General features: G+C 41.8%; 20 protein-coding genes, 2 long non-coding RNA genes and 1 pseudogene across 64 annotated transcripts; 11 read left to right on the top strand and 12 right to left on the bottom strand.

Annotated features, from left to right (window-relative positions):
* Positions 1-2,974: 2,974 nt before the first annotated feature.
* On the top strand, positions 2,975-4,664 carry lratd1 (LRAT domain containing 1). Its single transcript, XM_077552721.1, has 2 exons — positions 2,975-3,106; positions 3,268-4,664. The coding sequence occupies exon 2, from the start codon at positions 3,305-3,307 to the stop codon at positions 4,133-4,135; it is 831 nt and encodes a 276-aa protein (XP_077408847.1). The 5' UTR covers positions 2,975-3,106; positions 3,268-3,304; the 3' UTR covers positions 4,136-4,664.
* An 18,582-nt stretch (positions 4,665-23,246) lies between these two features.
* On the bottom strand, positions 23,247-139,628 carry nbas (NBAS subunit of NRZ tethering complex). Of its 2 annotated transcripts, XM_077552052.1 has the most exons (53): positions 139,497-139,628; positions 139,039-139,093; positions 138,855-138,891; positions 137,819-137,896; positions 137,486-137,533; positions 137,241-137,284; positions 133,262-133,395; positions 131,092-131,225; positions 128,475-128,573; positions 126,080-126,218; positions 125,823-125,888; positions 125,596-125,724; positions 124,557-124,620; positions 122,985-123,178; positions 121,688-121,963; positions 118,361-118,486; positions 118,119-118,270; positions 117,903-118,037; positions 109,834-109,912; positions 107,272-107,376; positions 107,064-107,200; positions 104,394-104,480; positions 102,982-103,135; positions 101,926-102,111; positions 100,202-100,375; positions 99,323-99,456; positions 96,747-96,809; positions 93,268-93,390; positions 93,042-93,144; positions 92,202-92,279; positions 91,967-92,121; positions 90,134-90,246; positions 88,463-88,576; positions 84,955-85,068; positions 83,501-83,658; positions 82,668-82,757; positions 81,102-81,266; positions 80,722-80,835; positions 78,478-78,601; positions 74,842-74,918; positions 73,387-73,524; positions 67,355-67,578; positions 67,037-67,147; positions 61,914-62,167; positions 57,850-58,199; positions 54,735-54,995; positions 50,566-50,768; positions 49,794-49,883; positions 48,287-48,470; positions 37,556-37,695; positions 33,623-33,776; positions 31,424-31,549; positions 23,247-23,993 (listed from the first exon to the last, which is right to left on the bottom strand). In XM_077552052.1, exons 1-53 carry the CDS (start codon positions 139,614-139,616, stop codon positions 23,706-23,708), a joined length of 7,200 nt encoding a protein of 2,399 aa, XP_077408178.1. In that variant the 5' UTR covers positions 139,617-139,628; the 3' UTR covers positions 23,247-23,705. The 2 variants fall into 2 exon arrangements, with proteins under 2 accessions (XP_077408178.1, XP_077408180.1); XM_077552054.1 differs by lacking the exons at positions 133,262-133,395; positions 138,855-138,891; positions 139,039-139,093; positions 139,497-139,628 and having other exon boundaries at positions 137,819-137,899.
* A 298-nt stretch (positions 139,629-139,926) lies between these two features.
* Positions 139,927-148,783, top strand: ddx1 (DEAD (Asp-Glu-Ala-Asp) box helicase 1). The gene is made up of 26 exons (XM_077552058.1): positions 139,927-140,028; positions 140,117-140,168; positions 140,247-140,310; positions 140,790-140,819; positions 140,918-141,014; positions 141,105-141,152; positions 141,237-141,320; positions 141,420-141,503; positions 141,602-141,678; positions 141,773-141,845; positions 142,873-142,949; positions 143,034-143,148; positions 143,222-143,360; positions 143,486-143,546; positions 143,618-143,716; positions 143,802-143,891; positions 143,963-144,151; positions 144,260-144,311; positions 144,390-144,536; positions 145,734-145,825; positions 145,910-145,982; positions 146,330-146,402; positions 146,493-146,535; positions 147,959-148,054; positions 148,153-148,273; positions 148,404-148,783. Exons 1-26 carry the CDS (start codon positions 140,013-140,015, stop codon positions 148,532-148,534), a joined length of 2,223 nt encoding a protein of 740 aa, XP_077408184.1. The 5' UTR covers positions 139,927-140,012; the 3' UTR covers positions 148,535-148,783.
* A 631-nt stretch (positions 148,784-149,414) lies between these two features.
* On the top strand, positions 149,415-179,716 carry LOC144039813 (intersectin-2-like). Of its 3 annotated transcripts, XM_077553510.1 has the most exons (40): positions 149,417-149,813; positions 150,527-150,585; positions 152,873-152,928; positions 158,155-158,250; positions 158,328-158,391; positions 158,628-158,797; positions 159,008-159,208; positions 160,392-160,491; positions 161,476-161,624; positions 161,725-161,788; positions 161,947-162,084; positions 162,848-162,954; positions 163,046-163,308; positions 164,571-164,720; positions 164,799-164,939; positions 165,720-165,807; positions 165,911-166,050; positions 166,544-166,624; positions 168,254-168,540; positions 168,622-168,832; positions 168,899-169,053; positions 169,129-169,192; positions 169,581-169,681; positions 169,754-169,794; positions 169,872-170,038; positions 170,118-170,151; positions 170,235-170,362; positions 171,418-171,514; positions 171,665-171,856; positions 173,962-174,083; positions 174,758-174,864; positions 174,938-175,121; positions 176,440-176,538; positions 176,600-176,767; positions 176,844-177,056; positions 177,126-177,247; positions 178,358-178,440; positions 178,530-178,613; positions 178,714-178,887; positions 179,165-179,716. In XM_077553510.1, exons 3-40 carry the CDS (start codon positions 152,922-152,924, stop codon positions 179,317-179,319), a joined length of 4,947 nt encoding a protein of 1,648 aa, XP_077409636.1. In that variant the 5' UTR covers positions 149,417-149,813; positions 150,527-150,585; positions 152,873-152,921; the 3' UTR covers positions 179,320-179,716. The 3 variants fall into 3 exon arrangements, with proteins under 3 accessions (XP_077409634.1, XP_077409636.1, XP_077409637.1); XM_077553508.1 differs by having other exon boundaries at positions 149,415-149,813; positions 168,254-168,832; XM_077553511.1 differs by lacking the exon at positions 166,544-166,624 and having other exon boundaries at positions 149,418-149,813.
* Positions 156,351-162,935, bottom strand: LOC144039820 (uncharacterized). Of its 2 annotated transcripts, none has more exons than XR_013289540.1 (3): positions 162,826-162,935; positions 161,925-162,094; positions 156,351-156,659 (listed from the first exon to the last, which is right to left on the bottom strand). It is a non-coding gene; the product is annotated as an uncharacterized LOC144039820 (long non-coding RNA). The 2 variants fall into 2 exon arrangements; XR_013289541.1 differs by having other exon boundaries at positions 162,812-162,909.
* fam228a (family with sequence similarity 228 member A) lies at positions 179,693-184,115 on the bottom strand. Of its 3 annotated transcripts, none has more exons than XM_077553517.1 (9): positions 183,637-184,115; positions 182,327-182,406; positions 181,938-182,108; positions 181,807-181,872; positions 181,273-181,467; positions 181,121-181,201; positions 180,985-181,060; positions 180,785-180,902; positions 179,693-179,916 (listed from the first exon to the last, which is right to left on the bottom strand). In XM_077553517.1, exons 2-9 carry the CDS (start codon positions 182,402-182,404, stop codon positions 179,835-179,837), a joined length of 867 nt encoding a protein of 288 aa, XP_077409643.1. In that variant the 5' UTR covers positions 182,405-182,406; positions 183,637-184,115; the 3' UTR covers positions 179,693-179,834. The 3 variants fall into 3 exon arrangements, with proteins under 3 accessions (XP_077409643.1, XP_077409641.1, XP_077409642.1); XM_077553515.1 differs by lacking the exon at positions 183,637-184,115 and adding an exon at positions 182,796-182,911; XM_077553516.1 differs by lacking the exon at positions 183,637-184,115 and adding an exon at positions 182,639-182,783.
* On the top strand, positions 183,626-186,794 carry LOC144039817 (uncharacterized). The gene is made up of 2 exons (XM_077553518.1): positions 183,626-183,974; positions 185,384-186,794. Exons 1-2 carry the CDS (start codon positions 183,911-183,913, stop codon positions 185,911-185,913), a joined length of 594 nt encoding a protein of 197 aa, XP_077409644.1. The 5' UTR covers positions 183,626-183,910; the 3' UTR covers positions 185,914-186,794.
* gnpat2 (glyceronephosphate O-acyltransferase 2) lies at positions 186,716-195,046 on the bottom strand. Of its 2 annotated transcripts, none has more exons than XM_077553514.1 (16): positions 194,850-195,046; positions 194,196-194,408; positions 193,955-194,128; positions 193,742-193,871; positions 192,704-192,831; positions 192,553-192,628; positions 192,335-192,486; positions 192,149-192,267; positions 191,270-191,511; positions 190,378-190,641; positions 190,219-190,298; positions 188,431-188,574; positions 188,238-188,337; positions 188,067-188,160; positions 187,907-187,965; positions 186,716-187,209 (listed from the first exon to the last, which is right to left on the bottom strand). In XM_077553514.1, the coding sequence occupies exons 1-16, from the start codon at positions 194,859-194,861 to the stop codon at positions 187,157-187,159; spliced, it is 2,040 nt and encodes a 679-aa protein (XP_077409640.1). In that variant the 5' UTR covers positions 194,862-195,046; the 3' UTR covers positions 186,716-187,156. The 2 variants fall into 2 exon arrangements, with proteins under 2 accessions (XP_077409640.1, XP_077409639.1); XM_077553513.1 differs by having other exon boundaries at positions 193,952-194,128.
* Positions 191,394-211,938, top strand: LOC144039819 (uncharacterized). Its single transcript, XR_013289539.1, has 8 exons — positions 191,394-191,539; positions 192,734-192,864; positions 198,431-198,562; positions 198,630-198,846; positions 201,107-201,179; positions 201,291-201,461; positions 204,607-204,856; positions 210,380-211,938. It is a non-coding gene; the product is annotated as an uncharacterized LOC144039819 (long non-coding RNA).
* On the bottom strand, positions 195,175-209,315 carry lpin1b (lipin 1b). Its single transcript, XM_077553512.1, has 19 exons — positions 209,153-209,315; positions 206,832-207,035; positions 206,666-206,761; positions 204,582-204,874; positions 202,687-202,785; positions 202,485-202,608; positions 202,223-202,406; positions 201,907-202,000; positions 201,263-201,447; positions 201,084-201,177; positions 200,214-200,283; positions 199,762-199,848; positions 198,627-198,824; positions 198,383-198,531; positions 197,559-197,645; positions 197,323-197,475; positions 197,100-197,214; positions 196,118-196,221; positions 195,175-196,032 (listed from the first exon to the last, which is right to left on the bottom strand). The coding sequence occupies exons 2-19, from the start codon at positions 207,021-207,023 to the stop codon at positions 195,858-195,860; spliced, it is 2,499 nt and encodes an 832-aa protein (XP_077409638.1). The 5' UTR covers positions 207,024-207,035; positions 209,153-209,315; the 3' UTR covers positions 195,175-195,857.
* Positions 211,939-213,364: 1,426 nt separating the features above from the next.
* gpatch2 (G patch domain containing 2) lies at positions 213,365-218,776 on the top strand. Of its 3 annotated transcripts, none has more exons than XM_077552370.1 (10): positions 213,365-213,536; positions 214,446-214,689; positions 214,806-215,365; positions 215,534-215,598; positions 215,741-215,932; positions 216,515-216,611; positions 216,671-216,725; positions 216,800-216,864; positions 216,946-217,034; positions 217,588-218,776. In XM_077552370.1, exons 1-10 carry the CDS (start codon positions 213,487-213,489, stop codon positions 217,755-217,757), a joined length of 1,587 nt encoding a protein of 528 aa, XP_077408496.1. In that variant the 5' UTR covers positions 213,365-213,486; the 3' UTR covers positions 217,758-218,776. The 3 variants fall into 3 exon arrangements, with proteins under 3 accessions (XP_077408496.1, XP_077408497.1, XP_077408499.1); XM_077552371.1 differs by having other exon boundaries at positions 213,367-213,536; positions 216,686-216,725; XM_077552373.1 differs by lacking the exon at positions 213,365-213,536 and adding an exon at positions 213,574-213,721.
* A 138-nt stretch (positions 218,777-218,914) lies between these two features.
* On the top strand, positions 218,915-242,477 carry LOC144039240 (estrogen-related receptor gamma-like). 4 transcript variants are annotated; one of them, XM_077552375.1, is made up of 9 exons: positions 218,915-219,952; positions 220,031-220,126; positions 228,151-228,354; positions 229,067-229,224; positions 229,333-229,449; positions 233,529-233,645; positions 235,567-235,734; positions 239,969-240,238; positions 241,109-242,477. In XM_077552375.1, exons 3-9 carry the CDS (start codon positions 228,164-228,166, stop codon positions 241,351-241,353), a joined length of 1,266 nt encoding a protein of 421 aa, XP_077408501.1. In that variant the 5' UTR covers positions 218,915-219,952; positions 220,031-220,126; positions 228,151-228,163; the 3' UTR covers positions 241,354-242,477. The 4 variants fall into 4 exon arrangements, with proteins under 4 accessions (XP_077408501.1, XP_077408502.1, XP_077408500.1 ...); XM_077552376.1 differs by having other exon boundaries at positions 220,044-220,126; XM_077552374.1 differs by lacking the exons at positions 218,915-219,952; positions 220,031-220,126 and adding an exon at positions 223,507-223,770.
* Positions 242,478-242,770: 293 nt separating this feature from the next.
* Positions 242,771-244,728, top strand: LOC144039432 (usherin). Of its 3 annotated transcripts, none has more exons than XM_077552771.1 (7): positions 242,771-242,889; positions 242,966-243,103; positions 243,404-243,561; positions 243,716-243,868; positions 243,946-244,005; positions 244,125-244,253; positions 244,351-244,728. In XM_077552771.1, exons 2-7 carry the CDS (start codon positions 243,052-243,054, stop codon positions 244,438-244,440), a joined length of 642 nt encoding a protein of 213 aa, XP_077408897.1. In that variant the 5' UTR covers positions 242,771-242,889; positions 242,966-243,051; the 3' UTR covers positions 244,441-244,728. The 3 variants fall into 3 exon arrangements, with proteins under 3 accessions (XP_077408897.1, XP_077408898.1, XP_077408899.1); XM_077552772.1 differs by having other exon boundaries at positions 244,128-244,253; XM_077552773.1 differs by having other exon boundaries at positions 243,770-243,868.
* A 36-nt stretch (positions 244,729-244,764) lies between these two features.
* fez2b (fasciculation and elongation protein zeta 2b) lies at positions 244,765-257,553 on the bottom strand. Of its 5 annotated transcripts, XM_077552768.1 has the most exons (11): positions 257,114-257,535; positions 253,096-253,204; positions 252,862-252,978; positions 251,794-251,935; positions 250,659-250,786; positions 249,624-249,773; positions 249,440-249,520; positions 249,096-249,171; positions 248,950-249,015; positions 248,275-248,302; positions 244,765-247,742 (listed from the first exon to the last, which is right to left on the bottom strand). In XM_077552768.1, the coding sequence occupies exons 1-10, from the start codon at positions 257,449-257,451 to the stop codon at positions 248,292-248,294; spliced, it is 1,218 nt and encodes a 405-aa protein (XP_077408894.1). In that variant the 5' UTR covers positions 257,452-257,535; the 3' UTR covers positions 244,765-247,742; positions 248,275-248,291. The 5 variants fall into 5 exon arrangements, 4 of the variants coding, with proteins under 4 accessions (XP_077408894.1, XP_077408893.1, XP_077408892.1 ...); XR_013289448.1 differs by having other exon boundaries at positions 248,275-249,015; XM_077552767.1 differs by lacking the exon at positions 248,275-248,302.
* A 1,269-nt stretch (positions 257,554-258,822) lies between these two features.
* On the bottom strand, positions 258,823-270,507 carry wdr26b (WD repeat domain 26b). Of its 2 annotated transcripts, none has more exons than XM_077552347.1 (14): positions 269,747-270,507; positions 267,863-267,962; positions 267,408-267,464; positions 266,821-266,957; positions 266,619-266,716; positions 266,377-266,533; positions 265,176-265,314; positions 264,692-264,832; positions 264,258-264,377; positions 264,041-264,186; positions 263,831-263,909; positions 263,623-263,752; positions 262,630-262,824; positions 258,823-262,423 (listed from the first exon to the last, which is right to left on the bottom strand). In XM_077552347.1, exons 1-14 carry the CDS (start codon positions 270,088-270,090, stop codon positions 262,398-262,400), a joined length of 1,869 nt encoding a protein of 622 aa, XP_077408473.1. In that variant the 5' UTR covers positions 270,091-270,507; the 3' UTR covers positions 258,823-262,397. The 2 variants fall into 2 exon arrangements, with proteins under 2 accessions (XP_077408473.1, XP_077408474.1); XM_077552348.1 differs by having other exon boundaries at positions 267,863-268,020; positions 269,747-269,877.
* A 906-nt stretch (positions 270,508-271,413) lies between these two features.
* adcy3b (adenylate cyclase 3b) lies at positions 271,414-281,560 on the bottom strand. Its single transcript, XM_077553426.1, has 20 exons — positions 280,901-281,560; positions 279,603-279,752; positions 279,163-279,332; positions 278,738-278,849; positions 278,508-278,635; positions 278,197-278,355; positions 277,914-278,073; positions 277,716-277,817; positions 277,516-277,592; positions 277,279-277,437; positions 276,668-276,755; positions 276,472-276,588; positions 275,157-275,422; positions 274,153-274,234; positions 273,901-274,059; positions 272,991-273,137; positions 272,689-272,808; positions 272,495-272,621; positions 272,146-272,270; positions 271,414-271,998 (listed from the first exon to the last, which is right to left on the bottom strand). The coding sequence occupies exons 1-20, from the start codon at positions 281,558-281,560 to the stop codon at positions 271,819-271,821; spliced, it is 3,288 nt and encodes a 1,095-aa protein (XP_077409552.1). The 3' UTR covers positions 271,414-271,818.
* A 5,333-nt stretch (positions 281,561-286,893) lies between these two features.
* vgll2a (vestigial-like family member 2a) lies at positions 286,894-292,503 on the bottom strand. The gene is made up of 4 exons (XM_077553256.1): positions 292,290-292,503; positions 290,502-290,766; positions 288,239-288,745; positions 286,894-287,037 (listed from the first exon to the last, which is right to left on the bottom strand). The coding sequence occupies exons 1-4, from the start codon at positions 292,380-292,382 to the stop codon at positions 286,994-286,996; spliced, it is 909 nt and encodes a 302-aa protein (XP_077409382.1). The 5' UTR covers positions 292,383-292,503; the 3' UTR covers positions 286,894-286,993.
* Positions 292,504-304,501: 11,998 nt separating this feature from the next.
* Positions 304,502-317,548, bottom strand: rfx6 (regulatory factor X, 6). Of its 3 annotated transcripts, none has more exons than XM_077552861.1 (21): positions 317,238-317,548; positions 316,031-316,055; positions 315,392-315,554; positions 315,175-315,298; positions 314,143-314,204; positions 313,974-314,051; positions 313,850-313,877; positions 313,400-313,507; positions 313,260-313,337; positions 313,056-313,169; positions 311,663-311,712; positions 311,379-311,538; positions 310,471-310,615; positions 310,250-310,359; positions 308,713-308,830; positions 308,293-308,415; positions 308,011-308,223; positions 307,638-307,872; positions 306,440-306,801; positions 306,092-306,289; positions 304,502-305,091 (listed from the first exon to the last, which is right to left on the bottom strand). In XM_077552861.1, the coding sequence occupies exons 3-21, from the start codon at positions 315,532-315,534 to the stop codon at positions 304,940-304,942; spliced, it is 2,601 nt and encodes an 866-aa protein (XP_077408987.1). In that variant the 5' UTR covers positions 315,535-315,554; positions 316,031-316,055; positions 317,238-317,548; the 3' UTR covers positions 304,502-304,939. The 3 variants fall into 3 exon arrangements, with proteins under 3 accessions (XP_077408987.1, XP_077408988.1, XP_077408986.1); XM_077552862.1 differs by having other exon boundaries at positions 315,392-315,577; XM_077552860.1 differs by lacking the exon at positions 317,238-317,548 and having other exon boundaries at positions 316,031-316,222.
* On the top strand, positions 317,342-323,915 carry tdrd15 (tudor domain containing 15). Its single transcript, XM_077552859.1, has 5 exons — positions 317,342-317,556; positions 318,129-318,198; positions 318,476-323,410; positions 323,488-323,600; positions 323,685-323,915. Exons 2-5 carry the CDS (start codon positions 318,143-318,145, stop codon positions 323,696-323,698), a joined length of 5,118 nt encoding a protein of 1,705 aa, XP_077408985.1. The 5' UTR covers positions 317,342-317,556; positions 318,129-318,142; the 3' UTR covers positions 323,699-323,915.
* Positions 323,916-324,537: 622 nt separating this feature from the next.
* afdna (afadin, adherens junction formation factor a) lies at positions 324,538-375,016 on the bottom strand. 20 transcript variants are annotated; one of them, XR_013289463.1, is made up of 39 exons: positions 374,709-375,016; positions 363,116-363,311; positions 362,892-363,004; positions 362,353-362,510; positions 362,117-362,274; positions 361,479-361,636; positions 359,577-359,661; positions 358,683-358,829; positions 357,706-357,750; positions 356,160-356,254; positions 355,829-356,079; positions 353,652-353,721; positions 353,409-353,532; positions 352,167-352,372; positions 351,135-351,155; positions 348,314-348,459; positions 348,129-348,223; positions 347,784-348,049; positions 347,120-347,263; positions 346,788-346,986; positions 345,958-346,064; positions 344,392-344,472; positions 340,254-340,319; positions 340,108-340,181; positions 338,807-338,925; positions 338,453-338,665; positions 337,727-337,818; positions 337,239-337,433; positions 336,943-337,090; positions 336,080-336,494; positions 334,675-334,925; positions 334,340-334,554; positions 334,090-334,269; positions 333,419-333,457; positions 332,482-332,616; positions 330,877-330,976; positions 330,676-330,793; positions 327,077-327,161; positions 325,488-325,549 (listed from the first exon to the last, which is right to left on the bottom strand). XR_013289463.1 is itself a non-coding variant. In XM_077552841.1 (38 exons), exons 1-38 carry the CDS (start codon positions 374,808-374,810, stop codon positions 325,375-325,377), a joined length of 5,901 nt encoding a protein of 1,966 aa, XP_077408967.1. In that variant the 5' UTR covers positions 374,811-375,016; the 3' UTR covers positions 324,538-325,374. The 20 variants fall into 20 exon arrangements, 19 of the variants coding, with proteins under 19 accessions (XP_077408967.1, XP_077408969.1, XP_077408968.1 ...); XM_077552841.1 differs by having other exon boundaries at positions 324,538-325,549; positions 330,442-330,976; positions 362,892-363,001; XM_077552843.1 differs by having other exon boundaries at positions 324,538-325,549; positions 330,442-330,976; positions 334,340-334,551; positions 338,465-338,665.
* A 7,668-nt stretch (positions 375,017-382,684) lies between these two features.
* LOC144039544 (homeobox protein Nkx-2.2-like) lies at positions 382,685-383,696 on the top strand. Its single transcript, XM_077552978.1, has 2 exons — positions 382,685-383,041; positions 383,200-383,696. Exons 1-2 carry the CDS (start codon positions 382,813-382,815, stop codon positions 383,655-383,657), a joined length of 687 nt encoding a protein of 228 aa, XP_077409104.1. The 5' UTR covers positions 382,685-382,812; the 3' UTR covers positions 383,658-383,696.
* Positions 383,697-386,647: 2,951 nt separating this feature from the next.
* On the top strand, positions 386,648-389,098 carry LOC144039545 (homeobox protein Nkx-2.4-like; annotated as a pseudogene). Its single transcript, XR_013289477.1, has 3 exons — positions 386,648-387,101; positions 387,147-387,221; positions 388,350-389,098. The product of XR_013289477.1 is annotated as a homeobox protein Nkx-2.4-like (transcript).
* Positions 389,099-389,245: 147 nt separating this feature from the next.
* Positions 389,246-412,504, bottom strand: xrn2 (5'-3' exoribonuclease 2). Of its 2 annotated transcripts, none has more exons than XM_077553219.1 (31): positions 412,262-412,504; positions 411,580-411,707; positions 410,821-410,932; positions 410,634-410,745; positions 410,504-410,562; positions 410,257-410,346; positions 409,972-410,044; positions 408,840-408,890; positions 408,581-408,738; positions 408,425-408,499; positions 407,247-407,380; positions 407,117-407,174; positions 406,915-407,022; positions 406,794-406,838; positions 406,567-406,698; positions 406,430-406,480; positions 405,585-405,682; positions 405,088-405,223; positions 400,307-400,414; positions 400,144-400,233; positions 399,996-400,068; positions 399,841-399,924; positions 398,796-398,893; positions 398,649-398,728; positions 398,466-398,522; positions 397,428-397,496; positions 397,206-397,334; positions 395,816-395,931; positions 391,540-391,606; positions 390,065-390,290; positions 389,246-389,481 (listed from the first exon to the last, which is right to left on the bottom strand). In XM_077553219.1, exons 1-31 carry the CDS (start codon positions 412,334-412,336, stop codon positions 389,413-389,415), a joined length of 2,961 nt encoding a protein of 986 aa, XP_077409345.1. In that variant the 5' UTR covers positions 412,337-412,504; the 3' UTR covers positions 389,246-389,412. The 2 variants fall into 2 exon arrangements, with proteins under 2 accessions (XP_077409345.1, XP_077409346.1); XM_077553220.1 differs by having other exon boundaries at positions 390,065-390,283; positions 391,539-391,606.
* Between the last annotated feature and the right edge of the window lie 3,456 nt (positions 412,505-415,960).

A 415,960-nucleotide genomic window follows, 5' to 3' on the forward strand; every position in this document is an offset into this window, starting at 1 on the left:
ACAGCTTGAGGCGGCGCGGGAGCGCCTGGTGGGACGCCAAACGACATGACTGCGATTCTCAATTAAAGGGGAGACAACGGGGCACTCGTGCTTGGATTAGTTACAAAACAAGACTCGCACGTTCTTGTGTGGCAAATAAAACAATGAGCTGCTTAAGCAGTTTCAAATGACGCGGAAATGAATCTGCATGCAACAATCCTCTCTTTTTTTTTTTTCAAACAAAACCGGGGCTTACTGAAATGTTGCTAACGTTAACTATTTGAACTTTGAATTGTCTAAAAAAACATCAAGACGTTCGCTCTTGAGGCAACATAATGCTGTGCGGCTCCCACAGAGGTAGAGTGCTTATAGTTTTTTTTATTTGACATTATTTTATGTTTTAAATATATTTTGTTATTATAGTTTTATGTTTTTAATTTATTAATATTTTTTTTAGCTATATTTGATATTTTTTAAATATATGTTATTATAGTTTTTACTTTGTAGGTTGTTTTTTTTTGCTGAATTTTATAATGCTTCGCAGACAGTTGAGTGCTCAGGACATTTTCATCATGTTAATAATCCGCCCAAAAAAAAAAAACTGACTGTGGAAAAAATATGACCATATTTGGGCAAACAGTACTAGGGTGGCGCCCGTCGTTGAACGACAAATAGGATGATTGTTGGCCGCCGCCCCCCGATAACTTTTTCAAAATCAAAAGAGAAAATATAAATCAACCATTTTTTCAGTTAAAAAATCTTGCAATATCCCAGTTATGAAAAGTGAAGACAATTTGTAATTTTAGTAAATTTTTGCTCATTTTGGTCTGCCCTCATAAAATGAGGCGTCGGGCCGAATCCTGCCCTCGGGCCTCGAGTTTGACAACCTGTGTGTTCGAAAACAGCACCATTGACAATCCCTACGAATCGCGAAGGCAGATTATTGCCATGGCAACACGCAGGCTGAAATCTGATTGGATGAAAACATCCAACATGTGCAGGAGAAACACTTGAAAAGAAGAACACATGAATTCAACTCGTATGCTTTTTTTTTTTATACCCCCCCCCCCCTACACGGGTTTTGTCTGTTTAGCGACCGTGACCTTTGTGACCCCCATCGGTTCTCATTACAAAGCACTTCAACAAGCACTCGCTTACAGCCACGCTCTGTCTGCACTAACGACTACTCCATACACAGGTGAGTCCTCTCGGATGTGAGTGTAAATACAGGAGGGCGGAGTGGAAGCTTTTGCCCTGCACGTGTGTGTATAGTAATCAACCCCCCCCCCCCCCAACCCCCTACTCTGCCTGCCACTGCTGGAAACAAAGAGCAAGGACTGCTACATGTCTCCACAATCGGTCACCATGTGGGAGAGCGACTCACGAAAAGAAGAAGAAGAAGAAAGCATTTGTGACGGGAGGAGGTGAAAAGAGAAAACATGCTCGGGTGAAGGGGGGGGGGGGAGGAGGGGGGTGGTGTAAACGTCAGGATAGCGATCTCCTCCAAGGGCGCCGATGAAAAAGCAGCCTGGAATGACGCGCGTGCGCGATATGAACGCCGCGCGTGCGACATTATGCATGCGACGGCGAGTCCGCCGCCGCCGCCGCCGCGCCTCAAATTTGATGCTGGTTTCATTTTTGGGTGGTGACGCAACATCCGTCGGCCCCAAACGTTACATGCTTTGCAATCATGTCCCTGTGGACTTCTTTTGTTTTGCTGTTGCTGTCACACACACGCACACGAACGTACGCATAGTCTCGCATTCACTTACACGCTCACACATTAACTCATTGACATAAACGAGGAAATGCCACCGACGGCTCAGGAATTTCTCAAAGATGTTCTCTAACCTTTCTCCGCCAAGCTGCTTACTCGACACACATGGAGCAGCAACGCATATGATGACTGACAACACTTGCGCGTCTTCCAGTTGAGCTCAGTGCTGCCTGGCTGGCATGTTGTGGCACAACGTGGTACTACATTGAAGGTGTGCAACGTCATTTGATTACTATTATTTATTTAATTCTAAAAGTACACAATGCTGCCTTCAAAGCAGCCTTTCATTTATTATTATTATTATTATTATTATTTAAAAAAAGCAGCCCTTCGGCTTAATGCTAACATATAATGGGAAAACGCCATTGGCATGCTAACAGTTAGCATCAATTGTTGCGGATTTAGAACTAGAACCTATTTGAACCCAAACAAACTAAAGAAAAACAATTTAACCGTACTCATGGGCATATATTTTTTGTCTTCAAGGGTAAATGATTATTTCAGCATTTTATTTTGGAGTAATAGAAGAAGTTTACTCTTCATCTGTGTCTGCATGATCCTATTATACTGCCACCCAGTGGCAAAGGCGGTACACAGTATTAGAGAGTGCTATTTTTCTTATTGAAAAACACACTACAAACATTTTTTTTTTGCATGGAATGATTGCAATTCCATTATTTTTCTCTCTCAGGGCTAAAAAAAAAAAGTACTTCATTGGCTGGTGGGATGAGGAAATTATTTGGATTTGCAAGCATGGTTGCAGAACAAAGAAACTCGTATCTCAAGGCACCACTTAACGACGACTACAAATCCGACAACAGGGTTCACTGTAGTGTATACTTTTTATGACATTTTTCTCTGGTTTGAGTTGCATGAAAAAAAAAAAAACGTTCTTTGGCGAAACAAAGGTTGTGAAACCTTCACAAATGGACTGATTGTGTACAGCTGCGAAACAGAAGTGCAAGCTTGTAGAACACTCGAATGCCTCTCGTCAAGAATTTCCACAGCTATGCGACACACACACACACACACACACACACACACACACACACACACGCGCGCCTATAGCCGCCACTCGGCCCTGCTCGCCTCCGATTGGTCAACGCAGTTGAATGGCGTTTCCCACCGGCTTTCCCCATTGGCCGTCCCGTGCGGCGCGGTCCACTAACACAGGGAGAAGGGGGCGGGGCTTCCGCGGGCTCCTTAAAAGCCGCGGACGCCGGAGGAGGTAAAGTGTCGGCACGCTCGGACTCCATCGGCGGAAGGACGCGGCAGCAAATCGGAAGAGGAGCGAGGACGCGCGCCGATGGAAGTGAAGGATATTTAAGCACCTGCCTGGGGGGCGCACAGGTATTGCCTTTTTTTGGGGGGTGGGTGGGGCTGGGGCTGGGGCTGGGGCTGGGGCTTCGGTTCGCGCGCGTCTGCGTGTCTCTTTGTCGACGCGTCGCCGGTGCGTAAAATGCGCGCCGCGGCGAGCTCGCCTGACGCGTCCGCTTCTCCCTCCCGCGCAGACACCGCAGTCCATGCCTCTGCCTTGCCGGGTCCTTGATGGGAAACCAACTGGACCGGATCACCCACCTCAACTACAGCGAGCTGCCCACGGGGGATCCGTCCGGGCTGGAGAAGGACGAGCTGCGCGTCGGCGTCGCCTACTTCTTCTCGGACGAGGAGGAGGAGGCGGCGGACGAGCGCACGCCGTCCGACTGCGGCTTCGGCAAGGAGCTGATGAGCCTGAGCCCGGCCGACGACGACGAGGAGGACGCGGACGGGGGTCCGGGGGGCCCCTTCTCGCTGAGCGAGGTGGAGTACTCGGCGTTCCGCGCGCACGAGTGCATCTTCTCCAAGCTGCGCGAGAACCAGGACCTGGACGTGTACGCGCCCGCGGCTTTGCTGGGCGTGTGCAAGCCGGGCGACCTGCTGGAGCTGGTGGCCGCCGCGCAGCCGCCGCACTGGGCCGTGTGCGAGCACGACGGCCGCGTCATCCACCTGCACAAGGGCGAGATCCGGCGGGACGGCCTGCTTGAGGCGTGCAACGGCCGCCGCGGCAGGATCGCCAACGGCCGCTACCGGTACCGGCCGCTGCCCGCCGACCTGGTGGTGCAGAACGCGGCGGGCCACGTGGGCCTGCGCAGCGACGAGATTTGCTGGACCAACTCGGAAAGTTTCGCCGCCTGGTGCCGCTTCGGCAAGCGCGAGTTCAAGGCGGGCGGCGAGGCGCACTCGGCCGAGCAGCAGTACCTGCTCAAGGTTCGGCTGGCCGGCAGCGGCGTGCACACTTTGGTCTTTCGCAGCCTGGAGGACATGATCCGCGAGCGGCGGCGGGTGGACGCCAGCGGCATCCTGGAGGAGCTCTCCCTGGTCGGCGGGGGCAAGGACTGATCCCTTTCATACACGACCGACCCCCCCTTCCTCATGTTGGACCTGTTGGTTTAAAAGCCGTGATGCGTTTCAAGACCGCTGTGCTGTTGTGGAATGTGGAACCGTGTAAACAAGACAACGCCCCTCCCCCTTAAAAAAAAGAAAAGAAAAAAAGACACCGACCCACCCACCCCCTCTCCTCCTCCTCCTCATGACTGGGCTTGGTTTCCCCCTGGATTGTGTTTTTTTGGGAGATGTCAGATGAGAGTCCCCGTTAGCTTTAAGCGTTCCCCTCATGGTCACACAGAAGCTGCCTAAAAAAATGACAGAATGGAAGCATTTTTGCACCCCTTCTTTCTTTGCCATACATGACAATATTCTTTTATTGTCAGCTCACAGCCATCCAAAGCAAAGGATGTGTGTGTAAAAAAAAAAAAAAAAATGTATTCTTTATTTTTGTATTTGCGTTGAGTGGATTATTGACCCTGATTTTTTTTTCTTCCTCTTTTTTTTTTGGTTCAAATAAATGGAGGTTGAAATATAAAAACAAGTGTTTAGTCCAGCAGGTGTTATTAAGGTTTACACGCACGCACGCACACACTACAGCTCATAGTGAGCGTATGAATTATTCATGCTTGGCTGACCTGCCTGAGGCCTGATAGGCTTCATATTTCTGCCTGCGAATATTTGAAAGGCCAAACAGGAACTGGTCATGGAGAACATAATCATCTATCCATGGGGAGCTTAAACAGGTGTACCCCCCCAACCCCCCGCCCCCCATCCCTCAGTTATGCATTATTTAAGATGATGTGGATTTTACCCGCCTTGCAGTTTTTGGGTTCTAGGTTCGATTCCATGCTTTCCTGTGTGGAGTTTTATGCTCTTCCCGTGCTTGCATTTTTTTATTTTTTTTTTTTTTTGATGCATTCTGGTTTCTTCTTATGTTCCAAAAACATGCCTAACTAAATCAAGCAAGATGCCAAGATTTGCCCAAAAAACGTCATAGTGACATTAAAAGCAGCGCAATCATGTCAAGTATAAAAACACAAAAGGCGTCAAAAATGAGAATTATATATTTTTTAAATCCTGACAATAGAGAAATGTATTTAAATTGAGGAGTTGAAAGGAGTGAATTTAGGGTGATAATAGCGTTTTGTTGGTGGGGGGGTCAGTTTTGTCCTTGCTCTGATAAATGTCCACCTGTTTCAGAGCGCCACCTTGAGGCCAATCGGGTCACAGTCAGGTTGAGATCATCTGTCTTTGATGCTCTTTGCGTTGCTCAAAAGCGGTTGATGGTCATCTGCGCTGATTTCACTTCCCTAGCGTCTCAAAATGCTGAGTCTGCTTAGTCAAGTTTTTGTGTGTGGTGGCGCTGAAGGAAAAATCTGCTCCGAAGCACTCGACACGTTTCTTGACCCTTTTGTTTCAGCCAGGGCTGGACTGGCCATCTGGCATACTGGGCAGATGCCCGGTGGGCCGGCTTCCCGCGCCATAAACGATATACAGACGGTCTTAAACTCATTTGTTGTGTGGGAAAATATGTTTAGTGACGTCACCCTCGTGGGTGGAGTCACAAAGTGCATTTTATGTCATTAGCATGTTTAGCAGATTACAAATTTGCTTTGGCTGCGAGTCAACGACAAAGCGAGTCAAGACGCACAAGTTGCATCAGAATGCGTTGCTAAGATGGTTTATGTGATTTCTATTTGCTAATGTTGGTCTTAGGAGGATATAGTGTGCTTTGCCTTTCAGAATAAGAGCAATAATAGCGCTTTATAGATGTCATTTGGAACTCATTGACGGCTATAGACGTCAAAAATTCATTTCAACTATTTCTATTATTTTAATTTTTTTCCCCCACTTTTATTAACAAGAGTGTGAAAACCTAGATTTTTTTATTGTACATTTAGAACAGATAAAATTTTTTTTAATTAATCGCGAGTTAACTAGTGAAGTCATGCGATTAATTATAATTTTAAAAAATTAATCGCCTGACCTCCCTAATTTTTAATAATCTTTTCTTCTTTTTTTAAATCGCGTCAGGCGATTAAATTTTGTAATCAATCACATGACTTCAATAATTAACTCATGATTAATCACACATTTTATCTGTTCTAAATGTTCAATATTTTTTTTAGGTTTTCATACTCTTATTAACAAAAGTGGGGAAAAAGTCAAACTAATAGAAATAGTTCAAATGAATTTTTGACGTCTATAGCCGTCAATGGCACTGAAATGAGTTAATTATTTGTGTTCTTTGTTTGGCATCTGTAGTTGATGGCTTTTTGTAGCCTCAAGCCAGTTATTCCTTTTTTCTTCTTTTCCTCGGTTCTTTGTTTACATTTAAAAAGAAAAATGTTCTTCTAACCTTGCCTTGTTTTGGATACGCAACACGTACGGGGTCATGTTCAGTCGAGTTGTTGAGGCGTGCGATTGGCTGGCGAAGAAAGCGGGCGGACGGACGGACGGACGAGGAGCTCAAAGCGGGAGGCTGGTTTATTTCGGTGTTTACACGCACGGCGCAGCCCGGAGTGTTTTGGCAGCAGCCAACTGGCAGACGACGGCGTTGGCTGGCGTCTAATGGCGGTGTGTGAGCCGCTCGGAAATCGCAATGTGCGTCTTTCGCGATTTGCGGCAGTCTCGCTTTTGTTTTAAAAAAAGGGGCTAAACGTGCATACTGGGCATTTTCGGAACCTTTTCCCATTGAAGTCAGTTTGATTGTCTGAATTTTTTATTTATGTGCTAAAAGTGACATTTACTGAGAAAATGGCGCTACCAAAAGAAAGATTAGAGTCTCTTCTTTTCTCAGGTAAAAAAGTATATTTCTATCTGTTTCCGTTTTGCAGCAATTAGCATTAGAATATAGCTACCTGTAAGTTGCATCATTATTCACAAATTTGTTTAGAACTGTGGCTAAATGAGTTTGTTTTCAACATGGCCCTGGTTGATCTCTTATACTCTTCTTTTGTAATAACTGCCATTGCTTCAACCGTTCTCTGCCGTTCTCGAGGCTGCATCAAAGCCTTCTGTATGCTCTAGCATTAAAAAAAAACGTATAAATACGTCTTTGGGACACCGGTTATATACAAAATAGAACTTATTTATGCGTTTTTGGGAGCAAATGAGTTAAATGCCTTGAAGCAACATAAACACATTTTTAACGTTTGACAATAGACTTCTATCTTGTCATTCAAATAAAACAAAAAAATAGCCTCACCAGCATGTAAAAAAAAATAAAAAAAAATAAATAACATCTCAATTCATTTAGTTCCGTCTTGAGACTCGCTGGTGTCTGTTTTTGTTCGTCTTCTTTGCATGAAATCCCGTCCGCCCGCCTCAGGTGTGCGCACCTCAGTCGCACCCCCCCCCCCCCCTCCCCTTGAGAGTTAGCGAAATGAGGCTAGTGGGGCGCGGGAAGATTGTCCGTACGTGCGAGTGGGCTCGTCGAGACTCCGAGATGGCGCGTCTCGTTTTGCCGGGGGCCGCCGTACGTCGCACGCACGTTTGTTCACGAGGGAATCTGCCGCAGATTTGATTTTCTTTCCAGCCACGAGCTGAAGGTAAACAGCGTTGCTACGGAAACCAAGGCCACTGCCGCCGTATACGTCCACCGAGGGCTTTTTTGCGCAAATCTTTTTGCTGTTGTGTATGCGACTCGTGTAAGACAAACACAACAACCTTCATCTTGTCTGATTCTGACGCTCGCACCCAAGACTGCGTTTTTTTTTTTTTTTTTCAAACTGCATTTTGAAGGTCTAGGACTCGTCTTGGTCTCTGACTGTCCAGATTTGGATTTTCCGCCAAGACCGGCGCCGATCCGCGATTCTTCAACGCGATGAACGTGAACCAGGAGACGCACGCACGAAAATGTCGGCTAACGCAACGCTAGCTACATTTTGCTTCCTCCAAAAAATAAGCGTAAGAATGCTTTTTTGAAGTCAAGATCTTTTTTTTTTTTACAAATCACTGGCTGAGTGTGAGATGGCAAAAATGGTCCGACATCCGACGTGTTGCCATTTTGCTCCCTCACAATCCGAGCGGCGAGCCAAAATTGACCTTTAACCTTTATCAGGTCCTAAATCTGAAGTGACCCAACACCGCCATCAACAGGCACATGACAGTCATGACAGCGGCTCACCAAGCTGAATTTCACATTGAAGCCGAGCTACTCGCTGAAAAACGGACTTGACGAAGATCATCGTCACTGGCAGTAAACGGTTGGATTCAAATTGGCAAAAAGAAACGTCCAAATAAACGGCGCTGCATTGTTGGGAAAATTATTATTTTTTAATTCATTAAAATTAAATTTAAATTAATTTAATGTCAGCGTCACGTTCGCTAATCTGTTGCCTAGAGGAAGAGCAAAAAAAAAAAAAAAAAAAAAAAAAAAACGAACACACGCGCAGCCTTTGGAAATGAGAATCGGCTGAGAGGCAGCTTTGATATTTTCAAGAAGACATTTTGTGGGAGGGATTCAGATCAAATACCGCCGAGTTGTTTCGCTACATTTCTCGACAGCGAAAGTCAGTCGGACTGTAAAATCTTCTGCGCGCGAATCGATGGCTTGTGATGGAACGTCGACGCTAACGACTGAAGCGCTCGCATTGTACGGAGATGTACAAGATTGACTGATTGGCCGGCGGTCCGAACGCGTTTCAGACTGGCGTCGACTGTCAAAACAAATCGGAAAGAAGGACGTCTCCGCCGGCTGTCGGCTCGGAATGCTAACGACCAAAAAAAAAAAAAAAACGCCGACAACAAAGTAGCTTGCTGGATTCTCAAAGGAAGAGAAAACAGACTCATTAACTGCCATTGACGGCTACAGACGTCAAAAATTCATTTGAACTAATTCTATTAGTCTAACATTTTTTCCACTTGTGTTAACAAGTGTATGAAAACATAGAAAAAAATATTGTACATTTAGAACAGATATAAAATTTGTGATTAATCTTTTTCTTTATTTCAAATTATTATTATTATTTTTTATTAATCTTTATTTTTTTAAAGAAAAGATTATTAAAAATTCCACGTGATTAACATTTTTAAACATAATTAATTGCATGACTTCACTAGTTAACTCAATCAATCAATTTATTTCATTAATTTTTAAAAGAAAAAAGGCAATAAAAAGCAAAATTCAAATTTCAAGTAAAGCAAAAGAATGAAAGGGGACAGAAAGAAGTAAAACTTGTTTTGTCTGCCCCTGATCAACTAAAAACAAAACAAACAAAAAAACTCACGATTAATCACATTTATATCTGTTCTAAATGTACAATAAAAAAAAAATGTTTTCATACTCTTGTTAACAAAAGTGGTAAAAAATGTTAAACTAATAGAAATAGTTTACATGAATTTTTGACGTCTATTGCCGTCAATGGCAGTGAATGAGTTAAGATAACATCGCATTAATAATGGCTTCATAATACAATCATTCAAAAGTACAGATTGTGTTTTATGATACTTCATAGTGTACTCTACATCAATGTCAAAATTGCCTGCCATTGCATTAGAAAAGTAGCGGTGTTCCACAAGGCTCGATGACAGGTCCACTCTAGATCGCGTGGCTCCCCAGTTTATCGATTTAGACGTACGTCAATGCCATTGAAACATAACTGACATAAAACTAGCCAAAAAAACTAAAACTAACTCAAGAGTGTCCAGAATTAGCGATTAGCTGAAGGGGAGGAGGCGGAGCTAAGATGTGTCACTCGTCCACTCCAGCGGCCTGACACTTAAAACGTGTGTGGTCCAAATCCTTCCCTGCACTTTCTTAATGAGCGAGCCCAGCCGGCGCCGTCGACCCACCATGACTTTAAACCTTCTTAAGGAGTCACGAGGGAAAAAAAAGGGGACGGAAAGTCGCTCTCAAAATGTCACGCCCCGATACGGCCCCCGATACGTTTCATACGCCAAGTTCATTTTTTTTTTTCTATATCCAAAAATGTGCATGATTGCTTAACGATGCCGCTCACAGCGAAGGCACTTTAAGATCGACCTCGCGGTACAAATTGTCCCCGGGATGCCAAAACACTCGGCAGTAAAAGCTCTCAAAATGGCGTTTTTGACGGCCATCGCTGTGGCCCGGACGCAGCTCGTCCCCGCGGGCGTGGCCTTGCATATTTACAACGCATCCCGCCGAGCTCAATACGGCGCACAACGTGTGTGAGGCCATAAAATCGCTCTCTCGGCCGACGCAGGCTCAGCTGTCACGCGGGAAAAAAAAAGAAGTCATTTGTTACAAAAAGGGTGTTCGGTTAATGGGGGGGGAAAAATGCAATTGGAAACATACAGCCCCCCCCCCCCCAGCTGCCCCCCCCCCAATTACAAATGCTGTTCCTGTGTCTAACATTTGACATTTAGAGGTGTCAGGTGATTATTATTTTTTTTATCGTAATTACAGGGATGTGATTTGACCAAAGTGAAATTATCTGAAAATTTAGCCGGGGGTCACCCAACTAGGTCCAGGGCAGTGCCCTGGTGGGGGGAGCTCATGGGTTTTCCGTGTTTTTAAGTACTTTCAATGCACTCACATGACAAAGAAATAGACAAAACAACAGCATAAATTTTCAATGTATATTGAACTATCCCATATAAAATGGCAGTTTTAGTCAACTCAAAATCAGTCACATTCAAAAACATTGGACTGCCTTTGCTTTTAAAAACTATCACTGAGAATATCATCATATCTAACTAATGTGATTACTAAGTTAACACATAAATAATGTTGAGGGGTTCAAATTTCATGAACAAATAATTGTATCATGACCAAATGAAAAGTAACTCATATTAGAGCATACCACAAATGTCTTTGTTATAGCAGAAGATGTTATCTGTCGGAGTCATGTGCATACACAATGAACTACTAAAAAAATAAAAATAAAAAATAAATCGGATTTTTTTTTTTTTGGGGGGGGAGATAAAAAAAAAGCGGAATTCCGCGAATTAGCGGAAAAATCACATCCCTGTAATTAATCGCATGACTTCAATAGTTAACTCGCTATTAATAACTCATTTTGACACCCCGAATTTGAATATAATTTCAAGGTCATCTGATGCCATCCGTCGGTCGTGTTTGCGTTCCACTGGGAATGCCAGAAAAGTCCATTCCGACACTCCTCGTTTGTCGATCGCTGCGCTCGCCGGCCTATTTTGCCGCGCCGCACGCGGCCTCGTCTTCTCGTGTCGTCATTAGGTTCGATGGAGCAAACAACAATTGACTGCGGATGGAACATCGAGCACAACAACAGCCGCCAGCGATGGCGCTGCGACCCGGCCGTGACCGTCAGACGTCGGCGATCATCCCGGCGCGCGTGTGAATAAAAGTTTAAATGCGAATAGCAAAAAGGATTATTCGCGACCATCTGGCGGCGGCGGCGGCGGCGGCGGCGGTCGTTCTTTCTCTGTCAGACACAAGTGGAAGCCTCCCTGCGGCGTTGCAGCCTGCCCGCCAGTCCTTCGGCAGTGTGTGGCGGAGCATAGCCAAAGCCTGATTCTGACGGACGGACGGGCGGCAGCCAGCAGAAGCGGTGAAATATTGATGAGAAATGTCAGGCTCCGGGAAAAAAAGAAAAAAAGAAAAAGAAGAAAACATTTGGCACTGAAGGCCACGTACAAAGAAGCTACGCAGGAGAAGCTACGGGCATCAAACAACGCATGCGCGACATCCAGTTAGCAGAAAACAATTCTAAAAAATCCAGAAATGAAAACTCACTGAGCAACAAATGCATGCGAATGCAAAATGTGGCTTTTGTTTTTTTTCTCGTCATGGTTGATAAAAGATTTTCGTCTGAATATGTTCAAAATGTCTCATCTCACAAATCCGGATGAAAAGCAAAAATTGGCTACATTACATTCGCAAGCTTTCACTGCTCAATGAGATGCCAGCTTTTTTGGCCTTCAGATTCGTAAAAAGGTCGACGCCGATATTTGTGAAAATGCCAAATATTGGCACCGATGATTGGCCCGGTCTATAAATAGTATCGTTTTGTCTATAAAGTCGTTGGAAGTACGCACTAATAATTCTGCTGCCCTCTCTGACAATGAGAGTGCTACTGCCGCCTACTGTAGTGGATGTGCAATTACACTTTACTCTAGTATGGGGGAGAAAAACGTTCCCAGAGTACTTACACCCAAAATAATGAAAACAACACGATTTATGCGTCTTATTCATGCGAGCATCATCACCAACATTTCAATTAAATTCTGCGTTCGTAGAGAGCAGTTAAAAAAAACAAAAAACATTTTTTTAGGTATTGCGTCAGCTAACATCCAACCTTACACGGTCCTGCAGTAATGAATGAATCCGCCGCGAGGCTTGAACCTGTCCAAGGATCATGCAATAACCACGCAAACCTTCACACGCGCAGACTTGGAAATGGAAAGCCTGGAACCAATTACGAAATGCTAATAGGGGTGCGTTCAGGGACGAGGTGTTATCAGAAGGCTGGAGTGCTTATTTATTTATCCCACCTGACTTTGTTGACGCTGCGAGCGCTTCGCTCCCCGCGGCGGGCTTAATGAAGGATCATGTTGTGGGCCGCAGCTGTTAAAAGGCAGACAGACAACAAAATCCAAACGCGCTTGACCCCCCCCCCCCCCCCCCCCCCCGGGGAGGCGGACGATTCATCAATCTCGTCATTGAACAAAGGCGCGAACGAGCTCGGGCAAAGCGCTGGTCGCGTCGAGTCGTTGAGTATCGGGAGGACCTGCGTGCGAATATCTTAAAATGAGGGCGGCGCAATTACAGTCATTTCTGGACTATAAGACCGCTGCTTTTTTCATTGGCATTCGACCCTGCGGCTAATACAAAGGTGCGGCTTATCCGTCAGATCACAAGGGGGCGCAAGAGCGTCAAGCAGAGCAAAACAAACCAAGGGAGACAATTTGCGCCCTCATTATGGAAAAGAAAGTAGCACCTGCGGCTTACAGTCAAGTGCGCCTTATAGTCCAGAAATGACTGTCATCGAAATTCAATTACAATTTCAATTATTACACTCCACAATTACTAAAATCAGCTTTAACGTAAACAAACTAAGATTATTAATACAAATTTTTAGTTGTTTAAATTAAATTATATTTATATATTTTTTATTTAAAAAAATAATAATAAAATCATTTCAAACAATTTTATTTGTCTTAATATTTTTTATGTTGAAACATTTTCTTGTTTCGTACCCCACCCCCCAAAAATGATTGTCTTAATCATGATTTCAATTGGTACCAAATATTTTCGTCATAATCGAGCAGCCCTACTTGAAATAATAGCGTGATGTGTGTCTCAAATATAAATGCGCATGTGTGATTTTTTTTATTCCATTAAGGGCACTTTGAGATTTATTTTACAAATATAAAGCGTGTTACAAATAAAATATTTTATTATTATGTCAAACAAAAGAATCCAAAATTTGAGCTAAAACGGTTTTCGAGTTGGGTAGCCACGCCCACTTTTGGAATCCGGGAATTGCGCACACACACAAAAAAAATATTTTTGGTTTTTGTTTTAAGGGTTAACTACAGACCTGGAAATCGGGAAAAAAAATAGCATAGGCGGACTATTTTTAGAGATATTACCTTAAAAATTATTATTATTTTTAAAATAACGCAATGTATTTTGTTGACATTTTCAGACCACTGATTGGCCACGTGGGCACATGACGGGAATCAGCTTTTTATGCGATCAATAGTCATCAACATTTGGAGCCAATAAAAACTTTGACGATCCAACATTTGCATGTGGTACTAATTTGTCATATTTTCTGCAAAATACAAAAAGTAGGTCAACTGTTGTTTTAGCTGCCTATTTATGTTTCAGGCAGCAAAAATAATAATTAATAATTAAATATGGATCAAAACAAGGATAGCATCAACGTTACAACACTTTTGCGTTTTGTGAGGTTGCAAGCGCGCGCGCGCGCGCGTGATCGTCAGCGTTGGCAGCTGACATTTGCGGAGGTGCGCGGCCGGCCGCTCGGTCGCGGGACGGGTACGAGAACGCCGCGTGTCACGCCAACCCTTTTAATGGCTTCTCTTTGTGTGCCTTAAAAGCCGCTTGACATTTCCCATCAGGATCACGGACACTCTAAAAGTTCTCAAATATGACTTTGGACTCAGGAAGACACGCCATCCTGCAGGAAAAAGCGAGTCCACGTGGTGACTTAAAACTGCTGAAAGTAAAAGAAGATTCCTTCCCCCCCCCCCCCCCCAAGTGCGCCTTTGAAAAGTCGATTTGAAAGCAATCCTCTTGTCAGACTTGTCAGTCCACTGAGATTGTCTCCAGCTCCACAAAAAAACACATACCATTTTTAAAATAAAATAAAAATAGCACAATATTGTCTACAAGTGACAAAGAGAATTACACCTTGCACTTAAAACAATCACATAGCTTTGTCTTTCAGTCCACTAGCTTAATGCTAACGCTAAACAGCATCTACGTTGCGGCGCTATAAAACAAGAACAGGGCAGAAACACATTTGGACTCAGTCGTATTTTCTTTATCCTCTGCATAGAACAAGAAAAGAAAGAAGACGATAAATTACGATGTTGAGTGACGCAGAATTTAAGTTACCAAGCTAGCACTATTTCTTGTATTAGCCATGATACTTCGTAGCCATTTTTTGTAGTTGGAGCTAATTTTTTGTAGCTATGTTAGCATGCTATGCTAAGCTTGATGCTAGCTCACGATTCGTGCCCGCAAGAAGGGCTCAATCTGTGCTCACCGATGCGTACGAATGCATCCTGGCTAATGTGCCGCGTGCACCTGTTGAATGTAACTCAAAAGTAATTTGTAATCTAATCTAGTTACTTTTAAAATCAAAAATACCTAAGTTACTTTTAATAGGAGCAATCAGACGACATTTTATGGCAAAACTCGGCCCCGTGTCCCAATACATTTGTCCGTATGAAGACAAAGTAGAAGGTCACGACGTGTTCATTGTTGACTACGTGGATCAGGTGGAGTCGGGTGTGTTTTTTTGCAATCGTGCGCATGTGTTTCCGCTACGCCCATTCCCCCCACGCCCCCGCCCCCGCCCCCGCCACCAAGGCCTTTTAGCCGGCCGGCGCGGACCATCGATCGGCTGCTTAATACGGCAGACACACATTTAAACATTGATTTGTGGCTTCTGTGACTTTTGGCCAGCGAGGATGATTAACCGAGGTCTTGTGGCAGCGGCCTCCAGGTTGTTTTTTTTTTTTAAAGTGTGTGTGCAGTGTATGAGATTTAATGGAATGTCTGCAGCACACACACACATACAGTGTAGCTGAGGTAAGTATTTCAAGCGGGGAGAAAAGAAGTTTAAAGTAGTCGGGTGAAGGAACTTTTCGCCGCTGACTTCAGGGTCAGTTTTAGAAAAATGTCGATAGTACGGTTGACTTTGCTCGTCCTTAACAAAACAGAAAGTAATCCTCGCTTTGGATGGCCGCGTTATACAACGTAGCAAATTTACGAAGGGTTAGGAATATACCAGATACTGGTGGTGTTCCACAAAGACCAATACTAGGTCCACTTTTTTTTTCTTTTTTTTTTAATAGTAGACCCTACATAAACTATTTTACAATGACTTGTAACCAAAGTCATACAGAGCATGACTGGTGGAATGTATTGTTAAGTGTACTGCAATTATTGATCCTTTGTGGATTTCAATGTTGTTCAATGTTTTCAAAGAGTTTTTCGAGCTTGGTTGATCTGTTGCTTTGTGGGTCCTTAAATTCAAAGTAGAACTGTAACACTCCACATACGTCTGTTTGACTTTAAATCAGTCGTACGGTAAAATTATTTTTGCATTTGATCCTAAGATTGATCAAATAAACTGCTGTTGTGGCGGTGTTCCACAGAGATCTATACTAGAGCCACATATTTTTACAGTCGACTCTCCATGACCACAATTTCATGCTTGCATTAAGATTTTTTTTTGTGGTCAAATACATTTTGGCAAAGAGTGATTAAAATGTTTTTATATATTTTTTAAAATATTCTCTCTATAATGGTGTATTTAAAATATTTTTATATTTTTAAAATATTCTCTCTATAATGGTGTATTTAATTTAAAAAATATATATTTTTTTAAATATTCTCTCTATAATGGTGTATTTAATTTAAAAAATATATATTTTTTAAAATATTCTCTCTATAATGGTGTATTTAAATATTTAAAAAAAATAATAATTCTCTCTATAATGGTGTATTTAAAATATTTTTTATATTTTTAAAATATTCTCTCTATAATGGTGTATTTAATTTAAAAAAATATATATTTTTTTTAAATATTCTCTCTATAATGGTGTATTTAATTAAAAAAAAAATTGTTTTGAAAATATTCTCTCTATAATGGTGTATTTAAAATATTGTTATATTTTGAAAATATTCTCTCTAAATTGGTGTATTTAAAATATTTTTTATATTTTTAAAATATTCTCTATATAATGGTGTATTTAATTAAAAAATATATATTTTTTAAAATATTCTCTCTATAATGGTGTATTTAATTAAAAAAAAATTTTTTTTTGAAAATATTCTCTCTATAATGGTGTATTTAAAATATTGTTATATTTTGAAAATATTCTCTCTAAATTGGTGTATTTAAAATATTTTTATATTTTTAAAATATTCTCTATAATGGTGTATTTAATTTAAAAATATATATATTTTTTAAAATATTCTCTCTATAATGGTGTATTTAATTATTATTTTTTTTAATATTCTCTCTATAATGGTGTATTTAAAATATTGTTATATTTTGAAAATATTCCCTCTAAATTGGTGTATTTAAAATATTTTTTCAAATATTCTCTCTCTAATGGTGTATTGTGTCCCTATTGCAGGTATCCTTGACTGTATAATGAAGCTTATTATGCGTCCTAGCCTTCATTGGTCGGTGTCACCTCACTGTCGCAGCTGACACTTTCCCCAACTCTAAACACCCGCCTCGCAGGAATTACCTATCATTGTGTTGTCAGCATGGGAGGAGGCGGAGAGGGTGCGAGAGGGTGCGAGAGGGTGCGAGGGTTGACAGTTTGTCAGGGCAGAGACGATAAAATGACCGTTTAGCAGCCGCTCGCTCCCGCACCGCCCGTCTTTAATTATTCACTTTTCTTTTCCGAGCGAGAAAGCACCCTGTGGCGGAGCCTGAACCCGTCATCGGATGAAACCCGTCATCGGATGAGACAATAAACGCCTCTTGACGATAGGCTGTAATCATCTCAATTGTATTCTGTCACACGCGGATGTTTAAGAGTTAGCCCGCTTGATTACATCACTTCTAAAACAACCAAATAAGGTCGCTTTTAATAGCTTGATGCTAACATACAATGGGTAATGCCACTGATGGGATAACAAAACTAGCATTTGAACACAAACGGGCAGCAACACAAGTAGACAGACAATATAACAACAGGTAAATTCTTTATCTGCCGCAAAAATGGGATGATATTATTGCAGATTATTCTGTAATTGTCCTCCGCATTATACTGCCCCCGTTGGCCAAAACGTGCACAGCAGAAGATCAAAATGTCAATGAGTATTGAAGCATCAAATATTGACAAGCAAGCTGTGAAATGAAGTATTTTGAGTAACAAACAAATAAAACTCATATGTCAAGGCACCCCGTCATTGAAAACGTTGTCGTCGGAGCGTTCCACATTTTGTGTCGGATTCTTCCAATTCCAAAAGGCAATTCCAGCCTCAAATTGGCTCTTTGGAATATATTTGCGAGCGGCTCCGGAATGACGGGAATGCGGGTTACCGTAGCAACCTAGCATCTTTTGCCTAACGCGCGTGCCCCGGTAGGAGGAAAAGGCGGGAAAGCAGCGAGGACGGACGAGACGTCAGCTGCCAGGTGTGCGGGCGGGGGGACGACGCGCGGCTGCCGCGTTTGTCTCCAATTTCATTTTCAACGGGCCATGCAGGAGATTCTTGCTTTTTATGGCTATCTACATTTTGGATTCTCATTGAAGGCAATAAATGAAAACGTGTTTTATATTCTAGTTTCCTCAAAATAGTCACTTTGCTCTGATGATTTGGTGGATTTGAGACAAAATGTCTTCGGAGACGACGACGGTCGTTTAGAGGAGGAAATGGACCTGACATTGATCAAAATGTGTAAAGTGAAAATGGATTATTATTATTTTTTTAACAAATTACAAAAGAACAGTTACAGGTTGTTGTTTTTTCACAGTCGAGTCGCGGTTCGTTGAAACCTCAGTTTCGGCCTTCCTGTGTGGAATTTCTAAATTGTCCATAGGTACGAAAGTGAACGCTTATTTGTCCAGATGTGTCCCCAAGATTGACAGGAGACCATCTCAAAGTCATCAGGGACGGGTTCCGCTGCTTAGCCGCTCCGCTAATGAGGACGAGCGCTACAGAAAAGGGACGCAACGCCAAAATGGACGTGATGGATGGCGCGTGCTGAAACGTCCGTTCGTCTCCCCGCGTTTGGCGGCAAGTATTGGATGTCGGCTTCCAAAGGGCTTCACTCGTCGCCGTGGTCGAGAGCGCAATCAGACGCTCCGCCTCACATGATCCCGTTGAATTTAGCCCGCGCCGCTCGCTTAGCTAATGAAGTGGCGCCGACAGTCAACGTGATCGAGAACAAGAAGCAACATTTTTTGCTGTCTTTTTAAGTGTAAAAAGAGCCACGTTGGGGATTTCTGCGACGACGGCGGCGGACATCAAACTCAGCAAACAGTGCTGTTATTATTTTTCACAGTGGCGGCCAGGCAGATAAATAGCTGCCATCTTGCTGGACGCCCGAGAAGCCCAGCACGGCAGCGGCAGCGCCGGCAAATTTGTGTGATTTGTGCGCCGGTCACGCCGCCACTCTGAGCTCTCATCATGTCCCCCCCTTGAAACACAACAGACGGAATAACTGCAATACGCTGAATTAATTTCAGGGCCGCGTATTAATCAAAGATAAGCTTCGCCTCCCATGTTGACTGTTGTCGGCCGCCCCCCGGCGTCGCGTTCCTTCACGACCTCGATGGCGAGCGGAAAATGCGGCGTTGCGAACCAGAACATTTTGCGTTGATGCTCACGTGTTGGAATTGGATGTTCATCAGCAGGCTCCATCGCGTGTCAAATAAACTGACTGATCAATAATTCAAACCAACCAGTCAAATGGGATTGATTGATCGATCAACAAAGAAAATCAGCCAAAAGCAACTAATCAGCTTAGGTTGATCATGAAGTCAAACAATCGGTCAATGCAATTCAACTTTTAAATCAACCAATCAATCAAACCAACCGAATGGTAATGATCTGTCGATCAATCAATCAAGATTGATAGACAGAAGTAATCAGCAATGCATGAACAACACATCAGTAGATCAATCAAGTCAGGTTTGTTGGATCCATATCAAGATCAACAAATCAGTTGACCCAATAACCAATCAAACAATCCTTCAACAATTGGTCGATCAACTAACCAGTCGGGTTTGTTTGATCAGCGCATCCAAAAAATTGCCAACCAATTAGGTTTGACTTATTGATCAGTTCATTAGCCAACCAACCAACTACTACTAACTATCAAATGTATCATTCAGTTAACCAACCAACTTCAACTCACCAATCAGCCAATTAACTAACCAGCAAAAAAAAACGGTTGACTTATCAATCATTGCCTCAATATATTAACTCATTCACTGCCATTGACGGCTATAGACGTCAAAAAATAATTTTAAATATTTCTACGAGTTTAACTTTTTTTTTTTAACTTTTGTTAACAAGAGTATGAAAACCTAGGGAAAAAATTATACACTTCGAACAGATATCAAATTTGTGATTAATCGTGAGTTAACTAGTGAAGTCAGGCGATTAATTACGATTACTAATATTAATTACTTGATGCCCCTAATTTTTAATAATCTTTTCTTTTCCTTTTGAAATCTTTTTTTAAGAATAAAAGATTATTTAAAATTAATTAATTGTAATTAATCACATGACTTCACTAGTTAACTCACAATTAATCACAATTTTATTTTTAAATTTAATTCTAAATTTACAATAAAAAAATTCTAGGTTTTCTTAATCTTCTCAATAAAATAATAGAAATAGTTCAAATGAATTTACAGTATGGCAGTGAATGAGTTAAGTAATCAGTTAGGATTTCCCAATGAAGCCATCAATAAATTAAATCAGTCAACCGGCCGATCAACGATTGGTTAATCAGTCAGTCCATTGATCAATCTGGACAAATCGGGTCAGTCAACCAATCAGTTGGGTTTCTTTGATCAGTTTCATTAACCAGGTTTTATGGAACAATCAGTTAATCAGCCATCCTATCAATCAATCAATCATAGAGTCGTTATCGATTAGTACGTCAGCCAATCAAATGGTAATTATCTACCAATTTATCAATCAGTCAATCTATGATCGATCACTCCCTAAACCAAACAACCAGATTCGAACTATCAGTCCACCTGCCAGCAAACCAATCAACCGCAACAACAACAATCAATCCCTAAAGCAATCCGACCTTTCACTTCCATTGATTAATCAATCAAGTCAACCATCAGAGCACGACTGGCGCTTTCTTTGCCTCTTCCACTCGGAGCGCGAGTTGAATTCCCCCTTGAGGGACTCAAACCAGCACAATCCAAGACATTTGGCAACCTGCTTGTTTTTCATGACCATTTTCTCATTAGCGCGCTACGAAAGCCTCACAACAACAACAGCAACAAAAGTGCGTTTTGTCTGACAAATCAACAAGAGCGCACACGCACAACATCCACGTAATTAGTCGCCAGAGTGCCCGATTAATCCGCTTGATGTAATTAGCTTGCAAACATAATCAGCGCCTTATTAGGTCAAGCAAATCCCCTCCCGCCATTTGCAGAGACAACGCGGGCTGCTTTTCCTTTTCGTTTGAGGTCGACGGGCTTTGATTGGCCACGAGTCCCCTCGGACCTTGCGCCAATCGGGCGCTCAGGATTTCTCACTGGCCTTGTTGACTGACGAGCGCCCCGCCGCTCTCTCTCGTTTCATCGACGCAAGCCACTCGATCACAAACACAAGATGGCTCCAGGTGGGTTCCATTGACGATAGTAACTAACAGTGGTCAGCATCGGGATCGTTGGTTACCGTGGCAACAACATAGACGGCATCCATCTTTAATGCAAGTGTAGAGTGTCTGCTTTTTTATTTTATTTATTTTTTAAACAAAACTTAGCTTAATGCTAACACCTAATGCAAAACGCCATAGACAGGCTAAAAAAAATTAATTAATTAATTAATTAAAAAATAATAATAAAAAATGCATTTACTCACAGGTATTTTTCATCCTCTACAAAAAAAGTAATATTACTGCAATTTACTGTCACTTACAACAGTTGTGAAACTCTTCTTTGTTAGCGAGATGCTTTTGGCTATGCTAGCCCATACATACATACATACCAGCCCCCCCCCTCCCCCCCAAGTTGTTATTTTGAGGTTGCATACACATTCAGTTGAAGTTTTGACTTATTAGCGCTTTTCACAGCTAAACACACGCTTGCGAACATACAGTACGCGCACACGCGCGCACACGCACACTCATTCCTAATTAGCTTTAAAGGCCTGACGTCTGCTTTCAACACGTCACACAGCACGCCGCCGCCGCCGCCGCCGATTGCGGTAGTTAAGATTCCAGACCGCTGCCCTCGGCGGATCTCGTCTATCCATCACGCACGCACGCGCACGCACGCGCACGCACACGCACACGCACACAAACACACCTCTTTTGTGTTAATAACAGGCAGTTGGAAAAGAGGTTACTTTGGAAAGAATTTATTTAAATTTAAATAGTTTCGAAAAATTATTATAAATTAATTATTTTATATAATTATTAATAATAAATATATATAATAATCATTAGGAATAATAATAAATCAATAATTACATGTAAATAATTATGTACCATTATAATTATGAATATCCATATTGATGAATAATAGCAATGTAAATCACGTGAAATGATATTTAGGAGTGCGTAGACTTGTTTATTTTTTTTCTTCAAAGTAAGTTTTGTGCCAAAATGAGCGTTTTTGCTGCATGAACGAGCGGCACGATGAGCGCCTGTAATCAAGGTGAAAGCGGAACAATATCGCCGTTAATTATAATGAGAGCTTTGAAAAAGGCGAATGTATTGAACAGGATTGGGGGAAGTTAAACATTTTATTTGGGATTTTCATATTCCGCAGACATTTGCAACCGAGGACAAGCTAGGAGGAAAGTAGAAATAAAGCCAGTTTTTTAACAGAAGAGCACGAAGGATTTTACTTATTTATTTATTTTTTTTGCATTTTCTTGTGCCCCCCGTGAAAGAAGAGAACAAAATAGTTGGACTCACCTGAAACACTTTCAAAGTTTCATAACCACTAAAGTGGAGCGGAGCAAAAATATATACATTGGAGTTTCAATTCAGATTTGGAAAAAAAGATCATCTTCAAATGAAAGAAAAGGAAATTTTTCTTGAGAAGGAAAAGTCGGGGGGTTAAACGGGGGGTTGCCTGCATCCGATAAATCCGTTAAAAGGTCATCGGAAGGATTCTGATGGACGTCGCAGAGAGAACACGAAACCAACATGTTGAACAAATGTCACTTCAAATCCCCCCTGATGCGAAAAAAGGATTGTTTGGGTCTGAACAGGCCTGTAATTATGTCAGCACGACGTGACGCGGGAGGCTAATTACATTGTTGGGCGCGTTCATCACCCGCGCAGGCCGTCATTAGCGGGAGCCGCCGCTGGCATGTTAAGAGGAACGCCTGCCCAAAGTGACACAAACATTTAAGACACCTACCAAAATACACACAAAAAATACAATTAAAAAAAGCCAGGAAAATCCCCTATATATATATATATATTATATATATATATATTATATATATTTATATATATATATATTATATATATATATTTATATATATATATATTATATATATATATTTATATTTATATATATATATTATATATATATATATTATATATATTTATATATATATATATTATATATATATATTTATATATATATATTTATATATATATTCATAAAAAAAAAATATATATATATTTATAAATATATATATATATATATTTATAAATATATATATATATATATTTATAAATATATATATATATATATATATATATATATATATTTATATCAACTAAATTAATGAAATTTATTTTTTATTTATTTTTTTACTCGAGTTTGAACAATAATATTAATATTATTCCCGTCAAGCTTTTGTCGAGTTTCCTACTAAACCCTCCCAAGAAGAGGCACATAATAATTCCCCTGCGTGATGATTTGTCTTTTGTTTGTGTTAGCGCACGTACGACACAGCTTGAAGCTAAAAGTCCGCACGGGAATTATTGTGACATTATTATGACAATGGTGACGAGCGTGCATTTTTAACAACAGCGGGACTTCAAAAAAATAAAATAATGAATTCCAAAGCTAATAATACTCATTTGCCAATTACTTCATCACACAATGGGACACAAGCTTTGTGTTTAAAAAACGCCTGCCTGTTGATTAATGACTTTTTTTTCATTGATGTTTTTTTTTTTTTCCGCTCCGATGTGACTGAACACGTCTGCGTCTAGTGCGGCGTCCCACCTCACAGCCACTTCTTGAGGACGGCGAGGGCCGAGTTAAAGGTGAAGTGCGCCGGATGCGCTCCGCGCCGGGCCAGCAGCAGGGCGCCCGCCTCGGCCCCGCGGCCGGCCGCCAGCAGCCGGCCGGCCGCCTCGTCCGCCTCGTCCGCGTCCCGGCCGCCCTCCCGCCGGCGGCCCAGCAAGTGGGACAGCAGCAGCGGGTAGGCGGCCGAGGACGCGCAGCCCACCAGGAGCCCGCCGTCCAGCAGCAGCGACAGGAGTTCGTCGTCGCATGTGGCCGACGCCTCCTCCTGCAAAAAGGAGCAAGCGTTCACATTTGTAGCCGGTTGCGATCCAATATGAAATTTCTGAAATACAATCTTTCTATAGCACATTTTATAAACAAGCGTTTCCAAAGTGCTGCACAATGAAATCCGTAGAGGAAAGTAGTACATGAATTGGTGTCAAGGAAGTACGTGGAAGCGATACATCTTGACTGAGAGACAGGATTCGTAAGTCAGGGAGGAGCTAAGCTTAGCCTGTTTGATCAGTTTAGCAACGCCGGCATTTACAGGAATACGTTTTTTTTTTACGATTTTACAATTGCCTGCCATTATAGTTACTACTTGTGGTGTTCCACAAAGCTCAATACTCGGCCCATGTAGGTATGTCTGTGGTAGTAAACGTAAATGAATTTTTAGCGTCCGTCATTCGGTAATCGTCAACAGTTGGGACACACTTCCGTTAATCGTCAATCAGTCGATATTTCAAAGCGAACTGTTGATCCGTCAGCGTCCGTCAATCACCAAAATGAGACGTCCATCATTGACGAATTGCCAAATATATCGACAGATTGACAATTATAATAAGAGATGAAAACCCGCTTCCGTCAATGCGAGGTTCATCAATTTTTCAAAGTTTCCTGTCAATCGTCAACAAAGCGGCCGTCCGACTGGTCAATATTGACCTCTGGTACACGGTTCTATTCCACTTGACGGATTTTGTCGGTGAATGCATCCATATAAAGTCGACAATTCTACCCCCCCCCAAAAAAATTCATCAATTGATTCTCATTTTGTCGATTGGTGGTCGGGCTCGGCCCCTTCCGACTCGTCTGTACTCTTCCAAACACGATGTGAATAAAACAGCGATCTGGTGTTGCAGCCCACAAGCTGCAATCTGAATTCCGGCGTAGCCTGCATATTCCATTTCCCGCTGGTGGGATTCACTCAAAAGAAGAAGCGCGCTTCATTTCCGGGCTTCTGCCGCTTGCGCAGCCGCTTGTAACAAATCCACAAACACGTGTTGGCGCCGGCACAAACAACCGCCCGTGTCATGTTTTCATCGCCGCTCCCACGTCACGCCACGTCGCGGCGTTCCGGCCCCGCAGCCGTTCAACCTGGTCCGCGTGCGCGCTGCTCGCCTGCCTAAGTGCACGGCAAGCCCCCCCCCCCCCCCGCCAGGGTATTTCTGGAACCGAGCCCCGCTCAATTATGCATGTCGGGCCCTCGTCTGCCGACGCAACCCCGCCACAAACACGCTAGCGCGCTTTTCCCGCCTCTTCAGGAACAATTCTGCCTTCAAAAGCACAAATAATGGATGTGCCAAAATGGTGGCCAGGGGGGTTTCATTTACCCAAGTGCGGATTTCTTTGTAAACAAGGTTACTGATAGAGTAAAAGTCACGTCAAGTGAAAATGGAGCGACAAATTAAATAAAAAAAAGGACTACAGTAGCTTCTCGTTTATCGTGTTTTTTGTGTGTTTTTATTTTAGAAATCCTTGAGAAGCGGCGGTTACATATTTATTTGACTATTTATGTGCATTTTAAACTTTTATCAAAACAAAATATGCATGTGCGTATCCGCGACTTGCGGCTTTAGAATGTGTGGCCTGGGCTGGTGAGTGACGTGGGAGCCAGCGAACGAGAACGCCGCTGTTGGTTTAGCAAAGCGGCAGGCTGCTAACCGGCTAACCGCCAACTCGACTTGCCTACGTGTTGCGCGCGCTCCACTGGGGGCGCCGTCGTGGCCATGCAGCTTCGACGTCCACTTCAGTGAATGACTTTTTGCTGCCTTTTTCCAGCAAAAAAAAAAAAAATTCTTTTTTTCTCTGGCTATTATTTGCCAGCGAGGCGCCAATAAAATGAGCCTGTCACATTTAAAATGTGCAAGACTTTTCTTATGATTTTTTTTCCCCCCCCGACTAAATTTCTCATGATAATTTCATGCCGCAATTGGTCGCCGCGGCATTTTCTGTCCACTTATGGAAAACCAGCAGGTGCTTGAGAAGTAGGCAGCTACTCCATCATTCAGCTTCACACACACACACACACACGCACACACGCGCACCTCCGAGGCTATTACAGTTTGACGTGCGCGTGCGTGTGAGGGAAGAGATGGAAGATATTTGAAGCCTGCAGACGGTGGGATTGACAGGCCAAGTGGAAATAGATGTGACACAGCAGTGTGGAAATGGAGAAGGAGGGCGGGGGGGGGGGGGGGGTTGCTGTGTGTGGCTAGGGTGATATCAGAGAGGAGCCTGAAATTTCTGCTATTCTTTGTACAACATGACGGCCTGTCACTCCCCCCCCCCCCGGGGAGGTAACGTCGAACGACCGGCGGGAGGAGGCGGGCCGACTTGTGAGCCCACTTGCGATGAGAAAAGGTTTTGCGTTGTGTTTAGGGCAAACGTTTGAGGTAGTGGAGTGAGGAGGAAACGTGTTGCCAGTGAATTTTCAACAGACAAACAGGAAATAAAAACACTCTCAAGGCGCGTGGAGCAGATGCTAACACTGAACTAGCCGCGTAACAAACCCGAGCTGCTCCTTTTGTCACTCTTGCTTATGTATTTACATTTTTCTTTATTAAATTCACATTACAAGCATCGTTTTCCAGTACTTGAGTACTTTTAAGTGGTTTATATGCGCTTTTCCCCCCCAAAGAGAAAATTTGCCTTTGAAGTAGTTTTCAGGGATGTGATTTGACCGAAGTGAAATTATCTGAAAATTTAGCCGGGGGTCTGGGGGCCGCTGGCACCCTAGGTCCAGGGCAGTGCCCTGGTGGGGGGAAAAGGGGGGCGGAGCCCCCCGGAGCTCATGGGTTTTCCGTGTTTTTAAGTACAAAACAACAGCATAAATTTTCAATGTATATTGAACCATCCCATATAAAATGGCAGTTTTAGTCAACTCAAAATCAGTCACATTCAAAAACATTGGACTGCCTTTGCTTTTAAAAACTATCACTGAGAATATCATCATATCTAACTAATGTGATTACTAAGTTAACACATAAATAATGTTGAAGAGTTCAAATTTCATGAACAAATAATTGTATCATGACCAAATGAAAAGTAACTCATATTAGAGCATACCACAAATGTCTTTGTTATAGCAGAAGATGTTATCTGTCGGAGTCATGTGCATACACAATGAACTACTAAAAAAAAAAAAATGTTTTTTTTTTTTTGGGGGGGAGATAAAAATAGCGGAATTCCGCGAATTAGCGGAAAAATCACATCCCTGAGTTTTAGAGCACATTTGAACTGTTAGCACGTCTATGATGTTTCCCATTACATGTTAGCATTAAGCTAGTGGCCTTGAAATACTTGATGTGTTTTTGTTCTTCTATTTTCCAAACTGCTGCTTGTTATCAAGTGAGTTGAGCCGACATTATTTGAGGCTTGGCGGAGGTCTGCCTGCCGCTTCTTCAATCTCATCGACGATCTCGTGTGCTTGCGTGTGGCGTCGCTAAGTGAACAAACACGCGATATCAACGCCCCCCCCCCCCCCCCATCCTTGTTCTCGTTTTCACCTCCCGGCTTTCTTTGCGTGCTGACACAAAAGCTCAGCTTGCGTTGAGGCGCTTGTGCTTTTTTCGGGGGGGGGGGGGGTGAAAGTGCCGCTGACGCCGGCTGGTCAATATTTCAAGCGCGCGTTTGCCGTTCCACCGCCTCTCGTTTCCTGCCCGCGTCTGTCATGTCGCAGCGGAAAGAAGCTTGATTGGAATTACCGCCGCACGAACGGCGGCGGATGCATAATGCATGCGGCCGGCAATCTTTTTTATCGTTTCAATCATCGTGCTCGCGGCACACTCACGCAAACGCACAACTGTCAAACACGTCACTCAGTCACACGCATTTTGTCTTCAGATGGATGATGAAATGTGTGATGCGACCTGAAGGCATTTTTTAGGGAAGGTTTTAGATTCTATTTCGGCTCATCAACAAGCTCTGCAGGAGCCTGTTAATGATCCCGATCGTGTAGAGAAACCTCAAAAACACGCAGCGCTCAGGCCCTCGACACATGTGGCTTAGCCTAATGCTAACAAACAAAGCAAAACGCCATTGACATGCTCGCAGTTAGCATCGACAGTAACGGTTTTAGAAGAATGACTTGAAAAAACTAGAGTCAAGTTTTTTCCACATCAGAAATTCTAGTTAAACTTTTTGTAAAATGTACTTAGAATTTCTGAGCGCATCAACCTTTACTAGGCTTTTTCAAGTAAGTATCACTCCCCATTTTTACAGTGTAGGAACGCAAATGCGCATGTAAACAGATAATATACACTTTAAAAAGAGTTGGGTCATAAGTATAACCCAATTATGGATCAAACATGGATCGATCCACTTTATGGGTCAATTTGATCCAACTTTCTGGGTTTTATACAAAATGATCCAATTTTTTATTTTTTACTACGTCTCTCGGCTGGCCTGGGAACGCCTTGGGATCCCGTCGGAGGAGCTGGGTGAAGTGGCTGGGGAGAAGGAAGTCTGGGCTTCCCTGCTAAAGCTGCTGCCCCCGCGACCCAACCCCGGTTAAGCGGAATTGAAGACGGACGGACCCAATTTTTTGACCCAAGTAGAGGACATGACCATTTATTATTGTTTTATGAGTCGTTTCACGCTGAAAGACACATTTCTTGATTCAAAGTAGAGGATCGGTCCATTTTTGACCCATGGATGGATTTTTTTTTGACCCAACTCTTTTTAGAGTGTAACAATACTCTCACAACTGTATTTTTTTTAAAAATTTTTTAATCCTCTATGAAAAGTAGTAGAATATTTTCATTCTTCTTCGTTGGTCTCTGCTTGGCTGAGCAAAACGGGCACAAGGCTTTTTTTTTTTTTTTTCCACAGCTCCAGATGCTTGCCAAATTTATATTATTATATTATATTATTATATATTATATAATAATATTTTGAATAAAGTATTGAGACAGACCTGTCAAATAGTTCAAATATTTGACAAACAGCGCTGCGGTCCCAACTGCATATTTTTCTTCCATTTTCACATACAGCAGCTCCATAAAGTAGTAGTCGCGCTTTCTAAATCGGTTTTGACGCTTCTGTTCTTTATTGACCTCTTCAGCCAGACTGAGCGTCTCACCAACACCTCTCATTTTAATAAGCGTGTCAAGAGACGTTTTAACTCTTTGACTGCCAGACGTTTTCAGAAAAGGGATGCCGTGGGTGCCAGCCGATTTAAGCATTTTTGACTGATCTTTCAAGGTCCACAGAAAATGATGTGTTTGGACTATGGAAACACACATACTACCAAATGAAAGATTGGACTCTCATCTTTCATCAGAAAAAAAAGTTTGTTTCTACCTTATTCCGTTTTTCAGTAATCAACAATAGAAAATGGTTAGTTTCACCTCTGTTTTGAAAAAACGTCTTTTAACGTCTTTGGCACTCCTCCATAGGATTTTACTAAACGTTATATAACGTTTTTGGCAGTCAAAGAGTTAATGACATTTCTAATCTCCGGGAATTAAACTTGGTACAAGCGCGATCTCGAGGGGGCATCGCTGGCTTTTTTGTAAAGAAAATAAAATCATGCGCTTATTGGGGCGACGGGACGCCGATAACGGCTGTCAGTCACGGCGAGTAACGCCGCGTTGCCAAATGGATCCGTTTATGCCGCGGTGGGAGCATAATGAAACCTCGGGGCTTGTTTATGCAGATATGAAGAGGCAGGTGAATTAAGAGTGACATTCAGCAAAGTCTTGGCTAATTCACTTTGCTCGTTATGGCGCGGGAAAAACAAAAGCGCGTTAAGGTGAGGCCTAATTGAAAAAGGGATGCACGCCGGCGGCAATGAATGTAGCGGCGACGTTTGCTGCACGACGCACATTGCGATCGCAAACACGCAATTGTGCACAATAGGAACAAAGCGTGCAATGGCAATTAACCGCATGCTGCTTCACCAAGTCTAACGAAAAAGACCAGTTCAGAAGCCGCCTAGATTTCTTTTTAAAAACCGTTTCCCCTCCCCCTCGTTCAGGTCCGCAAGCTGGGAAAAAAATGGAGCTCAGTGCGGTTTCATTAAAGTGAACGCAGGTTTGCGAAACCTTGAACAGTGAGCCTCAGCCCCGCTTTTATCAGATGACAGCAACAAAAGGAAGGCCTGTGTGGCCCCCCGCCCGCCGACGACTGCTTATCAGACCTGGAGAGAGCCGAGTGGCCCCGCAGAGGCTCCGCTGATCAGCTGCTTATCTGACGTACTCAACGAGATCAGCGGTGTCAAGTGCATCGATGCCGCTCGGGTATACAACAAGAACGTTCCCATCACAAGACGTCTCGTTGGGGATTCTGGTCTGTCGTGTGTGATGTGACGTAACCGCGAAAAATTGTTGGGCGACCCTCAAATGGACGAAGCTCTGATTAGTACATTCTGTGGCCAGATTAAGCCACCAATGAAAATTAAACGCCTTTTTGTTGGTTGTAACTTGGCCCGTTGTTGATATTCAATCCTAAAAAAAAAAAAAAAAGTTGTTCCTTTATTTGAAGATTTCTTGCCCAAATTAGAAAAATAAAAATTGTAGACCCCATCCCCCAATTAAGCCACTTGAAAAATTAAACGCCTCCCTTCAATAATTTTTTGTTGTCGCTTGCAACTTCCAGTGTTTGATATACAGGCAAATATAAGGACCAGCTCTTGAATAGATTGTAAACCCCAAGTAGACAACTTAAAAAAAATTAACACCTTCCTCAAACATTTTTTGTTGTTGTTAACCGCAACTTCCAGTGTAGTTTTTTTCCACACACTTAAAAAAATAAGGGCCACCCCCAAATAGATTAAATATTCCATTTAGTACACTTCCCTCAAAGAGTTTGTTGGTTGCAACTTCCACTAAATAGTTTTTGATATACTCCACAAATAGATTCCACACCCACATTAATCAAATTAGAAAATTAAACGCCTCCCTTCAATAATTTTTTGTTGTCGCTTGCAACTTCCAGTGTTTGATATACAGGCAAATATAAGGACCAGCTCTTGAATAGATTGTAAACCCCAAGTAGTCCACTTAAAAAAAATTAACACCTTCCTCAAACATTTTTTGTTGTTGTTAAACGCAACTTCCAGTGTAGTTTTTTTTCCACACACTTAAAAAATAAGGGCCACCCCCAAATAGATTCAATATTCCAATTAGTACACTTCCCTCAAAGAGTTTGTTGGTTGCAACTTCCACTAAATAGTTTTTGATATACTCCACAAATAGATTCCACACCCATATTAATCAAATTCGAAAATTAAATGCCTCTCTCAATTATTTTTTTCCTTCATTGCTTTCAACTTCCAGTGTTACTCCCAAAAATACGGGCCACCCTTCAAATAGACATATATCATATCATATTAGTTCACTTAGGAAAACGAAACGCCTACCTCCAATAAACGAGCATGTACCGCTATCAGCTTCGGGTGCGATCCAAAGTGTTTTGAGAGTTAAGTGGGAAGCTCACCGCGGTCATGCCGTTGACTTGATCCAGAGTTCGCTGCAGTAGCTCGGCGTCGCCGCTCTCGGCCATTAGCTTGAGCGCGGGCTGCCGGAGGCCGGGCTGCAGCAGTTGGGCCACACTTCCGACGCACTGGCGGACACCACAAAGACGAAAAGTGGATGAAGGCTTCCCAAATCGAAGCAAAGCCCATAAAACAGAGGGTTGAAGTTGAGGGAAAACGTATTAAAGCCAAGGTATAAAAGATTGCAGTATAATTCACTGCCAAGTGTTGTGTCACCGATGGCTGCCAAATAAAATAAAAGATGAAAAGAAAAGATCCAATTTTATAGCAGTCCAAGAACAGTTACCCAACTATCCACTAACCTTATCAACTTCCCTACCTTCAATCATAACAAAGATAGCTACCTATTAACCGTAAACGGTCCGCTAGCTAGCAAATTAGCTACCAACCTACGGTGCTTTCTGACTTGACTATGTGCCTATTCAACAGGCTACCTTACCTAGCTAACTATCTACTTACCTAAATGCTTAGCAAGCTAACTATGTACGTACGTACGACGCATCTCATTAGCTAGTTTACCGCCTTAAATGAGACAATTAGCTTATTAGCTAATTAGCTACTTTGCTATCGACAGCATCTATTAACTTCCAGAGTTGAATTTGTTACAGCCGATTTCGACATTACAAACATTTAATAATCGGCATCTCTAGTGATTATGAGTGCTATTGTTTTGGTCACGTTATCAGATACATGATGGTTATAAGTGGCTTCAGACCATGTATTTTAGTGTTTGTATTATATTATGTTGAAAAATTATGAGAGTGGTAGTAATAAGAGGGGGATTAAGTTGGGAAAATCCCCAGGTACGACCTACTTACATATCAAATGAATGAGCTAACTGATCCCACCTCCCATCTAGCTAATAAGGCATTCAACTACCCGACTAGTGCAAGTCCGCCAATAATAGCGCGGGTTTAATTATTTTTTTCCTCATTGAAGTAATCTAATAACACTTGTGGGTTGTATAAAAATGCGGCAAACGCCAGGGAAATTTAATCAAAAGGACGGTAAAAGAAAAATGCAGGGTGAATAGCCGCTGCGGTCCGTAATGCCTTTAAGAAGGTCTCCAGTGCGCCTGAGCACATCGTGTGCCGCCGCCGCCGCCATCGCCGCCGCCGCAAGTAATATATGGCTATTACAATGCAATCTGACTCCTGTGCTCTGCTGGTTTCATTCTGCCGCATTCAAATTAAAGCGCAACACAGTAAAACGTGCCCCCCCCGCCCCACCCTCGCTCCCTCCCCTTCACACCCACCCGCACTTTCCAACGCTAATATCAGACAGCCGCACAGCAGCCGCTCGCCTTCTCCGGCTGAATAGCATTAGCGCTAAACTAATATCACGGTCAGCTGCCGCTTGATGTGCAGAGCGCCGTTCGGCTCGGACGGTCGTGAATATCATTAGCGTGGGTATTGTATAGCGACGGGTCAGCTCGCACCTTGAGTAGGTCATGAAAGAAGAAAGCGCTGGGCCGATGCTAACGGTTGGCTGCAGGTTGCCCACATTACGAGGTGGCGCTGAATACAAATCAGTAGTGTGCTATAGTGGTTGACCGCTAGCTGATTTGTCAGATGTTCTATTCCAGTGTGACGTTGACTAGTCGCTATATTGTCAGATTTACCAAAAATCTGGTTGACTGCCCATTTCAACCTAAGTAGAATATATCAAGAATTTCGAAAATTGGATGATGTCATCCGGAGAAAGTTTCCGTCTTCAATTCCGGGGTCGGGTCGCGGGGGGCAGCAGCTTTAGCAGGGAAGCCCAGACTTCCCTCTCCCCAGCCACTTCAGCCAGCTCCTCCAACGGGATCCCGAGGCGTTCCCAGGCCAGCCGAGAGACGTAGTCTCTCCAGCGTGTCCTGGGTCGTCCCCGGGGCCTCCCGCCGGTGGGACATGCCCGGAACACCTCTCCAGGAAGGTGTCCAGGAGGCATCCGAACCAGATGCCCGAGCCACCTCAACTGCTTCCTCTCAACGTGGAGAAGTAGCAGAGAAAGTGATTTTTTTTTATTTTATTTTGTTGCTTTTCAGGGGAAGGTTTTTGTGTGATATCGGCTACAGATAATCTTGCCCACGTTAGCATGAATTCTGCCTGGCAACAAGTGACCAATCAAAACACATAATGTATTCCATGAGGTTTCACCTGTGCCGGGAGCTTGTGTTTGGTGTTGTAGAGGGATCGCACCATGGTCACCACCTGCTGACCCAGGTCCACCTCCACCTCCACCTCGGGCCCCTGGCAGCGGGTCAGCATTGCTGAAGTCAGCAGAACCCAGGGGTTACGCTCGGATGTGGCCCTGCAGACAGGAAGCGGGGGCACAACAGAATTGGATTATTTGCGACACGCGCACAGCATAATCAATCAATCAATCAATCAATCAAACTTGATTTTTTTATAGCACCTTTCATACATTAAAATACATTTCAAGGTGCTAAACAATTTAAACATCCATAATACAATACAAAGCCAGTAAAACACATTTGGATCAAATCAATTTGGCGGTCGGCAGGCCAAGCCAAAAAAAAAAAAAAACCCAAAAAGATGGTCATCATTAACTTTGTTACGGCAGAATTTGTTGTTTACCGGCCATTGTGTTGAACCTGATGACCTTGGCTATTGGATTTTGACCACATCTGACCACCAGGATTCTTCCAGCACAGGCAAGCATTAATTGATCTCCTTTAGACTCTCTACCACTATTTCTTCCTCAGATAAAGGAAGCCAACAGCTCCCACCAGGGCCAATCAATACCCGTTAAAGAAACATCTCCAATTATATTTATTTATTAATAAAAACATCAATACGGTGTATGAGCAGCACTGTACTTTACTTGAGTATTTTTTTTTTTACTTTTTTCTTTTTGCCCCCTAAATGTAAATAAAAAAATTGGAATAAAAAAACAGGTTGGTTGCATCCCCCCCCCCCCCCCCCAACCGCTTCGTATGACGACATGACACCCCCCCCCCCCCCCCAAAAAAAATACAAATAAAAGTATTATAGAGAATAGCTGTAAAGTGTTGTGCTTGGATTCACAGATGCTACTTTTCGATCCAGCATTATCATTAGCACAACGGGGAGCCGACAGCTGGCTAATAGCGACGTTAGCATTATAGCACACAGGCCTCATTATACACATATGAGGAGGGATCAAAATGCATTTTGAGTCCGTGCGCGGGCGCCAATAATCAACACAGGCAAAGTCAGTCACAGGTGCGATTAGCATGGCTAACACCTGCTGAAACGCATCTCAGCAGGAAGATGGTGTTGCCGGTGGCTGATAAATCCTCGGGATTGTGCCATGAATCCGTTTCAAATCTAGTGTCACATTCCGGCGGCAAAGTGGGTCCTAATTAAGCGGGAGGAACCGGGATTATTATTATCTACGCCGAGGACGTTCAAATTTTTTATTTTTTTTTATTGCTGTTTGTTTGCGAGCAGGACACTATCAAATCTAACAAAGTGATTTCCATAAACGCCGGCGGGGTGTGAGGAAGAAAACATTAGCTTTTATGGGGAATCAGGATGAAAGGTGGAGCCAAAAATGTAGAAACTCATTTAACACCAAGGGAGCACCCATTACATTAACATGATATTACATACACTATTAGCTAGCTAGTTGGCTAACTTATTTGTCGGGAGGGGGGGGTAAATTGCGACTGAGTGAGAACCCGCAACAGAACAAGATGCAAGATAAAAACAAGAGGGGAAAAAAAAGAAAAGAAAAAGAACATAGCCTCCCGAGGTGCTCCGAGCAAATCTCCTCAGAGCGCACAGACGGGATTAAGAGCTGAGTCATGAGCGGAGGAGCTTCGCCGTGTGACGTTGACGCCTCCGAGCGCGTTCCAGAACGACGAGTTTGAAGACCCATGAGAGGCAACATCGAAGCGTCCTCATGCCAAGTTACAAACATCCACTTGCTGGGATTTCAGGGCGGCGAGGGGAGGAGTCACAACAAACGCCATCGGCACAAAATGAGGACGACTCCGAGTTACTGTATATCGGAATTATCATCTGAATGTTGATGAAAGTCAACCCCAAAATGTTATATAGTACTCTGGTTAATATTTCCTTAGTGGAATATGATTTATTCCAGCCATTTTTTATCCTGTAAGGTGGCGGCCATTTTGCCACTTGCTGTCAACTTGCTCAGGTCTCAGGTAACAACCAATCACAGCTCATCTTCAGAAAACAGGGGAGCTGTGATTGGTCGTCGCCTCAGCAGCTGTGATGTCATCTTCAGTTGACAGCAAGTGGCAAAATGGGCCGACCCCTTGAGATGGATCAAAACGGCTGGATTTTGCTGCTTAACTTAACTCGTTGACTGCCAAAAACGTTAAATAACGTTTAGTAAAATCCTATGGAGGAGTGCCAAAGACGTTAAAAGACGTTTGTTTCAAAACAGAGGTGAAACTAACCATTTTCTGTTGTTGATTACTGAAGAACGGAATAAGGTAGAAACAAACTTTTTTTTTCTGATGAAAGATGAGAGTCCAATCTTTCATTTGGTAGTATGTGTGTTTCCATAGTCCAAACACAACATTTTCTGTGGACCTTGAAAGATCAGTCAAAATGCTTAAAATCGGCTGGCACTGGGGACAACCCATTTCTGAAAACATCTGGCAGTCAAAGAGTTAATTAGAATGTCATGTTTAGACAAGTGAGGTCACATATAACATATTATTGTCAAGAAATGCAAATTACGGCTCTTTCTGGTGTGTGTGACTTAACAGAACAACACGAAGACAAACAAAGAAGACTTTCACAACTATCATTTTTCACAGAGGATAAAGAAAATCTCTCAGTGACTATTGTTACATGATCTGTTTACATTTAATCCCAACACTGTGAATATTAATGCGATTTGTTAGCCCATCTATGGCGTTTTGCATCGTGTGTTAGCATTAAGCTAGCGGAAGACAAAGCTGTGTAATTGTTTTAAATACTCGTACAAGAGACTCTACATTGGTGTGCACGTAAAGCGCAGCCATGCTAAATTTCACATACCACATTATATCATACTGAACATCAATAATGAGTTACGTTATTCAACACCATACGAAATAGTTGATTAGCATCCACACTGATTCTTATCAGAGTTCTTTTTTTTTTTTTTTGTACGCGCTACGAAGGAGCCGGCGGGATAAACTCCCACGGCGGAGTCGTCAGCAGGCGTCGGAGAGGGACGTCATTGCGGAGCCATCGCTAATGCAAGCAAACACGGCTGAGACACGCCAGATGTTGCACGGAGCCCCCCCGCGCAGCCGCCTCCCGAAAATAAAGTTTGCACCAGCTGCGGTCTGCGGCTCCTACTTTGCCCGTCAGCCATAACAAATAACACTTTATACCGGTAGGTACATTTGGAGTTTTTTTTTTTAAAAATGGACGGGAAAAAATATGTCTATGTCTCTCGGCTGTCCTGGGAACGCCTTGGGGTCCCGTCGGATGAGCTGGCTGAAGTGGCTGGGGAGAGGGAAGTCTGGGCTTCCCTGCTAAAGCTGCTGCCCCCGCGACCCGACCCCGGATAAGCGGAAGAAGACGGACGGACGGACGGGAAAAAATAAAGTATAAAATATAGTTTGAAAGCATGTTATTTAGAACTAAAACATACATTTTATTACTAGCTCTTTGACTGCCAAAAACGTTAAATAACGTTTAGTAAAATCCTATGGAGGAGTGCCAAAGACGTTAAAAGACGTTTTTTTTTCAAAACAGAGGTGAAACTAACCGTTTTCTATTGTTGATTACTGAAAAACGGAATAAGGTAGAAACAAACTTTTTTTTTCTGATGAAAGATGAGAGTCCAATCCAATCTTTCATTTGGTAGTATGTGTGTTTCCATAGTCCAAACACAATTTTCTGTGGACCTTGAAAGATCAGTCAAAATGCTTAAATCGGCTGGCACCCACAGCATCCCTTTTCTGAAAACGCTTGGCAGTCAAAGAGCTAGAGAGAGGGGGGGGGGGGCGGGAGCGGGGCTAAATTAATCCAACAAATAAACTCAGATTCTTGGTCATGCAAACACCTGGTGGGCCGGATTAAAAGAACACCACAGAAGAAGTCACTAAGTCGACTTACACGTCTTGTCGCAACATGGCCGGCCACGCTTGCAGGAGCAAGATGAGCGTCTGGAAGTCCTCCCACTGGCGCGCCGCCTCCAAAAGCTCCAGGAAGAGGCTGTAGCGCTTCTCTTCGCTCTCCACCTCTTCTATCTGCACCTGGACCGGCGGCGGGGAGGAGAATCAATCGTCAACAAAATGTATATGGTCACGAGGGCCAGGGATCGAACTCACAACCTCGGGGTTGGGAGACAAACACTTTACCACCGAGCCATGCCGCCCCCCCCATCATCACATATTGTCATATATCCAAGTCCCGAAAGTAAAAACCCTGCCACAGTTTGGCTTTAGCCTAGCTAGCTCCATGGGTGCTCATTTAGATGCTAGGGAGCTAGCTAGCTAGCTAGCACGAATGGCTAAAGCCAAACTGCGGCAGGGTTTTTACTTTCTTGAGCTGGATTTACCCACCTCTGATTAACACAAAACTCAAGGGAGTGTATTTGAGAAAATGTTGTCAAATGTTGCAATTGCTGAGAGGAAAAACTGAAAAGCTTTATCTTGCACGACACCAAATTGAATGTCTTCTTCCTCTCTAAAGTCTCATTGAAAGCAGCCATTCTTCCGATGAAAACATAATGGAAGCACATCTACTTGTGTGAAGGGACCAAGAAGCAAAAAAAAAAAAAAAAAGTAATATTGGGAGAAAAACATAATCTGAGTTGGGACTATTATGGCCGCTTCCATCACAACACAAAACACAGCAAAGCATTTCCATTGATTTCAAAATGATAGCAAAAACTTGACGCCTTTGCGATCAAGTGTGAAATCTAAAAAAAACATCCAAATGATTCCAACATACTTCTCGTGCGCGTAATGGCCGGGTGTCCTAATACTTTTTATCGATAAAAATGTACGCCCATCTGGCGAAAGCTTTTCATTAGGCGCCATTATGAGAAGCGAGAGTTTGAATGGCGGCAGAGAGTGAAAGCGGGGAGAGGACGCGAGCGCAGTCATTAATTTCGGTCTTCGGCTGCCATTTAATAATTCTCAGAGTGATTTCTGCCTGGGAAGAAAATGAAAAAGTGGCAAAGTGTCGCCTTGCACAGGTAGCCCGAGCTCCGTCAGGCTTCCCGCGTGTGATTAAATCATTCACTGCCAGACCTTTTCAAAGCAGAGTTTTAACATATTGCCAGACATTTTCTGGCATTTCGACTGACCTATTATTATGGTCTGTGACAATATACAGTCAGGCGCATAATAAAATATTGGCTCATGGACAATTCTCATCTTTTTTTGCTCAAAAATTCGCCGCAATGGATTTAGTTAGCTAGCAAGGTTTGGCTACATATGATTGTGTATACATTGGGAGATACAGGGTATGGCTAGCTAGCCAGTTAGCTAGCTAGAGAACAAGGTTTGTAGGTAGTGTTAACATTGTTAACATTTTTAATTCTTTATTTTATATTTTAACCATTTTGAATTTAGTTATAGATGTGTAGAAAGCAGGTGTAATAATGTCAAACTCAATATAACTCGACCTTAACCTATCTGTTATCTTGTTTTGTCTAAATTCCCTGTTTTGTCCTGTTGGTGAAAATTCAAGTTCAATCTAGCTTACTGAGATTCTGTTTTGTCGAAATGCGAAGAAAGCGCAATCTGGCATACTGAGAACCTGTTTTGTCGAAATGTGAAAGTCCAAGTTCAAGGACGATCTAGTTTACTGGCAAAATGCAAACTCATTCTGTACCTCACGGGATGACAGAGGCGTTTCCTGATGTTTTGAATAAAAAGGCTGTGTGGGCAAAAGAGCAGACACACATTCTTGGATGACACTGCTTGGGTGATATGCAATTGTGTGACCAGAGATCTCCGTAATAAATTCTCCTTGCAAGGACCCTTTTCACAAGAATCTCATCTTTGATTTATTTGAACACGCAAAAGATTACAAAACTTATTAGAATCCTTCAGTAGGAAGCAGGAATTGTAGATGGCTACATAGGTTTGTGTATGGACTGGTAGTTACAGTATATGGATAACTAGCTAGCTAGCAAGGTTTGTAGGTAGGTAGCTGGAATTGTAGGTGGCTACATAGGTATGTGTAAAGATTGGTAGATATGGCACATGAGTAGCTAGCCATGTTCACGTTAGTAAGTCGATAGATGGGATGACGGTTGGTTATGTGTTTAGCTAGTTAGCTAGAGGAAATGGTAGGTGTGATCTATACATTTGTAGGTAGGTAGGAAAGTTGGTTTGTAGTTCGGTAGGTAAAGTCGATCGGTCAGTCAAGAAAAGCTGGTAGAGTCGGTGGCAAGGAAGCTAGCAAGTTAGCTAGGTTACTATGTAGGTCGGCGCTAGGTAAGCTAATGTAATTGAAGTTAGAAAAGCAAGCGGGCAGGCAGGTGATGTAATCATTGAAGTTGCCACATCGTGTAGGCGGCGAGACTTTATGAGGGAAATGGATATCATAGTCCATTCATCAAGGAGTTTGTTAGCAAAAAGTGCTCCCCTTTCTTGAAGTGTACCATCATTTATCTTTACTTAACGCTGAAGGGGGGGAAATGCGGTGCGCTTCATTCATTGCTAATGGGTGTTCCTCCGGACCACACGCTGCTCTAATGGATAATTAACGCCTCCTCAGTCTGGCCCCGGTCTTTAATACCACTCGTTTAGCGTCACACCACTTTGTCTCCTTTTGGGAAAATGGACGCCATGCGACCGCCGGCGTGTGTCATTTATACGGCGACGCCAAATGAACACGGCACAGCCTCCTGGATGTATATATTTTTTTTATACACACACAAGTTGGAATTTAGACAGAGTAGAGCGAAAAAATATGCCACTGAGTATTACTGGAAGTTCCGATTGCTCATTTCCATTTGGCTGACTATTTGGTTTGCATTAAGATGGCGAACAAAACGATACGGTTTGGGTGAACATTTTGTATCTTTGCTCTCATCTCCATTCACCTCTCATGACCTTCCCTGATTGGACGCCGTTATCAACCCTCAACTACACACAAATGATGTCAAGATTACTCAAGCATGGCAAACTTTATTCTTAACTCATTCACTGCCGTTGACGCCTATACACGTCAAAAATTCATTTGAACTATTTCTATTTAGTTTAACATTTTTTCCCCATTTTTGTTAACAAGAGTATGAAAACCTAGGCATTTTTTAATAATCTTTTCTTTTTTTTTGAAAATATTATTAAAAAATTAGGGGCGTCAGGCGATCATTTTTTTTTAAATTGTAATTAATCGCATGACGTTAACTCACGATTAATCACAAATTTTATATCCGTTCTAAATGTACAATATTTTTTTTCTAGGTTTTCATACTCTTGTTCACAAAAGTGGAAAAAAAAAATGTTAAACTAATATGAATAGTTCAAATGAATTTTTGACGTCTATAGCCGTTAATGGCAGTGAATGAGTTAAGAATGATGCACCACTAGAGTACACTGATAATTTTATTTTATTTTTTAAATCTGCGAATACTACCCTATAATTACCATGAGAAAAAAAAAATCCACAAATATAGGATGGGATTGGGTAAATAAAAAAAAAAATGGATTAGCAGACTTGACTTTTCCTCATAATTTTACTAGAAATTTTTATTTCCGTGTGCGACTACACCGCCGCGCGTTTTCCCGTGAGAGATACTGGCACGAGGTTTCTTTCCATCTATTCCCGCACACATTCGAGCGCACGCACACACGCACACGGAGCACAACAAAGCGAGCTCGTGGAGGTGGACACACTCAATCAAAAAGCATCACTGACACGGCGCTTCAATAAACGGATTTCTTCCATATGTCGCCTTGACTACCTCCCCCAAGGCATAAAAGCCTCGCTAAATAAACGCGGTGACACCCAAGCTGTCAGATTCCTTTGAAAATTGCCTTCTGCCCATAAAATGTTTTAATATTATTTTTTTTTTCATCTTTTAACATTAAAGGCGCGCGCACGGCTCAATAAAGAATGCCACGCTGTGCGGCGGAAATGCCAACGTGAACATCAAGGCTGGCCGGTTGCCACATTTGAGGTGTTTCTAATGTAGCGTGCTAAGCGCTAACACGCTAATGAGGCTCCCCGTGGATGACTTCGGTCATTCCGAATGCAATTTTGAGATGTTAAATCAATGCTCGTTTTGTTATTATTCGTTTTATAATGAGATGTTGGAGTTGTGAAAAATGGAACCAAAAAAAATAAATAAAAAATGACTGCACAACTGCCCCCCCCCCCCCCCAAAAAAAAAACACAAATTTTGGGCAAATGTTCTTGATGTTAGATGAAAAAACTTTTGTTTTATTATTAAACTTAAATCTGTCTGTTTCTTTTGCCACTTTATCACATTCCTTCAACTTGCTCCATCCCACACCTCCCACTGTTTGCGCCGGTGTGCCGCAGGGCTTTATCCCGAAGCCTCTTTCCCTTTATCACCATCATTTTCCCACTAGGCGATATTTTCCAAGAATTGTTAAGGCTGAGTGTTTTATTATTTATCAGTCTGAGTTTTAAAAGTGATTAACTTCTTTGTTAAGGAAAATTAACTTTATCATTGCTTTTATATATATATATATATATATAAAAAATTGGGGGGGGGGGGGGCGCTTTGTGAAATGAAACAACCAAGTGAATTTTGACTTATCTGACTGATACCTAATAGCTTTTGTGAGCACAAACTTGAGATATGAGCGCTGCCTTGAGTTGAGAATGTTCCCGGTAGCTTAATGCTAACACATGACGGCAAACGATAAGTCGCGGTGTCATAACCCTGTAAGCGACGGATATTTGAACACAACGCAACGCATTTTGGATTTATTTGCCATTTCCATTCATTTCAAATTGGAAACATGATTTGTAAAAAAAACGAGTGTTCCGAGTTACAAGCATTGTCAACCCGTATTCGTGAGGCACCGCTGTTTTACTAATACCGTAGCTCCGCCCTTGGTTGCCACGGAAACAAGACCTGGACTCGCCATTGGCTCAGATGTAAATGGAAACGAGTTGCCACAGAAATATTCTTAAATTGTGGGGGGGGGGGGGGGGGGGAAATGCACAGAACGTCTTGTTTAAATGCATACTAATGCTCTCAAAGTGCTGAGGAGAGAAAATTAAGAAAAGATTCAGTGTCTTGCTGCCCTTTATTATTTTTTTTCCCCCCCTTCGTCCGAGCACTAATTTGGCGCGTACCCCGAGGATGTGCAGCGTTGTGCGATGTTAAACGAGCAAAGTGGGATGAAAGTGCGCATGCTAATGAGGCGGCTGCCAGAAATTAAAAACGCTGAATAAAAAAAAAATCAAGACGGGAGTTTTATTGTTTGAGGTGGAGTCGGGACAAATAAAGAAGATGCTTGAAGAATTAATGATAGTTATCTTCGGCAAATTTGCATAACTCATGGCTTAATTACACGTTGGGAGGCTGGATGTCATTATGTGTCATTACTTCAAATAATTCTCCAACGTCACCTGAATGCTAATGAAGTGAATGCTGAAACGATTCCAAATTTGGAAAAGTCGGGAGTATTTCCTTTCGCTAAATGTATGCCGTGTTTCGATTGAGAAAATAAAGACATTGGCATTAAGTTCAACTCATTTAAATACAATCCAAAAGTACTTTTTGACAGGAATCGATTAATCTAAAAATTTAATTTTGCATTAAAGTGTATTACAAAAGCAATCCCCAACCCCCCCCCCCCCCGACTAATGTTTATCAAACAGTGTTTCGTACTTCACATTCGTATATAAAAAACATGAAAAATACGTATATAGAATTTTTTAACCTAATTCCGGTTACTTAATTCTGTCTGTTAGCGAGAGCCACTACATCGTGATAACTTAACTCGTGATTGATGTTTCTGCATTTGGCAATTTATTATTATATTATATTATTAGTATGGGATTTTTTTTAATGGGCTTTAGGCGAACTGATGAATACACACACGCTCGCACGCACGCACACACACACACACACACGCACATACACTTACTCACCCACATACAAAAAAAAAAAAATGTGTGTATATGTATATATATTTAAAAAAAACAAAAAACATTTATTAATTTTTTTTAATTTATTTGTTTGTTTGTTTTAAAAAAAAAAAGGAGAGCAATGATGATGTCAAATCGAATGAACAATACTGAGCTCTCCTGGAAAAAAAAAAAGAAAAAAAAACATGAAAAATAATAAAAACAATAACAATAATAAACATACGACAACAAATAAAAAAACTACAAAACCTTTTGAGAGCTCTAAAGACTATTAATATTAATTTGGAGTTGTTTAAATTTATATATTTGCACCTTTTTTATTTTAAAATGACTAATTTAATAGATGTTGCATAATTATAGTGTTTCAAAGAAATTTATTTTATAACTTATTTATTATTATTATTTAAGTATTGTATTTATTTATTTTACATTTTGTTTCGTACCAAAGAAACAAACGATTATCCTGATCGTGATCGTACCAAATTAATCGGGACTCGGGATTAATATTTTCTTCCTAATCGAGTATTTCGAGTATGTATTTCTAATGTATTTAGACAGAAATATCGATTCCGAATTCACTTGACAGGGTCTTTAAACGTCTTACGTGAACACGCCGTAGTCTCCCTTGATCGTCTCTTAAAAGTGGCGGCTTTTATCTCCTTGTCCTTGACCCGAGAGAGCGTCAGCATCAGGAGGCAGCATTTGGGCTTGTCAGTTGCATCTCCACCAGGGAGCGGCGGCGGCGGCGGCAGCGGCGGCGTCTCGGGCCTTTCTGCCAGCTCATTAATATTCATCGACCCGCTGCAGCTAATGTCCCGAGCGGCGGCCGGGAATGAAGTCGTAGAGGTCGCGCACTTTGCACGAGAGAAAAGAGAACAGGCGGGAGAGAGGAAGAGAGAGCAACGTCGAGGATTTAAAGACAAAAAAAAAAAGAAAAAAAAAGACGATAAGAGAGAAAATGAGACGCAAACAAGGAAAGGGCAAAACGCGGGATGTTGCGTTGGGGCGGTTTATCACCAATTCAAGGAGCGGAGATGAGAACGCGCACTCCATCACATCGTGCGCATGTAAAGTATCCTGTCTCCTACTTTCTACTTTTAAATTGAGCGGCTTGCAGTGGGGAGGTTTTTTTTTTTTTTTCCACAACAAACTATTTTTCTCTGCTTTTTGGTCCGATTACTGCCAATTACTACAGAATGGAAAAAAAGCGGCTTGGGTTTGGGCTGGTGAAAGAAGTGGAGGGGTTACAAAGTGTGGACCTCAAGGTTAAATGAGATGAGAGGACAAAAACTAATTGAACCCGTCTACACACACACATAATTACAGTATATTTTAATATTAAGCCCATTTGCAGCCATACTCGGCCCTGTCCTTCATCATGCATGCGACATTCGGGGGTGGGGGGAATGGGGGGGGGGGGTTGATCCCATGAATATTCCATTTGCAAGAAAAAGGTCAAAGAGAAAAAAGGAACGCTGCGAGCGACGACACGTGAACGCAAACACGTGCAATTACTTACGACCCGGATGCGATCACCGAGGAGGACAACGTGGGTAAAAATTTGCAGACAGACAGACAGACAGGTAGCTAGCTAATGTCTCTTATCTTATCCTATCTATCTGTCCATCCATCCATTTATCTATCTATATAATCTCACAATCAGTGGGCCTGGTATAGAGCCTTGTAGAACACCACAAGTATCCATTTATTCATCCATCCATCCTAGATAGATAGATAGATAGATAGATAGATAGATAGATAGATAGATGGATGGATGTGGTGTTCCACAAGGCTCTATACTAGGTCCACTGTTTGTGAGATTATGTCTTCATATTTATTTAAAACAAATAGTTAAGACTAGCTAAAACCGTTGACTTGCCAAACCCGTCTTGGGTTGAGCACATACGCAGTCAGCTTGTCCTAATAACTTTCCAATTTAGTTCACAACAAACCAGCGTTCCTCATCCAGCACATCCCACTTTGTGCTTCCCACTCGGATGATTTCACCTCATCCTCAGGCCGCCGTTTTCGCCTCACTTCAACTCCTCATCAGACTGCTCTCGTTTTATTGCGCCGCCGCCGCCTCCTCCTCCTGTTTTTTTATTTTGCAGACTGAATCATCCCATGTTGGGCACCGGCGAGATGACACGAGGCCGTCTCTCCAGGCTATGAGCTTTAAGAACGAAATAAAAGTGTTGGCTGCAGAAGCCCCCTGAAGATTGTGAATGAAGTCTGCTAAAAATAAGCGAAAGGACAGTTTAAGGACGAGCTATCACGACAGCGACCTGTGACCTGCTGAGAGCGGCCTCACCGCCATCACATTGATTATTTATCTGGCCGGCTGGGAAGACGTCGCTTCGCTCGCTCGGGTTCTTTCACAAGAGCATGTTTTGCTGATAACGTTTGTACAAATACTTTTTTTTTGTATCAAATGAAAATAGCAAATGAAAATGAAATCCTCCTTGGCGGAGGTAATTATGCAAATTGGTCTTTTCAAGCGGAATCTGCATTCGTGTCACTTTTTTTGTCTGCTAAATGTCACAAACAAATAAAGTAAATTGTTGTCTCGGGAGCAAAAGGCCACACGTGACGCGCGATATGGATTAGCGCACGCGCACGCCACGCAAACGCAGGAAGCAGACGCTCCCTTCTTGACAGGGGTGACATTTTAACTGTCGGTGGTTATGACTAATCATTCCGGATCAAGTCAAAAAAAATCCATGCCAGGCTTCACCTCGCCGCGAGCGAAATGCTAAATGCCGGCGTGTCGTTTTCCTGACGATGCATCAAAGTGCCTCCTTCGTCCCATCTTTTCGGACTGTCTCGCTTTGTTTACTAATTTATTTACTAAGTCTGTAACCAGCAAGCTAAGACTTAACTACTTTTGGCTAATCCTTGTAATTAATTGCAGTTTGCTAACTAACCGAATCCTAGTTATTAGTTTGTGAGCGAACAAAACACTATTGAGCTAACTGGTTTGTGAGCTGACTGACACTTCTAACTAGTTAATTCATTTATCTTAAAAGGTACCGTGTGTAGAATTTAGTGTCATCGAGTGTAGAACTAATAGAACGCAACGATTTTGAAGCAAGCAGAGAGACTACACTTCGCAAGCCTACCAACAATTGCTACCAATTATTATTTGGAGTGAGCGAGCTAGCGTGAGCGGCTAGCAAGAGCAAGCTAGCAAGAACTCGCTGGGGTGGCTAACAAGAGCAAGCTAGCAAGAAGTAAAGCAAAGAAGAGGGGAAACAAGCTAAGTAATATAATTAGCGTTTGTCTCTTAGTGATTATATTTTAAAAAAAATATATACGTTGATGTGATAGGACATTTTATTGAAATTAATATTGTTTTTAACTCTTTGACTGCCAGACGTTTTCAGAAAAGGGATGCCGTGGGTGCCAGCCGATTTTAAGCATTTTGACTGATCTTTCAAGGTCCATAGAAAATTATGTGTTTGGACTATGGAAACATACATACTGCCAAACCAAGATTGGACTCTCATCTTCCATCAGAAAAAAAAAGTTAGTTTCTACCTTATTCCGTTTTTGAGTAATCAACAATAGAAAATGGTTAGTTTCACCTGTTTTGAAAAAAAAACGTCTTTTAACGTCTTTGGCACTCCTCCATAGGATTTTACAAAACGTTATTTAACGTTTTTGGCAGTCAAAGAGTTAATGAATAAATATTTCACCACTATGTTGTGAGCTGAATTCAGCAAATTGAACACATGAGACTAGCATGCTAATGCTAAACAACTAGCTATATCGTAGGCTAATAACTTCCCAGCTGACCCTGATACTATGATAATTTGTTTGCTAATTGAACAACTAGTCCGACTTTAAAATAACCGACTAACAAGCAAACTAGCTCATTAACAACCAACCAACCAACTGGTTAATTAACAAATTTACTTGCTGACAAATATATGTCTATTACCAAAAAAACTAGACGACGTAAAAAATAATGTAGCCATTGGCTAGTGGACAACAAACTACTCTTCTAATCCCTCTAAATATGCTGAGCAACCATAAATGAGGACAATGAGTAGGAAGTCTCTCTGTACATATCTGAAGCAGGCTTTGGCCTGACCCTCAGCAACTAAGCGATGAGCAGGAGTGGGGGGGTTCGAAAAATCCACTCCGAGTGCAGAAATTTTATACATTAAACCTTTCAAATGTGTCGACAAAAAGACTGCGTGCACATTGAAAGACCTTTAAAAGCAGCGAGGGGGAAAAGTGCAGAAAGTCAAAGTCCTTTAAAAAAAAAAAAAAAAAAAAAAAAGATTAATTATCTGCTTCTTTCGGCTGTTCACTTCCTGCAGTGCACGTTTGTGCATGTCCGCGCGCGCGTGTGTGTGTGTGTCATTGAAGTGCCTGGCAGCTAAAGCGAACCGGACCGCACAGCCGCCCGTCGACCGCTGCCAAGCGTACACACGAATTAAGCAGACCCTCACAATCGAGTCAATCAAGAGATAGAACGGACAAACTTTTCACTGGAGATTCTAACGTGCACAAACGCAAAGTCATTGTCATCTTCTGTGTGCAGATACTCAAAATCCAGTGACTTGGACTTTGGACACCGGGGTCAAAAATATGTGACTGTGACATCCCTAACATTAATAGACCAAAAATGATATCCGGCTTTTCCTAGAACGGCGAGAAACGAATGTCCATTTCCTTTTCATCTTTAAACCTTCTCGGAGTTCTGCGCTGCAGCGATGAGTCCCCGTGATGAGACGTGTGCGCGTTTACCTTGCTGTGCTTGAGGACGGCTTGCGTCCTGTAGAGCAGCAGGAGTCGCACGTCGGCGTCTCGCATGCTGAAGTTGCTCTCCAGGATCTGCAGCACGGCGGTGCGAGGGCGCACCGGCAGCGACGGGTCGCCGCAGAACGGTCGCAGCCAGGCCAGCAGGTCGTCAGAGCTCACCGCGCTGTCGCTGGAAGAGTGAGATGAGCTGCGAGTCAGCTGCGAGTCAGCTGCGAGTCAGCTGCCGTCGCCGACAGCTTGCCGCGCAGTCTGCCTGGACAAAAGCAGACCTCCGCCAAGTCCACGCGCTCCTCAAAATAACTGGGAGGTCGTCCCTCGCTAATTTGGTAGAAATAAATGCTTTGTTTTTTTTTCTTAGTCGAACCAGCAAGATAACAACTACCATAACTAAAGGATGCTACTCGTTGGGTTTGTTAACTCTTTGACTGCCAGACGTTTTCAGAAAAGGGATGCCGTGGGTGCCAGCCGATTTAAGCATTTTTGACTGACCTTTCAAGGTCCACATAAAATTATGTGTTTGGACTATGGAAACACACATACTACCAAATGAAAGATTGGACTCTCATCTTTCATCAGAAAAAAAAGTTTGTTTCTACCTTATTCCGTTTTTCAGTAATCAACAATAGAAAATGGTTGGTTTCACCTCTGTTTTGAAACAAACGTTTTTTAGCGTCTTTGGCACTCCTCCATAGGATTTTACTAAACGTTATTTAACGATTTTGGCAGTCAAAGAGCTAGCTAACTAGTTTACAAAATGAAAAGATTGCTAGCTAACTAGTTTGGCCAGCTAATTGACTAGAGCACTAGATCATCTACAAGCGACAAAGCTAACAAAATTGTTTCCCAGTTGATGAACAAGCTGGCTGGCTTTTACTACGAAACATTTTTTGCCTAATGCCTAACTAATTTGTGAACTACCTAACTGTTAACTAAATATTTGTTTGCTGACCAACTTGCTATATTTAACTAACTAACCAACCAACCAACCAACTAACCAGCCAACTGACCAACTAACGTCCAACTAACCAACCAACCAACTAACCAGCCAACTGACCAACTAACGTCCAACTAACCAACCAACCTAACATTTATTGACTATCTTGAATGACTAAATGCTTGTTGACCAATTATATTTTGTTAACCTACCAACCAACTACACAAATAACTAGCTTAACTGACTAACTGCAGTAAAAACACAAGCTCTACCTTCCTTTGTCGCATTTGTTGGAATAACTCGTTTGCTACTTGAACAGCTAGCTAGCCTCATAAGTACCCCGGAATTTGTCAAATCCTTTCAACAAATCTATTTGATATATGACCAGCAGAATAGCACACAATGCTAACACCTCTCTGACAGTGTCAATCAAAAGGGAGCAGCTGGAACGATGTAATGTTGTCGCCGTCCATTTTGTCCTGTGCGTGTGTGTGCATACATGGGCGTGTGTGTGTGTGTGTGTGTGTGTGTGTGTGTGTGTGTACGTGCACGACCTACCCCTTTTGCACACTGCTTTGCACAGCCGTCGCCATGGCCTCCAGCACGCCGAGGGCTGCCGTGTGGTTTGTCAGGACGTCGGGGTCGCCGCTAAAAAAAAACACACACACACACACACAAAGCAGAAAAAGTGAGGATAAAATGATGGCAATGGTCTTATATAAGTGCTCATTAAGATAAGAAGTGCAAATGACGACGCGTGTCGGGGGGGGGGGGGACGGGGCGGGACAAGCACTCAGGGAAGGAAATCAGGCTTTACTTTCAGGGACACAATCCAAATTAAATGCTCTGCGAGCAAATCGTTGTATTAAAAAAAAAAAGAACCATCATGCCGTTATTTTTAGATTCTCACTCTCGCAATGATCACATTATTATTGGGTGGAATTGGTTACCTCTTACCTAGTTGCTATACATGTGGCCACTTGCTATCACAGGTTGCTAGTGTTTGACCGTCAAACTAGTTTGCCAGCTCAATCTAAACTGGTGGTTGATGCAAACTCATTTCTATGTGAAAAGGCTAATTTGTTAGGAATAGTAGGTAACTACCCAAATCCTACTAACTAGCTAAATATCCAACTAATATAGTTCAATTAACCAGCCAACTAACCAATTAAATGACTTAACTAACCTAACTGGTACCTTCACTGCATTTTAAAGAGAGTCTTTGAAAAGTGTTTAAAGCTGGTTGACTAGCTAACCGACGACATGACTGATTAGCGCTGCAACTAGATATGGTCACAAAATGTGGCTATCAAATCAGACCACAGAATACCTAAGCACAGCGACCACTCTGGCCACAGCGTCCTGCAGCACACTTTTGACGGACAGGTCCAGGGGTCCTACGGCAACATGCAGGAGTTGCCGGATGCTCTGGAGAGACTGGCCATCGGTCGCCATGGCGACTGCCAATTCGTGGACCTTGGACGTCTCGGAGCGGGACAGATCGTAAAGTCGACTGTAGCCCCGCAGCTGCTCCTGGAACGGATAGAAAGTAAAGAGAAGGGGAAGAATAATAATTAGGAATTAAAGAGTCTGTCTAACTAACTAACCGTAACTAGTTTAGTTTATTGCCATTTCAAGAGCTTCCTAGCTGTGAAAGCTAACAAGTTAATACTAGAAATTAACTAGCTAAATTACTAACTTGGTTGCTAGCTAAATAACCAACTAGTTAGAAATCTGATGAAGTCATTTGCTCCCAAAAACATATGAAAACGTTCTATTTTAAATATTGCCATGGTCCCAAAAACATATTTATATGTTTTTTTAAACGTTTTTTTTTTTTAATGCTAGAGCATATTGAAGGCTTTGATACAGCTTCTGACATGAAGAGGTTGCTTAACGCAATGGTAGTGATACAAAAAAACGGCCAGCAGGTGGCAGCAGAATATAAGAGATCAACCAGGGCCGTGTTGCAAAAAGCTGTTTTCCCCACTGTTTTGAACAGATTAATGATGAAACTTTGGTATATTCTAATGCTAATTGCGACAAAACAGAAACAGATCGAAAAAAGGTTGCATGTTTTTTTATAGCAACAGAACACTACATTCCGTAGGCCTTGCAATATTAGTCAAAATCCAGTAAAACAGCCGGGAGCAAAGAGGGTTGCTTCATTCAAAACGGCTGGGAGTCAATGAGCTAACTAGCTAGCTCGCTAGTCCTGAAGTCGCTGAACCTAATCATACTAGCTAAACAGTTTGTTTGCTGACTTACGAGGTTGCTATCCCATAAACTAGATGTGTATATCAGTAGCTAGCTAGATGAAGCCACTAACCAACCAAACAACCGACCAAACTTGTTCGCTGACTAATTTACTAGTTGACCAACTCGTGTGCTAGCTGGCAAACTAGCTATCAATCTAGCTAATGCTACTAACTAGCTAGCTAGCTAACAAAATAGCCAACAATGGATGTGCAAAACATTTTTTTGTTGTTGCTGCTCTTTTTGCTTTGTATCGACTTAAAGGGGCTGTTGGAGACGTAATCGTGCCCACCACTCTCCCAAACGGACGCAGGAAGCTATAATACAGTATGGTGTAATCCAACAACGCCTTCCCACAATGCACTCGTCTCCACTTAAGCTGGATGAAGGCCATCAAGCAGGCGGCGCGATAGAAGCCCTTCAGGGGATAAACAAACATTTGTGGTAGTTAAAACCGCCGGCTGTAACGACAGCCTTTCGCAGCGGCGATATTCACCGCGTTATTATCTATTGTTGTGGCGGATTGCGCTGAAGTGAAGAGAAGCGTTTTGGCCCCCCGAGCGCAAGCGGCGAGGAGTTGGGAAGTTCAAGTCGGTCCCGTTCTATTTGGTCTGCGACACTCGCATCTTCTTGTAAGTCAATCGCAAGTCTTGAGGGAAAAAGGCTCCAATCGGGCCCCAGATGGCAAATGCGACGCTTTTGACTTTATTGTTGTCAGCCGGGCCGAGAAGCACGCACGGCACGGCACGGCGCGGCACGGCACGGCACGGCACGGCACGGCACGGCACGGCACGCTCCCTGGCGATATTAACAAAGCGGTTTGGACGAGGCGAGACAAAAGTGAAAGGAAAGTAAGCAAATCTTGGCAAAAAGGACAATTTGATTGTGAGATCCTTTTCATCCACCTGCGATGACACAATCGCTCCCGAGTAGCTTCACGCTCATTTTGCATTGTGAGGCGTGTAAACAGAAATGTAAAAACAAACAAGCAGTTTTACTATGAAACCCTAGCCCTAGTATGAAACCCTAATTTTGAACCCTAGCCCTAGTTTGTAACCTTAATATGAAACCCTAGCCCTAGTTTTAAACTCTTATATGAAACCCAAGATTTTCATATTAAGGTTTAGGGCTAGCGTTTCAAATTAGGGTTTCAAACTAGGGTTAGGGTTTCATATTAGGGTTTCAAACTAGGGTTAGGGTTTCAAATTAGGGTTTAAAACTAGGGCTAGGGTTTCAAATTAGGGTTTGAAACTAGGGTTAGGGTTTCAAATTAGGGTTTCAAACTAGGGGTAGGGTTTCAAATAAGGGTTTTAAACTAGGTTTAGGGTTTCATATTAGGGTTTCAAACTAGGGTTAGGGTTTCAAATTAGGGTTTCAAACTAGGGCTAGGATTTCAAATTAGGGTTTCAAACTAGGGTTAGGGTTTCATATTAGGGTTTAAAAATAGGGTTAGGGTTTCAAATAAGGGTTTTAAACTAGGTTTAGGGTTTCATATTAGGGTTTCAAACTAGGGTTAGGGTTTCAAATTAGGGTTTCAAACTAGGGTTAGGGTTTCAAACTAGGGCTAGGGTTTCAAATAAGGGTTTTAAACTAGGTTTAGGGTTTCATATTAGGGTTTCAAACTAGGGTTAGGGTTTCAAATTAGGGTTTCAAACTAGGGCTAGGATTTCAAATTAGGGTTTCAAACTAGGGTTAGGGTTTCATATTAGGGTTTAAAAATAGGGTTAGGGTTTCAAATTAGGGTTTAAAAATCATATAAGGGTGATGAAGTAGTGCTAGGGTTCAAAATTAATTTGAAACCCTAGCCCTAGTTTGAAACCTTAATTTGAGACCCTAGCCCTAGTTTGAAACCCTAATTTTAAACCTGGGGTTAAACGCGTTTAACGTGCGTTTTTTACCCGGATCTCACCGTCGCATAGCAACACTGGCCAAATCCTAACCTCCCTTCTTCAGGGCGTACACGCGCGCGCACACACGCACGCACAAGCACACACGAAGCAACAGGGAGGTGACAGCAGGAGAAGTTGCTTAATGAGAAACAGCGTGACCGACACACTCCGGCGTGGAAGTGTTGAAAAGCCACAATGGAGCCGATGGGAGGGAAAAATGTCAAAATGAAGGCCACTACATACACTGTAGGGAGCAGCGGCCTTCATCTTCTTCATCTTCATATGGAGATTTGCATGTTGGCCGCAGCACGCGTGTCATGATATTCGTGTGAGTATTCCAACAATTCCCAAAAGGGAAATACAGTGGTGCTTTGAGATGCAAGTTCTATTCATTTCGTGATGACACTCACAACTCAAAACACTCAAATGTCAGTCATCTGTAGCAGGGTCTCCAAAAACGGAAATATTTTGGAAAGTGTACTTTAACTCTTTGACTGCCAAAACCGTTAAATAACGTTTAGTAAAATCCTATGGAGGAGTGCCAAAGACGTTAAAAGACGTTTGTTTCAAAACAGAGGTGAAACTAACCATTTTCTATTGTTGATTACTCAAAAACGGAATAAGGTAGAAACAAACTTTTTTTTCTGATGAAAGATGAGAGTCCAATCTTTCATTTGGTAGTATGTGTGTTTCCATAGTCCAAACACAACATTTTCTGTGGACCTTGAAAGATCAGTCAAAAGATCAGTCAAAATGCTTAAATCGGCTGGCACCCACGGCATCCCTTTTCTGAAAACGTCTGGCAGTCAAAGAGTTAAGAAAAAATATCACTCTACAATATTGTATTTGATAAAAACATGCACTAAACATAAAATAAAATATAGAAAACTAATATTACAAGATGTTGAATTGCCATTCAATGATTGCATATTATATTACATTACATTATTATATAGTATTAAAAATATTACTTTTCAAATAAATTTATATTAATTTATAAATTAAAATATATATATTAATGTTTATAGTAAAAATTAATAGAATAATAATGAAATGTTTCTATTTGATTATTTTAATATTTTCAACAATATCTAAAAAATAATGACATAAAATAATAAAGAATAAAACAATATAAAAAAATTGACTCAATACACAAAATGGTACAAAATAAATATAATAATAAAAGTAATAAAATGTAAGTGTACAAAATAGTAAGATAAAATATTATTTTGTCCTCTTGTCATGTTATTTTTGTTAATGGCAGTGTTTCTGCATTATATATATTATTAGTGGCCCAATTAAAAAAAGGGTCAAGTCATGAAGTGAAAGTGATGCGGCAGGTGCATTTATCTACCTGCCGGCTTTCACGCAGTGACGCGACAAAGTCGTCACTCAGCGTCTCCAGGTGGGCCTGCGATTGGCGCAGGTGGGCCAGCGCCTCGTCCAGAGTCATCCCCGCCGCTTGCGCTCCTTCGTGCTCGCCGGCCGCCTCGCCTGCCGATGCCGATGCCGATGCCGCTCCTCCTCCTCCTCCTCGCTTCTTGCTCTTCTCGGACAGCTGCCGCACGGTTCTGGCGGCTCGCCGCAGCACTTCGGAGCGCGTCTGGATGCTCAGCTGGACGCCGATGGGACGGAAGGACATCACAATCAGAAAGGCAGGGGTTTGTTTATTCACAATTTCAAAGCCTCACTTTGCATATCTGCCCCCCCCCCCCCTTTTTTTTTTTTTTTTTTAATCACTCAAATTTCACAAGGTCATTAACAACACTCTTCACTGTGTTGTCGAATTTACAAGGCATATTTATTTGTACGTTACGGGGACTTTAAGGGCATTAGGACACTTTAAGAGGCCGGTAGAATTCAACACGTGAGCAATAATACCAGCAGCGAGCTTAAGCCGCGAGTGCGCAGATGATGGCTACCAGCAGGGTGTGATTGATTGGATCCAGAGTGAGCAAGTTAGCAATTCAATAGGAAAGGAGCAAGCCTTTGGCTGCTGGGAGACTTCATTCAATTGCAAGGAAACACACACACGCACACACACAGTCTAATGGTGTGAATGGATTGCACTTTTTTTTTTTTTTTTTTCCCCACATGCAGACCAGCCAAATTGACCTCACAATAATGGCGGAATTTCATGGCCCACACGTGCGTAGAAAAGACAACACATACACGGAGGGGGTGAATGTATAGTAGCATTTTTTTTTTTTTTTTGGTTCAAGCGTCAACCAGCAGCCAACGCTGGTTTTGCAGCAATCCAAAATTTGAATGGTCTAAACCGCTAAAACGTGGCAGATGTGCTTCCTTGACAATTGCACCATGTTTTTGTGGTTCTATAAAAGAAAAAATAAATAGGGGTGGTGTCAGGCGGTTGGATTTTTTAATAGTAATTAATCACCACTTCAATAGTTAACGCACGATTAATCGCACATTTTTGTGCAATAATATATTTTTTTAAATGATAAGTTTTCATTCTCTTAACATAAAAGTGGAAAAAAATGTAATCTAGATATGGCTGCATCTTTTAGTCATTGATACGGTAATTTCATGATTCATAAAATTGTGTTCAAATTAAAAAGATGCTCTACTGTAAAAAAAAAATAGTGTGATATTGATTTGTTGAGGTCAATTTTCTGCCACTAGATGGCATAATTGCATTTGTAAGATGTTGGTGACAGCTCATTGCATTTTTTTTCCATACTAAGAGCTTTCTAATCTTTAACAGAAGTAACTCGTGAAATTCTGCACATTTCAAAACGTGTAAAATCCAACTTGACCCCAGTCTCCTCAAATATTATTATTATTATTACATTTATTACACCTAAATTTTGACGTGGACGTGTCTGCTGCGTTGCGACTGGAATTCCCCCAGTAGAGGCTTTCCAAGTAAAAAAAAAAAAAAATAGTGCAATTGAAGGAACTTTAAATTAACTCTTTGACTGCCAAAGACGTTAAATAACGTTTAGTAAAATCCTAGGGAGGAGTGCCAAAGACGTTAAAAGACGTTTGTTTCAAAACAGAGGTGAAACTAACCATTTTCTATTGTTGATTACTGAAAAACGGAATTAAGGTAGAAACAAACTTTTTTTTTCTGATGAAAGATGAGAGTCCAATCTTACATTTGGTAGTATGTGTGTTTCCATAGTCCAAACACATCATTTTCTGTGGACCTTGAAAGATCAGTCAAAATGCTTTAAATCGGCTGGCACCCACGGCATCCCTTTTCTGAAAACGTCTGGCAGTCAAAGAGTTAAAGGATCTTTGTGCAGTTTGTCACTTTTGTATTCGCGACTGCCACCTCTGGCCCAAAGCGTAACTGCAGCATCTGTGTTACGCTCGTTCATGGTGCGCAGTCAGAGTAAAGCGGTCAGGCCGTTGGTGGCGCATGCATGATGTAGAAAAAGCTTTAACATGTACCTTTATCTCAAAATTAACGCACTCATTTTGACACCTCTAAAAAATAAAACAAAATATAATAATACAGTTGCTGCCTCAACATTTTTTTGTGTTGCAGCCAGTTGGTTTATGCACGCGCGGGTCAATCATCTGATGCGCAGCGTGGGAGTTAGCGACTGTATCATTTCCGCGACCGTCTCTTTCGGCCGTGTCGGGCCCAAAAGTGTCGAGTGGGTGAGTAAGCGCCGTAAACGGTAACTACAAGCTGAAGGTTAAACATTAAAAACGCTCTCTGTGTGATGAATCATCTGAAAAGGGCGCGAGAAAGTCAGCGTTTCCGACAAAAAAAAACGTTACATAATGTACACAGGGTCCGGTGGGCGGTCAGCTATGCCCTCGCCTCGTGGCCTTGTGGGAAATGGAGCCATCCATCACGCGGGATGGGGATTGGGGGGGGGGGGGGTGGGGGGTTCGAAGAGGAGACAGTGAGAGGAGTCAAGGTTTTCCCCCCTCGGACTTGATGGAGGAAGGCGTGACAGCAGGTTTCAGGGAGATAAAGTGCACGGTAAAGAGCGCGCGGGGAGGGCAACGGAGCCTGCTGGGTGCTCCACTTTAATTGGCGCTGAAAGGGGGAGAGGAAGAAATTAGCTCCCTCAGGGGAGGCAGGAGAGGGTAAGAGAAAAGAGAGGGAGGGACAAGGAACTAGAAAGTAACATTTAAAAAGGGGGGTTGGTGAAAGACTCTGGTTGGTAACCCGGTGGGTAGGAGGTGAGGTCTGGTTGCTGCTGGATTTCACTTTCCTTTCTTTGATCCTTCCTCGGGTCTCCCGACAACCTCACGGCTCTAGCTGGATTCTGAACTATTCGGTTTAGGTGAACGGTATGGGATTTTTTTTTAATAGGTTTTAGGTGAATTAATAATAATAATAAAAAAAAAAAATAAAAATAATAATTTTAAAAAGCGCAATGATGATGACGTTGAATCAGTAAAATTACCGAATGAACAATACTAAGCTCTCGCTCAAAAAAAAAAAAAAAAAAAGTGAAGAGCAACAGGAGGAAGAAATTAATTACATGCGTGACGGCCTCAGCGGAAAAGGTGATGTCATCCAGGAAGTGGACGGCGTGGACAGGAAGCAGCCGGTCCAGGTACTTGGCGCAGGTGTCGTACGCGTGCAGGTAGTCCTGCTCGTTGTGCGGAGGTCTCTTCAGCAGCTGGGCGTCGCCCTTCCAGAACAATTTGCGCAGCCACGTGGCGTGGACGGCGCTGGGGGACAACGTCGCACCCTGGCCGCCGCCGCCGCCGGGACTCGGCAGCAGGTAGGCCAGTTTAGAGATGGACAGCACGTTCTGACTGGTCAGAACCGGTTCCAGGGCGGCCAGAGGGTCCTGGGATTCGTCCGTCAGCTGGCGGTAGTTTAAACCTGCAAACAAAAGAATGAATTCTACATGTTGGCGTTTATTGTGTTGCACGTTCACAATTTTTTTAAAAAAAAAAAACTAAATGAGTGTGGGGACTGCTGACCATTAAATCTGAATTAGATTTAAAATAAATGTAATAAAATTGATTTAGATGTATTAAAACATTTAAATTTATGACACTAAAAATATATATTTAAATAAAAGAAAGTATAAGAAATTAAATATACACAATATTAACAGAACACTAAATTAGTCCAGTCAAGTCATCGTTATTTATATAGCGTTTTCAAACAGTTAAAAATATGTTTAAACTAAGTTGTCAGTGATTACAATTTTTAATAGTAATTAATCATGATGAACTCACAATTAATCACAAATTTTGTATATGCACTTAAAATATTTTTTCCTTAGTTTTCATACTCTTGTGAACATAAAAGTGGAAAAAATTGAAAAAAAAAAAAATATATTTTTTTAAAAAACTAATAGAAATAGGGCTGCATCTTTTAGTCATTGATACAGTAATTTCATAATAATTCATAACATTTAGTTCAAATTAAAAAGATGTACTGTACTTTAAAAAAAACAAGTGTGATTATTGATTTGTGATGAGGTCATTTTTCTGCCGCTAGAGGGCATAATTGCATTTGTAAGACATTGGTGACAGCTCAGTGCATTTTTCTTTACATATTAAGAACGATCTAATCTTTAACATGAAGTAACTTGCACATTTTTAAAACTGTAAAATACAACTTGACCGCAGTCTTCACAAATATTATGCATTATTATTAAATTTATTTATTTAATAATATATTATTACAAATATTTATTTATTTAAATTTTAGCAGTATTACTGCTAAATGTTGACGTGGACGTGTCTGCTACGTTGCCACTGGAATTCCCCCAGTACAGACTTTCCAAGAAAGGGGCGGTCATTAACTCATTCACTGCCATCGACGGCTATAGACGTAAAAAATTCATTTAAACTATTTCTATTAGTTTAACAATTTTCCCACTTTTGTTAACAAGAGTATGAATATCTAGAATTTTTTTTTTTATTGTTTTAGAACAGATATAACATTTGTGATTAATTGTGAGTTAACTAGTTTAAAAATTGGAATCGTCAGACACCCTTAATTTTTATTAATCTTTTCTTTAAAAAAAAAAAGAAAGAAAGAAAAGGTTTTTAAAAATTAGGGGCATCAGGCGTTTCAATTTGTAATCGTAATTAATCGCATGACTTCACTAGTTAACTCACGATTAATCACAAATTTTATATCTGTTCTGAATGTCCAAAAAAAATCTAGGCTTACATACTCTTGTTAACAAAAGTTGAAATAAAATGTTAAACTAATAGAAATAGTTCAAACAGGGATGTGATTTGACCAAAGTGAAATTATCTGAAAATTTAGCCGGTTTACATTCGATTTCACGAAACATGAATATTAACAGTATCTCGACCCCCGTGCCTGTGTGACAATTTTTCTGTTGGCCGGCTTGTAAGTTTTGTTGTCGATGTGATGCATCATGAGGGCAGTGCCCTGGTGGGGGGACAAGGGGGGCGAAGCCCCACGGAGCTCATGGGTTTTCCGTGTTTTTAAGTACTTTCAATGCACTCACATGACAAAGAAATAGACAAAACAACAGCATCAATTTTCAATGTATATTGAACTATCCCATATAAAATGGCAGTTTTAGTCAACTCAAAATCAGTCACATTCAAAAACATTGGACTGCCTTTGCTTTTAAAAACTATCACTGAGAATATCATCATATCTAACTAATGTGATTACTAAGTTAACACATTAATAATGTTGAAGAGTTCAAATTTCATGAACAAATAATTGTATCATGACCAAATGAAAAGTAACTCATATTAGAGCATACCACAAATGTCTTTGTTATAGCAGAAGATGTTATCTGTCGGAGTCATGTGCATACACAATGAACTACAAAAAAATAATAAATAAATAAATAAATAAAAAAAAAATTAAAAAAAAAAAATCTGAATTTTTTTTTTTTGGGGGGGGGGTAAAAAAAGCGGAATTCCGCGAATTAGCGGAAAAATCACATCCCTGTTCAAATTAATTTATGACGTATATACCCGTCAATGGCAGTGAATGAGTTAATCACGCATACAAAAAAAAAAAAGTTAAAAATGTATATGAATTTACATTTTCAAGCCTTATTCATAAAACCAATACAAAATATGCACGCGGCTGCTATTGTTGCTTTGCGTCACGCGTGTTGTAAAGCAGACAGACACATTAGTGTGGAAGCTTAAAATATTCAACAGTGGGGCCCGCCTGTGGGATGCAGATGCGCGTATCAAACCGTGATACACACAAGTCGCAACGCGCACACGCGTGCAATCCCAGACGGGCTCAGACAGACACTCGAGCTGCAAAGAAGACGAAGGAGAGGAGAGAAAGGAGCTTGCACTCATACCGACATTCACTCCCCCCGCCCACTCGCGCACTCAACTGCTCGTCTGTATCATACTGTGAGCAAAATTGCGCACACAGATGGGGGAGAATGTGAGCTTCCTTGTAATCCCATACAGTCTCTTATTTTACACTTAATACAGAAGACTTCCTTCCTCTCCGTCTGTGCCCGTCGGCCCACAATTCAAACGCATTAGCTCGGCCGTACATGCATTTTTAATGACAGCAGGTGGGGGGAAGTTTGATGCGCGAGGGTGACGAATTCCGCCTAGCAACAAGCGACCGATCAAGTGTGTGACGTTACCGGGAAAAATAATTACAGCAATTATGTTCACTCTAAAAACAATTTGACACAACTTTTAGTGTCAAACAACTCCTAAATATTGGTCAGATCCTTTACTCGGGTCCCCCAAAAAAATTGGTCATTTTTTTATAAAACAACCCAGAGAGTTGGGTCAAATTGACCCATAAAGTGGATCGGTCCAGTTTTGATCTATAATTGGGTTACTTTTGACCCAACTGTTTTTAGAGTGTTCAGTTGCTGAATGATAAAAAAAAAATGTGCTAGCTTTAAAATCGGTTACAAATGCTTTAGATATGAGATGATATAAGATAATGGAATAATTACAAGAATAGTAATTAGAATGTAAACAGGAAAAATTTAAAAAAATAAATTAATAAATTAAAAAAAAATTAAAGATGTGAACATTAAGACAAATTTTTGAGAATTAAAATACTAAAAACATGAAAATTTAAACAACAAAAAACTAATGATCAATAAAAGTTTAAACAAGAATTAATCAATGAAAAAAATTGAAAACACTTTTTTTTTTTTTAAATAATTAGTGAACTACAACATTAAAAACAAACCCACTTCAACTAACAAACTAACTGTGTGACATTTATGAGACGAAAAAAAAAAAAAAAAAAAAAAAAACACCCTCGCAAAGCCGTGCGCGTGCGCGCGAGCCGGCAAGCATGTGTGGAAAGCTGCGGCGTCATCGCGGAGCAGACGGCGCCAGTGAGGCGCGAACACCCGGCTGACCTTTCGCCAACGTCCTCGGAGATGAGTCGCCACATCTCCGGCCCTTCAACGGCAAACTCGCCGACAAAACCAAACCTGCTCGCAAACGACCTTGGAGAGGTCACTGATGGATGCGTCTATACTCTTCGACCAATCACATTTCAAATCCGTCCTGATCCTCTGACCCTCAATGATGTCATCATTTTCCCCACCCCCTTAATCACCGATTATTCCTCAAATTGAAAACTCACCGTTGGCCACCGCGCGAAGCTTCTTGAGCAGCTTGACGTGGCTGTCGGGTGCGATGGCGGCGGCGGGCATGTGCGGCCGGCAGCCGGCGGCGTCCAGCAGGGCGTAGTAGTAGAGAAGCCGGCCCAGGTCGCCGCCCTCCACGCTGGGAAGCACGTACTTGCTCATGTGGCCGTAGAAGGCCCGCGGGTCGCTCTTCAGCGTGGCGAACAGGCCGAGCGACTCGCTGCGGGATTCGATGTTCTTGGTGGACAGACTGAGGACAAAATCGGGACATCAACGACATCTTTGACTGCCAAAAACGGTAAATAACGTTTAGTAAAATCCTAGGGAGGAGTGCCAAAGACGTTAAAAGACGTTTTTTTTTTTTCAAAACAGGTGAAACTAACCATTTTCTATTGTTGATTACTGAAAAACGGAATAAGGTAGAAACAAACTATTTTTTTCTGATGAAAGATGAGAGTCCAATCTTTCATTTGGTAGTATGTGTGTTTCCATAGTCCAAACACAACATTTTCTGTGGACCTTGAAAGATCACTCAAAAATGCTTAAATCGGCTGGCTCCCCACGGCATCCCTTTTCTGAAAACGTCTGGCAGTCAAAGAGTTAACTTTTGTGACAAGGAATGAAAGACTTTGTCTTCTCAGGCAACGAAGGCTTCTTGATATGCTCAAAAATGGACCGACCCTCTACTTGGGTCAAACAACTTATAAATATTGTCTAAATATCATTAAAATATAGTATAATATCATAAATATTGTCAGATCCTTTACTGAGGTACAAAATTTGGGTCATTTTGTATAAAACAAGCCAGAAAGTTGGGTCAAATTGACCCATAAAGCGGATCGGTCCATTTTTGATCCATGATTGGGTTACTTTTGACCCAACTGTTTTTAAGAGTGTACTTTTTTGTGGGTCTGCCCATGATAGTCATGCCTACCAAATTTCATGTTGTTGATTGAAACGTTTTTTTTTTGGGGGGGGCAAAAACACCAAGATGACCTAATACGGTCCCACTTCAAACCAAAATGGTCGACTTCCTCTGCCTTTTCCGGCATGGCTTCTACAGACTTTTTTTGTGGGACTACTCCTGACACACACATACTGTATTTACCAAATTTGATGGTACAAAATCAAATTGGCTTCAGGGGCTGAATTTTCTTTGAATGAACCCTGGAAATGCTAAAATGACTGTAAAATGGCTGCTTCAAAGCAAAATGGCAGGATTCCTGTGTCTTTTTCAGGGATGGGCTCTTGAGAATTTTTGTGGGTCAACTCATGATAGACATGTGCTTCAATTTTGATATCGCTAAATGACTAGTTTTATACGAAAGACCTCTGGAAAGGGACAAAATGAGTCCAAACTGGCTGCTTGAAACCAAATTAGCTTTGGCTTCAAGAGACTTTTTTTTTGTGGGTCTACTGAAATGGACTTCTATTGACTTCTACTGTACTTCTACCGAAATTGATTTTGTGAGCTGAATATTTTTTTGGTGGATCTCTGAGAAAAGTCCAAAATGAATCAAAGATGCTGACTTCCTGTGTTTTTTTTCATAGATGCGTTCTTGAGACATTTTTGTGGGTCAAACTCAAGATAGACGATGTAACAAATTTTCATGTTGCTAAGTGAAACTGTCTGTGCGGACTGAATCTTTATTTTTTAAGGATCTCCGGAAATGGGTATAATGAGTCAAAATTGTTTTTTCATGATAGACATCCCCACCAAATTTCATGTAAAACTGGCAACAGGGGCTCAGTTCTCCAGAACTTATCCTTGGAAACTGCCAAAATGATTCTAAAATAGCCACTTTGAACCTAAATGGTAGTGTTCCTGTATCTTTTAGGGCATGGGTTCCGGAGACTTTTTTTGTGGGTCTACTCAAGATAGACAATGTAACCAATTTTCATGTTGCTAAGTGAAACTGTCTGTGCGGGATGAATTTTTTATCTTTTTAAGGCCTTCTAGAAAGGGGCAAAATTTGTCAAAATAGTTTTTTTTTCATGATAGACATCCCCACCAAATTTCAAGTAAAACTGGCAACGGGGGCTAAATTCTTCAGAACTGATCCTTGAAACTGGCAAAAATGATTCTGAAATAGCCACTTTGAACCTACATGGTAGTGTTCCTGTATGTTTTAGGGCATGGGTTCTGGAGACTTTTTTTGTGGGTCTACTCAAGATAGACAATGTAACCAATTTTCATGTTGCTAAGTGAAACTGTCTGTGCGGGATGAATTTCTATTTTTTTTAAGGACCTCTGGAAAGGGGCAAAATTTGTCAAAATAGTTTTTTTTTCATTTTAGACATCCCCACCAAATTTCAAGTAAAACTGGCAACAGGGGCTAAATTCTTCAGAACTGATCCTTGAAACTGGCAAAAATGATTCTGAAATGGTAGTGTTCCTGTAACTTTTAGGGCATGGGTTCCGGAGACTTTTTTTGTGGGTCTACTTAAGAGAGACAACGCAAGCAATATTCATGTTGCTTTTCTTTGGTCCTTCCTCGGGTCTCCTAACGGCCTCCCGACTCTGGCTGGAAGTGTTCGGTTTAGGTGAACGGTACGGGATTTTTTAATCGGTTTTAGGTGAACTAATGAATACACACACACTCACGCATACTCACCCACATACAAAAAAAAAAAAAGAGAGCAATGATGATGACATGTCAAATCGGTAAAATTACCGAATGAACAATACTGACCTCTCCAGAAAAAAAAGAAAGTGCCTAAAGGGGTACTTTTCTTTTTTAAATGTCCACTAAAAAATGTCAAAACGACCTAACATTGTCCACTTCCTGTGTCTTTTCTGGCATGACTAGAGACTTTTTTTGTGGGTCTACTTATGATAGCAACATTCAATTTGATAGACTTGTCAAAGTCAAGCACACTCACAGTAGCTACATTTTCTTTCAGTGATGGACGGCGCACTTGCGGTGGCGTCTCCCGTCCACCGTTTGGTCGCTTTCAAAAGTGGCCAAAGCGACTAAATCGGCGGAGTTGTCTCGACTGAATCCGGCCGAGTGGATTCAATCTGCCGCTAATGCGATTCGTCCCACAAGCAAACAAGTCTGGGCGCGCTAATCAAAACGTTCGCAAATGAAAGTGGAAGTGGGATGCGCGGAGGATTGGTCGCCGTGGCATTATTGTGCAAAGCGACGTGGCCTGAATATTCGCCTGATCTTGGCTGGCTAATTGGTTGGCAAGTCACAATCCGGCTTCTTGGCGAGTGTTACCTCCGCCAAGGAAGTTATGCTTCCTTCATATGACACATACGCTCCACTGGGACGAATTATTATTCTTATTTTGTCACCGCGTGGCCCCCCCGCAGCAAACGTCCCTCGGACCAGCGCTGGTCGGGGTCCGCTGATTGAATCCATCTTTGCTGCGCTTTCTACTCTACGAGACCGAGCAAAAAGTCCCTCCTGGAATTCACCTTTGGCCTCCACCTGCTCCATTTACAACGTCAACAGCACTCAGCCGTGCATTCAATCAATTTCCGCCGCCGCACATGCCCAAAAGACGCAAACGCATGGACGGATGCGCATGCATTTGTCCATAAACGCACACGCGCGCGCACACACAATCCGCTGCAATTTATCAGGAAATAGAATCCATAAAGCATTTTCTTACATCCTGAGCGCGACGGGGGGAAATTTATCACTGATGCGCACGCACACGCTCAAACACATGCACACGCATGCGCACGTTGTATACATAATACAATGAGTTGTAAAATAAATACAGGAAATACATCAACAAAAGCTTGTATTGACTCCTTTAAGAAATGATACAAATAAGACCCTTGAGACGAATGAATGAGTCCCACCCGGTGTGTGCATAATTGCTCACCACATGACTCCGCCGGCAACGAGTACCTCCACCAAGGCAATTCGGTGTATTCCGGAATATGTACTCCCAAAAAATATAAAAGCAACACTTTTGTTTTTGCTCCCATTTTTTTCATGAGACGAACGCAAAGATTCACAAGCAAGTCTAAATGTGTGCCGAGATAATCCGTCCCTCCCTCACAGGTGTGCCACATCCAGATGTTGATTAGGTACCATGGTTAGTGCACAGGTGTGCCTCAGACTGACCATAATGGAAGGTCACTTTGAAAGGTGCAGTTTTGTTTGGTTCTGGGTTTTTCGGAGTCCCCAGACCCAGATTCTGAAACGGCACCTTTGAGAGTGGCCATTTATTGGGGGCAGTCTAAGGCACACCTGTGCACTAATTATGGGGTCTAATAGGGCTGAGGTTAAAAAAAAAAAATCTAATAATAATTATTGAATCCATTTTCCTTTTCAAGCCCGATATTGATTCATAAAACCATGAATCGATTATTTTAATATACTATTTTTCTATAAATTTTTTAAAAAAATGGAATTTTATAGGCCACAATTTTTCCGTTAGTTTTCTTGAAATTGCTGTTCACATGAATTGAAGTATTTTCTTACATTTATGAAAGACCCGATTGAATGCACTTTTTGACCATTCAGATCTTTTTAATTAATATTTACAATTATTGAATTAGAATTACGAAAATATTTTCAACTCGTCCTTGATGACGTCAATGTTTGTGTAACACACTTGAGTGATAATAACACATGTTCAAATTTCACATTTGAGAAAAAATGTCGATGTTCCACAATGAATCACTATTGGATTGAAACGAAGTGAATCGAATCGGGGAAAAATCTCAATCGAACCGATACCCAGCCAATATCAGCTTCTTGATCTGCCACACCTGTGAAGTGGGATGGATCATCTCGGCAAAGGAGAAGTGCTCACTATCACAGATTTGAACTGGTTTGCGAACACTATTTGAGAGAAATGCTCATATTGTGTACGCGGAAGGAGTTTTGAGTTCATCTCGTAAAAAAATGGCAGCAAAAACAAAAGTGCTGCGTTTATATTTCTGCCGAGATGGTGGCGGCGTGGCGTGCCTAATAATGTGGCTGCGTGCGTACAGTACATTAGGGGCAAGTCGGGTGACGGCGTTCGGATGCTGTGGAACGGAGACAATTTGCAGGCAGTTCACATGAGATGAAAAGAAAAATGCACCGCGTGTGTGTGTGTGTGTGTGTGTGTGTGTGTGTGTGTGTGTGTGTGTGTGTGTGTGTGCGCGTACCCGCTGTCTGTGAAGAGGAACTCCAGATGAGTCATGTGGACCTCCCACAGAGAAACACGGTAGCGCTTAGCCAGCGACACCGAGATGCCGTACACGGTGTCATCCAGGGTCCTAAAATCCCGCAGGAAGGGAAAATAATGATCACTCACTAGCGCCGCATAACACGCACGCACGAATCTCAAAGCAAACGTCGACATGGGAAAACCAGGACTGACGGCGTTCCTCGATTTGCCACCACTCGCTTTCAGTCAAACTTTCCGAAACGAGTTCTCCAAATCCGTTTTTTGTCCGCGTCTGCCGCGTTGCGTTGGGACTCACTCGGCCAGACCCAGGATGGTCTCTTTCTTGTACTCGGGGTCGGAGCTGAAGCGCTGCACGTCCACGCCGCGGCCCAGTCCCTGCAGCACCTGCGCCTGCGTGAAGTCGCTCAGCCGCTCGTTGTAGGCGTGCAGCTGCGTGATCAGCTCCTGCAGGTCCCGGGGCCAGCCCGAGTACGCCGACACGTGCCGGGTGACCAGTCGGATCAGCTCCTTGGGGTCGGCCTGACGGCGGGAGGAGGAGGGAGAGGAGGGAGTCATACGGACATGTCGGCGCAGGCTGCTAATTAACGCCGTTTTATTCTCAGGATGGCCGTCGAGTGCGAGTTAGTCTGGGAGGAAATTAGCAAGTGAGGCTAAAAATAGGACAACTTTTTTATGTAAAATACTGCTTTGAAGTCAAACCTCAAATTCTTCATCACAAGATAATGAATAATATCTCATATCTAATATTGAGACTTGTGTAGCACCACTAATATATATATATATATATATATATATATATATATATATATATATATATATATATATATATATATATATATATATATATATAATTATTTTGTAAAAAATTTTTTTTTAAAAATTCCAATAGAGTACGCCATAAAAATGTGTGGATTGAGCAGTGAACCTTGCGGGATGCCACCAGATTTATATTTTTTTTAACAGAAATGGTGACTGTTGTGACATGACTTTGGAAAGCACATATTTTTACAGTGCACGCTTGAGGCTGACATTTTGGGATGGGAGTCAATTTGACCTTCAATCGCAGGATTGGAACGAGACGGGATGAAAAGTTTACGGGAGCAGACTGCAGCGGGATTATCCAGTAGGAGGGGAAAAAAAACGACGACTGATGTTCTTGTGTGTGTGTGTGTGTGTGTGTGTGTGTGTGTGTGTGTGTGTGTGTGTGTGTGTGTAGCTGACCTCTAAAATTGGAGTAATTTGAATGGGAACAGGACAAAAAAAGGACAGGATATATTTTCTTAGGATGGTCCGGGACAAACACGGTTCAATTATGTTAATCCAAAATTATTATATTAAGTTTAATGAGCTCAATTAATTAAACTTAATGGCCTCATAATTATGCTTTAAATTATTCAAAATTATTATTTTATTTGTTTATTTATTATTTTGATTATTTATTATATTATATACACATGTATTATTGATTATATATATACAGAATATATATTATTGATTTATATAGGTTATATTCTGTATATTATATGATATATATATAATACATATATGATTTATACAATATATTACTGTATTATATTTATTATTTATTTATGAAATTTTTAAATTACATTAAATTATTGCTTTAAGCTGGTCAACAATTTTCTTTTTAGTCTTAAATTGGTTCAACAATTTATTACATTCTTTTTAGAGTGTAGTAACGGAAATTGTCTACATTATAGTATTAAACTAGCGGTGTTCCACAAGTCTCAATACTAGGTCCACTCTAGAAAAATGTCAAATCGAGAAAAACGGGGGCAACTTGGTTTGTCAGTATGCAAAACAAACTAGTCCACATTCTCAGCTGACACCGTAATGGACTGTTTTTCATTTAATTGTTAAATATTTGTCTTAGAAGTATTTTTGTTTATACAACTATTTACTGTAATTGTGATTACACTAGTTATATGGTTATGTTATATTGCTTCTGTAGGATTGGATTTGCTATGTTAAGTGAAGACAAGTTTTTTTTTGTTTGTTTTTTTACACAGCATGTAATGTTATTTTGCACTTTTGTTTTTTGGAGGCCATGCGGCATAAAAGAGTAAACGCTGTCGTTTTAAAGACAAAAGGAAATTAGGTGCGAGAAGTGGCAGTGGAGAAAGTGTGCATAAACGATTTGTGGACTAAATGCCCCGGAGTCTTATCATCGTCACGCGTTGCACCCGACAAGTTCCCCGCGCTTTCCCGTTGCCTTTCAGTGCAAAACTAATGAGGCTATTTTCCTTTTTCCTTTTGGCCTCAAAATGGCTTCTACGAAAGCCGAGACACGGACCGAGCCAACGGACGCTTGTGTAGGGGCTCGCTTCTTCAATTTGGCAGCGAGGAACACATCAAGTGTGGCGGCTGAGAGCAATTCAATAGGGGCGCCTCGCTCGCCGGGGAAAAAAAAACGCCCAAATGGACCGAGCCCGGTAACGGCAGCCGTGATTCAGGCGCCACAGCAAGAGACAACATTTTGGGCCGAGTCACCCCCGGTGCACGGCAGGCCTTAACAATTTGCTCCGATTGTTTACTCGAAATCCAACGTGGGAGAACCTGGGGGGCGACCAATGAGTTTAAATCCTGCGGCAAGCACGTGCGTGCGCCTCTTTTGTGTACGCAGGACGGCGCGGTTGCGCGGTTGCGCGGTTGCGCTCTCCGGGGAGCGAGCCAGCTCGTAACGATTTTAATGAGTCGTAGTCATGTCATAGTTAGCAGTCATTAGCGCTAATAGTGTAAAAACAATAGCTGCGCATAAATAGGGAGCAAGTTGGAGAATCCCAAGACAGTTTGCGGGTGACCAATCAAAAGCCCCCCCACTTCCCCGACCAAAATAAAAACAAGTGATCAAATGAAACTTTTTTTATTTTCGAGACTAATTGATTTACTGTTCCTTCCGGCCTACTAAAATTCTTTGTTGCGAGAGGGGAGGGACATCGTTTGTAAAATCTCGGCAGTCATTGGGGTTGTAGTGCTTTTCCCATAATGCCGATTTAATAGCACGGCGGCTCCAACAATGGCGGCTCGGCCCAGTGGCGCGGCGCTCGCAAAGTCGATGCCAAATGTAAACAAACGGCTCGTTTCAATCAATCTGCTCGCTATTGGGCTAATGCGTTAATCTTTGTTCCCGGATGGAATTCTAATATCCGGTGTAAACTCTCTGAAGGGAGAAAAACTTTTAGACTTAACAACAACAACAGATGGCACAGTGGCCTAGTGGTTAACACATCTGCCTCACACAAGGTTCTGGGTTTGAATATTTTTTTTCTTTTTCTTTTTTTTAACATTTCTACAGGTTATAGGTCACAATGTTGTAAAACTTTTTGAAGTGATTTACCTTGGTCATATTTGTATACATCGCAACAACCTGGCCTTAAAAGGGGGTGTGCAGACTTTTAATATATCCACAGTATATATGAGCAAAAGTTGAAAATGACTGAATCCGACTGATTAAAACTTTTTGAAGTGATTTACCTCGGTCATATTTGTATATATCACAACAGCCTGGCCTTAAAAGGGGGTGTGTAGACTTTTAATATATCCACAGTATATATGAGCAAAAGTTGAAAATGACTGAATCCAACTGATTAAAACTTTTTGAAGTGATTTACCTCGGTCATATTTGTATATATCACAACAGCCTGGCCTTAAAAGGGGGTGTGTAGACTTTTAATATATCCACAGCATATATGAGCAAAAGTTGAAAATGACTGAATCCGACTGATTAAAACTTTTTGAAGTGATTTACCTTGGTCATATTTGTATATATCACAACAACCTGGCCTTAAAAGGGGGTGTGTAGACTTTTAATATATCCACAGTAAAAATGAGCAAAAGTTGAAAATGACTGAATCCGACTGATCTCCACCCTTGGGTTAGTTTTGTTACGTTTACATTTACCACAGCTTCAATAAAGAAGGACGCAAGGCAGACGTGAACGACCCCCGAGGTTTCAGGGTGATTTATTTGCGTGACGGTATTCCCGCACCCGCATCCCATTAGTCCTGCTGATCAATAGTCAGCGCGAGAAGGATAAATGCCCGGGTGAGGAAAGTTCTCTTCTCGCGGCACGCGATTGATGAGGAGCGACTTAAGCATCGCTAACGCCACGTCGAGGTCACGCCAACGGCGGCGGAATCACGACGAAAGTCGGCACTTGAGCGGCCGTATTGAGAAGTGGAAAGCGAGAAACGAACGCGGGATCCTCTCGTGCCTTCGGGCTGCGATCGGAAAAAGCAGCCCGCTCTGTGCTTGCGTGGCGATCCGATGGAAAAGGCGGCGCCAAAAGGCTTCGCGAGTCAACAGAGCGTGACGGCATGTTGAGGTGAGCGCTCGTTTGAAAAAAAAAAAAAAAAAAAAACAGCTGCCGAGCCCAACAAGATGAAAATTGATAAGCGACAAGAACATGAACGGAGACGATGCAGTTTTCATACAGCACTGGACAATTCATTAGGTACACCTGCTCAATCTAATGAGCAAAAATAAAAAAAATAAAGAGTCATATGCCATTATATCTATATACACACACACACACATTTTCTCATTTTTCAGTTCATAAAATCAGCATGGCTGTATTGTGCGTCAGGTTCGACATCTCCTCATGTGTAGCATGAAAACATGCCGTTGATTTTTGAAGACGGGAAAAAAAATCAAATAAAAAAAAAATCAAACACCTCGAGTCGGCCCTCGGAGAATTCTGCTATTTGCAACTAAATGACTTCGGCGCCTCGAGTGTTTGGGGTCTTATTGGGGCGGCTCTGAAATGGTGCGACGGAGACGAAAAGAGTTCAACGAGAACGTTAGCGCGTACTGGGACACAAACACACACAAACAAAACACAGAAATATAAAAATGCATACGAGGTAGCGAAAGTGGAGGAAGAGTGAGAGATGTAGAGACGTAAATAGCAGCAATGGATGAATTGTTCCGATTGGGACTGAATTTGGTTTTATATCACTTTGCATATTGCAAATTTGTTTCAAATCAGATCAGACTTCAGAAAAAGTGAACTGGGACATTACAAAGCGGTCATGGATCAAATCTGTATTCATTTGGTCAAACGAACCATTTTTGCCATTTTGGAATCCAACACGATTTGCAGGCAATTTCCTCACGTGATTTCCAGGCGAATACGCAATATGAATCAAATACGGATTATCCACCTTAACACACATTGTATAAACCAGAATACAATTTAGATCCGATCCGTATTAAAGCTGTGTAGCTTCTGATTTCACTTAATTTGGCAAAGTCACTTCCATTTTGGCAACGACTTAAAGGGTCTGAATTTGATTTCAGTCTGAGGAAATGCTCAATCCAGAAATGCAATCCGGATCTGATTAGGATTGAATCAGGATCGAGATCACAGTGCAACCTTTGCAAATTTGGTTTCCAATCAGATCACATTTCTTAACATGTTAAACTGGGATTTTACCATCCAGTCAAATGCACAATCTGGATCAGAATTGGATTCAACGACTCCACTAGAACAATTTTAGTCATCACATGAATTATATATCAAACACATCCTATCTGAAATCAGCGAGTGCAAAACAAGCACGCGCACAAAGCGAACGGTCGCAAGAGAGCGGAGTGCCGACGACCTGCAAATAACAAAAGAGACGACGGGGACGGAGAGGACGCAGAAAGTCATTCACGCGAGCGAACTAACGGGGAGACAAAATGAGGCCCCCCCCCCCCCCCCAAACACAAAACACGGGAGGAGACGCTTGAAATGATTCTCTTTCCGTCAAGCTAATCGCTCAGCGCAAAACGTTTTCACGAGCCCATCAAGCAGAGTTGAAGCCGCAGCCGCCAGTCGGGGCCAAAACAAACCAGCAAAGTAAGAAAAGTCCCTCGAGCGCCAAACGGCCGAAAGCCGTCTTAAAATTGTCAACGGCTAAATGGACGACTGCAACAAAGTATTGGAATGGACCAAAAGGAGAGAAAGTTTCAGCCTCATCCATGCTTGTTTTTGGCAGACAACAAAATGTTGCAAGACATGATTTATTGCCAAATCGGGATTGAATCCGGATTCAATTGGGTTGGATTTTGCAAATTCGAACCCTGCATGCACATGATGTTCAACAAAAGAGATTTGATGGCGTTGTATGCATCGAAAAGGGTTTGCGGCAAATATGCAGCAACCTGGAAGCGACCTGGATTGAATCTGGTTTGACATTACGGTTCACATCTGATCCAGTTTGAGTTTACATGATGAACTCTTAATCTGGATCCAATTTCTGACTGCTAATTTTACTGAGAAAAAAAAATCAGACAAGAGTATTGGGAAAAAAATTTAACTCAGACCTGGTAGAGTGTGTGCTTCTTGTCCTTAAAGCAAGGCAGCAGGCGGCTGTAGATCTGCAGCGAATAATAGTAAGCGGCCAGCTGGAGGGACAAGGCCGAGTGGCACTGCTGCTCGAAGCACTGGTTGGCATCCAGCACCTGAAGGCAAAAGCATGCAGGAGATTTTTAAGACGTGTTGTTAGCATTAAGCTAGCACATTTTTGGTCAGTTTTACGGCTAACTCGAACGGGGCGAGACAAATAATCAACTTGACGCAAGCACGCTTTGCCGCTTAACTCATTGACTCCCCAGCCATTTTGACTGAAGCAATCCCCTTCACTCCCGGCTGTTTTACTGGATTTTGCAAGGTCTACTGAATATTGTGTTCTATTGCTAGAAAAACATGTAACCTACCAAAAGAAGGATTAGAGTCTCTTCTTTCATCAGGAAAAAAAAAAAAGTTTGCGTTTTCCAGCAATTAATATTAGAATATAGCCAAGTTTTATCATGATTCACAAACTTGTTGAAAACACTGGGGAAAAGAGCTTGTTGCAACATGGCCCGGGCTAATCTCTTATACTCTGCTGCCACCTGCTGGCCGTTTTTTTTATTTATTTTTTTACTACCATTGTTTTAAGCAACCTCTTCAGGTGAGAAGCTGCATCAAAGTCTTCTGTATGCGCCAACATTAAAAAACGTATTAATACGTTTTTGGGACCATGGTAATATTTAAAATAGAACAGTTTGTATACTTTTTTTTTTAATTAGTTAATTAGATAATTGTGCAGTAAAGACAGCCGTCTTCTTTTCGGTTCCTCCAAAGTGATGTATGATTATCTCCCATTTCTTGACAGCAAAACAGATACAAAGGATTACTTAAAAAGTGTGTTTTAATGTAATGTGTGTAGTAGAGGTCATCTTAAATAAAAAAAAATAAAAAAGCATATGGTCTTTCCAAATTGTGGATGGACAAAAAATGGTTCGTTTGTCATCAAAAGGCCTTTATCGGTTTCGTTTTATCGGTTTTGTTTTTATCGGTTTCGTTTTTATTGTTTTATAGCTCAAGGTGTCACAAAAGCAAAAAATATTTACGTCAAAGTCACAGTTGTGATTGACATTCATATTTAAAAAAAAAATAATAAATCATTTTCTCTACTTTATGGCCAGAAACGGCTGCAATCTAAATGAGTTTTTCTGATTTTTCTGAACGATTGAAGGCAAATGTATAGAACTTATATATTCATTAAATAATGATTTGTCGATCATGTGACAACGTTATCAAGAGTGCCACACGATAAGCGGCGGCTGACAGATGACCAACGCCAGGGACTCTCCCGCCAATGTGTTTTTTTTCCACCTCCCCCACCGTGTAAAAGAAAAAAAAATCAATAAGATCTATTAGATACGGACGGAAGCTGTTCGAACCTCCGCTGGAATTGAGCTGTCCGTGTGCTCCGGACTTGGCGGTGCACGTACCTGAGGCAGCGCCAGCAAGTAGGACAGCGCCAGCGTGGCGTCCCGGGGAAAAGCGTCGTTGGCCAGCTGCAGCAACACTGAAGGCGAGGATGGAGAGTTGAATTAGCAACCAACAGGAGACTGATCCTGATGTTGGCTGAATACAGATCACGGTTTGAGTAGGTAAGGGTAGGAAAAAAAAAAAAAAAAAAAGAACAAGTCAAGCAGCATCATTAAAAATCTCCCCCTTGACTTTGGCTATTCAGACTTTTTTTTTTATGCTTTTGTGTGCTTCTGGCATGGAAGAGGACTCACTTATTCAAAGATTAAAAAGCACATGGCCACTCCTAATAAGTGTACTCCAGCTAACTTTTATCTAAAGTGCACTTTTAAAGTTTCCCCAAATTGCCAAATTAGGCTTATGCACATCTGAGGAAAACGAAGGATGAAATCGTTCACTCTTCTCGGAAACGATGTCAAACAGCACAAGCAGACCATCGAAAGGTGAGAAGTGATGAGCCTAAAAAAAAAAAGCTTCAAAAGTGCTATAAAAACATCATCGCACATAACGGACGTCGGTATTGAAAGCCTGGCTGATGAGGTCATGTTGTTTGCTCGTCTCGGAATCAAAATCAAACAAACCCCGTGCGACTTCAAAGGCATGTCAAACGTCACCCAAGATGTCAAAATAGTCAAAACCCGTTTGATTGAAGTGTTGCTCATTCTTTTCAAAAAAAAAAATAACGTCTGGACTGCTATTAAACCCAAACGTCAACATTTTTACTAACTAAACGTGATATCCATAAATTAAGTTTTTGAAGTGAGCACACAACGGGAATAAATGTTGTCAACTTGTAGCAACATGAACGAATACACAAGAGTGCAAAATCCACTTTGAAATGACAAGATGAAGAAAAATCGTGTCCTCAAGCAATTCCATCACTGGGTGCAATTAGTTCGAGACTCCTCTGTGCATTGCATTATGGGAGGGGAAGGGGGGGGGGGGGTCATTTGCTGCATACTCAAAATGATTGCGCAAAAACATAATGAAGCACTCTTGATTTATTTCAGTAGGTGTATACGTTTGGATGTATAATTGCAATAATTGTCAATAGCACTGTGGGTGGGAAGTGGAGTGAGTCATTAACATAACCGGTGGTGCTAATCACACGGGGGGGGGGGGGGGACAAAACAAAATAAAGTGATGGAGGAAAAATGTGGAAAAGTCGGTAATTAGGAAGAGAGCGTCAATTCCCAGTTCAATGCACACACACACACACACACACACACACACACACACACACACAAATGAGCCTACACTTGACTGATGAAAAAGTCTTGTTAATTTTCATCGTGTCAGCCGTTTCCAACCTAACCATTTTCACTTATTGTCCCAAAAAAAAATCAGCTTTTTAAACTTGAGGCGACATAATGCCGCACGGCTCCCACAAAGTGAGGAAAGAGGCGGAGTTTTACAGACAGTTGAGTCATTTTCAAAACTTTTAATCAGTTAATAATGTATGTAAAAAAAAAAAAACTGATGATGACGGAACAGATTAATATCAATTTGTGAAGGAAAAAAAAATCGATTGACCTTATTTGGACATATGAGTTTTAAGGTCAAAGGTCAAAGTCGGGCCACAAGTAGGAAAAAAAAAAACATGATGACGGAACAGATTAATATAAATTTGTGAAGGAAAAAAAAAATCGATTGACCTTATTTGGACATATGAGTTTTAAGGTCAAAGGTCAAAGTCGGGCCACAAGTAGGAAAAAAAACTGATGATGACGGAACAGATTAATATCAATTTGTGAAGGGAAAAAAAATTGATTGACCTTATTTGGACATATGAGTTTTAAGGTCAAAGGTCAAAGTCGGGCCACAAGTAGGAAAAAAAAAAACTGATGATGACGGAACAGATTAATATCAATTTGTGAAGGGAAAAAAAAAATGATTGACCTTATTTGGACAGATGAGTTTTAAGGTCAAAGGTCAAAGTCGGGCCACAAGTAGGAAAAAAAAAAACTGATGATGACGGAACAGATTAATATCAATTTGTGAAGAAAAAAAAAATCGATTGACCTTATTTGGACAGATGAGTTTTAAGGTCAAAGGTCAAAGTGGGGCCACAAGTAGGAAAAAAAAAACTGATGATGACGGAACAGATTAATATCAATTTGTGAAGGAAAAAAAAAATTGATTGACCTTATTTGGACAGATGAGTTTTAAGGTCAAAGGTCAAAGTCGGGCCACAAGTAGGAAAAAAAAGACTGCAGAAAAAAAACAGCAGGGGGGGCACGAGAAGAAGGGGAAAAAAAAAAGGCAGCAGGCGGGCTCGCATCAAGCCGATGGGCGTGGCGATGCGCCACTTTGGCAAAACTCCCCCCCCTCTCCCTCGTCTCCGGCACGCCGGCCCCGCGGCTTTCAATGAGCTGCACCTCCCAATGAGCCGATTACACGCCTCTCGAAAGCCAGCGATTCCATCGGGACAGGAATTACCAGAGGGATAAACACACATCCGTCCAATAGATAACCCCGACTTTAAAGGCTGCGCCGTTTCGGCTCATGAAAAAAAGAAGGGAGAATAAAAAAGAAAAAAGAAACTAAACACGGGTTGACTGTGTTTAAGACACACTGAGGTTCGTGCACTTTCGAAGCGGTATTAGGTCAATTGGTGAGGAAGGCAGATGAGCGAACCACTAGGACACTGCGCTGCCCATGATGAAAAAAAGATCTTAACTTCATACATACATGATGAGATGTCATCACGGTGTAACCATAAAAAAAAAATCTGCTAACTGGATGAAAACAATGAAAATGCATGTTGAGAGTGATAGATTCAACTAGATTTTACGAGTGAGAAAACAATCGCTCCACCTAGTCGCAAATCGAATCTTTTTTTTTTGCCCCCATCAAAATTGGCATAAAAGTGTCAAATTGTTGAAGGACGTGTCTCTCCACATTTTGACACTTGATTTACTGATAAAATGCACATACCAGGGTTATATTAGTTGGAGATTTTTCTTTATAGTTAGTTTTTAATTGAGATTTTGACTTTTGTTATTTGAATTCAGTTAATTTTAATGAATTTTTTTTTTAATGAAGTTTGTTACTTCTTTTTTTTTTTTTTTATGTTTCTATTTAGTGTATTTTTTTTTTTGTATTGAGTATTTGTTGGGCGCAAGATTTTTTTTTAGTAAACTACAATTCTCAAGTGAGAGTTTGACCTTCCTTTTTCTGTATGAACGGACGGTAAATAAATTTAAAATAAGCGTATGATATTAACTGACAAAGATAAAAACTAAGGACGTTTTCATTATAATAGTTTTAGTTTTATAAAAACAAAATGAGTTTTAGTTTTTGATTTTATTTCATGAATGAAAATGTAAAAAAAAAAAATATATATTCTCGTTTGAGTTATTCCGTTTTCTTTAACTATAATAACCTTGTTGTACTCTCACACGCCAATCAAAGTGTTTATTTTCCGTTCAAGTCTGTTTTGGTGGAAGCAATTCGTCCAAGCAAGCGGGAACACTTGACCACGTCCTCGCCAATGTCAACAACATCCCGCGGAGAATTCAAGACGATACAACATTTGAGGTTTTGGTCGAACTTGTGCGTGTTTGCGGAAAGTGCAGGATTTCAATGATGTTTACCTTCTGTTGCGGGAAACAAAGTGGTCCCTTCCGTTTTGGCCTCGGCCAGTTTGCCCGTCCTCAGCAGCACTTGTGCAAAGTTCTCGGCGGGGACGTCCTTGCAGGATGAATACACGTCTTGGCTCTAAAAAAAAAAAAACAAACCCGGGAGGAAAAAACTGGTCAAGACAAGCAAGCGCTGTTGGGACAAAAGTATTGGGACGCATTTGTATTCGTTCCAAATGTTCCAGATTTGTCAACTATTTGGACCCGGTCCACAGGGTTTGGGTCTCAAAGTTACAAAATAAAAAAATAAAAAAGCCCTACCTGATCCTTTTTCCCAGCATTAAAGGACAATCTACTATTTTCCTTCAATGTTTCTACTTCTGTAACTTCTTCTGTTGACAGTTATCTCTTTTTGCTCCACGCAGCAGCGCCTTTGTTTGTGCCCCCCCCCCCCCCCCCACAACACGTCAAGTCGTGTTGAATGTTACGCCGTTGCTCTTCTTCTTCCTCAAACGCCGACAACTCCCAAATTGCTTTTGGCATTAAAATGACTTAACAAAATCAATATTAATTTATTCCCCTCCTTGTTTTTTTTTTGTTTTGTTGTTTTTTTGAGCTGTTTGAAGTCATCGGGAGGAGGAAGAAAATCTAATTAAACGCCTCAAGTCAAGAACCCACTCAGGCATTATTTGCTGTAATTTAAGAACGTTGCTCGAGGCGAGGAGGGGTAATAATAAGCGCAACCAGAATGCAAAAAAAAAAAGAATGGAAATGCAGTCGTAGACAACCGCAGTATAACCCAGCAGGCAACAGCTAATTGTTTATGATAGTGTATGTTTATGTACAGCGGTTGTTTAACACACACACAAAAAAAATCTGGTTACAAGTTGGAATAAAGTCTCTTTTACAGACAATTATCACTACCTAAATCATGTTAATCACATTTTTATCTTGAGACTGTTCCATAAGATCCAACTCATTTTACAAGACTAGTGAAATAGGTGGTTGAAATTAAAACATGAATGTCAGACATATGGCTAATGCTAAGGCTAAAGCTAACATTTGATAACTAGTGTTAATCACATTTGAACGTGAATTTGGTTGTCCAAGTTGATAATCAAAAACATGAATTTGGGTTATTTACAAGTTGGAATCAAAACATGAATTTGGGTTATTGATTGTTGAGTTACTTCAGAGAGGCCAATGCTACGGCTAAAGCTAAACTTTGATATGTAGTGTTATTACGCCATGATTTTTTTTTTTTTTACAAAATTCAACTACATTTTCACGAGAACAGGCTGAACCAAACCAAAAAAAACGTCTTTAAAGGGGTCATTAGAGTAGATGTGGGTTACTTTAAGCCGGCTAACGCTTAGGCTAACTATCGCTAATCACATTTTTTAAGTAATGATGTTTGTATATCTGAATAGTGAATTGTATGTCTGAATAGTTTTTTCAAAAGAACAGTTTTGGTGCTCCAACTGGGTATAAAAAGTTGAATTTCTTTATTTGGGTTATTTACAGAGGATACAAGTTGCTTCCAAGAAGCTAATGCTAAGGCTAACATTCAATAACTACAGCTATATTTTAATCTTTATTGTACAAAACGCTCCAAAAATATATATTAAAAAAAAGCCTGAGTTAGGTTGTCTTAGTTGGAATTCAAAAATATTGTGTGGGAGTCTTTAGAGTAGATGTGGGTTACTTTAAGCCGGCTAACGCTTAGGCTAACTATCGCTAATCACATTTTTTAAGTAATGATGTTTGTATATCTGAATAGTGAATTGTATGTCTGAATAGTTTTTTCAAAAGAACACTTTTGGTGGTCAAACTGGGTATAAAAAGTTGAATTTCTTTATTTGGGTTATTTACAGAGGATACAAGTTGCTTCCAAGAAGCTAATGCTAAGGCTAACGTTCAATAACTACAGCTATATTTTAATCTTTATTGTACAAAACGCTCCAAAAATATATATTAAAAAAAAGCCCGAGTTAGGTTGTCTTAGTTGGGATTCAAAAATAGTGTGTGGGAGTCTTTAGAGTAGATGTGGGTTAAATACTACCAATAAAGCTAAGCTAGCTAGTGCTAAGGATAATGTGATAGCTGGAGGTAATCGCTATTTTCATCTGGTGATTTTTGTACAAAATCCTATAAAAGTGACACAAGAAAAAGAGTGCATAAGGTTGCTCATGTTTCCATAATATGTCCCGTTGAAATTAGAAACAAGGTCGGTCCCACCAACGGACCGCATCCACTCACCGGGTCTATATAGGGAAGGTCAATGAGCTCTTGATAGAAAGAGCAACATCCTTGACGTTCCAGTTTGGAATTTTCACTCGAGCGCTCCTCGCTGGCGGCGCCGTCGTCTCGACCCTGAAAAAGCAACATTTCTAATCCACTTTATTCAGCCTGTTTTCTGTTGCCTTACGGAAAGTCAACAAGTCCGCGCATAAATATCAGCGGCCAAGGCCAGGAGTCGCCATCAATCTCCAGGCCAGGTATCCACCGGGCAAGTCCGGCCGCCCATCTAAGAGCCTGATACTGAAATATTCAACAGGCCGGCTGCTCAGTTGTCAAGTCAACAAGAAATCAAGAGTGTGCACATGGCGGGTCATTTAAACGGAAGCAGCAGTGCGTACATGGAGCGGGCGCAGATAATTGAGCGACTGCTTCCACCAGCGGTGATCGCCGACAGCGCTCAGCACGGCCTTGGTGGTCAGACCCGTCGTGGCCAGCACCTCCATGGTCTTGGCTGTGGTCCTGTGGAGCAGATCACCCGCCGTCACCGCGTGGGGGCCCGCGGCCTGAAAGTAGACGTGATTGTTTTTGCTTAAGTGACACCATAAGTTAACACGTTTTTTTTTTTTTTTTTACATGGCGTTCGTCATTCACTCAATGAACTGCATCGTCTTTTCGCAAGACGGCAACACATTCCGTTGAATGTGTTCAATGTGAATAACATAATTGTCAAAAGTGTCAATCAAAAATTAAATACAAAAACTAAAACTATATATGTATACTGTATATATATATATATATATATATATATATATATATATATATAGAAACATATCCATAAATAAATAAATAAAAGTAAAAAAAAATTTTTTAAAAAATTAAAAACGAGATTCAAAAAATAAAAATAAAATATGAATGTCGAAATTAATACAAAAATATATATATAAATAGAATGAAATAAAATTAAAATAGAAAAAAATTAATTTAATTCAATAAATAAAAACGGTCTGTCAGGACAAAATGTTATTCAAATGAGGGGGCGGTCCTAAGCGTGTCTTGGGTGGGACTCGGCCGTTGCAAATCAATATGAAAATGAATAAATGTGAGAGGAGAGCGTTTTTATTTATTGATTGATATTTAATTCTATTTATATGTTTATTTTTGTATTTATTTCCACATTTATTTTTATATTTTTATTTTTTGAATCTTGTTATTTATTTTTACTTTTATTTATTTATTTTGGATATATAAGTATATTTTCTTATGTATATTTTTGTATTATTATTATTTTTTTTTACATAATTTTTTAATTATATTTTCTAAGTTAATTAATTAATTTATTTATTTATCCATTTATTTATTTCACATTTTTCGCAATTTTGGTCCTCCATACGAAAGAGTTGCTGAAAATATAAAATCCAAAGCAGTGAGTGAGTCAATTGTGGGTGTTTTTAACACACCAGTGGAGGATTTCAAAAGTCACATTTGGAGGGCGAGTGAGCTGGCGGCTGAATGTGTCATCAATACTTTAAACACTCACTCACTCAAGATGTTTGTTTTTAAGAAAAACCACGCATGGAGGCCTTTCGAGATGTCTGGAGGGCGCCGGCGTCTCGAAAAGGTGAGGACCAGGGGATAACAAAATGACAACAGATCGCTTCAAATGAGCAGCCATCCAGACGACACAAAAAGGCGACGCCACGTTAAGACATGAAACATTAAACGCTCACTCAAGACATCATAAAGCTAGCCCGTCTGACGGTGAGAAAAAAAACACGAGGAGGAAAAAAGGAAAAGCATAAATAATCCAAAGGAACCTTAACACCGGATTTACAGCTCATTAAATATGCAGGAAGGCGGCAGGAAATCACACAAAGGAGGACGTTAAGAGAGGAAGACGAGACAAGCTCATCAATCAGAGACTTGAGGGCAAAACACACGAAGCAAGCCGACACAAATAAACACACCTTGGATGAGTTGCTCTCGTCCTCGTCGGCTTCTCTCGCGCCCTCCGCAGTCTCGGGCTCCATTTGGTAGTTGACTGCCTGGTACGACACCTGCAGCACGAAAAGCCCATTCAGAGACCGGATGACATCCGTTTGAAAAGACCAGCGTTTGCGGCAACAAAAGTACGTTAACATTTCTTTTGGCATTCTGACAGCTTGTCATTAGAATTAATCACAAAAGAGTGATTTTTTTTTTTTTTTCAATGAATTTGGACCCCAGTGGAAATCCGGCAATAATCGACGCTTATTATAATTGCAATGATCATTTTTTTCCCTGAAAAAATGTGAATAACTTTTTTCCCGGATTGGGCTAAATTGCCAAATTTGCCAATAGAAAATACATTTGATTGTGGCTGATAATTTTGGGGAAGCCAGCAATCAATTAATCAATCTATCCATCTCTCAATCTATATTATTATTTATTATCATGAAATTACTGTATCAATGACTAAAACATGCAGCCATATTTCTATTAGTTTAAAAAAAAAATCCACTTTTATGTTAACAAGAGAAAAATTGTTTATTGTATATTTTGTTTGTACCTTTAGAACAAAATTTAAATGAGTGATTAATCGTGAGTTAATTTTATATAAATATCATATATAAATGTTTTATCTCCTGACACCCCTAAAATATATATTTTTTAATCTCACCCCGAGTGCAAGGAAACGCAGTTCTGAAAGGAGTTTTGCCATAGGCGATAGGGCATGACTCCTTCTTGTGATTGTCAAAGAATTTTCTGAAGGCACGGGTCCCTACAAACAAAAGTTCCGGGCGGCCCCGCGGTTTTCAACCTGTGTCTGCAGGTCACTGGAGGCGGCCAGCAGCGCGTGGATGCTGTCGGGCGGGCAGTGCGTGAGCGAGAAGGCCAGCAGCTGCTGTCGGGCTTCCAAGTCCGTGAAGCCCTCGCACTGGCCCAGCAGACTGCAAACGTCCCAGGCTGGACTGTAACCTGAAAAAAACCGGGAGAGGGGACGTGTCCCACATCCCTTAGAGCCATTTCCCTTGGAGCAATTTTCCTCTTTTTTTTTTTTTTTTGTACGCGAGATCAGACAAAAACATAATCACATGAAATCCCTGCAGGCGAATTGTGTGAAGCACACAGAGAACGATGACACGCGGCGATATATTATCTTGTGGCGATCGCTCTCCTGAGCGCGGGCCCGCACAAAAAAAATGCAGTCGACCTTGAATCGGACCATCTGAGCGGGACGCAAAGCAGGCTAATTGCTTCAAACGCTGGCACGCGCGTCAATGAAAAGGTGGAAAAAAAAAAAAAAAAAAAAAAAAAGGACTAAAAGCATCATAAATGAAGCATATTGTCGCATTTGGAACGCTCGTCACAACTTTATGATCGAATGATTTGTATTCTGCTGCACGCGCTGTAAAATGTGAGGCCAAACAAGCAATGAAAACAGGTCTTATAAAGCAGCTTTGAAGAAGTACAACGGATGTTTTAGGTGAACTAATGAATACACACTCACTCGCACGCACACATAATCACCCACATACAAAAAAAATAAAATAAATATATATATAAAAAATATATAAAAAAAAAAAAAAAAAAAAGGAGAGCAATGATGATGACATGTCAAATCGGTAAAATTACCGAATGAACAATACTGAGCTCTCCAGAAAAAAAAAAAAAAAAAAAAGTACAATGGACGTGTTTTTTTTTTGCAAAGGATACATACGTTCCCGGCCCACCTGTGATATAGAAACATGGCATAAACAGGAAACAGGAAACACTGGTTTGGGCGGGAATATACGGTAAAATGAACTGAAACGAATGAATGGCATTTCTGCAGACAGCGGATCGACATATTGCTTATATACAGGAAAGCCGGGCCCTGGTTGAGGACTGGCAGGCGTGAGAACCTGAAAGAGGACTGGCTTCTCATGCCTGCTAGTATATATAAAAGACAAATTTGCACACGTCACACTAATGTCATGACTGCTCCTTATACACATACAGTAATTACGGAACGTAAAAAAAAAAAAAAAAAAAAGAGTCATTGCTCAAAAATGCCTTGGGCATCGATCGTATCAATCCACCATCAGCGTCTCTAAGAATTGACTTGATAAATCCATCGGCAGTTTCCCCAAATAATCGACCAATTTTTGCCATCTGCACATTTTAGATTTGCTGACACCAGATAATCAAATCCTAAAATCACCCATGGTTGTAGTTCGAAGTGTATGTGCGAATGTAGCTAGCCATTCAGCTAGCGCTCGGCTAACGACATACCGGCATCCATGAGGTCCTGACAGTGGATGTAAGAAGCCTTGAAGTCCAGACACTGGAGGGCTTGCTCAGCGAGCAGGGTCAACACTCGGCCTTTGCGGGCGGCCTCGTCATCCCCTTGACACGCACAAACATAAAAAAACAAATGCGGATGTCAAAACAAAAAAACAAAACGTTTCCTTTCATCTCCATCAACACGCTAAACTCATAATCCTGCGCATCACGTCGAACATCTGCCTCAATAAATATCATTCCTCCTTCCGAAGGTCGGCGCGGCGAGGCGGCATATTAATCGCCGTCCGCCCCAGTAAATGAGGTTACTGCGGTCCCTCTCTCCATCTCCGCCGGCCACAAATTAAATATGGAGAAAGAAAGGCATAAATGTGGGGAATCATCGCTGCGGTACGCACGGTCGGCGGGATTGCTTTCGGTGTTAGCATTCGCGCGGCGTCTGAGGGCGAGTTTTGCCATCAATGACAAAACCTGATATACTTAATGGGGAAATAAAAGAGATGACCCAGAGAGGATGAAAAGCAGGTTGTTGTTTTTTTTTGTCTCTGTGTTACTATTACAGTATCAAAGTTCGTTCTCTTGGCAGCCATGTCACCGAAATTCGAACGTGCTTTCAAGTCAGAATGCGTGTGTAGTCCATCCCAGTTAGCTTCCCTACTGGAAGGCTAAGTAATGTTATGTAGAGTGGACCTAGTATTGAGCCAAGTGGAACGCCACCAATATCTATCAAGATGGACTTCTGTTCCTACAGTGGCGACATAACCAGGAAGTCGGAACATGTCATCTATATCTAAGCTGTGCTAACGCAGAACAATGTAGGGCTGTCAAAATTAATCGATTAATCGACAAGCAATCGATTTTTCAAATTAATCGACAACTATTTTAATAATCGAGTAGCCGTTAGGAGCCGTTTTTTTTTTTTTTTTTAAATTGTCCAAATCATCTGATTTCAGCATATCAACAGTAATTGTTGACTGATTTCTGTAGTCCTTCATGAAAGAAGACGCTGAGTTTAACATCTGTTTTTACTTCGGAAAATAATGACCAAACCGGTAACATAGTGTAACATCACCCCCCACCCCCTTTTTTTTTTAAATCACTATACGAATCCCAAGTACAAAATAAACATCAACCATTGGGGAGGATACGTTTGTAATACGCTTTAATGCAAAATCAAATGAATCGATTAATCGCTCAAATTAATCGATTAATCAAATGAATAATAGATAGATTAATCGATTCTAAAAATATTCGATAGCGACAGCACTTGAATAATGTTCCACTTGGGCTATTTTAACTCTTTGACTGCCAAAAATGTTAAATAACGTTTAGTAAAATCCTATGGAGGAGTGCCAAAGACGTTAAAAGACGTTTGTTTCAAAACAGAGGTGAAACTAACCATTTTCTATTGTTGATTACTGAAAAACGGAATAAGGTAGAAACAAACTTTTTTTTCTGATGAAAGATGAGAGTCCAATCTTTCATTTGGTAGTATGGTGTAAGTGTTTCCATAGTCCAAACACATAATTTTCTGTGGCCCTTGAAAGATCAGTCAAAATGCTTAAAATCGGCTGGCACTGGGGACAAACCCGTTTCTGAAAACGTCTGGCAGTCAAAGAGTTAAGTGAAGCTTTTAGGTTCAGGTGACGCTGTTTGAACCATGGTGGTAATTTTGCCACATACGCATGGATGAAGACAAGACAACGAGCGATTCCGCCGGGGCTCTTTGCAACATCATTACAAGGCTTCCACTCAAGTTTGCACAATGTTATTGGGAATTAGTGCATGATAATGAGGACCAAAAAAATAAACAATTCTTCTGAAGGCGCACTCCAAAATCCTGAACACCTTTTCCATGAGGCAGGAAACAATCCCTGCAGGATCCTTTTTTTTTAAATTTCCTTTCATTTTTGCGGCGACCATGCCGGTAAGAAACCGGCATTAAATATTCACCTAGCAGTCCCAGAGCTATGCACCCTTCAAAAGCAGCTCCCCACCACCGCCGCCCCCCGCCCCCCCCGCCCCACACTGTCGCATTTTATTTATTTGAAAACGTGTTTATTCCACCTCTCATCTCTGGCTGCCTGTGGTGAGCGGAACCCGCTGATTGGATGCGAGGAGAACAAAATGCCACAAGGCCAGTTGGCAGGAGATCCTTTAAGGGTTTTTGTTTAGTTTTTTTTTTAGGAGGAAATTCAAACAGATCTCATCTATTTACCTCTATTCACTCAAATAGAAACTAAAAGGAAAAAATGGTGTTTGCTATTATGCGTATATATTTGGCTGGCGTTAGTTGTCAATCAACAGCAAAATACAGAAAAAAAAAATGTTTAAAAAAAGCACAGTTGTTTGAAATGGCGAGATAATAGATGTCGCCCCAGGCAACCGTTTGCGTGGCTACCAAGCAGATTATTATTTTTTTTTCCGTTCCATTACAAACTTGACACAGCACAACATTATTGATAGTCGTGCAACATTTGCATCAAGTTTGAGGCCCCTCGGGCAACTCAAATTGACACGCTGCTTATTTATTGCTTCTTGCAGAGCCGACGGCATCAAACTGAGCCGTTGCAGCCTGATGCATCGCATGATCGTTATCATCGCTGCAATGGAAGCACATCAAATCTCTCTCACTTGAATAATCAGTTACACTATTCCCCCTCTGTTTCACTTTTTTGCTTTTAATGCAACTTAAGAAGAGTCATCTTACGGACATTCAATTTCTAAGTTAGTTAAAAAAATAAAATAAATCACGCGTCCATTGTAGTAGCACATCGTGCCAAATTCAAAAAAAAAAAAAAAAAAAACATTTAATAATATCGCCATTTTTGTTGCCAGCGTTCAAATGAGTTATGAACAAAGTTATTTTAGTTAACAAAAAATAACGGGAAAAAATACAACTAAAATTCAAAAAACTATTTCGTTAATGAAATAAAATAATAATAAAAATGCTTAAAAAAAAAAACCGAAAACTACTTTACAAAACTAACTATAATTATACAGAAAATATTCTGAGTTTTAGTCTTTGGTACCGTTATTAATTTACCGTGATACATGTGCCTTTAAGGGAAATTTTAACTGTGATTTTAAGTATATTCATTTTGATATTAATCGGAATGAAAGTGTGTCACACAGAAGTGATGTCATCGAGCAGCAGCCAATAGAAAAGCGCTTTCAGAAGACGACGCTACTAGGCCACTTTTGGCTCCAATGGCTCGGCTCGCATGCTTTTTCATTTAACTCAGCCGAAATGCAACGCTAGCTAGGAAATGTGGTACTTTTTTTCATTGTACCGTGGTGTTTATTCAATATTGTGCACATATAATACACATTTTTTAAAACAAAAACTAATATTAAAACTAACAAACTAAAACTAATAAAAACTAACGTAAACACCCTGAAAACTAATTTAACTAAATTTAAAAAAACTCAAAGAAATAAAAACGAACTCAAATAAAAATTCCCAAACTATGTGTGTGGCGTGTTAAGCAAACGTTACCTGCCACTCGCAGAAGAGATGCCACACTGAGCAGAGTTATGGACTGCTTGTAGGCGGCGGCGCAGTGGGCGACGCAGTCCTCCACCAGAGACAGCCGGTCCGAGCGCAGACGCACTGCACGGAAGGACAGGAGGACGTCAGGAAGGAAGGCGCGAGTCAATTCAGAAAATGTGTTTGCAGTCCTTAGAATAAAATTTTTGGGTGTGTGTGAGATGTATCCCAAATATTAATTTAAATGAATATTATACGTGTAAGTTAAATAATTTCAACATATTTATCTTTAATTTGAAAGTATTTGCATTTTTATAAATTTACCTTTAATTTGATTTTTTTTTAAATTATTTTGTTCTTACTTCAAATTTTTATATTTTTTATTTGAATATATAGATTTTTTTTTAAACGTTTATCTAGCTTTAAAGTTGAGGTAAGGAACCACTGGAATTTTTTTTTTTTTTACTTATCTTCAATTTAAATATTTTTAACACACTTACCTCATTTGCTCCCAAAAACGTATAAATATGTTCTATTTTAATTGTTTTAAGTGTCCCAAAGACGTATTTATCCGTTTTTTTTATGCTAAAGCATACAGAAGGCTTTGATGCAGTTTCCCAACTGCAAAGAACGGTTGAAGAAATGGTAGTTACTACACAAACGGCCAGCAGGTGGCAGCAGAGCAAAACAGATCAACCAGGGCCATGTTGAAAAAAAAAAAGCTATTTTACTCACAATTCTAAATAGATTTGTGAATGATGATGAAACTTAAGCTATATTCTACTGCTAATTGCTGCAAAACGGAAACACATAGACATGTACTTAAAGAGACTTTAATCTTTCTTTTTGTAGATTCCATGTTTTTATAGCAATAGAACACAATATTCAATATTCTATTATATCCTTGCAAAATCTGTCAAAATCCAGTAAAACCGACGGGAGTGAAGGGGATTGCTTCTATGAAAATGGCTGCGAGATTAATGAGTTAATTAACTTTACATTGAGATTTTTAAAACACATTCATAGCGTTAACATAGAGGCAAGGAACTACTAGGGGGGGGGGGGACTTTTGAGAAGTGGTTATTCCTCTTTAAAGTAGTCAGAAGCGACTGTCAAATGTTTTGGGCCCAAGCACAAAAGTGAATCCTGTAATTGCGTGCACGTGTCACCTGAAGCTGAACGAGCTTATCTATGACCAAATCCTTTCATTCAAATAAATAAATAAAAAACATGTGTGTGTGTGTGTGTGTGTGTGTGTGTCCTCTTTATAAATAGAAGATAAGACGGCACAATAGCGTGGCCGTGAGCTATGGAAAAATGCGTACAATACCCATCCATACACAAACAACACTTTCTTTGATATTTTTTTCCCCTGCTGCGGCGCTTTTGTCCTGCTATTTGACACCGGAGCCCGACTCGGGTGTGAAATAAAAAAAACATGAGGGATGCTGAGAGGAGGCATGATTGAGGAACACGTGCTGTTTAAACCCACAATGCAGAACAATTCAAAAGGGCATGCATGGAGAACGTTTTGAGTACGCTTTAGCATTTCTTGCAACCTGTTGCGAGCACTGGAATCTCAGCGTCTACTTCCCCTCTGTTTGAAGCCTGGCCAATTCGAGTGGCACAGAACTAGCCGAAGCCATTTTCAAAGGTCTCCGCAGAGCAGGTGGCTTTTACCTTGCAGCGGCAGGATGTTGACGCCAAAGTCCGCCAGCTGGCTGAGGGCCTCGATGAGGTCCAGCTCCTCTTGGACGGCCGGCGGGCCGTCGCTGATCAGCTGCAGACAAGCCCTGAGGGCCACAACAACGGCACTTAGGACCAGACAGTCACCCCGCGTTTATCACAGGGGACGGGGGGTGGTGTTTGTGTGTTTGTGTTTGTGTGTGTGTGCCCACCAAATAGCTGCGATATAGAGAGAACCTCTCTAAACATTTTTCATTCTTAAAACACATTTAAACTGATTCAAGTACACATTTCACCGTATTCCTGCACTATGAGAAACTACTACGAATACTACTACAGTAACTTCTGGACTATAAGCCGCTACTTTTTTCACTTGCATTCGACCCTGTGTCTAATACAAAGGCGCGGCTTATAGTCAGGTGCGCCTTATAGTCCAAAAATGACTGTACTACTACTAATAATAATAATAGTAATAATAATAATAGTAATAATAATAACAGTGTTAAATACATTCACAGTTTGGGAATAATTAATTTACATAGGTATGCTTTTTTTATTTGGATATCCAAAGTTATTCGTGGATTTGTTTTTTTGTTTTTTTTTAAACGATCCCCCACTGACAAATTTCTCTGCAAAGCAATTATAAGGAAAATCAATTACTGATGGATTTTCAGTATTAACTCTGACTGCCAAAAACGTTAAATAACATTTAGTAAAATCCTATGGAGGAGTGCCAAAGACGTTAAAAGACGTTTGTTTCAAAACAGAGGTGAAACTAACCATTTTCTATTGTTGATTACTGAAAAACGGAATAAGGTAGAAACAAACTTTTTTTTTCTGATGAAAGATTAGAGTCCAATCTTTCATTTGGTAGTATGTGTGTTTCCATAGTCCAAACACATAACTTTCTGTGGACCTTGAAAGATCAGTCAAAATGCTTAAATCGGCTGGCACCCACGGCATCCCTTTTCTGAAAACGTCTGGCAGTCAAAGAGTTAATGGTCAGGCCCAGTCCATAACCGCCGTAAATATTAGGGTCCACTGTAAACTGAAACGCCAAAATGTACTTCCAAAGCAAATATTTTTATCTACACAAAAAGTCCACTAGCCTAATGCTAACATAAAAATGCAAAGTGCCATAAAAAGACTAGTGAAAATTAGCATTGATTTTAGCGTAATTCGAAACCTTCAAACAACTGCTACTCCAAAAAAATAAAACTAAACAAAAAATAATTCAACATTGTACGTTTGAGTCAGCTGAGGAGGACAAAAGTAGTGCTTTGCCACCATCTTGCGCCATCTATGGGCAATTATAAACCTTTTTGGTGAGGGCGTGTCAACTTCAATTACCGTCAGATTTTCACTAGCGGCGGCAGGGCTGGAAAAGCGAATAGCGGGGGAGCAATGTATATTTATTAGGGTTGCGGTGTTAATAACAAAAGGCGGAGATTAGACGAGTGTTTTGTAGCAGGGCCAAATGAGCCGCTTCATTACGGCCAAATCAAACATTATTCAGATGAATGCGGTGCCGCCTGCGAGATGCGCACGCTTCGCCCGAATAAACAAGCATTCCCAGCTCACCCCACTTAGTACATAAATTAGCCGCTCTTGTTTGCCGGGCCGTTCCGTGGCGTAATCACGCAGACGGCGTGAATAGAGCGGAGATTGCGAGAGAAGAAAACAAAAGGTTGAAAAGGTTTGGCTTCGGATCATTTTGGGCTGCGCAATCGATGGTGCTCCATTTGCACAAAAAAGCTTTTTTGGATTCATATCAAGCAACGCGACGAAGAGGATGACGCGGTCTATGTGGACCCGCGCGGGTCTCACCTGGCCAGGCCCATGCAGGGGTCGGTGAGCGTGGTGGAGGAGTTGAAGTACTCCCTGGCGGCGGCCAGCACCAACGCCACGCTGTTGTCGTAGGCCACCTTGACGGCGCAGGCCTTCCCGCGGAACGACGCGCTGACGGGGACGTCCTGGCTAAACTGGAAAACGGCAAAGGGGTGACGCGGATTTTTTTTAAACGGATTCCTTTTGTGAAGGGTCTGCCCGTCTGCCCACGTACCTTGGAGCAGTGCATCAGCTGACCGGCCAGACGCACGTTCTCCAGCCGGCTGGAGCACAAGAGCGACTCAACAAAGATCTGCACAAGGAAGTTGGGAAAATTGCCTTCAAAATAAATAATAATATAAAAATATATAAAAAATAATTATATATATATATGTGATGATCAATTGTCATAATTGAGAAAAATTGAGTTGAAAGTCCAATTTAGGAATAATAACTAAAACAAAAAACAAACATCCAAATGTGAAATAAATAAAAAAAATAAGGACAGTGAGAAAAACGAAAAATTTACAAAAATTCAACAATTAAAAATAATAAAATCAGAAATCACGCTTGAGTAAAACAAATTAAATATTTGATGAGTAATTTAAAGATGAAAAAATATATATAGTTGACATATTTTGTCATTCATTCCTTTTAAATAAAACAAAATGAATTGATTAAAAATGACAGTAAAAATAAAATATAAACAACATGAATATGGAATAAAAAAAATAAAAAAAAATGACAGTGGTAACAATAACTACAAAATGAAAATTTTAATCCAATTTGTGATTTTAAACATATATTTTAAAAAAATTAAGTGCACCCTGAACGCAAAATACAATATGACTAATGACAACAAAAAATGTAAATAATTAAAATTGAAATGTTTTTCATATTTAAAAAAATGTCAAACAAATGTTAAATATAAAATTCAAACTAATAAAAAAAATTGCGTAAAAAAAAGGATTAGTAAGGGCAAAGTTAGATGACTAATAAAAACAAATTAAATAAATAATACCAAATTATTAGTTGTGAATTCTTGTACAGTAATTGAATTGATATTTGAACGTACCTGGTGGCACGTCTCCGCTTTCAAGCAGGTGTAGACGTTCTGCCGCATGTCCAGCAGATCCTGCAGCAGACCCCTCCACACCGTCTCCCCCACTGGAGGCTTCCTGCGTGCACAAGCAGGACCACATGGTAGCGGCTCCCGACCCACGAGCTCCGAATCCAAAACCGAGCATGATTATTGTGTCAAATCTTGCGTTGGAGCGCGCGCAAGCATCCCAGCAACGTACTTGCGCCCGGTGTGGCGGCACAGCTTGACCATGAGCTGGTGGGCTTCTTCCGGGCTGTTCTGACTGTTCCTCACGTACGAGATGGGCTTCTGCAGGCCGTGCTTCTCCAGAACCTCGGCCACGCTAAAAGCACACACAATACAGTAACACGTCCCCCATATCGGTTCCATGCAGGCCATGTGGAACTAACATTTTTCATGAAGAATAGATGAGTCACTGCAAAACCAAAATGGCCGACTTTCATGGATTCTTGAGACTTTTTTGTGAGTCTACTTATGATAGACTTGGCTACTAAATTTGATGTTGCGACGTAAAACCGGCTTCAGGGGCTGAATTTCCTTGGAATAACACCTGGAAAAGGCCAAATAGGCCCTAAAATGGCCACTTCAAACCAAACTGGCAGACTTCCTGTGTGTGTCTCTAACGTGGGTTTTTGAGACCTTTTTTGTGGGGCTTCTCATTGTAGATATGTTGACCAATTTTCATGTAAGTAATTATGGATCAAAAATGGACCGATCCACTACATGGGTCAATTTTGACCCCATTTTTGGGGTTGTTTTATACAAAAATGACCCAATTTTTTGACACAAGTAAAGGATCTGATCAATATTTATGAGTTGTTTTACTCTAAAAGACCAATTTCTTGACTCAAAATTGGGTCAAATTGACCCAAGTACGGGATTGGTCCATTTTTGACCCACAGTTGGGTTATTTTTGACCCAACTGTGACTCAACTGTGATTCATTTAATTTCTCTTTTTTTTTCATAAATTTATAAGAATAGAATTTTTTGAATTTTTTTGTTTTTTTGTATTTTACTGTTTTCTTGACATTTACTGTTCACATGAATTTAAAAATATTTTCTTAGATTTATGAAAGGACTGACTTATTGCACTTTAATCAAGACAATTCAGAATCTTTTTAATTTATATGCACAATTATTGAATTAGAATTATGAAAATATTTTCACCTCAGCTCTCTTGCTGATGCCAATGTTTGTGTAACATTTAATTCATTTAACCAGTTACTTCCTCCACACAATTTAATTAGAAATTTGATGTTTGTGGAGTTTTTATCATGTGTTTGATTTTTAAGACTTGATGTTTCATAAGTATTCGGATTGAAGTGAAGTGAATGGAATCATAAAAAAAAAAAAATCAAAATGGAATCAAACTGAACTCTTGTGAATCAAAATCGAATCGAGCCGAGTTGACCCCTGGAAAAGGTCAAAATTACTTTAAAATGGCCACGTTAAACCAAAATGGCAGACTTCCTGTGTGTGTCTCTAACGTGGGTTTTTGAGACTTTTTTTGTGGGGCTTTCTCATTGTAGATATGTTGACCAATTTTCATGTAAGTAATTATGGATCAAAAATGGACCGATCCACTACATGGGTCAATTTGACCCCATTTTTGGGGTTGTTTTATACAAAAATGACCCAATTTTTTGACACAAGTAAAGGATCTGATCAATATTCATGAGTTGTTTTACTCTAAAAGACCAATTTCTTGACTCAAAATTGGGTCAAATTGACCCAAGTACGGGATTGGTCCATTTTTGACCCACAGTTGGGGTTATTTTTGACCCAACTGTTTTTAATGTGCATAAATTGATTCATTTAATTTCTCTTTTTTTCCATAAATTTATAAGAATAGAATTTTTTGAAATTTTTTGTATTTTACTATTTTGTTGACATTTACTGTTCACATAAATTTAAAAGTATTTTCTTACATTTATGAAAGGACTGACTTATTGCACTTTAATTAAGACAATTCAGAATCTTATCTAATATTTTCATTTCAGCTCTCTTGCTGATGCCAATGTTTGTGTAACATTTAATTCATTTAACCAGTTACTTCCTCCACACAATTTAATTAGAAATTTGATGTTTGTGGAGTTTTTATCATGTGTTTGATTTTTAAGACTTGATGTTTCATAAGTATTCGGATTGAAGTGAAGTGAATGGAATCATAAAAAAAAAAATCAAAATTGAATCAAACTGAACTCTTGTGAATCAAAATCGAATCGAGCCGAGTTGACCCCTGGAAAAGGTCAAAATGACTTTAAAATGGCCACGTTAAACCAAAATGGCAAATGTCTTTTTGGGGCACGGGTTCCTGAGACCTTTTTGCGGGTCTTCTCATGATAGATATTCATAGCAAATTTCTTGATTTTCAAAAAGAGGCAACTTGCTTTATTCTAAAAGGAGAACACATTCAAATGATGACGACGTTCAAATGGGCTCAGTCGTGTGTGGACGCGAATTCAAGTGAAACATTTACAGTTCCTGCCCATTTTTCTTCTTGACGGTGAAAACGGAAGGCATCTCCATCCATCAAGTGTGAAAATGAAAGCAAATATTTTCCTAAAAATATGTGTGGGAGCCAATCTGCACTCCCGGCCAACTTGTAACGAAAGAGTGGGGCTATTTTACATACGAAACCGCACGCACACGCACAAGGTTCTCCGCCTATTAAAAAAAAAATCTGGTTTTAAAAAGTAAAGGCCAACATTGAAGTACAAAGCCCACTTCCTCCTCCTCATCTGCATTCCCCTCCGTGTGTCACCCTTTGCCCTCCTTATCCTCATTCCTCCCCATCACCGCAGTGTGTCGAGGGGTTCACCCTGAGGGGGCAGCGAAGAGGAGGAGGAGGAGCAGAAGAAGAAGAAGAGGAGCGCGACATGGAGGTGATTTTAAACTGTAGCAGCAAAAAGCGCCGCAGGCCGTTTGAACGCCACGGGACCGTTGCCGCTGCTTTGATATATTGCGCACATGCGTGTGTGTGTGTGTGTGCGTGCGTGCGCGTGTGATGACTGTGCTTGCTTTTTTTTTTTTTTTTTTTTTTTTTTTTTCTCCTGCCGCTGTTCTCCATCAGAGGCCCATTATGAGGGGAGGAGGGAAAGCGACAGTAACTACAAAGCAAACATCTCGGCTGTCTTCAGACACGATTGCAGCATGATTGCGCTTGGTTTTGCTTGTGAAATACGGCAGGAACTCGCTTTTACTGATTAAGTCTTGAATAATGTAAATCCAATTCATCCGTTCCGGACACCCAAAACTAGTAAGAAAAAATACATTGTGTTATGAATAACTATTCGTGAAATAAATATAACTGACTAATTAAGTGGATAAATGAACATTTAAAAAGCTTTTATTAACAACTCAAAGCAACAACAAGCCTCCCCGGTATGCGTCAATGTAACATCCTGTCAAAAGTAAGGCCTTCAAAATAAAAGAATGTCAGTAGAATACCAGTTTCAATAAACTTTATTTCATTGGCCACGTGGTTGCTTGCTTAGCAATCACACGCTATTTTGGTTTAGTGACCTCTATTGACACAACTAATGAAATGCCTTGAATGAACGTGCATCCATTTTTGAAAAAAAATGGCCAACTTTTTTTTTTGGTAAGACAAATATGTGGATGCAAAAGAAACAACAACAAAAAAACTGAATAAAGTACAGGTGAGAAGAAGTTACCTGAGGTGCTTCTCCAGTTTGTCCACCCGATCGTGCAAAGATGGTGTGACGTCCGTCTGTGGCCTGGAAAATTAGAAAAATACAATTAAAAAAATATATATATTTTTTTTTTTTAAGTGAATTTTCAAATACGGTAAAAGTGTGCAAAGTCTGGCCTGGTAAACATCTATAACTGGCTGCATGAAGGTTATTGGTTATTATGTTTTAAATAAAGATTTACTTTTCAAATGTAGAATTGCAAAAAAAAAAAATCTGTATATATTTTTATGCAAAAACTTGACAAAAAATGTTCACATATTTTTTTTATTTAACTCTTTGACTGCCAAAAACGTTAAATAACGTTCAGTAAAATCCTATGGAGGAGTGCCAAAGACGTTAAAAGACGTTTGTTTCAAAACAGAGGTGAAACTAACCATTTTCTATTGTTGATTACTCAAAAACGGAATAAGGTAGAAAGAAACTTTTTTTTTCTGATGAAAGATGAGAGTATATATATACAACATCACTGTTTAATGTAAGGCAAAGGTCAAGGCCAAGTTTTTGCAAATCATCTGTCGCCAAAGAAATTAATGGAATTGCCATTCATCTGTTAGCTTCCTAAAAAAAAAATACAATACAATTTTAGTGATATTTTTAAATAAGAAAAATAATAGCTGACAGTTTAGTTGTTTTTTTTCTTCATTGAAAAAATTAAGTAAGGCTGGGTAATAAATCAAATTAATTTGATTACTTGTCATTTTGAAAATTGAATTGTTGAAAATTTGCTAAGTCATTAAATTTAATTTTGTCTTCTGGATTATTAACTCTTTGACTGCCAAAAACGTTAAATAACGTTTAGTAAAATCCTATGGAGGAGTGCCAAAGACGTTAAAAGACGTTTGTTTCAAAACAGAGGTGAAACTAACCATTTTCTATTGTTGATTACTGAAAAACGGAATAAGGTAGAAACAAACTTTTTTTTCTGATGAAAGATGAGAGTCCAATCTTTCATTTGGTAGTATGTGTGTTTCCATAGTCCAAACACATAATTTTATGTGGACCTTGAAAGATCAGTCAAAATGCTTAAATCGGCTGGCACCCACGGCATCCCTTTTCTCAAAACGTCTGGCAGTCAAAGAGTTAAAATAAATTAAAAAAAATTTTTTATGAACATTTCAAGGTAATCCACCATTTTTTTTGTTTACTTTGTTACAAATAACACCAATCTGAGTTAGGTTTAGATGTTCTTTTAATTAGTTGTCCAACTGCATATTAAATGTGTTTTATGCATGTTTCATAAAAGTCTTCCAGCTCTTTTTTTGGTATGTGACCCTCGTTTGGTGCAAAAGCCCGAATTTGTCATTCATCGAGCTGGAGACGCATAATGAGTATCGTGGCCTGTTTTTTGCGCCCACTACGATGCCACCCTAAAAATAAAAAAAAAAGCCCCCATGACGTTTCGCTTCCAGGCCGATGATTCTGGGTCAGGCTTCTATGACGCTCGCAAGGGAGGTGACCCAGGACCAACTAGCCCAAGAGTCTGTGTGTGTGTGTTTCTATTATTATTTTTTGTCTCAGATTGTCAGTTTTTTCCCCCCACAAGACTTGTTCCACCTTCCCATCACCTTCGTTCCTCGTCTCCCTCGACCGTCTTTTAAGAATGCACTTGTGAATTTATTTTTTCCCAATAAAGCGACTTCATGCAAAATCAGGGGGAAAAAATGAGCCCAGTCCATGTAGCTTAAGTGCTCAGTAAGTGAGAGAAAATCAGAGCCATTTAGAAAGTATTCTATGATGGTGAGTCAGATGCTTTGTATGAAATGGCGCTATAATAATCAATATAGCGGCAAAAGTACATTTTAGTTGCTATCATCATCATCATCATCATCATCATCATCATCAAAAGCTCGATTGCTTTGCACAGAAGACATTTGAAAGGGGACAGGCAAGTCAAAATGTTTCTTTACAATATGTTCTATGCGCCCCCACTAGTCTAAAGACGACATTCTGACTGATATTGTGTTTGTGGAATATGAATCAAGCAGCAAAGTCCGACTGCTTTTTAGGCAACTCAAGAGGCTGCCATTTGGCCAATTGCTGTCAAAAATGAGAACGCGGTGCCTAAGGACTCAGGTAATGACTGTCACAGCTGCCCCCGTTTCTTGGATTTCGCAATGTTAAAATGAGTCTGCTGTAAAAACATATTCCAAATGTTGTGAAATATATTTATTATTATTTTTTGAATTTCGTTTTTTTAATTGTTGTATTTATTTTTACTTTTATTTATGGATATATATTTTTTTCCATTTATATTTATTTTCGAATTATATTTTTTATATCCGTTTTTATTTTCACTTTTAGTCATTTATTTATTTAGTCATTTATTTATTTTGAATTTTGGCAGTTTTGATCCTCCATACATGACCCATCTAATCATCACCGGTATCCGATTCCCCCTCTTTGAAATGCACGCAGTCTTACGGGGGAGCCGAAGTGGAACGAGAGCAGGACACAGGGAGGAGCTGCAGTTCCTAATGACACCTTGAAGTCCCCAAAAGGGAGACAACAGGGCCACCACGTTTTGCTTTTCTTCTTACCCGAAGCCCCGCTGAGGCAGACACTCCAGGATGTCGTAACACAGGCTGAGCTGGTTGTCCCTTTCGCTGCAGTAGATGCACTCGAGCGCCACCGCCATCAGCTGGTCAGGGTCCCCGATCACCTTCTGCGGACACTGGATGAAGACGACTCGCAATCAACGGATTTGCTGTAGACTCGTGCAGGTGTGCAAGCATGGCGGCCATGTTGGCAGGGGCGACTTTTCCCATCAAAGGCAATGGAAAGCATAGACATTAGCTCAGCCTCCCCGTAGGCATAAGCATTTAATGATTTTAACAAAAAATATTCTTGAGAGATATTTGCAAAAATAATTTGCTGATTAAATAATTCACATATTGACAATAGAGTAAAGTAGAAATGCTCAGTTTTAAATAATTTTGCCATATATTTTTTTAAAATATTGCTTATTTATAATAATGCCGTTTTGATTGACTTTAAAAAAATATAGCTGAAAAATACTTTCTGATTAAAAAAACGGATTAATTTTAAAACAAATGTACTTTTAATTAAAAAAATATATACAATGGTCAAATTTGACTACAAAAAAATAATTTACAATAGTAGCCAAGATGACTTTTTGATTGATTTTTCAACATTTCCAAAAACATAAATTTTCAGTTTTAAATCTTTTTTTGCTACAAATTGATTTAAAAAATGTATTTACAAAAGCACCACTGCTCAGATTTGATCATTTTTGGCAATGAAAAGTAGCCATATTTAATTCATAAAAAACAACACACCTGGTTTTAAATATAACAGGACTGAAACGGTGGCACCAATTTACAAATATTTCCGGCCTGAAATGATTGCAACTTCAAATAACCACAATAGTGCTCTTGTAAACTTTTCGTGGCCCTCACTTCAGGTTTGGAGTGCTGGAAGATGATGAGCGGAAAGGCGAGGTCGCTGCAGGCCAGTCCCACCAGGAAGTCCCGCAGCAGACGCTCGGCGGCGCCCTCCTCCTGCCGTTCGCAGCGGTGCAGGAAGGGCACCATCCACTGGAAGGCGTCTTTTACGTAGCGATCCCTGCTGGACTGTTGCCACAAAGACATTTACTAACTTTATACACTTGACGAAGAAAATGGACAAAATTCGTTTAAAATGGCTTTGACGACGCTTCGAACAAACATGCAATCTTTTTTTTTTCCCCTCTCCTGAAAAGTAATGAATTTGGAGGTAGAAGAAGTGCACTTAGCGCTAGTGATGGCAAAATGAAGCTTCGTGAAGCACTTGTGATTTTTTTTTTAAGTCCCCGAGATGGTGCTCTTGGTTTAAATATAAAGGCTAGTGCAATGGAAATGTATTAAATTTCCACTGTATCTTCCAACCAAGAGCACCATCTAGGGGACTTAAAAAAAAAAATCACAAGTGCTTCATGAAGCTTCATTTTGCCATCACTACTTAGCGCCAGTGATATATAACTATTGAAATACTTGACTTTACTTGGCTGCTTTGTGATAGAGGACATCAGATGCAGGCAAAGGAGATAATTTAATTTAAGAACATGAGAGCGAGCAAGCGAGTCCCGACGGGGCAGTCAAGCGGTTGTTGTCGTGGCAGTAAACGACATTTGCGGGCCCGCATGGCTGATCTTACTGGCGCCCGTCCTGGCAGGTTCAAGTAGCAGGCGGCCCATTAGTGACCGTCCGCCTCATATAACGCACTCCAAGGACACGGCGGTCGCTACGCTAGCCGCAACAGCCACCGGCAACACCACTGCCGCCGGCTTTTATTAGCGTGCTCAAATGGAACGGGAAAACAAACACTGCGGAACAAACGACACTCGACGCCCGAGAGGAAAGAATGGGAACTCGACGACCTCTAGGAAATGTTCTGACTCCAAACAAAATTAACATATACATCAAAAAATAAATATTTTTTTTAAATGCAATAAAGGACTTGTTTTGATTATTTTTAGACTATACGTCCACAAATTCCACCAAAAAAAAAGAACAAAAAAAACATTTTGTTTAAAAATAATAATGCTAATCTTTGACCGCTTAGGACAAAAAAACTAATGAGAATGCTCATTTTGATTGCTCAAAAAATTGATTTACAAAAATTATAATGGTTTGCTAAGAATTTTTTTTTTTTATTATTTTTCCAAATTTGGAGAAATAACTGTTGGTTTTGATTCATTTTGGTGAAAATTAGTGGAAAATTTGATTTAATAAAAACAATAATTTCATCATTTTCATATCCTTTGCCATGATAGAATAATGATAATCAGTTTTGACAAATTCAGTTAAAAATAATACTGCTTTAATTAAAAATTAAAAATTAAAATTATAAAAAGAGTAACACCAACTTTTGATTTTTGTCCCAAATTATTTTTACAAATCATTTACACAAATAATAATGGTTGGGGTTTTTTTCATTGATTTTGCCACAGAATATTATAACTATATACTTATATACTATAAAAAGTACCAAAAAATATTTAGGAAAACATAAATAAAATAATATTAATGCTCTGTTTAGATTTTCTCACAAGTTTACACGCACATTTTGCTTGTAAAAAATAAAACACTTAACACCGGACACAGTCACACGCAATGTTTTTGAATGTTTGTGTCCAACTTACATTCTTCATGAGCAGGCGCAGCTTGTCGATGTCGGCGAGTTGCTGCAGGTCTCGGAGCGTCAGGTTGATTTCGTCCAGCATCTCGTAGACGAGCGTCTCCAGGGTCACCAGGTCGTCGCACAAAAGCTCCAGCCCGGGGACGGCGCGCTCCGTCCCCAGACGCACCAGCGACAACGCGCAGTCCACCTGCGCCACAACACTTGCGTTACGTTCGGCATCTTTTCATACGGTCAAAAAACAACGACTAAAAATTCACTTTGAAAATCAAAATGTGACATTTCTATCCCTAAAAATTGGGGATTTAAAAAAATATATAATTGATAGGTATTGTAACTTGGTGAAGAATGAAAATAAACCTTTAAGAATAAATCAAATAAATTCGATTTTTACATTTTATTAAAATTAAAAATAAAGAAAAAGCAGATTTTTAAGGATATGCACCGATCCAATTAAAAAAAAAATAACAAAGGGCAATTCTACAATAAAATTAAATTCAGCTTGATTAAGCCTTGGTGAAGGTCTGCGCTCTAAGTGTCCGGACTTCGTGGGAAAAAAGTGTAAGAGGCTCAAGCATCAAGGGACTGAGGTAAGATCCCTGGGGGCTCCCGGAGTAAAGTGACGTGTAGAGCAAGAAAGGGACTAATTAAAAAGGAACAAGGGAGAGAAGGAAAGAAGAAGAGAGCTGCTGCTGTGATTCCTGGAGATTAACACAGACGGTTTTACACTCCCGCACACTCGCGTGCAAGTAGTGGCTTCATCTCGAGAGGAGGATGATGATGATGATGAAAGGCGCGATTCCCCACAGTTGTCTTGGAAAAATGAGCAACAAACCACCAAATCATCCTCATGCTTTTCCTCCATTGGTTTACGACATAAAAAAAAAGAGGGACGGCCGCACACTTGTAAATCTACTGTGACAAGCCCGAACGGTGTCGAGTGGGCCCAGTCTGACAACATTAAAAGCCCTTGCGGCCATTTTCGCCATAAAAAGTAAGTCAGGTTACTCGTATCTCAAGGCAAGGCTGCCGAAAGGGTGGCTAGATGTGCTGGCTGTACCTGGCGTGAGCACGACTCGATATCCCGCGCTCGGCTGCAGTACCAGTCAGCCAGGAGCTGCACGGAGGGCGCCGGCGAGCGGAAGCGCAGCAGATCTGGAGCATCCTCGTACAGGAAGGCGTCGTCGTCAAACTGGTTCTGCTCCAACACGGCCCTGACCGAGGTCATCGTGTTTCGATAAAAAAAAAAGAGCATACAGAAGGCTTTGATGCAGCCTCTCTACTGCAAAGAACGGTTGAAGAAATGGTAGGTTATTACACAAACGGCCAGCAGGTGGCAGCAGAGTATAAGAGATCGACCAGGGCCATGTTGCCAAAAAGCTCTTTTAAATTTAATGCTAATTGCTGCAAAACGGAAACAGATAGACATATACTTTTTTTTTTTTTTTACCTGATGAAATAAGATACTCTAATCTTTCTTTTCGTTCCATGTTTTTAATAGCATTAGAACACAATATTCTGTGGGCCTTGCAAAATCTGTCAAAATCCAGTAAAACAGCCGGGAGCAAAGGGGGTTGCTTCAGTGAAAATGGCTGGGAGTGAATGAGTTAACTCTTTGACCGCCAGACGTTTTCAGAAAAGGGATGCCGTGGGTGCCAGCCGATTTTAAGCATTTTTGACTGATCTTTCAAGGTCCACAGAAAATTATGTGTTTGGACTATGGAAACACACATACTACCAAATGAAAGATTGGACTCTCATCTTTCATCAGAAAAAAAAGTTTGTTTCTACCTTATTCCGTTTTTCAGTAATCAACAATAGAAAATGGTTAGTTTCACCTCTGTTTTGAAACAAACGTCTTTTAACGTCTTTGGCACTCCTCCATAGAATTTTACTAAACGTTATTTAACGTTTTTGGCAGTCAAAGAGTTAAAAATCCAGAAGACAAAATTAAATTTAATGACTTAGCAAATTTTCAACAATTCAATTTTCAAAATGACGAGTAATCAAATTAATTTGATTTATTACCCAGCCTTACTTAATTTTTTCAATGAAGAAAAAAAACAACTAAACTGTCAGCTATTATTTTTCTTATTTAAAAATATCACTAAAATTGTGTTGTATTTTTTTTTTTTAGGAAGCTGTAACAGATGAATGGCAATTCCATTAATTTCTTTGGCGACAGATGATTTGCAAAAACTTGGCCTTGACCTTTGCCTTACATCAAACAGTGATGTCATTTGAATGTCGCAAAGTTCAAAGTTGCACCGATGTGGTGCCGAAATAAGAGTTGACTAATTGCAGGTGGCAATGACTGCGGCCTGGCAGGCGCACGTTGGCAAGTCCGACGAGTTGCTTTCACATTTGGATAACGGGCCCGTTTTTTTGCCACCCGTCGCCACGCCAGCGGAAGAAGCATCTGGCCACAACTGGAGGGCGGCGTTTTACGGCGGCAACATAATCGGAGCTCACCTGCAGTCATCGGCCTCGCACCAGTCCGTCTGTCGGTGCCGCTGCTCGTCCCAAGCCATCAGTGCCCGCTCGCCTCGCTCGTCCACGCTGACCCAAAAAAGAAAACGCGGACGCGAGGTTAAGAAAAACAAAACGTCCAGATTTTGAATTCTCATTCTCAACGTTCTTCTGTGTGGTGTGTGACATTTATAAGATATTTTAACTTTCTTTTGATAGGGATTTCCAGGTTGCATTGTGAATCTTAGAAAGCTTCTCTTTAAGCTTCTGTTTAACGCCGCCGCGATCATAAAGTAGCACAAAACAATCATCCAAAGTGGCAAGTGATGCCTATTAAAAATGGAACGTTTATCTTTCACCAACACCGCCGCAAGTTCATTCATTACAGCGAGGAATTAATAAAAAGACTGGGATCCCTGGAAGGTTGTCTTTAAAAAGAAAAAGCTCATTTGAAAGAAAGATGGAGGGTAAATATTCATGTGAGAGCGAAGATACTGATGTGCGGAATGAATAATTCCGACAATCCTGCAATCACAAGCCGAGAGCGCCGAGGAAAAGGAGCAAAAACAGACCAATTCAAGGCCAAGTTGTGAAACTTTGGCTCTTTTTCTTTCCTTTTTTTCTGCTACTTTAACCTGATCAATAATCACGGCAGGGCTGCTGCTGCTGCTTCTCCCTCCCGCCCCGCTCGCCCGCTCGCTCGCTCGCGTGCTGCAGTGCGGCCGGCGCTCGTAAGCCGGGGGACAGCGGGGAAGCGGCCCGCGGTGAGCCCGGCTGGCCGTGATGGATGCTCACTGCAGAGCTGCAAATGCCCCACATCCATACAAAAAACTCACACAAGCCGCTAAGGAAAAAAGGGAGAGGGTGCACGTGCGTGCGTGCGTGCGCGCGCGCGCGTGCCAAAACAAAAACAGCAAGCCCTCACTATATCACAGGCCATCACATTTGCACTCAAATCCCTTCGCAGATTTGTATTTTTAGTGTACACAGACCGGTTTGAATTTAGCATTGCACAGCTGGAGTGCAGTACCACATTGTGCCACAACATGCGTGGCAGCACTGAGCTATACTGGAAGATATGCAGCATCACAGAAGAACTCCATTAAGAGGCTGTTTGTATGTGCTGTTGCTGCTCCATGTCGGGTAAAGTGGAAGTCAACCTTAAACATTTTTTGGCAATAATATGTTAAATGAGACCTCACTAGTCTAAACGTGACATTCTGATTAATATTACATCATCCCATTGATGTCATCATCAGTCGACAGCAAGTGGCAAAATGGCCGCCCCGTGAGATGGATTAAAAACGGCGGGATTTTGCTGCTTAATTCATATTCCACTAACACAATATTAATCAGAATACCATATTTGGACTTTTTATTTTAATTTTTTTTATTAACTCTTTGACTGCCAAAAACGTTAAATAACGTTTAGTAAAATCCTATGGAGGAGTGCCAAAGACGTTAAAAGACGTTTGTTTCAAAACAGAGGTGAAACTAACCATTTTCTATTGTTGATTACTGAAAAACGGAATAAGGTAGAAACAAACTTTTTTTTCTGATGAAAGATGAGAGTCCAATCTTTCATTTGGTAGTATGTGTGTTTCCATAGTCCAAACACATAATTTTCTATGGACCTTGAAAGATCAGTCAAAATGCTTAAAATCGGCTGGCACTGGGGACAACCCGTTTCTGAAAACGTCTGGCAGTCAAAGAGTTAAACTCGTTGATAGGTGATTGGCTCCAAAATCCTGATTGTGTAAAGCCTAATAAACCCCAAAAAACTAAAAAACTTCTGCTAACACTTCAAGTAAGAAGAAGAAGATGACGACGACCGACCCAAGGCTAATGTGGCTGCTACTCCTACAACAACAATAAATAATATATTTCACTTGCTACATTTCCATTTGGAAGTGGAAATAAGCGCGTTTGACTTTGATGCCTTTGTCAGCTCTTACTGAGTGCACACATTTGTTTCATCAGCTCCATGCACACTTGTTGAAACATTGAAAGCAATGCAAGGTGACACTACCACTTGTCAAACGTTGACTTTTCAGGCATGTCTAGCCGTAAAAGTCAATAAATGAGCATTATGAGTAACTTTAACTCATTCACTGCCATTGACGGCTATAGACGTCAAAAATTTATTTGAACTATTTCCATTAGTTGAACATTTTTTACCACTTTTGTTAACAAGAGTATGAAAACCTAGGAAAAAAATATTGTACATTTAGAACAGATATAAAATGTGTGATTAATCGTGAGTTAACTATTGAAGTCATACGATTAATTACAATTAAAAAAAATGTAATCGCCTGACGCCCCTAATTTGTAATAATCTTTTCTTACCCAAAAAAAAAAGATTATTAAAAGAAATGTCTAGGTTTTCATACTCTTGTTAACAAAAGTCGGGGAAAAACGTTAAACTAATAGAAATAGATTAAATTAATTTTTGACGTTTATAGGCGTGAATGCGCGTTTTTTGCCAAATTCCCTGCATTTTTATTTGACACCCAGAATATATTCTAGACACCAGAGGCTTTAAGTTGACAATTTTCTTGGCTGAAACATTTGTGGGCATCTTTTTTTTTTCTCTCAGTTTGTAGCAGTGTTAGATTGACATGGTTTCAACATTTCAACTTTTAGCAACATTTGGTTGGTGCGGCAAATACTCACCAGACCTCAGGCAGCAAAATGGTGTACTCGTGCGGAGATGTGGTCTCGGGGAAGTTTGAAAGGATGGCGAGTCGATGTTGGAGCACTTCTCCTCCGTGGTACGTGAAGAGGATGTCCAGAGCCTGCACATTACTTTCCTGTCGCCCCAAATAATTTGGATTACGTCGACAGTAAAACAAGAGTTATCGCAGTAGGAATTCAATTTTACCCTGGCGTAGTTGCGCGCCGACAAAACGATATTCTGACTACGGAACTTCTTGAAGAACTCTGCGTCGTATTTCTGCTCGGCTGCGTGGGAGCCTCCGAGTATCTCCTGTAGGGAGAACAATAACACGACAATACCAATGAATACAAAAAAAGTAGGGGTGTCAGGCGATAACAATTTTTAATCATAATTAATTGCATGACTTCAATAGTTAACTCACAGTTAGTCGCAAATTTTAAATCTGTTCTAAATTTAAAATAAAATTCATACTCTTGTTAACAAAAAAAAAAATGTTGAACTAATAGAAATATGGCTGCATCTTTTAGCCATGTATACAGTAATTTCAAAAGAATTCCTAAAATTGAGTTTGAATTATATACTGTAAAAAAAAAATAAAGTGTGATATAGATTTGTGTCGAAAAAATTTTTTTGCCACTAGATGGCATAATTGCATTTGTAAGACATGCATCCCCAGTGCATTTTTCTTTTCATATCAAGAGCTAGCTTATCTTTAAGACTGGAATTGGAGTTAAAGGAACTTTAAATCAACAAATTAAAGTACAGTACTAATGTTGACACCCCGATAAAAAGATATACAAAAAAAATACAAACTTAGTTATATATCTGTCAATAAATACCTATTTCCCATTAAAAGCCCTTTCCCAGTCTTGTTTTTGTGTCATAGCTGACAAACAACAAAAAAAGCGCCAAAGTCACCGTTCTGCTTGACGAGTTTCTTTTCACAAAATGCTCGTTTTCTCTGCCTTTTTTGTCAAAAACCCGTTTTGGGTGAGTAAATAATGTAAAAAGATAGAAACCAACTTTTTTTTTCTACTCAAAGGAGAGACTTAGACTTACGTTTCTATTTCACAAAGCACAATATTCTGTGGGTCAGTCCAAATGCTCTTAACTCTTTGACTGCCAAAAACGTTAAATAACGTTTAGTAAAATCCTATGGAGGAGTGCCAAAGACGTTAAAAGACGTTTTTTTCAAAACAGAGGTGAAACTAACCATTTTCTATTGTTGATTACTGAAAAACGGAATAAGGTAGAAACAAACTTTTTTTTCTGATGAAAGATGAGAGTCCAATCTTTCATTTGGTAGTCTGTGTGTTTCCATAGTCCAAACACATAATTTTCTGTGGACCTTGAAAGATCCGTCAAAAATGCTTAAATCGGCTGGCACCCACGGCATCCCTTTTCTGAAAACGGTTGGCAGTCAAAGAGTTAAACGGCCGGCAATAAAGGTCTGCTTTGAAAACAGCTGCCAATGACTGAGTTCAAGGTTTTAGAATGAAGTCAGTTTGACCAGGAACATATTATTGCTATTCACATTATTTCAAATGGGATTCCCCCCCCCCCAAAAAAAAAACAATCTTCTAAACTGCGTGCGGGTCTGGCAAGCAGCCTTTGAATGGGCCGTGCTCAGACGGCGTCGAGCCTAGTTGGGATGATAAAACCTCCGTAATATCATATTCATGGACGGCCGGGGAGAACAGATGTGCCGGCGCAGCTGCGGTTACCATGACAATGTCCGTCTGGCTCGCTTCGATGTGAGCGGGCTAAAATCTCGTCTTTTTTCCTGCTGGCTGCTTGAGAAAAAGTGCGCCGCGCCGCGCCGTGCCGTGCGGGCGATTTATGGAGCGTGGAAAAAGGTGGCGCCTTTCACATTACTCACCCTGAATCTCAAGTCTCCAGCTTGATATATTTTTGGTGGCCTTCACCAGGGCAATGAAAGCGCATTTCTCAGCGAAAAGCCGTCCATTCTTGTGTCCGATTCTCCAAATGCCTCTAACGCAAATATGGGCTACAAGCTTTCAATATTTTGAAAATGAGATTAGTACGCTTCAGAGAGAATATCAATGGAAGGTTGATAAGAAAATCCTCATTTTTTGCTTTGGGCGGGACTTTATGAGCGGCTGAGAAAGCAATTGGTTTCGCAACAGCTCCAAGTAAGGCAGAACAGAGATTATAGCCGTGTCTTGAGATACAAGCGACTCAATTTACGGGTTTTTTGGCGATACAAGTTGTCGTTCAGCTGAATTTTTTTTGCTGTAATTTGAGATACGAGCAAAAGTTTTTGTGTCAAACAGAACAGAAAACATTTTGTGTACTCTCAGCTTTTAAGTCTGTTAGCTTAATGCTAACACTAAATAGCATCTATGTTGCAATGCTATAAACGTTTGTGAAGCTCATTTGCGCCTTTCATTAATATTCCACTGATGCTTCCGGCTCCATGCGGCGTAATCAGTAAATACGAAAGTAGCATTAACGTGGACAAGAAGAAGACAAAAAAAAAAACATGGCTGCAACCTTTTATTTGATGAAAGGTTAAACCAATCAAGTTTCTTCTGCCCTTTGCCATTGGAGGATGACGTCCGTTGGTTTGACCGCATTACATGAAGTTAAAGGTTTTTGTGCGGGCGGTGAGATATATGAACACTTTTAAAGTGGAAATGCTTAATGAAAGCGTCATAAAACTTTTGACTGCCTTTGGATGGACATGAAATAATAACACAATTGCGTTCACAGCAACAATTACGGCGTTAATGCACTTCAAGTTACCTCGTACGTTGCCAGCCGGTCCAAGTACGACAGCAGCTTCAGTCGGCTCCGACACAGCTCCTTCTGCTCCAGAGTCAGTCTGCAACAAGAAAATTTTCTTGGGACTTTAGCATAAAACCTTCAGCCTTCTGCTAGAAAGCAAACATCTTAATTACTGTAGTAGCAGACGTGTGCTGATGTCTATTTAACTCTTTGACTGCCAGACGTTTTCAGAAAAGGGATGCCGTGGGTGCCAGCCGATTTAAGCATTTTTGACTGATCTTTCAAGGTCCACAGAAAATTATGTGTTTGGACTATGGAAACACACATACTACCAAATGAAAGATTGGACTCTCATCTTTCATCAGAAACAAAAAGTTTGTTTCTACCTTATTCCGTTTTTCAGTAATCAACAATAGAAAATGGTTAGTTTCACCTCTGTTTTGGAAAAAACGTCTTTTAACGTTTTTGGCACTCCTCCATAGGATTTTACTAAACGTTATTTAACGTTTTTGGCAGTCAAAGAGTTAATGTGAGTTTGAATGTAGTAAAAGAAAAAAACAAAACACAGCCACAACCCCAATTGTAAAAGGGTGTGCACACTTGTGCAACCACATTATTATTATAATAGATTATTTTAATTCACCTCTTAAAAAGATTTTTACCCCAACTCAATATTTTGAAATCATTATTATACTAACAATCAAACAGGGGTGTGTAGACTTTGTATTCATTAGCATGATAAATGTTAGCATGTTAGCATCGCATGAACTCTTCTTCAAAATAGTCTGCAAGCACAGGAGGAAAGCAAAACCTTTTTCGAAATGCCTCTAAACGTTCTCCACTTGGGCTGCCGTCGCGCTAAATGTTAGCAGAACAGCTGTTAGCATGTTAGCATTTGATCTATCCTCTTTCATAATAGTGTGAAGTTGAAAATTAGATAAGGTAAGACAGAGTCACAACAAATCCCTCATAAATGCCATTAACTCTTTGACTGCCAGACGTTTTCAGAAAAGGGATGCCGTGGGTGCCAGCCGATTTAAGCATTTTTGACTGATCTTTCAAGGTCCACAGAAAATTATGTGTTTGGACTATGGAAACACACATACTACCAAATGAAAGATTGGACTCTCATCTTTCATCAGAATTTTTTTTTTTGTTTCTACCTTATTCCGTTTTTCAGTAATCAACAATAGAAAATGGTTAGTTTCACCTCTGTTTTGAAAAAAACGTCTTTTAACGTCTTTGGCACTCCTCCATAGGATTTTACTAAACGTTATTTAACGTTTTTGGCAGTCAAAGAGTTAATTGTTTCCAAGAATTCTTAGTGCTCAACAAATCGATGAATCGTAAGAAGTACCAATTAGGTTTTTTACGAGCACTAACGCCGCTTTCCACTGCTTCCTCAAGAAAAAAAAAACGAGTATGATGACTTCAAAATACTGCTGGAAGCCTCGCCAATATTGTCCATTAAAATCTCCCACAGCGCCAAGTAGGCATCATCTCGCTCTAATCACAACAAATCAACTGACCAGAACAACCAGCAAGCCTTTGCTTTTCTTATGCATCGGACGGCGCTTGTCGGCCAAGTGACTGATTGTACTGTGCGTCGGGGCGAAATCCATTTTCTGCGTAATTGAATCACGGCCGTAAATAAAGCGGACGGCCCCGCAAGTAACAAGGCGCCGCGCTTTATTGGATGCACGCTACTTCCAATCAGGAAGGGAATGAAAGGCAGTAAAGCAGAGCCGGGCGAGGCGAGTGGTCAGATGAGAGATTTCAATTGCATAAAACGAAAACGGAATAATTGTCCAGACGTGCAACGTTTGGTCAAAAGTAAAAGTACATTTAAAGAGAGGGGGGGGCTTTCTCCCAGACAGTTTCTGCAAAGTTGGAAGCTCAAAATGACCCAAAATGGCAACAGGAACCAAAGGCTGCATCCTCTCACGGAAAAATGTCACAAAATCATTTTAAAAATACATGCAAATATTGTGTCATGAATTGAAATGTACATTTAGATAAATTATATTTCATAGGTTATGTATTATTAAAAAAATGGTTTATTAAAATAATCCATAAAAATACCTTTAAATGTATTTTTTTCATTAATTCCACAGGTTATCTTTTATGATTTTTTAATTATTTTGTATTTCATTAACTCTTTGACTGCCAGACATTTTCAGAAAAGGGATGCCGTGGGTGCCAGCCGATTTAAGCATTTTTGACTGATCTTTCAAGGTCCACAGAAAATTCTGTGTTTGGACTACGGAAACACACATACTACCATGAAGGATTGGACTCTCATCTTTCATCAGAAAAAAAAAGTTTGTTTCTACCTTATTCCGTTTTTCAGTAATCAACAATAGAAAATGGTTAGTTTCACCTCTGTTTTAAAAAAACGTCTTTTAACGTCTTTGGTACTCCTCCATATGATTTTACTAAACGTTATATAACGTTTTTGGCAGTCAAAGAGTTAATAATCCAGAAGACAAAATTAAATTTAATGACTTAGCAAATTTTCAACAATTCAATTTTCAAGAGTTAACATAATCAACACAAAAATATATTGATGTTATTTTACTTTTAATTTCATATTTTTAACTACACACATTTTAATGTATCTTTATATTAATTACATTTCATAGGTTATTCATTATAATTTTTAAATGATTTTGTATGATGCATTTAAATATTTAGTAAAATAATTTAATTGAACAGTTTATTTAAATAGTTATTTTTTTAGAGTATGGTACATGTTAATGTATGTTATACTAACGGTATTTTATAATTATTTTGGATTTTATTAAACCATTAAAAAAAACATTATAAATTTTTTGGTTTATATTCATTTCCATATTTATTGAATACATTTTTTTTTTCCAGACCGTTACCAGTGCAAGTATTGACGGTATCGATACGGACTACCAACACCGTACACTTTTGAAATATACAATGCCATTTCAAACAATGACAAAAAAAAATTGTGACCTTTCTTTTTGATCCAGATGTGTCAATCTGCTGCCGTAGAGCGCCAACTACTGCCAAGGAGGACTTACTCAATGTATTTTTTATATTTTTTTTGCCTTAAGTATCAGTGTCTGGTATCGGCAGCCTCCACTAGCAGCTGATATCGAAAATAAGGCTGCATCGGCCTAATACAGATATTCGCCAATCCTCCTTTTAATTCATAAAGTTTTACAGTTAAAAGTTGAAAACAACGGAACGCGAAGGCTGAATCGCGATTCCTTTTGTATGTGGCAATTTCCACGGGAAGGAGCGCGGAAAGCTGGCTAATAACAGCGATCAAGTGAAGAGTGACCACAGAGGATCTGACCGACCCCGTCCACCGCAGCCTTAATCCATCATTACAGGGCGCACTATCGCTCCTTATCGGGCTTCCTCTACACACACTGGTAGAGATTAACGCCGGCTCATCGCGCTCGCCGCTGCATCAAAGCGCGCCGGCTTAGCGCTCGTACTGGCGCTAATTACAACGGCGCTCTTTGGAGCCCAGAAGTGGTGAGAAGCGGAAGGGAAATCGCTGTTGGTCAAAGATTTCAAAGTGGTGGAGACAAGAGTAATTAATGAAAAGCAGGTTTTACGCTTTAGGTAGCGCCGGCGGTTCTTCAGCGTGAAAAAAACAAAAGTGATGGAATTGGAAGTGGAAGTGGAAGTGGAACAACCGTTTTTGAGTTACAGAAAAGAAATCAATTGTTCGGCTAATTTAAATGAAGCTAGCAACTCATCATTCAGAAGCGACAAAATTGTATTGCAGAATAGACGACGACATTGTGAGAATTTTTGTTTCTGGCTTTTCACATTTTTTGCCCCTCAGACGCATAGTTTAAAGACATACAATCAAATCACATTGCGCGTGCTAAATTAATTTCCATTTAGTTTGTTCCTGTTTTTTCACAAAGTTAACCTTTTGTAGATCAGGCCCTTGAACTATAAATGTCAACGTAAACACGCGTTATGTACTCTATTTTGCTTCCAACATGCTAATAATTCAAATTTTAACTGTTAACGATCAATTCATCCACAGTTGTTCTTTAAAAATTTTTTATCACGTAACAGTTTTTGTCAGGGATGTGATTTGACCAAAGTGAAATTATCTTTAGCCGGGGGTCTGGGGGCCGCTGGCACCCAGCTAGGTCCAGGGCAGTGCCCTGGTGAGGGGACAAGGGGGGCAAAGCCCCCCGGAGCGAAGCCCCCCGGAGCTCATGTTTTTTCCGTGTTTTTAAGTACTTTCAATGCACTCACATGACAAAGAAATAGACAAAACAACAGCATAAATTTTCAATGTATATTGAACTATCCCATATAAAATGGCAGTTTTAGTCAACTCAAAATCAGTCACATTCAAAAACATTGGACTGCCTTTGCTTTTAAAAACTATCACTGAGAATATCATCATATCTAACTAATGTGATTACTAAGTTAACACATAAATAATGTTGAAGAGTTCAAATTTCATGAACAAATAATTGTATCATGACCAAATGAAAAGTAACTCATATTAGAGCATACCACAAATGTCTTTGTTATAGCAGAAGATGTTATCTGTCGGAGTCATGTGCATACACAATGAAATACCAAAAAAAAAAAAAAAAATCGGATTTTTTTTTTTTGGAGGGGAGATAAAAAAAGCGGAATTCCGCGAATTAGCGTAAAAATCACATCCCTGTTTTGTTAATAAATAAATAATTCATTTTCATATAATTTTGCTCGTCTATCGCAAAATTTGCCCAAAAATCTTCCTTGACTTTTGATTGATAGTTTCACTATTTTTGAGAAGTATTTTAAATAAAATTATTTACTGTATGCACATAATATCATTTTGTTTTCATCCAACGTCTCGTATATTTTATTTCTCAGGAGAAAAAAAAAAGAGTCTTTAAGAGACTGCGGTATAAAGTAAAAACTGCTGGAATAACAACAATAAGCAAAGCGGTGTTGCTACACTCCACATAATCGATGGAGATTTAGAGGGCTTAAGGGGCCGAACCCGACCTTTGATTGATTCCATCATTGAGCGAGTGTGTGGGAAACTGGAAATACCACGCCGCCTTGAATGCACCAGCCAGAAACTAGCTCGGAATATGCAACGCGTGTGCTCATTTTAAAAAGGGATTCTTTGTGTTGCATAACGGAGGCCGGGCACTGCGTTGTTTATTGACGCCGTCAGGGTACGAGTTTATTAACGTACACAAACAGACGGATGAGGTGGCGACAAAAAAAGATCAAAACAATACGTTTTGTTGACAAATGTGTACACGGGTGTTATAAAAAAAACATGAAAAAAAACAAGTCCCGACCGGGGTTTGTAGTTATTATTTATGTACTTTATAGTAATATGACTTTTGGGAATGAGTGAACGCTCTGCTGCAAGCGCTACAAGCTTCACCAGGAAGTAAAACCACCACAAAACAAAGTGAGGCCATCGGGTCATTCATTCGGCTCTGAAGGCTACAAAGACAACAACGATTTGCTCTCGTAATATCAACATGCAGCGAGCGCCACCTTAAGCGCGTGACAGGAGCGAAAACATGATCTCTATATTGCAGATTTTCACCTACTGCGGCGGGATCTGGAAGGGACCCCCCCCCGCGGTGAACAGGGCCTCAGTGTAATATTTTCAAAGTGTACGGCGCAGTACCCCGAGGGACGAGCGGAGCAGTCGGCGCGACAAGACAACAGTTAAATATCGTCTTCATCTACACACGCGCGCAGCAGATGTGATCGATGCAAAGCCATTTTCTGGAACGGCGGCGTGGTTAAAAAGAAATTAAGAGAATTATTATCCGTCTCTGGCCTCTGCCGCAGGCCTCAAGGCGACGGGGGTGAATCCATTAGCCCGAGAACACTACAAACACACACACACACACACGCACGTGCGCACACAGAAAAATGTAGAAAGAAAGCAATTCATTAGAATCTGAAGTGATTTCTTTCAATCCAATCATATTTTCTTTTCATGGATTTGAATTTCAAGTGTGAAAAGTGCACACCTTGTGCCGGCACTGGTTGAGCTGAGGGTTAAGTGCCTGATAAGCGGGAGCGACAATGGAGAGCATCCAGCTGCGGGGAAAAAAAAGCTACATCTGCACGCAAATGCATTTTTAATGAGCGCCATTTATTTGCGTAAATGCCTGTTTTTTTTTTTCCCCCCGCGTTTACCTTTCCAACGATTTAATTGTGTCTAATGTGCGTAGGAAGGACTTGATGGTGCGAGTGGATCTGCACGTATGAGGGGGTGATTAGTGGCCACTGAAGGCTTTTTCATTAGTCTTTCCCCGGGCGCTTAACAACAAAGGCATAAATTACGGCAAGCTGATTAGTCGCTAATCTTCGCCAGCGCCGCCGCCAAGTTCCCCCCCCCGTCCGCGGTGATGTCACCCCGCCTGCCCGGCAAACTCGCTATTGTTGAAGGTGGCGGCCGGCTCTCCCGTTCACTCCCACACCTCACGACTAACTCCACTTTGGAACCACAGCGGCTGATACGAGGGAGAAGTAATGGCCTCATACAAGCTGCCGAAGACGAGGCAACAGGCTGGAGGCTGATAAAAACTAATGGAGATAAGATTTTCATTTTATTTCCTCTTAAAGAAAAACATTCAACTTAAAAATAAGGCACCATATTTTGTATAGAGTATTGCACCTTACGTATCGTAAGTGACGCCCTGCCCCAATTAAAAAAAAAAAAAAGGACTTGAGAGTTTTGTCAAGATACAAGCCATCGTTCAGATACTTTTTTACAAACAATTAATCAGTGTATTTAACCCTGGAGAACCCAAGAGCCCTTTTCTTCTTTGGAAAATTATGAATTATACATTAAATGACTGCTATAAGTTCACTGAACACCAAAATATACGTTTTTTCAATTTTAACCCTTGTTTTTTGAAATATATATATATATAAAACATACTCCTAGGCATTCTGCAACATGATATGAAATAGATTAACAAAAAAAAACACAATTTTACCATCTGATGGTTTGCTGAGTAGATGGTTTTGTTTGGATTGATTTCCAGCTCAACAAAACAGCATGTTGCCAGCCATCTTGTCACCACCACTGTGGCTCATGTAAGTGCAATATTCATCCACTAGATGGCCCCATGCAGGGGTCAGAAGTGGCACTCTGGACTTCTGAAGTTAAATTTGTAAAAAAAAAATTTAAAAAAAAAAAAGGTATTTGAGTAGCAGAATTTTTAGGGGCCAAATTTGACCCCGTGGGTTCTCCAGGGTTAAAAACAAACAAGCAAACAAATTTGCCCCAGCTAGCTTAATGCTAGCACATAATGGAAAATGCCAATGACGGACTAATATTTTGCGTCAATAGTTGTAACTCATTCACTCGCAGCCATTTTCACTGAAGCAACCCCCTTTTACTTTATTTTGACTGATTTTGCAAGGCCCACAGAATATTGTGTTCTATTGCTAGAAAAACATGGAACCTACCAAAAGAAAGATTAGAGTCTCTTCTTTTATCTTTTGTTTCCGTTTTGCAGCAATTAGCATTAAAATATAGCTAAATTTCATCATTATTTACATTCCTGTTGAAAACACTGGCACAAAAAAAAAAGCTTGTTGCAACATGACACTGGTTGGTCTCTTATACTCTGCTGCCACCTGCTGGCCTTTTTTTTGTAATAACTACCATTGCTTTAAGCAGAGGACAAGGTAATTAAAAAAAACTTATTTACACATTTTTGGGGTTTGAATTAGTTCATTTGAATACAAACAGTGGAGACGGACACTATCATTTTTCCAGGCTCATTCTGTGCCCCCTTTAAAAGGGGCATAGCTTGAGCCTTGTTTTTTTTTTTTACCTCCCCTCCCCTTTCCTATCCTTTCTCCTTTTCTTTTTTTCATCTAAGAAACTCCAAACTCCGCCAGGCTTCCCAGTCTCTGCAGATGAATAAATGAATGTCCCTTAGCCGCTATATAAGGAAATATGGTACGTATAAATGCTGCAACTGATAATATTGCAAATCCTGGCCACTATGTTAGGAAGAACGTTTCTGGGTTCCTTTTACTTTTAGCTTTTCCGCACGTCAACAGCTCGCATTCTCCGCCTGCTCACTGACCTGCCGAAATCGACCTTGTCCAGCAGCTCTTGCTTCCTCCTGCTCTTATTCTCCTCCTTCATCTCCGCCTCCTCCTCGTCTGACAGGTCCTCATAGGGAAGGTCGTCCAGGTCCACGTCGCCCGGCATGATGAACCTGACAGGCGACGGCGCGGGTGAGATTCACCAGCACCACCACTCGACTTGTATTGAATTCCAAAGGAAGAGAGTCCCGCACCTGCCCCCGTCCTCTCTGTTGCCGATGGCGATGAGGGCCTCCAGGTCGGTGCCCTTCAGGCCGTATTGCAGCAGCTCCTTGGCCGCGTCCACGTTCTCCGGGACGCGCTCCGCGCACTCGTGCAGGACCCACGAGCGCTTGCGGATCTTGCTCTGGGGACGACCGGTTGCGAAAGAAAGATGTTAAAAAAATGACGTGTGCGATTGAGAAAAAGGGCTTTTTGTGTCTTGTGTCCCACGTACGAGATAATCTTGTATTGAGGCAATGCTGACTGTGCTCTTCCTCCACTGTCTCTGGTAGACCAGGTCCGAGTCCAGATTATACGCTTGGGCCAGAGACAAGGCCTCGCCGTATTCTTCGTTGTCGATCTGTTGGAAAACAATCCAAATCAAGGAACTGTTTACATCATATGTGAATCAGAATCAACGTCAAATCAAATCAGGCTTTTGACATGACTTTGTTCTTGCCCTTGCCCTGCGAATGGCTGGCAACCAGTTCAGGGTGTGCCCCGCCTACTGCCCGAAGGCAGCTGGGATAGGCTCCAGCAAGAAATGGTCGCACTCTCGTTCTCGTTTTCCTACTGTATTTGGGCTCACTCGGTTTGTTTTGCTCTGCTTGACGCTCTTGCGCATCCTTTCTAGTGCTCCCCCTTGTGATCTGATGGATAAGCCACACCTTTTTTTATTAGCTGCAGGGTCACATGCAAGTGAAAAAAGTAGTGGTTTATAGTCCAGAAATGACTATGAAATTTATCTTTACTATTATATTTTGACTTTGCATTTTTTAATTTTTGAAAAGTGCTATGAAATACAATTTGATTTGTGTGCCATGGACCTAGGATAGAGCCTTGTGGAACGCCACTAGTTTTAGTAGGCATTTTTTTACATTACATTTGTGTATACTGTTACAAAAAAAAAATGTGGACCGAGTAGCAAGCCTTGTGGAACACCACAATTGTTATATTTACATTGTGCGTTTCTTAACTCTTTGACTGCCAAAAACGTTAAATAACGTTTAGTAAAATCCTATGGAGGCGTGCCAAAGACGTTAAAAAACGTTTGTTTCAAAAAAAAGGTGAAACTAACCATTTTCTATTGTTGATTACTCAAAAACGGAATAAGGTAGAAACAAACATTTTTTTTCTGATGAAAGATGAGAGTCCAATCTTTCATTTGGTAGTATGTGTGTTTCCATAGTCCAAACACATAATTTTCTGTGGACCTTGAAAGATCAGTCAAAATGCTTAAATCGGCTGGCACCCACGGCATCCCTTTTCTGAAAACGTCTGGCAGTCAAAGAGTTAACGTTTGTCGAGCCACGGCACGTATTTTACATGAGAAAAATGTCCAAAAAAAGACTGTATATGGACATTTTACGGTAATCTTGTCTATTTACTCATAAATATATTTCCTTAGTGTGAAATGTGGGCCTGTTTAGGTTGAAGACAAAGCTATTGTTTTGCTGTATGAACAGGACACACAGGCTCACTGTACCTTTACATTAACTCTTTGACTGCCAAAAACGTTAAATAACGTTTAGTAAAATCCTATGGAGGAGTGCCAAAGACGTTAAAAGACGTTTTTTTAAACAGAGGTCAAACTAACCATTTTCTATTGTTGATTACTGAAAAACGGAATAAGGTAGAAACAAACTTTTTTTTCTGATGAAAGATGAGAGTCCAATCTTTCATTTGGTACTATGTGTGTTTCCATAGTCCAAACACATAATTTTCTGTGGACCTTGAAAGATCAGTCAAAAATGCTTAAATCGGCTGGCACCCACGGCATCCCTTTTCTGAAAACGTCTGGCAGTCAAAGAGTGAAAAAACAAAACAATCAACGGATACTTTTATATTGTATGAAGGATATTCAAGCCATATATGTAAATTAAGGCGGGGCATACATATTCTATAGGTGAGGCCCAGATTCCATACTACGCAAGCAATGGGTGTTCTTCCCAAGTAATTGCGAAGCACGATGTACATCTCTTTAATCGTGCTGCCTACTCGCGATGCTGAACAGATGATTTGGAAGTCCTACTGGACACATTAGCATACAGTAGGTACAGTGCTTTATTTGCTGTCATAATGTGGGGACATGTCAGGTATAAAACAGTAATGATAAGCATCAGCCTTTAAGTTGCGATTTAAATAGCCAGCCTTTGCTGACAACACACACGCTTTTGTGTCATATCAATGCCTTAAAAATGATTTGATTTGACAATAGCGTGCCCACGCGCATTGTGTGCATGCACAAACACACACACACACACACACACACACACACACACGCTGTCTGTATGTGGGAGTACAAAGCAGCACATTAGCCAGACTGCACTTCCTCGAACCGCGCACAGTTAAAGCTGTCGTAGGAGGACATCAAAAAAAAACGTTTCTCTCCCTTCCTCTCTCTCGACCGTCTCGGCGGATTGGCCTAATGAAAATGTCGGCAGCCTTGCCAGGGAGAGAGAGAGAGAGAGAGAGAGAGAGAGAGAGGGAAGGTCCGACTGTAGAGGGAAATCACGCCAGAATCGCTTTCCTGTTCTAAAAAATGTCAGAGAGAGATGAGAGGTCATGTCTTGTTTGCATGCGGACATTTCGAACCGTAAGAGAAGTTGATGACAAAATGAAAAGGGATGTTATGGCAGGATTCAGTTTGCTTTCTTTGGTCCTTCCTCGGGTCTCCTGATGGCCTCGCGGCTCCGGCTGGGTTCTGAAGTGTTCGATTTAGGTGAACGGTACGGGATTTTTTTTTTTTTATAGTTTTTAGGTGAACTAATGAATACACGCTCACACGCACGCACATGCACATGCAAAATAAAAAAAGTAATATAAAAAAAAAAAAAAAAGAGAGAGCAATGATGATGACATGATGAATGAACAATACTGAGCTCTCCAGAAAAAAATAAGAAAAAAAAAGGATTCAGTTTGCTGACTTTACTGGAGACAAAAACGGCCATAAACTCAATCCGCACTAAGTGAACCCCGATATAGCTAGGGATGACTTCATAGCATATGTGGGAATTAAGGGGATGGGGGGGGGGGGGGGCAATCTGCAAGCGGTCTGGACAGCGAGTGTTCCAAAGCGATAGTAATAATGATGTATTACTTTTAACTCTGGGGCTGTTGGAAATGATGGGCAAGACTAATGGCCTCCAATGATGATGACAGTGATGAAGAAGGCGCTGGATGCGGCCTCATAAAAATGAGTGATGAGCCGGCGGCGCTCAAACTTGGAGGGCTTTGTGAAAGTGCAGATTGGCGCCTTTGCCGTAATTTGTCGGGAGCGCCGGCTGACGCTTGGAACGCCGCAATTTGCATTTGCGAGAGATTGTATCACCGGCAACAAAGGCAACACTTGTTTTGTCACCGCTCAGCTGGAATTTGCCTGAGAATCGAAGAATGAATTTCGCTTTGTTTTGGAGAAATCAATTATTTCCATTTCTTTCTAGTTTGGAAAAATAAAAAACTCAGAAACACAAATGGAAAAGTACAAGAATAAATTTGTGTACATATTTTTTTTAAGTTTTCCAAAATGAATCATTCTTAGGAGGTTTTATCAGCCTCATACCTTCCTCTGGTACAGTTCCTCGGGCGTGGTGGACCTCAGGCTAACCAGCCGGTAGTTCTTGCCGACGGTACGGGGCCGCTTGCGTGGTGGTGCGAAGCGCTCCATCTCCGTCACGTAGTACAGGCCCTGCTTGATGTAGCCAAAGTAGCGAGCCTTGGCGGAGGACTCATCGTCCGAGTCCGAGTCTCCGCCATCGTCGCCCTCTTCGTCGTCGCTGGACGCGCCGCCCGGGCTGCTCTCCAGACGGACGCGCTTCTGCGCCAGCTTCACCTCGCACTGGTCAACAAGACGCAGATGGTAACAATGACAATAACCAGTGGTGGGAAGTAATCAAGTACAAAATATTTGTTACTGCATTTAAACATGTGACGTGATTTTGTTTTCTTTCTAAGTACAAGCACTTTTTTTTGAGAGGAGGGGGGGGGGGTCATTGTACCACATTTTAAAAATGAGCATTAAAAAAAATTATATCACATTAGGGCTGCTCGATTATGAAGAAAATATTAATACCGATTAATTTGGTAATAATTGAAATTATAATTAGGACGATCTTTTGTTTTTTGGTCCAAAACTAAAATGTAAGCAATATTGGGAAAAAAAAAATTGCTTTGAAACACTATAAATTATGCAAGTTTCTTTTGAACCAAACAAGATTGATTAAATTAGTTATTTAAAAAAAAAAAAAAAAGCAAATAATATGCATTTAAAAAACTCAAAATTAGTATTAATAATCTTTTATTTTTGTTTATGATTATGCCAATTTTGTAATTGCGCAGTGTAATAATTGAAAATGTAATTGAATTTCAATTAATTGCGCAGCCTGAAATTTCACAGTCTTTTTGATTTTTACTCAAGGGGCAGAAACTTAATTAGCAACTTTCTTTTTCTATTTGACACAAATATCTGTAATTCAATTTCGATCATGCTGTGCTTGTACTGGGACAAAATACTCAAATACAAAATATAATCTTCATCCTTCATCCTTCAGACTGCATTCACAAGTAGTACATCACCCAACCTCCTCCCACCACACAAACAGGCTGAGGCTGGCTGATGAAACCTTCCCCAAAAGTTGGCAGGTTAAGAAATCTCTCACTATGTAAGCGATAAGATGATAACAAAGAGAGAACGTGGAATAACACTGGAGGGTTTTGTGATATCGAGGTCTTTCTAGGATTAAAAAAAAACAAAACAAAAAAAAAGCTGATTTTTTTTTTTTTTTCTCATCACACAGTTGAAGTATTTCCACACAAAATCACATTCGGTACTGGCTCTTCAGTCCATACGGTGTCTGTACCTCCAGACTGAGGAATCCGCCATCGTGCGCGGCCGTGACTCTGGGCGAAGGCTCGAACCATTCGCAGGATTTGCCCAGAAGGTTGCGGAGGCTCCTGACGGACGACACGGTGACGGCGCCCGAGCAGCGGGCCAGGATTAGCACGTTGTCGCTCCACCAGTTCACGTCCACCAATGGAAGGTACTGCTCCTTGTCTGAACAAACATTAACTCTTTGACTGCCAAAAACGTTAAATAACGTTTAGTAAAATCCTATGGAGGAGTGCCAAAGACGTTAAAAGATGTTTTTTTTTTTTTAAACAGAGGTGAAACTAACCATTTTCTATTGTTGATTACTGAAAAACGGAATTAGGTAGAAACAAACTGCCATGAATTGCCATTCATCTGTTACAGCTTCCTAAAAAAAAAAATAATTACAATACAATTTTAGTGATATTTTTAAATAAGAAAAATAATAGCTGACAGTTTAGTTTTTTTTTTTCTTCATTGAAAAAATTAAGTAAGGCTGGGTAATAAATCAAATTAATTTGATTACTCGTCATTTTGAAAATTGAATTGTTGAAAATTTGCTAAGTCATTAAATTTAATTTTGTCTTCTGGATTATTAACTCTTTGACTGCCAAAAACGTTAAATAACGTTTAGTAAAATCCTATGGAGGAGTGCCAAAGACGTTAAAAGACGTTAAAAGACGTTAAAAGACGTTAAAAGACGTTTTGTTTCAAAACAGAGGTGAAACTAACCATTTTCTATTGTTGATTACTGAAAAACGGAATAAGGTAGAAACAAACTTTTTTTTTCTGATGAAAGATGAGAGTCCAATCTTTCATTTGGTAGTATGTGCGTTTCCATAGTCCAAACACATATTTTTCTGTGGACCTTGAAAGATCAGTCAAAAATGCTTAAATCGGCTGGCACCCACGGCATCCCTTTTCTCAAAACGTCTGGCAGTCAAAGAGTTATAAATAAATATTATAATGCAGTATACAGTGTATGTATCTGTATAAATATATATATATATATATATGGGCAAAAAAAATATCTTAAGTATTTTTGCCAATATCATACATTATTAGAATTTCCAATATTCCCTTTAATTATTTATGTTTCCCAGTTAAAAATGTAACCCTATGAACCAAAAATTCACATAAACAAGACTGCATATTTTTACATATAAAGCAGCCCATGGCTTCCTAAATGGCAAAATAGGTGGTCACAGATTAGTTGCAGGTACCATTTCCTGACAAGACCCAGACATCCAGCTGACGTGCTGCATAAAACATATTTACACGTGAGCATGATCCCGTCACAATTCCACTCACACGTTAAGATTTTCCTAACATTTTTTTTGTACCCAAGCCGTGACAGCTATCCGTACCGATGGCCCAGAACTGTCAAAGGACGGCCTGGTGGGATGAAATAAAGTCGAGAGGCCCTCCAGTCGCCGTGTCTAAATAAGTGTATAATTCAGTGACTAAGATCATTAAATCGTATCTGGCGCGCCGTGCTGTGTCAGCGTTTTAAAAAGAAATAAATAAAGTTGTCTTGTGCAAAGAGCCCCGCGGGCCAAGCTACCTTTTATTTTCTTCCTCCTCTCCAGTGACGTCTTCCACTCCGGATTGATCTCCTCAAATCCTGGCTGCCGGGGAGGGAGGGAGAGAAGGAGGGGGGGGGGGTAGATGGAAGATTAATCTCTTCACCCTGTTTACACTTCAAGGAGGTAGGAAATACACACACAAATGCTGCACACATTTACAAAAAAAAAAAAAAAAGGACTCCCAGACATAACTGCTGTGTAAAAGTACGTTAGTCAAAAATCCTTCCTCACAAACCTTAACTCAGTCACTGCCTTGGACGTTTACAGTCGACAAATGAGGTCCGAGCGTTTACTGCCAGCAACGTAAATACTCATCAAGTATGTTTTTCAACAGCTGAGCATGGGTGAGGGTTTTGCCCAGCAGGTCTGTGAATTTTGACTATGTCAACCAAAGTAATGACTAACAGATGCCAGTAGATGGCGGCGTTGCATCGCCTCAGTTTTTTTTGGGTTTTTTAGTATGAATAAAGATTAGGAGCGAAACTCAGCTTGTCAAAGAAATGCCAACACTTGAACCGAGTATGTGTGGCATAAATCAGGGGTGGGCACACTCGGTCCTCGAGGGCTGGAGTCCTGCAGGTTTTGGATGTTTCCCCTTCTCCAACACAGCTGATATGTGATCAGCTCAACAGCAAGCGCTGCATAAGCCTGATAACGATCCTGTTGATTGGAATCAGCTTGTGCTGGAAGAGGGAAACCTCCAAAACCTGAAGGACTCCGGCCCTCGAGGACCGAGTTTGCCCACCCCTGGACTATAAATGGTATGATTACTCCAATTCGAAGGCTTTTTAAAAATCTTGGTGCATTTTACTCGGGCTGAAGCGGCCATTCCAACCAAACATTTTGACAAGAGTGTCATTTTCGGGGAAATCTTGTCATGTTATTAACTCTAAAATTGTCAACATATATCAATGTAAATAGTCTCAACCAGCGGAAAAGTCATCCGAGATGTTCTCCAGCTCACCGGAACCCTCACGAGAGCACGCGCAATAAAAAACAGACGCTTTGCCGGCGTACCTGTTGGTCCTGCTCCCACGCGGCCCTCTGCTTAAGCGAGGGGATTTCCCAGAGTGACAGGCGCCCCGAGAAGTGAATGACAGCCAGCAGCATCCCGTCGGGGCTCAGACTCATGCGGAAGACGCCGTCCTGGAGCACACGCACGCACGCACGCACGCACGCACGTCAGGATGAAGTGCTCACATCGGTCCCCAAGCAGAAAAAAAAAAAGAAATGAGAAAAGCTACCTTTTCATCTCCGTGTCTGCTGAACAGCCTCAAACTGGGCATCCGTAAGAAAGCTCGCTTCGGGCACTGAGAGAAGAAAAACACACACTCAGGTGACACGTTCGCACTTTGCAAGGTCAAATCAAATATCTGCCACTACTACAGTGTTGTCTTGAGATACAAGTGCCTTACTTTCTAGTTATGTATTGTGTAGTGTTGTTTTTTTTTTAGCTATGCTCCCAAGGACTTCATCAAAGTACTTGGCGCGCTTCCCTCACCGTGTTGACGTCGTCCTCGAAGCTGGCGACCTGCTTGTAGTGGGGCGAGCCGGACAGCGCCCTCCACGCCGTCAGGCCGCAAGAGGAGGCCTTGGACGAGCCGTCGTCCCCCGCGTCGGAACCGGCCACCAGCAGCAGCCTGCAGCGCACCAAAAAGATGATCAGACACTTGAGCATTGCCATTTTTTTTTTATAGCAGTTATAAATTACAAATAAAAAGTGGCGAGATGAGAAATTTAGAACATAAAGCGTGTCAAGGTAAATCTGTGAGGCAGATCTGATAACCACTTGACCAACGTGTTGGCTTGAAGAGCCTAAATTGGCCATAGGTGGGAATGTGAGTGGATGGTTGTTTGTTATTGTCGGATGAATATTAGATTACCAGCGAACACTGCTTGGCTCACTGTTGCCCCCTGGTGCCCACAAGTTGCACAGCGGGCAGTACCTCTTAATAACCGGATTCATGTTTGGAAATCAGACAACCTCAAGTGGCCCGACATCTTTGCGTGTAAAACTAGCAGGGGGACGACATCATGTCTGTGCTTCTGAAATCACCTCCGATAGAAGTTGGCAGGTAGTCTCCTCGTTACAGACATGCTTAACCACTCTCATGTTGCTAAGTGAAATAGGCTTCAGCAGCTGAGTTTTCTTTGAAGGACCCCTAAAATTGTGCAAAAATGAGCCTAAAATAGCTGCTTCAAAACCAGAACGGCAGACCTCATATGTCTTTGTGAACTTGGCTTTCTGAGACTTTTTCTGGGTCTTACTATAGTCATGATAGTGAGACCTATTACCTATTGTGGGTCAGGAACGTATTCCCCTGCTATAAACGGAGGTTCACTGTACATTTTTTCTCTGGCTCTAATCTATATGCAACTGCTGGCGCTGACCCACTTTTCACACCGCAAGATCATTAAAGTTTCATTCGGTCTGTCGGCTGGCAAACACTTGACAGTGGCTGTCAGGAGCCATTAAGCTGCCAAGGCAAGAGTCAGCTGCCAAAGTCAATCTGCTTGCCGTCCACAGCGTGTGGTGCTGCTGGTGCTGGTGGTGGGAGTGGGTTACGTTTAGGGTCACGGATTAGAGGCCGGACATGATTTGCCGGCAGCTCAGAGTGAGAGCAAGGTGAGGTTTCCGCAGACTGATTGGCCTGCAATTGTAACGTGGAGGGACTCAAAGTCAAAATCTCCACTACGAGTCCAACGTGTACAGTAAGCAAAGTCAGCAGCAGCAAGGGTGAAAAGAGATTTAACATGGAAGACAAAGAATTTAAAAAAAAAAAAAATTTAAACAACAACAAAAGCAATAACACTTTGAAAAATTACATAGTAAAAGTTCAAGATTTTTTTCAAGTAAAAATAAATAAAATGTTTAATTTAGAAAAAATTATCATTTTCAAGATAGTTTATTTCAAATGTATACATTTTAAATATATCATTAATTATTTATTTAATTAAATATTTTTTTTCTAATTGGCATATATTTATTATATTTAAATGTGAATTTATTTTCAGATTAAAATGTTTTAATTTAATTTTAAGAAGGAAAAGGATTACAAAAAATTACGGTAGAGTGCCACCACAACCAAACTACAGATTGGTTTTAACATTCTCAGTTGTCATACAAGTACAAAGAAAGTCAAATATCTGTCGAAGAAATTTTTTTTGAAATGCAAAATCAGCTCCAGGATGCTGGTTCACCTCCAAATTGCACTAATAAGGAAACATTTTGTGGCACAGTAATTAATAAAAGTAAAATAAAATAAAAGTTTTAAATTAGATAAATAATGTAAAAAAAAAATATCAGGAAAAGAAAAAAACACAATAAAAAAAACAGGGGGAGGGGGGGGGGCATTAAGTTTAAAAAAAAAAAAACACCCAAATGCTCACCGAGCTCCAGTCTCCAAGAGATGCGTTAATAATTGGCTTTTCATGTTAAAAATGCTGGTTGACGTAAAATTTTACTTAATTAAAAAAAAATACTTATAATAATAATAATAATAATAAATAAAAATCTGTTGCAACAGTTTCATAAAGGGGAGTACTCACTTTTGTTGTCAGCGGTTTAGACGTCAATGGCGACTTGTTGGGAGAGTACATGTAGAAATGTACAGTACAGCAGCAAAGTACAAGAAATGACACTTTGAAAGAATGCGATGTTCTGTTCTACTTGGGTTTGTGTTCTGTATTATCAAACTAAAAAACAATAAATACACCGGGGGAAAAAATTAGATATATAAGTGATATAGCCACAGGAAAAAAGAAAAAAGAAATGACACTTTGCTGTTACATGAAAAGACCTAACCAAGTATTTGCACAAACGTGAGGGCTGGATGCTCTTATTAAACATGGCAAGAACTATCAGGACGAATTAACGGATGGCGATGCGGACTTACCGGTGGCCCGGGTGGTAAATAGCCGAGGTAATGCCGTGGGAGTAGTGGGCGGAGAAGCTGAAGGCGTGGTTCTCTTGGAAGTTCTGATTGGTGCCCACGCTGTTAGAAAAGCACGTTAAGTCGTTTGCCATGGCGGGAACATAGAAGAGGTGAGATATCAACAAGCAAACTGTTGGCGTTGGATTCAAACGGTCTAAGCAGCCGCAGGAGGAGGAGGAGGAGGAGGAGGAGGAACTATAAGCTCCGTACGGAAATGAAAACCAATCATTACAAATAAGCTCCTCACTTCCTGGGCCAATTTGCACATTTCTCCCGCGACATAATTCCAGATTTACACGCACCCGCGTCGACGTTGCAGCGAGAGCCTCAAACATTTTCCCTCCATTCAGCACGGCGGAAGGAGGCGCGGTGCGCAAAGCCACCCCCCCCCCCCCGACTCACATCAAACATCCCCGCTTAATGCTTTTTGTCAAAACTACGCCGAAGACCTCCGCGTATGTTCATCAGAAAAGCACACGCAAAAGGATTTCCAATCAATCACGTGCTGAACGTGAGCCTCACTTAAAAGGAAGGAGGATGCTGAGACACGCCGATTGTTGGCATTTTGATTGGCTGTCGTAAAAAAAGCACATTTGAGCACATCATCGGAAATGGCGTTTGTGGCTATTTCTGTCCATTTGACGTGAGTTAAGTGCTATAAAGTGTATAGTGGAAATGCATTTGAGTCGAGTGTCAGCGCGCTTATACGGACAAGTGTAGAGAGACGCGTCTTTTAAAGTGCTAGACACGCTTTAAAATTTTAAAGACCTTGTGAAGTGAATGAAGAGATTTTAATCTCTATACATTATGCATGTTCGAGGAGAATTGCTGAACGCTTGTAGGAAGACTTGAGAACGGCGTAGTACTCAAAATATGAGGTTATAGCGTTTAAACGGTTTGACATGATTTGACTTTGTCTGGTTTGTCGGAAGAAGAAATTGATCGCCTTTGTTTGAATCAGCAGTTATCCGGTCCAATTGTGACGAGCTAACTCGCTAACATCCAACATCCAAAGCAACTCACCTTCTCTTCTTCTGCATTTCGAGCGCCTCATTGTCAGCTGTGAGTAGCGTTCACGTCACGGAGCGAAAGGCAGAAAGATGAGAAAGAGGGATCTTTTTTTTTTAACAAGTCTAGTTGGATGGCCAGCATGTGGATCGGTGCTTCAAGCTAGTGTGGCCATTTAGAGTGCCTCATTGTCAGCTGTGAGTAGCGTTCACATCACGGAGCGAAAGATGAGAAAGATCATTTTTATAACAAGTCTAGTTGTATAGCCTGCATAAAGCTAGTGTGGCCATTTAGAGTGCCTCATTGTCAGCTGTGAGTAGCGTTCACGTCACGGAGCGAAAGGCAGAAAGATGAGAAAGAGGGATCTTTTTTTTTTAACAAGTCTAGTTGGATGGCCAGCATGTGGATCGGTGCTTCAAGCTAGTGTGGCCATTTAGAGTGCCTCATTGTCAGCTGTGAGTAGCGTTCACATCACGGAGCGAAAGGCAGAAAGATGAGAAAGAGGGATCTTTTTTTTTAACTCTTTGACTGCCAAAAACGTTAAATAACGTTTAGTAAAATCCTATGGAGGAGTGCCAAAGACGTCAAAAGACGTTTGTTTCAAAACAGAGGTGAAACTAACCATTTTCTATTGTTGATTACTGAAAAACGGAATAAGGTAGAAGCAAACTTTATTTTCTGATGAAAGATGAGAGTCCAATCTTTCATTTGGTAGTATGTGTGTTTCCATAGTCCAAACACATAATTTTCTATGGACCTTGAAAGATCAGTCAAAATGCTTAAAATCGCCTGGCACTGGGGACAACCCGTTTCTGAAAACGTCTGGCAGTCAAAGAGTTAACAAGTCTAGTTGGATAGCCAGCATGTGGATCGGTGCTTCAAGCTAGTGTGGCCATTTAGAGTGCCTCATTGTCAGCTGTGAGTAGCGTTCACGTCACGGAGCGAAAGGCAGAAAGATGAGAAAGAGGGATCTTTTTTTTTAACAAGTCTAGTTGGATAGCCAGCATGTGGATCGGTGCTTCAAGCTAGTGTGGCCATTTAGAGTGCCTCATTGTCAGCTGTGAGTAGCGTTCACGTCACGGAGCGAAAGATGAGAAAGAGGGATCTCATTTTTATAACAAGTCTAGTTGTATAGCCTGCATAAAGCTAGTGTGGCCATTTAGAGTGCCTCATTGTCTTGGCGTGGAAAAGCACTGCGACGACGCAGTCATATATATTCCAGCAATGGGATGCTTTAAGCTGTTTCCTTTCATGGCCAGACTTCGGACACTCCTGTTGTAGATGACCCAATACTTTTGTCTCTACAGTGACAAAATGAAAAGGCTGTAGTGGAAGAATAAGGAAAACAAGCCGGAACATCGGTGAGGCGCATTTTTTGATTGAAGGGGCTGAAGGCAAGCGAGGTCAACACAATAACAGTCGACAGCAGACACTTTATGAAGCCTTTGGGAAAAGAGAACATTGCTCCGCTTTTAATTTGGCGCCAGGCGGCCTTCATGAGCCTTGAAGTAAGACCGGTATCGGCCTCATATTGGTACCCGCCCACTCCTAATCAAAAGTCAGCACTCACCTGACCAGGTAGCTCTTGAGCCCGCCCCCGTACGTGATGACGAGCAGCTCGGCCGACCACTGCGCGCCGCCCGTGTACTCGAGGAAGATGAGGCCCGCTACGGCACAGCTGAAATCTCCGGGGAAACTCAGCTCCTTGCGAGGGGGGGGGGACATGACAAGATGGCGGTCAACGGGAATTTGCAGTCAATGAGACGCCACGTATGGAAAATTGCGTTTTGTTTGACACAGGGTTTCTGTGAAACAAATCTAATATACGAATTGGTGAACCCTGACCTAACACAAGTATGGTTTTAACTTAATTCATTGATAGAGTAATTTATAAAAAAATATTTGACGCGAAAAAGACAGAAAAGAATACAAAAGATACTATGTAGTTAAAAAGAGTGTAAAACATTGAATCAGATTTATTTTTGAAAAAAAAAAAAATGCCACTAGGTGGCATTAGCATTTCATGTTGGACATTTGTGACATAAACAGTACATTTTTCATTTTAAATTAAGAGCATATTAATTGAAAAATGAAGGAACTTCTGGACTCCAATCCTTTTATTCATAGCAAATTGTAACTAGCACCCAATCGCCACAAATGTATTAATTTAAGGATTTTTTATGCTTTTTAACCCATTCCCATTTTCACTAAAGCAACCCCCTTTGCTCCTGGCTGTTTTATTGGAATTTGACTGATTTTGCAAGTCCCACAGAATATTGTGTTGTATTGCTATAAAAACATGGAACCAACCAAAAGAAAAATTAGAGACTCTTATTTCATCAGAAAGTATATTTGTATCGGTTTCCATTTTGCAGCAAGTTTCATCACTATTCAAATTCCTGTTGAAAATACTGGCAAAAAGAGCAACATGGCCCTGGGTGCGCTCTTATACAGGGATGTGATTTGACCAAAGTGAAATTATCTGAAAATTTAGCTCATGGGTTTTCCGTGTTTTTAAGTACTTTCAATGCACTCACATGACAAAGAAATAGACAAAACAACAGCATCAATTTTCAATGTATATTGAACTATCCCATATAAAATGGCAGTTTTAGTCAACTCAAAATCAGTCACATTCAAAAACATTGGACTGCCTTTGCTTTTAAAAACTATCACTGAGAATATCATCATATCTAACTAATGTGATTACTAAGTTAACACATAAATAATGTTGAAGAGTTCAAATTTCATGAACAAATAATTGTATCATGACCAAATGAAAAGTAACTCATATTAGAGCATACCACAAATGTCTTTGTTATAGCAGAAGATGTTATCTGTCGGAGTCATGTGCATACACAATGAACTACAAAAAATTAAAAAAAATAAAATAATAAATAAATATATATTTTTTTTTTTGGGGGGGGGGAGATAAAAAAAAGCGGAATTCCGCGAATTAGCAGAAAAATCACATCCCTGCTTATACTCTGATGCCACCTGCTGGCCGTTTTTTGTAACTACCATTGCTTTAAGCCACTTCATCATGTCAGAAGGTGCATTTTTTGCGTTATGCTCTTGGATTAAAAAAAAACATGACAAATGTATAAATACGTTTTTGCGAATGAAGGACAAAGTATTAAAACACGTTTTTGGGTTTGAATGAGCAAAAGAAGCCCCAAAACTGTGTCGCCTCACAAAAAAAAAAAAGTTATGCTGCACTAAGAAGACACAGAAAAGTGCCTGCGACACGTCGAGAGGAGCAAAAAGGAAGGCTGGAATGCTATAAAGTGGCACTAAAGCGAGGGGTGGAATGGATGGACTTGATAGGAGGCATCGAGAGATGGCGATGACTGAAGGATAAGAAGGACGGAGGGAGGATCAAGGCAGGCTTGAAGGAGCATCAAGTGTGTGACGCATTAAAAATGGAGGACGGCGAAATGGGGTTGAACAAAAATGTGACAAAAGGGAAGGATGCAAGTGACGTGACGAGATGCCCCAGCGGACGACGTGCGAAGTTACCAAAGTGGAAGAAAAGTTTTTTTTTTCTCTCTCTCATATTTGGAATACGTTTTATGATCTCTGGAAAATACATTAAACGACTTCAGAAGTAAAAGCATCCCTTGTTGAAATGGAAAAACTAAATGGTGCGGCCACCACCATCCCCCGACCTCAAACCTATTGAGAACTGAGAGAGGAAGTAGTTCTGAACCAACATGTCGAGGGCGCGCGGCTGCGATTACCGGCGGTATGACAAACAGCTCGCTGCCCACGAGGTCGAAGAGGCGCACCGTGCCCGTGCTGTCGGCGAACGCCAGCAGGGCGCAGTCGTGGCTCCACGCCACCCGCCGCCATTGGGGGTTGGGGTCCTTGGGCACTGCGGAAGGACGACAGCGAGAGGAAGACGTGATCAGATGTCGGCAACGGGGACGACGGCCGAGGCGTCATTATCAAGCGGGATGAGCAAAAGCGTGTGCGTGTGAGAGAGGACTAATCCCTCGCCGCCGCCGCCGCCGCCGCTGCGATGATGAATCCAAATGCCGAGAACGAGGCCGTCGATGATGTCGTGCATCAACACGGCGCGACTAAGAAGCTATCAGAGTGCTACATCTTAATAATTGTCTCACAAAGAGGAAATACACAAGGAGTGATCCATCCCGCTTTCACTGAAGTCGAAGTCGGCTGCTCGGCTTAAAATGCTGACTCGGCAGCGCGGCGCGCTTTTTGCTTTTTCTGGACCTTTTTATTGGACAGATAAAAGTGCGGCCCCATGAGCCACCAATAGCAAAAATTAAGTGGCGCCCACCCAAAAAAAAGATTATAATTGCCTATAGATGTAACAAGATGACGCCAAAGCACTTTTTTTTTTTTTTTTTTTTTTAGTTAGACAAGATTATGTCCCAACTTTATTACATTGAAATTTAGTTTGATCATACAGCAGTAAACTTCTCTTTATACTTGCATGACAGTTCAAAAATAAATTGCGGGACAAAAATGCAATATGGCCGCCTAACATACAGGGATGCTATCGTGCCTTACATTATTAATATGGCTTGAACAAATGTTGATATTGCCATCATTTCTCACCACAACTTTAAAACCAAAGTGTGCTTTTTGTTTTCTCATTTTCAATACGGCACCATTTACTTCCAATATTTTGAGCATTGTGCAATTACTGTATCGTTGAAAAAAAAAAAAAAAAAAAAAAACACCAATAATGAGTTACACTTTGATGATCATCACCTATTTCTGAACAGATTTTTATTTAATAAAGAATAACAATTTATTCATTGCAGCAACGCATATTAGGGCCCGGACGATATGGATTTGCAAAATCAGGATTTGTTTGAATTGCTTTATTTGGAATCATGACAGGTCCATAGAATTAACCGTTGCAAATGGTTAGGGTACAAAAAGGTAAACATGGGCCAATTATTTTGGCCGATCTTTAAAAAGGGGCCATAATCTGGGCCCTAGTTACAAATAAAACAACACTAGATGCCAGTATCACTCTGCAAACACATTACTGGCTGCATATTGTTATCATCTCTTTATAGTTCCAAAGATGCAAACGATGTACACATTTAAACAATTTGTCTCTTTTGGAGTATAAAATTCTTTCAATGCGACCTTCAGCATAGATTTGTGTAACAACGTTTTTTCTTTTCTGTTTGTTTTTTTTTTTGCTAGCGCATAACAAGCGCTCCTGGCGTTTATTGTGCCAGATGAGTAGACGTCGCTCGGGGCCCCCGGTGGGCAATGCGGCTGACAAATAAGAAGCCGACGGAAGACGAGACTTTGCGAACAAAAAGACGGGAGGAGACGTAAGGACGTGGCGAGTGGCAAACAATAAATCCGGCACAGCCGCCGAGAGAAATAACAAGGCTCTCCCCGACCGTAATGAGCGAGCGCCGATGCATCAAATTGCTCGGGAGGACGCTGAAAAAACGTGGCGCGCCTTCAAGACGGAGATTTCGCTATGTGCTATTTGGAAAGATTCATGGGACATTTCATTAGGCGCACCTGCATAGGTACAGAACAGGACGCGGAAGAAAATGTCATCCTAATAATAACTTTATCAACTGCATAAGTATGGAATGTTTTAAGTCACATTTTAACAATTCTAAAGTGTAAATGAGGAGTTAAATATTGTACAAAAATATTGAAACTTCTCATTCTTTGAAGACTGCTGACAGAGTGAACAGGAAGGTGTTTGTAGTGCAATACTGCCACCTATTGGCATTTCACGGGTAATGCAGGAAATAAATAGTGGTGCCTTTAGATACAAGCTTAATTCATCCCGTGACCATGCTTGTAACTTAAAACCTTTCCATATCAAATCATCTGTCCTCCAATTGCAATCTGTTTTTCAATAAGGACAAATGCACTCTATAAAATCTTTCTTTATATATATATATGTATTTTTTAAAAAAAATTGTAATAAGATAACTGAATAAAATTAAAACTTGTGAGGAATAAGCGGTTCAGAAAATGGATGGATGGATTTAAACAATTTGAGCATCATGATGTCATGCTGACACAAAGGAGTGATTTGGTAATCTGCAAAAATATTAGTCATTCTTCACAGATGATAAAGAATGCATGCCAGTGTGCATGTAGTAATATTGACTTTCTACATGTGTTGCTGGACCGTCTGTGTTCAAATATCCGTAGACTGTTACGTTCCTCAAACCGCTACATACACATTAGCCCATCAATGGTGTTTTATATTATGTGTTAGCATTAAGCTAGCAGACTTAAGGCAAAGTTTTGTGGTCGTTTGAAACGACACACATTCTTTAGAAGAAGAAAACAAAACGCCCAAAACAAAAAAGCTAAACAACCCTTGCAGAATTCAGCTTTTTAGATCAGTGGCTGTCAAATGTTTTTTTGCATGATTTTATGAAGCAGATTTAAAGCTCATTTGTCAATGATTAGCTTGCATTCGAGTGCGCAGGTGTGCCTAATATTGTGGCCAGTGACTGTAGCAGGCGACAAAAGCGCACCTGTTCCCTCTTCCAGCTCCTTTTTCAATCTTTTCTTCCTATTCCTATTTCTCCCTCATCCCACGCCTCCCCCCCCCCCCCCCCCATTATGTATTGTACGCGCTATCCGCAACCGAGATGGGCTCCATTTCCACATAAATTGCTTTTTTTTTTTTTTCCCGGGTAAGAAGCCAGAAAATGGGATGTTTGCGTCCCTTCCTCCGCCGGCGTGGGTGGAAGTTGGGGAGGAAAAATCAGCCCGCAAAGCCGCCACGCGCGCCTTCCATGTAAAGAAGCTTCGTTTATCACTGCTCAACAGCCATGAATTATGTAAGCGGGCAGGCGGGAGGATGGCGAGCTTAAGGGGGGGGGGGGGGTGGGGCGGGCGCAGGTAGGGCGGGAGCAAACATGCTGAATAATGCCGACGTCAAAGCACTGAGGAGATGGACAACTAACAACATTAAATCGACAAAAGAGTATTAGAGAATTTTTTTATATTTTTTTTTCAATTGCTAAAGGTATCGGATTGTCACGTAAAAGTGCGGATAAATGAAATAGTCGTCCCCACAAAGAGTTTCGCCGCCCGTGACTTGTCAGCTAGACTGGGTGAAGATCCAAAGTCAACGCAGTCCAGCAACAATGTCTACGCCCTCGCCCTGAAAATACGTCTTCCTTACGGGTCATCCAATGGTGTGGCCGCTTTAGAGTGCCTCGTTGTCGGACGTGAGTGTTTGCATGTCACAGAGAGAAGGCAGAAAAACAAAGGATTTTTTTTTTTTTTTTTTAAAGGTTTGATGTTACAAGTACAACTACCATCTGGACAGAGATTTTGTGCTGCCATGGCCATTTTAGAGTGCCTCGTTGTTGGCAGTGAATGTTTACATGTCACAGATAGAAGGCAAAAAAACAAAGTGGATTTTTTTTTTTTTTAAGTTTGATGTTACAAAATACAAAATACTATCTGAACAGAGATCTTGTGCTGACATGGCCACTTTAGAGCGCCTCGTTGTTGTAGCACGGAAAAGCCCCGCTGGTGATATTTCAGCCACCGGTGGCAGTTTAACCAGCGAAATAATTTCCATTTTTCAAGGTGGTAGAAATTGTATTTGATTTGACATGAGACATACATAATCTGTACTGCAATATAATGTATAATGTGCGTAACGTATAATATGACATATATACTAAGTAGAATGTGTTGTTAATTGGAACTGGCTTACTTGAAAGAGGCTCTTACCTTGGCACTTCCCAATAACCGAGCCAAAGTCATCCCTCACAGATCTGAAAATAAAAGAAGCAACGGTGAACAAACACACGACAAGAAGGACGGACAGCGATGGATCGAGCTGAGTGGGCGCGGAACGGAGCCCTGCGGACGAACGAGACCTTCGTCTGACCGCGCGCGCCCTCGCAACAACTCAAAAGGGGGAAGCTTTCAAATAAAAGCTACGGTTTGTGTTTGAGACGGTGCTCTGTAATTACCTGATCTCCACGCACTGGTCCTGAACCACCGCCAGGAGTTTGCCGTTACTGCAGAGGCAGACAAAAAAAAATAAAACACACACAAGAGGGTGATAAAATGCCGACATAGTGAATGTGCCCTTGTTAGAGACGAGGACGTTAAACACTGTAAAGACGACTGCAAAGAGAGAATTAAATGAGCCACGGCAAGCGCGTCAAACTAATAGACGGCGACGGCCGCTGAATCGATAAGCAATCAAAAACTAAACTTTGTGAGGCTGTCCCGAGCACGGTTAAACTTAAAGATTGGCTGATGGGGTGTGTGTGTGTGTGTGTGTGTGTGTGTGTGTGTACCTGGCAAGCACCAGCTGCCAGCCAATCTGCTTGTTGACCAAGCGCAGGAGGCCGAGCGGCAGAGAGGAGCTGGAGGGGCTGAAAGTGGCGATATCAAAAAAACATCACAACATTGGAATCTCTTTTCAGGCAGCTCTCAGAAATTGGTTACCTCCACCAAGGCAACAACATTTCTTTAATTATCATCCCCCCAAAAAAATTACATAAAGAAGACTTGCTGTTTCAAGATTAAAGACATAATCGCAAGAGAAAAAAGTAGTACAAGTTCGAGAATTTTTTTTTTTTTTTTGATAAAAAGTTGCATATTTTCACAATAGTTTATTATTATTATTTATATATATTTATTTTTATTATTAATATTTTCCAAGACATAATGTTTTATTTTGTTACGGAAATTTTTGAGTAATTTCAGGATAAAGTAGTTTTTTTTTTTTTTTTTTAAAAAAGATGTGTTTTCAAGATGTCATATATTTTTGATGAATAAGTTTTATATTTTCAAGATACGTTGAATATTTGGGATCAAAATATACTGAACATTTTTTTTTAGAATGAAGTCGTAGTATTGAAAAAAATAAAGCTGTACATTGCATAGAAACAAAGTTGCATGATTTGGAAGAAAAGTTGCATATTTTTGAGGAAAAGTTGCATAAGATAAAAAGTCATATTTTACATATAAAAAGCTATATTTTCAATACAAACTTTGTTTATTTTAAAAAGCTGTGTTTTTTTTCTCTCTCAAGAACTTATATTTTACCTTCGTGACCGTCCTTCTTACCATTTCTGTAAAACACATTCTTGACAATGTAGAGAAACAAACTTATCTGAAATCCTTCCTACACGTCCCCTCATAAAAGTGTGACTGGAAAATGTGAAACTTTTTCTCATAAAATGATGACTTTTAAATCTCATAGTCATTTGTTTCTTTTTGGTGTGAACCAAGTAATTCTCCATGGTTTTAATCAAATATTATTTCTTTATATTCGTTTCAATATAATTTTATTAATATTATTATTATTATTATTATTATTAAACTCACCTGTACCACAAGTAGTGCAGGATAAGGCGGAACGGGCCTGGGAAGAAATGCATCAATTATCACACATATGTCTCCTTTAACCACATAAAAACAAAACACTTAAAACTACACTGCGTCCAAAGCAAGTCAATATGCAAAACTATGAATTTGTGTCACTTAAAAGCAAAACAAAAACTTGTCGTACCTGTCACTGCTTTTGCTACAAGTGAGGTGTTATGTTCCTTGTTGCCTCCTCGTTGCTGCAAAAAAATACGATATGATTTATTTATTTAATGGGCATTATTGTGTTTGTATGTCATTTAAAAGCAAATTTATAGAATCTGTATGTGCTCTTTGCGATGAATGGCACAAGTTAAATGCACCTGACTGCCTCATTGCGTCACATAAGGAGTGCATCTCACACAGTGAAAAGGTTAGCAATTTGAAAACGTGTTGTATGAACAAATGACGAGAAGTAATTTTGAACAAAATAAACGAGTTTAGCAGACATCAATTTATAGAATGTTTAGGCTACGTGGCTCCGCGTTGGCTTGAGCCCTACGTCACTATTTCACGTTGCAGCCGCCTTTTCACAAGTCACGTCGGCACAAATGCGAAAATGGGAAGACTGGGGCACAAACTGGGAAATGTCAGTCGACTAACCTGAGTGTCCGTCTCCGGAGGCCATTCGTTAATAACGAGTAAATCGTATAAAATGTTCTCATCTTCGCCTTCGACGAAGCTATCTTCCGCCATGTTGACTGGTGAGCACAGCTGTAACATCAAACTACGGCAAGGCGTGAGGGACGTAACAATAAATGCATTTCATTTTGTGTGTTTTTCCCCCGGATAATTTGTAGGGGGAAATATTCAAAAAGTAAATTTAAAAAAAGGATTTATAAAATAAAATAAAAATCCCCGCGTGTTTGTTCAATAATAATAATAATTATTATTATTCCATTTTTCTTAATTTATAAATATTAACATTTAAACACTCCTATAATGCCGTTTGATTTATGTAGTCATAAAGTAGACTTTATTTAAAATATAATAAATAAATAAATAAATAATAAAAACGGAACTATTATGTTAGCCGTGTTTCCTCTCGATTCACTAAAAAAGAGTGCACCCGGTGTTCAGTGGCGTACACGATTCATCCGGCAGGTTTTGATTGCAATAATGGCAGCCTTTTCTGGTGAGTTTCACTTCAACCGTGACTGCACGATGAACATAACGTGTTTTGTTGACGTAATTTAATTGTGAATTATCGTTGTGTCGTGTAGAAATGGGCGTTATGGCCGAAATCGCACAGGCTGTGGAGGAAATGGATTGGCTGTAAGTCATTTGTCAACGTTAGCGTTGCCGTGTATAAAGTTAATAACGAATGTTTTTATTGCCATTATTCCATGCCAGGCTTCCTACTGACATCCAAGCTGAGTCCATTCCGTTGATTCTCGGTGGAGGAGATGTCCTTATGGTGAGCCTGTCAATATTTATCAGTGGCGAGCTGGGATTTATAATTCAACTCTTTTACCATCAATACAAAAACGCAATATTACAAAATCCATTATTTGTAGAGTTCAGAATTTATATTTATTTACTTCCATGACAAAAAAAAAAATTGAAAACATTTTCTATAATACACAGATGCTTATTATTAAATGTATTAGTTGTCTGTAACGTGTTTTGCTCCGACTAATCAATCAGCACATAAATATGATGACGTCATTGAGTGCCGTGAGGGAGAATTTGCAAACGGATTGGTTAAAGAAACAATCCATTTTTAATATAGTTATAGTTAAATCAAACCGCTTTCTGTTTCCAAAGACTATAGATTATAGATTATATTGACATGGCAACACAATTAGGCTAAAATCAGATTAGATATACAAATGAAGAAGCAATGCAACAAGGAACAAATTTGACTTTTTTTTTTCCCCTTTCTTCTTTCTAAAGGCAGCAGAAACTGGCAGCGGTAAAACAGGAGTGAGTATTGAGCAAATTGTTTATTAAAAATGGACCTTCGCGTGCAATGTCAAATTGTTGTATGAAGTGCATGATATCAAATGTGTTGTGATTGTCAGGCCTTCAGCATCCCTGTAATCCAGATTGTGCATGAAACGCTGACTGACCAGCAGCAGGGCAAGAAAGGCAGAGCCAACATCAAAACGGGCGGCGCTGGTGAGCAACTTTTATTACGTAGTCACTTGTTTGATTCAACTTCAAGGGGGCATATCATGGAAAATTGACTCGATACGGTCTTTTTGTCAGTCTTCAACAATTGGCAGATGAACCCTTATGACCGAAGCGCTGCATTTGGTAAGAAGAGCACGAAAAATCTAACACACAAGCTGTTCAATGTTGGCTTTTTTTATCTTCTCGCTATTTGTTCCATCATTTCAGCAATCGGCGCCGACGGACTTTGCTGCCAGAGCCGAGAGTTTAAGGAATGGCACGGCTCTCGCTCCACCAAGGGTGTTAGCAAAGGTGAGGCATTTCGGTGCATCCTCTCGGGTTGAACATGAGCCGTTCCAGGAAGTATTTTATTTGTATTTTTTTTTTAATTTTGTGCGCTTGTGTAAACAGGGAAGTACTACTACGAGGTCACGTGCCAAGACCAAGGGCTGTGTCGCATCGGTTGGTCCACCAGCCAGGCAGCGCTCGACTTGGGTAAGCTTCTTTTTTTTTTTTTTTTTTTTTTTTTGTACGCGACTCAAAATCACAATTCGAATTTGCTTTGCCTGACTATGTTTTGTCTTTCTCTGTAGGAACTGACAAGTACGGGTTTGGTTTTGGCGGAACAGGGAAGAAATCAAACAATAAGCAATTTGACAGCTATGGCGAGGTCAAACACAAAAGTTGCTTTTAGTCACAGTGGATTAGTTACAATTATTAATAAAAAGTCAACTTTTTTTTTTTTTTTTTGGGGTCTTTTACAGGAGTTCACCATGCATGACACAATTGGATGTTACTTTGACCTGGACAAGGGCCAGATTTCCTTCTCCAAAAATGGTATTGTTATGTACTGTACACTCACAGGCCACATCATTAGGTACATATACGCAATAATATTTAATTGAACTCATTTGCTCCCAAAAACGTATAAATATGTTCTATTTGAAATGTTTTAAGTGTCCCAAAGACGTATTTATACGTTTTGTTATGGGGGGGGGGGGGGGTTCACCTAGAGCATACAGAAGGCTTTGAGGCAGCCTCTGAACTGCAGAGAACGAGTGAATCAATGGTAGTAAGTAGAAAAACGGCCAGCAGGTGGCAGCATTTGAAATGTTTAAGTGTCCCAAAGACGTATTTATACGTTTTGTTGTGGGGGAGGGGGTTCACCTAGAGCATACAGAAGGCTTTTGAGGCAGCCTCTGAACTGCAGAGAACGAGTGAATCAATGGTAGTACGTAGAAAAACGGCCAGCAGGTGGCAGCAGAGTATAAGAGATCAACCCACCCACAGTTCTATTTTTGCTGCAAAACGGAAACGGGTAGACACGTACTTTTTTCCCGATGAAAGAAGAGACTCTAATCTTTCTTTTGCTAGGTTCCATGTTTGTATAACCATAGAACACAATCTTCTGTGGGCCTTGCAAAATCAGTCAAAATCCAGTAAACCAGCCGGGAGCGAAGGGGGTTGCTTCAGTGAAAATGGCCGGGAGTGAATGAGTTAATAAAGCTCCGCTTTGAGAGCTATTAATTGAACATAATATTGGCTCGAGTGTTTGTACTGCTTTGCATCATCCTGTGAACTGTTCCAAATATCTTTACCCTACTAGAAGTGTAGATTTCATCTACAGTATTTTTAAATTATTAACCCTTTTTTGGGCCGAGAGCTCCTCCGTCACCGTTTGGTAAATTTCATATTTTTTTCCCCCAATTCTATACTTTTGGTCAATCCACGTGCGGGTGTCATTTTTACAATTTATTGATCAATCAAGAGTGTTGCAAGATTATGAGGGTTGAACAATTGTGACATTTTTGGAGAATAAATAAAGTCGCAATTTTCTATGATGTGTTTGTTTCAAATCAACCAGGTAATGATCTGGGTTTGGCTTTCGAGATTCCTCAAAATCTCAGGAATCAGCCCTTCTTTGCCTCCTGCGTGCTTAAGGTATTGCTTTAACACATTTAACGTAGGTAACTATAATAAGCCGTCAAATCACAGCATTGTTTATTCATGTTTTATTTTTGCCAGAATGGGGAGCTGAAGTTCAACTTTGGCGGCGAGGACTTCAAGCATTCGCCAAAGAGCGGGTTTGTCGCCTTGGATCAGGCGCCAGATGGCCACGTGGTCAAGTCTTCACAGACAGGTTTAGAACCTTCCAAAATAAAAGCTCTCTGCTCAAGTGCGAACGTCACAGGGAGTTTTGTCTGTTTTGGCAGGGAGCGCCAAGGTGAGTCAGGCGAAAGGGTCCAGCAACGCCCCCAAGGCGCTGATCATCGAGCCGTCCAAGGAACTGGCCGAGCAGACCCTCAACAACGTTACGCAGTTCAAGAAATACGTGGTTGACCCCAAGCTCAGGTACCGTGCAAAGCTTTGCGCTTATTTGAAACGTCGCTGCGTTTCCCTAAAGTGCGATGCAGGCAGCTCACCAGCAGATGGCGCCCCATTACAAATGTGGATTTTGACGTTGGTGTGCTGTGCAGGGAGCTGCTGGTGATCGGCGGCGTGGCTGCCAAGGAGCAAATGTCCGCTCTGGAGCAAGGCGTACGTGCAAATTCAGTCGCTTGTGCACTTCCTGTTCACGTCTTTTCAATTGGTGTCCACTTCCTCCTCAGGTGGACATCGTGGTGGGGACCCCCGGTAGACTGGACGACCTCATATCCACCGGGAAGCTCAGCCTGTCCCAAGTCCGCTTTCTGGTCCTTGACGAATGTGTACGGATGAGCCAGAATCCCTTTTGGAGGTTTTTGTTTACAGCTCGCGGCACTTGTCCGTGACGCTCGTCTTTTTTGTCTCCAGGACGGCCTCCTGACAGCGGGCTACACAGACTTCATCAACAGAATCCATAATCAGATTCCTCAAGTGACGTCTGATGGAAAACGGCTGCAGGTACTGCGAAGGGGTTTCCTCTGGGCAAAGTAAACCCAATTAGTTTTTCACTATCACGCATGTGCGTGCAGGTGATCGTGTGCTCGGCCACGCTGCACTCGTTTGACGTGAAGAAGCTGTCGGAGCGCATCATGCACTTCCCCACCTGGGTGGACCTGAAGGGCGAGGACTCGGTGCCCGAGACCGTGCACCACGTGGTCGTGCCCGTCAACCCCAAAACCGACCGCCTCTGGGAGCGTCTGGGAAAGGGCCACATCCGGGTCAGTCGTGGGTATTTCGAGCGGGACGTTTGCTTGTCTTCCTGTTTACTGCGTTTCCGTTTTCACGGCAGCGGCTGCGTAACGGAGATTTTTCTGCGTGTGTGCTAGACTGATGATGTCCATGCCAAAGATAACACCAGACCAGGAGGCAACTCGGCAGGTGGGTTTTTCGAAACCTGTCCACGCAGCAGCACAACGCCCAATAAACATTTTTACGTCTCCGTTTTGTGTCGTCCAGAAATGTGGTCCGAGGCCATCAAGGTGCTGAAAGGCGAGTACACGGTGAGGGCCATTAAAGAACACAAAATGGACCAGGCCATCATCTTCTGCCGCACCAAGATCGACTGCGACAACATGGAGCAATACTTCATCCAGCAAGGAGGAGGTAGAAAATTACTAGAGATAGACCCATATGTTTTTTTTTTTACCAATTATTGGTAGTCAAAGACGCCGATAACCGATATTTGGAAAAGGGGAAATATTGGCATTAAAAAAAACTTTAGCTCTTATTGATTTCTTTATTTTTTAAGCATGTTTGTTGAATTGATTGTTTTACAAATCTAACAAAGTTCAGGGATCTTCCAGGGGCAGTAGCATGTCTTCAAAAATTAAATACAGGGATGTGATTTTTCCGCTAATTCGCGGAATTCCGCTTTTTTTTATCCCCCCCCCCCCCAAAAAGAAATTTCTTTTTTATTTATTTTTATTTTTTTTTTGTAGTTCATTGTGTATGCACATGACTCCGACAGATAACATCTTCTGCTATAACAAAGACATTTGTGGTATGCTCTAATATGAGTTACTTTTCATTTGGTCATGATACAATTATTTGTTCATGAAATTTGAACTCTTCAACATTATTTATGTGTTAACTTAGTAATCACATTAGTTAGATATGATGATATTCTCAGTGATCGTTTTTAAAAGCAAAGACAGTCCAATGTTTTTGAATGTGACTGATTTTGAGTTGACTAAAACTGCCATTTTGTATGGGATAGTTCAATATACATTGAAAATTTATGCTGTTGTTTTGTCTATTTCTTTGTCATGTGAGTGCATTGAAAGTACTTAAAAACACGGGAAACCCATGAGCTTCGGGGGGCTTCGCCCCCCGTGTCCCCCCACCAGGGCACTGCCCTGGACCTAGCTGGGTGCCAGCGGCTAAATTTTCAGATAATTTCACTTTGGTCAAATCACATGCCTGTTAAATAAAAAACTAAGTAAATAGCTCCCTATTGTTTGCTACAGTAAATAAAGTTTTTTAAATTTCAAAATATCTGAAGTTTTTAAGTAAATTGTTCTTATCTTAGTTTTCATTTCAAACAAAAACAGAACGTGCAGGAAATTCCCAGTTTCAGAAGCATCTGTAAAAATTTCAATATTTCTTAGATTTTTTTTTTTCTTCCTGAACACTTTTTTAACGCCGTATAATTCTTCAAAATGTCCGATGCCGATATGTGTCAAAATGCTGAATATTGGCGCCGATAATTGGTCTATCCCTACAAATTACTAGTGAAAACATTTTCTTTCTTTCTTTCTTTTTTTTTTATATTTAATTCATAACGTGGTCACTTCCCATCAGGCCCAGACAGTAAAAACCACCAGTTTTCCTGCGTGTGTCTCCATGGCGATCGCAAGCCCCAAGAGCGGAAGAACAACTTGGATCGCTTCAAGGTAAAAGGACCAACGTGCAAAATAGGCAACCCGGTTTTGTCGCCGTTGTCCCGAGATTTGAAGTCAAATCTTTTGTGTCCTCAGAGAAAGGAAGTGAGGCTTCTGATCTGCACCGACGTCGCCGCCAGAGGAATTGACATCCGAGGCGTTCCCCACGGTAGCGCCAATGCAGACGCACTTTACACTACATAGCCACCTTTTAGTCTCGTAATATTCACGTCGAAAAACCGCAACCCGTTTAGGTAGCAGTTTGGGTTAAAGGTATGCCTATGTAGTATACGAATATTTAGAGTGAGATATTATTTTGAAAAAGTCCTTCACCAACATTTTACTGTCGTTTGCTTTTTGGTTTCAATTTCTACCGCACCCCGTTTAGGCAGTAGTGCTAATTTTATATATATATATATATATATATATATATTTTTTTTTTTAAGTTCTAAACCCCATTTGTGTCTATTTAGTTTACTGTTGGTTTTATATCCAAACTGCACTTTATTTCCGCAGTGATTAACGTCACCCTCCCGGACGAGAAGCAGAACTACGTCCACCGTATCGGCAGAGTGGGTCGAGCAGAGAGGTGAGGAGTTAAACGGGTGTCATATTTGTGTATTATCCCATGTATCTTCCAAGTTTATAAAGCAGTCGTGTTTCCTTTTTAAACATACAGAATGGGCTTGGCCATCTCATTGGTTGCCATGGAGAAAGAGAAGGTAAAGCTTTGCCAATATTTTTTTTCTCTCCTACACTTTTATGTATAGCAATCCTGTTTGTAGACTGAGTTGTTGTTTTTAATTCACACCAGCAATTTAAATGGATGCTGCAACAAAATCTTTTCCTTCTCCGTTTACTTTGTCTCGACTTTTACTGCGTCTCATTTAGACAGAGTTTAGTCAAATTCAAATAATTACAATATACAGGGATGTGATTTTTCCGCTAATTTGCGGAATTCCGCTTTTTTTTATCTCCCCCCCCCCCCCCCAAAAAAATCGATTTTTTTTATTTATTTGTTTATTTATTGATTTATTTATTTATTTTTAGTAGTTCATTGTGTATGCACATGACTCCGACAGATAACATCTTCTGCTATAACAAAGACATTTGTGGTATGCTCTAATATGAGTTACTTTTCATTTGGTCATGATACAATTATTTGTTCATGAAATTTGAACTCTTCAACATTATTTATGTGTTAACTTCGTAATCACATTAGTTAGATATGATGATATTCTCAGTGATAGTTTTTAACTCTTTGACTGCCAGACGTTTTCAGAAAAGGGATGCCGTGGGTGCCAGCCGATTTAAGCATTTTGACTGATCTTTCAAGGTCCACAGAAAATTATGTGTTTGGACTATGGAAACACACATACTACCAAATGAAAGATTGGACTCTCATCTTTCATCAGAAAAAAAAGTTTGTTTCTACCTTATTCCGTTTTTCAGTAATCAACAATAGAAAATGGTTAGTTTCACCTCTGTTTCGAAACAAACGTCTTTTAACATCTTTGGCACTCCTCTGTATGATTTTACTAAACGTTATTTAACGTTTTTGGCAGTCAAAGAGTTAAAAGCAAAGGCAGTCCAATGTTTTTGAATGTGACTGATTTTGAGTTGACTAAAACTGCCATTTTATATGGGATAGTTCAATATACATTGAAAATTGATGCTGTTGTTTTGTCTATTTCTTTGTCATGTGAGTGCATTGAAAGTACTTAAAAACACGGAAAACCCATGAGCTCCGGGCCTTGTCCCCCCCCCTGGACCTAGCTGGGTGCCAGCAGCCCCCAGATCCCCGGCTAAATTTTCAGATAATTTCACTTTGGTCAAATCACATCCCTGAATATAGTAGTACTGTATGTAGTACTTTTTTTTTTTTCAATCTATCCTCCACTATTTGCCATTTTGTGCTCTGTCTAAAACACTAACAAGAAATAAATTTAAAAAAAAATCTTTGTGCATATGGGCTAAGTTGAAGTGAGAGGAGGATCCGCCCAATAGAAAAGTAGTGCTTTGGCGCCATCAGGCAATTCCAAATGTCTATCCGCACAATAGCAAGACGGCATTACAGTAATTCTGCAAGTAACTTCCTCTTTTCTTGTTGAAGTTCATGCATAATGTATATTTGCGGCGACACAGGTCTGGTACCACGGCTGCGCAAGCCGAGGCAGAGGCTGCTACAACACCCGACTCAAGCAGGACGGCGGCTGCACCATTTGGTACAACGAGAAAGAGGTGACGGATGCCCTCACTGTCAGGAATCCATTGTTTGCCGTTACCGTTTGGCTGATGTGACAGTCGTCATTGGTCTGTTCTCCTCTTTTTAATCGCAGCTTCTGTCCGAAATCGAGGAACACCTTAAGTGCACCATCACCCAGTGCGAGCCCGACATCAAGGTGCCTGTGGACGACTTTGACGGGAAGGTCACTTACGGCCAACGCAGGAAACTGGGAGGTACGCGTTTCATGGTCCAGGGTCCAAACTGTGGCCATCAGAAAAGAATACAATTTCGTGAAACCAATGTTGGAATTTCGGTTTGCTGTCGATGTAGTTTTTACCACGGCTGCTGCTTTGTGGTGCTTAGGTGGGAACTACAAGGGCCACGTGGACGTGCTGGCCCCGACGGTGCAAGAGCTGGCCAACCTGGAGAGAGAGGCCCAGTCGTCCTTCCTCCATCTTGGATACCTGCCCAACCAACTCTTCAGAGCCTTCTGAATGCAGCTCGGCCGCAGCTACCGAATGCACTCGCCATCCATCAGCAACACTTAGGAGTGGCTCCTGTGTTTAAGCCTGTATTGTGCAGTTAGGGTTAGGGTTATTATTGAAGAAAATCCTTTTTTTTTTTTTTTTAAATATATATTTAATTTGGCTAAGTATGTTGGAGTACCTTATTGTGAGCAATTGCCTGCAGAAGCATTTTGATGCAGGTTTTTTTTTTTCTGAAATAAACTGTTGGGCACACAGTGGGGGAGTCATTCCTTGTATTGAATTACAATAATACAGGGATGTGATTTTTCCGCTAATTCGCGGAATTCCGCTTTTTTTATCCCCCCCCCCCCAAAAAAAAAAAATCGATTTTTTTTTTTATTTATTTTTTTTTAGTAGTAGTTCATTGTGTATGCACATGACTCCGACAGATAACATCTTCTGCTATAACAAAGACATTTGTGGTATGCTCTAATATGAGTTACTTTTCATTTGGTCATGATATAATTATTTGTTCATGCTTCCGCCCCCCCCCCACCCCCCCGGCTAAATTTTCCGATAATTTCACTTTGGTCAAATCACATCCCTGAATAATATGCTTATTATTGTGGTGAAATTGTTAAGCAAAGAGCGTCAGTCGTCTAAACTTGCTTTTACACAACCAATAGTTATTAAACGCCTCCGTGTATCCCTTTTAGTTAATAATATCTAGTTAAAAACAAATTATTTCACAAATATTCACTCGTCCACTCAACCTGCTTTGCTTTTATTTTGAAACCTTGCTTCCACGTGTTCCTGTTGAAAATCCCAGGCGGAACTTGACCGCGAAATGACTTGCGGCTTGACTCCCGGGCTCCGCCCCCTTCCAGTCGTCCGCCGCACACAAGCTCGCTCGGTCCCGCCCTCTCGCTTCCTTGCCTCCTTACTCCTCCACTAGCCAAATTGCCCTCCTGTGGATGTCTTGACTACCGGCCGCTGTTCCCTCCGCAACAGGTAAATAACCCGTTAGCAGGCCTACACAAACCGCTTTTAAATGTATTTGTTCTTAATTGAATTGTTGCGATCGGCGAAAGACAGGTTGGCGTGTTCAACGTGTGTACTGACACACACACACATTTGTCTCTTTTTTTTTTTTTTCACGCGTCTGCAGCTTGCTACTTTTCATTTGCCGTTTTTAAGCAAATACTGTCTTTGTTTGTTTGTCTTCGAGCTTCATTCTCAAGTCAATACGTAATATTGGCGGGCCTCTCTTCCCATCTGCTTGTGCTCGGAAATGACACAACATAAGGTACGCCTGATTATGACCAGTCTGTACAAAATAAATAAATACTTTCGCCAACAACAACAAAAACATGTTGGTGAAGGTGACACTGATTTTAAAGTATTAATTTAACTAGTTGAATTGCTGAAACTGGTGGTTATATGTAAAAACTGACATTTGACCAAATGAAAGGAATAAATGCATTAACCCGCCCAAAAAAACAGAGTAAGACACTTTAATTGCTTAAGTGGGCAAAAAAAATGACGTAGAAGGGCTCATCTGGCCTTGTGTTTGGCACCTGTGCCCAGTGATTCCTTAGTGCGCCGTGAGCGATCATATATGTGTTCATCTTTCAGGCAGAACAACTGAATGCTTTTCCATGAGATGGCAGAATTACAATGAATCATTATCAATCGCAATGTTGCCATTTGTATTTTGTACCAGTACGTCCTGCTTCCTGTGAGTGTGTCATATTTTTGTCCAACTAAAAGGTCAATTTGAGTATAAAGTAAACTGAAAAGAACTTCGGCATTATTATTTATTTCAGTATTTCTATTTGGTGGTGTGCCGTGAAGTAAAAGGTCTACATTTGCTCACAAACTCATTATAGTATAGACATCATCTTATCCAGTACACTATTATTATTTTTACTGTACAGCTAGTACACTTTTTGCAATAAAAAAATGTGTTGTGATGTAAGGCAGCACTGGATTAATTAATTGCATGTGTGTTGTTCATAGATGACCCAAAAGGAGCTTGATTATTGATTTACGCCTGCAGCAAGCACAACAGGGGGAAGGTGAATATGAGTGTGAAATAGTACACACACACACACACACACACACACACACACACACTAGCGTCTTTCTTCCCAGTGGCTTGGCAAAGCTTCCTGTGCTCGAACAGGATGGTCCTTCTATGCAAAGTGTGTGTGCTGGACACGTTCTGACTCACACAGACGCAGCGCTACGCACAGAGTGATGCATTGAATCGCACATCCGAGCGCAGGTGCCAATCGGCATGCAGGGAGCGTCCACACGCCTTTGACTTGTCACTCGTTATTAAAGAGAGCAAAAGTGGCTTTGTGCGACTTTTCCGTCAAAGCCAAAAAATGACAATTTGAAGTGTTGAGATGATTCGTGTTGTTTTGGTACCAGGAGAGAGAGAGAGAGAAAGAGGAGAGGCTGCTCTTGTGTATTTGACACCGCTCTCTAACAACACACCTTGGGGCGCCAAAGTATTTGTCAACCAGGGTGGATACGATTGCTTTGTTTGCACAAGAGAATTAGAAAGTACAGCGCAGTTGGTACCTTGACTTGCAAGTTTGGTTTCGTTCCCCCGACCAATTTGTTACTCTAATTCCCTTCTACCAAAATTCAGTTTTTCCCACTGAAATGAATTGGAAATGCCAGTTATATGTTCCTGCCGCCCCATGACTTTTTTTTCTTCTTTTTTTTTTTTTACTTTGGTGACTGCCGCAAATTATAAAGCAACAAAAACAAGACTGAGAAAAGTCTTCTATTGGTAAAATAATAATGAACAGATATACAAGTAAGAAACGTAACCTGACATCTAATCTATGGAGAACCAAAACTGCCCAAATTTAAAAAAAAAAAAAATAAATAAGAGACTAAATAAATAAATGACTAAAAGTACAAACGGATATAAAAAAATCTAATTTGAAAATTAAAAAAATAAATAAATCCTTAGAGATAGGGTGAGAAGCTCAGTCTTCCGGGAGGTAGAGCCGCTACTCCTCCGCGTTGAGAGGAACCAGTTGAAAAAAAAAAAAAAAAAGGGAGAACAATGATGATGACATTTCAAATGATCAATACTGAGATCTCCCAAAAAAAAAAAGAGAGGAACCAGTTGAGGTGGCTCGGGTCATCATGTTCCGATGCCTCCTGGACACCTTCCTGGAGAGGTGTTCCGGAGCATGTCCCACCGGCGGGAGGCCCCAGGGTTCGACCCAGGACACGCTGGGGAGACGATGTCTCTCGGCTGGCCTGGGAACGCCTCGGGATCCCGTCGGAGGAGCCGGCGGAAGTGGCTGGGGAGAGAGAAGTCTGGGAGCTTCCCTGCTAAAGCTGCTCCCCCCCGCGACCCGACCCCGGATAAGCGGTAAATGATGGATGGATATATTGTTGTTTTTATTTATAGTTTTTTTAATCCAATTTTATTTTCGCTTTTAGTCATTTATTTATTTGTTTAGTCATTCATTTATTTTTTAATTTGGGCAGTTTTGCTCCTCCATACTAATCTGGAAAGAAAAGTCGACTAAATCGACCACAAAAAAAAAGTTTGACAAGCTATTATTTACTCCCCCTATTAGTAGAAAGCTGGTACTGCAATCAAGTAATTAAATAAATGTGCTGGGAATCGGTGTAGTGTATTGGCATATATCGACCTCATAAATCAGAGGTGGCAAATCCAGGTCCAGAAAGTAAAAACCCTGCCACAGTTTGGCTTTAGCCACAGATGCTAGGTAGCTAGCTCCCTAGCTAGCTCCCATGGTGGTTGTTTACCTGCTAGGGAACTAGCTAGCGAGCGTCAATGGCTAAAGCCAAACTGTGGCAGGTTTTTGACTTTCTGGACCTGGATTAACCACCTCTGCTCAAAATTGACATGAAAGCATCTCATTTCACAATCTATTATTTCTCCTCCATTGGTCAAAAGTTGTTACTTCAATCATGTCAATAATATAATCCATTGCTAAAAGGTTTGAACGTGACAGCCCTATTTTCTATCGTGTGTGTGAAAGGTGGCTGTAGTCGAATTTGGATCCACTTTTTGTATCGGAGCGTAGAGAAAAATCTCTTATGTTGATCCCGAGCCGAGCGACGAGGCCGAGATGGACGTCGGCATCCGTGCGCAGGTCGTAAACGTCAATACAGGACTGCTCATACGCTCGGGCTGCCGCGTGCTATTGGGCGCGAGACAAAGACGTGCGCCGCCTCCGTCCAGAAGCTTTTTTCTTTTTTTCCTCTCTCTCTCCCCCCCCCCCCCCGAGCATGTGAAACGCACACTCTCTTTCACACGCACAGTCTACTCACTCAGTCATGTTGCCTGCTCTCCCTTCTCTGCAGATGTCTGCGAGCTAGCCAGCCGCGCGGAGGACACCTCCCACCTGCAGCCATGAACGGTAAGAAAGCAGAGGTTGGACTTGAAGGTGGACAAACGGATCAAGTATGACGTATGCAAAACTGGTTTTGGATTGCGTATTTTTGAAGATTCATATTCTGTTGCTGCCGGGTAGAATCCTCACATCTCTGAAATGACTACTTTCCAAACACAGCACGATTCAAGTTGGTATTATTTTGTACTTTATGTTTTGCGCACCGACATTAGCGCAACACCTGAAAATCGTGTTTAATTGAATAAAATTGAATATGCTGTCATTGATAATAAGCGGCGCTAACTAAAGCATTACATATTTTCACTTGTTTAAAACAAAACAAAAATATCCAGACTATCTTGAAGTGACAAAATGCTTTACAACTAGGGCTGTCAAAATAAATCGATTATCAAATTAATCCACAACTATTTTAATAATCGCGTAATCATTTGGAGACAGTTTTTTATTTAAAATTGTCCAAATCCTCTGATTTCAGCGTATCAACAGCCATTGTTCACTAAAACCATCTATTTTTACTTTGCAAAACAACGAGCGAACCGGTAACATAGTACAGCAATCCCCCCTTTTTTAATCACTAGTATATGAAAACTAAGTAGAAAAAAAACCACCAATTACTGGTTAACTCTTTGACTGCCAAAAACGTTAAATAACGTTTAGTAAAATCCTATGGAGGAGTGCCAAAGACGTTAAAAGACGTTTGTTTCAAAACAGAGGTGAAACTAACCATTTTCTATTGTTGATTACTCAAAAACGGAATAAGGTAGAAACAAACTTTTTTTTCTGAGGAAAGGTGAGAGTCCAATCTTTCATTTGGTAGTATGTGTGTTTCCATAGTCCAAACACATAATTTTCTGTGGACCTTGAAAGATCAGTCAAAAGATCAGTCAAAATGCTTAAATCGGCTGGCACCCACGGCATCCCTTTTCTGAAAACGTCTGGCAGTCAAAGAGTTAATAAACAGTAATCAGGGGGAAAAATGCTTCTGTAATACACTTTAATGCAAATTTAAAATGAATCCGATTTATCGATTAAATAATCGCTAGATTAATCGATTCTAAAAATTATTCGCTAGTGACAGCGCTATTTACAACACTTCTCTGCAAAAGAGTTCATAGATTTGTTCTCAAGCTATTTTCAACATTAAATTGTTTGATAATGAGTCAAACTAACAGATGACGTTTGGACAGATCAATAGCTTTCAATCAATTTGTGAAAAAATGATTACATTGCAATGTAAACTGGTATGCAGCGCTATGTTGAGATCAAAGCAATGTCGGCGATGCTGCTGTGATGTCAAGTCATTAGCGGGTTTGCGTCCCGATGAAAAATCATTTGTGTGTCCCTGGGTGAGGCGGTTCGTCATGTAAACAGTCATGAAGGCAAGCAGGTGGTTTCTCCACCCAACCCCCCCCACCCCCCCGAGGATGATCTGCGGAGTTTTGACTCAACGCGGCACCAAGACAACAAAGGGAAGTGTTGCAGCCGATTGCAATTCCGCACAGGCTTCTCTGCCGCTGTGTTGTATTTCTTCAATATTAGCAGGCGGACCTGTGTGGTTCAAGAGCTGTTTGGTATGCGCCGTTGTGGGTGTGAGTGCAAGCGCAGCTCGTGGTCGAGTATCAGGAAGCGGCGTTTATCTTTTTTTGATTGACATGGCATAAGTCCGGCCTCAGCTATTGGTCAAGGTCGGGCCACAGGTATGTCGGCCTACGAGCGTGCAACTCTTCTGACCGAGGGAGGTGGCGGAAATGTTGTTTGATTGGCTGGAAGGTGAGGAATGATGTCATGGTTGTTCCGCACGTACAGTCGAACTTCTCTTTCTGTGAAAAATCCCTTCCAGAAACTCTTGATTGTAAATGCGTTTTGAAAAAAATCCAAAGCAATATTTCCCATAGGAAATAATGTCAACCCAACTAAACCGTCCCAGGCAACCACAAATATTAACAAAAAATACATTTCGTAAAGAAATAACTATAGTTTTGCATAACTAAAACTGTGAAATATAAATGACTAATAAGTGGATAAATAAACTTTTTTTTTTTTGTTTGGCTATGTTAAGAAATATCCTTAAAGGTGGATTGTGCTGTTTAAAAAGGTTAAAAAAAAATAAGCTTTTCTACATCATACATGCTCCACCAATGCCCAAATGAGTACGAAGAGTCCTGACTGTTTTACTCTGATTGCACCTATCAGCTTTTATCTTGCCTTTATAGTAGAGCGTGCGGACCCTGTACACTCCAGTTTCTTTGGGGGAGGAGAGGGGCGGGGTTTGTCTTCGTTTGTCAACTGTGGCTGGTGCTTTAAGATCGTGCACGTACGCGCACGCGCCTGACGGATGCTGCAGTTACGCTTTGAGCCAGAGGTGGCGGTCGCGAGTACAAAAGTGGCAAACTGCACAAAGATCCTTTAACTGTTAAAGGAAATTTACTGGGCAAGTATTGATTCGTTGTTTTGTTTTTTTAAATAATAATAAATAACACAAACATTAACATTGTGGGACATAAACATAAAAACAAGTAGCCTACTATACTTAACTCTTTGACTGCCAAAAAACGTTAAATAACGTTTAGTAAAATCCGATGGAGGAGTGCCAAAGACGTTAAAATGCGTTTTTTCAAAACAGAGGTGAAACTAACCATTTTCTATTGTTGATTACTGAAAAACGGAATAAGGTAGAAACAAACTTTTTTTTCTGATAAAAGATGAGAGTCCAATCTTTCATTTGGTAGTATGTGTGTTTCCATAGTCCAAACACATAATTTTCTGTGGACCTTGAAAGATCAGTCAAAAATGCTTAAATTGGCTGGCACCCACGGCATCCCTTTTCTGAAAACGGCTGGCAGTCAAAGAGTTAATAGAAACCTCCTTGCACACCAAAAACATTTTTAAAATCAAATTTAAAAAAATAATTAAAAAGCATTCATTCAATCCATTTTCCGAACCGCTTATCCTTTATTGTGAAAAAAATAATAATTTGGGATTTAAAAAAATGTGATTAAAAAAATCCTAAAAGCAACCTAAAACCAAAAAGTAAAAAATTAAGCAGAAGCTAATAATTCAAATAACATTCAACTTAATAAAATAATTTAAGAGAATTCCAAAAAACAAACGTAAATAGAATAATAAACGAAAAAAAACACAACACTGCTGCCTGTTTAGGCAGCGAACGGAGCCAAAATGAATCGTACCAAACATTTGCCCTCTTTGTTTTCGACTCGCCGCGACTTTTAACTCTCTTGGCCGCTTGCCTAGCGATGACCGCCACCTGCTGGTATGGATGCTTTTTGCAATTGTTGCCCTCTTTCAAACTGATCCTCGAAAGCTGACCCGACCCCCCAACTGAGCTCCACCGATCTTCCCTCCCAGCATCCCAGCGAGCGTCCGTAAGCTCCCCGAACGGTGTCGAGCTCGTCGGAACGGAATCGTCGGCGTGTTAAGGAGCTTTCGTGGCGTCCCACTTCCAGTCCCTGCGGGTCTGTGCCAAATCCTACACGCCGAGCGGAGTAGTTAACATCCACCAGCGCCAGATTAATTACCTTCGGTTTTGCTGACAATGCCAGGAAGTGGGTCAGGCTGCGGGAAGGAACGTACCTGCACAGGTGTTTAGCATGGAGATGTGGGGCAGAGTGAGCGGATTAAATTGGGAGAGCAGCTGAATCTTTCGTGACAGCAACCCGGCTGGATGCTGTTGGTTTTGCTCCTCTCCATTTAGAACATTCCGCTGATCCAGTTTCATCCTGGGGCAACACAGATCGGATGTTTGGGTTAGGTTGGGGGGGAGTTCTGTCACAAGCAGGCTGGCATTTCCTCAAGAAGCAGTGAGTCGGTTTGATAAAAGGATTATAAGACAAGTGTTCCCTTTATCATCGTTCCCGTTGCAGTGCAATAAACTCATATCACTCCAACTTGGCATGCTCCTTTAATCATTTGTTTGCATCATGATTTAAACTACAGTGGTACTATAGATTAAATTCTTTCTGTGACCAAGATTATATTAAGTTACTGGTGTTTTTAACCTATTTTCTCTATTGAAATGAAATAAAATGCAATTAAACCCTAATAATGGTAATCAATATTTAAATGTATCTATCCAAACTATTTTCACTCAATGTCTAAAAAAAAAATTTAAAAAAACATTTTTAATCTTGAAGTGATGCTGCACGGAAAAATGACCCAACTTTTGGTCAAATTGACCCAAGTGGAGGATCATCATCATTAATTTAATAAGTATTAATTTATTTTTAATAAATTTTCTCAATTGAAATTCAATAAAATGCGATTAAACAGTTTAACAATGGTAATCATATTTAAATGTATCTAACCAAACTTTTTTTCACTCACAATTGTCTAAAAAAAAAAGGTGACATTATGCTGCACAGCTTTTCTTTTAAGACAGTGACAATATATTACATATAGTTATAAAAAATAATAATATTGATTAAAAAAAATGCTTTGCACTTTTGTATTATTTATTATAATATTTTAAGAGATATGTATTAAATATGAAGCTGAGTTATAGTGGTACAATTATTAGTAATTACTCATTCTAACAATGATATTGCACTGGGGAGAAATCAGATGCCTAGGCTGCAATGTCCCTCATTTGAATATTAATAAGCAGGATATTTGCATAATTGTGTGTGACGCGTCAGTTTGCGGACGACTAAAGAAAGTGATTGATGAATCCATTGTGACAACGCCATTCATCATCAGCAACAGTAACGTCCAGCCAGCCAATTTTCCTCATAGGAAAAAAAAAAAAACGTAACAATTCAGCCGCTTTCAAAATTGGTTGTTGCATCGTGTTATGATTGGACCGACTCCCTTGTGATTAATTGATTGATATCTCCATCTTTCCCACTTTTACGGCTCAGCTGCATATTTAATGGCCAGCCCGAAAAACTGCCTCGAGTTTATGCAGCAGGAGTGAAAGCAGCTGACTGTGGCGTTTTACGCATTAATCATTGGCAAGAGAGAGTTGCTTCAAGGAAGGACATTGGCTCGTTCAGGGAGGCAAATTTTGCACACCAGGCAGAAATTTGTCCCCCAAACTTTGAAACTGTTGTTTGTGCCCTCCCAGGTAGCGCTCAAGGTGAAAATGACAGTGGCGCTCTCGTCTAATGATGCCACATTTATGGCCAAAAGTGACATCTGAAAACTAAAATATATTTGACTGTCTTTTTTTTCTTCTTCTTTTCTAGTCTATTGAATGTACATTTGTCTTGTACGCAGGTGGATCCGGCACGGCGTGGTCCATCTCCCCAGAGGAGCGTGGGAAACACGACAAGCAGTTTAACACCTTGGCCCCCGTCCTGGGCTACGTCTCAGGTATATCAGACAAATGTCCACGTTGGCTGCTCCCCCCCAGAATGTTCCGTCACTTTCATTTATTCTCCCGTCCGCAGGCGAACAAGCCCGAGAATTCTTCCTGCAGTCGGGCCTGCCGCCGTCCGTCCTGGCCGAGATCTGGTGAGTCGGCTCCTTCAACTGTTTACGAATGGAAATGCTCAAAACTGCACAACCGCTGCCATTGTTTGGCTGCGTTGGTTGCTTCGCTTCAACTTCCTGTTTTGTTCTTACTTCCTGAGCCACCTAACAACGACTGTGTGTGTTCGTTACACCAGGGATGGTTGATCACTGTTTGTCCACAGAATATGGACGAATGCAGCCTAGCATGCCGTTGTGACTTGTCACGTGTCTTTCAGGAACCTGGCCGACATGGACGGCGACGGCAAGATGGACAGGCAGGAGTTTTCCATCGCCATGAAGCTGGTTAAACTAAAGCTCCAGGGCCGGAGTTTACCCGCTGCGCTTCCGATGGGCTTGAGGCAGCTTTCTGACGCTAATGTCCCCGCCCCTTCGTCGGCCCGCTACGGTAAAAAAAAACAAACAAAGCAAAAAAGGAGTTTGACTATCCACGACAAATGAGGGTTTTATTTCCTAAATCCTACATCTTAAATTCCCATTTTGACTTCCCTTTGAAACTCTAGTCAGACTCCTTTTTGACGCTCGCAAATAAATGTGTCCCACTTTTCATCCAGAACTGACCCTCCATCCTAACCCACTTTCCACGTCCTCCTTGCAGGGATGGGCTCTTTGCCGAACCTCTCGTTTGGCATGCCGCCGTCCATGTCCGCCATGTCCATCTTAACCCCCATCCCCGCTAACCCCCCCATGCGACCAGCGCCGCCCATGATGATGCTGCCTCTCGTTGCCCCGCTGGGAAACGCCGGCTTCCCGCGCTGCCACCTGCACTTCCTCGCCCCTGCGCCTCCCATGGCCGCAGGTCGGTTCTGCACGAGGAGCCATTTTAGGGAAATCGGACGCATCACTTTTGCTGCAAGTTGATTCAGTACACTCTAAAAACAGTTGGGTCAAAAGTAACCCAATTATGGATCAAAAATGGACTGATCCACTTTATTTACTTTGGGTTTAAAAAAAAAAAGTTTTTTTTTTGTATAAAACAACCCAGAAAGTTGGGTCAAATTGACCCAAGTTGAGGATCTGACCCAACTTTCTGGGTTGCTTTATACAAAACTACCCTTTTTTTTCTTTTAACAACACAGAAAGTAGGTTGAAATTGACCCAAGTAGACAATCTGACCCAACGTTGTTTTATGCAAAATTACCCAATTTTTGGTCAAATTGACCCAAGTAGAGGATCTGACTCAACTTTCTGTTTTTTTTATTTTGCAAAACAACCCAGAAAGTTGGATCAAATTAACCCAAGTTGAGGATCTAACCAAACTTTATGGGTTGTTTTATATAGAATGGCCCTTTTTTGGTGCAAAAAAAAAAAACCCTGTAAAGGTCAAATTGACCCGAGTAGCTTTATAGAAAATGACCCAATTTTTGACTCAAAGTTGGGTCAGATTGACCCAAGTAGAGGATCGTTCCATTTTTGACCCATAGTTTTTAGAGTGTAGATTCATACCTAAGGACAGTTTTGAGTCTTCATTTAACTTCAGCATGTTTTGGGAATGTGGAAGGCAGCTTAAAGCACCCGCAGAAAATTCGCCCAAGCCTACATCTTATATTTTCTTCCATCCGTCACCTCATCATCTGTCCCTTGGCTGCACCCGTTCATCTGGCTGGCTTGTGTTCAAGTCACTTTCCAGGGTGTGAAATGAGTGATTTAAATGAGGCGACTTGCTTGGTCGCACATCACTTATCTTGCACTGAGTGCAATAACGGCGACTGTATCGAGTGAAGCCGATAAGAGTTCAAGGCTATTAATAACTCACTTGCTTTACAAGTGCATAAGAGAAAACAGGTGTTGTTTGCAAGTTTTTCCCCGTTAAAGTTAGCTTGAAGCCGACCTCAAATATAATAAAATTCACTTTCACTCAAAGTTGTGAATAATTTGGGGCTTAACTTGATTATATTCGTATTTTTCAATTACTGCTATTTGCTGAAATTGTAACCAAATTTGTGTACCAGATTCATCCTCCTGGTGTTGTGTTTTTGCAGGCCTTCCTCTCTCTGGTTTTTCCTCTCCGCTGACATTTTCTCCGCCTGGGAGCAGCGGCATGTCTCAGGCCAACTCTCTGGTGGACCTTGGATCCAGCAGGTGAGCAAATAATGCAGCGTTAATGTCTAACCATATAAAACGTGCCGAAGAAGCGTTGCGAGTTGACAATTGATTGAATGTTGTGATAACTGGGCAGAGCAGGAAGTATTTTTCCTAAATCAGATGTCACAGCAGGAAGTTCAGAGCGGCAAATGGAGCGCAACGGGAATTTTCCCGGTCTCCTTCTATACAACAAATTACAATACATTAGTTGAAATTCCCATGTTCGGAACATTTAACATTCCAGGCTGATTTTGTTTACAGTGAACTAGAAATGAGGATTTGTAGGTGATCCTGCATGTTTTTGTTTTGTTTTTTTTTAAACAATCTAATATCATTGATCCTCCCTGGTAGCTTTGCTGGCGTACGTGCCGTCTGTAGGGAACAAGTTGGGTCTTGTATCTGATTTCAATGTTTTGTATGCAGTTCCTCACCTCAGATGAAGATGTTCAAACAAGTGCCAGGAATGTGTTTAGAACTCATTCATCCACCTTTGTATCATTCCTGATTGGTTTCAGACGCATGGCAGGTTTCAGTGCGACATAATCAGGCTTTTTGCAACCATTTCCACCAATGTATGTTCATCAAGTAAGTTTTTTTTAATTGTAGGTAGGTATCCTAAAAGCCCTTTTAACTCTTTGACTGCCAAAAACGTTAAATAACGTTTAGTAAAATCCTATGGCGGAGTGCCAAAGACGTTAAAAGACGTTTGTTTCAAAACAGAGGTGAAACTAACCATTTTCTATTGTTGATTACTCAAAAACAGAATAAGGTAGAAACAAACTTTTTTTTCTGATGAAAGATGAGAGTCCAATCTTTCATTTGGTAGTATGTGTGTTTCAATAGTCCAAACACATAATTTTCTGTGGACCTTGAAAGATCAGTCAAAATGCTTAAATCGGCTGGCACCCACGGCATCCCTTTTCTGAAAACGTCTGGTAGTCAAAGAGCTAATTGAACTGCTGTGAATGTTTTTTTTTTTAGTTCCAACTCTTCGTCCACCACTTCGCTGGCCAGCAACTCCCCCAAGACGACGTTGGGGTCGAGCGATTGGGCCGTACCTCAAGCGTCCAGGCTCAAGTACCGGCAGCAGTTCAACACGCTGGACAAGCTCATGAGCGGCTACTTGTCAGGTGCGGCTAAAGTAACAAAATGGCTGCTTGACCGCTCGAGCAAGCAATGACTCAAAAAACTGCGGGAGACAAATGAGTGTTTTTATTTTGTGTTTTTCAGGACCTCAAGTGAGAAACGCACTGATTGCGTCCAATCTAACGCAGACTCAGCTGGCTACAATCTGGTGAGTTATTCATTTTTTAGGCTACTTAATGACTTTCCTACTATATATTTTTTATGTAGGTTATGATTTTGTTGTGTTTGTTTTCCATTTTGTCAGTTTGAATGAATTTCATGATAAAAAATGACAAATAACGCACCTTCTCTCTGGTGACTTTCCAGGAACCTGGCAGACGTAGACAAGGACGGCCAGCTAAGGGCCGACGAGTTCATCCTGGCGATGCATCTGGTGGACACGGCCAAGACGGGCTGCCCGCTGCCGCTCACTCTGCCCCAAGACCTCATACCGCCTCCTATGAGGTATACGCTTCTACCAGAGGGAAGGGACTCACTCAAAATCATGAAACTGAGACGCTTAACTCTTATCGTGTATTTCAAACGCATTGCCTTTAAGGTCACTAGCTTAATGGGAAAGGTCATAGATGTGCTAACAATTAGAATGTGCACTAAAACAACTACAACAAATGCATATATTTTCCATTCTCTTTGGGGAAAAAAACACATATAAACCTTATTAACTCATTCACTCCCAGTCTTTTTCACTGAAGCAACCCCCTTTGCTCCTGGCTGTTTTACTGGATTTTGACTTATTTTGCAAGGCCGGCAGAATAGTGTGATTGATTGCTATAAAAACTTGGAACCTACCAAAATAAAGATTTGAGTCTCTTCTTTCATCATGAAAAAAAGGTATATTTGTATCTGTTTCCGTTTTTGTAGCAAATAGCTTTAGAATATAGCTAAGTTTCATCAATATTCACAATCCTGGTGAAAGAGCTTGTTGCAACATGGCCCTGGCTGATCTCTTATACTATGCTGCCACCTGCAGTCTGTTTTTTGTAATACCTACAATTGCTTTAAGTCACCTCTTCATGTCAGAATCTGCATCAAAGCCTTCTGTAAGCTCTTGCGTAAAAAAAAAAAAAAAACATAAAAACGTATAAATATGTTTTTGGGAGTGAAGGACAAAGTATTAAAAAAACATATTTACACGTTTTTGGGTTTGAATGAGATAAAAACAATGACCTACTTTTGTTTGCTTACATTTGGAATCTGTCTCTTGCAGAGGAGTCCACAAGTGCAGTGAGCTTGTCAATGGCACCGGACCTTATGGTAGCCCCTCTTTAATTGACACACTGGAGATAGAACCTATCCTGAAGAACAAGAGCAGTGGTATAGTATTTATGTACCATCACATCGCCAAAGAAAAAGGCGCTAGTGAAGTCACATGCTGACCCTTCCCCGCGACCTCACTTTACTTCAGTGTCCTTCGAGGACAAGCTGAAGGAGAACTTCGCACGGGGCAGCGCCGAGCTGGAGAAGCGAAGGCAGGCGCTGGAGGATCAGCAGAGGAAGGAGCGCGAGCGTAGGGCCCGCGAGGAGAGGGAGGACAGGGAGCGGCGGGAGAGGGAGGCCCGCGAAATGGAGCAGCGGCGGCGACTGGAGGAGGAGCGGCGCTTGGAGAGGCAGCGCGAGGTGGAGCGGCAGCGTGAGGAAGAGAGGTTGAAGGAGATGGAAAGGAAGGAGGTGAGCGAGCGCCAGGCCACGTTTTCAACTAGTAGACCGCTACCCAGCATCCTGCAATTGTAATCGTGGTGACGAAGCTATTTCCTATCAGGGGCCATTTCAGTTTTTAGAAACTTTTTTTTTTTTTTCAAACAGGGTTATTACGGTATATACAGTGATGCTTTGACTTACAAGTACCATAACGTATGATGTTCTTCTAGTTATGAGACGTTGCTTGGTCATTTTTGTTTTTTTTTTGGGTTGGGCTGGTAAATTTTTAAGTACTAGTAATATATTAATAATGTTTCATGACATCACTATTCAATTTCAATTATATTTATATCAATCATTTAAATCAACTAAAAAAATGATTTCATAACTTAAATTAGTTAAATTCAGTACATCTAAGTAAAACAAATTAAATTGAAAGTAATTTTAAATAAATTCAATGAATAAAGTTAAATTGCATTCCGTTAGACATTTAAACGCAGTCATATAAGAATACATTAAATACATATTTAAATTAACTTAAGTAAATTAAATAAATCAGAGTAAATATAAACAAATCTTAAAAAATTAACTACAGGGATGTGATTTTTCCGCTAATTCGCGGAATTCCGCTTTTTTTTTATCTCCCCCCCAAAAAAAAAAAAATATATTTTTTTATTTTTTTTTTTTAGTTCATTGTGTATGCACATGACTCCGACAGATAACATCTTCTGCTATAACAAAGACATTTGTGGTATGCTCTAATATGAGTTACTTTTCATTTGGCCATGATACAATTATTTGTTCATGAAATTTGAACTCTTCAACATTATTTATGTGTTAACTTAGTAATCACATTAGTTAGATATGATGATATTCTCAGTGATCGTTTTTAAAAGCAAAGGCAGTCCAATGTTTTTGAATGTGACTGATTTTGAGTTGACTAAAACTGCCATTTTATATGGGATAGTTCAATATACATTGAAAATTTATGCTGTTGTTTTGTCTATTTCTTTGTCATGTGAGTGCATTGAAAGTACTTAAAAACACGGAAAACCCATGAGCTCCGGGGGGCTTTGCTTTTGTGCCAGCGGCCCCCAGACCCCCGGCTAAATTTTCAGATAATTTCACTTTGGTCAAATCACATCCCTGTAACTACCTTTTTCGAGGTTTGAAATAATAATTTATTTTTCTCTAGGGAACAGTTTTGCTAATCAATGACTTCATTTGAGTAGCAAATTTTGTTGCATTTAGTGTGATGAAATAATGCAATCCTATTGTTTTTGTGCCTGCAGGCAGCCAAGCAGGAGCTAGAGCGTCAGCGCCGGGAGCAATGGGAGCGCAGCCGTAGGGACGAGCTGGGCAGGACGCGCGAGGGCGAGCGCCAGGAACTCTCTCAGCTGCGAGCCAAGAAGAAGAGTCTGGAATTGGAGCTGCAGGCCGTGGTGAGGCCCGAGCGCCTCCATCCGGCACCAAGCGAGCGGACGGGGGTGGCTAAGACGTTGAATTTTTCCGCTCCGCAGGGCAACAAGCACAAGCAGATCTCGGACCGCCTGCGCGATGCCCAGAGCAAGAGACACATCCGGAAGGCCGAAGTGGAGCTCGTCAACCAGAAGAGGGACGCGCGCATTGCGGAGATCAACACGCTGCAGCTTCAGTTTGAGGTCCAAATATACATTATGATGCGCACTAGCGATTGAGTGATGTTTGCTATTTGAATTTCATGAATTATTGGTGTTTTGTTCATCTTTTTTTGCAAAACTTGTTCTGCGCAGGAAGATATTGACAGAAACGTGCTAATAATGCCCGGGTGTAGTCTTACATTTACAGTAATCCAATCACATTGCTTCAACATCACGTCAGGTGTGTGTTTGCACCGTATCTGGAGGTTGCTTTGAAATGAAATGATTAGCCACCATGATCGTCCGTACAAAATTCCAGTTCTAAATATGTAGCACATAGGTGTCAAACTCCGGTCCTGGGGGGGGCCGTAGTCCTGCAGGTTTTGGATGTTTCCGTTCTCCGACACAGCTGATATATGATCAGCTCATCATCAAGCTCTGCTTAAGCCTGATAACGATCCTGCTGATTGGAATCAGCTTGTGTTAGAAGAGAGAAGAGTGTCAAACTCCGGCCCTCGAGGACCGGAGTTTGACACCTATAGTGTGGCACAGAGGTGGGCAAACTCGGTCCTCGAGGGCCGGAGTCCTGCAGGTTTTGGAAGTTTCCCTTTTCCAACATAAGCTGTTTCTAATCAACAGGATCGTTATCAGGGTTATGCAGAGCTTGCTGATGAGCTGATCATATATCAGCTGTGTTGGAGAAGGGAAACATCCAAAACCTGCAGGACTCTGGCCCTCGAGGACCGAGTGTGCCCACCCCTGGTGTAGCACATAACACTATGTAGACAACCTCTACTCACTTTTTGTGTGTGCTCGCTGCAGGAATGGCAGATGAAGCTCTCCTTGTTGGTTCCTGAGCAACAAAAGCTGACTGAGAAGCTGCGTAACATGAACCTCAACAAAATATTACGTATGTATCCCCCCCCCCCCCCCTTAAAAAGCACCAAACCTTGTGAAACACGTTCACGTGGATCTATATGGATGAAAGAATTCTGGCATGATGGGCCTTGCAGCTCTGACGTTGGCTTCCCTGGCCGCCAACGTAAGCGACAAAGGCGTCAACTGTCGCAAGCTGAAGGACCAGCTGGACGCGCTGCAGAAGGAAACCACAGGCAAGCTGGCACAAATGGAACAATACAACAAAGAACTCAAGGTAAGTGCTAGACATTATAGTTAAGTTCATACAGTACTTTAAGTGGAAGGTCACTGAAATGACACATCGCCTTTGAAACTGGAGGTAGTGGTAGGATTTGATAGATAGAAAAGTGATAGTTTGACAGTTTTACTTGAAAATCAAAATGTATTAAAAGCAAATCTCACTTTAATTGTTTAGCTCGCTTGGCAGGGTCTTTTTTTATTGAATTTATTTAATTAAAAAGTATATATTGTTGCATTCAATTATCATTTTTAATGAGTGTTGGATCTAAAAATTACATGCAATCAGTTGTGACAAATTACGTTTTCCTGTCGTGTGTAGTTTCTTTCACTGCGCTGCTTGGAACTGCATTTTAACTCCTTTCTCTCATTTTCTTCTTAATCCTGCTTCCTGGATGCCGTAACCACCTTTTTTTCCTACCCTTTTTTTTTTTTTTAACTTGCATCCTTCCCTTCACTCTCCGTCAACTCTCCCTTTTGCATGTGGTCAGCTTGAGGACATGGATGACTGTCTCCTGCGTGCACTTCTGTCTCTGCTGGCCTGTCTCAGCCAACTCTTTCTTCTCTTCAAGGTTCTCTTGCTTTGTTTGTGTGTGAGATTTTTTTTTTCTTTTGCTCAACCCTCCATCCCTCATGTTCATATTGTAGACGGTAAGTGTGTACAGTATTTAAAGTCATTAACCTTGCAGCGTAACTGACACCAACCCAAAACGCTTTGTAATGGCCAATCGATGCCACAAAATGTTGACGTTTTATTTTTTTTTATTAAACAAGACTTTGGCCTGCTTTTATTCTCACTGACTGGCCTGAGCACAAAAAAGTGAATTGGTGAGTTCTTAATAAAGATAGGCCCCCTCAAAAAAAAAAAAAAAACTGGGAATGAGTAACTTTGGCAATGCCGAACTTTACTGTATACATCAAATTCTGTAGGATTTTTTTCTCTAGCTCTTTGACTGCCAGACGTTTTCAGACGGGATGCCGTGGGTGCCAGCTGATTTAAACATTTTGACTGATCTTTTGACTGATCTTTCAAGGTCCACAGAAAATGATGTGTTTGGACTATGGAAGCACACATACTACCAAATGAAACATTGGACTCTCATCTTTCACCAGAAAAAAAAAGTTTGTTTCTACCTTATTCTGTTTTTGAGTAATCAACAATAGAAAATGGTTAGTTTCACCTCTGTTTTGAAACAAACGTCTTTTAACGTCTTTGGCACTCCTCCATAGGATTTTACTAAACGTTATTTAACGTTTTTGGCAGTCAAAGAGCTAGGTATAGACCAAAAGAGAGGGAAGAAAAAAGGAAAATAGAAGAGGGAAAATAGGGGGGGGAGAAAAAAAGGGGGAAAAGGGAAAAAAGAGAAGATGAAATTGTAGGAATATTTAGGCTTTGTGAAAATTTACATTTGGTACTGGATGACTCGGTTTTCGCCCGAGGATTTTTTTGCAAGTCAGTGCAAGTTTCCCTGAGTATTGTTAAATTTAGTAGCAGTGTCTATCGTGAGTAGACCCACCAAAAAAGTCTCCAGAATCCATGCCTGAAGAGACATGTTATACCATTTTGGTTTGCTTTTCTGACTAGCACAACTGCTGTCACGTTTAGATGAAACACGAGCCACCTTGTGATCACAAGCACACAATATTTACGGTCTCTCGGCCTAGAATATGCAATGCACCATATGCTGCTTCACCAAGACATTATTATTATTATTGTTATTATTATTGTTGATAACTCTTTGACTGCCAGACGTTTTCAGAAAAGGGATGCCGTGGGTGCCAGCCGATTTAAGCATTTTGATTGATCTTTCAAGGTCCACAGAAAATTATGTGTTTAGACTATGGAAACACACATACTACCAAATGAAAGATTGGACTCTCATCTTTCATCAGAAAAAAAAAGTTTGTTTCTACCTTATTCTGTTTTTCAGTAATCAACAATAGAAAATGGTTAGTTTCACCTCTGTTTTGAAACAAACGTCTTTTAACGTCTTTGGCACTCCTCCATAGGATTTTACTAAACGTTATTTAACGTTTTTGGCAGTCAAAGAGATAACTCTTTGTTATTATTATTATTATTGTTATTATTATTATTATTATTATTATTATTATTATTATTGTTGTTATTATTATTATTATTATTATTATGGCTGCCCTGCTACGTTTCCATGACAGCTGTTACGATGTGCGCCCCCTGTCAGGAGCTGAGGGAGAAGCAGGCCAAGCAGCAGTCTGTCCTGGACGACTTGCAACGCGTCAAGGAGGAGAAACTGCGGGAGTTGAAGAGACGCAGGGAGGAGGAAGAAGAGCGGCGGAGGAGAATGGAGGAAGAGGAAAGGCGGAGGAGGAAGGAAGAGGAGGAGCGAGAGAGACGGAGGAAAGAGGACGAAGAAAAGGAGAGACGGCGGAAAGAGGAGGAGGAGGAAGAGAGATGGAGGAAAGAGGAAGAGGAGCGGGAGAGGCAGAGAAAAGAGGAGGAGGAAGCCAGGTACCACAATTTCAGAAATAGAACATCCGACAGCTCTCAGGCATGTAAAATCTCTGCTCTTTGGAACATTTTTCGACACAGACAGGCAAAGCTGGAGCAGGAGAGGATAGCTAGGGAGGAGGCGGCGCGTCAGTGGGAGGAAGAGGAGCGAAAAAGGAGGGAGGAGGAGCAGAAAAAGAAAGCTGAAGAGGAGGCGCAGGCAGCCTCCAGAGTGACGCTTTACAAAGCGCTGTACTCCTTCGCAGCTCGCAACAAGGACGAGCTGAGCATCGACGCCGACTGCCTCATCGAGGTGTGTTGGATTGTTTGTTTTCAACAAACGTACGCCGACGACGGTGACGAGCCCAAGTGTCTACAGGTGGACGAGCAGACGGTGGGCGAGCCGGGCTGGCTGTACGGCAGTTACCGTGGAAACAAGGGCTGGTTCCCTCACAGCTACGCCGAGAAACACCGCGAGACGGGCCCCTCGTCGCCTGGATCGACTTCCTGTCCTCCTATGCTTCCTGTCTCCAGGTAAGCCCAGTTTGACCAGACACAAAGCGTTGCAGCAGAAGCACTTTTGAATGACTTCCCGTCCTTTACGTTTAGAGTCCGAGATGGCCAATTAACAGGCGACAATGGAGTTCCTCCCCTCCAATCAGACACGTCGCAGGTAATTTGTTAACATGTCTGTGTACTTAAAACTAGTGGTGTCATGCAATAAAAATTTATTATTGCTCAATTTTTTTTTTTTTTCTGGGAGATCTCAGTATTGATCATTTGAAATGTCATCATCATTGTTCTCCCCTTTTTTTTTTTTTTTTTTCTTTTTTTTTTGTGTGTGTGTTTGTGCGTGTGTGCGTGCGTGCGTGTGTGTGTGTGCGTGCGTGCGTGCGTGAGAAAAAAATTAAATAAATAAATAAGAATTCCCATACCCATTATTGCTCAATTTTGACGTGGCCGTCCCCCAGTACAGGCTTTCCAAGTAAGGGGCGGTCATTAATCGCGTTTTTTTTTTTTTTTTTTTTTTTTTTTTTTTTCATGATAATTCTGCCCCTCAGTTTCAAGCTCCTGTCCTGACTCGGGTCATGTCCCCCTGGTTGCCCACCACCACTGAACCAAACCTCAACCTCCCATTCAGCGAGGGTGAAATCTGCACAGAGTATGAAGACGCACACATCAGTCTCTGTATCACTACAACTGTTTAGTTAACAATGTTTCGCTGTTGTTAAAGCACGGAAACACTGGACGGAGGCGACAGTGTTCAACTCGAAGGTAAGGCCAACAAACACTCAAAAGCTTTGCCGTCACCGCTAACTTGACGCCTCCTTGTGTTGTTGGTTCAAACAAAGAGTATGTGGCGCTGTACACTTACGAGAGCCCTGAAGCGGGCGACCTCACCTTCGAGGAGGGCGACGTGGTGGTGGTGACGGAGCGAGAAGGGGAGTGGTGGCGAGGGTGCATCGGCGACCAGACCGGCGTGTTCCCGTCCAACTATGTGAGGCCTGTGGAGTCAGAGGTAACTTCAGTTCATGTGCAAGTACTGCAATATGTACTTTATATTGCCATTCAGCTCTTTGTCACTATTTCTTTTTTAGGTGTCAAGAGCTGGTGGGCCAACCAAGAAGCCTGGTGAGAGTGCAAAACTCAAATACTCACAGGGGATGATCACACAGATCTGAATTCCACCGTGCTGTTCTCTGATTGGTGAGCAGAGATCGCTCAGGCCGTCGCTGCCGCTGCCGCCGTTGCCCCAACGATACATCAGCTCCATCTGTCGCCCGGACAACTTATCGTGGTCCTGGCCAAGAACTCAACCGGCTGGTGGCTGGGAGAACTGCAGGTCAGTTTGAACGCAACCAGCGTCTTTATTTACGGCATCAAGTACATATCAAGTCATTAGTTAGAATTAATTCAATAAATGTGCCACAGTTCCTTAAATAATGTCCTCCACTCTATCAGAAACCGGGCCGCAATTAATCACCAGCCATGTTGCCCACTTAATAATAAACAATTATGTAAATACACATATATATCTATAGCTAATGTTAGACAAAAAGCTAATGTTTAGACAATTAAAAAATAAAAACCATACCTCAAATAAACTGCTTGCTTTTTTTCACCATAACAGGTGAAATCTTTAGGTAGCCCCTGCAGATGAATAGACAATCGGCACCACTACCTGCAGTTGAGTTTTTTTTTTTTTTTTTTTTGCCACATTATCAGGAAATATATCACTTTTTACCCTTAACTCGTTGACTGCCAAAAACGTTAAATAACGTTTAGTAAAATCCTATGGAGGAGTGCCAAAGACGTTAAAAGACGTTTGTTTCAAAACAGAGGTGAAACTAACCATTTTCTATTGTTGATTACTCAAAAACGGAATAAGGTAGAAACAAACTTTTTTTTCTGATGAAAGATGAGAGTCCAATCTTTCATTTGGTAGTATGTGTGTTTCCATAGTCCAAACACATAATTTTCTGTGGACCTTGAAAGATCAGTCAAAAGATCAGTCAAAATGCTTAAATCGGCTGGCACTCACGGCATCCTTTTTCTGAAAACGTCTGGCAGTCAAAGAGTTAATAGCTAGCATGATATAAATGTGTTTTATTTCCTCAAATAATAAACAAATGTCCCAATTCATTGCTGGGTGTGTCCTCTTCCTAAAAAATGATAACAAAAATAATGAACATTAGTAATTTAAAAAAAACTTTAAAAAAAAAATTCTAAATAAAGGCCCTGCCCCTTAATAAAAACATTAGCCCCAAAAGACACCTGGTACACACCAGACAAACTTCCAACCAATTAATGAGGAAATCCTTTTCATGATATAATTAAGTAGCTTGTTTTTGTTAGTACCTCGCCAAGTAAATGACGTTTGTGTTTTTCTTTGTGCAGGCTCGTGGCAAGAAGCGTCCGAGAGGCTGGGTTCAGTCCTCCCACGTCAAGCTGCTCGGACCCTCCAGCAACAAGTCGTCCCCCTCACCTCTGCCAGGTCAAAATGCATTTTGTGATCATCTGTTCGCCACGACATTTAGTAATAGACGTAAAGACAGTGCTAGTGTTCATAAAGTACATGGACCTTAAACTGCATATCAAGCATATGAGATAAAACACTTCCAACGACTTTTGTACATCTCCGCAGTATGCCAAGTAATCGCCATGTACGACTACACGGCGGCCAATCCTGACGAGCTGAGCTTTTCCAAAGGCCAGCTCATCAACGTCTTAGACAAGACCAACCCGGATTGGTGGAAAGGGGAGACCGACGGCGTTACGGGCCTGCTGCCCACCAACTACGTCAAGATGACCACCGAGTCTGACCCCAGTCAGCAATGTGAGTACATGCAAAGGCCTTTTGAACGGCAGGAAGAACAAAGCAACTAAAATAAAATAAAAATACTTTCAAAATGTGTGCACACCGATGAAAATTAAAAAAATGAGAGCAAAAACCATGCTGGTAGTGTTTTGTGAACACATCGGATAATCATAACATGAGTAAGTCATTTAGCTTGTCTTGTTCATTTAAACCAAAATTAAATTAATGCTATGTCTACATACCAAACATTTTTTAAATATATTTGTATAATTTTCTTCTATATTTTCTTATTTTATGTAATATTGAATTGACTGCTCTGGACATTTTTGGACTCCAATTGCCACAAATGAATAGAAAGTTAATTTATTTAGCGTCTGGGCCTCGCAGTCGTGTTAACAAGCATGAACGCGTCCTGTGTTTAATTAGCGTCAATGAACAAGTGCGCAGCGCTCTGCCCGACGTAATTAGCGGCCATGTAACACTGTCATCGGCATGATTAATACAAAAGCATGTACATGCCGGAGCACCGCATTAATATTCCTGCTATATTAATGTCTCTGCTCTCTGCCTCATCTCACTCACCTTCCCCTCCTCCTGCTCCATCTCTCCTTTCTCTCCCATGTAGGACAAACAATGTGGGCTTTCCTGTCCTCCTCCTACTCCTCCTCTTACTCCTCCTTCTCCTCTTGTTCTTCTAACCCGGAATCCCGGCCACCCACGGGAAAAAGAACCAGCCTCGCCTGTTTTTCATTGGGCTTTTCGCCTCTTTAATCTCCAGCACATTTTCCTTAACTAACTTTCACAATGGGAATCTGTAAAATTGCTGTACCTGAGGCATAAAAGAATTATGCAGAATGTATCGGCAAATTTCATATTTCCAGGGATGTGATTTGACCAAAGTGAAATTATCTGAAAATTCAGCCGGGGGTCTGGGGGCCGCTGGCACCCAGCTAGGTAAATTTTCAATGTATATTGAACTATCCCATATAAAATGGCAGTTTTAGTCAACTCAAAATCAGTCACATTCAAAAACATTGGACTGCCTTTGCTTTTAAAAACTATCACTGAGAATATCATCATATCTAACTAATGTGATTACTAAGTTAACACATAAATAATGTTGAAGAATTCAAATTTCATGAACAAATAATTGTATCATGACCAAATGAAAAGTAACTCATATTAGAGCATACCACAAATGTCTTTGTTATAGCAGAAGATGTTATCTGTCGGAGTCATGTGCATACACAATGAACTACAAAAAAAAAAAAAAAAAAAAATTTTTTTTTGGGGGGGGGGGGGGGGGATAAAAAAAGCGGAATTCCGCGAATTAGCGGAAAAATCACATCCCTGTATTTCTTCAAGTAGATGTACCTACCGCGTTTCTCATCAACGAAAAAAATTAACAACTCCCTCAAATAAATGTGTGATTATTGAAAGTGGAAAATTACCACCTGGTGAAAAATCAAGGCCCAGCATCTATTTGAGAAATGGCAACATCTTAAGCCTCTTTTGCTCAGAGAGAAACAAAAGGAGTGAAAACAGACGGTGTGAAAGGGTCTCAAGGTAGCGAGACGCTTTTCTCAGTGATTATAAAGCATGAATTGGTTTTGCTTTATATCAATAAAAAAATCCAATGACACCACAATAAAAAAAAAAATGCAGTATACTGTTACATGAATAGCTTAAAAGTACGAATTATTGTCTTTGTCAAGGCACCATTTTGTGCGGAATATTGCAGTTTTAGTTTTCTAAACAAAGCCCCTGAGTCCGTAGAATTCCAGAGAGTTCTATTTAACCTAACAGTCTTATTAAAATGGACCAATGTGAACCTTTCCTGACGCTACCATGTACTTATAGTGGCGTGGAATAATAAAACAAACACACTACATTACTGTACATCGTGTGACTGACATTTTAGTTGACACTTCACCAGCAGAACCAACTTGTCTTCCCTCCATTCCGGCCTATGCAATCATGAAAGGTGCTCACTTTCACTTGCCTGCTACTCGACGTGCCTCGCTCTCGTGTATATGACATGAATCACAAAGCTGATAATAAAGGAAGGTTTGAACAAGGGTTGCGTATTATGTTTGCGTTTGTGCGTGCGTTGTGTATGAAAGGGTGCGCGGACCTGATGACCCTGGACACGATGAGCCCGCAGGAAAGGAAGAGGCAGGGTTACATCCATGAGCTCATCCACACCGAGGAGACCTACGTGAACGACCTGGAGCTGGTGCTGGAGGTCTGCTCGCACACACACACACACACACACACACACACAAACATCAATTTGTGTACGTCTCTACACTGTTGCACACAATATGAAAAATACTGTATTCATTTTTATTTATTTATTATTTATGGAGGCTAAATGTTTTTTGTTTTTTTTTACCATTTTGTTTTAATAAAAAAAAAAATATATATATATATATATATATATATATATATATATTAAAAATGGGATAAACAATAAAAAAATTGTGTAATATTTAACATGCAAACAAATCAAAAAGCTTTGATTTAATGTAGCAAAATATTAATGCTAGCCCTTTTATTTAAGATGGGCTTTAAAAAGAAAAGCTGTTTCATTTTATATAAAAATCATATTTACTAAAATCTTATTTTCTTAGACAAAAACTATTTTTTGTCGTATTTTCTTAAATATTCAGGTAAAAAAAAAAACTTATTTTTAAGATGGGCCAAAATGTTTTGTTTTTTAATTGTTCTTAAATATGTAAAAATGTAAAAAAATAAAATAAAAAGGCATTTCTTTTCAAATGCTATTTTATAATTATTTTTAATAATCCTTTTTTTTTCTCAATCAGTGCCATTTACGGCTACAGACGTCAAAAATCCATTTTAACTGGGCTCGCGGTGAATGAGTTAAATAAAGTGCTCCAATTTTCTGTTTGTCAGGTTTTCTACAAGCCTATGACAGAATCGGGTCGGCTAACAGAAGCGGAGATGGCCGTCATCTTTGTCAACTGGCGAGAGCTCATCATGTGCAACAGCAAACTGCTCAAGTGAGTACGTCACCGACCTGACATGCCCTCCGCGTCCATGCCTTGCCGCATCCATGCCTTGTGCGCTTCCAAGGGCGCTGCGTGTGCGCAAGAAGACGGGTGGCGACAACATGCCGGTGCAGCTGATCGGCGAGCTGCTTGCGTCGGAGCTGACGCACATGCAGCCTTACGTGCGCTTCTGCTCGTGCCAGCTCAACGCCGCCGCCCTTCTGCAGAGCAAAACGCACGAGCAGCCGGAATTCAAGGACTTCCTCAAAGTACGACACTAGGGATAGACCGATATTGGGCATTTTCATTTTGACGAATAGCGGTATCGGCCTTTTTTTTTCTTTTTTTTTATCTGACGACCGATAAAAGGTCAATCTAAAGCCATTTTAATCTCTGGGAACTATTTCTTTAAATTTTCAGTTATCTTTATAAGAAAAGCTGCTGACCCTGGGAACCTTCTGAACCATGTGTTTTCGTTTGACATTAAAACAAATAAATGTGAAAGTTTAAGATTTTAGGTATTTTTAACTCCTTTCGGACCCATAGATGATTGCAGTGGACTTCCTATATTTATGTGTCTAAACCAATAAAAACGCCTAATTTGGATGATGTCAACACTTCTGGTTCATGATTGGATCCTACCTGACCAATCACAATTGCATGATGTTCATGTTAAAAATGTTACATATAAGCTTGGTAAGTTTACAACACGTTACAGCCATACTATCCTAGCGTCCACTATAAAAACATGAGCTAACTCCCAAATTTTGTTATCATGTTTCTTATGTGGGAAAATAGTTAAAATCGGTAAAAAAATAAATAAAACTTTTTTTTTTTTTAAATTGCCCTGTAGAGAAAACGCGGGTCTGAAGGGGTTAAATTTTGGGAAAAAAAATATTTATTGTAGAAAACCATAGAGAGCTATTGTCTTTACTAAAGTTTCCATTTAACTTTTATAAGATGTACTGATAACCCTGGGAGCTCCTAACTCTTTGACTGCCAGACGTTTTCAGAAAAGGCATGCCGTGGGTGCCAGCCGATTTAAGCATTTTTGACTGATCTTTCAAGGTCCACAGAAAATGATGTGTTTGGACTATGGAAACACACATACTACCAAATGAAAGATTGGACTCTCATCTTTCATCAGAAAAAAAAGTTAGTTTCTACCTTATTCCGTTTTTCAGTAATCAACAATAGGAAATGGTTAGTTTCACCTCTGTTTTGAAAAAAACGTCTTTTAACGTCTTTGGCACTCCATAGGATTTTATTAAACGTTATTTAACGTTTTTGGCAGTCAAAGAGCTAGTCTATATAGTCTATCTTTTTTTTTTCTTGATGCCAATACCCCCCCCCCCCCCTTTTATGGAAAATGAATATCGGCTCTAAATATCGGTTAAAGGCCTCCTTTACTAATAATCGGCATCGGCCCTGAAAAGAACATATCGGTCTATCTCTATATGACACTCACATAAATAGCATCAAGTTCTGGCAAATGAACCACTACACTATCAGTGAGATGTGAATTTTACAATACATTTAAGCATTCCCACAGTAAGCTTGTCTCTCTTTCTCCACCCCGTGGAGCAGAAGATCGCCACAAACTACCGCTGTAAAGGAATGCCTCTGTCCAGCTTCCTCCTCAAGCCCATGCAGAGAATCACACGCTACCCTCTGCTCATCAAGAACGTACGTAGGTCGCATATTTCACCCCCCCTTGCCCTTCTTGAATTTATGACGTGGCTTTAAGATCCTGGAGCACACGCCCGACCACCATGCGGACCAGTCGCCCCTGAAGGAGGCTCTGGAGCGGGCCGAGGAGCTGTGCTCTCAGGTCAACGAGGGCGTGAGGGAGAAGGAGAACTCAGATCGCCTCGAGTGGATTCAGAGCCACGTGCAGTGCGATGGAGCCATCGAGGTGAAAATTTTTTTGGGCCATTATTTCTGTATGCTTATCATTGGAAAACCGGTTCTGCCTCGCGTATCGTTGGCAGCACTTGGTGTTTAACTCGCTCACCAATTGCCTCGGACCACGCAAGCTGCTCCACAGCGGTCGTCTGCACAAAACCAAGAGCAGCCGGGAATTATGGGCGTTCCTCTTCAACGATTTCCTGCTCCTGACGCAGGCCGCCAAATCGTTGTCCTCCTCCGGGGCCGACAAGCTTTTCAGCCCCAAGAGTAACATCCAGCTCAAGATGTACAAAACGGTAAGTGAGAGCAGTCACGCCTGCGTGATATCACTTGCCTGACTTGCTTTGTCTTTATTTTGTCAACAGCCGTTGTTCCTCAACGAGGTTTTGGTCAAAATGCCGCCGGACCCGTCGAGCGATGAGCCGCTATTCCTCGTCTCGCATATCGACCGTGTCTACTCGCTCAGGACAGACACATTGAATGAAAGGTGAGTCCATGCATGCTGGGTGTTACTTGAAAGTCAAGGTTCCACATACAAAATACATACAAAGGTTCCACATACAAAAAAAAAATATATATATATATATATATATATATATATATATGTGTGTGTGTATATGTATATATATATAAAAAATAATAATAATAATAAAAAATAAAAATAAAAACATTTATTATTTTTTTTTAATTTATTTGTTTTTTAAAAAAAAAAGGAGAGCAATGATGATGTCAAATCGAATGAACAATACTGAGCTCTCCTGGAAAAAAAAATAAAAAAATGAAAGTCAAGGTTCCACTGTTTGAGAATTATTGATGGGTACTAATGTTAATTTCGTTAATGAAAAATAAATACAAATATTTTTCACCGCCATTAATAAACAATAATTGGGAATAAATCAGTATGCGTTTTCGTCGACTAATAAAGACGAAATGAAAATGTAGCTCACTTAATAAAGGCTAGAATAAAACCTATGGACATTTTAGTTCATGAACCGAGACGAAAATTCTGATTTTGTAAAATCCTGTCTCTGCTAATCTGTCACTAACACACAGTGACAAACCCCCTTTTATATCTGCAGCTAGCGAGTGCAACGTAACATTAATCCAACAGCTATAACGTTCAAACAATGTTAATCCGACCGTTAACTAATGCTAGCTAACTTACTAGCTTGTAGCATGCACTGGTATTGTGTGTAAAGTTGTTTTAAATCAAAAAGATGAGAAAACATTTTATGTGAAGTAGTTTTAGATTAGATTGAAATGTTCAACATTATCTGGTGACAAAAAAAATGTAATAGAGTAAATTGATTGTCCTAACTAAGACTAGACTAAAATGTTGACAGTTTCTGTTGACTAAAATTAGATGAATAAAATTATGTTTTCTTGGTCTAAAATAAAGACTAAAATGCTTGACTTATAGTCAGTCGACTAAAATGTGATTAAATAAAAATGGGATGAGGTTGACTAACTATAATAAAAACTAACGAGTGTGATTGAAATTAGACTAAAACTAAAACAAAATTTAAAAATGGCTGATAAAATTAACACTAATGGGTCCTCTCATTGTCCAGCAGGCCTAACGTTGTTGTTTTGTCAGGGCGGCATGGGTGCAGAAAATCAAAGTGGCGTCTGAGCTTTTCATCGATACGGAGAAGAAAAAACGGGAGAAGGCGTATCAAGGTCAGCGAAAACAATCATTTTGACTCCCTATCTTCATTTGGTCCCCGCGTGTCTCATGCTGTCATCTCGTGTGTCCCCGCGTTTTGCAGCTCGCTCTCTGAAGATGAGCGGCATCGGCAGGCTACTTGTGACCGTTTCTGAGGCCCAAGAGCTCAAAGCTTGCAGGCCCAACGGTAATAATAATAATAATAATAATAATAATAATAATAATAAGACAGTCGTTGAAGAGAGTTCATGTTGCCACACGCATCTCACTGTGTCCTCTCCCCGCAGGCAAGAGCAACCCTTACTGCGAGCTGACCATGGGACCCCAGTGCTACACGTCACGAGCCGCAAGCAACACGCTAAACCCCAAATGGAACTTCAACTGCCAGTTCTTCGTCAAAGACCTCTACCAGGACGTCCTGTGCATCACCGTCTTTGAGAAGGACCAGTTCTCACCAGATGGTCAGTGGACTCCTTTGTTTGCAAATGAGCCTGTCTCTCCACTACTTTTCAAGATGCTTTGTGGGATAACCTCTACTTAACCACACATTCCAACAGCCACACAAAATGGCAAACTGACTTTATAGGGCGAATATGGAGTTATTCCTAACATAACCACCATTTTCTACTTTTAAATAAAGCTTCTGCGTACAAACTCTATTTAATGTTTAGCGCACTCTGCTGGACAAGATCATAATAATGCCACGGTGTCCCTTCTTTCCCATCCATCTGTCATTAGACTTCCTGGGTCGCACTGAGGTTCCAGTGGCGACCATCAAGAAGGAAATGGAGAGCAAAGGCGCCGCCAGTCGTCGCCTGCTGCTCCACGAAGTTCCCACCGGGGAAGTCTGGGTCAAGCTGGACCTGCAGCTCTATGAGCCGACGGCCAAATGACTAATGAGACTTCTGGGCTATTGTGTCATATAAGATCATAAAGTGCCTTCACATACTAGCAACCTTGTCCTGGGAATGTGAATACGATTGGCAGTACACTGGAATTTATTTGTGTTTTTTTGAACATATAACCTGTGGACTTATTTCTACTTTCAGGCCACAACATTAGGTACACCTACGCCATCCTTTCACAGTTTAAACTTTATTACAGATATAATCATGCTTAATGTCAGAGAGATATTTAGCACAGTAATAATTGATGTGGTGCCCGATAACAAGCTTTTATTTGTACATGTTGAGTTCTGGCTTGTGCACAAAATGCAGAGAGCGGCGGTGTGCAAAAAGTCAACATGTTGGATTAATAAAAGTGTACATCACGTACAGTCCTCCACATGTACATGTTGGGGCTTGGTTATTACTGCTAGTGCGTATGCATGTATGCGTGTGAAATACTGACAGGTGGCGACCGGGTTGATCAAGCGGACTTGCTTGATATGAAGAGAAGAAAGCGCTACTCATCTGGAGAACCAGCAGCCGGCGTGATGGCACGTCCCGTCCAGTATGGAGGACTCGCGTATGTGGTACATTACGTCCAGGCTGTACAACACAGGACATATTATTAACCGTATGTTCATCGAATTAAAAAAAAAAATTGAGATATATATTAACATTGCTTTTAGGATTCTGCGGTGTCAAACTCGTTTCAGGGATGTGATTTGACCAAAGTGAAATTATCTGAAAATTTAGCCGGGGGTCTGGGGGCCGCTGGCACCCAGCTAGGTCCTAGCTCATGGGTTTTCCGTGTTTTTAAGTACTTACAATGCACTCACATGACAAAGAAATAGACAAAACAACAGCATAAATGTTCAATGTATATTGAACTATCCCAATAAAATGGCAGTTTTAGTCAACTCAAAATCAGTCACATTCAAAAACATTGGACTGCCTTTGCTTTTAAAAACTATCACTGAGAATATCATCATATCTAACTAATGTGATTACTAAGTTAACACATAAATAATGTTGAAGAGTTCAAATTTCATGAACAAATAATTGTATCATGACCAAATGAAAAGTAACTCATGTTAGAGCATACCACAAATGTCTTTGTTATAGCAGAAGATGTTATCTGTCGGAGTCATGTGCATACACAATGAACTACTACTACTACTAAAAAAATAAAATAAAAATAAAAAAAATAATAAAAAATTGAAAAAAAAATTTGGGGGGGGAGATAAAAAAAGCTGAATTTGCGGAAAAATCACATCCCTGTCGTTTCCGTCAGATAATCACTTCATATTGTAAAACTGAGAGCGAAATCTTGAGTAGATTCATGCAAAGAGCTACCAGTTTGATACACATTTTATAAAATAACCTATTTGCTCTATAACTTTTAATAATGTTTTTGCTCATGAGTAACGATATTATTCTATGTGAAGACACTGATCATGTGTAAAAGCAGTACCAGGTCCTCTCGCGGCTCGTGCTGCTCTTCGCTGACTCGGCAGGGAGTAAGCTGATCGCAGCTGTCACATCGTCACCATCTTGGACCTGGCGCTGTCTGATCCACTTGTACTGACACCCTAAATGGAAATGTATAATATAATATAATATAATATTGTATGGATGTATATATTCTATATGCTGAGTGACAAAAGTGGCTACCTGCTCCACAGCGATTCTTAACAATCTTGGACCTCTCGAATAATACTTCTTTCTCCTTCAACTCGGCCATCCTCACCTGTGTGGGAATGTTGTCAGAAGGGCACACAAACCACCAAACGCATTTAACGCAACTCACCTTGCACTTGTGCGGCTTTTTTTCGTGGAGAAGATACGGATTGTATTGCTTCAGGTCACAAATATCCAGAAAGACGTAACCCTGAAAGCGACAGTCAACGTGAGCCCCCAAATGCACACCGTGGGACGTCCCTTGGCTGAACGTCAACACACCTTGGCGTTCCCGTGATTTAGATATAGTTGGTACAAGTTCTGGCGCATCTTGATCTCAGCCGGATTGCAGACGGCCATGTGGTGGTCGAGCCTCTTTTGGAGCGAACCCCACACGTCCTCATACAGACACCTGCGCATCACCTCCCTCTTCATTACCTTGGCTTCATCTTGCATGCTCAGGAAAGATGCCAGCTCCTCCACGGCGACAAGTGATTTTAATAAAGAAAAATCGCACTGTACTGAATTTTTTTACTATGATGTTATAACATTTATTTTTATTTTTTTTATTTCTACACTAGAAACATACAAGAATGTAAAGAAAAACTATAGAGCAACAAACAGTGCTTCCATGCCTAATATTGATTTGCTACATGCATATTTTCCTTACCTATTCACGGGTTTATTTATTTATTTTTATCAAAAATACTTTTATTTGCTGAAAATTTTACTTATTTGCTATTGTGGTCCTTTCTGAAAGACCGTTAGATGGCGCCAGCTACCATATGTAGGGTTTAGTTCCATTTAAAATCTTACCTTTTGTGTGTCTAGTAAAGGGCGAATCAATTCTTTTACCCCTTCAATTTCATCCTCCATTTTCACCTGAAAGACAAACGTGAAGCTCAAAACATCTCAGCTCCATGAGGGAATGCGGTGGCAAGCATTACCTGCAGTCGCCTGGTAGGGGTGTAAGACAGTGTGCCTTGCCGCAGCCTGTATTCTTGTGCCCCCGCGGCGCCATCCCGTTTATTCTGTTTAACACACCCGCTAGAATTCCTCTTCTTCACTGGCGCACTGGGTCCCGCCTTAGGCGGCGGCGGGCACTTGGACTCTGTCACCTGAAAGCGCAATGCGAAGACATATTGACCACGTCATTTTAAAACTATAACTTGTAAATTTGTAATGAGGAAAAAATTGGTGAATTCACTCATAAGATGATAAATAATGTTAATATATATATATATAGTTCTAAAGCAGCCACTAACATGAGACAGCAATAATATGACACGACTTCATTTTAATTTTTTGCGCTTAAACTACAGTGTCACTAACCTACCTCAGACGCCAGAAGGCCGATACTAAACGGTATGTGGTAGGTGATGACGCCATCTTTGCTCCTTTTTGGCCGTGACATGTCTGGAAAAAAAAAATACAAGGTGAACCAAAAAACAACTTCAAAATCTGGTGCATTTGGTTACATTTTCACACATTCATTTAAAAGATTATTTAAAAATTGTATACGTACTGTTGGTTAACACTGTATTATTAGAAATGACATAAAAAAGTTACATTTTAATGAGTACAGTAAAAGTAAAAATATATATATATATTTTAGCTATTAGCTTACAATGCTAGCTCAAGTCATTACCAGCTTATGCTGCTTTAAAGGTCTCCGTTATTTCTCTTCAACCTCGCATGATATAAATAGAGAATACATTGTATTCTATTTTATATTGTGATATAAAATGTTTAATTGGTTCACCTACTAAGCCTAAAAAAAAACAAAATTAATCAACGTTACTAGCCTGTTATGCTATCCATGTCACCCACGGCGACATAGCTCCCGCCACTTCCAAACCAAGATCCCCCATGATGCATTGCGCCACTGTCTCTAACTTCGTTAGAGATGTTTACAAGTCGAGCGAAACGAAAAAGAAACACTCAAGTTTTTAGGCTTGAGCATTTTTTTTTTAACTATCTGTGGAAACGCTTGTTATTTTGGTCGAACTTTTCAGCTGAAACGTGAGAAAGTTTCTTCTGTATGTTCTTCCATCTTCGCGCAGGTGTTTTGGGCGAGTGAGCACACACGGCCCGTTGCCCCGGCAACCTCGTTGACGTCACACCTTGCCACACAGGCCAGTAAAGTCTTTCAACCAAAACTTTAAAGCTAGCTAAATGTTCCCTAAATGTTCAATTTAAAATTCCATGTTGTTTTTTAAATTGAAATTAAAAGTCATTCCAGAAATAGAGGACAACTTGGGCACCAAATAAAAAACAAACAAAAGGTTTATTCCTAAAAACAAAACAAAGCATAAATAAATAAATATCATATTAATTTTATTCAACTGTGTCCCACTTGGTGTTGATTCTTCACATTCAAAAGAAAGATAATAAGAAAAATAAATAAGAGACATTTAAACATGTAAGGGATCTGCAGATTCTCATTTTGTCCCAGTAAACTTTCCCGATTAGTAGCTTTAAGAGGGATAACAAATAGGCTACTTATTGTTACATTAAAATCGTGTAATTAGCAAATTAATTACGTCATCTACATAAGTAATGACGCGTGGTTATGACATCACGTGCATGCCACCTCGTTCCTCCTCAACTTCGAAAGCCGAAAAGGAAGATGAATCAAAGTGTTACCAGACGCGCAGTCGACTGAGCGAAAGTCTTAACAAGCTCGTCGTCCTGAATTAATGCGGCCCCGTTTGACACCTCGGGCGTCCTGCAGGTGTCTCCGTCCCGTTTACTCCACACGCTGCAGACGGTCCGCGATCATCCATCTGATCATGTGAGTGCGTCAAAGGCGTCAGGTCAGGACGACATCACCGTCATCACAAGTCAAGATTTTTTTTTTTGTTTTCTCCTTGCCGATTTTTGTTGGATTTTCACTGCCGAGGAGGGAAAATCGGCTCACATGGATTGGTTCACCTCTTTAGCAGCGTGTATTGTCCTCCTGTGGATTTTCTGCTTCATAGACGGTAAGGCACATTTTGAAAGAATTTAACGTTGCAAGTGACAGGTCTTGAAAAGTACATAAGTAGCCCGAGTGCAAAAAAAAATTAATAAAATAAAATAAAAAAGAGAGAGAGAGCTACATAACATTTTTATGTAGTTTAGATTTAGAGATGCACAGTATATCTTGCATCTCGACTTCATACTTTCATTTTTGATTCCGTTTGCAAGGTGTGGTCCCATGAAAGCATTTGTTGCTCTTGTGACTTTCAAGACCGAAAAAACACTCAGAAAGTGCATAAATACATTAAGTGATCATGTAAGCAAGCATGTAATTTTTGCGATTTAGTATTAAAATGTAATAGTCCAGACTGAACTAGTCAACTCCTTTGCTCAAAAGTAAAACAGTAAAGACTCTGAAATAAGTACACAAGTAAAACGTAAAGATGAATTTAGGTGTAGTTCTATACAATAATTGCTTTCAAACATGTAAGGATTCATCAACACTTAATCAATTATCAAATTAATCAATATTTTTGATCGTTAAGATTAATTTTTCAACTCCTCAGAATTTCAGCTTCTCAACACAAAATTTTCTCTTATTTCTGTTGCCCTCCATAACAGACTGATTATCTTGGCGTTGAATCGAAATAAAACATTTGCTTTTACTTTGGAAAACAATGATCAACATTTTTGCCTATTTTCCAACATGTTACGGTCCAAACCAATAACTGAATTATTATTAATTTAAGTTTTTGTACCGTTAATTTGAAACAATGTCCTGTGTTTAAATAAAGTGATAAGATGAATCAATTATTAAAATAATCGTTAGTTGTACCCCTAATTGTTTTGAAAGAAAACAAAAAAGATCCACATAAAACCCCTTCCCTCTTTTTATTAACAAAAGCTAGCCTACGTAGCTTCCGTCTCATGTGTCATCAAAACGTGTACCCATAGCTTTGTTAATGTGAACTAGCACTAGAATGCTAAATTAGCTAATGATGATGACAAAAACCATACCTTGCCTACATCTGGTTTTCTAGAAAAGATTAGATGGACAATTTTGGAATGCTAGGAAATTGTGTTTTTTAGGCTAGCTAGCGCATTAGCTACGGATCGCTGGTGTGATGGCATTAGCAATTCTTTAAAATACTTTCTCAAATCTCACTCAATTAGCCTATTTTTGACAAATAGAAAGTATAGATGTTTTCAAGAAGAAGAAAAAAATCACAAAAGTAAACACTCAAGCAGATACCTTCATTGTAGTTATTTTGCTAGTTTAAAAGTTGCCATGACTGAACTTTGTACTCAAACGATGTGCTTTGCGTGCTCATGTGACTTCCCATGAGACTTTAATGCCATCTGACATTAGTCACCACATCAGATTAGACTCCAATCTGACCCGGCCACTTCCTAATCTCTCCTTCTCGGCCAGGCAACGCCGTGCTGGAGCTGCGTCTGCTCTTCCACGCCCTCACCAAGGCGGCGTGCCACCTGTACCTGGCCCTGTTGCCCCTGCGCCGCGCCGCCGCCCACCTCAGCGACTGCGTGCGCCACCTCCTGGCCAGCAGCCAGCAGCAGGGCCCGACCCCGCCGTCCGGGTACCCGCACTGGCACGGCGCGCCGTCCGCGGGCCGCGCCTGCACGCTGCACCTCCTGGAGGGCGCGTGCGTGCTGTGCGAGACCATGCCCAACCTGATGGCGGCGGTGCTGAGCGTGGGCGCCGCGCTCTGCCACGGGCTGCAGGGCGGCGCGTACGTGCTGGCGGCCACGCTGCGCTCCATCCAGCTCAACCTCTTCTCGCAGATGAACGGCGAGCGCGAGCGCTGGGACAAGGAGCGCCATCGTGCCAAGGAGAGCGAGAAGAGGCTCAACTCCAAAGTGTTGGAGTACATCTCTGTCTTTTGCCAGGACCCCGTCAGCGCCCTGCGGATCAAGGTGGACGTGCCGCCCGTGTACAGATAATCCTTGGCACGGACAGAAGCGCCTGCATGCCCGACGTTACGTTAGGTACACCTGCCGAAGAAAGAAGCGCCGCCATTGCGAATAAAATGAAACCATTTTAGCACAACTCTACACCACTCAATAATTGATGCCCCCCTGAAAAGGTTTATAATTGCCCATAGATGGCACAAAATGGCAGAAAAGTAGTTCCATGCCATTAAAGCTTTATTGCTTTTGCACTGAGCACAATTTTTTTTAGAAGTGTGCGAAGTTTGTCAAAAAAAACTGGTTAATCCAAACTAGAAGCTACCCCCTGGACTTAAAGGCCTTTTCACACTGCACTTAGTTTTCTTGGTGTGCGTCGCAGAGAAGTGTATGCGTTAATTGCGACGTGCAGTTAGCTAGCTAGCTATGCCTACATCTCAAAAAAAGCATCTTTGGATAGTGCACTGGTATTGCCAATTTAGAGCGCCTCGTTGGCAGCCATGAGTGCACGCGCATCTCGGTCAGAAGGCAGAAAAGCCGTCTGAGAATGAAAAAAAAAAACAATGCGTTCACTCACATTGACGGCTAAAGTTAAAGCTAAAGCGTGCTAAAAATGAATATTTTCACACATTGCTAAATAAGCTCTCTTCATAATAACGAATCTATTTTGGCGGCGCAGGTGCACCTAGCATAGCGTCCGGTGGCTCGGCCAACTGGCACTCAATGAGGCCTTTTAACTGCAATGTGGGTCGGTCGGCAGCGATGAACTCTGAACTTTGCCCCTCTGGTTCTCATTCGCGACGACGTCCAAGCGAAAACGAAGAAAAATGATGGTTCATCCATGGTGCATTTTGTTATGCTTGTTTTACATTTATTGATATGTAAAGAAGTTTAAAAAATAAAAGTCTCAAACATAAGCAGTCTTGATGTGGTGTTTTTGACGTCAGGCCTACTTAGCTACAGCCTATAAAAGCCATAATGTTACTCGAATACATTTGTAATATCGCATGAAAATGTCATAATTTTAGGAGAGGAAAAATTGCAATGTTAAAGAACAGGTTGATAACTACATAGAATAAAAACTTCCGTCTGATGACATAACACTCAAAAAAATACTGTCTTGAATGCAATCATAAACATCTTCAGATCTCTTCTGACACCGAAAAGAGTGTCGCAGGAAGAACGACGACGATCCAGAGGAGGAGGAGCAAGGGGGTCAAGTAGAGGTGAGAGGGTGAATGTGGTCTGGGTGTTGAGCCTGGACGCGCTCCAGCGGAGACTAAAGTCTTGCGTCAGGTTCAGTCTGGAGTATCTGGGGACGGATTTGTCCAGCTAGAGATGAGAAAAACACGTCAGTCTGATTAAAGTCAACCTATTTATCGCAGAGGATACATTCCAAAGCCACCTGACGACTTTCTTGAAATAGATGTTACGCTAATTGAAAACCTTTAACCTGTTAAACACTCCGGGTCAAATTGACCCATAGTATTTTTTGGGTGTGAAACATCTCATAAGACAATTAAAATTGTTCACTTTGATATTTTCAATTAAATGTCAATAGCTGGGTCAACTTGACCCTGTTCTAATTTAAAGATTTAAAAAAAACTTATTTTTGACACATTTTCAATTAAGTTGGTTTCTTATGTTTATCAGAATGCTTTTGGAACATTAAACAGAGTCCGGGTCAAATTGACTCATTTTAATAAGATTAGATTTTTGCAATAAAACTTTATCAACAGACAATTATAATGGTTCATTTTGACACATTTGCATTGAAAACGGCTAAAATTCATTATCAGGAACATGAAATGTATCCCGGGTCAAAATGACCCATTCCAACGTTAACTACAAATAGTAGTATTTCATGATGAAACTTATTAAAAGTGGTTTATTTGAAATATTTGCAATGAAAGTGGATAGTAACGTTGATTGGGATGCGTTTTTATCATTACATGTACCCTGGGTCAAATTGACCCGGGAACATTATGTTCCTGAGAAACCAACAAATAGGAAGGTTAAGCATTCTTACAAAGTGTGCATTCTATTCGTCTCACAGCGTCTTTATCCACACTGTACGCCTTCCCTGACCTGTAAACGGCAAACATGACAAACCAGTCAAGCAGGCTGTAGAATAAATGAGCTTAGAAGCCAAACAGCTTTTTTCCCTCCCGGCTAATCTCATTACTCACGCCTTCAACTTGGTCACAGCCGCCAACCTCCGCAGGGCCGCCAGGACGTTCTTCTGGACGTCGGACGAGAGGGTCTCGTAGGTGTGCAGGTGGCCTGCCGACGGGGGACGCAAGAAAAGACGGGGCCTCGGCTAGGTGACGTCCGCCAATGACGGCGGTGGCGCTCTTTACCTGAGATGATGAGCTCGGTCGCCAGGCCCCTCACGGCGGGTAGGAAGTCTTGCTCCGTGATCACGCGAGCGTCCCGCTCACTGAGGAAACTCAACATGACCTAGACGACAGCCCATCAACCGAAGCACAACCGTAATCCACCCGTTCCCTCACGTGAACTGGCCTGTTATCAACCACAGAAAGCAAAATGTACCAGGTAGGAGTCAATGAAGGGTTTCAGCAGCGCCCGCAGGAAGGACAACTCCACGGCGCCGCCCTCAGATGCCGTCACTTGCTGTGAGTCGGTGGCGTCGAGGGCACCGCATTTCTTCAAGAGGTAGCAGGCCTCCTCAAAGTCCTGAAAAAAGACAATCCCTTCAAATCCATGTCAATGATTGGTCCAGTCTTGGTTCAAAGTCGCTTTTCTCTATTTTCAAACATTGTCTTTGTCCTTTTTTGTCTTTTTAATTTGGTTCATAACTGTAAGAATGTATGTAAGTCCAGCTAGGACCATACTCAATTCTGTATGACAGAATAAAGGCTTATATGACAAATTAAGACAAATTGAGGACCAGAGCGACTGCATAGCAACTGACAACATCATCATTACAAGGGACAAAAACAGCACCATAACAACACAATGACCCCATCAATCAATCCAGAACCATACAGGACCATAGCAACTGCATAGTTACTGACATCAGGATCACAAGGGACAAAAACAGGACAGGACTATAGCAACTGACAACATCATTATCCCAAGGGACAAAAACAGCACCATAACAACACAATGACCCCATGACCCAATCCAGAACCATACAGGACCGTATCAACTGCATAGCAACTGGCATCATCATGATCACAAGAGACAGAAACAGGACAGGACTATAGCAACTGACAACATCATCATCACAAGGGACACAAATACAGGACCATAACAACACAATGGCCCCATGACCCAAGCCAAAACCATACAGGGCCAGAGCAACTGCATAGCAACTGACAACATCGTCATCACAAGGGACAAAAATAGCACCATAACAACACAAACTATGCTCAGTGGCCTAGTGGTACAGTGTCCGCCCTGAGACTGGGAGGTCGTGGGTTCAATTCCCGGCCGGGTCATACCAAAGACTATAAAAATGGGACCCATTGCCGCTCTGCTTGACTCTCAGCAATAAGGGTTGGATTTGGGAGGTTAGATCACCATATGATTCCTGAGCGCGGCTGATGCTGCTGCTCACCGCTCCCTCAGGGGATGGGTCCTATGCGGAGAACGAATTTCGCCCCACTTAGGTGGGTGTGACAATCAGTGGATCTTATCTTATCTTAACTGCATAGCAACTGACAACATCATGATCACAATGGACAAAAACAGGACAGGACTATAGCAACTGACAACTTCATCGGCCCAAGGGACAAAAACAGCATCATAACAACACAATGAACCCATCAATCAATCAATCCAGAACCATAGCAACTGCATAGTGACTGACAACGTCAGGATCAAAAGGGACAAAAACAGGACAGGACTATAGCAACTGACAACACTTGTCATGTTTGGGTTCTGTTTTTCCTTGTGTGTCTCCCTTGGTCTTGTTAAGTGTAATCCTGCCCTTCCTCGTGTCAACCAATTAGTGCCCTCAGCCACTTGTGTCTTGCCCCAGGTGTGTCTTGTTGTGTCATTAGCGTGTGTGTATTTACTCTCCTGTCTCCCCTCTGTCTGTGTCGGTTCATTGTCATGATACCAGTTTTTGCCTTGCTGCCCTCCCCACGTTTTATTTTCTCTTGCCATTTGGAGTTCGCTTTTTGTTTTGTAGTAATTAAAGTCCTTTTTTGTACATCACCTTCGCCTCCTTGCCCTGCTTCCCAACACAATGGCCCAATTCTCACTTTCTGTTTCTCTTTGGTCTTCGGTCTAACGCTTCGGTCTCCCAGCGTTATTCTATACTTACCAGTTTTATGGACTTTCTCAAAAACAACAGCTGATCGAACCGTTTACCTCATCAGCTTTGCCAGGAATGAAGATGAATTCATTTCTGAAGACGTCCTGGAGGAAGCAGAAGGTTGCAAAGACCTCATCTGCCATGACACAAGGGCATCGTTTGATTGGACGTTACCATGGTTACCAGTTTTACGCATTCAGCTCCCCTACGCTCACCTCTGCGGCCGCTCCGAGAAAGACTCAAGGCCGTGGCCAGCAGCGCCGGCCGGACAAAAAGGTGCAGTGACTGGTTGCGGTAGGACGCCATCATCAACATGGCCGCCGCCATGCTGGCCAAGCTGTCCTCTGCGCTGATTGGCTGCCGGCCCGCTGGCACTTCCTCTTCCGCCACGACCAGGAAGACGCGTTGTTTCTCGACGCGAACCGAGGGGTAATGGAGAGCCACGGCCGACGACATCACCTCCAAATCGGGGACGTGTTCTTAAGTGTGACAGAAAAATAAATACTTAAGTGTTTGTACTTGCTTACTTCCCTCTCGCGAGCCTAAGATGGTTGAGTGGGTTCCTCTTGGGGTCAGTGTGGTAATCCCGCCCAACATCTCGTAAGTGAATGTGAATGCTTGTGCCAGCTCACATTCATTTAATCTGGTTGATGTCGCTCAAAGCTGCAAAGTGTCTCACTTGAAGCACCCCCCCCCCCTCCCCTTTCTTGTTTTTTTAAGGCATTAACAGGCATTAACATTGAACAGTACTGGTTAGCTCTCACAGTTCTAAAGCTCACAGGTTTTAAACCAACCTCACATTCTGGGTAAATCTAGTACAGTAATCACAAATTGACACCACACCGCCACCAGAAAATTTTACAGTTGCCTATTCATGCCACAGGGCGGCGCCAAATCACTGCTTCACTATTTAACAGGGCTTTGCCGCCATCTTGTGATATATTTTAGAGCAGGCCAGCGGGTGGTATTGTGCTTGGCTGATTGAAACAGGTGTGCTTGTTAGAACCAAAAGTTTGAACAGGACACTTGGAATGTATGTCCAAAAGAAAAAAAAAAATTGGAATGTATGCCGCGTAATTAGCAGCGCTCCATTCTCTTTGGACCCACCAGGCCAGTTGAGCCGCGCCCCGAAGCTCAGCGCCAACCCCTTCAACCAGAGCGTCCTCTCGGCGAGGTGTCGCCAAGGCAGGCCCGTTTGTATCAGGACGGACGGCATCCGCTGGAGCAGCAGGCAGGCCATGAGGGACCACGGGCTGATGAAGGAACCCCGCTCTTGGATTCGAACTATCAGATGAGCCATCCGGTTTAGACAAACCTGCTTCTCCTCTGAGGGCATCTCAGGAACTTCTCTGTGGAAACACGTCAAAGGTAGAAATGGTGAGGATAGAAATACATGTCAAGGAGAAAAAAATACAGTGGACTGATTTTGTCGGGCAAGCTAGCAAGGAGGCTAAAGCGTAGTTAGCCTGTTTTACAGCATCACTGTCGAATGAAAAGCAAAAACCATATGTACAGTTATTAATAAATACTATCAAAATAGGATATCTAGAATTCTTGTACAAAGCTTTACTTAACTAAAAGTACAATTATCTTGCCAGAAGTTAGACTACCGTGTAAAAGGCTTCAGTGGGATTGTTAAAGTTTTGTGTGTTGGCTAATGAGCTAATGAGCTAGCTAGCACAGTCTGGTCATCATTGTGTTAAAACTTATGTGTAAAAATAGCAACAGTCCTCATTTGAATATGTAATATTAGCAAAGAAAATACCGCATAGACAAAATATAGCGCTAATATGTCCAAACAGTTATTTTTGTTTGTTTGTTTGTTTTTCCTCATCACCATCTACTGGATCAAGAAGGACACTGCCTCATTAGCCCAAAGGTCATACGCTCTACTAAATTTGAAATCAAATGCATGAATTGGAAAGAAATCATAAAAAAATAATAATCTTGCCCCACATTGTGGCAATGATTATGTACGTGACTCACATGGATATGAGCGGCTCGATCTCGCCTTGACAAAGTTTTCTGGCCGACATGGGCCGCCCAAAGTTGACGTACATGCAGCCGTAATCCTCGCGTAGGACCCTGGCGGCCTTCAGCATGCCCTGCAGACGAGAACCCCGACCTCAGGTTACCTTGTCGTGGCTCACCGGATGAGAACCCGGGACGCACCAGGGTGCTCTCTTTGGGCTTAGGGATGCCCAGGAGCTCGCGGGCCAGCAGGGATTCTTCCAGAAGTCGGTCGTAGCTCAGGCTGATGGGAACCAAGGTGACGTCGTCGACCTCGCCTTTAAAGTAGGGATCCAGCACCATCTGCAACATACCTGCGTGATCCGACAGATGGGCTATCATGATTTTTTTCAATCAATCAACCAATCAATATGACTCGCCTAATTTGGGCGTCAATGATTTTAGTGAGCGACTTCGGAAGCCTTCGATGTAAAATTCCACAGGTGCAAATCCTGTCTACGGAAAATAACATGAATGCAATTGAGTACATTTGTACACGCTCGTTGAAGAAAATAAAAACATGTCATATACCCTGATAAGGCTTTTCACGTATTCCGACAGCACTTCACAGTACAACCTGTTGGTGGCGATGTTGCGTCGGATGTAGAACGCTCCGCAGCGACGCAGCATCTCGCCCATGAATTTCATCCTTGCCAGAGCTACGCGTCACAGGAGGGAAGAAAACAGCAATGGTGAGTCTCGATTTGTTTTTTTTTATCACAGTGGCGCCATTTTGCATGAGGGGCAAATTTGGGAGTGCCCCGCCAAAAAGTTATTAAATTTTTTCCATGTATGTTTCACATATGTATGGATTTATTAATGAATAGTGATTTAGTTGCAACTTTAATGCAGGTGTGGCAGTGCCCTACCATGTCCAGCAGATGTCACTGTAGTGGAAAAAAAAAAGAGTTTGTGTTTCTTACCAATGTTAGCATTCTACATATTTTTATAATTTTATACTGATACCTTGGGTTTAATTTATTTTGAAACTTACTTTGATAAATTAAATACATTTTACCTAAATAAATAAGAATGAATTGTTATTAACAGAATATGTGTTTTGCATTTAGGAATGTTTAATACCACTTTTTTTTTTTCCATACAGATACCAGTTTGAGTATTCACTCATTGAATACTCACTTTAACAATACCTCTCTTAATTTTGATATATAAAATTTAATTTAACACAATGACAAAAAAATGTACATTGCAGAAAAACATAATGTAATTAATTACGCCTTTAATGTTTTTTTTTTTTTTTTTTTTTTTTTTTGTAACCCTTGCTTTTAAGCTACACTATATTTTACTGTAATCTGTTTTTAACCCTCAACTGTAGCACTTTGAGTTTTCCCTGAAATGTAAAGTGCATTACAAATTAAGTGTACGGTATTATTACTATAATAATAATAATTTATGATCATTATTGTTATTATTATTATGTAGTGTAGTATTCGTGTGCTAAATGTGTGCTTTTAATAGCTCGCATCAGGAGGCAAAAAAATCCACCAAGGAACAGCTTGTACGTTGAAAAACTTGTAAGTTGGAGCACTCGTAAGTCAAAGTATTTACCCAGTCCAGAAGCAATGACGGGTAGTGGGATGTCATATGTAAACATAATGTAGGAGATGACTAAAAAGTCGGTGTAGCTCCTGTGGTTGGGCAGCAGGATGACGGGCCCCTCCGCCGCCGCCTTCCGAAGCTGCAAGGTGCAAAATGTTTCAGAACGCAAACAAAGTTTCTGTCTGTAAATGTGCGCAAGGAAGACGTCGTCGTCGTCACCACGTGTAGGGCGTCCATGTTGACGTAGATGCTGGAGTAGATGCGCTTGAGCACTTTGCTGAGCATGAAGCCCATCAGACGCACAAAACCCAGCTGCAGCTTTTGGGACATCTCCTCCAAAATGGCGGCGGCCTGCGTTCTCACCGCCTCCGGTGGCGTGCCCGTCTCCATGGCAACCTGACGAACACGCCATAATATTGGAAACATCCCGGTTGTGTGTGTGTGTGTGTGTTTTCAAGCCCACCTCGACCATCACGCGGTGTACATTGTGAGACGCCAGTACGGCCGCTTTGAGTTGACTGGCGGAGGGGGGCTTTGCCCCACTGTAGGACTGGGGCCTGAAGGCTCTGAGGGCGTGGCCTATGTCGCTGCCCCGCCTCCTTTCCACCAATATGTCCACCATCTCATCAGCATCATCATCCTCCTCCTGAGAGCCAAGTCTTGCATATTTCCAACACTGACAATAACCACATATATAATTAATACAGAGTAGTGATGACATATTTTTGGTCATTTTTAAAAAAAAAACACTGTATAATTTATCGAATAATTAAATACACCTGCACATTTAATGAAGTCCAGTATAAGGGTTGTGTCACACGTCAGGAGAGTGTATATTTGCATAATGAGAGACGAAATATTAGAAACAGTGCAGACCACAACCACAGCAAATAGTTTGAATACAGTATTATATACCACCCTGATTGCGCAATCTGTCAAATTTTGCTAAAATAATGTCATATAATAATTCTTAATACGTCGCTATGAGTTTACTTAGAACGGCACAGAATGCACGTCACCACTGCTCAAAATTAGTTTGAAAAAAGAAAAGAAAAAAGACTTGACGTGTTTGAGCATAATCACAACTGTAGCAACTTCAAACCCGACTCGTCCTTACCCTGCTTTCCATCACTTGGTGAGCGAGCGTCTCGCCCAACTGAACTCGCACCCGCTACCGAATCCTCCCCTGTGGGTTGTTATGACGTACAACTCCACCGAAAATGCATGCAAATGCTTTAAGGGTGCAAACGTAAAACTAAAACAGCGGAAATCGGCCTGAAAAATGCTAGCAGAACTTCCGCGTCCCGTGAGAAAGTCTCTTCTTTCACTTTCGTTAGACGGAATCCAAGTAAACGCCCCCAATCCCAGCCTTGGCCACCAGGGGGCAGTATAATACAGACATGAGCAGATACTGTACATGGAGGCAGAGACGTCACAACTCAGAGGGGGAAAAAAAACCTGCAGTGTTATATTCTCTCTCTACAAGACCATTTATTTGACTTTGTTTAACTTTTAAACAGTGAGGATGGTCTAGGGCAAATTTCAAGCTCTTTCATAGAAAGAATAATACACATTTTCAAACATATAAGAGTACTGTATATACATACACGTAATAAATCTTGCTTGATAAACATTTGGTTTGTCATTAAGCATCCCTCATACACATCCTAAGAAACACTGACAAATTCCCTTTGCAACTTCTTTGATATGACTTTTGATTGCATTTATAGACAGATTTTTTTTTTTTTTTTTTTTTACATTTCAAGTGAAGGACAGATGCGTTGAAATATAAAATATTTGTGCAGAAAAATCAGATTTTTAAGAGCTTGCTTTCTATACACAACTAATTAAATAAATATTTTTGACACTTAATACGAAGTCAAAACCGAAGTAAGTACAACTAACGACTCACGTGTGTGATGCAAGTATGAAAATAAAGGTCTATAATTGGCGCCAAGTTTCGCTCCTCTTCAAAAAATAAAGGCTCACTTCAAATCAATAAGCTGCCCCGAATAAATTATTCAGTCACAAAGTGCACTTCAATACTACAAGGTGCAAAGCCCAGTCTGAGAATGTAGCAGCTAGTACATCCTGCGTTGACCGACACCACGAGTAGCACCGACGGTCAGCTGCCGGGAACTGGGGTGCGAGGGGGTGTGGTTCCCTGACGGTCCACCAGGGGGAGCTGCTCCCTCCAGTAAGTGAAATGGCTGTAGGTGTCCGAGCAAGGGAAGTCCGAGGACGATGCTCGCATCTTGAGGGGGAACACGTGGTCTACCACCTCCCCGAGACGGACGTACCTACGAAGGCGGGCGATAGTCACTTCAAGATGTAATTTTTTTAAATTTATTTTTTATTCATCAGGATTTGCCTCATGTTACGCACGATGAGATGTTGGTCTTGGCGTGCTCCTGCACCAGCTCCCCTTTGGGGTTCACCGTGAATATCCTGTTCAATGGCACCCCAACTTCTTTGTAGGAAAAGACATCCTGACAACCAAAATGGAGGCCAAAGGTTAGAAAGATGGCATCCATTTTGTGGCATTGGTGTACTATTCTGAGCTCTATTTGAAATGTCTGCAGTGATGGGAAATGAAGCTTCATGAAGCACTTGCAATATTTTTTTTTACTCCTCTAGATGGTGCTCTTGGCTTAAAGATAAAGGCCAGTGCAATGGAAATTGATGACATTTCCACTGCATCTGCCATCTAGAGGAGTAAAAAAAATATAAGTGCTTCATGAAGCTTCATTTGTTCATCACTAGTTAGACACCTCGGAGCGACTCCATCTAACCTTTGGCATCGGCCCATATTAGAATGTGACGGTTTGCAAAAATATTGAGGTATCACAATATCAAAATTGCACACATTTTATTTATTTTTTTTAATATTTGGGTGAAGAAAAACTGCATTTTGTCCCACTGAACACAATCTATTTTATTTTTTAACAAAATATAGAATATTGGGTGCAGAAGAAACGTGTTAGCCTTCTTCTTAAGTCATAGTGTCCCATCACTGGTGAGTTATTTTTTAGAAAAGAGCTTCTCATGTTGCCCTTGAGGCTAACTAGTACCTACTGGCACATTTTATTTATTTAATACATTTTTCAAAGGGAAAAAACGTATCTGCAGTGTCTCTTTTTGGAGAAAAAAAATCATATTGTGCCCTGCTTTGACGTCCCCTCTTAAAAAAAAAAACATTAAAAAAAAAAAGATCTCATTCCCATTCAGTTATTGAAAGCTTAACTTTTTAAACCACGCTAAACCGTCAAATTATTATGACAAGCGCAATCGAACATGATTGGAAGGATTACTTCCAATAGGAAAATGGAGTCTAAATTCCAACCAATCAGAGCTTGTGTGTGCGTACCGTGGGCCTGTTGCCGAAGGCCGCATAGAAAGGTTGCGTGTTGGGGTGGAAGAGGTTCCTGATATCAGTCAGACATTCCACCTTGAACTTCTCCGGCTTCTTCTCGATCACTTCCCTGGAAACGCACCCACGTACGGAAAGTGTTCATTCGTACCAGTGGCACACAGTTCTGCCACACTCGTAACATGCACATGGACACACGCATCACATGTGCTAGTCGCACCTGTGCAGAGCTGAAAAGAGGCTGCTGGGGCTGAGCAAGACGGGCCCCACGGGCAGCATGGTGCCCCTCTCGTTGACCCAGTGCAGGTAGCCCCGCGTCATGTCCGCCATGCCGATAGCTCGGGCCGAGCAGTACAGGATCTTGTAGCCGTTCCTTCAAGTGGGAAGAGGAGGAAGACCGACGGTTCGAGCGGGACTTTTACTCACATGCCAGACCGTGAATGACGGAACGCTTACTGGCTGACTTTGTGGTAGAGCTGCGCGATGCCCTGGTGAGTCCAGTCTTTACCCAAGGTGGGAAGGATGTGGCCCAGTGTGTCCGACCTGCAATTTATATTTTTTACATTATTATTATTATTATTATTATATTTTTTATATTAATATAATACAATAATTAGTTGGTTTTAATCATTATTTTATTATTTTAAAAAATAGACAAAGAGGTCACTTATGTGACCTTCTTTTTCTTGAACGGACGTACAATAACACAAAAATAAATACTTGATAAAAATATTTTAAATTAACCTCGAAAGCTCATGAATATTGCCAAACATGAAACACAATTTTTCCATAATTATACTTTTAGTTAGTTTTACTAATGTAAGATCCAGTTTCAGTTTCAGTTCAAGCGTTTTTGTTTTGACTTTTTGTGTGTGTTTATATTTACTTTGTTTTTGTTGAACCGTGAATCAAATAATAAACTTAAACAAAAAATAATAAATATATTTAAATTTAATTCTACTTTTAGTTGGTTTTACTAGCATATATCGTTTCAGTTTTCTTTCTTTTTTTAAACTTTTTTTTTTGTTTTTGTGGTATTTTGTTGTTTATTGGTTAGTTTCACGTTTTTGTTTAACCTTGAATCAATGACACATTTATATAATTAATAAATACATTTAAATACAATAATTCTATTTTTTGTTAGTTTTACTAACGTAAGATGTAGTTTTAGTTAATAGATTTACAGTTTTAAAAATCAGCCTAAAAATTGATCATTGGGATTGAAAATGAAAGATGACATGATCAGTAATTCTTGATCAATACCACACACACGCACACACCTGGTGATGGTCCCATCAATGTCGGAAATGATGATCTTGTCGTCCCAGTTCCAGAGGTAGATGGTTCCCTGGCAGCGGCACGTTCCCTGGTACTGAGTGGTCACACTGAAGACCACGTCGTTGGCGCCGTCCCGCAGCTGCAGCGACATCTGCGTTCGCACGACACGCAAACGTCGACATGTGAGAGACGCACAACTAAAAATAGCTGAAAATCTACAATAACAACAAAATTAAATCGCCTCACCAGCTGCTCGGAGGTGAGCCTGAGCGTTTTCTTGTACGTCACGCTTCCCGCAGCCATCCCGGCCTCTGATTGGACGCCGGCCGAGCTCTGCTTGGTCGCCCTGTGGTCTTCGTCGCTGGACGACGACTCTTCTTTATGCCGGCTCGCCAACGACCCGACTTCGGCCGGACCGCTGACCCCGCGTTCCGAGACGGAATCCTAGCAAAAGGTTTAACTAAAGGTGATTCTCTGTGAAAAATGACGAAAAAGTTTACTCTGCCATTTACAGTAGTTGTGTAACTCGTCTTGTTTGTGTCTTGACTGTATTTTACTGCCCCCTGGTGGCTCAATGGCGCACACCAAGAAGGGTTTGCCTATAATTAATTTTGCACAAACTGTAATTCTTGATTACATTATATATTCCTTTGTTTTATAAAGTACAACAGAGCGCTACTTTCCTAAAAAAAAAAGTTTTTTAATTTTTGGTGGGGGAGAGGCTGGAATAGATTAATCCCATTAGCATTCATTTCAATGAGGAAAAACAATTTGAGATACAAATGTTTGGCGTTACTAGTGTGGTCACTGGAAACAAATTAATAAATTTAATTAAATTAACTCTTTGACTGCCAGACGTTTTCAGAAAAGGGATGCCGTGGGTGCCAGCCGATTTAAGCATTTTTGACTGATCTTTCAAGGTCCACAGAAAATTATGTGTTTGGACTATGGAAACACACATACTACCAAATGAAAGATTTGACTCTCATCTTTCATCAGAAAAAAAAAGTTTGTTTCTACCTTATTCCATTTTTCAGTAATCAACAATAGAAAATGGTTAGTTTCACCTCTGTTTTGAAACAAACGTCTTTTAACGTCTTTGGCACTCCTCCATAGGATTTTACTAAACGTTATTTAACGTTTTTGGTAGTCAAAGAGTTAATTAAGAAATGCTAATAGTAAACCCAGCAGGGCTCTCAGGTTCTTGGAGGTCAGGTGTCAAAGCAAACATGGTGAAGTAGCATTTGACTGTTATGCCGCAGGCAAATGGAATTTAATTTCAGAAAGCTACTTTTTATTTCTTAACTTTTCTTTAAAAATCTTTAAATCTTTTGTTTACAGGCGCTTGTGCTATAGAACTAAAGCTAATATGTAAACGTACCGATTTGCTGTTACGTCCTCTCCAGGAGAACCACCACCTCCCTCCTTTCTTGGGCATCTTCTCCTTCATGATGTTTTCCACGGCGGCCTGGAGCGGATGGAGAGAAACCCCAAACACAAAAGGGCAGGAAAATAAACTTAAGACAACAGAAGCAGACCATAAAAGAAAAAAAAATTGTGACAAATGAAGACGTTTGAAGATGAAGTTACAGAGTTGTAGCCCAGCAGATCAGTGACATGCCACAGAAGGAATTGGAAGGCGGAGCAAATAATAGAGAGGCATGTGTACTAATGGATGACAGCGAGTTGTAAATAAACAGGGAGGAGGGACAGAAGAAGGAGTTGACATGAGATAACCTTTAACTTGTACATTGTGTTGCGGTGCGAGCAAGAAGCTAATTCGGGTAATGCTAACGGATGCGAGTGTGTCACTCGTATTGCGTGATTTCCTACCTTTGGCAGCGGCTTGTGAAAGGCCTGCATCGCCAGCATGATGGGAGCTGCAGTGCTCCAATTATAGTATCTGAACAAGCAAAGTATTTATATCAGTTCCTGCGGCAAAAAATAACTCGGCACGACAACACTCGCTGGCCACTTCATTAGGTACACTCGCATATCTTATTGACATCCGAAACCAATGCTACATGGCTTCGCACCTTGCCATCCTGCTGACTTGGCGGTACTGCGCGTTCCGTTCCAGGAGCGAGTTACGCAACATGTCTTTCGGTGACCCCCATAGCTAATAAGATGTCAGCAGGTTCGACAGCATTCTCTATTCAGTCCCCTCTGTAGAAATATTTAGATCTTAAGACTTCTTTTTTACACTCCCCCCCCCCACAGACATCTGGATTTTGGCCTGTTTTACTGCCACTTCCCCTAAGAAGAATATTGGAGGTTAAGACTTTATTTGACCGTGATTTTATTTCTGGCTTAAATGGATGGATGGATATCTTGTGCAGGTATTGTACCTGGCCATTGAGAGTATGGAAGACCAAAACTGTCAAAATAAAAAATAAAAATTTAATTAATTAATGTGAAAATAAAAACAGATATAAAAAATTGTATATATATATATATATATATATATATATATATATACAATTCAAAAACAACAAAATAAATATAAATGGGAATAAAACAATAAATATATATTTATTTATTTTTTATCTCGTTTTTTATTTATTTATTTTTATATACAAAAAAAACATGTATACATATATACACATTTTTTAATTTTTAATTTTGGCAGATTTGGTCCTCAGTGGTCTTCCTATAACCAAGACAGCAAATGTGGCATTTTGCCATTTTCCTCAAGTGTCTTACTTGGAGCCGATTTTCACCACCAGGTTGGGGTCGTCGATGACTGACGGGTTCTGAACAAACTGCTGGTACGAGATGATCTTGGCGTGGAACTGCTCTGTGAGTACAAGCAGGTCAAGTGGACAGTTAGTTGTGCTTTTTGTGGCGTCCGAGGTCGTCCCGCATGAGCCGCCCCGCCTTACCTTTACCGATCTCCTTGTTGTCGGTGAGGCCGCCGCACAGGGAGATGGCGATGGACGGCAGGTCACCCGTCGGGTCGCTGAAGCCGTCCACACCGCTGTCTCCCCCGGAGCTCAGCGACTGCGGGGAGAGACTGGTGCTGCGCAGGCCCGGGTCCGACAAGCTCCTTACCGCTGCGGCGCCGTCACTGTGACACACCAGGTGAAAAAATGTGGCAAAAATGGTTTAAGTTATTTACGTTCTATTACATTATGTAATTACTGTATGTTTTTATAAAGTACAATGTTATAGATTGCAATTTTTCAAATTAAAAAAACATTTTTGGGGAAGTTGGAACAGATTAATGGCGATTGCATTCATTTCAATGGGGAGAGATGATTTGCAGTACAAATGTTTGGATTTCAACTTGTATCTCAAGGCACTACTGTAATTGCCTATAGATGCCACAAGATGGCAGCAAAGCACTACTTTTCTATTTGACATGGATTTGGCCTGTCTAAAAGAAGCTCCTATGCTGACTTCAACATATTCCTTGGCACCAAAGCACTACTTTTATGTCATGGCTTTAGTTTGGTGTGTAAAAATAGCACATCAAGGGTAGGATTCCAAAAATTGGTAAGTAGTAAATTACAAATATATGCCTTACCTCTTTGGGAAATACAAGGCGGCCACTTCGGGCTCCAGCTCTGTGAGGTCATCCAAGTAAACGCCATCATCACCCAGATGTCGGCTCCTTTTGTCTACAAGAGCACACATTTTCCATTTCAGACATGAATGTTGACCTTTTAATGGCCTGTACACAAAAAGACGGAAGTGTGCACATCCACCCAGTGAATGTCAATTAAACAGCCAAGTACAAGTTTTGTTGGCTGCCTCTTCTGAAAATGTCATTTCCATTCATTTCAATGGGGAATGACGATTTGAGTTACAAGTCAGCAAATTAATCTCATATCTCGTATGACCTTTTTTCTTGGACGGAGAGTCGTTCTTTCCGACCGCGCCATCCGCCCTCGTCGGGTCCGTCTCCATCGCCGTGACGACGGCCGGCTCCTCATTGAGAATGGCTCGGAAGTGCGTGCTCTCCGATACCGGGATGGACACGGGAGCGACCGCCGGCGGCTCGGCTTTCGTTGAGAGGAAGGATGGCTGCGGCGGAGGTCAGGGGTCAGGTTACACGCAGAGGACATTAAACATTCATTCGAGGCACGTATTGATGACGCTCACAGTGGCGGCCTGCGGCAGCTCCCCCCAGGCCCAGTGCATGGCCGAATCTTGACTGCCCTCGTCGGACGGCTTCGTCATGAGCTCCGAGTCGCTTTTGGGAGAAGTGGGGCGAGAGTTTCCAGGGCTGAGAAGGAAAACAAAAGACATTTTTACAACATCATAACGCAGCCATTTTCAATTGAGTTCCGAGCAAATGCCGCACCTGTGAAGGGGACTCCAGTCGCCGTCGGAGCGAGCGTAGGCGGCAGGTTGTTTGAAAGAACAGCTGGTCGGCCCGACTGCCGCTTCCCTGGAGGAGGGTCTGGAACACAAAGTGCAACGTGTCATTAGATGCAATCTCAGTCAGAAAAACTAAGAAACTAAATTGGTTCAAAAGGACCCTCTGCGTTTTTTGGGGGGAATGAATAATTAATTAGCTAATTGAATTTTCATGCTGGACTTGACTTATCTGCTCACGGGTTGTTTGCACAAGCTCATGTTGGAACTTGTGAGCCTCCGCTACGTACCCACAAGCGTGAAACATACGCGGAGCAACATTGTGGGCTATGCAAACTGGAAATATAGATTTACATATTCCAATTTTTTTAACACTTACTATACTGAAAATGATCTGTTCAACTTGTTGACATTTCTTTCTCATAACATTTTATTGGCTCGTCTAACCCTCCTCTTAAAAAAAAAAAAAAATGAGGTCAGAGGTGTCAAGTTATACATTCTTTAGTCTTGTCTTTTATAGTGTTATAGTCCAAATTTAGATCTCACGCCCATCTTGCACATATCATATTAAATGTGACCTAGATGATGATGGATGTACACGTAGATTTGTTTCCTGCACGTTTAAGTCAATCGGGCCTGCAGAATCAAAGCAGAAATGCTGCATGCCTGACCCGCATACTGCACATGCTTAACTGTTTTGGATGCTAGGCAGGCTTAATTTCAGAACGTCGCGTTGGCCAAGACGCTCCGAGCACTTAAACGTTCACGTGCTGATGTTTTCCATACGTCTTTCCTAAGTGATGTATTGCTGGCTGACTAAGCCACATGCACTCATTGCGTACGTGTGGGGGCATAATACTAGCTATACAGTATTGTACTTTAACTCTTTGACTGGCAGACGTTTTCAGAAAAGGGATGCCGTGGGTGCCAGCCGATTTAAGCATTTTGACTGATCTTTCAAGGTCCACATAAAATTATGTGTTTGGACTATGGAAACACACATACTACCATATGAAAGATTGGACTCTCATCTTTCATCAGAAAAAAAAAGTTTGTTTCTACCTTATTCCGTTTTTGAGTAATCAACAATAGAAAATGGTTAGTTTCACCTCTGTTTTGAAACAAACGTCTTTTAACGTCTTTGGCACTCCTCCATAGGATTTTACTAAACGTTATTTAACGTTTTTGGCAGTCAAAGAGTTAACGTTTTTGGCAGTCAAAGAGTTAATAGATCATTAAATAAAACAGAAGCTCTTCCCGGTGTGAGTGACTTGGCCACCGGGGGCAGTATAATACAGTCATGTAGAAACAAACAAAGAAGAGTTATGCAATTAATACGCCTTTATGAATTGTTTTGCCCAGCCATATGTCTTGATGCACAGTTTGTGTTCACGTATGCGTTCCTTGAAGTGATACATCACCGCCTCAAAGATGCTATTCGTTAGCACGTCTATGGTGTTTCCCATTATGTGTTATTAAGCTAGCAGAGGTAAAGTTGTGTGGTTTTAAATACACGACAAAAAGATGCTATTCATCAGCACGTCTATGGTGTTTCCCATTATGTATTAGCATTAAGCTAGCAGAAGGTAAAGTTGTATGGTTTTATATACACGTCACAAAGATGCTATTCGTTAGCACGTCTATGGTGTTTCCTATGATGTGCTAGCATTAAGCTAGCAGAAGGTAAAGTTATGTGGTTTTAAATACACGATGTGCAATTCTCTTGCTGAGTTGAGTTCACTGCCACCATACAACACTCGTATCGCAAATTTTTTGCTCGCAAGTCAAAGCGGGGAAAAAACTCAAGTCACTCGTATCTGAAGGTACTACTGCATTAAAAAAATTGGCAGAAACACGGCTCACGTTCCTCCTTTTGCTCACCTGTTGCTCTCCATCTCTTCATCAGAGCTGATGTCAATGGTGAACATGTCCTCGTCCTCCGAGTAGTCGCCGCTGTCCTCCCTCTTCAAGCTGTCCAAACGCGCCTTCCTCCTCCTCTTCCTCCGTTTCTTCACCATCATCGTCGTGGCCGTCGCGCCGGTCTCGCCGCTGCTCCCCGCCGAGCCCAAGGTCTGCACGGGAGGCCCCGAGCTCTTCCCCATCAGCGACGAGCTCATCAGAACCAGCCCGTCCGAAAGGATGGGCGAAGTGGCCAGGTAGGAGGGAACCACTTCCTGTTGACATCAATACATAACATGTCGGCTACCGTGGAAGGCCTCAGAACTTGTCATTTGTTAAAACTGACAATAAAATGTTTCTAAAAAACATTCCAAAAAATACAATTTAAAATCATTAATGTTATAGTAGCACTCTATTACAACTGAGTCATGCTACCAGCATAGCAACCACGGCTAACGTTGGCTTGCTTAGAGTGCTAATGCTAGCTTAGTCTTGCTAGCGCTACTGTTTTGTGGAAACAGCAAGTCACAGTCCAGTAAATTGAACAGTTAAATTGTTGTGTGAAAAGTTCAACTCGAACTTGAGTTCAGCATGAAGGCAACAGAATAACTTGCTCATCTTTTTGCAAGTCTGCGGCTAGCTAAATTAGCTTTCTTGTGCTGCCATATGCTTATCTTAACCCTACAACTTCTAGCTATGCATGCTAGTTAGCTTTTGTATGCATATTTCTGGCCTTTGGTGTGACTGGCAAACGTGTTCCTTCTTTGTCTGGCGTTTCCAAGTAACTATAAAAAGCAGCAGGAAAAAAAAAAACGTTTTAATCACACTTGGCTCCAGGAAAGAAGAGCTGGAGGTTCTACTGTAACTCCATATCGTGTGTCTACATCTCTTGGCAGAAGCGAGCAAGTGAGTTCGGAAACATATGATGTTGTGGTCTGCGTAATAGTCGTCACGTTTTTTCAACTCGGGGGGGAAAATAACCCGTCTGCCTTTCCTGTTCTACTCCAGCTGAAATAAATCACCGACTTCCTTTGTTGATGCCGTTCCGCAGTCTCGGGGTAGTTTATGGCTTGTTCATGTATTTCAGCTGCTCATTTTGTCACGTGCATGGATGGGATGTCCACACACACACAAAAAAAATGCTTTCCAAGAAATGGGGAACTGCTTCTTCTATTATCGTGTTCCATGAACTTGAGTTGTGATTGGCTTGTAATCGCCTCCAAAGACTTAAATTCCATTTGAAGGGAAAAGAAATGTCTCACAAAAATTTATAGTAATACGCCGTAAAAGATTGTTACAGTAATTAACTGAGATTTTACAATAATTAGCTGTCAAATTTTTTTTTGCCAGTTATTTTAATGTCAATTCTGTTGAAAGCCTCCGGTGGCTTTTCCACGCCACAACAACGAGGCGCTCAAAGCCTGCCATGCGAAGTCGCTGTCGACATGCCGACTTTCACGTCCGACTTATTTTTTTTACTTCCACTTTCTCGCTTATCCGCTTTTGCTCACACACAAGGGTTGACTGTTGGCACTAAAACTTTGCACGTTTTCAGCAATTCTTTTCAATGTATTGAATTTGGCGTTAAAAACAGGAAATGTGAAAGATTTATGGCCATACTGTGGAATATAGGTTAGTAAATGCTTTCTGGGAAACGGAGGAACGTGGTTCAGCTATAAAAGGAAAAGAAGAAATTCCTGGCGGCCGCGCCAACTCCGCAGACACAGCGTGACCTTATTTCCTCAGACCGACCACATGTAAAATATTCGGGATTGCGCGTCACAGTGTTTGTGATGGAGGCGTGTGTGTTTACATTTGAAATCAGTTTTCTTTTGAATCCTTGCACCTTGGGCCTTTTAACAGGTTTTGCTAGCATTTTTTTGATCGCTTATGTAACTACGCGAGGGTGGCAAAATGTAAATTGCACTTCTGCGTAGCCAAATGAAGCCCATAAAATCCGTTTTGTTTTTTCTTTGGCTTTTCATAGTTTTTTTTATGATATGACAAAAAATGGCACAGTTCATAGAGGGAATGGCGAACCATGTAAAAAAAAAAAAAGTCTGTACCTGATTATTTTCCATTTCCTGGACAAAAAAGGCCTCCCCGTTGTCTCCCAGCTTCATATGCAAATCCACTGGCTCTCCGTTGATCTCCATGTCCACCTATAAAACATCCATTTTTCAAGTTTTCCGTGTGTGTTTTTTTTTTTTGCTTGCCTCTTCACTTACTGACCACTTTCTCTCGCGAGCGAAGGACGCCCATCTTGCCGAAGCGGACGTGGAAGGGCGAGCAGTGCAGGGAGCCGTCGGGCTGCCGCACGACGATGACGTCGATGCAGCCCGACAGCGTGGCCGGGTTCAGGCCTCGGTACAGCTCCTTGACCTGCACCAGCACCTGACCCGCCAACTGGCCCACGTAGTTCATGGTCTGACGGGTCTGGTGGAGACGCAACACAAGCAGAAAAGGGGCACATTACGTTTTTTTTTTGTCACAATTGGAAATAATTGAGGCGTTTTGCATGATCTGTCCGTCGACTTGAAGGATTATGAACGTAATAACACTTCTAATTTCATTCTAACGATATGTTGTCTGGTATGTTGTGGCTGAGAGGAATTAGCGCCCTGGTCCACACACAGACGTGTGCGAATACCTTACATTCCCACAGTCACAGCTCCCGTCCCAGAAAGGGCGGGAAACTTGCCCAAGCCTTTTCCTGACCCCGAGTTCAAAAAGGTTAAAAATGGATGTCACACAAACTGCGATACATGTGTCACGTATTGTAAGAAATGGGAGGAAGATGTCGAATAGTGACAAATACACTTATGACTTGACAGCTAGCTAGCCTGGTGAGTGACGTGGGTGTCAACGAGGAGTGTTCAATTGGCTGGCTGGCTGCGTGTTGTTACTAAGCACGAGTTGACGGATGGCAAACTGGCATTACAATAACTCTTTGACTGCCAGACGTTTTCAGAAAAGGGATGCCGTGGGTGCCAGCCGATTTAAGCATTTTTGACTGATCTTTCAAGGTCCACAGAAAATTATGTGTTTGGACTATGGAAACACACATACTACCAAATGAAAGATTGGACTCTCATCTTTCATCAGAAAAAAAAAGTTTGTTTCTACCTTATTCCGTTTTTCAGTAATCAACAATAGAAAATGGTTAGTTTCACCTCTGTTTTGAAAAAAAAACGTCTTTTAACGTCTTTGGCACTCCTCCATAGGATTTTACTAAACGTTATTTAACGTTTTTGGCAGTCAAAGAGTTAACTAACTAGTGACTCAGGCAAAAACGGAAAAAAAAAACACAAACGCGTATACACACAAGACAAAAAAACTGCACACAGTAATGCTGGGATTCAAACCCAGAATCTCAGTTTTGAAAGCTAGGGATAGTGTTGCACAAGAGGATGATTCAGATCAAGTCATTTGCTTCATTTGCTTCATTTGCTTCGGCCAGCTGAGTTGACAACATTTCAGTCTGAACACACCACAATGTTTATTGCAATTTGAGTTCATCTCCAGACTGCAGCTATTTTTAAAACCTCCTTTCATCTTCGTCCGCCGTCGCCATGCGAGCTGTTTAGATCGTTTTTTTTATTTCGTTTGAAAGTGGGGGGGAAAAAAAGGAATTAACACCAGCGACAACCCCTCATCGCCTTCTGCGCGTTTTCTTGAGGCCCGGGAGGAAAAGAGGAATTTCTGAGAAGTCTTTAAATGTTGCAACATGTCAAAACGAATGGCCGATGGCCATGTAGCACGACCTCCGCGTGTACTCTACATGGCCAGGCCCGCCGTTGCATTTCTTAAAAAGCAACTCAAACCTCAGCGGAACTGTTATAAAAAGCAAAACAACTGAAGCCACTCGGCCTCATAATTTGAAAAAAAAAAAAATCTTGTCATGAAAATGAAACAAAAAGAGGACCGCTAATTTCGAGTGGGAAGTGAAAGCAAATTGTCTGGAATTGAGTGAGCTACTTAAAAAAAAAATACAAATGTCATTCACACTATACTGTAAGTTGCTTTTGAATGCAAAAATATGATTTCAGCATTTCCTTTTGATGGCATTTTTAGTCTTTCCTCACCCCTACTAGAGTACAGTAGTACGTTTATTGGTTTTGCATATATTTGATTTTTTAAAGAGGCCCCCAAGTAGGAAAATTACATATTACTAGTTTGTATATTATTACCATAAGCGAAACGGATTGTCGTTAAAATTTTTACTAGTACTTAACATCTAGTGCTTAGCAAGTAGTACTAGTAGTGCACAGATGTGAACCTGTGCACACTTTTGCCTCATGAGTAACATGTAGTTGTCCTACTAGTTAGTGGACAGGTCATACACTACTAGACTTGACGAATGGATGGCGTTAGTGGAAACATTCAAAGTTGTAGTATATGCCTTGAGATGGATAGCAAGGATATCAATTGCTCATCGGTGACTGCAGTAATTGATCTTAACATATCATATATTTAGAGCAAAACAAGAGAAAAATTACATTATTACGACAACTTGGTACTGTTAAAAGCGATATAAACTAGTCGTCTCTTACCTTCTGAATTGAATACGGTGACAAAACGATCACTTCCTCAGCGGAACATTATAAAGCAGCCACTTCCACTATTGTAAAGCTCCAGATTGTTTTCGCCGTGACAAAACGTGAGCGACATTGGACATCATATGAAGTAGAAATGCAGCAGTCATTCCTCCGGACAGCTGATGACGCCTCGCTTGTGCTGGCTGGCTTTCTCTTTGGTGTCTCGTGCTACGGTGAAGGCCCCGCCCACCGGCCAATCAGCGTCGAGCTGCTAAACTCGCCGTTGAAAGTACAACCGCGGTGACGGTTCATTTTTTGTTGTTTATTGTAGCTCACGAGCTAGCTTAAGTGATAGTTGATTGGTAGATAGATATTTTATTCATCCAGAAGGGAAATTCACTTGATGAAACTTATGCCAAAACCAGCAAAAAAACTACATTTAAAAACTAAGCACACAGACCTACTGGAAAGGATGAAGGATAAAGAATAATGAAAGGAAATGTAATTTTATTTATTCATGTTTAATGTTAGTACAACGGGAACATTTGAGTCAAATGTTTAAAAAAAAAAGTTTTTTAATGTGTTCTTTTCCGCCGTGGTTGCACAGGTGACGTCACCGAGACGGCCTGATGCTGTGAGGTGATCCTCTTGGCCAATCACAACACAGCGAGACGCCACACTTCATGTTTGCGGTTTTTAGTGCGAAATTCAGTCCCCCTCCTCCTTCCTCCTCATCATTACTAGCTCCTCCTTCTGTGAGCATAAGCACGCCATGCAAATATTTGATGGATGTAAAGCTCAAGAACTTTACTTAAGTGGAATGTTGAGATGTCTGTACTTGAGTGTTTCATTCTCAGACTTTCCTCCCTACATTTGAAAACAGATGCTTCGCAGTACTTGGCAATTAAATGGACTAAAATCAGTAGGCTGCTTCTTACATTTTCTAGATTTTTGTTTTTAACAAGTATCTGTATCCACTTGTAATGTGTAGGCGTCCGTTTGCGTGAATGGAGAAGGCCATTCAAGTCAGAAGCGGGTAATTAGTTAATTGTACATTGCATTGTGCAATCTCACATTCACAAGCAATAAAAAGACACTAATTGAAGGATTTTTTTTTTTTGCCTCCTGGAAGGAAAGTTCTGCCTTTTGCCCCATCTGGAAAGCCAATCCTGTCACAATGTGGCATATACAGCAGGTTAAGTTCATTTAACTTTTTTTTTTTTCATGTCCTCCTTTTAATAGGCACCGAGATTTTGCAGCTTGTTGGCGGTGTCCTATGAGGACACACGAGATCGACAGCTTTTCTTACACGGGTTTCAAGGAACGACATGCATTGCCAGGAAGGAGGCCCGACGTATGCCAACTTGATGCATGAGCCACTCAACAAGTTACATCGCCGTATAGGACTAACCTGTTTATGACCTAAATATGCAACACATCCTCCGGGTAATCCGTCTCAATCTCATCGCCGTCCTCTATCTCAAAATTTCAAGGCAACCAGCGTTAATAAATGAAGCAAGAAACTTTTAGATATTCTCAATTTTAACTTTTTTTGGTTGAGTAAAAAGTTTTTTTTATCATGCAGAGAAAGGTGAAAGAACGAGGAGGGAGGATTTCCTTTAAAGTCTGGCTTGACAGGTGAACCAGGGTTCTTCACTGTCGTGGCTGCTTTAGAGCGCCTCGTTGTCTCACCGTGGAAAAGCCACGCAACGACCTAGTGGGATTTTTTTCTGGATGTATTTTAACAAATGTACTCTGGATCTCAAGAGACAAGACTTATCAAGTCGAGTTGTGTCTTTCATAAATTTGAAGCCAAAACAAATCCCACGTCCTTGAATCTGACTCGAGTCACGCGACTCAAGTCCACCACCTCATTCTCTCCATTTAAAACCCTCATGTTGCCAAAATTGGCTGCCTCCAAATACCAAACCCTAAACGTGACTCATGGCCTTCGTGCTGACTCACAAGCTGGCACCGCGTTGCGTTTCCACAAAGCAGTATTCAAATGAGGCACCGCGTGAGCGAATTGGCCCCGGAGCGAGTGTTCTCGCCATTTCTGCTGACTCAACAGTATCGCTGTAGCGTGTAGTAAACCCTTTTACAATCTGGAGGCCTCCGATTGGCCCTGAGCGTCATATGATGTGACACGAACATTCACGTAATGCCACCAGAACAATGAAAGCGAAACGCATAACTGACATATGAGATAAGTTTCTTATTTCCTTGTGGGCGCAAAATTGTTGGTTTATTCCAATCTGCTGTAGAAATTGTCTTTTTCTACATAATACGAAAATACCGCAGAGATTTACATTTGACATAGATATATTAATCTTACTCGCTATGCAGTTTACTGTGTTTTATTGAACATTCCCATCTGTGCTTTCCGCACACAAACAACATGCTACTTTCATACCAGCCCTGCATGCAATTGGAACACAAATAAACCACTGAGGAACAGTTACAAAACATTGAGCTGCCCATTTTTTTGTAGCGCTTGCCTTCATTTGAGTTGTGGGGTAAGCGAGGAACACCCTGGACTGGCCGCTAGCCAAATGCAGGACACACAGAAAAACAACAGACACTCATATTTACTCCAATGCTACATTTAGCGTCAGGCTTGTTTTTGGGAATTTGGGAGTAAGTCAGAGAAATCACCAACCTGAAGAAGATCTGAAAGCTTTATGCAGAATACTGATACAAAATATGCATGTGCGGTTCTGGTATTATTTTTCGCCAACTCGCATTCTGCACTGTAGCATCTGTGACTTTGAATGAGTGTGACGTTGTTACCATTTCTTCAATAAAGCGATTTAAAAACTCTGAGGAGGGACTGCAATTCATTCTAACCAGCCGTGGCAGCCTACATAAAATTAGCTAACGATGTTTACTCAAGCGTAAATATAATACACTAGTCATATTTTTCCTCGACTTCCCCACCCTTGATGTCCACCCTGGCATCTTCGAGCATGCTTTTATTACCCAGCTCCATGTTTTGTCTGAGGAATAGTGTTCAACAGCTTCCTCCAGCTCTTCACCCTCCTCTGCCGATGTCATGATTCCATTGTACGTATCCACAAATGTGTTTAAGTCCCCCGAGTCCTGTCCGGCGATCCTCGCTCTGCGGTGGCCTCAATCAGTCTGACCGCCAAAACTCCAAGTGCGCCAGACTAAATTTACTTGGGGCCCTCAAGTCGGGGAAAGTTGAGACCAGGCCCCCCTTTTCGGCGAACCGGACCCGCTGACTTCTTCGGCATTTCGGAAGAGGACACCTGCTAGGATGGCTTCTGAGAATGTTTGATTTGGAGATGTACACACGCGAAAGTCGTGGGGACCTTGCTGGACTCTTATTCCGTGTTCCTGGGGACACCTGTTGCCTCAGAGGCCGTGTTGTTGACCGCAGCCGCGATGTCATTGACGTCCAAGATGAGATCAGATTACCGCAGGGCTGAGGTTCAAGACTGCCGGAGTGCTGAGTGTGATTACTGTTACACTAGCCACAATTTAACCTGTAAGATTTTGGTTTGTGCTTGACTGGTCAGCCGGCAGCTTCTAGTGATGAGCAACACTGACTCCCAGTGGTTAAAAGGGGTAACTGCATGTGAGAGTGCGTATATAAAATCATAAAATGTAAACTTAATATAATAAACTCTGCATTCATTTAAAACAAATATTTACGATTTAAAATTTTAAAAATAGAAAACATTTGACCAAAAATACAAACTAAATTTAAAAAAAAGTCAAGTTTAGTTGAGTTTGTGGAATTATGTCAAATCGTGGTCATTCTGTCTTCATTCTTTCCTCCCTTACGCTTATTAATCACATTTGTGTGTAGAAGTGATCAGCGCAAAATCCCGCAATGTAGAAAAATAAAATCTCATATGCAAATTTTGTATAGCAGAAATCTGTATTAAAGAATTAGAGACGCATAATTTAAAATCTGCAATACAGTAAGACCGGGGAAAAAAATTGAACCGTGATATGGCGAGGGAAGACTACTGCGCTCGGGTTGTTTGTGGCCCTCCGAAATTAGCAAAAGCTTTTTTGATTATTAATAATAAGCCGTAAGATTGATTATTAGGTGATGCAGTCACACTTTTATATACGTGTTATTAAAATAAAAAAGGTAGAAATGTATTAGTTAAACAAAAATAAATGAATGTTCTCGACATAAAACCACCGATTTCTCCGAGAGTCCGATTTCCCCAGGGTAAGTGAAGGCCCCAGTACCTATCGCTGCGTTGAGTGTTGTCTGTCCTCCTGGAATCGCTTTTGTGTCAGGATGGTGCTTGTGATGTTTCAATGTCCACTCGTCATTTCTGGTTAAAGGTGCACGGGATTCGGTGGCTTTAATGTTCCGCGCGGCTAACCGAAAAAGCATCGGCAAAGCGGGGAACGGCTGGTAGGTCGTCATTTTGTTAAAAGAAAAAAAGAAAAAAAAGAAGGAAATTGTTGTCGTCTGACGCTGAAAGCAGCAGCCGGCTGAGGTCGGCTATAGCTAGCAGTGCTATCACGTTAGCATCGTAGCTTCGTCGTCGTCGTCGTGTTTTTTTTTTTTTGCGTCTTGTCTAAAGACAACTAATGAACGTAAGTTATATTGTGTGGATGCGATAAGAGCTTAGTTGCGTTTTTAAATGTCTGTCAAGAGTTACAAGCGAGCAAATGGTAACTATAAGTGTTGCTAGCATCCGATGCTAACAAGACAAGTTGATTATATGGCTGGAAAAAAACTAATAAAAACAAAACAAGAGATGCTTCGTTTGTTTATTATTATTATTGTTACACTGTTGTCTTTGTGAATACAAATTCTCTGGGAAATGACGCGTTCAGCTAAACCAACTCGAGCGATAGCGTTGAATTGTCGTGATTTTGAGGTTTAATGTCATCAAAATATAAATGTCTATTATGTCTACAGTTGTCTGTGGCTCCTTCAGCGACTGTCCACTTGACAATGGTCACGTTCGACTGCTGTTTATTGTCAAAACAAGTAGTACATGTTGTAAAAAAAAAAAAAAAAGAGGGAAATTAAATTACCGGTACTTTAAAAAATATATTCCAGTGCATTTGTTGCCTGGCTTAATCGATCTCCGAATTCCACCATCTTGTCAAAAATGCAATATAACAGCAGTTCACAATGCATATTATATTGGGCAAACTTTATAATTTGCTCATACTCACATCGTTCACTAAGTTAGGCCCAACCTTTCATAGCCATACACACTCAAAAGGCACAGCGGACACTCAAATTAGCACTGAATGTTACAAAATGCATGCGTATCCCACTTAAAATACGCAAACATCTTCCCCTCAGGCACTTTCGCCGGACGATGGACGAGCTGGTCCATGACCTGGTGTCAGCCCTGGAGGAGAGCTCGGAGCAGGCGGCGCGCGGTGGCTTCGGCGACGGCGGAGACCACGCGTTGACCGTGGGCTGCCTGCTGAAGAGACAGGCCAGGAAGCGCAGGGGCCGGAAACGGCGCTCCGACAACCCGCACCCGCCCTGGGAGACTGGCCACCTGAGCGAGGGCTCCGAGTCCAGCGTTGAAGAGCACAAGGTGAGGCATCACTTACACCGCCACCGACAAGACAGGAGTGGAGCAAGATTTTTTATAAATGTGTCAAGTGCTCTAATGAACCTTTTTTTTATTATTATTTTTTTTTTACTTTGCAGCAGGACTACCGTGCCGGCACAGGTGGCGTGTCAGCTGCCAACACCCACGCTCGGGACAACAGCGACTCGGACGAGCAGCTGGGCCCCAAACGCCGAACCCCGCAGACGTCCGAAACGGGTAGGACCAAGAGGCCCCTGTGGCCGGATGACCAGGGCGTCCTGGGGTCCGCCGACGGAATGCGCAGTCTCCGGCGACGGCGCAAGGTCAAGCGAATGGCCGTGGACCCCCCTGCTGAGCCGGAACCCCCCTCCGCTGTGATGCCAGCACCCCCGTCCATCCCAAAGGCTCGCATGGCCAGTGCCGGACCCCGCCGACTTAGCCCCGGCGAGGGCAGGGCGGCCATGGAGATCTGCGGGGGCGGCGGCCCGCTGCTGGCGGCGGGCGGGAAGAACAGAATGAAGAAGAGGAAGATGGTGCTCCACAGGCTGGCGGCGGAGGCTGCCGATGAAGGCGTGGTGGTGGAGAGCGAGGAGCCCGTCTCGTCTTTGGTGGAAGGATGCAAGGACAAAATGGAACTAGAGGAGCACAAGGGCTCCGATGAGGAGATGAGCGACAGGTGGTGAGGGTTTGCACTTTTTCTTAAGAGGCCATTTCAAAAGTTCAAGATGATCATCAATGTAAATATAAAATAAATGAAAATCCACGTGATTCGTCTGAATTATTTTTTGGGATTCAGTTGCCTTTTCATCCATTTCACCATAAAATGTTCTGTCCTTCTGTGCTTCAGTGAAACCAGCAGCGTGAGTAACAGCAGCGATGGCGGCCTCTACACCAACGATGAAGGCCGACAAGGTACGTGCTCCTCAAGATCGTGTTTCAAGTGCATGTTCTGACTTTACACGACACTACCATCGACAAATAAGGGAACGGCGAAAAAGGCCCCTCCCTTCCCCCCACATTTCAACAGCCGTTCATATGCAAACATCACTCGCAGGTGACGATGAGCAGAGCGACTGGTTTTGCGAGGGTGAACCCGGCTCGGGCAGCGGGGGCGCGTGCGGGGTGGCGGGTGTCATCCCCTGGTGGGAGAGGGACGCCGGCGCAGAAGAGCTGGACCTGAATGACCCGGTCTTCAACAACATCCTTACGGGCTCCTTCCCCCTCATGACCCCCGACACCAGGAGAGGTACGAGCCAGGGTTATTATAGTTTGGGAATATTTATTTGACTTAGTTTTGATTTTGTTTTTTGTTTTTAAATTTAGTTAGTTTTAATTAGTTTTCAGGGTGGTTCTGTTCGTTTTTATTAGTTTTATTTATTTAATAAATACTTAGTTTTCATTTAGTTTGTTAGTTTCAGTATTAGTTAAGTTTAAAAAAAAATACTTATGCGCAATATTTTAAAAATACCATGGTCAAAATAAATCTGCTTAAAATCACATTTAAAATCATCCAAAACAAAGTAATGTGGTTTCAGTTTTTTTTCTTAAAAAACATTTTATAAATTTTATTTTATTTTGTTAACGAAAATGTTTTTGGAATTTTAGTTTTTCCGTTAACTAAAATAAACTTGGTACAAGCTCATAACTTAATAAATTCTCTTTTTGATTCTACCAGTAGGGGGCGCCAGGGGCAAATCAAAGCTAATGTTTATCAGTAACGCTGATAACATGTTGTCATAAATACAAATACAATACAACAGCTAGATTTCAGCTTTTTGTTTCACTTTGGAGATGCGCTTTCTTACCAGCAGTGCTGTGTGCCCGTTAGGGTTCCAGGCCCGGCTCAGCCGACTCCACGGACACCCGAGGACCTGCGACGACGGGCTGCAGGGCGGCAGCGGTCAGGGTTTCGACGACGGTCACGGGTGAGTTAGTGTCCTTTTTAAAATGCACATTTTATTTGGCTGTGTCACATCGGCTTAAGTGTCGCCCTCAACAGGTCGTGGTTCAGCTCGAGCTCAAGGAAGGAACATGGACAGGTGAGCCTTCAGGCCGCATGCCGCAAGATTGATAATCGAAGACATTTGTTAAGATTATCCTCCCCTGGCTGCAGTTACACTGGGACCCCCGGACGGAACGAGGCCATCGCAGGAGCTGCTCTGTAAAAACGGCTAACAGGTGAGGACACCTCAGCTGCTGCTTGGTTCCCGTCGTCTTCCTCGTTCCTAAATGTCGTCATCCTCGTATCTCTTCTGGCAGACAGACGAGCGGCCACCTCGGTTCTCTGTGCATGGGCGACGTCAAGCGGAGGCGGAAGGCAGCTCCCCTCGGGTCCTCGATGCCCCCAGGTACTTGGATGTCTATGTCTACTTTGGTTCATTTCATTTGCATACAATAGGTTTAAAAAAAAAAAAAAAAAAAACGAACTCAACAAAGCTTAGCCAGACCAGACTCAGCTGTCAGTCACAAAGATGTCGGATAAGCTCATCAGCCGCGCTGGCCTACATCTCACAGCCGTACAGTGCCAGAGCAGGTGGCAGACAAACGCAAAAAGTTTTGGCCCGGAACCTCTTGTAACTTGGCCCTGGAGTGTGTAAACGAGAGGGCGGCTTAACCCAGCCCTGCACGCAAATAAATCGAGGATTAAAAGACGTAATGAGGGCCTCTCTTGTGACTCGACTTCTAGGAAGAGGTGGAACAAAATGACCACAATCTCTTCTGGATGGACGCGCTGGATTAATACACTCACCCAGTGTTTAATGTTCAATATACACAGTGAATTTAAATTGGCTTTCTCCAGGATTTGTCTCCATAATTATTAACGACTCGTTTACATTCCAGCTGGAGCGCAAATCCGTAATTAACCGTCCTGTTGTTCTCCCCACATCATCTTGCTTTCAGCGGTGGTGGGCGAGAACGTGCCGCCCATTCCCGACACAAATTTGGGCAACCGCATGTTGCAGAGCATGGGATGGAGCCCGGGCGCGGGCCTGGGCCCCGACGGGCGGGGCATCACCGAGCCCATCCGGGCCCTGCAGAGACCGAAGGGCGCGGGGTTGGGCTTCAACTGACCGCCAAAGAGTCAACTCGTTCTGCCACCTCAAAGCTGCGTGAGGAGAATCTGTGGGAAGATAATGGATTTCCCATATTGGGGAGACGCAAGTGAGCCGAAGCCAAGACTGAACCCCCCCCGCGTTGGAAGACATCTTTATGACCTTTTCTGCCTCAGTAAACAAGCGTCAGGCCACCAGATAAATGAGCCGCTGGCGAACTCCAGCTTGAAGTACGCAGGTCAGTGAAATGTCTGATGCTGCGCACAATCTGGAGCGTATTTAAAGGGATACTTGACTCATTTCGCCATTTTTGCCAATAAAAAGTCCGTATTTTAATTTTTCCCCCATGTACAAATAAAACCTTTAAAAACGTAAACATTTTTTTGCCACTTACTGTTGACTGAAAATGACATCACAGGTGCTCAAGTAGCAACCAGTCACCGCTTTTCTGGCTTTGGTCATGTGACGTTCGCACGCTGAGCCACGATTGGTCGACAGAATGTGTTTTTAAAGGTATTATTGTACATGGAAAATAATGAAGGTATCAAATGAATTATAGACAAAATATGAACTTCTTACTGCTGAAAATGGCCAAATGAGTAAAAGTAACCCTTTAAAGGTTATTTTGGTGTCATGAAGTGATAGTTTATGGATGGATGCATGTCACTCTGTTTTGCTCATCAAGGTAAATGTATGTTGTACTATTTGGCATAAATTATTATTATTTTTTTTAAATTTAGAACAGCTTTAATGATAGTTATTGTAAAAATTAAAGTAGTAAAAAAAAGTAGCCGGTTTTAGTGGCGTTTTAAACTAGCAAGTTACCTACAAGATTGTGCATTGGATTACAATTGAAATCGATACAAGACCGAAGAATTCTAATCATGTTTTTTTTCTTTTTTGTATTCCTTTAAAATGACTATTATTATTTTGATTGCCGCCCTTGTGGAAGTCAATGTGACTGTTTGTGATCATGATCTGTTAGAAAAAGATGTTCATTTGTACAGGAGAGGTCCAATAAAGTGACTTGACACCAAGTGGAGGACAGAGCTGATTCTTCTCCAATGCAATTTGACCCAAACGAAATGAATTCAGACATTTGTTTCTTCATGCGTCTCATTTCTTGCAATTGCGGAATCCTCCGTCCCTCCTGCTGTTCATGTTAAGTGCTCGCACATTGTATCCTCTGCAGAGGAGACACGGGTGCATTGTTTGTTGTTGTTTTCTTTTTTTCTTTTGTGGGACAGAGATCATAGACCAACGTGCATGCTTGAACCGGTAAAAGTTATGTGCATGGAACCGTGAACGTATCTTCAGGTCCGCATTTAAAAAAAAAAAAAAATTACGACCTGGCCTTTAGAGCGCCTCATTATCAACCATGAGTGCATGCAGGTCACGGAGAGAAAGCAAAAAGAGTGAAATATACATAAAAAAATGTGACAGTCATGTGGACAAGAGCTTTGCGCTGGTGTGTAGATGGAGCCGTTAAATAGTCCTCCCGCATCTTCTTAATCACATTGAAACTTATTTAAATACGCTTACAACATATTGTGAACATATTTCAACACAAATCAATACAGGAAAATCCACAACAGCAGGGCTGCGTTATTACTGGGATTGACCAGATTTCAAGGTCATTAGCTATAAACTCAACATAAAGACAAACAAAAAATGTTTATTCAACCACTCGTATATGCAGGACTTATTTAACGTTGAATATTGCGTAACGCACATATGACAATCCGATCCCCCGCTTCCTTTCCTCTTTTCTAATCTTCCTCCGCCCATCTCCTCGTCTGACATTCCCGCTCTCCCATCCCTTCCTCGCCGCCTCCCGTCGCGAAGCTGCACTCGCACTCCGGTCGTTATGAGAAGACGGGAGTGTTGCCTGTCCTCTTTTCTCCCAGACGCATTTTGAGTCTGGCACTTTTCAGGACTCCCCCCCGTGAGCCCGGCAAGCAGGCAGCCCGGCGGGCAGGTGAACTCGGAGCCGAGTGAAACGCCGTGCAGGGAAGGGAGGAGTGTGTGTTGATGCATTCGCGTGTTTGTGTGTGTCTGCGGCATCGCTGAGCCACAGAGCCCCCCGGCGGCGAGGAGAGCGGAACATTTGTCCTTGAGACTGACTGACTGCAGACGTGGAGCAAGCAGGGTGTCCACTGCGTGAAAGTGGCAGCAAGTATCAGATGTCAAGAAGGAGAAAGAACTAGCGGCAGGTGCTGGCGTCTTTTTTTTTTTTTTTTCTTCCAATTTTGTACGAGTTGTGTTGTTTTATTTTTGTTTTTGACTTCCAGTTTGATCAGTAAGGTCCACTTTGGGGATGGTCGAACGTCGGGACAAGGAGGAGTGTGAAGATCGGACGGCCCAGGTGATGTAGCCAAAGTTCCCAGGTGAGTTTTTTTTTTTTTTTTTTGGGTGAACAGTCAATACGCAGTTTCCAAGCAGGTCGTTAACGAGTCTGCGGCAGCGTCTACTGTGTCACTCGTGAGTGCGTATGCGCCGGTGTGGTGTCTATATGGTTGCGTTTGCAGTCAGTCACTCTTCCTACTCCCGAACTGCCTTGATATCGCAAGTGTTTTGAGATGCAAGCTTTTGGGCTTTTTGCTCAACTCAAAACACTTAACAACAAGCAGCAGTTTGGCAGGTTATAAACAAATCTTTAAAAAAGAGGCTTTATGTTTAATGCCACTCCCAGCTGAAGCTAAACAGAAAACACAACACATATTTAAAACCGCTAGCACAATGTTAACACATAATGAAAGATTGACAGGTCTATTTTTTTTATTTTTTAATAAAAGTAAAATCTTATAGAATTGCGCTCATTTAAAAAAACAAAAAAACTGTGGGTGTGTAGGGGTGCAAAAAAGTTGTGCACTCTTGATTGTTCCAGCATTCTAATGGACAAAATGGCATTTTGTACCCCGAAAGAAAAACATTAAAAAACTTGAGTTTACATAAAACTTGCACATCTTGAAAAACAGTTCATAAAATGTTTTTTTGGTGTCATTAATATATATATATATATATATATATATATATACTTATATATATATATATATATATATACTTATATATATATATAAAAATATATATATAAAAAAAAAAAAATATATATATATATATATATATATACTTGCCTCCATCCCCTGGTCGTTCATCACTTCTTAGTGCTGCATTCAAGACTCTTCTTTAAATATACTTTTTTATTTTTTGTGGTGGGTGTTCATTCTCCTTTGGTTTCCTTCCCCTCCCTCCATGTTTGACCTTGAACACAATCACTGGCCATTTTAGAGCGTTTTGACTGACCCTACAAGGACCCACGAAATATTGTGTTGTGTGACAATGTAAGAAGTCACGCTGCCAAAAGGAAGTTTGTTTTTTTTCTAGCTTTTTCCATTCTGTAGTAATCAGCAGTAGAGGGGTTTGTTTCACACACATGAAAGAATATTTTCGGACCAAAAAAAGCGGAGAAAAAGAAACATGTCTTGCATCAGGAGATTGTTGTCACATGTACCAAAGCAGCCAGTCCTTGCCAGAAATCCCTGCAGTTGCTCTCAAACTGTTTTGGTTGGATTTGTTCTTTTACTATCTCCTCCTCTGATGCAATGCTTTAAGATGTGTCAGGAAAAGACTACTAGAACACCAGAACCTTATTTGGGGTTAATCAGAGGCACTTAACATGGCGGCCACTAACACAATAAACACTGTTAAATTTATACTTCACTAATGTGACTATCATTGTCTTAATGAAGGCGCGTTTTTGCATCGGATCTCATTAGATTGTGCAGGTGCACCTCACGTTATTTTTATGTTGTTTATTGCAGACCTGCTGACAGGCAAGCAGTGAGAAACGAACCACCTGTGGACAAAGAAATTAAATTTTTCTGCGCTGCGTGTGCATCCCAGGCTCCCCCGTGTGTGGGTGTGTGTATTATCATCATCATCATAGGTGTGTGCGGGAAAGAACTTGGGTTTGATAAGACAGAAAAATAAAAATAAATCTATCATACTTATGTTACTGGAAGCAGTGCATATAAAAGAGTCAGAAGGCAATTTCATGACATTTCGGTTGTATATTTGAGCGTCTGTTTTTTTCTTGGCAACCAGTTCAGCGTCCTTCCACAAGGGGGCGACACAAACAATGCGTTGACGTGCTTCTTTTCAACTCAACTGCCCCATTGCCATTGGCCTTCTTTATCCTCACGAAACTTCATCACTATGAACACATTGAGCTACGTCAGGACATCTAACGTCACAAATGTGTTTTGGTGTAGGAGTGACCTTTGACACGTCATCAGATATCCCGACGAATACAACAAAAGTGATCTGATTACGTCCGCCAATCTATTTAATTTGCTTGCGTCTATTTTCTATCAGCCGACTGTAACTAATGTGCCTGACTTCCTTTTATTGCTCCGTAGTTTTATTTTTGCTTCGTCTGTCTCTCTTCTTCGTTACCCCCCCCCCCCGCTTGAGCCGCCTTCTGGGAAGCCCTCCAGTGTGTGTGTGCGCGCGCGCGTGTGCATGTTTTGTGTGTGTGTGTGTGCATTTGGGCTGCCACGGCATTGCGGTGAGACAATGATGTTTACACACACTGTCAAGACTCTTTGCCTCAGTCTCGCTAATTGACGGATGGCTGTGAGTCGGACCTAAACTTAAGTAGATTACGCTTACTAGATCTGCATCCTGATGCTCTTCTGTGTGTGTCTGTTTACATGATTAACACACAAAGGCGTGTGCGGTTCAGCTGCATTTTTGCCAGATAGTGTCAAAATAGAACAGGGTAACTAGCTCGTGTAGACTGTGACTTAATGACTCGGAGCCCCGTGCAGTACTTTGAGCTAATCAGCTGTTCACCATCCGCACGCAAAGCGACAGACGCTGCAAGTTGCGCTTGGCAAAAACACACACAAGAAGAGCAAAAAAGGTTCACCTGTGCAATAACAAAATAATTATTTTTTTTGCAAATTGTGAATTTGCCATGTGAAGGTCTTTCTCATTAATAAATTTAATAATAATGCGTATATTTGTGTAGACTGGGGTCAAGTTGTATTTTACAATTTAAAATGTGCTAAGATCAGATCTTAGCTCTTAATATGAAAAGAAAAATGCACTGAGCAGTCAGTCTTGCAAATGCAATTATGCCATCTAGTGGCAGAAAAATGACCAACACAAATCAACATCGCACAAATTTTTTTTTTACAGCACTTTTACTTTTCTTTAACTCAGTTTTATGAATTATAAAAAACTGTATTAATAATTTAAAGATACTTTTGTTAACGAGTATAAAAACTTAGGGGGAAAAAAATTATTGTACATTTTATTGTTCATTGCAGATATAAAATTTGCGATTAATTAGGATTTTAAAAAAAAATAATTGCCTGACACCTCAATTTTTTTTTATCTGTTCAAAGAAGAGTCTATGCTTTTTTTTGGGTGCTTTTTCGTCACAGAAAGGTGAAAGTTCAGTCAAAATGCTCAACAAACAAAACTGCTTTGAAAAGTGCTTGCAAGTCAGTGAGTTCAAAAATCTGTCACGGATTTGCGCGGTTCACTTCAGTTTTATTTTATGATCATTTTAAAGGCATACTTGTAAAATGTCCCTCATGTGAAGTCATCCTTTGCCACATGATGACATCCTCCCTTTTCCTCCTCCTCCTCCTCCACCTCTTTGACTCGATCCACCTGCCGGCTGCCATTGGCCGAGCCGAGAGCCAATGGCGCGCCGGCTCGGCGTAGCGCAGAGGGGAGGGGTGGGCCTTTCAAATGGTGCGGCCGGACCTCGACGAGGGCCGTCTTTGCTCAGACACCATTGCCACCCGGGCCGGTAGAGACACAACGTTGTGGAGCGAAAAACGGGGAGCCTGAAGATTGACAGGAAGCTAAACTGATGACCGTTAAGTTGTCGTCGGTCTGGACCAAATAACAAAAGCTTTTTTTTTTTTCTTGCCTCTTGGAGAATGGTGGCATAAGCCCACATGGATTTAGTTGACCTCTATCTCCCCGAGTGCTTCACTTACCACCCTGACGCACAGTGAGTACGCGACATCAAGGTTGTCATGGGTAGCTGTTCCTTCCTTTATTCTTTCCTTTTAGGAACTGGACTGGATTTTCTCTTGCGTACTGCAAAACAAGTTAAAGCAGGGTGGGCACATTTTTGTGCTCTAGATCAGCGCCCAAAAAAATATGTAGAATTATTTTCACAACAAAATACAAATTCATTCATATTTTCAGTTGTTCGGTAATTTAATAACAAACAATTACTTAACCAACACTTTTTAGGAGTTGACCAAGGCTCAAAAGACTTCTAGAACACACCACTACTTTTCTGCTGGAAAACTTTGACGTTAATGTGGAATAAAATGTAAAAAAAAATTGTGGACCTAGAATGGAGCCTTGAGGAACTCCACCATCTATTGAACTCGTTACGTTCCCCTGTGGCTATAAATATACTTTTTAAACTTGGTATGTGTTTGATTGTTTCTCTTTGTCCTGCGGTGGAAGCTAAACTAGATTTTGTTTCCCTGCCCGATGTGGAGTTTTGTTTGCGATGGTTCTAGTTGCAATGTTTACAGATATGCAGTCGGCTTGTTTGTTGCTGGTGATGGTGAATGAGTAGAACCAGTTTGGCGGGAAACGACTCCCACAGGAGGGGGGTGTTAATAGCAGGGATACAATTTTAAAAAAAATAAATATTGTGACACTTTTTTTTTTTTTACATGAACAGAATTGTTCCAGTAATAGAAATAGATTTGTAAGTCGAATAATAATAATTAGTAGAAATAGAAACTGTATGACCGTAATGCGGTCATTTCTTTTCCTGACTAAATTCTGATTGGTTTTATTGGACAGGGACATTACTTCAACTAATACACTTTTTTTCAAATGATATTTTGTCATTTTAAGTACAAAGTTGTTTCAAAATTGTTTACATTTAATTTATACATGTACGTAGAACAATTATATTCCTTTTGTGACATTTTTTAAAATTAAAATATTGCGTAAATGTACACATGATTTATTTAAATAATTTAAATAACATTTAATCTTAATAAATATATAAATTCATAAATACATTTTTTTTTAAGTAAAAAGTTATTGTTCGAAATGACAATTCTGATAATTCTTCACACTGAACGTAATTGCCTTTTTTTTTTTTTTTGCAAAAAAAAAATCCTCTAAAACATTTCCTCATGATGCAAATGGTTACTTTTTTTGTTTCCTGAAAAATCTGAAAAAATAACTTTGGCGATTATGTTAAAAAGGCGTCGAATTGCAGTCCTGTTGTAGCTCCATTCTACATATCATATTTGTGAAATCCACAAAATGTGTCTGTCCATGCTTTCATTAGCGAGCAATCATTGCAGATCCTTTTGGAGCAGAAAAAGAAGAATTTCCAAAACAGTTGTGAGATGTTCACATGACGTACAGGTTGGCTGATTGTTGTTGACGTTGGCAAAACGGAGCGGAGAAAGGGCAGCGATGGTCCCAGATGACCCAAAATACATATGAAGCTCCCAGCCACCCCACGTCGCCCTTACGTTACCCGCTTGGGACAGAATGGCCCGCTCTTCCGTGTTCCCTGCAGGTCGGAGCCGTTTCAGCACAAACTGACTTGGCCAACGCTCTTTGGGCTGGCTCGGGGGGGGGGGTGTACCCCACGACCATACAACATACAAACTAGAGAAGATGATTTCTGTAGAAATGGGATTGGAATGGCTTGAAACGGTCAAGAAATGTGAATGGAGACAGTAGATATTAAAAGTCTTTTAATTTGGGAATTGGATTGTGAAAATGTGTGATTTTAGGAATGTATTGCCCAAGGTGTTGTGAATGAGGTGAACTTTTTGAAGTTGTGCTTTGAATCAGCTGAGAAAATACTTTCAACTCGTCCTCTTTTTTTCTTCTTGCTCTTAATTCTGCTGGATGACTTTCAATGGAGCTCAGTGCTGCCCAACCTTGTAGTGGCGCAATGTGGTACTGCACTAAAGGACCAAAAACAAAAATTTCGACTTCTCTAAAACCTTTAAAAAAAAATAAGCAAAACAAAACAATCATTTAAGTGTTACCCATACCTGTTAATGTAGTTTTAATCAATAGGTCAACAAAGTCGGCCAAATACATTTCAGTTTTATTGGTAGACTTTGAACTTGGGGGCTGATTTCCCTTCCACTTGACTTTTTGTCTCCCGTTTTCCCTCTTCGTCCGTCCCACTTCCCACCCCCATCCGGCGCAGTCTTTTGTCCCCATTGTGCGTGCCGCTCGTTTGAAAGTGAGCGTTGCCGGCTCTCACGTGCGGGTTAATGATCCACCGCGGCAGGGCTGGCTTTTCCTCCCCGTTTTGTGCTCGGGACAACTTTGATTTACGGCCCAACAACACCCGCGTCATCTTTTGATGGGCTTTTATGGTGATGATCACATGATCTCTTAATGCCATTTCATTATCCGGGCGAAATCGTTCCGCTCGCTAATGGCGAGTGGGCGTATGTGGCTTGCACGTATATGTCACTCGGCGCTTGACAAGCCAATATGGACGCCGGTGATGGATCGCCAAGGTTACCGCGAGTCCTTTTTAAAGGTCTGCGCTCTATTGTTTTTTTTATAGTCTCAAAGTGGATTGGAAAAAGGATGAGCGATGGAATCATGCAGGAGAGAATTGCGCCAGATTAAAACGGGGAAACTGAACACGCCCAGTTTGAGTACTTCGAAGAACATGTTGAGCCTAAAAATGATTATTTTAAGCCTTAAGACTTAATAAATGTACTATACTCGTTATATTAGGCCTCTTTGGCACAAACAAGTAGATAGGTGACGTTCGCGCGTGCATATTTAAAAGCGAGCGTGTTTTGTGCGTTTGCGGTTTTGTCGAGGCGCGTGTCCGCGGTTTTCTGAGGCGGCGGTTAAAAGCGACCACACTCTTTTTGCCAAGCAAATGACTTGTGGCCCCACGCTGCTGTGATTTACATGGCAGGAAGCAGATTGACGTGCCGAGTGTGTGTGTGTGTGTGTGTGTTCATGTGAGTGACAGACAGCAAAGGAGTTTTCTTCCAAGTGAGCCTGATGACAAACAGTTGCACGCCCAAATGTGTTGGGGGGTGTTTATGAAGACACACGCTTTGCAATGCGGCTGACAGAATGTGTGTGTGTACACGCGTGTTCCTCAACATGTTGCCGATCACGTGACTGCTTTTAGTTTTTATTTTTACTTCCACGTGAACGTCTGGCGCCACAGCGTGCGTGCGTGAGTGTGTTTTTTGGGGAGGCATGCACACTTTTATGTTTGCAATGTCGCTAGTCAAAACATTAATAGAAACAGTTATGGATTTTTAAAACAAGTTATTCAAAAGTTTTTTTATTATTATTATTCTTGCAATGCTGTATACAAATTTTGCCCCCATTTTTTTTTACATATATATAAAAAAATTTCCAAGAAATAAAACCCTTTTTCAGAAATATAAGACCTTTTTTCCCCTCAAAATATTCAGCTTCTCTAAAAACTCATCAGATTTTTTTTTTCAAAAAAATATAACCTTTTTTTCTGAAATGCAAGACTCTTTCCTCAAAATATTTAGCTTCTCTAAAAAAAAACTAGCTGCAAAAAAAAAATCAAGAAAATATCAACCTTTTTCAGAAATAAAATACTTTTTTTCCTCAATTTTCAGCTTCTCTAAAAAAAAAAAAAAAATCTGCAAAATTTTGACTTTGACAAAAAACATCTGAAAATTTAAATCACATAACAGTAAAAACCCAACTTTATAAAGGCAGACTAGCTCACGCACTTCTCATGTTGGATGTTATTAGATTGTGGCGGTGTCCCTAATGAAGTGTCCTGGCATCATCTCAAGGTGGCGCAGTGCATTTCCTTAAATTTGCTTGTGCGTTTCCCCTCTTTCAAAGCAAAGCAGTGTAGTGGTTTGACGCCGTGTTTGCATAATGTGGCCAATCGCAAACTGCCGCTTGGATGGATGAACGCACGAATGGACGCTCTGTGGAACCTCGGTTTTCGTGAGGGATTCCTTCCAGAAAGTCAAGACTAAAAACAAATTGGACAAAATATCACAGGAAATCACCAAAAAAGTGTATCAACAAAAATACATTTTGTAGAGAAGAATAGAATATTTTACATGAAAAAATAGTTTGAAATAAATAATAGTGTGATTATTAAATAAGCCACAATGCTTTTATTTTGAAGGTCTGACTTTTGACAGGAAGTCTTACGCAGATGTTATCTGAGACAAAATTTTGTAGAAAAAAAAAATATGAATGGGTTTACAAAAACTCCTGTTGCAGTGAGTGTACTATGCGATATCAACTCATTCACTGCCAATGACGACTATAGTCGTCAAAGATCCACTTTAACTGGACTGCCAGTGAATGACTTAAAAACACGTTGTTGACGGTTGTTCTCTTGCAGACACCTGGGCAAGATGTCGGTGAGGGGCCCGGAGCCCCCGTGCCCCCCGTCCATTAAGCGGGAGCCGTCCAGCCCCAGCAGCTCGCTGGGAGACGCCAGCCCCGCCCAGCCCAGCCCCGCCGGCTCATCCTCAGACACCAACTCCAGCTTCGGGCCCCCGACCAAGGGCCACGGCCACGCCAATGACAACGGAGGGCCAATCAGGTGCTTTTCTTTGGTTTGGTCGCAACATTAGGTACACCCGCGCACGCTAATGACAAAAGGGAAGCATTGATTCAACAAATATGTTTGGATTTTTGTGCTTGTCGCTTCAGTGTATTCGTTTGAGTATATATTACAATTTACAAATAATACTAAGTATCATATTTACCTCTGCCAGCCATAAGTTCACTTAACTCATTCACTCCCAGGCATTTTCACTGAAGAAACCCCCTTTGCTCACGGGCTGTTTTACAGGATTTTGACTGATTTTGCAAGGCCCACAGAATATAGTGCTCTATTGCTATAAAAACACGGAGCCTACCAAAAGAAAGATTAAGATAAAGATTTCTTTCATCAGGAAAAAAAAAAGTACATTTGTATCTGTTTCCATTTTGGAGAAATTAGCTTAGAATATAGCTAAGTTTTATTATTATTCACATTCCTGGTGAAAACACTGACAAAAAGAGCTTGTGGCAACATGGCCCTGATTGATCTCTTATACTCTCCTGACACCTGCTGGATGTTTAATAAAAATAAAAATAATTGCCTAATTGCTTTAAGCCACCTCTTCTGTATGCTCTTGCATAAAAAAAACATCAAAAAAAACAAAAACGTGTAAACACGTTTTTGGGAGTGAAGGACCAAGTATTAAAAACGTGTTTACACGTTTTTGGGTTTGAATGAGTTACGAACGGTTGAACACGATTTGGTTTAGGAGGTTGGTTGAGGAGGAGGCTCAAGTGAAATGCGAATTCCTGCTGGGCTCGGTGACCAAGCGGGTTTGCCTGGTGTGCGGCGACGTGGCGTCGGGCTACCACTACGGGGTGGCCTCGTGCGAGGCCTGCAAGGCCTTCTTCAAGAGGACCGTCCAGGGTGAGCACACAAAACAAACAATACAAAAAAAAAAAATAAAAAAAAAAGATTTGACTTACGCTTCCCCCAAGAATGTCAATTGTGACGAGTGACTTTGTCGTACCCCAGGCAACATCGAGTACAACTGCCCTGGCTCCAACGAATGCGAAATCACCAAACGGAGGAGGAAGTCGTGCCAGGCGTGTCGCTTCGTCAAGTGTCTGGCCGTCGGCATGCTGAGGGAAGGTCAGCCCCAAAAAACACGACAACGCAAAAGAATTTCTATCTTTGTCTATCTTTCTAACTAACATAAAAAACATGACAGGATTTCATAGCATTTAAATCACTTGAATTTTTGTGTACATGTTTAAACACTTCTAAAACTATATTTATATATTTTTCCGTTTTGCAGCAATTAGCATTAGAATATAGCTAAGTTACATCATTTTTTTCACAAATCTGTTGAAAACACTGGGGAAAAGAGCTTGTTGCAACATGGCCCGGGTTCATCTCTTTTGCTCTGCTGCCACCTGCTGGCCGTTTGTGTAATTACTACCATTTCCTTCAACCGTTCTTTGCAGTTGAGAGGCTGCATCAAAGTCTTCTGTATGCTCTAGCATGTAAAAAAAAAACAAAAAAAACACGTATATATACGTCTTTGGGACACTTAAAACATTTACGTTTTGGGGTGCAAATGAGTTCATAACAACACTGAGCTGAAGTACTTCTTGTTTAAACTAAATAGTGTGCCACAATTTAGTGATCCACAGTGTAATTACAAACAAACAAAACAAAATAGATTAAAATGATGACCTGAATGACAAAAATTTAACTAATTAGTCAAAATTCCACTGCATTTCATTTGCCTGTGCAATCTTTGTGCTTTTGTGTACATTGTGTTGAATGTGTGTGTGTGTAGCAGCGGTCAGGTGCTCTGTGTGTGCGCGCGCTGACGTATTGTTGTCCCGATTTAGAAGTGACTCAAAAAGGAAAACATGAGCGACGTCCTACTGTAGTGACCACTCATAAAAATACACACACACACCGGAACCCCCCCCACCCAAAAAAAAAGTGTTACAAAATAGTGCTAATATTTATGTGACCAAATAGAGCATTTTATTGGCAAAAAAATTGGTGTTAAAAAAAAATATATATATTTTTTTATAACTAAATTACAAATTATATCATTTCTATAAAAACGTTTTTATTTTTTGGTGATCAAATATGGCACAGCATTATGCAAATTTTTGTGGCACTATAATATTATTTGAAGAAAATATTATTTTTGTGTCAAAATCCTTCCATTCCTGTGACAGCTTTTGCTTACAAAATATTTCATGTTCATTTTTTTTTAAAAATGTTGCATACTAATGACGACAATATAATATTTATATATATTTATTTATTTATTATATATTATATATATATATATATATATATATAATATTTAATTTTTTTTTTTGACTAAATGCTGCATTTTTTTTTTCTCACACGAACATCACAGTTTTTTTTATAACAAAATATAACCTTACACTATTCTAATCAAATGTTTGTTTATGACAAGTCAATTGTTAGAAATACAAAACATGTTGAATATTCTTTTGGTTCCTGATGACTTGACAATGAAAATGACGATTCACTTTCGATCCGACTTCGTTGAACGAGTCCAAGCTGACATTTGTACACACATGCTCACTTTTTTTTTTTTTTTTTTTGAAGACTCTGAGCATCCACCACCTTCCCCTTCCCTTCCCCCTCTCTCGTAAAAAAAAAAAAAAAACTCCGGCTGCCTGTTGGGATTCCCGTCGCTCCGTGAAAGGCAAGCCGGCGCTCGTAACGCGCTTCAGCGCGCCTCGTAACGCCCTCCGCCCCTGGAGAGGGCGCAATAAAGGCCCAGACAGCTTTAATTGGGCCGCACTGGGTTGCGGGAGATGTACGCCTATAAAAAAAAAAGAAAAAAAAAAGGCAACAGCTACAACACAAAAGCTGCTGTGTTGTTCTCAAAGAATGTCATATTGTTTGTTGTTGTCGAGGAAATTCCGCCGTGTAACCTTCAAGACCCCGTAAAATTTCTTTTCTAAATATGTGTTGTGACTTTCAATTTTTTTAATACAAAGTTGTGGATATATCGTGTTTTTCAACATTTGATTTTTCTTGATGAATTTTTAGGCTGTGGCTAAAACAGCAACATGTGACGCACTGATAATGAGCCAGCATAGCAGCATTAGAGTGCTTTGTTGTCCACTGTGAGTGCATACAGAGAAATGCAGAAGAGCAAGGAGTGGCGAGGAAACATTTGAAAAGTCCTTTGATAGTCAGCGTGTGGATTGACTGGCGCTTCAGGATAGTGTGGATGCTTTAGAGTGCCTCATTGTTGGCTGTGAGTACCTGCATGTCACAAGAGAGATTGCAGGAAAGACAAGGAATTTAGTTTTATTTAAATGTACAGTGCGACATGAGAGTTGATGTGTGGACCGCGTCTTCAGGCTGGCGTGGCTGCTTTAGAGTGCCTCGTTGTTGGCTGTGAGTGCCTGCATGTCACAAGAGAGATAGCAGGAAAGACAAGGATTTTTTTTTTTTTTAAAGTACAGTCCGACATGAAAGTTAATGTGTGGACTGTGTCTTCAGGCTGGCGTGGCTGCTTTAGAGTGCCTCGTTGTTGGCTGTGAGTGCCTGCATGTCACAAGAGAGATAGCAGGAAAGACAAGGATTATTATTATGTTTTTTTTAAGTACATTCCGACATGAGAGTTAATGTGTGGACTGTGTCTTCAGGCTGGCGTGGCTGCTTTAGAGTGCCTCGTTGTTGGCTGTGAGTGCCTGCATGTCACAAGAGAGATTGCAGGAAAGACAAGGAATTTAGTTTTATTTAAATGTACAGTGCGGCATGAGAGTTGATGTGTGGACCGCGTCTTCAGGCTGGCGTGGCTGCTTTAGAGTGCCTCGTTGTTGTGACTTAAGCAAAGTGCAGATACCTGGAAAATCCGCAAGGTATAGTGTGGAACGCACCACTGCTGCGTGCGAGTAAGAAGTGTAACTCTTGACCGTTGGAATGTGCTGACAGGAAGCGAGGCCAGGAATAGTTTGTGCGGATAACAAACAGCCGTAAACGCACTCTGTCGTCTCTTCATCTATTTCGGGACACTTTCATCACTGCTTTCGAGGGTCTCGGCGTTGGAGGGGGGGGGGGGGGGGTTGCTTCAGCCGGGTGCGATCGCCGGCGTCCCGTGGCCCGACCCGGCTGACCCGCGTTCCCGTGGCGCCGGAAAACTGGCCCCCGCCCCTTGGCACTTCGCCTCCGTCGTGCGACGTGTCTTCACTGCAAACAATCCCACGCTTCTCACATTGTGCGGCAATTGTGCACATGGTGCGAGTCATCCGATGCAGGCGCCACTAAAAAGACAAAAAGCACCTAACACAACTAGAGAATGTCATTTGTGAAGAAATTTTGTTTGAGGATTCTGATGCCGAACGGAAATTTTTTCAACTGCTGAAATGTTGAATGTCGGACTTCGAATGGTTTGAATTGGTCAAGAAATGATTTAACAACAAGGCACTCTAAGGCAGGTTGACATGCTGACTGTCAAGCAGAGCTGTCAAAATTAATCGACAAGTAATCGATTATCACATCGATAACTATTTTAATAGTCAAGTAATCGTTTGGAGCCATTTTTTAATTTAAAATTGTCCACATCCTCTGATTTCAGCATATCAACAGTAATTGTTCGCTAATTTCTGTAGTCCTTCATGAAAGAAGACTGATTATCTTTTGCATTGATCCCAAAAACAGATAAAAACGTTCTAATATTGCCATGGTCCCAAAAAACGTATTTACGTTGTTGATTAAAAACAACAAAATTCCCCCTCCTTGCTATTCCGCCGTTTTTTCCTTGATGCGCGTACACTCAAGGCCAACAACGGGGCGCTCTAATGTGGCCACCTGCGTCACTGGGCCGCCATTTTAGGCACGAGCAAAAATAATCCAGAGAACTGAAATGGTTCTCAGAATTCTCAAATGACTTTCCAATGCGCTTTAGGCGCCGAGCGTTTTGCCACTTCGGACACACACACACGCGGAGTCATGTGACCCGTGGACTGGCACCTGCCAAGTGGCCGGGCTAATCCACACTTAGCATTTACTTCCCCTGCCGTGACAGAGGTCAAAGGGCAGCGAATCCATTTCTTTAATACCCTCCTCATCCTCTTCGCTCGTCCGTCCACCTTTGAACGCGTCCAATGCCACCATCTGGCCTCCATATAAGATGATGATCGATACGTCCATTTTCCCGACTAGCCGGCGAGTTTCTCCTGTTTTATGTCTTGCAGGCGTGCGCCTGGATCGCGTTCGAGGCGGCCGGCAGAAGTACAAGCGGCGAATGGACGCCGACGACGGCGCCTGCTCCTACCGTCAGCTGCATGCTGGCCTGCCGCACAAGAGAACTCGTAAGCGTCATCGCGCCAATCGGCTTCCTCTCATAAGACCATTAAGATGTGTTATAAGGCATTTCTGCATTACACACTTGCTTTCATCGACTGAAAAGAAAAATATTCTTATTCGTTATTGTTATTCAGCGCATCAGTAAGAAATATTTCTCCTGTTGAATGGAGTACACGGCAGGTTTGCTTACGTTTTTTTTTTTTTTTAACTAAAGCTATTCTAAACTATACTATAATAATAAATGAGATTCTGACAGGTGGGTTGGTAAATAAATAATAATAATATAAAAATAAATAATAGGTAATATATTATAATAAATAAAAATAATAATAAAATAATAACTACATCTATAAAAAAATATAAATAATTGTTTGGTCTTCCCAAAAAAAAAATAAATAAATAAATAAAGGAAAAAAATCCACTGGCGAAAACGGGCTTCTGACAGTAAAATAATAATAATAACAATTATAATAATAATACAAAGAATGACGATGATTCTTTTAAAGGCCTTCATAATGTTTTTCTTTTTTTTTTTACTAGCAGAAAATATTTTCCCAAACTAAAAGAAAAAAACTGAAGGGAGATTATGACAGTAAAAAATAAATAAATATTTTTTTAAAAAGAAAAAAAAAGAATAATTCTTTGGTCTTTCCAAATTAAAAAAGAAAAATCTAACTTTTTAAAAAATATATATTTTTATTTTTTTTACTGGTAGAAAATGTTTTCCCAAACTAAAAGAAAAAACTGAAGTAAGATTCTGACAGTAAAATAAATAATGATAAATGATTAAAAAAAAAAAACAATAATAATAATACTTTGGTCTTTCCAAATTAAAAAAGAAAAATCTAACTTTTTTTCATTTATTTTTTTTAATTTTTTTTACTGGTAGAAAATGTTTTCCCAAACTAAAAGAAAAAACTGAAGTAAGATTCTGACAGTAAAATAAATAATAATAAATGATTAAAAAAACAAAAAAAAAAACAATAATAATAATACTTTGGTCTTTCCAAATTAAAAAAGAAAAATCTAACTTTTTTAAATTTTTTTATTTTTATTTTTTTTACTGGTAGAAAATGTTTTCCCAAACTAAAAGAAAAAACTGAAGTAAGATTCTGACAGTAAAATAAATAATAATAAATGATAAAAAAAAACAAAAAAAACCAATAATAATAATACTTTGGTCTTTCCAAATTAAAAAAGAAAAATCTAACTTTTTTTAATTTATTTTTTTAAATTTTTTTTACTGGTAGAAAATGTTTTTCCAAACTAAAAGAAAAAACTGAAGTAATATTCTGACAGTAAAATAAATAATAATAAATGATAAAAAATAAATAAATAAACAATAATAATAATACTTTGGTCTTTCCAAATTAAAAAAGAAAAATCTAACTTTTTTTAATTTATTTTTATTTTTTTTTACTGGTAGAAAATGTTTTCCCAAACTAAAAGAAAAAACAGAAGTAAAATTCTGACAGTAAAATAAATAATAATAAATGATAAAAAAAAAAAATAAACAATAATAATAATACTTTGGTCTTTCCAAATTAAAAAAGAAAATTCTAACTGGCGAAAATGGGCTTCTGAGAGGAAAAAACACAATAATAAGAAGAAGAATAGTAAGAAGAAGGATGATGATTTTCGTTTTTAAAGGCCTTAAGTAAAAAAAATTTTTTTACTGTCAGAAAATGTTTTCCCAAACTAAAAATAAAGACTATAGGTGGAAATAGGCTTCTGATAATAACTAACTAACTAAATAAATAATAACTAATACAGCTGAACATTCAAAAATAATCCAAGGTCCTCATTCCCAATAATGTGTGATTTATCAAAAGCAATGCGTCCTCCGTATCGCTGAGTTACGGAACACCGCCAATGATGACGAACGACATTTTGACGCCCGCCGCGGACGTTTGCTTTGCCTTCCAGCGGGCGACAACCAAGTGGTGTCGCTGCTCCTGCTGGCCGAACCCGAGGCCATCTTGGCCATGGCCGACCCCACGGTGCCCGACAGCGACATCAAGGCGCTGACCACGCTGTGCGACCTGGCCGACCGCGAGCTGGTGGTCAACATCGGCTGGGCCAAGCACATCCCAGGTACGAGACCACCCCGCATGTGCAGGTCGGCAAAACTTGAGTGGCTTTCATTCAAAAGCGCTCCGACAACATCTTGCGTTTCATCAGCGGCCGTTGTCGATGCTTTCAACACCGCCGCGGAAACACCTGCCTCCTTTGTTGACATTTGGCTCCCTGCGCTGCTTACAATACAAACAAAGCGTTGGTGCGTGCGCGCGTGTGCGCATTCCAGCACAAACACCGAGCAACCATTTTGAGCGCGTCTTGTCCTTTCGTGTCCCTCGCCATCGGAAGAGGAGCTTTACCTCCCCCAGGGCCGTTGTCGTCCGTCGCTTTCAGATCCAGCGAGTTCAAAGTTCAAACTTTCACACTCACTGATCCGAATAAATGACTGGATAGCCGATAGCCCATACGCGCCCGTGCAAGCCGTTGAAGCCACAGGGCGGCCATCTTGCTCCTCCCATCTCGCCAGCAGACTACTGTATGAACTATACATATTAGACGTTAACAGGTCGTAGGCACTTGGTATAGGGTCGGGGGTGGTCACTAGTTTTTAACAAGTAAAAATAAATAAATAAATCAAGCGGACGGTATGTGCTGCTTTGAAGACTATTAAATTTGGCAGAGGCATCTTTTGTTGAATTACAGCTATAATTCTTTAATTAAAATAAGATACAAGTTCACTCCTGTAAACGTCATTAAGCATATTTTTGCCAAATGAAAACATCATAAATCATGCTGTCTCAAATGTTCTCCAATTTGGATACTGTAAATGTATCGGGATCATACGCTCAGAAACGTTTCTTGGGAGGAGCAATATGGCGGCCTCGCGGCTTCAAAAGTCTTGGCCAATCGGCTATCCAGTCATATGTTCAAAAACAAAAGTGGCAGCACTCTGTTCAAAATGTGATTGGCCCCTTGTTGCCAGGCAGAGTTCATAAACGGCCCTATTGGTTTTGTATTATTTAAAAAAAAATAAAAATTATATTATTGTATAGTATTATTAGGAATGAATACCAGTCACTGATACTTCTCTGACATCACTTTAAGTCCTCCTGGGCAGTAGTTGGCGCTATACTGCGGCAGTTTGACACATCGGTGAATCACAAAGGTCATTATGTTAAATTTTACTCAAGATATTGGTGAGTACTAAAAGCAAGAGCTCTGGTATCAGTCTGAAAAATATAATTTAATATAATATACCGACAGGCTTTATGGGTTAAAAAAAAAAGGGGGGGGGGGCACCTTTTTGAATACACATTTCCAAAACATGAAATCATAATAATCCAAATGGCTTTTTGTCATCGTTAACGGCGCTGTCGCGTCGTCCGGGGCTGAGTGACGGTTCCACACGTGACGACCGCCGGAGGTTCCGGTCCGAGAGCCATCTGAGTCGCCGTCCCCTGGGGGGGGTGGGGGTGACGGCATCCGGTCCGGGTCGCCTCCTCAGCTGGCGGGGACGTTGACGCTGATGGAGGGCGAAGCGGCGTTGCGGGTTCGGACAAAAAGACAAAAGGCCACGCTTGCTTTTGGCCTTTCGGCGCTGGCTGTCGCATGACTGTGACCGTGACGATGATGATGATAACGAAGATGACGACGACGATGATGATGATGATAACGAAGATGACGAGGACGAAGATGCACACAACCCAACGCTAATGAGCACGATCGTGCTTGACTTGCACTTAAGTCGTACTCCTGCGCTTGTCCTGGCTAACGATATCAGGGGCAGACCTCTTTTTGCCCCGCCGTTAGATTTCAGCCACTGCCACATGTTTGCCCCTGCCAGGAGTTGTGCTAAGCTAAGCTAACGTGTGTGCTAAGCTAACAAACGTGCTTGGTTTTTTCTCGTCCACTGTATAACAGATATTCCACTGTCTGCTGTCAAGGACACAATTTGCCCCCAAAATAAAGCTTCAGGGGCACTTTTCAGTTTGCCCCACCATAAAGCCCGCATCTCACTGAGGGGCAAAGTTTTTGCAACAGTTTGCGCACGTAGCGGAGGTTGGTTTTTCATCCGTTTGTTCACGTTTGTAAAAGGTTACAAAGATGTATGCAGAAAGTTTTTCATATATTTTTTAAAACCTGTTTGCCATCCAATTTTGAACATGTTAAAAAAAAAAATGGCAACCATAGAACATGTTTGCCAAAAAATTATATAAAAAAATTTATTTGCGACTGTAAAAACTGTCAGCCATGAATTTTTTTACGTTAAAAAAAAATTGCGACCATAAAAACCATTTGCCGTCAAATTTTATTCAAAATTTCTTCATGACCATAAAAAAAATTCCTAATCATAAAAACTGCTAAATTTTATTTAGAATTTCATGAGCGACTATAAAGTGTTTGACATCAAATTTTGAACATGTTCCAAAAAAATTGCAACCGTAAAAATGTTTTCCATCAAATTTTAATTTTTTTTTATTTTTATTAGCAACCATAAAACCATCAAATTTTGAACATGTTCAAAACTGCTTTCGAATATCTGTCTCCAGTCTTTGCAACCTTTTGCGACCTCGAACAAACACTGACGATAAACTAACATTTGCAACCTCTCGCCAACTTTTGCCGCTTAATGACATACCGGTTTAAGATTTGAGGGGCACTTTTCAGTTTGCCCCACCATAAGACTTTAGCTGTTGTTGATTCTTGTGAACGTGTGCTTGTGCCTCCCTTTGAGATAATTTTTTTTTTTTTTCTGTGGCCTTGCTTAACTATCAGTTGATTAGCTGTCGTGTCGTCACGCTGATGGATGCCACGGATCCGTTTGCGCTTGTTAACTTTCACAGACAATCAATCAGAGGCGGGGAAAGTGCAACGTAACCTGATAAAATGTCACCGATGCTGTCAAAAGCGCACACGCCCCTCGCTCTTTAAAATGGATTGAATTGATGAACGTGGGTGCGTCTTCAGTGTCGTGAAATATGTCATCATGTCTTCCTCTGTCGGCGTGATAATCTGATTGGCGTTCTAGAAGAATTTTGTTTTTCAACTCATTCGCTGCCATTGACGGCAAAAGACGTCAAATGGTGCATATTTTTTTACTGGGCTGGCAGTGAATGGGTTAAATTAGCAACATATTTTTCATACGGCAGCTAGCTTGACTTAATTCGAGTTTGTACGGCAAGCTACGCTAACGGTACGCTAACGGTCAGCCGCTAGCTTAGCTGCGATTAGGAATTTTGAAAAAATTAAAAAAATTAAAAATATATATATATTTTTTTAAATAAATAAATAAAGGAGAGCAATGATGATGACATGTCAAATCGGTAAAATTACCGACTGAGCTCTCCAGAAAAAAAAAAAAATACGGCAGCTAGCTTGACTTAATTCGAGTTTGTACGGCAAGCTACGCTAACGGTACGCTAACGGTCAGCCGCTAGCTTAGCTGCGATTAGGAATTTTGAAAAAATTAAAAAAATTAAAAATATATATATATTTTTTTAAATAAATAAATAAAGGAGAGCAATGATGATGACATGTCAAATCGGTAAAATTACCGACTGAGCTCTCCAGAAAAAAAAAAAAATACGGCAGCTAGCTTGACTTAATTCGAGTTTGTACGGCAAGCTACGCTAATGGTACGCTAACGGTCAGCCGCTAGCTTAGCTGCGATTAGGAATTTTGAAAAAATAAAAAAAATAAAAAATTAAAAAAATATATATATTTTTTTAAATAAATAAATAAAGGAGAGCAATGATGATGACATGTCAAATCGGTAAAATTACCGACTGAGCTCTCCAGAAAAAAAAAAAAATACGGCAGCTAGCTTGACTTAATTCGAGTTTGTACAGCAAGCTACGCTAACGGTACGCTAACGGTCAGCCGCTAGCTTAGCTGCGATTAGGAATTTTGAAAAAATTAAAAAAATTAAAAATATATATATATTTTTTTAAATAAATAAATAAAGGAGAGCAATGATGATGACATGTCAAATCGGTAAAATTACCGACTGAGCTCTCCAGAAAAAAAAAAAAATACGGCAGCTAGCTTGACTTAATTCGAGTTTGTACGGCAAGCTACGCTAATGGTACGCTAACGGTCAGCCGCTAGCTTAGCTGCGATTAGGAATTTTGAAAAAATAAAAAAAATTAAAAATTAAAAAAATATATATATTTTTTTAAATAAATAAATAAAGGAGAGCAATGATGATGACATGTCAAATCGGTAAAATTACCGACTGAGCTCTCCAGAAAAAAAAAAAAGGAATTTCAACGCGCGTGCCAGCTGAAAGTTGTCGTCCGTGTTCCGCCAGGCTTCCCGTCGCTGTCGCTGGCCGACCAGATGAGCCTCCTGCAGAGCGGCTGGATGGAGATCCTGATCCTGCGAGTGGTCTTCCGCTCGCTAGCGCTGGACGAGCGGCTGGCGTACGCCGACGACTACGTGATGGACCAGGACCAGTCCAAGATGGCCGGCCTGCTGGACCTCAACAACGCCATCTTGCAGCTGGTCAAGAAGTACAAAGGCGTCAGGCTGGAGAGGGAAGAGTTCGTGCTCCTCAAGGCGATCGCGCTGGTCAACTCAGGTGGGCTCGTTGTTGTCTGCTGGGGAGTTTGGGTGCGAGTGTCAAAACGAGTGCGTTGGTTTTGAGTTCATTGAACTCATTCGCTGCCAGCCCGCTTAAAATGGATCTTTGGCGTCTATAGTCGTCAATGGCAGTGAATGAGTTCATATGAAAAAAAAAAATGCAGAGTTGTCATCAATGTCTTGCAAATGCAATTATGCCACCTAGTGGTAGAAAAATGGATCAATACCACGCTCATTTTTTTTTTTACAGTACAGTACATCTTTTTAATTTTAACTCAATTTTATTAATTATTATGAAATAACTGTATTAATGACTAAAAGATGCTAATATTTCTATTAGTTTAGCATTTGTTTTCACTTTTATATTAAGAGTATGAAAACTTTGAAAACATTAATTACAATAAAAAAAATTAAATCACTTGACACCCTTATTTGTACCATAACCCTATAAAGCCTGAACCATGAAATATATGAGAGAAAATTCAGATTTTTTGTAAATAGAGTATTTATTGGTCCTTTTGAACAAACGAGCAAAAAAAGGTTTTAAAAATCAACTTCTACATTTGACTTTTGATTTGATACATCCGGTCACAATGCTTTAAATTCATACATTTATAACTGTCAATAATATTATAATAAACAGACATATCCAAAATATTAGTATTTCCAAAAATCTGAATGAACATTTGCTACTATTAATAAGTATATTGTGTTTCTCCTTTCTCAATTGGGTTACGGGAAAAGTTGGGCAATGCTGCCCTCTAATGGATTATCCGTGCAATGCATGTGTCCGATCTTTTTTTTTCACCTCTCGCTAACTTGATGGTCCATTTTGTGCGAACCCCCCCCCCCCCCCCCCCCCCCGCAGACTCGGTGCACATCGAAGACTCGGAGGCGGTCCAGCACCTGCAGGACGTCCTCCAGGGGGCCTTGCAGGACTACGAGGCGGGCCGGCACGCGCCGGACCCTCGGCGTGCCGGCAAGCTGATCATGAGCCTTCCTCTGCTGCGGCAGACGGCCGCCCGCGCCGTGCAGCACTTCTGCGGCGTCAAGCGGGACGGCCGCGTGCCCATGCACAAACTCTTCCTGGAGCTGCTGGAGGCCAAAGCCTGAACGTCCCGAAAACAGAAGATCATCACTTTGACGTTTTTTTTTTTTCCGCATTGTTGTTTGGTCGGTTTATTTTTTTGTTCTGTATCGCGAGACAAAATCGAAGCTGTGCCACTTGAGTGAAAAGTACTGTGAGGCCCCGATAAGAAGACTTGAGAGGCCCCGCCCACCTCATGAGTTTTTCAGCTCGCCGTGATGGACTTTTTGGACGCCGATTTTGTCCACGATGGCGTGACTTCCTTCAAAGTGGACAAAGGAAGATCCCAAGACTCCTTAGTGGACTTTTGTTCACCCTCCCGGAAGCTTCATTTGCGTTCTTCGCACGTCCAATAAAAGACGAGGAAAAGCCGCAACGGGGCCCTCAAAGACATTTCAGGGAAAGAAAAGTGTGCTCAAGCAAATGTGATATTTATTTGACTCTGCAAATGTACAGCAAGTCCGCAAACAAAACCTCAGAGAGGAATCGTCTCATAAAAAGGCCCACAAAAAAAAAATAAAAAAAAATGCAAATATTTGTAATATAAATAAATACTGTTTTTTGGTTTGTTTTTGTATCTAGTATGGCCTTCGGAGGACCTTATAAGGTTCACGCCTCGGTTCAAATCGTACGTGCAGTAAATATATCCAAATATAAGGAACTATATGATAAATAATTGTTATCTGGAAAGCGCATATTGAAGAACTTAATTTTTGGGAAAAGTATCACATTTTTTACCACTGTCCTGCCCCATCAACTTAACATTTTTTAGTCCAGTTTGTGTTGTTTTTTTTTAAGTGTGTAATGTCCTACTAACAAATCGCCCGCAAATCGGACGTCAACGTGTGCGCTCCTTTTGTCCTCGCAGCCGTGACGGGCGGGCGGGCGTGTTTGAACGACGTTTGCGTCCACTCGCGTGCTTTGTGTGGATGTGGTTGGCAAATATTCTGCCATCAAATAATGAAGGCCTTTTGTGCACTTGCCGCTAAATGTGAGGTATTAAGACTTCGTCCAATGTTCTAGAGTTGACGGTGACACTGTAAGAAGTTGTTTTTTTGTTGCGCCGCGTGTATTTCGTGTCTTACGCCAGGGGGCGCGCTTGTGTTGTTTATTTCTCAGGTGAATAAAAATTTTAAAAAGCCTTACAATACATCATGGCTTTTTTTCCCCTTCTGCATAAAAGAAGCTTACTATACATCATGTCCCGTTTTCCCCCTGCGTACCTGTGCCGCCACTTTTGTTGCAGCTTTTTAGCGACATCTTGTGGTCACATTGTGTATATGCCAAAACAAGTGCTCATAAAGCAAACATTGAAAATATTTTATCACGGATTTTAGAAATCTGAAAGATTATTAATGACAACCATTTTTGCTGTATTATTAATTAGGTTTTGTGTGTAAACATTGTGCTGCTATTTATTTATTTTTTTAATTCTCAACACTTTTTTTCTTTTAGCAAACATTTTAATATCTAAGAAAGTATTTTGTATACACACACAACTTAGTGCATGAGCAGGTTCCAAGGGACCCGAGGGTGGTGTTGGTGACAGGACGCCTCTTCAGGTAAGATGACACCTGATGGTTGCCATAGAGATGCTAAGCAAAGGCTGATGGGATGTCGAACCACACACACGAATAGGAGTTTTGAGATTTTGACGCCACACGTGACATCTCGATGCGGCAACAGGCAACGTCCCCAAGGCCAAGCTGGTCTTCGGCCTTCTGATGCGTCTCGCGGGACCTTCGACAAAAGATCCCAAGACGGACCGCGACGCCGGTGAGTTGCTCTTATGTCCCTTTTCTCGCACACAGACAAAAAGTTCAGCTTCATCAATTGCCCCGTGCGTCAGAAAAACGTCATCGGGACAAAAACATTTTGATGAGGCCGATTATTATCAAATTGTTTTCTAGGTCACAAGTTTTGTTGCTCAAACCGGCAAAAAAAATGTGGGGAAAGTATGGGAAAATTCTTATTCTATTCCATACTGTATGGGGACAAACATATTTTGACACCATATGAGTATCGTGTTCTCAGTTGTTTTTTCCTGTGACCACGAATGTCATTTGTCGTATTTAGGAAGCCCCGCCCCTCCAGAGGGCCCAATGGGAGGCGAGCGTGTGGAGTCGGGCCAGGCGGATGGACGCCCGGTTTTCCAGGAGTTGTGGTTCATGGCGGTGATGGCGGCCATCGCCCTGCTGCTGATGGCCGTCGCGCTGGGCGTGGCCCTGCACAAGGTCAGGTGACTACTTCCACGGACCACGAGGCATTTTATTAAAAATCAATTAATAAATGTGAAAATAAAAACTAACACATATATACATATAAAATAATTTATATAAGAGTTTTTATTTTCACTTTTATTCATGTATTTATTTTTAATGTTGGCAGTTATGGTCCGGGGCTCACGACATGACAACAGCCAATGAAAACCCTGCGTTGCAGGTGCTGAAGAAGGCCCCCTTGAGCAGAGAGCGGCCCCCTCTGGTGGCCATGCAGAAGCGAAGCCCCATGGCCGTTTATCCAGCCAGCAATTCTGTTTTGGTGAGACGCTCCACCAAATAGTCACACATTCCGCAGCAATGACCACTGATCATAGCCGCCATTTTGTGACATTTCAGTTCGACACGGCGGGTGTGGTCAGCAGCGTGACGCTCAAGTCCTTCACCATCAAGACAGAGGTAACGTCCCATTTTGAAATTGTTCAATAAAGTTATATGAGGGGGAAAAAAAAAAGGTAACGTCGCATTTCCCCCTGCGTACCTGGGTCGCGTGTTGACATCTTTCTGCTGGCCACAAGGAGGCGCTGGAGGCCAAATGTGAAGACGCAGGTGCTCAGGGTAACGTAAGAGATGAGACTTCCTTGAGGCGCAGCGTCAGCCAGGTGATGGACCGGAAGTCGGAGGCGTGGGGACACGACAGCGGGATGGTGAGCATGGAAAGCATTTAGTCCTTGTATTTGATGCTTTGCCAATACTCGGTGTCTCTTCCGTTTTTTTTTTTAAATCGCTCTCTTGCGTCGACAGTTTATGGACGACGAAGAGTTTGTGGACAGCGTCAAAGGCTTCAGCACGACCAGGAAGGAGCACACCATGTTTACAGACACCAACTTGTGATCAATTGCGAGAGTCAAGTGGATCATGTCACCGTCAGTAACACAAGATGGCAGCAGAGCGGCCATTTTGTACTGGAACTAACATAGTTCATCGGCGCAAAGATGCCGTCCAAGCATCATTTTTACATTAGATGATGGTTGAAACATGTTTTTTCAGTGAATAATGGAGGATAGGTTAAAAAAAAAAAAAGTACATAGAAAATGTCTTTCATGTCTTATTTGCAAGCAGTCCAATCGTTCGAACGAACAAATAAATAAAAATATAAATAAATGGCTCATTAAACCGCAACAGTGTGAGTCAATGAGGTGGTAGATAAAAAGTGTATATAGTTGTTCACATAATCATTTATTTGAAATGAGGTGCAATGCTGACACACAAAAAAAAAACACTTGAACCATTACAGTCACTACTAGAATGGTCACCAAAAAAAAAAAAAATCAGTAACACAATAAATTAACAAACTTCAGTACCACATGAGTAAACAAACACCCCAAAACGGGCTGGAATCCGATGCATTAACTCTTTGACTGCCAAAAACGTCAAATAACGTTTAGTAAAATCCTATGGAGGAGTGCCAAAGACGTTAAAAGACGTTTGTTTCAAAGCAGAGGTGAAACTAACCATATTCTATTGTTGATTACTGAAAAACGGAATAAGGTAGAAACAAACTCTTTTTTTCTGATGAAAGATGAGAGTCCAATCTTTCATTTGGTAGTATGTGTGTTTCCATAGTCCAAACACATAATTTTCTGTGGACCTTGAAAGATCAGTCAAAAATGCTTAAATCGGCTGGCACCCACGGCATCCCTTTTCTGAAAACATCTGGCAGTCAAAGCAGTCAATTGAAAGTACAAAGTTTTTTTTTTTTTTTTTTTACAAAGGCAGTCCATTTTTTTGTGTGAATCTTGTTCGTCTTGCATATAAAATATAAATCTCTAAAATTGTATTTTAAATTGAGGATTTATTGTTTCGTTAGAAAACTAAATTCATTTCTTCTCATCAGATGACATCAAAATATTTTCATTATCAAAATGGACCTGATTTGGATTTCACGTGTCAGCCGGCAAATAAGACTCTTAACAGCCCAAAAATCTTTTTTCGAATGAAAACACACACACACACAAGGAGGAAATGCATGTGCGGCAGTAAAGTGCAGGCGGCACGTCACAGTTTACACACAAAATCATTCAAACACTTTGTCCTTTGAATTACTGTTACCTTTAAAAATGCAGAAAAAGTTGACTACATGGAGGCTCTCAAGCCACAGTAAACATTTAATGAACAAGCACAAAACGACTGAAGATGCTGACGGTCGTACCTGAGAGCGCGACTGGACCTGATAGTAGCTCACTCCCATTTCCGTATCTCCACTTTGTAAAAAAAACGCCATCAAGAATTGCACGTTGAAAATCCCCCAAAAAGATTATAAGGGGCCCTCGATTTATGACATCGTTTGGCAGCCATGAAAAGCGTAAGACTGATCGATTACGGCATGTTCCAAGTTACATTACTTCACAGCTGTGGTTACAAGAAAACTGGTGGTGTTCCACAAGGCTCACTACTTAGTTCAGAGATTTTTGTGTTTGTCATGCAAAACTGTAAATATGACTTCGCTACTGAATTGTTGCGGGTTAGTGATAAGACAGACCAGTGCTTCTCGAGCTTTCTCACAAAGTGCTATATCAATTCTTGTTAAATATCAGGGACATGATTTAAAAAAAAAAAAAAAAAGCCTCTACAAACATTAAATTGTCATAAAGGGCAATAAATCAGGTCTTTCATAAATGTATGAAAATACTTTAAAATTCATGTGAACAGTAAATTTCAAGAAAATAGTAATATACCCCCTCAAAAGTTTTAAAAAAAATATATTGTTAATTTATAGGAAAAAAAAGATTAAAATAATCGATTCATGGTTTTATGAATCAATATCACACTCGAAAAGAAAATCGATTCAATATCGATTATTACATTTTTTAAAGCCCAGCCCTCAAAGTACAATCTTAAAAAAAAACAAGCAACTTAGCTTCTTCAAGTAGCAAGTTCATAAAAGAATAAACACAACTTGACTTGGGCAGTGATTCTTTTGCGTACCACTAGGAGGAGCCTGGAAATGTAAAAATCTGTTGACCAAGTAGTAAACCTTGTGGAACGCCATCTCAACTGATTTTGACATTTATGTCAACTATTGTGTAAAAATCTGTGGACTCCGTATAAAGCCTTGTGGAACGCCATCTACAGGCTTTGCTATAGTCTGAGGTCATAATTAGAGTGTGTAGTTGTTTGAAAAACATATCGTCGCTGCTGTGTGAAAAACACTTATGTCCATTTTGTAATGTTTTACATTTTTGGGATGAAACTGAATGCAGACGTCCCGAAAATGTAAACAATGGGGAAAAAACGGACATAAGTGTTTTTCACATAGCAACGACGATATATAGGCCAACAATACAAAACAATCAAATTAAAAAAACGTTTGAAGAATACATGCCATCTTGTACTGCTTGGCCAAGTCATCTTAGCCGTTGTGCAAATGAATTAATTTCACGCCACTTCTAGCACATAAAATATGTTCAACTGCTGTGACTGTTGCTTAAAAAACAAACAAACAAACAAACAAGAAGCTGCCAGTAGGTGGCGATCAATGCAATGTGCGAAAATTGCAGAGAAAGAAAAAGAAAACTTAGCTTGTCATTGGTTAAGGTAGCATACAAAGATCACATATTAGCATGCTGACTAGCTAAAAGCTACCTAGCGCTAATCAACAGAAACGCGACATGAGAAGATAACTACGACGACGACGACGACGACGAGCGCTACCTCGTACTACCAAAAGTTTGCTCGCTAGCTAGCGTAAGCAGTGCGGGAGGTGTGAGGTCACTAATCAACGTGTTCGTCTGGCTTTCCTTTTTTCCCGTGCATTATATACAAAAATATTTTCTTTCAACATTCAGCCGGCGGCGAGCAGAGTTCGACGGATGCTGAGGTCAAGCTTTGCTGCCACCTGAAGTCTCTGCCGGCGGGGCCTTTTCCCTTCTTCGGACGGAAGAAAAATAATACAAGTTGGCCCAGATTTCCTTTTGCTGAACAACATTGTGGAATAAAAACAAGGAGTCAATCGGGGATTTTGGGAGTAATACTGGTTAGAGTCCACGGAGGATCGGGATTGTCCAACTCGACGTCCAGGTAAAAACACGTCAAGGTAAAAAAAAAAGTCTGTTTAAAAGATCCGGAAGGTTCTTTGCGACGTCACTCCGGGGAGGGCGCCAATTGGCTGTTTTACTTTTACGTGGGACAAAGAACTGCAAACACAGCACAAGAGGAGATGGGACGATAAGTTCGGGGGGGCGTTGTCACAAAAAAAAGGTGACAAGCGTGAAGTGAAGTGAGAAGACGACGAGGATCACAAGCGTGAGGAGCGGTAATCGGCCGCTAACTTCCTGCTAGCCGCTAAAGGGACGTACGGGATGGATGGCGGCGGGAATGGAAGGGGACGAAAATGCAACTGAGCAGACAAATTTGAGGGCAGAGCTGGGCTGATTCATCGATTTTTATAATTGTTGAACCCTTCGAAAAAAAAGGGAAAAAAATAAAATAAAAAATAAAAAAAAAATTTAAAAAAAGGAAAAAAAACGAAACTCAAACTTGTTTCATTTTTCTATAAGTGACGGCGGAACTATCGATTCAAACTGCAATTCTTATCTTTGCAGACAAAACAAAAAAAAATATTTTTAGTGCTATATCGCCCAGCTCTACCCGAGAAAGAAAGTGCGAAAGAGAGAGAGAGAGCGAAAGAGTGAAGTCGAAGGTGACGAGTCAGCGTCTTTTACAAACCTCGGCGTCCTGCGCTCTCATACCAGAGCTGGCCAAAAGCGCAAAAGCGGCGGCACAGGCGGGACACAAGGAAGGCAACAGTCAAATTGTGGTACGAGCGCCAACAAATCCCTCCATCCGCTTTCATTCGCCATCAAGCACTGCCACCGAATTGCAGCAGGGGGCGCAATATCCCAAGATTTGTCACTGCCTAAGGTATTACTGAAAGGAGTCAACTGAAACTACTAAAAGAAAAATGCACTAAAATGGTCATGTTTCAAATAATTAAAATAAATAAAATATGCTCAATAGCCATTTTAAATAAAGCTATACTTCTTAAAATACTGTTTAATAATCAATGCTATTTTTTTTGTAACAAACGTGTATCCAGATTTTAGCGCAAAATAGCGCAGCACTGCCACCTAAAGGACTGGGGTAGAACTGCACGTCCACCAGCTCGTAAAGGGGCCATTTAAAAACGAAGTCGCTCACACAATGTTTGGCGCACGTGCACAATCTATCAAACAAGACACAATACAGCACATTTGTCAAAACCTCTTTACAAAAGTCTTTTTTTGATTGACGGAAAAAAAAATTCAACAGCTTATGTTGTGGTTGGTGGGTGAAAAAAAGGCTTTTTGGAGAGCCAGAAAGGAAGAAACCGTATCAAGTGATTGCGTGTATGTGCGTGCGTACCTTTGAGGATGTAATCTGTGAGCAGGGCGGGAACTTTCTCGCTGTCGTCCCTCATGGCGTGAAGAACTAATAACGCACAAAGAGTTACGTGGGTCCGTGAGAATGAAGAACAAAAGAGGTGACGATGTTCAAATCGACCGACTCACTCTTTGTCAGGATTTGGAGGTCTTCCACTGCAGGAGAGCCCGTTTTCTTCTCATAAGGAATCACCGTGGTCAGGTACTGCGGCACAAGAAACGCACATGTTCATTGACACGCCATAAAAAGTCAACGGGTCCGAACAGCCGACATGCATGGAAAACGGACGAGGCGCCGTCGACGCTCCAAACGCAAAAGTTGGAAGCAGCAAAGCAAAAAAAAAACAAAAACAATGAGAGTTTCGTTGAAAGAAACGATGACAGCACGGGTTCGACTGTATCTGTAGAAAATGAAGCATGCTGGGGAGAAAAAGAAAAGAATCAGGAGGAGGAAGAAAGAGACGCGGGGGCACCTGTTTGTCCCCTCCTGCGGTACCAAAAGTTTGACGGAGGCCATTTTGTATGACATTGGAGAGTCCCTCCAGCGTGAGGCGCTACAAGCGGTCGGAGGGAAGAAGCAAGAGGAAAGACAGATGAGGACGGACGGCGAAGGGTGGCGTCCGGGTCGCGCGGACGGACGGGCCCGCGGCCACTCACCGTGCCCGGGACGTGCGAGCCGGACGTCCGCTGGCCGTTGGGTCCCGTGGCGCCGGCGCTGCGGATCTTCTTCTTCTTGCGCAGCAGCTCGCGGTGCTCCTTCTGCCGGTTCTGCACGTCGATGAGCAGCGAGATGAAGCTGTTCTTCACCTGGCGCCGCAATCGCACAAAACTGTCAGGACGCGCCGCAGTCAGAATTAAGCAAAAGGAAATTTGCTTTATGTATGAAGGCTTCAACTAAAGAATACATTTCTAAATATAGTTACATTTCTAGTCAATAAAAACAATGAACTACAATTTTGAATGGACATCGGATGGTCAATTCCAGAATGCCCAAATAAAAATAAAAAATAATTATTTTGCTAGTAAGTTTCACAATAAATAGAAAGACAAATTTAGACCTAAAAACTGAAATTAAATAAAAAATAAAAGACTACATTTTAAAATATTTAAAAATATATTGATATTTATTTTCTATAAATAAAAACAATGTACCAAAATTTTGAATGAACATTGGATGGTCAATTCCAGAATCCCAAAATAAAAACATTAATACATTTCACAATAAATAGAAAATCTAATTTAGAACTAAAAACTGAAATTATTTCAGAATTAAATAAAACTTTCAAAAACGAATCCCCCCCCCCCCCCCCCGAGTGATTTGCTGATTAAACAAGATGTCATTTTCGAACAGTGGTTCTTAATCTGGAATCGATCCAATCAAATTGTGCAATTCAGAGGGTCGACTTGTGGCTGTTGTGATGGTACGTCATGTGATTTGAGAAGGAAAAAAAAAGTAAGTGGACGGACGAATATCTACAATATGAATTGGCATGTGTAACAGAACGTATGGTGTTCCGCAGGGTTCAATTCTGAGGCCTCTTCTGTTTTCATTCTAGCCTCTGCCCCTGAATTCCATCTCGGGTTCAGTGAACGCGCGTCGGACCTCCAACAAGGTTAAGAACCACTCCTTTGGAAAATGCAATATACAGACTGCAAGAGGACATTTTGTGTCCGTGCAAGCACCCGAGTCACCTCCTTCTCGTAGTCCAGCTCGTCCCGCAGGGCCAGCGCCCGGATGAGCTCCTCGCTGTAGCTGCGGATGGCCGCCTCCACCTCCTCCAGCGTCTCGCTCAGCTCCGACATGGACAGCTGACGCAAACCTGAGCGTGCAACGCGGGACAAATGACTTATCACACATTTGTGGACTTGGATGGAAGTACAGTCTTGTGGGAAAACAAACAAACATTTATCACACTGTGCTCATATTTTAGATTACATCAAGTTTTATCCCACACAAATACCGCAAGTTCATATAAAATACAGTTGGTAAATGACGATTTTATTTAATAAGGGGAAAAATCTAAACTTATTTGATACATGCAACAACAAAAAATTGTAGCCACTCACATACATTCCTTTTTTTGTGTGTGTTTTAAAATGTCTGTCATGCTGGATGTTAACCTGCAGACCAAATAATTGATTGTTCTGTTAAATCACAGCAAGTGGTCCAGGTCCTGAAGTAACAGAGCAGCCCCAGACCATCATACTGCCGTCTCCATGTTTCACTTTCACGCATTTATTAAATACTGTACCAAAGGTGTAACAAGCCAAAAAGTTCAACTTTTGTCTCGTCCGTCCACAGAATAGTTTTCCAATTTTTTTCCGTCTTGGAACTCTCCCGTGGATGCCATTTTTTCCAGTATTTTTCTTTTTGTTGAGTTTCCAGAGAGGCTCGCAGCTCTTAGAATGTGGTTCTAATATGAAATCAGGACGCGGGCAAATCGTTTTTCACGGCAGTGTACATGTTCAATTGAGGAAATCAGCAAAAATTGGCACAAAATGGCTGCCCGTCGAGTGCATCGTCAGTCGTGATTAGTCGTCCGACGAGGGTGCAAGTGCGCATCGGCGTGGAACGTGTGCTGCTTCAACCAAATGTATATGTTTTACATTACATAACGTGCTGTCCGTTTGTATTTAGAACACATTACATAAGAAGGTTAGACATGTGGGTGCGTGTGGACGCGTCTCGCGGCGACCTCTCACACCTCATTAGGCCGCACTTGAGAACGACCAAAATGCGGCCCAGCGGAAAGACAGCGCACGTGTCGGTTTTCTGTTTTTCTTTCTTAAAAAAAAAAAAAAAAAAAAAAGCGCCCGTGAAACTTACGGTCCTCGTAGCTGGTGTCCGAGACGGAGCGTTTCAGGCCGTGGAGGTCCTGCGAGAGCATGGACAGGTCGGACTGGGAGGGGCTCTCGTCGTCGTCCGGGTCCGGAGACTCTTGCATCATCTCTTCGATCTCCTCGATCACCTGGCGGCCAAAAGTCGACGGGAAACACGTTCGTTTGCACGCACTTCAAAAATGAGGCTTTGACGACTGATATATTCAAATTGAGAACAGAGCTGTAAAAATAGACCTCTATTTAGAATAAATAAATTAAACATCAAAAAATGTCGACTACATTTGAAATGGTCAATTCTGAAGAAAAAAAAAATATACAAACATAAAATAAATGGAAACAAACTCATATTTAAAATATATTTACATTTTTAATACATATTTAAAGATTAAGTATTTAAAAAATGCTAGATTAAATGTTTAACAATATGTTTTAGAGTAAATAAATAAAAACTCAAATATAGAATATACAAAAAATGACATTTGGAATGAATGTTTTTACTACAGTTAAGAATTTTGAAGTGATGAAAAAAAAAAAAAAGTCAAAAGATGAATTAAAAAAACATTAAAAAAAACAATGCTAAATTCTTGAATAAATTGTAAAATGTGCTCAAATTTACAACAGCTTTTAAAAATGTTTTAAACAATTTCAGGTAAATAAACGAAAAATCCCAATTTACGATAAATAAATACAAATTAAATGATTTATCAATTATTGAACATTAAAAAAGACCTACTTTAACTTGGACTAAATAACAAACAAAAAAACTATATTTCAGAGTAAATGGAAAATACTCAAATATAGATTGCATAAACTTCTTACTAAAATTTTTAATATTTTATTCACTAAATATAAGATTTAAAGAAGAGCTAAAATTGACATTTTTCATTTAAAAAAATGTTTTTTTTTTGTTAACAGATCGTTTAAAAAAAATGTTGTTTTTTAAATTCACTTTGTAAAGCAATCCAAACGGCTCCTCCAACCCACGTTGAACACGAGACTGAAACATTTGCCTGTTATTGAGCGCCGTGTATTTTTGGGCGGGTTGAAATATGACCTGCTCGGCGGTGAAGAGCGGCTCGTCGTTGATGCAGGAGACGATGATGGAGTGCATGTCCATCTGCTCCCTCAGCTCCTCGTCGTCCGACAGATCCAACGACTGGTTGTCCAGCTTCTGTCCGTCCAGGATTAACAAGCGCTTTACAACAACGCTCACAGAAATCCAGTCAAAGTCGTCTCGCCGAGTCTTGTTTAACAAACGCACGCACTGAACGAGCCCGTCTCACGCTACCTGCCGTTCGTTGAGGTTGAGGGTCGGCAAGTGGAGAGAACGCGTGTACGACGTCTTCCAGTCCACCGGCATCACGTTGCCGTAGTTGTCCGTCAGCGCGTTCCAAACCCTGGAAAGACAAAAGCACACCTTTTTTCTTATGTTGCAAAGCTCCATATTAGTTGCTACATTAAAAAATAAATACATTGGAAAAATGATGGTGATTACATCACTAATTTAACATTAAATATTTTTTACAATTGGACAAAAATTTTGAATACAAAGTACAAAAAAATACATTAAAAATGATTTCAGAATCAATATAACAATACTAGAATTCAAAAAAACTAAAACATAGAATATTTTTTTAAGTACCCAATTTCAGGATGAATTAGATACTCATAACATAGGATTACAAAAAATTACTAAACTTCTGATCAAAAAGGTAGGAAATTAAAAATATATATTTTTGAAAATAACTGATATATACAATATATATAATTTTATATATATATATATATATATATATATATATATAATTATAATAATATATATATATATATAATTATAATAATATATATATATATATATATATATATATATATATATATATATATATATATAAATTATAATTTAAATTTTTAAAAAAATTTAATTTTTTTTTTTTTTTTACTAAATACTAAAACTCTCATTTTCAAGAGACATTCACACACGCGCACACGCAAAAGAGTGCGTCTTAAAAGTAATGTAATGTTCACAAGCGCGTTATGAAAAGTACGCAAAGAAGAAAACGGCACGTGGTCTCAAACTAAGAGCGACCTCATTCCAAATAATCTGCGGCACATTTGACAGACGACAAATCACGGCTGAGCAGATGGTGGTGGAAGCAAAACATTTTCAGAAAGACAATCTGAGAAGGAAAAGATCCAATTTGCACTTAAGAATCACACAAAACTAGGGCAGCATCTCCCAGAAATTGTACAACAATTCCTTTTGAGAACATCTGAAATGTTTTCTGTCAAAGAAAAAAACGGACAACTTCATTCGACTTTATCAGAGCAACCCTTCAACATAACCAAGTGCTATTTTGGACAGGAATGAGAGCTTTTAAACGAAAATCACCATCACAGACACAAATTTGAAAATCAAAAAATGTATTTAAATATATCCCACTGGCTTCTCCACATTGTGACAACGAGGCACTCTAAATCGTTCACGCCAGGCCAAAGCACCTGTCGACACGCTGACTTTCAAGACAAATGTCCTCCCTGCCTGTTCTTCCACTTTCCTCCCTGTGTTGTGCGCACACCCACAGCGTACAATGGTGCGCTCTAAAATGGCCACAAGACAAAGACGCGGTCCGCAAGCAGGCTGTCAAGGGGGGCTTTTTTCCCTCCCCCTTTTATCCCCTTCTTTTCACCTCCCCTGGCATCCATCTTTCTCCCCGTGATGTGCGTGCACCCACAGCAGACAACGACGCGCTCCAAAACAAACGTAGCACATTCTTCCATACACCATAGCCAAATAAATTCCTAAATCAAGAATATTTTTTACTTTCTCAACTCTAAGAACATTTTATACTTCAACCTCACACACTCAAATGAATTCCTCCCAGTTCATTTGTGTGAAGTTGTGCAAGTCATTGCGCTGACATCCATGCGAGGGTGCCGCGAGTGCACGCTCCGTCGTTTGATTTCTCGCCCGCTAAAACACAGCGCCTGTTTACGTAACGTCCACGTTGCTCCCCGAGGTGTTGTACGCAGCACGGGGAGCGAGGAGGGTGGCGGTGGTGTTCTATGTAGGGCAAAGGCTTATTTTGTGGCGCCTTGAGCAACGGCCGCTTGCCAAAATACACACAATTAGTTCCGCTGTCATCACATTGAAATACATTTAACATGCTCTGCATTGCAAGGCGGCAGTATTTGGTCCCGTAATATATTCATCCGGCGATTCCTTGTCTTCTGTCGGCACATTTTCCTTATTAACCTCGTTGGTTGGTCTCAGCTTGTCGGTGAACTCGTTAAGCGGCCGAGCACGTCCCTCCTGCCAAAGTGCATTCGTGCGGAAAAGACTCTGTGGGTTACTTCGGGGCTGCTGTCCAATTATTCCACTCCCTTTTCCCCCATCTCTAATTGCTATTCAGTCCATGAGTCAACGCAAAGTTGCTTTTTGGATTTAACATTTGAAACACCCGTAGCTGTAAAAAAAATATATATATTGTGTGTCGGCTCAAATCCGGGGTACTAAATCAGCCATTCTTGTTTAAAATGGGGAAACTGCAGTCGGCAGCTGAGCTAAAATATTCATGATGGATAACGTACTCGTGTATATTACTCAAAAGTTCTTTCAAAGAAAAATGAAACTAAAAATGTACTCGTGCAAGAAGATAAACACCACAACTGCTACAGGAAATGTGATATCAAACACATGGAAAAATAAATCAGAAAATACAACGTATCAAATATATATATTTATGGACTGAGAATGTTTTTCATACAAATACGTAATGCGCCGTAGTCTGTTTAATCGTTAACCCATGTTAGCTTTAGCGGCATAATCATAGTAAATATTAACTTGACCCCCCAAAAAAAAGTGGACTGAGTAGCAAGCCTTAGGGAACACCAATAACTTTCTACTGCAAAGGCAAATAATTGTGACATTTATAATAACGTAAAATTCTGTGGACCTCGTATAAAACCTTGTGGAGCACCGCCAGTACATGATATAAATACCTCATATAACTTTACTACTGTGTAAGTGTAGATTAGTAACAAACTATAGAATGGTCCCACTCAGATATAAATTTGGTTTACATGCTTCAATTTGAGAAAATACGCCAACTTCCCCTTTTTTTTGGGCGGACGTCTTGCAACATTTGCGATTAAATCTGCCATTGTCACAGTAGAGCAGTTTGAAGGAGAGGAAAGCCAACAAGAGTGTCTCTGAGGAGCCTGAGCCTGACGTGGGATGGGAATGACCTTCATTTGCATGTTGGCACGTGATGCACAATTACGCCATTTCAACGAGCAACAAAGAAAGTGAAAACGCACATTCATCCATCCATCTTCTACACTGCATGTTCTTTTTTTTTTTTTAACACAAGTCACTACTTCTACTTTAGTACAAAGTGTAGGAATGTGTGCATCCGCGACCAACATTGATGATGAAGAACGCATTTTCCAAGTTCATCTACCACGGGCAACATTTCAATTTACAGTTGACAACAAGCGACCGTGAAAAAAATTGAAGGCACGCAAGGTCTCCTTTCAGATTAATAGTATTATAATCTAAATTGTATATGTATATGTGGTTCTGTCAAATAAGATGTCATGTAAATTGATTGATTTTCAATTTCATGAATTTCATCAATTACAAATGACTCTTTACTGAGTATCTTAACAACTTGTGCGGTGTGTGTCACATTTTTTTTTATATGGTTGTGTGTTACATTTAAAATAGTTGTGAATGTTTGAAGCTCTTATTTAACAACAAGGTGAGACCTTAAAATCTTGACTTTGCATTAAGTTAGATAGAAATTTGAATATTTTCACCGGTTTTAAAGACTTACTTTTTTTTAACAGGGAAATTGCACTTTAACCACTGAAATTTTATTCATTATGGACATAGTTTGTACTTGACCTAAGTAAAATCTGTACTTTAAGCATTCATTTTAGATTAGATTCAACTTTATTGTCATTGCACGTCACGAGTACATGCAACGAAATAAATGTATTTATTTATTTGTGATTTTACTGTAAGCTATTTTTCCCTATCTGGGTAACGTGGCATTTGTGACACACCGACTACACTCATAATGCGCAAATATTATAAGTTTAAAAAAAGAAAAAATAATGTATTTTCCAAGTGGGTTAAAACAACAAATACTGTATGTTATCTTAACGACTAGTGCGGCAGTGTTTGCACTACCCTGATTGAAGCTAAGCTACTCTCCACTAGCCCCGGTGAAGCTAACGAGGCTAACGAGTCCTTTTTAAAAATATATATAGTGTGTCAAAAACGACATAAAACCGCCACTCACTCGTCGTCTTTCAGGTAATTCTCCTCTGTGATGGGCTTGATGGGTGCTATGTGCTCCGTGGTGGTGTTGTAATTGCGGAAGCACACGGTCAGCTTTTCGTCGAAGTCGTGGACGAGGTCCTCCATGGACTGGAAACTGCAGATCTCCCCCGAGAAACTGTTGTCCAGGTCGGACAGATCTTCCAGGCCACCAACCACCGCCGCCGCGGTGCTCGCCGAGCCACCGCCGTCGGCGACCGCCACATTGGAGTTGAGCTGGTCCAGCTGAGCGGGAGACTCCTTGAATTCATTGAAGTCCTGCCAGTCCTCGTCGAAATGAGCTAACGGAGCCGCCGCCATATCTTCCGCGCCGTGCTCCAACGCTGACACCGAGGACCGTGCGTTGTTTTCGGCTTGGAGGCGCTGGGATGTGAGGGTGGGGGCGGAGGTGGAGAGCGGAGGGAGGGGTTGCTGGAGAGTGACGTCATCGGAACAAGCAGAAGCTCCTCCCTTTTTTGGGCAAGCGTATAACGACGATCAACGTTTTACCAAACTCAAAAAGCACGCTGCCGAAGTTCACCGAACGCGACGTCTGGGTATGTTTTGTGTCAGACAACAAAACTATGAAATTTGGGGCTGATTTGTACAATGTAACGAAAAATTGTATTTTGCTTAAGGGAAAATGGTAGTATTCGAGCACTCAATAAAACGACGTCCATGTTCACTCAAAAAAGTACTCAGAAGATTTTCACTGAACGCCACAAAAGCTTTGGGGCTGATGTATACATTGCCACAAAAAGCTACATTTTTATTCAGAGAAAATTGCATTATTCAAGCACCCAATAGAAAAAACCAACAATTTCCCCTAACCCGACATCTGCCCTGAACACAAATTCGTTTATTCACAAGAAGAAAAAAATGCACTCACCACTATAGTACTGTATAAAAAGTGCAACGTAACATTTGCTCCCAACATAATAATAATAAGATGTTACATTTTTTTTTCTTTTTGAGATGTGTGCGCTTTTCTTGTAAGAGCTTTTTTTCTGTGGTGTGCGAGTGTGACACAAATTTTATTTTGGTCTTGATGCCACAGTTTCTAATTTCCACACGTCAAAACAAAAAAACAAAAACAAAAAACAGTGGGGCAATCCCCAACCCATCAAATCTGCATTAGGGTAACCTTTTTTTGTTTTCCAAAACCCTGAATACTTTATTGAAAATATGCATACATGACACTTTTCCTACATAACAATACAAAACAGTACAATCACATCGTGGACGCAACCCACCCACTTCCACACACATCCTGCCCCACGCTCAAGCAACTTAAAAGATGTTCAGGTAAGCCCTTAGTACTTACACCTCGTACTAGAACATAAGGATACGAAATAAATGCTTACACACGCGTCCCATTTTGGAATCCATTCTGCTGTTCATGAGTTGGGATGAGGTGCAGGCGGGGTATCAAAGCGACCAGACCCCCCTGGGAAACATCTCTTTTCAAGTGATTTGGCTTTGACAAACATGTTGAATGGACAATGGCACACAGAGACGTCACACACGTGAGCATTATTATTATTATTATTTTTTTAAAGGCGAGGGGTGGCTAGTTTCAACCTGATGGGATTTTCAGGTAACACGCTTCCAAACTGGTGTTACTGTGCATATTTGAGGTTCGTGATGAAACACAACAAAAAAAGAACAGAAAATAAAAAGAAAGAGTCCAAATGTCTGGTTATACTTTAATATGATCATACAAGAGGGGGGGGGAAGATATAATATATGGGAAAAAATAATAATAAAATAACAAAATATTCAATAAAAACAAGACAGAAAAGCACTGTTTTTGAAACTTTTTTTGTGGTTTGTACGGTATCCCAGTCTGTGGCAAAATCGTCATCACAAACCCTGACAGGGGGGCGAGGAAGAAAGCTTTTGAATGGATGCTGACCACTAAAAACGACCGGCAGGAAGGGAGGGCGTTTGTTTGGGCCAATTTGAATTATTTTTTTTAAAAATCAGTCATTAGGGGAAGAATTCAATCAAATTAAATAGCTGTGACAACCAATTTGACTATACAGTAAATTCATGACAAAAAGGGGAACTTTTTTTTTGTGTGTGCGACTACCAACAGGAAGTCCGTTTGTGTGTGTTTTAGAAACTTGCAAGTTGTTTTCCAGTCATTGCAATTGTTGACCTCCGGTTAAATGATCTTTTTTTTTTTGCCTTTTTTTTTCCAACTGCTGTGAACACAGTGCACTTCCAATGTCACATGGCGTTAGCAAAAATAATAATAATAATGATGAATCTCAAGATTAGAAAAACCAAAACCAAAAAAAACCTCTCAAGTATTATTATGTTCCACAGATCGAGGTCCCCGGGGGCTTTGGATAATTTAGTATTGGTTTTTTTTTCTTCTGTTTAAATCATCTTTTACAATTTTGACTGTGGGATTAAGAAGGCTCGGAAGGGGCAAAAAAAAAACCTTTTTGCTGGTGTGAACTGAACGCAATCAAACCCACTTACTCACACACACACACTGAAAGCAATTTGAGAATTGATACCACATCCTCGATGTCCACTTTAAGGTCAACGTACGAGCACGTTCACCCTGTCCTCACTATTAAGACAATTCCACACAACAGAAACATTTGAGCCTCTGGTAGAACGATTGTTCGGTTCCTCCCCAAGACCGCCTGACATTTCAGCACACTCGTCCTACTAGTGAAGCCAAAACGCGTACTGGTAAAAGCATGCAGCCCTTAAGATGGATATCGAATAAATGCTAAAAACGAAATACTGGAAGGCGTACCAGCCGTCCTATTAGTGCGTACTAATGAAGACAAAGCGCATCGAAGTACACGGGCCTCAAAAGTTGGATATCAAATAAACGCTGGTTCAGTTTTATGGAAACCTTTTCTACACTGTACGACATTTTTACTAGTGAGACAAAACTACTAGTAGGGCTTGGTTTAATTTTTTAAAAAATCGAATAGCCGATATCAAATCATTTTTTCTTTTTGAGCGTGATATCAATTCATAAAACCATGAATCGATTATTTTAATCTCTCTTTTAGTTACTGCTACATCATTTAATTTCGAATGTAATGTTTGTGGAGTTTTTTTTTATGTTATCATGTCCTTGATACTTAAAAGAATTGATGTTCCATAACGAATCAAGATCGGATTGAACCGGAGTGAACCAAATCGAATCGGGAAAAATCGAATCAAACTGAACTCTTGGGAATTAAAATCAAATCGATTGAGGGAATTCGAATAGATACCCAGCCCTAACTAACTAGTGGACAGTTTGGTGCTTACTAGTAGAGTCTAGGAGGCTACTAGAGTGCGCTAAATGCATACTAGTTGGGCCTCACAGTTACTAGTGCAGCACAGTAACTCTTAATTGCATATTTGTAGGCCAAAAGTGGCAATTACTAGTAAGACAGGAAGTGTACTAGTGAGGACAAAGCGAATACTAGTACACGGCAGTTAAGATGGACAGCGAAGAGTATACACTCAAACTGCTTTCCGTTCACCACACACACACTCACTTTTCTTGGCGGGAGGTCACAGTTTGTCGCAGAAATCATCCGTCCACGCGCACACACATGCACACTGATATGCAGCATCCGCCATGTTTAAGGCGGATGCAATTGTGCAGCAGCAACAGCAGCAAGTGTCACCAAAAAAGGGGGTGGGGGTGGGGGGTGGACGATGGGCGGGGGGGGAGTTTGTCGAGAGGACCGTGCTCGCTAGTTATGTTGCAGAAACGCAAAGTGGAATCTCCATGAGTTGCACTCAAGAAAAAAAAAAAGAAGAAGAAAAAAAAGACAGCTGGTGTTTCAAAAAAAAAATGTAAAGAAGAAAAACTCTCCGTAAACGTTTCTGTGTGTCGTAATGGGAAGATAATGCAACTACATGCAAATAGTTCGGGATGTTGGACATTCGGGTGAAATTTCAAAACAATTTCTAAAACAAACTTAAAATGCGCTAGGGTGTTTGCCTTGTGATATTACTTTAATTCATTCAGCGGGTATGCTTGCATCTGAAAACACTCACAGATCAAATCAGCTTTCCTCTTTGAAATGAATAGAAATCGAATTGATCTGTTCCTGCCCCTTTAGAAACAACGGAGGGGGGGGGGGGGGGTTGTTGTAAGAAAAGTTGTGCTCAACAGTACTGTATTTTATAAAAAAGACACAGGGCAGTGAAGGCCTGCTATTCATAAGGGGGAGTGGCGGCGGGGGTGGGGGTGGGGGTGGCAGTTCGATTGCCGCAATATAATATCACAAATAGCGGGGGTCTCCACAAATAATGGGTAACAGGCCCCCCCCCACAAAAACCGTGAATAGGGCAATCTGTGAATGGCATACCACAAATACGCGGGGGTCTGTAATCCGTTCCTGCCCATCGATAACCCCCCCCCCAAAAGATTTTTAACACACATTTTCCCATAAGAAAAATTACACTCAACAGTACTGTACTGTACATAACGTACAAAACGGGGCTACCCAAAAAAAAAACGTGACCCCACTGTACCTAATGTACTGCCCTTCCATGCTCTTCTTTTGAGGGCTCGATTGGCAAAGCAGCCGAATGGCGCAGCAGCGCCACCTACTGATACTGTCCTTACACTGCAAGGAAAGCAAAAGTGAATTGACGGCGGCTGGATGTTGTGACGTTGGCGGCCATCTTAACGGGAGGAGTTTGAAGCGAAGCAATTTAAAAAAAAAAAAAAAATGGGCCAAGCCTAAGTCTACGCACTCAAAGTATATAACCTTAGCAATTGATCTTAATTTGACTTGAGGTCAAATCAAGGATATCCGTAAAGGTTGTAACACATTTCAGGTTGATGTGAGGCAATTTCACCCAAAAGCCAACATCGGGAGCTTTTTGCAAGTAGTAGTTAGTGTAGGTTACAGAAAAAAAGTTGGCCCTCCACCATTCACACGGACTGCAGGGGGGGGGGGGGGGGGGTCTTGAAAACGGATGGGGGGCGGGCGGGCGGTTACGGGGTCAGATGCTCAGTCGGTGGTGGTGGCTGCGTCCTCGCTGGACTGCGGTGGGAATTTTTTTTTGGGGGGTCAAGTGGGTGTAGTTCTTTTTCTTTTTTTAGATGAGGACACCAAACAGTCCATCATCAAGGTCTGTCGAGACGTTTCTGCGTCCCGGTGTCAGTCTGTCTTTTTGTCTTGCACTTTTTTTTTTTTTTTTTTTTGCCTCAGCGAACAGTTTGGGTGGGTGTTGAGATTGGATTTTTACGTAGGAGTACAGGCGGGCTCTCTCGAGAGAAGTGTCCATCAACTGTCCATGTTACTGCAGTTCTCTAGGGAGACACAACAGCACGTATCAGCATCTTCTGTTGTTAAATTACAAAAGTGGCCCATGTGACTTCATATCACAGTATAAAAATGAATCCCTTTCAATGGCGACGCTCATGAGGACAAGCACTTTAGAAAATGGACGTTTTGATTACTTCCGATGGGAAAAGCACATCTGCCCCCCCCCCCCCCCCCCCCTCGTTGTCATTACCGTTGAGTGGGTCCGCCTCTTGCGGGTCGAGGAAGGGCGCGGGCCCCCAGACGCGCACCGTGCCGTCGTCCGAGGCGGACGCCATGAGCCCCGGGATGGTCGGGTTCCAGCTCACGCAGTTGACGGTGCGCGTGTGGCCCGTCAACTCCGCGATGGGAAGCTCCCCCCGCCGGTGCCAAATGTACACTTTGTGGTCTGCGTGGGAGGAGCAACAACAATAAGCAAACAAATAATAACAGATTAAAATGACTATTATTTTTCCTTAAATTGGTTATAATTCAGTTCATGGCTTGGTTGGTAACATGGCAGAAAATTGGGAAAATTTAGATTTTTGTTTTCCAAAATTAAAGCAAATGATTGCAAATGTCTTCTTTGATTTTGTTAAGTCATTTCAAACAATGAGTCTAATCAATTAACACAATTAGGGCTGTGTAATTCACCAAAATTGAGTTTATCCAAAAGGAACTTGCATAATTAATGTTTCAAATAATTGTATTTGTCTTAGTATTTTTTTTTACATTTTCTTGTTTTGTACCAAAAAATAACAAACGCTCGTCCTAATCGTGATTTCAATTATTGCCAATATAATCGTGATTAATAATTTCTTCATAATTGAGCAGTCCTAATAACAATAGTTGTCAATTAATTTGAAAATTGATTAGATTAATTGTGGCAGCTCTATAAATAAATAAATATTTATTTTTACTTCAATGAATTACAAAATATGTCCAAAAAATACACGTCTTTTTGTTTTTATCTGGTTGGGAAGAAGCAACAGCACCACCATGGGGAGAGCGTGGGTACTACAGTTTATCCTCAAGGCCTTTTCTTACTTCTTGTAGGACCAAACGTGCAAAAACTAATGACATAGGTGTCGTCTATTATTTAATTGGAATGCATTCAATAATTTTTTTGTAAAACAGATTTTGAATTTCCATTCTACGGTGATAGCACCAAAATTAAATGTGGAGGGGCTGCTGTTGTGCGCCGTACCTTCGCTGCCGCTGGCAATAAAGTCTTCGTTGTGTCCTCCGAAGCAGGAGTGGATGGTGTAGAAGCCCTGGGTGACACCTTGGTATTTCCTAACCAGCACTCGGTCCTGTAGGTCCCACAAGTGCACTCCCTTGGGAACGAGAAAATGCACCGTCGATTACTGGACACGCGAGCATATCGATGGCCCAAAACGAGGGCGTCTGCTCACCTGAGTTGCTACATTTAACACAGCTAATCTTCCGTTCTTGGAAACAGTAAAAGACATGATAGGATGGTCCTCCTGGACTCTGCCGGGGCAAACAAACCAATCGCAACATGTGAGCTACTGTGTGCAAAAAAATACGTTAGCCGAGATGTGGCGTTAGCCGAGATGTGGCGTTAGCCGAGATGTGGCGTTAGCCTCTTGCTACACACGTACATGCTTCTGTCAGCGAGGTCCTCAAAGTTGTACCCCCGAATACGTTGATGGGTGTCCGAGGCCAGCACAGTCCGGCCGTCGCTCAGGCACCACAGGCACTGCACTCTCACGCCCTCCCACGAGTCCAACAGGTTGCCGTCCAGATCCTGAGGACGCACGCGGCGAATATGAACGGCGTAAACAATCGCACGCGGCGGCGACGCGACGCCGTACGTACGCATTGATAGAACTGCCCCCGCTGGCCTCCCGTGACGAAGCGCTTGCCGTCGGGGTTCCAGGCCACACTGGTCAAACTGTCCTCGTGGGACTGCGACATCTTGGTGCGCAGCTCCCCCGTCTGGTCAAAGGTGGGAATGGCGGGCAGAGGGAAGTGTGCAAATGGGGGGAGGGGAGACGGGTGGGGTTAAAGTACTTAACCTAGAGAAGGTTTATGGTGCACGGCTGAGCCTGCCATAATGGACTTCTGAGTTGAATTATTTCTGTGACCATTCTATCTATCAAATCAATTCCACTGAATCAACTCAATTGAATTTAGCCCTGCCAAAGAAAAATGTACAAAAATAAGCAAGCAGTCATTCGTCAAAAACAGCAACTAGCAGCAACTTTTTTGTGGCGTCCTAACAGGCACTACAAAACCGCGTGGTCGCTTACCTGAACATTCCAGAGCCACAGCTCAGAGCAGTCATCGGGTCCGCAGGCGATCAGGTAGGTGTCGTCGGGGCTCCAGGCCAGGTAGGAGACCCCGTACGCGTGACCCTCCAGAGTCCGCAGCTGCTTCAGCTGGTGGCTCTCCTGCACAACGGCATCAAGGAAAAACTCAATTAAAATATCGCACACCGAGTACGGTGATCTGCGCTTGGTTTGTCGTTTGCGCCCGTGGAACATCTATGCTAGTTTTGGTTAGCCCGTCTATAGCAACTCATAAAATGTTAGCATTAAGCTAGCGCACTTTCATGAAACATTATTCCCATTGTTTCATGTGTGTGTTTTATAGAAAACTTCAACTGGGTGTGATAAATAGCTTGAAGCCTCTTATTAGAAGAACGGGGCAAGCGAGAGGCGGAATTTGCTGCATTATAAAAACTTCCAATCCGGTCGAGCAAACGGATTGAATTCTGCACGTGTGCGTACGCACCGGGTCCACCTGCCAAATGATGACGGTGGTGTCTTTGGAGCCGGTGGCCAGCTTGGTGCCGTCGTTTGAGAACTTGCAGAACCACACTTCGTTACAGTGCTCGGTCAAAATCTGCTGGGTGTAACATGGGAACTGCTTCCTGTGGGGCAACAAGGACAGGGAGGAAAAAAAAATATTTCAAATAAGCAAGTTGGCCAAAGGAAGCTCAGAAAAAAAAAAAAAACTCAAAAGGGTGTCAAAATTCACAACGCAAAGTCGGAACACAGCAGACATGTCCACGTCAAAATTTTGCTGTAATAAATTGAATAATAATGCACATAATTGTGGAGACTGAGCCCAAGTTGTAAAACACAACTCGACCCCATTCTCCACAATTATATGCATTATTATTCAATTTTAAAATTGTGCAGAAGTTACTTTGTGTTAAAAGATTAGATAGCTCTCAATATGAAAAGAAAGATGCATTGAGCTGTCACCGTCTTACAAATGCAAATATGCCATCTAGTGGCTGAAAAACTCATCAACTCGTTTTTTTTACAGTACAATAAATCTTTTTTAATTTTGACTCAATTTTATGTATTAATTGAATAACCGACTAAAAGATGCAGCCACATTTCTATTATTATTTTTTTAAATCCACTTTTATGTTAACAACACTATAAAAACTTTATTTATTTATTGTACATTTAGAACAGATTTAAAATTTGCGATTGAAGTCATGCGATTAATTACGATTACAAAATTTAATCACCTGACACCCCTAATATATATATATATATATATATATATATATATATACACAGTGTTCCCTCGTTTTCTGCCGGGGTTATGTTCCAAAAAATAGCCGCAATAAATGAATTCCGCGAAGTATAAAGTTTAAATAAGTAAGTATAAATGTTTTAAGGCTCTAAAACCTCTCACCACGCAATGTATTCACTCCAGGCATTTTCTCACATTTCTCTCTTGTTTAAACATTCTCAATGTTCAAACCTTCATAAATTTTATCAAATAGTACATTATTGTAAAAAAAAAATAATAAAAAAAATGCATGCAAAATTTGCACCAAAAAAAAAAATCAGCAAAACAGCGAGGCCGTGTTATAGTGGGGGAACACTGTAAATATATATATATTTTTTTAAAAATCTTTTTTTTTTTGCTTTAAATGTTCAATTTAAGACTGAAAGACGGAACGCTGCGCGACCTGCTGCAGACGTGATCGATGAGCAGCGACACCGAGTCCAGGCTGCTGTCCAGCTTGGTGTTGTGATAGAGGCAGCGGTCCCTCTGCAGCTCCACCGCCTGCCGCAGGAGGTTCTGCAGCCGCCGCGGGGGCAACATCACGGACGGCGGCAGGTACGCTACGGATGGAGGCAAACACCAGAGCGTCTGTCAGTGGCCTGGCCTGGCCGGGCCCGGGAACGAGACAAGCGGCGCCGCCCTCACTTTGCAGTTTGTCCAGCAGTCGGCAGCGGGAGGCCGTGCCTTTGCCCTCCCACTCCGCCTTGGCCCGTAGATCCTCAGCATGGCTGCACATGAGGTACCTGCCGCAAGACGGCGGGAATAAACGTCGGTGGCACCTCGACTCGCAAGAGCCAATTGCGACTCAGCGTAATCGCTTAGCGCTAAAAGAATGGCAGAGCGGTACCCGCTGAGCACGTGGATGCGGTCTGTGTTGTACTTGAGCGGCGTCAGCTCCCCGCGGAGCACCTGCAGAGCCTCCAGGACTTTGCCGTCTTCCAGGTACTCCAAATATTTCTGCTGCAGCAGCAAGAACTTCATACGCTGAGCACGCACACACACACAGAAAACAGTTGAAAAGATTTAATTCAACTCTTAGGCCGTTTTTCATTCTATTGATGTCATCTGGCAGAAACTACTTAAATTGTGTGATTCAATCAAGTAGCCTAAATAAAGACTACTCAGTTGGCCAAACGTGACCATGACAGAGCCAAAAGGCCCAAATGACATAAACAGCATTTTTGTTCATTACCACAACAAAAATGGTTCAAAAGAAAGAAGTGAGGTTAACAACAACATTTTAGCTCCTGTAAATGACATTTTACCAATCTAGAAAGTATTTGGACAATACATTATCATGGCAATATGTGGAAATACATTCTGGAGGCAACAACAACAACAAAAATGAACACTCTAGTGGGTCAGAATTCTTCTAGAACTACCAGAGGACATTCATGGATGCCTGGTTCAGGTTTTGCGAAAAGGGCCACTTACCACAATGGCGTTGGGCGAATGCATCAGTGCTCTCAGTTCATTGAGATCATTCTCAGCCTGGACCAAAACAAAAGGAAAAATGCTGAGCGCGGCAGTTTTTAAACACTCGCACCGACGGTGGGCGGGGGTGGATGAGGGGCGGGGTTGACGCCGCTGCTTTATGAGAGATATAAATAAATGCGTGTATAACTAACTAAAGACATAACCTTCATTTTCACGACTAGTTTTGGAGTCGAGAAGGAGAATGAGGCCACGTCCTAAAGTTTTTACGCCACAACCATCAGTACTGTTTTTCAAACTAAATTGTATTTTATGACAAAACAACATGTTTTAACATCAGCAATAAAATAATCATTTATTAATGATTCAATGTGCGTATGCAGGTGTTCCTCATGCCGTAGCCTAACAACTTAGGCCCCGCCCCCGACTAACGCGGTCATCGCGGTCAAACTGACCTTGTCCCACTCGCCCTCCATGACGTGGTTTCGGAACTTGCTGGCCGACGTGTGCTCCAGTCTGCAGCCCGACTCCTGCATCAGCAGGTCCACCGTCTGACTGCAGCCACCAAACACGCACGGGGAAAGGGAGTGAATACACAAAATGAGGCAGACGTCTGGAGAGAGAAAAACAACAACAACAACAACAACGCTATCCTCCCCCGTTAATGTGATGTATGCGCCATTATTCACAGTAACGATTTCAAGCAGACTATTCATGTGTAGACAAATTGCCACTTGAGGGCATCTAAGCTGAGGTAATGAAGGTTAGGGGTAGCCTTTAGTGTGATGACATCATGCTAAGGTTACAATGCAGCATTTTCAAGTTGTGCAAGCGGCGGCCATTGAATCGTGATGGAGTTCTGTTCCTACAGCAATGAAATAATAACCCGAAATTTGCACTCAAGTTTGAAGGCGATGTAGTCTATCCCTCACCTGTGATACAAACAAGTGAAGCCATAGTTACAGAAACGCAAATGCTTGTGGACTCAGTTGTGAGCCTTGTGGAACACCGCCAGTGTCTGGCTACAGGGAGCAGTGGCAAGTTTCAGTGTATAACAGCATTATTTTACTCATTTTATTCCTGGATGATGAGGATTTTCGAGTTTGAATCACAATTAGTTGCCAAATGATGATTTTGAACCGTTTTTAAAGCTTTGATGTACTTGTGTCCTGATTAATTGGAAGGGCTACCAACTATAGAAAAACTTCTGAAATAAATTAGCTTAAATTACTTTTATTTTATTGATTTCTCATAACATTAGGAAACAGATAACTCACATCTATTTCTATATATCTCTGCCAGTGTTCACAATTTCAAATGATCACTTCTACAGCATTCCTAGAAAATCCCAATGTCCCATCACTGGTGAGCTATTTTGAGAACAGGCCGGAGAGCTACTCACGGTGGCACATTGCAAGAAATATCAGGTTTAGCGCTATTTTAAGTGAGTTACTCGAGAAGATTACTAAGTCAAATACTTAATTAAAATTTTCTCCAATATCCAGTTGAAAGGTCCATGCACTGGGGCGCTAATTGTCCTCATTTGGAGGACAACTTTGGCGTACTAGTAGGACAAGTACAGGTTAATAATGAGGCAAAGCTTTTGGGCATTTTGGTGCCACCGGTGGGGCCCAGAAGGCTACTTGTGTCTTGTGAGTTGGGCCTAACGATGGGGGCAATTTAGTACTAATCAGCCAAAAGTGGCGTGTAGTGAATTGTTCCACCAGGTGAGAACAAAGAGCGTACTAGTAAAAAATTAATCAATTTAATAAATGCTCAGCTTTTGCAACTATTTTTAGGCGGAATTCAACATTAACAGCTAGTATAACATTGCAGTCGAACTGGCTCAGAAAATGTGACATTGTCACAAGTGACAGCCAAAATGGAGGAAAACCACAACCCTAAAAAAAGCTCCGATTGTATAATTAGCTAAGCCAGTCGCATTTTTTAACATTGTTAAAACGTTACCGACGAGAGACGATGTAATGCACTCCAGCAAGGGGGGGAAAAAATCACTAACAATCGTGTAAAAAACACATCAACTCCACTTACATGGTGGTGTAAATGTGATTTTATGACAAGTGTTGTATTTGGTGTGTAAACACGACAGCTGAGAGTAGACTGGCGCTAGTTAGCATGCTAAATGGCTAAGTGTTATTGTGCAAGATGGACCCCCTTCCCTTCTTCTTGCCTTCTTTGCGGAGAGCGAACCAGCGAAACATTTGGACCCATCCCCCCATGTTTGTGCCTGTCAAGGCGCACGAACAGCGCTTCAACCGGCCGCTATGTCGCACTTTTAAAAACCGAGCAGCACGACAATATCATTGTAAACAACTTACTTGAGCCCCAGTCCGTGGAGATGTTGCCCTATGAGCCGGATGACATCTTCCTCCGACTGTGACAACCGCTTTTTCTTCTTCAGCGAGCCCACCTCCGAGCCCGAAGAGGCCGCGGCAGATGTCCCGCAAGCGGTGGAGGTGGACGACGAGGAGCCGTTGCTGGTGCCCACGCCGTTGCCGTTGTCCGCGTTGGAGAGAAGCAGCCCGTTGGAATGCGTCCCACCACCGCCGCCGCAGCCTCCGCCAGCCGCCGCCGTCGCCGCGGATGACGACTCGCCGTTCTGCGCGGCGCCCAGGCAGGAAAGCTCGGTGGTCGATTCTTGCCCCGCTCCGTTCGCCTGCATGCTGCTGCTGTTGCTGCTCAAGAGGCCGACGGCGCTGCGGTTAAAGTGGATGGTCGATGTGGCTCCGAATCCCAAGACAACTCCGGCAAGGCCTGGCACAACCGCTGAAGCCCCGGGCTCTCCTGCTCCCTCCGCCGCCGAGGCTCGGTGCTTCTTCCGCGGGGGCGGCGACGCTCCGCCGGTGTCCGAGTCGGAGGAGGAGGAAGCGGAGGCCAGAGTTTCCTCACCGAGAGCGGCCGTGGTTAGAAGCCGGCGGTGCTCCGGGTGGGAAAAGGAGGCTCAACTTCCAGATTGGAGGCCGCGTCGGTTGAGCTCGGAGCGGACTGTCACTGTTGGCCGCTCCGTCTCTCGGCCCCGTTTTTGTTGTTGTTTCTCTCCAAACAGCTGCAGCTCTAATGGAGGCCTGGCGTTCTGACATCACCGGAAATTCCTACACTCGCAAGTTTCCGGGTAGAACCAACGTTAGGCCGAGGGAGGTGTCAGAAACTATGCTTTTCGCAGATTTAAAAATACTGGTATGACATAATATAAATAATTGTACAATCTATTTGAAATATAAATATTATTATAGTACATTCGTATTTTTTGCTATCCCACAAATATAAAATGCATTAATAAGGATTCAAGTCAATGGCGCATTTAATTCAACCCCAAAACATAGACGAATATTTATTTATCATTTAAAAAATATTCTTATAAATTAAAGAATATAGGCAGTCTAATCATGTCAAGAGTAATACAAGGATAGTGTAAGTACATTTTACACAATAAATTATTAAACTAAAATTAACCAAGTACAGACATGACGACTTTGATTTAATGTAAAAAATAAAAAAAAACTCATAATAAAAAATGTCTCTAAAGTACAAAGGTGTGGACAGTTTCATTTATGTATTTCTATATTGAACTAAAACTAAAGTCGTATTTTTATGTGTGCCCTTGTGTCCGTTGATGAGAAAAATAATTAATGTTAACGATTATTTTTAATTTAATCCCAAAATACAGTATCATTACTACTACTACAATAATTTTTATTATCACTTTTTAGGGAGTTTCCTGACAAATTTTCAAGAACCTGCTGTTATGAAAATAATCATTAAAGTCAATGCTTCAAGTTTGATACATTTAATATTTTAACAAAATGCCAATCACAATCCTTAGAATATTGTCAGTTGACTTCCTGACTAATTTAATCAATAATAACGACAATAAATCATGTGTTTTGTGGTTTAGTTAAGAAAATGAACACATCAACATAGTGCAAACTTGTTTAATGAAAAGTACAAATACATAATTGAATGAAAAGTATATATGATGGCCAAGCGCTTTATAAATCAAGTGTCAGCATTTTAGTGTACAGATGACGTGAATTGTTATTTATTTTATTATGTTGGTCTAAATGTAATTAACAAGGCTAAAGAGTAGAGATAGGCCGATATGGTTTTGTCAGGACCGATACCAATTGTAGTCAAGGACGGCAATAACCGATATTTGGTGCCAATATTCATTTTCACTAAAAGGGAAAATATTGGCATTAAAATTTGAAAAAATAAATAAATAGAAATTCCAGCGCTAAATTATTTAGAATTTTTAAGCATAGGTTTATTGAGCGACTTTGAGGTATAATCAATCTATCCCTACTAAAGGGCATATGAACAATATCAATAAAAAAATTTAATGAACTGCAAATGTAGCAAAATGGACATAGTAATGCAGTCTGTCCTCTGGTCAAAAAACATGCACCACTTGATGGGGAAGAGTTGTTTCTGGAAGAACGTTGCTTGTGTTTTTTTCTTTCCCCTTCATGAAGAAGGTGAGCAGCTCGCCTTTCCCCTTGACGAGAATGTGTCCCCTTCTCACAAAGCGGAAGCCGTAGAACTTCAAGATGTCGAAGCAGTCCTCCACCACCTGGAGCAAGCACACAAGCAACACTTCAAGGCATTTTTTCCCCCTGCTAATTCTGTTATTAGTATTTTCCAGCAGCTTCGGATGCCCTGTGGCGCCATACTGCCTCTCACAGGTCAGTTTTGGTACTACGTCGTTGACCGTTTGTACCTGAATGTTTCCCATGACTCCGGTGGACTCCATCCTGCTGGCCACATTGACCGTGTTCCCCCAGATGTCGTAGTGAGGTTTACGAGCTCCGATCACGCCAGCCAGAACGGCACCTTTATTAAGACCTGGGGGGGGGGGTCATTGGAACATGTAGGAAAACACAAATTCATCCCGACTGTCTTCATGCCAAACTGTTGCCAAAAACAATGACTGTGTCCACAATCAGTCACTCAATCATGGTGTTATATAAGCAACGATACACATGGGCATATATTCTTTATCCTCGTTAAGGAAATGCTAATACTACTGCAGCTCAAACACACACACGCACACACATACTTATACTGACCGATTCGTAGCATGAAATTATTGAAGGACTGCTTGTTGAGGTTGTCCAGGGTAACTTTCATGGCCAAAGCGAAGTCTGCCAGATCCGCGAGGTGCCGCCAGTGCTCGAGAAGCGTCTGTTCCTCCGGCTGCACGACGATACAAACAAAGTGCGATTGCCAAGGACGCCGATCTATTAGTCGGAATGTTGCAAACCTTGTGGCCGTCGCCGTGTCCGTTTGCGCTGCTTTTTGGGGTGAGGCCCGATGCCGCCATGTAGGTGCTTCCTATTGTCTTGATCTTGGTGATGTTGCGGAACTCGTCCCTGTCGAGTAACTGTTTGGGGAAAAAGTGAATGTACATTGTGTCTGTATATTGATTTAATGTGAATGGTTGATTAATAGATTCTATTACTTTTTTTAATTGAGTTGGCAAAAGTTTTTTTTTTTTAATCACTAAAACCTTGCATATGAATAAGGAGGGTGTGTAGAGTTTTAAAATGACGGCTGGGGACTCACGCTGTCAAAGTCGGAGATGATCTCGTTGAGGATCCGCAGGCACTCGATGCCTCCGTTGTTGATGCTCTCTTCTGTGTAGAAGTCCGAGAAGTTGGGGATGGACGCAAACATCACGCCCACTTCTTCGTACGACTGACTGTACAGCTCCTGAAATTAAATCATATCGTCTGCCACCCTCATTCACTCTTTTCACAGCCCCATCGCTGACGGTGGTCACAACATTACTGTACTTTCCTTGAAGACAAAAAAAAAAGAAATTAAAATGTTCATAAAAAGAAATAGATATTTAAAATATATGTGTATATTTTTGAAGAGCAGGATAGTTAATGATGAGTAAAGTTGTTTCGATCAATTCAATCTGGGCCACACAAATGTTTCCATATTAACTCTTGTCAAATGTTTGACATTCATAATAACTCTTCAATCAAATAGATCCATCTTCACTCGCAGTTAGCTGGAAGTACGATTTTTATTTTATTATTTTTATGATTCAAGTTTGACTTCTCATCATACCTCTACAATTTCAAATGTAGTTTAGCTAAAGCTGGGTTGCTAGCTTATGCTAAGACTGACTCGGCGTGATCGCGCTTACTCTAAACAGACGAGTGAAGGCGATATAAGTCACTCTTGGTTGAGATCATGACAAAACATTGTAAATAAATATGGCTAGAATGTAAATGTGACATATTTTATTAAGTAGCCAAGCTGGCAATGTAATGTAACGGAACAAAATGCGGGAGTGGTACTGGCTGCTAGCCTAGCTTTTAGCCTAGCGGTTAGTGCTACAGAGAGGATGGTTGCGTGGGGCTCAACGGCAGGCAGATGCTAATTAAAAATTTCTAAGAGACTTGAAAATGAGTACAATTATGTATATCAGCACTCTAGAGAAAACTCTGACGGGACCGCACACCTCATCTCTCTTTTTGGTGCCCAGGAAGTGCTTGGCCACGTGTTCGGGCAACATGTTGGTGACCAGCGCTTCATTCCAGCGTCTCATCTCGAGCACCCTCTCCTTCTGGTCGTGCACGCCCACCTTCCACAGGAACAACTCCCGGGACTGACGCTCCAGCTGCAACCACGCACAACAAAATATACGGCAGCACAAGCGGGTCAGCCGGTGTCCACGGCCGTCCCGTGAGAAGCGGAAAAGGGACTCGCTCACATGACGGGAGAAGAGGTAGAAGCTGACCATCATCACGATGGTCATCACGGTCATCAGGTACTTAGACGGTACCATGGATGTTCTGGGAGAAGAACATGAATGTTATATGCTACACACTATACACATTGAATGAAATCATGTATAAATAAAATGGACTGCCAAAAAGTATCATTTACTATAGCAACGTAATGCTAGAATTATTTTTCATGGTCATATCCCAACTTGGCTAATTGTTGCTAGGCAGGATTCAAAGTGCCCGATCGTAACTGGCCAGTTGGCAGGGAAAAAAGGTATGTATTTTGGGGCACCTGTTGGGGTAAGGCCCCTCATACAGAATTACGAAACACATTATTAATAGGGGTGGCAAAATTAGTGCATTCATTTTGAGTTCATTTAACGTTCTTTTGACGCGCGATTAATGACCGCCTGTACTGGGGGAATTCCAGTCGCAACGTAGCAGACGCATCCACGTCAAAATTTTGCAGTAATAAATTTCACAAGTTACTTCATGTTAAAGATTAGATCGCTCTTAATATGAAAAGAAAAATGCGTTGTTGTCAACTTCTTACAAATGCAATTATGCCATCTAGTGGCAGAAAAAATTAACACAAAACCTTAACACAAATCAATAACACACTCGGGGTTTTTTTTTACAGTACAGTACATCTTTTTATAATTTTAACTCAATTTTAAAAATTATTATGAAATTACTGTATCAATGACTAAAAGATGCAGCCATATTTCTATTAGTTTTCTTCTTCTTTTTTTTACATGTTTATGTTAACAAGAGTATGATATTTTATTGTTTAGAACAGATAAAATGTACGATTAATCGTGAGTTAACTTTTGAAGTCATGCGATTAATGATTAAAAAGTGTAATCACCTGACACCCCTAATAAAAAATAATAAATAGAAATATACAATATATTTTACTTGGATTTTTTTTTTTGTGATTAATTAAATGTTACGATTTTTATTATAAATTCAATATTGACTTTCTCACCTGTATGACGCAAAGTGCACAAAGTCGTACAGATCGTAGATGTCCCGCCAGCTGTGGATGTTGACGGCCCCCGTTGCCGTGACGACCAGCAGCATGAGACTCAGCTTGATCAGGTGGCTGACCTGCACCAGCATGGCGGCGGCCATCAGCGACATCACGGCCATGAAGCTGTAGTGCTTCGGGTTCTCGGCGCATTCGCCCAGCGCGTCCGGCGCCACGTCCGACGTGCCGTTGGCCAGCAGCAAGTGCGGCGGAACGCAGCTGAGCTGGAAAAATGAGAGGCGATGGAAGTCTTGTCATTTTTTTCATAATGAAGTAAAATTGTACTTAAGTTGTTTTTTTTCAGTCACAGAATAAAATAACTCACAGACATATTCTTAATCCTCTGCAAAGAATGACTAATATTACTCCCGTGCTGGAGCTCCATGGTTTTATGAAGTACAACATTATAGAGCTCAATTGGATATTTTTCTTCCATCAACATATTTGAGCATTCTCACTCATTTTCCTCACTCTGTGACAGTCGCCAATGTTCACTCAAGCGTCTTCTTGATGCCTGGCAGGTGGCTAAAAGGCAGCAGAGTGTTTTACAGGCTCCGTGGGGGTCTTGACAAATGAGGTTGCAGGCACCGAGATAGACGACTAATAGAGCCCACGGGGAGAATCGGGCACGCCTAAAGGCTCTCAAGTGAAGATAGGTGGATAGACGGCTGTGTGGCTGAGTGGGTTACAGGTGGGCGGACGGGTAGGAAGGTATAGGCTGGCAGCGGGTGGGTGGATTGGTGGGTACAGTCACTTGCGCAGACTTTTTGGGCGGGGCAAGTGCTCAAGCCGAGAATAAGGCTTGCATCGCCAGAATTATTCTTACTTTCAAGAAAAACAACATTAATACTAAGTAAGGGTTTAACAAAAAAAACTTTTTTGAGCCTGAAATCGATTAAATTAATTAATTAAATTCATTTTAAAAAAGTGGAATTTTAAATGCCTTTTTTTTTTCTTGAAATTTACTGTTCACACGAATTTAAAAGTATTTTCGTACATTTTTGAAAGACCTGACGTACGGAAGAGGATTAGGGCCAATGAAGAGAAAAAAAAAAAGGTTGGCAGGATTCTGACTTTATTCTCAGAATTTTGACTTTAAAGTGAGAATTCTCATTTTAATCGCAGAATTCTGACTAAAAGAAAAAAAGATTCTGACTAAACGATGAAAAAAGTTGTGCCAAGATGGTAGATAAATCGGTGGGTTGATGGGTTAGAAAGATAGGTACGTAGTTTGGTAGATACTGCATGTCACTCGGTAAAAACCATGTCTTACCATATCAGCGATGACGGCCATGGTGAGGACAAATATGGCCGCCATGGCCCAGGTGTTTCTTGCCCAGCGCGTGCGGTCAATCCACAAAGAGAAGGCCACCAGCTTCTTAGAAAAAAGCTACAATCGTATTGTTAACTTATCATCATCATCATCATCACACGCAGGAATACAAGATATTTTCACGTCTTCCGTTTACCTTGGGGAAGATGGCCGCCAGGGAGCACACAGTGAGGATGAGCAACAAAACTTCTCCTATTGCCAGTGTCACGTAGTTCACCAAAAGTCTGCAAACACACAAACAGGACAGCCATTTTTATCCCTCTGAGGGGGGGGCGGCCATTTTGTCACTTGCGGCTGACTGAAGATGACATCAATGTTGCTCAGGGCTCAGGTGACAACCAATCACAGCTCAACTTCAGAAAACAGGTGAGCTGTGATTGGTCGTTGCCTGAGCTCTGAGCATCTCTGACATAATCTTTGAAACTCTTTTGTGATTAAACAGAGGTGGCAAATCCAGGTCCAGAAAGAAAAAAACCCTGCCACAGTTTGGCTTTAGCAAAAAAGGAAAATAAAACAAGATGCTAGCTAGCTAGCTCCCTAGCAGGTAAACCATGGGAGCTAGCTAGGGAGCTAGCTAGGAAGCTAGCGAGCACCTGAAAGTCAAAACCCTGCCACAATTTGGTTTTAGCCCCCGATGCTAGCTAGCTAGCTCCATAGCAGGAGAACCAGCACCATGGGAGCTAGCTAGTGAGCTGGATCTCAAGGATTCAGAATAAATGCTGAAACAGTTTTTCGTAGCGGACCTACAGTGGGTCAATGAAGACCTCCATGGCAGTGATGAAAAGCAACACGATGGCGCAGCAGCAGAACGCCGCCCCGCTGCGTTTCTCCTTCTCCGAGGAGTAGTGCGCCTCCAGCTTGCCGTCCACAAAGCGCATCGAGACGGGATGGATCCGGTTCTTTAATCTGGAGAAACGGGAAAAATGGAGGAGTGAAGTAGTCCCATATTTTTAACTTGTGAGTTATGATCATCTTTGCTCTCACATCTGCTGTGTTTCTCTCTCCAGGAGCTCGTGCTGGAGTCGCATGTTGATCACTTGCTCACCAACCAAGCGGTATTTCTGAGGAAAGGACGAGAAGAGTTTGGCGATGTCTAAAGCCAAACTGTGGACATCCTGGACCTGGATTTGACACCCCTGGTCATCATGAGGAGAGTGTAAGTCAGGAAGCAGGTAGTGATTTACCTCCTGATGCGAATCCGAGACCGGGGATGACGAGGCTACATTCCCGTTTGAGGTCGTATTTATCAACTGCCAAGACTTCCTGGGAGACACAACACTTGATTTCTGGGACAGGACAAAGAGAAACAATTTAAACTAATTGAATAGCCCTGGGATCAAAATTTTGAGCCGAAACAAGAAGGTCCTGGCGTGCACACCCACTTTTCGATTGAGTTCATCTGCCTTGTTTTTAGGAACCAGAACCAAGTAGGTGGCAATGCCTTTCTCCAGCAGGTACTCGCACCTCTCGCCACCGTTGCCCGGCTCCAGTTCAAACTCCCCGTGGAGACTTTCCTTGGTGCTCTGGGAAATATGCACTCGACTGCAGCACAGAAACGCATAGAAAAGGAAAAAAGCCGACATTGAGTAAGTCCTCCTCCGCAGTAGGTGGCGCTATTCTGCGGCAGACCTAAAACGACGGCAAGTCAACAAGAGCGTCTCTTACCCAGGAATCCCTCCAGACTCCATCTTATTGGCAACGGTGACATCCGTGGACCAAACGTCAAACTGCCAGCGCTTCTGACCCAGAACTCCTCCCAACACGGTTCCCGTGTGCACGCCCACTCGCATGTCCACCTCCGTTTTTGTCTTCTCTCGCACGTAACTGACACAGGAAAGAAAGCAGAGAGTCTCCATTTTCTTGCCAAGTCCTTAAAGTGGAAGTCAACCTTAAACATTCCTTGACAATAATATGTTATATGTGACCTCACTAGTCTAAACATGACATTCAAAACATTTTAGATGGCGACCACTCACGAGATGGCTTCTACCATGGCGAGTCCCATCATGATGGAGCAGGCGGCGTGGTCGTCTCGGAAGTCAGGAAGACCGCAGATGCAGTAGTAGCAGTCGCCCAGGATTTTGATTCGCAGTTGATGGTGTTGCTGTGAGAGGACGAGAAAGGAAGCTTGAATAGAAGTCACGTTATCGGGCCGCCGCCGCCGCCGCCGCCGCCACCGCCGCCGCCGCCGCCGCCGCAAACTCACTTCGGCCAGTTTGTCGAAGCTCGCGAAAAGCTCGTTGAGCAGCTTGACGAGTTCCTGTGCGCTGCAGGTGGACGAGAGCTGGGTGAAGCCCACAATGTCGGCAAACAGGATGCTGTAACAACAACGATTAGCTGAAAGTTTGCTGCGATTGCTTTAGAGTGCCTCGTTGTCAGCCATGAGTGCGTGCATGTCACAGCGAGAAGGTGGAAAGGCAAGATAAAAATTTTTTTAAAAAAAAAAGTATTTTAAAGTCTGATACGACAGCTAGTGTAAGGAAAGGAGCTTCGTGCTGGCATGGTCGCTTTAGAGCGCCTCGTTGTCCGGCCCATCCAGTTTGCTGCAAAAGGATTGCCGTCAAACAATTGTGTATCCAAACTCCGGTCCCTAAATGAGTCACAAAAACAAAAAAGCAGGTCGGAGCTCACCTGACGTGCTCGTGGCGGTACATGTACATCGTGTTGAATTGCTGTTGCTGCTGCTGTTGCTGTTGCTGCTGCTGCTGATGCTGTACTTCGTTCTCATTGGCCTGATTCTTCAAGCCCTGCAGCATCTCATCTGCAATGTGTTTGGGCAGGATGGATAACAGTAACTCCTCCTGCGTGGTGAGAGTGGAAATACTTCACGGTTTACCGTATACAGGCGTACTAAGCTAGCCAGCTAAGTATTAGCTAGTTAGCTAGCTAAACCAGTGAGGAAAAGTTTCCAGAATTTTACCATGTAACACTAGTTGTAAATCTTTTCTGGGCCAGGTTCCCCAAAGAGAGTCAGGCCGGTAAAAACAATCATGTCTCTGAACAACCAAGCTGACAAAGTGACAGGCACAGGGCGTTCCTGTTCCTGTCCCTGTGTGTATAAATGTTATCACCTGTTGGGCGCTCTGCTCCTCTAGCGTGAGTTTGACCTCCAGGGACTGACGCGCCTCCAGAAAGGCCGTCCTGTACTTCCTGTCAGACATGTAGTATGACATCACACCCACTGCGGCTGCACACAGGTACAGCATCACGTTGGCCAGGAGCTGGGATTTAAGCAACCGGAGAGTAAAACTACGGCGGAGTCAGGCTACAAAAGCAGAATCACCAACTTCAGGACAAATGGACAAACAGATAGAGAGACTTAAATTTGAGTCCTCTCTCCACCAGGGTTTTTTTTTTTATAGTTTTGGAAATTTCATTATAGTTACTTTTTAATTTTGTTTTGAGTTTTGTTCTTTTTTTAATATAATTTGTTTAAATTAGTTTTCAGGGCGGCTCTTTAAAAAATGCTTAGTTTTTGTTTAGTTTTAGTTAGTTAGTGTAATCCTTAAGTTTCTGACTTTATCTGGCGTCTTCCGTGTTAAATGAACCAAACTCGGCAGGGCATGATTTCAAGCTAGTCTCTTTTTTATTCGTCTTTTTTTTTTTTGTACGAGGCTCGCTCGGTCGCACCTCTCTCTCCCTTGCGCTCATCATGATATACGCGGTACAAGAAAACACTTCAGCACGTAAAACTAAAATACAATAACAAAATTAGTAATTCACCCCAAAAATATTAGTCATTGTCAAGTAAAGAAAAATACACATTGGTAAACGACGTGTTACATTACCATTAGTCTTCGTTTGAAAAAAAAAGTGTATTACTTGTGTGCAAGATTTAATAAATACCATGTAAATGAAAAAAAGTAGCGCACTTCTTACTGAGCGTTGCGTTTTCGGCTCATATCAAGTTGTTTTCCTATTGGCTGCTGCTGTATGACGTCACTTCCGTGCGACAATTTCAAATGTCCTTATTCCAGTTAATGCCGAAATGGTTTTCACTGCTTTGTTTTTGTACCGTCCAGTTGTATGTTTCAATTTTCTGTAAGCTTCATTTGTTAATAAATTAAATAATTAAAAAAAAAATAGAGTTAATATCGAAATAAATATACTTAAATCACATTTAAAATCAACCTCCGAGGCTCAAGTGTTAAATTAATTACCAAATACGAAAACTAAGGACATTTTCACTATAATTATAGATAGTTTTGTAAATGTAAAATATAGTTGTTTTTGTTTATATTTTATTCCGTTAACAAAAATGTGTTTTGAATTTTAGTTTTAGTGATTTCGTTAGTTTTAGTTAACTAAAACAACCTTGCTCATTAAGTATTTCCTAGCCTAGAGTTTTGTCAGAGAGCAGCACATTTACCTGCCTGACCAGAACGGGCCCTTGCAAGTTGTTGCCAAGCCTCTGCGCCACAGTCAGTCCAAGCACCAGGATGTGGACCCCGCACGAGAGACCCGAGAGCAGAAGCAGGGCCGCCAGGTTGAGGGGCAGAGTCAGGAAGGCGGAGAATGAAAAAAAAGCCTGCCAGCCCACCGAGTCGCTCGCTTGGGAGACGTGTTGAAAGTTGAGGCCCGTGTAGCAAAGCACGTGGATGCTGACCGTCAGCCACAGGACGTACGGGACGGCCCCTCGCGATACCGCCGACTTGGGTAGCTTCTGCCGCCGGTACAGCTCGTGGAACGCCACGTCTGCGGCCAGCCCCACGGCCGCCACCGCCACCGTGGCCCGCTTGTGCTCGCTGTAGGCGGCGGCGCACATGACGACGACGAAGCCGTTGAAGAAAGCGGCGAACGTCATCAACGTCGGCATGTTCTGCTGCCTCTGCCGGCGGAAGTAACTCAGATAAAGTCTCTCCAGGGAGTCGGGGGTGAATGTGGTGCGGACGGTCCGGAGCAGGCCGCGGCTGGGCTGGAGGAGCATCACATCGCCGGCGGCTGCTGTGACACCTGCAGTCTGACCCGGGTAGGCAATGGGGAACTCCGCAGGTGGCTCCGTGTCTACGTGACAGACCCTGTTGGACATTCTGACTGGGATTCAAGTACTCAATACTGCAATGGACGGATGCTCCTTAAGGGGCTTCAAGTCTTGGTACCTATGGTTAGAAATCGTGCCCCGGGTTCTGGGTTTGAATCTCAAGAGTTTTTGCGTAGAGTCTGCATGTTCTACTCTGGTACTCCTTGCATCCACAATCCAAAAACATGTCTGGAAGGTTTCATGAAGACTCCAAGTCATGAGGTGTCTCCATGTAGCAGTCCTGAGATCAGTCCATGGTGTGCTCCGCCCCTTTTCCCGTGTCAGCCGGGATCCACTCTGACTCGGAAGGGACTCCAAACTGGATAAGCACTTTTAAAAATGACTGGATGGATGTGCTCAAATCCGAAACTATTAGAGAAGTCGCCATGCGTCCGCTCTCAGAGGTGCACTCGTCCAAGCTTCAGCTTTGAATGAAGAAGTCCTCAATAATGGAACATTCTCAGGAAACTTCATAGGAAATCCAGGAAAAAATACATCTCGGCGCCTTCCCTTTGGCAGCAGTAGTCTGTAACTCTGCCATAGTCGACCAACAAGATCTCGAACCACGGGTGTGTTTCCTTCGGCATGCCGTACCTCCTTCACAGACTGTTAAGACACGATGCGAAACCAAGCGCCATCTGGAAAACACTTGCCGTCCATCTGCTTATTTGCGTCTGTATTTATTTCTCTTCCTCGTCTCCTCCCTCTCCCGCCCGCCTCGTTCTTCGCATCCTCTGTTACTGTTGCGACCGTGAAACCAAAGTAACCGCCGCGTCTTGGGAAATGTGACACCGACGGTGCGACGGGGCGCGCAAAAGCATCGTCGCGACGCTCTTCGAGAGCTTAAGGGACAAAATCGAGAATAAATACTACGACGCTGTGGATTATGTTCGGAATTTACACGTGACCACACCCAAACCACTGTAAAGATATCGTTACTTTAATACATTTACAAAATAACCACCGGCACTTGCTCAGCCTCTGCAGATCCACTGTGCCCCCCCTTGTGTCCCTACCCCAAGGGGTGCGACAGCGACTGCAATGACTTGTCACCATGGCGATTCCTTTCATTATATGAGCTGCTTTGAAGGATATGTTATGAACGGTCAGCGCTTGCCGTTTACACGGCCGTACCTTTTATTGTACAGGTACTGACCATATATTGTTGTTTTTGTATATACTATTTATTTATTTATATAATTTGAAAGCTTTAGACATAAGCTGATACAAAAATAGCGTAAGCTATTTTATTTGACCATACTTTGACCACTTTTTACATTTTGTGACCTTTTTCGGGTGGGCGTGTTTTTAGATTGATCATTTTTCTCATGTAAAATATATGCCACGGCTCAATAAAGGTTTAGCAACACCGCATTAAAAGAAAGTATAATAGTGTACAAACAAACGTACGATGGATGTCCGCATGTTTGAGGCGCTGTGTGTTAACAGTCATGTGCGACAATGGCGACCCCGAGTGGACAACAATGATATTTCACCACGGCATTTGAGAGTGTTTGTTGTCTAATTTAACCATCACGTTTGATGAAAACTTGGACGCTTGTATACAGTTGAATAATTCCGGTAGAATGCAAAGTATTTTTTTTTTGTAAAAGACAACAAAAATCAATCGTATTCAGTGTGCAAATATTATTTATAGATACGATCTAAAAGAAGGAAATTGTGTCGTCTTACTGTTGAATGACGTCACGCGCGAAGCTGCCGTACTCACTTCCACCACTAGAGAGCGCCAAAAATACATGAAAATGAAAACTGCGTGTTTGTCGCGAGAGCGCGAGAGAGAGAGAGAGAGAGAGAGAGAGATGACTCTTTTGCTCCCTCAGCTGCTTCTCCTCCTCATGTGGTTACAAAAAGAAGAGCAGTCGTGGTAGTGCTACTCAGAGAGTAGTACTCAGCTGTCTGGGTGTGCGAGCACGACTGTAAGCAAATCCTGCTGCTCTGAGGCTCTCCATCAATCTGGCTTCCAATGACACAAACTATGTGCACCTGTCTCTCTCTCTCTCCCTCTCTCTCACCCCCCAAATTTTATGTTTCCATTTTCAGTACTTTTGATTGGTTCAATAATTCGTAAAAATGACACACGCACACACGTGTAGACTAAATAAAACAGAAAAAAAAGAAAAATATGACATTTGCCAAATTGTGACTTACAAGGTTTCGGCCCGGCACCAGCGATATATATATTGTTTGTGCGCTGACTTTTTCTTGTTAAATTAAGAGTTTTTTTCTTCTTCAAAACAATTATTCTATTTATTTATTTTTTAAAATGCGTACAACTTAAAAAAAAAATAAAAATACACATGATCTTAGTAAGATGCAAATTTAATGCAAAATTTCAGTTGATTTCTCCTTCAAGACTCATTTTTGGGAATTAAAAAAAACAAAACTTCTTTGCCCTAAAATTTATATTTTGTGTGCTCACTGAGTGCATTTTAGGGGATTTTGTTGGGATTAAAGCGCTGACCTCGGGATCTTTCACCTTCAGGCTACTTTTTTGAAAACATACAAGAAAAGGCGGACAAAATCCTCAACTTTTTCTTTCGGCTCACCTTTGTGTCACTTCAAGCGGCAGCTCCTCGAACCGCGCGCACACACACACACACACACACACGCGCAGCCAAACAAAGAGCCCGAGGGCCGGTGGTACCTGTTGACACTTGTGGGCAGGAAATGGGCCAAGGGTCCAAGAGGTGGGGGGAGGGGGTTTGCATTGGGGTTTCAAGGTGGGCTTCCTCTCAGGTTACATGTCCATCCAAAGTTTTGTTTGTTTACACTCAGCTACTTCCCGCGAGGCCAACATCATCTGAAGTTACACCACTGAAATGGGACAGCCACAAGTTTGACCTTTTCTAAAAAAAAAAAAAAAAAGATTTGGAATTTATTCATTAAATCAAATGTAATTTTAAATTTAAAAAAAAGGAGGGAAAAAAAGATTTTTACAGGACAAAAAAACCCCATAAAACTTTTTTGAGATTGTTTGCAAATTAAAAAAATTGCATTTTACATAAAAATAATTTGACTTTTTTTTGGTCTGTTTTTGCACGGTAATTTTTCTTTCTTTGCCTCTGAGCTGATGACATTTTTCTAAAAAAAAATCCCCCCAAATGAGCGTAGCTAGTAGCTACTGATTGTGTTTCACCACAAATGGATGCTTCTTCACGTCGTAGCAAGCGAGCAGCGTGTAGAAATGCCCGGAATGCGCACGGACGGCGGGCGTCCATTGTGCGAGGCGGGTTCCGCTCGGTCGGGCCTGAAAACGTCGTCGGGAGCGCGAGAAACCCGACCGCGCCGATCGCCTTCTTCGCGCTTTCATGGCCGACATCACACGAAAAAGAACAGGAGGCTTTCAACGCCGACGACCACCGAGCGACATGACGGCCATGAGCACGTAACCCCCCCCCCCAAAAAAAAAACACTTAAGTCACGTTCGATTGCGTAAGATTTTTATTTATTTTTAACTCTCAACATTTATAACAAATTCTTGAAAAACAACAAATCTGATTTGTTTCCTATTAGCATTTTGACTTTCAAAAATGACTTTTTAATATTGTAAATACATGACTAAATAAAAAAAAAAATATGCTAATTCATCTTCTAAAATTGTACACTTTTTTCATATTTTTTTCTCTAAAATGTCTCTTATGTAGTAGAAACCTACAAATTAATTTCTTGTTGGATTATTAATTTATTCTCAATTTTTTTTAACTTTTTAAAAATATTTTCCTCTTTTTTTCTGGAACTAATTTTTTGCAAAAAAAAAAAAGTGTGCCTTTTCTTGTGGAAAATGTAATATTTTCTTAAAAAGTATAGACTTTTATTCTTGAAAAATTCAGAATTCAAAACTGCTATTTTATTCTCGAGGCATTATCATCTTTTCTCATAAATCTATTAGATTCTTATAAAGTTTGAACTTTTTGTAATTTGTTTATCATAATACTACAACACGTTGCTTCAATTATAGCATTACTTTTTTTTTTTAATTAAAATTTTCTTCTTGGAATGACTACATTTTCCTCAAATTTTAAAAACATGATTCTGTCAAATTCTTTGCCATATCATGTTTTGTCAAAATAATCAAACTATGACATTTTCCTCCCAACCCACTGAACTTTGACCTTTATTTGAGCTCATTTAAAAAAAAAAAATGATTTGCTGCCAATCTCAATGCTGCCCCCGATGGTTTCTGCTGGTTCTGCAACGTTTTCTCTGTTAACCTCCGGAACAAAATGCTCATTTGCCTTCATGATGAAAATTGTATTTTTTTTTTTTTTTTGCTTGCTCAGAACACGTCTGAACGCGTCGCGCGGAATTGTCGGACTCAAAGCGCCGCGCGCTTGCCCTTTCTGCTTCAAATGACGACAACTGTAACAAAAGAAGCCATATTGAACCCAACACAAGTCGACATCGCTTGATTTATTTGTCAATAAAGCAACACGGACGCACAAACGCGCCGGGATTTGCCACATTTTGGCGATATATTAAAAATATTTACAATGTCACAGCCGCACTGGATGGACGCACACATGCAACATACGTGGACATGTACATACACAAAAAGACACTGCCGGGAGTTTCACAGAAGCTGCCATAAACGCTTCTCATTTATAAACTTCACATATGACCATTTACAACCGCGCGTGTGTGTGTGTGTGTGTGCGTGCGCATACGTGTGCACTAAGTTGACGAGCAGTTGTCGTTGACAGCTGCATGGGGGGGGCGAGTGGCTCCAAATAGCCCAGTGGCACTCTCCCGAAAAACTCACCCCCCCCCCTTCACTGGGGGGGGGGGGTGAAGTTCACATTCTTACCACTTTCAAATCACTTTTTTTTTTTCTTCTTCTGAGAAGTCCCAGTCGACTCATCAACTCGTCGGCTAATCGTTCAAAAGCTTATTTTTAGTCCAAATGGTCTAATGAAGTGGACATGAGTAAGTTCTGCGGCGGGAAAGAGTCCATCTCATGGTGGGGGGGGGAGCTGCGAGGAGGCAGCTTAAGAGTGTTAAGGGGGCGGCGGGTGGGGGCTGAGTTGGATCTTTGTTGACAGTGAGAAACTGTACAAAGCGCGACTTTCACGCGCGGAGTTGAAACAGGAAATCAGCCTTTTGTCTTTTCACGCTGTTAAGTTCAAGCCCCCGTTCCAAGTTAAAGTCGTTTACGGGAGGGAAAAAAAGCAGGGACGATGTCAGAATTATACCGGCGCTACCTTTAAACCTTTTTTTCAGTCAGATTGAAGCGGCGTAAAAAGGAGGAAGGTTTCTAGAAGCAGGACAAGCCCTTGCTCGTGTCTTCTTCACAGCCCCCCCCTTTGTCGCCGCCACTCTCGACTTTTCAAGCGTCACGGCAGGCTCACGCAAGCAGAGCGTCAGTCAGTTCATCTGCGCCGTTTTTTTTTTTTTTTGTGGCGTGAAGGAGGAGGAACAACGCGTCTAGAACCAGTACAGGTCCTTGCTCTTGTCCTGCGTCTGCAGACCTGAGAGGACAGCAGCGGACAATAAAGGAGAAGAAGAAGAAGAAAGAAAGAAAAAAAGGTGATGAAAGCGCAAAGTGACACAAATGGGGACGCCGACAGCTGCCGGCCGGGGCCTGCTCGGCGCGTAAGACGAGCCGAGCCGAGCAGGCGGCGGCGGAATCCGTCTTCAATTCATTGCCGATGTTGTTTCGTTACGCGGCCGCCCGCGTTCTGTTTTCATTCCGAGATGACGCATTTGACACAACAAAAGCGGCACGAAACCAGCAGGTCACATTTCGAGGCTCCTGCTTTAAGTCAACAGAATCATTTTTAATAGCAAAATATTCCGACAGTTTGATGAAATCAACCTAATTAGTCAAATGGTTAACTGTAGTGTTGAATGATAATAATAATAACAATAAAAATTATACAACAGACTATAGAACGTGCTTTTAGTCCCTTAAAGGCCACCATACTTCCTGTGTGAGCCGCAAACAAGCTAGCAGCTAGCGAAAATTAGCAACACAAATTGTGTATCAAGCTAGCTCTAGCTTGATTACTAATACAGTGTTTCAAACTTTTGTCCCATTAAATTAAGACGTTATGACGATAAACTATAATGGTAAAAAAAAATGTCATTTACAATACATACATTTTATGTCACAAATATTAATGTTTTTGTGGTCTTTGACGAGCAAATGTTGTGGCAAAACGTATTTATATGCCACGACTTAATAAAGCAGCAAAATCGAAACGTTTCGATCCATCTCGGGGGCGGCCATTTTGTCATTTGTTGTCGACTGACGATGACTCAGGAAATGACCAATCAATCAGTCAGCTTGCGAACGTCACATGACCAAGCACATGAAACAGGTGAGCCGTGATTGGTCGTTTCTTGATGTCATTTCCAGTCGACTGCAAGTGACAAAATGGCCGCCGGATTTTGCTGATTAATTCAGATTCCACAAATGCTGGGTTCATTTTTTTTTAATCTTAAGCATTAATCAACAATTTTATGATCCAAATTAAAAAAAAAAATTGTGGTCTAATGTAGCTTCTTTGTTTTCATGTGTTTTGAATTTATAGCTTTGCTTCCTTTAATTCTTTTCTCTATTATGCTAAATCGGCCATTTTGGTGAGAGCATTTTACCAAACAAAATGTTAAATGGCAAACTAAAAAACACATTTCCTTAACCCCCTTTAAATGTGCGTAACTACTCACCCGCGTCCATGCCGAGTCCAATCTCTCCGGAGAAAGTCCCGCCCCAGGCCGCCGCCACCGCCGCCTCAGCTTTCCCGCCCAGGTCGCACGGCGATCTACCCGCCGGCGCTCCCGAGCCGCCGCCGCCGCCGCCGCCGCCGCCGGCCGCCAGTCGATGGTGAGACCTGACGGACGGCACCAGCAGCGAGCCGTAACGCGGGTCGAAGGCGGCGCCGTACACCTCGTGCACGGCGGGCCGCGGGTACGCCGAGCCCTGCGCGCCCCCTAGCGAGTAAGGATGGTGGTGGTGATGGTGGTGGTGCGGGTGGGACGGGTGCCAGGCGTCGGGGCCGGCTTGGTGCAGGTGACCGTGGAGGGACGACGGGGCGTACGGGTCCCCCGTGGCGAAGGCGAGTTCCGAGTGGGGGGACGACAAAGCGCTCGCCAGCGAGGACGGGACGGCGGTCGGATAGGAACTGTTCCAGAAAGACGGCGGGAAATTTCTTTGGCTCATCGGGAACGATCCATCTGAAAAAAACAATTTAAAATATTACATTTTTAGAGCAAAACATTTTTTTCCCCTGCTCTTTGTGTCGACCAATCAATTTGTTTGGCTTTTGTTCCCAGATTTCTTTCAATCCGCGTTGGGTCATAATTTTTCTTTTCTCATTTCATATCGTTTGCCTTTTTTGTGTGAATAAATAATTTTCATTAAAAGCTGTGCTGTGAAGTGATGCAAATGCTGCCATCTACAGGAATCTGTTAGTCATGACAGAAAATTTCAATTTAACAAACAAGCCAGGTAAGACCCTCTTCCCCACCTACTATTTTGAAAAACTTGGCAAAAAATAAATAAATGTGTGGCAGTGAAACACAATCACAGGAAACTTGTTTTCTCCGCTTTTTGGTCCTAAAGAGTTGTTTTGTATTTCCATTAAAAAACAAACAAACATGAAATGCTGCCTTTTTATGATTAAATATTTATATAAAAAATAGGGGTGACAGGCGATTAAAACTTTTAATCATAATTAATCACATGACTTCAATAGTTAACTCATGATAAATGGCAAATTTTTTATCTGTTCTAAATGCATAATACAATATTTTTTTAATAATTTTCATACTCTTGTTAACATAAAAGTGGGAAAAAAATGTTAAACTAACTAAAATATGTCTGCATCTTTTAGTCATCATAATTCATAAAATTAGGTTAAAATCAAAAAGATGTACTGCACTGTAAAAAACGAGTGTGATATTGATTTGTGTTGGCCATTTTTCTGCCACTAGATGGCATTATTGCATTGGTAAGACTTTGGTGACAGCTCAGCATTTTTCTTTTCATATTAAGAGCTCTCTAATCTTTAACATGAAGTAACTTTTATAATACAACTTGAGTCAGTCACCACAAAGATATGCATTATTATTATTATTATTATTATTACATTTATTGCTGCTCAATTTTGACGTGGACGTGTCTGCTATGTTGTGACTGGAATTTCCCCAGTACAGGTTTTCCAAGGGAGGGACATTAATTGCACATTAAAAAAAATTAGTGGCGTTAAAATTAACGCCTTAATTTTGACACCCCCCAATAAAAACATTCCCGTGACTTTTTTTTGGCGACAATAGAAACCGCTTTTGCGGTCAACAACAACATTTCCCCCACAGAATGATTGCACTCGAGTGGACATTGTATTCTCCGGCAATATGATTTATGTGAGCAAAAGTGGTTTTTTTTTGGTTTTTTTCTATCCAGAAACATCCCCCTTTTCGACACGCTATACACGTTTGGCCTTGGGGGAGGTCAGGGCTGTATGTGCCCGCGCTCGTGTTACGCTGAAAATATGACAATTGGTAACCTTAGAGCTCGCAAAAGTCATTTTTGCGCCGACGCGCTCGCTCGGGAGGTTAAGGAGGCAATTAGTCAACAAACATAACATTTCCTTCAACGATGTTGCTTTTTGTCAACAAATATCACATTTATATAAGAAGGCAAAAATCGACCATTTTACCGACTAAACAAAAATGGAGTCGTTGTCTCTTCTATTCATGTAACCGATGAGTTTTTTTTTTTTTCCAAACCCGCACTGTGCCCCTCCCTCCTTTATAGGCGCATCATTTGGAGCTGGAATATTGTTGTGGGGGTTTTTTCATGCCACAACAACGAGGCGCTCTAAAAACAGCCACACCAGTCTGAATCAGCTCACACTGGCTGTGCCAAGTCCAAAAACGGGGAAACGAAAATGCTGAAAAACAGTTTTAAGGCTATATCGTCCACACGTACCTTTGAGGGTCTTGTGGCTGCTGGGGGGGTACGACGCGGACGCGGACGCGGACGAGGAGGAGGCGTGGCTGAGCGCGCGGCTGAAGTGTTGGTCGACGACGGCGCTGATGTCGCCGTGGAAATACGTGAAGAGGACGCAGCGGGCGCTCAGGTACTCGGCCCCCGGGGGCAGCTCCTTGTCCTCCTCCTTGATGGTGGGGGGCCCGGGGGGGCCCAGGCGGGCGCCGTCCTGCGGTTCTTGCATTTTGGAGTTCAGGGGCAGCTTCTGCCACAACAAATGGGAACAATTTCAGCCTTTTTTTTTTTTTAGAGCCTAACTTGACCTTTATTTGAAACAATAGAAATCTTTTATTTTGAAATCCTAATCCAGGGTTGGTGTGTGTGTGTTCAAACTCGGGTTTGAAATTGGGCTAAGCGCCAAAAATTTGAGTTTCAAGTCCCAAAATAATACAAACAATAAAAATGCTTGGATTTGGATTGTGAGGCGTCATTTTCTTGTTAGCAATTTGTTCAACGTTGTCGTCACGTCAACATAAATAACACCGAGGAGGTGAATGCAATTCATGTATTGATCATTGTCAGTAAAAAAAATGATTGAAAAATTGGGGTCCTTGAGCCAATTTGGAAACGCTAAAGCCCCTCTGACAAGCCTTAAAAAACGTTATAAATATAAATAAATAAATAAATAATATTCATATTAAATCATACAGACTAAAATGATACATTTGAGCTTCATTTAATATTTGCTTGCCAAAGGTTAACAACCCGTGTGTGTCTTCTATTCAGACGCTTTAATTCGACCAAAAATTACCTCAAAACATCTTATAATAACCCTTTTGAATCAAAAGCACATTCTACACGATACACGTGGAGTTATAAATTAATTATGCAATTAAAGCAGCCTATGCGGAAAGTTGACCGCTTTTCAAAAAGTCATGAAAAAAAAAAAAAATCAACGCTTTCAGATTTTGTGATTACGGCCGCCTCATTTGCGTTAATATTTTTCAGTACTTAATTACTTGCGTGATGAAGATTCGATGGGAGACGACAACATAGAAAAAGCGCACAAAAGGTCAAAACATCACCTCGTCGAGCGAGAGCCGCGGAAAGTTTAGAGACACAAAAATAATGTGGACATTTGAATAAGAAAATCTGTCATTTTTAGCAAATATGAAACGACATAACATTTCCTAAAGTTGAGCGCGAGCAACTTTGAGTGTAAGTAAGTGTATAAAAATGACATTTATCATCAAACAGGCTGTTTGGACGAATTGACCTTTCAAAACACTAGCGGGCAAATATGAAATCATAAAAGATTTGAAATGACGTTTAGAATGAAGTGAAATTCAAATTTTTTTCAGGAAAATCGGAGCATCTTTAAATGAGCACTAAAAGAAGGAAGCGCAAAAAAAAACAACTGGTTTTGGTATCATTATTAAGAACTTATTATTTATTTATTTATTTATTTATTTAAAAATCCAACAAATCTTATTATTATTTATTATTTGAAGTAAGCAATGACCAAAAAGCATAATCTTTTGAATTGAATATCTGAAGATCAAATGTTAACAATAATGTCATATTGTCACATATTGTTGATTTAGCCGATTTAGTCATGCATGTTTACAAATAACTCAATAATAACGTTAAAGCAACTTCACATCATTTTAAAGAATATGATTTTTTTTTTTTTTTAGGTCAAAGTTGAGCACATTTTGCGACAAAAGAATTTGCTTTCCAAGTGAAGTTATGTCGCGCGCGTGTGTGCGTGCGTGCGTGCGCACGTACCTGCTGCTGCTGTTGGTGGTGGTGATACGGCGCGTAGGGGCTGAAGTAAGGCTGCGCTCCGAGCACCTGGTACATCACATCCAAGCAGCTCATGGCGGACGTGTCACCAGGACGGGACGGCGGGCGTCATCGGAGTGTCGGCGGCGGGCCGAGGGAGACGCCGGCGAGACGAGACGCTTCTTCTTCTTCTTCTTCTTCTTCTTCTCTTCTTGCCTGCACGCCGCCGAGTCCTTCAGCAAACTAAGCGGCAGCGGCACTTAACTCACACCCACCCGGGGGGCCCGGCCCCCCTCCACCCGCCATACAGGGCCCAGGAACCAGACCCCCCACCCCCCCTGCCCCCTCCAGCAGGGGATCCGCCCTCCAATCACAGGCCCGGCTCCACCTCAATGCGCTTGGCAGGGTCACTTACAATGGACAGCGACTTCATGCAGTCCAAAGAGGAGAGAGAGCTCAATCTCACGGCCACATGGACGGACGGACGGACAGACAGATCTCATAAGATTTGTCAAAAAGGAGGATGGATGGCTTCCTTAAGGTTATACGGACTGACGGGCATGAATCTGTTTTCACAGACAGCCGGACTGACAGATCTGATAAGATTTCATGGCTAAATGGAGGGATCCGTTAAGACATTAGGGACAAACGGAAGGACAGACGGACATTATAGATCTGATAAGATTGAGCGGAAAGCGGGATGGGTGAATCCCATGTGATTTTACAGAGTGATGGAAAGACAGACAGACACATCTGCTAAGTTCTGGCGGATTGACAGAGCTGGTGAAACTTTACGGATGGACATACAGACGGACAAACATACAGACAGACAGACATATCTGATTAAGTTCTTACAGACAGTCGGACTTGACGGATCTGATGAGATTTTATGGCTAGGTGGATGGAAAGACAGATAGACGGGCCAGCAGATCTGAAGACTTTACGGATGGACAGACAGACAGGTCTGATAAGACACTAAGGATGAACGTAAGGACAGACAGACAAATAGATCTGATCCGATTTGGTGAAAAGCTGGGTGGACGAATCTCATGAGATTCTACGGACTGATGGAAAGACAGATGAGATTCTGATGAAAGATTGACAGAGCTGATAAAATTTTATGCACGGGCGGCAAGATGGACAAACTGACAGATAGACCTAGTAAGATTTTATAGATGGATGACGGAAAAACAGGCAGACAGACAGATCTCATAAGACTTTGGAGACAGATGGGAAGACAGACAGGTGTGATAAGATTTTATGAATCGATGGATGGATGGAGTGCAATTTTACAGGCAGTTGGACGGACGGACATACGTGAGATTCTACAGACAGACAGACAGATCTGATCAGATTTGACGGGCAGACCGACAGACGGATGAATCAATCGTCCACCTGCCCTGGAGGATTGTGGGTAATGCAGTCTTTTTCTGACCCAGGCGCAAATGCGGTCTCTACTCGTGTTGTTTCTCAGCTCGTATCTCGTCCACCTTCCTTTTCACGTCCTTTGACCTCGTCTTCCCTCTTCTTAGCTAACCCCCCCCCCCGCCCCCCCACCCATGGCAACTGCTCCACCCCTCCCCCCCCACGCTTCCTTCCTTCTTTGCCGGCACGTTGCTTGTTGCGCGTGATTGTCGTGGCTGGTGATCCCGAGCGGGCGTGCGCGATTGTTGCCTCATCTTTCATTCTTTGTTCTTCTTTTGGTTCAGCCCAAGACGGCAAAGCCCCGACGACCGTGACCCCCCACATTTACCGCCGGCCCACCAGCGCATCACCGCCAAGGACGCGCGCCCATTAGTGCGCGTGTGCGCACTTGAGATTGTCAGTTCAAAAAGCACTTTCAAAGAATAAAGATTTCATTTTCTATTTGGTTTCTTTTCAGCCAATTTTGGTCCCCTCCGCTCCACTTCTATCTATCGCTTTTTCTTTGGAAAACTCGAACCCTTCTTTGGTTTCCCCTTTGGTCGCTTTTACTATCTTTCAGCCCCATTTCCTTTGTAGCGGAAAGTCGTCCCACAAGACTGCAAGTGGACGAACATGACTCTACATTTTCTTCACTTCCTGTCCGCGTCCCAATATTTATGTCCCTGCGGCGCAGCGGGGGGGTTCGAGTCATTTCGAAAAAAAAAGCAAAATGCGCCCTTCTTGGTTATCATCTTCATTTCACTCTAAGTGATGTTGGCAAGCAGCGCTAATCAGTGCGTTTACAGCAAGGAAGGCGTCGGGTGCGAGCGGGCCGGGATTGTCGAGATTCCGATCGGCATAGCGGGCGCGTCTCGCAAGCTGTTTGCGAGGCTCGTTAAGACGAGAGCATGCCTCGCATGCCTCTCGCTGTGTTTGTTTGCGCTCGGCCCGATTGGCGGAGGAGGCGGGCGCGCCGGCGGGAAATATTCATTAACGGATCTAATTAATCACACGCACGCACACAAACGCATACCTTGAATGGCACGGAGGACATTTTATTGACTCATGCTTACTTCCTTGTAAGCGTTAATTGTGCTCAACTATGTTGCTACATTAGAAGCGGCGCACTTGTGGGTGGCGTGTGTTTGGCGACCGTGCGGGCCTGGAGACAGCTGGAGCTGTCAACAGCCACAACAGGAGCAGCAGCACCCAAACAGGGATAAAGGGGGCCAAAAGGGGTCTGCTAGGGGGACCAGAGGGGGTCAAATTGGACCCAAAGGGAGTTTTAGAGCGACCAGTGGGGGCAGAAGGGGGAAAAGGGGTCTCCTAGGGGGACCAAAGGGGGTCAAATTGGACCAAAAGGGAGTTTCAGAGAGACCAGTGGGGGCAGAAGGGGGAAAAGGGGTCTGCTAGGGGGACCAAAAGGGGTCAAATTGGACCAAAAGGGAGTTTTAGAGAGACCGGTGGGGGCAAAAGGGGGAAAAGGGGTCTGCTAGGGGGACCAGAGGGGGTCAAATTGGACCAAAAGGGAGTTTTAGAGAGACCAGTGGGGGCAGAAGGGGGAAAAGGGGTGTGCTAGGGGGACGAAAGGGGGTCAAATTGGACCAAAAGGGAGTTTTAGAGAGACCGGTGGGGGCAGAAGGGGGAAAAGGGGTCTGCTAGGGGGACCAAAGGGGGTCAAATTGGACCAAAAGGGAGTTTTAGAGAGACAGTGGGGGCAGAAGGGGGAAAAGGGGTCTGCTAGGGGGACCAAAGGGGGTCAAATTGGACCAAAAGGGAGTTTTAGAGAGACCGGTGCGGGCAGAAGGGGGAAAAGGGGTCTGCTAGGGGGACCAAAGGGGGTCAAATTGGACCAAAAGGGAGTTTTAGAGAGACCGGTGGGGGCAGAAGGGGGAAAAGGGGTCTGCTAGGGGGACCAAAGGGGGTCAAATTGGACCAAAAGGGAGTTTTAGAGAGACCGGTGGGGGCAGAAGGGGGAAAAGGGGTCTGCTAGGGGGACCAAAGGGGGTCAAATTGGACCAAAAGGGAGTTTTAGAGAGACCGGTGGGGGCACTAAGGGGGAAAAGGGGTCTGCTAGGGGGACCAGAGGGGGTCAAATTGGACCAAAAGGGAGTTTTAGAGAGACCAGTGGGGGCAGAAGGGGGAAAAGGGGACTGAGAGCGGCTAAAGCTGACCAAGAGACCGAAAATGGATCTGATGGGACCAGAGGGACAAAGTAGGTCCCAAAGAAGACCAAAAGGTGGACTAATAGGGGGCAAAGGTAGCTGAGGGGAAAAGCAGGGAACCAAAGGAGAAGCAAAAAAGGAAAGATTGGGCGGTCCAAAGAGGCCAAAGAAGACTGAAGAATGTCAAGAGACCAGCAAGGCCTGAAGGAGACCAAAAGACACCAAAATGGAACTGGAATGGAACGGAGGAATCAAGGTGCACAAAAGGGAAGACTACGGGAAAACTGATGGGGATTGTTCGAGGTGGACTGGTGGAGAGGACTGAAGAAGGTCAAGAGAAGGAAACGGAGTCCAATGACGACTGAAGGAGGCCAAAAGAGACCAAGATGGGACTGAAAGGGCAAGAGACAAAGAAGAAAGATGGCTGCAGGTGACCAAAGACGGGGCCAAAGGAGAACGAACGAACCCGTGCAGATAGAAGGAGGCCAAAGAGGACTGACGAAGGTGAAAAAGGGCCAGAGGAGACCAAACTGGAGCAGATGGGGCGAACTGACCAACTGAGACCAAAAGACGGTTGAAGGTGACCTATAGGGGACATAGAAGACCAAAGGGGACACTTATGGGCGGGACTAAAGGCGAGTGGAGGTGATTAAAGAGGAGGAGATCAAGGGGTACCAAAGAGGACAGAAGAAGGTTAAGAGAGGACTGAACGACGCTAAAATGGGACTGATGGGAGCAATCAAGTTACCAAGAGTGGGACAAAGAAGACCACAAGGGGGACGGTGGGGACGGCTAAAAGTGAAGACCACAACCGTGAAGATTGGTGGAACCAAAGGAGGCAAAAGAGGACTGAAGAGGGTGAAATGGCAACACAGCACAGGACAGGACAGGACAGGACAGCAAACTCCCTACGGAAAGGCTGAGATTTGAACGCCGAATCTCAGAACTGAGAGACAAAAGAGCAAACCACTAACAGTTGCAATCTTTTATTTGTAATACTTTTATGTCATTCGCCTGAAAAAGTGAGAACATCAAAGCGGAATCTTTTGATAGTTAAACCGTCAACGAGCCGCAATTACAATCAAAGGATTCTCCGCATTGTCCCCCCCGCGCTGATATTTTAATCAATTTGTGGCGCAAAGCGGACATTCCGTCGGAGGATTTCCTGCGGTTGTCCGAGCAAAAAAAAAAAAGTCTCCACTCCCGCCACCGAGCAGACCCTGAATCCTTTTCTGCTGCAAATATTGCTCTTTGATAAAAGGCGTGAATAAGAAAATTGCAAAAGTGGATATTGCGAGCGCCTTTGTGGCGGGGCCGCCCTTGTGCTCTCGCGGCGCGCGTGAGAACACGCGCGCGGGCTGAGGACAAATTAAATGTGAAAAGTGACACACACACACACAAAAAAAAAAAAAAGTCTTCAATTGACTTTGACCTTCCTTTTCTTTTTCTTTTTTTCTGGCCTTCCTTTTCTGACGTCGCCAAGTGAAAAGTTGACTCTTTGTGAGCTTTGGCAAGTGTCGCTATTATGAAGCCTCGCAGCCATTTTTGTTTAATTAAATGACGGCGCGCTCGTTTTTGAACAGGCTTTGAAAAAAAAAAAGAAAAAAAAAAAGACCCCAGATGACCTTTTGTGTTCTCTTTTTCACGTCCGTTTTTTCCGGCTTGCTCGCGTTCTTTGCATCGAATAGAATTTATCATCATTGTACGGGCAGATACGACAAAATTGGGCGCAACTTTTAAGGTTTGTGTTTCAAGAATGAAAAATAGAAACAGTATCATATAAAAGCAAGACACAAAAGTGATGTGTAGACCAGGGATAGCCTTCAATTCATTTTCCAAAATTAATTAATTAATGAAACTCATATCTATTCAATTGGTTAACTAATTAATTAATTAAATACGTAAGTAATTAACTCATTCACTGCCATTGACGGCTATAGACGTCAAAAATTGATTTGAACTAATTCTATTACTTTCTTTTTTCACTTTTGTTAAGAGTATGAAAACCTAAAAAAAAATGATTGTACATTTAGAACAGATGCCAAATTTGTGATTGATCGTGAGTTAACTAGTGAAGTCATGCGATTAATTACGAAAATTTTTAATCGCCTGACGCCCCTAATTTTTAATAATCTTTTGTTCTTTTAAGTAATTTAATTATTCGTTTTTATCTTTAATTATCTTTTCTTTTTTTTAAAAAAAAGGAAAAAAAAAGAAGATTATTATTATAAAAATTAAGGGCGTCAGGCGATGAAATTTTGTAATCATAATTAATCGCATGACTGTTCTAAATGTACAATAACATTTTTTTTTTAGGTTTTCATACTCTTGTTAACAAAAGTGGGGAAAAAATGTGAAACTAATAGAAATAGTTAAAATAAATTTTTGACGTCTATAGCCGTCAATGGCAGTGAATGAGTTAATTGATTAAACTAAAAACAATTTTCAATTAATTGCTTATTAATTACTTGATTAAACTAAATCATTTTAAAGTAATTAATTAATTTTAAAAAAAAAGTACACCCCCCAAAAAATCTTCAAAAAAAACCCTGATAAAGTTTGACTATATATGCAAAAGAAGAAAACAGATTGAGAGTTGGAACAAACCAAAGTGGCAGCGAGGTGGGGGCCAAATTCGTTAGTGAAGAAATTAAGATGAGGTTTATCTTTGTGCGGGCAGAATTTTTTTTTTAGCTTGTGTTCCTAATTAGCCGGCGATGATTCGCCTTTTCGCATCTGATGATTTTTGTATTAATTATCATCACGTGTGTGTGTGTGGGGGGGGGGGGGGGAATGGGGGGTCGGGGGTTGGTTGAATGGATGCCAAGGATAAAAGCAAAAGAGGCGGCGGGCGGGCGCATTCTCGTTGCCCGGGCGCTCGCCTCGGTCCCGACGCCGCACTTGTTGCGGGAACCGCGCTCAGTCGCCGGGGAGCCAGGACGGATGAAAAGCGTTTGTGCAGACGTTCGAGAACCCTGAAGGAGGTCCTTCGTTACGTGAAGCTCATTAGCCGCGGATGTGCGGAACCGTCATTAACGGTAATCATGCGAGTCTGTGGCAGCACTGCGGGCTTCTCTGAACGTTCCCAATTTACTAGTTACATTTTGTTTTCCTTTTCGCCATTCAATTACCAAAAAAAAAGTATATTTTTATTGTTTAGTCAGTTGACTTGTATTTAGTTTCCTGGTTTCTTCCTGTCTTTGTCGGTTTATTAGCCATTTCTCAATTAGCATTTTTGTCCGTTCTTACGTCCTGGTGTTCTTGTCGCCCAAATACGTTCTAATTGAAAGTACGACTAAACCAAGAACCCGCATGTTGCTCAGCTAGCAGCTAGCTTAAACCAAGGATACATCGGTTGGATGCTTGCGAAGGATTCGTTAGCAAAATATCATCAAGAATCATTTCAACGTTGCTATCAATAAGAAATACGTCAGAGAGGGACGTTAACAAGTACACAATCATTGCAATTGATGAAAAGAATCCCTTTTAGGAAGACTGTACAGTACTTGGCAAGTTCACAAGTCGTACTCAAGTCGAGCCGAGCCTAGCCTAGCCTAGCCAAGCCAAAGCCTTTGTTTTTTTGGTACTTTTGAATCTTAGAATTTTATTTAATATATATATATATATTTTTTTATATGTCCACATACTTCATTTGCCTTTTTGTTCTTTTGAATGAATACTACGGATTCTATTTGTTTCCCGGTCTCGCCCACCAGCTTCCCCGCATTTCAGTTCCTTTTATCTAGCCTAGCCTAGCCTAGCCTAGCCAAGCCAAAGCCTTTGTTTTTTTGGTACTTTTGAATCTTAGAATTTTATTTAATATATATATATATATATATATATATATATATATTTTTTTTTTATATGTCCACATACTTCATTTGCCTTTTTGTTCTTTTGAATGAATACTACGGATTCTATTTGTTTCCCGGTCTCGCCCACCAGCTTCCCCGCATTTCAGTTCCTTTTATCTAGCCTAGCCTAGCCTAGCCTAGCCAAGCCAAAGCCTTTGTTTTTTTGGTACTTTTGAATCTTAGAATTTTATTTAATATATATATATATATATATATTTTTTTTTTATATGTCCACATACTTCATTTGCCTTTTTGTTCTTTTGAATAAATACTACGGATTCTATTTGTTTTCCGGTCTCGCCAACCAGCTTCCCCGCATTTCAGTTCCTTTGATCACATCGACTTTTAGCTTTGTTTTTGTCTTTTATTCTGTTTTCTTTTAGCTTTTAACGGTTTTTATTTGGTTGTCTTTTACTACTTTTTAGCTCCTGTGTTTCCTGGGTGCCTTTCCTCACATGGTTTCACTGTGCCCCGCCACGTTTGTCTACTTGAGCCAAGTGACTTCGTTTGCGTGCCCTGACATTGATGGGCGACCATTCCGGGTCACTTAGCCCGCCTTTCACCCGCTCAGCTGCGACGGGACTCCAGCTCACCCGCCGCCCTAACGAGGACGAGCGCAAAGAAACGGGACAGACGGACGGCTGTTTGGCCATTTAGCCTCCTCCTTCAGCTCCCGCACGCTCTTGATGAAAAGACTCGCCAAGGACTTCGCCGCCACCCGATAAATTGGCTCGTTAAAAGCTCGGGCGAGTGGCACGTCGCTTGCATTCAGCGGCCGCGACACAGGTGCGGCGCTAGTCAAACTGATAACCCCCCCCATGCCCTCCCCCACTTAAAAAAAACCTAATTAAAAAAATAATAATAAATCTCAGGCACACAATCAGACCGGGGCCTGCTTGATCGATACGCCATTTTGTTTTGCGCCGATTGTCATGTGAGCGCAAACACGGCCGCAAGCGATCGATGGGGGGCGGGGGGGGGGGTGTGTGAAGGAGCACAATGAGCCAAGATGTTTCCATCCCAAGGCCAAAGACGCGTATGAATGAACGAGGGGGACAATGAAAATGCTGTGAATAAAGGTGTGTGCGTGTGCGCGTGCGTCTACCCCGTTACCCTGACACCTCCAAAACTGCAGCGGCGGCGGCGGCAGGCATGAATACGGCAAGACACGGCGCGTGCCGTTTGATATTCCAGTTGAATAAAGGGCCCGGCGTGAAGGGGGTAAGGCAAATGGGGGCGGTTCGGGGGGGGGGGGGTTATGTTGAGGGGCGCTGCTTGGGAGAGTCGGGCGACCAGTCTCCAAGCAACTCACAATAGAAGGTCAGCCAGAGGCAGAAAGGAAGAAGGTGACAATACGGAAAAGTACAAAATCGTCTTTTATTCTGGCACAGGTGGACGACGCGTGCTCGAAGGCTGCAAATGAAAAGCTGCTCCAGATTGAAATTAATCAATTAGGGATTAGACGGACGATATATTCAAACATGCTTTCAAATACGTTATTTGCAAATATGTTCAAACTAGCGGTGTCAAGCGATTTTTTTTTTTTCCGGAATTAATCACATGACTTCAATAATTAATTAATCACAAATTTTTAGATCTGTTCTAAATGTACAATAAAATATTTGTTTCTACGTTTTCATATTCTTGTTAAAATAAAAGTGGAAAAAACTGAACTAATAGAAATATGGCTGCATATTTTAGTCATTGATACAGTAATTTCATAATTCATAAAATTTATGTTTGAGCGTACTTGAATATACATTTGAACGCATTTAATTAAATAGTTGAACTAGTCCTGTCAAGAGATTAAATTTTTTAACTAATTCATCGCACATTTGTGTAATTAATCGCGATTAATTGCAATTAACTCATTTGCTCCCTAAAATGTATGAATACGTTTTTAAATGTTCTAAGTGTCCCAAAGACGTATTTATATGTTTTTGTTTTTTTTTTTGCAGAAAATGGCTGGGAGTGAATGAGTTAATCGCGATTAATTAATCACATTTTCTTGTTAGAGGTATTGTGTAAAATCTTGGAATTGATGTGAGGTTTAGTTCTGCTCACGCGCACCCCCTAAACAGCAGCATTGGGTTGCTACACACGGCGTTAATTGATTTATGAAAAAAAATTTTTATTTAAATTCATCTCCAGATTTTACACTTTCATTTTGACAGCCCTCGTTCAAGTCAAATATATTTACTCCAGATTGGTAGTCCCACACTTCCCGGTCAAACTTTTTTTTTTGGATTTTCACGTATGGCGGCAGTGCGTGCGTAACGTAACGTAGAAAACGTGACTTGGCCGCATGTTGATATTTGAATATTTTTCTTGTGCGACTTGTGTGATGTATTATGCTTGCCAAGGCAGAGCTTTTGTGGCCATCAATGAGAAAAAAGAAAGGCGAGAAAGTCGAGAGGCGCTTCAACGCTCGGCGAGCTTTCGCATGAAAGCGACGACCACGCAAATCAGACAGTAAACAGCAACAAGGACGAGCGCGACAATAGCGGCCAGGCAGGGAATGTTGCCTCTTTTCAAGTGTATCTTTCTATGACACGCGGGACGACTCCAATAAAAAAAAAACACTTATTATTGAATAATCGGCGGCGCTTTGTAGCAGCGGCGGCCAAGAATTTGTTTAAAGACACTCGAGAGAGGCTTGTTTAAAAACGCAAGAGGCAAGGCTGCCGACAACTTTGCGCCGGTCTTGCCAAGATGACGCCGGCGCCGGTGGCGGATGGTTAAGACTTTTGCGCCTCAATGCCGGCGCTGGAATGCTTTTGTCAGGTGGCACTCGGGCGTACGGCTGACACGCGCGGCGCTTGGTGTCAAAGTGGAGACGATGTACGATGGACTCAACGACCAGACAAGACAATAAAACGTTCGGCACAAAAACCATCATCATCAATAGAGGAGCCGTTTTTATTTACCATTAAAGGTACAATGTAAAAAAAAATAAAAAATTTGAATTGTTTTTTGGTGCTAAAACTGTCATTTCAGTTGGAACAACTTTAAAATGTAAATAAGTTGGGGGCAATTAGCTCTGTAAACTCGTATTTCTTTGTTGTGAAATGCAGGAAAGTCATTTTTCACAACAGCAAAACTTAAAATATTTTGTTAAATTGCCCAACTTAAAATTGCATTTAAGTTTGTTGCCTTGAAATTTTGATTTCATCCAATATATATATTTATATATATGTATATATATATATATATATATATATATATATATATATATATATATATATATATATATATATAATTTATTTATTTTTTACAGTGTAGAGTTGATAAAATAGTACTAAAACCAATGCGAAGGTTAGCAGAGTCCCTAAATTAACAATCATTTCATCAAAAATAATAACCACAATTAATTTGACTGATATAAAAAAATTACTATTCATTTCAAAATTTTGCATTTTCTTTTTCTTTACTTTCAATTTAACTCAAAAGGACAACTAGAAAATAAAAACAAATACAGTTAACGCAAAAAAAAACAAGCAAACACATCACGATAAAAAGAGTAGAAGAAGAAAGTCGCACTTCAACTTTAATACAATTTGTTTTTCCACCGACGAAGAAGAATACATGGCTGGCAATGTTGTCATGTGTTTTCCCTTAGCATTTGCGTACGATGAAGAAATAAGACTCCTCGAGCATTTTTTTTTTTTTAACGTTGCTAAGGCCAAGTTGACTTTAGTTAACTTTTTTTTTTTTAAATCAAACCGCACTGCTTTGCTCATTATGTTTTTTCTTTTCTTTTTTGTAATTATTTCTCATTTTCTAACCTTGAAGCTCTTTTATTCCATCCAAAGCAAAAGCAATTAAGTTTAGTTGGAATGAGGCGGTCGCCCGATCACAAATTCTGAATGCGTAGGTTAAGTGAACCGTCGACGCAAAAGCAACGTGGAGTCGAAAATGACTCGCTAATTGGCACATTTTGGTGAAGTTACCGTGCCTAATATTGTGACCACTTTTATGGGTGGGAAGCACGATGGCGACACCTGGTGGCACAAAGCTGCTGGTTTTTTTTTGTTTTTTTTTTACTTGGATAATAATGATAATAATAATAAATACAAAATATGAAAAAAGTGCTTTTTTTATTTTCATAAATTCTAGAATATTCAGAAATTGTTTTACATGATTTTTGCAATAAATATTAAACATTGAATTAAATATTTGTTCACCTTGGATAATAATAATAATAATAATAATAATAATAAATTTAATAAAAACAAAATAGGAAAGTGTGTTTTTTTATTTACATAAATTCTAAAATATTCATACATTTTTTTACTTCATTTTTACAATAATAAATAAATATACCTTTATTCAACATTATGTATAATTTGTCAATAATATATAACGACAACTTGAATTGATAATGACAATATGTTTTTATGTTGTTGTTTTTTTTAAAGACAAAAGATGTGAGTGAGGCCATCTGGAGTGCGCTCGTCGCCATGTTGTAGTTAAACATTGTGGGAAAGTTTACCTTGGGCCTTCTGTTGTTGTCACACGAGCGCTCGGCCAATTGTGGCCCGCCATTATTGACCGAGTAATTAAAAGTACTTTGAGGCGTAACACGCTGTAACGCACACACACGCCGCCATCTGTCACCGGCAAGGCAGATAAGAAGACAACTGGGAAAAAAGGGGGGAGCAATTCGTCACCTGTTATTGAATGGAGCTTAAGAAATCTAAATATAGCTTCGAACATTTGACACGACAAATGAAAACTTATATTTTGCCAACATGTGCTTTCATTACATCCCATCCGGCTGACTTCTTGTTGACAAGTTTGTTCAAAAATGTGGTCGCTCAATGTATCAAAATAAAAAGTGTAATTGCACATCCAATACATTAGGTGGCAGTGGCGCTTTCATTGTCAGAGAGTGCACAAGGATTACAACAAATTTATTGACAAAAGATGCTATTTATAATCGTGAAAGAGAGTTGGGGGGGGGGGGGGGATTTCTTCTTCCTGGGTGGGGCGTAACAAAAAATAATTGAGAAGCACTGATCTAATTTGATATTGCTTAATTTAAGTGTAAAATACAAATTAATTAATTATTTAATTATTTGACCTTTCTCGTGAAAAGTGCAGCAGCAAAAAAAAAAAAAAAGAAGAAAGTTCCAAACATTGTCTATTTACAGCAGCTGCAGGCAGGAATGGAAAAATGTCTGCCACATCTTCGTGACGAAAACGGCGTCCGCGGGGGCGAGGTGTGTGCCTACCTCGTATGTGTCACGGAACCCCCCCGGGCGCCCATGAAGACGGTGTCGATGGGGGGCAGCGAAGAGACCGGGTCCTGCTGCTGCGACAACGAAGCATCCTGGGGGGAGAACGCCGACGAGGACGCGGCGTACATGCATGGGGCGGAGCCTAGCGGACAATACGTGAGACAATGTAAAATTACAGAAATTAAATTGGGAAAACTAGCTAACAAACCAGCTAAAATGAACTCAACTACCAAGTTGTCTACTCTCTAAAGAAAACTAAAACAGTAACTAAAATCAATAAGCTAAATATTGCAACTAATTAACAAAAACAAGAACTGTAAACTACAAATTAAAACAAACTTAACTACTGACTAAATTGGTTACTTTCTAACTGAAACTAATCACAGGAATGAAAACAAATTAACTACTGAAACTAAAACTACAGTAACTATAAATTAGGAAAACTAACTAAAACCAAAAATTTTAACAAACCAGCTAAAATTAACTTAACTGCTAAGTTATCTCCTGCTGTCTAAATAAAACTACAGTCACTAAATTAGGAAAACTAACTATCCAAAACCAAGAAATGTAACAAACCAGCTAAAATTAACTTAACTAGTACTGTCGACTGCCTAAAGAAAACTAACACAGTAACTTAAACCAATAAAATGACGAACGTTAGCCACTGCAACTAATTAATTAAACCAAAGAACTCTAAAATACAAATGAAGAAGAACTTAACTAGTGACTAAATTGTTTACTGTCTAACTGAAACTAATTGCAGGAATGAGAACCAATTAACTACTGAAAACTACATTAACTAAATTAGGAAAACTACCTACCTAACGAACTAACAAAATTGCAACAAACCAATAAATGAACTTAGCTGCTAAGTTATCTGCTGTCTAAAGAAAACTAACACACCAAATAACTAAAACCAATAAACTAACAACTAACGAGAGGTAGCTGTTGCAACCGACTAACAAAAAGGAAGACCTGCAAAATGCAAAACAAAAAGAACTTAACTACTAACTAAATCGTTTAACTAACTGTCTAACTGAACCTATTTACAGTAACTAAAATGGATTAACTAACTACTGAAACTAAAACTAGCTAATCTTGTACGTGATTGGTGGAGTAACACAAGAGGTTTGGCAGCTCACCCGTGGCATTGTGGACGTCGCTGAAGAAGGTTCCGCTTTTCCTGCCGGGCCGGTCCAGGATGTTGAGCGGGTCGTGGACGTCCGAGTACGGCGAGCGAAGCAGCAGGAGGGGGCTGGCGCTGCTGATGACCGACACGTGCTGCTCCACAGCTGGCGCCATCCGCTGGCTGTCCAGGTAACTGCCGTTTGAGAAATAATCTGTGGCGGGAGGCCAACGACAAACATCGCGTTACGTCTTGGATTCATGTTTTTTTATTTTAGATTAGATTCGATTTTTTTTTTTATAATAAACTCGTAATCTTTGAAGAAAATAAATTCCAATTTGGCAGCTGCGCGCGCTCTGCTTACCACTTTGTCCCGAAGCGGAATACGTCTGTCCCGCGCCACCACCTCCGCCCGCGGCGGAATGGTTGATTCCAAAGCCGAATCCCTCGTCGGCGTCCAGGATGTGAGCCGCCGTCGGAACCTCCAGGCCGGCGTCACTCGGGATGGGGTCCGAGCCGGAGCCGTAGCCGGAAGCCGGGCGGGAGGAAGGCGCAAAAGGGGTCAGCGCGCAGGCGGGAGTCACGCCGGAGGTAAAATGTTGGGCGTCGCCGTAGAAGACGTCTTTGGCGGCCAGCGGTTGGTCGTCGAAGGCGGGGTAACGACACAGCTGGTAGGCCAATGAGGATGTCGGGACGGAAGACGAGTACGTGCTCTCGGACTCGGGCCTTAACACAAAAATTGAGCAGATTCAAGACAGGAAAAAAACTCAACTGAATTTGAGATTTTAATCACATATTAATCATATGACAAGATTGAAATCATAACTTTGAGAAAAACTGTATTTTCTGTAAGAATAAAGTCAGAATTTTCCAGAGAATTGCAGTCTTTAAAAGTTGTCATTTACAAAATTGACCATTTTAATCTCATAATATTAAAAATGATACCTTTTAAAAAAATAATAATTAAAAATATTATATCGGGAAAAAGAAGTTACAATATTTTTTAATTCAAATTTTTTTTCTGGAATATAATCTTGTCAAGGAAAATTATCATGAGATGAAAATCTAATTTATTAATGCTAATTTAGAATACATTTGGCATCATAATTTGTGGGGAAAAAAAGTTTAAACATTGAGATTTGAGACATTAAGAGTGCTGAATTTTTCTTAATTTTAGAATAAAATATTTATTTTTACCCAAAAAAAAGGGACAGTTAAAAAAAAAGTTGCCAAAGTAAACGAAGCTCAATGATGCGACAAAAACAAAAACAAAATTGCTTTGAAAAAAAATATTCAATCTTGAATAAAATTTGAAAAAGAGAACACTTTAAAAAAAAAAAAAATCTAAATGGTAAGTTTATCTCCACAAATACAACCTTTTTTCTTTCAAAATAAATGAATACATAAAAAAATAAAAATGATACTTCTGAGAAATAAAAAAATAAAAAAACTTTAAAAGTCTATTTTCAGTGGGACTCTAATATTACGCATATATATGTACCGTAATTAACCTCGATCCTCAATTTTAAAAACCCGCTGCCCAAATGAGACCTGCAGCTGACCTGAGTCCAGGCTGGTAGGCAGATGCGGATGCGGATGCGGACGGAGGGAAGTATGCCGGGCAGGGGTACAAAGTCTCCGGGAAGGCGGAGCCCAGCGAGGAGACGTAAGACGAGGACGAAGACGAGGACGACGTCGGGGCTCGCGGCCCCTGATTGATGACCGAACCTCTGTGCACCAGCGTCGCCGGGGAGATAGGGGGCGTCATGACGGAAGTACAGAAGTCTGTGAGACCGCCTGGAAAACACAAGGCGGTCTTTTTTTGCTTTATCGGGTGTCCAAAGTGTGGCTTGGGGGCCATTTGCACGCTGCGGCTTGATGTAAATAGTGTTGGAAGTTCATCTCATTTTAAATGTATTTATTTATTTTACGTACCTCCACCAAGGAAGCCAACAGAATCCGTCAGCGGCAAGACGGCGGCGGCGCCCGTCTCCACCCCTCTCTGCCGATTCGTCGCCAGAGACATGGAGGGGTCCTGTCCCGAGGACTCGTTCTTCACCGATTGGTCAACGGTCGACCCGACGGCCTTGTTGCGATTGGCTAGGAAGCAGGAACTGGGAGAGGCCAAAAAGGCGGCCTTACTGGCCCCTGAGAGAAGCAAAGAGATGTCAACTGTTGCGGAATGCAGCCGGAGATGCTAACGTGTGCTAACGCTACCTGCTTTTTTCATGTGTTTGTCCAGAAGGTTCTGCAGGTCGTGCTCCTTGTCGTTGTTGAACTGCGTTTCCAGCGCCAGCAGGATGTACTCGTCCAGAAGCATCCGGATCAGATGGAAGGAACCTGAAGGACACCGGCCACGTCGTTATGTGCTCATTTCATAACCCATGGATTGGCTTGAGCCTGAACTTGCTCCGTTTGTCCGGCAGGGCGTCAGGCGGCGAGTACGCGCGCGCCGCCGTGTTTATTCACACGCCGCCGTGTTTAAACAGCGAGCGCACGACCCCGAGATAAGACTGTTTAATGATTACTATTTATGGCGGCATTGTGTAAAGAAGAGCGCCGGCACAAAATGGAGACGCGGAATGATTAATGGCGAGAATCTTAATAGTTTGGCGACAATGACGACGGCGAGCAGACCGAAGCTGGCGGCGTTGTTGAGCGTCAGGTTGTGCATCACGCGGGCGCCAAAGAAGCTCCAACGCAGCAGGAAGTCCTGAGCTCGCTTCTTCACCGAGCGCCCGTTCTGCTTGCCCGGCTGACAAAACACAAAAAGGAGCACATTAGCATTAACCTCTCACACGTGACAAAAAAACTCTCATGCATCAAACATTTCTGACCCTAAAAAAATCACAAACAAAACCTCTCACACATCCCCAAAAAATCTCCCACAAGAATATAAATTCACACATTAAAAAACTCTCACACGAAAACTCTCATGATTCAAATATTTCTCACACTAAAAAAACTCTCATGACAAAACATCTACAAAATGCTCCATAAATAAATAACTCACATAAAATCGTACACACTTGTTGTGCACTTTACTCAAAATAACATTAACCTCTCACACAAAACTCTCATTAAACAATTTACTCACACATGAATAAATCTCTCACACACCCCAAAACTTATCACACTCACACCACACAAAAACACAAACCCAAAATTCATACACATAAAAAATTCTGCAAAAAAACCCTCCCACACAGAAACGTTCTCACTAAAACTTACACGCATCAAATAACTCTCACATTGCAAATATCATCTAAAAAAAATTCACATACAGTTTTTGATCTCTGTGTACAAATTAATCATTAATCTCTCAAAAAATGACACACACAAAAATTTCTCACACTCATCAAAAAAACAACCAAAAACAAACCCTCTTTTTTTTTTAACTCTCACAGGATTTATTTGTACTGTTAGAGTACTTTTGTGTTTTATTTCAATATTAAATTATGAGGTGCTGTAGTTGCTAAAAAATAACATTAACCTCTCACACATAACAAAAGAAACCTCTCACAAATATATATATTTTTTAAAGCCCTCTCTCACAGCAGCAGACTGAGGGAGGGACTCTCACTTAGACAAAAGATTTTCTTACTTTTTTTCTCTCTGTATAATAAGAGAGTATTGATGAATATGATCTTTATTGTATTTGCTGTTTTTGAGTTATTGTGTGAGGCGTTTTTTTTTTTTTTTTTTCACATGAGAGGTACAGTAACTGTTCTTTTTGGTCTATACCTCTTTGACTGCCAGACATTTTCAGAAAAGGGATCCCGCGGGTGCCAGCCGATTTAAGCATTTTGACTGATCTTTTGACTGATCTTTCAAGGTCCACAGACAATTATGTGTTTGGACTATGGAAACACACATACTACCAAATGAAAGATTGGACTCTCATCTTTCATCAGAAAAAAAAGTTTGTTTCTACCTTATTCCGTTTTTGAGTAATCAACAATAGAAAATGGTTAGTTTCACCTATGTTTTGAAACAAACGTCTTTTAACGTCTTTGGCACTCCTCCATAGGATTTTACTAAACGTTATTTAACGTTTTTGGCAGTCAAAGAGATACTGTGGACCCCCACATTTAGGAATCAGGCCGCAAATTCTAAATGCATTAAAAAATGATCATCTGCGAATAGATGAATTTCTGATGCTCATCACAAAGACCTTAATGACTTTGTGCTCCACAACGTTGTCCAGCCACTCCACGAAGGACTCGACGGTGGCGTTCTTCCTGAGGAGCTCCTTCAGCTCCTGGAAGACGGCGACGGCCTCGTCTGCAGGGGGAAACAAACGCGTCGGCATCGACCACGGCGTCTTGTCGCGTACATCCACATCGTCTTGCTTTGGCTCTCCCTGGCGGAGGTAACGCTTGAAGGGCGACTCACAATCGGAGTAGGCGTCGCGCAGTTGCTCGGCGTTGGCGGCGATGCTGAGCAGCGAGTGCAGGCTGATGCTGTTCAGGTCCACGTCGTCCATGTCGGCCACCATGTTGCTCACCACGCTTTGGTCAAACAGCGCCGGACGCGCGATCTGGCGACATAACCAAGTTGGATGCAAACATACGACATGTTGACAGAGATGAACTCATTAACTCATTCACTGCCATTGACGACTATAGATGACAAAAATTAAAAATTTGTTTTGCCTTTTTTTCCCCCCACTTTTGTTAAGAAGAGTATGAAAACCTAGAAAAAAATGTCTTGTACATTAAGAACAGATCTAAAATTTGTGATTAACTAGTGAAGTTATGTGATTAATTACAATTAAAAAATGTAATCGTCTGATGCCTCTCATTAAAAAAGAAAGGAAAATATTATTAGAAAATTAGGGGTGTCGGACGATAATTTTTTTCATTGTAATTAATCGCATGACTTCAATAGTTAACTCACGATTAATCACAAATTGTATCTGTTCTAAATGTGCAATAAATAATAATAATAATAAATAATTGTTTTTCTAGGTTTTCATACTCTTGTAAACAAAAGTGGAAAAACTAATAAAAATAGTTCAAATTAATTTTTGACGTCTATAGCCGTCAGTGGCAGTGAATGAGTTAACTGCCAACAACGACTCAAGCCGTCCATTAGATTCAAAACATTCAGTACCAAGGACGGGTTTTTTCTTGTTTGAAACGCTTTTATGTTGGGAGGTGTTGACATGGGTACAATCAAACTTTTTTTTCTGGTGAAAGAAGAGTTCATTCTTTCCACTTGATGTAAAAAAAAAAATAATCACGAAACACAATATTCTAAAAAGGAACATTATCTTGGGGCGAAGGTAAGGGTCACGTTACCTGCGCCAGGTGCAAGAAGGACGTCTGCCGCTTGAGGGAGGACACGAAGCGGCGGGCGATGGGCAGCTTCTTGGCCGCAAGGCATTGTGGGAGGTTGTCCAGGGAGGAGGCCAGCCACAGCTCCCAGTGCTTGGCAAAGCCGCGGATGTCCGCCAGCAGGCTGGCAAACGTCAAACGGTCACTTTATTAGGGACATCGTTTGGTCACGCACAAAAACGCTCAATCAATGAGACCGTGTGGGGATGGTGTAGCTCATCGAATGTTAAATTAAAGAGGAAGCAAACCTTTCAGGCATTTCTTGCATGGTGGCGGGAATGAGGACGTCAGTCAAAACCTGAGCAGAAAAAACAGAATAATAATAAAAAAAATAATGATAATAAGTCTCGTTATTAGGCATGAGCCGATTTCAGATTCTGGTGGTATAATAATATCGCGGTATCAAAGTATTAAAACTCTTTGGCTGCCAAAAACGTTAAATAACGTTTAGTAAAATCCTATGGAGGAGTGCCAAAGACGTTAAAAGACGTTTTTTTTTCTAAACAGAGGTGAAACTAACCATTTTCTATTGTTGATTACTGAAAAACGGAATAAGGTAGAAACAAACTTTTTTTTCTGATGAAAGATGAGAGTCCAATCTTTCATTTGGTAGTATGTGTGTTTCCATAGTCCAAACACAACATTTTCTGTGGACCTTGAAAGATCAGTCAAAAATGCTTAAAATCGGCTGGCACCCACGGCATCCCTTTTCTGAAAACGTCTGGCAGTCAAAGAGTTAAAATGACAGCTCTAAAAAAAAAAAAACATTTTTTATTTGGAAAATAAAAATAGAATTTTTAGCGTGAACTAAAGCTGTAAGCAAAAAGTTTAGAAAATCGTTTTTATGGGTAAAAACGTCGCCTGTAAAGCTGAGTCCATTTTGATCATTTTGTTGAACAATTGTATTTTACAGAAGTCATCTATTCAGGGATCAAAGAAAGCCGATCGAATAGTCTTTGATTATAAGTATACTTTCGATTTGATGATTTTACATTGATTCCAAGATTCTACTAGTAAATATCTGTTCAAGCGTTGAAGAAAAAGTAGAAACAGAAGTAGAAAAATGTGATTAATTGTGATTAATCACGGAAACTTGTGTGATTAATTAGTTTTTAAAAATTGTATTGAGTGACAACACTAATATATATATAAAAACGCTGATAAGGAGTTGGGGGGAGTTAATTGGGCAACTAGTTTACTCAACTCTGTAAGCAGTCAATTATACGGGGTGACACATAAAAATGGGAACTTTTTAACAATCCAATAAAACCAAGAGTGATGGAAGAAAAATATTTTATTCATGGTAATTGAAACTTTAAAAGGAATCTTGACAGCAGATTTCAATGGATTCGTACAGGAGGATGTCATTTAAAAAAGAAAAGAAAATTCCAACATTGTTGCAGTTAATAAGTAATTAAAAAAACAGATTATTAAAAATATGGGGCGCGAGGCGATTAAAATTTCAATGATAATTAACTAGTGAAGCCACGCGATTAATAACGGTTAAAAATGGGTACTAGTGTGTTAACTGATAAGAAATCTGTCATTTTGGATCGCGTCGGGGTCACCAATTGTGGCGATGCAGTAAATGAAGAAAAATCATGACTCATGTCACTCTCCGCACAAAACTCATTGGCTTACCTTATACAAAATGGAGTCGCACACGCACAAGATGTCCACCAGCAAGGGGTTGTCCAGCAGGGGCAGCAGGTGGTCGGGCATGCCCTGCCAGAAGTGCAACAGGAAGTTCTGGATCTGCAAGAGACATCACGAGAAGACACGTCAGCGGCGCCGGACGGCTCGCTCCGCCGGAGCGCGCGCGTGCCGACGCCGCCGGGACGTCACCTCGCCAAAGTTGACGTTGATGGCGTTGTCCAGGATGCACTGGCAGTGCGTTTTGTACATCATGATCAGCGTGTCCACCTATTATTATTACATCACATTTATGTTGAATCTTTATTATTATTTATTTTTTTTACACCAACCTTATCCCTGGAGATGTTTCCCTGCAGAATAAGGTGCTGAGCGCTGGGGAATTCCGGAAGCAGCGTTCCCGTTTTGGAGCTGAGCGAGTATTTCCTGGTGAAGCCTCCCTGCACACAAGAGCTCTCACAGATTTTCTTGTCGCGAGGAAATTCGGAACAGCTTCAAAATTTGAACCAACAGCTGGTGATTATTTGCCAATGAGAAGAAGGGTTTTTCGAAATACTAGTGGGGCTGCATAGAACATATTATTGTTAAGAATTTTGGTGGGGGGGGTTGACTTCCCCTTTAAGGGAAGCCATTTTATATTATGAATATTCATGAGATATCACTAGCACTAGCAACAAGTGACAAAAGTTTAAGCTAATGCTCCATACGAAAATGATTTATTCTAATCAATTATAATAAGGCTTCACTTGAATACTACGGTGTGTGCGCATAGAAGACGCTACCTCATTCTTCATCTTGCTTCCAGAAAATCTGCCAACGAGAAGGAAATGTTAAAAAAAATAAAAATAACTGTAAATGTTCAAATAATAGTGTGAATGTGACAGTTTGTCTAACATTTTTTTTTACCTGGTCAAACCTTTCCCGGAGTAGACGGAGTGATAGTAAGCACTGCTCTCTTTGATGCCGATGCCGTAGTAATGATACCTGTCACGTGAACAGCCGGCCGGATCGATGGCGAATTCAAAACGATTCTATTCGAAATCGTGATCATGAAGGTTTAAAAGTGGGCGCTTACTTGGAATGTCCCCTGGTTCCCAACCTCCTTGTGGTCAGGAGAGGGAACTTCTGTCGGATGGTCTGATTGGGTCAAATCAAAAACAATTGAATGGCAACATCGTAACAAATCGTGCAACACAAATGAATTCCAGCAAGGCCACTAGGTGGCGGTATTGCTCCAGGTTTTAGTCAAAAGGTTGGTAGTTTGACTTTATTTGACTTTTATCATGCACCGGCTAAGTTATTTTAGCTATTATGACCATTACGAGTGTTAAAATGTCTGCCATTAGAGAATAAAAGTTGTATCATTGTTACATATGTCACCTTTTTGTTTTGTTTTGTGTGTGTATCCTGGTAAACTTTTATGGATTTTAACGTCCCTATAACCAACCTGAAAAACTCACTTAGTAGTTTTATGGGGAAAAAATCAGCTCCTAACACAATTTTAATTGGACGAGAGATTTGAACAAGAATTCAGCCATTTTGGATTGATGGATCACAATAGGACGCACAAAAAAATTTAAGTCCTAAATTAAACAGGAAGTCAACCTTAAACATTTCTTGACAATAATATGTTATATGTGACCTCGCGAGTCTAAACATGACATTCTGATTAATATTACATTTGTGGAATATGAGTTATGCAGCAAAACACAGTCATTTTTATCCACCTCAGGGGGCGGCCATTTTGCCCCCATTTTGCTGTCGAGTGAAAATGACATCACAGTTGCTCAGGTCTCAGGTAACAACCAATCACAGCTCAGCTTCAGAAAACTAGTGAGCTCTGATTGACCTGAGACCTGAGCAACTGTGATGTCATCTACAGGCGACAGACAGCAAGTGGCAAAATGGCCGCCCCCTGAGATGGATTGAAAAAAGCAGGATTTTGCTTCATAAATCATATTCCACGAATGTAATATAAATCAGAATGTCATGTTTAGACTAGTGAGGTCACATATAACATTTTATGGTCAAGAAGTGTTTAAGGTTGACTTCCCCTTTAAACAGGAAGTACATTGTGGAAGGCTGACGAACAGAAGAAAAAGAGTACTTTTCCGAAAGTGGCAGCACAGGCGGGCTCCAGCTTGACTTTCCTGCAGAAATCCAAGTAGTGAGCGTAGAGGATGCAGCGAGGGAGACACACACCCTCGCACACGATGTAGTTCTCCTCCAGCCTGGTAGGTGGCACCACAACAATCATCATCATCATCATCATCATCACCACCATGTGAATCATTTATAATCAATAATCGCACGATACTGCTCACCACTGCAGCGTGAGGTGCGTCTGCTTCTTCTTGTCCTTGCTCATCTTGTTGTTACTTTTCCTGGGGCAAGCCGGGCTTGCTTTGGCACTCGGGTCCTCGTTCTGGTCCAGGTCCAGATCCTGGTCTTCCTCTGAGGACGCCATTTCGTTGCTGTCCTCCGCCTCTGAGGAAACCACACAACGTGGACTCACGCATGTATGGAATAATGAATGACATTTCCTGGTTCTTTTTCTTTCAAATATATATATTTTTTTGTAAATACTTTTAAATGGACTTTTAATTATGTGAAGCACATTAAGTTAGCCGCCTTGCAGACAAACATTCATATTTTACAATTATTCACTTTTTTTTTTAACCCCAAATTTGATGGTTTGATTCAAGAAATTTAAAGTAGCTTTATTCTAAGTTCTGCGCCAATTCCCAACATCATCATTGGAAACACACTGTTGACATTTTGTAGTTTGGGACCTTTATTCGTTTTTAGCACCGCTGTCTAAATTTAAATATTTAAATCCACCATCAGAAACGATATGAAGTTTCGACACCACAGAGCAGTCAAATAGCGGAGAATGAAACTTACATACTCTCATTGATCTGAACCTCACAGCAATATAAAAATGATATTAAATGTTTGTTTACCTGATTTGATGGCAGATTCGTCCTCCTGATGAAAGCGTCCATGGAAAGTCGTGTCCTCGTGTGAGCCGCACAAAGTTTGGGTGAAAGCGTGAAGAGGAAAAAGTCTGTCAGAAGCCGCCGACGACGTCTCGCGGCTGCGTTTCATCGCCATGGTCACACCGTGCACGGGCGACATTTGCATTTTGGATATTAAAAAAAAAAAACGACAACAACAAGTAGTAGTGGAAGAAGATGCTCATTTGATCCTTAAGGCCTAAAATGGTGCAGAAGCATCTGGTGCATCATTTTTTTTTCCAGGAGGAAGAAGGCTGAACAGGTGTCGTGCCGTGAGAAGGTGAGCAGGCAGGCCTAGTGCAAGAGAGCATCATATTTACAGAAGAGCTTCTTAATCATTAACAGGGGGGGAGGGGGGCCTCATCCATCTGTCCATCCAGCACCATCAGCACCCCCCACACAACCTGCACCTCCACTCAGCTGTTTACACTCACAATCCAGTCCAATAAAAATACTCAGGTACATGCTTCATCTTTCATTATTTGCCAAATTTGATGTCACCAGAATGACTTTTTATACGGATGCCGTCGTTGCCTGTTAGACATTTTTGAATGAATTTATGTATTTCCTTCATTTGAAATTTGGCACTCTAGTCTAAAGCGGCCTCGCCAGTCCAAAAGACCTGGTCTACATGCTTGGTGAGAGAATAATTAAATATGTTTGTGCAAAACTGGTCATTCCTTTTGTGGAAATACAAAGGATTAATGAAACCATTTGCTTACAAAATATTTGGTGGGGAAAAACACCAAATATCAGTCATTTAAAAAAAAACTTAAAAAACAAAATAATTTTATGTGCGGGTAGACTACATGTCATTTACACATAAATTCATTTTACATTCTGTATTTGACCTTGAACACCACACAAAGACGCAGCTGAGTAAACAGTCAGTTCTGAATCAATTGTGATGGTCATGAATTTTTCAAGAGGCAAAATTACTGAATATGGAGGTGACGTCCTTGTGACGTGTAAAGAAAATATCCAATCGAGATTATTTGCCACAAAAAAAAGCAGGTTTACTTTTACTTGACTGTAATCAATTAAAATTGTGGATGCTTCGTCTTTAAAAACAAAAACAATGCTGATTCGAAACCATCATGAGAGCTTGTGCTACTGCCAATCAAAAATCCTCATAATTTAATATCAAATTTACCTTATTTTATTTGAATAATATTCCGTTCCTGGTAAAGGCTTCATGGCGGCGAACTTGTTGAAAACACGTACGAATCAGCACGCTGACGTTTGAATTACTCCAACGCCACATTAAAAATCCGTCGGCCAATTAGGTGGCGGCTTCCGGGTACACCGTCCATCAGGTTTCACTTAGCTTCAGTTAGCTAAGCTAGCTAGCCAGCCGTGTATCGTTCTTTACTCACGGTGGCCACCTAAAGTAGGACAACAAACACGACGAAATTACCAAGTGGCACGCATTAAACGGTGGAGGAAAAGTTCACGTAAAAGAGCACCAACTGGTACGGTCCTTTAGCTTAACATTGTCATTGAGGTTGTAGCTAACTTTATAAAAACTCCACGTTACCCTCCTGTAGTGTTCATTTCGTAACATGTTCATGAGGCAATGTGACCCGAACTAATGTTTAATCAGCAAAAAAAAAAAATTCTCATCACGCAAAAAAAAATGAAAATATAAAAACGAAGGCCAGCAGTCCAAGTTTAATCTTTTTATTTATTTATTTTTATTTTTTTAATAGATATTCCAAACGGGTAATTTGACCTGCAAACATAGCTGGAGGGTTAATTAATACTAGTGTCAAAGGTTATTTTATTCGGATGCTAGGAATTTTTAATTTAACTCTTGGTAACACTGTTAAATGTTTTTCCCCTTCAAAGAATTGTAAGTGGATAAAGTTCAGAAGTAAATGTGTACAGCAGATGAATGTGTACATACAATGAAGTGCTGATTACTTGGCCTTGGCAGAGGTCTGCTCACTGCTCGGTAGCAAGCTCATAAATGAATGGGCTTCCCATTTTAAGCTCATATATTGGCGATTAAATAGTTTTCTTTTTCTTTTTTGTATGTGAATAGGTTACCTTTGGAAGATGAGCATCCCGAAATCAGCAGACATGCTGTCATTGTTGAACACGCAACATAACAGGTTAGGAAAATAAATCAATCGAAATTGTTCTATGCCTTAACTACGATCCATTTTTGACAAACAGATGTTTACTTTATTCATCCTGTAAGAACGTAAAGACCCTAAATGATATAGAGTGGTGCCTTGAGAGATGAGTTTTCATTTGTGGCCCCACTGCATGCTTTTATTGGTGTAAGAAAATATGAGCATTGAGCACTAACAATACCGTAATGAAAGATCGCAATCTAATTTAAATTAGGGTAACGGCTGATTTAAAAGACGACTCATTTATGTCCAGGTTTCAGGATTTAGGTCCACCCGGGCCATGTGCCCTCTGGACAGTGGAGCTTAAGCTATCCCACTTGGACTGGAACCCCGAAGCAACCCTGATCTACTTCCAGGGACAGTACCCAACCACATTAGAGCTGGACTACGTCATCCTGCAGCAGGAAATCCAGAACGCGCCCAAGACCGCAGCCAAGGCGGGCGTGGGTGAGTTTTGCCTGGTGGAAGACGTCCGCACGGCGCACTGGTACCGAGGGCAGGTTCACATGTGCCAAGATGGCGTCTGGGACGTCTTCCTCATCGACGTCGGCAGCGACCTGCGCGCGGACGCGGCCCACATATCGTCGTGTTCCGAAGGTTTGTTGGTCCTGCCGCCAAAGATGGTCTGCGGTTTCCTTGCCAACGTGCTCGTGCTTGACGACTGCCGCCAGTCGTCCCCCGTCTTGGACTTCCTCTCCAGCCTGGTCGGGAAGAACGTGACCGGCTCCATCCAAGCCATCCTGCCGTTTAGTGTCCTCCTGCTGGATATTCCCGAGGTCAACGACGAGCTGGTCCGGCAGGGCTTCGGAAAGCATGTGGACAAAGACACTTTCCTCCTGTTGGTGGCGCTGCTCGTCGAGGTGCCGCTCAAACCCAGCGAGCAGAGCGACCCGTCATGTGGGTTGAAGTTCTATCAGGAAATCCTGCCTTTTGGCCAGCCCAGGTTGAGCCGCGGGACCCGCGCTCAAGTCCGGGTGACGGCCGCCGTCCACCCGGGCCTCTTTTACTGCCAGATGGCGAGTAAAAAGTCGCGCCTTCGGGACATGTCCACGGAGTTGTCCGCGGTCTTGAAACGCAGACGTGAACGTCCTCAGCGCAAGACCCGAGAGAATGTGAGTTCTCTCTGCTGCGTGAGAGGCAAAAACGGCAAATGGTACCGAGGCTCCGTGCAGTCCCTCCCGATCAACTCGCAGGTGCGGGTCCTGTTTGTGGATTCCGGATTCTGCGAATCCATCAAAGTGGAGGACGTCCACGGCCTGCCGTCCGATTTCTACTCCGCATCCATCCTGGCGTTTCCGTGCTCGCTCTCGCCTCGGAAGGCTCGGGGTGAAGAGCGCGAGAGCCGGCAGCTGCGTCTCCTCACGGCGGGCTTGCTCGGGAGTGTCTTGGATGTGCGGATTGATCGTTTTGACGAAGAGCGCTGCCTCTACTCGATCACCGTCGTCGGGATTTCGGATAAATGCACGGCGGAAGAAATTCCAAGGCCGCTGCCGCAACTAAAAGAGGAATCCGATTCGGCCGCACAAGGTGCGACCCCCCAGAAAAGCACCTTGTGCTATGAGAAGGTCATGGGTCAAGAACTGGTCAAAACCCTGAAAGAGGAGGAGCTTCAGGAGCAGTCGGTGTTTGAGGCCTACCTCGAATACGCCGAGACGCCGCACAACTTCTGGCTCCGAACCACAAAACGAAATGAAGCCTTCCAGGAGATGAGGGACAAAATGGCCGATCACTTTGCCGACATGAAGCTCAGAGACGATATTTTGCACAACCCCGAGCCTGGAACGCTTTGCGGCGCCATGTACGAGGAAGACTTTCACTTCTACAGGGCGGTGGTCACAAAAAAGCTCCCGCGCGGCGCCGAAGTTCTTTTCATCGACTTTGGCAACCTCGAGAAAGTCCCTCACGCTTTGATCAAGAAGATCCCCGAGACGTGCGCCGGCGTCCCCGCGTTCGCCTTCCGTTGCAGTTTGGCGAACGTGACGCCGCTGAGCGACGTGTGGACGCGCTACAACTCGGACTTCTTCAGAGCGGCGCTGTCCGACAAGGCGCTGCTCGTCCGCATGATCCGGATCACAGACCACGAGTGCGTGGTCGAGCTGTACCGGGCGGGGAGCGACGGCGGTCGGAGCGTCAGCGAGCTCATGGTGTCATCCAGGGAAGCCGACTACTGGAAAACCATTCCGGTCGAACCTGTGGAGCAAAATCGGAACCATGCGAATACGGGGAATGGAAATGAAGACCGGAACCAAGACCAGGACAACCGTGAGGAAAAGTCCGCTATCCTTCCGAGCTTTAAGACTTTAGATATCCAACCAGGGTGCGAGTTCGCAGTCGAATGCTCTTGCATCAACTCCCCGTCGGATTTTTGGTGCCAGCGACGGGATCGAATTCCAGATTTGGAGGACATGATGCGGAACCTTCAGCGGTATTACGCGACGCATTCCGTTCCCGTCCGGAACGACCAGTCGTGTTGCGTTGCAAAGTCGCCTCAGGATGGGAGATGGTACCGGGCGTCCATCCAGGAGCGAGACAAAGACCACGCCGAGGTGGTCTTGGTGGACTACGGCGTCAGCGTCCGACTTAAGGTCAACCAACTCCAGAGACTGACGCCAGAATATGTTGAGCTCGAAGGTCAAGCTTTCCAATGCAGTCTTCGTGAGCAGACCGAAGCGGCCGGAACCTCCGAGGACATTTGTAGCCATTTGAGGAGTTTTATAGTCGAGGCCCGGGACAACCTGAGGTGTCGAGTCGTGTCGCAATCCAACGACGGCGGCAAACCGGTGAACATTGTGGAGCTCCGCAACGCCGAAACGCAGCAGAGCGTCACAAACCGTCTCGCCGAGCAAAGTTTGCCGATCGGGAACTTTGCCGGAGAGTTCGCCTACTCGTCCTTCGACTTGGCGCCCGACCACGAGGAAGACGTCTACGTGACTCACATCAGCGGCGAGTGGGACGTCTACTGCCAGCTGCGGCGCAACAGCAAAACCAACAAGGACCTTGAAACGAGCATCGCAGAGGAAGTCAAGAGCAGGAAGCGCGCCGGCGCGGTACACGGGCCACTCAAGGTGTGCCTGGCAAAATACTTGGACGGGAATTGGTATCGGGCCTCGGTCCGCAACACCCCGACCCCGCTGCACCTCGCCGTGTTCTTTGTGGATTACGGCAATACGAGTATATCCGAGAGAGCCCACGTTTTGTCCATTCCCGAAGACTCCCGCCGGCTGTTGTCGCCGCCCATGCAAGCTTTGAAGTTCAAGCTGGCGTCCGTGTCCAGGGAGGAGCTTCACGCGGAGGTCAAGGATTGGCTGGATGGCGCCGTCCTCAACAAGCAGCTGCGGGCCGTCATCCGTGGCCAGCGCCAGGACGGCGCCTTTGACGTCCAGCTCTTTGACGGTGGCCTGAACATCAACGACAAGGTCAACGACCTCATCAGCGCAGCTTCGCCCAAACCAAAGACTTTTATCGACGTGCCTAAAAAAGACAAAAAACCCGTCGGGAGAAAGACTTCCGCAACGGCGAAGTGGTCTTACTCTCCCGACGCCAACCAAGGCAAAGGTACGAGACCGCAACCAAAGGAGAAACACGTGACGGTTAAGAAGCAGCACAAGCAACCGAGATCTCAAAGCAAAACCCCTGCGAGGACAACAAACTCAAAAAGTCCTGCTTTGAAACCTTTTCAAGAACAAGTCAAAGCGCAGCTTGAAAAGACGGATGAGAACCTTCAACTCTTGCTGACGGACAGAAAAGAGACAGCAGGTTGCCGTCGCGTCTGTTTTGTTTCCCACGTCGACTCCATGGACGACTTTTTCCTGCACGTCTCCGACGACGAAGCCGCCCTCGCGGACATGGTTGCAGACATCAACTCCGTCAGCCGGCAATCCTTGAGGTCCGCCGCCCCCGTTCGCTTCAACGACCTCGTCCTGGCACGCTACCACGGGGACGGCGCTCTCTACCGGGCCGTCGCCGGCGCCTGCGAGGGCTTGTCCCGCATCAAAGTCCACTTCCTGGACTACGGGAACTCTGCCGTGGTTGCGAAAGGAAGCGTCCACGCCTTGCCGCAGAAATACCGTTCCCGGCCAGCGTTCGGCATCCGGTGCCGCCTGGCGGACCGCAGCCGATACGACGACGACGACGCCGCTTTCGCAGAGGCCGTCGCGGGGAAACCACTTGAGGTTCGCTTTGTCCGCAAAGGGGAAATTTCCTGGGAGGTGACGATGGAGATCCTCGAGCGTGAAGATGAACAAACGTTGAACACGGCAGAGGAAGCGGATGCTCCTGAAGGTTCTGAAATGGAGGACAAAGTGAAGGTTCGAGATCAGACCGTCCCCAAAGTCGCAGAGGACGAACGGGGAACATTTGAGGCCAGCGTTAAGGATACAAACATAACCGTCGCCTCCTATAAAACCTTCAAAACCAAAACCGGGTCTAAATTCAAGAAGAGTTCAAAGACTCGATCCAAGAAAAAGACGAACTGTGCAAATGCGTCCTCAGGCGTCCCCGCTCGATTACTGCAGCAAAACCAAGAACCGCTTGTGCCGCCGCGTCAAAGCCAAAATGAGGAACTCATGCCAGACTCAAGTCCGCATAAGCTGGTCTTCGCTCCCGTCTCTCTCGGCAAAGAGTACTCGGGTGTTGCCGCCTCGGCGAAGACTCCCTCGGAGTTCTGCGTGATTCTCGACCACTCGGTGTCCATCATGAACCAAGTGGCCATCTTGCTGGAGGACCTCCCCGAGTCCGCGTTACCCCGTCTGCCCGACGGGTCCCTCGCGCCCGGCGCCAGCTGCCTGTTCAGATCGGTCTTCTTCAACAAATGGTGCCGCGCCCAAGTTCTAAACGTGGACGCATCCGGCGGACTCCTGGACCTCGTCGACTACGGCCTCTGTGAAGGTTTTGCGTGTCAAGAGCGCGCCAATTTGAGGATAATCCCAAAAGATCTGCTCAAACTTCCCCGAATTGTCCACCCCTGCGTCCTGAGGGGGGTGAGCCCCACCCAAGACGGCGGTCACTGGAGCGAGGACGCCACAGTCTACTTTCGGAAGTTGTTGGACTGCCGCTTTAAGGTGGTCTTTCGACATGTTCTGTCAAACGCACGATGGGCTGCGGAGGTGCTGGTGGACGGCGTCCATGTGGCGGGAAAGCTCGTGGGCGCCGGGCACGCCAGATACACGGACGCCATATTGGGGCTCAGGTAAACCGCCGCAGCAGTCTCTCAAGTTCTTCTCCCGACAGGTAAAGAAAGTCGGACTTGTTTTTGGACATGTTCAGGTTTCAGGCGGAGTTTGCCGACACGGGGGTGGAACGCCACCCAAAACCCGAGGGAGCCAATCAGGAGTTATCAGAAGGTTCTGGTGAAGTTGTGAAGCTGGGAAGGCGACAATGTAAGAAAAAACACTCAAAAGTTGTCATTAAGCAATTATTGGTGAGCATTTCTGACTTAACGATTTTTCACTCTTCTGGCTCAGGTGTTCTGCAGTGACGACGCCTGAAGTTGGAGCGCAGCGTTAACGTTGGGTCCAAGCAAAGATTTCAGTTCTACAAAAATGTTAAGAGTGGTTAAGTGAATTGATTTGACTCGTTCTTGTAAAATCTTGGGATTTATGTTAAGCGCAACTCATTTCATTTCAATTGAAAAGCTTGTTGATTTTGACCCGGTTTCAATTTAGAGATATTAAAAGTTGCTCTGTTTGACAATTTCCTGTGATTTCATTAGCATTAATTAACACCTTTAATTATTGTAAGCACTGAAAACAGGGCATCCTTTATTAAAACCCAAAGAGGAAATTAAATTATTACAGCAGTTAAAAAAAACAAACACTCCAACCTGACTTTACATTTTGGGCTGCCTGCAGTTCCACTAGCAGCCTGTTGGTGGTCCCAAGATGTATGAAGTTGTGTCAAGATTCCCCAGAATAAGAGACGAGAGCTGCACTCCCTTCATTCCCACCCAAACGGATCGACTTTTCAAGTAGCCAACCTCGCCCTAACATGAACAAAACTGCTAAAGAAACCAGATTCAAGGTTTCAAGGATGTGTTGTTGCAAATAAAATAAAATAAACATTTTAGGTTGTAACGGTAGGTTAGTGCTACTGAGGGCTTTTTTTCCAGCGAGAAGTTCAGACGCTTCTTCGGGACCGAAAACGTTAAAACACACACAAAAAAATGTTTACACTAATAAGATGCAATACAACTCAAGAGTTAAAAATTGTCCAAAGTCAGCATTATTGTCGTATAGGCAGAATTTGTACTTGAAAGTATGGGAAATGTGTACTTACTTGTGTCTGCTCTTTAAAAAATAAAGACAACACTTGGCGGGCTGCGGTTGTTGGAAAATCTGTATTTATTAACGATTTACAAAAAACAGGCTAAACATGAAAACCTTGTAGTGATTCTGTTCAACTGGAAAACCCAAAACCAGGAAGAGGTGAACATCGGATGTGAAACCAGTTTTGCTGTGAAAACACTGAAAATCACCTTTTCTTTTTTTTTTTTTAACGGATATCTCATTTGTTGAATTAAAGTCACACAGCAGCTCCCAAAAAAAACAACAAAAAAAAAACAACAGATTTAGTTAGTTAACGAAGGTCGGAAACAGTTCAAAGACTTTGTTGGTCCTCTTATAGTTAGTGTCATCGTTGTTTTTGGGCTTGTACAGTAGTCCGAGTGGCAAATATTTACAGTTAAGTTGTGCACTTGGAGATCAACAATATCCGTAAAATATCACCCCCCTCCCCCTCCCCCTTCCAAAAAAAGAACAAAACAAAAAGATGGTGCTGCCTGGCTTCGATATTGAAAGAAGCAACAGTGTTGAGTTTAAAACGGGTCAAATAAAATGTCGTCAGTTGGTCGAAGGGTGTAAAAGCTAACTGCTTAAAATCTCTGTAAGCTATTTAAAAAAAAAAAAAAACTTAAAATGAGCATAATCTTGCTAATTTCCAGGCCGTCCCCTTCCTCCCTCCCTCCCACCAGCACCATTTTACCAACATAAAAAATAGAATATGCCGTTAGAATTACAACATTTGTACAGTGCTTCTCCTTACATGTGTGGTAGGAAAGGGCAGGAAGAGGTCAAAAGTCACTGCAAGCATCCACAGCTTCGATAAAAACAACAACAAAAAAAAAAAAATGTGCAAGGTGGAAGGTGTGCTGCGGTCTCACTGCTTGGTATTGAGCTCGTTCTCCAGCTCCATCAGCTTGCGCGACGCCTTCACCTTGTTGGACACCTCCTTGCCCTGAGAGAACAGACGCTGACGCTCCTTGAACGTCAAACTCTCGGGGGGGGCGCCGCCGTCGCCGCCGCCGCCGCTCGGGATGTTCTCCTGCTCCTGACTGCACACCACCACAACGTTCCATTTAACGGACTTACATTTTATATTTTGCTCAAGTGTGTTTTTCAATAGGAAGGCATGCAAGAGGGTTTTCGCCTGGCTTGTCGGTGAAATTGGAAATTCAGGCTTTAACGTGTGTTGTGGCAAACAGCGGCCAGTAGATGGCAGTGTTGCATTGCTTTGAGATCAGCACAGCTTTTGATGGGTGTCATGGCAGATACTTGAAAACGTTTAGCAATGGTTATTATAGTTCATGTTAAAATAAGTGGGAAATTATTTTTGTTAAAATAAAAGTAAAAATAAATAAATAATAAAATAATAAATAAATAAAAAATTGAAATTAAATCTCACACTATAATGATTGTAAAAATGTCCCAACTTTTTGTCTCTTTTTAAAAATAAGAAAAATGCTTTAAAAAATAAAAGTAACTGAAATTACATCTTCCATTTTAAAACTAATTATTGTGAAAATGTTCTTTTTGTCTGTAAAAAAAAAAGAAAGAAAGAAAGAAAAATGCTTTAAAAAAATAAAAGTAAATGAAATTGCATCTTCCATTTTAAAACTAATTATTGTGCAGATGTCCTTACTTTTTGTCTTTGCCCCCCCACTCCCCAAAAAAGGAAAAATGCCTAAGAAAAAATAAAAGTAACTGAAATTACTAAAACTAATGATTGGGAAAATGTCCTTTTTGTCTGTCCAAAAAAGAAAAATGCTTAAAAAAATAAAAGTAACTGAAATTACATCTTACATTTTAAAACTAATGATTGTGAAAATGCTCTTTTTGTCTGTAAAAAAAAAAAAGAAAGAAAGAAAAATGCTTTAAAAAAATAAAAGTAAATGAAATTGCATCTTCCATTTTAAAACTAATTATTGTGCAGATGTCCTTACTTTTTGTCTTTGCCCCCCCCCACTCCCCAAAAAAGGAAAAATGCCTAAGAAAAAATAAAAGTAACTGAAATTACTAAAACTAATGATTGTGAAAATGTCCTTTTTGTCTGTCCAAAAAAGAAAAATGCTTAAAAAAATAAAAGTAACTGAAATTACATCTTACATTTTAAAACTAATGATTGTGAAAATGCTCTTTTTGTCTGTAAAAAAAAAAATAAAGTAAGAAAAAATGCTTTAAAAAAAATAAAAGTAAATGAAATAGCATCTTACATTTAAACAAACAAATTATTGTGAAAATGTCCTTTTTGTCTTATAAATTAATTAATTTAATTAATTAATTATTTTGGTATTGATGTTAACACTCATTTAAAAAATGTAATTTACTTTATTACGCAATACTTAAGTCACTTTTTTTTTTTTATCTCGCACTTTACAAATACTCCATGTTAATAAATACATAAACTACCGCGAAACTAAAAACATATTTTCAACAACAACAAAAAAACACCTAAAAGCTGAAAACAAAACTCAATGATATATTATATATAATGAAAAATGCAAAATTATTATAAGCCGGTCAACATGGCAAAGATGACGGTTCACAGCGGGAATGGTCGGCGCAGGGAGGAAGTCACTCACCTCTTGGCCCATTTATCCCTCGGGTCCTTGTAGAACTCTCCGGATCCTACAACTCCTGCCGAGTTTCCAGTGTACGAGTTGAATCCTGTTGGCGACACGAGCGGGTCAGAAGCCTTTTCACACGCGGGACCGAGACGTCGCGCCGAGCCGCGGAGAAGCCGCCGGATGGGAGCCTGCCGGACGGCGGCCCTTCGGGTTCTTCTTGACGCATCCGGCGGCTTCTCCTCGGCTCGGCGTGGATCTCAAACGTTGGGCATTATATTGAGAGGACAGAGCGGCCCGAGCACAAAGGAAGGAAGTCAACAAAGTTCTAGAGGAAGGAAACAAAAGTTGCAGAGCAGCAAAGAACCGGGAAGGTCCCGCACATCCAGCAAGAAGAATTTGCAAAAAAAAGTTGCTTTTCTACTCGATTTCCTCCAACTAAGAGGAGAAATTGTATCGCGAGTCGTACAATGCAGTAGACAACAACAAACTAGTCTGCTCATTCCTTATATTATTTACCAAAATTACTTGAATAAAATAAAATGTAAATTCTATATCATTTAAAAAATGGTATACTTATTTAGTATTTTTAGATTTAATGTGATTGTTTAAATTGTACTTTTAATTCATTTGTATTTTGACAATAAATTTGCTCATTCATTATATTTTCCAAAAGCTATTACTTGAATAAAAATAAATAAAATGCCAATTCTAGATAATTTTAAAAATGCTAATATAAAAAAATACTTTTTTATTTTGACAAATCAATTAACCAATAATTTAATAAAAACAACTCTTACATAATAAATAAATAAAATGTGAGTTCAAAATTTCTATACACTAAATTTATTAGCAATAATTTAATAAGTTTGAAAATTTATATTTTTGAAACTGTGCTTAAATGTTATTAATAAAATGCAATAAAAGTATGAAAACCGTTACATTTTTATTTACAAAAAAATAATTTATTAAAATATCATGAACATTTTTTGTTTTTTATGAATAAAAACGAATTTCTTTATAAAAAAAAAAACTATTAACTTATAACAAGATAACTAAATAAAAAAAATTATAAATGAATGTAAAGGACACTATTTTACGCTGACAAGCTTGATCTTTGAACCACATGCTGCTTCACCAGGTCAGGATTACACGATGAGCACATTTCAAATAGATTAAGAGGCGATCTCCAAGTAAACGCTGGTTGTGTGAACCAATTTGAATAATTGCGAATCATCAGAATCATCTGAAGGAGTCCGACGAGACATGAGAAGAAGAAGAAGAAGAAGAAGAAGAAGGAGAAGGAAGAAGGCGGCGGCGGTGGCGAGTAATAGCAGCAGCCGCTAGAAGCCGCGTTAGCGTGCACACGGTGTCAAACAAGCAAAAGATGTCAAGCCTGCTGAGCGGTGGAGTTAGTGGCCAGCGGATTTCCTCGGGTGCAACTACAAGCAAAGTTGGCTCGTCTGGAAGATTCTCTTTGTCTGCAAACTCGCGGCGACGCACACTAAACCCTCAAATATTTGTATTTTTTGTTTGTTTTTTAACGAGAGGTCAAATGAACATGTGAAAGGATTTTTGTTTTTTTGACTATCCAAGATGTCAAGACTATTTATTTCTTTTGGGTTTATTTCAAAGTCGACATTAGGTAAATGCTATTTAATAGCTCGTCTATGGCGTTTTGTATTACAATATGTGTTAGCATTTAGCTTAAGGGTAAGTTGTGTAATGGTTTAAAAGGGGAAGTAAATGAATTTTTCTCCATCTCAGGGGCGGCCATTTTGCCACTTGCTGTTTGTTGACTGTTGCTGAGGGTGATGACCAATCAAGGCTCGCCCGTTTTCTCAAGTTTAGCCGTTTAGAAAAAGTTGTATGAGGTTCTTTTTTTCCCTCACCCAAACATTTTATTTCAGACTTCTTGTGTTCAAAGACGACTTTAACCTCACCTATTGACCATTTTCCTCACAATATTTAAGACTTTTTCTAACAATATTCCAACTTTCTTTGTAATGCAATATTGAGTCTACTTTATTTTATTAGTAGCTTAACTAAACAAGAACTAAAATCTCTTAAAACAACAAGCTATCTTAAACCTTGCTGCGGTGCCGTCTAATGGAGTCACTGCAAATAGTCACCAGCAGGTGGCAGCAAAGCAGACAAAGAGAATCGTCAAGCATCCGTTCAGTTTGCAGCAGGCACGCAGGGCAGGAAAGGGGCGTGGCCAAAGCGGCAGGCAGCCGACGGGGTAGCGACAACACCAACAGTACTATGATTGGTCGATTGAGTGATTGGCTCTGATGGGTGTCAATCTACAAGGAAACGTGGAGGCGTGATTATCCATTGCTTTTTCTTGGCTGATTGTGGCCGGGAGGGTTTGGGGGGGGGGGGGGGGACGGGGCTCAGGAGGATGACGAAGAAACACCCAAAAATATGAAGGAGGAAAAACAACCCACATGAAAAGAAACCATCTGATTGGCTGGTGGAGAGGGAGGAAATTTCAATAGGAGCCCGCTACACACACAAAAAGTTCAACTGGACTTTTTGTCTGGAAACACGTTCGACATTTAAAATTGCTCCCCGCATATTTGCCAAATTTTTTAATTTGCTGAAAAATTTACCAAATTTTATTTGTATTTCTTTTGGACCCGATCGCCCTCATGTGTTTTTTATTTTTTTTTTACCTGATCCCCGGATATAAAGAGAATGGTGCTGACTTACTTTTGGTAGCGGTGGAAGTTAACATCGGGTCGGCTTTTAATGGCATAACGTACGGAAAATTCTCAACTAAAGAGAGTTTGCAATATACTGTACACTATTGTTCAAAACTTTTGGGGGCTCAGTTGCTTTCAGTTTATTTAAAAACTATTGGAATTTTTTTTTTTTCAATGAATCGTTTACGCCAAGTAGTATCTTTAAAAATCAGCAGAAATGATTCAATTAAAACTCATTGTAATTTTTTAAAATTTTTAAATAAAAATTCTACTTAAATAAATGTTTAAAAACTGTTTTTAAACATTAACTGGAAAAGCATTAAAATTCAAATGAACTTTGCTGAGGTAGATTCGTTCACATACCACTAGAGGGAGCCGTACCACACGATGATACACATTTCCAGTTCATTATTTGCAATTGTTTTGGTTTGTTTCTTGGTCGCTCACCACAGCGACGGGTTCACTATCGAGTAGCAAGTCTGTTTTTTGTGTGTGCAAGGGTCTTGATGAAGGACGTACAAAGAAGACAAAAAGTGGAGGATGAGCTAGAAGACGTTCTAGACGACTAAAAGGGCGTGAGCGATTGAGAGGGAGGTCCTGGGCCTGCGGAGGGCGCTGTGGCGAGCCTCCCCCTCGCGCTCGCTCTCTCTACTTCTCTGCTTCTACATTTCCCACCTCTTGGGGGGCCCACGCCGGGCTTGGCGGGGAGGGGGGGCGGCCCTGTACTGTTGGAGTTGTTGGCGCTGGGCGGCTGGAAGGAGCTAGACAGGAAGATGCCGTCCGAGAGCGGCCGGGGTTTGCGTGCAGTGGGCGGCGGCTGCGGCCGTCCGCGGCGGAGCTGGGCGGCGCCACCGGCGGGGGCCGGGAGGTCGCCGTACGACTTGCGGGTGGCAGACAGCTTGAGCTGACCTGATTGGCCGCCGCCGCCCTCCTCCTCATCCTCCTCGTCGCCGGCGTAGGCGACAAACTTGGCCGTGTAGAGCGTGTCGGGCGAGGCCACCTGCGTTTTGAGGTAGGAGGCGTTTCTCTGCGGGGGTGGCGGGGGGGTGTTAGTAGGGTTGTGCGGGGCGGGGGGCTGGTAGTCCCTGGGCAGCGGGGGCCGATACAGACTGGCCGGCTCGTCCGGCGACAGCAGCTTGCGCTCGGCTTCCTCGTGCTGCCGGCGCCGCTCCGCCTCCAGGCGGGTGTAGTACTCCTCCTCCTGCCTCCTCTGGGGGGGGGACAAGTCGTTAGTTGACGTTCACCTCCGTCTGGGGACGCCCCCTTCTACCCTACCTACGTCCACCACTGCCTCCGCTGTGTGTGTGTGCATGAGTGTGTGTGTGTGTGTGTGCATGTGTGCTGATGTAGCTTGCGGGGCACTTTTTGACGTCAGCGCTTGGATTCCTGCTATCGAGTGGTAGACCATCCGCTCCGGGTGCTGTGCCCGTCCAGCTGACATCACTTGTCGGGTTGGGAATCACACTAAATATTTGTTACGGGCTCAAAGTAAACTGCTACGACTCATCCGGTGACGAACCTGAGGGTTTTTGTGAAAATGGATGAGGAGCGGGTGAGTGTGAAAATGTGCGTGTATGCAGGGAGGGCTGGCGGGTGGACAGGGTGTGATAATGATAATAATAATAACTTAAAAGCATCCAAAACAATTGACTGAATGACATCTGACATGACAACAAACATACTGGAGGTGAGCACAATGGCACATCACCTGTGGGGGGGGGGGGGGGGGGGTGGAGTCATGGGGACGCAACATGCAATTCAGAATTGACATTAAATGACTGTACCAGGCTATGTCCACACATACACAAGTACTAACGTGATCAAAGGCAATTTTAGCCAATTATGATCCTGAAGAAATTCACTCTCCAAAAAACACACAACAGCAATCCAAGTTTTTGGATTAAAGGTGAAAAGTCTTCTACGAACCAGATTAAGTTTAGTTGCCTCGATTCAACCTTTGCAGATTAGCATGACCTGGATGACTAGATTCTACACAGACCAGCTTTAAAAGTGGTTATTGTTAATCTCGTGTCTCAGAAAGGACAGCTGCACATCAACGTGTGCGTCGACATAGCCTCATAAATTAAATACTGCAACAGTCATCCATGGGCAAGCAAGTCATATTTGAGAAGTGACTTGGAACAACCAGCGGTCTGATGGGGATGCTGATGATGACGGGCGTCAGGTGTGTTTGATTTCAGCACCAACACGAGGACGAATGAACACCTGATCAGACCGTTGGTTGTTTTTTTGGAATGTGTGGCTTGTGTCAAGATGACGTCATGGCGCCATATTTACATATTTAATCCGGATGCCCACCTCAGGCATGCAAGGGAGTTATAAGAGACTGAATAACATGTTTCTCCTTTCTTCCCCGTAAGCTTTGGACACCTTCATGGTCAAAAATGGACATGCACAGAACACGGGTGTTTGATTATCATCATTGAATATTTAGTTCTTTCCTTACAACTAAAAAATCCTCACAGAACTTCTAGTTTTATGATTTTAGTTTTCACAAATGATGGTCCATGCCATGTCGGAGTCTCCTTAGATTAAGGCCAAAGTAGAAAAAAAAACAAGCTGTATGATGATTTTCTAGCACTCAATGCACGTACATTTTTGAAGGTATCCAAAAAATAGTAAATATGAGGTGGGCACAAGAAAGCTAAATAAATCCATCTTCAAGTAAATCAATAAATCAAAGCGAGGCTTGACCTTCTCCGCCGCCTCCCGCTTGACTCTCTCCTCCTCCCGCCACCGCCGTTCCTCCTCCTGTTTGCTCCGCTCGTCCGCCTCCCGCTTGCGAATCTCTTCCAGCTGCTGTTTGCGCCGCCGCTCTTCGTCTTGCAACTGGACACGGGGACGACGACGTGCACGCAAAAAAAAAAAGAAATGAATGAGAAGGGACGTCTGTCGCTCACTCGCAACGACCACATAAAGACGCACTTGTCATGTGTGATGTCATGTTACTCCTGAGGGGAGCAGCAGCGTGCGCATGCAGACCACACACGCCCACACACAAACATGGCACAAAGAGACGGGCAAATAATCTATATTTATTGATTAATTTTATTGCAATTTATTATTGATAATTTTTTTTTATTTTTGTGACTGTGTTTTCTGTTTTATTTTATTATATATCATGTATATAATATTTATTATATTTTATATTTTTGGTATTTTAAGGATGTAAATCATTTTGTAAAGTGCTGTAATAATAGAATGTACTTACCCAAGTTCACATATATATAATATTTTATTTATTTCAAATTTGTTTCAACCAGCCCTAACACACACACATGCATCAGAAAGTCAAACCATCACGATGACATCTTTCGACCGCCCCCCCTTGCCGGTCATGCATGAAACACAACCCGCCACACAGCCATGCAGGGTGCCACCTTCCTATGCACTCAAAAGTGTTGCCACGGCAACCCGCCAAATACATTTTGAGTGGACAAAGAGACAAAAAACAACAACAAACAGCATCCACCCCCCTCCGCCCCCACAACCACAATGATGAATGGTTGGTGGCTGGCGGGACACGGGTCAGGTGGGCGCCCCCCCCACCCACCCTCCCAGGTAGGAAACAGGAAGTGAGGCGGGGTTAACGGGGAGGCAGGGTTTTGATCATTAACAGGAAGAAACATACCAAATCTAGAACAGAGATAGCTGGGACAGCAGTCTGCTGCTGCAGAACAAGAAGAGGAAGAAGAAGAGTACAGCGTGAGAGGGGAAGAAAGGGAGGACAGAAAGGGGGTGGGGGTGGGGGTGCAAGTGCAGGAGAACATGGACGTGAATTAGCACCCAAAAAAAAAAAAAAAAGAGGCAGGAAGAGGAAGCTGGAAATTAGAAGGCAGGGAGGACATACAGACGAGTCAAAACATTGGCTGCACTCGAATCACCAGCCCGTTTCACGCTGGCCAAGTCGAATCTTCAACATCGTACAAAAGGTGATAAAAAAAAATGCTCTCTCCGGTTTCACCTTGGACAAAGGCAGCGTGAAAGGGGCCAGTGAAGAGCAAGCTCCATTTCCTGTCTGCTACCCACTTTCCTGCTCTCCAGGCCCAACCAGCTGCTCCATCTTTACTCGTACCTCTGAAAGCTATCTTGTGTGACATCACCACTCGACCCTCCAGCCAATCGCATTGAAGCAGCTTCACATGGCAAAGCGATGGCAGAAGCATGTTGCGGATGCGCATTCACTGGCTTTGCTTTTGGCCCCGCTAGCAGCTTTTATTTTCTTCCCCACCCACTTTTTTTTTTTTTTTGTGTTAACGTCTTACCATCAAAGACCCCCCAAAAGTGTTTTGGTTCACTCACCCTGGCTCGCTTCTCGGCCTCCAGCCTCTGCATGATCATCATGGTGTCCACGTCCTCGTCATCCTCCTCCTCTTCGTCCTCGTCGCTCTGCTTGGACTCCTGCAGACGCTTCTGGAACTGCCACTCCAGCATCAGCTTGCGCAGACGGTCGCTTTCCTCGGCTGTGCGCTCTGGCTTGGCCTGAGCAAAAACGGCAGCTCATCCTAAGTCCGTGAACCTTTAGGGTGGAGTCAAACATGTCTTTGCTCACCTGAAGCTCCTGGATCTCCTTGTCCAGGAGGTCGACGATGTGAAGCTGCTGCTGCTTCTCGGCCTTCTCGCGGGCGTCCCGCTTCCAGGGGTCGGGCGAGAGGCTGTCGCTGGTCAGCTCCTCCTTGCTGATTGTGATGTACTGCAGGTCTCGCCGCTCGATGGTGCGAGGCTGCTGCTGGGGCAGGAGGTCCCGGATTACCGTGTCCATACCTGCTGGAGACAAAGAGTTTTCAAAGAATATTATTATTGAACCGCAAAAACATGTCACAATTGTCAAGGGCGAATCCGATTACAACAAAGACAAGGCGGCAGGTTTTTGGCGACAGAGACTACCTGGAGGATTGGAGGCAGGAGGCACGGCCGACCGAGGCAGGCTGGCCAGCTTCTCGGGTCTGGAGGGAGGCTGCAAGGGTGGGTACGCGTGAGGCGGGCCCATGGAGGATGGAGGGGGCGGCTGCTGGTGCGGGTGGTGGTGGGGCGGATGGGGCGGCATGGTGCCGCCGTTGTTGTGAGGCTGGACTGGCATGACGGGGTTGGCCCGGATCTGGCCCAGCTTCCTCTCCTGCTCCCTCCTCTTCCTCTCCCTGTTGGAATCGTCACACATTTGTTTTAGACAATGTGGAATAATCAACAATGTGGGAATAAGGAGGGGGGCGTCAGGTGATAATTTTTTTTAATCATAATTAATTGCATTACTTCAATAGTTAACTTACAATTAATCGCAAATTTTATATCTGTCCTAAATGTACAATAAAATGTAAAAAAAAAAATTCCCCTCAGTTTCATATGTTAACTAAAAAGTGTGGGGGGAATACATTAATAAAAATATGGCTGCATCTTTTAGTCATTGATACAGTCATTTCATAATAATTCATAAATTGAGTTAAAAAGATGTAGTATACTGTAAAAAAAAAATAAAAAAAAAAAGTGTCTTATTGATTTGTGTTGAGGTAATTTTTTCTGCCACTAGATGGCTTAATTGCATTTGTAAGATATTGGTGACAGCCCAGTGCATTTTACTTTTCATATTAACTCATTCACTGCCATTGGCGCCTATAAACGCCAACAATTCCTTTGAACTATTTCTATTAGTTTAGCATTTTTTTTCCACTTTTGTTAACAAGAGTATGAAAACCTAGACAATTTTTTTTAATAATCTTTTTTTTTTAAAGAAAAGAAAAGCTAGTTAAAAATCAGGGGCGGCAGGCAATTACAATTTTTAATTGTAATTAAACGCATGACTTTAATAGTTAACACGATTAATCACAAATGTTTTTATCTGTTCTAAATGTACAATAAAAAAATTCTAGGTTTTCATACTCTTGATAACAAAAGTGGGAAAAAAATGTTAAACTAATAGAAATAGTTTTAATTCATTTTTGACGTCTGTAGCCGTCAATGGCAGTGAATGAGTTAAGAGCTCTCTAATCTTTAACATGAAGTAACTTTGTGAAATTTTGCACATTTTTAAAATTGTAAAATACAACTTGACCCCAGTCTCCACAAATATATGCATTATTATTAAATTTATTACGTGGACATGTCTACTGCGTTGCGACTGGAATTCCCCCACTACAAGCTTTCTAAGTAAGGGACGGTCATTAATCGCATGTTAAAAAAAAATTGTGGCGTTAATTAATTAAAGTAATTTTAAATGAATGCACTAGTTTTGACACCCCTAGTAAAAAATATCTTAAAAAGAGTGGAATAATAAAAATAAAAAAAATCTGTGAAGTACCTCTCCTCCTCCAGACGAGCTTTCTCCTTCTCATACCAGCGTTGTTGCTCTTCGCGCTTCTTGCGGTCTGCGGCTTGCTGTGCCGTCGCAGAGTTGACGGCGGCAGGCGGCGGTGGCAGAGGCATCTCGGCGTGGGGCTCGTACGGGTCGTAGGCATCCGGGTAGGTGGCCGGCGGCGGGGGAGGGGGCGGCGGCAGGTCCGAGCGGGACGGCGCCTGGGCCGAGTGCGGAGGCACGGCGTGCGGGGTGTGCGTCGGGGCGTTGGGTGTCTTCCAGCGGCCCGGTCCAGTCTTCTGGTTCTTCCCGGACGACGTGGACGACGCCGAGAAGTTGAGGTGCTCCTGGCTGGACGTGGACGACTCCAGCGAGGACGAAACCTGTTGCTGAGGAAGCCAGTGGTCCCCTGCGGCGACACCTGAAAACAACCGCAAAGCCACATTACAACTAGAAGGAGGAACTTTTGGAGCCAACTGGACTCTCGTTTGTTGTTGACAGGCTTGCAAAAATGACGGAATCGAAAATTGTGTACATTTACAAAATGGAGGGTTGCCCCTCTAGAAGGAGGAACTTTTGGAGCCAACTGGACTCTCGTTTGTTGTTGACAGGCTTACAAAAATGACGGAATCGAAAATTGTGTACATTTACAAAATGGAGGGTTGCCCCTCAATAGGGAACGGAATTGCTGTTTAAAAAATGTTTTGTAGCATAATCCTGACTTGGGTCCAACCGGTTAATCATTCCAACAATTTTAACAGTTTTTGTGAGCTCACATGCATTTTTTTTTGAAGACGCCTTTCATGCACAATTCAAATTATTGATGAAAATGACAGTTCAGTTGGTTCCAGCTAAATTAAGCTTCTTACCCGGAGGTCCTCTCTGATAGTCCAGATCTCTGTGCTGGTAGTCCATGTCTCGGTGTTGGTACTCCTGCTGGTAGTGTTGCTGCATGCGCTCATCCGGCCTCAGAACTCCGGGCATAGGGTACATGTCCTCCTGGGTGTGGTTGACCCGCTAAAGATAGAGAGAAAAAGTCAAGGTTGATTCATATAGCACATTTCAAATACAGTAAACACTGCCCAAAGTGCTGCACATATTTAAAAAAAAATAATTAAAAAAATAGAGCATAAGAAGAAGCCCCAAGTGTGGACTATTTTTGAACCTGCATGCTGTTGTGTATGTTGTCCACCGAGGGGAGCCGTTCCCTGTCCTCCATGGCCTGCCAGTGCTGCGAGGATCCCGGCCCAGGCCCCACCACGCGATCCTGGCTCTTGGATGCCGGGATGGTGAAGTACTCGCGGGCGTAGGTTTGCGTGGGGATGGGATACGCCTCCGGGCGCGGGGGCGAAGGCTCATCCTGAGGAAAAGAGACAGTAAACACTAAGCGGGGGGTCCACAGCATGGTGCCACTAAAAACAGTGCTTGCTTGTATGAGAAGGATTCTTAATATTAGATCGCGCTATTTTAATGATAGTTATTGCTTATGTTTTTGCTGCTAAAATGCTATTTTGTCAATTTCAGGACGAAGGAAATTGTTGATGCATATAAAACCATCCCAATTTCCCACAAAATAGTTTTCATGGCGCCCGTCACTGTCTTCGGGAATTTCTCAGGAGGGTGAGGTTGGCTGCCAGATGAAAAAGTACTTACGTCAGCGCAGAGGTTGCCGGTGGAGACGGAGGTGATCTTGGTGCCGGGACCGGCGGAATACACAGGCTTGCCCGCAGGACTCTGGCCCTGATCTGAGGAGAAAACGTTCAGTTCATTGTGCAAAAGAGAGACAACCGGAGAATGTCAATTCGGTGGAAATTGCAGAGTGCGTTCTTACCACGGTTATTATAGTTTTGGAATTTTAATTTGAGTTAGTTTTTATTTCGTTTTGAGTTTTGAATTAAGTTAGTTTTAATTCGTTTTCAGGGTGGTTCTGTTAGTTTTTATTAGCTTTAGTTATTTAATAAAGGCTTAGTTTTAGTTTAGTTCAAGTTAGTTTCAGTATTAGTGTAAAAAAAAAAAAAAAAGTGTATTACTTGTGCACAATATTTAAAAAACACCATGGGAGCGACATCATCTGAAGGTGCTTTTCTATTGACTGCTGCCGGATGACGTCATTTCTCTGTGACACACTTTCAAACGTCCTTATTCCAGTTAATATCAAAATAAATCCACTTTAAAAAAAAAAAAAATCATCCCCAAAGGCTCATGCATTAAATTAATCACCAAAGACTAAAACAAAGGACATTTTTGCTATAATTATAGTTAGTTTTGTAAACATAAAAAGTAGTTTCAGTGTTAGTTTTTAAAAAAGCATTTTTGTTTTAATTTTATTTTGTTAACAAAATTGTCTTTTGAATTTTTGCTAGTTTTAGTTCAAATAACCTTGGTTCTTACTGGCCACGTTGGGACTGGAGCGGTGGTCGGCCCGATTTTTCAGGAGCCGGTCCTCCCCGCTCATCTTCTTTGGTTCAGGGTAAGCGTCCCAGCCAGCCTGCGGACTCTCCGGTGAGCCGTTCTGCACCGAGCTATTGTACAGCTCGAAGCCTTCGCTCTTCGGACGCAGTTTGCCGTTCTTCTCGCGCCCGCGGTCAGAGGCTGCACAAACCAGAAGTGACGGTGAGTCATAGCGCAATTCTTCCTCTTAAAAAAAAAAAAATGGGGGTTTTTCCTGGATTGGAAATTTCGTTGTCGCTTTGAGGAAGTTGTTTTTGTGTTGGCAGATGATGAAAAGTGTACCTCGAGGCATCATTGGGCTGGGCTGGTTGAGGAGCGTGGCCAGGCCGTGGTAAATGGCTCCCTGCTTGGCCACCTCCAGCGTCACCACCGATCCCGTCCTGGTCATCAGCTCGGCCGCCCTGGGCGAGAGCGCAGGCATCCACAAATCATCAACCCGTGGATCAATCGCTCACATTCACCAGCGTTTCATCGTTAAAGATGAGAACCACTGGATTTAAGGAGACATTATCGCTACCTTCCACAAAATTTGAAATCCTAATCGGAAACAATTTGAACACAAAAACACTCGTATCTTAAATCATGAATGACATGAAAATAGCACTTTTGCTGTTGTTCTTTACAAAAAATAATAAAAGAATGTTAAAAAAAAAAAACTGGCGGTAATTTAATACATTCACTCAAACACAAAGAAAGAAGAATTTCACAACTACTTAATGTGAGCTAAGTAGTAAGATTAGTAATTTTTTGCAACATTTTTGTTCGTTCAAAATCTGGTGATCAAATATTTGTGGAGAAGAAAAAAATCTGACATTTTATTTTAGGGCCATAACGTCCACTCTAAAATAGTTTGTTATTACTAGAACACCTGGGAACACTATTTAGTGTATGTATGCTATTTTAGGGGTGTCAGGCGATTACATTTTAATTGTAATTAATTACATGGCTTCAATAGCTAACTCACTATTAATCGCACATTTTTAAATCTGTTCTAAATGTGCAATAAAATGTACAATAATTCCCCCCCTAAGTTTTGTGGAAAAAATGTAAACTAAAAGAAATTTCATAAAAAGGAGTTAAAATTAAAAAGATGTATTGTATTGTAAAAAAACGAGCGTTACTGTATATTGATCATTCATCTGCCACTAGATGGCATAATTGCATTTGTAAGACATTGGTGACAGCTCAGTGCATTTTTCTTTTCATATTAAGAGCTCTCTAATCTTTAACATGAAAAAAACTTGTCAAATTCTGCACATTTTTAAAATTGAAAAAAAATTTGACCCCAGTCTCTACAAATATTTGCATTATTATGAAATTTATTACAGCTCAATTTTGATGTGGACGTGTCTGCTGCCTTGCGGCTGGAAATCGTTCCCAGGCCTGAATTGGAGGGATGTGGTCATATCACGTCATTTATTTGTCTTTTTCCAGCACCCACAAAGCATCAACATTACGTGTGTGTGTGCGTGTGTGTGTGTGTGTGTGGTTAAAGCAGAAATTTCCCTCTTGGGTGTAGCAGGCGTCAGCAGACTTTTTGCGAGGGATGCGTGAACGCTGAGAAAACGATTTGGAAGTCTTACCTCTCTTGCGACAGGCCCACCAGGCTGCGTCCGTCCACGCTCAGCAACTGGTCGCCGGCGGCCAGACGTCCATCCTACACGGACAGGGAAAAAAATGTCTCAGTGTGTGCGTGTGAGGTTACGCCCAACGTCACTGCGGTACCAACCATGTCGGCGGCGCCTCCTTTGACCACCGACTTGATGTAGATGCCCAGTTTCTCCTGGCCGGCGCCCTGCAGGAGGAAGCAAAAGCCAATATGAGGATGCGGCGCCACCTCGTGGCCATCTAAAAGTGGTAGCAGACGTACGACAGTTTGAGCTCATGAATGGAAACATGCTGAGTAAAAATAAGTGTCTCTACAAGTTGGAGTATGCGGATTTACTTTTGGTAAGTAATATTTTTAGTGGCATTCCTTTGCACAAGTTTTCGGGGGCAATTTTCATTTGATATGATGTCATTTGAATGAAAAGCATTCGGACGTTGCGTTTGAATGAGTCGGGAAAAGTGAAAACCAGTTGAAAACAAAGACTTTTCGTCTGTAAAAATCACCTAAAAATGTTTTATTTTTAAATTCTATTACATTTATCCATCCATCAATCTTCTGAACCGCTTCTCCCACACACGAGTCGCGGGGGTGCTGAAATGGTTGCCAGCCAATTGCAGATATTACATTTAAGTGCCTAAGAATTCTGATGTTTCTACGACTTTAACTCTTTGACTGCCAGACGTTTTCAGAAAAGGGATGCCGTGGGTGCCAGCCGATTTAAGCATTTTTGACTGATCTTTCGAGGTCCATAGAAAATTATGTGTTTGGACTATGGAAACACACATTCTACCAAATGAAAGATTGGACTCTCATCTTTCATCAGAACAAAAAGTTTGTTTCTACCTTATTCCGTTTTTCAGTAATCAACAATAGAAAATGGTTAGTTTCACCTCTGTTTTGAAAAAAAAAACGTCTTTTAACGTCTTTGGCACTCCTCCATAGGATTTTACTAAACGTTATTTAACGTTTTTTGGCAGTCAAAGTGTTAATATGCAGTTCGTTTTTAAACCAGACTTTTCTTAAATGATGTTATCTGACTTCCCTCAGCCCGAAGTTTGCCTTTGAACAAGTTGGAAAAATGTTCCAACTATTTGAGACAATGGCTTTTGTGTAACCAAAAAATGTTCCGGAAGAATTGTTGCTTGTGTGTGTTGGACGTTTGAAAGACTTTAAAGGAGCTACGAGGAGGACTGAGAATGAATGAATGAATGGTCCTGTTTTTCTGCTGTAATGTTATACATTTTCAATCTTGAATAAAATGTACATATTGTTCCAAAAAAGATCAAATCTTTCCCTAAAATATTTGGCCATTATTATTTTTTCCCTAAACTGAGGCGCACCTTGGAGCGCTAAGGTTTGTTCTGCAATCCGAGTCGAATGAAGTGCAAGGGCCTGTTCGGAAACGACAGTTATCAACTCCCACTTTGCACTCGTGGAATCGTTTGGAGTGGCTAAGCACAGGTTGAAATCAAGCAGGAACAAACAGGAACTCGTTTTTGGCACAAATGTAACGCATTCCTCATTTTGTCCGCAAGATTCCAACACAAGTGTTCGAGCTGATAATTTGCACCTGTGCCTATTTGCATTGTGTCACGCGTGTTCAAACAAGAACACGTCAGGGCCTGAAGGTTTCTTCTTTGTAAATATTTTCATGCCTCGCCCAATGTGCACTAAAAACTACAAGCGCTACTTTTAATAATTGAACACAGACACGGGTGAAAATACAAGCCAAATGCTCAAAAGTGGCCGCTAATAAGCCTTGTTGAGATGGCGCAACAACTTTTTCCTGCACAGGAAATCAGACATCCCTCCATTGTTGCTGACCACATGGGGGTCGGCGGAGGAGGGGGGTCTTTTTCCAAGCCATTGTTTGACTTGTGCAAGTGTTTTACGTCGGGCAAACAAACAAACACAAGTAAAACTTAAAGCGTGCAAAGTTTTGCTGCTCTCTTATTGTTCCAGCCCTCGATTGTAAAACCAAAACAAAAGTTGAGTGATGCGCAACAATCTGAATGCACTTTTAAAAACAACCGATCAACTTTGACTTAAAAATGCCCCCGCTAGCTTCATGCTAACACATAATGGAAAACCCCATAGACAGGCTAAAAATTTGCACCGACAGTTGTGGTGTTCTAACCCGATATTTGAACACAAACAAAAATGGGCCCGTACTGTATTCCGGCAGCTTCATCATCATCATCGTTTTTTAAAAATTTCATTTCATTTTTACATTGTTTGTACAATATTGTTTTTATCATTGATTCATCTTGTTCCCTCAATATATTATGCAGGTTTAAATTGTATCATTTGAAAAGTGTGCTTGAAGATCTTACGTGTCGTAAATGCTACACTAACATGCCTAGCGTGTATTTCTACATTTTTTTTAATTTCACTTATTGCGGGAGTGTTCAGGAATGTAACGCCCACCAATAAGGGGGATTTACTGTATATTCTTTATCCTCTGCAGATAAATGAGAATTTTACAAGAGTTGATCTGAGGCTTCTCTTCGTTTGTCTGCATGACTGTATTATACTGCCCCCCGGTGGCCAAATCATGCACACCTAAAAGAGTCGCAATTCATTTTTACGTTCCATTCCATTATGCCATTACAATTTTGTTTTATAAAGTAGTATAAGGGAGACTAACGGGATTGCAGCAACGTATTTAAAAAATTTCCATTACAATTTTCATTACAAATTAAATTAATATGTCAAAGCACAACTACCAATAACAGAATGGATCAATTGTAAAGTGCAGATGGCTGCAAAGTGCAAACGCATTCCCAGCAAGTGTGTGCTCTTCTTGCATGTGCACGTGTACACCAGTTGAACCATTAGCCGGGTGACCCTCAAAGCAAACAAAGCATAACGACAAACCAAAAAGCCATCAAAGCTGCCAGCTACCACCAACACGTGCAACATCCGCACTTTATCCAACCGACATCAAAACACAATCTCCTTTTAAATTCAAGCCACCTTTTTAGACATTGAATTCAAACAAACATACCTGATCTTTCCTGCCCACCACGGAGAACCACATGTCCTGGTTCAAACACACACACACACACACACACACAATTCTTTGCCTGTTAACGTGCGACGACAAGCTCAGTGAACTTCAAAAGCAGCATTTAAACGCTCCGGCGGTCAAACACCTGCGAAAACAGGAGGCGCCGAGGCTAAATTCCAACCAGCCAAGTCTTAATAGTTGCTGAGCAGCAGCGAAATTCCTCCGCAAAAGTGCCGGGACGCCGGCTGGTTAGACTGAGGTGGAGCACTACTTTGCGCACACGCGCACACGCGGCGGGTTACGTAAGGCAGCGCTCAGCCCAATGGACTGAGAATCCGAGCAGCTGTTTGAAAAAAATTCTCCCTACCTGCCGCTCCCATCGCGCAGGCAGAGAGAGAGAGAGAGAGAGAGCGGTTAAAAAATAAACAGCGCAAAAAGGAGGCTTCCTCCTGACATCCTTCCTTCCAACACAGGAAAACGGCGGCCATGAGCAGGAAAACCGTTTTATATTTAAACTTCACTCGCAATCATGTGATCCACAACGACACTCGTTGCTTAAGAGAATCCCTGCAGCACAACCAAGGGATTGATCAATTAATCAATGAATTGATGTTTATTGGGTTTCTTTTCATCAATAGCATATAAACAACAATAGTTGGTGAATAAGCAGTCATCAGGGAAAAAAAAATACTTGGCATTACATTTTAATGCCGTATTTTTGTTGGCCGATTATTCAATTGGACGATGGAATAGTCAATTCTAAAAATATTCAATAGTGAAAGCCCTGTTTATGATATGATCAGCCTTATAGCACAATTGCCTTTTGTCATTTTTGCACATTTTAAATTCCTTTGAGTTTAGTTTGACCGAACTTGAGTGTGAGTGGGGCCTTGTGATTTAATGAAAGCCTTACAAATTCAATATTTGGAGGCATAAATATTTGCTCAGAGAACATCTGGATGCGGATTTTTTTTCCCCACTTGGTGATTTGGTATTGTGTTTCGCGGGCGAGTATTTACACATTGTGGACAGTGATCCACAGCAGCACTTCCAACAAATCCGCTAAACAGAACCTTGCGGCATTCCTCTTGTTTAGTCTCTTGCGCTTTTGTCAGACTCAACAGTGAAATCCGTCTCCAACTAAGGTTCAAGCATCCCGCTTATTTCCGGACCGGTCGCCAGCTCTTTATTATTTAAAAAAAAAATGTTCCAAGAAGTCGTCGCGCGCGGGTCGACCCCCGGGCTTACCTTGGCGGCCACGATGCTGAGGCCCATGCCGTTGTGCTTCTTCAGCGTCACCGTCACCACCTCCGGCTCCTTCCTCATTGGCTGAGGTGGCAGACGTGCGGGAGGGAAGACGAGAAGAGAAAAGAGAAGACGAAGATGAGACAACAGCGAGTGACGGAGGTTCCTGCTGGCAACTCGGGAGAAAATGCGGCGCGTGTCGGCCGGACGAAGGAGGCGCATAAACAAGGGGGAGACGGACGGAGCAGGAGGAGGAGAACCGCTGAGAAACTGCTGGTTGCTGGATGGCAGTCAAGAATGGAAACCGCACTACAGCTGCGCACACACACACACACCCTTCTCTCTCACAAAACACTCAAATGCACATGTATGTCTCACACACTCACGCAATTGCACACTTTGGCACAAACATACACACCTACTCTCGCTCTTTCACACGCACGCACACAGATGCACAGGGTCGAGTTAGTGGGTGCGGAGGCCAAGTGTTACCAAGTCTTCCCACATCACACGAGAAAATTCTCTTTCAAGCGCCGTCCGATGCAAACGGCTTGTGGCAGACGGGAAAACAACACGCCTGCATCCAATTTGCGCGTGCGTGTCGTTTTTCCCGCCTCCTTTGTCGTCGTCGTCCGTGTGTGGCGCGCACAAGGGAAAAGCGTGCGAGGCGACGTTTGGAGCAGCCCGATGTGCGAGTAACGAGCGCGTCCGTCCGCAACACCCGACGAGTTGTTGACTCACTTTCACTTAAATCCACTGTGGCGACAGCCTAGTGACGGAAAGCTTTTACCGTCAACATTTCCCGGACTTTGGCAAAAACCATAATAGCCACTGAAATGGACACTTATGTGTTTATGAGGTGGCCACTTGTGGGAGGGCAAACAAACGCCCGCAATGTCACTCAGACGCTAAAAGACGGGGGCCTAGGCTGGTGAGTGACGTGGGTGCCGGAGAATGAGAGTTTAACAGTCAATTCTGTGTTTAGAAAAAACACCTTATTCAAGCCTGATTTTATATACTTGGCCATTTTTTGTAAATCATTCAGATTTTGCAGGCTTAGCAACGACACTATTCTCTGCACTGTGTCTATTTTACACAACGTCTTTTTTTACTTAACAGGGACTTTTAACGCCCAAAACTCATTTCTCATGTCCTATTATCTTGAAAGCAACTGTAGCCATGGACACAACCGTGCACAATATCACGCTTTGGGTTCTGGAAATGATGAAATGATGAATGCATTTCCAGGCGGCGGGCTCAAGTTTACATCATCAACATCAAACGAAAATGTCTCGCCATTCAGCCGCCATTTTGGCTACACTGATGGTTTTGTGTGTGTGATTACGTGGTGTTATTAAATAAGTATAAAGACAGGGATTAAAGTGGCAATTACAGAGAAGGTGTGCGCACATTTTATTACTTAAAAACTCTCTCATTTTGCGCTACAAGCTCACTCATGCATTTAAGCGGCACTTTAACGTTTGTGTTTGTTGCGTGAAATTATAGCTCTTTTGATGGCAGATGGGACCACACACTTAAACGCGCGCGCACACACTTTGTCGTACGTACCATGTCGGAGTTGTCGACAGCGGAGAAGTGGCTGTCGCAGTCGGCCCCCTCGAAGTGGACCGTCCACGTTCCGGGCGAGCGAGGGTGCGGCGTCAGCCGGCAGAAGCCTGGTGGGGAAAAACAAAATGCACCCACGCAAGGGAAAAAGTTACACAATGTCTCTCATGCATAGCACAACGAAATAATTGAAAGCTGTTAATGGCAAAACTTAACTCAACTATCAAATGTTAATTAAGACAGTTGATGTTATCAAATAACTGCGCTGCTCACATCTACACGGGGACACATTTGAACCATGGACACTGATGAGGTTGGGGATTTTTATTTTTTTTTTAAACACTCCCATAGAAACTCGTAGAAATGTCTGATGTATTTCAGTTTCTTTCACATCAAGCATGTCAAACATTTGAACTGACACTTCAAAATTCCAACCAAGAATCAATATTTACCACAAAAATGATATTTCCAGCGTCAAAAGAGCAATATTTGCTCATGAAAAGGCAATGTTAAAGCACCAAAAGAGGCTATATATTATCACAAAACAAAATATGTGTTTCGCTTTTAAAACACATTTGACCATAAAAAAGGATACAATAGATGGAAATCATTGCATTGAAAACACTATTTGTTTAGGTCAGGACCATTATTAATTTATTTTCACTAAAATGGACAATTTTTCCTTGAAATAGTTTTTCCCGTAATTGTAGTATAATCAGGCTCGTTCCTCATCGTAACTGCAGCAATTTTTAAGCTCCATTCTTGACGGTCTGTGTCAAATATCTAAGTCGGCGAAGCGGTGTCCTGTGCACGTAAGCGGCCTGCGTGCGTACCTCTCTGCAGCAGCGGGTCCAGGAAGTCCTGCAGGCCATTGGGCAGGCTGCGCACCACGTCGCACGAGTAGCCGTCTTCGGGCAGGAGGAAGGGCAGCTGCAGGTCAGGGTCCTCCTGCAGCTGCACCTCGCGGCCGTCGCTACGCGCAAGCTCGTCCGCAGTGTTCTCCGCCACCGCCACCACGTGGTCTATCAGCTCCTTTTGAGTAGAAAAATCGATGATGATAAAAATAATCGTTGGGATGCCTAATTTCGATCAATATGAGGAAAGTCAAATTCAATAATATGTTTTGGGAATAGCGTCTATCTAGGAAAGGACGTTGGGGTCTTACGGGCGGGATGTAAGGCTCGTCGGGAGCACAGTGGTAGTTGGTCATGAGCGCGTGGAGCTGCAGCGAGTTGAGCTTGAAGCAAGTGCTGTGGATGTTCTGGACGTCCTGCATGGAGTACTTGTCCATGGTCAGGAGGGTGGTGGCCTGGAGGACACACATGTACATGCACAAGTCTTGGACTAGCAAGTTTTTTTTCCTTTTTATTTTTAATTTTTTGTGGGAGAATAAAAAAAAAAAAAAGACTCACTCAAGTTTTTTTTTTTTTTTTAGTTTTTTTAAATTAATGTATGTAATGTAGAATTTTTTTAATGTAAGATTTTTATTTTTTTTAGATTAGCAAGAATTTTGTTCTTTAAAAAAAATGAGAATAAAAAAAAATAAGCTAGCAAGTTTTTCTTTTTAAATTTTTTTATAAGAATTTTGTGTGCAAAAAAATTTGACAAAAATTTTTTTTAAATATTTTTTCTAATTTAGACTAGCAAGATTTTTGTTCTTTATAAAAAAAAAAATCGGAATAAAAAAAACCTAGCAAGTAAACACGATTTTACCACTATTAAATCCAAACTATTGGCGCGATCGTTCAATTTTTTGGTGGAGAATTCGGTCTAATAATTTCAGAGTAGAGGTGGGCATGTGGTTTGCGTGGTGGCGGCGGCGGCGCTACCTGCACGATGCGACTGAGGTGGCAGTCGGCGGCAAGCTCCAGGCCCTGCTTCTCGGCCCAGGCCTCGATGTGGCTGAGCTGCTGGCGCAGGATGGCGCCCCAGTAGTGGCAGCACAGGCCCGACTCGCTTTCTGTCACCAGCTTGTTGAAGAGCCACATGTTAATGAAGTGGAAAAGCTGCGAGAAGAGCTGGATGGTCAGCGCCGCGTTGACGCGACAGCGCCGCAGCAGCGACATGGCGCCCGTCAACGTGTGCAGGACGTCCTCTATAAAAACATAAACAAATATTTGGCTATGGACTTCTAATATTGAAAGGTAACTGACATTTTTTTTTAAATCCTTTACCTATCTTGGGTCTCTGAGGATTGTGCTCCTCCGGGTCCTCCAGGAAGGCGGCCATGTAGTTGTTGAGGTCGACCTGCAGGCATTGGACGAGGTACCTGCCAACACACACCCACAAACGATTCATACAATCCACATCTATCTGTAATGGAACAGGCTTTTTTGCTGATATATGGAGTCATACTGACTTGAAGGCCATCTGGACGAGGTGCGCCAGGACGTCCTGGGCGTCCAGCGTGATGCGGCTCAGGTCGCGGTCCTGCTTGATGAAGTTGAGCAGCTCCGAGGCGTTGGCCATCCAAAAGGCCAGCGCGCCCGCAATGTTTTTCTGCTTCTGCAAAGTCGCAAACACACGCAGAGAAAACCGCCGAGATGTTACGTTACGATGATTTCGTTACAATTCTGTCGGTTTCGGTGGCAGCCAAGAGCGAGTTGTTACTTGAAGGATAGACTCATGCCCAGCAGACTCCGCCCCCTTCTCTCCCCACACAAAGGACTGGTCATTACTGTCAGCCAATCAATTGACACACTAGTGACCAGTCCTCGAGTCAAGATATCAAGTCACCAGGCAGCAGCCTCATCCTCCTCCGCGAGCACAACTTTTTTTGTATTAATGCTCATCGGCGCCTCCTTGTGGCCATCTGCATTTCCTTCAGGATCAATGCTGACACTTCAAAAAGGCTTTTGGACCAAAGTCCACTTGATGACGCATGATGCTAGCGCTGCAGCTAGCAGAGATATTTTTAGAATTCATTAACCTAGCAATAACGTCATAGATTTATCAATTATTCAGACATAAAATTACTTCAGCAACAACAGCAACACAAACTATGCAAGGTGCACGTATTGTGTCCACTTAGGGTCACCTCACATTGAAACACTGTAGTATCTGTGACTTTAAAATGTGTGTGTGGAAAAAATGCCTGTGAAGCTTCGAGGCACACATTTTTGCTTAAAATTTTGTAATCAAATGGGTGGATTAGTTTGATTAATATTCACGATTTCAAATTGGGTGGCTAAATTAGCCATTGATGTACAATAAACGGCTTAATCAAGTTTGCTTTTTACAGCAAATTGTCAAAACATTGAACTTTGACACCAATAGAAGGCATAGGCAAAATAAGATTACATTACATTAGACTGTATAATAATATAAGAATATTTTTATATGACAAAAGAAGTTTTAAGATTTTTGCATAGCGCGTTTATGTAAGATTTTTATTGGCTCAGAGGCCACGGCCATCCTCGGCTATGAGAGGCCACAACAACAAAAATCGTACAGTATGTATCAATCTTTTTACGGTTTTGCCATCTTAATATGGGAAATGGAGGAGGACAGGGCTTGCTATCTGAGGAGCTGGTTGGTTAATATAATCCACCAATCAGAGCGGGCACTCATCTATCCCTACCCACCTTGGGGAGGTGGGGGGAGGAAAAAAAGTCAAACGGACCAAAAACAGAAGACAAACGAAATCATCATTGGGGGGCAGCAGGGGGGGTTAAGGAGCCGAGTGCATCCAAAATAAAAAAGTTTTCAAAAAAGGAACAAGAGGCAGATGAAGCGTTAAAAGAGTCTTTCATACACAAGCGTCACGTCACACAGAAGACGCAAGGATGCAACCACTGCACGGGGACGAGCATTTGGTTTCAACTCGGCCACTCGGGATTCTTTTTTTTTGGTTTAGTGGCAGGCAGGCAGGTCCCGGAAGCTGAATGGAATCATTAGTGGTGATGACGTCTAGTTTCCCGGCTGTGGAAGGCTGCGTTACCGTCTTTTACACTAGCACCTTGACTTACGAGATCTATTTGTTCCATAGCCAAGCTCAGAAACTAATCGACTTCAAGTCTATATATCAAATCAAGTCTATATAAAAAATAATCTTTTGGTATGTGTCTTTAATCAAGAAAATAGCACATAAAAGTGAAGGTAAAGTAAAAACAATTGCTTTTATAAAGTGCAACTCTTGTACATACTGTTGTATTTGTGTGTTGGATGTGAACCTTTTTCTTTCACTTCACTTTGTATCTGAAGCTCGATGGTAATTCAAATTTTCACTCAAAACACAAAGCATAAAAAAATGATATCTATTTTTTTCATCAAAGTGACAACTGTTAACGTGAAAAACTCCTAAGTTGGGGCACTCATAAGTCAAGGGACCACTGTATAATTATCGGCGTTTGTTTTATTAAACATTTCTGTTAGAGTGGCAGCAATAAAGAAGCAGCAGCAGCAGCAGCAGCAACCACCAATGGGGGGGGGGTCTTGTGAAAGAAGCATGGAAAGGACAGAAAGAAAGAAAAAGGCAGAAGAAATGTGACGAGGTTGGGCGACCTCTAAGCCTACTTAGCATATTTATAACTGTAAAGATTGCCGCAAATTATCAATATTTTGGAGGGTTTAAGTAAGATTTTCAGTCCTGTAAAATATCAATATTTTCTGTTTTAATTCATTAAATTTGAAAAATAACACATAAAAAGTAACTATTATCACCAAAAAAAAAAAAAACATGACTTTTGTAGCTGGCATTTCAAAAATGCTAACACAATTGGAAAAATTCCATATCATATTTGACAAATCACATAGCGCATGCTATACTTGTGTGTAATAAATAGAAGAAAATATATATTTTTCATTTGCGACAACGTGACACAAGACAAGATCTTCTGAGCAACTACAGTCACTTTACATTAAAAATAAATCATCTCCATACCAGAAATAACCTTGGGTAATGAGCCACATGCTGCTTCATCAGCAACTATGGGCATTCTGCATTTGTGCCACATACAGTACTAAAGAGTCATTTGTTTTGATGCTCTAAAATGGTCATTTAATGTTCAAATGTACATAAAAGTGTGATGACAGGGAATGACGTTACGAAGGTTTATATGAGCAATTTTAATTCATTTAAAGAATATTTTAAATCGCCCTCCCTGGAACGGAGGAAGAGAGAGAGTGAGAGAGAGAGAGGGATAGAGAGAGAGCAAGAGTCTCATGATGTGCTATCCTACCTGATCCCCTTCAGGACTTTCCTGCATGGACGGAGGAGGAAGAGGAGGAGGAGGAGGAGGAGGAGGTAGGACACGTTCACAGGACAGAGAGAGAACACGTCAACAGCTACACTATGGTAACACACACACCCACCTAACACACACACACGGTCATGGTTGACAATGACAAGTTTGTCCTTTGTCATATTCAAAGATGACGAGCATCTTTTTGTTCAAGGTCCTCGCAACTGTAGAAATAATTCCAAGCTTCTGTCCATTGATTTCATATAGTGTTTGTTTGCTCCCATTTGGGTTGCGCTGAAGTCGATCCTAGCTAACATTGAGTGAAAATGAAGAGGCAACATTTTAAGGGATTGCCGAAAGAAGCTATATTGTAACTGTTAAGACTTTTTTTTTTGTCATTATTAGCCAATTAAAAGTGATGAAACTCAGAGCCATGCGGCATTATGTTACATCAAGATTGAAAGCTGTTTTTAGACAATAAATAAAAATAGGTTAAATCAATTTAAGCTTGTTTTGTTCAAAAGGAACTGGTCGCATTTTGAGGCTCTAAGATCTTCAAGAAAGAATTTTTGTGAAGACGATGCAACCACACTTATTTGCTTTTGGGAAGTATCAAATAAATAAGCAGTTAGATTTTCTGAAAAGTAGCTATTTTGGAGATGTGAGAATTGTATGTAAATATACAATATGTAAAGTGCCTTGAGATAACTGCTTCTCACCATAAAAATAAAACTGAATTGACCTGAACTAAACTTAATGAAATTGAATTAACAGCCGTGTAATTTTCTGTGTTAACTGGGATTTTACCATCCATAAAATAAACCGTAAACTCTCCATACACTCATTTGCACATTAGCTTTTGCGCTAGCGGTGACAGACGTACAAACGACAACTGGCGTCACAGAGGTGAAGTGTGGACAGACAGACATCTAAATGCCAGCTCATTATACGCTCATTATGACAACCGAAAAGTGCGGCGTGCGCAGATCCGACGCGGGGGACAAGACGACGAGCGTGACGAGCACTCACCTGGATGACGCCCTCCATCATGCTCACCATCTTGTTGACGATGGCGATGACTTTGTGTGTGCGCTCCGAGGGAGACATGTCGGGCCGGTAGGCGGGCGACAGCACGTAGCGGCACGCCATGTACAGGACGTAGGTGGGCGACAGCTTGAAGTGGACCGTCGAGCTGTTGGTGTAGTTGATGATGGCCGACAGGAACGTGTCTTCGGCTGCGCACAAATTTGCCAAGTCGGCAAAAATACAAGGCTCGGCGTTGTTACTTATTCACCAGGAAGCTAATATGTCATTTGTGTTAGCAGGGATGTGATTTGACCAAAGTGAAATTATCTGAAAATTTAGCCGGGGGTCTGGGTTTGTCTGGTCTGGCTCATGGGTTTTCCGTGTTTTTAAGTACTTTCAATGCACTCACATGACAAAGAAATAGACAAAACAACAGCATAAATTTCCAATGTATATTGAACTATCCCATATAAAATGGCAGTTTTAGTCAACTCAAAATCAGTCACATTCAAAAACATTGGATTTGCTTTTAAAAACTATCACTGAGAATATCATCATATCTAACTAATGTGATTACTAAGTTAACACATAAATAATGTTGAAGAGTTCAAATTTCATGAACAAATAATTGTATCATGACCAAATGAAAAGTAACTCATATTAGAGCATACCACAAATGTCTTTGTTATAGCAGAAGATGTTATCTGGCGGAGTCATGTGCATACACAATGAACTACTACTAAAAAAAATAAAATAAATAAATAAATAAAATAAAATAAAATTAAAAAAAAAAAAAAAATCGGATTTTTTTGGGGGGGGGGGGGGGGTAGATAGAAAAAGCGGAATTCAAAAAAATCACATCCCTGTGTTAGGGCTGGGCAATTAATCAACATAGTCAGGATTAACTTGTAATCCATTTCAATTATGAATAATTAGTCAATATTTGGCAAATTAAAAAAAAATAATACAAGGTAAAGAATTAACAATTTTTTGTGACTCAATCTGAGAATTTTTTAAAAGTGAAAGTTAACCTTGAACATTTCATGACCTTACTAGTCTAAACAAGACATTCTGATTAATATTACATTTGTGGAATAAGAGTTATGAAGCAAAATCATAATGTCATGTTTAGACTAGTGAGGTCACATATAACATATTATTGTCAAGAAATGTTCATGGTTGATTTCCACTTTAAGACCATTTGGCCTGGGCCTTAGTTTGTGTCAAGTACAAATTTGGACTCACAGTTTTCTCTGAACTCGATGCTGGCCGGCAAAGTTAACTCAGGCCGGTCGGCCGAGCCGTCCTGCAGCTCGCCTCGAATCATCGGCTTCACCATCCCGCGCTCCATTTCTAGCTTCCCCGAGCTCTGCATGTACACACACACACACACACACAAACACACACACATGCGAGTGTGACCTCGATTGCTTTTAGGCAGGTCACGTTCGCTGATATAAACCGTGTGTGTGTGTGTGAGTGAGTTACCTTGCTGGTAGGCATGGCAGCCCCACTGTGGACGTCTCCCTGAAGGTCAAAGGTGGTTTCGTGAACACTGCTGCAGCACACATACATAAACAGCACGTCGGAGGACGTCGTATTATGGTCAACAGGAGCTCACAGCCAACACAAACACACGATCATCACAATATGATAAGAGTCCATACAAATACTAAGTGATTGACATGGAGGTGCGGGTCCCAACTCAGCTGAGTGGGAGCAACATTCTAGAAAACAAAACGCCCGTGTGGTAATAATTAGCACAAAACTTTCCCATGCGTTTCTCAGTCGGGAAGGCGGAGACACTTGGAACGCCGCCTGGCACAAACCGCAATTTGCGTGGTCGGCGGAGTCAAGTGAAAAGATGGCAGCACAGAACGTCATGTTTGAGGAGGTGCACGCATGCTATTGTACGTGCGCGCAATATTTGAGGCGTTGGTGTTGGCTGCAAAAGAAGACGATGCCACGGCGCTTGTTCCAGGACACGCGGCTAAACGTGACTTCCAGCTGTCAAAAGCAGCGCAGAATCAAGTTTGAAATGTGTGGGAAGGCAAAAAAAGACTAAGCAGTGTTTAACGTGACAAATTCGATCACTCCACTTTCCCAAAACAACTCAGAGGAAACTTGAGATGCTTGTTAACATGACAAAAGTCATCCGAAACCTACACGCAGAAAGAACGTCTCTATCAACATGTAGCCACTCATTTTGACAATTCCCTTTTTTTACTGACATGTGAATGGACAAACCTGTTCCCATTCAAAAGCTCCTCGGTGGAGGTAATCAAGACAAGAAGAAGAGTTAAACAACTTTACCACAAGCGGTGACCACGTCTCTCAATCATCCGTCACTGCCACCAAATACAATTCCAAAGATTTTTGTTGCTTTTCATTCTTGTGCTCTCGTTCTTGACGGCCGCGCGAGTGTGAGAACCGAGGAGAAGGAAAAAGATGAGGAAGATGATGATGACGAGGTGGCTCCACCCTGCACCACGTTGATGAGATTAGAGGGCCCGAGCAACCTTTGCTCCGAGTCTCCTCTCATTTGCTCTGATCCGTCGCTCCCTTCATCTCAAACCTCATCATGGTCTCCCCCCCCCCCCTCACAGATGGTGAGCATCTCCCACTGTCACTGACTACAACCACAACCACACCGGCTGGCTTTACAATTCAAAACAGATCCCAAAGCAAAACACTGAGTCTGACTTGAACAACACTCAACAAAAATAGAAATATCATGCAACGCTTTTGAATCAAAACCTACAACTAGAATTTGATTAGTACTAGAACAAGGACTCTAAAATCCCGAATATGACTATAACCACAACTTGTAACTACGACTACAACTCGTACTAGAATCAGAATTAATCGCATGAATTCAATAGGTAACTTTAGAAAAAAAAAAGTGAAAAAAAAATCCTAAGTTTTCATACACTTGTTAACATGAAAGTGGAAAAAAAATGTTAAACTAATAGAAATATGTCTGCATCTTTTCATAATAATTGCCAACATTGATTCAAAATTAAAAAGATGTACTGTACTGTAAAAAAAAAAGAATGTGATATTGATTTGTGTTGGTCATTTTTCTGCCACCAGATGGTATAATTGCATTTGTAAGACGTTGGTGACAGCTCAGTGCATTTTCTTTTCATATCTATCTAATCTTTAACACGAAGTAACTTGTGAAATTCGGCACATTTTTAAAATTGTAAAACACAAATTGACCCCAGTCTCCACAAATATATGCATTAATATTAAATTTATTACTGCTAAATTTTGATGTGGATGTGTCTGCTGCGTTGCGACTGGAATTCCCCCAGTACAGGCCTTCCGAGGAAGGGGCGGTCATTGTGTTACAAAAATTGGTGGCGTTAATGAAAGTTTAAATTAACTCAAAATTAACACACAAATTTTGACACCCCTGGTATTAACATTACAGCTTCAAAATGACCTTTTTTAAAGATGTTTGGAAAAATAAAATCAGTGGGGGGGGGTTTTATTCAACACAATCTATTCTATTTTTAATCAATATAGAATATTTGATACATTAAAAAACATGTATATGTTAAGTTAAAATAACGATAGAAAGCGAAAAACAAAACAAAAACATTAACCTTTTCTACACAATGCCCATAAAACGTTTGACTCCAAGTAGTGCTTTCCCTCACCCCGACTTGTGCCTGGCGCGCATGACGGCGACCGGCTCCCTCTTGATGCCCTGGTCATAGAGCGGGTCGACGAACTTGAAGATGTGCGCCGATCCGAAGCGCAGCGTGGCGCCCGAGCGCAGCGCGGCCGTCTCGACGATGCGCTGGCCGTCCACGAAAGTGTCGGCGTCGGGGCCGTGCGGCGTCACCGTCACCAGGCCCTCGCTGTGCGTCAGGTTGCAGTGGTGAGGCAGCACGCCCGGGCCCAGGAGCTGGCGGCACACGCGCGACTGTCACAATCGCTGCAACGGAACGTTGAGGGGCGGGGAAAGGAGAATTTCGTCTCGAGTACCTGGATGGCGCCGTCCTCGGTGCAGTCGGAGCCCACCTCGGTGATGCTGTGCTGGAGGCGGTACAGCTTGGGTTTGTCCCGTGAGTCCGACCCATCTGCAACGCGACGAGGCACTAAATGACGGGTGCAGCTTCAAAAATATTCATTAACATGAAAAAAGCATAAAAGTAAAAACTACTAATTACCAATTTTTGACCTTCTAATTAGTAGATTAACACCTAGCAGTTCACAGTGGGTACTCCTGCAAGCCCCTGACCAATAGTTTTCAGCCTGGATTCGGGTTTGAATTTCTCGCCCCGTCTGCGGATGTGACATCATGCACGCATTGTGTACGTGTAGGAGGGAGTGTGCAGTGTCATTTTTCAGTCACAGGTGGCAGTAGCGATTTGATACTCAGCTTTAAATTTAAAGGGATTGAGACATTTTCAACAGTAAGAAGATAATATTTTGTCTATAATTAATGTGATAACGTCATTATTTTTCATGAACAATAAAAAAAATTTAGAAAGTAATTTTGCCGCTTGCTGTCTACTGAAGTACTGAAGTGCTGAGGAAGCAGGTAACGACCAATCATGGCTCAGTTTGCTGACCAAACCCAGAAAACAGGTGAGCCGTGATTGGTCGTTACTCGTTACCTATTTCCTTAGCAGAGGTGATGTCATCTTCAGTCGACAGCAAGTGGGAAAATGTGCTTTTAAAAGTATTAATTGTACATTTAAAATAATGAAGTTATCAAATTAAGTCCGGACAAAATATTAACTTTTTACTGCCGAAAATGGGTCAAGTATCCCTTTAAGCACAAAATGTTGAATATCTAAAAATGAAAAACAATTGGCCGTTATTTCCTCTATGATATTCAGAATTGTTTTTCAACCAAGCAAAAATACAAAGTTATTTTATTTTATCCTATTTTGTCACAGTGAAACCCGTATCTCCAAAATGTCTACTTTCCAGGAGCATCTCAATAAATATGATATAAAACAGTATATCATGTCTCTTCAAAAACAATTAAGTTTTACTTTCTGAATTGAACAACTAATATTATTGACCTTTTTTTTTTTTAGATGCACCTGTATATCTTGCAGCATATTATTCATATCATTGCATATTAATATGCACTGCGCCTTTCAAATAAACAATCCTAGTAATCAAAATTTGTGGTTGGATGGTCTGGCAAGCCAGTACGCATTGGTTAGTCAAACAAAGTTTAGTACAAGCAAAAGGAAGAAAATTAGCACAGTGAGGAGAAAGGAAAAGTCGACATCTGTGGTGACGGGGGGGGAAAAAAAACTGAGGTTTTCTGATACCCAATCATTTGCTCAGAGAGCTGCGTCTAAAAATACTGCAAAAATAAGGACGGCGCTACAAGTGTATCGTGTAAAAAAAGTCAACACCTTCCCAAAACCTTTTAATGGACTGCATTTCTACTTTTTTCATTTCCGTCACTAACATTCACTTCAACTGTGTTGCCACTTTTGCATTTACCAAAAAAAAGTGTTGACAAACTTTAACATTACACAGAGAGGGTGTGAGATGCACTTTTTACCTTCGTGATGCCGATAGGCGTAGTAGGCATAGTGATTCCCTCGCCCTATGGCAGGCAGGCACAGGAAGTAGAAGACATGCACAAGGACACGCACGCGCACACGCACACACACACGCAGAAGCAGTGCCACACCATGCCACCACAAAGCGGGAAACAAAAAGAGCACAGGGTGAAAAATGCAGCGTAACCTCGTTAGGCAATCAAATGACAAGAGATATTATTATGCTCCCGTTGGGGGTGTTAAAAGTGTTAGTGAGATTGTGTGATCGACAGGGAGGGGGAGGGGAGCGGAAACAGGGAGAAGGAGAAGCAGGGTCGGGAGCAAGAAACAAGCCTGGTTAAGGGGCAAAGCTAAGTTAAGTTGGTTTATGTGGAGTTTTTCCCAGAGGGACTATCCTGCGACTTAAGTGTCCGATTGCGTCTCAAACTCACACTTTGTGGCTGCATCGTCCGTTTTGGCATCTTAAGTATCTTCCTGACATTTGCACCACTGATTCAAAGAGCACCCCCTCACCCCACATATTTTAAAAGCAAAAAAAAAAAATCCCCAATTTTAAAGTTGGAATTCTGGCAATTATGGATCTCCATTTCACGTCGGGATTTCCTTCATTTCCAAGTCAACAAAGTGAGGATTTTTTTCCAGGCCAAAACGTTGAACATTCCCATCATATTCCTTCTAAAATTACAGGGGAGCAGTTGGCATCGAGTACGCTGGATCGAGTTCAACATCCCTTAAGTGAATTTCACGTGCGATTAAACTTCCAAGTGACATCTGGACTCCTCGACATGTGATTCGCTTGAAGACCTCACCTCTGTTTGACCCGACTACGCCTGTTTGCGGCTTCAAACGGGTAACACTGACACCTGCTGGTCACCGCCTGCCGCCAAGGGCTTCAAATTCAATTTGGTTCAAGTGTGCAAGCCATTGAGTGTGTGCACGTGTGTGTGCGTGCATGCGTGTGTGTGTGTGTGTGTACCCGGGCTCAGTTCCACCAGGTAAGGCAGTTTTTCCGGCGGCAAGGACCCAGAGCCGTCCTTCCCTTGCAGGATCTTGTCATCTGCTTTCCTCGTCTTTCTCATCTGGTAGTCAGGCGGTCTCTTCTTCAGCTGGAATACCAACGCACCTGCACACAATATAATACCGCAACAAAAAAACGCACACATATTTAAAAAGGAGACACATTATCGAAACTGTACTTTTAACTCATTCAGTGGCAGCTCCTTTTGAGCTCATTTTACTGCCAGATGTTTTACGGCATTCTCGTTCAAGACCCATGGAATATTGGGTTGAATATAAGCAACGAAGCTTCCAGAAAAAAAAAATGCTTTCTGCTTTTTCAGTTCAGAAAAATATTCACTGGCATATATTCTTTATCCTCTGTGGGGGAAAAAAACTGTTAACTACAGAGTCACAAAGTAGATGAGTCAAACTTTTGTTTGTGTTTTGCATTTTACTGCCCCTAGTGGCCACTTCGCACAGCTGTAACAGATTTTTGGTACTTTTCATTTTAACGCTAAAACTGATTTGAGATAAAATGCTTTCTGCTTTTTCAGTTCAGAAAAATATTCACTGGCATATATTCTTTATCCTCTGTGGGGGGAAAAAAACTGTTAACTACAGAGTCACAAAGTAGATGAGTCAAACTTTTGTTTGTTTTTTGCATTTTACTGCCCCTAGTGGCCACTTTGCACAGCTGTAACAGATTTTTTGGTACTTTTCATGTTAACGCTAAAACTGATTTGAGATACAAAATGTTTTCCGTTACAAGCATGGCCACAGACCCTATTAAACTCTTATCTCAAGGCACCACTCGTGCAATGTTGGCAATGCTGCACAAGGGAGCAGCACAGACATGCAAACGCGAGCTTGCCTCTGTCAGCAGGCCAATCCCTGAAGATCTGCAGCGGACACTCGGCGTCATCCAGGATCACCTCCTTGCCAGATTTGTCATCTTGCTGCACAACCAACAACGACACAAATGTGATTTTGGGACATTTTAGAAACATTTATGAAATGGCTTTCTTTTCCATCCCACAATTTTCCTGCCGTTACAGCACAAACGTGTCCCGTTGACCAACAGTTGGCAACTCGAAAATATTACGGTGCCTCATGAGTACCGTTGCTTTGTGTTGCTTTTCTGCGCACACATACACACACACACACACACACACACACACACACACACACACACACACACACACACACACACACACACACACACACACACACACACACACACACACACACACACACACACACACACACACACACACACACACGGCCCTCCCCCAAACAGGCTGACATGCGAGCGAGCCAGCGTGCTGCCGAGCTCACTAACCTAATGGAGTTTTGCTGCGCCGCCACCTCATCAGCAAATTACAACTATAAGCAGTGTGTGTTTATAGTGCATGCATGTGTGTGTGTGTGTGTGTGTCTCAGGAGGCTGTGGGGAAGACAGCCAACACTAAGCATCTGCTCTCTGCTATCGCTGCATGAAAGTCACTAAATTGCTTTCCTCCCAGAGGTTTTCATGTTGTGTGTTCAATAGCACAGTGAGTGCGTGCGTGCGTGTGTGTGTGCTAGGCATGGTTGCGCGTGCGTGACCTTGGCTGCCCCACAGCCTGTGACAAAATGTGGCGTTTAAAGACAGCGCCTAAAGTGTTATCTCACGTCCCCCGGCAGGCACAGCTGGCTGGCCTTGATTAGGGCTGGGGCTATCAAATGTTTTCCATTATTGTGGCAATTAATACTATTGAGTATTCGAGTGACTAGATAACAGTTAGTTTGCAGCGCAAAATAATACATGTAGCGCGTCGCTATCAGCAGCATTGTCACGCTCTACACTTTAGGGTCTGTGACTTTGAATGTGTGTGGCTTGAAAAAGGCGGGGCCAGGCCTGGTGAGTGACAGAGTCTGCAGAGTGTGTATTGTTGTTTTGTTTTATTTGACCATATTTCCTGTTTTGTTTATACTGGCAGGTAGTAATTACATAATTTTGTATCATGTTGAATTCAAAGGTACAACAATTGATTATTTATTATTTATTTATTTTTAAATTGCTGTATACTCTTACCTTGTAACGTTGAAACCTAGTGTAGGTCTTATGTCATATACTGTAAATGTAATATTGGACTATTGATTTTGAAATGTGTGTGCGTTTCTAAGGCGTTTTTAATTGACGTATATTGCACATTCGATAATGTACTGCAATGTTGTGGAAGTGCCCAACTGGGGACTGAAGTTAAAAAATAGCTCCAGCTATAACATCTAAATCTATGCATCAAATCAGCGGCAAGTTTGTAACTATGTTTGACTGAAATAAAAATTGGAATTTGATTCATTAACATTTAATGGATTATTAAATTAATTGATGCGCCGTTTAGACCTCCATTAACTTAAAACTGTCCAAATCTCAGATTTCTGTAGATTAGAGCAGACCAGAATGAATAAAGTACGGACATTTAAAACAGCTCTTTTTATCCGATTAATTGAAGTAGAAAAAAAATTAAAATAATTTTTTTTTTTTTGTTTTTTGTTTTTTTTTTCTTTTACAGGAGAGCTCAGTATTGTTCATTCGATTTGACATCATCATTGCTCTCCTTTTTTTTTTTTAAAAAACAACAAATCAATTTAAAAAAAATTAATAAATGTTTTTTTATTTATTTATTTTTTTTTATTTTAAATACATATACATATACATATACACACAAAATAATTGTTAGTTGCAGCTCTAAAAAGAAAAAGAAGGGAAGAACAGGGTTTCCATAGTTACCCGGGCAATGCAGTATTCTCGGGGATTCTCCTTCTCCAGGCCGTACTTCTCCAACGCTTCCACCACGGCAAAGTCGGCTGTGTCCCGGGTGGAGAGCAGGATGGTCTTGTAGGGGATGTTGGGCTTCAGACTGTCGGCGTAGATCCGCAGCGTCCCCCCTGCGAAGAGCCACACCAAAAATCCAATGCATTAAAAGCCCTTCCCATCACGTCGGGTCTAGTAGACCCGAGGGAAGACTGAAGAGAGGAATAAAAACTGGACGATCCACTTTACAACGTCAAGAAGCAATCGATGGAGCCGCTTAACGACTCGCGACGCCAGTTCACGTTTTCATTTGGGGGCTAATGAGACAGTTGGTCGTTATGGCACACCTTAGCGAGGGAGAACAACTCAACTGTTTTGGGTGACTTAACGTGTGAGTGAGGCATTTAGAAAGCCATGGCCAAGTTTAGCCTCATGAATGTGCACAAGTACGGAGAGTTCACACAAACGTTGTGCTTGTGGTTGACCATTCACAAATTCCCCATTCGTTTCCCTTTGTTACCCGTGCAGTTTTGTGCTTATAATTTATTTATTTCTAGTGAATCATTTTTATGTTCCGTTAAAATATCACAGTCACTGTCTGCACGTTGTCGTACCCGAGTCCGGCCGCCCGTCGCTGCTCATGAACTCCTGCATGCGCTTCTCCAGCTTCTGTTGTCTCCGCCTCTTCATCACCACCTCCGGGTTGGAGATGGTCCTGGTGAAGCTGGTCTCGGGCATGTCCTTGTAGACCTCCGCAGCCAGGCGACTGTCCCTACGGCGCAGGCACACAATGCAAGATGGCAGAAAGCGTCTGGGAGCGGCGGAACCTTCCGCGAGACGATTGCTCTACCCGTCATCTCGATTGGGCATCTGCTCGTCGCCGTCCGTTATCCGGGCAAACTCCTTCTCCCGCTTTTTCTCTTTCTTCTTCTCTTTTTTGGACAATGTCCTTTTGAAATTCTGGATCACGCCGTCCTTCTCCTTCTCTGGGCCGTTGCTCTGACTCTTCTTCAGGAAAGGAAAAAAACAACAGGAAATTCAGGAAATTGGCGCGCCGTAGTGGAAATTTGAAATTTGGGTAGACTTGTGTACAGTAGTGGCAGATGGTTTACTAAGTTAGGGTAGATTGGTATACTTTGGTGCTGGGTGGGTTTCAGTAGTTGGGGTAGATTGGTGTACAGTAACAGTGGGTAGATGTTAAAGCTTAGGGTAGATTGCCATTTATTCCACTTTTATGTTGAAATGAAAAATTGCATATTGTATATTTTGAAAATGTTACATTTTATTGTACATTTAGAACAGATCAAATTTGTGATTAAATATGAGTTAACTATTGAATTTCAATCGCCTGACACCTCTAGTATTAAACATCCAGCCCTGTTTTCAGACCTTGGGCAGGATGTCGTTCTCATTCTTGAGGACAAATCGTCCTTCTCTGTCGTCTTTATTCCAGTTGAGCTGAACAACCAGCGGCTTCTCGTCCAGGTCCAGCTGCCGCTCTTCTAACACACACACACACACGCACACGCACACACACACACACACACACATAATCTTACCACCAATTGGTCGCTGTTCAAAAAGTCCTTGGAGGAGGACTGGTGCGTACTCACCACCGCTGACGTGGACCTCGTAGAGGGAGTAGCGCGGCGACGACAGCATCCTCATGTCGGGCCGGAACTTCTCGGCCAGCGTTTCGATGACGTCCTGAGTGGTCGCCGTGCTGGACACGCGGATGCACTTGGTGGCGAAGTTGCCGGCGACGCGGTCTTGGAAGTAGAAGCGCATCACGCCGTGGAACTCCAGGTCCTGCAAGTGACACACACACACACACACTGTGTGGGTGACTTGTGTTTTCTGAATGTTGGTAATACCTGCTAAACATTAGGCAAGGCCCCTCTCTGTCCATTTTCAAAATTAGTCACATTTTTATTCTATGGCTTCATGGGTGCAATTTTTCTTTTCTTCTTCTTTTTTTTTTTTAGGCAACAATGCTGACAACTGACAAGTAGAACAAGCACAACACATTTATATCACGTGTGGTGGCTTCAACATGAAGGAACTGACAAACAACAACAACATATTTACGCAAAAACGGAGGCCACTCCTTATTTTCCCTTCTCACGCCTCTCGCCACACGTGACTCAATCAAACAGAGTGGAAACAGTGAGCGCCGTTTTGATAGCAAGGGCGGGGTCGGGAATGTGTGTGTGTGTGTGTGTGTGTGTGTTGTGATTTACTGGTGGAATGTGGGTCACGGAGGGTTGCCGTTCTCCAGCTTGCGTAACCAGCGGCGACTGTTACCGCGGAGACGCCTGCCCGCTCCGACTCGCAAACAAAAAAAAAGGACAACGCTGCGTCTGACAAACGCATTTCAGCCGAGTTCAAGCGCAGGAAAGACCAGCGTGTCCTACTCGGAAACGCGCGAGGGTGGGGGTCATGTTTGCAGGACGACGCACACCCACGCAGGCGCCGAGCTGCAGGTCAAAGTTCGCCACGCCACTCCTGTGGTCCAATCCTGTGATTATTCCCATGCCAAAGTCCACTTCCTCATCTTGGCGCCAGTCATTTTAAAATCCTCTCAGCTTTTTGGTCCATTGGAAATTCATGTCAGGAGCCAACAACCAATCAGGAGCTGCCAGTAAGTCCAGTATATGACAAGTCACAGTTAATCATCAGTGCCAGCCTTTACCGTCAAAAAGATCATCATAAATAAACTGTTTTCAAACGCTACATGCTAAACGAAAAAAAGAAGCTAAAAACAAATCAACGTGATTGCCATATAACTTCAAAAGTGGTTACCGTTATGGCAGAATTTCTAAACTCCGACAGCTATGAGCTTCTTCCTAACTAAGATTTCAAAACATGTCGGAGGCTGAACACAAGCAAGTTGCATTTATCCTTTCCCTCCAATAATAATCCACAAGAAGAGCTTTTCAATTCCCACGGCGGCGCACGAGTTGACGTCAACGAATAGCAGGCTCGATCCACGTGTGACACACGCACGCACGCACGCGCGCGCGGACACAAAATGTGGCGGATTCTGAGCATAATGACTGTGAGTGATACCTGCGGGGGGGGGGGGGGGGGGCAGCGTGACGGGACTATTTATGTCACACACAAATGCTGAAAGTAGGCCAGCAGTGCAGATAAGACATATACAACCAAAAAGAGACAGTAAGTCAAAGTTTACACAAAGTTAATATCACTCACAACAGGACAATGGATTGCAAATAGGGACGGCCATTCATAAAATTTCCAGGGGAAAATTAACAATTACTCATTCAAACAGTTCTTATTTATGCCGCTCCCAAATTTACTGTCAAACTAAACTCAAACTAAAGACGATTGCACATTGTGCATTTAAGCTAACCCGCTAGCTTTATTATTATACATTAGAATCTTCTTCACGTTATAAACTAGTTGAGTCAAACAACAACCCCCTCCACTGGTGCAGCTGAGTATTGCACTCCATTTTGACAAATTGCTTCAAGGCAGGACTGATAATCAGTTGAATTATACGTTTCAATTTGCTGTTGTTTCCCTACAGATCTACTTTTAGAATTTCTTTCTTAGAGCTTTGGAACGAGGCGACTCGATGAAATAAAATTCCGTTGGGCTTCACGTTTCATCTTTCTCCCACGCTGCCTTTCTTCTCACAGTTTGGATGTAAATCCAGGCGGAGGTACAGAACCCTCTGGAGTACGTCCATATAAGCGCATGTGACTACATGTGGGAGTCACGCGGGGGGGGGGGGCGGTGAGCTAGGTGACGGTGACGTCCGACTCCTGTCTGGGTTCAAGGTTCACAGGGCAAAAAAGTATTTTCTTCACTCTCACCTGGTTACTCACTACGAGAACACAAGTGAGAGTTGCGGTTCTGTAATGGCATTGTGTGACTTAATTATGCATGAGTGTGGAGTTGAAAAAAACGCAGGAATTCACAAGTCACTCTTCTCCCTCAAGTAGCCTCTAAGGCGTGCGTGTGTGTGTGTGTGTGTGTGTGTGTGTGTGTGTGTGTGTGTGTGTGTGTGTGTGTGTTATCAGGTGTTAAGAAAAGAAAAGCAGAGCTCACGTTACCAGCACGACAAGTCAAGTTCTCAAGACGTACGAGTACCTACACATTGCGACGACACGGTTGACCTTCGTGACCTCTTGTTTGCCATTACTCATTCCCTGCCGGCAGTTTTCAAAGCGGAGTTCACCATATTGAGAGCCATTTTACAAAATATAATGAAATAATTAAATTATGAGAGTGTTAAAACATTGTCTAAAGAATGAGTTGAAACCACGTGACGTAGCAAAACCGCAATTTTACAGTGAGCTCATATTTTTGTTTGGGTCTATGAACATGCGGGCGGTGGCGACATTCAGTCAATGAACAGCCGCCGTTAGCGCGGCGATGCTGAAAACTTCAATTTGGATTCATTTGGCATCTTGAAGATGAGTTTGAAGGGAGGAGAAGGACTTTCTGGCTAAAACCAGAATAGATTCCTGCGGCTGTGCGTCATCCCGCTCGCCTCCACGCACACACAAACATGCACAGGCTTACTAAAATGAAGTGTGTTCTTGAGTCAATATTGTTGTGGCCCCACCTGCAGCAACACGGGGGGATTGGCCCGTAAGCCCGTGTCTAAGGTCAGCGGGAGCGAGCTTTCGAGTCGGCTGCGGAGGAGGGGAAGCTCAATCGGCCTCGGATCCCAGCTGAGACCTCTTCAAAGGCATCAAACGCGCGGCCAAGACAATAACACGGCACGGGAACAATCCGAGACCTGAGGGTGCGGTCATGTGATCGTTCTTACGTTTTCGGGATGGAAGGCTCGAAAAATGGTTCATGAGAGAGCGAGGCTGGAAATAAGGTTTCGCATCGCTGTTTGTGAGGCACCACATCAAAAATGGCAAAACTGTGAATCAACCGCCGAGATGCTTTGCCACAACTGCTAGCGAGCAACGATCTTCGGCTTGCTACTAGTGCGCTAAACGGGTTGCGGGGTCGCTCTCAAGTCAGTAATCATTTCCTCTGTGGCGGCGAACACGCTGCATTTCTGACAGGTATCGTTCTGGCGATTCACGAAGGGAGGACGAGGAAAGACGGAGAAGCCATGCTAATTGCTAAGCTAACACGGGAATTAAGTGCTTCACACAACAATGAGCAGTAAAATCGCAGGCAATTTAATCAGGCAAGAAAAGTCATATTAACCGTTTGAAATGTTTTCAGGTTTTGTCGGTACACCGCAAACATGTCGCCATCATCGGTTGAGCTTCACGACAAGCTGAATCGGCAGAATGGAGGCTTGTTTGTCGCCAATGAATGAAAAGGCACAGAGTTTCTTTGTCTCAGGTGAGTTTCTGCTTGAGTATCGAGCGCAAGCACACACACAAATACACACACATACACACACACACAGACCGCTGATTCACACAGCCCACCCTGGCAAAGCAATGCATTGTGGGAAGTCGCAAGGGGCAGCTTTAAATCACCTCAGGTGGGACAACGAGCCCACAAATCAGACTTGCCCGTCACTCGCTTCGTTAACAGCGAGTGAGGATCAAGGCTGTGTGTGTGTGTGTGTGTGTGTGCGTGTGTGCGTGTGTGTGTGTGTGTGTGTGTGCGTGTGCTTGCAAGGCCAGCCAGGTCTAACAAGTGAGGCGATACATGACAAGCCAAACGAATCACAACCCATAAAAACGCAAGCTCCCTGGTAAATGTAAATATTAAGTAGCACCCTTTCACGCTGTCGCTTAACGGCGCCATTTTTGTTTTGAACGTTTTCCCACGTAATAACGGGAAAATCGATTATTCGAATGATCCGATTTGAAAGAATAAATACAAAATATGCATGTGAGGGGCAGGTGATATTTTTTGTCCACTTGAGGTCACCAACCTCACATTCTACACTGTAGTATCTGTGACTTTGAAGGTGTGTGTGTACTTAATTTGGAATGAAGTTGCGCTTTAGTGAGTTTTATTTGAAAGAATTTGTCCAATAAATCCCAATTTAACCATGTTTCAGTCGTGCCCATTTACTGCGAAGCCATGAAAGGCGATTTTTCAGTCCATGTCTCTACCATTTACACCTCTTACGTGATTCTGGACAGACCAACAGCTGAAACAATGGGAGGTTTCATCGAAGAGCCTCCCAGTAAATCAAACATATGAATCCCATCATTTTTAATCCCCAAGTGCTACAAGTGGGGGCGCCACCCTCCCTGACCGACATCCTGTTCCTCTCCGCTCCCATGTTTGGCGTCACGCTCGGGCCCGAGGCCTGTCAACGTGTTCGCTGGGTCCACAGGATGTGGAAAGTCTTCTGCTGTAATTAACTGCCGGCTAATGGGGTCTTTAAATTCCGTCACGCGGGACACTTGAGATTTCTTTTAATAACTTATGAGGAGATTCACAAGTTGAAAAGTGCCCCATTATGTGGGAATTCATCATCCTCTTCATAACCAACGGCCACTTCCGTGTGACAAAACGTGAACCTGACACCCGGCTGACACGGTTGCCATGGCGGCGCGACGGTGTCGGGTTTCCCGCGGAACTGCTCCGCTTCTCGGGTGTCTCAGGTGGACAAACAAGGAATGAAAAATATTCTGGATTAGTGATTTGAACACAAATGTGCTTTCTTTGAGGATGTAAAAAGAGTGCGCGTTTGCACCTGCTCCTTGATAATAAAAAAAATAAAAATAATAAATAATAATAATAATTCTCCAAGTTCGATAGCAAACATGGACAGCGTGTACAGTATGCATAACAGCAACACTTAGGACCCGTTTAGGAGCCCAAAAAGGTTCATTTAGGAAAAAATGGCCCCATTCCAAACTCAAGGTTTTCCCAAGAGCAATTTTTGACATTTGTATTCTGACTGCACGCCAGCTTTTTTTTTTTTCTTTTTTTTTTTTTTACTTACGCATTTATTTACGCGTTATCGACAACAGGCCTAATTTACAAGGTCCCTCGCTCTTAAATTCCGCATGGAGGAGAAACGCTCGTCGTACTCGGGAGGCAATTAATTTCCTCTGATGGGCCGCCAGCGTGGGATCGATACGGACGGAAGCGGAAAAAAAAAAAGAAAAGAAAAAGAAAAAGCCTCCCTAAGCAGTCTTCCCACTCTCGTCTGAGTGAGTCAGGATCTAATCGGCTCATGTGTCACAATTTGGCGCTTCCATGTGGAGTCAAAGGAATGCCTGGAATGCAAATGGAGTTTTGCTGCTTCCTGATAAAGACGGCAGGTCGCTCGGCGGATTGTCTGTGAATGCTTGGGAACTTAATAACACCTTAGCACTTGCAGGTAGCAAAAGTCACACTGGTTGACTTCCAAGTAACGAGACTAACAACTTCACAGCCAAGTGTTTTAATGTTGTTGGGGTTTTTTTTTTGGGGCAATATCGGTGTAGCTCTGGATTATTTTGTTGCTTTAAATCCCTTTAAAATAATAATAATAATAATAATAATACAATTGTTCAGCATTTTAACAATAATTGTTCACAGATTTCGGTAGTCCCTTCGTTAATCAAAATATGACATTTGCAAACATTTGTTTTTACTTTGGAAAAAAATGACCGAACTGGTAACATAGTACAACACCCACCCCCCCCACCCCCACCTTTTTTTTTTTATCACTATATGAATACGGAGTAAGAAAAAAAACACCAATTACTGGTTAATAAACACTAGTTAGGGGGAAATATGACTTTGTAACACATTTGAATACAAAATAAAAAATGAATTAGATTAGTCGATTAATCGACTGACTAATCGATAGATTATTCGATCCTAAAAATATTCAAGAGTGACAGCACCTGATGACTGATCGGTCCCGGCACACTGGTTAGGAATCGTGTGCCGAGCGCGTTTCTAGACCTGCTCCATATTTAAGTGCCTGGAGATAAACTTCTGTTGTGAATTGACACTACAGAAATCAAAGCGACTCGATGGTTTCTATTGGACAGAACGTTTCTCCTCTCTTCCAATTTGATTGGGACGCGCCGTCCGAGCAGCGTTCCCTCCTTTCTGTGTGTAGCGCTCGCATTCCTCCTTTGTGATTTGTGCTCGCTCTTATCTCTTTTCATTCCTTCCTCTTGTGCTAAAACAAGAAGTGTATTGTGTGTGCTCAGCAGAGCAGCCCGCCTCTCAAAAGATATAGCGCTGTCACACCGCGTTAATCCCCCACACGCCAGCCGCCTCCCCCACCTGACGGCCGATTGGCTCCCCCGCGGGCCAATGGGGGTGCGCCGTAACCCCTTGTTGAACTGGCAGGATCAGACGGCAAACGGCGGCTAGTGACCGGCCTGCCGTCTTTTATAGTACGGCGCGCTCCTCGAGAAAGTCCCATGATGCTTTGCAGCGGGCAAGCTTTCAATCCCGAGGTTGCAGAATTTATGTCGAACTTTTCAAAAAGATAAAATAGATAAACACGTTTTAAAGCGGCAATAATGAGAAGAGCATAAGAATATACAGGGGCAAAATATAGTAGGAAATAATATGATTTAAAATGCTATTTTTTAAATGTTTAGAACATTAAATATGATTACATTAGAGTTATATTGTACGAGTTGCATCGGTATCGGTGCAGCTTCAAGCCATTAGCACTCAGAGTTGATGTTTACTTTACAGTAAAATAAAAAGCAAACACACAGTTCCGTCGTCCAAAAGTCCCTTAGCTTAATGCTAACACATAACGCTAAATACTATAGACAGGCTAAAAAATAGCATCAATATCAGAATACAAAAAACACTAAATATTCAAACACAGAGTGCAGCAACATTAACAAATACGATAACTTCACTTATTGTAAAGGAAAATGAAAATTATTTAAATAATGACTCAAATAAGAGTTAAATGAGGAAAAAAATCCCTAAAAAAAATTTGAAAAACAAACATTTCAAAATGTTTAAAAGCAAATGTACATGATAGTTGTACTAGAATTGTTTGTTTTTTTTAAGTTGCAACAACTTTATGCACGATGCTTTCACGTGCTTCTAAGGGAGCCCGTGTAGCCCACTTTTGAGAATCACTGGCCCGAGTTCACAAACAAATGCTCATAAAACAGCAACAACCAAACCACCCGCTACTCCGAGCTAGCGCGGCCTGGCGGCCAATGTGCCAAAACGTCAATCAAAATGACTGGGTTGCCACGGTGACGTGACAGTAAGGCAAGGGGCCACATGTCAACGCCAGAACGGGCTGGGGAGGGGGGGGCACAAAAAACCCACTTAGGCACAATGCAAACACAGATGAATGTAATCAGCACTGTGCGCGCGCGCACGCGCATGTGTGTGCGTGGCACGCTATTGTCGTTGTAGCTGAGGCTAGCAGATCGGTGAGCCGCGTTGCCCGGCTCGGACGCCGAGCCCGACAGTGGCGACGCAGCACGCCGGCAGTCACATGACCACATTCTAAAAGCTCAGGGTTATTATGTCCTTTTATGGGCGAATAATGTCAATAAAGCAAACGCCACCCAATCGACAGCGCACATGGAAGTGTCTATGGTTATATCAAAATAAATAAATAAATACATAAAAATCACAAGCCACAGGAAGGCCGCAATCTCAGCGCACACACACTTCCTGTGCACTTCCTGCTTCCTGTGCAGGAGCGAGGAGGGCGTGACGGCTTCCATGTTGAATTGACGATGCTGGATAGAAGCTTTCCTCAATACTTTCGACGTGATTTTCCAACATTTTCAAGCCTCATTTTACATACGAGATTCACAAGACATTTACTTTCACGTTGCAGAAATTTGTATTTCTCACAAAGTGGCGCAGACACAGGACTATTTCTATATTAGACAATCAAAGGTCATTTTCCATAATATGCTTTCAAAGTGAAGTTTATGATTCATGTTGCTTCTTTTCTGCAAACTGAAGTGAGGTCAACTGACGTCTGGAGTGAGCACACACACACGATGACGACAAATTGTCAAACTTAAGTGGACTCATTTCACACACCAAAAATATTTTTCGTCTTCCACAATGATGTGATTAGAAGCGACAGTAGGTCCACTCGCGCTAACTTTTTGACCAGTTTTGCTTAATTCCAGCACTCGATTAAAGTTCCCAAGACATTTTGGCTTTACGGACCTTTAAGTTCCAAAACACACTTGGCGGCGCACTGCGCGGAGGCGTCGCAGGCTCACCATGGATACAATTACTCTGTCCGCATAAGAGCAGAGTAGACACCAAAAAAGTGTTAGGTTGTGACACGTGAAGACCTTAGAACTGTATTTAAACGCACGGCTGGGCTAAAGATCCAAAAGGCAACAAGACGTTCTGAAATTCGTTTTTATCTTATCAGGCAAAGGAGTCGGTACAAAAGCTGTACGTTCTACTTAAAATACCTTCAAAGAAAAAGAGGTTACTGTAGCAGAAAGGAGATTGTGAAGCATATGACGTCAACGTGCGTATTTCTTTAGCAATTTCGAGCTCGTCAAGTGTCCACAACACGACGACTACAACAGATCTCAGTGGAAAGAAATTCTTAGTTCCGATATGAAAATAGCAAAAAATGTATGTATACTTATAAAACTGCTTATAAAGCCTTCGTTCACATCAGCGCAATTCCAATGTGCAGTTAGCTAGCAAGCTACGCGGTGGCATCTTTAGAGAGCATCGTTGTCAGACGCGAGTGCTCGCACGTCGTGCAGAGAAAGATAGAATCCATTTTTCAAACTGCTCATTTCTCACACGGGTGATAATTCAAATTCGGCAGCTTTCGTCTCTATTTTGTGTTTTGTGTCAAGTTTGCAAGACGGTGAGTGTTATTATGCAGAAATGTTCACGTCCTTTTTATCATCGCCATATTGAGCTAAAGAGCCAACGACGAAGACGTTTATAACACCGAAACATTTTGGGGGACAAGACAGCCTTTAGTTGTCCGTAATGTCCAGTGCAGCTCGTTGGCACGTCTGCAGACAAGCGCTTGTTTTTGTCTGAGGTCTCAAGAGCAAGACTCGTTCGGTATGCGAGACAAAAAAGTTTCATGACTGTCATAAGTCACTAATCTTTGATCTCATCTCTTAAGCCACTAATTTGTTTAAAAAAATAAATAGTGACTACTTGACCGTGTTCAATTTGAGGCAAAACTTCAGACTGTGCCTTTTTTCTTTGTAATGCCACCACAGGAGAATATGGCCAACTAAACTTTTTTTTCTTTTCAATTTTCATCTAAGAATATCAAAATGCCAAATGGAATTCAAAATGTCCTCCATTTATTATTGTTTTTTTTATGCGGATTTTCTGGCATTTTACATCAGGCTAGTGTCGGGGGCGAGAAGGGGACAGGCCATGATGTTACGGGAGGGGATTAACCATCTGACATATGCGTAGGGTGCAGCAGGGCGGGGGGGGGGGGGGGGGGTCATGCATCTGTTTGCATTTAATGGAACGCTCCTGTCCAGTCGTACAATAAGTTCAGCAACAGACTCATTATCAATCTTAAGAGACCCTGATGTTGTAAACAACTGACGTCTTGAAAAGTAACCAACTTCAAGAGGCCTTTAGAAACGGTCCAGTTGTACAGTAACAGCCTTATTGTTGTTGTACTGCAGGTCGTTGTAGCCCCCCCCCATAAGTGTACCGCAACAGACTTCTTACTACTGGCCCTTGAAAAGTAACAAGACTTTTCAAGAGGCCTTGAGCAATGGCCACACCGTCCAGTCGTACAGTAAGAGCCTTGTTATTGTCGCGGTGGCCCTCGTACTGCGCACTAACCGACTTATTGTTGCGCTGGCCCTCATATAGTAACAGACTTACGAGAGGCCTTGGAATCTGGCGACGTGTCAGTTAATCATCGGCGTACACAACTCTGGCCAACGGCTGGGCTGGGCTGGCCGGCCAGCTTCAATCCCGATGAATTAATCGGCTCAAGGGGAGAGGAGGGGACCCCGTGACCCCCCTCTCCTTATCCAAGATGGAGGAGGAAGGAAAGAAGGAGGGAGGGGTTTTGGGGGTGTAGGCTGCCGCTTAAAACACAGCGACTGACACAATCGCAATCGTGGCCATAAATCAAAAGCAGCCAGCCGTGAGATGCTCAGGTTAGGTGGATGTTATTGATCAACTTGTTAGCAGCGGCATGGAGACATCGCCGGAGACAAATGCTGCTTGGTTTTGTTGGCCATTATCATAAAAGCCCACCAGAGTGATTTAATAAAACTATAATGTTAGTTATTAGTGGTCCAATAAAAAAATGTGTTGCAGTAATTAGGAGTGAATCATGTCAAGACAGACAATGCACTGAGAAGTGGGGGGGAGCTTGTGTCATGTGTCTGTCTTAAAAAGATAAAAACACCTCACCACATATAAACACGAAGCTCCCGTTTTGGGGTAACACTTAAAGATGACATCTATTTATCAAGAATAAAATCGTGGCTGCGTTGCTACTACTTGCCGCTTGCTGAGCATGCTAGCAAACCACTACCATCGCGTAGCATGACGTTTACAAACAACGTGAATCATTCACACCATATTATGGACGAAGGCGTTTTTTTTTTTGTGGCGTGTAAGAATTGACGTACTTAACTAATCTAAATAGCGGGCTAGTCGCTGTCTCCTCGTTGGTAGAGAACAACACCGCCAGACTCGCTTGGAAAATGTGCCACTTTAAGGGCTGCGTAGCCTCGACCGCGTCCAACATGACACCTGAACACTTGAAAAGAAGTGGCTGCTGTTCGCTCCATATTCGGACCCGCTTACTTTGCCCTAACACACCGAGTATATTTGTAAAAACAACTTAGTTATGAATTGTTCGCTGTGATGTGTTTTGGGGAAGGCTGTTGTTATATTCCCATTTCACCTCCAGAACGCACAGCTGTGTCCGGTAGCAAGTAGCTGCTACCTAGCTACGTCAAATCACAATTACTGCGTGATTTCCACTCAAAATAGGCCGCTAATATAAGCCTAAATGACTGTAAACGCTTTCTTTAAAAGTACAAATGTGAAAATGTATCACGTTTTTTTAAGTTTAATGACTCTAACTCCGCGGCATCGTAAATGGCCAGTTTTCCCAACGGAGTCTGGCGTACATTTCTCTTCCTCCAAGCGCGGAACTTGCGGGACTTCCCAGGGAGGAAAGCGACTAAAGCACGCCGCCCACCGCGGTTCCTAAGCGGCATTCCCGAGGCGCGTAGCGGGGTCGGTTGGAAACGGGGGGGGGTCGAGGGCCTCTGCACCGCGGCCTATCCTGCTGCTCAGAGGCCGGTCGCCTACCTCTGTGGGCCGGCTGATCTCGAACAGGTCGAGCCGGTTGGCGTTCCAGTGGTTGATGATGTCGGCCAGTTTCCTCCTCTCCTCCTCCCTGTTGCCCGACATGCTGCACCGTCTCTCCGACCCTCTCCGGCTGTATTTGTAATTTAAAATTTTAAATAAAAATAGGATAGTCCAAACGGGGTGGCTGCTCCAGACGCCGACGTTTTCCCTTGTACGAGTGCGTCCTCTCGTCTCTGCCTCGCCGCCGCGACCTGTGTTGTGTGCGTGAGTGTGTTCGGTTTGAGCTTGGTCAGCCCCGGTGAGATTCGGCGCGCCCCCGATGCAACAGGACGCGTGCACGCGCGCCGCTGGGCTTAACCGTTTAAAGTCCAAAGCCATGACGTCACAGGGGAAGCGACGTGTTATAAACCGCAAGACCAAACATTATGTTCTAATTGTTTGAATTGTATACAATGTTTATATTCTATCGTTTCCCTTGTTCTGTATACTCCTTGTTATATGAATAAAGAACCTTGGGGGGGGACACCAAACATTATGAACGTGACTGAATATATGGATATCTGCCATTTATTATCGCATAGTCAAAAGTTTAAACTCTAAATTGAATTACAGAATTTTGCTTCGGACCTGCAGTATGACGTCACTTCCTTGCAAAAAGACCATGTGAGCGTTGTAGTTGGTGTTTATGTTTAATGCAGAGCATTGAGTGGCGTGTCTCATTATCCAAACACAGCTGTTTTTAAGCAATTTCCTTACCTTTTCTTTTCTCTGAGTTTTCAAAAGCTTATTGCCGTGTTCAATAAAACTGCTCAGTATAGAAATCTATATAAACAAATTTATCTGTATGTATTGTTTTATATTAAATGCTGACGTCAGTTCCGAACCTCTTAAATCACAATTTGGTCAATTTAAAAATTTTCTAAAATCTATACCATTGGTCAGTCCACACGTGTGGGTTTTATATTTACAAGTTATTGTCCAATAGTGTTGAAAATGGCTTGCTCTCTTTGATGATGCAATGTTAAACGATTGAACATTTGGGGACTCCTGAAAAATGACCAATTCTGAGAATAAGAATCATTCCTGTAATGAAAACATTTTGAAAACGCATTTTCAAAGTAGACTTTGAGTGGCAGTCTTGTGTCTCTTTTTTCGCGAGGCTCGCTAGGAAATAGAGTGCTTGATTTAAAACAACTACTTTAATCTTTTAGTTTGTTTCAAAAGCGGAGGCCTCTGCGGGCTTTTTGCTATCATTAACAAAAAAAAAAAAACTCATTTTTATCTTAAACAGTAACATGTTTACACTAAATATGTACAAGCTCTGCTTCAGCTGTGGCGGCGAAACGATAAGAAATAAAGCTCCATGAATAAACTATCTTGCGTGAAGAGGGAAAACAGATAAGAGGAGGCACGTTACGGTCAAAGGGAAAGACATAATCATTGATAAGGACATCAGAAAGTCACGGGACGCTTGTCCATGTAAGAAAAAAGATGAAAGCAGCAGATGTGAACCGTTTATCATAACTGTGCTGTTGTACACACACAATCAGTGCGACGCTGTGACATCACACAGGAAGTGGTGGTGCTATCTGGCCACGTCGGTTTCCTCTTGTGGTTTTACTACTTCTGAATTTCATTATTGCTGCAGTTCACCGCAGTAGTCGGCTCTTCGTCTGTACTTGTAAGGCAATTCAGAGCACGAGTAGAATCACTACAATGCACCAGTAGCACAACTTTTTACACTACTAGTACTACTCTTCTATAGCTAACCTTTATAGTCCCACAATGGGGACAGTTGCAATTTGCATTTGGCCTACTAGTACGCAATTAAAGCGTTCTAGTGCTGCACTTGTAACACTTCAAGGCCCAGGAGAAGACAACATGCGCTAAATTGTTTTGTTGGTGAGCACAAATACTCTACTAGTAGACCTCCATGTAGTAGTCTCACGACTAGTGCAGCAACAGTTTTGATGTTTTTCCAACACTTTTTTTTTTCTTTTAGGTCGTGACTCACACGTGATGTCACGAACGCACTCGTGTGTGTGCGCGTGTTTTCAGGGAAGTCACTCCATGCGGTCTGTGGCAACAGGTGGGCGTCCATTTGACTCACTCAACTATTTTGAGGGGAGATTTGGATGACAACATGTTGATTACCTCTGAGCAACTGTTTCATTCTTTTTTTTTTTTAATTAATTTAGTTCGGAAGGAGTTGTTGAATTTATTTATCCTAAACAATAGCATAAAAACATCAGCACAACAAACGTTTTTGTAGATATATTTCCCCTTTTTTACCAACGGCTTTATCTAATTTTATTGAAAATAGAATGAAATATATTAATAAAATAAACAATTTTGTATTTGCATTTCACATTTGTAATTTTATTGTATTAAATAATTTCTTGATAAATTCTAAATAAATAAATTATTATTATTTTACATTTTATGTGTTCTTTTTGACCATTAGTCGATTTATTTTACTGTAAATAAAAGATATTTGAGAAAGAAAACCTTTTTAAAAAGTGTGATGACATTTAAGAGGATAAGGCGTCAGCACTTCAACTTTTGACACACGAGCAAATCCGCTGCGTCTATTTTTAGATTGTGGCAGATTTCACTTTTAACCGCCGTACGCCCTCGACGTGCACCGTAATCCTCCTCCCACTTGAGTCACGCCGACTTACTGGAAACTAGGAAGACTCCGCGGGAAGCACAACAACACAGGCAGGCGTTTTTTTTATCCTCTGCGAAGAACAACTAATCCAAGGACAGTATAATCCTCTGTCGGTAATATACTGCCCCCAAGTGGTCAAGACGAACACACCAGAAGGAGCAGCACGTTTACCATGAACAAAAGCAAAATAATGTTTTCATTCTTGACATTCATTTTAATGATATAATTACTGAAAAATCAATTTCACACTTATTACATAAAGTACAATGTATATTATGTACTATAGTAAGTATTTATGGGCATGAAATCGTTGGGTCTACTGAGACATGTCTGACTTTAGCAGATATGAAGCTAGTGTGTGCGTTTGTCTGTGTCAGGCGCCACCACTCAGCACTAGTCCATTAAGTCAGCCTTTGTCAAGCGTGCACTGTGACGCACGCACGCACACACACAACACAAGCTCCCACACAACAAAACGTATTGTGCCAAACCTTAGACACAACACACACACACACATGATGTAGATCGGCACACTCACTGGCCAACTCATTAGGTACACGAGCCAATGACATCCAACGAAAAGAAATTCTTGGAATCATCAAATTTGAAACCTTTCCACATTAGATGACATAGGGAGAGAGAAAAATTGACAGTGTCAGAGAGTTATTTATATAAAAATGTGTATTGTTTTTATATATATATCTAGCTTTCAGTGTATAAGTGTAACCTACAACTTGGACTGCACCCGCTCTCGTTTGGGAGCATCCTCCCGAGTCGTTAACGACATAAAGTCAATGAGGCTCGATTGGGTTGCAGATGTTAAAACCAAGATGTCAAATTGCTTGTTCAACGGCGCTGAAACGTAATTGGCTGATTTTATCACGCTGCGGGCCATCAAGGCTGCGTAAGAAGTGGGAATACAGTAAAAGAGAGAATATTTTTTTAATTGTATTTGTTTGTTTATTATTTGTATTATTTATATATTTTTTTTTTTTCGTCCCTCCTCGCACTGGCCACACTAGCGGACTATCCAAAGTGAAAATGTGTTTTCTGGATGTAGACGTAGCTAGCTAGAGCTAGCTAGCTAGCTAGCTAGCTAACCGCATGTTCGCTAGCTAACCACAAGTTGAATAATCATTTAGATAGATTCAGATACATTTGGGAAGGGGCAAGTTGGCTACTATTGTGTCATTTTAGCCATGGCCCAAAAAAAAAGTCAGGAAAACTAAAGATGGTGAAAAACACTTTGATGCAAGCATAATAATAGCTCTCAGTTTTTTCATGTGTTTTACGCGATTCTCTTCAAACATTTCAAATGAATTTAGAAGCAATTCTCTAAATTCACTTCACAAGGGGTCTTTAAATTGTATTTTGAGTACAGATTTGTGTTTTTAATGGGGTTTCATCAAAAATAGTTTTACTCGTGTTTTGACCAATTCTGCCCACGCTGTGCAGTTAGTTGAGCAACATGAAATCTGGTTGACATGTCTACCATGAGTTGACCTAAGAAAAAGTAAGTAAGAAAAGACAGAAAGTCTGCCATTTTGCCCAGAATATTAATGACAAGTTGACAACAATGACACACACAGCACATGTTAATGTGCCTTTTAATGACGTTAGCTTAGCATACTGCTCTCATTTGTTCACACCTCAAATTGGTTACAATGGACTCTTTCACGTGCGTATCCTGCACTCAACAGATGTTTCCTGTGATAAATGATGATGACTAGGCTGGCTACATGGTGCGAAAACTATACCGAACATTAAAAAAAAAAAATTTTAAATTAAAGTGTACTAAAAGATAACATATAGAAGAGATACGCTTTTTATTAACCGTCGATCACTTCACAGATTTTGATTTTGATTTTCCTTTTTTGCAATTGTGACAATGTTTTTTAGCGCACACGAAAGGTCAGACTTATACAACCATAATGCTGTTTGACTTTACAGATGTCACTGTATGTTCTATCGATGCGGTTAATTATTCATGTTGGATGACGCCGTTAAGCAATGTTGTCGTCACGCAACATTGATTTAATTGACATTTTACCCTGCCACAAGGCTTTTGTGGCGCTTTTAAATGTCAATAAGTGTTCCGGCTGGGTGGTCCCTGCTGTCACCATACAATATAATTATGTTACAGTCATATAGTTGGTCATATAGAACATAAGACAACGCTACATTTCCTGTTACGGTAATCAGACCTTTGGGTGTTTGTGTCTGTTAAAAATGTTTTCAGGAAGACTTCGGTAGTTTCTAACTTTTCAACCTAACCTTGTACTACTTTAATGCTCACCGTAAAATGTGAAAAGTTTGACTTTTGTTGGCATGCATGATGATGTGAAGTCCAATTTTTGATCACAATACTGGGTACGCGCAATGCTAACATCACAGAAACATGTTGCGAAATTCCTCTGAATTACAATTACGTACTATGAATGGCATTTTGTCTGTCAGCGTGACAATGCCGAGGCCCGCTAATTGCTAAGAAGCTTGTGAGTGACTGACATCAACTGCCTCCCGAGTCCCGACCGGCTTTGCGCGCTAGCTTGTGGGCTAGCAGGGCTGCCGGCCGAGCCGGTCAAACCAGTTTGGAGGTTTGCGTGGGTCACGTCTGCCTGAAGGGAAGGGAGGAATGTCAAATATTAAATATTTAGCCCCTTAAGTCAGGAAAGTGAAACTTGGTAAAAATGAATAGACCCACAAAAAAAGTCTCTAGAAGCCATGCCCATAAAAGGACAGGAAATAAAAGGACAGGAAGTCAGCCATTTTAGCTATCATAAGCCATTACAACGTGTTTTTCGGGGGGGATTTTAAAAAAAATTCAGCCCCTTAAGTCAGTTTCACTTAGCAAAAAGAAATGTGGTAAAAATGTTTACCATGAATAGACACACAAAAAAGTCTCTAGAAGCCATGCCCATAAAAGCACAGGAAGTCAGCCATTTTAGCTCGCTTTAGGAGGCATTATAGGGTGATTTGGGGGGGGGGGGATTTTATTGTTGTTTTTAAATCAGCCCCTAAAGTAATTTTCACTTAGCCGCATGAAATTTGGTCAACATATCTATCAAAGTCTGTAGAATCCATGTCCAAAAAGGCACAGGAAGTTTGCCATTTATGGTCATTTTGGAGGGGAAATTCAGGACTTAAACGGGTAAAATTCAGCTTTCTGTTAGCAACATGAAATTTGGTAGGTATGTCTATCAAGGTTATATGGTTTCAAACAAGGCGCTTGAGTGACGATGAAGAAAACACTCCTCTGCAATTCCTGCATGAAAAGAAACACTTGAGCTGAGCCACACAGGATGTCATTTGCCTGTTTAATTACCAGGTTAGCGCAAGTGTGCGCGCGTTTGTGTGGCGCGCGACACTCAAACGTAAACACATGAGAAGAATGCAGCCTCAATGAAAGGTTGGAGAAAGAAATGGGAAGCAAACAAAGTGAGAGCTGAATAATTCATTACGTTTTTCGGGGGTAACAGTTGAGCACTTAAAAAAAACCTCCTAAAACGCCATCTTGTTCAGATGTTGTTGGGCATATTCCGTCTTATTCATTCAAAATTTCCGAATTGCATGTTTTTTTTGGGGGGGGGGGGGTGAAAGCAACAGTGTGTGGCTCAGCATCTCTGCCTGGTTTTGTTCATTGTGCTGCTGCTGCTGCTGCTGCTGGGAGCACAACAGCGCAGATGTACTGTGTCAGCAAACACGATCACAATGGACCGGCTGCCACACACACAATGTAAAAAGTGTCAAATGTACACATTGTGAGAGATCACGTCAAAGGATAAATGCAGATGTTAGACGTGTTTCTTTTTTTTTTTAATTAACATTATCAAAACGTGACAAAAGGTCTTCCCTTTCATTTTTTACATTTCAATCTGTAAAAAAATTAAATAAATAGCCCAACTTTAGTGTAGTTTAGTTCAAGTAGTTGAAGTTATTTTCATTTAACAATATGGTACTAAAATTACGGGACGGACTGCATACATTTTGAAAGTAACCTTCCCCAATCCTGCTCATCAATTTTTTTTTCAGTGGACTGGATGCGTCCCGGGCTGTACTGCGGTTGATCAGCCACAAGAGGGAAGTAAAGCGCTCCTGTTCTGTATTTCTTGTTGCGAGTGAGTCCGTGGCATGAAAAGACCAGCAGGTGGCAGCAAAAGAACACAAAAGAAAAGCACACGCGGTTTACATACTCTATGTAGGGTACATACGCACGCACGCATACGCGCGCGCTCGCGTTTTACACAATAGTGAAAATGTTAAGACAATAATAACATAAGTGGTCATAATTACGTACCAAAATTCCTCCACAAATGAATGCTGACAATTCGTCAGACAATAAAAACAATCATATTTACTGCAACAATATTCCTTGTGCAACCACAAGTGCAATAACACGTATGATCAAATATGAATGCAAAGTGATTTTTTCCTCCCTTTTTTTATTTTTTTGCATAAACGAAATTTTTCCTATGATTGATATATGACGTTCTGATTATTATTATGATGTAATTATCAATATTTCTAAACAACCCCTCAACTGATGACTGTTGCTATTTAATCAAATGTGCATTGGACGTGTGATCTTTTTGTTTTAAGGAAAGCTTCTAAAAAGGTTTTGATTCATTTTTTTAAATGAATCTTTTTATTATTTTTTTTTTTATTATTATTCAGCACTGCAACAAGAAGAGCAAACAAGTTCACCCTGTAACAAACAAATGGTTATTTTTTTAATTTTAAATATTATATAAACATGTTTTTATATTTTTTATATATATTTATTGATCATCAAATTTCTTAATGAGACGTTTTAACAAAAAAATGTTGATTATGTAAATAATGTAATAACACTTTTTATTCTAAACAGGACTTATTAAATACCCCCCCCCCCCCCCCAGTTAACCTTTGTGAATTTGGATATATTCCTTTTTCTATTTTGATTTTTATTATTGAAAAAGGGAAAGGAAAAGACAGAAAGAAGAAAAAGACAAAACATTTTGTTATAAATTCACGTTATTATATAAGTTTAAACATACTGTAGGCTATACTTTATCTTTCTTTTGTGTAGATTTCTTTAGAATTATTGATTTGTGGTTGGACGTAATCTGCCTTTTATGCCTTGAACATGCAATCTAGTGTAGAATTGATTTTCTTTGTTAGCGCTTTTTGTCGCATTGTTGAAAAACAAAACAAAACAAAAAAAATTAGCTTAATGTTTGTTTGCGTTGTGGCCACTGCCAAATTTGGTCAAAAGTCAACCGGAAGTGCCCGAGTGACGACTTTGACCCACCTCCTCCTCCTCGCGCCTTTTTAACGGCCACGCGCCTCTTTTGCGTGCGCGTGCGTGCGTGCGTCCTCCTGGCAGATGCTCCTACAGTCAAGGCTCACTTCTAGAACAAGAACACATTAGAAGTTTTTTTTTGTTTGTTTTTAATGCAGAATACAAACACAAATTGGCACAACTTTGTAAGTTTTTCCTGCCTACCGGCCATGTCTTTGGGTGTGAGCGGCGGTTCCCGCGTGGGCTTCTCGGTGCGGGACATTCTGGACCTGCCGGATTCTGCGCGGACGTGCTGCGGTTCCGGTGTCGAGGAACCGGAAGAAGACGAGGCCGACGCCGAGGCCGAGGAGAACTCGGCCGAGGCCCGTTTCGAGCTGTCACGTGAGTACACGGACAAGTGGTTCTGAGGTTCTGGGTTCGAGTCTCGCCGCCGTTTGCATGTAATCAAAACGACAAATTAGTCAGCTGAATCATTGATTGATAAATGAGTGAATTGATGGATAAATGAGCGACCGTTTGACGATTACTTTTTCTCCCAGGCGCGTCCACGGACGCGGGACGCGACGCCGGCGAGCGCGTCGCCGTCGGCCGGAAGCGGCGCGTCCTCTTCTCCAAAGCGCAGACGTCGGAACTGGAGCGGCGCTTCCGGCAGCAGCGCTACCTGAGCGCGTCCGAGAGGGAGCAGCTGGCCGGCCGCATCCTGCTGACCCCCAACCAGGTCAAGATCTGGTTCCAGAACCACCGCTACAAAATGAAGCGCGCGCGCGCCGAGCGCAGTTTGGAGGCGCTGCGGATTCTGCAGGCGCAACGCGGGTTCGCCGCTGCCGCCGGTGTCTTCCCGGCGGTCCTGCTGCGGGACGAGAAGCCGTGCGAGCGGCCCCGGTGCCACCGAGACCTGCGGTTGGCATTTCCGCTGTGTGCCTACGCGCACGTTGCTCACCCTGAGCAACATGAACGGGCCCTCGCGCGGATCACCTGCTGGAACAAATGGACCTGAGACCCGTGCGCGTGCGTGATACTTCAGTGGATTATTTAAAAAAGAACACAAAAAAAAAAAAACATGCGAGTTTTTTTGAATTATTGTAGTGTTCGTATTTTTTAATGTTAATGAAAACTAATCTTTTGAATGTTATTTTTTTCACGTGGACAGATTGTGAAGTAAATTCCACGTTAAATATGTTTTTCTAAATTATTTCTCTATCGCTTGCTGGAATTTGTCAGTCAGTTTTTTGCACTTTGAAAAATGTGTTTATTTATGTGATGGGTAGAAAGCATGTCAGTAAAATCAAGTCCCTAATTTGATGACGGTTGGTCATTAAAATGTGATTACATGACGTCATTTCCCTTCTCGATAACATTTTAATATGCAGCCAACGTGTTCTAATCATGTCAATTCAAAGGTCCCCCCCCCCCCCATTTACATGTATTATCCAAAGTACATCCCCAATAATTGGCGAAACATAAAAATGTAATTTCTTTTTGACTCAATTTTAACAAAATGTGTTATTTTGCGTTGTGTTGCATGTTTTTCAGTCGAAATGTGTGTGCCACAGTGCGTGCGTGTACATGGTTGAAGTCAGTGGGGGGTGAGGTCCCCCCCAGCAGGACATCCTTCCATGCGAGCTGTGACAAACACAAGAAAAGAAAGAAGACCCATCATTACGACATCAAAATGTTTGATCACAGCACAATTTGCACCCACCATTTTTTTTAATTTTATTTTTTGGTCATCTCACGGAATGATTGATGCTTGATGCGCACAATGAAACATGCAGCAACATCAACAAACAATTAATCCGAGGAACATGAGTAGAAAATGTAGCGTAGCAGCAACAGACAAGCAGAAGTTAACGCAATGAACATTTCTGTCAAAATAAATTTTCATTGGAATTTAAAAAGAAACTCGGTCAGAACTGTGATTTTTTTTTTAAATAGACCTCTAATTTGAGATATGTAAATATGTGAAGCCAAGAAACTAATAGAAGGGAATTAAGACGCCTCTGACGCTGATTATTCGTTGAAACGACTCACTATGGGGTCAGGCCTGTGACGTCACGTTCTCAGGATAAATCATCCACTCGTGACGTTACATAGGCGATAGAAAACGTGGGGAAAAAAACAAAACACGAAAAGATTTTAAAAAAGTGCAGTTATTTGCTGAAGTCATACAAAACATTGCAACATTTTCATTATTCTGCTTATTGTTGTTAGTATTCGACTGCAACGCGAGGCTTCACATCGAGCAGTGGAAATTCCAACATGCAGTTCATCAAGCGGGGCGGCAGGTGGCAGCACAATCTTGCCCAATTACGCACACGCACGCACGCACGCACGCACGGCGGTCTTGTCACAGTCACCGCCATGACTTTTCCCAGCATACATAGCGATCTGAGAAAATGACGTCATCAGTAGGTTTCACTTACGACAGCACGAAGCCACCAATTTACTGTTAATTAATTAAAAAATGAATAAAAATCAAGCCACAATAACCATACAGTCTCCATCAGCAGAGACGAAACAATAGGCTGTTACTACTACTATAATTATAATAATGATAATAATAATAATAATAATAATAATGCGACTACAAAACACTACACTACAACAAAAGACAACAACAATGACGACGATACTTGGCGGCCAAAACGGAAGTGACGTCATGTGTACTGATATCACGACATCTGTTTCTCATGCATTCTTTTGTTGACATTTGACGAGCAACCAGTCAGTTGTTTGTCTTTATGTTAATAATGAAATAATAATAGTCCAATTGAGTCGCGTTCGGCGCGGATGTGATGCGGCTGTTGCCATGGTTACAGTGAGGCCACGTCACATGATTATTGGTCACACAGTAAAAAAACCGAGAGGGATTTAGGAAATAATCCGCCAAAAATTAATATGGCTGTGTTTGAAGATAGTTTGCGAAATCGTGCAAATATAGGCTGCACTAGTGATGTAACGTTCACGATTTTTTGCCAGCTCATTTTTCATGAAGCGATTTGGAGTGCAGGATGAGTCTAATAAAAATGTATCAATCAAAACTAACCCCCCCCAAAAACTACACATTTCCAGAACACTAAATGGCCCACTAACAGAGAGTAACTTTTGTCTCAAGTCTCAACTCAACGTCATTTGTAGAGCATTAAAAAAAAAAAAAAAAAAGTGTCTACTCGCTGGAGCCAGCTGGTCTGGACGGGGGTCCTTACATAGGCTAAAGCACTACAACCCCCCCTACCCCCAAACCCGCCCCCCTTGAAATGGTCTCCACCATTTGAAGGCTCTCATCTGATTGGTCCACTGGGCAGAGGATTAAAGTGACAACAGGAATGCGACTGTTCCACAGGTTTTTATTTTTTTATTTAGCTTTTTTTTTGTAGACTTAGCACCTTAAGCTTATTTAGCAACTTCATCATCTTTTTTTAATGTTTTTAACCATTTAAATTGTTTGCCTACATTACCCACAATGCAACTAACTTTTTACTTTTTTGTTTTTAACATCGATTGTGATATTGGATTGATATTATCACCCACTTGCAAGATAACCATCCAATTACCATTTTCATGCGAGATAATTAAAAAAAAAAAAAGTGCATTTAGTGAGAAAATGAATGAAAGACGATCAACTCACGCTCCAGGCCGGAAGTCATCGTGTAACAGACCGGATGTAGGAGGAGCTCCGCGAACATTCTGTAAACATCAAACACTTTCTGTCAAATATATCAATATTAAAATCAATGGAGATGAACTTTCATATTGCATTGAATTTTTGTTCAAACGTTCCTCGTTAAGACAACTGCACTTTTTAAACGTGTCATAAATACAAAGTAACTCATTTATGAGTTAGTAAATATCGAGCCTGTTTATTTGGAGTTAGATCAACTTGTCTATTTTCAACGATCTTATTTGGCATTTCAGCAAATTGCAAATAACAACAATATAAATAATTGCAAGTAGTCCAGAGTTGACTCACCTGCAAAGTTGTTGAGGATGCGCCTTGACCTCCACGCTGTCAATCACCGCTCCTGGCCCCGCCCCCTCTCCCCCCCCTCTACACGGGTGGGATAAGGTCTCACGACGTCCCGGCCTCATCGTGCATGCAACAGGAGGAGGGAGGGAGGCGTCCTTGCGTCCAGCATGTCCCTGAGCCCCCCCAGACACTCCACCCCCTTCTCGGTCACCGACATCCTGCAGCACAGCCCCATGGACGACGTGTACCGGAGGTTCGGCGGCGGCGGCGGCGGCGTGCAGGAGCCCGGCCCGGGGAGCCTGTACCGGTACCAGCAGGAGGCCGCCGTGCCGCATCAGCATCAACATCAGCATCTTCATCAGCAGCAGCAGCACCACGAGCAGCTTCAGCTCTCCACTTCGTCCGCATCCTACAACGTCGCCAACGGCGTGACGCACTTCCCGGGCTCGGTCGCGGGGTTCTGCGGTGGCGGCGGCGGCGGCGGCGGCGGCGGCGGCGGCGGCGGCGGCGGCGGCGGAGGGGAGATGCCGGCCTACCAGGAGTCCCTGAGAGGGGCGGCCTGGTACAGCGGCCCCGAAACAAGATACGCACCAAGTTAGTCATTTCGATCAACTTTTCGCAAACTATTTACAGGCGCATTGAAATCGTTTGAAATGAGTGAATGAATGAAATGCAGCGGCGGTAATTCATCTTTTTTTGTTGTTTTTAGGAGACGGGGGAAAGGATGCAACCCCTTAAAATAAAAAAAAATATCCGTTAGAAATAACCCACGATATAGTTGCAAATACACCCCAATAGGTTACGGGTAAAAACTTTAAAAACAAAAGTTTTTCTTTGAACGAAAAATGACTGAAAACTCAAAAATCTAAGTTTTTCTCAGATTAAAAAAAGTATGAAAGAAACACGAATAGTTTATTAAATTATAACCAATATTACATTATTTCGTGTCAAGATTGAACTCGTTTTTTTTTAAAAATCAATAAATTACTAACTGCTGCAGTTTTAAAAAGTTACTCAGACTTTCCTCTTTTAATTTTAAAAGCTTAAAAACTTGCGTGGTGTCATCAAAAAAAAATTCGCAAAATGTATAGTTTACATGTTTTTCTTTTAAAATAGATAACAATAATAAATAAATAAAAGTTTATCCTTAGTTTTTTGTTGCTTTCAGTTTGCGTCTGTATGAATTGTAAAGATTCTTTATTTCAAAGCGTCCTCTGTATTGAAAAAAAACAAAAAGATCAAGTGTGAGTGACTTCAATATTGCGGAATTTAATTCATTCACTTTATTACAACATTTCAACATTATTTTTTGTGTTCATTTCCAAACTATGACGGTCGTGTTTTTTTTTTTTTTTTGCCGAAGTTTAAATTTCTTATTACACAATTAAATCTATTCACGACTAGAGAAATTATTTTGTATAAGTGTTTAATAAAAACAAGGCCTAATTCTACTTTTACTACTGAGCCATAATTGGATTTTTAGCCACATTTTGATGTACTGCATTTTACATGCATGCCAAGGCCGTAATTTCTCTTTTTATCGGCTATAATAACTGCAAATTTTAATTAATATCGATGCTATAAGTTTTCCCATGAATAAAGCCCATTGATGGTCAATTAATTAAAAAAAAAATGCAACTCGATAGCTCTTTGCTGATTCTCCGACCTGAAAGAGGCCTGACGGATGTTTTCAATGACTTCCCCGTCGCTTTCCTTTTCCAGTTTCCCGGCTGGTGGCCTCCTGCGGCGGGATGAGCGTGCACGCGGGGATGCCGGGCGGCCTGTCGGCCTTGGACGGAGGCGCCAAGTCAGCGCTGTCTGCCCCGCGGAGGAAGCGTCGGGTGCTCTTCTCGCAGGCGCAAGTCTTCGAGCTGGAGCGCCGCTTCAAGCAGCAGAAGTACCTGTCGGCCCCCGAGAGGGAGCACCTGGCCAGCCTCATCCACCTCACGCCCAACCAGGTCAAGATCTGGTTCCAAAACCACCGCTACAAGCTCAAGCGGCAAGTGAAGGACAAGGCGGCGCAGCAGCAGCAGCAGCAGCAGCCGCAAGATGGCGGCGGCCTGTGCGCGCTCGCCCGCCAAAACTCGCCCATGTTAGCGAAAGCCAGCCGGGTTGGGGGCAACGCCGACCCCGCGACGGGGGTCAAGATGAGCGTGAGCCAGCAGCTGGAGCGGGATGCCCGGGAGGAGCCGGAGGGCCAGGAGCACCAGGGCAAGGGGGGGCCCTCGCCCGGCCCCCATGCAACGGGCCTCCGCGCCCACACGGATACGGCCCTGCTCGACTATGCTGGAGGGATGCTCGCTTCCTCGGTGGGATCCACTTTGCTCTACGGCAGAACTTGGTAGGACCCAACCGGACCCGGGACAGAATCGGACACGGAAGCTTTCACTTAGGTGATTTTTTTTTTCTTCTTCTTCTCTTTTTGGAACTTGGAGCCAAAGTTGGATTTCAGACTCCTGATGAATTATTTCAGCTTTCTTTGTGCTCATTTCAATTGTCAATAAATATTTGCATTTTTAACTCCCCATCCCTTTTAAATGTAGACAATTAATTCAAAGTTGCGCAAACATTTTAAACACATTTTGTGGTTTTGAAAAAAAAAAAAAAAAGTGCACAAGTTTACATGACTTGTTCTTTTATTGGACAAGTTAGTAAAATACAACATTGGAGAATCTCTCACATGTACAACATTGACTGATTTAAAAGTTCTACTTTTGTACTAATAGAAGCAAAATTAAATGAAAAAAAAAATCATGTGACAAGAATAAAAAGAGGGAAAAAAAGTTCATTTCCAGACGTATCTTCTGGACGGTGGTGGTGCAGGGTAACCACCTCTGTTGGAGCTGTCGTGGCCCTAAAAACAAAACAAATTGCACTTATTCAAAAAAAAAAAAAAGACCACCATTTAGAGGCTCTCAAATGCACTTGAAAAGTTTCAGTACACAGACAGGAAGTTTAAGAAAATAAAATCAATCCAAAAAAGTAAGCTGCGACCTCCACCAAGGCTTCAACATTTCATTTGAGCAGTGAAATCAACAAAGATGAAATCAGTAAAAAATTTTCACAGAAAGATTATTATATTTTTAATGTTCTGTCCCACTGCGGCAGATGTAAGAAAAATGATAATTTCTGATAATAAAATGCACCAAATTTGAAAATAAAAGTAATAAATAATAATAATAATAAAATATATACACATTTTTTGGGGGGGGGGGTAAAAAAAAACAAAAAAACTTCTTGAAATCCTCCCTTAAATTCTCCATCAACGTGCAACTAAAACTATCTCCACATATAGAATATAAACGAGTAAGTGAGTAAAAAAAATGATATTACTATTCCATTATGACTCGTTAGTCGCTTTATTTACACAATACAAACGTCTGCAAACAAACTAACGCGCGATTCGCGAATTCCGAGCCGAGTGTTTTTTTTGGTACCTGGTACTGCTGCCCGCGCTCGTCCCGCCGTTGGCGCCAGTCGTCTGTTTGCGGCTGGAAGCGCTGCTGGTAGCCGCTGGGCCCGGCCCCGCCCCCGCCGCCCCGGCTGGCGTTGTGTTGGTACGCCCCCCGCTGCGACTGCATGGAGCGATCCCAGCCGTGACCGCCGCCGCCGCCGCCGCCGCCACCTCTGCGGCCGCCGTGGTATGCCTGCTGCTGCTGCTGCCTGCAAACACAAACATCACGCCAAACTTCAAATCATGCCTCGGAATCGGCATTATTGACAAATATGAAAATAAATCAGCAAAAACAAGCTATTTTTTTGTTGTGTTTGTGAACGTCTCCTAATGAGCAGTGATGATTTGGTGACACGCCGCCACAATGGGCCTGAAAAACTTCTGCAGCACAACTTTGGAGTTTTTCCGTCCGTCTGTCAAAATGATTAACGCCTCATTAAGTTGCACAAACCTCCTCCAGGGAAATTGAGCGGAAAGGAGTGAAAACACCCAAGTGCGATGCAGGGGTCGGGCTGGGGTCACATGGAAAGCCGTTTGAGTGTATTCCATAGCCAGATTAAATCGGCGCTTTGTCCTCGGCTAGGACGACCATTCAGTGCGCGAGTGGAGGCGGCGCTACTAGAAAGACGCCATCAGAATTTAACAGCTCAGACTTTGCACTTTTTTGAAAAGCACAAACTTCCCTCGCCACTTGTTTGCAAATTGACGCAATGTTGCAACGTTGCCGCCTGGCAATCCAACTGCTTTGTTGCACTAGTAAAATTGGGTCAAAAATGGTCCGACCCAACTTTTTCAGTTATTAAACAATTCAATGAATACAATTATGAAAGTAAAATATCTTAAAAAAAAATCCACAAAGAAACAATTTTTTGGGGCATGTTTTGTTTTTTAGTTATTTCAAAAAAAAACGTTGGGTCAAATTAAGTAATAACCCACCACAAAGCAACCAAATTAGTTTTTTTTTGTGGGTTATTTTTTTGACCCAACTTTTTGGGTACATTGATAACCTAATTGAATAGGGGTGAAAAATGAACCAACCCAACTTTTTTTTAAACTTATTTAACCCAGAAAGCTGGATAAGATTACACAAGGCAACCCAATATTGGGGTTATCTTTTGGGTTATTCTTTTGACCCAAAAATTAATAACCCACAAAACAACCCAATTCTTGGGTTATTCATCAGACCGAAACTTTTGGCTTAATTGAATAATTCAAAAAGTTGAGTTGGTCCCCTTTTGGCCCAATTTGGGTTATTTTTTGACCCAACTGTTTCTTTTTAGAGTGTGGAGACAAAAAATATCAAGTCATTCCACGAGTGTACTAAACTGTCAGACTAGTGAGGACAAACGGGATACGAGTGCACGGACCTCGGATATGAAATAAATGTCGAGCGGCGTTTTGATGAGATTGACCGCGAAGGTGCGAAGCGCTGCGAAGGCTCCCAAAGTGCGGACTCACCGTTGAAAGTGCGGCTGCTGCTGGAAGGACGGCGGCGGCGTTCCCAACAGGCCCCCCGATCGGGAATCTGCAACACAACAAAGAAATTGCTCACAACGGGTTGCGCTCGCTTACAAAGACCCCGAAACGAGGCCGCCCGCCGCCTCGCCGGGCTGCCACCGACCAACCCGACATCAGCCCCGATCAAATCCAGTTTTAGTGAGCTCGGAAGGGGGCCGCGGGGGGGGGGCAACATTTGCATGTTTTGTTGAGCAAATGAAGAAAAAGAAGAAGAAAAAAAAACGTATTGAGCCGGCGGCATTGTGGACAACTCGAGTGGCTCGCTTCCATCGCCGGCGCAGCCTTCACAACGGCCCACTCGAGAGAGGCCAAAAGAAAGACGAAATAAAGTATCCAGAGGCTTTTTCCAGAACCGCCGTTGCCATGGTGATGAGCAGCTGCCCGTTTGTTTTGCCAGTCCACCTGTAACGCCAGGAAGTAAACACCTCCGTGGAGATCATGTGACCGTTTAGGCTGAAAGTCGTTTTTTACACCCAAAAAACAAATACAAATAAAATAAATCCAACTTGGCAGAGTTCAATGTTTGAAATAATTATTATTATTTTTTTTAAAATGGCTGCTCATCAAAAATGTTAAGCAAACACTGACGCCGCGAGTCGCGCGGGCAAGGAAAACTTTGCAATTTCGCCTGCTTCCATTTGCAACTTATTTGGGGAAATTCTTTACTTGGAGTTTGCTAAAAAGAAAAGTTCAAAATGGCTGACTTCCTGTTCAACTTGGGCAGGCGTCTTTAAGACTTTTTTTGTGCGCCCCGTTATGATAGGCATGTCCAGCAAATTCTATGTCGATCAATAAAACTGCTTTTGGGGGTTATTTTTCTTTCTTTCTTCTTTACAGGGCAAAATGGTTGCTATAAACCAAAATGGCTGACTTCTTGTTCAATTTGGGCAACAAACTTTTTTGCACAACTTGTTATGAGACATGTCCCGCAAATTTTGTGTCGATTGATAAAACTTTCGTTTTAGCGGTTCATTTTTTTCAGGGCAAAATGGCTGCCTCAAACAAAAATGGCCGACTTCCTGTTTAATCAAAGGTTCCTTCAGAATGTTTCATGTGTCCCGTTATGATAGACGTACACCAAATTTCATATTATTTGGCGCAAGTAGCGTCAAGAGCCGAGTTAAAGAAAAGAAAAGAAAAATCCAGTGGGTCGCGTGATGAGTGTAAAATGGCTGCTTCAAAACAAAATGGCTGCCGAGTTCATTTTCCAATCGTGGGTCCTTGAGAATTTTTCGTGCGTCTTGTGACGAGAGATGTCTACACCAGATTTCGTGTTATTTGGTGAAACTAATGTTGGAGGATGATTGTATTTTTTATTTTTTTTGTTACTTTGGTAAAATTTAAAAGGAGCCAAAATGGACACATTTCTTTTCAGTTTCAATTTAAGGCCAGTTTGACGTTTGCTCGTTTCAAGTGGAAGCACTTACTTACCTATAAAGATTTGATTTCTGTGGAAGTTAATACGTGTGATGCTCTGAAAATAAAACAATAACACAAAATAAAAATAATATTAAATAAAATAATCAAATAAAAATAATCTAAAAAAATCTAATACAAATAAAAAAATCTAATAAAAATAAAAAAATCTAATAAAAATAAAAAATCTAAAAAAAATAAAAAAAATCTAATAAAAATAATATAAAAAAATACAATCAAAATAAAAAAATCTAATAAAAATAATCTAATAAAAATCTAATAAAAAACTAAAGTTGAATGGTGGGGGTTTGATCCAAATTGGATTTTTGTGGGAAAAACAACAGATTTAATTTCCATGCCACCCCCCGCCCGACCGAGCCCTATAGTTACATTTGTGGCATCTTTTGAGATGCGGGAAAATGGCTGCAATCGGAGGTCAAGTAGGAAATATTGTCCAGAGGCCGAGCAGCGGCGCCACGCTCGGTCACGGCGCTATTGTTGGTGGACTTCTCCCGTTTGATGATCTCGTCCAGCAACGCGGCTCAAGTGGACCACCCAGTCGGCTTCCAATTATAAACGCCACAACACGCCGGCCTTCCTTTGCCGGGGCCGCAAAAGAGAGGGAAGGACAAGTGGACACCTGTCAATCTCTTTAATTAGCCATGATCTGAGCGCGTCTGGGCCTCCAGTGTGCTCGCACAAAGACCAACAAAAGGATTACGCCTGCAAATCCTGACAGCGCGCACTGGCCACTGTATTAGGGACGGATTACGAGCCGCCGGGCAACTAAACGCCTCTTTTCAATTTAGATGCCGACTATTTGACTCAGCTCAAACAAAAACGCGGAGGCGCTTTTTTTTGTTTTGTTTTGTTTGCAGACGTCCGCGACGTGGTCGCGTCGCACAAAAACTTTTTCGTATGAAAGCGCCGATTTGCAACCACCGCGCTGCGGGAAATTATTAATTTCGCTTAACTGGAAAGAAAGTGAGTCACTTTGTTCAATTTTTCTATGCCAGCGATGGATAGTGACAGCACAGGACAATTTATTGGTTTTCACCAGATGGCAAAATGGAATAATAATAAGTCATGCAAAGCTCACGTTAGGTGAATTTGTGGCAAATTTGTGGCAAATTTGTGGCAAAGTCGACTTGATTGGTCAGAAATTGTGTTATTACAAATGAACTGCATCTTTGTGCATCCATTCCAGCGAGCTAGAAGTACAACAATTATTCGACAACTACTTTGATAATTAATTAACCGTTTGTAGGGATGAACTTGAAAATCCAACGAATGCTTCGGGAGACAACGAGCAACATTTTTGCCGATTTTCAGACAGATAATAATAATAATAATAATAATAATAATAATAATAATCAACAAGATTAATTACCCAGATAATCGTTAGGTGCATTCCTACATCACAAAGGGGAGTTAAAACGACGAGCTGGGCCAAATGTGAACATTTTCACATATGGGTGTACTCACTTTTGTTGCCAGGGGGTTTGACATGAACGGCTTCGTGTTGAGTTTTGAGGGGACGGTACATTTAGATCGCTCTACAAACTTACTAGCTCATTGTTGAAACGTTGATTTTTTTTTATTTTGTTCCATGAAAAACATTTTAAAACTCTTTAAAAAATATCAATGTGCTTGCTAAAATTTATTATTTATTTTTTAATCGAGGCAAACTGGACTGTTGAATTAATTGTATTTTTTTTCACCATTTTCTGTTGTTTAAAGAAATGAATCGGACAGTTATGCTATTGGGCTAACCATTCCAAAAAATGTGAGGGGTGTGCACACTTTAGTGAGATACTGTATGCGCCTAAAAGGGAAACATTTGATTAAAAGACAATTTATCGGCCTTAATTTAAGTTTGGTGCAAGTAAAAAAAAATAATAAAATACTCCAAGAGGATGTCATCGCTAAAATGAAGCGACTGGCGGAGACGTTCCTTCTACTTTCTTTTTTTTCTTTTTTCTTTCTACTTTCTTAATTGAGAGCGGGTCAGAGGTCGGTGGGAGTTGTTAGTTTGTAGCTTTTGGCGGCACAATGGCCGCCGGCAGAGCTCAGCCGCAGCTGCTTAGTGGACGCAAGCTGGTGGGACGGCCGCGCACAAAGACCCCCCGGCGGCCTCTCCGCGGGGGGTAGCCACATCATCAATGGGGGGAACTTAACTTGGTTTTTGACACCCTTCAGATTGTTTGTGCGCCCCCCCCCGGGGTACCCACAATGCTTAGCGGCGACATTTTGCAGTTTCAAAACAGCCATCGGTTGAGTTACTTCATCTGAACAGAAAACATTTAAAGTTTATTAGCTGAAGTGAGCCACTAATGAAATGACAATTCTCAGTCTGATTCTACTTTAAAAAAAAAAAAAACGCACGGGGGGGGGCTTGTCTAATAGCGTCGTCGGACATCAGGACAAAGTGCGAGGAGCGTCATCGACTTGCAAATTGACACATCAAAGTCCGAGCGTGGGCGAGGATGGCGAGGCGATGAAGGAGACGCCGCGTGTGGCAACGGCGCTTGAAAATCATCAACGTGGCGGCGCAATTATTTCATTTGACTCTCATTCAAAAGTGGCGAGATTAGCGGAGGCTACGCGTTGAGTCGGGACTCTTAAAATGGGGCATGCGAAGACATTTATGCTAATTCAAGTTAGCCTGTCGACGGTGTTTGGCTTTATATGCTAGCATTAGGCTAGCCAGCTCGCTAGATGAAATGATATGGTTTGGTAGAGCATTTTGTTGTCTAAATAAAAAATAAAGTTGATGTCTACTTTTCATGTGGCGTCTTACTTTGGAAGGACTGATGCTGGCCGCCGCGGGGCGAGCGGTAGTTTCCTTGGTGCTGGTAGCTGTTGGGAGGCGGGGCATTGCTGTACTGTCCTCGTCCTTGGTTTCGGATCGAGTGGCTGCAAGAGGAACGAAAGGATGTCAAAGAGAAGAAATTTAAAAAAAAAAAAAAAAACTTGAAAAGGTGCTCATCATGAATTCCAAACACGTCGCCTTCGGGGGGTGCCAGATGTTCAATTATTCCCGTTTCTTAATGATAATGTGGACGTGCGGAGGAGGAAGCGGAGATCATAATCAAGCATGGCTGCTTAATGGGCGGCGTGGGGGTGAGGGGGGGGGACAGGACAAACATTTGCACGTTTTGAAAAGAACTGTACAGATGCATAATAAACATCGCACTGTTCATTTTTGTAAGAATTGCTCTTTTGCGGGCTTTCTGCAAGTATCATTAAATCAAACAATTGTTTATTTTAATGCAAATGATGCGTCATACTGCATATACTGTTTATTCATTAGGGCTGTCCGTCAACTAAATTTTTTTAATCGTAATTCATCGCATCATTTCCATGGTTTACTTGCAATTAATCGCACGTTATATAGCTATATCTGTGGATGAGTGCCAAAGACGTTAAAAGACGTTTTTTTTTCAAAACAGAGGTGAAACTAACCATTTTCTATTGTTGATTACTGAAAAACGGAATAAGGTAGAAACAAACTTTTTTTTCTGATGAAAGATGACAGTCCAATCTTTCATTTGGTAGTATGTGTGTTTCCATAGTCCAAACACATAATTTTCTGTGGACCTTGAAAGATCAGTCAAAAATGCTTAAATCGGCTGGCACCCACGGCATCCCTTTTCTGAAAACGTCTGGCAGTCAAAGAGTTAAAGAACAGGAAAAAAAAGTGGACAAATGGCGTGAAACATTGAGTCCTAGATTTGTGTTGAGGTAATTTTCTGCCACTAGATGGCATTAGTGTTTCAAGTTGGACATTGCTGACAGGAACAGTACATTTTCTTTTCAAATTTAGAGCAATTGACATTTGCAGCATGAAGCGACTCGTGGACTCCAGGCTATTTTGTCCATTGTAAATTACTAGTCAACAGGCAATTAAAAAAACAACAACACACATTTAATATTGCTAAATTGTGTTATAGTGACTCCTTTGCACAACGTTGTATGGAAATAAAGCATGAACTACAACTGTATATAAACCTTTAATGCCTCTCAAAATTGTATTTAATGCTTCTTTTAATGCCATTTTAGCAAATTCCATTCAATGACTTTAAATACTTTTTAATGACCGGCGGAAAAGCATAAAATTACGGCACGTCGTTACCGGAAGTCATTTCATATTTCACCGACATCCCGAATGTGGCCCATGAAAAACTCACCCCAAAGCTCTGAAGCCCGACTGGTCCAAGTGAGCCTGCTGCCTGTTGGCGTTGAAACCCAGCTGTGGTCTCCACGGCTGGTTGTCCCGCCTGTCCCAGTCCTCCGGTTTCAGCACGTTGGTGGGAAGCCTGAAGGACGCCGAGACATTTCACTGTCACACGTCGTGATACGAATGCAATTCCTTTTTCATACGACGGACGAAACGTGAACGTGTTACTGACTTGGCCCCAGGTAGGAGAACAGCCTTGAACACAAAACCGTCAGCAAACTGGGGATCCTTGAACTTCACTCTGGGAGGACAACACACATTTATTCAAGTCAATTGAAACCAAGGCTTTTTTTCTTTAAGGCTTTATATTATTTACAGTTAAGATTGACAGTTTATGGTTAAAAAGGAGTGTGAAACATTGAGTCATAGATTTGTGTTGGGGTAAAAAAGAAAAAAATGCCACTAGGTGGCATTAATGTTTCATGTTGGAAGCTGCTGAGAGGAACACTACATTTTTTTCTTCAAATTCAGAGCAATTAGTATTTGCAACATGAAGCAACTTGTGGACTTTCGCTCACTGTAAATTACAACTACTCACTAGTCCCCACAAATTGATTTTTTTTTTTAACACATTTATTTTGGCTTAATTGTGTAATAGTGACTACTCCATTCCACAGTGTTGTACGCAAAATAAAGCATGAACAAGTATTTACATTTTTAACGCCTCTCGGCATCATATTTCATGCTATTTAGCAAAATCCATTTAACGACTTTTAAGGCTTTTTAATGGCCCGGCTAACAAAACTAGCATCAATTTTGCGTCTGTTCGAAGCCTTTCCCTAAATGATACATGAACACAAACAGTAGCAACACTCAGAACTCCAGAAAAAGAAAAAAAAACTGTAGCAACACATGGAGACACACAATATACCAATACTCACAGGCATATATTATTTATCCTCTGTGTAAAATGACTAAAATCAGTGAAGAATGTGACAGTCCTATGTATTTAATGCCCCCTGGTGGCCAAGACATGCACACTTAATTATTTCCATTCAATTTATGTTGTTACTTTATATTTTCAGAACAGCGTGCAGCGATGTTTTTCCTCACGATTACATTTTTAGTTTTCACTCTTTTTTGAGGGCCGACTTGGATTATTAAGAAATCTCAACGACTCCAGTCTTAAAAATCTGCGCTGTACTCCAAAGTCACAACTGGCGTGCAGCTAGCCGAGATGGAAAGACGACGACGGCCAAAAGGTTCTCACCCGAGGGCGCTGTTGTGCGCGATGTCACGCAGCATGGGAATGGGCGAGCTCACCGTCCTGAGGGACAAAAAAAAAAAAGTTAAAAAAAGGCGAGTGAGCTCGCCAGCGGGTCAGACAGGAAGACGAGGGCTCGCCTTCTGACCGGTAATGTGCAGGAACTAGCATGAGCAAAGTGGTCCTTACTTATCTGGTAGGATAGGGTCGTCATCAAGAGATAATATACCTTGGATTCCATGGCAGAGCTCTGCAGGCATCTCAGTGGGCTAAAAGACAACATCAACGTGATGGGACCCGTGCCAGAGCGCGTGGCAAACATTCAGCTGGCGTTACCTCATGAGATTGTGCACGGTAAAGCTCCTGGACGAAGTCCGACAGCGGGTGAGACCTCCCCACAAACACCACGTCGCTTCCTAGACTGTTCCTCCTCACTGGAAGGTCAACACAATTGAACCGAATGTCAAGAATTAAACTCAGATCAGATTTTCCCATTGAAATAATTAGAAAATGCCAATTAACGTGCTCGCCTCTTTGCAGCAGTCACTCATATAACGATGGGGCGGGTCCCGCCTAGAATGTAATAATGTCTCAACTCTTCTCTAAGCTCATCAGTGCGGCACTAATATTAGTCGTTCTACGCAGAGGATAAAGTGTATATGACTAAGTGGTGTTATACTGTATGCCTACATGGTACTGAACCATTTGTGAGCAACCGGTCGCTTGAAGGGTTGAAGCAACGGCAAACTCCAAAATAGATGCTAATTAGTGGTAGCATCAAGCTAGCACAGCCCTTCTGGAAGCTTTACAGTGCTATTTTATGGAGGACCAAAACTGCCAAAATTAAAAATAAATGTGGAAATAAATACAAAAATAAATATATGAATACAATTAAATATCAATCAATAAGTAAAAGCTGTCACATTTGTTAATTTCATGCTGCAGACACTGTCAGGACGAAATGTTATTCAAATGAGGGGGCGGTCCTAAGCGTGTCTTAGGTTGGACTCCGACGTTGCAAGCGGCCTTTGAATGGTTGCGTGAGCGGTTGCTCGACACCAAGTATAATATATATTGTTTTTATTTCCATTTATTTATTTATTTTTGTATTTAATTATTTTTTTAAACCAATTTTATTTTCACTTTTATTCATTTATTTTTAATTTGGCAGTTTTGTTCCTCCATAGTATTTTGCTTTGTTAGAAACAAATCAAGTAATTTTGTGGGCGCCGGAAGCTATTAATGGCATTTCGATTCATTGCAATGAGAAAAATGGACTTTATGTCCGATTAAATTGAGTTACAAGCTTGGTCACGGAACAAATTAAACTCTTAATTGAACTTAATGAGCACGACAAAATGCGGGTCAAAGTGCAACTGACCTTCTTCGGACGTGAGGTCCGGATAGACGTCGGCCAGGGCGGCCCGCAGACGCCGCTCGTCCACAAACGGCAACAAGGCCACGCCTTCGAGAGAGAAAACCAGGAAACGTGTCCAACAGAGCACGCAGGAAGTGGACGGCGGACGGCGCTCTCACCTTGCCAGGCGTACTTCTTCCCATTCAGGTCGATCGCAAAGTCGTCGGGGTAGAAGTCGATGATGGAGGAGTCCTGTGGCGCGGCAGATGACAAATGGGTCAACAGCTATGACCAAAGAAAAATGTGTTTCAATTGCTGCCAACTCACCGGACTCATCATCAGGTTGCGCCACGTTTCTGGCAGGAAGTTGCCACTGGCGGCAGGAAACACGCTCATCAGCTGCTCCAGGGGCTTGAACTGCGCACACGCGGGAAAACAAAGTCGTACGGACTTCACGCAGGCGTCCCCCAGTCAACCCGGCCGGGCTTACCGGTTTGGTTCCTCTGTCAAAGTCGGAGAACATTCCTTCAATGTCCTTGAAGTCGGAGGCGAAGGGGGCGTAGTGGAAGGGGAAGAACCACTTCCAGGAGGCGCAGCCCTGCAAGCGCACCAACGTGTCAACGGGCGCTCGTCCGTTTGTCTTTCAACGGATGACGTCATCCTGGTCCAAATGTCGCTTTGACAACCTGTGACCGCTCTTCTGACGAAAAGTTCATCCAATGGGACTAACTTTGACATTTTAACGTCTCAATCCCCTTTTCCACTGCTCCACTTCAACTTCAGGCCTTGGCCAACTCGATTACCAATTTTGGAAAGTTGCACTATGACGTGTAAAAACGAAGGATCAAACGCAAAAAGAAAAGTGCGCCGCTGATTTAAAATGTGGAAATGAGCGGTTAGCATGACAAAAGGAGGCCCGGTTACGGCAATACGACATTTGTCATTTGTCATCTCGCTGGGTGACTGCATCCGAGGGTCCGAAAATTGGATCGAGTTTGTCATCTTGATTATCTCCAGCTAACCACTCTTTTAATTATAAAAATCTTAGTAGAGGATTTTAAACATCTGTCTATATCCACAAGGGAGACTTTACTAGGGAAATAAGCCAATAGAAAAATTACTGCATAGGAGTTTGTTGTGCCTTAACTCTTTGACTGCCAGACGTTTTCAGAAAAGGGATGCCGTGGGTGCCAGCCGATTTTAAGCATTTTGACTGATCTTTCAAGGTCCATAGAAAATTGTGTGTTTGGACTATGGAAACACACATACTACCAAAAAAAGATTGGACTCTCATCTTTCATCAGAAAAAAAAAAGTTTGTTTCTACCTTATTCCGTTTTTCAGTAATCCACAATAGAAAATGGTTAGTTTCACCTCTGTTTTGAAACAAACGTCTTTTAACGTCTTTGGCACTCCTCCATAGGATTTTACTAAACGTTATTTAACGTTTTTGGCAGTCAAAGAGTTAAATACTTAAGGCTAAAAAATTTTTTTTTTTTTAAAGTTTAATTTAAAAGTACACTTAATTGTTGACTATTAATTTATTTTTTGAGTGTTACTTTAAATCGATCGTGTGATCGGAAACTGGGGCCAAACAAAATCATTTAAAAAATTATAATTTCAAAGTTAAGAAAACAATATTCATTTGTTTACTTGAGAGCGGTATGAAAACGTATCATGTTGGGATATTGTTATTAAAAAAAATGAAGACAATTTGGGATGTGCTCTTATTTTGTCTTTTTGGGTTCCTCGGGTACTGGACTGGGACCGTTTCAACAGATACAAAATGGTGCAAAAATGTGATTGGGACGGCCCTAATATGCAAATACAAAATCATTTAATTTAAATGTAAAATATAAAATTTTGTGTCCGAGTAAGTACAAACATTTTAGGCTTTCAAGAGCGAGCCTATCAACTTATTGAACTAGGGCTGTGCAATTAATTGAAATTCAATTACAATTTCAATCATTACACTCCACAATTGCAAAATTGGCATAATCGTGAACAAAAATAAAAGATTATTCATACTCATTTTGAGTTGCATACCAAATAAATCATGATGAATATTTTCTTATAATCGAGCAGCCCTACATTGAACCACATTTGGCATATTTACATTGCTTTCCATCAAACAATTATTACCCAAGACCCCCGTGTAGATGCAAAACGGCGTTCATGAAGCACAGGGAGAACCAAATTTAATTTAATTTAATTCACTACCAGCTCTCATTTCTTCTCATTTTCGGAGGCGAGTGGGTCGGTGGAAGTGTGTCAAATTCCATCTCTCAAATGGCGGCAGTCCGTTTGAGCCCCCCGTGATGAACGTAAAACAAATAGAAGGTCCTTATTGGAGCGGGGACGATCAAAAGTGATTTAGGGAGCAAAGTGTGAATCACGTCTTCAGTGTTTTGGGTGAAGCCCACGTCCCCCTCCTCCCTCCCGCTGGCGGGTCACTTGGCGATCCGCGCGTGACACCGACGCCGTTGGCAGCGACACCGTGAATGCGCGGCGGCGCCGAGCAGACACGTCCCGTCTGCCGAGGACCTTTTAATCAATTCAGAGCGGCCCGCTGAGACCGGCTTTGGATTGCCGAGCATGTGGAGAAACCCCCCCCCCCCCTTCGCACTTCCCCACCCGATCCTCCCCGTCGGGCCCCTCAGACTGATCCACCTCAGCTCTCGTAAAGAGGGCGCCACTCGCGATCTTCAACATTTTCAAACAATAACACCTTTGTAAATATTTATATGATTTACTTTCTTTACTGTCGGCCGGGTCTGCATTGCAAATGAGAACCTCTCAAATTCCCTTACCTGGACGAATAAAGATTAAATAAATAAAAGCTATGTTTGACGTTCTGAAGTTTTTAGGGATCAATGTTAGGGCTGCCATTATTGAATCTTTATAAAATTGATTACCCTATTGTCATATCGATTATTCTAGTTGTTTTTTTTATTCACTAATTCACCTGAGTTAAATTGAGTGGATATAACTACTCATAATTTAATATCTTCTGTACATATGCATTCATTTATTAAACACCAACAAAATTAGCCTAGCAATCGCGGTTAGCACTAGCATGATGCCGCTAAATCCGTTAAGGTTGAACGTTAGTTGAAGTGAGTGGAGAAAAATACTAAACGGTTAGCAATCGCGGTTAGCATTAGCATGCTACTGATAAATCCATCAAGGTTGAACTTGAGTGGACAAAACTACTAATTGTTTATTATCTTTTGTGCACGAGCATTATTAGACACCAACAAAATTAGCCCATGCTAAACGGTTAGCAATCGCGGTTAGCATTAGCATGCTACTGATAAATCCATCAAGGTTGAACTTGAGTGGACAAAACTACTAATTGTTTATTAACTTTTGTGCATGAGCATTATTAGACACCAACAAAATTAGCCCATGCTGAACGGTTAGCAATCGCGGTTAGCATTAGCATGCTACTGATAAATCCATCAAGGTTGAACTTGAGTGGACAAAACTACTAATTGTTTATTTTCTTTTGTGCATGAGCGTTATTAGACACCAACAAAATTGGCCCATGCTAAACGGTTAGCAATCGCGGTTAGCATTAGCATGCTACTGATAAATCCATCAAGGTTGAACTTGAGTGGACAAAACTACTAATTGTTTATTATCTTTTGTGCATGAGCATTATTAGACACCAACAAAATTAGCCCATGCTGAACGGTTAGCAATCGCGGTTAGCATTAGCATGCTACTGATAAATCCATCAAGGTTGAACTTGAGTGGACAAAACTACTAATTGTTTATTATCTTTTGTGCATGAGCATTATTAGACACCAACAAAATTAGCCCATGATAAACGGTTAGCAATCGCGGTTAGCATTAGCATGCTACCGATAAATCCATCAAGGTTGAACTTGAGTGGACAAAACTACTAATTGTTTATTATCTTTTGTGCATGAGCATTATTAGACACCAACAAAATTGGCCCATGCTAAACGGTTAGCAATCGCGGTTAGCATTAGCATGCTACTGATAAATCCATCAAGGTTGAACTTGAGTGGACAAAACTACTAATTGTTTATTATCTTTTGTGCATGAGCATTATTAGACACCAACAAAATTAGCCCATGCTGAACGGTTAGCAATCGCGGTTAGCATTAGCATGCTACTGATAAATCCATCAAGGTTGAACTTGAGTGGACAAAACTACTAATTGTTTATTATCTTTTGTGCATGAGCATTATTAGACACCAACAAAATTAGCCCATGATAAACGGTTGGCAATCGCGGTTAGCATTAGCATGCTACCGATAAATCCATCAAGGTTGAACTTGAGTGGACAAAACTACTAATTGTTTATTATCTTTTGTGCATGAGCATTATCAGACACCAACAAAATTGGCCCATGCTAAACGGTTAGCAATCGCGGTTAGCATTAGCATGCTACTGATAAATCCATCAAGGTTGAACTTGAGTGGACAAAACTACTAATTGTTTATTATCTTTTGTGCATGAGCATTATTAGACACCAACAAAATTAGCCCATGCTAAACGGTTAGCAATCGCGGTTAGCATTAGCATGCTACCGATAAATCCATCAAGGTTGAACTTGAGTGGACAAAACTACTAATTGTTTATTTTCTTTTGTGCATGAGCATTATTAGACACCAACAAAATTAGCCCATGCTAAACGGTTAGCAATCGCGGTTAGCATTAGCATGCTACTGATAAATCCATCAAGGTTGAACAAAACTACTAATTGTTTATTATATTTTGTGCATGAGCATTATTAGACACCAACAAAATTAACCCATGATAAACGGTTAGCAATCGCGGTTAGCATTAGCATGCTACTGATAAATCCATCAAGGTTGAACTTGAGTGGACAAAACTACTAATGGTTTATCATCTTTTGCGCATGAGCATTAATACACACCACCAAAATCAGCCCATGCTAAATGGTTAGCAATCGCGGTTAGCATGCTAGTGATTACCATTTAAGGTAAACAAACGCTAACCACCATTTAGTTCACACATACATAAACATCACTATAGCTACCTTAAAAGTCACTTACAGACGATGCTTCAGAAAACAGTTCCGGCGGAGCATTTTCAGTCGACCTATTTTTAAAGTTGATTTACGTGACTTATTGACTTTTTTCCCGAGCCCTAAAGGCAGTGTTAAACCGTCAAGTCGTTTGAGGAAAATCAAATGGCGGCCATCCCTAATCCATACTGTAAATAAATCGTGCAATACTTTGTTCCAAAGCCAACGGACGTTTGCTGGCGGCCTCACCTGGTAGTAGTAGCGCAGAACCCAGCACAGGCCCTCCACGTACGACTGGACCACCTTCTGCCTGAAGTCGTCGTCGGACACGTCCACGTCAAACTTGGTCTTGTAGTAGCGCTGCTTCCAGCCGTCCTCCCACAACCTGCCAACAGCCCGTGTTTAGCGGGAAGGCCTGCCAGCTCCAGCCGTCAATCAAACGCCTTTCACTCTAAGAGGCCGCCACTTCCTGCGTGAGCCGCATTCTTTATCGCGTTGGACACCTTGGGAAATTCAAATAATGGAGGCCGCGCGGCATCTGTGCCGCCGCCGAGGCCTGGCGCGGCCTGCGGGGAGCGCCGCCTCCTGAAGGGGAAGCCTCCATGAATACCAAATCATTCCGGCGGATTTGGCCGATTTGTTAAGTGAGTCACGCAGGAATTGACTGCTTTCCATTTTAATCGCGTGCGTGTGCGTACTCGTGTCTGCTCCTCCGTGTGTGAATCGCATCTTTATACTGCGCCTACCTGACGTTGTCTTCCGGCTCGGGCTCGTCGTCGCTGTCTGCTTTTCTCTTCACGCCTCTGTTGTTGTTGTTAGCGTCGTCGCTGGGGCCTGCAAACTGCTGACGCCGCAAATAAACATTTATCAACATTCACTGTTATTAGTTAACTGCTGACGCCACAAACATGCAACAGAGATAAACCGATTATCTGCACCGATATTCAGCATTTCGACGAATATCGGCATGAAATAAATAAATAAATAAATAAATGACTAAGAATGGAAAAAAAAAAGATATAACAAATATAATTCAAAAATTTAATTAGAAAAATTATATAAATGGAAAAATATATATATCAATAAATAGTCTGTTGACGAAGAAAAGAAAAAAATCTAATAATTTACAAATCTTACAAGTTGTTCAATAAAATATGCTTTAAAAAAATGCATGGCACATTTAAAAAATAAAATAAAAATTTGGGCAATATTTTCTTACTTTTAATGAAAATGAATATCGGCCTCCTTGACGGCCAATAATCTATATCAGTCCCACAAAAACCCAGGTTAGCCTACTTCTAAGATGGACTCAAATTAACGATCAAAATTGTTTTCCTATTCCTGATTTTAAATCTTTGCCCCTCCCCCTTTTGCGAACAAAAAAAGCACGAAAGAATAATTGAAAGAACTTTTGCTTTTCGTTTTCTCAAATTCGTTTGATTTTGCAGCAAAATGTGATACAGTCGTAAAAAAGTCGGCCACAAACTAGCAAATATGAGTTAAAAAAAAAAAATCTGAAAATACAGTCAAGAGACTGTCTTTAAAAAAAAAGAAAAAAAGAAGTGTGTCGACTAACGAATATCAAACTCACATTGCCGCCGCCGCCGTTCCTAATCATGGCCTTGAGGGACTGCGCGGCATCCTGAACAAGAACACACACATTGAAAACACACAACAAGGAGACTTTTTTTTTTCTCCCCCCCAACTTGATGAATTTTGAGGACGCACCCTGTTGGACTGCATCCTCATGTCGTAGGCTTGCTGGCGAGCGTTGTCCACGCCGCCCGGCTGGTATCCTCTGCCAAGCGCGTGCGGGGCAAACTGGCCCCCGGTGAGGTAGGCGGGGCCTTGCTGCTCCCTCTGAGAGGAGTCAAAAACATCGCTCAAGTCTCCCAACACAATTAAGGCATCACAAATTGGCTTGGCGCTGTCGATTTGAAATTTTTACTATGTACCTTCATCCTTTGCCGTTTTTCTTTCATCCTTCTCTTGAAGCTTTCCTAAAGGAGGAAACAAAAATGTTTGCATGAACCCGACCGCCTTGATGTGATTTCTAACGTCTAAAACAAGACTTGCATCGTCGTCTTTGCGTTTTCTGAAGATGTTGTCCTCGGCCACGCCCACGGCCTGCATGATGAGCTCAACGCGCGACAGGTTGACGTAGCCGTTCTCCGTCAGGTAGCCCTGCGCGCACCGCACACGCACAGCCCGCCATTGGACTCCATTTCCCAGAATGCACTGCAGCCAGGAGGCCAAACTGCAGCCTGATTATACTCACTCCGGTTTTGTGCACCACGTCTTTGTAGATCCTGACCAGTCGATCTATCGCCCCCTCTCTGCAAGATAGAACAACATCAAGTATTCGATTCGTCGTCCCTTTTTGGAGCTTCACACGTGCGAGGGTTGACCTGATTTCCAAGGACGGCAGGTGAGGGAGGAAGTCGTTGCCGACAAAGAAACACATGAAGACCCAGTCGTCCACGCTCCTCTCAAAGTCAAACGGGAAGGGCAGGCTGGCCATGGTCAGCTCCCGAGCCAGATACTGAAACGTCGCGCGGCGCCGTTAGCAGATCGTTGTGACAAGTGCACACGTACACAGAAAGAGCAACGATGACTTATCAAACTAATTGAAATGGACACACAAGTATAGACGCACACATATAGAGACCTCACACATTGTTTTCATTTATTTTGTTAAATTATTGTAGACTATTCACCCCAAACTGTTAATGTTGAGAATTTATTGTCGAGAGTTTATGGGAATTTTTGTTTTTACGCAATTTAATCGTGCTTTAGTGTTGCGCATATGCCATAGATGCTCTCCACTGCCCCCTATAGTCTGGGAGAATATCAGCATCAGGGTCCATTTTATAGATTGTGTTTGGTTTTGATTCAAGTGCGTCTTTGTTGTCTTAGGTCCTAATTGAATTGGCATTTTTGTCTGTTAAATATCTTATTTTCTGAGCTTAATATTTAATATATATATATATTAACTCATTTGCTCCCAAAAACGTATATGTTCTATTTTAATGTTATAATTGCCCCCAAAGACGTATTTATACGTTTTTTTCTTCTTCAGTGAAAACGTCTGGGAGTAAATGAATTAAAGTGCAATTGTGTTTACAGAAAGTTATTTTTTTTTATTCAAGTGGATTTTTGTTAACAGAGGCTGACAGTCCATTTTATTTATTGTTTTTGATGGTTTTGGTTATTTACAGTTTTTTTTCATTATATAATTCCCATTTTAAATGCGCTCAAGAAATAAAGTTTAATTTATCTTCAAACGGGTGTAATTGCATTACTATACCGTTCTCATGATATTAGCTGAAAAATATGAAAATCGCAATATTATCATTTATCGCAGTATTTTGTGGGGCAACATTTTTTTTTTTTTTTTTTTGTGACAGGCCTAACCTAAACTAACTACTGTAGTATCTGTGATTTTTTTAGTGTGTAAGGCTTTAAAAAGCAAGGCCCGATCTTGTGAGTGACGTGGGCGTCGGCCAAAGACAGTACAGGTTTACACAGCCTACGCGTGTGAGAACATTTATGCTTCAGTTCAATTCGAAAGCAACACAAACGTTACCTCTCTGAGCACGCACAGCCTGATGTAGATGAACTCCTGCTCCGCAACCGGCATGGTATCCGCAAATTCGTCATGCTGGAAGACAAACCAAGTCAAACCGTGAGCGTTTTACTTGCAAGTGTTGACGACAGTGTTGAGACGAAGGCGTGATCCGACCTGGCCTTGCTTCTCCCGGGCGACGCCTTGACACTCTTTGATTTCGTGGCCCATTTGACCGCAGAGCGCGCACGGCCGAGGCTTGTTGGGTTTGAACTCCTCCCGGATGATGGTGAAGTTGGGCTCGTGCGTGGCCAAGCCCAGCATGATCAGGTCCGCTGATTGGTCGCCACGCACAAAGCCACAGATGTTTATTTTGGAACAAATATGTCATATTGGTGGTATTTTATTTTTATTTTTATGTGTACTGAAGACTGACCGTCAGCACCGCACAGGCAGTGATGGGTGTTGGGGTCGTGGTTGGGCTGAGCTGCGGATGACGAACAAAATGTTTGCGATGACGAATGCCAAATATAAACGGGCAAGTCAGTGCAATAAAAGTTTGAACTTTGACCCCATCTTGTGGCAGACGAACTAGGTTGAAATGAAGTGAGGATCTTCATTTAAAGAAACGTGTGCTTTGCTGCCAAGGAACTAGAGTATGTTGAAGTGAGTTGAGGAATTTCAATGAGACAAAAATGTTACCACCATTTTGTGGCATCCATTCACAATAACAATCCTTTCTTTGGTATATATTATTTTAATAATAATATAATAATCCTACTCCAGTTAAACCAACATATGGATCCTAGATTTTACAGGCATTTAAAAGATGCCTATTTTTTTAGGGGGGGGGGGGGGGGGGGACAACAACAACGCTATAACCAGGGATGTGATTTGACCAAAATGAAATTATCTGAAAATTTAGCCGGGGGTCTGGGGGCCGCTGGCACCCAGCTAGGTCCAGGCTCATGGGTTTTCCGTGTTTTTAAGTACTTTCAATGCACTCACATGACACTCACATGACAAAGAAATAGACAAAACAACAGCATAAATTTTCAATGTATATTGAACTATCCCATATAAAATATAAAATGGCAGTTTTAGTCAACCCAAAATCAGTCACATTCAAAAACATTGGACTGCCTTTGCTTTTAAAAACTATCACTGAGAATATCATCATATCTAACTAATGTGATTACTAAGTTAACACATAAATAATGTTGAAGAGTTCAAATTTCATGAACAAATAATTGTATCATGGCCAAATGAAAAGTAACTCATATTAGAGCATACCACAAATGTCTTTGTTATAGCAGAAGATGTTATCTGTCAGAGTCATGTGCATACACAATGAACTACTAAAAAAATAAAAAATAAATATATATATATATATATATATCGGAATTTTTTTTTTTTTTTGGGGGGGGGGGGAGCGGAATTACGCGAATTAGCGGAAAAATCACATCCCTGTATAACTAATTGATACTTTTTACAGAAAAAAATATATTATGCGTAAATACATTTTAAGATCATTTAAATATGTGTTTTAACACCAGTGTGAGCCACACCTCTCTGTCTCCTGATGTAGTCCATAATCTTGTGTTCGCCTTCGCCCGGAACGCTGGCGTCAGACAGGAAGACCTTGACGACCCCCCAAAAGAAAAATGACTGTTAGCGACATTATAGACTCAACGTACACTCACGTTTTCAGTATCCCCCGCAAAAAAAAAAAAAAACGGGGGTTGCCTGGTTTTCTTTTGTGCTTGCTCGCAACTGCATTGCCCCTCGTCAATCATTACGATTGATCGGCGGCACAGCGCGTTAACGTTTGGCAGCAGAGACGACGAGCTCACCGTGATGTTTCGCCATCCTGGGTCATTGCTGAGTCGGTCTGCGATGTAATAGCGGAGACAGCGCGCCAGGTTGTCCATGAATTCCGTCCCCTGGAGACATAGTATAGTAAAATGTTAATCTGAAAAGATTGCTCTTTCTGCATTTATTTAAGTAGTATTGATTACTTTACTCTGCAAGGTCAATAACTGTTCGCCTCTAAAATTTCAAATCAAAGAAGCCGTGTATATTTGATTTCAATGAACTTACTGGCGTGATGCAGTTGCTATCAAACCTCTCCTTAATCTCGTCAGGTGGCAGGTAACCTCCTGTGTAGGAAAACGCACACATCCGTGTCATTGTGTGACGTCGAGTTTGTCTGTGGCGCGTGGAAACCGACCTTTCTGGATGACCTCCTCCCGTATGCGATTCTTCTCCTCTGTGAGCTCCGCGCCTTCTTTGGAAGCGCGGAAGCGGCGAGAGCGCTGCTGGTTCATTTTGGCACGCGGAGCCTGGTTGGAAGATGAACGGGCGAGATCATTTTGGAGCGCGGCAGAAAATGTTCAAGCGGGTCAGAGGTCGCTTACCACGCCGTCGATGGCCATGTACAAAACTCTCCTGGGACGCACGATATTGAACAGGCGGTCGATGTACTCAAAGATGGCCACCATCATCTCATCCTCGTTTTTGGGCGCCGGTCTGCGGACAAAAACAAAAACTGGATGAGCCACACAACCATCTTACTGACGTTAATTGCTCAGTTGGAATTCATAAATTTAAGAATCACATTTCCTGCAAATAGCAACGTGTCAAGTGGCCGCCATCTTTGTGAAATTTAAAAAAAAAACAAAAAAAAACATGGAATGAGCTCTTCGATACTCTGTAAGAAATAAATTCACTAAAAAAGAAAAAGATGACCCAAGTCCACGATCGTCACTGCGCCTTTTCATCAATGTTTGTTCTATTTGTGCTATTTAACTCTGCTGCTATTTTTAGAGCAAGTAACCCAAACCCTAAACCGAACTGAAACGTCACATCCATTTTTTTTCTATCCCCACCCATTGGTGGATATTAAGAATAGAAACTTGTCTACCAATTAGAGAAAGGTTTCCCCGAGGAGGCGTCGTACTGTTTTATTCTAATTTCAAGGCAATTTTAGACCAGATTTCACACAAAGTTCCTCAATAAACGCCGTTTCTCCAGAACCCTATTTTCAAAATTCTTTGTGTTGTAGTCATTGTTGAAGTGGCCATTCCAAACGGACTCAACATTTTGACACCGTCATCTCAGGTAAATCTTGTCACGCTGCTACTACTAATGAAAAAAAAAAAGATATCACTTCATACTTGTCCTCCGGATGTGTACAAGGGTGTATGATCCCGTTCATGTCCAAGTACAAATTGTCAAACTCCACCTCGTTGGGGTTTGGCTTGGTTGTGTCAACAGGGATACGAACCCCATTGCACTCTCTACCCTGGAAGACACAAACATCAAATGTTTAGAATAAATCAAAAATGTACAAATGAGATGCCTCAGGAACTTAGATGAAAACACAGCCTCATTTGCATACTTGTGCTATATTCCTTATGAAATGAGCTTTAAAACCCAAATGAATGTTAAAGATGGAAAAATGTAACCAATTATTTGTTGTGAACGTCATTTCAGAGTTTGCACGACACTGGCAAAGGCCACACTAATTTACGTGGTATTCCTCAATAGTATTTGGCAAATTAAGGCAGCTGCTCAGGTGTTCAATACCTAAATGAAAATAAATGTAATTGTTTTTGACTCAACTTGTTTAATAGTTGAACAACTTGGAAAGTTGGGGCTCTGGCGACCAAGTTAAAGTACAACATGTCCTAGGATTTACTAATCGCGTAACAGTTACTTTCGTTTTCGTGAGTCATATACAATGCCCGGGTAGTGTGCAAAATTGAAAACATTGCAAACGAGTCGTCATATAGACTTGAATTGCTACGCACACGTGTCTGTTTTGCAAACTGCGACGCTATTATGTTAACGGCTTACCTTCTCCTCCACGCAATGTACAATAATGGAGGGATATTTGCGACTCAGCCAACGGAAAAATGCGGGGACTCCCATCTCTGCTAAACGATCGCTTTTTTCCCGCGGTGCGATAAAAACGTACACACGCGAAACCAACTGCCTTAAAACATCAATTACAACACGAACTTCCAAATAATAACCGAGTGAGAAATGTATCTAGCTTGTAGCTACATGCTTGTCAGGAATTGTGTATTTCTTCCGGGTCACGCCGTTGCTCATTTCCGCGGAATCGTCAGTAATACTTCGCGGTGTTGCCACAGCGACGCTGCCGGCCAAAACTGGTATTATAAGTTCTACACGGACTTCATTTAACCCATTTAGACACAAACGAGTACATAAAAATACATGCATTACACAAAATGCAATATATTTTATATCACCACATCAGTTTTTAATCATCCAGACTTGGCAGCAAATACTAATAGCCACATCTAGTACATGTGGTCGGATATTGCAAAATGTGAGGCCGCCATCTAGTGGTAGCTGTCTAAAGTGCAGGCGTATTTTTTTTTTGCTTGCTTGCATCAGGACCAAACAAATTGGTCAAGTGATGGCTAGTAGTAACTTCGGTAACGTTTAAGGCGCCATATTAGCAGCAGAGAATCATTTTACATAATATAATGAATGTGCAACAATAAATCCACTACCAAGCGATTAGCAAATAAATTGACAGCTATTATTGATAATTGGTTAATCGTTTAGTGTCTTTGGCAAACTTAAAATTGTCCAAATCCTTCAGTCCCTCAACAGTAAATATTCTTAGATTTCTGTGTATTCTGCTTTTTACTGCACGTTGGAAAACAACATTTTTTATCGGTTTTCTGACGGGTGATATGGAGCAAAAATGTTGTCTGTTCATTTTTGCCATTTCCATCACAAAGACAAATGTTTCTACCAAATCCCACATAATGTGAAAGTGATTGTTGGTACCCCAGATGGATGGATGGCATAAAAAAAAAAAAAAAAGTTAACCTAATGATCATTTAAGAAACACCACATGGCCTGCTGATCATTTCAAAGGCATCAAATCTCCATGCGGGCAAAGCAGCGGGTGGTGCTTGGGGGCGGGGCTCATTTCACACAAAGCTGTCGCTTAAGAATTCAAACAACATTTAATCTCATTTCACCTCAAACACATCACACAATTACTCGCCCGCACGTCTTAACGTGTACGTGAAAATGGTCTGCAGTACGCCTCAACTCTTTTTCTCGGTCTTCTTTGATGAACCCGAGCCCGCCCCTTCAGTTGGGACATGAAAAGCTCAGCAGGAAGTCACATGGTGTCATGCACAAATCGCCCGCGTGGCATGTGGCCTCTGCATGTCTTCTTCCACACGCTTTCCATTGTGGCAAACACACCAACGCGTATCTTCAGTGGACCATTAAGATTGCTGTATGTATTGTTGTCATTCGAGCTACTAAAGTTAAAAATAAAGCAATATTACAGCCAAGGACAAGATCATCAAAAAGCTTGTATTGTAACTCCTTGATGTGTTTTTACAGAAGATAAACATTAGACATCATGTTTTTCTAAAACAAATCTTTATTGTCTTTGCACGTGCATTTAGAGTAACAAAAATGACTTAACAGGCACAACCCCTACAAGAAACATGAAAAATAATGATCAACGATTAGATAAGAAAGGAAGGCCGGTAGGGGGGAAAAAACGACAAGGCGGACAAAGGGAGCATAGTGTGAGCCTGGAAAAAAAAACACACACACATGCAGACATTGACAAGAGAGCGGCTGTGTTAAAGCGATCTGCGAATTTGAATTTTTAGATTCGAATCAGAGCAAATCTTAAAATATCGTCCCGTGTGCTGCCAGATTTGAATTTTTATTTATTTATTTTTTCTCTCTGATGCCAGATTTGAATTTATGTATGTGGCGAGTGCCGTGCGGCAGGTGGCACTGTTGCTAATTTGACGCTTTAGGTTTACTTTGCTCCTGAAACTTCCTCTAGCTGTCAAATCCAGCCAATTTCAGAACATTTATTGAATTGCTTAGGGGTCATTTAAGAGGTCGTCTGTTGACAAAATAGTAACTTGTATTGAAAAATTGCAGATAATGCATTCTTTAATCCCACAGGCCTTATACTTGATCTTCCAGGAATCCATGTGGCCATTTTCTTTCTACTGAAACTAGCCTACCCCCCCCCCCCCCCATAATTGAAAGCAGATAAGAGACGTTGTTATTGCAAGTAAGAAGACATTGATGGCATTACCTCCCACCTTGAAGGTGACGACCTCCTCTTTCCTGTGATGACCTTCAAAAGTGACTTTGCAGCACCTCAAATGTGATCTCGTGGCCAGCGAAAGAAACTTGTGACAAGCAGCCAGCGAGCGATTTTGATGTGCGACTGCTCGCCATTAGCCGCCCCATCAAAGTCGGACCCGTCGTCGCCTCCCCGGGGAGGGGGGGGAGGCCTGGCGTAGGCCCGCCGCTAGCGCCGCCCGTCCCCTCTTATCTCCGCGTAGCGTTTTGGAGGCTTTTAAACGGCTCATTTACAAACGAGCTGGGTCGGTCTCGTTAGAGGCGAGGAGGAGAGGGGGCGGATGGATACCTCGCATGCTCATTACGTGCAAACGCCACGGCGGGGGTGGGGGGGGGGGGGGGTGGTGCAAGGACATAAGAAAAGGGTCTCCTTTGAGGACACACGGCCACCTCGGAAATGCACGGGCGCGCGCACACAAACAAACTTGACTTGGACAGAAAACACGAAACAAGAAAAGTGAAGCCTGACTACAAACGAGGTCCAAGTGACCTGAGACACGCACACAAACACACACAAGTTGTCAGTAGAACACAAAATCGATCAAATTACAACGCATGTTTTTATGTGAGTTTTGTGCATAAACCACGACTAGATCTGCATGTCTTTGGCTTTTGTGTCCTGTGAGACTGCTTGAATTAGACAATAAAAACAGAGCGAGCAACTTACTGGCAACTTGTCATCTCCAGTTGGAAAGCGAAGAGTGACGACGTCTCCTCGGTTACTACGTCACGCACGCGCAGAGTAAAAAAGAAGAAGAAAAAAGGGGTGGGGGTGTGCGAAATTCACGAAAATATCTTATTTTTAGGAGTCTCATTTTTAGCGCTTTTTTCACCAAAGCAATAACTGAATTATATTTCTACTTGTACTCTTTCTTAAAAAAGCTTGTGGTGATTTTGTCTCATGTCTTCATTTTTTTTTAAACAATGCTGTATATATAATGTGTTACAAAAAAAAAAAGTGTGCGTGTGTGTGTGTGTGTGATCTTACTGGGTGGTCGAACTGTGCAAACAAACACACGATAAACCCAAAGCCACAAAGGCAGCACAGCCTCCGCATTTAAACCATTTATTCCCCCTCAATACTTTTTAATGGCCTCACGCACGCGCGCGCGCGGACAGTTGTCATGGTATTCTACTTCAAACGTCTGATTGTTGCCTGCCTATATTCATGACGTACGCGCACACGAACGCGTTCTACGAGGTGATTTGTCTAAGAAAATGCACACGAATCGTGCCAATAAAATAATACAAATGTAATAAAAAGGCAACTAATAATAAAAGCAAAAATAAAGTAAATTGAAGTGTCATATTTTGACACTGTTTAACTCGAATTTGATTATCATTGTAATATTTTCTAACAATGATTTGATCGTCCGGATTTAGTCA

The sequence above is a fragment of the Vanacampus margaritifer genome, chromosome 19, assembly GCF_051991255.1.
Source record: "Vanacampus margaritifer isolate UIUO_Vmar chromosome 19, RoL_Vmar_1.0, whole genome shotgun sequence".
Classification (NCBI taxonomy): Eukaryota; Metazoa; Chordata; class Actinopteri; order Syngnathiformes; family Syngnathidae; genus Vanacampus; species Vanacampus margaritifer.

Coding starts and splice junctions, on each gene's coding strand:
- lratd1 (XM_077552721.1), top strand. CDS start 3,305: ATGGGAAACCAACTGGACCGGATCACCCACCTCAACTACAGCGAGCTG.
- nbas (XM_077552052.1), bottom strand. CDS start 139,616: ATGTTACAGCTGTGCTCACCAGTCAACATGGCGGAAGATAGCTTCGTC. Junction 109,913..117,902: donor GACAAGGTCGATTTCGGCAG/GTCAGTGAGCAG, acceptor TTCTTGTTGCAG/ACTGACTCTGGAGCAGAAGG. Junction 49,884..50,565: donor AGAGTGGTCGCTGTGCTTAG/GTATTCTGTGGT, acceptor GTTTTTTTTTAG/CGGCGACCCCGACGTCCTGA.
- ddx1 (XM_077552058.1), top strand. Junction 143,361..143,485: donor GTGGTTGACCCCAAGCTCAG/GTACCGTGCAAA, acceptor TGTGCTGTGCAG/GGAGCTGCTGGTGATCGGCG. Junction 148,274..148,403: donor CCAACGCAGGAAACTGGGAG/GTACGCGTTTCA, acceptor TGTGGTGCTTAG/GTGGGAACTACAAGGGCCAC.
- LOC144039813 (XM_077553508.1), top strand. Junction 176,539..176,599: donor ACCCTCTGCTCATCAAGAAC/GTACGTAGGTCG, acceptor CGTGGCTTTAAG/ATCCTGGAGCACACGCCCGA. Junction 178,441..178,529: donor ACGGGAGAAGGCGTATCAAG/GTCAGCGAAAAC, acceptor CGCGTTTTGCAG/CTCGCTCTCTGAAGATGAGC.
- fam228a (XM_077553515.1), bottom strand. CDS start 182,868: ATGCATCATGGGGGATCTTGGTTTGGAAGTGGCGGGAGCTATGTCGCC. Junction 182,407..182,795: donor TGACATGGATAGCATAACAG/GCTAGTAACGTT, acceptor TTTTTTTTCCAG/ACATGTCACGGCCAAAAAGG. Junction 180,903..180,984: donor TAAGAATCGCTGTGGAGCAG/GTAGCCACTTTT, acceptor ATTTCCATTTAG/GGTGTCAGTACAAGTGGATC.
- LOC144039817 (XM_077553518.1), top strand. CDS start 183,911: ATGGATTGGTTCACCTCTTTAGCAGCGTGTATTGTCCTCCTGTGGATT. Junction 183,975..185,383: donor GATTTTCTGCTTCATAGACG/GTAAGGCACATT, acceptor CTTCTCGGCCAG/GCAACGCCGTGCTGGAGCTG.
- gnpat2 (XM_077553513.1), bottom strand. Junction 194,129..194,195: donor TACACCGCGTGATGGTCGAG/GTGGGCTTGAAA, acceptor CGTGTTCGTCAG/GTTGCCATGGAGACGGGCAC. Junction 192,832..193,741: donor CGTCATTGCTTCTGGACTGG/GTAAATACTTTG, acceptor TGTGACGCGTAG/CTCTGGCAAGGATGAAATTC.
- lpin1b (XM_077553512.1), bottom strand. CDS start 207,023: ATGAACTACGTGGGCCAGTTGGCGGGTCAGGTGCTGGTGCAGGTCAAG. Junction 204,875..206,665: donor AGGAAATGGAAAATAATCAG/GTACAGACTTTT, acceptor TGATGTCAACAG/GAAGTGGTTCCCTCCTACCT. Junction 202,609..202,686: donor GACTGGAGTCCCCTTCACAG/GTGCGGCATTTG, acceptor TTTCCTTCTCAG/CCCTGGAAACTCTCGCCCCA.
- gpatch2 (XM_077552370.1), top strand. CDS start 213,487: ATGTTCCGCGCGGCTAACCGAAAAAGCATCGGCAAAGCGGGGAACGGC. Junction 215,366..215,533: donor GAGGAGATGAGCGACAGGTG/GTGAGGGTTTGC, acceptor TCTGTGCTTCAG/TGAAACCAGCAGCGTGAGTA. Junction 216,726..216,799: donor CAAGGAAGGAACATGGACAG/GTGAGCCTTCAG, acceptor CCCTGGCTGCAG/TTACACTGGGACCCCCGGAC.
- LOC144039240 (XM_077552374.1), top strand. CDS start 223,715: ATGGATTTAGTTGACCTCTATCTCCCCGAGTGCTTCACTTACCACCCT. Junction 235,735..239,968: donor CTGGGCCAAGCACATCCCAG/GTACGAGACCAC, acceptor GTGTTCCGCCAG/GCTTCCCGTCGCTGTCGCTG. Junction 240,239..241,108: donor GATCGCGCTGGTCAACTCAG/GTGGGCTCGTTG, acceptor CCCCCCCCGCAG/ACTCGGTGCACATCGAAGAC.
- LOC144039432 (XM_077552771.1), top strand. CDS start 243,052: ATGCGTCTCGCGGGACCTTCGACAAAAGATCCCAAGACGGACCGCGAC. Junction 243,562..243,715: donor TGGGCGTGGCCCTGCACAAG/GTCAGGTGACTA, acceptor TAATGTTGGCAG/TTATGGTCCGGGGCTCACGA. Junction 243,869..243,945: donor CAGCCAGCAATTCTGTTTTG/GTGAGACGCTCC, acceptor GTGACATTTCAG/TTCGACACGGCGGGTGTGGT.
- fez2b (XM_077552766.1), bottom strand. CDS start 257,451: ATGGCGGCGGCTCCGTTAGCTCATTTCGACGAGGACTGGCAGGACTTC. Junction 252,979..253,095: donor TCAACCTCAACGAACGGCAG/GTAGCGTGAGAC, acceptor CTGGACGGACAG/AAGCTGGACAACCAGTCGTT. Junction 249,016..249,095: donor CCTCCAAATCCTGACAAAGA/GTGAGTCGGTCG, acceptor GTGCGTTATTAG/TTCTTCACGCCATGAGGGAC.
- wdr26b (XM_077552347.1), bottom strand. CDS start 270,090: ATGCAGGCGAACGGAGCGGGGCAAGAATCGACCACCGAGCTTTCCTGC. Junction 266,717..266,820: donor CGCATCCACGTGCTCAGCGG/GTACCGCTCTGC, acceptor GTCTTGCGGCAG/GTACCTCATGTGCAGCCATG. Junction 265,315..266,376: donor ATCGATCACGTCTGCAGCAG/GTCGCGCAGCGT, acceptor GTTGCCCCACAG/GAAGCAGTTCCCATGTTACA.
- adcy3b (XM_077553426.1), bottom strand. CDS start 281,560: ATGTCCAACAGGGTCTGTCACGTAGACACGGAGCCACCTGCGGAGTTC. Junction 279,333..279,602: donor AGGAGCAGAGCGCCCAACAG/GTGATAACATTT, acceptor CTCACCACGCAG/GAGGAGTTACTGTTATCCAT. Junction 276,756..277,278: donor GAGGTCTTCATTGACCCACT/GTAGGTCCGCTA, acceptor GTGTGTTTGCAG/ACTTTTGGTGAACTACGTGA.
- vgll2a (XM_077553256.1), bottom strand. CDS start 292,382: ATGAGCTGCTTGGATGTGATGTACCAGGTGCTCGGAGCGCAGCCTTAC. Junction 290,767..292,289: donor ACCACCAACAGCAGCAGCAG/GTACGTGCGCAC, acceptor TTGTTGTGGCAG/AAGCTGCCCCTGAACTCCAA. Junction 287,038..288,238: donor TGGACTCGGCATGGACGCGG/GTGAGTAGTTAC, acceptor CTGTCCTCTCAG/GTCTGCAGACGCAGGACAAG.
- rfx6 (XM_077552860.1), bottom strand. CDS start 316,211: ATGCAAATGTCGCCCGTGCACGGTGTGACCATGGCGATGAAACGCAGC. Junction 307,873..308,010: donor TGTTGGCTTCCTTGGTGGAG/GTACGTAAAATA, acceptor TGTGTTTTCCAG/GCGGTCTCACAGACTTCTGT. Junction 306,802..307,637: donor GCCTACCAGCCTGGACTCAG/GTCAGCTGCAGG, acceptor TTTTGTGTTAAG/GCCCGAGTCCGAGAGCACGT.
- tdrd15 (XM_077552859.1), top strand. CDS start 318,143: ATGAGCATCCCGAAATCAGCAGACATGCTGTCATTGTTGAACACGCAA. Junction 318,199..318,475: donor TTGAACACGCAACATAACAG/GTTAGGAAAATA, acceptor ATTTATGTCCAG/GTTTCAGGATTTAGGTCCAC. Junction 323,411..323,487: donor GACGCCATATTGGGGCTCAG/GTAAACCGCCGC, acceptor GGACATGTTCAG/GTTTCAGGCGGAGTTTGCCG.
- afdna (XM_077552839.1), bottom strand. CDS start 374,810: ATGTCGGGCAACAGGGAGGAGGAGAGGAGGAAACTGGCCGACATCATC. Junction 352,373..353,408: donor CATCGAGTTCAGAGAAAACT/GTGAGTCCAAAT, acceptor ATTTGTGCGCAG/CCGAAGACACGTTCCTGTCG. Junction 332,617..333,418: donor CTATCTCTGTTCTAGATTTG/GTATGTTTCTTC, acceptor CCCCGTGTCCAG/TTGCAAGACGAAGAGCGGCG.
- LOC144039544 (XM_077552978.1), top strand. CDS start 382,813: ATGCAGAATACAAACACAAATTGGCACAACTTTGTAAGTTTTTCCTGC. Junction 383,042..383,199: donor GGCCCGTTTCGAGCTGTCAC/GTGAGTACACGG, acceptor TTTTTCTCCCAG/GCGCGTCCACGGACGCGGGA.
- xrn2 (XM_077553219.1), bottom strand. CDS start 412,336: ATGGGAGTCCCCGCATTTTTCCGTTGGCTGAGTCGCAAATATCCCTCC. Junction 410,045..410,256: donor CAGGATGGCGAAACATCACG/GTGAGCTCGTCG, acceptor GGGGTCGTCAAG/GTCTTCCTGTCTGACGCCAG. Junction 398,729..398,795: donor ACCGTGCACAATCTCATGAG/GTAACGCCAGCT, acceptor GTTGTCTTTTAG/CCCACTGAGATGCCTGCAGA.